The following is a 487587-nucleotide window of genomic DNA, read 5'->3' on the forward strand; positions in this document are numbered from 1 at the left end:
AAAAATGCGTTCCATCATTCTATGAGTGCAGATCGTACACGGCTCCTGGTTCCAAAACCAAGAAATTGTGAAGACCCCACACCCAGAATCGTCGCAACCTTTGATAAAGCCCATAAAAATGTCCGCGATATTTTACAGAATCATTGGTCCATTTTGCAATCAGACCCAGACATTGGGGAGCCTTTTCCGGATTATCCCTCAATTACGTGCAGACGTAATTCTAATCTACGTGACCACTTGGTACATAGCCTATATACACAACCTCAGTCTGAAACCTGGTTAAATAAAATACCTTAAAAGGCACCTTCCCTTGTGGCTCATGTATCATCTGCAAGTTTATTCTGAAAGGTGGATTTTTTACCAGCCATACAACGGGAAAAAGATATAAGATACATTCATTTATCAGATGTACGTCTATAGGTATTGTGTATTTAATCAGCTGCTGTTGTGGGTCACAATACGTTGGTAAAACAAGACGTGAATTGAGACGCAGGTTTGGTGAACATATGTCTGATATCCGGAATAAGCGTGACACATCAGTGACACATCATGTATGTGACATGCATGACGGTAACCCTGATGTGTTGAGAATACAGGGGATTGATCAAGTGAAAATATCAATCCGTGGAGGTGATATTGATATACCCCTTCTACGCAAAGAAGCAATGTGGACCTATAAGTTGCAGACAGTTCAACCACAAGGGCTTAATGAGGCCATATCATATGCCAGCTTTATCTGATGTATCATCCACACTATAACTAGTAGGATGTACTGTATCCTACATTTGAGTTACGTGTTTGCTTTTGATGTACTGCTCCATGGCATTATTCATCTATCACTCTTTCCATTTCCTGTGCACTTATGGGTGTACATACCTATATACCATTATGTACATTGTTTATATAATGGATATGCTTAGCTGTGGTTTGAAGTAACAAGGTTACAGCCTGTATTGAGTGGTGTTGCCCCTCCCCGCTGGTGGTACACAGCTCAGACAGGGATCAGCATTTGCTATTTCGGTTTATTACCATTAATTGTGGGTCTCGATTACCGGACATGTCTCTGTATCAATTGATAATACATGGGCCACGATTGTTTTTCCCCCAATAATTGCGCTAGTGCGCTATACTTGCCGAGAGGGGTAAGAATCAATACGGCTTCCTCCGGTCAGAGGACGGAACTATTTAGTCCGCCCCTAGTTCTGATTGGCTGTGGAACCGGCACACCCCTCCCGATAGGCGGGGCTTCGGCCATATGATGCCGGCGTTTCGCTGGCCGCCCGCGGCCATTACAACGCCGGAGCCATAACACGCTACAGTGTGGCACTTTTGTCCTTACATAGGCACATAAGCTCCTGAAGATACGTGACAACCACATGTCGCGTGGAAACGCGTAGAGCTGCCGCTATCTATTGGAGCACGGCTCTCTAGGCAGGGTGTACTCGATGCAATACTTTACCCTGAAGCCATAGAGTGTGTATGTGATGCATGAATGGAGCCAAAATATACTGGCTATAGGTGTGTGGATTGAGCCAAAATATACTGGCTATGAGTGATTGTGTATAGCCCTAATACACTGGCTACAGGTGCAGGGTTGTGACGTATACACTGGTCGCAGCTATACACAGAGGTTGGTCTGATCACTGCACTACATTATAGTGTGTAGATGTGTCCCTAGAGACTTTATCTATGTAGAGACAGTGCGACCAACTGTGTTTAGCATCACGCGACCTATGAACCAGGTGGCACAACCGCACCTGCATATACATCTAATAGAATCACCGGCTAGAAACACACTAGCGTCTATTTACACTGATCTCCGTGCTCCAATTTCGGACTTGCATATTAGCAAACTATCAGCTAGCAAGCCAGATTTTTAGTCCAGTCTCTCAACTGCACACAGGATTTATTTATGACCCTCCTCTGTGCATTTTTGAAACTGGTGCCTGATGGTCACAGACTGTGACATATAGGCTTTTTGCCCCCTTTTAAACGGACTATAATAAAGGTTTGTTTTGTTTATTTTTAAACGTTCATCAGGCTGTGAATTTATTAGTATCAAGGAACGTCTACCTACTCATTTGTCTTAGTGTGAAATAGACATAACCACTTCCCAAACAGGTGATCTATTTCACATAAAAATCCACATTATATCTGCAAATGGAGTTTCATGAAAAAACTTAAAGCTGAATAGAAATCACTCAATAGATATATATATATATAGAAGTTAGGAACTCCTGTCTTCTACCTTGACACCATTGTGACAGGTCTGTGGGAGGGTGTCAGAAGAGAATGAGATACATCACACAATTAATAGATGTTAGTCAGTGATGGGGAAATAAAGTGTGCCGCAGCTTAATAAAAAAAAAGCTTCTGTAATTATTGTTAACTGCCATTGTGTAGTGGAAACCTTAAAGGGGTTATCTGATTTCAGCATATTGCCTCCTTTGCTGGTTTGATTCATTTTTGCATCACATTATACACTGCCTGTTTCCAGGCCTTACAGCCTATGCACACTCCCATGGTCCCAACCAACTGTTCTTTTTCCTATAGTGTGCAAGCAAGACCACAACTGCTGGACTGCAGGGTGGTCATAACCAAGTGCAACGGACGAGGTTCTACCAGGAGTCCCTTAAAATAAAAGAGTTCCTGGCCTGTCGTGACGCCACTTAGTTTGCAGCGGGCGGTTGCCAGCGTCTGGGGTATCCCTTACCCTTTAAGAGGTTTTTATGATATAGGCCCCTCTGATAGAGCAAGTTGTCAGGATGCCAGTTGCATTGAAGCAACAAGGACATGGAGCAAATTGTCATGACACCAGTTGCATTGAAGCAACGAGGACATGGGGTCCCCTTTAAGTATAGTGGTGTTGGTATCCAGATGTAGGATTGCCAGAGTGGTGTAGAGTGAACTACAATCTTCCTCAAGGTGTTGTATGCACGTGTCACGGTGCTCCTACCTGGATATCCTTGGATCCCAGACGTGGTCATCCGAAGCAGTGCAGAAAGAAGGGGTGTTGAACTTAGGTGATGAATAAGTAGAATAAATGGAGTCCAGACTTTGTATATACGTTGAACACAGCTCTACTTGCAAAAACTTTCATCAAGGAACAATCTTCCAACTTTATCTTGAAGAGAGGTAGCAGCAGCATCTCCAGTAAACCCTTTATTGGACGGACTTTACAGAAAGTGTGCCATAAAATCAAGCAGCAACGTTTCGGCTGTATCCCAGCCTTTGTCAAGCCTAATACAAAGTGATGATCTCTACGCTTTTAAAGTGCATGCAGCTCCACCCACAAAAGGGGGGAACCAATAAAATATATAGCAGCCTTTTACAATTAACATCACAACCAATGAATAGTGTCCTATAATCAAACTAAAATGCATACACCCGCAGGTGCATGACATGTGCTCACCTTAAACAGTGCCCCACAGTATTGTCCGTTCATCACGGCCAGCGGGACTCATATCAAGCGTCTCCAGAGGTGCATTGCACATGTCAGTGTTATTATCCCCAAGTGTTCAGGACCTGGGGACTGGGAGCACATCGGTCATGTGACCCTGGTCACATGATGGTCATGTGAACATCATATGACCACATAATCTCCTCCTAGTCTCCTCCTGTTCATCCACATTTAAATATGCATGGGATATATGTGGATAAGTATCCATAATGGAAGTACCAACTGGACTGGGTAAGGTCAAAGAGATGGCGAATGTGAATATGTTCCTATATACTGATGAGGATATACAAAGACTGATTAATGTTGAAAAGAGTGATGTCTCTTTTCTTAATACACCATCAATTGACCTGCTTAAAAGAAAATTTGAGCAGGAGTCCAAAAGATTAACCACTATTGAATTGCACTTGAGTACCCTAAGGGAATACTATAGGTCACAGAGAATTCCTAGAGGACTGAGGTCCCATCTGCGCCCTAATCTTTTCCCTAATAACGAAGATTTTTGTAAAAAAATATTAAACTGGTCAATAATAAATACTCCTTTGAATTGATGCTATTAAACATAGAATATCTGCAAAAGGAGGTGGATAATATTAACAAATCTCTGTTAGCATTAGATACACAGATACAAATTCTGCTTGGTGTAGAAGAACTTGCCATACATAAAGATAAAATGGCCAAGTTTATACAACGGCATAGGGCTGAAGTGGAAAAAACAAAGCGTGACAAATGGCACAGAGATCAGGAAGACTACCAGACCTGTCGTGTTTATAATTGGCATAACCAGCGGACTGAGACCAGACCTAGGAGGAGAAAAGGGCGGAGGTTCGATCATGGCCAATTTGGGTTTACCACCTGTGACTCTGACTCAACTGGTGAATCTGGGAAGTCAGTTTTTTTAGGACAGGCACAAAGCACAGGAGAAGAAAGTGTCGACTGGGCGGCAGGAAACACCACAGGCCCCAGAAGGAATCCGCCACCAACTCTGTTCCCTGGTCATGGGAAGGAGGCCCAGGGCAGAGCAACCAGATGGAACCAGAGGAAATAAAACATCTTGTCATCTTGGAACTGGACAGTGAGTAGGTTAAAGTATTAAGCCGGGGACTGTCTTTTTGCCCCATGGCTGAGAGCTATTGGTTTGATATTGAACTGGATCTACACCGTTTTTTTTTTTATGTTTGAGATTAAAAGTAGTTTTTTTCCACGATTGTGGGTGCGGGTAACACTGATAATAAAGATGTGGCTGAATTAACATTGTCCAAATTGGAACTGAGGAAGAAAAAGTAATTTTATACCGCCTCAAAATAACCATGTTATTGAATCCTACATTGAGATAGTGACGAGACAGGTGCATAGTTTGAGAGAGCATGGGTTGAAGGCAGCAAGAAACAACCTGTCACATCAGGAGAGGAATGCATTGAGACAATTAGAAAATAATAGGGACATCACTATCAAATCTGCAGACAAGGGAGGGGCAGTGGTGGTCATGGACACGCGCAAATATATGGGGGAGGTGCAGAGGCAGCTGGGCGATGGGGATGTGTATTTCAAATTGAATGGGGACCCTAAATGGGATATCATGAACACATTAAATGAGATCATAGATGAAGCATGTCATCAAGGCCTCATTGATGGGGATTTAAGTGATTACTAGGGTTAGGCGAACCCGAACTGTAAAGTTCGGGTCGTACCGAACTTTAGGATTTTTAGACCCTGGACCCGAACATTTCAGTAAAAGTTCGGGTTCGGTGTTTGGCGATTTCTCTGCGTTTAACTGTCTGACCTTTGAAGCCATCACAGCCATACCTACTAATGGCATGGCTGTGATTGGCCAGTGCAGCATGTGACCCAGACTCTATATAAGCTTGAGTCACATAGCGCTGCACGTCACTCTGCTGTAAGTGTAGGGAGAGGATGCTGCTGGACTGGTGATTTCAGGGAGAGAATAGGAGAGAATCTAACTCAGCGATCTACATACAATTAGTTGTGTGGGTGCAGGGCACAATCTTTTTACCCTGCCCTGTGCCCATTGACCGAAAAAAAAAAACTTTTATCCGTCTGTTAGTTAGGTGGGCGGCGGCGGCGGCCATTTTATGCAAGCTCAGTGCACCAGCACTGCATTTGAGCTTTTGTGACATTCTAATCCAAGCTTGAAAAACTGCACTAATAATCTGGTTGTAAAAAAAAATCACCCTTTTTTGGCAATATACAACATCTGGTGCATTTGCAGGATTAGTCAGTGTGCAATTTTAGCTAGAAATACAGGCATAATTTTCAGGGTTTTTTAAAGCACCTTTTTTGTGCAAAATACACTATTTTACATCCCTAGCTGCATCTGGACGTGTGAAATTCAAACGTTATATACAGCACTCATATTCTGTTAGTAAAAAACCCACTTTTTTGGCAATATACAACCTCTAGATTAGTCAGTGTGCAATTTAAGCTAGAAATACAGCCATAATTTTCTGGGTTTTTTCAAAAACACACTTTTTGGCCAAAATACACAATTTCACAGCCCTTGCAGCATCAGCACGTGTCATATTCAGTTATTAAACTAACACCCGTTAGGGCAAAAAAAGTTTATTTGGCAGCCTTTGCTGCATATGTCATTGTGAGATACACCCTTTAAATACAGGGGTTCTATTCAGGTATTTGAAATACAGCCATTTTGGGCACAAATCTTTAATTGAGGCCTATTTTGGATCAGGGCGTGTGAGATACACCCTGTATATACAGGGCTTATATTCTTCTATTAATAAAACACCCTTTTTTGGGCAAAATACACAGTTGTTGCTCCCTTGCAGTATCAAGACATTTGAAATTCCAGGGTTATATACTGCTGTCATATTCAGTTATTAAACTAACACACGTTATGGGCAAAAAAAATTAATTTGGCAGCCTTTGCTGCAGATGTCATTGTGAGATACACCCTTTAAATACAGGGGTTCTATTCAGGTATTTGAAATACCGCCATTTTGTGCACAAATCTTTAATTGCGGCCTAGTGTGGGTCAGGGCGTGTGAGATACACCCTGTATATACAGGGCTTATATTCTTCTATTAATAAAACACCCTTTTTAGGGCAAAATACACAATTGTTGCGCCCTTACATCATCAAGACGTTTGAAATTCCCTTTAAATACAGGGGTTTTATTCAGGTATTTGAAATACAGCCATTTTGGGCAAACACATTTAATTGAGGCCTAGTCTGGTTCAGGGCGTGTGAGATACATTTTTTCTCTCTAAAGTCAGTTTACAGACCCTTTTAAAATATATTTTTTATTATTTATACTTAAAATAAATGCCCCTTAGTGGTGGCTTGATGTCATACATAAAGTACAGGCCTCTAGCCGGCTACTCTTATTGTATGATAGCATCCGCCACAGTGATGACATACAGACAATACAGACTTATACAGTGTATAATGTGAATTGGAAGGTAGATGGTTGGTGTAGGAAATCTTTCCCTAATATACACTGTATCTAACCTTTGCCCAGGGTTCGCCCCTTATGGTGGGGTTCCCTGTCCGCGTACCTTCCCTCCTTTCCCTATAACACCCTACCAATGATAGTGTAGTGTAAACATATAACATATATACGATACTGCCACAACATAGATAATTGTTGTACAAAACAATTTCCCAACGTGTTTTGCCCATTCAAGGGCTCCTCAGGGGGTCTCAGTTCCAGTGATACGGATAATATGATGACACCTGTTAAAGTGTTTATCCCAAGATATATACAATAACACTTTTTGCAGTGTCTAGGTAGATGGTACAATCACCATATAAACATTATCCCATTTGTCGTCTCAAATAGGTATTGCAGACGTCATAATCAAAAATAGTACAACAGACCTTATCAGATGAGGGCTGGGTATCGCGCTAGCTCCTATTTTGATGATAGGTGCTGCTACCTGTAATCCAACATATATAGTAAAAAACAAGTACTAGATGTAGATAGAGATGTATGCAGAGAGACCCTTAGTCGAGGTCTTACTCTTTACTTCAACATCCAGAGACATTCAAGTACACTTACAGTTTAGCTCCCAGCTCCTGACGTGACTGCCTCCTCCCAGGATCGATATGGCAGTGGCATACATTGGAAATTCTGTTCTTTTAAAATCGGCGCTCCTCAGGTACTTCCGGCCCGTGGAACGCACGCCGCGGCCTTACTTCCGGTCTGGTGGAACGCAAACGTCACTTCCGGTTCTGCGATTCACCAGAACACCGACCTCTAGCGATTATTAGAGGTAGGGAGACACGATAGAACTCCTTTCAAGCCAAGCAGTGAACAGTTTAACCCTTGATACTCCTCCTACATAGGGGGAGTGGTCCCCCAGTGACTTATGATGCTATAATTCTATTTATACATCCAATGATTTAGGACATAGGGGAATCTCGTATCCTTGGATACAGATCTAGATTCATAACAGATCACAATCATGACTCTGGTGACGTCATCTTGTATTAATTTGAGTACTTCCCGCACTCATGACCAATTTTTGAACTATCATTAATGCCTTAAACAGAAGCTTAGGGGGCTTAATCCTCTTTTCAGGGTGATCTTTTGGTTAAGAAATTTTTTCTCTATTTTTATATATTTTTAACTAGCCAAATCCATAGCGTCCATAGCGTCCAAACCCTCAATCCGACCAGTTTCTCTTTTCCAACTGTGGGATTGTTTTACAGACCAGACCTACACTATTCAATAAAGCAGGTAAACGATAATCTCTTGTTTAGGCCTAGGGGTGCTTGAGACTTACATCTAAAGATCCACTCAGCTTCTCTTTGTAGGATTTTTTAATTCCAGTCTCCCTTTCTAGGGGACATGGGTACACACTCCAAAGCAGAGAATTTTAGAGCCTTAGCACTTCCTCTATGGAATTCATTTACATGGTCGACGACTGGCGTTATATTCTTCTTCACTACATCATTTAGGTGTTCACAGATTATTTTCCTGAGTTCCCTATAAGTCTTCCCTATATAGTCGTTTGGGCATGGGCATTGACAAATATACGGTAAATCACCCCTTTAGTCCTGCAATTGATGAAGTCTCTTATAGTGAAAACCCTGCAGGTCTCCGTGCACGTCACTGTCTTACATGTGGAGATCGAGGCGCACGCCTTGCATGCTCCACATCTAAACATGTCCGTGGGTCTACGGTCCAACCGGTCTTCCCCCGGCCACGCCATATGGTGGCAGGATAAAATCGCCTTCTGGACAAGATACATCGTTGATGTTTTTGTGCTGTGGAATGCAACAAGAGATGAGTTTATGAGATTTGTGGATGCCCTTAACATTAATGAGATAGGCCTTAGATTTACTTTCGAGATCCAGACTGAATGCCTCAGCTTCCTGGATGTAAAAGTCTACAAGCAGGGGGAAAGGTTAACAAGTAATGTGTTTAGGAAATCCACAGCAACTAATTCCATCTTAAGATTTGGAGAGCCACCACCCGCCCCCATTAAAGAGGGGAATCCCGAGAGGACAGTACCTGCGCTTGCGGAGAAACTGTTCATCCCTGGAGGATTTCCATCTAGAATCTAAGAAATTATACTCCCGACTAAGGGATAGGGGTTATCCCAATGCAACTCTGAGGAAGGCTTTCCAATATGCTTTGGGTACAAATAGAGAGGCCTTTGTTTACCCCTAAAAAACAAGATAAAAATGAAAAAGCACAGACCAGACTTATTTCTATCTATGACACTGCAAATAAAGTAGTAAAAGAAATACTAGAAAAGTACTGGCCAATCCTTAAAATAGATCCTGAAGTGAGTAAGAACATCATGTCCTATCCAAGTATCACATACCGCAAAGGCAGAAGCCTGAGAGACAGGCTAGTGCGTAGCCACTATGTACCTGTGGCACCGTCAGGAACTTGGTTGGACCGTAGACCCACGGGCATGTTTAGATGTGGAGCAGGCAAGGCGTGCGCCTCGATCTCCACATGTAAGACAGTTACGTGCTCGGCGACTGGCAGGGTTTTCACTATAAGAGACTTCATCAATTGCAGGACTAAAGGGGTGATTTATATTTGTCAATGCCCATGCCCAAAAGACTATATAGGGAAGACTTATAGGGAACTCAGGAAAATAATCTGTGAACACCTAAATGATGTAGTGAAGAAGAATATAACGCCAGTCTCCGACCATGTAAATTTATTCCATGGAGGAAGTGCTAAGGCTCTAAAATGTTCTGCTTTGGAGTGTGTACCCATGTCCTCTAGAAAGGGAGACTGGAATAAAAAAAAATCCTCCAAAGAGAAGCGGAGTGGATCATTAGATGTAAGTCTCAAGCACCCCTAGGCTTAAACGAGAGATTATCTTTTACCTGCTTTATTGAATAGTGTAGGTCTGGTCTGTAAAACAATCCCACAGTTGGAAAAGAGAAACTGGTCGGATTGAGGGTTTGGACCGTATTCTAGATGGACGCTATGGATTTGGCTAGTTAAAAATATAAAAAATAGAGAAAAAATTAACCAAAAGATCACCCTGAAAAGAGAATTAAGCACCCTAAACTTCTGTTTAAGGCATTAATGATAGTTCAAAAATTGGCCATGAGTGCGGGAAGTACTCAAATTAATACAAAATGAAGTCACCAGAGTCATGATTGTGATCTGTTATGAATCTGGATCTGTATCCAAGGATCCGAGATTCCCCTATGTCCTAAATCATTGGATGTATAAATAGAATTATAGCATCATAAGTCACTGGGGGACCACTCCCCCTATGTAGGAGGAGTATCAAGGGTTAAACTGTTCACTGCTTGGCTTGACAGGAGTGCTATCGTGTCTCTCTACCTCTAATAATCGCTAGAGGTCGGTGTTCTGGTGAATCGCATAACCGGAAGTGACGTTTGCGTTCCACGTGACAGGAAGTAAGGCCGCGGCATACGTTCCATGGGCCGGAAGTGCCTGAGGAGCGCAGATTTTTAAAGAACTGAATTTACCATGTATGCCACTGCCATATCGACCCTGGGAGGAGGCAGTCACGTCAGGAGCTGGGAGCCAAACTGTAAGTGTACTTGAATGTCTCTGGATGTTGAAGTAAAGAGTAAGACCTCGACTAAGGGTCTCTCTGCATACATCTCTATCTACATCTAGTACTTGTTTTTTACTATATATGTTGGATTACAGGTAGCAGCACCTATCATCAAAATAGGAGCTAGCGCGATACCCAGCCCTCATCTGATAAGGTCTGTTGTACTATTTTTGATTATGACGTCTGCAATACCTATTTGAGACGACAAATGGGATAATGTTTATATGGTGATTGTACCATCTACCTAGACACTGCAAAAAGTGTTATTGTATATATCTTGGGATAAACACTTTAACAGGTTTCACCAAGCATCCCTACAATGTACCACGGAAGCGTTCAGCTTTCCATCTCCCAAACGCTGAAGAGGAAGAGGAAGTACCCCCCTACTCACCTGCGATCACTAGCCCTGAATGCCAGCATTTCTAAATTACTGGCCTTTAAAATGTTGTCATTCCGTCTGGTGGAGACTGATAGTTTTAAAGGCCTTATGGCGGTGGCTGTCCCACAGTACATCGTGCCGAGCCGCGACTACTTTTCCAGGCGAGCCATCCCTTCCCTGCACAACAAAGTAGGGGACAAAATCAGGTGTGCACTGCGCAACGCCATCTGTGGCAAGGTACACCTCACTATGTATACGCGGACCAGTAAGCACGGTCAGGGACGTTATATCTCCATAACAGCACACTGGGTAAATGCAGTGGCAGCTGGGCCTGAGGCGGATAGCAGTTTGGCGCATGTCCTTCCACCACCGAGGATTGCAGGGCGCTTCAGTTTGTCTCCTGTTGCTTCCTCCTCCTACTCTGCTTCCTCATCTTCTACCAGCACCTCTTCCGGTAAGCGTAACACCTTCACGACCAACTTCAGCACAGCCAGGGGTAAATGACAGCAGGAAGTTTTAAAACTTATCTGTTTGGGGGACAAACCCCACACTGCGCAGGAGCTGTGGACTGGCTTTGAACAACAGACCGATGAGTGGTTGGTGCCAGTGAGCCTCAAGCCCGGCCTGGTGGTGTGCGATAATGGGCGAAATCTCGTAGCAGCTCTGGGGATAGCCGGTTTGACGCACATCCCTTGTCTGGCGCATGTGCTTAATTTGGTGGTGCAGAGGTTCCTTAAAAATTAACCTGATATGTGAGAGCTGCTGCATAAAGTGCGGGCCGTCTGTGCGCGCTTTCGGCGTTCTCACCCTGCTGCTGCTCGCCTGTCAGCGCTGCAGCGTAACTTCGGCCTTCCTGCTCACCGCCTCATATGCAACGTGCCCACAAGGTGGAACTCCACCTTGCACATGCTGGCCAGACTGTGCGAGCAGCAGCAGGCGATAGTGGAGTCTCAGCTGCAGCAGGCACGGGTGAGTCGCTCGGCGGAACAGCACCACTTTACCACCAATGACTGGGCCTCCATGAAAGATCTGTGTTCCTTGTTGCGCTGTTTTGAGTACTCCACCAACATGGCCCCGAGCCGATCTATCCCACTTCTATGCCTCCTTGAAAAAACGCTGCTGGCGATGATGGAAGAGGATGTGGCACAGGAGGAGGAGAAGGAGGAAGAGGGATCATTTCGTAGGGTTTCCATCCAGTCATTCCCAAGTGGCTCCGAGGGTGGGTTCCTGCACCCACAAACCCAAGGTACACAATTGTCCAGCCAGGGCACAGTTCTGGAGGATGATGAGGTGGAGGATGAGGAGATGGAGGATGAGGAGATGGAGGAGGAGGAACCATGTTCACAGCAGGGTGGCACCCAGACCAGCTCATGGCCCTCACTGGTGCGTGGCTGGGGGGATACAGAGGACACAGACGATACACCTCACACAAAGGACAGCTTTTCTTTGCATTTGGGCAGCCTGGCACACATGAGCGATTACATGCTGCAGTGTCTCCGCAACGACCGCCGAGTTGCCCACATTCTAACTTGTGCTGATTACTGGGGGGCACGCTACTGGATCCCCGTTACAAGGACAACGTACCGTCCTTAATTCCGTCACTGGAGCGTGATCTTAAGATGCGCGAGTACAAGCGCACGCTGGTAGACGTGCTGCTGGTGGCATTCCCACCTGACAGCGGGTGCACAGTGGAAGTACAAGGCAAAGGCAGAGGAAGAGGTCGCCAATGCAGCTGGGGCACCGCCAACACCTCAGAAGGCAGGGTTAGCATGGCCGAAATGTGGAAAAGCTTTGTCAGCACGCCACAACAACCAGCACCACCAGCTGAAATGGAACGTCTTAGCAGAAGGCAGCATTTCACCAACATGGTGGAGCAGTATGTGTGCACACGCCTACACGTACTAAATGACGGGTCTGCCCCCTTCAACTTCTGGGTCTCCAAATTGGCCACAAGGCCTGAGCTTGCCCTTTCCGCCTTGGAGGTGAGGGCCTGTCCTGCGGCCAGTGTATTAATCTGAATGTGTGTTCAGCACGGCAGGGGGCGTCATCACAGACAAGCGCAGTCGCCTGTCCACAGCCAATGTGGACAAGCTCACGTTCATTAAAATGAACCAGGCATGGATTCCACAGGACTTGTCCGTACCTTGTGCAGAAAAAACATGTATACCGGCACTAACCAGCCATTTTTATACTGCAGTGCAATTGCTCATTCTTGTATTTTAGATATTTCACACTCTTTTGGAGTGTACCCTAATTTAAAAAAATTAAAACCAAAAACCTGTGTTGGCTACCTCGTCCTCCTCCACCGCCACTTCCACCTACACCGCTACGTCCACCGCCTCCTCAAACTCCTACTCCATATGGAACTCCACCTCATAAATCAAAAAACATTTTTTTATTTGTACGTATTTTATTTTATATCATTTCACTACTTTGTCAGTTACATTTTCTGGTGAAATTCACAAATTTTTGGGTGTGATGTACCACTGCTATACTGAGTAGACCGGTAAAAAAATATAAAAAAAATTGTCTGTTACATTTTTAGGTGAAATTCACAAATTTTTGGGTGTAATATACCCCTTCCCTATCTAGTTGACAGCTTAATAAATTTCAATAATTTTTCTTTAACATTTTCGGGTGACAATAAACAATTTTTTTCTGTCATAGACTCCTGCTCTACCAAGTAGATAGGTTAATAAATTTCACTAATTTTTCTGTTACCTTCTTGGGTTGACATTATACAATTTTAGAAGAAAATGATGATCAGCCGGCACTCCGAAACAAATGGCGTGGTGCTCGCGTCCAAGATCAAGATCTCATAAATGTAGTAAAGGAAGACCGGCACTCACTATGTCTTGAAGAAAGGAAATCTTTATTGTCACATATAATAAGTTTTCTTGATACTGTTCTTATAAAAGGGCAAGATGAATTGTTAGTAACTGATCTATATATCAAGAGTACGGACAGAAATTCTCTTTTACACTATTCTAGCAACCATCCCCCTACTCTTAAAAAAGCATTACCTCACTCCCAGTTTCAGAGGATTCGTAGAATCGTCTCTGAAGCTGCTATCAAGGAAACTCGCCTTGGTGAGATGAGTGATAGGTTTAGACATTGCGGCTATCCCATTTCTTTACTTAATCAAGAGAGGAATAAGGCCACTTTCCCAGTTGATAAAACTATTAAAAAATCCCGTATCCCTTTCATTTCAAAATTCCATCCTTGGATTCACAAATGCAGATTAATTATCAATCATCATTGGAACATATTATCCAGGGCTTATCCCTCCGTAGAGAAATTCCAAAATTGTCCTTTGATTTGCTATAAACGAAATAAAAATATACGTGACATGGTGGTGCGGGCTGATATAGGCAGTGTTCACATGATACAATGACAAACTACTTTATCCACACCTAAAAAGGGCACTTTTCCCTGTTTAGGCTGCATGCATTGTTCTAGTGTGATCAAAGGTGAGCATTTCTCACATCCACATACAGGGAAACAATTTCCCATTCGGGGTTGCTACACTTGTAACAGTAACTTTATTGTTTATCTATTGAAGTGTCCGTGCGGTCTATTATATATAGGTGAGACTTCGATGCGCATGAAGGATCGCTTTTCAAAACATAAATCTACCATACGAAAAAAGAACCTGCTTCTACCTATACCGCACCACTTTGAACGTTGTAATCACAATATTTCGCAACTGCGGTTTCAGATAATAGAACATGTATCACAACCCCGTCGAGGTGGTGACAGGGTTAAGATGTTGAAGAAGCGTGAATCTTACTGGATTCACACTTTGCAAACATTGGAGCCCAAAGGCTTGAACCGCGAGTATGACCTCCACAGCTTCTTGTGAATCTCCAGTTCTCTATTGGCCACTATGTATAATATGCTTTTCTTCATTTTTTTTCTTTGTATGAAACATCTACCATTGTTGTAAATCAACGTATCAGATAATTAGTTTTTTTTTACTTTTAGAAAACCTGAAGACATCCCAGCGGCATCACTACTTTGCAACTTTATTTAACCCTATCACTGCCATTAAGAAATTTTCAGCATTCGAATTGCTAATTGATTGCGGCTGGGATCTTTTCTTCATTTTCTTCATTTTCTTCATCTGCTTTATATTTTAATTGGATAATTGTTTTTGTCACCATGGTATTATGATGTAATTTCCGCCTTGGCTGGTTATTTAAATGCCGTGTGTTCATTTCTGTTTGTATCATATCCTATACGTTTGAGAAAGGCTCCAGATGTGAATCGAAACGCGTCACGTATTATACAATTTTAGACATGAATAAACCCCTGCTCTGCATAGGTGACAGGGAATAAAATTTCCGAAATTCTTCTTTAATTGATGTGCGCTCTTTAATTGATGTGCGCTCTTTTGATTCAATGCTTAAACTTTAACAAGTTGTACCACATTTGCACTTCAATAATTTGCCCCACAATTCCGCTTTACTCTTTTGGCCCACATTTGGGCTTCTGTAAGTTGTACCACATTTGCGCTTTAACAGCTTTTCCCACATTTCCGCTTTACTCTTTTGGCCCACATTTGGGCTTCTGTAATTTGTACCACATTTGCCCTTTAACAGCTTTTCCCACATTTCCGCTTTACTCTTTTGGCCCACATTTGGGCTACTGTAATTTGTCCCACATTTGCTCCTCAATAACTTTTCCCATAATTCCGCTTTTCTCTTCTGGCCCACATTTAGGCTTCTGTAATTTGTCCCACATTTGCGATTTAACAGCTTTTCCCACATTTCCGCTCGATCCCAAAAAATGTTTATAAATTTATCTCCCTTAAATTTGGTCTCTTTTTCTCACGCTCCCTCTCCGGCGTGGAACCCTGATTCACCGATAACCGTGATCAATATGGTAGGCTCAGAAAAGAACATCGAAAGTTGATAGAGAAGATATCGAAATGGATGGTGGATGTCACTGGGGCACCTCTACATAGGTGACAGGAACATAAATTTAAAAAAATCGTCAATTACATTGTCAGTTGACATTTTTAAAATTTTGCTGGATAGAAACCCCTGCTCTGCATAGTTGACAGGGAATAAAATTTAATAAATTCTTCATTAATTAATGTGCGGCACATCCTTTCATTTAATGCTTAAACTTTAAAAAGTTGTCCCACTTTTACGCTTTAATAAATTGTCCCATAATTCTGCAATGAGCAGGACACTGGGTCAGTGGGGATGCTATGCAGTGGGTCAGTTTATATGTGTATAAGTTCGTGACGCCAGTTGCAGCTTGCGCAGGTACTGTAGCAGGGCCCTTTAAGATGTAATAAGCTCACGTACCAGGTGAGGAATGCCAGAGGGGGATATTGTCTCTGTATAGTAGGTATAGTAGTGTCAACGGTGTCTCCTACCTGTGGTACGGCTGGACTCCTGTATCCCGGCTCACATGTAACAAATTGAGAGTTGTTAATAGGAGTAATTGAGGAATGATGGAAATCCACACAGATAATATGGTCCAACTTGTCTTTACTTGGTGTTATGATATGCAGCTTTGATCCATACAAGTTACAGCTTTAGTCTAGGGTCCCAGCAGGTTTTGGCAATATGTGGCAGGAATTTATATGTATTCTGCATCTGATCATATGCCTAGAGAAACTGGCAGGTATCTATCTTCTGCTCTGTCTTTAGTCTGCTTAGTTTGGGTCTGACTAGCTGGTGAGGTAATTATCTTTTCTTTGTCTTAGGATCTTTACTTACAGGACTGCTCGCAGGGTATGGTGGTGGCTTCCTGGAGATCAGATAGTTCTGTAAAGGGCTGCTTTCTTTGTCCACCAGCTGAGGTAAGGGACTCAGGCTGGGAAGGTTGATCTTGGGCCTCAGCCGAGGCTTGGATCCTAGGTTGGGGTCCCTGTTTTTGGGAGCTCCTACTAACACAGCCTACCCCAGCAGGGGGGTGGCTCACACTCTGACTAGAGCTTTCCTTCCTCCCCCTGAAGTAGGATGTGGGAACATTCCACTCCCCCTCAGGAAGGGGGGAGCTAGCCTGGAATGGTCTATTCCAGCCTAGAAGCTAACTCTGACCTGCTGCATACTGCTGCCACCTGCTGGTGTATATTGGGAATTACAGCATATATATATATATAAACAGGCCTAGAAAATGCACATTACCGAGAGAGTGATGCAAACTTACACCAAATGACAATATACATACACTTAACATTATGAAGCAGGGGAACAGAAGTTTAGTGACATACTTCAGGATGTTACAATTCCACTCTATAATTTTAAATTCAAAAAAATGAATCCTCCCTTGGATGTGGTCTCTCTTTCTCACGCTCCCTCTCCGGCCAATTCCCCGCCATGCGTGATCACCACGGTAGGCTCAGAAAAGAACATGGAAAGTTGATAGAGCAGATATTAAATTGGATCGTGAACATCACGGGGACGTGCAACATGGTGGGGCAGAAAGTGTGCACACGCCTACACGAACTGACTGACAGGGGTCAGCCCCTGCAACTTCTGGGTCTCCAAATTTGGCACATGGCCTGAGCTTGCCCTTTACCCCTTGGAGGTGCTGCCCTGCAGCCAGTGTATTGTCTGAACGTGTGTTTAGCATGACTGGAGGGGGTTATCACAGGTTATATTTCCCAATGTTTTGGGGTGTACCCTAATTTAAAAAAATAAATTTAAAACCAAAAAGCAGTGTAGGCTACCTCCTCCTCCTCCTCCACCGCTGCTTCCACCTACACCGTCACATCCACCGCCTCCTCAACCTCCTACTCCATATGGACCTCGTCCTCCTAGATCAAGATTATTATTTATTTTTTTACGTATTTTATGTTATTTAAAGTAATTTCCCTATCTACATTTGTTTGCAGAGAGCTTGCCATGCTCTTAACCACATTTTGATGCCATTTGCAGCCCTCTAGCCCTTTCCATGACATTTTTACAGCTATTTTAGTGCTCCAAAGTTCGGGTCCCCATTGACTTCAATGGGGTTTGGGTTCGGGGTCAAGTTCGGGTCCTGAACTCAAATTTTTTCCGAAGTTCGGCCGAACCCGTCGAACCCGAACATCCAGATGTCCGCTCAACTCTAGTGATTACCTCAAAGTGCAACATCCCATCACCCCGCTGCTATATATTCTACCTAAGATCCATAAGAATCTGGCAGACCAATTGTGTCTGGCAGTGCAACGTGCCAGTCCACAGGGGTAGTACACGTGAGGTTCACGATGGGCCGGAATGCACAAACAGTTCATAGGTTTCTCACGGTTTAGCAGTCAACTCCCTGGGACAGCACTGCAGTGAAGGGGAGAACAGCACTGGGTTCTCTGGGGTACACTCGGTTACAGGGGATACTGGCCATTTGGTGATTGAAGTGCCCTTGATGGTGAATGGGTGCTGAGTGCTTGTGCGGCTGGGCCCCTGGGTTAAGTAATGTCGTGACTCCAGCTCCTTGGTGGTGCAAAATGTTGAGAGTGGTAGTGATATGAAGTTAGAAGAATGAGGCAGGTTTAAATCCAACTGTAAACTTTACTATAACCAGGTTCTTGATAACAGTTTAACAGTAATAAAAAAGTCTCTGATACACATGCAAGTTGGATGTGATGAATTCCATTAACAGGCTGTGCTGGTGGTAATGTGTCAGGCTAGGGTAGTTAGTTAGATACTCACTGATATTCAGCTCCTTGCTCTGCTTCAGTCTCAGTTGAGGTAGTTCCAGTCTTGATCTTCTACACAAGTGATACAACAGAACCCTTATCTGTCCTTAGAATAACGGTGAGGCTGCTGGAAGCTAATAAGTCCTTCACCTATATACAAAGGCACCTAGAGCCTAGAATAATGGCTTTGTCCTTCCTTTGTCTTTATCCAATAATAAACTTGACCAGTAATTCACTTGTTATTCCTGAAGAGTGAATAGTAGAATGTCTTCCTGGCTTCGATACTGAGGTGTACAATGGCTTTTCTTGGCCTCTCCTTCCCCCTTAGCTCCTCTCTCCATCTCCTTCTCCTTCACACTTCCAACTCTCCACCCCCTAACTAGGCCTGAACTGCTCTATATATACTGTGGTGCTTCCCTCTATATATACTGTGATGTATGTGGTGCACCTGACAGCCTGGTAAAGAGGGATTTCACATGGAAATACAATTCAGCATGAAATCACAGAAGATGACAAAAATCTTTTGCAGTTCCCAAATAAGCTAGTGGGACGCGGCAGCAGGGGATCAGTTTTTAGTACAAAAAACATTTTCTTGGATAGATTGTTGCGTGTCCATGCCATCAGTGCCCCTTCCTATATAAGGGATATGATTTTCTGACTAAGTTGCAAGACATTCAGTTACCTACCCATTTTTATTTGGTTAGCTTTGATGTGGTTCCCTATACACGTCCATTGAACATGAATTCGGTCTAAGTGTCGTCAATGGGGCTCTGGTCGGCACAGGGCTCTCCCCGAATGGGCGCTGGTTTGTCCTCCGCCTTCTGGAGGTGGTCCTGAAGAGGAATTATTTCCTCTTTGGGGACACCTTCTTCCAACAACAACAGGGTGTGTCGATGGGGTCCAATTTTGCCCCAACTTATGCCAACATCTTCATGGCGGAGGTGGAGGACAGACTGGTTTATCGTTCTGCACATCTTGGGGGAGTCCTGTGCTGGTGGCGCTACATTAAGACATTTTTATGATTTGGAGCGGTACTTTGGAAGCGCTAGATGAGTTTCATCAGCATCTGAACTGTGGGATCACGGGCCTACAATTTACGGTGATATCTTCTCAAAAAGAGTTACAATTTCTAGACGTTAGGGTATATGTAGAGGAAGGTAGATTGAAGACAGACCTCTTTCAGAAACCAACGGATAGAAATAATTTGTTACAATATGACCGTAACCATCCCCGACGTATGCTTGACTCACTCCCTTGGAGCCAGATGCTACGAGTAAGGAGGGTGGTATCAGAAGATGACACATTTGAAGCGAGTACTAAAGAGATGGGTAAGAAATTTGCGGAGAGAGGCTATCCGATAAAATGATTGCAGAATACCAGAGTTAAGGTGGGTTTGGTTGACAGAGAGACCACACTTCATTCTACATCTACTGTTAAGATTGGTAAACGCATTCCCTTTGTTTCTACATTTGGTACGCGTAGTGGAGCTATATCCAACATTCTTAGGAAAGAGTGGCATATACTACATAGAGGTTTACCTTCAATACGCGAGTTCAACAATCCTCCATTAATGTAATATAAAAGAAGTGCCAGTTTAGGTGATAGACTGGTGAAATCTGATGTGGGTGAAATACGTGGGGATGGACGGTATCTGTAACACCTAGGAAAATGGGCAACTTTCCATGCCTAGGTTGCTGCAACTGTGGTAACCTTATTAAGGGCGATACCTTTGACCATCCCTACAGTGGGAAGACTTATAAAATCAAACAGTATTATACCTGTAGATTGAGAGATGTTATTTATATGCTACAGTGTCTGTGCAGCTTGATATACGTGGGAGAGACCACGATGGAGATTAGGGAACGTATTAACAAACCTAAGAGCACGATCAGAAAACAGACAATGGATAAGCCAGTAGCTAAACACTTTGTAGAATGTGGTCACTCTGTCAACCAGCTCAGGTTTAGGGTGATAGACTCGGTAGGTGCCCTTAGAATAGGTGGGGACAGAGGGCGTATCCTCAGGAAAAAAGAGTTACAGTGGAATTTCACGCTGAACTCTATGCAGCCCTATGGACTCAACGTTGAGTTCAATGTGAATAGCATTGAATAGGTTTAGTGCATTAAGTGGATATAATATGGATTTATGAGACTTCCGATTCCGGCGCGCGCATGTGCGACTGAGGGAGAGCAGAGCTCCGGATTTTTTTTTTTCATACTGACCCCCCCGCACAGAGTTTAGAAGGAGTGGATGGAGAAATTCCTGAGGAAGGAAGGCATAGCGAGCACGCCAGAGTGACTCTCGCAAGGCGACGACAAACAGCCGCGAAACAAGATGCCAGCTGCAGAGAAATCCCAGCGACTTACTCGATCAGCGGCGCAGCCACTAGCCAAATACTCGGAGACGGGGGCTGAGGATGCGGAGGTCAGTTTAACCCCCGATCAGGACATTACCATCTCCTGCCGTAATATGGCGATAGAAGTGGCGAAATTACTTGCGGCAGATATTAAGTCCACGCTGAAAGCCACAGTCTCGGCAGCGCTCATCCAGATCCAAACGGAGGTCTCCCAGCACTCCTCCCAGATAACAGAGCTGGAGCAGAGAGTAGTTATAATGGAGGAGGAATTGGAGAAAACGCAGGTGATGGTACATGAAGTGTTATCTAACAATCAGACACTTAAAGACAAGATGGAGGACCTGGAGAACCAATCAAGAAGAAGTATTCTCCGAGTAGTGGGGTTAATGGAAGATATCCCTCCATCACAATTGCCGCAGATATTTGCGACGGAACTCCCCCAAGCTCTTGGACTACAAGGTAAATACACCGTTGAGAGAGCACATAGATTAGGTCCGGCTCGTCCTCCTGAAGCGGAATGGGGACGTTCTAGGCCGAGGCCGGCCATAGTGAAGTATTTAAATTATGCCGCCAAAGAGGTGATCCTGAAGAAATACAAGGGAGCCCAACATCCGCTCATGTTGAGGGGTGCAAAAGTGTTCCTCTTCAGCAACTACTCCGTGGAAGTTACAAAACGAAGGAGAGCTTTTTCGCAAATCTGCTCCACCTTAGTCAAGAGGAAAATAAAATTTGCACTGTTGTTCCCTGCCACGCTGAGGGTATTCCACCAAAATGGCTGCATTGATACATACCTTACTCCTAAGGAAGCGTGGGAAGCGATGGACATTGATATGGATGGGGAACCGAGTCAAGTGAGAGGCAGGAAGCCGTCGGGGCCTGTTCACAATTGCAGATGGGAGAAAATATTGGACTCTCCATATCGCCAGGGATCGCCGAAGATCGGGGAGGCTACGGAGGATTCCCAAGACTGAGAAGAAAAGAGGCGTGGAAGATGTCAATTTGCTAGGACTGCTGAGATGGCGGATAGTGGATGAATCAGTTAATGTTTTCCGAATTGGAGGGTAACAGTGTGGGGATTCATCTGGTTAATGTGAAGGGGGTGGGGGGGAGAGGAAAATGATTATATGCATGAAGTAAGGGGGAAATATAGCTTAAAGAAGAAATTAAAGGGGTTATCCGAGTTATTTTTTTGTTCTTTCTATGTTCCTAACTGGGCAAATGTAACAGCTTTCCAATTCACTCACTTTATCTGCAGTGGCTGGTTTCTCAGATTTCACCGAGGGTCACATGACCTGTGATGTCAGCTTCTCTCCCTGCTCTGATAAAGGTAGTTTACAAGCCTGTAAACGAAACGTCACTGTGCTGGCCACTCCCCCTTCACTGCCGGCTGTGTGCTCTATCCTAGGAATCTTAACCCCTTCAGCTGCACAGACTCAGGGCTGAAGTTTTTACTGTGTAGCTGCAGGCAGTGAGGAGACAAATTCTGGGCACAGGAGCTGAAAGAGAAGTTCTGCAAAGCATTACAGGTAGGGGGAAGATCCTGTGTGTATTAGCAGTGTCATTATATAAGTGGAACTTGTAGTTCTAAACTTACAAGTTGCTGTTTTCTCCCAGCACTCAGGGCAGCTCTTGTATCCACTCCCTTAGCAGTGTCATTATACAGCTGGGACTTTTAGTCTACACATACAACAAGCTGCAGAGTCTCCCAGCTGGCAATGTCACTCAGGGCAGCTCTTGTATTCACTCCCTTAGCAGTGTCATTATACAGCTGGGACTTGTAGTCCTACACATACAACAAGCTGCAGAGTCTCCCAGCAGGCATGTCGCTCAGGGCAGCTCTTGTATCCACTCCCTTAGCAGTGTCATTATACAGCTGGGACTTGTAGTCCTACACATACAACATGCTGCAGAGTCTCCCAGCAGGCAATGTCACTCAGGGCAGCTCTTGTATTTACTCCCTTAGCAGAGCAGGGGGAGGGGCAGAGATTGTTTTTATTGCATGTAAACAAAGGGCCAGAAAAGAACCAGGGAAATGAGGAAATATATATTTTTTTTTGCATAAAACTTGCTTAGCTCAGTTATATATCAGATATTCAGTGCTATATTATTTTTTTTCATAACTCGGATAACCCCTTTAAGGGGGGGGGGATCATAGAATGATCAATTAGGATGTTTTTCTCGGAGGAGAGGGGAAGTATCGGGTTCACAAAGATGAGCCTATTCTGAAGAGTTGCTTAGGGCTTTGGGTGAGGGAGGTTCTCATAGAGTTTATCTGTTTATTGGTTACTTGCTAGAGCGGAACGGAGTAACGACAGCTCCGGTGGTGGCGCGAAAAAAAATAAGTCAATGCTATTAATGTGATGTCGTTGTTGAACGTAGTATATGTTCATTGTTGGGAAGGGGGGGAGGGGGGAGTTACAAAGGGGGAACTGTCGCTTTGATTGCAGCTCATCACTGTTTTGTACTTTAACTCACTGGTCATGGACAGACGATCTGTTCCTCCTCTGGATGCGTCTCTGATAATAGCTCTAATTCGAATATCTATATGAGAGTTGTCACGTGGAATGTCAAAGGTCTGCGTTCGCAGACTAAGCGTAATATGGTGCTCAGGCATCTCAAAAAACTAAAGGCAGATATTGCCCTGCTACAGGAGACGCATCTAGAAGAGCAAGACTTCTGGACAATAAACAGTGGGTTGGAAAGGTACTGGGATCTCCATCGATGGGTAGGAATGCAGGCACAATGATGCTATTACACAAAAATTTACAGTACACCTTGAACAAATGTGAAACAGACGGGGAGGGTAGAGTGATGAGAGTGGAATTAGGTCTGACGGGTGGCCAACTGCTCCAATATAATATATATTCCCCAAACACGGCACAATGAAGTTTTTACCAGACACTGGAGACCTCAATCCTGCAAAATAAGGGCCCCCAAATAATTGTGGGAGGTGATTTTAACAGAGTGCGCAATAATGTAGAGGACTGAAAGCAGGAGAGACACAGGCAGTTCATGCAAAATCCAGAAGGATCCCATACTTTGACCCTGTTGCTGGAAGCGGCTGGCCTAGTTGATATCTGGAGACATCACCACCCGATAGATAGAGAGTATTCTCACTACTCTCACTCCCAGCGGTCTTGGTCTAGAATAGACTACCTATTAGCGTCTCCGGATTTGATTCCGAGGATTCAAAAAACTGAAATGGCTGATCTGCTGATTTCGGATCATGCTCCGCTGTGGGTTGAGGTTACTGAGTCTCTTCCTAGGGGCTCGGATCATGTCTGGAGGATGCCTAGCCACCTGCTCTCTGATGAGGATTTTATTGACAGATTAAAGGCATGGTGGTGGGAATACTCCCAAGATAACGAATCTCACAGGCAAAACCCAGAGCTTTTTTGGGAAACTGCCAAAGCAGTGATAAGAGGGCGCATAATGTCGTATACAATAGGACAGAAAAGAGAGATTCAGAAAAAATATGAGCAGGCGATTCAGCTTGTCCGACTAGCATATACAAAATATCTGGATGACCCGTCAGATATCAATATAACACAGTGGGTCCCAGCGAAGCATAACTATGACTATTTACAAGAAGGCAAGGTCAAGTGGTTTGCAGATTGTAAACAAGCCACCTTATTTAAGCATGGTAATAAGGCAGGTAAATTATTAGCAAATCTTGCGCGCCCATACACTCGACGTGTACAAATATATCCCCTTAGAGATGAGAAGGGAGTTTTGCACTCCCACCCTGGAAAGGTGGTAGAAATTATGAAAAACTATTTCACAGCTATGTATTCTCAGGATCCTTATGACAAGCGGATGGCTCGGGAGCTTCTCGAGAAGGTACGACTCCCCACATTGACAGATGAGGCATTAGCTAGTCTTAATGCGGAAATAACGGAGGCTGAGAACGCAGACAGTTAAATCCCTACAGAACGGGAAGTCACCAGGCCCAGACGGGTTTCCAGCAGAATTTTACAAAACTCTGGGACCAGAAATTTTATCGGTGCTAGCTGCTTTATTTAATGGGGTGATTCAGGGGGGAAGAATACCGCCGTCCGGTAACACTGCGTACATTAAACTTATTCATATAAAAGGAAAAGATTTAACAAACCCAGAATCATTCAGACCCATATCCTTGATCAATCAGAATCTAAAGCTGGCCTCTAAAATCTTGGCCAATAGGCTGGCGTTACTTATGCCGGATATAATCGGGGAACATCAGGTGGGTTTCATTAAAGGCCGTTCAGCAGTAACAAATATTAGGAAGGTATTGGCAGTGCAAGACAGTTTAAAGGGGAAAACATCAAATATCTCACATGCCCTTCTGGCAGTGGATGCCACTAAGGCATTCGACAATGTCAGCTGGCAATGGCTAGATGATGTTCTTAACACAATGGCTCTGAAGGGTAACTTTCGGAATTATATCACAGCTCTGTATGCAGCCCCGCAAGTGAGGGTACATGTCCCGGGTTTTTTGTCAGAGGTGATAAAGCTTAATAAAGGAACAAGACAGGGATGCCCTCGATCTAATATATATGAGGGGATTAAAGTGGGAAAAGAAGTGCTGAAGCTCACGTGCTTTGCTGATGACCTATTAATATACATGAGATCACCGGATTTACATTTGCAGACAATACTTGAGACATTCCAATAGTATAATGGTGTAACGGGATACAAAATAAATGTGTCCAAGAGTCAACTTTTGTTTTTGGGAGATAAAGACCAAACAAAAATGACCCAAATTGGAGTAGAAGTTAGAAAGGAATATCTCACGTACCTGGGGATCAAAATAGGTAGAACCGCATCCTCAATATATACGTTAAATTACCCACCTTTAATTAACAAGATTATCAAGGAGCTTGATAGATGGAAGGATTTACCATTGTCACTGACAGGGAAAGCGTGCCTAATCAAAATGATGAGTTTCCCCAAGATGTTATACCCGCTACAGACAATCCCAATGCTACTGAAGCATATAGATATAAGAAAACTACAATCAGCTTTCGTGACCTTCCTCTGGAAAAATAAAAGGCCCCGCATAGCATACAAAAAATTATGTTTATTGAAGTGGGGGGTTTGAAAATGCCAGATATTAGATTGTACAATCTAGCAGCTCTGTTTCGGCATGTGAGAGATTGGGTGTGGAATACTGACTATTTTTCGGCAGGCAAGATAGAAAGAGAGTTGGCGCAGCCGTGGGACTTAGTGGCCCTGATGCACACCAGGTTTAAGGATCTCCCAACAAATATTAAGCATTCCATACTACTCAGAGATACCATTATGACATGGAAAGCAATTAGGAAATTGTATAAGTTACCAATATACGTGTCGCCTCAGATGTCCCTGTGGTCCCTTCCGGCCTTTCCACAGGGAAGGGACAATAGGATGTTCAAAAGTTGGAGGGAGAAAGGCATACGCACTCTGAGTGATATAGCGGGATGTCTGATCATATGTTGATGACTTGGGAACAATTGGTGGACAAATACCAACTAATTGCAACGCACTCATTGCCATATCTTCAGCTTTCAGCTTATTGTAAAGCCCAGTCGAAGTCATTGGGAGAACCCGACAGATTGACCTGGTTCGCAGCTCTCCTGGGGGGAAAAGATGGTTCGACCTCACTCTCAGATCTGTACAGGCGTATTCATAGTACGAGTTATGTGGGCTTGGTGAAGAGTGTATTTGCACATTGGGAAAGGGACATAAGAGTCACAGACCTCTCCCTCAAAATGAGAGAGGGTTTGGAGTACATCAGGAGGGCAATCCAGAGCGAACAATGGCGAGAGTCGCAACTGAGAATCCTGCATAAAGCCACATATGCCTTCAATCTCTCATACACTAAAGCTCCAGCACATTACATGAGAGAATGTCCGAAATGTTCGCAACCAAAAACAGATCTCTTACATGGGTTGTGGGATTGTAGGCATATCAAGCCACTGTGGGATGAGATAATCTCCTTTATCAAAGAAGTGTGGGACATAGAGATGAAATGTATTTTCCAATACATCCCAGTGGAACAAGATGAATCCCAAGGGAGAGGTATAGCAGAAAAGGGAGTACATATAGTGCTTATGGCAGTCAAAAAATGTCTGCTACGTCATTGGCTGTTAAATACATTTCCTACTAAGGATGAGGTCATAGGTTTGGTGAAAAAGATATTATATATGGAAAGGTTGGAAGCTGGTAAATGTAGGGAGAAGGCGGTGGCAAAGTTCATAAAAAAATGGAGGAGATTAGTTGAGCATGTATTAACAGGGGAGGAAATAGAGGAACTGATGTCTCCCTTTGTGCAAACCAAATGGTACCTAGAGGCGAAGGTTAAGGGTACGCTGGGAAAACTTGAGATATAAAATGAGACGGTACACAGTGAATGGGTTGTAGAGCTGATGTGTTTTGTTTTTTGCAATCTCATTATTATACCAGAAGCGACAGGTGTTGGGGGGTGAAGTTTGGGGGGAGGGGGGGGTTACTAGGATTTTCATCTGTTATTAAAAAATTAAAATAATAAGGATGATTGATTATATATGAAAATGTACTACATGTAATTATGAACATTATTATTTAAATGGATGTTCATGATGTGATATACATATGGCATGCTCACCAATAATGTTTATTTGCCTGTGATATGCATCCAAATAAAGAAAGTTATAAGAATATGGATTTATGTGGTATATCTGATTCAGTATACTGTAGGTGGATGCATTTGTTTTTAATGATTTTTAGTGTTTATATGAATATATTTATGTCACAATAGTAACTTGATATATTTTACACTTCTTTACAGTATTTTATTGAAGCATCTGAGTCTGTCTCCGGATATCGGGACTCCAGTTGCGGTCTCCAGATGTGGTAGGACTTGATACTAGTGCCTTTTTGGCCCTAGTTCAGTGTGGTTTAAATTCCATTAGTCCATACCGGGTGTGGGCGGACTGTGGCTCTCCGGCTGCTGTGGGGCTGCAGCTCCCAGCATGCCCAGTCTGCTTACAGCTATTTGCAGTGTACTCAAGTTGTGCGTAGTAGGTGTTTCTGGGTGTAGTAGTGCAATATACACTAACCTGGTACAGCTGACTCTCTGCAAGGGCAGGTATAGAATTGGAAATAGTTCGTGACGCCAGTGCCAAGTAAACGGTGGCACGCCGTTTGCGGATGCAGGAATAAATTGAGGAAACGTAGGATTAAAACAGAACTTCAACTTTAGTAGTTTGCAGGCAGAGACAATATTGGAAACGCAGTTCCTCAGCATACAGTCGATTTTGCAATTCGGTCGATGCAGGCAATTCAGTACAGCAGGGTAATTACAGAGTGTTGAACACAGGACTTGCAGCACAGGAGCTAGCACTCTAATTCTGTCTGATCCTGGAATACAGCAATTCTTCACCAAGGCCCATTAACCTAAGTCTGGCTTTATCTCCTTGATGATGGCTTAAATAAGTACCTCCTCTGTTTTTCTGAGTACCTCTGGCTCCTCTGATCTTTGCCTCAGTCTCTCCTAGCTCTGAATGGTTCCTCAGGCCCTTAGGCTAAGATGTTCCTGCTTCTGCATATGGGTATTCAGGAGGGAATCTTCTCCTGAACAGCAGGCTTCAGGCCTGGACTTGTCTCGGACATTGTCTAATCTCCAACTGTAGGTTACAGATACTAGACTCCGTCTGCCTTGCACTTCCCTGACTGGGCTTTATATAAACTAGGGCTCCCTAGCTCCCTCTATGGACTAGAAGTAGGAATGACACCCCTAGCAGGCCTGTAAGTGCAAGTTTCAGTGACAGGAAAATACACACATTACATTACATCTTATAAAACTGACATATAGCAACTTCCCATAATTAGGAGGGACGACAGCACACCAAGTGACCTTTGGTAGTAACGGGTATTACAACTCCCGTATACTACATACCCCACTGCTTTAAGCTGAGTACGACCTCGTACTCCATCATGGGTCTCCCAACTGGAATCTCTACCTGAAATAGAAAATAGAGACATGCAGGCATACATACATGTAATTCATCTGCATTTACATTTACATCAGGTCCAATTGGCAAAGGTGCAGGGTAGTGACAAGGGGCGTCGTTCTCTTCTCTCAGGATAGTGAATGGAACGGGGGGCGCTGACCTGGCACAGCGTAACATTATAACCAGGATAGTCCATGACAATGAATAAGTCCATGATAGAACAGTAGAAAACGGTATAAAAGTTCTTGGAGGCTCAAATAACAAACATGAGTCCGTACCCAGGTCATTTCTTATTAAATCACAGAGGCTCTCATGCGGTGGAGTCCATCTCTGGGCACAATACTTTTAAAAGAATAAGAATCTCAGAGGCTCAGGTACTTTTGAGTCTGTCTCCGGGCACGGTTCCTTGGTAACAGGTTGCACAATAAAATGGACAGCAAAGACAAGTGCTGTAACACCCCTGATCAACCTGAAAAGGGGGTGAAGGGTAAAAGGTGCAACAAGGAACAGGCACAACTTGGTGTGGGGTAACAAAGCAGGCAGGAGGTCCTGGAAACAAACGTGGCCTTGCTGACTTTGTGATTTCAGTGGTCAACACCTACCACTGAGCCGTGGACAAACTGGCAGCTGCAACAAAGGACCAGCAACATAGGACTCCTGTCCTGGAAGGGTTAACATCACTTTCTGAAGAAATAAATCAAAGGCCTAGCAGGCTGATCACAGTGGCATATTGTAGCTACTTGGCTCTGCTGGCAGGTACCATCTGTAGTAGTCCTCTACAGGAGGATGTGCCCACATAACAGTATCAGGGGCAGCTGCAGGGGTAAAGGGGCCCCTAATAGGTATTGGCCCCATAGGCCTAGGGGTGAACCCTCTGATGGACCGTGCCGGCCCTGGCATAATCACTGCAGGGTGTGACATGCTTGGCGCCGCCGCAGCAAGCGGTCCGGTGCTCTGGGTGCAGCAATTCACGGCAATCGCGGGTCCGGTCTGGGGCGCTGACGGAGCGGTGACAACAGAAGGCGGTCGGCGGGTGGTGACAGGCACCCTTACCTCATCCTTCCTCGGCGGTGTCTGGATCCTGGCGGTGTAGGTCTTACGCTACTCCCGCAACTTCTCCTCCAGCCGGACGATCTGCTCACCGATACTCTCTGTGTCGGAGTCGCTGTTCTCTGCTGGCGCCGCCGGCGCAGGTACAGTCACCGATGACGCAGACTCGGCCTCTTCAGGTTCTGGACTTGCATCTGGTCTCTGTCCCATCCGGATGTTCTCAAAGGTAGCACTAAGTCCTTTTAACTGTTCCAGCTCAGATATTGTCTTCTCCCGACGAGGCAGCTCGGGGGAAGGATAGGGGCTCACCCATTTCTCCAACACGGTTGGCTGCCAGAAGACGTTCGGCCCGATGAAGGAGCTCCGCTCCTGAAAGGCGTGATGGGCCGGCTCTGGAGAGCGTTCCGGTTCTCGCTCGCAGCCAGAGTAGTCTTCTCCTTCTTCTGCCTCCCAATCCGCAGGTCCTCGCTTCGGACGGGTCACAGCAGTCGCATAGGGGCCTCGCAGGCCCTCGGCAGGGGTGTACTCCACTTCCTCTCCCTCGCGGAGGCTGTGCTGGTACGAAGGGAGGTAGTCTCTTTTGACAGACCTTCGATTGACATAGAGGTCTCTGCCAGTAAGATAGTCCTGAATAAACCCGTAGCCACGGGGTTTGTCAAACGACAGCACCACTCCCTTTCTCCTTTCCAGGCGGGGTTGGGTGTGTGTATGCTTCTCGTGAATGGTCTTGGTCAATTCCTCATACACGATCTTAGTCTTGGTATTTCGCTTGATAGCGGCCTCTCGAATCTCCGCCATCAGGGAAGACCATTTGAATGATGGCTGAAAAAAGTCCCTCCATGAGCCATAGTAGGGCTCGGGTTCTTTCTCCCTGGTGCGGCAGGCGGGTTGCTCCGGTCCCGGAGCGTAGGCCGGTGGAGCCTCCTCTGGCTCTACACCGGTGTCAGTCATCTTTTCAATCCTTGGTACGGACGCTGCAGCAACACTCTGCTCACAATCCAACATGCTCGATCCTTCTGAGGAGAGCGATAGGGTCGCGTCAATTAGAGTAGCCAGCTCCTCCCACTGCACTGGGGAGCCGCCCCCCAGGTATTCCAGTATATGGAAGGCGGTGTCCATGCTGGCAGACATGCAAATGTCCAGATAAGCCGTGGTGCCTGCCCTTGACCTTCTTCCCGCTTTTTCCTCAGAAAGGCGCCAATTTTTCCCACCTTTTCGGGATGAAGGTGACGCAGCAGTAAATTCAGCAAGCCCAGCGGCCATCTTTAGGTACAAACGCTGTCTATTCACTGACGGCAAGCAGGAATGTTTAAAGTCCACAAAACCACACTCCAATGCGGCGATTTTCTTCCTCTGTGCAGCGCAATACTGTACAGCGCTTTTTTAGAAGTTTTTGACACACTTTGGGTATGATTTTTAATCCACAAAGTCCACTTGAATAAAACAGGAAAATTGTCACTTTGGTCACAGGGCAACGGTATAAGGCACAAAGTTCACGCTTCTTGCACTAGAAAGCGTGCGTATCCTGTTCGTGACGCCAAAAGAGAAGTGCAGTGTACTCAAGTTGTGCGTAGTAGGTGTTTCTGGGTGTAGTAGTGCAATATACACTAACCTGGTACAGCTGACTCTCTGCAAGGGCAGGTATAGAATTGGAAATAGTTCGTGACGCCAGTGCCAAGTAAACGGTGGCACGCCGTTTGCGGATGCAGGAATAAATTGAGGAAACGTAGGATTAAAACAGAACTTCAACTTTAGTAGTTTGCAGGCAGAGACAATATTGGAAACGCAGTTCCTCAGCATACAGTCGATTTTGCAATTCGGTCGATGCAGGCAATTCAGTACAGCAGGGTAATTACAGAGTGTTGAACACAGGACTTGCAGCACAGGAGCTAGCACTCTAATTCTGTCTGATCCTGGAATACAGCAATTCTTCACCAAGGCCCATTAACCTAAGTCTGGCTTTATCTCCTTGATGATGGCTTAAATAAGTACCTCCTCTGTTTTTCTGAGTACCTCTGGCTCCTCTGATCTTTGCCTCAGTCTCTCCTAGCTTCTGAATGGTTCCTCAGGCCCTTAGGCTAAGATGTTCCTGCTTCTGCATATGGGTATTCAGGAGGGAATCTTCTCCTGAACAGCAGGCTTCAGGCCTGGACTTGTCTCGGACATTGTCTAATCTCCAACTGTAGGTTACAGATACTAGACTCCGTCTGCCTTGCACTTCCCTGACTGGGCTTTATATAAACTAGGGCTCCCTAGCTCCCTCTATGGACTAGAAGTAGGAATGACACCCCTAGCAGGCCTGTAAGTGCAAGTTTCAGTGACAGGAAAATACACACATTACATTACATCTTATAAAACTGACATATAGCAACTTCCCATAATTAGGAGGGACGACAGCACACCAAGTGACCTTTGGTAGTAACGGGTATTACAACTCCCGTATACTACATATTAGCCTGTGGTGGGGCATGGTGGGATTTGTGGTGTTGCAGCGGCTGGGGATTCGCGGTTTGCCCTTCACTGGTTTATACAATCTCCAATAATTTATGTAATCTCCACTAGTATCGGAATATGGTAATAGCATGCATTGTATTGTGCTCAAATAGGGTAGAGGATCGATATGGTATTTATACGCATCCATTTTTACCCCTGGCTACATGGGGATACGGTTGTTTATATAAATCTTTATAAAGCTTTCGTTGCAGTGGTTGTGTTGCCTAACCCTTCATCATGTAGGGGAGGAACTTTTGCAGTAATGTAACAGGCAAAATGTACTTAATCAGGGGCTTCCTTAATTGTAGATTAAGGGGAGTCATCTACAAGGCTACATGTCACTGCGGCCTAGAATATATAGGCAAAACCACCCGGGAATTTCGAAGACGGGTGGGAGAACACTTAGGTGACATTAGAAACAGTAGGGACACCCCACTGGCTAAACATGTGGAAGTTAGCCATAATGGTAATATTGAGGGCATAACATTTATGGCTATTGAACTCGTTCCTCCCTTGAAAAGAGGAGGCAACTGGGACAGGAAAATACTGCAAAGAGAGACCTGGTGGATCTTTGAATTGAAGACCTCACAACCATCTGGCCTCAATGAGCAACTCTCCTTTGGGTGTTACATTGAGGAGACCAGGTCATCCCGTTGATCAGTGACAGCTGTCCATTGTCTCCTCTATGAGGATCGACAACTCTGAGTTCATTAGATGACCGATCATTCACTGGGGCATCCTTTTGTTACCCAGAATGACCCTCATCGGATGCTCCTGTATGGAGTTTGGCAATCGACCTCCACTATAGACCTGTTGGGGTTGATTGCCTGACATATTCATGGTACATAATATACATAGGGATCCATTTGCTTGTCCGATGTCCTGCAATGTGGTTATAGTGTAATTGTCTGCTAATAAGCCTATTCTGCTGTATCAGATACCATTTGATAATTTACTTATCTATCTTTTCTAATCTAAACCTGTCCAGTAAACCTGCTATTTAAATACCTAGGTAGCGCCTCTCTATGACTCTATAGGAGTGACGCACAGCGCTTGGCTATTTATGCCACTTTATTTTGTTGATTGGGAGTGACTGAGCTAGCCCATCTCCTTTACCCCTTTATCTTCAACTTCTCCACCCCTTAATGTCCTTTAAGTCACCGCCCCCCAACTTGTAGGGGATGGACATTGGGCCACACTGATATACCTCTAGTCTGTGTCCCGATCATGTGACTCCTCTCACTCATGACCGTTGACATCACTGCCCGCGTGATCGGAGCATGTGACTTGAGAAGCTAAGTATCAGTTCTTTTTTCACAATACTGTTGCTTCCCGGGCTGGCTCCAATAAACTTGGAAGCGCCGTGGATTGAATACTTCTCTAATTGTGTACAGGCGTATACTTTGTCTTTCCTTGTATATAGGTCCCCTGATGACCTGACTGACTGCCAATGAAACGCGTCAGAACTATGTCTAATACTTATGATCTGTATGTCCTGGGATGAGTGATACCTTTGCATTTCTGACGAAGCTGGGCAGTCACTGTTATTGCCTGCAAGGGACACGAAGGGACACACAGGGAGGGTATCACTTTGAGCTAGAATCTAGGGATACATTAGGGGAAGAGACCCAGCATCTGTCTCCCTCTTTATTGGTATCCCTGTGTTTTGTAAACTCACCCTCCTAGCAGGTGTTTACATTTCACACCTGCCATTCTTTCTCTACCTTTTTTATTGGTGGTGAATGACTACGTATGTTTGTAGTCTCTAAACAAACTATTGGGCCTACTATTTTAACCATTGACTATTAAAAGTTATTTTTTAAGGCAATCCCACTTTTTCAATTATACTTTCAATAACTATGGATGCCTTATACAATTCCATTTGTTTGACTGGTTATCACTCCAGTTAAGTGACCATTTTTTAATGTTTTGCCGTGCCAACCATTTTCTCCAGTCTCAGGAAATTCTAGCAGCTTGAAAAATGTAGCAAAAGTGACCAACGCCTGTATTGCGCGCGCGCAATACGCGCATATTACATTGCTGATTTTTGCAATCAAGAAAATAATGGCGAATTCGAGAATTCGAGAATTCATGACTAATCTATAGGGACTGAATATCTTGTAACTATCCTGTCTCTCAGACTGAAGGTAAAAAAAAAACCACTTCTGGTATCACCTAGCCAGCTCCCTTCGCACATTGGAATTATTGACCATACTTTTACCATATGTGCAACAGAAGCTCTCACTAGGAGAGTTGACCGGACACCTGGATGTTCGGGTTCGACGGGTTCGGCCAAACTTCACAAAAAAGTTTGAGTTTGGGACCCGAACTTGACCCCGAACCCAAACCCCATTGAAGTCAATAGGGACCCGAACTTTGGAGCACTAAAATTGCTCTAAAAAAGTAATGGAAAGGGCTAGAGGGCTGCAAATGGCAGCAAAATGTGGTTAAGAGCATGGCAAGTGCTCTGCAAACAAATGTGGATAGGGAAATGACTTAAAATAACATAAATAATCTTGATCTAGGAGGATGAGGCCATATGGAGTAGGAGGTTGAGGAGGCAGTGGATGTGGCAGTGTAGGTGGAAGTGGCAGGGGAGGAGGTAGCCAACACTGGTTTGTGGTTTTAATTTTTTATTTTCTTTTTTGTTTAACCCCTTAGTGACCACCCATATGCCTTTTTACGGCGGTCACTAAGGGGCCTTAGGCTAAGCGCGGCACGGCTTTACGTACAGCAGGGAGTGCAGACCCAGCTCTCACATGAGAGCCGGGGCCCTGCTCTAACAGCCCGGACCGTCAGGAGTGCCGATCCGGGCTGTTTAACCCTTTACATGCCGGGCGCAATAGCGCCCGCTGCATGTAAAGTGGTGACAGAGGGAGAGGTCTCCCTCTGTCTCCCATCAGCACCCCGAAAATGCGATCGCGGGGTGCTGATGTGTTGGGAAGCTTACCTTGCTTCCGATCAGGGCCCCGAGCCTGTCTTCACTTATCTCCAGCAGGTTGTGCCTCTCTGGCGCAGCCTGCTGGTCAATGTTTGAATAGCATTGCTATTGAAATGTAATGCATTATAGAGATAATGCATTACATTTTAAAAGCAATCAAAATACTGTATATTATAGTCCCCTTGTGGGACTATTAAGTAGTAAAAAAAATTGAAAAAAAATACACATTTATTAAATAAAAAAATTCCATAAAATAAAAAAATATGCATTTTTTTCCATTGAAAATACGCTTTTCAATGAAAAAAATTGCAAAAAGAAAATATCCCCCATATGTTTGGTATTGCGACCCCGACTACATAAATATTACATAAATTATCCCCTATGGTGAACGCTGTAAAAAAAAAAGACAGAATTTCTAAAAGACAGAATTTACTCCAAAATGATACCAATGAAAAATACAAGTCGTCCCTCAAAAATCAAGCCCTCACACAACTCCATAGAAGAAAAAAAAAAGTTATGGGTCTTGTGAAGTGGCAATGCAAAATAATTTTTGGGGTTAATAATAGGGGTTTTATTGCAAAAAAAGTAGTGAAACGTAAAAAAAATTATAAGTATTTAGTATCACTGTAATCGTACTGACCCAGAGAATAAAGATATTATGTTATTTGTACCGAAAAATGAACGCCGTAAAATTTATAATGTAAAAACGCAGTGGCAGAATTGCTATTTTTCCCCATCTCCCTCCCAGAAAGAGTTAATAAAAGTTAATCAGAAAGTTATGTGTACCCCAAAATGGCGCCATTAAAAACTACAACTTGTCCTGTAAAAAACAAGCCCTCATAAAGCTATATAGACGAAAAAATAAAAAAGTTATAGCTCTTGGAACGAGACCATGAAAAAAGGAAGAAAAACACTTGGTCATAAAGGCCCAAACAGGCTTGGTCACTAAGGGGTTAAATTAGGGTACACCCCAAAACATTGGGAAATATAACCTGTGATAACCCCTCCAGTCGTGCTAAACACACGTTCAGACAATACACTGGCTGCAGGGCAGGCCAGCACCTCCAAGGCGTAAAGGGCAAGCTCAGGCCATGTGCCCAATTTGAAACCCAGAAGTTGAAGGGGGCAGACCCATCAGTCAGTACATGTAGGCGTGTGCACACATACTGCTCCACCATGTCGCACGTCCCCGTGATGTCTACGATCCAATTGGATATCTGCTCTATCAACATTCGATGTTCTTTTCTGTGCCTACCATGTTGATCACGGTTAGCGGCGAATCAGGGTTCCACGCTGGAGAGGCAGCGTGAGAAAGGGATACAGCATCCAAGGGAGGTCAATGTATGAAATTAAATGTGATCGCGCGGAAATGTGGGACAAATTATTGAAGCTGAAGCTTCCAAGTAAAGGAGGGGGTGCGCAGCAATTACCCACTCCCGACTCGGGGAGGTAGTGACGATAAATAACAATACCGGACTCTTATGATGCCCTGTTATTGGAATGATTAATACAAAATTATAGGGAATCTCACTGGGGTATTTTGGATTTGGAAACGTTATACAGGAGAGGCCCTGCTGCCGCTTTGTTGACACTAGATAACTTCTACCTGATCGCACGTCCCTGTGACATCCACGATCCAATTGGATATCTTCTCTATCAACTTTCGATGTTCTTTTCTGCGCCTACCATGTTGATCACGGTTAGCGGTGAATCAGAGTTCCATGCCGGAGAGGGAGCGTGAAAAAGGGATACCACATCCAAGGGAGGTTAATGGCTGAAATGTGATCGAGCGGAAATGTGGGACAAGTTGTTAAAGTGGAAGGATCGAACAAAAGGAGGTGGCGTACGTGAATTAAAGACGAATTTTAGAAATTTAAGTCCCTGTCACCTATGCAGAGCAGGGGTTTTTAATCGGCAAAAATAGGTTGATGTCACCCACCAATGGAACAGCCGATTTTTTTTTAAAATTCGGGCCCTGTCAACTCTGCAGAGCAGGGGTTTATTCACGGCAAAACTGTGTTCATGTCACCCACCAATTGAACAGACGATTTTACAAAAATTAGGTCCCTGTCACCTATGCAGAGCAGGGGTTTATTCACGGCAAAAATGGTAAAATGTCACCCAAGAATGTAACAGATGCTTTTGCACCCTGCTCCCTCTTTTGCTGTGCTGGTGCCTCTGTGTGACCACCGCCTCTTCCTCTGAACTACACAGGTCACTCGCATGACCTTGATTCCATGTAGGGTCCTCCACATCATCTTCCACCCAGTCTTCACCTCTGCCCTCCTTGTCGGTCTGCACACCTCAGAAAGCCACAGCAAGTTGGCACCTTGTGTTTTGTCATCATCCGAGATGTGCTGCGGTGGTCCTCCCATGTACTCATCCTGAAACCTAAGTGGTTGGGCATCGGTGCACTCAATCTCTTCCACTTCTGGGGCAGGGGTATGTGGATGGCCATGGGAAACCCTGCTAGCAGAGTCATCAAAAAGCAGAAGAGACTGCTGCATGACTTGGGGCTCAGACTGCTAGGCTGATTTGCAAGGGGGTGAGGTGAAGGACTGATGGACATGGGCAGCAGGTGCCAACTCTGATCTTTCAGCATGAGACTGGGTGGGAGACAATGTGAAGGAACTGGAGGCACTGTCAGACACCCAACTACTATCGCCTGTACTTGTTCTGGCCTCACCTTTCGTAGAGCCGCATTCGGCCCTACCAAATAACGCTGCAGGTTCTGTCGCCTACTCGCACCTGAGGAAGGTGTTTCACTTGTGCGTGTAGCTGGCACAGATCGACCACGTCCTCTCCCTGCAACAGGAGCTTCACCAGCAGGACCACGACCGGGGCCACGTCCCTTATTTGACGCTCTCCTCATTCTTTGCGTTCACCCACCAAACTAACAGATGGTTTATGTCAGGCGACAATGTAACCGCCAATAGTCAAGAATTAAGTTCATAGAGAGTAAGGCAGTGCCGGTGTCATAAAGAGGAAAAATTTATTGAGGTCACACAACAGTGTGACAGGCGAACTTTATACAATTACTTCACGGTCCCAAAATATGTTAATTTGTCAACCAACAATGTAACTGCACTATTGACTGGTTGTATTTGACTGTGACAAATGCAGCAAAGGCCCCAAATGCAGGGTCTTGCCCAAAATCGTTGTTTTTTTTAAAACCCAGTATATAATTGCAGTATTTAAAGCTTGTATTTCACTGTGACAAATGCAGCAAAGGCACAAGATGTAGGGTCTTTCAAAAAATTTGTGTTTTTTTTTAAACCCAGAATATGACAGCAGTATTTAAAGTTTGTATTTGACTGTCACAAATGCAACAAAGGCCGCAAATGTATTATCTTGCCCAAAATGGGTGTTTTTTTAAAACCAGAATATAACAGCAGTATCTAACGCTAGTATTTGACTGTGACAAATGCAGCAAAAGCCCCAGATGTATTATCTCATCCAAAATGGGTGTTTTTTTAAACCCAGAATATAACAGCAGTATCTAACACTTGTTTTGGACTGCCAGAAATGCAGCAAAGGCCGCAAATGTATTATCTTGTCCAAAATGGGTGTTTTTTTAAACCCAGTATATAATTGCAGTATTTAAAGCTTGTATTTCACTGTCAGAAATGCACCAAAGGCCCCAAATGTAGGGTCTTGCCAAAAATGGGTGGTTTTTAAAAAAAAAGAATGTAACTGCAGTATTTAAAGTTTGTATTTCACTGTCACAAATTCAGCAAAGGACCCAAAATCTATTATCTTGGAAAACATGTTTTGTTTTTGTTTTTTGTTGTTGTTTTTTTTGAACAATAGGTTTTTATTCAATTATAGAATAGGTTACAAGTACAAAATGAGATAGTACATGAAAGTAGGGTATTGACAATCACAATCAATATGAGAATCGTAAATGTAAATAGGTTGTATTAATTACATAGATACAGTAGTTGTAATTTGTAGTAATTTAGCAGATACAATTAAGAAACAATATCTAACTGAGGTTGGTAGTAGTTAAAGGAATGTAACAAGACTTAGCTACATAGAAAGCAATCCCGATTTGATGGATGAGTTTAAAGGGATCTTACACAGCTTATGGTTGATCCATCTTTCCCATTTTATGGTAAAGGGAATTTTGGCGTTCCTGGAGGAGGCCCAAGACTCTTCATACATGCAGCTATTGTCTAGTTCTCTGAGTATTCTAGTGATGTATACAACAGGTATGGGGGGGCACACTACAAAAGGGAACACCAAACAATATATTCGTAGTACACTTTATTGTGTCAATCTATTCCACTGTATTGTGGTAAAATATTAAGAACATACCCCTAAAATACAAATAAAATATAGACCATATACAAATCTATAAAATGCACACAAGGGAATGACACAATATAAATACAATTCAAATAGCAGGGAATGACACGATAGTACAGTCCACAGCCGCAATAATGTCCGGTAAGTATCCAAATGCAGTGGATAGTTATAACTAGGTGACCCCCAGTGACAATCTTAGCCTGTGGGGCCCAATGACTTGCTAGGTATGGCCTACGATAATCGGCTCAGTATCGCTGCCTTCCACAATCACTGCACGTAATGTCTCTGCTCAAGCTGAGCTCGGTCTTACCGGTCTTCACTGCTAGTCCTGCAGCGGTGGTATGGTAGGCCGCACACCCGCAGCGTCCCACGTGGTGTGCTTCCGCCTACACGTAGCGTCCCACGTGACCGGGTATCCAAGGAGACCGGATGCTTTACTTGTGTGACGTCAGTATTGTGCGACAGCTTTCGCAGCGGCGCTGCTTAGTCCACTTTATCTTCCTTTCTTTGCCGGCTTTATTTTCTTTAGTTTGCGGTGGATCAACGCTCACTCTAACAACCGCCAGACGCGTTTCGGGGTCCCTCGCCCCTTCCTCAGTGGCCTCAGTATTCTAGTGATGTTAGGGATTTCTGAAGATTTCCAACAAGATGCAATTTTGGAATGGGTCACAAAAATGGTATGACCTACAACAGATCTAATATCTAAAGGGAGCTCTCCCAAACCCATGGACAGTAAAGCTAGTTTCGGTGATGGATTGATAGGTAACGGTGTCAGAACTCAAACCTGTGGCCAGTCATGTCCCAGGCGGTAGCTCTACCCACTAGGCTACCGTCTCTCCTTGGACTGTTCTCTAGCTAACTGCTAACTTCTAACTACCTCTCTTGTCCTTGCCTTGACCTGCTGATTATTCCAATCTCTTGCACCTGCTACTTCCCTATAAAAACCCAGCCCTTGAACCCAGCCCTTTGCTGGTTATTGTGCCTCCAAGCCTGTAGCAAGCTTCCTCTCTGCTCCTCCACTGCTATTGCTGATTTACCATCGTTGCCAACCCGGACCGTTTTGACCTCGCTGAATTGCCGCCTGCATTGACTCACTGCTTACCACCGACCACGCCTCCGTCTACTCCTGCTGTTATCTCGCTGCCATCTCTGCTGCCGACCCAGACTGATCGACCACGCTACCTGCCTCCTGCTTCTGTGGGCCTCTGCCACTGGACATACTTCCAGCTCGGGTGTCCTCACACTCAGGTGAGCCTCGATTGACACTACTCCATAACAAACGGACTGAATCTGGATAAGAATTCAAAAACTTTAATCCATAGACTATGAATCGGGGGACATTGCCACCACATATGTAGATAGGTACCTATGACCTGATTGCATCTCCAACAAAAGGGTTAATGGTCATGAAAAATTTTGCTTAATAAATGAGGCGTTCTATACCATCTATAAAGAATTTTTCTAGCTCCTTCAAGATGTTCAGCACATCTAGAAAGTTTAGAGGTAATTGTGAATGATTCATACCAATCAGAGTCGGATAAGTTAGAGCCTATTTCAGGCTTCCACATCGCTATAATACTATCTAAAGGGTCGGCTTGAGATTCTTTAAAAAAATTGTATCCTTTTGTTATACCCTTATCTGATGATTTGGACGACAGAGGCCAATCATAGAGAGAATAGTTAGAAGGTGTGAATGTAAAGGTTTTGGGGGATTGTAGTAAGTGTCTAATTCTTAAAAACTTGTAAAAGTCTCTGTTAGGAATACCAAAGGATTTATGGATATGGGAGAAGTCTACAAATGAGCCGTCCTTCCATAGCTGTGAGACATTTGTAATACCTGAGGAGACCCAGTTACCAATGTATAGATCTGGTAATGCTATTTCACAAATTTTCAGGGGGGCTGAAGCGATAGAAGTTGGAACTTTCTTTTCTAATCTGACAAGGGAATACCATAATTTAGATATCGCTGCTAGAGTAGCTAAGGGAAGGATATGCTTGGAACCAAAAGCGGCTACAGAGGATAGATGCAATAGGACATTGGAAATTGTTTTTCCAAGAGGACCCACTTTTTAGTTGGATCTTCTCTTATTAGGTATTTGCTTTCACCCTAGGTTTTAGTTTGCCCCAAATGTGATGGGTAATTAGTATTTGGAGTTTTGCTTTGGGGATTGCAATTGGAATATTACGGAACATATAAATTATCTTGGGGAGAATAACCATTTTAATTGCGGCCACTCTACCTAGCCAAGATAGAGATTCCATTTGCAAGTTATTAAGTGAATCTTTTACTTTATTGAGTAAAGGCCAGAAATTGGCTTTGAAAAGTTTAATGGTGGGGTAGGTTAATTTTATACCTAGATAGGTTAAAGAATCACTAGCCCAAGGAAATTGATATGAACTGGAGATTTGCCGTTTGACTGATGGAGGGAGGCCTTGGTCTAACATTTGGGATTTATTGACATAAACCTTATAGAGTGAAGCTTTGCCAAATTTAGATATGATTTCATTTATTGCAGGCAATGCCGAAATAGGATTACATGTGACAATTAAAACATCGTCTGCAAATAGTCCTATACGGTGATCTGTGCTTCCAATTTTTAAGCCCGCGATGTGTGGAGAAGTTCTAATATTTTCTGCAAATGGTTCCATTGCGAGAGCAAAACTTAGAGGGGACATGGGGCATCCCTGTCTGGTGCCGTTTTTTATGTTAAATGGGGCGGATAAGAAACTAGAGGAGTATACTGAGGCACAAGGATTAGAGTAAAGGGACATGACTGCAGATAGATAAAAGTCTCCAAAGCCAAATTTTTTCAGGATTTTATATATGTAATCCCAGTGGATCCTATCAAACGCCTTCTCTGCATCCAGAGATAGGAGCAGAGAAGGCGTTCGAGAGTTATGAGCCACATCAATAAGATCTATAAATCTTATTGTTCCGTCTGAGGATTGCCTGTTTAGAATGAATCCTATTTGATCATTTGAGATCAAGGAGAGAAGAATGTTTACCAATCTCTTGGCTAAAATTTTTGCGAATATTTTGACATCAGAATTTAATAAAGATATTGGTCTAAAATTGGCTGGTCTATCTGGGGATTTTCCGGGTTTCGGTAAAGTGATAATTAGATCATTCAGCATATCTTTAGGGATGTAACCCTGAGTGGCAATCAGGTTAAAAGTTCTAATCAAAAAGGGGGTCAAAATATGGGAGAATATTTTGTAAAACTCATTTGTAAGACCATCTGGGCCAGGGGATTTATTAAGCTTTAGGGAATGTATGGCATGAAATATCTCAGATGAGGAAATTTTTGAGTTAAGTAATTGGCGATGAGATGGAGATAAGACGGGTAAGGAAATGCCGTTAAGGAAACTATCAATAGATTCAGACGTGGGTTGGAAGGTTTCTTTAGAGGCTCCTAAATTATATAAGTCAGTGTAGTATTTGGCGAATTCCTCCAATATGTTTGGGATTGAATAGTTTTTCCCCTTGGGAGTTAAATAGGTAAGGGATTTTAGTTTTTGCCTCTCTTTTTTTAATCCTATTTGCTAGTATTTTTAAAGCTTTATTACCGTGAAAGTAATGGTCAGTCTTAATTTTGCGAAGGTGGAACTCATATTTGTCGTGAAGATGTAAGTATAATTGATGTCTAGCTAATTTTAGTTTGCTAGAAATGCTGGGGTCTAGAGATGATTTGGAAGCCTTTTCAAGGTTTTGAATATTGGACAGTAGTGCATCTAGAATTTTCGTTCTAGTTTTTTTCTGAAAGGCCGCGTGTTTTAACAAAATACCCCTAATATAGGCTTTGTGAGCACTCCAAAGGGTGGCATCTGATACCGCATCGTTATCATTACTCTCAAAATAAACTTTTAGAGACTTCTCAATATCTAAGCGTATTGCTGTGTTCTGTAACAAGGAGTTGTTAAGTCTCCAGGGAGAATAAACTCTGTTGTTATATTTATCATTCAGTATGAGGGTGGAGAAAGCGTGATCAGACCAAGTAATACTGCCAATAGACACAGATACCACCCTTTGAAGGAGCCACTTATCCATTACAAACAAGTCTATTCTAGCATAGATATTGTGAGGGTGTGAAAAAAAGGTAAAATCCTTCTCATTAGCGTGAAAAGTTCTCCACGTGTCATGTAAACCTTCTTTGAAGAGGTAGTCTTGAAGTAAGGTGCTTTTGTGAGAAGGAGGAGAAGGGGGGAGTTTATCTATAGAGGAGTCTGGGCACATGTTAAAATCGCCACATATTAGCAAAGCACCTTGCTTGATATCAAGGGCTAGATTAATAGTGCGTTTAATGAATCTAAGCTGGTCAGTGTTCGGGGCGTAAAGATTCAGTATTGTATATCTAGTGTTGTTAATATCACATACAATGATAATGAATCTACCATCTTTGTCAATTAGTTTGTTATGACATTGGAAGGCTAAAGTATTCTTGAAACCTAATATAACTCCTCTTTTTTTATTTACAGCTGACGAGTAAAAAAATATGTGGGAAAGAGGGGTTATAAAATCTACGAGAATCATCCAGGTTGAGGTGAGATTCTTGTAAGCAGATAATGTCAGCTTTCTGTCTCTTCACCTCTGCCCAGCAAGTAGAGCGTTTAAAAGGACTGTTAAGGCCTTTAACATTTGCAGAAAGTATTTTTATACCCATATCAGCCATATTGTAAATTTACAAAACTGGAGCTGAGACCAATTAAATGAAACAAATAAAGGTATGGTTGTATAGTAAAGAGTAGTTGAGCATAGTAAATATAGAGTACAATACCCAAGCGATACATAGTGAAGATGATGGGGGGCGAGTATATGAATGGAGAAGTTCGAACGGTCTGGATAAAGAAGGTAGTCCCCATGGATGTAACCTAGGTAGAGATTAATGAGAAACAAAAAAACAATAACAAAGAAAATTAACATAGTAATTGGCCCAACTGGGACCTTAATCATGTAAAACCTTTCACTTGGTTTGGAAGGCGGAAGTATATGAGTGTATTAGGGAATAAGAGCACAGAGCACTTAGGTGACAAATGGGCTCTGAGATTTAGGGTGTGGAACCCCTACATTGAAAGAACAAAGGAGTAAAGTCTTTGCCTTTTGAGAAAGATCAAGACGGAGATTTTCCTACTTTGGTCCATTCTTGAGCCAGGTTAGATTGTTTTCTCCTTGCTGGAGAATTGTTGAGAGAAGAATCAGAAGCTTTATCTTTGGCGCCCTCTGGTGGAATGGAAAGGTTCCATTTAGAAAGAGTCTCTGCTGCTTCTTGTGGGGAAACTAGCACATGTGATGAGCTGTGGTGTCTCACAATCAGTTTTACGGGATATCCCCATTTATAAGGGATATTGTTATCCCGCAAAGCTTTGGTATATCTTTGAAACTCCTTCCTTCTGTTAAGAGTCTCTGAGGAAAGATCTGTAAATAAGAGTACATTGTGGAATCTTTCAGGGATGTCGCTTCTTTTCTTCTGAGCTTCCTTCATAAGGGATTCTTTCAGATGGTAGAAATGAATCCTGGCAAGTACGTCCCTGGGGGTAGAAGCAGGTAGGGACTTAGGTTTTGGTACGCGCTGTACTCTATCTATAATCAGTTCTGACCCAGGGGTATCTGGCAAATATGACACTATGAGATCATATATGAATTCGTGTAGCTGAGAGTCATTAATATTTTCAAGGATACTTCTGAAACGGATGTTGTTCCATCTGGAACGATCTTCCAGATCTGCAATTTTAAGTCTGATGTTTGTCAGGTCGTCCTCTAACAAATTATGGTTGTCCACCAGGGAGTTATGTGCTGTTACGAATTCCTCCATTTTATCCTCCAAATGTGCAGTTTTGTCTCCTATAGACACAATATCAGCATGTATGGTTGCTATAGTGTCCCTAAAATCGCTATGAATGGATCTTTTTAAATCCATAAGCATCTCTTTCATTATGGACACTGAAATGCCTGTGTCATTGGGTGGAGAGATATTAAGGGCATTGGGGGGAGGTGTGTGGAGGTGCTGTTCACTCACCCTTTTTTGCCTTTTAACTTCTTAGATTCCAGGAGGACTGGAGCTTATAGAAGAGGCAGATTGAGGGGAGCGCTAGTGAGCAGCATCGTCAGAAGAGTGTTTCTCTTCCTGTGTGAGGTACGAGCTGGCGCCGGCGCCATCTTGGATCGCTTCAACAGCCGGATGAAAAAAGGCCGTCATCTTCTGGGGTTGTGCACCTTTCTTTTTCCCCCTAGTCATCATCAGCGGGGATAGTGGAGTGCAGAGATGATCTGTGGCTATTTGGTATGTGAGCATCGCACTGTAAGGAGGTATGCTGTGAGCCGCTAATCGGGGTTCCACACGGAGCTCAGGCACTATGCGTCCTTTTCTCCCGGCATCCGGCCACGCCCCCTTGTTTTTAAACCCAGTATAAAATTGCAGTATTTAAAGCTTCACTGTGACAAATGCAGCAAAGGCCCCAGATGTAGGGTATTGCAAAAATGGGTGTTTTTTTAAACCAAGAATATAATTGCAGCATTTAAAGCTTGTATTTCACTGTGACAAATGCAGCAAAGGCCCCAGATGTAGGGTATTGCAAAAATGGGTGTTTTTTTAAAACCAGAATTTAATTGCAGTATTTAAAACTTGTATTTTACTGTGACAAATGCAGAAAAGGCCCCACAAGTAGGTTCTTGCCAAAAATGGGTGTTTTTTTAACCCAGAAAATAATTGCAGTATTTAAAGCTTGTATTTGACTGTCACAATTGCAACAAAGGCCACAAATGTATAATCTTGCCCAAAATGGGTGTTTTTTTTTAAACCAGAATATAACAGCAGTATCTAACACTTGTATTGGACTGCCAGAAATGCAGCAAAGGCCGCAAATTTATTATCTTGCCCAAAATGGGTGTTTTTTTAAACTCAGTATATAATTGCAGTATTTAAAGCTTGTATTTCATTGTCAGAAATGCAGCAAAGGCCCCAGATGTAGGGTCTTGACAAAAAGCTGTGTTTTTTTAAACCCAGAATATAACTGCAGTATTTAAACCCTGTATTTGTCACAAATGCACATATGCTGTGCTGGTGCACTGAACTTGCACAAAATGGCCGCCGACGCCCACCTAACTAACAGACGGATCAAAATTATTTTTCTGTGTCACTGGGCTCAGGACAGGGTAAAAAAATGGTGCACTGCACCCACAAAACAAAATCGCTGTAGATCGCTGAGTTAACAAGCACTTCTGATAACAGATTCTCTCCTATTCTCTCCCTCACAGCAGCAGCATCCTATCCCTACACTAATCAGAGCAGAGTGATGTGCAGCGCTACATGACTCCAGCTTATATAGAGGCTGGGTCACATGCTGCACTGGCCAATCACAGCCATGCCATTAGTAGGCATGGCTGTGATGGCTTCTAAGGGCACACGGGTTAAAGGCTTGTTGATTGGCTGCCTTTCAAAAAGCGCCATTTGCTCAACCCTACTTACTAGTATTCCCTTTATAAGATGCACTGCATCTTATAAAGGGAAAAGCAATGAGCGTTTCCATCTGTATTGATGGAAGCGCTCATTGCTTCTGTTCTGGCACCCCCCTGAGAGAGCTGAGAGCTGGCACCCGGGGCGGACCAGCCCTCCCCTGGGCGCCACTGACTGTACTGAATGTTCTGTGTGATATGAGAGATGTGGACATGACAGTGCAAAAACATGCATACAGTATGAATGGAAAAACATGACAGGGCAGAAGATTATAGTGAATGGGGCCAGGTGGCAACGCTGTAGCTTCTTGCAATGCAGGATTCCTAGCGCTCATGTGAAACTAGCCTAAGGCCTTTTCACATTTTAGATAAAAGTACAAAATGGTATAACCAGTATATGTTATGTATTACTTATGCATTCCATATATGGAGTCAGTGCTTGGGGACACCCAGTGCATTTAAATCTAATTTAAAAAATAATAATAATAATACGAGACATCTGCTGTATAGGAATACTTACTACTAGTAAGTATTCCTACACAGCAGAAGTCTCATATTTTATTTTATTTTATTTTTTAGTAACTGGCCATGCAGCTCTATAGTGTAGTGGTTAACATTCTTGGCTGAATGTAGAAGGTTGTGAGTTTGTATCCCACCGGAAACTTTTCAGAAATAGAGGCTAAATTAGATTTAAACACACTGACTCGATCACACGTGATATTCAGCCGAACACCGCGATGTGCCGAGCATAGCGATGCTCGAGCCGAACTGGTGTTCGGCCGAGCATGCTCGCCCAACACTAATGATAAACTGTCTTCTTCCAAAAAGAAGTTGTCTTCATGAGATAACCTTTTAGAGGTGTGGTAGGAAATCGAAAACGCCAAGGATCCCCATAAAAACCCATTCTCAACATAAAAATGATAATGTGATAGAAAAAGCAAAAGTAGTAAGGCGCAACAGGAGACATAATATGGTTAACATCTGCAAAAAACTGTTGTCATAGAGGTTTCCAGTTATTCTATATTTTTTGACAACTTTCCCTTTTCTAGCTTGTGGGTCAGTGGTTGCAGGAAAATGGAAGAAATCAGTGGGCTTTAGATAATAGACTGAGCTCCTAGTCAAATACAACATGCCACGTAGCAAGTGTGCAATAATTTTTCTGTGTGATGCCTCCTTCTGCTCTGAGTCATGTTCTTCTGTCTTCATCTGTCTATCAAAGTGCATCAATTTCAGTCTACAGAGTCGTCAGCATCTGTCAGCAGATTTGTACCTATGAAACTGGCTGACCTGTTACATGTGCACTTAGCATCTGAAGGCATCTGTGTTAGTCACATGTTCATGTGTGCCTGCATTACTGAGAATACTGATGTTTTAATATATGCAAATTAGCCTCTAGGAGCAAAGGGGGTGTTGCTATTACTCCTAGAAGCTCAGCTCTCTCTGCAAGGTTACATATCATAGGTACAATTCTGCTGACAGATGCCCTTTAAAGACCTAACTATTCAGGTCACCACAAATAATTAATGAGGGAGTCTAGGAGAGAACAGGTTAGGGTAGAACCACACATGAAGCAAGAGTGTGGCAGAATTAGGATCTAAAGGGGTTGTCTAATGACAAGGTGGTCCCTGATAGACAGACTCGATGTGCCTTTGTATTACATAGATAGCTATTTAATTGGGTAGTCATACAATGTTATAAATGTCTGCTCAGACAAGGCTTCCACCAGCATAACAGACTCTTTGCCGGTTGTAATAGTGGTTGACGATACTGAACAGTGGCCCATTTACTAATGTGAGTTCAACTACACTTTGGTGTAAATTTTACCAAAATGTGTCACAATTTGACATATCTAGGTTTAGAGAAATTATGTTGGCCTAGCCTGAAAAGGGATGTTTCTTCACCCGATAGGGAATGGGCTAAGATGTGCCATTTTGCACCAAAATTATGCTACAATTTTGGCACAAAATCCTGTTGTAAAGTAAGCCAGCCGATAGTTGATATGAGCCTGAGACCCTGTGATAAATCTGGTGCACATCTAGACAGCCTGTCTAAGTTTATGCCATCCATAGAATTAGTAAATCTGCTTCAATGTCTTTAATCTACAGTGTTTGCATTTCATCACTTGGTAGCTACTTCTAAAGCAATACAACAGAGTTCCACTTTATTTCATTTATAAAGTAATGCTATTTTTAAAGTACTTCTTGTACAGTACTTTTACATTGCTCTGGATTTTTGCTCCCTTTTATTTCCTGTAACTACATATTTTCCACATTATAGCATCAAGTGGCTGCTATCTCCATGACTCCATTCCTCCTAGGCCAGAAACCGAGTCAGTTGTACCTCTCAGTATCAGGATGTCAATGGGCAGTCCACACAATGAAGGCCCTCCCTCAGTGCTGAAAATATAAACTGACAGACATGATGCATCATGGAGCCTGAGAGACATAAACTTGTGGTAATTTTACATCTTAACTTATCCAAGCCTCATCATCACTGGTGTCCTGTAGGGGAGTGTGGCTATATTTTGTATACTGACTCTGAAGTGGCTCAGCACCGATCTGTTGTTATGGCAGTAGGGGGCAGCAGGGTATGTCCGAAATGGCATATTCAGGTGAATGAAACTTTGGGAGTATGTATAGACCCATGACATTGGCCAGAGGCGAATTATATTTTTTTTTGCCTGGAATGACCCTTTAAGGAACTTCTTGATTCTTACACATTGTTCTTCTATATGAGGTCACAAAGCAGTCTACAATGCAATGTGTCAAGAAGAACTCAGCAGTGATGGTCAGTTCGCAGTGTTCACCAGCGAACACATGCGGGCTGCCATCTTTAGTAAGGTAGACTCACCCGTCCGGCGATGCACAGGTAAGCCCTTACCTGTGCCTGTGCCGGGAGCCGGTCTGAAATCAAATGCAGTCACCGGGAGCAGGCAGTTCCGAGAACAGCCCGATGAAGGCCCCCGGCGGCTGCCGGCTCAGACCGGCTCCCGGCAACCAGGACTTTAATAGCGTCCTGGCTGCCATAGTAACACTGAACGCATTTTGAAGACGGATCAGTCTTCAAATGCTTTCAGTTCACTTGCGGTGTTACGGATCCGGCGGGCACTTCCGGTATATGGAGTACACGACGGATCCAGACAACGCAAGTGTGAAAGAGCCTTAAAGATGGCAGCCCTCATGTGTTCGCTGGCGAACACAGCGAACTGACCATCACAGGAACTCAGCAAACGTATTCAAGGCTTCATCAATTCCTCTGTCTGCAATGTTAATCTTTCTAGATAATCGCAAGCTCTTATTACTCCAACCAGCTTCCTCCCAGGCAAATCAATAAAAAGAGCAATAATGGGTGATTGGTAAAATGTGCTAATGCTGAATTTTCATTGAGATTCAATTTTCTCTTTTTGTCAGACTAAAATTATTATTCTCCATGAGCCTGTATATTGATCCTGCCCTAGATTAGTCAATCAGGGGATATAATAGACAGTCAATATTATTCCTGCTATCAGCTTGACAAGAGGTGCACAGGTCATTTTTAAAGCAACTGTCCTGTCACGAGCTATACCAAATACAACCCAGGGACAGTTCCAGTTCCAGTAGATCAATGTAGATCCAAATAGAATGTAGTTCCACAACAGGAATATTAATCAAATTCAACTTTAGTGTATCATATTAAAGGAATGTCAATGGCACAATGTAAAATACTAACACTTACTCATTTCAATTGCATCCACGATTTTAGTCATAACGTGTTTAGTAGTGTTGATCGAGCACAGTAGTGCTCGGGTGCTCAGGGGCTCGGGCCGAACACATCGTGATATTTGGATGCTCGACCGAGCACCCGAGTATAATGGAAGTCAATGGGATTAAACTAGGTACCCCCTGCTTTGAAGAGGGGAGGGTGCCTGGTTCATAAGAAAATGTCAGAAATTGTTGCTAACACCACCGAAATGGTTCTGTAACAGCATTGGGAGCAAGAATTTCCATTTGTTGCTCTACTGTCACCGGGTACAACCTGAATATAGCAAGAATCTTTTCTTTAAAATCTCTTAAAGTGTGAGCTTCCCCAGAGTATCATGGGAACCAGGGTGCCCCAAAGTAGTAAGGCATCGTTAGAGGCATCATACTTGGTGCTGCAGCTCCTGGTGCTGCTGTAGGTCCGGCTGCGGCTACTGCGGGGGACCTGTTGAGATCAGGCTGCACATTATCTTCCTGCACAGACATAGTAACGGCAGATGCTTGATAAAACGTAGATTACACACGGCTTTACGCACTTGTTAGGTTGCGTTGCGATGGGCCACCTTTATTTTGTGGGTGAAAGGCCCTTTAAGAATCGCGGTGCCGGCCAAATAAGGTACTTAGTGGGGCAGCTTGTGTATAACAACAGTGCCGGCAAGAGTCTTTCTCTAACAAAGTTATATACAGATTCCGTGGAGGATGGCTGGCATTCGCCTTCCCTTTCCTCCCGTTTACTTACACGACAAGTCTCGCATATTTTTCGGGCGTGCGTACGCACGTCACGCTCCCCTCTTGCGTGTGGCTCCTCCCTCTAGTGTGTCTGACAAACAGAAGAGACGGCGCAATGTTTTTCATACAAGGCCCGCCCTCCCGGATCACTACAATGTAGGTATAAGGGGCCGACCAAGTTATTTTGCATATAGGGGTGGCACTCAATTTTCGCTCTAAGCAGGGCGTTTTGCAGATCGATGGCGCAGCAGTAATTTAGATATATACTTTAGGCGGCCATTTTAGGTTCAAGATCAAAGTCAATTCAGTCACAGCAAGCAGTTATAGTTACACAAAAGGTTTCAGTTTTAACAGTGCGTTTTCAAAGCAGAGAATTGGCACAGTATATCCATGCAGTTTTTAAACAGTTCGAACTGTTCTTTAGCCCAATAAAACAGTCAAACAAATGGGGCTCATTCACATAAGGCACAGAGTATATTGATCCTGTTTGTGATGCCAATTTTATATGCAGCGTGCCAGTCCACAGGGGTAGAACACGTGAGGTTCACGGTGGCCCAAAGTGTACAAACAGTTCATCGGGTACTCACGATTTAGCAGATGCCTCCCTCGGCCGGCAGTGCAGTAAAGAGGAGAACAGCACTGAATTCTCCTGGGCACACTCTATTACAGGGGACACCAGCGCCAGGTGGTGATTGAGGTGCCCTTGATGGTGATTGGGTTTCTGAGTGCTTGTGCGGCTGGGCCCCTGACTTAAGTAATGTCGTGACGCCAGCACCTTGATGGTGCAAGATGAAGAGAGTAGTGGTAGTATGGAGATAGAAGAATGAGGCAGGTTTGAATCCAACTGAGAACTTTACTGTAACCAGGTTCTTGATAACAGTTTACATCCAGTTATGAAACAGTCTCTGATACACATGCAAGTTGGATGTGAGGAATCCCAGTAACAGGCTGCACATGTAGTTATGTCTCAGGCTATAGTAGATAATTATGTACTCACTGATATTTCAGCTCTCGATCTGGTTCTCTTTCTCCAGCTTATTAATGGTGATGCTGCCGGAAGCTAATAGACCCTTCACCTTGAATCCAGAGGTCCTTAAAGCCTGGTAAAATGACTATTGTCCTTTGTGTCTTTATCCACTCTTTCTCACTTGAACTGTCTTTCACTAAACACAGCTAGCAGCACTTTCACTGCTTCAACTCTTCTCCTCTCCCACTCCTATATCCTAGTGCTATCCCCATCTAGTGATGGAATGTATGTAGGGCACCTGACAGCCTGGTAACAGGGATTTCACATAAGGATGAAATACATCATGATATAACATGTGGCACAATAAGCTTTTGCAGCACTCACATACACTGGGACGCTGCAGGTGGCGCACAAATCACACACTCCCGACTCGTTGAGGTAGTGACGATAAATAACAATACAGGACTCTTAAGATGCCCTGTTATTGGAAAGAGTAATAAAAAGTTACAGGGAATGTCACTGCGGTATTTTGGATGAGGAAACATTATACAGGAGAGGCCCTGCTGCCGCTTTGTTGACTCTAGATAACTTCTGCCTGATCGCACGTCCCCGTGACGTCCACGATCTATTTGGATATCTTCCCTATCAACTTTTGATGTTCTTTTATGCGCCTAACATGCTGACCACCGGTAACGTGGAATCATTGTTCGATTTCGGAGAAGGAGCCTGATAAACAGCTACGGCTACTACTTCAAAGCAAGGCAGCATGAGTTGCGGGCCTGCAGGTGAGCTGACCCTGTAAAAGAATTTAGGTGCGGGCCTGCTGGTGAGCTGACCCTGTAAAACATTATATGCGAGTGCCTGCGGGTGAGCTGACCCTCTAATTCTATGAAAGGGCCTGCATGTGAGCTGACCCTTTAAAAGATTTGAGTTGCGGCCATGCAGCTGAGCTGACCCTGTAAAAGATTTGAGTTGCGGGCCTGCTGGTGAGCTGAGGTGAAACCCAACTTGATTTTGATGGCTGCATTAATCTGCAGGTGACTGTCATACAGACAAAAAAATCACAGAAAAAACAAAGGTAAAAACATCCTGCACAATATGATATATAAATTTGCGGATGTCACTGCCATATTATTGAAGAAAATCACAGAAATAAGATAAGATAATAATGCTTAGTAAAGTAGATGCAAACATTATATATGGACAAAGTCCTCACTCTGATATGATAAAATCTGAGACACTTAGCCAATATATTTGAATCAAAACACATCTGAGCCCGCCTACCAAGCGCCAATGGTGTGCTTCTCCTAGTCACCTCCATGTGCAACAAGCAACCAATGGGAGGAGGAGCAAGCACACCTATATGTACCACCTAATCAAGGCGCTCTATTAGATAGGAAGGGCAAAAGTGCAAAGGAATGCTACTCCCAAGATAAATAGGTGCACATTGACATCTGCAAATTTATATATCATATTGTGCAGGATGTTTTTACCTTTGTTTTTTCAGTGATTTTTTTTGTCTATGTAGGGAGTTGCACCTTCAAGTGTGAATGCGCACCTATTTATCTTGGGAGTAGCATTCCTTTGCACTTTTGCCCTTCCTATCCAATAGAGCGCCTTGATTAGATGGTACATATAGGTTGGCTTGCTCCTCCTCCCATTGGTTGCTTGTTGCACATGGAGGTGACTAGGAGAAGCACACCATATGTGCGGCGTCTGCGCTCCTGAACATAGAAGCCCAATGGCTTAGGTAGGTTTAGCGTAGGACCCGCCTGACCTGAGACCACCTTGGCCCTTGGTAGGCGGGCTCAGATTTTTTTTGATCAAAATATGTTGGCTATGTGTCTCAGATATTATCATATCAGAGTGAGGACTTTGTCCATATATAATGCCTGCATCTACTTTACTAAGTGCATTATTATCTTATTTCTGTGATTTTATTCAATAATATGGCCAGTGACATCCGCAAATTTATATATCATATTGCGCAGGATGTTTTTACCTTTGTTTTTTCTGTGATTTTTTTGTCTATGTAGTATTTGCTAGAGGGAGTGGCACCTTCAAGTGTGAATGCACACCTATTTATCTTGGGAGTAGCATTCCTTTGCACTTTTGCCCTTCCTATCCAATAGAGCGCCTTGATTAGGTGGTACATATAGGTGTGCTTGCTCCTCCTCCCATTGGTTGCTTGTTGCACATGGAGGTGACTAGGAGAAGCACACCATATGTGCGGCGTCTGCTCTCCTGAACATAGAAGCCCAATGGCTTAGGTAGGTTTAGCGTAGGACCCGCCTGACCTGAGACCACCTTGGCGCTTGGTAGGCGGGCTCAGATGTGTTTTGATCAAAATATATTGGCTAAGTGTCTCAGATTTTATAATATCAGAGTGAGGACTTTGTCCATATATAATGTTTGCATCTACTTTACTAAGTGCATTATTATCTTATTTCTGTGATTGACTGTCCTACAGCTCTACAGATTTGTTTCCATCTGCATCTTTCTCAACAATCTGTGGCCTTAGTCTTTTATCCAGACTCTTAAGGCTTAAAAGGCCTTAAACTGATCACCAGGACCACAATTTAATTAAGGTTTTGGAATCGATAAACCCAACTTGCTTTTGTGGGCTGCATTAGTGGCGTAGCTAGAAATGACTGGGCCCCACAGCAAATTTTTGAATGGGGCTCCATCCCACAGTAATTTTTTAGCGAACCCTTCCTTTCATGCCACCCCCATTTCTGTGGCTAGTAAAGATCGCTCTCTCAGACCAGGAACGGCAGCTGTTCCATCCCTTTTATACACTGTCTATACTGTCACTGTATATAATTTCATTGTGTAATACTGTTGAGGGGTCCCTGACCAAATCCTTTAGTCCTCCTCCTCCTGGATAGGCCCCTTCTGGGTCAGGGCCCCAAAGCTACAGCTTCCCCTATAGCTACACCCCTGGTCTGCATTAATCTGCAGATGACCGTGATACAGTTCCACAGATTTCTTTCAATCTGCATCTTTCTAAACAATCTGTGGCCTTAGTCTTTTATCCAGACTCAGTCATTATGCCACTATGTGGCCCCAGCGATGGACTGGCCATCGGGAGTACCGGGAGAATCCCGGTGGGCCGATCGAATTATGGGCCGGCCAGGGCCGCCATCAGGGGGGTAAAGCCGATACCCCAGTAAGGGGCCCGGACCCCGGGGGGGCCCGGCCGGTCCCGAGCCATTTTAATTTTTTTGCTGTCAGTGTGTTAACTTTAAAATCAGCGCTCATCTCTTTACTATCTTACACTGACTCAGCTCCAGTAACAGCAGGCAGTGTGGGGGCGGCGCTCACTCACTGACGTCACACGCCTGCTCCTCCCACTAGGCGGCGCAGGCGCGTGACGTCAGTGAGTGAGCGCTGCCGCCCGCACTTGTTACTGGAGGCTGGAGGGAGCTGAATGTAAGGTAGTAAAGAGATGAGCGCTGTGTTAAAATTAAAGTTACTGTCTGCAGCCTGCAGGATACCGATTTATTAATGTATACTACTGTGAGTGGCGGGGAGGGGGATCTATGGATGACGGCACTGTTATAGGGAGGGGGATCCGTGGATGGCACTGTTATGGGGGGGGGGGTCTGTCATGTGGATGACACTTATGGGGGGGGGGTCTGTGGATGACACTTATGGGGGGGATCTGTGGATGGCACCATTATGGAGGGGGATCTGTGGATGACACTGTTATGGAGGGGGATCTGTGGATGACACTTATGGAGGGGGATCTGTGGATGACACTGTTATGGAGGGGGATCTGTGGATGGCACCGTTATGGAAGGGGATCTGTGGATGGCACCGTTATGGAGGGGGATCTGTGGATGGCACCGTTATGGGGAATCTGTGGATGATACATACCGTATATAACATCTTATGCTATATGTGTCATCCACAGATCCACCCCATGACAATGTCATCCACAGATCCCCCTCCATAACAGTGTTCTGTGGATGACACTATTATGGGGGGGATCTGTGGATGACACTATTATGGGGGGGGGATCTGTGGATGACACTGTTATGGGGGGGATCTGTGGATGACACTGTTATTGTGGGATCTGTGGATGACACTGTTATGGGGGATCTGTGGATGACACTGTTATGGAGGGGATCTGTGGATGACACTGTTATGGGGGGATCTGTGGATGACACTATTATGGGGGGATCTGTGGATGACTGTTATGGGGGGGATCTGTGGATGGCACTGTTATGGAGGGTATCTGTGAATGGCACTGTTATGGAGGGGTATCTGTGGATGACACATAGCATAAGATGCTATATACGGTATGTGTCATCCACAGATCCCCCTCTATAACAGTGCCATCCACAGATCCCCCCATAACAGTGCCATCCACAGATCCCCTCCATAACAGTGCCATCCACAGATCCCCTCCATAACAGTGCCATCCACAGATCCCCTCCATAACAGTGCCATCCACAGATCCCCTCCATAACAGTGCCATCCACAGATCCCCTCCATAACAGTGCCATCCACAGATCCCCTCCATAAAAGTGCCATTCACAGATCCCCTCCATAACAGTGCCATTCACAGATCCCCTCCATAACAGCGCCATTCACATGTTTTTTTTTTTGTGTGTTTGGGAAAAATAAAGTGGGCCGGTCTGGCTGAAGTCCAGGGCCACTTTATTGTCCCAGTCCATCCCTGTGTGGCCCCCTCATGCTGCCATCTCCACAGTATGTCACCTTGCCAATCATTTTTATCACCATGCTGCTGCTGATGCTGCTTAAAAGGCCTTAAACTGATCACCAGGCCCACAATCTAATTAAAGGGTTTCTGTCACCCCATTAAACCGTTTTTTGTTTTTTTTCTTTACTAATAATCCCTACACTGCGATCTCAGCATACATAAGATAATTAATGATTTTCGTTCAGTAGAATTTGCTAAAAATCGATTTTTATAATATGTAAATTACCTTGCTACCAGCAAGTAGGGCGGCTACTTGCTGGTAGCAGCCGCATCCTCCGATCGTAATGACGCCCCCTCCGCTTGTTGATTGACAGGGCCAGGGAACGGAATCGTTCTGTGCTGGCGCTGCCTGTTTTCATTCAATATCTGGCGCCTGCGCCGCGGCCGTACCTATCTTCAATCTGCGCAGGCGCACTGAGAGGCGGCCACTCACTCGGCCGCTCCATCCTCAATGCGCCTGCGCCGATGACGTCACATCTACACCCGGCGCAGGCGCATTGAGGATGGAGCGGCCGCGGCGCAGGCGCCAGATATTGAATGAAAACAGGCAGGGCCAGCAGAGAACTATTCCGTTCCCTGGCCCTGTCAATCAACAAGCGGAGGGGGCGTCATTAGGATCGGAGGATGCGGCTGCTACCAGCAAGTAGCCGCCCTACTTGCTGGTAGCAAGGTAATTTACATATTATAAAAATCGATTTTTAGCAAATTTTACTGAACGAAAATCATTAATTAGCTTATGTATGCTAAGATCGCAGTGTAGGGATTATTAGTAAAGAAAAAAAAAAAACGGTTTAATGGGGTGACAGAAGCCCTTTAAGGTTTTACGCACAAAACCAAATAAAAAAATAAATTTTATAGGAAAAAATTATTGAAAACATTCTTTACTGTATATTTACTTGTATATAAAGTGTGTGAGCGGACCCTGTAAAAAATTATATGTGAGGGCCTGCTGGTGAGCGGACCCTGTAAATAAATTAGATGTGAGGGCCTGCTGGTGAGTGGACCCTCTAAAGAATTAGATGTGAGGGCCTGCTGGTGAGCGGACCCTGGAAACAATTATATGTGAGGGCCTGCTGGTGAGCGGACCCTGGAAACAATTATATGTGAGGGCCTGCTGGTGAGCGGACCCTCTAAAAAATTATATGTGAGGTTCTGCTGGTGAGCGGACCCTCTAAAAAATTATATTCAAAGGCCATATTTGCGAGGGCATTATATGTGACGATTGACGAATAAGCAATGCATGTTGATATGACGGAAGAGGAGGAGGAGGATGAGAAAAGGAAGATTTAACCATATACCCTTGTTTGTGGTGGAAGGGGTGCATGGGAATATTTAACTACATAAAAAACAACAACAACAATGTGAAGTGCCTTTATGTTCATCAGAATTCCTCTGGTGGGGTCGAGAAGTCATGGTCAATCCGGGCCTTGTTCATTTTTGTATGAGTCAACCTGGCATTTTCAGTTGACAGGCGGATACGCTTATCTGTTATAATGCCACCAGCAGCACTTAATACACGCTCAGACAAAACGCTGGCGGCAGGGCAGGCCAGCACCTCCAAAGCATAGAGCGCAAGTTCGTGACACGTGTCCAGCTTGGACACCCAGTAGTTGTAAGGCACTGAGGGATCATTGAGGACGCTGACATGGTCTGCTATGTACTCCTTCACCATCTTTCAAAATGTTTCTCTCTTTGTGGCAGTAGGCCGCACATCAGGGTGAGGGTGCTGGCAGGGTGTCATGAAACTGTCCCAGGCTTTGGAGAGTGTTGCCCTGCCTCTGTTGGAACTGTTGTGTGTTTTCCCCTTGTCTCCCCTCCTCGGGTTGGCTAAGGAAGTACAGACTCTGTCGCCAGCGTTGTCAGATGGAAAATTTTGGAGCAATTTTCCAACAAAGATCTTCTGGTATTGCACCATTTTGCTCGTTCTCTCCACCAGAGGAATGAGAGATGAGAATTTATTTTTGTAGCGGGGGTCGATAAGGGTGAACAAGCAGTAATTCATGTTGTTTAAAATGCGTATAACGCGCGGGTCGCGGGAAAGGCAGCCTAACATGAAGTTAGCCATGTGTGCCAGGGTACCAACAGGCGAGATTTCGCTGTCGTCACCAGGAGGATCACTCCCAATCTCCTCATCTTCTTCCTCCTCTTCCGCCCACTCACGCAGAACAGATGGAATTAAACTTCCATGGGTACTACCCTCTGTAGCTGAGGCAACCGTCTCCTGCTCCTCCTCCTCTTCCTCTTCAGCCTCCAATTCACGCTGAGAAGACGAACTGAGGGTGGTCTGGCTATCATCAACCTGTGTAATGTCTTCCCCTATTTCCATCTCTTCCACATGCACAGCGTCGTCCTTAATTGTGGGCAGCGAGCATTTGAGAAGACACAGAAGTGGGATGGTTATGCTGATAATAGCGTTATCGCCGCTCATTATCTGTGTTGATTCCTCAAAGTTGCGTAAAACCTCACAGAGGTCAGACATCCATGCCCATTCCTCGCTTGTGAATAGCGGAAGCTGACTGGAAAGGCGACGACCATGTTGCAGCTGGTATTCCACAACTGCCCTCTGCTGCTCACAAAGTCTGGTCTAGATGTGGACCGTGGAGTTCCAGCACGTGCTCATGTCGCACAACAGCCGGTGAGCTGGCAATTTTAAGCGCTGCTGCAGCTTTGACGGACCGGCTGAAGCTATCGGTGACTTGCGGAAATGTGCACACATGCCGCGCACCTTCACCAGTAGCTCAGGCAAATTGAGGTATGTTTTTAGAAACCGTTGAACCACAAGGTTTAAATACATGGGCAAGGCATGGGATGTGTCTAAGGTTGCCCAGCTCCAAAGCCGTCACCAAGTTATGGCCATTATCAGACACAACCATGCCTGGTTCTAGGTTGACACTGCTTCCAGCTACCGACTGATGACTGACTGATGCTGCACGCGGATACTTCGGAGGAGGAGGCGGAGGAGGAGAAGTGGGGGTTGGAGCCACTAACTTGGGGCCCGCAATCCTTGGCGTCTGTAGCACCTGTGCCATCCCAGGGTACGAGTCGCTCCCGGACTCCACAACATTCACCCAGTGTGCCAAAAGCACTTGTCCATGTGTCCGTGGTTAAGTGGACCTTCCCAGTAACTGCATTGGTCAGGGCACTTGTGATGTTAAGGGACACATGTTGGTGTAAGGCTGGCACACCTTGATTATAGTGGCGGCTGGGGACTGCGTAACGAGGGACGGCCACCAACATCAGGCTGCGGAAGGCCTCAGTGTCCAGAAGCCTAAATCGCAACATTTCAAGGGCCAGTAATTTGGAAAGCCGCGTATTTAGTGCTATGGCCTGTGGGTGGGTGGCTGGCTATTTGCGCTTGCGTTCAAATGCCTAGGGTAATGACATTTGGACGCTGCGCTGGAACAGGAAAATGGATGTGGTCGCTGATGGTGCTTGCAAAGGTCCAGGTGCAGGGCGGGAGGCATACGGGCCTTCGTCTTGGACAGGGGGTTGGCCAGCACGTAACACAGGGGAAGAGGAGGCAGTGGTGTGACCAGAAGACACAGATTGTGAACCCAGGCATTCGGCCCACCTATTAGGGTGCTTTGATGCCATGTGGCGGATCATGCTGGTGAGGTTGCAAACTACTATTCTTTTGTCGTCTGCACTTTCCTCAAAAAAGCGCCATACTGCCGATGTCACAAGCAGACAGCTGAGAGGCTCTGACAGGAGCCGTTCAGATCCTCCCCCTTGAGTTTCTTTGTTTTGGTTTCTGTTCCTCACCTCGTTAGGCTATCTCAGCTGTCATGCAGTCAGACTCATTACCTCCCTTTATATTCTCCCCCATAAGGTAGTTGGGTGTGGCTGATACTACTTCCTGGAATGAGTGTGCATGCTGACTTCAGCTCCCAGTTCTCAGTTCACAGTCGTCTTCAGATAAGTGCTGTTTTGTATTTATGATTTTCTGTTGTCTGGATCCAGGGGACCCTGACTCCCTCCGTGTCTGTGTAGGGAGCCGGTGGTCGTGTCCCCTCACTATTGTAGGGCCTTCAGGTTAAGATAGCCGAGGTACGTGGATATGCGCCCATTCACCTTTAGAGTGGTCGCATAGGCTGAGCATTAAGGGAGAGCGGCAGGTCGATTGCAGGGGTCTCCCTTTATGTTCCTTAGTTGTGGATCCAGTGAGTCATCATTTGTTATTTGTATCATCTTGTTTCCTGTACACCATCCGAGACATTATCAGCCACCAAAACCGTCTCAAGCATGGATCCGGTTTCACTTTTGGCTGAACGCTTCCAGGGTCTTTCATTGGAGGTAGCTGATCTCCGTAAGACTTTTTCTCAGTTTCAAGTGACCGGTTCAGCTTGCGTTCATGGAGTTTGTGCTGAGCCTAAGATTTCGCTCCCGGATACGTTTTCCGGGGGTAGTGAGAATTTTGTACGTTTTAGAGAGGCTTGCAAACTCCATTTTCGCCTTCTTCCCCATTCTTCCGGTGATGAAGAACGGAGGGTGGGGATCATTATATCGCTGCTCAGGGGTAATGCTGTCCTGGGCCTTTTCCCTGCCGGAGGGGGCACAACCCCTCCGTTCAGTGGATGAATTCTTTTTAGCCCTGGGTCAGATATATGATGATCCGGATCGTATTGCTCTGGCTGAGTCTAGACTACGTCTGTTATGCCAGGGTAAACAATCCGCAGAGATATACTGCTCAGAATTTCGGAGATGGGCAGCAGATACGGGTTGGAATGATGCTGCACTCCGAAGTCAATTTTGCTATGGTCTTTCTGAGGGATTGAAAGATGCATTTGCCTTTCATGAAAGACCTACCTCCTTGAATTCTGCTATGTCTCAGGCTGTTCGTATTGACAGGCGTCTTAGAGAAAGAGGAGAGATTTCTCCTTCTTGTCATGCTCAGTCCCGGGACAGTGCACCGGTGTCATTCTGTGCACAGGGGTCTCAGTCGCTGTCAGCCCCTTCTGAGCAGGAGCCCATGCAGCTGGGGTTGATTGCCTCTGACAATAGAGGATTCAGCCCGCAGGGGAGTGTTTGCTTTTGTTGTGGAGGTATAAATCATCTGGCAAATGTTTGTCCCTCTAGGAGATTCAGGCAGTTTTCTGGGAGTAATAAAGAGACAAAAAGGAGGAAATCTTTTAAGAATATTCCGTCTGTTACTATTGGCAGGGTTGAGGCGGAAATTGAAGAATTGTCTTTTGCTTGTAGTTCCCGTTTTGTCCTGCCTGCTAGGGTGGCGCTAGAGAGCAAGAGCATTTTTTGTGAGATTTTTGTGGATAGTGGAGCAGCTGTCAACCTCATTGATAACCAATTTGCAATAACTCATGGTTTCCAGGTTTGCTCTTTGCGAAAAAATATTCCTGTTTTTTCTATTGATTCAGCTCCACTTTCTCAGAAATCATTAAAGGGCATAGTTCACAATATCCGTTTAATTGTGAATGATACTCATGTTGAGGATGTGTCATGTTTCGTCCTTAGCGGTTTGCCTACTCCTCTAGTGTTGGGGCTACCCTGGCTCTCTAAACATAACCCCACCATTGATTGGCCAGCGAGGCAAATAAATGGTTGGAGTGACTTTTGCAGAGAGAATTGCCTCATAACATCTATTTCTGAGGTTTCTACTAAAACTGTACCACCTTTCCTCTCTGAATTTTTGGATGTTTTCTCTGAGAGTGGAGTTCAGGATTTGCCTCCGCACAGGGAGTATGATTGCCCTATTGATCTCATCCCAGGTGCCAAGCTGCCTAAATCTCGTTTATACAATCTTTCCCAACCTGAGAGGGTCGCGATGCGTGCTTATATCTCTGAGAGTCTGAGAAAAGGACACATACGACCCTCAAAGTCACCTGTTGCCGCTGGTTTTTTCTTTGTTAAGAAAAAAGATGGTTCCTTAAGACCTTGTCTGGATTTCAGGGAGCTGAACAGTATCACTATTCGTGATCCGTATCCGCTTCCTTTAATCCCAGATTTGTTTAACCAGGTTGTTGGGGCGAAAGTCTTTTCCAAATTAGACCTAAGAGGGGCATACAACCTGGTTAGGGTCAGAGAAGGAGACGAATGGAAGACGGCTTTCAATACCCCTGAGGGCCATTTTGAGAATTTAGTTATGCCTTTTGGTTTGATGAATGCCCCAGCCGTTTTTCAGCATTTCGTCAACAGCATTTTTTATCATTTAATGGGAAAATTTGTATTAGTGTATTTGGATGACATTTTGATTTTTTCTCCTGATTTCAAAACTCATAAGGAACACTTATGTCAGGTCTTACTCATCCTGCGGGAGAATAAATTATACGCGAAACTGGAAAAATGTGTGTTTGCGGTTCCAGAGATCCAATTTCTGGGGTTTCTTGTCTCCGCTTCTGGTTTTCGCATGGACCCCGAGAAGGTCCGCGCTGTGCTTGAGTGGGAGCTTCCTGAGAATCAGAAGGCGCTGATGCGTTTTTTGGGCTTTGCTAATTATTACAGGAAATTTATTTTGAATTATTCCTCTGTTGTTAAACCACTCACGGATATGACCAGAAAGGGGGTAGATTTTTCTTCCTGGTCGGTAGAGGCGCGTAAGGCCTTTTCTGATATCAAGGAGAGTTTTGCTTCCGCTCCCATCCTAGTACAACCTGATGTTTCCTTACCCTTCATAGTTGAGGTTGATGCTTCTGAGGTGGGGGTGGGGGCGGTCTTGTCTCAGGGTTCCTCTCCTGCCAAATGGCAACCGTGTGCCTTTTTCTCAAAGAAGCTCTCCTCCGCAGAGAGAAATTATGATGTGGGAGATAGGGAATTGTTGGCCATCAAGTTGGCTTTTGAGGAATGGCGCCATTGGCTAGAGGGAGCCAGACACCCTATTACCGTGTTTACTGACCATAAAAATCTGGCCTACTTGGAGTCAGCCAAGCGTCTGAACCCGAGACAGGCCAGATGGTCTTTGTTCTTTTCAAGGTTTAATTTTGTTGTTACGTTCCGCCCTGGGGTTAAGAATGTGAAGGCAGATGCCCTGTCACGTTGTTTCCCGGGAGGTGGGAATTTTGAAGACCCGGGTCCCATTTTAGCTGAAGGTGTGGTGGTCTCTGCTCTTTTTCCTGATTTGGAGGCAGAGGTGCAGGCAGCCCAGTCAGAAGCTCCTGATCTTTGTCCTCCTGGGAGGTTGTTTGTGCCTCTCGCTTTGAGACACAAGATTTTTAAAGAACACCATGATACGGTCCTTGCTGGGCACCCGGGGACAAGAGCCACACTGGATCTCATTGCTCGGAGATTCTGGTGGCCTGCGCTTCGTAAGTCAGTTGAGGGTTTTGTGGCAGCTTGCGAGACTTGCGCTCGTGCCAAGGTCCCTCACTCACGGCCATCAGGTCCTCTCCTTCCTTTGCCCATTCCTTCCCGTCCTTGGACACATCTGTCCATGGACTTCATAACGGACTTGCCTCGTTCCTCGGGGAAGTCTGTGATTCTGGTGGTGGTGGACCGTTTTAGCAAAATGGTGCACTTTATCCCTTTTCCCGGTTTGCCCAATGCTAAGACGCTGGCGCAGGCATTTGTTGACCACATTGTCAAATTGCATGGGATTCCTTCTGACATAGTCTCTGATAGGGGCACGCAGTTTGTTTCCAGATTCTGGAAGGCTTTCTGTTCTCGCTTGGGGGTTCGCTTGTCATTCTCTTCTGCTTTCCATCCGCAGTCGAATGGCCAGACAGAGCGTGTCAATCAGAATCTGGAGACATATCTGCGCTGTTTTGTGGCGGAGAATCAGGAGGATTGGTGTTCGTTTTTGTCCCTTGCTGAGTTTGCTTTAAATAACCGTCGTCAGGAGTCCTCTGATAAGTCACCATTTTTTGGTGCATATGGGTTTCATCCGCAGTTTGGGACTTTCTCTGGAGAGGGCTCTTCTGGTTTGCCTGATGAGGACAGATTCTCCTCGTCTTTGTCATCTATTTGGCAAAATATTCAGGATAATCTAAAGAATATGAGTGAGAGATATAAGCGTGTGGCGGATAAGAGACGTATGCCTGGTCCGGACCTGAATGTTGGTGATTTGGTGTGGCTGTCTACCAAGAATATCAAATTGAAGGTTCCCTCCTGGAAGTTGGGTCCTAGGTTTATTGGGCCTTACAAGATCCTGTCTGTCATCAATCCTGTTGCCTACCGTCTTGATCTTCCTCAGACTTGGAAGATCCATAATGTTTTCCATAAGTCCTTATTGAAACCTTATGTTCAACCTATTGTACCTTCTCCTTTGCCTCCTCCTCCGATTATGGTTGATGGGAATCTTGAATTTCAGGTCTCTAGGATTGTGGATTCTCGTCTTGTCCGCGGTTCCCTCCAGTACCTCGTTCATTGGGAGGGTTATGGTCCTGAGGAGAGGATGTGGCTCCCAGTGACGGACATTAAGGCCTCTCGCCTCATCAGGGCTTTCCATAGGTCCCATCCTGAGAAGGTGGGCCCTGAGTGTCCGGAGTCCACTCCTAGAGGGAGGGGTACTGTCACAAGCAGACAGCTGAGAGGCTCTGACAGGAGCCGTTCAGATCCTCCCCCTTGAGTTTCTTTGTTTTGGTTTCTGTTCCTCACCTCGTTAGGCTATCTCAGCTGTCATGCAGTCAGACTCATTACCTCCCTTTATATTCTCCCCCATAAGGTAGTTGGGTGTGGCTGATACTACTTCCTGGAATGAGTGTGCATGCTGACTTCAGCTCCCAGTTCTCAGTTCACAGTCGTCTTCAGATAAGTGCTGTTTTGTATTTATGATTTTCTGTTGTCTGGATCCAGGGGACCCTGACTCCCTCCGTGTCTGTGTAGGGAGCCGGTGGTCGTGTCCCCTCACTATTGTAGGGCCTTCAGGTTAAGATAGCCGAGGTACGTGGATATGCGCCCATTCACCTTTAGAGTGGTCGCATAGGCTGAGCATTAAGGGAGAGCGGCAGGTCGATTGCAGGGGTCTCCCTTTATGTTCCTTAGTTGTGGATCCAGTGAGTCATCATTTGTTATTTGTATCATCTTGTTTCCTGTACACCATCCGTGACAGCCGAACACCTACCCCTTGGCAAGGGAGATTTACGCAAGGGGGTGCTCCGTGGAACAGTTGTGGGTCTGTTTGGTGGTGCTCGCCTTCTACCTTTTGCCCCCCCACTGCCTCTTTCAGTCTGTTGCAGTGCTGCAGATCCCTCCCCCTATGTATTGCTCTCCTCGCTCAGCTTGTTGCCACCTTCCCAGGCTGGGTCAGTGACCTCATCATCCAGCACCTCCTCTTCCACTTCCTCACTCTGATCATCCTCCTAATTTTTTGACCTAACCACAACCTCAGTGATTGACAACTGCGTGTCATCCTCTTCCTCAAACTCTTGAGACAGTAATTGCGGTTGAGTCATTGGCAACTGTGTCTCATCATCATCCACCTCATTAAACACTAATTGCCGTTCCCCAGTGTCATGTTCTTGTGACTCTGGATGCTCAAGAGGTTGGGATTCTGGGCACAAGTTCTCAGGTCCTTCTTCAAGCGTGCTTAGCGAGAGGGCCACATCAATTAATGGCGATGCAAAGAGGTCCTCGGAATATCCGAGTGTGGAATCACTTGTTTGGCCAGACTGTAAATGGTGGGAGGAAGGAGGATCAGGATGAGGATTGTGTGGACCAGACTCCTGGCTACTGAGACTGGACTTTGTGGAAGACAGGGTGGTGCTTAACCGACTGGAAGCACTATCTGTTGCAATCCAACCGACCACCTGCTCGCACTGGGCTGACTTCAAGAGTGGTGTCCTGCGCCGCCCTGAAAACTGGGACATGAAGCTAGGTATCTTGGATGATTGTTTTTCTTGTGCTCTGGCAGCAGACGCAGTTTCACCGCGCCCAGGGCCATGGCCTCCGCGCGCACCATCAGCATCACGGTCACTTTCCCGTCCTTTAATGCTCTCCTTGTTCATATTAAATGTTATAGGTTATAAGGGACCGTTTATAGGAAAAATTTGGATAAATTATGGAAAAAATATAATTGTTTTCACTAATATTTTTCCCAATATCTGGCCCTGACACACAGACACACGCTATTGCAGCGCAGATGTGACAATTCACAGCAGAAATCGTTTATAGGCAAAGTCTGGATAATTTCTGGAAAATTTTTTTTTTGTTGTCAGTAATATTTTTCCCAATATCTGGCCCTGACACACTCTATTGCAGCGCCGATGTGACAATTAACTGCAGACACCGTTTATAGGCAAAGTGTGAATAAATTATGGAAAAAATATTGTTTTCGCTAATATTTTTCCCAATATCTGGTCCTGACGTTTTTCTGTTGAATATATTGCGATCACACTCCTTGTACTATCTGTCCTTTCCTAAGTGCAGCTCTCCCTGACTCACAATGAGCCGAACCCGCGTCATCGGGTGCAATATAGGCAACATGGCTACTGGCATTACAGTGATGGCAGTACTTACCTGCACATTTATTGGCTGCTTAGCATCCGTGAAACGTGTGGGGAGGAGACTCGAGCATGACGCTTGAGCACATGCGGTACTCGGCCAACTACCGCCATGTGCCAAGCATAGTGATGCTCGAGCCGAACAGGTATTCAGCCGAGCATGCTCGCTCAACACTAGTGTTTAGATACTCTGGCTAAACACGGTGGTTATTTGTCATCCACCCTAACACCAAACACCTAGCGGCCCATTTACACCCCTAAAATGTTATTATATTTAGTGATGAGCGGGAGGTGCCATATTCGATTTCGCGAATATTCAATTGAATATTCGTCTTATATTCGGCGAAATCGAATATTCGTCATTATTCTATTTATCGCGAATAATATACGATTTCATTATTTGCGTATTGCGATTTTTCTTTTGACAGTATAAGGCAACGTTTCTATGACTATGGCTAGGCTAATATGTCTATTTTACGAATATTCTATATATAGCTATAACTTCGTCTTTTAGAATATTAAGAATATTCTAAAAGACGAAGTTAGAGCAATATTACGAATATTCGTAAAATACACATATAGATTGTAATTTAGCTAATATAGTGCTATAATCTTTTTTTTTTTTGTCAAATTTTTTTTGCCTCTTCTGAACTTCAGTTTTGGAAAATATGTACACTACTAAAAAAAATACTATAGCACTATATTAGCCTAAATTACAGTCTATATGTGTATTTTACAAAAATTCTTAATATTGCTCTAACTTCGTCTTTTAGAATATTAAGAATATTCTAAAAGACGAAGTTAGAGCAATATTACGAATATTCGTAAAATACACATATAGACTGTAATTTAGCTAATATAGTGCTATAATCTTTATTTTTTTGTCAAATTTTTTTTGCCTCTTCTGAACTTCAGTTTTGGAAAATATGTACACTATTAAAAAAATTACTATAGCACTATATTAGCTAAATTACAGTCTATATGTGTATTTTACAAAAATTCGTAATATTGCTCTAACTTCGTCTTTTAGAATATTAAGAATATTCTAAAAGACGAAGTTAGAGCAATATTACGAATATTCGTAAAATACACATATAGACTGTAATTTAGCTAATATAGTGCTATAATCTTTTTTTTTTTGTCTAATTTTTTTTGCCTCTTCTGAACTTCAGTTTTGGAAAATATGTACACTATTAAAAAAATTACTATAGCACTATATTAGCTAAATTGCAGTCTATATGTGTATTTTATGAATATTCGCTATATTGCTTTAACTTCGTCTTTTAGAATATTACGAATATTCTAAAAGACTAAGTTATAGCAATAGAGCGAATAAATTCGTTATTTAGAATATTCTGCTTTTTTTTCCCAATGTGTACTGTTATTCCACTTTGGCATACTGCTTCCCGACAAGCGTCCCCGTAACCATGGGAACGCCTGTGGGTTAGAATATACCATCGTATCTGAGTTTTCACGATCTCAGGGAAAACTCAGATCCGATGGTATTTTCTAACCCACAGGCGTTCCCATTGTGACGGGGACGCTTGTCGGGGAGGAGTATGCGAACAACTGTACAGATAGGAAAAAAATAATGGCAAAATTCTAAATAACGAATATATTTACTATATTGCTATGTATTCGTTTTTTAGAATATTGGTCATTTTATTTTCCATATAAAAACATGATTCCCCCTTGCTTAAGTTGCTTGTGGGCCAATGGCTTATTGACCCACAAGAAAGAAGCAGGGAGGAATCATGTTTTCAGATGTTAAAAAATGACGAATATTCGATATAACGAATATATAGCACTATATTCAAAATATTCGCAAATTTACGAAGTTACGATATTCGCGATTCGAATATTCGAGCTCAACACTAATCAGCAGCAGCAGCCTGAGTCCACAGTCACTGATGAGCAGCTGTTACCGGGTCAATTTGTGGTCTCCTGATGCAGCTGCTGCTGCCATCTCCAAACTATGTCACCTTGCCACTCTGTGGCCTCCTCATGCTGCTGCCATATCCACACTATGTCACATTGCCACTCTGTGGTCTCCTGATGCTGCTGCTGCTACTGCCATATCCACATTATGTCACCTTGCCACTTTGTGCCCCCCCCCCATGCTGCTGCCATCTCCACACTGTCACCTTGCCACTCTGTGGTCTCCTCAATATGCTGCCATCTCCACACTATGTCACCTTGCCACTCTGTGGTCTCCTGATGCTGATGCTGCCATCTCCACACTATGTCACTTTGCCACTCTGTGGTCTCCTCATGCTGCCATCTTCACACTATGTCACCTTGCCACTCTGTGGTCTCCTGATGCTGCTGCTGCCATCTCCACACTATGTCACTTTGCCACTCTGTGGTCTCCTCATGCTGCTGCCATCTCCACACTATGTCACCTTGCCACTCTGTGGTATGCTGCTGATGCTACTGCCATATCCACATTATGTCACCTTGCCACTCTGTGCCCCCCCCCAATGCTGCTGCCATCTCCACACTATGTCACCTTGCCACTCTGTGGTCTCCTCATGCTGCTGCCATCTTCACACTATGTCACCTTGCCACTCTGTGGTATCCTGCTGCTGCCATCTCCACACTATGTCACCTTGCCACTCTGTGGTCTCCTCAATATGCTGCCATCTCCACACTATGTCACCTTGCCACTCTGTGGTCTCCTGATGCTGATGCTGCCATCTCCACACTATGTCACTTTGCCACTCTGTTGTATCCTGCTGCTGCCATCTCCACACTATGTCACCTTGCCACTCTGTGGTCTCCTCAATCTGCTGCCATCTCCCCACTATGTCACCTTGCCACTCTGTGGTCTCCTAATGCTGCTGCCATCTCCACACAATTTCACCTTGCCACTCTGTGGTCTTGCTATGCTGCTGCCATCTCCACACTGTCACCTTGCCACTCTGTGGTATCCTGCTGCTGCGATCTCCACACTATGTCACCTTGCCACTCTGTGGCCTCCTGATGCTGTTGCTGCCATCTCCACACTATGTCACCTTGCCACTCTGTGGTATCCTGATGCTGCTACTGCCATATCCACATTATTGCAAGAAAATTTAGCGCACATACTGTACGTGTCAAGCCCATCTACCAGGCGTCAAGGTGGCTTCCGCAGATGGGTCCCTATCACTAAATATACTGCCTCACTTTGGACTTAATTAAGCCTACCATATTCAGGGCAGTGTAGGAACCAGCTACAAACATACTCTGCTCAGAAGTCCCAGGTAGATGGGCATGTTCAGTCTAAAAGAGGTGCTACCCTCAATATATTGCAAGAAAATTTAGACTATAACCTTCAGAATCACAGGTGCATATCCATGAAGCAAACATAATTACAAAAACAAAATGGCTGCACACCGTCATATATACAAACAATAGAGCTAAGAAATGGGGGTCATTCTAGATAAAAGTGGTACAATACCGACTATAAATGAATTATGGAAGCTCTTAGCGCACATACGTGTCGGGCCCATCTACCAGGCGTCAAGGTGGCTTCCGCAGATGGGTCCCTATTAGAGTTGAGCGGACACCTGGATGTTCGGGTTCGACGGGTTCGGCCGAACTTCGGAAAAAAGTTTGAGTTCGGAACCCGAACTTGACAACTTGACCCCGAACTCGAACCCCATTGAAGTCAATGGGGACCCGAACTTTTGAGCACTAAAATGGCTGTAAAAATGTCATTGAAAGTGCTAGAGGGCTGCAAATGGCGTCAAAATGTGGTTAAGAGCATCATGGCAAGTGCTCTGCAAACAAATTACTTTAAATAACGTAAAATACGTAAAAATAAAAAATAATAATCTTGATCTAGGAGGACGAGGTCCATATGGAGTAGGAGGTTGAGGAGGCGGTGGATGTGGCGGTGTAGGTGGAAGCGGCGGTGGAGGAGGAGGAGGTAGCCTACACTGGTTTTTGGTTTTAAATTTTATTTTTTAAATTAGGGTACACCCCAAAACATTGGGAAATATAACCTGTGATAACCCCCTCCAGTCATGCTAAACACACGTTCAGACAATACACTGGCTGCAGGGCAGGCCAGCACCTCCAAGGGGTAAAGGGCAAGCTCAGGCCATGTGCCCAATTTGGAGACCCAGAAGTTGCAGGGGCTGACCCGTGTCAGTCAGTTCGTGTAGGCGTGTGCACACTTACTGCCCCACCATGTCGCACGTCCCCGTGATGTTCACGATCCAATTTGATATCTGCTCTATCAAATTTCGATGTTCTTTTATGCGCCTACCATGGTGATCACGGGTGGTGGGGAATCAGGGTTCCAGGCCAGAGAGGTAGCGTGAGAAAGAGAGACCACATCCAAGGGAGGATTCATTTTTTCAAATTTAAAATTAGAGTTGAAATATGGGAGAAATTATTAAAGCATAAAAGTGTGACAACTTTTCAAAGTTTAAGCATTGAATGAAAGGATGTGGTGCGCATTAATTACTGAATAATTTATTAAATTTTATTCCCTGTCACCTATGCATAGCAGGTGTTTATTCACGTCTAAAATTGTATAATGTCAACCCAAAAATGTAACAGAAAAATTCTTAAAATTTATTAAGCTGTCAACTAGGTAGAGGATGGGTATATTACACCCCAAAAATTGGTGAATTTCACCCAAAAATTTAACTGACAATTATTATTTTTTTCAGTCTACTAGGTATAGGAGTGGTACATCACACCCAAAAATTGGTGAATTTCACCAGAATACATAACTGACAATTATTATTTTTTTTTTAACTGTCTACTAGGTATAGCAGTGGTACTATACACCCAAACATTTGTTTATTTCGCCAGAAAATGTAACTGACAATTTTTTATTTTTTTTACTGTTCCACTAGGTATAGCTGTGGTACTATACACACCAAAATTGGTGAATTTCACCCTAAAATGTAAATGACAATTTATTTATTTTTTAACCGGCCTACTAGGTATAGCAGTGGTACTATACACCCAAAAATTGGTTAATTTCACCTGAAAAAGTAAATGACAAAGTAGTGAAATGATATAAAATAAAACACGTAAAAAAAAAAAAAAAAAAAGGATTTATGAGGTGGAGTTCCATATGGAGTAGGAGTTTGAGGAGGCAGTGGACGTAGCGGAGTAGGTGAAAGCGGCGGTGGAGGAGGACGAGATAGCCAACACAGGTTTTTTGTTTTAATTTAATTTAGTAAAATTAAGGTACAATCCAAAAGAGTGTGAAATATCCAAAATACAAATATGAGCAATTGCGCTGCAGTATAACAATGGCTGCTTAGTGCCGGTATACATATCTATTCTGCACAAGGTACGGACAAGGCCTATGGGATCCATGCCTGGTTCATTTTAATGAACGTGAGCTTGTCCACATTGGCTGTGGACAGGCGGCTGCGCTTGTCTGTGATGACGCCTCCTGCCGTGCTAAACACACGTTCATATAATACACTGGCTGCAGAGCAGGCCAGCACCTCCAAGCCGTAAAGGGCAAGCTCAGGCCATGTGCCCAATTTATAGACCCAGAAGTTGAAGGGGGCAGACCCGTCATGTAGGCATGTGCACACGCATACTGTTCCACCATGTTGGTGAAATGCTGCCTCCTGCTAAGACGTTCCATATCAGTTGGCGACCTCTTCCTCTGCCTTCGCCTTGTGCTTTCACTGTGCCCCCGCTGTCAGGTGGGAATGCCACCAGCAGCGCGTCTACCAGCGTGCGCTTGTACTCGCGCATCTTACGATCACGCTCCAGTGACGGAATTAAGGACGGTACGTTGTCCTTGTAACGGGGATCCAGCAGCGTGGCCACCCAGTAATCAGCACAAGTTAGAATGTGAGCAACTCGGCGGTCATTGCGGAGACACTGCAGCATGTAATCGCTCATGTGTGCCAGGCTGCCCAGAGGCAACGAAAAGCTGTCCTCTGTGGGAGGTGTATCGTCTGTGTCCTCTGTATCCCCCCATCCACGCACCAGTGATGGCCATGAGCTGGTCTGGGAGCCACCCTGCTGTGAACATGGTTCCTCCTTCTCCATCTCCTCCTCCTCATCCTCCAGAACTGTGCCCTGGCTGGAAGCTGTGTACCTTGGGTTTGTGGGTGCCGGAACCCACCCTCGGAGCCACTTGGGAATGACTGTCCGGAAACCCTACAAAATGATCCCTCTTCCTCCTCCTGTGCCACATCCTCTTCCATCATTGCCAGGAGCGTTTTTTCAAGGAGGCATAGAAGTGGGATAGTAACGCTGAGAACGGTGTTATCGGCACTGGCCATGTTGGTTGAGTACTCAAAACAGCGCTACAAGGAACACAGGTCTCGCATGGAGGCCCAGTCATTGGTGGTGAAGTGGTGCTGTTCCACTGAGCAACACACCCGTGCGTTCTACAGCTGAAACTCCACTATCGCCTGCTGCTGCTCGCACAGTCTGGCCAGCATGTGCAAGGTGGAGTTCCACCTTGTGGGCACGTCGCATATGAGGCGGTGAGCGTGAAGGCCGAAGTTACGCTGCAGCGCTGTTAGGCGAGCAGCAGCAGGGTGAGAACGCCGAAAGCGCGCACTTTATGCAGCAGCTCTGACATGTTGGGGTAATTTCTAAGGAATCTCTGCACCACCAAATTCAGCACATGCGCCAGGCAAGGGATGTGCGTCAAACCGGCTAGTCCCAGAGCTGCTATGAGATTTTGCCCATTATCGCACACCACCAGGCCGGGCTTGAGGCTGACTGGCACAAACCACTCATCGGTCTGTTGTTCAAGGCCCGTCCACAGCTCCTGCGCGGTGTGGGGTTTGTCCCCCAAACAGATACGTTTTAAAACTGCCTGCTGTCATTTACCCCTGGCTGTGCTGAAGTTGGTGGTGAAGGTGTTATGCTTACCGGATAAGGAGCTGGTAGAGGATGAGGAAGCAGAGTAGGAGGAGGAAGCAACAGGAGGCAAACTGAAGCTCCCTGCAATCCTCGATGATGGAAGGACATGCGCCAAACTGCTATCCGCCTCAGGCCCAAGCCTCCACTGCATTTACCCAGTGTGCTGTTATGGAGATATAACGGCCCTGACCGTGCTTACTGGTCCACGTATCCGTAGACAGGTGCACCTTGCCACAGATGCCGTTGCGCAATGCACACCTGATTTTGACCCCTACTTCGTTGTGAAGGGAAGGGATGGCTCGCCTTGAAAAGTAGTGGCGGCTGGGCACGACGTACTGTGGGACAGCCATCACCATAAGGCCTTTAAAACTATCAGTCTCCACCAGACGAAATGACAGCATTTCAAAGGCCAGTAATTTAGAAATGCTGGCATTCAGGGCTAGGGATCGCGGGTGGGTAGGGGGGTACTTCCTCTTCCTCTCCAGCGTTTGGGATATGGAGAGCTGAACGCTTCCGTGGGACATTGTGGAGATGCTTGGTGACCCAGGTGTTGGTGTTGCTGGCAGATCCTCTGTTTGTGGGGTGCCAGGTGGCACTGTCACTCCAGAGGTGGATGAAGAGGCCGCGACTGCAGCAGAAGAGGAAGCAGGAGGAGCCAGAGACCTTTCTTGGTTTTTGAGGTGTCTACTCCACTGCAGCTCGTGCTTTGCACTTAAATGCCTGGTCATACAGGTTGTGCTCAGGTTGAGAACGTTTATGCCTCGCTTCAGGCTCTGATTGCACAGCGTGCAAACCACTCGTGTCTTGTCGTCAGCACATTGTCTGAAGAACTGCCACGCCAGGGAACTCCTCGGAGCTGGCTTTGGTGTGCTCGGTCCCTTGCTGCGGTGGGCAGTAGAAGGCGTACTGTCTAGAGGACGGCCGCTCCGTTTTTGCACCCTGCTCCCTCTTCTGCTGTGCTGGTGGCTCTGTGCGACCACCGCCTCTGAACTACATAGGTCACTCGCATGAACTTGATTCCATGTGGGGTCGAGGACCTCATCGTCCTCCACATCATCTTCCACCCAGTCTTCACCCCTGCCTTCCTTGTCGGTCTGCACACTTTCGAAAGCCCCAGCAGTTGGCACCTGTGTTTCGTCATCATCCGAAACGTGCTGCGATGGTCCTCCCATGTACTCATCTTGAAAAATAAGTGGTTGGGCATGGGTGCACTCAATCTCTTCCACTTCTGGGGCAGGACTAGGTGGATGGCCCTGGGAAACCCTGCTAACAGAGTCATCAAAAAGCAGAAGAGACTGCTACATGACGTGGGGTTCAGACTGCTTGGCTGATTTGCAAGGGGGTGGGGTGAAAGACTGATGGACATCGGCTGCAGGTGCCAACTGTGGTCTTTCAGCAGGAGACTGGGTGGGAGACAATGTGAAGGAACTGGATCCACTGTCAGCAACCCAATCTACTATCGCCTGTACTTGTTAAGGCCTCACCATTCGTAGAGCAGCATTAGGCCCGACCAAATACCGCTGCAGGTTTTGTCGCCTACTCACACCTGAGGAAGGGGTTTCACTTGTGCCTGTAGCTGGCACAGATCGACCACGTCCTCTCCCTGCAACAGGAGCTCCACCTGCAGCACCATGACCTGGGCCACGTCCCTTATTTGATGCTCTCCTCATAATTTTCAATTTTAGGATCTTGCCCTAAATGGGTGTACTGTTAAATTAATAGTAGAATAGAATGACAGTATGTAAAGGCTGTATCTCACACGGTCTGAACCAGTGTAGGCCTAAATTAAATATATCTTTGCACAAAATGGCTGTATTTCAAATGGCTGTATTTCAAATCCCTGAATCAAACCCCTGTATGTAGAGGGAGTATCTAACAGGGCCGGAACCAGTGTAGGCCTGAATTCAATATTTCTTTGCACAAAATGGCTGAATTTCAAATGGCTGTATTTCGAATCCCTGATTCAAACCCCTGTATGTAGAGGGGGTATCTCACAGGGCCTGAACCAGTGTAGGCCTGAAGTAAATATATCTTTGCACAAAATGGCTGTATTTCAAATGGCTGTATTTCAAATCCCTGAATCAAACCCCTGTATGTAGAGGGGGTATCTCACGGGGCCTAAACCAGTGTAGGCCTGAAGTAAATATTTATTTGCACAAATGGCTGTATTTAAAATGGCAGTATTTCCAATCCCTGAATCAAACCCCTGTATGTAGAGGGAGTATCTCACACAGTCTGAACCAGTGTAGGCCTGAATTCAATATTTCTTTGCCCTAAATGGCTTTATTTCAAATGGCTGTATTTCTAATGCCTGATTCAAACCCCTGTATGTAGAGGGGGTATCTCACACGATCTGAAGCAGTGTAGGCCTGAAGTAAATATATCTTTGCACAAAATGGCTGTATATTTCAAATGGCTATATTTCAAATCCCTGAATCAAACCCCTGTATGTAGAGGGAGTATCTCACAGGGCCTGAACCAGTGTAGGCCTGAATTCAATATTTCTTTGCCCAAAATGGTTGTATTTCAAATGGCTGTATTTCAAATGCCTGATTCAAAACCCTGTATGTAGAGGGGGTATCTCACACTGTCTGAACCACTGTAGGCCTGAAGTAAATATATCTTTGCACAAAATGGCTGTATTTTAAATGGCTGTATTTCAAATCCTTGAATCAAACCCCTGTATGTAGAGGGAGTATCTCACACAGTCTGAACCACTGTAGGCCTAAATTCAATATTTCTTTGCCCAAAATGGCTGTATTTCAAATGGCTGTATTTCTAATGCCTGATTCAAACCCCTGTATGTAGAGGGCGTATCTCACACGGTCTGAACCACTGTAGGCCTGAATTCAATATTTCTTTGCACAAAATGGCTGTATTTCAAATGGCTGTATTTCAAATCCCTGATTCAAACCCCTGTATGTAGAGGGGGTATCTCACAGGGCCTGAACCAGTGTAGGCCTGAAGTAAATATATCTTTGCACAAAATGGCTGTATTTCAAATAGCTGTATTTTAAATCCCTGAATCAAACCCCTGTATGTAGAGGGGGTATCTCACAGGGCCTGAACCAGTGTAGGCCTGAAGTAAATATTTATTTGCACAAAATGGCTGTATTTAAAATGGCTGTATTTCCAATCCCTGAATCAAACCCCTGTATGTAACATAGTAACATAGTAACATAGTACATAAGGCCGAAAAAAGACATTTGTCCATCCAGTTCGGCCTGTTATCCTGCAAGTTGATCCAGAGGAAGGCAAAAAACCCTGTGAGGTAGAAGCCAATTTTCTCCACTTTAGGGGAATAAAAAATTTCTTCCCGACTCCAGTCAGAATAACTCCCTGGATCAACGACCCCTCTCTAGTAGCTATAGCCTGTAATATTATTACGCTCTAGAAACACATCCAGGCCCCTCTTGAATTCCTTTATTGTACTCACCATCACCACCTCCTCAGGCAGAGAGTTCCATAGTCTCACTGCTCTTACCGTAAAGAATCCTCTTCTATGTTTGTGTACAAACCTTCTTTCCTCGAGACGCAGAGGATGTCCCCTCGTCACAGTCACAGTCCTGGGGATAAATAGCTGATGGGATAGATCTCTGTACTGACCCCTGATATATTTATACATATTAATTAGATCTCCCCTCAGTCGTCTTTTTTCTAAAGTGAATAACCCTAATTTTGATAATCTTTCAGGGTACTGTAGTTGCCCCATTCCAGTTATTACTTTAGTTGCCCTCCTCTGAACCCTCTCTAGCTCTGCTATGTCTGCCTTGTTTACAGGAGCCCAGAACTGTACACAGTACTCCATGTGTGGTCTGACTAGCGATTTGTAAAGTGGTAGGACTATGTTCATATCACGGGAATCTATGCCCCTTTTGATGCAACCCATTATCTTGTTGGCCTTGGCAGCAGCTGCCTGACACTGGTTTTTGCTGTTTAGTTTGCTGTTTATTAAAATTCCTAGATCCTTTTCCATGTCAGTGTTACCGAGTGTTTTACCATTTAGTATGTACGGGTGACTTGCATTTTTCCTTCCCATGTGCATAACCTTACATTTATCAGTGTTAAACCTCATCTGCCACTTATCTGCCCAAGCCTCCAATCTATCCAGATCCCTCTGTAGTAGTATACTGTCCTCTTCAGTGTAAATTACTTTACACAGTTTAGTGTCATCTGCGAAAATTGATACTTTACTATGCAAGCCTTCTACAAGATCATTAATAAATATATTGAAGAGAATAGGGCCCAATATTGACCCCTGCGGTACCCCACTAGTGACAGTGACCCAATCTGAGTGTGTACCGTTAATAACCACCCTCTGTTTTCTATCACTCAGCCAGTTACTTACCCACATACAGATGTTTTCTCCCAGTCCGAGCATTCTCATTTTATATACCAACCTTTTATGCGGTACAGTGTCAAATGCTTTGGAGAAGTCCAGATATACGACATCCATTGATTCGCCGCTGTCAAGTCTAGAACTTACCTCCTCATAGAAACTGATTAAATTAGTTTGACATGACCGATCCCTCACGAAGCCATGCTGATATGGCGTTATTTGCTTATTTCCGTTGAGATGCTCTAATATAGCATCTCTCAGAAAACCTTCAAACAGTTTACCCACAACAGATGTTAAACTTACCGGCCTATAGTTTCCAGGCTCTGTTTTTGGCCCCTTTTTGAATATTGGCACCACATTTGCCATGCGCCAATCCTGTGGGACATTCCCTGTCAGTATAGAGTCTGCAAATATCAGAAATAAGGGTCTGGCTATGACATTACTTAATTCCTTTAGGATACGGGGGTGTATGCCATCCGGTCCTGGCGATTTGTCTATTTTAATCTTTTTAAGCCGCTGATGTACTTCTTCCTGGGTCAGACAGGACACTTTTAATGGGGAATTTATTTTTGCATTCTGCATGTCATCTGACAATTTATTTTCCTCAGTGAATACATTGGAGAAAAAAATATTTAACAGGGGGAGTATCTCACACAGTCTGAACCAGTGTAGGCCTGAATTCAATATTTCTTTGCCCAAAATGGCTGTATTTCAAATGGCTGTATTTCTAATGCCTGATTCAAACCCCGGTATGTAGAGGGGGTATATCACACGATCTGAACCAGTGTAGGCCTGAAGTAAATATATCTTTGCACAAAATGGCTGTATTTCAAATGGCTATATTTCAAATCCCTGAATCAAACCCCTGTATGTAGAGGGAGTATCTCACAGGGCCTGAACCAGTGTAGGCCTGAATTCAATATTTCTTTGCCCAAAATGGTTGTATTTCAAATGGCTATATTTCAAATGCCTGATTCAAACCCCTGTATGAACGCAAGTATGAAAGAGCCCTTAGTGAAGTGTGTAGTAATTCTAAGAGCGAAGCCTGTCATCTACATGTCGTACGGACTCACAGTATTATTTCACTACCTGAGCAGACTCCCTATGCGTGTTACTACAAGGTACAGTGTTCTACACCACTATAAAGGAAATAGCCGTTTTTAACGCAATTCGCCGTGAATAAATTCGGATCGAAGCGATTCTCCGAAAAATTCGGCGAACCGGCCGAATCGAATTTTTGAAAAATTCGCTCATCTCTAATCATGACCTGCAGTCACTGAAAATAAAAACCCTCACTCCATTTTGTAACACACTTTGTCAAACTTCTAAAGTAGTCTACAGTGCTGTCACATTACACAAACCTTTGGCATTCCAACATAATGGTTGGCATCCATCATAAAGTAACTCATTGCATTGTACTGCAGATAAATGTTCAGCAGATTACAGTCAAAAGAAATATGTTAGGGAGAGGCTTGGACCGATGCTAGCAAAAACACTGAATCATATTTGTATGAATGACATTTTTTGTACTTCTGACCAACTCATGGCTCAAAGTAAAAGGTCACTTGACGGATAATAACTCCATGTTAAGGTAATTTAATAAATGATATATAGCTGCAGGAGAAGGTCCTTCCTTCTGCAATGCCCCAAATACTCGGTTCCCTTTTATGGAGTAAAGGCAGGGCCGACTGGCCTACCGGGAAAATTCCCGTTAGGCCGGTAGCCTTCACTGCCGCACTGTGCCGGCTCCTTGGCCGGTGTAGCGACTGAACAATGGGGGTTCTACAAAAGAGCTATTGTGGGGCAAAGTTCATATTCGTGTTTACACACGTGTTTTAAAATGAATGCTTTCCCCTTTTATAAACAAGTAAATAATGACGCAATACTGTGGGGCTGGTATGCAACTTTTTCCAGGGCTGCTTTTTATCCCCAATCCGGCCCTGAGTAAAGGTAGTAGTTTTGTAGTAGTTTTATATCCGGTTGCAAGTGTGAACAGTAATTCTATAGACAACTGACTTTTTATGAAATGTCAACTGTACAACCAGGAGGCCTACTTCTTGTCCAAAATTCTTATAACTGAGGGACACTCACTTCATGAGACATTCTGACCTCTTGCCATACGTCAGCTCCATGAGGGAGGACGAGAAACTATACATCTTCCTGGGAGAAGAAGAAAACACAGTGATAGCAGCACAATATATTAGTGTGTGCCATAGAGTAAGAGGAACATGATAAGTCCCTATAGCCCCTACCCTGGAGGTGTCCATAGCCCTCATGCCTTTATTTCCCTCTTGCATTAGCAATGCTAATGTGTATGCAGTCCTGCCAATAAAATAGACAGGCACAGATAAATGGATGGATGATGGATAGATAGATAGATAGATAGATAGATAGATAGATACGTTAGAAGTCTTTTGAGTCGTCTGGTTTTAAGATCAATTGTTATAAGGCTACTTTCACACTCTCATTTTGGCTTTCCGTTTGTGAGATCCGTCATGGGCTCTCACAAGCGGTCCAAAATGGACAGTTTTGCCCATCTTGTATCTGCACAGACTGATCCTAACCGATAATGCAAACGCTTGTATCCGTTCAGAACTGATCCGTTTGCATTAATCTTTCAAAACGGATCTGTCCTGACTTACATTGCAAGCAGCGTTTTAGTGTCCACCTCCAGAGCGGAATGGAGGTGCAACGGAGCCAAACTGATGCGTTCTGAGCGGATCCTTATCCATTCAGAATGCATTGGGGCTGAACTGATCCGTTTTGGGCCGCTTGTGAAAGCCCTGAACGGATCTCACAAGCAGACTCAGAAACGCCAGTATGAAAGTAGCGTAATGCATTCTGAATGGAAAAGGATCAGAATGCATCAGTTTGCCTCCGTTCAGTCTCCATTCTGCTCTGGAGGCGGACACCAAAATGCTGCTTGCAGCGTTTTTCTGTCCGCTTGACGAAACTGAGCCAAACGGATCCATAATGGCACACAATGTAAGTCAATGGAGACAGATCCGTTTTCTCTGACACAATCTGGCATAATAGAAAACAGATCCATCTCTCATTGACTTTCAATGGAGTTCATGACGGATCCGTCTTGGCGATGTTACAGATAATACAAGCGGATCCGTTCATGATGGATGCATGCGGTTGTATTATTGTAACGGATCCCTTTTTGCAGATCCATGATGGTTCCACCCAAAATGCGAGTGTGAAAGTATCCTAAAAATCTATAATATCATTACTATACAACTGACTCCAATACTATAGACGTTATCACTGCACCACCGTCGTGTGAGTATTCAGACTGTAAGAAAAGAAATTACATCTCATCTCTCTTCATTTCTTTATCATATGATACATTTATTCTTTATTATTGTGATAAATCTCATACCACACACAAGTCAGTATCAATCAGCATTGAGACAGACTGAGTATGGCAAGGAATGATTTCAAGTAACAATTATGTTTCACACCAAGAGAGGGCGCTGTGCACTCAAACATAATCCAAACAGAATAACCTGTGTCTCTGCTAACTGCCCAATGTTTCACATGGTAATGATACTCACTGCTTATGCTATGAAAGGTCCACTTTTACATGCATGAGTACCGTAGTTCTGCTAATACCTTATATTTATCCATTAGCATAAAAAATGTCCTAGAGTTTAAAATTATGGCCGGGCTGCCTAGGTTTAGACAAACAGGGCCACTTTCTTCTAGAAACAGGGCTATATCTTTTCATTGGTTGTGTCTGGTATTACAGCTTAGCTGCACTGACATGAATACCACACACACAACCTTAGAACAGATGTGGCACTCTTTTAGAAAGAAGCCAGTCATATTTTTCTAATCCCGGATAACCCCTTTAAGATTGAAGTGATCACCATATAGCTCTTCTTTTATGTCTCTCTCTGTGCCAACTGCATATCCAAGTCATGGGATGTAAGCAAATCAGTATAAGGGTCCATTCACACGTCCGCAAATCGGGTCTGCATCCGTTCCGCAATTTTTCAGAACAGGTGCGAACCCATTCATTTTCAATTGGGCCGGAATGTGCTGTCCGCATCCGCATTTGTGGATCCGCACTTCTGGATCCGCACTTCCATTCCACCAAAAAATAGAACATGTCCTATTCTTGAGCGCAATTGCCGGCGATGTGCGGTCCACAAAATGCAGAACGCACATTGCCGGTGTCCATGTTTTGCGGATCCGCAATTTGCACATACACATACGGACATGTGAATGGACCCTAAGAGTCCCACACATGAGTGCTGACTAGCTGTTCAGAAGTCACCTCCTCCTGGATGGCAGGAGAATAAAGAAGGGAGTATAGACCTGGAGTTTTGGGCTAGAGAACTGTGTATAAGACATTTTGTTGATGTGGTAATGTATATTATGGCCACCAAATGCCTGGGGGAACTGTTTGGGGCATCTTCTTGCTGAGGCACTATGGGCCTGATTTATCAACACAGTTTAACAGTGACACTATCTTTGCTGCACATAACAACCAATCAGAACTGGATTTCTTAAACTGCTCTGGTAAAATTAAACTTGAGCTCTGTTTGGTTCTTTTGGACATTTCTGAAAAATGAGACCTAATGTATGACTGGGTAGTACTATGTAAAAAATGACATTGTCTGGTAGTGTATGCAAGGGCACTTCCTGGTAGACACTGTCTATGGGAGCACTCTGACAGGTTCTGTGTATGGCAACTTTCTCTGACAGATACAAGTGGCGATCAAAATTAGAGAACAACACACAATTTCCGAAATGTCAAGGTCATAGTGTAGAGTCCTATGTGAATATATCCTAACATGAGTAAAATAGCAGTATTTTAAGATTATTTCATAAATTGTACTTATTCTAAAGCACAGAATAAAAATGTAAATGAGATAATAAAAAAAACAACACTGATCAAAATTAGAGAACACTTTCAGATACCTGCAAGTTATTGGTGTTAATCTGGCAACTGGTGCTAATTTCCTTATGATCTGACAAACCCTATTTAACTGGCAGCCTAACTTTCCAGTTTTCACTGACTTTGCCAAAATGGTGTGCCGTTCCAAAGTGACTGAAACCCTCCGGCAGCAGGTTGTCCAGATGAAGGCCAAAGGGGTGACCCTATCAGCCATAGCAAGAGAAGTTGGTCGTTCCAAGTCTGTGATTTCTAGAATATTGTATCTTTACAACATCACAAACTCATTCAAGTCCCCCAAGAAGGCTGGTTTCCCTCGAAAGACAAATGCAAGAGAGGACAGGATAATGCAAGGAATCTCCATGGGTAATCGTTTCAACACTGCAGCTGGAATTGCTCGCCAGTTCAGCACTGAACAGGGTAAGGATCTGTCTTGTCATACAGTGTCTCGACGTTTAAGAGCATTTGGACTGAAAGCCCACTCTGCAGTGACCAAACCTTTCATTAGCAGAATCAAAAGGCTAGACTCACCTTTGCTGAGGAGCATGTTGTGTGGACAGAAGAGAAAGTGGTCCAGAGTTCATTTTAGTGATGAAAGCAAGTTTAATTTATTTGGGTCTGATGGGAAACATTATGTTCGTCGACAAACTGGGGAAAGACTGAACCCAAAGTGTGTAAAGAAGTCAGTAAAAGGTGGAGGAGGAAGGTTTGGGGAATGTTTTCCCTCAGGAGTTAGACCTCTCATACAGCTACATGGCAGAATACAAGTGTGTATCAGAACCTTCTTCAACAACACGTGGTTCCTTCCTTGCGTTCATCATTCAATTGGCCAGCAATTTTCATGCAGGACAATTCTCCTTGTCACACAGCAAAACGGGTAAAGCAGTTCCTTGAAACTGAAAACATTGAAACAATTAAATGGCCAGCCCAGAGTCCTGATCTAAACCCAATAGAAAACCTCTGGAAAATCCTTGTTGACAAAGTTATGGTCAAGAGACCCACAACAGTCACAGAACTGTTGAAGAGACTGGAAGAAGAGTGGACCAAAATCCCACCAGAGCAGTGTGAGAGACTAGTGATGTCCTGTGGCCGCAGAAGTGCTGAAGTCATTCAAAGCAAGGGCCTGTACACTTCTACTGATTGGTGACTGTTGTAACCTTCAGAAAATTTAGTTAAAATCTTTCTCTGTGCTACAGTCATTGCTGTTCTCTAATTATGATGGTCAGGTTTTTTGAAAAATAAAGGTTTTATGTTGATATACTTTGGTTATTTTGGAAAACACAGTTCTAATGGCATGGTGTACCCCTTACAAAAAAAATCCTTCAAATGATAATCAATGTAGATTACATTATTTCTGAAAAAAATCAAGTGTTCATAAATTGTTCTCTAATTTTGATCGCCAGTGTACAAGTCGCATATTATGTCATATAAAGGTGGTTGGGGCTTAGGAGAGTGGATTAGCCGCCCATAGCCAGCTTATAACTGATGTAGGTTTCAGTTTCTGGTGTATGGACAACCAGAAGATGCACCAAATTTGTTAAGAGGTCTATGCCTTATAATAAATTTGGTGAATCTTAGGGTATGGCCACATGATTAGGTTTTCTGGTGCAATTTCGGAAGCCAAATGATAAAAATAGACAAAGTGTTAAGGACAGATACTACTTCAGGAAGACACTGCATCAGGAAGCCCGAACATATCTCCTCCTGCTCCCTCTTTGACCGCCTACAATCTGGCTTCCGACCCCACCACTTGACCGAGACTGCCCTTACCAAAGTCACCAATGACCTGCTGACAGCCAAAACCAAGAAACAATACTCTGTCCTCCTTCTCCTTGACTTGTCCTCTGCCTTTGACACTGTTGACCACTCCCTTCTGTTGCAAACTCTCTCATCTCTTGGCATCACCGACCTGGCCCTCTTCTGGATCACATCATACGTCACAGACCGGACGTTTAGCGTCTCCCACTCTCGCACCACCTCCTCGTCTCATTCCCTCTCTGTTGGTGTCCCGCAAGGCTCTGTCCTAGGACCCTTGCTCTTCTCTATCTACACTTTTGGCCTGGGACAGCTCATAGTCACATGGCTTTCAGTATCACTCCTACGCTGACGACACACAAATCTACCTCTCTGGTCCAGACATCACCACCTTACTATCACGAATCCCACAATGTCTATCTTCTATATCATCCTTCTTCGCCTCTCGCTTTCTAAAACTTAACATGGATAAGACAGAATTTATAATCTTTCCCCCATCTTGTTCAACCCCCTCAACAGACCTATCTATCAAGATCAATGGCTGCACACTCTCCCCGGTCAACAAAGTCCGCTGCCTTGGAGTGACCTTGGATTCTGCACTTTCCTTCCGACCGCAAATCCAAGCTCTTTCCACCACCTGCCGCCTCCAACTCAAAAACATCTCCCGCATCCGTGCTTTCCTTAACTTTGAATCTGCGAAAATTCTTGTACATGCCCTCATTATCTCCCGCCTAGACTACTGCAACATTCTCCTCTGTGGCCTTCCATCTAGCACTCTCGCACCCCTCCAATCTATCCTCAACTCTGCTGCCCGACTAATCCACCTCTCACCCTATTACTCCTCTGCCTCTCCCCTCTGCCAATCCCTTCACTGGCTCCCCATTGCCCAGCGAATTCACTTCAAAGTACTAACAAATACATACAAGGCCGTCCATAACCTGTCCCCTCCCTACATCTCTGAGCTACTTTCCCGATACATCCCCACACGCACTCTCCGATCCTCACAAGACCTCCTTCTCTCCTCTCCTCTTATCGCCTCTTCCCACAATCGACTCCAAGATTTCTCCCGTGCATCCCCCATACTCTGGAACTCGCTACCCCAACATATCAGACTCTCACCTACATTGGAATCCTTCAAAAGAAACCTGAAAACCCACCTCTTCAGACAAGCCTACAACCAGTGACCCTGCTGCCTCTATACCGCCATGACCAACTTAACTCGCACCTACTGTGTCCTTCTCCCATACCATGTAGATTGTAAGCCCTCACGGGCAGGGCCCTCTCTCCTTCTGTACCAGTTTGTAACTTGTCTTGTTTATGATTAGTGCAATTGTCTGTATTATGTATGTGCACCGCTTATCATATGTACAGCGCTATGGAATGAATGGCGCTTTAATAATAAATGATAATAATACCCTTACTGCAGTGGAATTCATATGAAACAACAGTCCTAGTAAATCTGCCCCTCTGTCTGTTGTGGCCATCGGATAACAATCACAGGGTGGCAAATAGGAGTGAGATGTGATTCATCTGACTAGATAAATCATACCTAATGTGTATTGTTGATGGGAGCACAATTTTCCTGCAACAGGGGGTGACAAAGTGCCATGTCTTTTTTTTTTTAAAGAATAGTCTAAAGTTTTGACCATATCCTTTTTTTGTTCTAAAATACCCCAGTTTTAGAACTAATCAGAAGATCTCCATTCATTTACTAAAGAAGAAAGTGTCAGACTGGTTCCTAACTACATATCAATCCCAAGTTCTTTAGTATTTACCTTCACATTGTGGTCCCCCTGCTACTGGGCTTGTAATAAATGTAGTCTTGGGGCATGTCAATATTAACATCCTTTATATATATAATTAAATAGTTTGCAAATCCATGGTTGGACTGGCCAACCAAAGAAGCAGAAGATCCTGCAGTGGGCCCAGTCTCTGAAGCCATAGTGTGCTCCAAAGGTCCATGAGAAAAAAACCATTAGGAGCTCTTTTTGGAACCAATTATTTAGCTTTAGGATCTATTTTTAGGATTCAAAACCTATTACACTTTATTGATGATATAGGGATTGTGTAACGGGGTGCCGAAGGCACACTCGGTCTCCCATCAGCCACAGACCTGCTGCTTAGCTTCGGGAGCGAGGATCTGTGTTTGACCTCATTCCCAGGGCGGCTTTGCTAGCTGGGAGGCTGCCTGCTCCTAGGTCTGCCTTGAGCGCCGAGCTGATCACTCGGTGCTCGACTGGTCGGTCTGTCGGTCATGTGACGCTGGCCACATCACATGACCCTCACTCCCCACTATAAATACAGGCAACCTGCTGGCCACAGGTTGCCTGTTAATTTAGGTTCCTGGCAGTTGTTGGATACCTGTGTACTTACCTGATCCTGTTCCCTGACGATTCTTTGCCTGCTCCTCCTGTACTGCACATCCTTCCTGGTATATTGACCTCGGCTTCCACCTGACTATTCTTTGCGGACTCCTTTGGTACTTCTCGACTCTCCTGGTATTTATGACCACGGCTTCTCCTGACCTTTCTTTGCTTATCCCTCTGTACTGCATTGTCCTCTTGGTTTTGACCCAGTCCATTCACTATCCGTTATTTGTCTTGTCTGTCCTTCCCGCACGTATACTAAGTTAGGGACTGCCGTCCAGTTGTCCCCTGTCATCAGGACTCATGAGGCAAGTAGGCAGGGCCAGGGGTGAGGGTGGAGCGCAGTGGTCACTATTCTCCCCCCTGTGTGTGTGTGTACGTGACCGTTACAGATTAACAGACCCAATAACCACTGTATAATGAATCCTCTGGTGACCCTGACTGACCATGCCTCTAATCTGACGCAGATGGTGCAGGAGCTAGGGGAAAAACTCAGTTCTTTTGAGTTAGGGCAAGGTTCTTCCACTCCTCAGGCCTCCAGTCCGCATTTTGAGCCCCAGATTAAGCTTTTTCTGGAGACCGGAAGCAGTTTCTCTCTTTTAAGGAGAGTTGCAGACTTTACTTCCGTTTGCGATCCGTGTCCTCTGGCCCCGATAGTCAACGCGTGGGCATTATCATTTCCCGACTACAGGGTGATCCCCAGGACTATGCGTTCTCTTTACCTGCTGGCGCCAGTTGTTTAACTTCTGTGGAGGGGTTCTTTCAGGCCCTGGGTACCCTCTATGATGAACCAGACAGGGCTCTAGTAGCTGAGACGGCTCTAAAGGCACTAGTTCAGGGCAATATACCTGCGGAGGATTATTGCACCCAATTCAGAAGGTGGTGTGTCCCCTCAGGATGGAACGAACCAGCCCTGAAGAGTCAGTTCAGGTCAGGTCTGTCTGATAATTTAAAGGATCTTCTGGTCAGTTATCAACTTCCAGAGACCTTAGAGGAGATGATGACCCTTGTTGTCCGACTTGACCGACGGGTTATAGAGAGACGACAGGAACAACAGTTCTCTTCCCAGATGGTGGTCCAGCCAGAGGTCTATCCCAGAGACAATGCTGAGGTCTCCACCGAGGAACCCATGCAGGTTGGCATGACCCGAGGGATCTTCGCCGCAGACGTGGAGAATGCTTTTACTGTGGAGATCCGGACCATTGGATCAACCAGTGTCCTAAGAAGGTCCTCTTTGTCAAGTCTCCTAAGACAAGGCAACCTAAAGACCAGGTACACCCTGATTTTTCTAAATGTAAGCTTTTGGTACCCATTATGATTTCTCTGGGGGGTAGATAAATGGCCGGGTAAGGCCTTTATTGATTCTGGCTCAGCGGCCAGCTTTATTGACTCTGAGTACGCTGTAAGATTGGGTATTCCAATGTTTGCTTTACCAACTCCTATCCATGTCATGGCTGTTCCTCTTATTGGTGGTACGGTGAGCTCATGTACCTCAGAGATTTCTCTAACCGTGGATGTGTGCCACTCAGAGAGATTTTCCCTTTTAGTCCTGGAGAACCTACCGGCCGAGGTGGTACTAGGGTTGCCTTGGCTCCGACTACATAACCCCACTATAGATTGGTCCAAGGGGGAGTTGGTGAGATGGGCCTAAGTGTGACTCGTGCTTGTCCGTGGTACAGGCTGGGGTCCCAGTAAAGTCTGATACTTTACCCACTGTTGTTAGGGAATATTCTGATGTATTCTCATCACTAACCCCGGAGGTTTTACCGCCCATAGACCTTATGATTGTACTATAGAGCTAGTAGAGGGGGCCAAGTTTCCTAAGGGGCAAATTTATAATCTTTCTAAGCCCGAACGCAAGGCCATGGAAGATTATATTAAGGAGAGCCTTGGTAAAGGGCATATTAGACCTTCTGTCTCTCCTATGGGGGCAGAGTTTTTCTTCGTTAAGAAAAAATATGGTGGTCTTAGGCCGAGGTGGTACTAGGGTTGCCTTGGCTCCGACTACATAACCCCACTATAGATTGGTCCAAGGGGGAGTTGGTGAGATGGGGGCCTAAGTGTGACTCGTGCTTGTCCGTGGTACAGGCTGGGGTCTCAGTAAAGTCTGATACTTTACCCACTGTTGTTAGGGAATATTCTGATGTATTCTCATCACTAACCCCGGAGGTTTTACCCCCCATAGACCTTATGATTGTACTATAGAGCTAGTAGAGGGGGCCAAGTTTCCTAAGGGGCAAATTTATAATCTTTCTAAGCCCGAACGCAAGGCCATGCAAGATTATATTAAGGAGAGCCTTGGTAAAGGGCATATTAGACCTTCTGTCTCTCCTATGGGGGCGGGGTTTTTCTTCGTTAAGAAAAAAGATGGTGGTCTTAGGCCATGTATCGATTACCGGAGATTAAATAAAATCACTGTCCAGAATAGATACTCCCTCCCATTGATTCCGGATTTATTTAACCAGGTTCTGGGGGCAACCTGGTTTTCCAAGATTGACCTAAAAGGGGCATACAATCTAATCCGAATCAAGGAGGGAGACGAATGGAAGACGGCGTTCAATACTCCGGCAGGACACTTTGAATATCAGGTGATGCCTTTTGGACTCAGCAATGCCCCAGCTGTGTTCGAAAACTTCATGAATGACATTCTTAGGGCGTTCTTAGGTAAATTTGTTATTGTCTATCTTGATGACATTTTGATATTCTCTCCTGACTTCAAATCCCATGTGTCTCATGTTAAACAAGTATTAGAGGTGTTGAGGGAGAATCAGCTATCCGCTAAGCAAGAGAATTGTGTCTTTGGTGTACAGGAGATTCTGTTACTAGGGCATGTTCTGACTCCTCACGCCTTCAAGATGGATCCTGGTAAGGTACTAGCAATTAAGGAATGGGTAAGACCTCCATCCTTAAAGGCCTTGCAACGGTTCTTAGGGTTCGCCAATTACTATCGTAAATTTATTATGAATTTTTCCGTAATTGCTAAACCGTTGACCGACTTTACTAAGAAAGGGGCGGATTTGGAGAATTGGTCTACTGAGGCCATTTCTTCATTTGAAAAATTAAAAAAGGCATTCAGTAGCGCTCCCATTCTGATCCAGCCTGATCAGGAGAGACCTTTTATTGTGGAGGTGATGCGTCTGAGGACGGCGCAGGAGCAGTCCTTTCACAAGGTCCTGCTAGCCTCACTAACCTGAGACCATGTGCCTTCTTCTCCAGGAAATTCTCTCCCACGGAGAGAAACTACGACATAGGGAATAGGGAGCTGCTGGCCATTAAATGGGCATTTGAGGAGTGGAGGCATTTTCTGGAGGGGGCAAGGCATTGTGTAACTGTTGTCACTGACCATAAAAACCTTATGTTTCTCGAGTCTGCTAAGAGGTTGAATTCCCGTCAAGCCAGATGGGCTCTATTTTTTACTCGTTTTGATTTTTCCATTACGTTCAGGCCGGGAAGTAAAAATGTGAAGGCGGTCCCATTATCTCGGAGCTTCCATGCTTTTCAACCTACTGAGGTACCACCTGAATCCATCCTACCAGCAAAAATCTTCATAGCAGCTCTAACCCAGGATATCTCGGCTTGCATTAGGTCTGAACAACATCTGGCACCGGTATCCACCCCAACAGATAAGTTGTTTGTTCCCGTACAATTTCGTCTCCAGCTGTTGGGTGAGTGTCACGATTCTGCCTTTTGTGGACATCCGGGTGTTGAGGGCACTAAGGATCTGGTTTCTAGATCTTATTGGTGGCCCACTCTAACTAGGGATGTCAAGTCCTACGTGTCAGCCTGTGAGGTTTGTGCCAGGTCCAAGACACCTAGGACTCGCCCTGCTGGTAACCTACGACCCCTACCCATTCCCAGTAGACCCTGGTCCCATATCTCGATGGACTTTATAACTGACCTACCGCCGGCGGAGGGTAAAACTGTAGTTTGGGTAGTGGTCGATAGGTTTAGCAAGATGGTCCATTTCATTCCCCTGTCTAAACTCCCGAATGCCAAAACCCTGGAGTCTATTTTTGTGAAAGAAATTGTTCGATTGCATGGTATCCCGGAAAATATTGTTTCTGACAGGGGTGTGCAGTTTGTGTCCAAATTCTGGAGGGCCTTCTGTCAAAAATGTCAAATTTCATTGTCTTTTTCCTCTGCCTACCACCCTGAGAGTAATGGGCAGACTGAACGCCTTAATCAGTCTGTGGAACAATTCTTGAGGTTATATGTTGCTGATGACCAGCAATTATGGGTGAAATTTCTTCCATTGGCTGAATTTCCTTTGAATAACCGTGTCAATTCATCTGCTGGGGTTTCACCTTTCTTTTGTAACCATGGTTTCCATCCCCGTTTTCATTCTGGGTCATCCGTCTCCTCCTCTAACCCTCAGGCGGATAGGCTCTCCTCTGAACTGTGCACAGTTTGGACCCGGGTTCAATCGAACTTGGAAAAGGTTCAAAGTTCTCAGAAACTCAAGGCCGATAGGAGACGTTCAAGGGGGGTTAATTTTCAGGTTGGGGATAAGGTATGGTTGTCCTCCAAGAATCTCTCTCTTAAGGTAGATTCTAAAAAGTTTGCTCCTCGTTTTATTGGACCATATAAGATCACGGAGGTGATTAACCCGGTATCATTTAGGTGGGAGCTGCCCGAGTCATTTCACATTCATAATGTGTTCCATAAATCTCTACTTAAAAAATATTTTGAACCGGTAGTACCATCGAAAGCCTCGCCTCTGCCGGTTCTTGTTAATGATGCTGTCGAGTATGTGGTGTCTAAAATAGTGGATGTCAGGAAGGTGCGTAATTCCTTGCAGTACCTGATTCACTGGAAGGGGTATGGACCTGAAGAGAGATCTTGGGTACCTGCCAGAGAGGTTCATGCTCCTAGACTTGTTTGAAAATTTCATTTAGAACACCCTGAAAGGCCATCGCCTGAAGTCTTGGGTCCGGTTGCCCCTCGTAAAAGGGGGGGGTACTGTAACGGGATGCCAAAGGCACACTCGGTCTCCCATCAGCCGCAGACCTGCTGCTTAGCTTCAGGAGCGAGGATCTGTGTTTGACCTCGTTCCCAGGGTGGCTTTGCTAGCTGGGAGGCTCCCTGCTCCTAGGTCTGCCTTGAGCGCTGAGCTGATCACTCAGTGCTCGACTGGTCGGTCTGTCGGTCATGTGACTCTGGCCACGTCACATGACCCTCACTCCCCACTATAAATACAGGCAGCCTGCTGGCCACAGGTTGCCTATTAATTTAGGTTCCTGGCAGTTGTTGGATACCTGTGTACTTACCTGATCCTGTTCCCTGACGATCCTTTGCCTGCTCCTCCTGTACTGCACATCCTTCCTGGTATATTGACCTCGGCTTCCACCTGACTATTCTTTGCGGACTCCTTTGGTACTTCTCGACTCTCCTGATATTTATGACCCCAGCTTCTCCTGACCTTTCTTTGCTTATCCCTCTGTACTGCATTGTCCTCTTGGTTTTGACCCGGTCCGTTCACTATCCGTTATTTGTCTTGTCTGTCCTTCCCGCATGTATACTAAGTTAGGGACTGCCGTCCAGTTGTCCCCTGTCATCAGGACTCGTGAGGCAAGTAGGCAGGGCCAGGGGTGAGGGTGGAGCACAGTGGTTACTATCCTCCCCCCTGTGTGTGTGTGTATGTGACAGTTACAGATTGGGCCCCAATAATAATTTCCTCTGATGGGCCCAAAGAACTCGAGTCTGACACTATGCAATCTATTATGTCCCAATGCAAAACTGGTAACTGGACCTCTTACTGATACATGCCATTTATAGAACCAGTTTCCTCACATAAGAAAGAGGGATGTTCTTGGTCCAGATACAACAGAAATTCCTGCACCCACTATAGTTACACTCTGATCTACAACCACTGTATTAGACTACATCTAAGCAGTCAGTTTAGCGCAGTGATAAAACTTCATGTCAAGCATAGCCAAGGTTGAACTGAATGATAATATCCTATATCCTTTCAAAAAGCCATTCAAAATAAATATGCAAGGTCATGAGAATTGAAGCCCACTGGGCTCCACAGTAAATATGGAGGAGCCTGAAGCCAAGTGTGCTAATATTTAAAATGGAACTGTTGACCTATTCATGCTCAAAGTTGCCATAAACATCGGAAAGGATACAGGTTTTCTCTGTATTACCGAAAGAAATCATTTGTCAGCTTCCTGCACACAGGAAAATGCGAGAGGAAATGACTGAATATCTTTCACGCTTAGAGTAAGCATTATCCAGGAGTGCTTGCACATGGCAGAACTAAAGTGCTGCACGCATTGTTGAAAGGACATCTGTCATCAAAACTTTGTATGGTCAGTTTTCTAAAGCTGGCCACCCTCCCAACAACCATAACCACGGAGATCACTCCTTTTTATTGTTTCTGCAGTGTGCCACATGGAGAGAGTGGAGAGGATAGCAGTGGTTGTAATAGTGGGGTTAATAGCTACTCATAGTTGTCTTACCTCTCTCTGAATCGCTCCCCTGAGCTGTGTAGTGATGGAAAGAGTGCACCTGTTCTTCCCTTCAGAGCACTTCAGGTCTTGGGGTTCTCCTGCCTGGTGTTGGTTGAGGTACCCTTGATTTGAGGGTTGTGGTGAGATGCAAGGCACAGTGCCTTGGTTCAGCTGTAGGTGTCGATGCAGTGTAGCGGTGCAGGGAATAAGGAGACCAGTTGAACAGCAAAAGAGTTCTTTAATGAAGAACTAAGTTCAAACACATCGGTTACAGTTCTCAGCAATGGACTTGCAGATGTTAACAAATGCACTTTTCCACAGTTCTTACAGGCGACATGGCTGCACAGGTAGTTAATAGGCCAGGGTGTTCCTTTAAATAAATTCTCATTCTGCACTACTCTAGCTGACTTGTACTTAAGCATTCAGGAATGAAGGTGCAACTTTCTTTTGTATAATGCAACCATGCTGACCCTCAAGTCAGACTATGTTCTACAACTTTTTTGAACAGGTTATCGTACTTACAGTTTAAGTTTTCCACAATGTCTTTGGACAGGATGTGAAATAGTGGACATATCCAGATTTTTGCCTTTTGTAAACTTATCCAGGGTCTCAAGTTACACAACTGGAACAATATGGCTTCAGAGTCTCATAATACAATTCACCTCCACAGAACTTCTACTATGCACCTCTCCTTCTTTCTTTCTTCTGGTATACTTTTCCAATAAAGTTTTTTTTCTGGCCTCTCCCTGGCCAATGCCAAATCCAGGGCGGACTTCTTTGTCAGCTTGCTTACTTGATATGTGCTCTTTCCTGTCTGCTCTGACACAAGTCTAAACTGGTGTGACTGATTAGACTGACACTAGAATGTTCTCACTCCTCCTCTTTATATAGAGCAGGTGCCACTCTTTTACATGAGCTGTATCTGATATTGCAGCTCCATTTACTTGATTTGGACTAAGTTGCAATACCAGACTCAGATGGTTAGTTGATTGTAGATAAAACCTTGGGTAGCAAATTTCAGAGATGCACACGTAAAATGTATAAATATTCTAAAATCAGAAGAAACCTTCAACCCTAGGAACATTTTGGGCAAGTCTGTCCTGAACGAAGTTGATACATTGGATAAAATAACCAGTACACAATAGAGGAGAGTTGTTAAATTTTGTGTTCTTTCCTTTCTGCAATAAAGAGTTCTTGCTTTCATAGTTAAAGGGAGTCTGTCACCTCCATATGGCCATATACAGTGCTTACATTGTCATATAGCACATCTATACATGAATGTAATGGTACCTTTGTCTTTTTCTTTAGACTTGCAGAAGCTGGAAAAACCAAGTTTAATTCATATGCAATGAGCACTCGCAAGTGCCCAGGGGCGGCGTTTACTGTGTTGGAGCCCATGCTGCTCTGCCTTCTTTCATTGTTTCCCCTCCCCAGCCTCTTTCTATGCCCGCCCTCCTATTCCCTTGTGTCATCCTTCAGTCCGGCTGAGATCACGCACCTGCACACTACCTCGTCGGGCCTCACTATGATGCCTATTGTGGGGGGGCACGGCATCGCTTTAACTACAGCATATGCTCCGGTGAACGCCCCATTGCTGCTTGTTTTACGCCGTTCGCCGGTGCATTTGCAGTAGTGATGCCATGCCCACAGTGGGCATCGCAGTGCGCATGCCCCGGCCCAGCGAGGCAGTGTGCAGGTGTGGGATCTCGGCCGAACCGAAGGATGACGCAAGGGAATAGGGGGGCAAGTAGAGGCTGGGGCGGGGAAACAATGAAAGAAGGCAAAGCAGCCTGGGCTCCAACACAGTGAACTGGGCACTTGCCAGTGCTTATTTGCATATGAATTAAACTTCGTTTTTCCAACTTCTGCAAGTGCAAACAAAAAGACAAAGATACTATTACATTCATGTATAGGTGTGCTATAGGACAATGTAAGTGCTGTATATGGCCATATGGAGGTGACAGACTCCCTTTAAGGAATACAATAATATTTAATGATATTATATGCCATGCTGGAAAAGAACGGGCTGTTGACAGAATTTTCCCATATCGAAGTTGAATTAAAACCAACCCATGAACAAAACACTTTTTTAATGCCACGTAAAAGAAATTTCTGTTCTTGAGTATTTTAGATGACTTTAATCCTATAGCTGTAAAGTTGAGTTGCCTTAGTAATTTCTATAATTTACTGTAAATACAATTTGTGTTCCATCCATCTTAAAGGCAACCTGTCACCAGCATAATATAGTGACGGACCTGCTGATTTTAGTGGACTGTCACTTCCGGGCTTAGCATGTAGTACTTTTGCAGTACTAACAGACTGAACACGCAGCTTGCCCCAGCACTGCGAGGGAGATGAGTCTGATAAGACTCACTGACCCCTACCTCCCCTGCCTCCTGACCATGTCGGGCAGGTTTTTCCCTTTGCATAGCAGGAAATAAACATTCCAATCATGGTCATGAGGTGAGGGGAGGGCAGGGCCATAAGCCTCACCAGACTTATCTCCCTGGCGCACAATGAGGGGTTTGGCTTGTCAGTACTGTAGAAGTACTGAATACTAGCCCAGAAGTGACAGCCCACTGAAATCACAAGTTTACCACTATACAATGCTGTCCTCTATGAGTACCGCATAGTAGATGTGACTGGCTCCCTTTAAGTCTACAGGTTTATTTTTCCGTACAAAAGTGTAAATGAATGAATGAGAACGCTGGACAATTAATAAGGTGGTGGAACAGTAGTATGCTAGTCCCATGGGTGTATAGACCATGCAGCTGCTTTGGATCCCTAAGAGAGAGAAAGACAATCCTTAGCCACTCCTTTCCCCTTTGATATTTGATGGGGAAAAGTATGGCCCCCTTACTCGTAATTCTTAACAGTTTTTCTTGGAATTTTGAAATTCCTGGTCTAAGGTGGTAAAAGGACAACTATAAATTCCCTGGTGATCTAAGGCAGTAAATGGGTGAATTTTTCAGATCCCAGATGGTCTAGAGCAGTGGTCCCCAACCTTTTTTGCACCAAGGACCGGTTTCATGCAAGACAATTTTCCCAGGGACCGGGTGGGGGGGGGAAGGGGGCGGGGGTTCTGGGGCGGGGCTTAGGGGGTGGGCAGGGCTGACTGATTCACGCACATAACAAAACACAAGGTGCATATTAAAATATATAACACTATATAATGACTATATAAACTGACTATGGTCTCTGCTGCACTGGTCTCTGCTGCACTAGTCTCTGCTGCACTGTACCGTATTTTTCGCCCTATAAGATGCACCTAGTTTTAGAGGAGAACAATAAGAAAAAAATATTTTTCATTACACCTCAGGTCAGACCAGCAATCAGACCCCCAATGTTAATCAGACCTCAGATCAGACCCCCAATGGCTCAGATCAACCCCCAAACCTTTAGCCATCTATCAGCCCCCAATGTCAGCCATAAGCCCCCCAATGTCAGCCATAAGCCCCCCAATGTCAGCCATAAGCCCCCCATTAGCCCCTCATGTCAGCCATAAGCCCCCCATTAGCCCCTCATGTCAGCCATAAGCCCCCATTAGCCCCTCATGTCAGCCATAAGCCCCCCATTAGCCCCTCATGTCAGCCATAAGCCCCCATTAGCCCCTCATGTCAGCCATAAGCCCCCCATTAGCCCCTCATGTCAGCCATAAGCCCCCCATTAGCCCCTCATGTCAGCCATAAGCCCCCCATTAGCCCCTCATGTCAGCCATAAGCCCCCCATTAGCCCCTCATGTCAGCCATAAGCCCCCCATTAGCCTCTCATGTCAGCCATAAGCCCCCCATTAGCCCTTCATGTCAGCCATAAGCCCCCCATTAGCCCTCATGTCAGCCATAAGCCCCCCATTAGCCCCTCATGTCAGCCATTAGCCCCTCATGTCAGCCATAAGCCCCCCATTAGCCCCTCATGTCAGCCATAAGCCCCCCATTAGCCCCTCATGTCAGCCATGATTAGCCCCTCATGTCAGCCGTTAGCCCCTCATTAGCCCCTCATGTCAGCCATAAGTCCCCCATTAGCCCCTTTAGGTCAGCCCCATGTCCCTCATGTCAGCCCCATGTCCCCCAGGTCAGCCATCAGCCCCCAGTGCAAATAAAAAAAAATAAAAAATAAAAAAAAACACTTACCTCTCCTGCTCATGGTCACCATCGCGATCCTCTTTATTCTGCTGTCGGCTGGCTGTGTATAGCGGCGCACAGCGTGAGGTCACAGAGAGACCTCACGCTGTGCGCAGCCATGCACAGCCGATAGCCGAGGACCAGGAAGCGGTGAGTACAGATCCTTCACCGCTCCCTGGTCCATCTGTACTAATGAAGCGCTTCCATAATGGAAGCGCTTCATTAGTACAGAGTTAAAGACTGCCCTGATCGCCGCGGCCCGGCTAACAATCCTCCACGGCCCGGTCCTGGGCCGCGGCCCGGCGGTTGGGGACCGCTGGTCTAGAGCAATAAAGGGATTAATGGCAAATGCAGGATTCTTTTATGGGTCCTTTCCTTGGACTAATCCTGGTGGTGAGATCTTGTGCAATAAAAAGTAAAGGGTTGAATTTGGCCTAAGGGTACAAGATATGGTGTTTGCATGAAAATCTGATTTAATTGCATTGATAAATGATTTCTCCATGACTCTTACTCCCTTTTGGGCTCTCACATGACCGTATATTTCTGTCTGCATCTGTTCTGCAATGCCCCCGTTGCTCCTAGATGCTAATTTGCATGCATTTAAAACATTTTTCTCAACAATGTGGGCACACATGAACATGGAACCAACACAAATGCCTTCAGCCGCCAAGCGCACATCCAACAGGTCAGCCAGTTTCATAGGTGCAAATCTGTTGACAGATGTCCTTTAAAGGGGTTGTACTAATTTTTTTACTTAGCCCCTGTCCACAGAATAAAGTAAGGAATCTGATCGATGGGGGGCCCACTGATGAGACCCCCACTGATCATGAGAAAGGGGGTCCAATGTCACCCCCTAAGAATAGTGCAGCAGTCGAGAATGTGTGCTATTGCTCCACTTATTTCTATAGGACTGTTGGAGTTTGCTGAGCCCCGTGACAGAGGTTAGAAGATCTGAGAGACTGGCTGAACGTTAGGTCATCTGACAGCCTATCTGTTTTCACTTATTGCAGTGTTGTTGTTGGTAATGGCCACACCCCTTGTCTCAGGTGTAGCTTGTGGTCATAACTGTTCCTCTAATTAGTCTGGACTCACACTCCTTACCATGCGGTTGATATTATTTGCCTGGAGTTGGAAGAGCTGGTGTGTGGTCCTCATCTGAGTTCCTGCTCATCCATTTTCTATTGAAGATAAGTGTACTTCTCTTGGTATTTTGTTGATTCCATTTGCTCGTTGTTTACTAGGCCTCAGGGAGACTCTGGTTCATTCATCTGGGAAGGAACCCATAGTCTCAGGCCCTGTCACTAATCCTAGGGCTTTCAGGGCTACTAGGGCCTAGGTTTTCGGTGTATGAATATTCCCACCTTCAAGGTCTATTCATACTGACAGAAGTCAGGGCTAGGTTTAGGGTTATCTTCGGTGGTCACCAATTCCCTTTCCCTAGCCTTGAGGCCTAGTTCCTGATCATTTTCCTTTTGTTGTCATTCTGGTGTTCCTCCCCTTCCCCTACACTGTGACATTATCAACCGCCCAAAAAACTCCATTTTGTTTGTGTAAGTGCAGCGATGGATACTATTTATGCACTGGTCGGACAACTGCAGGGGCTGTCTTTGGAGGTAGCTAACTTCCGCACAACCATCTCACAGATCCAGAGACCACAGGCGGCTGGTTCCAGCAGCGGGAACCAGGCCTGTCCTGAGCCTAAGGTCGCTCTACAGATTTTCCAGGGGAAGTGACAACTTTATTCGGTTCAGGAAGTCGTGCAAATTATAAGAGTGGGTATAATCATTTTGTTACTTAAAAGTGACGCTCAATCTTGGGCTTTTTTTTTGCCAACCGGATCACAGTCCCTCCGGTTGGCAGATGAATTTTTCAGAGCTCTAGGTCTTATCTACGATGACCCAGATCGGATCTCCCTGGCCGAGACTAAGTTGCGTGGCTCACGTCGGGGAGAGTGTTCTGCGGAGATCTATTGCTCTGATTTTAGGAGAAGGGCTACGGATACGGAGTGGAATGATCCAGCTCTCCGTAGTCAATTCTGTCAAGGGTTATCCAAGAGCCTGAAGGACGTGTTGGCGTTTCACGAATATCCTGAGTCATTGGAAGCGGCCATGTCCATTGCTGTATGTATTGATAGACGCCTGAGGGAGAGATCTAAGGTTCTGACACTTTGGGTAGAGAGACACTTGAGTTCATGTCTAGTGAGGAACCAATGCAGCTGGGAGGAGCTACTCCTGGAGACCCGGTGATAAGAACTTTAGGCTTCAGAAGAGACTCTGCTTTTTCTGTGGAAAAAGGGGACATTTTGTTAACGTATGTCCTTATGTTCAGCATCAAGGTGAAAAAGAAAAAAAAAAGTTTAATCCTCATCTCACTCTTGGTGATGTGGGTGGGGAATCTGAGAATTTACTTTTGTCATTTGCCAGTAGTACCCGATTTATCCTGTCTGCCGAGGTGGCTCTGAATTCCAAAACTGTGGCAATTGAAGTGTTCATTGACAGTGGGGCAGGGGTTAACCTAGTTTATGGTCAGTTTGTTTGTATGCATGGGTTGACAACATGTGCATTAGACAAAAATATTTTGGTGTTTGCAATTGATTCCACTCCACTCACACAGAAATGTTTGTCACAAACGGTGCCAGACATCCATTTAAAAGTGGGTGATTTTCTTCAAGAATCCATTTAGTGTTTTGTGCTGGAGGGTCTGTCTGCTCCCTTGGTGCTAGGTTTACCATGGTTAAGCAAACATAATCCTACCATCGATTGGCAAGCGAGACAGAATCTTGATTGGAGTTATTATTGCATAGACAAATGTCTTAGCACGTCACTTTCTGTTGTAACCAGAAGATCCTGGTCCGATATTGGCTGAAGGGGTGGTAATATCCGACATATATCCCGACCTTGAGGCAGAGGTGTGGGAGGCCCAGGGAGATGCACCGGAGTCCTGTCCTCCGGGGAAGTTGTTCGGTCCTTCTGAATTACGACACAAGGTGTTCGAGGAACATCACTGTACAGTTCTTACAGGACACCCTGGGAGCAGATCCACGGTCGATCTAATTTCTTGTAGATTCTGGTGGCCAGGGTTGCGTAAATGTGTTGAGGGCTATGTGTCAGCTTGTGGTACTTGTGCATGTGCCAAGATGACACATACTCGGCCTTCAGGATCTCTACTTACAATGTCCATCCCTTCCTGACCTTGGACTCATTTATCCATGGACTTTATCACAGATTTTCCGAATTCCTCAGGAAAAACTGTGATTCTGGTGGTTGTTGATCACTTCAGCAATATGTTGCAGTTTATAGCATTCTCAGGTCTACCTAATGCTAAAACTCTCGCACAAATGTTTGTCTATAACATCGTGAAGCTACATGGTATTCTCTCTGATGTGGTGTCTGATAGGGGGACTCAGTTTGTTTCCAGATTCTGGAAGGCGTTCTGTACTCGCATGGGGGTACAATTATCCATCTCCTCGGCCTTTCATCCTCAGTCAAACAAACAGACAGAATGCACTAACCAGAATCTGGAGACTTATTTGAGATGTTTTGGCTCAGAGAATCAGGAAAAGTGGTCTTCATTTTTGTCTTTGGCCGAGTTTGCCATAAATAACCGTAGGCAGGAGTCCACTGATAAGTCACAGTTTTTTGGGGCATATGGGTTCCATCCGCAGTTTGGCACATTTTCTGGTACTGAGACTTCTGGTATACCTGAAGAGGTAAGATTTTTCTCTTCTTTGTCATCTATTTGTCAGAAAATTCTAAATAATTTAAAAAAAAAGTATAAACGGATGGCTGAGAAGAGACATATGAGTGGTTTGGACCTGTGTGATTCTGTGTGGCTGTCCACAAGAATCATAAGGTTGAAGGTACCTTCTTGAAAGTTGGGTCCAAGGTTTATTGGTCCATATAAGATCTCTGCCATTATTAACCCGGTAACCTTTCGTCTTGACCTTCTGCAGGCTTTGAAAATTCATAATGTTTTCCACAAATCATTGCTGAAGAGATATGTCAAACCTGCTGAACTGTCCTCCCTGCCTCCCGCTCCTGTCATGGTGGACGGTAATCTTGAATTTCAGATCACCAGGCTAGTAGACTCACAAATTCTCCGTAGATCCCTTCAGTACCCTGTTCACTGGAAGGGTTACGGTCCAGAGGAGAGAATGTGGGTTCCAGCGGCCGACGTTAATGCTAGTCGCCTTGTGAAAGACTTTCACAGGGCTCATCCGGATAAGGTCGGTCCTGGGTGTCCGGAGGTCACCTGTAGAAGGGGGGGTATTGTTACAGTCCCTCCTGTGACAAAGATTAGAAGATCTGAGAGACTGGCTGCATGTTAGGTCATCTGACAGCCTATCTGTTTTCACTTCTTGCAGTGTTGTTGTTGGTAATGACCACACCCCTTGTCTCAGGTGTAGCTTGTGGTCATTACTGCTCCTCTATTTAGTCTGGACTCACACTCCTTACCATGCAGTTGATATTCTCTGCCTGGAGTTGGAAGAGCTGGTGTATGGTCCTCATCTGAGTTCCTGCTCATCCATTTTCTATTGAAGATAAGTGTACTTCTCTTGGTATTTTGTTGCTCCCATTTGCTCGTTGTTTACTAGGTCTCAGGGAGACTCTGGTTCGTTCATCTGGGAAGGAACCAGTAGTCTCAGACCCTGTCACTAATCCTAGGGATTTCAGGGTTACTAGGGCTTAAGTTTACGGTGTATGAATATTCCCACCTTCAGGGTCTATTCATACTGACAGGAGTCAGGGCTAGGTTTAGGGATTCTTTAGGTGGTCACCAATTCCCTTTCCCTAGCCTTGAGGCCTAGTTCCTGATCATTTTCCTTCTGTTGTCATTCTGGTGTTCCACCCCTTACCCTACACTGTGACAGCTCCATTGATAGAGTGCACAGGACCCTCGTTATGATGATCAATGTGATTCCAGCAGTTGGATCCCCACTGATCAAATTTTTGTCCCCAATTCTGCAGATAGGTCACAAACAAATAAGTTTTAGCAGGAAAGATGTTTGCAGGGGTTTTACATTTTTTATCAACGTCGTTTAAAATAATAATTTTTGCAAGTAGCTTTAATTTCATAAAAACGGAAGCCGCCCGTGTGCCTTCCGCAATTTGCGGAACAGAACGGGCGGCCCATTGTAGAAATGCCTATTCTTGTCCGCAAAATGGACAAGAATAGGAACATGCTATATTTTTTTGCAGGGCCACGGAACGGATCAAAGGATGCGAACAGCACACGGAGTGCTGTCCGCATCTTTTGCGGCCCTATTGAAGTGAATAGGTCCGCACCCGAGCCGCAAAAACTGCGGCTCGGATGCAGACCCGAAAAACGGTTGTGTGCATGAGGCCTTTGTCTGTTTATGTTTTATCTGAAGCTTGAATTCCTTATACTGTAATCTATAACATGCACACTTAAAGCAAGCCAATTAATCAAGGGGCTATTAGAGGGCAGGACTATGCTATAGAAGAATACAATGCATCACCTTCATGCTGTATGTATTTATGTGTTGTACAGTAGTTGCCGGTTTTCTTTATCGATAGTTTTACTTTTAGTTTCTGGAAGTTTCTCATTTTCTGCAGTCTTTACCCAGTAGCTGGAAATATATGCTTAGCAGTGCAAATGGGTTTTCACCAAGAATTATTAAGGAATTAATTTTAGTTTATGCGAAATATAAAGTTTTATAACCTGCTTCTCCTGTCAGCAATCTGCCCAAGGGGCGGCGTTTCATGTGAAAATGCGCCCAGCCAGCCTTCCCAACTGCCGTTCTTAAGCCCCGCCCAGCTCATCATTATTCACTTCGCTGGGCGGCGGCTAGAACTCTCCCCAGTCCCGATCCTGCGCCTGCGCAATTCAATACTCCGGGCATCGTTCATGCCCAATCTTCTGCGCCTGCGCCCCACCATGCCGTTAGATCGCGCCTGCGTACACACACCAGCCTGCGTCTTCGAGGCAGCTGCAGCCTCAGCCATGCACTGTTCAGAGCAGCGCTTCAGAGCGCTGCTCACTCACATCATATAAGGGGTTAATTATAGTGCATCCGACGGCACGGCGGGGCGCAGGCGCAGAAGATTGGGCATGAACGATGCCCGGAGGATTGAATTGCGCAGGCGCAGGATCGGGACTGGGGAGAGTTCTAGCCGCCGCCCAGCGAAGTGAATAATGATGAGCTGGGCGGGGCTTAAGAACGGCAGTTGGGAAGGCTGGCTGGGCGCATTTTCACATGAAACGCCGCCCCTTGGGCAGATTGCTGACAGGAGAAGCAGGTTATAAAACTTTATATTTCGCTCTTTATAAGGTGGACAGGGGGGATACTTATATGCTTTTAAAAGACTGTACTGTAATGTGATATATCTAACTATATATGCTGTTTTGGCCTGTCAGTGTCCCTTTAATTTCATCATTTATTCCAATAAATAGCTCAAACAATGGCACAGTATTAAATATGTCTCCATCAAAATAGACATATCCTCTGTTGCACAGTGACCTTTTAACATTGTCTATTTCCTCTTTCCACATACATCCTTCCCTTTGTCCATATTCTTCCTGGATCTTACACTTCTCGTACATTTTATTTGATACATAGTTGAATATCTGTAACTTCCATTCATGTAAACATATAACAAGCAATAACCTTGTCATATCAGCGGTACGGGGTCTGTACACCGGCCAAGGACTGGATTTAGAACAAATTAAAATAGAAGATATATCAATAGAAAATAGTGTATGTTTCTTTATTTGTGAGCCTGTGTAAGGAGTAAAAGGGAAGCTCCATGTTTGAGAACACATTATTGATTCAGCGTTTCTTATACAGGTTGCACAACCAAAAACTGTATGGAATTTCATTGTATGATGTGTTTTGGCTGGAAGTCATGTGTACATCTGACATCGATGGAGAGGTGGGAGACTCCCATACACATCAGATGGTTGGCTGCTCCCACCCAAATCAGCAGGTTCGACCAACATTTAACCAATGTGTATGTCCAGAATAAGACTATTTTGTCTAGCTAATGGAGAGTTTCAAGCAATCTTCTGTGGTTCACTATACAAAAAATTCTATGCTAACGCATACCACCCGACAGCATAAAAAAAGAACACACTGTTTAACAACCTATGGGCTTGAATGCAGTCTGCACAGAGCCTTATACCACTATATGATCACCTGATGGTGGCATTAAAGCAATCCTCCTGTAACAAACGTACCTGTTTGGGCTCCAGCCTGATGTCTCTGGCTTTGGCGCAGCCTTGCCGGGTGAGACATACTGCCGGGCCATGCCCTCCGTGATGTGCTGCATGGCTGTGCCCCCCAGTGACCCGACAGCGTCCTTATGCTCTTTCTCCCCACAGCGGGCGTGTGCTGGAGGAGATTAGCAGTGGACTGATTGTTCAGTTGATCTATTCCTGTATACTAGTGTTCTGACTAATGGTGCGCTGAGTCATGACCTATCAGGTTCTGTTCCTGGGACTTATTTAAACGCCTTCCTGGCCTTATACCTGTGATAGCCTTTGACTCCCTAGCTGTACTCCCAATTCCAGTTCTGTCTGTTTGTTTGGATTGTTCATATTAATGACCTCGGCTTGCTTTTGATCACTCTCTTCCTCGTGTTTTTGGTACTATATCTCCTGTCTGGTTCTGGATAGTCGTGAATTTCCAACGCGTTTCGAACAGTGCGCTATTCTTCATCAGTGCACTGCGCACTGTTCGAAACACGCTGGAAATTTGGAACTCAAGACTATCCGTAGCTCTAATAGTGACGTCACTAGTTGCTCCTCTTGAGCGCAAGTTTTTGAACTATACAGAGCTGCACCACCAGCCGGGACGCGTTCCATGTTATAGATACCTGACCGATATCCCCTGAATAAAAACCCACAGAGAAGGATAAAGAGAATATTAGCCACGGATACAGTATCAACAGCAAGATAATCTTGGATTTGGATTGACATGTGTTAGTGGCTGTCTGTAGTGGGGGAATCAGTGTGTTTATCGGAGAGGAGGTGCGCTGTCTGTGTTTGTTGGAGAGGAGGTGTCTGTCTGTGTTTGTCGGAGAGGAGGTGCGCGGTATCCCATATACTATTTATACTGTGAAGTTTTTTCTTTAAGCAGCAGAGAGTGCGGTACTGATGCGATACCGCAGCATAGACAGACAAAGAGAGCGCAAGCCACAGTGGAATAGTGTTAGTATAAGATACACTATGGAAGTCATTGGCCTTTTTAGGGTCTAGACAGCTTCCCCTTTTTTTTGAGAAGTTCGTCACTTGTACATGCACATTTTTGCAGAAGAATTGAAGACCTTTGATGTGTCTAGCCATAACATTCATACACATTCGATTTTTAAAATAGGACCTTCCAATAATCCAGTGTGTTCTCTAATCTGCCACCTGCATAAATGTACATTAAATGAACCTTTCTATAATAATCCAAATCTATGGGGCTCTTTTTCTACTGTCTACATTATAACATTGCAGATTGCCACAGTAACAGTATAGACAAATACACATATAGGCAAAAAATGACACTTTTCGGTCAAAACACAGAATGAAAATAAACTCGTAAAACTAGCTCCATAGCCAATAGTATTTAGTTCTTGTGCTTCATGGAAAAAAAAATATCACTTTAAACTCCAATATAAATCTTTCCAGATTCATCATTATGGCCATGAACATGAAAACAATTTACCAGTTATTCCAGAGTCACATGGGGACAGGTAATTAGCCCATTCCTTGTACAATCACTCTCTGTTACAGTGTTAAATGCTGCAGTCTGCTCCATTAACACAGCACATGGCTGTTGTCTGCAATGTTACCTGTTTAGAAGCAAAACGTATAACAAAAGTTGTACACAACTACAGTGTGTCATTAGCTGCATAGGAAATTGTGATCGTATTGGTCATATTTAGTGCTGGAAAAATAGACAATCCCCTTTTTATACATAGCCCTCTCATTGATGAGCTCTTAACTGCACTTTTTATCCTCTGTGAGAATATATGTGCTATTTAAATGTATGGGCAATCTGATTGCAAGTGTTGGAGCCATTTCTTGCAGCAGCCCTCTATTATTTTTTATATGCCTGTAGGTATATATTTCCTGGCAACTTGGGAGGCAAAATAACATGTAAACTATCATGGCTTGCTTTGTTGGCATCTGCATCATTGGTGCTGATATAGTTTTGGATTGTCCCAAAACTATGAATCATTACAGTCACTTGCAACATCCAATCCCTATCACATCTGGTGCATATTGCATTGCATCTGGTTTAAGTAATGTATGCAGTTCTTTTGCTATAGGCTACAATCCGATGCAGTGCCAGTATAGGCTGATATCTCATCCTGTTTTATTATAAGGTGGTAGAGTATCACACCCAACCTATAAAAGAATGCCCCCCCCCAGTTAGTGTGGCCGCAAACGCGTAAACATTCCAGGAGGGGGTGCCGAAACCATTCATTTTTATATTGACATTAATAGTAGTTAGAGATTACCACTAGATGGTGTTATCACACCACAATTAGGAATAGTACTCTGCTCTATAGAGAAAGCCAAGTAGGGGAAAGTGTCTTCCTCTTTGTGTGATGCAAGGAGTAGAAGGGGGCCTGATAAAAAAAAAGAAAAAAGCTGGCCTAGTCCAGCTGTAACTGCATTATGTGCTCACGCCCCCTCCTCCCTGCTGGAGGTGAGCACTGACTAAAAGCCTGCTGCAGCGACTGCTGCAGCAGGTAAAGGCCAACACAATTGTGCATGGGAAAAAGGTATCCTCATATAGACGAAGGGGCACATTTATTAAGACCGGCATATTAGAAACCGGCCTTAATAAGCCCCTGTGCTGGAGGTGGATCCACTGAAGTTATGTATAGGCATCTACATTTAGACCATTTTATACACCTAAAACAGGCGTAGAAAATGATAAATGTGTTGGCCCGTCCCCTTCCCCGCCCATGCCACTCCCACTTTTTTTAGGCCTGATGTGAGTAGGGAAAAATCGCAGATTGCGGCGCAGTCTGCAACAGAAATACACCTAATATAGGAGCATTTCTGTTTAATAAATGACCCCCAAAGTCGCTAAAAGTGGTGCAGGAGTGAGTGAGAAGGCAGGAGACTTGATCCAGAATGAGTTTCTAAAAGGGACATGGAGCAGCAGTTAGTGTCCCAAAGTGGGCCTCACAGATGATTGCAGGTGCAACAATCGGCAGTGACCAAAGTGACAGGTAAGACCTATGTCCCCTTTAAGAAAAGGCAGCAGAAGAAGGGTAAGTGCAGCGATGCTATGACAGGACCAACGTTGATCCATGCATCAGCCCCTTATAACACTGTAGCAGCTGGAGGAGTAATGCAAGTGGAGACTCTGAGCTGGACACCTTGATCCTTTTGGCCTAAAATCCTCCCTGAAGCTGGGAATCCCCCTTGGGACTACTATACGGACTGTAAATAGTGTGAGAATCATGCCTCTCCATGAGAACCTCCAAGAGAATATGCCTTTTAAGATATATAACTGCTATGTATATGTGCCCTCACTGAGAGGCTGTAAATATGCGTGATGCTACGCTTTTGTGATGCAGCAAATCAGTTTTTTACAGACATCATGATTACTCACTGTTCTAAGTGGAGATAACATTCCTATTAGTATGTCTTTGGAGTATGAGAGGAAATTGAAGTACTCAGAGGAAACCCACACAAACACGAGGAGAACATACAAACTCCATGCAGATGATGTCCATGGTCAGATTTGAACCTAGGAGAACATACAAACTCCATGCAGATGTTGTCCTTGATCAGAACTGAAGCTAGATCCCCAGCACTGCAAGAAACGGCGCTGTTATATAATATAACCCTAATCCCTACATGCCATATTCCCATGTCATACAGTGTGCTTGTGTCACCTTCTAACACACTTGACAATATGACCTACAGTATGACGCCTACTAGCCCCGTTTTTTGGTATTTTAAAAAGGTTGTCCAATGTCTAATATAAACAAGAAGAAATTATTGTATAATCAAAAGCCATGCAACTTCCTTAAATACCTTGCACCAATATTGATGGAAATGGAGACATTGTTCTCTAAATCCAGTGGCTGAAAACTCAAACAGACAAAGTACGGTACAAGATATCTTTTAGAAAACCCTGCGCACACACCTCCCTGCTTCTCTTACCTACACTTACTGTAGAGGCGTAACTTAAAGGTCCTGGGCCCTAATGCTCATCAGGACCATGTACGTTTTCTAATAATGGTGTGTTCTTATGTGTTGAAGGGCCATTTGTCACCCCTCAGGCACCAAGGCCAGCCATATACTCCTGTTAGCTCTATATCCGGTATAGCTGCCTACACTAAGAGTCTGGACTAAATCTTCCAGATAGTAGACAGATTTGTGTTGCTGATATTAACTAAAAGTATTAGATATGTTTTTAGCTTCTGTACATAGAGTGTATATCTAATATGTTGTTTGTGCGTATTGATAATAAGGAGACTCAAATTTGTGAGTGATGCTTGTTATTGATCCCTGACAGCCAAAACTACACCAACCTTCAAATTGGCACCTTCAATGGCATGCTGTTAGTCTTTGACTAACTGGACAACTACCATAAGACCAAGTGAAATAATTATGTATTTGCTGGAGAATACTGTACATTGTCGATCCTTCCAAGAAAAGCATAGGCACCTCTTATTGCTGCGCAGATCCTCTGGCTTTTATCTCTACTACAAATCTCTATATTCCTGGTTGTTACCACAAACCTTTCCAGACGTGGAGCACTGCTTATCTAGAAATGGGACTATGTCTTTATTGTGGTAGAGACAAATTCCTATTAAAAAACTACAATAGGTTTTTTCTGCTGCATCATCAACCACGAGCCAAGCTTTTCAGAGGAGCATGAAGTAAAACTTTACAATTTATTACCCTTTATTTTCTTCTCTCTGATCTTGATTGCTCTCTTTCATGTTCTCCCTCAAGTTATCTATTAAACAGAAATGTCAGTCATGAATTTGCAATTAAATATATTTGATAATAATATGATAGATTTATTTTTTTAGCATTAGTAGTACTTGTGAATATATGAGTAAAAAAAACTAAACGAAAGTTTGAATGATCAAGGTGCTACTGCTATGACACACCCGGTCTGATCAATAAAATGTAATGTAAAATATTAGCAGGCACTCTTTCAAATGGAGTAACGTATTTATTAATCTAAAATATTAAAACTGATAATAGAGAATCTGCACACATGTAAAAAAAAAAATCCAAATGACACTCAAGCAAAAATTAACAATAAAAAACTAATCAGGAGAGGTACAATAGCAGCATACATGTACTGATGCGCATACAAAAGACAACGGGCGGCACTCACCAATGCTTGCAGAAGGATTTCCTTTATTCCTGGTAGAGAGCGGACAACATACAAGCGTGCACCATTCTCTACCACGAATAAAGGAAATCCTTCGGCAAGCATTGGTGAGTGCCGCCCGTTGTCTTTTGTATGCGCAAGATTATTGAAGCAGTAACTGCCTGGTTACATGTTGGGCAGAGCACCATTGACAGCAGCGATGCCTCATATACACCCCCGCTAAGTACCCCGGTGACGATTTTGTCAATATAAAAGGGATTTGCTTTGACCAAGTGCAGTGCCACTCTTTCTACTCTATAACCGCTATACATGTATTGATAGTGCGCAATAACTAGTATTAAATATGCTATAGTTATAGCTTCCAGATCCAGATATTCACAGGCTTGATAAGTTTATATCACTATAATGTGTATCACAATGGCAAAATATGTCTTTATGTCAACAGCTGCATTTTCAGATTATTACTCACTCCTCAAACAGGAATAACAGAAATGTCAGTGGGACCTCTGATCAAATGATATGTATCCAATCCACTGTGTTCCAAAGTCATTCAGTCCAATACAGCTAGAGATACTTATCATGTCGTCACTTAGAGCTTGAGAGAAATTATAAGGAGGACTTGCGTGCAGGGTAAGTACCTTTCAGACCGGTTTACCTGGACGCGGCGTCACGCGTGTACTTCGGTACTCTACGGTGCTTACCTTACAGTGAATTGTCTCTCCCCCTCTGCAGTCCTCCAAGTATTGTCTGCTGTGTGCTCCTGCACACAAAACTCCCGGTGTCCCACGTGGAGTGTGGTAGCGCCCGTAGCCTCTGTTTGTGAGAGCAAATGTCAGCGCTTACCTTACTGAGATTCTTCCCACGTGAATGGCGTTGTAGCAGTCTAGGGTGATGGTATCCAGAAACAATGTAGTGGAATAAATCCAGTGCCTCTGGTAATGTCGGTTTTAAAACTGTTATTTACTCTTATTGTAGTTTGGTCCAATATATCTTTGTCGTGCTTGCTAGCCAATAGAGTAGTTCCCCAACCTTCTCAAATGCGTTTAAGGACCAATAGTCCCTTCATCAGTGAGATTCTCTATCATCAGTTTTAATATTTTAGATTAATAAATACGCTACTCCATTTAAGAGTGCCTGCTAATATTTTACATTACTTGTGAATATATGAAACTTTGTATGATATAAAGTATTACAGTGGGAGAGTTCCATCTTCCTTAGTCCATATTCCCAAAAAATGTATAGCCAATATGAGCTTGCATAGTTCTTCACTCACATTCTAACTGCCATACACACGGTCACATGACCCTTATTAGCCAATAGATGCTCTCAGGTCCTTTAGTCTTCACATATAGTTTTAAACCAGGTTTCAATAACTCAACTATTTTTCTTCACAGTTATAAGTCACTGTTCAGGCGGTGGAGGTCACTGTTAAGGGGATGGGGTGCTGTGGGTGATCTACAGGGTGGGCCATTTATATGGATACACCTTAATAAAATGGGAATGGTTGGTGATATTAACTTCCTGTTTGTGGCACATTAGTATATGTGAGGGGGGAAACTTTTCAAGATGGATGGTGACCATGGCGGCCATTTTGAAGTCGGCCATTTTGAATCCAACTTTTGTTTTTTCAATAGGAAGAGGGTCATGTGACACATCAAACTTATTGGTAATTTCACAAGAAAAACAATGGTGTGCTTGGTTTTAATGTTACTTTATTCTTTCATGAGTTATTTACAAGTTTCTGACCACTTATAAAATGTGTTCAATGTGCTGCCCATTGTGTTGGATTGTCAATGCAACCCTCTTCTCCCACTCTTCACACACTGATAGCAACACCGCAGGAGAAATGCTAGCACAGGCTTCCAGTATCCGTAGTTTCAGGTGCTGCACATCTCGTATCTTCACAGCATAGACGATTGCCTTCAGATGATACGAGATGTGCAGCACCTGAAACTACGGATACTGGAAGCCTGTGCTAGCATTTCTCCTGCGGTGTTGCTATCAGTGTGTGAAGAGTGGGAGAAGAGGGTTGCATTGACAATCCAACACAATAGGCAGCACATTGAACACATTTTATAAGTGGTCAGAAACTTGTAAATAACTCATGAAAGAATAAAGTTACGTTAAAACCAAGCACACCATTGTTTTTCTTGAGAAATTCCCAATAAGATTTATGTGTCACATGACCCTCTTCCTATTGAAAAAACAAAAGTTGGATTCAAAATAGCCGACTTCAAAATGGCCCACATGGTCACCACCCATCTTGAAAAGTTTCCCCCCTCACATATACTAATGTGCCACAAACAGGAAGTCAATATCACCAACCATTCCCATTTTATTAAGTTGTATCCATATAAATGGCCCACCCTGTACTGTTAAGGGGGTAGGCTGCTTTAAAGGTCACTGTTAAGGTAGCAGGGTGGTGTAGAGGTCACATTTTTAGGGGGTGGGGTGCTTTGGAGGTCACAGTTAAGAGGCAGGCTGCTATGGAGGTCAATGTCAAGGGGGCGGGTGCTGTGGAGGTCACAGTTCAGAGGGTGTGGTGCTGTGGGGGTCACATTTTAACAGGGAGGGGTGGTGTGGAGGTCACTGTGAAAGGGACGGGTTACTATGGAGGTCAATGTAAAGGGGCAGGTCACTGGTAATGGGACAAGGTGCTGAGGAGGTCACTGTTAAGGGGACAGGCTGCTGTAGAGGCCCTGTTAAGGGGCAGGCGCTGTGGATGTCACTGTTAAGGGGGTGGGCCGCTATGGAGGTCATTGTTAAGGAGGTGGGGTACTGTGGAGGTCACTGTTAAGGGGGGGTGCTGTGGAGGTCACTGTTAAGGGGCAGAGCGCTGTAGGGAGTTGCTGTAAAGGAGGTGGGCCACTTTGGAGGTCACTGTTAATGCAACAGGCCAGACAGGTGCTAGTAGTGGGAGACTCAATTATTAGGGGTACAGATAGGGTGATCTGTCACAAAGACCACGATCATCATACGGTGTGTTGTCTTGCTGGCGCTCGAGTTCGACTTATAGCGGATCGGGTTGACAGATTACTAGGAGGGGGTGGCGAAGATCCAGCAGTTCATGGTCCATATTGGAACCAATGACAAAGTTAGAGGTAGGTGGAGCGTCCTTAAAAATGATTTCAGGGATTTACAGTCAGGTCCATAAATATTGGGACATTGACATAATTCTAACATTTTTGGCTCTATACACCACCACAATGGATTTGAAATGAAACGAACAAGATGTGCTTTAACTGCAGACTGTCAGCTTTAATTTGAGGGTATTTACATCCAAATCAGGTGAACGGTGTAGGAATGACAACAGTTTGCATATGTGCCTCCCACTTGTTAAGGAACCAAAAGTAATGGGACAGAATAATAATCATAAATCAAACTTTCACTTTTTAATACTTGGTTGCAAATCCTTTGCAGTCAATTACAGCCTGAAGTCTGGAATGCATAGACATCACCAGACGCTGGGTTTCATCCCTGGTGATGCTCTGCCAGGCCTCTACTGCAACTGTCTTCAGTTCCTGCTTGTTCTTGGGGCATTTTCCCTTCCGTTTTGTCTTCAGCAAGTGAAACGCATGCTCAATCGGATTTAGGTCAGGTGATTGACTTGGCCATTGCATAACATTCCACTTCTTTCCCTTAAAAAACTCTTTGGTTGCTTTTGCAGTATGCTTTGGGTCATTGTCCATCTGCACTGTGAAGCGCCGTCCAATGAGTTCTGAAGCATTTGGCTGAATATAGACAGATAATATTGCCCGAAACACTTCAGAATTCATCCTGCTGCTTTTGTCAGCAGTCACATCATCAATAAATACAAGAGAACCAGTTACATTGGCAGTCATACATGCCCACGCCATGACACTACCACCACCATGCTTCACTAATGAGGTGGTATGCTTAGGATCATGAGCAGTTCCTTTCCTCCATACTCTTCTCTTCCCATCACTCTGGTACAAGTTGATCTTGGTCTCATCTGTCCATAAGATGTTGTTCCAGAACTGTGAAGGCTTTTTTAGATGTCGTTTGGCAAACTCTAATCTGGCCTTCCTGTTTTTGAGGCTCACCAATGGTTTATATCTTGTGGTGAACCCTTGGTATTCACTCTGGTGAAGTCTTCTCTTGATTGTTGACTTTGACACACATACACCTACCTCCTGGAGAGTGTTCTTGATCTGGCCAACTGTTGTGAAAGGTGTTTTCTTCACCAGGGAAAGAATTCTTCGGTCATCCACCATAGTTGTTTACTGTGGTCTTCCAGGTCTTTTGGTGTTGATGAGCTCACCGGTGCATTCCTTCTTTTTAAGAATGTTCCAAACAGTTGTTTTGGCCACGCCTAATATTTCTGCTATATCTCTGATGGGTTTGTTGTGTTTTTTCAACCTAATGATGGCTTGCTTCACTGATAGTGACAGCTCTTTAGATCTCATCTTGAGAGTTGACAGCAACAGATTCCACATGCAAATAGCACACTGGAAATGAACTCTGGACCTTTAATCTGCTCATTGTAATTGGGATAATGAGGGAATAACACACACCTGGCCATGGAACAGCTGAGAAGCCAATTGTCCCATTACTTTTGGTAAGTAAGAGGCACATATGCAAACTGTTGTAATTCCTACACCGTTCACCTGTTTTGGATGTAAATACCCTCAAATTAAAGCTGACAGTCTGCAGTTAAAGCACATCTTGTTCGTTTCATTTCAAATCCATTGTGGTGGTGTATAGAGCTAAAACATGTTAGAATTGTGTCCATGTCCCAATATTTATGGACCTGACTGTAGGTCACAAGCTTAGGGAAAGGACCTGAAAGATTTTGTTTTCCGAAATACTACCTATACCACGAGCCACACAAGAAAGGCAGAGGGAGATTATGGAGGTTAACAAGTGGCTCAAGAACTGGTGTAGGAAGGAGGGGTTTGGGTTCCTGGGTAATTAAATTATAAGAGGGGAAGATAGTGCAGATAGAGACCTGGGGCAAGGTAATAGAACTGGGGGAGGAATGGAAGGAGGGACTAGAACAGTTCATACGGAAAGGTGTAGGGTAAAAAAATATGCATAAACCTCTCAATTATATGTAAACTAATGCCAGAAGCCTGACTAATAAAACCAGTGAACAGGAATTAGTGATGTGTGAAGAGGACAATGGCATAGTGGGAATAGCTGAGACATGGCTGGATGATAGCTATGACTGGCAAGTTAACTGGGAAGATATACAGTCAGGTCCATAAATATTGGGACATTGACACAATTCTAAAATTGTTGGCTCTATACACCACCACAATGGATTTGAAATGAAACAAACAAGATGTGCTTTAACTGCAGACTGTCAGCTTTAATTTGAGGGTATTTACATCCAAATCAGGTGAATGGTGTAGGAATTACAATAGTTTGCATATGTGCCTCCCACTTGTTAAGGAACCAAAAGTAATGGGACAGAATAATAATCATAAATCAAACTTTCACTTTTTAATACTTGGTTGCAAATCCTTTGCAGTCAATTACAGCCTGAAGTCTGGAATGCATAGTCATCACCAGATGTTGGGTTTCATCCCTGGTGATGCTCTGCAAGGCCTCTACTGCAAATGTCTTCAGTTCCTGCTTGTTCTTGAGGCATTTTCCCTTCAGTTTTGTCTTCAGCAAGTGAAATGCATGCTCAATCGGATTCAGGTCAGGTTATTTACTTGGCCATTGCATAACATTCCACTTCTTTCTCTTAAAAAACTCTTTGGTTGCTTTTGCAGTATGCTTTAGGTCATTGTCCATCTGCACTGTGAAGCGCTGTCCAATGAGTTCTGAAGCATTTTTCTGAATATGAGCAGATAATATTGCCTGAAACACTTCAGAATTCATCCTGCTGCTTTTGTCAGCAGTCACATCATCAATAAATACAAGAGAACCAGTTCCATTGGCAGCCATGCATGCCCACACCATGACACTACCACCACCATGCTTCATCGATGAGGTGGTATGCTTAGGATCATGAGCAGTTCCTTTCCTTCTCCATACTCTTCTCTTCCCATCACTCTGGTACAAGTTGATCTTGGTCTCATCTGTACATATGATGTTGTTCCAGAACTGTGAAGGCTTTTTTAGATGTCGTTTGGCAAACTCTAATCTGGCCTTCCTGTTTTTGAGGCTCTCCAATTGTTTACATTTTGTGGTGAACCCTCTGTATTCACTCTGGTGAAGTCTTCTCTTAATTGTTGACTTTGACACACATACACCTACCTCCTGGAGAGTGTTCTTGATCTGGCCAACTGCTGTGAAGGGTGTTTCCTTCACCAGGGAAAGAATTCTTTGGTCATCCACCACAGTTGTTTTCCGTGGTCTTCCGGGTCTTTTGGTGTTGCTGAGCTGACCGGTGTGTTGCTTCTTTTTAAGAATGTTCCAAACAGTTGTTTTGGCCACGCCTAATGTTTTTGCTATCTCTCTGAAGGTTTTGTTTTTTCAGCCTAATGACGGCTTGCTTCACTGATAGTGACAGCTCTTTGGATCTCATCTTGAGAGTTGACAGCAACAGATTCCAAATGCAAATAGCACACTTGAAATGAACTCTGGACCTTTCATCTGCTCATTGTAATTGAAATAATGAGGGAATAACACACCTGGCCATGGAACAGCTGAGAAGCCAATTGTCCCATTACTTTTGGCCCCTTAACAAGTGGGAGGCACATATGCAAATTGTTGTAATTCCTACAGTGTTCACCTGATTTGGATGTAAATACCCTCAAATTAAAGCTGACAGCCTGCAGTTAAAACACATCTTGTTTGTTTCATTTCAAATCCATTGTGGTGGTTTATAGAGCCAAAAATGTTAGAATTGTGTTGGTGTCCCAATATTTATGGACCTGACTGTAAGTGAGGGACATGAACATGTGGAGTCACTGTGGGTAAAAATACAGAAATACAGAAAATCTACTAATCAACGAAATAGACGAGGCGGCAAATCATGAAGCCTTTATTGGAGGACTTCAACTACCCACATATAGACTGGAAAACTGAAACCTGTACATCTCATAAAGGAAATAGGTTCTTGGCAATAACCAAAGACAATTACCTTTCCCAACTGGTTCAGAACACAACTAGAGGGACGGCCATACTGGACTTAGTACTAACCGATAGACCTGACAGAACAACAGATGTGCAGATTGGGGGATACCTGGGAAATAGTGACCATAAAATAATAACCTACCAATTGTCATTCAAAAAAGCGTTTCTTCAGAAAGGAACAAAAATACCGAAAGTCAAATAAGCAAAATTTAGGCAACTAAGAGAAGCCATTGGCCTAACTAACTGGGACAAATTTCTCAAAAATAAAAATGCAGCCACAAAATGGAATATTTTTAAAAGCATCCTAAAATGTAATTGTGAGAGGTACATGCCTTATGGGAATAAAAAGGTAAGGAACAAGAAAAAAACAATGTGGATAAACAGAATTGTAAAGAAAGCAATGACAAAAAGTAGGCATTTATATCACAAAAACAGGAGGGTAGCAAGGTAGTAAAGAAAGCAATGACAAAAAGAAGGCATTTAAATCACAAAAACAGGAGGGTAGCAAGGAAGCATTGAAAAACTATAAGAAAAAAATAGAATATGTAAAACACAAATAAAAGCAGCCAAACTAGAGACAGAGAAATTCATTGCCAAAGAATGTAAAACTAACCCTAATATGTTCTTCAATTATATACTGTAAATGGTAAAAAGTATAAATCTGAAGGTGTCGGCCATTTACAGAGTGATGAGGGGGGAGTTGCAGACAGCGATGAGGAGAAAGCAAAGCTATAAAACAAAAAATTCTCCTCTGTATTCACTGAGGAAAATAAACTTGCAGTTGAAATGCAGAGTGTAAAAGTGAATACACCATTAAAAATGTCCTGTCTGACCCAGGAAGAAGTATACCAGCATCTTAAAAAGATTCAAATAGACAAATCGCAGGAACCAGATGGCATACACCCCGGTATACTAAGAGAATTGAGTAATGTCATAGCCAGACCTTTATTTCTAATATTTAAGGACTGACAGGGAGTGTCCCACAGGATTGGCGCATAGCAAATGTGGTGCCAATATTCAAAAAGGGTCCAAAAACAGAGCCCAGAAACTATAGGCCGGTAAGTTTAACATCTGTCGTGGGTAAAATGTTTGAAGGTTTTCTAAAAGATAGTATCTTGGAGTACCTCAATAAAAATAAGCGAATAACACCATATCAGCATGGCTTCATGAGGGATCAGTCATGTTAAACTAATTGAATCAGTTTCTATGAGGAAGTAAGTTCTAGACTTGACCGCAGCGAATCCAAAGCATTTGACACTGTACCACATAAAAGGTTAGTATATAAAATGAGAATGCTCGGACTGGGAGAAAACGTCTGTGTGTGGATAAGTAACTGGCTCAGTGATAGAAAACAGAGGGTGGTTATTAACGGTACACACTCAGATTGGGTCACTGTCACTAGTGGGGTACCACAGGGGTCAGTATTGGGCCCTATTCTCTTAAATATACATTCAGATGTACCATGGTTAGCACTCCCGCTGTTAACTCAAATTTCTTAACTCATTTCATTATCTTGAGACAAAAGCCATTGAAAAGCAATTGAAGGTGTTTGCTTAGATTGGATAACCAAACTCAGAAATCTCAGAAAAAAGGAGTGCTAACCATGTTACATCGGTATTTATTAATGATCTTGTAGAAGGCTTGCACAGTAAAATATACATTTTTGCAGATGATCCTAAACTGTGTAAATTAATTAACACAGAAGAGGACAGTATACTACTACAGAGGGATCTGGATAGATTGACGCTGGGTTCACACCAGAGCGTACTGAACGTACTCTCTGTATGCGCGATTGTACGGGCGTTTACAATCGCGCCGCGGAGACAAGCGAACGCCCATTGTCGCGCATTCCCGGAAGTCTATGTACGGGAACGCGCGACACTACGCCCCAAAGAAACTCCTGAACTTCTTGGGGCGTCGGGCGTTTTACAGCGCGATCAAACGCGTTGTAAAACGCCCAGGTGAGAACCATGCCGATAGGGAAGCATTGGTTTCTCCTTGTTGAGTGTTTTACAGCGCGTAGGAACGCGCTGTAAAACGCTCAGGTCTGAACCGGCTCTGAAGGCTTGGGCAGAGAAGTGGCAGATGAGGTTTAACACTGACAAATGTAAGGTTATGCACTTGGGAAGGAATAATGCAAATCACCCTTACATACTAAATGGTAAAACACTCGGTAACACTGACATGGAAAAGGACTTAGCAATTTTAGTGAACAGCAAACCAAGCTGCAGAAACCAGTGTCAAAAAGCTGCTGCCAAGGCTAATAAAATAATGGGTCGCATCAAAAGGGGCATAGATGCCCGTGATGAGAACGTAGTCCTACCACTTTACAAATCTCTAGTCACACCACACATGGAGTACTGTGTACAGTTCCGGGCTCCTGTGAACAAGGCAGACATAGCAGAGCTGGAGAGGGTTCAGAGGAGGGCAACTAAAGTAATAAATGGAATGGTTGGACTACAGTACCCAGAAAGATCCTCTGCGTCTGGAGGAAAGAAGGTTTGTACACAAACATAGAAGAGGATTCTTTATGATAAGAGCAGTGAGACTTTGGAACTCTCTGCCTGAGGAGGTGGTGATGGTGAGTTCACTAAAAGAATTCAAGAGGGGACTGGATGTATTTCTGGAGTGTAATAATATTACAGGCTATAGCTACTAGAGAGGGGTTGTTGATCCAGGGAGTTATTCTGATTGGAGTTGGGAAGGAATTTTTTCACCTAGTGAGAAAATTGGCTTCTACCTCGCAGTTTTGTTTTTTTTGCCTTCCTCTGGATCAACTTGCAGGATAACAGGCCGAACTGGATGGACAGATGTCTTTTTTCAGCCTTATAAACTATGTTACTATGTTACTGTGTGGCAAACTCTACAGAGACAAGACGTGGAAAGAGAATGTCGAGGTCTGGGGAAGATGCAGAAAGAGAATGTCTATATCAGAGATTTCACTGCATGTAATGTCAAATTCAAGTATACCTTTAGCAGAAGGGCTTGGGGGAGGAGTTGGATTGAGAATTTGGCACAGGGTTGGGGATGCAGATACAGTTATGGACAAAACAGGGAACTGCTGCCTGGAAGAGCGATTCCTGGCTGGCTTTCCTGATTAGGACCCCAAGACATAACTATGTTTGAAACCCCAGAAATGCCAAGTTCACCCCTGATCACAGTAATATATACTTCTGTAACTATCCACCCTGCACAGTTATTTCTTAGCCCTCACCTAACCCTTTCCCTGGCCTGGAATACAGTAAGCAACCAGCACTCTGACCTCAACTACAGCAATGGTTTTCACTTACAGTCACTTTTAAGCTAAAAGGTGCACATAAAAACCCTAAAAGAAACACAATTTCTTGTACATACTCCATATACAGTATATGTATTATGAAGATGTGTTCATGTAGGCTTAACAAGCTTATCATTCTGACAACATCCATTATCTTTGTGCATTCCCTCTAATAGGGCTATAGCGCTTCCTGCTATTCATCTGTTTTCAATATGGAATTATATATCACTCTGTTTCCTTTGATCTAGACTGAGTCATGCTATCCGAAGCAACCATCCACTAAAATATGGACATCAATGATATGTATTATCTGCAATATCCAAGGCTGATTCTCAGTTCCCTTTCAAAATTAATTAATTCAGTTTGATCTATGTATTTGGACTAGGACTAAATCCTTGGATATCTTAATTCTTTTGGGAGGGTACTGAAAATCTGTCACTTAGGAAGTGAGCAAAAGTAGTGTCCACCTAGTGATAGGAAATTGTGTAAGGTTAATTGGAGAACAGACCGACCTAATGCTACATTAGGAGAAAGTGGGATTGTTGAGTAATCACAATTTTTATTAATTCTATAATTCATTAAGTTTCATACCATTTACTTAAAATGTAATGGCAGATACATCATAGCATATGGATCTGATTTGCTGGATCCACCAAGCAGGGAGGACACTTAGCATCAGATCTAATATCCATCCGATGTAAAAAAATAAAAATCGATGTCTTGTACACTCTATGGACAACAAACAATTGCGAAAGCTTTCCGCTTTCACTCAGAGGCACCGCTTCCAGTATATCAGACCACTGGTCCTGCGAGAATGCACCTACAGTCGTGGCCAAAAGTTTTGAGAATTACATAAATATTGAAAATTGGAAAAGTTGCTGCCTAAGTTTTTATAATAGCAATTTGCATATACTCCAGAATGTTATGAAGAGTGATCAGATAAATTGCATAGTCCTTCTTTGCCATGAAAATTAACTTAATCCCAAAAAAACCTTTCCACTGCATTTCATTGCTGTCATTAAAGGACCTGCTGAGATCATTTCAGTAATCGTCTTGTTAACTCAGGTGAGAATGTTGATGAGCACAAGGCTGGAGATCATTATGTCAAGCTGATTGGGTTAAAATGGCAGACTTGACATGTTAAAAGCAGGGTGATGCTTGAAATCATTGTTCTTCCATTGTTAACCATGGTGACCTGCAAAGAAACGCGTGCAGCCATCATTGCGTTGCATAAAAATGGCTTCACAGGCAAGGATATTGTGGCTACTAAGATTGCACCTCAATCAACAATTTATAGGATCATCAAGAACTTCAAGGAAAGAGGTTCAATTCTTGTTAAGAAGGCTTCAGGGCGTCCAAGAAAGTCCAGCAAGTGCCAGAATCGTCTCCTAAAAAGGATTCAGCTGCGGGATCGGAGTGCCACCAGTGCAGAGCTTGCTCAGGAATGGCAGCAGGCAGGTGAGAGCGCATCTGCACGCACAGTGAGGCGAAGACTTTTGGAATATGGCCTGGAGTCAAGAAGGCCAGCAAAGAAGCCACTTCTCTCCCAAAAAAACATCAGGGACAGATTGATCTTCTGCAGAAAGTATGGTGAATGGACTGCTGAGGACTGGGGCAAAGTCATATTCTCTGATGAAGCCTCTTTCCGATTGTTTGGGGCATCTGGAAAAAGGCTTGTCCGGAGAAGAAAAGGTGAGCGCTACCATCAGTCCTGTGTCATGCCAACAGTAAAGCATCCTGAGACCATTCATGTGTGGGGTTGCTTCTCATCCAAGAGAGTGGGCTCACTCACAATTTTGCCCAAAAACACAGCCATGAATAAAGAATGGTACCAAAACACCCTCCAACAGCAACTTCTTCCAACAATCCGACAACAGTTTGGTGAAGAACAATGCATTTTCCAGCACGATGGAGCACCGTGCCATAAGGCAAAGTGATAACTAAGTGGCTCGGGGACCAAAACGTTGACATTTTGGGTCCATGGCCTGGAAATTCCCCAGATCTTAATCCCATTGAGAACTTGTGGTCAATCCTCAAGAGGCGGGTGGACAAACAAAAACCCACTAATTCTGACAAACTCCAAGAAGTGATTATGAAAGAATGGGTTGCTATCAGTAAGGAATTGGCCCAGAAGTTGATTGAGAGCATGTCCAGTCGAATTGCAGAGGTCCTGAAAAAGAAGGGCCAACACTGCTAATACTGACTCTTTGCATAAATGTCATGTAATTGTCGATAAAAGCCTTTGAAATGTATGAAGTGTAATTATATTTCACTACATCACAGAAACAACTGAAACAAAGATCTAAAAGCAGTTTAGCAGCAAACTTTGTGAAAACTAATATTTTTGTCATTCTCAAAACTTTTGGCCACGACTGTACATCCTGTTCCTATTTATGCATTCTGGTCAAGGGATCGAGCTTCAGAAATTTATTAAGCAACATCTGGAATACTATGGATATTATTCCTCTCCTCTCCTGACTATACGATGTAACGCTGCATCTTGTTGGGACATCGCAGTACTGTTCTTAACCATAGTGCTGGAAGCATGCCGTAGTAGCAAATATTAATAAAAACACTGACGAGGAATGCCATATACATCTTGAAAGTCACTGCATGCTCTAAACACCCCGTCCTGTAGGAGATGTCCCAGTCTTGTTACCCCTTTCACCTTCCATTCATCAAACCCTGCCATAGAAGCAAACTCATTTAGGGCGGGGTTGCGTCACAACGGGGCATATTCCATGAACCCAGTAATCCCTCTGAGATGTTTAATCTTTTGCTATACACAGTACAGTGTGCGCAGTATGGAAATACCCGATCAATCTGGTCTCACATCCACCCCCTCCAGTAGCATCATTAAGTCCTGCCCTTTCAAGTAATACCTCAGGATCTGACTAGTCATATCTGTGGTCCCCAATTCTAACCATCCTTTAAAGTGTTGACTCTGGGCCGCCAAATAGTACACCCAGGGGTTAGGAACCGCTTGACCCCCCTCCGCTTTAGAGTACTGAAGATCTCGAGCTTTATTCTTGGCTGACCCTTACGCAATATCAGTTCCCGAAATATTGAGTTGATCTTATTAAACCTGTCCACTGGCAGCCTAACCGGGGAATAATGGAGAATATATAATAGCTGCGGCATCAAACATCTTAAGAAGGTTCGTCCTACCCACCACTGATAAATAGAGTTTACACCAGGCCTTAATATTATTGCGAAATTTAGTTAGTAGTGGAGTAAGATTTAGTTCTTCAAAGTCTTTAATCCTAGGAGAAATATTAATACCCAGATATTTAAAGGTCTACTTCCGGCACACTTCCGTCCTCCTCCTCCCTGGCGCCATATTGGGCCTGCGCTTTCCACTCTGGTTTCAGCGGGGTTTTGCCTTTTTTTTCGGCATTTTGATGGTCACAGAGCGGGGCCTGCACAGCTATCAGTGTGGGACCGGTGGTGGGCAAGAATTAGTGGCGCTTGCGGCAGTTTATGCAGGATTACTCACAGGATCAAAGAAAAAGCTCATTTAAGTGTGGCTCACTCCATGCTCCGTCATGCCCCACCCCCACTTCACAGCTTTTTGCCTGAAGTACTATCTCTATAAAGTCTGGAAAGAAAAGTCTTTACACCAGACATTGTACAGCCATCGGATATTATCTTCCAGGCTGCACAATAGGAGCTCAGCTACGTTGTTTGCAATCACTGCTTGAGATAGTTGTTGACGTTATTGACTGATTTCAATGAGAACCTTCAGATCTGTACATGTAGCTCTGGGTTTCAATACATTCTATAAAGCCCTTATTACTCCACCCGATTTTCCAACAAATTAACAGAAACAAACGTTCATATGAACACTCATTGGGCTGCCTAGTCTTGCTGCCTATCACATGGGGTAGCATACACTCCTCACCCTACAGTTTGCGTGGGCCAGTGTACCAGTCCAATGCAAACGAGCAGCGACGGATGCTTATACGTAATACAGCCCTTACTACAAGGTCAATAAAACAAACGTGTTCACAATGTTACTAAACTTTTTATGTAGATTGAGAATAAAATAATAGCAAACGTCTCCTTGATAGTTGCTATCAACCAAATCTAAACTTTTTACGTTACTGGCATGTCTAGAAGAATCGTAAATTAATGCTAACAAGGTAGCTGTTGAAGGCCTCTATGTGAACCTACTGCATGTCCAATTAACTAATTGTGGGAATCGTGGACAATATTGTCATCAGCACATTTGGCCTACTATAGCGCAATTCGGATTATGTATGGCCAAGATCTCTAGATTTGAGGACTCTTATTGATCTAACTCACTTCTTGATGTTATGGAAACTATTTTTAATCTCCTTTGAGTACAATCATAGTTACACCTCTCATGATGTTGTCATCCCCATCTGTTCCCCTTATATTAACATCTAGGAGCAACCACCACTATGGAGAGATATCCTAAATTAAATTAATTTCAGCTTGTAAGAGTCTTTTAAATACTCTCGAAGGACTGTGATGATATACTACAGAAAAATACCTATTCCTGACATATAATAAGCCAACCTGAACAAGGAAGTTAGTAATAAAGGAGGCTTTTGTGAAGCAAGCAAATAGAAATGTGGTTGAAATCCAGGACCAGAGAGTTAGATGTACACCCTAGTAAGGAACAATTATACAATACACGCTTTGTACAATATCAATCCTAAATTGGTGACTGCTATGAAATCCTGCATTGGTTACCATCCTAACATTAGTTACCATCACATGACTATGACTAAACTTAATTTTATTGAATCAACACAATTTGGGTGAGTATTTTGTGATCTTATAACTATGGACCAATGTTTAAATTAGACCTCCTAAATTCATCTGTTTAACCACCTCAGCCCCCAGTGCTTAAACACCCTGAAAGACCAGGCCACTTTTTACACTTCTGACCTACACTACTTTCACAGTTTATTGCTCGGTCATGCAACTTACCACCCAAATGAATTTTACCTCCTTTTCTTCTCACTAATAGAGCTTTCATTTGGTGGTATTTCATTGCTGCTGACATTTTTACTTTTTTTGTTATTAATCGAAATTCAACGATTTTTTTGCAAAAAAATGACATTTTTCACTTTCAGTTGTAAAATTTTGCAAAAAAAACGAGATCCATATAGAAATTTTGCTCTAAATTTATAGTTCTACATGTCTTTGATAAAAAAAAAATGTTTGGGTAAAAAAAAAATGGTTTGGGTAAAAGTTATAGCGTTTACAAACTATGGTACAAAAATGTGAATTTCCGCTTTTTGAAGCCGCTCTGACTTTCTGAGCACCTGTCATGTTTCCTGAGGTTCTACAATGCCCAGACAGTACAAACACCCCACAAATGACCCCATTTCTGAAAGTACACACCCTAAGGTATTCGCTGATGGGCATAGTGAGTTCATAGAACTTTTTATTTTTTGTCACAAGTTAGCGGAAAATGATGATTTTTTTTTTATTTTTTTTTTCTTACAAAGTCTCATATTCCACTAACTTGTGACAAAAAATAAAAAGTTCTATGAACTCACTATGCCCATCAGCGAATACCTTGGGGTCTCTTCTTTCCAAAATGGGGTCACTTGTGGGGTAGTTATACTGCCCTGGCATTCTAGGGGCCCAAATGTGTGGTAAGGAGTTTGAAATCAAATTCAGTAAAAAATGACCTGTGAAATCCGAAAGGTGCTCTTTGGAATATGGGCCCCTTTGCCCACCTAGGCTGCAAAAAAGTGTCACACATCTGGTATCTCCGTACTCAGGAGAAGGTGGGGAATGTGTTTTGGGGTGTCATTTTATATATACCCATGCTGGGTGAGAGAAATATCTTGGCAAAAGACAACTTTTCCCATTTTTTTATACAAAGTTGTCATTTGACCAAGATATTTATCTCACCCAGCATGGGTATATGTAAAAAGACACCCCAAAACACATTCCTCAACTTCTCCTGAGTACGGGGGATACCAGATGTGTGACGCTTTTTTGCAGCCTAGGTGGGCAAAGGGGCCCATATTCCAAAGAGCACCTTTCGGATTTCACTCCTCATTTTTTCCTGAATTTGATTTCAAACTCCTTACCACACATTTGGGCCCCTAGAATACCAGGGCAGTATAACTACCCCACAAGTGACCCCATTTTGGAAAGAAGACACCCCAAGGTATTCCGTGAGGGGCATGGCGAGTTCCTAGAATTTTTTATTTTTTGTCACAAGTTAGTGGAAAATGATGATTTTTTTTTTTTTTCTTTTTTTCATACAAAGTCTCATATTCCACAAACTTGTGACAAAAAATAAAAACTTCCATGAACTCACTATGCCCATCAGCGAATACCTTGGGGTCTCTTCTTTCCAAAATGGGGTCACTTGTGGGGTAGTTATACTGCCCTGGCATTCTAGGGGCCCAAATGTGTGGTAAGTAGGTAAATGACCTGTGAAATCCGAAAGGTGCTCTTTGGAATGTGGGCCCCTTTGCCCACCTAGGCTGCAAAAAAGTGTCACACATCTGGTATCTCCGTACTCAGGAGAAGTTGAGGAATGTGTTTTGGGGTGTCTTTTTACATATACCCATGCTGGGTGAGATAAATATCTTGGTCAAATGCCAACTTTGTATAAAAAAATGGGAAAAGTTGTCTTTTGCCAAGATATTTCTCTCACCCAGCATGGGTATATGTAAAATGACACCCAAAACACATTCCCCAACTTCTCCCGATTACGGAGATACCAGATGTGTGACACTTTTTTGCAGCCTAGGTGGGCAAAGGGGCCCATATTCAAAAGAGCACCTTTCGGATTTCACAGGTCATTTTTTACAGAATTTGATTTCAAACTCCTTACCACACATTTGGGCCCCTAGAATGCCAGGGCAGTATAACTACCCCACAAGTGACCCCATTTTGGAAAGAAGAGACCCCAAGGTATTCGCTGATGGGCATAGTGAGTTCATGGAACTTTTTATTTTTTGTCACAAGTTAGTGGAATATGAGACTTTGTATGAAAAAAAAAAAAAAAAAAAAAATAAGCATTTTCCACTAACTTGTGACAAAAAATAAAAAATTCTAGGAACTCGCCATGCCCCTCACGGAATACCTTGGGGTGTCTTCTTTCCAAAATGGGGTCACTTGTGGGGTAGTTATACTGCCCTGGCATTTTCCAGGGGCCCTAATGTGTGGTAAGTAGGTAAATGACCTGTGAAATCCTAAAGGTGCTCTTTGGAATATGGGCCCCTTTGCCCACCTAGGCTGCAAAAAAGTGTCACACATGTGGTATCTCCGTATTCAGGAGACGTTGGGGAATGTGTTTTGGGGTGTCATTTTACATATACCCATGCTGGGTGAGAGAAATATCTTGGCAAAAGACAACTTTTCCCATTTTTTTATACAAAGTTGGCATTTGACCAAGATATTTCTCTCACCCAGCATGGGTATATGTAAAATGACACCACAAAACACATTCCCCAACTTCTCCTGAGTACGGCGATACCAGATGTGTGACACTTTTTTGCAGCCTAGATGCGCAAAGGTGCCCAAATTCCTTTTAGGAGGGCATTTTTAGACATTTGGATACCAGACTTCTTCTCACGCTTTGGGGCCCCTAGAATGCCAGGGCAGTATAAATACCCCACATGTGACCCCATTTTGGAAAGAAGACACCCCAAGGTATTCAATGAGGGGCATGGCGAGTTCATAGAAATTTTTTTTTTTTTGGCACAAGTTAGCGGAAATTGATATTTTTTATTTTTTTCTCACAAAGTCTCCCGTTCCGCTAACTTGGGACAAAAATTTCAATCTTTCATGGACTCAATATGCCCTCACGGAATACCTGGGGGTGTCTTCTTTCCGAAATGGGGTCACATGTGGGGGTATTTATACTGCCCTGGCATTCTAGGGGCCCTAAAGCGTGAGAAGAAGTCTGGAATATAAATGTCTAAAAAATTTTACGCATTTGGATTCCGTGAGGGGTATGGGGAGTTCATGTGAGATTTTATTTTTTGACACAAGTTAGTGGAATATGAGACTTTGTAAGAAAAAAAAAAAAAAATTCCGCTAACTTGGGCCAAAAAAATATCTGAATGGAGCCTTACAGAGGGGTGATCAATGACAGGGGGGGTGATCAATGACAGGGGGGTTGATCAATGACAGGGGGGTGATCAATGACAGGGGGGTGATCAATGACAGGGGGGGTGATCAGGGAGTCTATATGGGGTGATAACCACAGTCATTGATCACGCCCGTGTAAGGCTTCATTCAGACGTCCGGATGCGTTTTGCGGATCCGATCCATCTATCAGTGCATCCGTAAAAATCATGCGGACATCTGAATGGAGCTTTACAGGGGGGTAATCAATGACAGGGGGGGTAATCAATGACAGGGGGGTGATCAGGGAGTCTATATGGGGTGATCACCACAGTCATTGATCATGCCCCTGTAAGGCTTCATTCAGACGTCCGGATGCGTTTTGCGGATCCGATCCATCTATCAGTGCATCCGTAAAAATCATGCGGACGTCTGAATGGAGCTTTACAGGGGGGTAATCAATGACAGGGGGGTGATCAGGGAGTCTATATGGGGTGATCACCACAGTCATTGATCACGCCCCTGTAAGGCTTCATTCAGACGTCCGGATGCGTTTTGCGGATCCGATCCATCTATCAGTGCATCCGTAAAAATCATGCGGACGTCTGAATGGAGCTTTACAGGGGGGTAATCAATGACAGGGGGGTGATCAGGGAGTCTATATGGGGTGATCACCACAGTCATTGATCATGCCCCTGTAAGGCTTCATTCAGACGTCCGGATGCGTTTTGCGGATCCGATCCATCTATCAGTGCATCCGTAAAAATCATGCGGACATCTGAATGGAGCTTTACAGGGGGGGTAATCAATGACAGGGGGGGTGATCACCACAGTCATTGATCATGCCCCTGTAAGGCTTCATTCAGACGACCGGATGCGTTTTGCGGATCCGATCCATGTATCAGTGCATCCGTAAAAATCATGCGGACATCTGAATGGAGCTTTACAGGGGGGTGATCAGGGAGTCTATATGGGGTGATCACCACAGTCATTGATCACGCCCCTGTAAGGCTTCATTCAGACGTCCGATGCGTTTTGCGGATCCGATCCATCTATCAGTGGATCCGTAAAAATCATGCGGACGTCTGAATGGAGCTTTACAGGGGGTTGATCAATGACAGGGGGGGTAATCAATGACAGGGGGGTGATCAGGGAGTCTATATGGGGTGATCAGGGGTGATTAGGGGTGATCAGGGGCTAATAAGGGGTTAATAAGTGACGGGGGGGGGGGTGTAGTGTAGTGTAGTGGTGCTTGGTGCTACTTTACTGAGCTACCTGTGTCCTCTGGTGGTCGATCCAAACAAAGGGGACCACCAGAGGACCAGGTAGCAGGTATATTAGACGCTGTTTTGATAACAGCGTCTAATATACCTGTTAGGGGTTAAAAAAAACACATCTCCAGCCTGCCAGCGAACGATCGCCGCTGGCAGGCTGGAGATCAACTCTCTTACCTTCCGTTCCTGTGAGCGCGCGCGCCTGTGTGCGCGCGTTCACAGGAAGTCTCGCGTCTCGCGAGATGACGCGTATATGCGTGACTGTGCGCAGGGCTGCCACCTCCGGAACGCGATCCTGCGTTAGGCGGTCCGGAGGTGGTTAAAAAACCAGGATAGACCTTCCTCTATACAAATCAACATACCTTCAGAGGCATATCCTTTAGATATTTTGTGTACCCTCTAGTGAAATATCTTCCTGGGCCTCCATATCAACTACTTGATATTTATAGAAAACATCTAGTATTATGTAATAAAAGAGCCATTGGGGTCCTTATAGAAAACTGACACACCCTATAGTGCTTCATCAACGCCAGATTAGCAAAAATTTTTGTTGAAATAAAAGGAGAAAAAAGTACGGCCTTCTATGTGCAAAAACCCTTATATCAGAGTAGGATAAGGTATGCTCATAAGTAGGGTTGAGCGAACCCGAACTGTAAAGTTCAGGTTTGTACCGAACTTTAGGATTTTTGGACCCCGAACCCAAACATTTCCGTAAAAGTTCGTGTTCGGCGCTTTCTTGGCGCTTTTTGAAAGGCTGCAGAGCAGCCAATCAACAAGCGGTTAACTGTCTGACCTTAGAAGCCATCACAGCCATGCCTACTAATGGCATGGCTGTGATTGGCCAGAGCAGCATGTGACCCAGAATCTATATAAGCTTGAGTCACATAGCGCTGCACGTCACTCTGCTGTTACAAGTGTAGGGAGAGGATGCTGCTGGACTTGTGATTTCAGGGAGAGAATAGGAGAGAATCTAACTCAGCGATCTACAGAGAAATAGTTGTGTGGATGCAGGGCACAATCGTTTTACCCTGCCGTGAGCTCATTGACCAAAAATACGTAACTTTTATAATTCTGTTAGTTAGGTGGGCGGAGGCGGCGGCCATTTTATGCAAGCTCAGTGCACCAGCACTGCATCTGAGCTTTTGGGACATTGCAAATCACAATTTTTTTGGGCAAACTACAACATCTGGATTAGTCAGTGGGCAATTTAAGCTAGAAATACACCCATCATTTTCTGGGGTTTTAAAAAACACACTTTTTTTGCCCAAAAACTGTATTTTCCTGATCTGCAAGTGCTAAATTCAAGTTTAATATATACAGCTTTCATATTCTATTAACCAAAATAAAACACTTTTTTGGCAATCTACATCTTGATTAGTCAGTGTGCAATTTAAGCTAGAAATACACCCATCATTTTCTGGGGTTTGAAAACACAACTTTTTTGACAAAAAACACTATTTTCAGGCCTTGCAGAATCAGCACGTGTGAAATTACAGGCTTATATACTGCTGTCAAATTCAGTTGTAAACAAACACTCGTTTGGGCACAAAAAATTTAGTTGGCAGCCTTTGATGCAGATGTCATTGTGAGATAAACCCTTAATACATTTGGGTTACATTCAGAGATTTTAAATTCCGCCATTAGGTGCACCGATATTGAATTCAGGCCTACACTGGTTCACTGGCCTACACTGGTTCACTGGTTGTATATATAACGGTGTGCAGCCATTTTGTTTTTTGTAATTATGTTTGCTTCATTATTGAATTCAGGCCTACACTGGTTCATGCCCTGTGAGATACCCCCTCTACATACAGGGGTTTGATTCAGTCATTTGAAATACAGCCATTTGAAATACAGCCATTTTATGCAAATAAATATTTAATTTAGGCCTACACTGGTTCAGGCCCTGTGAGATACCCCCTCTACATAGAGGGTTTGATTCAGGAATTTGAAATACAGCATTTGAAATACATCCATTTTGTGCAAAGAAATATTTAATTTAGGCCTACACTGGTTCAGGCCTGTGAGATACCCCCTCTACATACAGGGGTTTGAGTCAGGCATTTGAAATACAGCCATTTGAAATACAGCCATTTTGGGCAAAGAAATATTTAATTGAGGCCTAGTCTGGTTCAGGCCGTGTGAGATTCACCCTTTACATACTGTCGTTCTATTCTACTATTAATTAAAACACCCTTTAGGGCAAGATCCTAAATTTGAAAAATATGAGAAGAGCATCAAATAAGGGACGTGGCCCAGGTCGTGGTGCTGCTGGTGGAGCTCCTGTTGCAGGGAGTGGACGTGGTCGATCTGTGCCAGCTACACGCACAAGTCGAACTCCTTCCTCAGGTGCGAGTAGGTGACAAAACCTGCAGCGGTATTTGGTCGGGCCTAATGCTGCTCTACGAATGGTGAGGCCTGAACAAGTACAGGCGATAGTAGATTGGGTTGCTGACAGTGGATCCAGTTCCTTCACATTGTCTCCCACCCAGTCTCCTGCTGAAAGACCACAGTTGGCACCTGCAGCCGATGTCCATCAGTCTTTCACCTCACCCCCTTGCAAATCAGCCAAGCAGTCTGAGCCCCAAGTCATGCAGCAGTCTCTTCTGATTTTTGATGACTCTGTTAGCAGGGTTTCCCATGGCCATCCACCTAGCCCTGCCCCAGAAGTGGAAGAGATTGAGTGCACCAATGCCAAACACTTATCTTTCAAGATGAGTACATGGGAGGACCCATCGCTGCCACGTCTCGGATAGATGACGAACACAGGTGCCAACTGCTGGGGCTTTCGAAAGTGTGCAGACCAACAAGGAAGGCAGGGGTGAAGACTGGGTGGAAGATGATGTGGAGGACGATGAGGTCCTCGACCCCACATGGAATCAAGGTCCTGCGAGTGACCTGTGTAGTTCGGAGGAAGAGGCGGTGGTCGCCACAGAGCCACCAGCACAGCAGAAGAGGGAGCGGCCGTCCTCTCCTCTACCTAGTTGACAGCTTAATAAATTTCAATAATTTTATTTTACATTTTCGGGTGACAATAAATACTTGTTTTCTGTCATAGACCCTGCTCTACCAAGTAGACAGGCTAATTAATTTCTGTAATTTTTTGTTACATTCTTGGGTTGACATTATACAATTTTAGACGTGATTAAACCCCTGCTCTGCATAGGTGACTAGGAATAAAATTTCTGAAATGCTTCTTAACCCCTTAGGGACACATGACGTACCGGTACGGCATGTTTCCCGAGTCTTAAGGACCCATGACATACGGTACTTCATGTGTTGTTCCGATCACCGCCGCCCAAATCACTGAGCAGGCACCACGGCTAAATGCGTGGGGGGGGTCCCAATTCAGACCTGCGGTTTGCAGCTTCTTAATGTGCGGGCGGCGGTAGTCGGTGGTGCCATCGGGTCCCCATGGGGCTGTAGGGGGGACCCGATGGCATGGAAGGCAGCACGATGCCTAAGGAAGGCATCGCGCTGCCTTCCGGTGAAGAGCTTGTGAGATCCAGCCCCCTGTATCTCACAGGCCGGAAGCTGTATGAGTAATACACACAGTATTACTCATACAGCCAATGCATTCCAATACAGAAGTATTGGCATGCATTGTAAAGGATTAGACCCCCAAAAGTTCAAGTCCCAAAGTGGGACAAAAAATAAAGTGAAAAAAAAAAGTTGAAAAAATAAAGTCCCCCCCCCAAAAAAAATTAAAAGTTTCAAGTAAAAATAAACAAAAACGTCATTTTCCCCAAATAAAGTAAAAAAAAATTGGTAAAAAATAGGGGGGAAAAAAGTATACATATTAGGTATCGCTGCGTCCGTATCGAACGGCTCTATAAACATGACCTAACCCCTCAGATGAACACCGTAAAAAAAAAAAATGAAAACTGTGCTAAATAAACCATTTTTTGTCACCTTACATCACAAAAAGTGTAATAGCAAGCGATCAAAAAGTCACACGCACCCCAAAATAGTGCAAATAAAACCGTCATCTCATCCCGCAAAAATCATACCCTACCCAAGATAATCGCCAAAAAACTGAAAAAACTATGGCTCTCAGACTATGGAAACACTAAAACATGATTTTTTTTGCTTCAAAAAAGAAATCATTGTGTAAAACTTACATAAATAAAAAAAAAGTATACATATTAGATATCGATCGGCTCTATAAAAATATCACATGTCCTAACCCCTCAGATGAACACCGTAAAAAATGTAAAATAAAAACTGTGCTAAATAAACCATTTTTTGTCACCTTACATCACAAAAAGTGTAATAGCAAGCAATCAAAAAGTCACACGCACCCCAAAATGGTGCCAATAAAACCGTCATCTCATCCCGCAAAAATCATACCCTACCCAAGGTAATCGCCCAAAAACTGAAAAAAATATGTCTCTCAGACTATGGAAACACTAAAACATGATTTCTTTTGCTTCAAAAAAGAAATCATTGTGTAAAACTTACATAAATAAAAAGAAAGTATACATATTAGGTATCGCCGCATCCGTGACAACCTGGTCTATAAAAATATTACATGATCTAACCTGTCAGATGAATGTTGTAAATAACAAAAAATAAAAACTGTGCCAAAACAGCTATTTCTTGTTATCTTGCCTCACAAAAAGTGTAATATAGAGCAACCAAAAATCATATGTACCCTAAACTAGTACCAACAATACTGCCACCCTATCCCGTAGTTTCTAAAATGGGGCCTTTTTTTTGGAGTTTTGGGACATGGTGTAAAAAAAAACAGTCCAGCAAAATCTGCCTTCCAAAAACCGTATGGCATTCCTTTCGTTCTGCGCCCTGCCATGTGCCCGTACAGCTGTTTACGACCACATATGGGGTGTTTCTGTAAACTACAGAATCAGGGCCATAAATATAGAGTTTTGTTTGGCTCTTAACCCTTGTTTTTTTACTGGGAGAAATTGATTAAAATGGAAAATTTGCCAAAAAATTGAAATTCTGAAATTTCATCTCCATTTGCCAATAGCTCTTGTGGAACACCTAAAGGGTTAACAACGTTTGTAAAATCTGTTTTGAATACCTTGAGGGGTGTAGTTTCTTAGATGGGGGTCACTTTTATGGAGTTTCTACTCTAGGGTTGCATCAGGGGGGCTTCAAATGGGACATGGTGTAAAAAAAAACAGTCCAGCAAAATCTGCCTTCCAAAAACCGTATGGCATTCCTTTCCTTCTGCGCCCTGCCGTGTGCCCGTACAGTAGTTTACGACCACATATGGGATGTTTCTGTAAATTACAGAATCAGGGCCATAAATATTGAGTTTGGTTTGGCTGTTAACCCTTGCTTTGCAACTGGAAAAAAATTATTAAAATGGAAAATCTGCCAAAAAAGTGAAATTTTTAAATTGTATCTCTATTTTCCATTAATTCTTGTGGAACACCTAAAGGTTTAACAAAGTTTGTAAAATCAGTTTTGAATACCTTGAGGGTGTATTTTATAGAATGGGGTCATTTTTGTGTGGTTACTATTATGTAAGCCTCGCAAAGTGACTTCAGACCTGAACTCGTCCCTAGAAATTGGGTTTTTGAAAATTTCTGAAAAATTTAAAGATTTGCTTCTAAACTTCTAAGCCTTGTAACAGCCCCAAAAAATTAAATATCATTCCCAAAATGATCCAAACATGAAGTAGACATATGGGGAATGTAAAGTAATAACTATTTTTGGAGGTATTACTATGTATTATAGAAGTAGAGAAATTGAAACTTGGAAATTTGCAAATTTTTCCACATTTTTGGTAAATTTTGTATTTTATTATGCAAAAAAATAAACTTTTTGACCCAATTTTAGCAGTGTCATGAAGTACAATATGCGACAAAAAAACGATCTCAGAACGGCCTGGGTAAGTAAAAGCGTTTTAAAGTTATCAGCACTTAAAGTGACACTGGTCAGATTTGCAAAAAATGGCCAAGTCCTTAAGGTGAAATAGGGCCTTAAGGGGTTAATTAATGCGCACCACCTCCTTTGATTCAATGCTTAAACTTAAACAAGTTTTACCACATTTAAGCTTCAATACTTTGTCCCACATTTCCGCTATACTCTTTTGGCCAACATTTGCGCCTCAATAGCTTTTCCCACAATTCCGCTTGACTCTTTTGGCCCACATTTGCGCCTCAATAGCTTATTCCACTTTTTTTCTCGATCCCAATTTTTGAAATAAATTTATCTCCCTTAAATTTGGTCTCTTTTTCTCACGCTCCCTCTCTGGCCTGGAACCCTGATTCCCCGCCACCCGTAATCACCATGGTAGGCGCATAACAGAACATCGAAAGTTGATAGAGCAGATATCAAATTGGATCGTGAACATCACGGGGACGTGCGACATGGTGGGTTGGACAGTAAGTATGCACACGTCTACACGAACTAACTGACAGGGGTCAGCCCCTGCAACTTCTGGATCTCCAAATTGGGCACATGGCCTGAGCTTGCCCTTTACGCCTTGGAGGTGCTGGCCTGCCCTGCAGCCAGGGTATTGTCTGAACATGTGTTTAGCACGACTGGAGGGTTATATTTCCCAATGTTTTGGGGTGTACGCTAACTTAAAAAAATAATATTAAATTTTAAAACAAAAAGCAGTGTAGGCTACCTTCTCCTCCTCCACCACCACTTCCACCTACACCGCCACATCCACCGCCTCCTCAACCTCCTACTCCATATGGACCTGGTCCTCCTAGATCAAGATTATTATTTTTTATTTTGACGTATTTTATGTTATTTAAAGTCATTTCCCTATCCACATTTGTTTGCAGTGCACTTGCCATGCTCTTAACCACATTTTGATGACATTTGCAGCCCTCTAGCCCTTTCCATGACATTTTTACATCCATTTTAGTGCTCAAAAGTTCTGGTCCCCATTGACTTCAATGGGGTTCGGGATCAAGTTCGGGTCCGAACCCGTCGAACCCGAACATCCAGGTGTCCGCTCAACTCTACTCATAAGCCTTTATGCTTACATTTATAGGGTTTATGAACAGACACAACAATATGCAACAAGCCCAGGAAGGAGGTGGTGTAGCGAATTGGAATGGTGGTTGCAATAATGATGTTAGTAGTTACTCACAGTGGTGGTCATCTCTGTAGCCCTCCCTGGGGTCATGTAGTGATAGGAAGGGCACAACTTTTCTTCCCTCATTATAGTGGGTTGGTGCCATAATGTGTAGTGTGTGGTAATAATACATAATGATCTAAAATTAATGCCCCCTTTAGTCTGGACCTTTACATCAGCAGTGCCATTGTCTTCCAAGTTTCAAATATTCACTCTATTAAAGGGTTTATACCCCCAGATTTTCACCTATTTAGCTGTCTGACACTAGCGATCTGCTAGTGTCTGCTGTACCTAACCATGTTCATGTATTACCTTTGTCTGGAGTGGTTATGCTTAAAAACGTAGTTTTCTTGATATGCAAATGAGCCTCTAGGTGCTATTGGGGAGTATTTTCAGCACCTAGAGGCTCCGTCTACTCACTATTTCTGCCGCCCAGCGCGCTCCAGCCCGCCCCTCTCCTCTAGATTGACAGCCTACTTCTCTCCATCTCGGCCGAATTCTCGCGCCTGCGCCGTGTGCTACTGTATTCGGCGCAGGCACTGTCAGACCGCTCCCTGCGCTGGCATCTTCACTGCGTCTGCGCAGGGAGTCACTGCACCTGCGCCGAATACAGAAGCACACGGCGCAGGCGCGAGAATTCGGCCGAGATGGAGAGAAGTAGGCTGTCAATATAGAGGAGAGGGGCGGGCTGGAGCACGCTGGGCGGCAGAAATAGTGAGTAGACGGAGCCTCTAGGTGCTGAAAATACTCCCCAATAGCACCTAGAGGCTCATTTGCATATCAAGAAAACTACGTTTTTAAGCTTAACCACTCCAGACAAAGGTAATACATGAACATGGTTAGGTACAGCAGACACTAGCAGATCGCTAGTGTCAGGCAGCTAAATAGGTGAAAATCTGGTTGTATAAACCCTTAAATGTCAGAAGACCTCATGATGGCTTCATCTCCTGATACACACCAAATCTGACTACTTACCTGACACACAGAACCTAGAAATGGTTCATATTGCTGTAACCTTATATAATGGTCTGTGTGACATGTGATTGAATCTCAGTACAGAAGTAAGAGCCAATAGGGGACCAGGAAAACTTGTGGCTGGCGTAAAGGTGAATACAGTGGTCCCTCATGTTTATGTCAATAATTGGTTCTGGGCTGAAGATTCTAGCTTGAAAATATTGTAGCTTGAGTTCATAACTCTATGGAAACTAGTAATTGGTTCCAGAGCCCCATAATGTCATCCTAAAATAAGACAAAAACTAACATTTACGAAAAATATAATGGTCAAAGATATAAGTTGAAAGCTGGAAATCACTTTCCATGATGAGGACCAGAGCATTTTCAGGGTACTGCATGACACACGGTGTACCAAAACAATGGAGCCACCCTCACTTGGTGTCTCACTTTGTGCTCATCCTGGCACAAACAGAGGGTAGAACAGTAAATGTGGTACCCCATTGTAAACTAAAGAGCAGCTATAAGCAACCAACACATGTGTTTTACCAGAGAAATGGTCATGTTGATTGGTTGGATGTGAGTCTGAGGCATTATATGTTGAGTCTAGTTTCCACTTACAATGTCCCAGGAAGGACTATTGTATGTTGAAAAGACTGTATCCTGAAGCTATTGTATTTTGAGGGACAACTAAGTCAAAAGCTTAGGGCAAGGACCTCAAAGGTAGTATTTTCCGAAATAATGCCTGTACCACAAGCCACACAAGAAAGGCAGTGGGAGATTAGGGAGATTAACAAGTGGCTCAAGAACTGGTGTAGGAAGGAGGGGTTTGGGTTCCTGGAGAACTGGGCTGACTTCTCTATCGGCTACAGGATCTATCATAGGGACGGGCTGCACCTCAATGGGAAAGGGGCAGCTGTGCTGGGGAGAAAGATGGCTAGAAGGTTGGAGGAGTGTTTAAACTAGGGACTGGGGGGGGAGGGTAATTACACTATAGGAGGGGAAGATAGTGTAGATAGAGACCGGGGCAAAGGTAGTGGGACTGGGGGAGGAATGGAAGGAGGGACTAGAACAGTTCAGAAGGAAAGGTGTAGGGTAAAAAATATACATAAACCTCTCAAATGTATGTATACTAATGCCAGAAGCCTGACTAATAAAACTGGGGAGCTGGAATTAGTGATGTGTGAGGAGAACTATGACATAGTGGGAATAACTGAGACATGGCTGGATGATAGCTATGACTGGGCAGTTAATGTACAAGGTTACAGTCTGTTTAGAAAGGATCGTCAAAACCGGAGAGGGGGAGGGGTCTGCCTTTATGTAAAGTCTTGTCTAAAGCCCACACTCCGTGAAGATATAAGTGAGGGACATGAACATGTGGAGTCACTGTGGGTAGAGATACATGGAGCTAAAAACAACAATAAATTACTAATAGGAGTTTACTATAAACCACCTAATATACCAGAGTCCACAGAAAATCTACTACTAAACGAGATAGACAAGGCGGGAAATCATAATGAGGTGGTTATTATGGGGGAGTTCAACTACCCAGATATAGACTGGGAAACTGAATCTTGTATATCTCATAAGGGAAACAGGTTCTTGGCAATAACCAAAGACAATTACCTCTCCCAACTGGTTCAGGACCCGACTAGAGGGACGGCCATACTGGACTTAGTATTAACCAATAGGCCTGACAGAACAACAGACGTGCAGGTTGGTGGACACCTGGGAAATAGTGACCATAAAGCAATAACCTTCCAATTATCATTCAAAAGAGCGTTTCTACAGGGAGGAACAAAAATACCAAACTTCAAAAAAGCTAAATTTAGCAAACTAAGAGAGGCCATAGGCCTAACTAACTGGGACAAAGTCCTCAAAAATAAAAATACAGCCACAAAATGGGATATCTTTAAAAACATCCTAAAATCTCATTGTGAGAGGTACATACCGTATGGGAATAAAAGGTTAAGGAACAAAAAGAAACCAATGTGGATAAATAGAACTGTAAAGAAAGCAATAAATGACAAAAAGAAAGCATATAAATCACTAAAACAGGAGGAAAAAAATTGAACATGTAAAAAACAAATAAAAGCGGCCAAACTAGAGACCGAGAGATTAATTGCCAAAGAGAGTAAAACTAACCCTAAAATGTTCTTCAATTATATAAATGTTAAAAAGTATAAATCTGAAGGTGTCGGCCCTTTAAAGAGTAATGAGGGGGGAGTCGCAGAGAGCGACGAGGAGAAAGCAAAATGTTAAATATTTTTTTTCTCCAGTGTATTCACTGAGGAAAATAAACTGTCAGATGACATGCAGAATGTAAAAATAAATTCCCCATTAAAAGTGTCCTGTCTGACCCAGGAAGAAGTACATCAGCGACTTAAAAAGATTAAAATAGACAAATCGCCAGGACCGGATGGCATACACCCCCGTATCCTAAGGGAATTAAGTAATGTCATAGCCAGACCCTTATTTCTGATATTTGCGGACTCTATACTGACAGGGAATGTTCCACAGGATTGCGCATAGCAAATGTGGTGCCAATATTCAAAAAGGGTCCAAAAACAGAGCCTGGAAACTTTAGGCCGGTAAGTTTAACATCTGTTGTGGGTAAACTGTTTGAAGGTTTTCTGAGAGATGCTATCTTAGAGCATCTCAACGGAAATAAGCAAATAACGCCATATCAGCATGGCTTTGTGAGGGAACGGTCATGCCAAACTAATTTAATCAGTTTCTATGAGGAGGTAAGTTCTAGACTTGACAACGGCGAATCAATGGATGTCGTATATCTGGACTTCTCCAAAGCATTTGACACTGTACCACATAAAAGGTTAGTATATAAAATGAGAATGCTCGGACTGGGAGAAAACGTCTGTATGTGGGTAAGTAACTGGCTCAATGATAGAAAACAGAGGGTGGTTATTAACAGTACACACTCAGATTGGGTCACTGTCACTAGTGGGGTACCTCAGGGGTCAGTATTGGGCCCTATTCTCTTCAATATATTTATTAATGATCTCGTAGAAGGCTTGCATAGTAAAATATCAATTTTCGCAGATGACACTAAACTGTGTAAAGTAATTTACACTGAGGAGGACAGTATACTACTACAGAGGGATCTGGATAGATTGGATGCTTGGGCAGATAAGTGGCAGATGAGGTTTAACACTGACAAATGTAAAGTTATGCACATGGGAAGGAATAATGCAAGTCACCCGTACATACTAAATGATAAAACACTCAGTAACACTGACATGGAAAAGGATCTAGGAATTTTAATAAACAGCAAACTAAGCTGCAAAAACCAGTGTCAGGCAGCTGCTGCCAAGGCCAACAAGATAATGGGTTGCATCAGAAGGGGCATAGATGCCCGTGATAAGAACATAGTCCTACCACTTTACAAATCGCTAGTCAGACCACACATGGAGTACTGTGTACAGTTCTGGGCTCCTATAAACAATGCAGACATAGCAGAGCTGGAGAGGGTCCAGAGGAGGGCAACTAAAGTAATAACTGGAATGGGGCAACTACAGTACCCTGAAAGATTATCAAAATTAGGGTTATTCACTTTAGAAAAATGACAACTTAGAGGAGATCTAATTAATATGTATAAATATATCAGGGGTCAGTGCAGAGATCTATCCCATCATCTATTTATCCCCAGAACTGTGACGAGAAGACATCCTCTGCGTCTGGAGGAAAGAAGGTTTGTACACAAACATAGAAGAGGATTCTTTACGGTAAGAGCAGTGAGACTATGGAACTCTCTGCCTAAGGAGGTGGTGATGGTGAGTACAATAAAGGAATTCAAGAGGGGACTGGATGTATTTCTGGAGCGTAATAATATTACAGGCTATAGCTACTAGAGAGGGGTCGTTGATCCAGGGAGTTATTCTGATTGCCTGATTGGAGTCGGGAAGGAATTTTTTATTCCCCTAAAGTGGGGAAAATTGGCTTCTACCTCACAGTTTTTTTTTTTGCCTTCCTCTGGATCAACTTGCAGGATAACAGGCCGAACTGGATGGACAAATGTCTTTTTTCGGCCTTATGTACTATGTTACTATGTTACTAACTGTATAGTGCTAGGACCAGGTAGAGGTCCCTTTATATGGGCAATATTACAGCAGATTGTCGGGAAAGAAGCGTTCATACTTGACGATCTGCTGCTCGCTGGTGGAGGAGACCACTGCATTTACATGCAGCAATCTCCTCCAGAGGTAGGGAGGAGTGATTGCTACTACCATCACTCTTCCCCATACTGACTCGTTGTTTTCTGGCAGAAGATCCTGTTTACTCAGCACAATCTGCTGTTGGGAAACGAGGATTTATGTGTTTGCACAATCAAATCCAATTACCCGAAAACAAGTGTTTACATCGCCAGATCATTGCTAACAAGCATTTCTATGAACGCTCCTTAGCGATGATCTATGAGATTCTCGACCCATGTAAAGGGCCCTTAGGTTTCACAAAGGGCAGCAATATTTTTTGCTGCCCTGTGGTATTTGGATCTGCTGGGGAGTATTCTGTGTTGCACTACAGTATTGCAGGCCCTGCCTACTTCTTTTGTCCCTGCCTACTTCTTTTGTCCCATCTTCTGTAAATATGGACCCACCTACAACATGGAGCCACTTTTAGTTTTTTTTCCAGGGCCACTTTAAGTTCCCAATCCGCCCCTGCTCAGAAAGAAGTGAACTACCTCTGGCCACTGCATGCCACGAGTATTCAGATCTCAACCATGAATGACTGAGATGGAAATACCCCTTTAAACTACTTGTAGTCTCCTGCCTTTAAAAAATTGCCCTTTCATCCTTCCAGGTACAAACCCCATCACAATACTTTATATTTCGTTGCTGTGCCGAGCATTTTATTGTAATTATATGACTATAATTTTTCAGATTTTGAAGTGTTTTTTTATTATCCTTTTCGACATTCCATCATTTTTTTACTGAGTGAAAAATAAACAGTGCAAGAACATAATTTTTGAAGTGTCCCTTATACAATAATTTGAAAATATGGTGTATTTGTAAAACTGTCATTCCAGGGTGTCTGATAAACATTCCTCAAATTGTTCTCTTCTCTGAGCTGGTATTTCATCTTATGCCACCCACAAACAGTTGGCTGTCTGTCTTCCACCTTAATAAGAGTTTTATGGGCCTAACAATTAAATAAAACACCATCAGCAGATCCTTTTATGTTGCCCTCGCTTCTCATCTTGTACTAAATGTTTACAACTCTCTTGTATGAGTAAAATCACAATTCATGATGTTTAAAAACTAGAACAGATGGTCTGTTCTACAACCAGAAATAAAATTAGCAGACGTTCAATCACCATGATACCTCTCTACCAATATATCACTACTGCTGTATTTATTCTATATTGTGACTGTTATCAGTAACATCTTGAGGGGTCAAGTTTCTTCATTTTAAAATCTATCATATAGAATTTTCACACACTTTTCTGTTTTACATATGTTCTTTTGATAGCTGCTCTACGTCTTTGGAAAGTCTATTGTACAGAGTTATAGTTATATGCAGTTACATTGTTGTCTTGCATTCTTTTCTTGTTTTGATTTCACGGCAGCATGGTAACTTTGCCTAGCTTCTGGAGCAGAAATTGTTAGAGGTTCAGGCTGAATTATACACTTAGTGCAAGACTAAACATTTTGGTATAACTTTATACTACTTATTAATTGGCTTACTTTGCAAAATAATTTTTTACCAGTATTTAGCAACCCATCCATGTGAAACAATTTTTCCTTCCTGCAAAATCTCACCGCTTGGTAGATAGATACAAATTATGCCAGAATTCATGTACAGTCACATTGCATTTTGCATTCACATTTTCTGGTGTGAAACAGTCACAAATCTCATTTCTATGCCACCCTCTCCTATTTTCCAAAAAGCGACAGGACCAGTGGGCCAAGCAAGTTTTACTTCTTTTCTGCTAGTTTCCTGGCGTAAAAGAAGATTGAAATCTACGGCAGCTCTAGGTGTGCAGTCTGTTGGAGGATGCTCCCAATTTATGACGAGGTAAAACCCCAGTCTATGATAAATTCCCCCCAATGTGCACTCTAATGCACCCTGGACGGTCTTAGCAAAGTCTTGACTGTTAATTACAATAATGCATTTTAGTCCTTGCTTGCTCTACAGGTACAGGCTATATATTTCATTGGTGATATACTTTATTGGTCTTTTTTGGCAAATGTCTAATTTAGCCATTTTCTATACTGTTCATTCTTAAGGCCTCTTTCATATGACAGTGTTGTGGCCATTTTTTTGCTTTGGAATTCGCAAAGCAAAATGGAAACTAGGAGTGGAACCTACAGGGATAAAAATTATAATGAAAAGATTTCACCTTTTCCATGTTCTGAATCCACTCCTAGTTTTGGCTTACAAATAGTGATGGAAAATTGTGACAAGAATACTGCTGCCCTGTATAAAGTTACATGAGACACCAAGGGTCTAATACCTTATATATAGCAGCACAAAAACTAGAAACTGTATAGTGTGATTGTTGCTGGATGTAGATGGCAGTCCCAATCATGGCAAGCAGACATCTATCAATATTAGATGTCTGTATGGAGGTTAATGTGCCAATTAAAGAGAACCATTTCCTTATTACCCTGTTAGTTTATCCTTAACTGACCTTGTACATGATTTCAGACTTTGATAATGAAGCGTTCCAACAAATCTATAAAACATGAGTTCCATATTGATTATTATGGCTATAAGGCTATATGTTTGGAAAGAACAGGAACCGATTCTTGGGCCAATATGTATCAAGTGATGTTATTTAATCTCTAATCTGATAACATCGCATTGTTAATGTTATTCTAAAGAGTCAATTCCACAGTGTTTCGAAACTGTGTCGGCAACTGATGGATCTGCCACATCTGACATAGATATTAAGTCTTATGATGCGTGCAATGTGCTCAGATTAGGTGGTTTCTAAAGAGTAAATAAAATCATTATGCATACATTTTGCAAATTAAAGGGACTGTCCACCTGAAGATAACTTTTCTTCCTGTGTATGTTATGCTTTATATCTTTGTCAATTAATTCAAATATTAAATCCAGAGTTTGTTATTATAGTTGCCCTGGGAGACAATGAATCTTCTGAGCTCACCACATGGGATGACGTAGTATTCAGAGATCAGTTTGATCAGATCACATTGCAAAGAACATAAACAATTCTGCACAGTAAAAACATGACTATCAACTACATATATTTGGAGAAAGCAATGTGTTTTCCATAGTAACAGGTAGGGGTTGCAAACTAACAAATTAGAGTCATCTGCTGGAAAACAGATGAACTTGAAAGAGTTTTTCCCCAAAATATTTTCTCTTCCTCCTGTCCAAAATAATAGTTTTTATTAGACAGCAATAATAGAGTAGATACCTCAAAATTATGACTATAGAAACAGTGATATGTGGTACCTCAATGGCAATGGCCAGCAGTGCCAGCTATCCCATAACAGTAGAGGTCGCAGCTCCTCCAAAGCAACTACAGCAACAGTTTCCCTATAACATTGATAGGATAATGGCTGCCATACACATTTAAAAGCCGTCAATCCTGCGATCGTTTGACCAACAACTATCTCTCCTGACTCCCTTATACATATACACCTTCGATTTGGCAGAGCATCTATGTGTATTCAATGGGGAGAGAAGAAAAAGTCACTGCCAGACACGTTATCTCCCAGGAGAACAAAAGGATCAGAGATCATCAGACGAAAATTTCACCTTTTCCATATTTTCTTCATCTGACCCTTTTCTCCCCAGCATCATCTGTCAGGGGAGAGTCAGGAGCTCCCCATATACATTTAACTGTTGGTGGGGACAGCTGACAATACATTAATGTGCATGGGGGCCTTTAGAGTCTGTATGACAATGACAACCACTTCACAGTCTGCCCAGCAGAATAAAACTGCTGTAGGTTTCTCCTTATTCTAGGACATCTGGTAGCTGTAAACACAATAGTTATCTTTTCATTTTAGAATATACATGCAATATTTTCACGTTTTGCAGATAGCTATCAATGTTTATAGTAACCCCATTTACATATTATTTTAAAAAAAACATCAACATGCATGGATCCAGTAAATGCCTTTTAGAACTTGTTTCCATAAACATTTCCATTGGAAATTGATTTAACCCCTTAAGGACACAGCCAATTTTCACCTTAAGGACCGAGCCAAATTTTGCAAATCTGACATTTGTCACTTTATGTGGTGATAACATTGGTTTGCTTTTATTTATCCAAAAATTCTTAGATTATTTTCTTGTCAACATATCATACTTCATGATGGTGGTAAATTTGAGTCTATATGTTTCACCTTTATTTATTTAAAAAAAATATATAAATATGGAAAATTTAGAAAGGGAAGAAGCGCCATATGGTTTTTGGAAGATATATTTGGCTGGAATTTTGTTTGAAGAGACCCTAAGGTACCCCTACAGTGGAAACCCCAAAAAGTTACTCCATTTTGGAAATTACACCCCTCATGGAATTTATTGAAGGGTGTACTGACTGTTTTGACCCCACAGACATTTTATAGAATTTATAAATGTAGCTGTAAAAATTAAATATTTAATTTCCTCCAATAAAGTGTTGCATAAGCCCCCCATTTTTTTCATTTTCAAAAGGGGTAACAGGAAAAAAAGCATCCCAAATATTCTTAAGAATTTTCACCTTAACTCGGCAATACCTCACATGTGGTCATGGTCGTAACCTGCTGTTTGGGCACACAGCAGGGCTCTGAAGGGAAGGAGTCCCATGTGGTTTTTTGGACAGCAGATTTTGCTGGAATGGTTTTCGGGCACCATGTCACATACATAGAGTGGAAACCCCCAAAAAGTAAGCCTTATTTTGGAAACTACACCCTTCAAGGAATTTATTGAAGGATGCACTGACCACTTTGACCCCATAGAAATGTAACTCCATTTTGGAAACTACACCCCTAAATGAATTTTTTAAGGGGTGTAGTGAGCACTTGGACCTAATAGGTGTTTAATTTTTCATCTTTAAGGGGTTACAGGAGAAAAAGCACCCCACAATTTGTTACCCATTTTATTCTGAATTCGGCAACACCCCATGGTCATAAAGTGTTGTATGGGCACACCACATTTGAGATCTAGTTTGGTGACTTATACAGCACTGACCAATAACTGCAGAGACTCTGAGGTAAAATAAAAAAAAGAAACTCCCAAGAGGTGACCCCATTTTAGAAACCACAGAATTTAACAAAGTGGTGTAGTGAACATTTTGACCCCACAGATGTTCTGCAAAAATTAATTCACAGCAGATAGTGCAAAGTGAAAATTGCAATTTTTACACAGATATGCCATCTCAGCGCCAGTGTGAAAATGCAGCTCTCTTATTATTATATGGTCCTAATCTTTTGCCTGGACATATACCAGGGCTCAGGTGTAAAAGAGCACCATGTGCATTTGATGTGCATTGTGGTGATTTATGCATCTTGTGCTGACAACTGTAGAGGCTCTGTGGTGAAATAATAAATAGACCCCCGAGAAGTGACCCTATACTGGAAACTACATACCTCAAGGTATTTATTGAGGAGTGAAGTGAGCATTTTGACACCACAGATGTTTTGCAGAAATTAATGCACAATGGACATTGCAAAGTAAAAATTACAGGTTTTCCACAGATATGGCAATTCACTGCCCAATATGTTGTTCCCAGTGTGTGCCATCTGAGACACATTAAAATGTTAGGTAGGTTCTATATGATAACGGAAATGCCATTAATGTGGACCTACACTGCTTTGGGTATACTGCAGGGCTCAAAAGGGAAAGACCACCTTTTTGCTTTTGTAGCACAGATTTCAATGGATTCATTTATGAACAAAATGTTGGTATTGAACAGCCTCTGGGGTACCAGTAGAGCCATTCTATGAGAACCATACATTTTTTTATTTTCTGTGTGAGGGACTATTTTTGGGTGAATGATTTGTCATTATCATTTGTTCACTTTTTTGTTAGCTTTTTGGGAAACAGGATAAACAAAAGGCAGCAATTCTGTCACTCTCTTTTGGGCTTTTTCATTGCGTTGAACACCATGTGGGAAAAATTACATGTTATCTTAATTCTGCTGGTCAGTACGATTACAGAGATACCAATTTTATGTATTTTTTTTTTTTTTAGATGGTATAATTTTTTTTTTATCCTGTTTTTGTGTCACCATTTTCTGAGAGCCATAATATTTTTTATTTTTTGTCCAATCATCTTGTGTGGGGGTTAATTTTTTGCGGGATGAGTTGATATTTACGTTGGTATTATTTGGGGGTACATAGTACTTTTTGATCGTTCGCTGTTATCTATACTTTTTGTTACAGACACGGCAATACTCAATATGTCTTTTTTTTTGCAATAAAAGCATTTGGAAAAAAAATCCTGTTTTTGTATTGCCATTTTCTGAGAGCCATTTTTTAAAAGTTACTGCTGATCATCTTATGTGGGGGCTTGTTTTTTGTGGGATGTGTTGAGGTTTTCATTGGTACCATCTTCAGGTATATAGTACTTTTCGATAATTATTATTATTTTTTTTTTTTACAGCCTGACAGGATAGATGGTGTGATATTTTTATAGAGCCAGTTTTTATGGATATGTACATAGCTTGATTTTTGGAAAGGGTGTTTTTTTTTTTTACTTTAAACTTTAGTTTTTTATTGTTAAAAAACACTTTTTTTTTCACTTTTTTACATTTTTGTCCCACTATGGGACTTCAACATTTCAGGGTTTGATCCCTGTTTCAATGCAGTACAATGCATGCTGTATTGTGCTGAATTGACTGTCAGTGTATTACACTGACAGTTTGCCTATGAGATCTATCCTCGGAGATGGGACTCATAGGTCTCTGTAGCTGCCATGCTCCAAAGCCTTTGCAGGGCTTGGGGCTGCAATGGCAACCATCGGGACCCCGCCATCATAGGGCCAGGACCCGATGAGGTGAGAGAGGGAGCCCCCTCCTTCTGTGAACCTCCTGTATGCCATGCTCAGCTTTGATTGCAGCATATAGGGGGTCAATCTGTCGGCATCAGTGTTTTCATCAATGCTGGCGGATACAGCAGAGGCCTGACTGTCAGTAAGAGCCAGGCCCCTGATCCATGGCGGGTATAGGGAAGGGCCAGTTAACCACTGGGCAATGGTGTTTTTCCTGCTTGTGAAAGTCTAAAGAAAATAACAAAGGAACCATTAGAATCATGCATAGGTGTGCTAGAGAGTAATGTAAGCGTTGTATAAGATCATATAGTGGTGACAGACTCCCTTTAACAGGTTTTCTAAGAGTTCAATATGGACGGCCTATGCTCAAGATAAGTCTCCTCAAAAAGTTTATTGCTACAGATGCCTGGATATTGATGACTCATCCTGAGGATAGGTCATCTATATTGGATTCCCGGAAAACTCTGAGTACCCAGGGCATGTACACTTGCCAGACAGCATAGCCTTTACACTTGCCAGATGAGATGTCCAGCTCCATCAATCATAGGTGAGGGGGAGCCTTTTGAGAAGGGGGGCCAGCCCCTCACTGCTCAGGGAGTCTGTTTGATGAAGAAGTTGATTCATACAAATCGATTCACTCACAGTCCTGTGGACAGTCCTAATACTCAGTGATTGACAGCCTTCCCTCTATGACTGTTCATCCAGAGTTAGCTGTCACTCACTTAGTAGGGCTGCCTACTGGACTCCTAAACATAGAAAGTGCAGAGATTCCAATCAATAAGTTATCATTTATACAGAATCTTTTCCCACACAACTATATATCAGTCTGCCCACCTTCTCCTGCTCTGTAGCTTGTTGCCTGCAGATTGCACTGCACTTTCAGCTACAGGTTCAGTAAGAGCCAGGCCCCTGATCCATGGCGGGTATAGGGAAGGGCCAGTTAACCACTGGGCAATGGTGTTTTTCCTGCTTGTGAAAGTCTAAAGAAAATAACAAAGGAACCATTAGAATCATGCATAGGTGTGCTAGAGAGTAATGTAAGCGTTGTATAAGATCATATAGTGGTGACAGACTCCCTTTAACAGGTTGTTGATTTCATTTTGACGCTTGACATATTTTTGGCATTCCATGTATTTGCATGAGGTTCACTTCTGCAGTTGTTTTTTTCAAGGGGCCTACAAGCTGCCCCAGGTCTGAGATGTTTTTAAAGCACTGCTTTGCAAATGAAAAGGAGCTTTTGACTCCACCTTTCACCACACATGCTGCGGGTCTCTTTTGGCTTGCCCAATATCAAAAGTAATCGCAAGCTTAACATGTGCTGAAGATTGACAGAGATTCTCCGTCCTGTGATGTTTTGGCACACCACCTCCATCATTGTGTGCTGTGTGTTATCTGGGGTCTACATGGTCCCATTTACCATTTACTCCTATTTACCCTATGCTATGTAGCCCAACTACAGCTTGTAGTTGTACAATGTCTCATGGTCCCATTTCAACTCCTATTCCTGCAAAACAAGATCCACTGTGCTACCAAGTGAAATGACTGCTACGTGACTAAGGTCTCCTGCACATGACTGTATACATTTTGAGGTCTACAAACCACAGATCCATAAAAACAGGATATCTTCCGTGTGCAATCCGCATTTTTTTCAGTCCCATTTAAAGAAATGGCTATACTAGTCCAAAATACAGCCAAGAATTGGACATGTTCTCTGATCTCCAGCCAAGAATTGGACATGTTCTATGACGGACATACAGATGCAGAAAGCACACAGGTGACATAGAAAAGAAATGGGTCTATGTGCGATCTGCAAAAAATGCGGATCGAACACGTACCAAAAATGCGGTCGTTTGAATGACACTTTAGAAAGGGATACTTGTGGCCATTTGTGAAAATTCATATCAAGGAAAGCAATGGTGTCACCATACCAATGATCTTGTACCGTACTGCCCTTTATAGTATATAGTTATAGTATACAGTATATCTTTCTATTAATTTTTATAGAATAAACCTTATCACAAGTAAGATAAATATATACAGCACATTTAACTTACACATTATAAAACAACCATGTGCAATTTTGGCCAAATTGACTGAAGCTGCATTGATCAGTAAGTATGGACTTTGGCCAGATGGCAAGAAATCTGCAGCATACGTACAAAATAATTTATTAGGCCATACATGAAAACAGGGAATTACGGTATCTTTTCGTAGTTATTTGATTGCTCTCCAGTGCTTTCATACTTGTCTTTCATTACATAAATGCACAGTGAGGACCCCATGTTACCTTTTCAGCAGATGGATGGTGTAAAATAAGAATGAAAAGCAATAGTCAGTTATTCCCTGTGAAGAAGTTACCTTAAATGGAAAGTATGATCAGAACACTGAAGTTTTTTTTAAATGATAAATATTTTTTAAATGTTTGGTGACATTCCATAAAAAAAAATTAGCTTGACGTATTCCAGTTTCCACACAGGACACTAGGGCAGTAAGAACAGGCTAACCAATTGTAATGACCGGCGTCACGCAAAGGGAGGGAAATGGGAAGGCCCTGTCCAAGGGAGAGGGAAAGGTGGTGACCCCTGACTCACCTTGCGGCTGGCACCTGACTGCCCTGACGTCCCTAGACGGGTTCCTCACCCATACGCCGATCACGTGCCTAAACCCTGGCTTTCCCTAAGATGAGCCCTGTGTAGTGAACAGGGCGGTGGAAAACTAGTCCGCACCACTGACACTAAGAGGAAAACACCAAGGAGAGGACAGACAATACAGACAAACATATAATCCCAGGTGGGCGACAACAGCAGACCACCAAGGCCCAACAGGGATCCGGAGGGTAACACTCTGGAACAACAACCAGGGATCTCAGTTACTCAGCTCCAGTGGGTCAGTATAGAAGTCCAGGCAGGAAGCTCTATATCTGGCAACCAGAGAAGTGGGAGATGGGAATATAAGGAGGTTGGGATGGCTGGACAAGAAACAGCTGAGGAGGAGACGCTACGGATCCCTGAGTGAGCCAAAAAGGATTGCAAGGCAAACCCAGAAAGCTACCATTACGAAACAGCACTGTCTTTGTACATCGAACGCGCAGCCACCCGCTGCGACTTCCTGACCCCGGGTATAATGGTGTCAGACGTGGCTCTTGACACCCTCGTGACACCAATTTTTTTGTTGCTCACATGTCAGCTTTGCTTTATAGACTGGGGCATGATTAGCAGTGTTATTTCATTATTGTTAGAAGTACAGTATGCCACTTAATGACAGTGCTAGCATACTACTGAAAACCTAGAGCTAAACTATATCACTTTCTGGAGACTGTAGTAACTTAATAAAAACACCAGGATTGCCATCCAAAATTTGGAGACTTTTGACTAGTGTCCGCAATAAAAATAGATGCATCCAAAATTTGAGTCTGGATGGGCTTGTACAGGTTACTATGACTATAAATATTATATTACATTCACAGTGCGCTGATGGGATCTATCAATATATGACCTATGGATAAACAGTATATTCCATAATTTTTTTAATTTGCTAGCAGAGAGATCCAGCTTTGCACGGGTATATTTCATCTATTTCATTTAATGTTTGTGTAGTTAAAAGATATCGACAGTATCCACTATAACAGTGACATCTACAGTACCCCGCCCCTTTAATAGTGACCTCCACAGCAGCCTGTCCCCTTAAAAGTAACATCCACAGCACCCTCCCCTTTAAAAGTGACCTCCACAGCGGTCGCCCCTCTATTAGTGACCACTATAGTACCCACAGTACACAGTGATTTCCACAATAACCCGCCAACTTAACAGTGACCTCCACAGAGCTACGTTCCCTTAAAATGTGACCTCCACAACACCCCGCCCCCTTAACAGTGACCTCTACAGCACCCCTCCCCTTAACACTGACCTCCATAGCGGACCGTCCCCTTAACTGTGACCTACACTGTTCCCTGCCCCTTAACAGTGACCTCCACAGCTCCCGCCCCTTTAACAGTGACCTCCAAAGCATCCCACCCCCTTAACAGTGACCCCCATAGCAGCCCGCCCCTTTAATAGTGACCTCCACAGCAGCCGCCCCTTTATTAGTGAGTTTCACAGCACCCCATCTCCTTAACAGTGATTTCCACAACACCCCGTCCCCTTAACAGTGGCCTCTACAGCAATCTTCCCCTTAACACTGACCTACATAGCGGACCGTCCCCTTAACTGTGACCTCCACACCAGTCTGCCCCTAGGGTGGACAGAGGTCAGGTTTTAAGCCGGACAGTCCTGCTTTCAGACTCCCTGTCCCCCGTCTAGCGCAGGGCCTGGACAGACACAGGGATGTCTTTTTGAACAGTTCACTCTCAGACAGCATCACTGTGCTGTCTGAGCGTGCACTGCAGGGAGAAAGTCACCCTTAATCCCACCCCTGCAGCTAACAGAAGTTGATTTTTACCTTCATTTTTTCAATCCCCGTCGGCTGAGGAGTGGGAGGGGGTGTGGCATAACAGGTCAGGGCGTGGCTTAGCAGGACCTGGGGGTGAGGTTTTTAAGTCAGTCTTTTGAGGGTGGCCTGAATGGCCACCCTACCTGCCCCCTGAACTGTGACCTCCACAGCACTCCGCTCCCTTAACAGTGTCATCCACAGCACCCTTCCCCTTTAAAGCTGACCTACAGCAGTGAAGAAAAATGGCTGGGTTGTTATGGAAACCTGGTGTAAAACTGTGCGTATGTGGAGACTAATGGCCTACGAGCTTCTATTGGCTGATAAGGGTTATGTGACCAGGCTTCTATTGGCTAATGCATTTTTTAGGAATATCTAAGGAACGGTACGTGCTAGAGAGCTGAAACCCGGTCTAAAACCTTCTCGAACACCTAATGTACCATTTTATTTTATTTTTTTAAATGTGACGGTGCAGATTCCTTTAGCGGACATACACACATACACTCAGCTTTATATATTAGATGATTGGTTTTCCAGTTTGGCCAAAGTTGTTGGCTACTTTGCAGATTTTGATCAGTGCTAGCAGTTATTACATTAGCACAGCACTGTTATCAGTGATATTAACATGGCAGCAATGGCAGTTTTTCACTGTTTGTCTTTACTTCCATATAATGTATGTGGCACACTCATTATAGTAAAATAGATGAGTCCCTGTGTCCCTCTGTGTATTTAACCGTCCCTGTGTATGTGTCTGTCCCTGTGTTTGTGTGTGTGTCTGTCCCTGTGTGTGTGTCCCTGTGTGCAGGGGCATAATGATCGCGGTCGCAGACGGTGCGATCGCGACTGGGCCCAGCGGGGAGAGGGGGCCCGTTGCATTCATGTGTAATGGGAGCACTCTGATGGGGCCCGGCATGAAGTACAGTGACAATGCCTGGCCATGTCGAAGCGCTCTTTAAACGTGTAATATGTGCCCCTGGTGCAGAGACAAGAGGGAGCGCAAAGGCAAGGAAGGGGAGGGGGGCGCACTCACCCGGCAGTTCTTGTCACTGCCAGGCTGTTTGTGTCCAGAGTGAAGCAGGGAGCCCTCTCTGCTCCCTACTTCACTGTTCTTCTGAGCTCTGGCGCTCTCCCTGTAGGCCGCACATTGGCTGCTGTCTGTGGGAGGAGCGTGGGCATAACTTCTTAAGGAGGACATAACTATTTTGAAGGGACCACAAGGTGGGCTTAATTACTGTGAGGGGCCACAAGGTGGGCATTAGTAAAGTGAGGGGCCACAATGTGGGCATTAGTACTGTGTGGTAGCACTTAGGTGAAATGTCCTAGATTACCCTGCTATACATTGGCATGGGTCAGTCTTACAGGCCAGCACAGCGCCCCCTGCTGGTGATTTCACAGGGGCAGTCACCATCCCTTCCTTATGTGATTATTCTTTTTTTCTCACCACAGGGAACTTGTTCTGGATCCAGTGGACATCACGCCGACGTCAGCGACACCCTGAATGAGGTAGGGACAGATTTTATTAGTTAGGACTGGGTGGGTGTAGCCATGCATTGGGCTTAGTGTAAAGAAAATCTGCCGCCTCTTTGTAAAAATGAAGGGGGGGGCCCCATTCCAAAGTTTGCACTGGGGCCCATAACACTCTAGTTACACCACTGCCTGTGTGTATGTCTGTTCCAGTGTGTGTGTGTGTTTGTCCCTGTGTGTGTGTCCCTGTGTGTGTGTGTGTTTGTCCCTGTGTGTGTGTCCCTGTGTGTGTTTGTGTCCTTGTGTGCGTGTCCCTCTGTGTGTGCCTGTGTATGTGTGTCTGTCCCTATGTGTGTTTGTCCCTGTGTGTGTCCCTCTGTGTGTGCCCATGTGTGAGTGTGTCTGTCCATGTGTGTATGTCTGTCTCTGTGTACGTGCCTGTCCCTGTGTTTATGTCTGTCCCTGTGTGTGTCTCTCCATGTGTGTATGTCTGTCTCTGTATATGTGTCTGTCCCTGTCTATGTGTGCGTCCCTCTGTCTGTCCCTGTGTGTATGTGTGTGTGTCCTTGTGTGTATGTCTTTCCCTGTGTGTGTGTGTGTGTCTGTAAGTGTGGGTGTCCATATGTGTGTGTCTCCCTGTGTGTGTCCCTGTGCATGTGTGTGTCTGTCTGTCCCTGTGTGTATTTCACTGTCCCAGTGTACATGTCTGTCCATGTGTGTGTGTGTGTGTGTCTGTCCCTGTGTGTGTGTCTGTCGCTGTGTGTGTGTCTGTCCCTGTGTGTGTCTGTGTATGTCTATCCCTGTGTGTGTGTGTCTGTCTGTGTGTGTCTGTGCCTGTGTGTGTCCCTGTATGTATTTAACCATCCCTGTGTGTCCCTGTCCGTGTATGTGTGTGTGTTTGTGTGAGTGAGCGTGTCACTGTCTGTATGTCTATCCCTGTGTGTGTCCCTGTCCCTGTGTGTGTTTGTCCTTGTGTGTGTGTGTGTCCCTGTGTGTGTATCTGTCCCTGTGTATATGTGTGTCCCTGTGTGTGTCACTGTGTGTATGTCTGTCCCTGTGTGTGTATGTGTCCCTGTGTGTTTGTGTGTCTGTCTCTGTGTGTATTAGACTGTCCCTGTGTATGTGTCTGTCCCTGTGTGTGTGTGTGTGTGTGTGTGTCCCTGTGTACATGTCTGTCCCTATGTGTATGTCTGTCCCTGTGTGTGTCTGTCCCTGTTTGTATGTCTATCCCTGTGTGTTTGTGTGTCTGTCCCTGTGTGTGTTTGTCCCTGTGTGTGTGTCCCTGTGTGTGTGTGTCCCTCTGTGTGTGTCTCTGTGTGTGTGTATCTGTCCCTGTGTATATTTGACTGTCCCTGTGTACATGTCTGTCCTTGTGTGTTTGTGTGTCTGTCCCTGTGTGTATGTCTGTCCCTGTGTACTTGTCTGACCCTGTGTGTATGTCTGTCCCTGTGCACATGTCTGACCCTGTGTGTATGTCTGTCCCTGTGCACATGTCTGACCCTGTGTGTATGTCTGTCCCTGTGCACATGTCTGACCCTGTGTGTATGTCTGTCCCTGTGTGTGTCTGTCTGTGTTCCTGTGTGTGTGTTTGTCCCTGTGTGTGCGAGTGTGTCCCTCTGTGTGTGTCCCTGTGTACGTGTCTGATCCTGTGTGTATGTCTATCCCTGTGTGTGTCTCTGTGTGTGTGTGTGTCCCTCTGTGTGTGTCCCTGTGTGTGTCTGTCCCTGTGTGTATGTGTGTGTGTCCCTGTGTGTGTGTCCTTGTGTGTATGTCTGTCCCTATGTGTGTGTCTGTCCCTGTGTGTGTGTCCCTGTGTGTGTGTCCCTCTGTGTGTGTGTCTGTATGTATGTCCCTGGGTGTGTCTGTCCCTGTATGTATGTCCCTGTGTGTGTGTATGGGTGTGTCTATCCCTGTGTGTTTCTGTCTGTGTGTGTGTCCCTGTGTGTGTGTCTATCCCTGTGTGTGTTTGTACGTGTCTGTGCCCCTGTGTGTGTCCCTGTGTGTGTGTCTGTCCTTGTGTGTATTTGACCATCCCTTTGTGTGTGTGTTTCTGTGTGTGTGTCCCTGTGTTTGTGTGTCTCTGTGTCTGTCACCATCACCATGCCCACAGTGTTCCTATGTCCTGACGCAGCTGCATCAGGACATTCTGTGCGGGCCAAGAAGAAGAAGTAGGAAGAAGAAGCAGCACCGCCAGCATGCAGTCCCATGGAAGAGGCACAGGGAGGCATACTAAGGACGTAGGTAACACTACCACATGATCTATACTAGATCATGCAATGAGGAATTCTCAGAACTGTATATCGGCGAAACAAAACAACAACTACATCAGCATATGGCTCAGCATAGAAGAGCCAAAACCTCTGGTCAAGATTCAGCCGTGTACTTACATCTAAAAGAAACAGGTCACACCTTTGAAGACAGTCAAGTACGTGTTTTGGATAAGGAGGCCGATTGGTACAAACGAGGTGTGAAGGAGGCCATCTATGTAAAAATGTAGAAGCCAAGCTTGAATAGAGGTGGGGATGGGGGGGGGTTAGACATCTATTGTCTGCCACATACAATGCTGTCTTGACACCCTTTTCTGGGAGGTCATTGTCACCTACTGACTCCAATTAGGATAATAGAATCAACACCTTTGACCCCATGCTGGGTATAATGACCTCTGACCCCAAGCTGGGTATAATTACCAGATGTTGATTCAGTTACATATTTATTCCCAGAGAATTCTTGTACAGTCACTCAGAATTAAGAAAGCTCGTTGGAAGAACGAGTGAAACGTTTTCAAGAAATCTACAGTAAGTCCAGTTGCCTTGATTTATTCTTTACAGATATACCATGTCCTGGATAAATGAGAACCTTCACAGAGATATACTAGTGTTATCTGTGGTTTTACATAGGACTGCAGGTAACACTACTAAATTATCAGAACTAGTGTTATCTGTGGTTTTATATAGGACTGCAAGTTACACTACCACATTATCAGCACTGGTGTTATCAGTGCTTTTACGTAGGACTGCAGGTAACACTAACCACATTATCAGCACTATTGTTATCTGTGCTGTTACATAGGATTGCAGGGGATTTATGCATGTTTGAGCGCTGAGACCTTCACCAATTCCTAGAATGAGGGGAGAGAAGTGCACGCATACCACATTCTCTCTCCTCGCTGCACGTGACGGGCTCTATAGAAATCTATGGGCCCATCTCGATTTCACACTTCTCTCCCCTTATTCTAGGGATTGGTTGGGGTCTCAGTCAGATCTAAACATTTGATATGTGTCTATATCGAGTGTATTATACCAGGAACCCAGCCTGCAAGCCTCCAATCTATCCAGATCCATCTGTAGCTGTATTCTGTCTTCTTTTGTGTTAATTACTTAAACACTTTAGTATTATTATTAAAAATTTATATTTTACTATGCAACAACTATACAAGATCATTAATAAATATATTGAAGAGAATAGGGCCCAATACTGACCCCTGTGGTACCCCACTAGTGACAGTGACCCAATTTGAGTATGTACTGTTAATAACCACTCTCTGTTTTCTATCACTGAGCCAGTTACTTAGCCACATACGTACAATTTCTCCCAATGATTAGGTTATTAGAATTTCTATATTTTTTTTAAACTATTTTTACACTTATTTTTTTGTCCCCCTAGTGGACTTGAACATATGATAATCTGATCGCTTCTCTCATAGATAGCAATTATTTCCATAGATTACAATTGTAGCCTATGGGAGAATCCCTGCGATAGGAACTTTGCTATGACAGGCCTATGAGCCTTCAGAAGTGACTGACATGGCAAACGAACGGCTCCTGCAATCTTATCAGTGGGGTGCCGTTCTGTCACTGAGCACAGTGCTCCCAATAATTGACTGCTCAGGCGTTGTGTTCACAATTGACCATAGAATCTATGGGGTTGCCGATCTCTGACTATGCCATCAAGTGCATGCAGTTTAAAACAGCAGTTACCTGGTGGCTATGGCACCAGCTTAGCTACTGAGCAGGCACCATCTGTAACTATTGGAAATCCCTTCTCAGAAAGCTGACTAGTCTCATCAAGCCAAGAAACTAGTAGTGTTGAGCGGCAGGGGCAATATATTTGATTTTGCCATATTTTGCAAATATATGAACGAATATTAATCATATATTCGCGAATTCGCTATCTTCGTACACTAAAATTTACTTAATGTGCATGTGCAAGGGGCGTGGCCTAATTCGCAACTGTTTTCAAACTACCTGAAATTTGAGAAGATTGGAAAAGATGGTGGGAAGCAATTTTCGCGACAGTGAGGAAGAACTAATGATCACTGTAAGTAATTTGACATTACAGCAGTGTATTGATTACATTTCACATGCATGTCAGAGCAATCGCTTTATATACAGATAGAGTGTTATAAAATATTCGGGTTTGCAAAAATTAGAGTTACCCAGGGTGCACCAAGGGGAGACGAACCAGCTTTACACCCCATACCGTACCGTCACTTCACTAGACAGGTACATTTCTGCTCAGCTGGCCAATATCCGATTAATCAGACCCCACACACATACAATTGCAATACAATCCGATCTTATAATGGTAACATTAAATCTAATATTTTCCATTCAAAGACTTAAATAATTTTTTATGTTTTGTTGAGGACATTATTTTCAATACTTGTATAAAAAAAATTGGGATTATATGCTTGCGTCTTTATCCTGCAGCGCATGTTGGAGCGGGGCTACGACCGCACCCGGGTCCACGCAGAGAAGCAGGCCATTGTGAGTGAGATCCTGTCCGAGCTGAAAAGAAAATTTAAGGTCAATCACCCTCGGATGGCCGTATTAAAAAAAAGGTCCGATTTGAAGCGTCAGAACTCGGATCGGATCAGAGAGATCCGTGCCAGAAAATGCCCAGGTACAATGCTTACATTACTTTTGTATCTCTCTCCAACACTCTGTAATGTATATATACAGTTATGAAAATAAGTATTTCATCCCTTTACAAATGATTACTTATTAACTGGTATGACATGTAGCAAATCAGCCGGTTACATCATACATACATCTCTACCTCGCCATGAGTATATATATATACACTCACCTAAAGAATTATTAGGAACACCATACTAATACAGTGTTGGACCCCCTTTTGCCTTCAGAACTGCCTTAATTCTACGTGGCATTGATTCAACAAGGTGCTGATAGCATCCTTTAGAAATGTTGGCCCATATTGATAGGATAGCATCTTGCAGTTGATGGAGATTTGAGGGATGCACATCCAGGGCACGAAGCTCCCGTTCCACCACATCCCAAAGATGCTCTATTGGGTTGAAATCTGGTGACTGTGGGGGCCATTTTAGTACAGTGAACTCATTGTCATGTTCAAGAAACCAATTTGAAATGATTCAAGCTTTTTGACATGGTGCATTATCCTGCTGGAAGTAGCCATCAGAGGATGGATACATGTTCTCCTTCTGTTTACGCCAAATTCGGACTCTACCATTTGAATGTCTCAACAGAAATCGAGACTCATCAGACCAGGCAACATTTTTCCAGTCTTCAACAGTCCAATTTTGGTGAGCTCGTGCAAATTGTAGCCTCTTTTTCCTATTTGTAGTGGAGATGAGTGGTACCCGGTGGGGTCTTCTGCTGTTGTAGCCCATCCGCCTCAAGGTTGTGCGTGTTGTGGCTTCACAAATGCTTTGCTGCATACCTCAGTTGTAACGAGTGGTTATTTCAGTCAACGTTGCTCTTCTATCAGCTTGAATCCGTCGGCCCATTCTCCTCTGACCTCTAGCATCCACAAGGCATTTTTGCCCACAGGACTGCCGCATACTGGATGTTTTTCTCTTTTCACACCATTCTTTGTAAACCCTAGAAATGGTTGTGCGTGAAAATCCCAGTAACTGAGCAGATTGTGCAATACTCAGACCGGCCCGTCTGGCACCAACAACCATGCCACACTCAAAATTGCTTAAATCACCTTTCTTTCCCATTCTGACATTCAGTTTGGAGTTCAGGAGATTGTCTTGACCAGGAGCACACCCCTAAATGCATTGAAGCAACTGCCATGTGATTGGTTGACTAGATAATTGCATTAATGAGAAATAGAACAGGTATTCCTAATAATTCTTTAGGTGATTGTATATTTATGTGTTTTAACTTAACCAAGGTCAAGGCTGGTCACACAGATTCTATATATATGGCACCCAACTGGTAAATTGAAATAAACTGAATAATGGGAAACCTTAAAACATACTTTTATTAGTAATCTTTAAAATAATAGGCCCACAATTAATTGTACAACATACACCTCAATAAGAGGTGACACTCAACTGCCAACCACGGTGAACTGGTAGAGAGTTTATTTAAGCAGCCAGGAGGTGTGTTTGCTGGCTCACTCGGGGGTGAGTTAGGAATAAAAGGGATAGGATATAAGAGGGACACAGATGCTGAGTCTCTTCCCCTAAGAATGTCCCTATATTCTAACTATAACAATAGTACCCCTCTCTGTCTGTCCCTAGATGGCCCAAAATACTGACAGGTGACTGCCCAGCTTCATCGGAAACACAGACCAGTCACATACTAGGGCAGACAAATCAGTGTAGCAAAAAAAGTCCCTTTCGTTTCACTGGCTTTACGCCAGATCATCAGGGGACCAGTCAATACCCGGACTTCAAACAGAAGAAACAAACAATATACGCTCGTTTAGGCCTCAATTGCCGGAATTAGCAACTAAAGGACAATCCAGTAATTACAACAGAGTGTACTTAGCTTGCCAAGTTGTTCGTATCCTGGGTCCGCTCCTCTCCTGCGTGTGGCAGTGGGGAGCGATTACTCGCGCTGGCGTCCTTTTTTAAGCCTCGCGCGTCTAGTTGGCTCCCTCCCCCACCATCACATGATCGTGCACTGTGCCGTCTCCAGTCATGTGCACTCGTGACGTTTTCTAGTTACGTCACATCCAGGATCACATGATCGGGGAGCGGCACTACTAGTGTATATGTATATATTTATACACACAGCGAGGTACAAATGTATGATGTAACTAGCTTCTTTTGTGCATTTTACACACACAGAAATATATACACTCACCTAAAGAATTATTAGGAAACACCATACTAATACGGTGTTGGACCCCCTTTTGCCTTCAGAAACTGCCTTAATTCTACGTGCATTGATTCAACAAGGTGCTGATAGCATTCTTTAGAAATGTTGGCCCATTATGATAGGATAGCATCTTGCAGTTGATGGAGATTTGAGGGATGCCATCCAGGGCACAAAGCTCCCGTTCCACCACATCCCAAAGATGCTCTATTGGGTTGAAATCTGGTGACTGTGGGGGCCATTTTCGTACAGTGAACTCGTTGTCATGTCAAGAAACATTTTGAAATGATTCGTGCTTTGTGACATGGTGCATTATCCTGCTGGAAGTAGCCATCAGAGGATGGGTACATGGTGGTCACTGAAGGGATGGACATGGTCAGAAAACAATGCTCAGGTAGCCCGTGGCATTTAAACGATGCCCAATTGGCACTAAGGGGCCTAAAGTGTGCCCCAGAAAACATCCCTCAACACCATTACACCCACCACCACCAGCCTGCAGCATTGGTAACAAGGCATGATGGATACATGTTCTCATTCTGTTTACGCCAAATTCGGACTTGTATGTCTCAACACGAAATCGAGACTCATCAGACCAGGCAAACATTTTTCCAGTCTTCAACAGTCCAATTTTGGTGAGCTTGTCGCAAATTGTAGCCTCTTTTTCCTATTTGTAGTGGAGATGAGTGGTACCCGGTGGGTCTTCTGCTGTTGTAGCCCATCCGCCTCAAGGTGTGCGGTGTTGTGGCTTCACAAATGCTTTGCTGCATACCTCGGTTGTAAGACGTGGTTATTTCTGTCAACGTGCTCTTCTATCAGCTTGAATCAGTCGGCCCATTCTCCCTCTGACCTCTAGCATCCACAAGCATTTTTGCCCACAGGACTGCCGCATACTGGATGTTTTTCCCTTTTCACACAATTCTTTGTAAACCACTAGAAATGGTTGTGCGTGAAAAATCCCTGTAACTGAGCAGATTGTGAAATACTCAGACCCGGCCTGTCTGGCACCAACAACCATGCCACGCTCTAAATTGCTTAAATCACCTTTCTTTCCCATTCTGACATTCAGTTTGGAGTTCAGGGGATTGTCTTGACCAGGACCACACCCCTAAATGCATTGAAAGCAACTGCCATGTGATTGGTTTGACTAGATAATTGCATTAATGAGAAATAGAACAGGTGTTCCTAATAATTCTTTTAGGTGAGTGTATATGTGTGTGTATACATAAACAGCAATCATTCATTCTGTATTCCAGTAAAAGGCCCCGTACATCATTACATTAGATACATCACACACTTAACTCCTTACGTCTGATGATATACATCGGATCTGTACGTACATTAAATCCCTGTGACGTGAAATGTACTGCATGGTGATCAGCAGGTGCAGGGGGTCCGGCAGTCACTGATAGCTGGACCACTGCTGTATGCACTGAAATGGTGAAATCACTGATGTCGGCGCATTAACCCCTGCACAGGCCGCTGTCAGTCTACACATAGCTCAGCCAAACACATAAGGACAGACAGCAGCAGGTAAATGGTGTAGTATAAGGCCTTACCCATAGCTGGGCCAAACTCAGTTAGAACAGACAGGAGCCTGGTTCTTTGTTTGTAGATGAATATGTTCCCACAAATCGGCCCCCGACAGCAGTATGTTCTTTGTTGGCAACAGGGAATGTGTTCCCATGCATACAAATTTTCAATATATTCCTTTGACAATTTTTATTTTAAAGGATTTTTCAGATTGTAAATCCCACAAGAAATAATACAAAAAATATTTATATATATATATATATATATAGAAGAAAAATCCAGCGGGAGCACCACCAGGAGTGCGGTGCAAAATCCACAGAGGCAGCGGCAGTACCCCAACAATATGGCTTGAAAAAGATAGGACTGCACTCCAAATAAAGTGAAAAATCAGTGGAGCTTTATTCACCCATAACTTTGGCAACTTAGCGACGTTTCGGCTCACAAGAGCCTTTCTTCCAGCATAGAAACAGTGAAAATAACAATCATATAAAGGCAAGTCACAAGTGACTGGCCAATCATACTGTGATTACAATCATGATTAAATTGGATACATATGATACATATAACAAAGTGCATGTGCGTAAAGTGACAAGTGCTTAAGAGATCCGCATCACAAGAACATAGTCCCTGGTCATCGATCATATAGACATGTAATATATAAATAATATAAGTGTATATTAAAGTGCATACACTATATTGGATGAAGATCAACGAAGTGACACCTCTCGATGTAATGGCGCCAGCATACAGCATCGTATTCCGTTGAGCGTCTCCATTCTCTCACTGCGCATGACCAGATCCGCGTCATCATCGTCATAGCGCTACATGTGACGCATGCGCTCCATCAAAAATTACATTAAAGGCACCCATCTTGATAGAGGGCACATTGCCAACGGTTACATAAGTGCCAATCGTGCATACATTCAATAGGCTAAACACTTTCTATGTAGTATATTAAGACCGCAGTAGGTAAATCCTACAGAAATCAGCATGTGGAGAAGGTACCAACCTCTGCGGAGATGGATCCTGTCCACTAGATGGCGATATGTCAGAGGGGGACACGTCAGTATACCCTGCCGGCATCGCCAAACTAATTGCCGAAAGTAACGCAGCCATAAGAGAAATTCTTTAAGGAAAGAGTAGCCGAATAAAGAAAAATTCATATCTGGAAATACGCAGCGAGAAGACTGTTGATGTTGCAGCTCGGTATCATCATCATCAAAGAGGGCCAGTTCAAAGATCTCCATCCAAAGGAATAATTTTAAAAAATGTTGTTCTAAAAGGCAAAGATAAATATAACAAATTAATTACAGATTGATTAATCTGTGTCACAATGATTATCAATGTATATTATCACCGTTTCAGGGCACTTTTATACAACCAAGAGAAAGATCAAAAGACGCAAGGGAGATCAAGCTAAACCTCAAAGCAGACATCTCATCTAAAATCTACATTAAGCCCATTAGGATGTAAACTGTCCAAAGTATATATCCATCTTAATTCTCGCTGTTTTCAAGATTGCCAAGCGGTCACCACCTCTCCTGGCATTGCCACATGGTCGATTATCCAGCATCTTAGATCCCGTTCACCGTGGTGAAGGGATCCAAAATGTCTGGAAACCGGCAGATCGGTGCGACTTTTTCTAATTGAATTCTATGTTGTTTAACCTAACCTTCAATTCCGTAGAAGTTTCTCCTACATATATTAAATTGCAGGGACTTGATAAAACATAAATGACATATGATGAAGAACATGTCAAATGATAATCTAATAGGGTATTCTCTTCCTGTAGATGGATGTACAAAAGATTTTGATTTATTTATATAGCGACAGTTGACGCAATAAGACACGGGAAAACATCCCAGTCCGCCTGCGTCAACGGTCGCTGAATGACATTTCTTTTTGGGACCAACACTCTGCCTTCACCAGATAATCTCTTATATTTTTATTTTTTCGATACGATAACAATGGAGGATTCTCAAATTCAGCGACATTTTTTATTCCTCTACTCAGAATGTTCCAATTCTTTTTAAGGATCTGTCCTATTTCTACACTGTAATTAGAATATGTGGACATAAAAGGTATTCTCTGAATTTTTGAGAGACTAGGTTGTACCGTTCTGGACACATATCAAGAATTTTGCTTTTTTGTTCATTCAACAATTTGCGAGGATAGCCACGTTCTCTGAATTTGTCAGCCATCATATCCAGTGTGGCTGGCAATTCAGTGTGGTCCGACACAATTCGTTTTGCCCTCAAAAATTGAGATTGAGGAAGATGTTTGATCAGGCTACGTGGGTGATTGCTTTCAAATCGAAGAATTGTGTTTCTATCTGTCGATTTGACAAACAAACCCGTACTAATATGGTCCTCATTCAATTTCACATTAGTGTCTAAAAATGATAAATTGGTTTTAGAATAAGATATAGTATACTGAAGATCAATATCTATACTATTAAGATAATCATGAAATTCAACCAACTGTGTTTCGGTGCCAGTCCATAGGAGGAAGACATCATCTATGTATCTCCACCACCTCAAAACATGTTGAAAGTGGTGGGATACATAGATAAGGTCCTCCTCCACATGGCGCATATAGATATTTGCGTACGTTGGGGCCACATTTGACCCCATCGCAACGCCACGTTTTTGATTAAAAAAGGTATCTTGGAACAAAAAATAATTGTTTTCAAGTATCAATTTTAGAAGGGAATTAATGAAACATTTTGTCTCAGTAGAGATATCTGTACCATCAAGGTATTTATTGACCGCTGTAATACCTTTCTTGTGTCCTATTGATGTGTACAACGATACTACATCAAAGGACACAAGAAGTAGAGAATTAACATTACTGCAATCCACTGATCTCAGCTGTTCTAGGAAATCACCTGTATCTTTAATGTAAGATTTACCAGCCGTTGAGAAATCCCTGAGCATTTTGTCCAAGAAGATAGCTATTCTACTGAATACAGAGTCTGAGCCTGATACGATGGGGCGGCCAGGAGGATCCACAAGGCTTTTGTGCACTTTGGGTAATATATATATTACAGGGGTAACAGAAAGGGTACCTCCAATATTCCCTGAGGTCTTCATCTATAGTGCCGCCACCACCGCATCAGACAGAATCTTCTTAATAGTATTCATAATGCTGAATTTAGGATCGCCCTGTAAGATACCATATACTTTAGTGTCTGCCAATTGACGCTGAATTTCTTTAATGTATTTAGATCTATCAAGTACAACTACCCCCCCGCCCTTATCAGCGGGTTTAATTATTATATGGGCGTTGTCTTTAAGTTGCGACAGAGCCTCAATTTCAGCTGTGGTCAAATTAGGTTTATTCAATTTGTTAGATTCTCCCAATGAGGCTTTTAAATTCCTGACATCCCTTTTGACCGCCAGCAATATAAGCCTCTATAGCTGGCTCATTAACAATCGGACAAAAAGAACTCTTATTTGTCAAGCCTAATTTTTTAAGTGTTAATTCACTAGAGCATATTTGTGAACTTGGAGTGGTACCCCTAAAAAAACTTTTTAGCTTCACAGAACGAAAAAAACAATTCAAATCAATTTCCAAGTCAAACCAGTTTACCTTGGAACTGGGGCAAAATGTGAGTCCTTTGGACAAAACGCTATGTTGAGCATCGGTCAGTTCCACAGAGGATAAGTTGAAAACTATGGCCTCTTTCTATATGTGGATGCCTTCGTCGACTGCAGCCTGGTCCTGTTGTAACGTTGTTTTGTTCCCCCTTCTATATCTGTAGCCACCTCTTCTGGTTCTTTTTCTTTTCTTTTTTTGATATCCAAGACGTTCCCTAAAAAAACAGCATTATCTTCATCTGCAGACGGTTGAGTGTTCTTTCTCTTTTTCTTATTATCACGATTAAAGCCATTAGTAGAGGAATCTGAGTGCCACGTATAAATATCTCCTTTTCTATAATCTTCGGCATCACGTACCCATTTGTTCCTTTTACCTTCTTCTAATTCAGCTTGCAATTTTACTAATTGACTTTTCATTTCATCTTTATATTGTAAAAATTCATCATCCGACAAAAATGTTTGTAATAAACGTTCCACCTCAAGCAAATCCTCAGAAAGTGTTACTACCTCTACTTGTAAAAATTCTATATTTAGCAGAATATAGTCCAATGAATATCGGTTAGACAGTATTTCAAATCTTTAATGATACACCCTATGGCGGCATATATACTGCTGAGGAGGTGGATCATATCATGCGGGGGATTGAAAGCGACGCTTCTTTTCTACAGGCTCCTAATTTAAAAGAACTCAAACGCAAGTATATTACTCTGTCCAGACGTCTTATTGCCATGAAACTGCATATGGCTACATTGGGACAATATTACAAAGATAAAAAGATACCTAGGGGCATGCGCTCCAATCTACGTCCTAATCTTTTTCCAACAAATGATTTATTTTGCAAAAGATTTGAAATACTGTCTAACCGATATTCATTGGACTATATCCTGCTAAATATAGAATTTTTACAAGTAGAGGTAGTAACACTTTCTGAGGATTTGCTTGAGGTGGAACGTTTATTACAAACATTTTTGTCGGATGATGAATTTTTACAATATAAAGATGAAATGAAAAGTCAATTAGTAAAATTGCAAGCTGAATTAGAAGAAGGTAAAAGGAAACAAATGGGTACGTGATGCGAAGATTATAGAAAAGGAGATATTTATACGTGGCACTCAGATTCCTCTACTAATGGCTTTAATCGTGATAATAAGAAAAGAGAAAGAACACTCAACCGTCTGCAGATGAAGATAATGCTGTTTTTTTAGGGAACGTCTTGGATATCAAAAAAAGAAAAGAAAAAGAACCAGAAGAGGTGGCTACAGATATAGAAGGGGGAACAAAACAACGTTACAACAGGACCAGGCTGCAGTCGACGAAGGCATCCACATACAGAAAGAGGCCATAGTTTTCAACTTATCCTCTGTGGAACTGACCGATGCTCAACATAGCGTTTTGTCCAAAGGACTCACATTTTGCCCCAGTTCCAAGGTAAACTGGTTTGACTTGGAAATTGATTTGAATTGTTTTTTTCGTTCTGTGAAGCTAAAAAGTTTTTTTAGGGGTACCACTCCAAGTTCACAAATATGCTCTAGTGAATTAACACTTAAAAAATTAGGCTTGACAAATAAGAGTTCTTTTTGTCCGATTGTTAATGAGCCAGCTATAGAGGCTTATATTGCTGCGGTCAAAAGGGATGTCAGGAATTTAAAAGCCTCATTGGGAGAATCTAACAAATTGAATAAACCTAATTTGACCACAGCTGAAATTGAGGCTCTGTCGCAACTTAAAGACAACGCCCATATAATAATTAAACCCGCTGATAAGGGCGGGGGGGTAGTTGTACTTGATAGATCTAAATACATTAAAGAAATTCAGCGTCAATTGGCAGACACTAAAGTATATGGTATCTTACAGGGCGATCCTAAATTCAGCATTATGAATACTATTAAGAAGATTCTGTCTGATGCGGTGGTGGCGGGCACTATAGATGAAGACCTCAGGGAATATCTGGAGGTACCCTTTCCTGTTACCCCTGTAATATATATATTACCCAAAGTGCACAAAAGCCTTGTGGATCCTCCTGGCCGCCCCATCGTATCAGGCTCAGACTCTGTATTCAGTAGAATAGCTATCTTCTTGGACAAAATGCTCAGGGATTTCTCAACGGCTGGTAAATCTTACATTAAAGATACAGGTGATTTCCTAGAACAGCTGAGATCAGTGGATTGCAGTAATGTTAATTCTCTACTTCTTGTGTCCTTTGATGTAGTATCGTTGTACACATCAATAGGACACAAGAAAGGTATTACAGCGGTCAATAAATACCTTGATGGTACAGATATCTCTACTGAGACAAAATGTTTCATTAATTCCCTTCTAAAATTGATACTTGAAAACAATTATTTTTTTGTTCCAAGATACCTTTTTTAATCAAAACGTGGCGTTGCGATGGGGTCAAATGTGGCCCCAACGTACGCAAATATCTATATGCGCCATGTGGAGGAGGACCTTATCTATGTATCCCACCACTTTCAACATGTTTTGAGGTGGTGGAGATACATAGATGATGTCTTCCTCCTATGGACTGGCACCGAAACACAGTTGGTTGAATTTCATGATTATCTTAATAGTATAGATATTGATCTTCAGTATACTATATCTTATTCTAAAACCAATTTATCATTTTTAGACACTAATGTGAAATTGAATGAGGACCATATTAGTACGGGTTTGTTTGTCAAATCGACAGATAGAAACACAATTCTTCGATTTGAAAGCAATCACCCACGTAGCCTGATCAAACATCTTCCTCAATCTCAATTTTTGAGGGCAAAACGAATTGTGTCGGACCACACTGAATTGCCAGCCACACTGGATATGATGGCTGACAAATTCAGAGAACGTGGCTATCCTCGCAAATTGTTGAATGAACAAAAAAGCAAAATTCTTGATATGTGTCCAGAACGTGTACAACCTAGTCTCTCAAAAATTCAGAGAATACCTTTTATGTCCACATATTCTAATTACAGTGTAGAAATAGGACAGATCCTTAAAAAGAATTGGAACATTCTGAGTAGAGGAATAAAAAATGTCGCTGAATTTGAGAATCCTCCATTGTTATCGTATCGAAAAAATAAAAATATAAGAGATTATCTGGTGAAGGCAGATGTTGGTCCAAAAAGAAATGTCATTCAGCGACCGTTGACGCAGGCGGGACTGGGATGTTTCCCGTGTCTTAATTGCGTCAACTGTCGCTATATAAATAAATCAAAATCTTTTGTACATCCATCTACAGGAAGAGAATACCCTATTAGATATCATTTGACATGTTCTTCATCATATGTCATTTATGTTTTATCATGTCCCTGCAATTTAATATATGTAGGAGAAACTTCTACGGAATTGAAGGTTAGGTTAAACAACCATAGAAATTCAATTAGAAAAAGTCGCACCGATCTGCCGGTTTCCAGACATTTTGGATCCCTTCACCACGGTGAACGGGATCTAAGATGCTGGATAATCGACCATGTGGCAATGCCCAGGAGAGGTGGTGACCGCTTGGCAATCTTGAAACAGCGAGAATTAAGATGGATATATACTTTGGACAGTTTACATCCTAATGGGCTTAATGTAGATTTTAGATGAGATGTCTGGCTTTGAGGTTTAGCTTGATCTCCCTTGCGTCTTTTGATCTTTCTCTTTGGTTGTATAAAAGTGCCCTGAAACGGTGATAATATACATTGATAATCATTGTGACACAGATTAATCAATCTGTAATTAATTTGTTATATTTATCTTTGCCTTTTAGAACAACATTTTTTAAAATTATTCCTTTGGATGGAGATCTTTGAACTGGCCCTCTTTGATGATGATGATACCGAGCTGCAACATCAACAGTCTTCTCGCTGCGTATTTCCAGATATGAATTTTTCTTTATTCGGCTACTCTTTCCTTAAAGAATTTCTCTTATGGCTGCGTTACTTTCGGCAATTAGTTTGGCGATGCCGGCAGGGTATACTGACGTGTCCCCCTCTGACATATGCCATCTAGTGGACAGGATCCATCTCCGCAGAGTTGGTACCTTCTCCACATGCTGATTTCTGTAGGATTTACCTACTGCGGCTTAATATACTACATAGGAAAGTGTTTAGCCTATTGAATGTATGCACGATTGGCACTTATGTAACCGTTGGGCAATGTTGCCCTCTATCAAGATGGTGCCTTTAATGTAATTTTGATGGAGCGCATGCGTCACATGTAAGCGCTATGACGGATGATGACGCGGATCTGGTCATGCGCAGTGAGAGAATGGAGACGCTCAACGGAATACGATGCTGTATGCTGGCGCCATTACATCGAGAGGTGTCACTTCGTTGATCTTCATCCAATATATGTATGCACTTTAATATACACTTATATTATTTATATATTACATGTCTATATGATCGATGACCAGGGACTATGTTCTTGTGATGCGGATCTCTTAAGCACTTGTCACTTTACGCACATGCACTTTTGTTTATATGTATCATATGTATCCAATTTAATCATGATTGTAATCACAGTATGATTGGCCAGTCACTTGTGACTTGCCTTTATATGATTGTTATTTTCACTGTTTCTATGCTGGAAGAAGGCTCTTGTGAGCCGAAACGTCGCTAAGTTGCCAAAGTTATGGGTGAATAAAGCTCCACTGATTTTTCACTTTATTTGGAGTGCAGTCCTATCTTTTTCAAGCTATATATATATATATATATATATATATATATATATACATATACATATATGTATTAAATCAATTTGCCTGGATTTGTGGGATGGGCTGAGGTCCGCCTCCAGCCTATTTAGGGTACTCCCCTTACCTGGCTCCTGCACCATCTGAGGTCTGAGCTTTTAGTATGTCTCTGGATGGGATAGAAAACTTCTCCCTGCCTGGCACCCCTGCTAGATCCGTCACTGCTACCCTGGGAGACGATCTAGCCAGTCCAGCATCCATCAGATCCTGGACAATTCCGCGCATTACGGCGGAGTTGAGGAAACGGCATGTTCCCTTCCCCGCCACGGCGAGGAAAGCGGAGCTGTTCCGGCTGCTGCGCGCATCAACCGATAATAGGGAGGCAGGGGAAGGACCTAGCCAGTCCGGCACCGGGACATCCATGCCATGCTGGCCTCTCTGATGACATCCATGTCTACAGTCAACGCCAGGTTGGAGAGGCTAGAATCGGTCACCACGACCCTTTCCTTGGCAGGTCCGCCACCGGCGGCGTCACCAACACCGGCTGGATTACCGGTGATCACGCCATCCGTTAGCCTGGAGGACCAGGAAGTCAGCCGGGCGCACATGATACCGGAGCACTTGAAAAGGGATATCCTGGAAGGTAAGGATGTAAACCTGGCCTCCCTTCTGATTGCCTCCCAGGATGTGGTCGAGAACACAACCTACGCCTATGACGAGGTTTCAGTTGTGGTCAAGTCCAGGGATGCCCGTCTCAATAGGAAGTTGACTATTCCCGAATTTGTTTTGGCTTTTGGAATCTATAGAGAGGTCATCTGTGCGGTCTACCCCAACAGAAGGGAGGAATTCGACCTCTACATGCACAAACTGGTGGACCTGGGCAACAAATACGGAGGCTCAGCCTTCTATGACTATCACAGGTCTTTTTCGGCGAAAGTGGCGGGGGCTTTCTCCCAGTATGGAGTCCGCTCCAACTGGGCAAGGATTGACACGGTCATTTTCTGTCGCCACTTCGCAGGCCTAGGGACCCCAGCCTGTGCATACTGCTCCTCCACGGCCCACACCACCAATTTCTGCCCGAACACGTCTGACAGACAGGCCCTCTCCCAGGCAGCAGGTCCCTCCGGGGTCCCGGAAAGGTCAGCCCAGGACAAACTGGGTCGGCCGATCAAGTTTCTGGGCAAGTCCCAGATTTGCAATAATTTCAATGAGGGGTCCTGCAATTACAGCGGGTGTAAGTTGTTGCATATTTGTACCAAATGTTTCCGGGCACATGCCAAATCCATGTGCCCAAATAAAATGTTTGCAAAACCGTATCTAACAACCATCAACATGCCAGTTTTTACCGCGTTCATGTCACAACACCCATCCAGGCATCTCTCAGATTTCCTCGTTTCAGGGTTGACAGAAGGCTTCCACACGGGCATCCTGTACATGCCAACTGGCACCCTGGAATGTCCCAATCTTCTATCCGCACTGCACAACCCCACCGCCGTTGACGCCCTCATAGCCCAAGAAGTGACGGAGGGCTTTGTGTTAGGACCTTTCAAAACCCCCCCATTCGCCACATGGCGCACCAACCCCATTGGCATCGTCACTGGAAAATCTTCCCAGAAACAGAGGCTCATCATCGACCTATCGGCGCCACACGGTTCAGCCAACCCCAGTCTCAACTCCCTCATTCCCTCGGAGGAATTCTCTCTGCAATACACCACCATAGATCACGCCATCGCCGCCATCATACAAGCAGGGGTGGGGGCATGGCTCAGCAAAACCGACATCGCCAACGCCTTCAAGTTGCTACCGATTCACCCTACACTGTGGCACCTTCACGGCATCAAGTGGTCCGGAGACTATTATTTCTTCTCCCGGTTGACTTTCGGGTCCAAGAGTAGCCCGGCCATCTTCGACATATTTGCTGAAGCATTATGCTGGTTGCTTTTGAATGTAGCAAGGTGCCCAATGGTGTTACATTACCTTGATGATTTTCTACTGGTGGAGGAAAACACTCCCCCCCCCCCCCTCCAGCCTCAGGGCCACCATCAGGCTGTTCAAGGAACTTGGGGTACCCCTCTCCACCAAGAAGACAGAGGGTCCAGACACGGTCATCACCTTCCTGGGTATCCAGTTGGATTCAGCCTCAATGCAAGCCAGTTTGCCATCCGGGAAGATCCAAGATATTCTCACCCACATAGACGACTACCTTCAACTCAGCACCTGCAACCGCAAAGAACTACAGTCCCTGCTGGGCTCCCTGAACTTTGCCATGCGCATCATACCCCAGGGTCGCTCATTCATATCACGGCTTCTGCACCTCTTCCCCTTGTTCCTTCACGACTCGCACAGGTTGTCCCTGGATGCCCACACTGTGGCAGATCTGGGCATGTGGAGGAGATTTCTGTCCACCTGGAATGGCAGGAGCTTGTTTCTCCCTCAGCTGTCGGACTCTTCCCCCTCTATCTGGTCAGATGCGGCATCTACCACAGGCTTTGCGGCCATATTTGGGAACGATTGGCTGTGGGGCAGCTGGCCTCCTGCGGTCCGGGGTCTGGAGGGATTCTCCACTACCTCAGCGCTTTTTGAGATCTATCCCATCGTAGCGGCTGCCGTGGCGTGGGGTCATTTATGGGCGAACATGTCGGTCCGGTGCTACTCAGACAACCAAGCAACCTGCCAGATCATCAACAAAGGTCGTTCCAAATCCCTCACAATCATGAGGTTTCTGCGAAGGCTTACTTGGCTGGCCACTTGCAATAATTTCTTCTTGCATTGTTTCCATGTCCCGGGGGTGTGCAATTCGGCAGCTGACAATCTGTCTCGCTTCAAATTTCAGGCATTTCATCAGGCTCTCCCATCAGCATCATCCACGGCCTCCAGCACTCCATCATTTCAACAGCTCATTCTGGATTAGAGATCATCATGCGGCATAGCCAGTCTTTGTCCCACTTAGCACTGTCAGACAATACACATAGAGCATACAACAGAGCATTCACACTATTCAACAGTCGGAACACAACATCACGCACCCTTTCGTCATGACGTCTCTTTTGGGGTTTGCTTCTTTCTGCCACCTCAAACTCAAAATGTCATACAACACCATCAAACTATATCTCACTGGCATTCAACATCACATGCTAATAATGCATCCCAACAACATCAGCTTCATGGCCTCGCACCAGATCAAAACCATACTCAGAGGCATTCAGAAGACGGAACCCGCACGTACAGCTCAGAGGCTACCCATAAACAGTCATATCTTCAAAGCTTTATCCGACTTGCTGGACGCCACGCCTTTTGAAACAGATACCAACTCCGTCATCAAAACAGCAATTTACTTAGCCTTCTACGGGTTCCTGAGACCCGGGGAATTCACTACAACCTCCACGACACAAATCTCACCTTGTCTTCTTGTCTCCCACTTGACGAAACACCTGGATCATTACATCTTGACCATACCTCACTCCAAGAATAGTCAGCATTCACCCGTCAATATTTCATATTACCCCACGCACAACAAATGGTGTCCAGTAAGGGTTCTGGACACCTACAGTCAGCATCACAAGTTTCTACCCTCTCAACCGCTACTTCAACTTCATGGGTCGGTACTCACCACCACCACCTTCATGACCCATGTCAGGTAATTTCTCACACAACTGGGCCTCAACGCAGCCAACTACTCAGGGCACTCCTTTCGCATCGGAGCCGCCTCCACGGCCTCCAGTGCCAACATCCCTACTCATGTCATCAAGAAATTGGGGCGCTGGAAGTCATCCGCTTACGCACGGTACATTCCTAATCCAGCGCAAGAGTTGAGAGTGGCTTTCCAAAACATGTTGGGTTGAGCTATTCATGTATTAACTGGCTACAATAAACTGGTTTTATTTCTATTTTTGCCCTCTTCTTTCTCAGGCCTACCTCATCCTCGGTTTCGGCACACCACAACCGACTGCATTTCCTCCCCTGCTTCCCAGGGCTCTTCACTGTACTACCGTAAGCGCCTCACACAAGTATTAAGGCAATTTGCCTGGATTTGTGGGAGGGGCTGAGGTCCGCCTCCAGCCTATTTAGGGCACTCCCCTTACCTGGCTCCTGCACCATCTGAGGTCTGAGCTTTGACCCTCCCACCACTCCACTCATTCACAACTCATTTCTTCCATATCTTTTCCTTGGGTGGGCCCTCTTCTTTCTCAGGCCTACCTCATCCTCGGTTTCGGCACACCACAACCGACTGCATTTTCTCCCCTGCTTCCCAGGGCTCTTCACTGTACTACCGTAAGCGCCTCACACAAGTATTAAGGCAATTTGCCTGGATTTGTGGGAGGGGCTGAGGTCCGCCTCCAGCCTATTTAGGGCACTCCCCTTACCTGGCTCCTGCACCATCTGAGGTCTGAGCTTTGACCCTCCCACCACTCCACTCATTCACAACTCATTTCTTCCATATCTTTTCCTTGGGTGGGCCCTCTTCTTTCTCAGGCCTACCTCATCCTCGGTTTCGGCACACCACAACCGACTGCATTTCCTCCCCTGCTTCCCAGGGCTCTTCACTGTACTACCGTAAGCGCCTCACACAAATATATATATATATAGTAAGGGATTAGGTAGCGGGGCTGTCGTCTCCTGGGTAGACATGCACAGTTTAGCAGGCACACCGAAGCAGTTACAGTCCACACGGCAGGAACTTCGTTTAACTGACCTCAGCCAGTTTTATTGTCAAAATGAGGTACAGAACATAAAATATAACAAACAAAAATCCTAAGCCTGTCCGGCTCTAACTATACAGCATGAAACCTCCCTGACCAAGTGCCGGCCTAATACCAAGCACCCAAACAAAATAGCAAAGTCCATACCTCTTGAAGTGCTCTCACAGGCTCCATGCAGGTAACCTGTTCCCAGGCTGAGAGAGCTGTGTCTGCATTCTCAGCCTTATATCAGGCTAGCACACCTGAGGAGTAATTACCTGACAGCCCAAAACCCGGACTGTCCGGATGGAGTGGGGCCCACCCTTGTCTCCCAACTCCAGCAACACAGACCCTAAAAACAGGTTTTATGCAGACCCGAATTGCAGAGACCTCTCCTGAACATTTCCCTGGTTGCTTTTAAATGACAGAAGTGAGGAATCTTGGGCACACATAGACCCTGTCCAATACTTCTCCAGACACTCTGTCACAATATATATATATATATATATATATATATATAGTGATGGAAAAACATCTGCGGGGACGGTTCACGAACGCGATCGCGATCAAATGTTCGCGGCGGGTCCCATTCATTTTAATGGCAGGCGAACCTGAAAAACCTTCAGCTCTTATTTGCAGCCAAGAAATAATTACTAGAAGTGCACAAATAGTCCCGCAACATGGACAGTGACATACCAGATGTATTATTCGAATTTGCGATCTCCATTCATTACAAACCGGATTCCAAAAAAGTTGGGACACTATACAAATCGTGAATAAAAACTGAATGCAATGATGTGGAGGTGCCAACTTCTAATATTTTATTCAGAATAGAACATAAATCACGGAACAAAAGTTTAAACTGAGAAAATGTACCATTTTAAGGGAAAAATATGTTGAATCAGAATTTCATGGTGTCAACAAATCCCCAAAAAGTTGGGACAAGGCCATTTTCACCACTGTGTGTCATCTCCCCTTCTTCTTACAACACTCAACAGACGTCTGGGGACCGAGGAGACCAGTTTCTCAAGTTTAGAAATAGGAATGCTCTCCCATTCTTGTCTAATACAGGCCTCTAACTGTTCAATCGTCTTGGGCCTTCTTTGTTGCACCTTCCTCTTTATGATGCGCCAAATGTTCTCTATAGGTGAAAGAGCTGGACTGCAGACTGGCCATTTCAGTACCCGGATCCTTCTCCTACGCAGCCATGATGTTGTGATTGATGCAGAATGTGGTCTGGCATTATCTTGTTGAAAAATGCAGGGTCTTCCCTGAAAGAGATGACGTCTGGATGGGAGCATATGTTGTTCTAGAACCTGAATATATTTTTCTGCATTGATGGTGCCTTTCCAGACATGCAAGCTGCCCATGCCACACGCACTCATGCAACCCCACACCATCAGAGATGCAGGCTTCTGAACTGAGCGTTGATAACAACTTGGGTTGTCCTTGTCCTCTTTGGTCCGGATGACATGGCGTCCCAGATTTCCAAAAAGAACTTCGAATCGTGACTCGTCTGACCACAGAACAGTCTTCCATTTTGCCACAACTCCATTTTAAATGATCCCTGGCCCAGTGAAAACGCCTGAGCTTGTGGATCTTGCTTAGAAATGGCTTCATCTTTGCACTGTAGAGTTTCAGCTGGCAACGGCGGATGGCACGGTGGATTGTGTTCACTGACAATGATTTCTGGAAGTATTCCTGAGCCCATTCTGTGATTTCCTTTACAGTAGCATTCCTGTTTGTGGTGCAGTGTCGTTTAAGTGCCCGGAGATCACGGGCATCCAGTATGGTTTTACGGCCTTGACCCTAACGCACAGAGATTGTTCCAGATTCTTTGAATCTTCGGATGATGTTATGCACAGTTGATGATGATAGATGCAAAGTCTTTGCAATTTTTCGCTGGGTAACACCTTTCTGATATTGCTCCACTATCTTTCTGCGCAACATTGTGGGAATTGGTGATCCGCTACCCATCTTGGCTTCTGAGAGACACTGCCACTCTGAGAAGCTCTTTTTATACCCAATCATGTTGCCAATTGACCTAATTAGTGTTAATTGGTCTTCCAGCTCTTCGTTATGCTCAAATTTACTTTTTCCAGCCTCTTATTGCTACTTGTCCCAACTTTTTGGGGATTTGTTGACACCGTGAAAATTGGAATCAACGTATTTTTCCTTTAAAATGATACATTTAGGCCTCATGCACACAACAGTATTTTTTTGCGGTCCGCAAAAACGGGTTCCGTTTTTCCGTGATCTGTGACCGTTTTTTCGTCCCTGTGTCTTCCTTGATTTTTGGAGGATCCACGGACATGAAAAAAAAGTCATTTTGGTGTCCGCCTGGCCGTGCGGAGCCAAACAGATCCGTCCTGAATTACAATGCAAGTCAAAGGGGACGGATCCGTTTGACGTTGACACAATATGGTGCAATTTCAAACGGATCCGTCCCCCATTGACTTTCAATGTCAAGTCAGGAGTTAATATACCATAGGATCAGAGTTTTCTCCAATCCGATGGTATATTTTAACTTGAAGCGTCCCCATCACCATGGGAACGCCTCTATGTTAGAATATACTGTCGGATATGAGTTTGATCGTGAAACTCAAATCCGACAGTATATTCTAACACAGAGGCATTCCCATGGTGATGGGGACGCTTCAGGTTAGAATATACTAAAAGAACTGTGTACATGACTGCCCCCTGCTGCCTGGCAGGTGCTGCCAGGCAGCAGGGGGCAGCCCCCCCCCGTAGTTAACACATTGGTGGCCAGTGCGGCCGCCCCCCCCTCCCTCCCCTGTAGTTATCTCATTGGTGGCCAGTGGGCCCCCCCTCCCTCCCCTGTAGTTAACTCGTTGGTGGCCAGTGCGGCCGGCCCCCCTCCCTCCCCTGTAGTTAACTCGTTGGTGGCCAGTGGGCCCCCCCCTCCCTCCCCTGTAGTTAACTCGTTGGTGGCCAGTGCGGCCGGCCCCCCTCCCTCCCCTGTAGTTAACTCGTTGGTGGCCAGTGGGCCCCCCCCTCCCTCCCCTGTAGTTAACTCGTTGGTGGCCAGTGGGCCCCCCCTCCCTCCCCTGTAGTTAACTCGTTGGTGGCCAGTGGGCCCTCTCCCCTCCCTCCCCCTCCTAATTAAAATCTCCCCCCCTATCATTGGTGGCAGCGGAGAGTACCGATCGGAGTCCCAGTTTAATCGCTGGGGCTCTGATCGGTAACCATGGCAACCAGGACGCTACTGCAGTCCCGGTTGCCATGGTTACTTAGCAATTTGTAGAAGCATTGTACTTACCTGCGAGCTGCGATGTCTGTGTCCGGCCAGGAGCTCCTCCTACTGGTAAGTGACAGGTCTGTGCGGCGCATTGCTTAATGACCTGTCACTTACCAGTAGGAGGAGGTCCTATTTTTTTGACGGACAGGATACACGGATCACGGTCTCGGCTGCAAAACGGTGCATTTTCCGATTTTTCCACGGACCCATTGAAAGTCAATGGGTCCGCGAAAAAAAATGGAAAACGGCACAACGGCCACGGATGCACACAACGGTGTGTCACAGTTTGATCTGTCATCTACGTTCTATTACAAATAAAATATTGACATTTGCCATCTCCACATCATTGCATTCAGTTTTTATTCACAATTTGTTTAGTGTCCCAACTTCCCAACTTTTTTAGAATCCGGTTTGTATTTTTTTCTCTATATACCTGCAGTATCGCAGCAGAACCGCACACAACTGCCGCACAATACAAATGCACTATAATATACTTTCTAACATAGAAAGTATATTATAAAATTGTACAAGGAAGGCAATCCATTAGAATATACTGTACATAAAGATAAAACGTAACCTTTAATAATGTTACTATGAGGGTCGATTCACACGTCCGTAAGTGTTTTGCGGATCCGCAAAACACGGACAACGGCAATGTGCATTCCGCAATTTGCGGACCGCACATCGCTTTCATTGTAATAGAAAATGCCTAATCTTGTCTCCTCCCATATCTATATCGCAACGATCTGTAAGGAGGAGACTCTCAATCTTCTTTTGGTAGTCAGGTATGTTAAAGAGACTTCTAATTGGTGGGTAGGGACCATGTGACTAGGTCCTGATCTTTGTGAATGAAAATGGAGAAACTTATAGTAGACACCTGACAGTTGAAGGATTTTTTTTATGAAAGCATGTCCGCTAATATGGGTTGGCTCACTACTTAGAAAGGTTCCGATGTGTATAATTGGCTTCAATAGTCAACCAGTGGTAGGTGGATGTGATTTGTAATGTTATATTATATAGATATTATAATTTTGATACAAGTTTGTAACTTAGGTATGTATTTGTTTTAGTGTTTTTAACTTCTTGAGAAAAAGGGCGGAGTTATAATGATATATTAACCAGCTCCGAACTCATTAGTTTGTTCACGCAGACAAAGAGTCAAGCAAAACTCAGGTCGGGTATGAAAATAAGGCTATATAGCGTTGTTTTAAGGCATTTTAAGCAACTTGGCTTGTGAGTATAATAAATTGTACATTTTACCTTTTGTGGCGGTACTTCACTATTGCGTACGTCCCTTTTGAAGGTATATACAACCTACCAGGAGGGTAAAAGCGAATGTGAATATCCATATGTCACTGCATTTGGAAAGTGCAAAAGAATCCTAATGGGAGAGGCTGTCCCTTGATGGAAAGTGAAGCAGCGCAGTCCTCCATATAAAACGAATTGCTGTGTGAACTTGCCCATATCACTACAGGACCTGCAGCGCATCAAAGGAAGGCAGCGTATTTTGAGACACCTTTTCTTTTTATTGCCACATAACTCATCAAGATCAGGACAGACAGCAGCAGCAGATAAAGGTAACAGTGGAGTATAGGGCCTACACATAAGTCAACATGCTCAGGACAGACAGCAGCAGCAGGTACATGGTAATGGTTGAGTCTAAGGCCTACACATAGCTCGGCCTAACTCAGCAAGAACAGATAGCAGCAGGTTCTTTGTTTGCAGCAGGAACAAAACAGATAGCTGCAGGGAAATGGTAATACTGTAGTACAAGGCTGACACATAACTCATAAAGATCAGGACAGACAGCAGGAGCAGATAAAGGTAACGGTGGAGTACAAGGCCTACACATAACTTAACATGATCAGGACAGAAAGCAGCAGCAGGTGCATGTTAATGGTTGAGTCTAAGGCCTACACATAGCTCGGCCTAACTCAGCAGGAACAGACAGCAGCAGGTTCTTTGCTTGCAGCAGGAATGTGTTCCCAGGAATGGGCCCCCACCAGACTTGGGCAACAACAAAAATAAACTTAGACACCTCTTATTGCAGCAGGTTTGTCTTCTAGAGCAGGAATGTGCTCCCATACATAAACAATTTTGTCAAATGAAAATATTTTGTATCGATTGTATTTTAATTTTGTTCAGCCCACAATAAATTAGTACAACATTAGCTCCACACGCTGCCCGCACAAGTCTGCTTTCAGTTTCCATATGAGGCACATCGAGTCTAGAGAAGAACACTGCAGTAAAGTAGTCTGCTACACCATGTGCTGGTTCCTCCAAGCCAGAGGGCAGCAGAACATAGAAAATCACATCCTATAGGTTCAAGAAAAACATACAGTAATCCGGTCCTCTACAATGCAGATGTCTGGAGGGGGAGAAAATTTCAGGGCTTCCAGGGACAGATGGGGTAGATTAATGGACAACATGTATATATCTATCTACCCCATCTCTCCCTGGAAGCCCTGCATTATTCTCCCCCTCCAGACATCTGAATTGTATAGGACCGGATTATTGTACGTTTTTCTTGAACCTACAGAATATGATTTTCTATGTCAAGTCCACAAAGATGAAGCAAAGCTGTTCGATGTAACTTAACACATGGTGCCTTCAAAACAGACTACAAACTCCGCTCTGCTGGATGACAGTGTAGGTGCTCCAAGGTGCCTGTCAACCCCTTCCCGTTGAAGTCTTCCCCGTGCTGTGTGACACTACCCCCCGTGCGTAGCCAAGCCTCACAGCTAAAGGCTTATTCAGCAGCATGACCTGCAATCGATTATCCAGGCTGTGCACTCGAGGCAGCCACCGAGGACCCCGCCAGCAGCCGGAGACCATGACAGAGTCATCACCGAGGGAAGGGGAACTGATCCCGGCGGCAGAGCCGGGGGCACTTCCACTCCTGGGCTGAGGGAAGCTGGTTCCTCACTGGCTTCTGTGCTCTAACGGGAGAAGGACGGCTGGGTGCTGCCGATGGCTGGAGCCCGGCGTGTGTGTGGCGCTGATCATGTATGGGTTGTGCGAGCGTTGGTAACCATGACTCTTTACAGACAAAAGGAGGATGAGAGAGCCGCTGCTAAACCATGCCAGTCCTGCTGCCCTCTGGCTTGGAAGAATCAGCACATGGCGTAGCATGCTGCGTTACCGCAGTGTTCTTCTCTAGACTCGATGTGCTGATATGGAAACTGAGAGCAGACCGGTGCAGGCAGCGTGTGGAGCGCTGTGTACCAATTGGTATCTGAGAGGTCTATTTTCCAATATGGTTTATGTATAGAGGGCAGTGTCTAGAGATCACACAGAGGAATAAGGGTTACACTATACTAGGGCTGAAACGATTAATCAATTGAATTGAGTTATTCGACACAAAAAGCCAATGTGGTAAAGTTCCCTTGACATTTTAAGGCTACTTTCACACTGGCGTTTTGGCTTTTTGGATAAAAGTAGGAATAGGCTAGTTAGGTTTAGCTGACATTAGCACATCGCTAACGTCAGCTAGCTTAATAGGGTTAAATCTGGTGACAGAAACCCTTTAAAATCAAGAAATATATACAGAAGTTAAAAAACAACGAAGTTTGGGGGGGAGAGCCAACTAGAGGGATTGACTAGGGACCCTTCAGCGCCCTGAACCGACGGCAGGTGCTAAGAAGTCGCTGCCGATCCTGGACTCATTCATTTTCAGTCTGTCCACGGAGTCAGTGGATGGATGGGTCCGTTTGTCAGTGACCACCCCACCTGCCACGCTGAATATCCGCTCAGACAGTACGCTGGAGGGGGGGCAAGACAGTACTTCCAGCGCATATTGAGCGAGCTCACGGCAGGTGTCCAGCCTGGCGACCCAGTACTCCATGGGTTTGTCAGTGCTCATGCTGTCGGCAGCACCGACGGACCCCATGTAGTCTGCCACCATGCGGTGGTGACTGCTGCTGCTGCTACTGGATTGCACAGAGTGGTAGAACAACCTTATATCACCCATAAGATCACCTGCTCGGCTGGAGCTGCTTGGGCCAGCCACCTGCTGGGTGAGATGGGTGGTGAGAACTGGAGCGTGAGGCTGAGGGTTTTCCTGCTCCATCCGGAGGAGCAGACAGGCCCGCAGGTTTTGCATACGGGCCTCCCTCCAGCTGGCTGGGATGAACTGCTCCAGTTTCCCCTTGCAGTGAGGGTCTAAAAGGGTGGCCAACCAAAACTGATCCCTCTCTTTAATTTTCCTGATCCGGGGGTCCCTCCTGAGGCATCTCAGCATGTGGGTGGCCATGGGGAAGAGGACAGCCCGCTGTGACTCTTCTTGGCTGCCTGGGACCATGACATCTTGGTCCTCTAGCTGCTGCTGCTCCCTGTGGGAGCCGTCCCACCCTCAGAATATCGGTGCCCCCAGCACCGGCTCTCCCTCCTGACCAGGCTCAGACTCCTGGATGTCGGCAAACTCCTCAACAAATTCTTCCTCCTCCTCCTCGTCCTGGGCCTTGTCTTGGTGGAGCATTGTTGCCTCTTCTTGCTCCACCAAGGCACTCTCCCCAGCCTCGAGCAGACGATCTAGTGTCCTGTCCAGCAGGAACACTATGGGGAGCACGTCATTGAGGCCGACAAGCTCCCCGCTGACCATCTTGGTTACCTGCTCGAATAGGGCTAACACATGGCAGACCTTTTGTATCTGCCCCCACTACGCATTGGTGATGTAGGAGAGTTGGTATGATGGCCCGAAAGTGCCTTGGTCCAGCAGGTATTCATTCACGGCCAGTCGCTATTCCCACAACCTCCCCAGCATGTGGAGGGTGAAGTTCCACCGCGTCACGCTGTCCACAATCAGCCTGTGAGGTGGCAGACTGTTGTCCTGCTGCTGTTTGGACAGGGACGCGGTGGCGGTTGAGGAGTGTCAGAAGTGGCTGGCAAATCCTACGTACCCTTGGCACGATGTCGCTCAACCTTGGGTATGTCCGTAGGAACTTCTGTACCACAAGGTTGAGTGCCATGCAGGGCATGTGTGTGAGACTGCCAGCATGGAGGGCGGCGATGAGGTTGCTGGCGTTGTCACAGAGCCTGCCTATCTGGAGCCTTCCGGGTGTCAGCCCTCCAGAGGCTGGAGGGCAGCCAGAACATTAGGTCCAGTGTGTCTCCATTCCCCTAAGCTCAAAAGGTAGAGCACGGCCTGGCAGCGGAAATGCCCCACACTTGCATAGCTACGGGGCCGCTTGCTGGGGGGCTCAGGCGCGGTGGAGACAGTGGCTTGAGGGAGAGCAGTAGTTCTCCCCTGGACACCCAGGGGTGGCACCACAAACTGAGATGCCGCCACATCTGATGATCCCTCCCCGGGATTTCGGAGGGACACCCAATGGGCAGTAAAGCTTATGTATCGTCCCTGCCCATGTTTGTTGGTCCAGGTATCCATTGTTAGATGTACCCTGTTGCTGACAGCATGATCCAGCGACAGGGCTACATTCTGCACAATGTGCTGGTGTAGGGCAGGGACGCCGATCCTGGCAAAGCAATCTGGGTTGGGCCTGCTCTAACATCTGCCGGAAATGGATTGCAGTCCATAATATTGAAGGGCAGCAGATGTTGGGCGATAACCCTTGCCAGAAGCCCATTGAGTGAACGCACACATTGGTACCGGGGGGGGGCGTAGGGCGTGGTGCGTTCAAATGCGTCGGCAACCGACGGCTAGCGCCAGGCGGCAGAGGAGGCGATAGAGGAGGGTGCAGAGGAGGCAGAGGTCTGGCTGCCAGTACCAGTACCTCTAGGAGAGGGAGTGGGAATACATTGTTAGAAGAGGGGTGGGGTGGCTGCAGGACAGTGGCAGGAGGTGCTTTCCCCTGCGCACTGCTGCAGGCGCTGTTACAACCACCCTGCATCTGTTCCCACTCCCGCCAATGGCTGACTCTCAGGTGCTGAGTAAGGGCTGTGGTACCCAGCTGAGCAACAGACTTCCCCCTCCTCACCCTGGCATGGCACAGCTGACAGATGGCAATTGTCACATCGTCTGCTGCCAGGGTGAAGTAAGCCCAAACAGTTGACTTACGCACCGACCTCCTGTCAGATGGGGTGGTGCTGACTTGCATCTGTTCGGGGTCGGTGCACATAGGTGGAGCCGGCACCTGCTGCTGCTGCCTCCTGCTGCCATTACTAGTGGAGCCCATGCCACTGGGATCCCTGGTGACCTGGCGCACCGTTTGCCTCGGGTGCCTACCTTCCTCATCAGTGCTGCTGTCACCTGACAAGGGAGGTGGCACCCATTCAAAATCACCCTCCTCTTCATCGCCTGTAATGTCAGACCCAAGGTCGACCAGTGGTTGACTGAGGAGAACAACAGACGTGGAGCCCCTGTCCTGGCTCTGCTGTCCCCTTGCTGACACCTGGGTCTGATTAGGTGCAGGGGTTCTGTGGCTGAAACCACCCGCACTAGTTGGAAGGGATGTCACTGGGGTACTGACGGGCGGTACCTCCTCTTCCACCCCTTCCAAAAGGGCCTGACCATCCGGACCAAGCTCTAGCTCACTCTCCTGCATTACCACCTCCAAGATGTCCCTCTCACTGTTGCTGTCAAACAGTTATCAGAGTCGATTCTTGGGGGCTGGGGGCTGGTCCTGCAGGAGGTGGAGAGCTGCTGCTGCTCATAGCCGGGGCAGAGAACTCTGTGCCACTGGCTTGGGTCACGAATGACACCATTGCCTCGGCGTCCTGAGATGAAATGGGGCGGCTGCCATGCCCAAAACATTCACGGATCAGGCAGACGCCCCTGACACCTGCGCCCACCCCTCTGTGGGTAGAGGAGCGGTCCCATGCTGGAAGCGGTCCAGCCCTGGAACCAACTCCCCTACCACGGCTGCCAGAACGACCATAGTCACTTATATTTTTCACTAATAATTTATAATAAACCAAAAAGTTTTTAAACAACACAAAAAAAAATTGAGAAAGAAAATAATGAGGGAGTTTGGGCAAACTTTATTGGGTTGGGGACAATGGGGCAAAACTTTAATAAAATAGACACTAAACCCTAAATCGCAGATTTGTTTTTTTCAATGACAAAACACACAGACAATTATCCTTCCCTAGTACAAGAAACCCTAAAACAGTAACACTAAAACAAAAAGACTTTTATTTTTGTTTTTTGTTTTTGTTTTTTTCACAGACAAAAGACGCAGACAATAATCCCTCCCTAACAATCGAAACCCTAAAACAGTAACACTAAAACATCGGCAAAGACTTTTTTTTTTTTTTTTTTCACAGACAAAAGACACAGACAATAATCCCTCCCTAACAAACAAAACACTAAAACAGTAATACTAAAACACAGGCAAAGACTTATTTTTATTTTTATTTTTTTCACAGACAAAAGATGCAGACAACAATCCTTCCCTAACTAACAAAACACTAAAACAGCAACACTAAAACACAGGCAAAGGCATTTTTTGTTAGTTTTTTTCGCAGACAAAAGACGCAGACAATCCTAGCACCCAAAAACCTAAAACACAGCAAAAAACTTTTTTTTTCCACAGACTAAACAGACAGCAAAAGGCTACGCTATACTATATCTCTATCTAGCATACAATACACCCTGCACTAAAGCCTATCAGCTACACTATTAACTAACTAACTAACTAACTAACTAACCTACACTATCTCAAACTAACTATCTGGATTATATATATTACTGAGCTACCTAACTAATGTACCTAACACCCTACACTGGAACCTATCAGCTAATCTATTCCCTAACTAACCTACACTATCTACCACTAAATATCTGGATTATATATGAGGTATCAGAAATATTATAAAACAGCAATTCAGCACAGCACAATTACACTCCTCTCTCTCTCTCTCTCACAACTACATGAAACAGCACAAAATGGCAGCTGGAAATTTTCTTATATAGTAAGGGGTAGGCAACTTTCCTATTGGTTGCTAGGGATGTTGCTAAGCTCAGACAAAGACATTGCAGCCTTCTCATTGGCCCACAAGCTAGTAGCACGGAGGGATCATGTGTACTGTGAAACAAAAATCTAGAATATTCGAAATTACGAATATATATATCACTATATTCGAAATATTCACAAATTCTCGAAGCGCCTATATTCACGATTAAAATTTGCGATTCAAATATTCGCGCTCAACACTAGAAACTAGTTCAGCCAGGACTGGATATTTGAAAAGGCCACATACATCATAAAGGGATTGTCGTAGAACAAGAACGAAGTGTCCATAAGTCACCACCTACAGTAGGTGTCTGTGAAACATAAAGGAATCTGCAATGAAGTTGCAGTCACATTAGTAGCCTACTACAAAGAGTACAAAAATAACATACTTCTTTGGAAATCTGTAAAATAAATCTTCTTTGAACCTACAGTACATACATTCAGCACAAGTTTAGTGAGCACATTTTCCTGGATAGGTTTCTGCACTGAAAACATGATTTCTCGTTCTGTTCTAATACTGACATGAAGATCTTCCTCTGGGATTCCATCAGACAGTGTCTGGGATTAATACAAGAATGTTGATCTCACTAGAGATGGATAAATAGAGCATCTTCACGATTCACTGATCTCAGCATTTACCCCAAGATGAACTGAATTAGTAACAGCAAAGCAAGAATTAATTCTACATTTCATTCAAGCTTATGAATACAGTATGTAATGCTGGACAATTATAATGGACTCTTTAGACTGTAAGAGCCTGATGGAGTCCCCTTAACTTAAAAATTGCTATGTGATATGAATCAGAATAATTTTAGTTAGAAAATATCAATAACAATAGTAATAATATGAGGCCAGACAGTAAAACTGATCTCTGACGTCTTGTCTATGTCTACCCTAGGAGAGGACAGTCTTGAAGGAGTCTGAGGGGGAAGGTATGAAATGTCTATGCCATTCTTTCTGACACAGAACAGTTGCAAATGTTGGCAAATCAACTTTTTTCTATTTTACCTACCTCTTGCCACTTCTAAAAAAAAATGAGCTGAATTTCAAGTGTCATAGCAAAGGGCCTGAATACTTATGTCTATGCAAAATGTTTGTTTTTCTTTTTTAATATATTTGCAAACATTTCTAAAATTCAGTTTTCACTTTCTCACTGAGGGCTGCTGAGTGCAGATTGATGGGGCAGATTAGCATGAGGCTGCAACATGTGAAAAATGTGAAAGGGTCTAAAGACTTTCCGAATGCAATGTATGTGCACAATTTGATAAAAGTGTTGCAAAGTACGGCAACACAGACGAACAAAAGTTTTGTCACAGTTGATTAATGTGGTTTAAATAAGCTCGACAGGCTAACCATGTCCACAAAACTGGAGTAAGTGGTGTTAAAAAGTGAAAATCTTGCAATTTATTTCAGCTCAAAAAGTCCAAATCCTTATTTTGCAACTTTTTGAAGACAGAAATCTGGAGTGCAGGGCTGACTTAGTCCTGTAAGTTTGCCAAATGCTTATCCTGCCCTGACAATTGTATTGTGCAAATCCAAGTGCACAATTTAAATCAAGTGACATAAAATTATCTAATAATATCTACCCTTGGTTTATGGACGCAAATAAGTTCCATTTCCCTCTGTTTTATATTGACTGTAGTATAGCCAGTTGTACACTACACCTTTTTCTTGTACTGTTTTAAAGAAAGAACAGAGCATGAGAAGGAGTGCTTTTTGTGGGTAGAAGCATTGGTGGAAAGCAGAAGGTTAAATCTAATTGCATCTTGTTGTATTTATCATCTCCGTCTTATACACCCTCCCACCTATTCTTGACTTGTGGGTGTGGAGAGGTGTGCAAGGGGTGAAAGGGAATTCCATTTTAAAAGGCACCCCAGGGAGTTCACACAATAGTTCAAATATAGCCTTAGGAAAGTTCTCATAGGGACATTTTGTGCCTGAATATATTCTAATAATTGTGATGTTTGTTGAATTACTTGACATTAAACAAGTGTATAATATGTGGGGGTTCTATTATATCTCCCCCTAGATCCCTAACAAAGGCCTCTTACCCGACTAAGTGAGTTTTCTGTGCTCTGCAATGATGAGGTTCAAGCACCCAGAAAGCCAGCTGTCCGCAGATGAGGTACTGGCTTGGTTATAATCCTTAAAGGGGTTGTGTCACTTCAGCAAAAGCCATTTATCATATAGTTAATACAAGCCACTTACTAATGTATTTTTATTATCCATATTGCTTCCTTCCCTGGCTGGATACATTTTTCCATCACAATATACATTGCTCGTTTCTATGGTTATGACCACCCTGTAATACATCAGTGGTGCCATTCTTGCACATTTGCACATTTCACAAAGAAATTCACTTTGTGACTACTTTCTTTGTCAAAAAGCAGATTTTGTTATAATTAGCGGGCACAATGATGGGGAACAGTGATTGCGCGGCCCCCCATCATTAAACCCCTCAGATGCCATGTTCATCACTGATTTGGTATCTGAGATGAACATTGAGGGCTTTTAGGGGTTAATCCAGTGAAAAATAAAAAAAAGCTCACCTTATACACTTGATCACTTAGAGGCCACTGCTGCAATCTTGATTGAAGACACCACGAAAAATGGAATTTTCCCTCAAATTCAGCTTGAAGTCCAGTTCAGATACTTCGATTCGCTCAACCCCAATAGTCTCAGGTACTACACAGGTAGTATGTATAAGAAAAGAGACAAACTGGTAGCTCAGACAGGCACACTGTTAACATTGACAGTCTCCTTCTTATTTGTGTTAATATATCTAATCCATTCTATATATATATATATATATATATATTTTTTTTTTTTTTTTGTGGGATTATATTTCAATGCCAGAATTGTAACACCCCAGAGTGGTGTTACCACTTTTGCATCTTGCTACTGTCTTTATTGGTCTAACCTGAATGTCATCTTATGTATTTATTCCAGGTCCTCCACAATGTGTATTCCTAATCTGTTTGCAACTATTATGTTCATGAAATATGCCTGGTTCACCAGCAGGTAGCAGAAAACACGGCAGAGCTGTACTTAGATAGAATGGAACCTTCCATTCTATTCTAACCCCCCTCTGGGGAGAAGTGGGCGAGTCCTACTTCCTGCAGGAAGGGTGGGGACCAGTTAGTTTCAGTCTAGCTTACCCCCTGCTAAGGGAAGGGTGTGCAGGGGCATGTCTCTGCTGGACATGCCTACTCGAGTCAGAGAACCCTAACCTCTGCTGGCCATGGATGCCAAAGCTTAAAGCCTCAGGAGCCAGTGGGATAGTTCCATGGCATAACTTAGAGTCAGACTACAGAGAGAAAGTGCAGAATACAAAGGAAGCTGAGTTATATAGCTAGCCTGTCAGTACAGCAGAGTCATAGAGAAAGATATAGCAGAGTTGAGTTTGCCTGCCAGTTCATACTAAAGCCTGCTAGAACCAAGACAAAGCCTGAAACTGTTTGGAGAAATGTTTATTCAAGTAAAGCTGCCATTGAACTTCATCTCAAGGTCTGACTTAAGTTATTCTTTCCAATCCTTCAATTATTCCCCCTATTTATTGCTTTGGAGCCAAAGCCTGGGGTCCAGCCATATCCAGGTAGGAGCACTGTGACATATAAAGAGACATTTGGGCCACACTATACCACTCAGCATTCCTACACCTGGGACGCGATATATATAGAGTGCCCTGGGGGGAGGCCGGACATTGCAGAATGACAGCATTATCTTCAGTACATGGGAAGATATCACTGTTAGAAATCGATATGCAGTGAATACAGCTGAAAGTAAAAGTCAAAGTAAAAGCAGGTTTTACCCACAATTATTCCCATCTTGATTTCTAACAGTAATATCTCCTGTTTAACTTGGACTAATGCTGTCATTTTGGTCTTGTGTGGAAATGAGCAACATATAATGTTATTAACCAAGCCAGCAAAGGAAGCAATATGGACAATCACAATACATTGGGCTTTTTTTCTGGCGGAACGCACCGGAACGGTGTTCCGCCACCTTTTGACATCGCAATCTGCAATGTATCAGCGGGGAGGGACTGGGAGGAGGAGCTGGGGGCCGGTACGTTCACTGTGCTCCGGCCCCGCAGCTCCAGTAGAGACTTATAAAATGTGTAATTAAATGAATAATGATTCATGCTGCCCCCTCAGTAATATAACTTTCAATATATTGTACTCACAGGGCTACTGTTATCGTAATGCAGGCCGGCCGGGCAGACGAGCGGCAGCGTCACTGACTGACGTCACGTGCCTGAGCCGCCTACTTCATTCATAAAGTAGGCGGCGCAGGCACGTGACGTCAGTCAGTGACGCTGCCGCTCGTCTGCCCGACCGGCCTGCATTACGATAACAGTAGCCCTGTGAGTACAATATATTGAAAGTTATACTACTGAGGGGGCAGCATGAATCATTATTCATTTAATTACACATTTTATAACTGTACTGGAGCGGCAATGGGGGGTCTGTGGATGACACTGTTATGGGGTGGGGGGGGGTCTGTGGATGGCACTGTTATGGGGTGGGGGGGGTCTGTGGATGGCACTGTTATGGGGTGGGGGGGTCTGTGGATGGCACTGTTATGGGGTGGGGGGTCTGTGGATGGCACTGTTATGGGGTGGGGGGTCTGTGGATGGCACTGTTATGGGGTGGGGGTCTGTGGATGGCACTGTTATAGGATGGGGGGGGTCTGTGGATGGCACTGTTATAGGATTGGGGATCTGTGGATGCCATCCCCAGATCCTCCACCCCATAACAGTGCCATCCCCAGATCCCCCATTAACAGTGCCATCCCCAGATCCCCCATTAACAGTGCCATCCCCATCTCGGGGGTTTCTTTGCTGGGCTGGACTTTTATAGCCCCCCCCAAATTTTACTTGCATCCCTGTTCTCTAAAGCGGCGGTTTTAGGGGGCGGTCCTAGGGGTGGGTAGGGGGCAGTCTTGGGGGGCGGTCCTAGGTTTGGGTAGGGGCGTGGCCAGGGGAGGGGGGGTGAGTTCCACCACCTTTTCTCTGAGAAAAAAAGCCCTGTGGTTTGTATTAGTTTTCTCTACATGATAAATGCCACTTGCTGAAGTGAGACAACCCCTTTAAGACCGCCCCCGGTCAACTATCAGTGACTGAGAGCTATGTACATATGTATACAGGCCTCATGCACACAAACGTATTTTCAGTTTGCATTTTTCACAGATCAAATGCGGCCCCATTCATTTCTATGAAAAATTCTGGACAGCACAAGAATGTTATATGTGTGCTGTCCGCATCCATTTATTATGTAGAGAAAGTTAATATTAGGCAGTTACTAATGTATTGTTATTATCCATATTGCTTCCTTTACTGTCTGGATAAATTTTTCCATCACATTATACACTGCTCGTTTCCATGGTTACAACCACCCTGTAATCCAGCAGTGGTGCTCGTGCTTGCACACTATAATAAAAGATAGAGAACAAGATGCAAAGATAAGCTGCACTCACCATTCGTGTTCACGCTTCTTTATTGTAGGGTATGTTGCGGGGGCAGACTTACATGGAGTATCAATGTGGATTGATACTCCATGTGAGTCTGCCCCCGCAACATACCCTACAATAAAGAAGCGTGAACACGAATGGTGAGTGCGGCTTATCTTTGCATCTTGTTCTCTACTTCATTCTGTTCAAGCCTTGCACCCCGATTTCTTTTACGGTCGGATTAGGCCAGGATTGTGTTCCTTAAATTCCCAGGTGGGAGGACGGTGCCCTCAGTACCTCTTGTTATGTGCTATAATAAAAGATGCCAGCATCTCTGGTGGCCGAGCTCACATAAGTTGGTACTTTTTTCTATAGTGTACAAGCACAGCCATGCTGCTGGGCTGCAGGGTGGTCGTAACCATGGAAACTTTCTCTGCATAATAAATGCTATTTGCTGAAGTGGCAAAACCCCTTTAAATGTCCCTCTTTTTGATCTGAGGGATAGATTTGCATTATTACATTTACAATATTGACCCAGAAAGTGTTTGTCTGGTTCCTCTCTGTATATTAGACCCTACCTTGTATATCATTTCATTATTTGATGCAATTTGGATTTTAGAAATTTCTCTATTCAGATAATTTTTGCACTATTGTGCGCTAAGAAAATTAAAGTGTATAAATATGCTGGAAAAATGGACTTTCATGCAATGAACCATAAGTGTCCCTCTTTGACAGTCCAAAAAGTTGTGAGGTATGGAATATTGTTTTGCAAGAGCCTAGCCATTATTCAACTTATACCCCTTACAGATCAATGTAAACTAGTGATGGTGGGAGACTGAGCTGCTGCTAGGCATTCCTCCTGTTTGCCGTTATCTCTCTGTATCTGTATACTCAGGCTAAGGCAGAGTGGCTTATTAGCGCCCCCTGGTGCTGGTATAAATAAACAATACTGACCTACTGTATGTGAAGACTTTACAGGTAGCACCAGTGGCACCTACTAAATTGGAATTATACAAATAATAATAGTAATAAAAGCAAGCAGACATAGACTAGACATTTCATAGTGCGAGAGGCAATGTCTATCAGCACCAAATGATAATGTAATACTGATGTGAAAGGACTGAGCTGTCAACTCCACTTCTATACATAAAGAAAGTCCATATGTATCATTAGCCAAGACACTAATACTGACAGACGACCAATGACTTCATCTCTTCTTGTCCTCTTAACCCCAGCAAAAAGAGTGTTCATCTTATGTAGAATGTGTTTAAGGTGTGACCATACAGGATGATATCCAACCTGTGGTCTTTAAGATAAAACTGATAACTTATGTCATTTATTTCTTGTTGCCGCATTAGAAAATTCAGTCACAGACAGCAAGCTCTGATGTAATTTATGAACTGTCTGGCAACATCACCTTCTTGGACTGTAAGTGTTCTGTAAGGTTGTATGTTTGAACTGTATGACTTTTTCTTACATAAATCATATTATTAGGTTTCCAGTTGTCTGAAGCAGATGTGTGGTTGCTAATGTATGAGTCAGTAACAATGTTTCTATGTTGTCAATGCTCTTCATTGTTTTGTTAGGGGTGTAACTACAAGGGGCGCAGAGGTTGCAGTCACAACCAGGCCTTGATGCCTAAGGAGATCTAAGGGGCTCTCTGGCACAAAATGGAATAGCAGTGCTATAAATGCTGTGTGATAATGTGTGATAGCTGTTATACATGTTATAGAACCCAGAAGCTTCGAAAAGCATCATCAGACTGGGGTTCCTTGAATCCAAGGCACTCCATCTATACAGAATTTGAACACATCAACTTTTAATGTCATCATAGTCTTTGTTGTTATCATAGCATACACAAAACATCATCGATAAAGTGCAATTGGTCATTTGCAAAACAATTCATAAAAGTAGACCCTGGACAAAGGATGGACTGCAACTGGTTGTCTTCTGCTAGTCTTTCAGCCTAGTACTTGACAGAATGCAGACCCACCAGAGGATCTGGTGGGCCAATGAAACCCTGGTCTCCAGTCTAAAATTGGCCACGCATTAGATAAATGTGGTCTGAACTTGTGAATTTTATTTGGACCAGCCAACCATGTAATATTTACGGTAGACTTTTTATTCTCCCCCAGTGGCAAATGTTAGGGATGATAAGGATACGTTGGATTTTAACTGCCCAGTCCTTTTGTTCTCAGGTTAATAAGTCACTGCCAAAAGTGCTTGGCAGCAACTTTTTTCCCTCTTCATGCTTGAAGGGGTGTTCTGATACTTCTATACTGATGACTTATACTCAGGATTGGTGATCAATATCTGATCGGTGGGGGTCCAATAGCCAGGACCCCCATTAGCTGTTTGAGAAGGCATTGGTGCTCTTGTCAGTGCCACGACCTTCTCACAACTTCACCTAGGTCAATGATGTTATATTCATTGGTCATGTGGTCTAGGCACATCTAGATGCTACTGTGAGCACCAATGCCTTCTCAAACAGCTGATCGTTAGGGCCCCAGGTGTTGGCCCCACACCGATCAGATACTGATCGGCACAGTGCATGCAGGGAATTTGATGCCCACTATAAGTACTGCTCGAGATTTCAAGTACAAAGAAGCTGACGTAGCAGGTGGTAAGGAGTGGATGTTGTGATGTTGCAGCAATCGTAAGGGGAGGTAGTGGCAAAAAAACACCAAGAGGCGGTTTCGGGCTCTTGGGAAGAGAAGGCTGAGGCGCTTAGAGGAGGCAGTTGATGATGCCCTGCTAAGCACTTTGAGACTCATTTTCAATGATAATAGCTAATTTTCTGGGGGTGAGAAACGTGGTATGGTTTGGGTGATGTTTGAGGGCACAACAGTGCATTTAGTATATGTTACAAATGGTAAAAAATAAGTGACAGATTCCCATTAAAAATTCAACTTTCATAAAGAACTCTATGTGCTCAAGTTTCTACAGGAGGCTGGCTGGTGTGTGTATTTAGATACAGGGCTAGGATATTGGACTGAATCTTTGGTGAGAAAGAAAGCCAGGAGCTACATTGGTGGTATGCAACCTTCAATGCATCACCTAGGTTGATGCCCATAATACCTGGTCAGTTCCTGACTAATATATTTAGTGCCAAAAATGAGTTCAATCTCATCAGGACAAAGCATGAAACCGGTTCTCGAAGTTTCCTTGTTTTGTCCTGATAAGATCTAATCCTTGCCAACAAACATGCAGCCATAACATGACTTAATTACCAGAGTGCAAATCAACATTTGAAAAGTAGTGATTTGTCCTCCAAAACATTGCGGTGCTCTTTATTGAGAATATTGAATTAAACTCGGCCACCAGTCTCGAGGAGAAAGATTTGGACTACTGTACCACTTTCTCCAGTGTGCTGTGGAAGGACACAGAAGCCTGCTAGTATTCCGATCAGCTGTTACCACTAATGTATCATTAGTACATCTCCAGAAAAGAGATAGTACATCCAGATGTTACCATTTAGACCCAACATTTTACGGTTTTATATGTTACCTAGATTTACAGGGGGTAATATGTGACCATACAGTCCTCTGGTGCAGAAGCTTATGCAGAGCAGTAACATTTTACATTGTTATATATCAGGTCCATTGTATTTGAATAAAAGTATATAGACCACATCTCATTCTCGATAAATTCTTCCCAATCTCATTCCTCCCTGCTTACTCAGTCACTTCCCCCCAGACTCCCACTCAGCTGTCTCTCCTGTTTACCCTATCAATCACTTTCCTATTCACCCTCTCCAAACCTGTCTGTGCGTATATCCACCCCTCACATTGCCCCCCTGTCCACAGAGGCGGCTGTCGCTAGCCAAAGATTTATTTTCATTTTTCAGTATGGACACTCTTACTGCCTCTCCCTCCCCCTGTTTATCTGCTGGGTGATTTATATGTCCCTCACACACACTTCCTCTGCTCCTTTCCTCTGCCTCTCACTGTCTCATCCTTCTTCCCTTTCTCTCTATATATCTGTCATTTATACCACAACCTCTCCCACTTTATTCCTCTTTTGTCTCTTTCAATTGTAAAGGCTTCCTCTTCCTCACCTTGTTACATTAATGAGCCTACATCTGTAACATGATGTCAGCATGCCATGGTCAAAGGAAACATATGAATGAAAACTTGGTATCTACTGCAGCAAAAAAACTATCTATCTAACCGTCTATCTATCCAACTATCTATCTAGCTAGCTATCGTCTATCTCATATCTATCTGTCTGTCTCAGATCTATATGTCTATAAATCTATCAATTTATCTAAATTCAAAAGATGAGGCAGCACTCCAAATAGGGTGAAACGGTGTTGACCCATTTATTCCCAAGTTGACCCAACAGGTTAACAACACATTTTCACCCTATTTGGAGTGCTGCCTCATCTTATGAATTTTGATGTAATAGTGGATGAACAACCTATCTTCCCAGAGGGATTGCACCCAAACTTTAATAAATTGACTGCTCTGCTGTATATTTTTTGCTTTTTGAATATCTATCTATCTATGTAATCTATCTGTCTGTGTAACATCTATCTAAGATCTATCTACTAGTGTTGGGCGTGCATGCTCGGCCGAACACCTTTTTAACGCGATGCTCGAGTCTCCTCCCAGCACGTTTGTGCCGGGAAGTAGTGCCACTCAATGTAATGCCGTAGCCATATTGGTTACTGGCATTACAGTAATTGGCTGGCCGGAATGCGCCATTGGGTGCTATAAAGCACCCGATGACACGTGGTTCGGCTCAGACTAAGACTACATGCACACGAACGTTGTTTGTTTCCGTGTCCATTCTGTTGTTTTTTTTTGCGGATAGGATGCGGACCTATTCATTTCAATGGGTCCGCAAAAAATACGGACAGCACACCGTGTGCTGTCCGCATCAGTATGTCCGTTCCGTAGCCCCGCCCAAAAATTAGAACATGTCCTATTCTTGTCCGTTTTAGGCATTGTTACAATGGATACGCAAAAAAAACGGATGGCATACGGACCGCAAAACACATACGGTCGTGTGTATGTAGCCTTAGTCAGAGCAAGCTGTAGCAGAAGGGACAGATAGTGTAGGGAGAGGAACTGTGTTTTTTTTTTTTTAGGGATATTTTAGTGTTGAAAGGTGTTAGAGACCCAACAGTCCTTTTAAGGACTATTGTTTTATCTGGCTGCAAAATATATTAGCGCAACGTGCGCTAAATTACGTGCAATTGTTTGGCTTCTGGTGACAGCAGCGACATTATCTGCGCTACATCTCCTGTATAACGTTAGCCGCTGGTGACAGCAGCGACATTACCTGTGCTACATCTCCTGTATAACGTTAGCCACTGGTCACAGCAGCGACATTACCTTCGCTACATCTTCTGTATAAAGTTAGCTGCTGGTGACAGCAGCGACATAACCTGCGCTACATCTCCTGTATAACGTTAGCCGCTGGTGACAGCAGCGACATTACCTTCGCTACATCTTCTGTACAAAGTTAGCTGCTGGTGACAGCAGCGACATAACCTGCGCTACATCTCCTGTATAACGTTAGCCGCTGGTGACAGCAGTGACATTACCTACGCTACATCTTCTGTATAAAGTTAGCCGCTGGTGACAGCAGCGACATAACCTGCGCTACATCTTCTGTCTAACGTTAGCCGCTGGTGACAGCAGCAACTTTACCTGCGCTACATCTCCTGTATAACGTTAGCCGCTGGTGACAGAAGCGACATTACCTGCGCTACATCTCCTGTATAACGTTTGCGCATCATAAATATCAGTGAAATTCAGTTCAATTTTTTTGCCGCTGGTGACAGCGACATTACCTGCGCTACATCTCCTGTATAACATTTGCGCATCATAAATATCAGTGACATTCAGCTACATTTTTTCGCCGCTAGTGACAGCGACATTACCTGCGCTACATCTCCTGTATAATGTTTGCGCATCATAAATATCAGTGACATTCAGTTTAATTTTTTCACCGCTGGTGACAGCAGCGACATTACCTGCGCTACATCTCCTGTATAACATTTGCTCATTATAAATATCAATGACATTCAGTTTCATTTTTTCACCGCTGGTGACAGCAGCGACATTGCCTGCGCTACATCTACTGTATAACTTTTGCGCATCATAAATATCAGTAACATTCAGTTAAATTTTTTCACCCCTGGTGACAGCGACATTACCTGCGCTACATCTCCTGTATAATGTTAGCGCATCCAAAATATCAGTGACATTCAGTTACATTTTTTTGCCGCTGGCGACAGCAGCGACATTGCCTGCGCTACATCTACTGTATAACTTTTGCGCATCATAAATATCAGTGACATTCAGTTAAATTTTTTCGCCGCTGGTAACAGCGACATTACCTGCGCTACATCTCCTGTATAATGCTTGAGCATCCTAAATATCAGTGACATTCAGTTTAATTTTTTTGCCGCTGGTGACAGCGACATTACCTGCGCTACATCTCCTGTAAAACGTTTGAGCATCCTAAATATCAGTGACACTCAGTTTAATTTTTTCGCCACTGGAGAAAGCAACATTACCTGCGCTACATCTCCTGTATAACGTTTGAGCATCCTAAATATCAGTGACATTCAGTTTAATTTTTTTGCTGCTGGTGACAGCGACATTACCTGTGCTACATCTCCTGTATAACGTTTGCACATCCTAAATATCTGTGACATTCAGTTTAATTTATTTGTGCATACACTTACAATACCTGCGCTACTGTACGTGTGACATACTTTCAAGCATATATACCATTCAATATGCTCAAGGCGAGCAGTAAGGGACGGGGAAGTGGCCGTGTTGCTGATGGTGCACGCAGAGGCCGTGTCCCTGGGTGCGGTGAAACTGTGCCTGCTGCCAGAGCACAAGAAACACACTCATCCACGATACCTAGCTTCATGTCCCAGTTTGCAAGGCGGCGCAGGACACCACTCTCGAAGTCACACCAGTGCCACCAGGTGGTCGGTTGTATTGCAGCAGATAATGCTTCCAGTCGGTTAAGCACCACCCTGTCTTCAACAAAGTCCAGTCTCAGTAGCCAAGAGTCTGGTCAAAAGAATCCTCACCCTGATACTCCTTCCCCCCACCATGGAGAGTCTTGGAAAACAAGTGATCCCACACTCAGATATTCAGAGAAGCTCTTTTCATCGCCATTCCTTGATTTGGCCCTCTCGCCAAGCCCGCTTTAAGAGGGACATGAGGAGATCTTGTGCCCTGATTCCCAAACTCTTGAGCATTCACAGTCAGAAAAAGATGACGGTGGGGAACCGCAATTAGTGTTTCACAATGTGGATGAAGATGATGAGACACAGTTGCCAATAAGTCAACCACAATTAGTGTCTCAAGAGGTTTATGATGAGGATGAGACGCAGTTGTCAATAAGCGAGGTTGTTCTTAGGTCAACAAGTAAGGAGGATGACCAGAGTGAGGAAGTGGAAGAGGAGGTGGTGGACGATGAAATCACTGACCCAACCTGGGAAGGTGGCAAGCCGAGTGAGGACAGCAGTACAGAGGGGGAGGGATCTGCAGCACCGCAACAGGCTTGAAGAGGCAGTGGGGTGGCAAAAGGGAGAAGGCGGGCAACACCAAACAGGCCCGCAACTGTTCCCCGGAGCACACCCTTGCAACAATCTCCTTTTCCAAGGGGTAGGTGTTCCGCAGTCTGGCGCTTTTTTGAGGAAAGTGCGGACGATAAAAGAATTATCATTTGCAACCTGTGCCATAACAAAATGAGCAGGGACATGAACACTAGCAACATCAGCACCACCAGCATCATCCGCCACATGGCATCAAAGCACCCTGATAGGTGGGTCGAACGTCTGGGTCCACAATAAGTGTCTGCGGGTCACACCACTGCCTCCCTCCCTGCACCTGGACCTTCGTAAGCACCATCAGCTAGCACATCCACTTCTGTGTCCCAGCACAGCATACAGATGTCCATACCCCAGGCCTTTGAATGAAAGCACAAATACCCACCCACCCACAGGCCATAGCACTAAATGCGCATCTTTCAAAATTGCAAGCCCTGGAAATCTTGCCATTTAGGCTTGTGGACACTGAGGCTTTCCGCAGCCTGATGCCTTCGGCCATCCCTCGTTACTCAGTCCCCAGCCGCCACTATTTTTCCCAGTGTGCCGTCCCCGCCTTATACCAGCATGTGTCCCGTAACATCACCCGTGCCCTGACCAACGCAGTTATTGGGAAGGTCCACTTAACGAATAACACATGGACAAGTGCTTTTACCCAGGGACACTACATTTCCCTGACGGTACACTGGGTGAACGTTGTGGAGGCCAGAAGCAAGTCTTACCCTGGGATAGCACAGGTGCTACCCATGCCAAAGATGCGGGCCCTACTTCCATCAGGATTTCCGCCACCACCTACATTAGTGGCTGCAACCCCCCCTTCTCCTCCTCCACCTCCTCCTCCTCCACCTCTGAATTCTCATCTTGCAGCACCAGTCAGCCATCAGTAAGTAGCTGGAAGCAGTGTAGCACTGCAGTGGGGAAGCGGCAACAGGCTGTGCTGAAACTAATTTGCTTAGGTGACAAACAGCACACCGCCACAGAGCTGTGGCAGGGTATAAGGGACCAGACTGAGCTGTGGTTTGCCACTCAACCTGAAACCAGGCATGGTTGTGTCTGATAATGGCTGTAACTTGATGGCGGCTTTGGAGCTTGGCAAGCTCACACACATACCATGCCTAGCCCACGTGTTCAACTTAGTGGTTCAGCGGTTTCTCAGAACCTACCCCAATTTGCCTGAGCTACTGGTGAAGGTACCGCCGTGTGTGCGCCCATTTCCGAAAGTCATCTACTGCTGCCACCGGTCTGGCAACGCTGCAGCAGCACTTGCAATTGCCAGCTAACCGACTGTTGGTGCGATGTGAGCAATCTTCCTTTTCTCGTCCTCCTCCATCATATCAACATGCTTATTAGGCTGCCCTCACTCCTAATGTTTTAGAGGGTCAGCTCAGCAGCAGACCCTCACCCCTTATTTTTTAGATGGTCAGATCAGCAGCAGGCCCTCGCCCCTAATGTTTTAGAGGGTCACCAGCAGGCCCTTTCTCCTAATGTTTTTGAGGATCACCAGCAGGCCATCAATCATAATTTTTCAAGGGTGTGTATGATGCCCCCCTTTATGTGTAATAAAGGGTGTATTGGAGTGCCAGTTCCTTGTAATTTTTGGCAGCCCTTTCACTTAGTGCACAGGCTTTATGAGTGTAGGAGTCCCACTACCTGAACAATTGTACCACAACGTGAGAGAGGCCCTCCTTTATGTGATATACAGGTTGTATCGGAGTGCCTCTTCCTTGTAATTTTTGGCAGCACTTGCACTTTATATACAAGTAAATATACAGGAAAGAATGTTTCCTAACAATTTTTCCTCCATCTAAAATCGATTTTATCTTCGGTTTTGTGCGTATTATTGTCAGTCTGTAAAAGTGGCGTACTACTTGGACAACCGTTCCCAGCAGCGACCTGGGAGTCCAAGATGCATCCAGACATCCTCCCCATGCTGTTCCTGAAACATTTCAGTGGTGTTTCCATCAATTTCTGACCTTTTTCTATGAACCAGACACCCTTCCCTCTTCAGAGGAGGGGGTGCCTGGTTTAATGCTCGGGTTCTCCCATTTACTTCCATTGTGCTCAGGTGCTCTGTAGAGCACCCAAGCGTCCCAAAGTTTTCTACTCGAGCACACGAGCACTTTGGTGCTCGATCAACTCTTTCTATCTATCTATCTATCTATCTATCTCTGTCTATCTCAGATATATCTATCTATCTAGCATTCTGTCTATCTATCTCAGATATATCTGTCTATCTATCTATCTATCTATCTATCAATCTATCTAATCTATCTGTCTAACATCTATCTCATATCTATTATCTATCTATCTATCTATCTATCTATCTATCTATCTATCTATTTATCTATCTATCTATCTCTGTCTATCTCAGATATATCTATCTAGCATTCTGTCTATCTATCTCAGATATATCTATCTATCAATCTATCAATCTATCTAATCTATCTGTCTAACATCTATCTCATATCTATCTGTCTATCTTCTATCTATCTATTCATCTATCTATCTATCTATCTATCTATCTATCTATCTATCTATCTATCTAGTGCTTGTTGTTTCTGTATATGCCATTACTATTAAATATATTCCATATGTGATAGAATGGCTGGCAACCCTTGTTCTTAGCAGACAGCCTCTCACCAATCTGATATTTATGGAATTTCTTATTGGTATGCCTTGAATGTGAATAATGTAAAAATTGTTTAAAATAGTGAACCACTCATCCCTTAAAATACCCCTATAGGGGTATTTCAGCTTTTAATTTAGTATTTTGTTTATATAATAAGAAATCATACAATGTTTTAATATACATATATTTAAAATTATGCATATATAGCTGCATCGCAATAAATTAAAATATCATTGAAAAGTTAATTAATTTAAGTAATTCAATTCAAACAGTGAAACTCATAGATTATATAGATTCATTATTCACAGGGTGATCTATTTCAAGCGTTTATTTATTTTAATGTTGACGAATATGGCGTATAGCTAATGAAAGCCCAAAAGTCAGGATCTCAGAAAATTTGAATATTGTAAAAAATTTCAATCTTGTAGATTCATGGACATGGTGTAACACTCTAATGACATAAAACACAAAGGCTTCCTACTCCTTTAAATGGTCCCTCAGTCTGGTTCAGTAGGCTACACAATCATGGGGAAGACTGCTTACTTGACAGTTGTCCAGAAGACAGTCATTGACAACCTCCACAAGTAGGGTAAGCCACAAAAGAAACTGGCTGTTCAGAGTGCTGTATCCAAGCATGGAAAGTTGTGTAGAAGGAGAGGTGTGGTAAAAAAAAGGTGCTTAAGCAACAGGGATAACCACGACCTTTAAAGTATTGTCAAGAAAAGGCCATTCAAGAATTTGGGGGAGTTTCAAAAGGAATAGACTGTGGCTGGAGTCAGTGCTTCAAGAGCCACCACACACCGATGTATCCAGGTCATGGGCTACAACTATCGCATTTGTTGTTTCAAGTCACTTATGACCCAGAGACATCAGAAGCGTCTTATCTGCGCTAAGGAGAAAAAGGACTGGACATTTGCTCAGTGGTCCAAAGTCCTGTTTTCAGATGAAAGTAAATGTTGCATTTCATTTGGAAATTAAAGTCCCAGAGTCTAGGGGAACAGTGGAGAAGTACACAATCAAAGTAGCATAAGGTCCAGTGTGAAGTTTCCAGTCAGTGATGGTTTGGGAAGACATGCCATCTGCTGCTGTTGATCCACTGTGTTATATCAAGTCCAAAGTCAGCCCAGCCATCTATTTAGAAATTTTACAGCACTTCACGCTTCCCTCTGCTGACAAGCTTTTTAGAGATGCTGATTTCATTTTCCAGCAGGACTTGGCACCTGCCAACACTGCCACACTGCCAAAAGTATCAATGCCTGGTTTAATAACCACGGTATCACTATGTTTGATTGGCTAGCAAACTCGTCTGACCTAAACCTTATAGAGAATCTACAGTATATATCGAATAGTAATGGGGAAAGAGGGCATCCTTGACGGGTACCTCTATTCAATACGATGCTATTTGTCAAACTCCCATTAATATTCAAACTAGCCTTAGGGGACTTATATAAAAGCTTAACCATGTTTATGAACCTGACTCCAAATTTTTCCCAAAACCTTCCAGATGAATCTCCACTCAACCCTATCAAGAGACAGGATGGAGCGAGACACCCCTGGAAGATTGTATATTTGAAAACAAGCAATGCAGATTATAATGCGTACCCTTATTAGGAATGAAACCATTCTGGTCAGAATGTATAATTGATATAATAAGCTTAGCAAGCCTTGTACCGAGAACCCTTGAAAGAAGCTTTACATCAGTATTCAATAAAGCAATCGGCCTATATGCCTCCATATCTAAGGGATCCTTGCCTTTTTTTTAATATTAATATTATTTGGGTTTTTGTCATTGATTCCGGAAGGGTACCATCCTCCAATGATTCCGTTAATACCTTCAATAAACAAGGGAGAATATACTCCCTATATGTACGGTAGAATTCATATGGGAATCCATCTGAACCAGGGGAGGAGTTTCCCGAGTAAGCCTTTATTGCAGCCTCTAACTCCTGCAGGGAGAATCCATGATCTAAAAATTCTCTTTGAGTGTCCGTTAGGATTGGTAAAGAGATGGGATCCAAATATGCATCCATCATTTCATCTGGAATATTCTTATCTGGTTTATAAAAAATCCACAAAATGCTTAACAAAGATTTCTTTTATAGATTCTTGATCTTCTATAATTAATCCTTCAGGTGAACGAATACTTGCTTTCTCTATTTTTGGTCCTGATTCGAGATCACCCTAGCCAACAATTTCCCTGGGCGGCCCGATTCAGCAAAATATTTTTTGTCCCTTAAAGTAAAGCCTCTGCTGTGCCTTATCCAGAAGAAAATCGGAGTACGCCTGGCTTGCGTTCTCCATACCGTATTTTTCGCCCTATAAGACGCACCGGCACATAAGACGCACCTAGGTTTTTGAGGAGGAAAATAAGAAAAAAAATATTTTGAACCAAAAGGTGTGCTTTTGGTGGGTTTTGAACTAATTGTGGTCTGTGGATGGCACTGTTATGGGGGATCTGTGGGTGACACTTATGGTGGATCTGTGGGTGACACTTATGGGGGATCTGTGGGTGATACTTATGGGGGATCTGTGGGTGATACTTATGGGGGATCTGTGGGTGACACTTATGGGGGATCTGTGGGTGACACTTATGGGGGATCTGTGGGTGACACTTATGGGGGATCTGTGGGTGACACTTATGGGGGATCTGTGGGTGACACTTATGGGGGATCTGTGGGTGGCTCTTATTGGGGTCTCTGGATGGCACTGTTATGAGGATCTGTGTATGACAGTTATGCTATGTGTCATCCACAGATCCCCTCCATAAGTGTCCCTGTAGTAAATGACCCTCAATACACGCTGGGGGCCGGCATCTGCTTTTATAATGACAGCGGGGCCCGTGCAGTGACTGTATTCTAATACACGGGCCCCGCTCACTGTATATTATTGTATCTCTAATAGTAAATTGTTATGCATATAATCCCATAATGAGCGCTGTGTATTACTTACAATTACAGTACAAGCGCTCGCCGCTCGGTAGGTAGCAGAGAGGAGGGAGGAGGCAAGCCGGGAGGACGGGGGCGCTGGCAGTGTGAGTCATACGTCACGCGCCTGCGCCGCCTACTTTATGAATGAAGCAGGCGCGTGACGTATGACTCACTCTGCCAGCGCCCGTCCTCCCGGCCTGCCTCCTCCCTCCTCTCTGCTACCTACCGAGCGGCGAGCGCTTGTACTGTAGTTGTAAGTAATACACAGCGCTCATTATGGGATTATATGCATAACAATTTACTATTAGAGATACAATAATATACAGTGAGCGGGGCCCGTGTAGTAGAATACAGTCACTGCACGGGCCCCGCTGTCATTATAAAAGTAGATGCCGGCCCCCAGCCCCTCCTCCCTCACAGCTGATACACCCGCCGCACGGCATCGCGGCGGGTGTATCATTGAAAACTCGGCAAAATCAGCAGCATTTGCCGTATAAGACACACTGCTATTTCCCCCCCACTTTTGGGGGAAAAAGTGCGTCTTATACGGCGAAAAATACGGTAATTTCCCTATTTACTTCTGTTTTATTCCTGGAAAATTCCTTCATAGTGCTTACCGCTAGTTCTTTTAGATCCCTCTCTTTCATACCATACCCCTTTCTTAAATTGGAAATATTACTAACAAATAAGCACCTTATAAAGGCCTTAAAAGTGTCCCATACCAATTGAGTTTTTGCTGAATTGTAATTGGTACCCCAAAAACGGACAATCTCCTGTTCCATCATTTTGTGATTATCCATTATGAAGATCCAATGAGGATTTAATCTAAATGGGTGTCTTACCCAATATTTATTATCCACCATGGATACTTCAAGAGCAAATGATACATGGTCCGATAAAGCCCTGGCCTCATATTTCATCCACTTTATACATCTAAAATGTTTTTTTATTTATCAGAACCAGATCTATCCTAGACATGGAGTTTCCGGATTTACTTACACAATACGCTGTATTCCTCTTCCCTAAATAACCCCATACATCAACAAAGCCTGATTCCAAACAAAATCGTGCCTGGGGGTGGACCCTTGTGCATGAGTATAGGTGTCTGCCCCCATTGAATTCCTATCAGTTCCTGGATTAATGACACAATTAAAGTCCCCATTGACTATCGAGGGACATTCAGGCCATTGATCCATGAAAGTTAATAAACAATTAAGTACATGGAAAGAAAAGGGTGGAGGAATATAAATAAAGACCAAAATACATAGTGTTCCAGGGAGCTTTCCATAGAGAAACACAAACCTACCTTGCTTATCAATAGAGGACGCCCCGCAGACAAAATCAATCCGCTTATGAACTAACCCTTTCACTCTTCTAGAATAACTAGAAAAAGTGGCGTAATAAGTCTTCTTGGCCCATCCCCTACCAATCCGCCTGACTGTCTCCTCAGTGAGGTGAGTCAACACTAATCACTGGTAGGTGTCTCTGTACCAAATCACTGGTAGGTGTCTCTGTACCAAATCAAGAACCGCCTGTCTTTTTAGCTTATCCCACAGACCCCGAATGTTCCAGCTTAGGATTTTAGTCGACATCATATCAATCAATAGATTCCCAGAAAAATAAACTATTCAACTTCCCCACCTCCCATCCCTTCCTCCAAAGAGATGCATCGTAATCCATCCCATACAGCTCCCCAAACCTCTTGATCCGCCACATTACTGCACCAGATCTCTTAACCAAGACCACTCTTCCCCTCTCCTCCACCCCCACCACTACCACAAAAAAACACATTTAGGAAACAAGTGCCTATATATTATTCCGGTCAAGCCAGTCTGTCACGAGAACAGGGGTATAAAAAAAAAGAGTTTCCCCATTGAAAATTATCAAAAATTTAGCTGGGTAAGCAAATAAAAACATAATGTCCCTTTCTTGCAGCCTTTTTTAATCGCAGTAACACTGAGTATCTTTTCTTGAATCTCTTTAGAAAAATTGGGGGAAAAGGAGACTTTACTTCCATTATATAGAATAGGAGGGCATTCCCTAGCCCTTCTCAAAATCATATCCCTTTCTCGTGAGACAAATATCTTTGCCAGAAGTAGCCGTGGCTGCCTTCCTGGGATACGTTTTCCCCCTGGGACCCGATGTGCTCTTTCCTCCAAGAATAATGGCAAAAAATTTTCCTTTCCAAACTTCTCAAGGATTAAGGTCTGATTAGTGTTGATTGAACACCAAAGTGCTCGGGTGTTCGGGTCGAACACCTCGGGATGCTCGGGTGCTCTACCGAGCACCTAAGCGCAATAGAATTCAATGGGAGAACCCGAGCATTAAACCAGGCACCCCCTGCTTTGAAGAGGGGAGGGTGTCTGGTTCATAAGAAAAGGTCAGAAATTGATGGAAACACCACTGAAATGATTTGGGAACAGCATGGGAAGGATGCTTGGATGCATCATGGACTCCCAGGTTGCTGCTGGGAATGATGTTGTCCGAGTAGTATGCCACTTTTACAGACTGACAATAATACGCACAAAACCGAAGATAAAATCGATTTTAGATGGAGGAAAAATTGCTAGGAAACATTCTTTCCTGTATATTTACTTGTATATAAAGTGCAAGTGCTGCCAAAAATTACAAGGAAGATGCACTCCGATACAACCTGTATATCACATAATGGAGAGCCTTATTCACATTGTGGTACAATTGTTCAGGTAGTGGGACTCCTACACTCATAAAGCCTATGCACTAAGTGAAAGGTCTTACAAAAATTACAAAGAACCGGCACTGCAATACACCCTTTATTACACATAAAGGATGGCATCATACATCCTTGAAAAATTATGATTGATGGCCTGCTAGTGACCCTCAAAAACATTAGGAGCAAGAGCCTGCTGGTAACCCTCTAAAACATTATGGGCGATTGCCTACTGCTGAGCTGACCATTGAAGCAATTATAGGCGAGTGCCTGCTGCTTATCTAACCATTGAAAAAATTATGGGGAGGGCCTGCTGGTGAGCTGAACCTCACAAACATTATATGTGAGGGCTTGCAGGTGAGCTGACCCTCTAAAAGATGGTAGGTGAGGGCCTGCTGGTGAGCTGACCCTGTAAAATATTACATGCGAGGGCCTGCAGGTGAGCTGACCCTCTAAAAGATTGTAGTTGAGGGCCTGCTGGTGAGCTTACCCTCTAAAACATTATATGCGAGGGCCTGCAGGTGAGCTGACCCTTTAAAAGATTGTAGGTGAGGGCCTGCTGGTGAGCTGACCCTCTAAAAGATTGTAGGTGAGGGCCTGATGGTGAGATGACCCTCTAAAACATTATATGCGAGGGCCTGCAGGTGAGCTGACCCTCTAAAAGATTGTAGGTGAGGGGCTGCTGGTGAGCTGACCCTCTAAAACATTAGATGCAAGGGCTTGGTGGTGAGCTGACCCTCTAAAAGATTGTAGGTGAGAGCCTGCTGGTGAGCTGACCCTCTAAAACATTATATGTGAGGGCCTGCAGGTGAGCTGACCCTCTAAAAGATTGTAGGTGAGGGCCTGCTGGTGAGCTGACCCTGTAAAATATTACATGCGAGGGCCTGCAGGTGAGCTGACCCTCTAAAAGATTGTAGTTGAGGGCCTGCTGGTGAGCTTACCCTCTAAAACATTATATGCGAGGGCCTGCAGGTGAGCTGACCCTTTAAAAGATTGTAGGTGTGGGCCTGCTGGTGAGCTGACCCTCTAAAAGATTGTAGGTGAGGGCCTGCTGGTGAGCTGACCCTGTAAAATATTACATGTGAGGGCCTGCAGGTGAGCTGACCCTCTAAAAGATTGTAGTTGAGGGCCTGCTGGTGAGCTTACCCTCTAAAACATTATATGCGAGGGCCTGCAGGTGAGCTGAACCTCACAAACATTATATGTGAGGGCCTGCAGGTGAGCTGACCCTCTAAAAGATGGTAGGTGAGGGCCTGCTGGTGAGCTGACCCTGTAAAATATTACATGCGAGGGCCTGCAGGTGAGCTGACCCTCTAAAAGATTGTAGTTGAGGGCCTGCTGGTGAGCTTACCCTCTAAAACATTATATGCGAGGGCCTGCAGGTGAGCTGAACCTCACAAACATTATATGTGAGGGCCTGCAGGTGAGCTGACCCTCTAAAAGATGGTAGGTGAGGGCCTGCTGGTGAGCTGACCCTGTAAAATATTACATGCGAGGGCCTGCAGGTGAGCTGACCCTCTAAAAGATTGTAGTTGAGGGCCTGCTGGTGAGCTTACCCTCTAAAACATTATATGCGAGGGCCTGCAGGTGAGCTGACCCTTTAAAAGATTGTAGGTGAGGGCCTGCTGGTGAGCTGACCCTCTAAAAGATTGTAGGTGAGGGCCTGATGGTGAGATGACCCTCTAAAACATTAGATGCAAGGGCTTGGTGGTGAGCTGACCCTCTAAAAGATTGTAGGTGAGAGCCTGCTGGTGAGCTGACCCTCTAAAACATATGTGAGGGCCTGCAGGTGAGCTGACCCTCTAAAAGATTGTAGGTGAGGGCCTGCTGGTGAGCTGACCCTGTAAAATATTACATGCGAGGGCCTGCAGGTGAGCTGACCCTCTAAAAGATTGTAGTTAAGGGCCTGCTGGTGAGCTTACCCTCTAAAACATTATATGCGAGGGCCTGCAGGTGAGCTGACCCTTTAAAAGATTGTAGGTGTGGGCCTGCTGGTGAGCTGACCCTCTAAAAGATTGTAGGTGAGGGCCTGCTGGTGAGCTGACCCTGTAAAATATTACATGTGAGGGCCTGCAGGTGAGCTGACCCTCTAAAAGATTGTAGTTGAGGGCCTGCTGGTGAGTTTACCCTCTAAAACATTATATGCGAGGGCCTGCAGGTGAGCTGAACCTCACAAACATTATATGTGAGGGCCTGCTGGTGAGCTGACCCTCTAAAAGATTGTAGGTGAGGGCCTGCTGGTGAGATGACCCTCTAAAACATTATATGCGAGGGCCTGCAGGTGAGCTGACCCTCTAAAAGATTGTAGGTGAGGGGCTGCTGGTGAGCTGACCCTCTAAAACATTAGATGCAAGGGCTTGGTGGTGAGCTGACCCTCTAAAAGATTGTAGGTGAGGGCCTGCTGGTGAGCTGACCCTCTAAAACATTATATGCGAGGGCTTGCAGGTGAGCTGACCCTCTAAAAGAATGTAGGTGAGGGCCTGTTGGTGAGCTGACCCTCTAAAACATTATGGTTGCGGGCCTGCTGGTGAGCTTACCCTCTAAAACATTACATGTGAGGGCCTGCAGGTGAGCTGACCCTCTAAAAGATTGTAGGTAAGGGCCTAATGGTGAGCTGACCCTCTAAAACATTATATGTGAGGGCCTGCAGGTGAGCTGACCCTCTAAAAGATTGTAGGTGAGGGGCTGCTGGTGAGCTGACCCTCTAAAACATTAGATGCAAGGGCTTGGTGGTGAGCTGACCCTCTAAAAGATTGTAGGTGAGAGCCTGCAGGTGAGCTTACCCTCTAAAAGATTGTAGGTGAGGGCCTGCTGGTGATCTGACCCTCTAAAAGATTGTAGGTGAGGGCCTGCAGGTGAGCTGACCCTCAAAAACATTATATGTGAGGGCCTGCAGGTGAGCTGACCCTCTAAAACATTATATGCGAGGGCCTGCAGGCGGGCTGACCCTCTAAAAGATTGTAGGTGAGGGCCTGCTGGTGATATGACCCTCTAAAAGATTGTAGGTGAGGGCCTGCTGGTGAGCTGACTCTCTAAAACATTATTTGCGAAGGCCTGCAGGTGAGCTGAGCCTCTAAAACATTATATGCGAGGGCCTGTAGGTGAGCTGACCCTCAAAAACATTATATGTGAGGGCCTGCAGGTGAGCTGACCCTCTAAAAGATTGTAGGTGAGGGCCTGCTGGTGAGCTGGCCCTCTAAAAGATTGTACGTGAGAGCCTGCTGGTGATCTGACCCTCAAAAACATTATATGTGAGGGCTTGCAGGTGAGCTGACCCTCCTCAACATTAGGAGCGAGGGCAAACTAATAAGCATGTTGATATGATGGAAGAGGAGGAGGAGGAGAAAAGGAAGATTGAACCATATACACTTTTCTGTGGTGGAAGGGGTGCATGGGAATACAGTGTATTCAGTACATTATAAAAAACACATTAAAATTGCCTTTATGCTCAGCCGCTTTCTTCTGGTGGAGTAGAGAAGTCAGGGGCAATCATTCATTTTGATAAGAGTCAACCTGTCAGCATTTTCAGTTGACAGGCGGATGCGCTTATCAGTTATTATGCCCCCAGCAGCACTAAATAGCTGCTCTGACAAAACGCTGGCGGCAGGGCAGGCCAACACCTCCAAGGCGTAGAGCGCCAGTTTGTGCCATGTGTCCAGCTTGGACACCCTGTAGTTGTAAGGCACAGAGGGATTATTGAGAACGCTGACACAGTCTGCTACGTACTCCTTCACCATCTTCCAAAATCTTTCCCTCCTTGTGACACTAGGCCGCACATGAGGGTGAGGGTGTAGGCGGGGTGTCATGAAACTGTCCCAGGCTTTGGAGAGTGTTGCCCTGCCTCTGTTGGAACTGCTGTGTGTTCCCCTCCCCTCCCCTCCTCAGTTGCCAAAGAAACTACGTACTCTGCTGCTAGCATTGTCAGCTGGAAATTTTTGGAGCAATTTTTCCACAAGGACCTTCTGGTATTGCACCATTTTGCTCGCCCTCTCCACCACAGGAATGAGAGATGAGAAGTTATCTTTGTAGCGGGGGTCGAGAAGGGTGAACAACCAGTAATCGGTGTTGTCAAAAATGCGTAAAACGCGAGGGTCACGGGAAAGGCAGCCTAACATAAAGTCAGCCATGTGTTCCAGAGTCCCAGCAGGCAAGAGTTCGCTGTCATCATCAGGACGATGACTCTCAATTTCCTCATGCTCTTCCTTCTCTTCTGCCCATCCACTCTGAACAGATGGAATTAAACTTCCATGGGTACTACCCTCTGTAGTGGAGGCAACAATCTCCTTCTCCTCCTCCTTCTCCTCCTCTTTATCATCATCCAATTTGCACTGAGAAGACGAACTGAGGGTAGTCTGGCTATCACCCAGTGTAATGTCTTCCCCCATTTCCACCTCTTTTACATGCAAAGTGTTGGCCTTAATTATGAGCAGCGAGCGTTTGAGTAGACACAGAAGTGGGATGGTGACACTGATAATAGCGTTATCACCGCTCACCATCTATGTTGATTCCTCAAAGTTTCTCAAAACCTCACAGAGGTCAGACATCCATGCCCACTCCTCGTTTGTGAAGATCGGAAGCTGACTGTAAAGGCGATGACCATGTTGCAGCTGGTATTCCACTACTGCCCTCTGCTGCTCACAAAGCCTGGCCAACATGTGGAATGTGGAGTTCCAGCGTGTGCTCACGTCGCACAACAGTCGGTGAGCTGGCAATTGTAAGCGCTGCTGCAGCGTTGACAGACCATCACAGGTATTTTGGATGTGGAAACGTTACACAGGAAATGTACCCCAGCTAATGTCACTGTCCGCAGCGGTCACTGTCTATGGAAAAAGTACACTGGATGTCACTGATATTTTTTGGATGTGCATTCGTTACACAGGAGATGTAACGCAGATAAAGTCGCTGTCTGCAGTGGCCTAACTATTACTGATGTAAGCAGCGGCTAATATAAAATTACAGGGAATGTCACAGGTATTTTGAATGTGGAAAAATTACACAGTAGAAATACCGCACATAATGTCGCTGATGTCAGCAGTGGCTAATATAAAATTACAGGGAATGTCACAGGTATTTTGGATGTGGAAAAGTTACACAGGACATGTACCCCAGTTAATTTCACTGTCCGCAGCTGTCACCGTCTACGGAAAAAGTGCACTGTATTTTTGAATGTGCACACGTTACACAGGAGATGTAGCGCAGCTAATGTCAGTGTCCGCAGTGGACACTGTCTACGGAAAAAGTACACTGGATGTCACAGATATTTTTGGGATGCGCACACGTTACACAGGAGAGGTAGCGCAGATAATGTTGTTGTCTGCAGCGGCCTAACTATTACTGATGTCAGCAACGGCTAATATAAAATTACAGGGAATGTCACAGGTATTTTGGATGTGGAAAAGTTACATAGGAGAAATACCGCAGATAATGTCGCTGATGTCAGCAGCAGCTAATATAAAATTACAGGGAATGTCACAGGTATTTTGGATGTGCACACGTTACACAGGAGATGTAGCGCAGCTAATGTCACTGTCCACAGCGGACACCGTCTACGGAAAAAGTACACTGGATGTCACTGATATTTTTGGATGTGCACACGTTACACAGGAGCTGTAGCGCAGCTAATGTAGCTGTCCACAGCAGACACCGTCTACGGAAAAAGTACACTGGATGTCACAGATATTTTTGGGGTACGCACATGTTACTCAGGAGATGTAGCAGAGATAATGTCGATGATGTCAGCAGTGGCTAATATAAAATTACAGGGAATGTCACAGGTATTTTGGATGTGGAAACGTTACACAGGAGAAGTTCCCCAGGTAATGTGACCGTCCGCAGCAGACACCGTCTATGGAAAAAGTACACTGGATGTCACAGATATTTTTTGGATGTGCACACGTTACACAGGAGATGTAGCGCAGATAATGTCGCTGTCTGCTGCGGCTTAACTATTGCACGCTATTTAGCGCAGGATGCGCTAAAAATAGATAATGCTGCCACACGCAACAGTCCTTAAAAGGACTTTTGGGTCTGTAAAGTTTTAGCAATTTAGCACAGGTTGCGCTAAAAATATATATTGCTGCTGCCACAAACAACAATAGTGACAAGTTTTTCTAATGAAAAAATGAAAATTTCAATCCCTACACTATCTTTCCCTTCTTCAGCACAGCTCTCCCTGACTAACACTGAGCTGAACACATGTCATCGGATGCTATATAGCACGCGATGACGCGTTCCGGCCAGTCAATCACTGTAATGCCAGTAACCAACATGGCTGCGGCTTTACAGTGAAGGGCAGTACCTACCTGCATGTTTATTGGCTGCGTAGCAGTCAACAAACGTGCAGGGAGGAGACTCAAGCATTGCGCTCAAGCACATGCGGTATTCGGCCGAATACTGCCATGTGCCGAGCATCGAGATGCTTGAGCCGAACTGGTGTTCGGCCGAGCATGCTCGATCAACACTAGTCTGTATGATTTCAGCGGAACATTTTACTTCTGTGCCTTCAGGTAGACCTATAATTCTCACATTGCATCGCCTAGACCTATCCGCCAAATCCACCACTTTTTTTTTAAGGGTATTAACATCCATAATCAGGGTGGAGATTTCAGTTTTAAATATTTTGGCTTCATTCTCCAACCGCCCACAGATTTTTCTATGGTTGTAACTCTGTCCGGTATCTTTGAGACGTCGTCCCTTATCAGAATCACATCAGTCTGGATTGCCCCAAGCTGCATTGAAATATCTTGCATTAGTTCTCCATTTTTCTTTAACCGCCACCAAAATGTATCTTAGTGGGGCGGATTCAACAATAGGCAAATCATTTATGACCTCTCTCCGCCCCCTCCTCCTGAGTAATCATCCGCCAATTCTTCCACTCTGAGTCCAGCATTTTTTTTAACATTGGAATCGAATATCCCTTTTTGACCTGCTCCTGTCATTACATTAGGAGATTTCAAAAACTGATTTTGGCTGATTCTGGAGGCTTCTGCCCCGTTTTAAAATAATCCGCTGATTGCCTATTTTGCTTAGGACCCATTTTTCTTCCCTTTCTCTTTTTTTTCTTTTTTTTATATTTCCTTTTTATATTTCCTTCTCCTCTCTCTTCACTGTCCTCTTTCTTATTTACTCCTCTCACGTTTCCCCCCTGATTGATCTTATCACCACCTTAACAACGCCATCAAACCAATTTTTCGTATTACTCGGGGGAGGCGGGGAGGTTATCAAGTTTAGCAATATTATATTCTTTTAGATACACAAGGCACCAAGAGAAAAAGGGAGAAAACACACAAAAAAAGACCAAAAAAAGAAAATAAATAGGCCCATTATGGACAGATCTCACCGATCTTCATATAATAGCAGAAATACAGCAGCAGTTCATTCAAGAAGCTCCAACACAAGTCCATTATCAGTCACCAAAGAAGCAGCGCAAGAAGAAATGGAAAGGAGACTTGCAGGGAGGAGAGGGAGCCACCAATACCTGAATATCAGCAGGAGGGATACGGAGGCATATCCAGAAAACAGAAGGGAGGTGGGTTAGGCATGGAGGCAGAGGAGGATACAAGGCGAAGGCACTTAAAGATCCACCAGAATGGAGGGATGGAGAGGCCAATAAAAACCAGAAGAAGCCGGGCGCCCCATCAAGCCACGAAGCACCGACCAGGGATCCGTTATTGCAGTACAGCACCCCAGCTGCCAGCCGAGATCCATCAGTCTGCTATGCAGAGCACCTCCAGTGCTCAGCTTGTTCCGCCAAGCAGGTAGGGCGCGCAGCATGGCGGAGTAGGAGAGGAGGACGCGACGCAGCACACCTACTTCATCATGTCACCCCGATCACGTGCATTGTAGTGATGGTGCAGTGTAGTTACAACTTACTCTCCCGTTCAAGTGAATGGGATCAACAGATATAATTACACTGCACCACAACTACAAAGTAGATAGGATGAGGAGAGCATGGAAGAGGACGCAGTGCTTTCAGCTAATCAGAGGGGGTGCCAGGAGTCGGCCCCCACCGATCTGATATGGATGACCTATTCTGAGGATAAGCCATCAATATAATGATGTCGTCTTTTTTTTTCTTCTAGCATCAGCATGCTAGAAGTTAAATAGTTAAACTTTCACAATGCTGATTAAGAAAAAAAATCAGACCTGTAAAGCTTTAGTCTTCAAATTTGTTTCCTGTTTAGCAGTTTTCCATTGCACAGGAAGTGATGTAATCTGTCAATGCATATGGCAGTTGCAGGAAAAGAAGGATTATTTTTCCTCTCTGCCTCAGTTCCTGCATCTTGATATTTACTGGTGTTGCTGTAAACTAGTAAATTCTGCCACTTACTAGAGCAGGGAACTGTTTTTCATTTCCTTAGGGACTGCACTTTAATAATAATTACGTGAATAGGTGCTTTACTCCATCAGCTAGACAAATAACATATGTGGTGACATCACTCTCAAGTCTGAATCATGTGATACTATGGCTTCAAGAACAGGAAGCCGCTTGAGGGCTGGTCCCTGTTTCAAAGGGACAGACGAAAACAAAACAAGCACATTAGAAATGTGGGTACAGAAAAGTACAGACGTATGTCACATTGTATCTTATTTCCAACAGTGACACAATGAAACAAAGGGCCAGTGACTCATAGTGTGTGCCATGTGAAAAGTGAAATGGCTCGTGGCTCAGTAGTTCTACTGCAAATACAGTGACGTACGACTATATCTGTAGATGGATGCTGATTTGCATCCATTCCAAATAAAAGAGGTTGTCTACTGATTGCCCCCCCCCCCCCCCCCAAAAAAAAGGGTTTCCCTTATTATGGGGAGGATGTAATACACCCAGGGCTCTTTACTAATATGGATAGTAGAGGACACTGTGAGCAAGATCTTATGTAGTAGCAACATTGATGCAAGATCAGGGTTGTAGACAACAAGTGGCAAAACTAAGTAAATGCGAAGGCTCTCTGCCTTAGAACAGGCACGGTACACCTGGGTACCTTTCAAGGCAACTGACAAGGTAAAGCACCATGCACTCAATAGTGTCCCCACCCAAAGCATGATGCCAGGTCTTAAAGATACACTTTAGCCCCACAGTGTAGAGTGAAATACACATTTTTTCTTATTTTAGAAACATAAAGATTATCGTTCCCTTATGGCTACATTCACAAAATTGTAACGGCCATCCCACAGCCATTTTTAGAACAAACTGAAGGATTTTTTAATGGTCAGTGAAAAGCGGTCGTCAGAAAATAGAAAATGTCCAATTTTTGGCCATTCTCATGGCCAAACAGGCCCCATGGACCTGTTTTTAAAGGGATCCTGTCATCAACTTTATGGTGACCTCACTGAGGGCAGCATAAACTAATGACTTAAATGCTAATTTCAGCGGTGTGTCACTTATGAGCTAAATGTAAGTGGTTGCCGAGAACCAGCATCATAATCATTGCAGCCCAGCCCTTGAAAAGAGTCAAATCTACTTTAGAAGAGTCATGGTTATTCATAATCACCCATCTGCTGATTATTGGCAGTTTTCTCCTAGAAAGTCATCAGCAGGTGGGCAGGAAGAGCAGGAATTCATGAATAACCATGACTCTTCTCAGGTGGCCGTGACTCTTTTCCAGGCCCAGTCTGCAGTGATTGTGATGTTGGTTCTCGGCAACCACTTACTTTTACCTTTTTAATGACAGACCGCTGAAATCAACTCACCTGTCTCTACTTTATGCTGCCGTTAGTATGGGCAGCATAAAGTTGATGATGGATTCCCTTTAAAGGCCATTTAGACAGTTCTACATTCATCTAATGGCCATTGAAAACGGATGCACTAGGTAAAAATAGGCCTTTCAGGGGTTAACTAAAAAAAAAATACTCACCTTGTCCACTTGCTTGCAGGAATATCCTAGCTCTTAGCGTAAGTACATCATATGCACAGGCCCTGCTGCACTCAATGAGGAACAAGAGTCCTGAACATGCAAATGAGTTTTTTTTTTTTTTTTTTTACACAAGCAAAATGGGGCCATTATTTATACTCAGAGCCACTACTTGAGGCATTAATAATACTGGGGGTACTAATGGTGGCAATAATATACTGGGAGCCACTAATGAGGGCATTAATAGGGGCAGAGGGGCACTAAGAGGTATTAAAAGTGTAACTGTCATTCTTTTTTTTATTTGTGTAATGTGTAGGGGCAGTGATACTGACCATTTTTGTAATATACTTTAATTACTGAAATCGCACATTTCTATTAGAAAAATAGCTCTAAATTTGCCCATTTTGAGCCTTAGCAACTCTCCTCTGTCTTCTGTTTACATAACTTTGTGTTGAGACTTGCTCAACATTGACTGTGTTATGTAAACAGAAGACAGAGGAGCATTGCTAAGGCTACTTTCACACTAGCGTTGTTTTAATCCGGCGTTTAATTCCGACACCGGAACTGCCCGCCGGATCCGGAAAAACGTGTGAAAACGGATTACATTTGATCCGTTTTGACTGAACACACAGTGCCAGATCCGGCGTTAATGCAAGTCAATGGGAAAAAAGCCTGATCCGGCGTTCAGTCAAAGTGTTCAGGCTTTTTGGCCGGAGGTAAAAATACTGCATGCTACGTTTTTCTGAAAAGCCTGATCAGTCAAAAAGACTGAACTGAAGACATCCTGATGCATCCTGAAGGACGGACTCTCCATTCAGAATGCATGGGGATAAAACTGATCAGTTCTTTTCCGGATTTGAGCCCCTAGGACGGAACTCAGCGCCGGAAAAGAAAAACGCTAGTGTGAAAGTACCCTAAGGCTCAAAATGGGCCATTTTAGAGCTATTTTTCTAATAGAAATATGCAAAATCAGTAATTAAAGTATATTACAAAAATACCCCTATACATTACAAAAATAAAAAAAAGAATGACAGTTACACGTTAATCATACTAGGGTCCACTAATAGGAGAATTATTAATATTGGGACCAGTAATGGGGGAATTTATAATACTGCTAATGGGGAATTCATAACACTACTAATGGGGGATTACTAATACAGAGGGGGCAATAATGGGGGCATTAATATACTGGGAGCCACTAATCGGGTCATTAATAATACTGGAGGTACTAATTGATGAGATAATATACTGAGAGTCACTTATGGGGGCATTAACAATACAGAGGGGCACTAAGGGGCATTAATAATGTTTCTAAGGGGGTATTAATCATACAGGGGGTACTATAGAGGGGAATTTGATGTCCAGGGGGTATTATGGGGGCATTACATATACTGATGACACTGCAGGAGTTGGGATAAAAATTTAAAAAAGCCAATTGAATTCATCTGTTTTTATGGCCATTAAAAATAGATGCTAAATGACCATTAAAAGTGGCCAGACGGCCAGAAAATGAATGCAATAAGGGCTAAAAATGGCCATGAAAATGGACAGTGTGACCGTTTTTCATGGCCATTTTTAGCCTTCGGTCTTGTATTTTATTTTTGCTGCAAATGTTTCATTTGTAACAGTTATTATTCTGGAAATCAGATGTCAGGTAGAATTGCACTTACACAGCCATTAATAACAGGTTCCTATGACAGTTTTGCAGTATTTGGCACCCATAAAGAGATAAACAGGGACTGCTAAGAGAAAGGAAATCCCCATGTCACACTATTGTTTTAGCATTCTCTCACGTATGATATGTCTCACTATGTTCACTAGTTCACAACACAAAATGTAAGAGAATTTAGACTCTAGACCTCCATTGTGTCAGCCACAAGGAATGGCAGTCATTGAGGAGGCAGCGATTAAACAGACTTCATTTTCATGCATCATGAAATTAATATGTATAATGTGTAAATACAGTATATTATATAAGTCATATATCTCGTGAAACTTGCACCCAGCACATTACACTTCATGATTCAACACCCCAATGATGAGATGATTTCTGATGGTCCGGCTACTGAAACATGGCACCACCTATTAAAGTCAATGGAGAACTGCTTTTTGCAGCTGATCTTTAATATGACTAATATAGAGGAACTTCTCAATAAGTCTTAAAGAGTTATTCTGGCTTTAATGGCTACAATTATTTGTTTAAAGTATAGAAAGTCATACATACACGTATTTAACATTTTGCACCCAGATCTTTATTACATCCACTCAGTAGATGCTCTCTCAGGGATAAAAAGGTCTGTTTTGGAACAGGCATCAGTCATGCGACCCTCATTCATGTCATGTACCCTCTAGCATTGCGTTACCTATACAGGTATCTAACAGGTGTGTAGTAGAGAAGCAGAATACATACAGCATATAGGGTATTAGTACCTGCAGCATCTCAGAATCATTATTCCATAGCATTATTCCTATTTAGTTATCATATGGATATGTCCTGTGTATTCAGCTAGCTAGCATATGTATTTCATGTAACACTATGTTTACTGAGGTCAATAGGCCAATTGCCTGATATAAGAAAGATATACAGGTGTATCTCAATAAATTACCATATTATCAAAAACTTAAAGAACTCCCACAAATTTTTTTATTATCTGACCTGTAAGAAAGGTACGTGATGTAAACTGTAGTGAAGGTAATCATGTTACTGCTCACTGTATTTGTGAGTTAAAACCTCCCTTCTGATCCTTAGCTGTGTCATGTGACCAACACTCTGATCTCCAACTGACACAGGACAGGAAGTCATTTACATACTTCTTCATTCCTTTCTATAAAACTGACATTGAGGCTCCCATAGGAATACATAGAGAAACAGGCTTCCTGCCCACATATAAGATGCTGTGTTATTTGTAAAATCAGGGTGTTGGTCACATGCCACAGTAGAGGATCAGAAAGGAGGTTATAACTAACAAATACAGTCTCTGGTGAGAAAATTACATTCACTACAGTTTACATCATGTACCTTTCTAACAGGTCAGAGAATAAAAAATTTTGTGGAAGTGCTTTTTTAATTTATTTCAGTTATTCAGTTCATCAACTGAAACTTATATATTATATAGATTCATTATACACAGAGTGATTTATTTCACGTGTTTATTTCTTTTAATGTTGATGAATATGGCTTATAGCTGATGAAACCCAAAAGTCAGTATCTCAGAAAATTAGATATTACCGTATTTTCCGGCGTATAAGACGACTTTCTAACACTAGAAATTCTACACCGGGTATACTCAGATCCGATGGTATATTCTAACCCCCAGGCGTTCCCATGGTGACAGGGGCGCTTGCCTGGGGGTTAGAATATACAGGGACCCGCGGCTCAGAGGAGTATACATTTATTAACTGTAATCCGTAACTTTAACTTTAAATCAGCGCTCATCTCTTTACTAGGGTACCTTACTCTCAGCTCCGGTAACAAGCAGTGCGGGCGGCGCTCACTCACTAGGCGGCGCAGGCGTGTGACAGTTAATAAATGTATACTCCTCTGAGCGGCGGGGAGGGGGATCTGTGGATGGCACATGGGAGGGGGATCTGTGGATGGCACATGGGGAGGGGGATCTGTGGATGGCACATGGGGAGGGGGATCTGTGGATGGCACATGGGGAGGGGGATCTGTGGATGGCACATGGGGAGGGGGATCTGTGGATGGCACATGGGAAGGGGGATCTGTGGATGGCACATGGGGAGGGGGTTCTGTAGAGGGCACATGGGGAGGGGGATCTGTGGATGACACATGGGGAGGGGGATCTGTGGATGGCACTGTTATGGGGAGGGGGATCTGTGGATGGCACTGTTAAGGGGGGATCTGTGGATGGCACTGTTATTGGGAGGGGGATCTGTGGATGGCACTGTTATGGGGAGGGGATCTGTGGATGGCACTGTTTAGGGGGGATCTGTGGATGACACTGTCATGGGGTGGATCTGTGAATGACACATTTAGCATAAGATGCTATATAGTGTCATCCACTGATCTCCCTCCCATAACAGTGCCATCCACAGATCCCCCTCCCCATAACAGTGCCATCTACAGATCCCCCTCCTCATAACAGTGTCATCCACAGATCCCCCTCATAACAGTGCCATCCACAGATCCCAGTCAGTTCCCTGGACTGGAGAAGATCGTCTTGAGGACAGGGAGGGCTGGGCATTCAGGGGTAGTCTTATACGGCGAGTATAGCCCAAGCCCTATATTTTTAATGGAAAAGTTGGGGGTCGTCTTATACGCCCAGTCGTCTTATACGCCGGAATATATAAGACCAATTAAAATGATTTTTATTACAGAAATGTTGGCCTACTAAAAAGTATGTACAGTATACGCACTCAATACTTGCTTGGGCTCCTTTTGCATGATTTACTGGTATTGAATCAATGTGTCATGGCATGAAGGCGATCAGCCTGTGGCACTGCTAAGGTGTTATGGAAGCCCAGGTTGCTTTGATTGTTGGGTCTAGTGTAGATTCTCTATGTGGTTTAGTGTACAGGGTGGGCCATTTATATGGATACACCTTAATAAAATGGGAATGGTTGGTGATATTAACTTCCTGTTTGTGGCACATTAGTATATGTGAGGGGGGAAACTTTTCAAGATGGGTGGTGACCATGGCGGCCATTTTGAATCCAACTTTTGTTTTTTCAATAGGAAGAGGCTCATGTGACACATCAAACTTATTTGGAATTTCACAAGAAAAACAATGGTGTGCTTGGTTTTAATGTAACTTTATTCTTTCATGAGTTTCTCCCACTATTCTTTCACCGTTTCCTCCCACTCTTCACACACTGATAGCAACACCGCAGGAGAAATGCTAGCACAGGCTTCCAGTATCCGTAGTTTCAGGCGCTGGACATCTCGTATCATCTGAAGGCAATCGTCTATGCTGTGAAGATACGAGATGTGCAGCACCTGAAACTACGGATACTGGAAGCCTGTGCTAGCATTTCTCCTGCGGTGTTGCTATCAGTGTGTGAAGAGTGGGAGAAGAGGGTTGCATTGACAATCCAACACAATGGGCAGCACATTGAACACATTTTATAAGTGGTCAGAAACTTGTAAATAACTCATGAAAGAATAAAGTTACGTTAAAACCATTGTTTTTCTTGTGAAATTCCCAATAGGTTTGATGTGTCACATGACCCTCTTCCTATTGAAAAAACAAAAGTTAGATTCAAAATGGCAGACTTCAAAATGGCCGCCATGGTCACCACCCATCTTGAAAAGTTTCCCCCCTCACATATACTAATGTGCCACAAACAGGAAGTTAATATCACCAACCATTCCCATTTTATTAAGGTGTATCCATATAAATGACCCACCCTGTATATCAAGCATGTCAAACTCAAAGGCTAACATGGGCCAAAAAAACAAAATTTAAGTTTATGTGGGCCGCATCAAAAAAATAATAAAAAAAATAGTACATTTTCATAGAACAACATTGTTGTTTCATGACTGCTGACCCCCAACATCCCGTTGCCCAATAACACAAGTGAGACCTATATATATATACAAATATTAAACTTCACTATAAGACGCACCTAGGTTTTTGAGGAGGAAAATAAGAAAAATATATTTTTAACCAAAAGTTGTGCTTTTGGTGGGCTTTGAATTAATGGTGGTCTGTGCATGACACTATTATGGGGGATCTGTGGATGACGCACTGTCATGTGGGGGATCTGTGGATGGCACTGTTATGGGGGACCTGTGGATGGCACTGTTATGGGGGATCTGTGGATGGCACTGTTATGGGGGATCTGTGGATGGCACTGTTATGGGGGATCTGTGGATGGCGCTGTTATGGGGGATCTGTGGATGGTGCTGTTATGGGGGATCTGTGGATGGTGCTGTTATGGGGGATCTGTGGATGGCACTGTTATGGGGGATCTGTGGATGGCACTGTTATGGGGGATCTGTGGATGGCACTGTTATGGGGATCTGTGGATGGTACTGCTATGGGGTGGGATATCTGTGGATGGCATTGTTATGGGGTGGGGGGATCTGTGGATGGCATTGTTATGGGGTGGGGGATCTGTGGATAGTGCTGTTATGGGGGATCTGTGGATGGCATTGTTATGAGGTGGGGGATCTGTGGATGGAACTGTTATGGGGTGGGATATCTGTGGATGGTACTGCTATGGGGTGGGATATCTGTGGATGGCATTGTTATGAGGTGGGGGGATCTGTGGATGGAACTGTTATGGGGGTGATCTGTGGATGACACTGCTATATGTCATCCACAGATCCCCCTCATAACAGTGTCCCCCAATACACCGGCCCTCTGCTCACCGAAGTATTTATAAACGTGAATCCTTATCCTGTTATTAAGTTGAACTAACGCTGCGCTCTTCCATGTTCCCCTGTATCCCCACAGCACTTACGAACACGCTTCCATAGCAGGCAGAGCGGACGGCACCAGTAACGTCACTCACTGACGTCGCGCGTCTGCTCCGCCTGCTTCATTCATAAAGTGGGAGGAGCAGGCGCTCGACGTCAGTGAGTGACGTTACTGCTGCCGTCCGCTCTGCCTGCTATTGAAGCTTAAGTAAGTGCTATGGGGATACAGGGGAACATGGGAACATGGGAGAGCGCAGCGTTAGTTCAACTTAATAACAGGATAAGGATTCACGTTTATAAATACTTTGGTGAGCGGCGGGGCCCGGTGTAAGAGTACAGTGACTGCACCGGGCCCCGCAACTAGTTACGGACTCCAGCCCCTCCTCTCTCCCGGCTCATACATAGCAGTTTGCGATGCTGCATCTTTGCCGGGCCGCAAAGATATTCATTGCGGGCCGCATGCGGCCCGCAGGCCGCATGTTTGACACCCATGCTGTATATCTTCCCCGGAAGAAGCCAGGTCTACTGGCGAAACGGCCTTGGGTCAGGAGTCGGCCGAGAGATCTTTGCACCACTCAGGGTATGTCTATTTTTGTCCTTTTATCTAAACCTCAATCTCTACAATCGCCTCCTTTGTACTTTGTTTGGGGCGTTGCTGTCATGAGGTTCTGAGGTATGCTCTTTTAGCTAGCATTCTTTTTCCCTGTTATTTCGTGCACTGAGCTCCCGACCTCTCCTTGGGTCCTGCTCCTCATCTGTGTGTCCCCCCTTGTGCTGCCTTTTTTATTATGCATGTATGTATTGTTCATATATTTTTATAATAAAGTTTTTGGGATTTTCATATATACGAAAGTCAGTTTCATTTTTTGGTGATTATTATGACTCCTTGGGGGTCCGTTTTTCGATATTTATTCTGTCCGGTTAATATTGGTTGACGATATATATATCGAGCCTCTTGCAGCTAGGGTAAGGCAAGACTCTGGGATTGAAGGGTTTGGGATACTGGGAAAGGAGGATTGCATTTCTATATATGTAGATGACGCATTATTTTTTATACATAATACCAATATTACACTCCCAAGAATTATTCAAATAGTTAAAGGGAATCTGTCACCAGAATCATCACCATTAAACTAAAACTATTATCTTGCAGCACTTATTACCTCCTTTCCTTATGCAAATTAGCTAGTAAGGTGCCCAGAGGGGCGTTATTTTTGTTCAAAGGTGCCCAGGAATACCCCCATTGAGTGCCCAGGCCTGCCCTCCAGCAGAGCCCAAGCACGCCTCTCCTCGGCTCATACTCTACGCCCCCAGCAGCGCCGTTGTCCTCCCCCGCAGAGAACCCCGCCCACCCTTGCCTTCAGTGTGACTGACAAATCTTGCGGTGATCTTCCAGCAGAGGATGAAACCGTCACTGGGCTCAGCGCATGCCCAGTGAAACATTTGAGGCTGATGCCCTCATTTGAACCGGAAGAGTGAAGGCGCAGGCAATGTTCGGAACTGAGGGCATCAGCCTCAAATGTTTCACTGGGCATGCGCTCAACCCAGTGACGGTTTCATCCTCTGCTGGAAGATCACTGCGAGATTTGTCAGTCACACTGAAGGTAAGGGTGGGCGGGGTTCTCTGTGGGGGAGGACAACGGCGCTGCGTAGAGTATGAGCTGAGAAAAAGCGTGCTTGGGCTCTGCTGGAGGGCAGGCCTGGGTACTTAAAGGGCTTCTGTCACCCTACTAAACTGCTTTTTTTTTTTGTGTACTTATAATCCCTATCCTGCGATATTGCTATACCTTATGTTATTAATAATTTTCGTCCAGTAGATTTTGCAAAAAAATTACTTTTATGATATGCTAATTACCTTTCTACCAGCAAGTAGAGTGTCTACTTGCTGGTAGCAGCCACAGAAAACCGCCCCCTCCTCTTGTTGATTGACAGGGCCAGCCGTGATCTCCTCCTCCGGCAATCCCTGTCAGCATTTCAAAAATCGCGCGCCTGTGTTGATTCGGCGCAGGCTCTCTGAGAGAAGGAGGCTCGCTTCCTCAGCACTCCCTCAGTGCGCCTGCGCCGATGACGTCACCGAAAGAGAAGACGTCATTGGCGCAGGCGCACTGAGGGAGTGCTGAGGAGCCGAGCCTCCTTATCTCAGAGCGCCTGCGCCGAATAAACACAGGCGCGCGATTTTTGAAATGCTGACAGGGCTGGCCGGAGGAGGAGATCCCGGCTGGCCCTGTCAATCAACAGAAGGAGGGGGCGGTTTTCTGCGGCTGCTACCAGCAAGTAGACGCCCTACTTGCTGGTAGAAAGGTAATTAGCATATCATAAAAGTACGTTTTTTGCAAAATCTACTGAACGAAAATTATTAATAACATAAGGTATAGCAATATCGCAGGATAGGGATTATAAGTACACAAAAAAAATCTGTTTAGTGGGGTGACAGAAGCCCTTTAATGGGGGTGTTCCTGGGTACCTTTGAACAAAAATAACGCCCCTCTGGGCGCCTTACTAGCTTATTTGCATAAGGAATAAAGTGGATTTTTTCGAGATAGAAACCAAGCAGCAAGGAAAGAAAAGCACATCTGGAAAGGAGGTAATAAGTGCTGCAAGACAATAGTTTAATGGTGATGATTCTGGTGACAGATTCCCTTTAACTCCTTTGGTAAAGTTTCAGGTCTTGATATTAATTGGTCAAAAACCACTCTTATGCCCATAGACAGACTTAAGGTTTCCAATGAGGGGCCCTTGAATATCTTGAAGATTTCTGATTCCTTTGAATATCTGGGTATGATAATATCTCCTAAGATTGAAGATTATTTGCACCTTAATCTGATTCCATGGATAAGTAAAATGATAGCTAAAATTGCGACGTGGCTTAGACTCTCTCTATATAGAACCGATAGAATATCCCTAATTAAGGCTACATGCACATGACCGTATGTGTTTTGCGGTCCGCAAATTGCGGATCCGCATAAAAAAACTGATGACATACGTATGCCATCCGTTTTTATTTTTTTGCGGATCCATTGTAACAATGCCTAAAATGGACAAGAATATGGATTGAGGATCTTTTTTTTAAACTAACTGAGAGAAGTGTTAATTATCTATTTTGGGGAAGAAAGCGTGTAAGACTTAAAGTGGAACATCTTTATAAGCTGATAGAAAAGGGAGGGTTGAACCTTCCATATTTTAAGGGTTACTTTATATCTGCACAGTTATGGCTATACTGTGAATGAAAGAAAAGTTCACTATGTAGGACCCTGGTGAGCAGATCTTCCTGTGACAACATGTTTACCCTATAGGAATCCAGGCAATTATCTAACATACAACAGGACTACAGAGAGGTTGGGAAATTGTTTAGTAAGTCCTGGTGTACTGTTAGAGGCTGGTTGGGAATAAAGGGATCTTTAGGTTGTACGCCCCTTTGGCACTATTATTATTACAGGTTCTAGATGAATTGGTAGGGGATCAGTATTGGCAAAAAAATAATATCTTTTATATTGCACAGGTAGTGAGGAATGGGGAAATACTTTCATTTTTGGAGTTAGCACAAAGAGAGAATATAATTAACTTATCGTGGTTTAGGTACTGCACTGCACAGTGTTAAGGAAAAGTCTTTGTTAGAGGTAGACACTTCTACACGTTTAAATCAATTAATGGGGAATGTAGGTCACAAGGTTAAGATTGCTCAACTTTATAAATTATTAGTTAAAGCACTATTTAGGCTACTTTCACACCTGCGTTTAGGTCGGATCCGTCTGGTATGTGCCCAGACGGATCCGCACCTATAAAGCAAACGCTTAGATCCGTTCAGAACGGATCCGTTTGCATTACCATGAACAAAAAAAAAAAAAAAAAAATTTTTTTTTTTTTTGTTCATGATAATGCAAACGGATCCGTTTTGACTTTACATTGAAAGTCAATTGGGGACGGATCCGTTTGAAAATTGAGCCATACTGTGTCAACTTCAAACGGATCCGTCCCCATTGACTTACATTGTAAGTCTGGACGGATCCGTTTGCCTCCGCACGGCCAGGCGGGCACCCGAACGCTGCAAGCTGCGTTCAGGTGTCCGCCTGCTGAGCGGAGCGGAGGACAAACGGAGCCAGACTGATGCATTCTGAGCGGATCCGCATCCATTCAGAATGCATTAGGGCTGGACGGATCCGTTCGGGGCCGCTTGTGAGAGCCTTCAAACGGAACTCACAAGCGGAGCCCCGAACGCTAGTGTGAAAGTAGCCTTAATAACACATGCTCTCCTGGACAAAGGGCTTGGGTAGCGGAATGTTCAATTATACAAGTAGATGATTGGGAGAACATATTCTCCAACTTAAGACTAGTGTCCCACTACTTTAATCACATTTTAGGCTACTTTCACACTCACGTTTGGTGCGGATCCGTCATGGATCTGCACAGTCGGATCCGTTCAGATAATACAACCGTCTGCATCCGTTCAGAACAGATCAGTTTGTATTATCTTTAACATAGCCAAGATGGATCCGTCTTGAACACTATTGAAAGTCAATGGAGAACGGATCAGTTTTCTATTGTGCCATATTGTGTCAGTGAAAACGGATCTGTCCCCATTAACTTACATTGTGTGACAGAACGGATCCGTTTGGCTCAGTTTCATCAGATGGACAAGCAGCGTTTTGGTGTCCGTCTCCAAAGCGGAACGGAGGCAAACTGATGCAAACTGAGCGGACCCTTTCTATTCAGAATGCATTAGAATGCAAACTGATCTGTTTTGGACCGCTTGTGAGAGCCCTGAACGGATCTCGCAAACGGAAAGCCAAAACGCCAGTGTGAAAGTAGCCTTAGTTCAATTCAATATTTTGCATAGAGTTTATGTTACGCCAGTATGGCTTAATAAATGTGGTTTAAGGAATATATCTAATTGTCCACACTGTGATTCACCAGGAGCGGACTTTATGCACATGTTCTGGCTTTGTACAGAACTAAAAGAATATTGGCCTGCGATTGATGACTTTATTACCCAAAAATTGAAAGTAGTGATTCCTTTTATGGTGGAATGCTGGATATTGGGTGATCTCTCCAAGGTAAACTGTCATAAATATAAAAAGATTCTTTTGATAAAAGTAATGTTTTTGACAAGACTTTTGATTACACAGGTAGGGTTATCACAGAATATTGCAAATGTGATTAAATGGCTTAACTTGGTTAACAAAGAAATATAGAGGAAAATGGATCTGGGGTGCTTGTAAATTGTAAGTTTTTTTGCCTTGACTCCTCCTTTTTTAGAGAGACTCACCGCAGTGGGAGGGAGGGTAGGGAGGGTACTAAGGGGTTGGGTTAAAAAGGAATAAAAGTAGTAATGATCTGGATATGAATCTGTATGGAAATTATTGTTTGATTCTTAATAAAAGAAAAGAAAAAAAAAGGACACAACATGAATGTAAATATTAAAGAGGATGCAGCACTCACACAAGCACCCTGGCCCCTTCAGACTTCAGCTGATCAGAGGGGGTTCCAGGGGTCAGACCCTCACCAAGCAATATCATGAAACCAGACGGCACCTTTAATGAAATATCACTTTGGCCCATGGATGGTGTTTTCTGCATTTGAACTGCCCCTCTTTCAAGCACAGATATATAGTTTGGCATCTAAGCAGCAGGCCCTACAAAGTTTCACTCATTTAAACTCTGTTCTAGGAACAGCAGGTCAGCTCTGTAACACTTCAAAGCCTCCATATGGCACTGGTGATCTCGGAAGAGGTGATCTGGGCAAAGACACAAACTAGCACTACACAGATTCACTCAATCATAGTTAACCAATCTTTCTATTGGCAACATTTAGAGGGCAAATGATCTTAGACATAGTTGCCCATATAACAATAATGTTAGCAGGGTCCCTCAAAATTAAGATGATCAAAGTTTATCCTACTCTTGCGGTTCTCAATTCTTCTGCAGTGCCACCACTGGGAATCAATGGGTCATCCATGCAATGTGTGGACACATTGAATCCTCCAGAGAGAGAGATCCTCCACTAATTGATAATAGTTCTAGATGTGGGATTGCTTTCTATTAACTCCAAGTTTTCTTATAGGGTATTTGAAAATCGACCTTTACAACCCCTTTACTCATTCTTCATTAAGCACATGCCTGTACTATTTATTTCGATAAGGCATCAGATGCTGAACATATTCTATATACAGCCTGGCTTAGTTATTAGTTTTGTTTTAGTTTTTCAAGGTAATTTTGTAAAATTGAAAGGTAGAACCATTTTGAGAAACTGGACGAGAAAGACTGTTGCTTGGCAGTGGGCCCACAAAGCAATTTTACTCAATCGACCACTAAAATGTAAGACTTATACGTGAAATCTATTAACAAAGAATGAGAATAGACTAGATCCAGAAATTGATTGCAGCGTTGTCAAAAAATTCTGATTTGATGTGAAAAAGACATTAACCCCTAGGTTGCCTAATACTTCTGCCAACATATTCAGACATAAAATGGGAAAACTTCGGCTTATCTAGTGCCCATTCTGTTTAGCCCTGTATGATGACTGGCTGGGATATTCCCTTTAAATTGATTTGTAAAGGAATAAATTCTTCACTTGATTTCTTCACGCATGTAGAATTCAGTAAATGGTGCAGTAACTCCATAAATAATGTAGTGCTGCCAACTAATCCTGGCTTTCCCAGACGAGGTATAGTAGCACTGAGGTGCTCAGCATATGGTTTGAAATGCTAACCATACATACTGTGCAATCCAAGATAAAGAAAGGATAAGGAGTGTGGTATTATGTCTCCGTTCTACAAATAAAAAAATTAATAATGGAATTTTTTTAAATTAAATATGCATATTTAACATACCAGCTATTTTTTTTTTACTTCTTCTTTGTACTGTAAAAGGCCCCAGAACCATGCATTGCATAGTTAAAAAATGAGGCTACAGCGAGTATGTCTTCCCCTGCCCTGCCCACCACTTTTGCCAGCTTTTCCTACAGCTTAGCCCATAGCTGCATAGCACATAAGCAGGCCTTATACTTAATGTGTATGGTGTAGGGAGGAAGGTATTGGACAGTTGGATTTCAATTGATTGATCTTTTTGCTCTCTGCATTTTCTTCACTCTCCCCATCCAAGACACATGCTTGCCAAGTTTGTGTATGGAGAGGTTTGGAGAGATAACTGTTGGCTGAATGAGTTTTTGGCTGACAGCTATTTAGTGTGTATGGCCAGCCTTACTGATGTCAAAAAATGAGGTATTTGGTTTTGACTACTGCTACTGTAATCCATAAAATGTGCAGTTAGAGATGAGCAAATTGCTTACCATTTGATTTGGCCAAATCGGTTGACTGATTCGTTTTGGGTCCAATCAATCCTACCTTAATCAAAAGTTTTTCAATTGACCTCTCTCTGGGGTATTGGATTATTACATAAATAAGTAAAACTTGGGCTTTAAAGGGGCACCCTTATAAAAGTCAAATGTTGGTCCATTTTCTCAATAATTTAGCCCAGCAGTTCACTTTTAGCAGTGGAGCTAATCTGCTGTCTGTTTCCAAATGCAACCAGTAGAATTTTGAATGGAGCTATGTACACAAATGGAACAGGTTAACAAAACTGCAAAAATACTACAGAAAAATATTTGTTAAATTACTAATCTTTTTATGTAGATTTAGCACATAACATATTGAAAAATTGTGCTTTAAGAAGTCCAAGGTTTAGTTTAGAAAGAGAGGTGTTGTTTATTTTCCTAAATGTATAAGACACATGTATAGACAATGTTATCTCCATATGCCGACATGTTTTACTGATCATTCACATGAAGTTAAATAAATCTTACAGCCATTGTGTATTTCTCCTTACGCTCCTACATACTGGGAGGGCCAAATGGTTCCTATTTGCTGTATATCTCCCTGTCAGGGCATGTTTGGTTTTATTAGTTTATCTTTAATATTGTGAAGAGTCACTTAGGGTTTGTTAATATAAAGAATTACAAATAGCAAACATATGGGCTAGTAAGTCAGGCGTGTTTAACTCCTTAACGCAAAAGTGATTTTCTACTAAAGTAATGGAAGTAAAAATCAAAAAATATATAAAATGAGGAAATTGTCCATAGCAACCAATCAGGATCAATCATGTTTTCAGGGCAGGTTAGAAATGAAAGATGTGATTGACTACTATGAGCAAATGCTCTTTTTTATGTGTATTTTCATATATCTTTGTGCATGTCACTAGGATATGCCCCCAATTAGGGTATAAAATATAAAGTATGATATAAAACTATAAGGAAGAAAACTAGCAGCCTTGACTCTCTGTGGACCACAAAAGCTTCTTCTACTTCTTAATTTCTTACAAAGTGGGAGACTAATTAAACTTTCTAAAAGTAAAACTGTCTTTGTTGCCCATACTAACCAATTAAACATACTTGTCAACCCTGCCCACAGGAAAAGAGAAGACCTCCCAGACTCCTGGAAGAGTTGGCAAATTTCCTGGGTTTTCCAGTAAGCAGCCCTCCATGTACTGTAAATATATGTGGTGCCAGGAAGCTACATCATTAGATACCGCCTTGATACAAAAATGAGCATACAAGGGGTAAAGTACCATACAAAAAAGGGTGGTAGGCAGTACACAAAAGAGTAAAAAGCCTGTTGAAAGGGGTGGGGCAGTGTACGGAATAAGGGCTCATGCACACAGCCGTAGCCGTTTTTGCAGTCCGCCAATTGTGGGTCCACAAAACACAGATACCGGACTAGTGTGTTCCACATTTTGCAGAACGGAATGTCCTGCCCTCTATAGAACTGTCCTATCCTTGTCTATAGGACATGTTCTATTTTTTGGTGGGTACTGAAGAACGGACAGTGTGCTCCATTGAAGTGAATGGGTCCGTATCTGACCAGCAAAAGATGAGGATCGGATGCAGACAAAAAAATAACTACAATCAAGAAGTTGACATGTATTCAATTAAAGCTCAGCTTTCGAATTATCATTCTGCTTTTGAAAAATGAAAGCTGTACTGTGATAGGTCGCAATGGACAACAAAGGCAGTTTTCCAGATGCTCCCTGGACTCCATTATAGCCAATGGGGCCGGAGGGCATTCTTGTAACAAACGGCAATGCCGGATCTGGAGAACGTCCGGTTCTCTGCCAGAACAGCCTGCTGGAGAACTGTGCAAATGTGGAATTAGCCTAAAACTTCATATAGTATGTGTAGGTGATCTGCAGTATGTCATGTATTGAATGTAGCCTTGTCCATACTGGAGGGCGTAGCTAAAAGTGCCTATCAAGTGACACACATAGTTTTTACCTGCACAGCAATGTCTTGCCCTAGAAACTGTATTCCTATGCTGCAACTGTGCATTTATCTCCTGTGCTGAGCAGACACAGGGATCAGAGAGGTGGGGGCTACATAAGCTGGTCTGTAGCAAGCAACGTAGATTAAAACAATAATAAATACGTTCACACAGGAACTTCTTTCCTCCCCACCCCCTTATCCCTCCTTTGCAAAAGTGCTGTACTTTAAAAGTTTTTTTTTTTCCTGGCAGCTTGGTGGAAATACAGAGAGAGAGAGAGAGAGAGAGAGAGAGAGAGAGAGAGAGCTCCGTCTAATAACACATAGGAAAAGGAAACTATTGTATAATGCATCCTCATCCCTGTGCACACACAGACACAAACACAAAAGTTTCCTCTGAAGTGCAGGGGATTCTTTAATTTCTCATTCTAATATTCCCTCAGTCTGGGAAAGACAGAACTTGGGAGAAAACTTAAGACATTTTTTCAATTTTTGGAAAATTCTTCTCCCACCTGTGTCTAAAGCTTGGAGGTCACTGTGGGTGACAGCCAGTAGTGACAGGCTCTTTTACATCAGTGGCCCAGCTGCTGCGTTTGGTACTGTTTTTGTATTTTTTTGTATTTTTTTTCTCTTATTTTTTCTTTGTCCTGGGAATATTATCAGGTAGAGCTATTTTTTCCTGTGGTGATACCTAAAACCTACAGAAGGGAAAGCTGGAAATGAAGAGAGTCCTCTGCGTGCTTCTTGGCATTTGGCTGGCTACTGTTGACAGAACAGGTAAGACATTTTGGAAATTCTGGAATTTTGATTGTTTGCTGATTTTGCTGATTTTTGTAGGACATGGGCACGTGTGTAGGGTATAGACACAGCTTATGGGGCATGGTCCATGTATGAAGAGCATGAAAATTTTTTGAAGAATACGGTCAACTATGTAGAGCAAACATGGACATGGACAATACTTGTAAGACATGTTTGTAGGGCATGGACAACACCTGCAGGACACAGACAAAGCTAGTGCACCATAGATTGGAAATCTGATGACTATGTTTTCCTAATTAAAACAAAAAAGGAATTCCACAAGTAACAATCTATCACATCACCATTGATTATATATCTACAGACAGTCTATAATCCTCCGGATCTCCACCACCATTGATACGCCTTATACAATCTGCTCACGTTGTACTAGAGATTTATGAAACCTGTCCATCATTAACACGAGCAAACCATATGACTACGTTACACCCAAAACATAAACAAGGCAAAATCCTGACCGCAGCAAACCCTAGTTTCCAAGCGCCAATAAACATCATGCAACATCTGTTATTATCAGGAAACAGCTTACACGGGATTTAGGACCATTACAGTATAATATACATGTGAGCTAATGGCAGAGGGCTGTTTTCACTTTTGTAAAAGTCATAGCACATGGTCAAGCCTTGCACTTTTAACTACTTAACCCTTAATATATTGAGCAGGACAGTGAAGGATAACGTTAAACCCTAGGATTAATTTTTAGCATTTCTTTGCAAAAACATATTCATCCCATATGATCTATATGTGGTCTGTATATAGCAGCATGTAGTATAGTGTAGACACAGTATTATATATAATCTTCACAGAACATAAAAGTACCTTCCAAATTCCTGATCCTAAAGAGATGGTGTATTCTATTTCCACATATTTAAATGATCTGCAAATCCACATTCCCACGTTTTACCTAATTAACCACTTCATTCCAGAACCAGTCACTTGATTTACATGGCCACAGCACTTTCTTATCATGGTAACTTTTATGTAGCTATTACATCTGAGTTGAAGCCCACAAGTCCTTTTGCTTTTTTTTTTTAACTTGCCTGTTCGTTTTTGTTGTTCATTGGCTTTCTGTGTACATATTTGGAGCTTCTCAGTTTATATACCTGATCCCCACCATTTTACTTAATATCAACCTGCAAAAATTTTGCTGTACAATTCCATCTGATAATTTACTTTCTGAATCAATGATAATATCCTCTAAAACTGGATAATCTGATCTAGATCTGACAATTCCATCTGTATAAATAGATAATCTAACAATTCCATGTATGTAAACAAATAATCTGACAATCTCATGTATGAGAATAGATTATCTGACAATTCCATCTAGGAGAATATGTTATCCAACAATTCTATATATTGGAATAGATAATCTGGCAATTACATTGTGAGAACAGATAATCTGACAAGTCTATCTATGTGAATAAATAATATGACAATTCTATCTATATGAATAAATAATCTGACATTTTAATGTTTGAGAACAGATAATCTGACAATTACACCACTGAGAATAGATATTCTGCCAATTCCATGTATGGAAATATATAATCTGGCAATTCAGTATATGGGAATAGATATTCTGACAATTCCATGTATGGAAGAAGATATTCTGGCAATTACATCTTTGATAATAGATATTCTAACAATTCCATGTGTGGGAATAGATAATCTGGCAATTCAGTATATGGGAATAGATAATCTGGCAATTCAGTATATGGGAATAGATAATCTGACAATTCCAAGTTTGAGAATAGATATTCTAACAATTCCATGATAGATAATCTGGCAAATACATACGTGAGGATAGATATTCTGCCAATTCCATGTATAGGAATAGAATAGCTAATCTGACAATTTAATCTATGAGAACAGATAATCTGGCAAATCCATCTATTAGACTAGAACATTTAAAATCTCTTACTGGATGCACAACTCTTTCTGCCATCTAAGGGTACTTTCACACTAGCGTTATTCTTTTCCAGCATTCAGTTCCATCCTAGGGGCTCAATACCGGAAAAGAACTGATCAGTTTTATCCTAATGCATTCTGAATGGAGAGCAATCCGTTCAGGATGCATCAGGATGTCTTCAGTTCAGTCTTTTTGCCATTTCAGGACGGAGATAATACTGCATCATGCTGCAGTTTTCTCTCCAGCCAAAAAGACTGAACACTTGCCAGAATGCCGGATCCGGAATTAATTTACATTGAAGTGTATTAGTGCCAAATCCGTCTTTAAGTGTTCCAGCAAAACGGATCCGCCATGCGCAGAGAGAAAAAAGTGCAAAACTTTTTATGCCGGATCCGTTTTTCCGGATGACACCGGAGAGACGGCTCCAGCATTTCAATGCATTTGTCAGACGGATCCGCTTACGGATTCGTCTGACAAATGCCATCAGTTTGCATACGTTTTGCCGTATCCGGCAGGCACTTCCAGCGACGGAACTGCCTGCTGGAATCCTCTGCCGCAAGTGTGAAAGTACCCTAAACCTGAATATGTGAATTTGCTGTCCTCTGAATTTAAATGTATAATTATGGCTGGTCACTTCGCTTCTTCCTAGACTGAGACTATCAATCAGCCTACTACATCACAATGGAAGCTACAAACCAACTAGTAACTAAAGTCCATCTTATCTGTTATGGTACCTTCCATTTTAATGAACTTCTGGCAAGTTGTGTTTCCATTGCATATGTTCAGACACAGTGAATCAGATAAAAACTGAAATTTGTGCTGCTGCCAGTCCACAGGATGAACACTTCAGAAGAAAAAGATCTACATATACATAGTGATAAAGTGGTGGGCTGGAGCCATCTGAGTCACCAGGCATTCAAGGGGTTTTCCGAGATTTTTTAACTGATGACCTATTCTCTGGACACCGTAGGACATCAGTATGTGATTTTGGGGGTCTGACACCCCGGACCCCTACTGAGCAGCTGATTGAGAAGGCACCGATGCTCCTGTGAGAGCCGCAGCCTTCTTGTAGGTTACCAAGCACAGCGCCGTACAATGTATAAAGTTGTGCTTGGTATCACTTGAATGGGCCTGAACTGCGTCTAAGGCCATGTGACTAATGAACGCAGTGTCACTGGCCTAGGGAAAGCTGTGAGAAGGCTGCGGCGCTACTTTGAGTGCCAGTGCCTTCTCAAACAGCATCATCGGCGGAGGTCACAGGCGTCACATCACCAATAATCCGATACTGATAACCTATCCAAAGGATAGGTCATCAGTTAAAAAGTCTTGGAAAACCCCCTCAATAGCCTTAGCCCCATACCAACCACTATAGCCACAATTTGTCCACCTTTTTCATAACACATTTTAATTTATAGTATATACTGTATACAATTCCAGGTCAACATTCTCATTATAGTCCACCATTGGTTGTATTAAAACCCCATTATCAGACAATTCATCCTACATTAGCACTTCATAACACATTCTCTCCACTTTATTACTACTCCAATAGCTTATTATCATCCTATGATGTCCATCACCCCATTAGCATTCTTTATGTCCTGGTTCTCTCTTCGTTACAACCTTCCCTGAACCCTGCAGAGTTATTATAAACCATCCGAGCGTAAACCTTACATGTTACCAGGCTTGGACTGGCCTCCAGAGGATCCTCCACTGGTTGATGCTCCTCAAAGGTCCAGAAGAAGACATCACTATTTGGAGCTGATTCTGGACGTGATCAATTGCCACTAGGGTGTCCATGTACATGTTCTGTACATATGGAGAGTGGCCCTTAAATGGGCTGGAGTGCTGGTGTTGCACCCTGGACCCTTCACCTTTTTCCTTGCATGCACCACTAACATCCTAGTGATATGTCATCACTTTATCAGATGGGAATACACCTTTAATTTCCTCAGGTGGGTCCAAAGAACCTCGGTCTGACACTAAGTTCTGAACCCACTACCTAAGCCTGTGGCCTCCACCCTTTACATTATTACAGATCACCCTAATATCCCTTTAAAGTTTGGGTAAGGACTGTTTATAAGGAGTGATTATGGGTCCAGTGGGAATTAGAATGAGTGTTGGTAAGGATAATGGACCAGTGTAAAGGGAGATGATAAATGGAGTGGTGATCATTACTGGGGAAATTGATCAAGGAAGCATTAAATGTTCAACTATTACCTGGGCACGTCTCACATTACATTCATAGCAATATCCTTAATTGCTCCATGTTAATGGTCCTCCATCTACTAAATCCAGGTCGTATCAATTCTTATTACTGAGTAATGGCAGAAGAAATAAAATGTTGTTTCTCTTTGTAACCAATCAGACTACAGTTAAATTTTTTTAAGATAAAATGGGAAAACCTGTCATCACTTTCGGCATGGATATGTACCCGATTGGGATTTATATCTTAGTCATACTGCATATCATTTATTATATTGACACAAGAGGTTTTGGAATTAAGAAAAAATGGTTCTCATGGGCACACCAGGTAGATTTGGGATGTGCTGCAATATTGCATATTGGGTATTAGATTATCTGTAATATTGTCCTAGTGGGTAATAAATACCCTACATATGGCTCTTTGAAGAGATAACGCATTTCAGGCCTGATTTCTCAGGGCTAAATAAACAGCTTTTTGGCACTAACCTATGAGATTATTGTAGTCAGGAGCAAGGACTGAAAGGAGGGGGTGGGGCATTCACAATATCTGCAATTTATTTTCGGCTTATTAGTCCTACAGAACTAAAATCTCCTTAATACTACACATCTGGATGACATTTCACACAGAAATGACTCTCAGGATATATGAAAAATACCAGCACTAATAAGTAAAGAGGGTAAAAAAAAATTAAATTAGAGCATCAAACAGAGCGGTGTGTACTTACCAGATGTTCGCGCAGCGGTCCCAGGAGAATGCAGCATACAGTTTATTGTTGGGTTCTTAGGTGTATACTGCCCAGTATTTTACCTGTACGGATGTCATACCAGTCTCAGCCAACAGTGGGCGCTAATTCTTTTATTGTATGGAACACTCTTCACATACAAATTGAAGATGTTTTATACTTTGCCAATTTTTTATACAGATGTAGCAGACCTGGATTTGTAACTTAACCCTGTGTTGAATTTTCTTGGATCCTTATAACTTTGTAAAGCAAAGCAGGTTGTTTTTTTTACAGTTCGATATAGATATGTCAAATGTAATAATGCATCTCTGCTATTTGCAAACTGGAAAAAAAAATGATGCATTGAATAAAAAAAATCACCTCCTCTGAATGACTTTATCTGACACTTGACAAGTCACATACTGAGTGGCCCAGTGACTTGGTCATGTTGAGAAAACAGCTTGGTGGTATGTCAACGTTTAATACCATGCCCAAATCTCTCACTTTATTCAGTGTGGAAAAATTAGACATTACCGTTCGCTACGTCATTTTTATATCTGGCACAATTCAGACTTACTAGGCACAGTTACAATACCTAATGACAAGTATTTTTAGCCACATCCCCTGCTTGTTTCATAAAGGATTTTAGGTCACATGGACATCATAGAGGGTCCTTGATATAGATCGCTTTCTATCAGAGAGAGAAACTTGGCACGTCACAGAAAAAGATCAAAAATGGTGCCACTGCCAATGTATCATAAACATGACACTTGGTGCTTGTGCCATTTTTCTAACACAGATAAAAGCTCCTTTGTGGTCCCTCTGTTTAATAGATATGCTGCCTCATTGTGATATTATCGTATCATTTTACCAAATGAAAAGCTCAGTTCTGCTACATGTACCAGTGTTTCTCACAGGGCCATAACTATAGGGGGTGCAGAGATTGCAGTTGCACCAAGACACTAGAGCCTGAGGGGGGCCAAAAGTCCCCTTTGCTCCATATGAGGAAACCAATGCTATAAATACTGAAGGATAGTTCGGGGCCCTTTTTAGATTTTACATCTTGGCCCAGGAGCATCAAGTTATGTCTCTGGTTTCTCAAATTAGGTGGAATAGAAGGCAGTAAAATTAGTATTAACGGGGTTCTGTCATCAGATACGTCTTAATAAAACTGTCTCACCTGAAACATGTGTGCTTGATAGTAGAACATCATGGTCATGAACCCATCTTTCTAGGTGCCTGTATTCTTTAGGAAATTGATGATTTTAATATGCAAATGAGCCCCTAGGAGCAACAAGGGTGGTGCCATTGCTCCCATAGTCTCCTCTCACTGCCCTTCATGCCACACCTCCACCAATGACTGACAGGTCCAGGCAGTGAAGATATACTTACGTCTGGCCCTGAAGCCCTGCAGGGGCTTGTTCAGCACATGCGCTGTACAGGGATGGAACACCCCCAACCCTGTACATTGCACACACTGAAAGAGCTCTTGTGAGACTTCAGGGAAAGACGCTAGTATGTCTTCACTGCCTGGCCCTGTCAGTCAGTGGTGGAGGTGTGGCATGAAGGGCAGTGAGAGGAGACTCTGGGAGCAACTGCACCACCCTTGTTGCTCCTAGGGACTAATTTGGATATTATAAAATCTCAAGAATACAGGCATCTAGAAAGATTGAACCAAGAACATGATGTTCCACTGAAAAGCGCACATTTCTCAGGTGAGACAGTAATATTGCGACATATCTGCTGACAGAACCCCTTTAAAGCTCCTTCACAGTCACAACTTGACAACTTGTCAAAGTCAGACAGTTCATACTAATCCTACAACCTTCTAATCCAGATAATCTAAAGAGTCCGGACCATTGATTGGTACATGTAGTAGAGCTGAGTCTCACTTAGTACAGTGCCAATGAAAGTTTACTGCAAGATCATTTAGATATATAGTAATGTCATTTTCACTAATCACAAAGGTTTGATATTTGAAAGACACAGTTTCAAGTCTTCTGCTCAGCAGATCCTAAATGAAAACAGCAAAGACACAAAAATCAGTTTTACAGTGAGGAACAGAAGTATTTGAACACCCTGCGATTTTGCAAGTTCTCCCACTTTGAAATCATGGAGGGGTCTGAAATTCCCCTTGTAGGTGCATTCCCACTCTGAGAGACAGAATTTAAAATTCAGGAAATCACATTGTATGATTTTTAAAGACTTTATTTGTCTTGCACTGCTGAACATAAGAATTTAAACACCTGATAAAATCAGTGTTAATATTTGGTACAGAAGCCTTTGTTTGCAATTACAGAGGTCAAACGTTTCCTGTAGTTCTTGACCAGGTTTGCACACACTGCAACAGGGATTTTGGCCCACTCCTCCACACAGATCTCCTCTAGATCTGTCAGGTTTCAGGGCTGTTGCTAAGCAACACAGAGTTTCAGCTCCCTCCAAAGATGTTCTATTGGATTAGTGTTCTCCTGACAGTGACCTTTGAAACTGTGGTCCCAGCTCTCTTCATGTCATTGACCAGCTCCTCCCTTGTAGTCCTGGGCTGATTCCTCATCTTTCTTATCATCAGTGATACCCCACGAGGTGAGATCTTGCATGGAGCCCCAGTCCGAGGCAGTCTGACAGTCGTCTTTAGCCTCTTCCATTTTCTAACAATTGCTTCAACAGTTGATCTATTTTCACCAAGCTGCTTGGCAATAGCCCCGTAGCCCTTTCCAACCTTGTAGAGGTCCACAATTTGGTCTCTGGTGTCTTTCTACAGCTCTTTGGTCTTGCCCATGGTAGTAGTTGGCGTCTGACTGACTGTGGGGTGGACAGGTGTCTTTAAAGAGCTCAGACAGGTGCTACTAAGTTAGATTAATGAGTGGAGTAGAGGTGGACTTTTTAAAGGCACAGTAACAGGTCTTTGCAAGCCAGAATTCTTGCTGTTTCTCAGGTGTTCAAATACTTATGTTCAGCAGTGCAAGACAAATACATTCTTTAAAAATCATACAATGTGATTTCCTGATATTTTTTTTTAATTCTATCCCTCAGAGTGCGAATGCACCTACAATGTGAATTTCAGACCCCTCCATGATCTCTAAGTGGGAGAACTTGCAAAATAGCAGGGTGTTTAAATACTTCTGTTCCTCACTGTATGTTGTAGCATTGAACCATATGACCTTACCATCCATTTTAGGTTACACAATACAATAAAAAATGTCATGATGATAGATTGTCTTTAAAACAGTGTCGGAACTTGCTGAATAGTATGCAGTCTTACAGGGGCAAACTTGTGTCATTATGTTAGCATGGTCCCCACTTCATAAGCCTCCCTTATGTCTGACTGCAGTATTAGAAACTGTACATTTAGGAATAGGGTGTACAATTGGGCTTTCGAAACCTAAAGATTGAAATCCTGACTTACCCCCCTCCCCATTCCCCCTGCAGAAAGTAGAAGACATGATTTTCCACATTTCAGCTTTTTGAGCTATTAAAATCCTAGTCCATTAAATTCTTGTTGATGGGCTGTAAATCAAAGGTCACTTCCATGTGAAAGGTTTAGGCAGAAAATACTCAGCTTTGATCATAATGTTCTAGTTAAGTCCTAAAAGGAAAGGGTGATGACAGCATGAGGTTGAAGCTCGGAAGCAGCAGTCACTGACGCACAAAGAATAGTGTTGGGCGAGCATGTTCGGCTCGAGCGTCGCAATGCTCGGCACATCGCGGTGTTCGGCCGAATACCGCATGTGCTCGAGAGCGATGCTCGAGTCTCCTCCCCGCACGTTTATTGGCTGCTACGCATCCAGTAGACGTGCAGGTAAGTACTGCCATTCACTGTAATGCCATAGCCATGATGGCTGCTGGCATTACAGAGATTGGCTGGCCGGAACGCGTCATCGGGTGCTATATAGCACCCGATGACATGTGTTCGGCTCAGAATTAGTCAGGGGGAGCTGGAGAGCAGAAGGCAGAGATAGTGTAGGGATTGAAATAGCAATATTTTAGTTTTTATACTTGTTATAGACCCAAAAGCCCTTTTAAGGACTATTGTGTGTGACAGCAATATATATTTGTAGCACAACCTGCGCAAAATTGCTAAAACTTGTTAGAGACCCAAAAGTCCTTTTAAGGACTGTAGTTGTATCTGGCAGCAATATATATTTTTAGCGCAACCTGCGCAAAATAGCTTGCAATTGTTTGGCCGCTGCAGACAGCGACATTATCTGCGCTACATCTCCTGTCTAACGTGTATGCAGCCTAAAAATATCTGTGACATCCAGTGTACTTTTTCTGTAGACGGTGTCTGCTGCGGACAGTTACATTACCTGCGCTACATCTCCTGTATAACGTTTGTGTATCCGAAATATCAGTGACATTCAGTCCAAAAAAAATTCTGCTGGTGGTAGCGACATTACCTGCGCTACATCTTCAGTATAACATTAGAGCATCCGAAATATCAGTGACATTCAGTGTAATTTTTTATTAGGAGGTGGCGACAGCGACATTACTTGCGCTATACCTCCTGTATAATGTTTGCACATCCTAAATATAAGTGACATTAAATCAGTGTAATTTTTTATTAGCTGCTGGTGACAGAGACATTACTTGTGCTATACCTCCTGTCTAACGTGTGTGCATCCTAAATATCAGTGACATTCATTCAGTGTAACTTTTTATTAGGCGGTGGTGACAGCGACATTACTTGCTCTATACCTCCTGTTTAATGTGACCGAGTGCATATCCTAAAAATATCTGTGACATTCTGTGTACTTTATTGGCGCATATGCTTACAAACCTGCGCTACTGTACATACTTGCAAGCATATATACCATTTAATATGCGCAAGGCGAGCAGTAAGGGACGGGGAAGAGGCCATGGCCCTGGGCCTGGTGAAACTGTACCTGCTGCCAGAGCGCAAGAAAAACACTCATCCACGATACCTAGCTTCATGTCCCAGTTTGCAGGGCAGCGCAGGACATCACTCTCGAAGTCAGACCAGTGCGACCAGGTGGTCGGTTGGATTGCAGCATATAATGCTTCCAGTCGGTTGAGCACCACCCTGTCTTCCACAAAGTCCAGTCTCAGTAGCCAAGAGTCTGGTCAACAGAATCCTTACCCTGATACTCCTTCCTCCCACCATGGAGAGTCTTGGCAAACAAGTGATCCCACACTCGGATATTCCGAGGAGCTGTTTTCATCGCCATTCCTTAATTTGGGCCTCTTGCCAAGCCCGTGTGAAGAGGGACATGAGGAGATCTTGTGCCCTGATTCCCAAACTCTGGAGCATCCACAGTCAGAAGAAGATGACGGTGGGGAACGGCAATTAGTGTTTCACGAGGTGGATGATGATGATGAGACACAGTTGCCAATAAGTCAACGGCAATTAGTGTCTCAGGAGGTTCATGATGAAAATGAGACACAGTTGTCAATAATTGAGGCTGTTGTTAGGTCAACAAGTCAAGAGGATGACCAGAGTGAGGAAGTGAAAGAAGAGGTGCTGGACGATGAAGTCACTGGCCCAACCTGGGATGGTAGCAAGCCAAGCTAGGACAGCAGTACAGAGGGGGAGGGATCCGCAGCACCGCAACAGGCTGGAAGAGGCATTAAGGTGGCAAAAATGAGAAAGCGGGCCACACCAAACAGGCCCGTAACTGTTCCCTGGAGCACCCCCTTGCGGCAATCTCTCTTGCCAAGGGGTAGGTATTCCGCAGTCTGGCGCTTTTTTGAGGAAAGTGCGGACAATAAAAGAATTGTCATTTGCAACCTGTGCCGTACCAAAATGAGCAGGGGCGTGAACACTAGCAACCTCACCACCACCAGTATAATCCACCACATGGCATCAAAGCACCCTAATAAGGTGGGCCGAACACCTGGGTCCACAATCTGTGTCTGCGGGTCACACCACTGCCTCCACTTCCCCTGTGTTACGTGCTGGCCAATCTCCTTCGCAAACACCATCAGCTAGTATATCCACTTCTGTGTCCCAGCGCAGAGTACAGATGTCTATACACATGCCTTTGAACGAAAGCGCAAATACCCAGCCACCCACCCACAGACCATAGCATTAAATGCACACCTTTCCATATTGCTGGCCCTGGAAATTTTGCCATTTAGGCTTGTGGATACTGAGGCTTTCCGCAGCCTAATGGTGGCTGTCCCACGGTACTCTGTCCCCAGCAGCCAATATTTTTCCCAGTGTGCAGTCCCAGCCTTCCACCAGCATGTGTTCCGTAACATCACCCGTGCTCTGATATCCAGACCACCCTCAGTTCGTCTTCTCAGCGCAAATTGGATGATGAGGAGGAGCAGGAGATGGTTACCTCCGCTACAGAGGGTAGTACCCATGGAAGTTTTATACCATCTGTTCAGCGTGGATGGGGAAGAGGATGAGGAGATTGAGAATCATCCTCCTGATGAGTACAGCGAAGTCTTTTCTGTTGAAACTCTGGCAAACATAGCTGACTATATGTTAGGCTGCCCTTCCCGTGACCCTCACGTTGTAAGCATTTTGGCCAACACCGATTACTGGTTGTTCACCCTTTTCGACCCCCGCTACAAAGAGAACTTCTCATCTCTTATTCCTGTGGTGGAGAGGACGAGCAAAATGGTGCAATACTAGAAGGTCCTTGTGGAAAAATTGATCCAAAAATTTCCAGCTGACAACGCTGGCTGCAGATTACGTAGTTCCTTGGCCAATCGAGAAGGGGAGACGAGGGGAACACACAGCAGTTCCAACAGAGGCAGGGCAACACTCTCTAAGGCTTGGGACAGTTTTATGACACCCCGCCAGCACCCTCACTCTGATGCACGGCCTAGTGTCACAAGGAGAGAAAAATGTTGGAAGATGGTGAAGGAGTACATAGCAGACCGTCTCAGCATCCTCAGTGATCCCTGTGTGCCTTACAACCAGTGTTCCCTCTAAGCTGCGCGGGTGCGCGGCCGCGCAGCAATTATTGTGCCCCCGCTCACAAGTTTGATAAGTCCGATCAGTGGCCGCTCACCCACTCACCCTGCTTGCAAAAAATGCCCACACTTGCCTATACTCATGATGAGTCTGACTTTTTCAAAACTTCCGGCTGTGCAGCTAAGCGGGGCTCCACCTACCACATATTCCAGCGCTACTGCTGCCTCCTCCTTCTTTTTCTGACCGAAGAGGAGGAGCAGCAGTGCACAGGGAGAGGTAATGTGGAGGCGGCGTTCTTACATAAGTATGCTGAGGACAGAATTGGAGGGCATGCTGCTGCAGAACACAAGGGGTGAAACCACTGGCAGGAACACACAATCCTTTCTCAGTGATAGTCTGTCACTGGGATGGTTTGTCCCTGCCAGGGGTTTCACCCCTTGTGTTCTGCAGTAGCATGCCCTCCACCTAGATGTTTCCTATACCTATGTACAGCCTATACCTATACAGTCTACACCTATGTACAGCCTATACCTATATACAGCCTACAACAATATATTGCCTATTCCTATATACAGCCTATATCTATATACAGTCTACACCTATATACAGTCTATAGCTATATACAGTCTACACCTATGTACAGCTTATATCTATATACAGCCTATACCTATAAACAGCGTATACCTTTATACAGCCTATATTTATATACAGTCTACACCTATATGCAGCCTATACCGATATACAGTCTACACCTATGTACAGTCTACACCATGTAGACTGTACATAGGTGTAGATTGTATATAGGTGTAGGCTGTATATAGGTATAGAATGTGTATAGGTATAGACTGTATACTGTATATGTATATAGGTATAGACCATATATAGGTATTGGCTGTATATATGTATATAGGTGTAGGTTGTGTGAGGGATACAACGCCTCATGCCCGCTTGACGTCACCTACGTCTAGCTCACGAGACGCAGTTTTTTCAATTGTTACCAAAGCATGATGTTACGCAGTGGGAGTCTGTAGTCAGGAGTCTGTGAAGACAGAAGTGAGAGGGCATCTTAGCCAGAGATATGCTGAGGGCCTCCTCCTGACATGCAGCTAGATAGTCCAGGCTTCTAGTTGCCACCAGGAGGCTAGTGAAGGATTATAGCCTGCCTGAAGTATCATTGAGCCTATGATAGCACAAGAAGAATCCACCCCAGTAGAAGAGATGTTCCTCCTGGGAGAAACCTGCAGTACCCACAAGCCAAGCAGAGCCAGTGTGTCCAGCTAAGACAAGTAAGCTGAGGGGCAGAAGAATCATTAAGTAAATGCAAGGATAAATACGGGAGGAAGATTGTTACCAAGGATAAAAGCCAGCATTGAGGTATCCGGGCCTTGGGATAAAAGCCAGACAGGAGTTCTAAGGAACAGTGTACACTATATCTGAGGAGAAGGTACAGCCTAGTCTGAGTGTGGATTATTATTGCCCTCTGAGTATCTTGCAAAGATTATACCTGCCAGTATTGAAATGTGCCTGCTTGTGAAGCACTTGATGTAAGGGACTGTATTACCATCTTATTGTACAAAGTTGGACTGTTCTCCAGTAAAGCAAAGTTTGGTTCACCATACCATCTGTGTACCTCGCTTATTACAACTAGAAATCGGTGTGCCACCGTTACAGGCACTGGCGTCACGAATCTTAAAGGGACCTTGCACTAGGCAAATAAAACACCTGCAACATCCAGGGCACCTCATCCACCATCAGGCCTGGTCCCTAAATACAGAGAGTGCCCCAGAGGACTACTGTGCCAGCCTCTCCTTCACTGTCGCATGCCTGCCCAGGGTTCGTCTTCAGAACTGTGAGTAACCCTCGCTTGCCCATAACTGTAACCTCACAATTGCAATACCCTGCAGGTCTGGCATGCTGCATCTATACTCTTCTCTTCGCATCACTCTGGTGCAAGTTGATCTTGGTCTCATCTGTCCATAGGATGTTGTTCCAGAACTGTTATGCTTTTTTAGATGTCGTTTGGCGAACTCTAATCTGGCCTTCCTGTTTTTGAGGCTCACCAATGGTTTACATCTTGTGGTGAACCTTCTGTATTCACTCTGGTGAAGTCTTCTCTTAATTTTTGACTTTGACACACATACACCTATCTCCTGGAGAGTGTTCTTGATCTGGCCAACTGTTGTGAAGGGTGTTTTCTTCACCAGGGAAAGAATTCTTCGGTCATCCACCACAGTTGTTTTCCGTGGGTTCCGAGTCTTTTGGTGTTGCTGAGCTCACCGGTGCGTTCCTTGTTTTTAAGAATGTTCCAAACAGTTGTTTTGGCCACGCCTAATGTTTTTACTATCTCTCTGATGGGTTTGTTTTGTTTTTTCAGCCTAATGATGGCTTGCTTCACTGATAGTGATAGCTCTTTGGATCTCATCTTGAGAGTTGACAGCAACAGATTCCAAATGCAAATAGCACACTTGAAATGAACTCTGGACCTTTTATCGGCTCATTGTAATTGGGATAATGAGGGAATAACACACACCTGGCCATGGAACAGCTGAGAAGCCAATTGTCCCATTACTTTTGGTTCCTTAACAAGTGGCAGGCACATATGCAAACTGTTGTAATTCCTACACCGTTCACCTGATTTGGATGTAAATACCCTCAAATTAAAGCTGACAGTCTGCAGTTAAAGCCCATCTTGTTTGTTTCATTAAAAATCTATTGTGGGGGTTTATAGAGGCAAAAATGTTAGAATTGCGTCGTTGTCCCAATATTTATGGACCTGACTGTATCTATTTATCTCGTATCTATCTATCTATCTATCCATCCCACAGGGATTATATTGTCCGGCATTGTGTAACCTCCATACATTTGCTGTAGAGTATACATTATAATCCCTCTACCATGCCGTACAATATACATTATAATTCCTGCACCATGCTATACTATATACATTATAATCCATACACCATGCTGTTCAATATACAATATAACACCTACACTGTGGGGTTACCATATTTTTCGCCCCCATAAGACGCCTCCCCCCCCCAAAACGGGGGAAAAATCTCCCTGCGTCTTATGGGATGAATACTAATAGTATAGTGGAAGCGCTCATTAGTACCGGAGGACCAGGAAGTGGTGAAGGCTCTGTACTCACTGCTTCCTGGTCCTCGGTTGTCGGCTGTGCAGTGGCTGCGCACAGCGTGAGGGCACTTCTGTGACCTCACACTGTGCGCCTCAGTTCACATCATAGCCGGCGGCAGGAAGAGCAGGAGGAGCGCTGAAGGTGAGGAGAGGCGGTGTCCGGAGCAGGAGAGGTAAGTGGATTTTTTTTTAAATCTGATGTGAGGCTGGGGGCTACAGGCTGCAGACATGAGGCTGGGGGCTACAGGATGCAGACATGAGGCTGGGGGCTACAGGCTGCAGACATGAGGCTGGGTGGTTGATCTGAGGCATGGGGGTCTGATCTGAGGTCTGATTAACATTGGGGGTCTGATTGGGGCTGTCAGCTGATGTCTGATTAACATCGGGGGTCTGATTGGTGGTCTGATCTGAGATCTAATGAAAAATATTTTTTTCCTATTGTCCTCCTCTAAAACCTAGGTGCGTCTTATGGGCTGGTGCGTCATATAGGGCGAAAATATGGTGTGTTGTATATTATATTGTATAAGGCATGGTGTATGGATTATAATTTATACTGTTCAGCAGTGCAGGGATTATAATGTATATTATACGGCATGGTGCAGGGATTATAATGTATACTGTACAGCATGGTGTAGGGATTATAATGTATATTACACAGCATGGTGCAGGGATTATAATGTATATTATACAGCATGGTGCAAGGATTATAATGTATATTATACAGGATGGTGTATGGGTTATTGTATAGCATGGTGTATGAACTATACTATATATTGTACGGCATGGTGCAGGGATTATAATGTATTCAGTGCAGCATGGTATAGGGATTATACTGTATATTACACAGCATGGTGCAGGGAGTATACTGTATCGATCGGGGTGGTACAGGGGTTACACTGTATGCTCTTTAATGTGACAATTATCTTAGATTTTCCTATCGCCCACCTTTTAATGGCGCTGTGTCCAGCTCTGAGCCAACCCCGCCCAGCAGCTGCCAAGGCTTAGAGGGAACACTGCTTACAACTATTGGGTGTCCAAGCTGGACACATGGCACAAACTGGCTCTCTACGCCTTGGAGGTGCTTGCCTGCCCCGCCGCCAGTGTTTTGTCAGAGCGGGTATTTAGTGCTGCTGGGGGCATAATAACTGATAAGCGCATACGCCTGTCAACTGAAAATGCTGACTTGTTGACTCTTATAAAAATAAACAAGGCCTGGATTGCCCCTGACTTCTCTACTCCACCAGAGGAAAGCAGCTGAACATAAAGGCACTCTAAATGTGGCTTTTATGGTGTATTGAATACACTGTATTCCCATGCACCCCTTCAACGACTAAAGAGGGTATATGGTTCAATCACCATTTTCACGTCCTCCTCCTCCATCATATCAACATGCTTATTAGGGTGCCCTCGCTCCTAATGTTTTAGAGGGTCAGCTCAGTAGCAGGCCCTCGCCCATAATGTTTTAGATGGTCAGCTCGGCAGCAGGCCCTTGCTCACAACATTTTTTAGATGGTCAGCTCGGCAGAAGGCCCTCGCCCACAACATTTTTTAGATAGTCAGCTCGGCAGCAGGCACTCGCCCACAATTTTTTTTAGATGGTCAGCTTGGCAGCAGGCCCTCGCCCACAAAATATTTTAGATGGTCAGTTCGGTAGCAGGCCCTCGCCCACAAAATATTTTAAATGGTCAGATCAGCAGCAGGCCCTCGCCCCTAATGTTTTAGATGGTCAGATCAGCAGCAGACCCTCACCCGTAATGTTTTAGAGGGTCACCAGCAGGCCCTTGCTCCTAATGTTTTTAAGGGTCACCAGCAGGCCATCAATCATTATTTTTCAAGGGTGTGTATGATGCCCTTCTTTATGTGTAATAAAGGGTGTATTGGAGTGCCGGTTCCTTGTAATTTTTGGCAGCCTTTTCACTTAGTGCATAGGCTTTATGAGTGTAGGAGTCCCACTACCTAAACAATTGTACCACAATGTAAATGAGGCACTACTTTATGTGATATACAGGTTGTATTGGAGTGCCTCTTCCTTGTAATTTTTGGCAGCACTTGCACTTTATATACAAGCAAATATACAGGAAAGAATGTTTCCTAACAATTTTTCCTCTAAAATCGATTTTATCTTCGGTTTTGTGCGTATTATTGTCAGTCTGTAAAAGTGGCGTACTACTCACACAACATCATTCCCAACAGCGACCTGGGAGTCCAAGATGCATCCAGAGATCCTCCCCATGCTGTTCCTGAACCATTTCAGTGGTGTTTCCATCCATTTCTGACCTTTTCCTATGAACCAGACACCCTCCCCTCTTCAGATCAGGGGGTGCCTGGTTTAATGCTCGGGTTCTCCCATTGAATTCCATTGTGCTCGGGTGCTCGGTAGAGCACCCGAGCATCCTGAGGTGTTCTACTTGAGCACCCGAGCACTTTGGTGCTCGACCAGCACTAACAAAGAACTTTTGTTGTATTCTTCTAAAATAAACAGTATGTTAGCTTCACTCCATCATACAAGAGTGTAGTGATCCAACATTGTGGTACTTAGAGTATTACTGTTCCTATCTTTCCCTATACATTGTATGATTCAAAATCACAGGATCTTAAAAGTAGATCCTGGGACCATTTATAATTTCCTTAACCAGAGGAGCAGTGGTCATATAGGCTTGTGTCCTCAAAGCGCATGTACCGTAGAGGAAGCCCATACTGTGGGGCCATAGGAGAAGGTTGGTCCCATTTTTGGTCTCATCCCCTTCACAATTGACGGTGAGTACCTGTGCAGGGCTATGTCAAAAGTGGAGTACCATTAAAGGGGTTTTTCGACCCCCACCGATCAGATATTGATGACCAATCACCCCATCTACTAATTATCAAGCAGATCCTACCACTCTTTCTTCATCTACTACATTGTCATTAAATTTTCTCCCTTATTCCCTTTTGGAAATGGCCACATCACCCGTGGAATGCATCTTGCAATCCCCTGGGTACGCGTTCACCGTGGAATGCATACATGCGCCACTCACATCGCAAGACGCTCCGATCACGTGACCGGTGCTCCATACAGCCCATACCATTTAAAAAGCGTCGGACACAGGCTAGCGTCCTGTGATCCAGCCCAGAACTCCTCTACCATATTTAGCATGTAATTTTCTTCTTTTTAACAGGTACAGTCGCTATCACTCCATTTCATATCCATCTATTTCATATCATCTCGCCTCCTAGCTCTAACAGTGATTTCTATCTACTATTTACTAGCCTTACAATCTCCTTCCCATCACCACTCTGTATATAAGCCATATATTCTGGACTTACTACTCTTATCTGGTATCTACTCATCAGGGTTAACATACTCCAGTTCTCACACCTTCTAGGAATAAGGCTCTCAACATTGTTTTATCAATATGCCATATTTAATTTAATATACAGTACAGACCAAAAGTTTGGACACACCTTCTCATTCAAAGAGTTTTCTTTATTTTCATGACTATGAAGGCATCAAAACTATGGATTAACACATGTGGAATTATATACATAACAAACAAGTGTGAAACAACTGAAAATATGTCATATTCTAGGTTCTTCAAAGTAGCCACCTTTTGCTTTGATTACTGCTTTGCACACTCTTGGCATTCTCTTGATGAGCTTCAAGAGGTAGTCCCCTGAAATGGTCTTCCAACAGTCTTGAAGGAGTTCCCAGAGATGCTTAGCACTTGTTGGCCCTTTTGCCTTCACTCTGCGGTCCAGCTCACCCAGAAACCATCTCGATTGGGTTCAGGTCCGGTGACTGTGGAGGCCAGGTCATCTGGCGCAGCACCCCATCACTCTCCTTCATGGTCAAATAGCCCTTACTTTCAAAGTTTTCCCAATTTTTCGGCTGACTGACTGACCTTCATTTCTTAAAGTAATGATGGCCACTCGTTTTTCTCTACTTAGCTGCTTTTTTCTTGCCATAATACAAATTCTAACAGTCTATTCAGTAGGACTATCAGCTGTGTATCCACCTGACTTCTCCTCAACGCCACTGATGGTCCCAACCCCATTTATAAGGCAAGAAATCCCACTTATTAAACCTGACAGGGAACACCTGTGAAGTGGAAACCATTTCAGGGGACTACCTCTTGAAGCTCATCAAGAGAATGCCAAGAGTGTGCAAAGCAGTAATCAAAGCAAAAGGTGGCTACTTTGAAGAACCTAGAATATGACATATTTTCAGTTGTTTCACACTTGTTTGTTATGTATATAATTCCACATATTTTAATTCACAGTTTTGATGCCTTCAGTGTGAATCTACAATTTTCATAGTCATGAAAATAAAGAAAATTCTTTGAATGAGAAGGTGTGTCCAAACTTTTGGTCTGTACTGTATATATGTCACGAGTTGGAGGTCCCAGGAGAGACCACCGCGTCGTCAAGCAATAAACGGAAATCAGGTACAGACACATAAGAGTTTATTGCACAAACAGAAACATGGAAAGCAGCACAGATAAAACATGAGCTCTATGTACCGTCAGCACAGTGGGAGAAAACCCCCACTGCGCCACTGTCTAGTAATACTCCAGAGGGGCGTAACTAAGCAACTCCTGGTTTTCACTAGAGCCCTAGATGGTAGGGTTAGACTTAGCCACAGGAATTTGCCAGGGTCCACTCTGGAGCGTGAACTAGACAGTGACAGCAGGAGCGAATGGACAACAGGTACCAGAAGGTACCGACGGCACATAGGCAAACATAACAGACAGGTAAATACAAAACAGGGCAAATAATAACACAAGCAGGAGTTCATGCAAGGGAGCAGGAGTGGCAATGAGCAGAGAAGGACTTGCTCCACCAGTAGTAAACTGCATGGCCTCGTCATGCCACTCTGCTGCAAAGGCTTGCTGAACACAGACATATGAATACAAAACAGGGGAACTAATAATACGAGCAGGAGTTCACGCAAGGGAGCAGGAGTGGCAATGAGCAGAGAAGGACTTGCTCCACCAGTAGTAAACTGCATGGCCTTGTCATGCCACTCTGCTACAAAGGCTTGCTGAACACAGACATCAGAATAAACACAAAGTAACTAAAACATAATAGGCAGAACAGATAACAGACAGACGACGTTAAAAAGGACAGGAAAGGACGTAAATGAACAAGTAGGGAAACCCACAGAGCACAGACAGACACGGATCCCATGGGTCAGCAGCATGGGAGAGAAAGTACAAACCAGGAGCAGGACAAGACAACACACACCAGGAGAGCTGACACAGAACTGAGGAAACCTCAGCCTTATATACAGGTTCCATGGGTGCAGCAGAGAGACCACACCCATGGAGCAGACAGAGGATTAACTCCTAATAGGAACAGAGGGGAGTTAACCCATGCAGAACCACAAATACAGAGGAACGGTGCTGCAGCGAGAGCATAGACAGAAGGTCACAGCCAGCGGTAATGACTGTGACAATATACTTCTTTTTTCGTCTTATTAATTGTATTATGTTCTTCTAGTTACACTACTAATGGGGCCTATGTTATTGTTATAGATAATAAGATCGCTGAAGAAGTCCGTCTGGACCGAAACGTTCGGTCGCCATCATTTTCAGGAATGATCCTCAATTTATAATGTAATTGGATCACGAATATTTGTATGATATCACACCAATAAAACACCAAAATTGCATCCAAATAATCTGTATGCCGCAATTCGCATATAACTATCCTGAGGATAGGTCATCGGTTATAAAGTGTTGGAAAGCCCCTTAATAACAAGTAGGTAGGAACTGGCCCAGGAGTAATGGAAAGGATATTGAACAGGAAACACATATCCAGTCCTGGGTGGCAACATAAAAGGGCCCAAGTTGAATCTTTGCTATGGGGTCTTCATTCTTCTTTGTACGTCACTATATGTACTTAATAAAACTTGAGGTTTACTGTTTTTAAATATCCTTTTTTAACCTATTACTTTATCCTGTTGGCTCTCAGCTGAACTTCAGCTGGATTTCAGTAGATCACTTTACTCCAAAAGCCCCGCTATTATAATCAATGATTATTAATGATTATTAATCATGTGTGAAGGCCAGAACAATAAGAGCAATACAAAAATGCTCAGCAGGGTTTCAGTGGATTGTGGTAGGGAACCTAGTAATTTTCAGCACTCATTTTGTCATACAGTATAATGATAGAGAGCAAAATCAAGGTCAAAATCATCCCAACATTCAATAAAATCAACTCAAAGAATTATTCACAACATTGTTATTTTTGTACTGATGGGAGTAATCTTTTTTGGAACTGTGCAATATGCAGTAGATCTGTTTTATCCAGAGTCTTGGACATCTATGAGAACCCTTATTGACATGATGGCCTAAAATCAAGTCTAAAACAGTATGTTAATTCCCCTTTCCATCCAATGGCCTTGTGACATTATAGTGACAGCTGTGTTTTAGGGTGGCTTCACACATACTTTATTAATTGTGTTGCACCATTTTTTGCTGGGGAAAAAACGCCAGTTTTAGATGTTAGTTGAAAGTCTAGCATTTTTGTTTTTAAGTTAAAGCAATGGTGATTTTTTTTTTTTCTGATATTTTTCATCCCCTTCTGCAAATGCAGCATGGTAAAAATGCATGTGATTTTTATAGTTTTTTAGTTTGTAAAAAAGAGCCAAAGCAAATTTTGGTGTGACGGAAGCCTTAAAGTGACACTGTACTTTGGGAAAACTTTTTACATGTCATAGAGACAGGGGGCTCCAAGCTCTGAAACCCCACTAATCGCTAGAACTAGGAGAGAGACGTGCTCAAATAGCAATAGAAAATCTATGGACAGTCTCGATTCTGTCTCCTGCAGTGAGAAGAGAGTGTGCACTATATGAGCGCTTCTCTCTTCTAGATCTAGAGATTGTCATGGGTCTAAGCACTCAGACCCCCACTAATCAAAACTTTTAATATGCCGCTATGACATATCAAAAATTTTCCCAAAGTACAATGCTACTATAAAGTACTGTACACCAAGAACTGGTAAGTCTAGGAAGTGTCACCACTTCTCAGTAATGGTGGACAGCGGAATTGGAAGTTAAATGGTCCAGTGTTTAGTTCAGTGCAGGTCCTTATGGTCCCCTCACTGCACATGGTGTGGATGAGGTGTAGAAATGAAAGCCTAGAAAAAAATAAATAAGCATTTTACCTAATAGTATCAGTGCCACTGTTCATCCATTCTCATTGTCTTACCAAAGAAAATACTGTATCCTGAGCTTTTACCAGTTTACCAGAACAGCTGTAAAACCTCATGTGGAGGTTTTCTGTTCGCTCTAACAACCACCAGTCCTATATCACTTAAATCCAAGCATGTCAGCATTTTAGTATGCTGGTTGTAGTAGTAAGCCAATGACATTCCCATCAGTGGGAGTAACATCAGTATATTTCATAGAGTATAAAGTACATATTTTAAAATTATGACCAAACTGGTTCTTCCCCTTTAATCCCAGCCAGTACTCTGGTCTGTACATTAAAGTAAGTTTGAGTTAGTGTAGTACACTCAGTAATTCCCTATGGAGAGTATTATATTGCAGAGCCCCAAGAGTCACTGAATCCCATTAGTCATTTGTGGCCATATGGATTACAAAGATTCCCTTTGTCAGCTGATACATTTCTCATTTGGAATTTTATAGCGCAGTGTAATGAGTAATATTCTATGGCATAGTTTCATGATTTCTGCAATAAAATGCTAACCACAAAATATTGTCTAATAGGGCTGTGTGTGTTTCATGTCAAAGTTGTTGAGAATTTAGTATGCACTCATTGAATTCATCCTTAAAAACCCTGATATTTTATATGTTCCCTACTGTTTTGCTCCATTTTTTTCTGCATACCAGATACTATTAAATAGTTATTTATTTAATTGTTATTTACCTATTACTTACAGTATCTCAAAAAAGTGAGTACACCCCTCACATTTTTGCAAATATTTTATTATATATTTTCATGGGACAACACAGAAGATATGATACTTTGATACAATGTAAAGTCGTCAGTGTGCAGCTTGTATAACAGTGTAAATTTGGTGTGCCCTCAAAATAACTCATCACGCAGCCATTAATGTCTAAACAAAAGTGAGTACACCCCTAAGTGAAAATGGTCAAATTGTGCCCAAAGTGTCAATATTTTTTGTGCCCATCATTATTTTCCAGCACTGCCTTAACTCTCTTGGACATTGAGTTCACTAGAGCTTCACAGGTTGCCACGGGAATCCTCTTCCACTCCTACATGACGACATCACGGAGCTGGTGGATATTAGAGACCTTGTGCTCCTCCACCATCCATTTGAGGATGGCCCACAGATGCTCAATAGGGTTTAGGTCTGGAGACATGCTTGGTCAGTCCAGCACCTTTACCCTCAGTTTCTTTAGCAAGGCAGTGGTCGTCCTGGAGGTGTGTTTGGGGTCGTTATCATGTTGGAATACTGCCCTGCTGCCCAGTTTCCAAAGGGAGGAGATCATGCTCTGCTTCAGTATACCACAGTACATGTTTGCATTCATGGTTCCCTCAATAAACTGTAGCTCCCCTATAGAGCAACAATTTTTTTTCTGGCTCCTCAGAGAATTCTTTGCCATGAGGTACCATGTTGAATTTCCAGTGACTAGTATGAGAGAGTGTGAGAGCGATAACACCAAATTTAACACCTGAGACTTTGTAACACTAATGAGTCACATGACACAGGGGAGGGAAAATAGCTAATTGGGCACAATTTGGCAATTTTCACTTAGGGGTGTACTCACTTTTGTTGCCATCAGTTTAGACATTAATGGCTGTGTGTTGAGTTATTTTGAGGGCACACCACATTTACACCACATTTACACTGTTATACAAGCTGTACACTGACTACTTTACATTGTATCAGTGTCATATCTTCAGTGTTGTCCCATATAAAGGTATAATAAAATATTAACAAAAATGTGAGGGGTGTGCTCACTTTTGTGAGATACTGTATATATTCCATGTCATTATACAAAGAGTACACTAATACACTATAGTCCCTGAACCACTGGTGCTCACAACATAAGGTCCATCCTCAGGGGCAGACTGCCTACAGGGAACTTTCCCAATGGGCCGATGCCCAGGGGGCCACCCAAGCCCTCCTCATGGCTGCCAGCCAGGTACATAAAAATCTGATGCTCTCAGCATTAATCAATGTAGGAGCATCAGGCATTCATGCACCTGGCAAGCAGCTCTGGGTTCCCTCCTGAATTAAACTGTATTGTTGCCCTCAGGATAATGATACAGTTTCATACTGTGGTGCTGGTGGCAGTAATTTGTGCTGCACTGTGTTATTTGGTTTTGCAGAGGCAGTGTTTTGTGTTGTACTGTAGTAATACCTTCTGCTGGGGCAGTATTTTGTGCTACACTGTGCTATTTGGTTCTGGTGGGGCAGTATTTTGTGTTGCACTGTGATATTTGGTTCTACTTGGGCAGTATTTTGTTCTGGACCCAGCTTCTTCACTTGTCCCTGCCTACATCTTTTGATCCTGCCTACTTGCCCCTACTTCTGTCAATTTGGACAGACCTACAACATGGGGCCGCTTTTAGGCTTTTATCCAAGGCCACTTTAAGTTCCCAGTCAGCCCCTGTCTATGCTCCTTTGATTCTTCAAATATGAATACTCACATTATGCCTTCGAAAACCTTTAGGATTCAGTATTCCAACAATAATTAGTATGGATATTATTTAAATGGACAGTATACAGTAAGTGCTGCCTATTGTCTATAGGGATAGCAGGTTTGCCACTCATGGAGAAACAGGCCATTATTTAAATATATTCATCCTGGAAGTTTTCCTTCATAACATTAAAGTGGTGTTCCCATCTTTATATTTATAGGATATGCCATTAATGTCGAGTAGGTGTGGGTTTCAGTTAAGGGACCTGTTCTTATCTCAAGAATGGGGCCACGTTGTGTGTGGCTTTCTCCATTCAATGTTACAAGACAGGAAGCAGGTAAGCACTGGTGAAGGGAAGGGTTGATGTGCATGATATAGAAGTAGGTTGAAAAGGTGGGACCAGGGTCAGACTGGCCCACCGGAGTACTAGAGGATCCCCCGGTGGGCCCAATCTCTGACGATAATGGACCCCTAATATAACAGAGCCCGTAATGTCCTTCATACACAGAGGATGGGCCCCCAGAATAATTTCCTCTGCTGGGCCCAAGGGACTTCAGTCTGATGCTGGGTGGGACCTGCATCTGTAGGACATTTATGGCATATTGTATTGATATGCAATACATGTCTGATGAGCCAACCTCATTAAAGAGTTTGACTGGAGTTAGAGCTTCTTTATGCTGATTGGCCTTCTGACTAATTTGGTTCTGAATATAAAAACTATTTTCAAATCAATGAACCTCTTTAAGGTTTTGCAACCACTAGTGTTTGTAATTTCTAATCTGTTTTTATTTCTACTTATTTTAAATTTTTGCCACGTAAAGGAAGGGCGCAGTTTATACAGGGCCAACTGTAGTACAGTAATACATCATTTATGCCTTGGAACAGCTCATGAAAATCCAGTGTGATAAGAAAAATTATCAGTCCTAGTCGGGGGTCCATGACGGTATCTCTCTAATTTAATTGAGGTAATTTCCACATAAAATGGTAACATGCTGAACTGACAATTAGGATCTATGCCTTTTATGTCTGGTTATGTAATGGAAACATGAAATAAAGCTTTGCTCGTTTGAAGTTTGCAGGTTGTGTGTTACTTTTGATATTATAAATTGAGATTTATGCTGATTTTAACAATGGAATAAATGGACTGCCAAAACCACGTTCAAATTAAAATAGTTCAAACCAAAGGGAAAGTTAATGTGTTTTGAGAAAGTTTTGACAGATGCATAAATAGTGCTACCAAACTTTATCATTGCCAGTACTGTAAAGAAGACTTTCATGTTCTTGCACACCATTGCAAGAGTAATGCATGGCATTGCCATCTGGCCACGTAATAGTCCTACTATCTAAAGCCTACCCTTTTACTAAAATTCAAATATTACTACAATTATTTCTAATACAATTAGTTCTTATACAGTCCTGATCAAAAGTTTATAACCACTTGAAAAATGGCAAAAAAAAAAAAGAAACCCCCCAAAACAGAAATCCAACTTCCAAACATGAACTCAGTAATGAGTAGCTCCGCCGTTATTGTTTATCACTTCCAAAATTCGTTTCGGCATGCTTGATGCAAGCGTTTCCATGAGGTGAGTGGGAACATTTCTCCAAGTGGTGAAGACGGCCGCACGAAGGCCATCTACTGTCTGGAACTGTTGTCCATTTTTGTAAACTTCCCTTGCCATCCATCCCCAAAGGTTCTCAATTGGATTTAGATCAGGGGGACATGCAGGATGGGCCAAAAGAGTGATGTTATTCTCCTCGGAGAAGTCCCTTGTCCTGCGGGCATTGTGTACTGTAGCGTTGTCCTGTTGAAAAACCCAGTCGTTACCACACAGACGAGGGCCCTCAGTCATGAGGAATGCTCTCTGCAACATCTGGACATAGCCAGCGGCCGTTTGACGCCCCTGCACTTCCTGAAGCTCCATTGTTCCACTGAAGGAAAAAGCACCCCAGACCATTATGGCGCCCCCTCCACTGTGGCGCGTAGAAAACATCTCAGGTGGGATCTGCTTGTCATGCCAGTAACGTTGGAAACCATCAGGACTTCCACTTGACTTTTTTGTTCCATAACCCTCAGGATCATTTAAGAAATTCCAATTGACTCTCTTACTGCGTCCCACCTCAGCAGCGATGGCGCGCTGTGAGAGACCCTGTTTATGCAGTTCAACAACTCGACCACGTTCAAAAAGGGAGAGTTTTTTTTGCCTTTGCCATCACAACGTGTGACTACCTGAGAGAAAATGACAATGAATCCACATCTTTGCACAGATTTGGCCTTTTAAAGGCATGTGGTCCTATAATTTTGGATCAGCTGAAAAACAGCCTGTTTAAGTTTAATCGTTATTTTCAATTAATTAAATGCTCAAAAAATGTTTTGTCTCACTCTCATTTCTTCTTGTTGCATGTTGAAGCTCTACTTGGAACCTTGTTAAGATCCAACAATGTAAAATATGATTTTTTGCCTTTTTTTAAGTGGTCTTAAACTTTTGATCAGGACTGTATCAGGTTTACAGGATCCTTAATTGTGGTAATTAGGGAACCTTTCAACGTGTTCCTCTTACTTGGGAACTACCTCCAATGACTTTCCTCTATTGATACAACAGTGGCTCTGCAAATAAAAAACATACAGGTCTAGATTTACTAATGTGTCTGCACTAGAGAAGAGCAATTCGATTCATATTAATTGATTCATTTGTCAAAAAGAGTTATTTATTGACAGGGACAGACATCTTGCCACCCCTGAAAATATCACACTTGTGCCACTGTTCTGAGTAGTAAAGCAAGTGCAGCGACTGTGTTTCTGACACTGGAGCAGCAACTCTGCATGCGCAGCTACACTTCCCGTTACTGGAAGCAGAGCCTGTGCACTCATAGTAGTGGCGCAGGCAAGAAACTGTCATCTCTACAGGGTGGGCCATTTATATGGATACACCTTAATAAAATGGGAATGGTTGGTGATATTAACTTGCTGTTTGTGGCACATTAGTATATGTGAGGGGGGAAACTTTTCAAGATGGGTGGTGACCATGGCGGCCATTTTGAAGTCGGTCATTTTGAATCCAACTTTAGTTTTTTCAATAGGAAGAGGGTCATTTGACACATCAAACTTATTGGGAATTTCACAAGAAAAACAATGGTGCGCTTGGTTTTAACGTAACTTTATTCTTTCATGAGTTATTTACAAGTTTCTGACCACTTATAAAATGTGTTCAATGTGCTGCCCATTGTGTTGGATTGTCAATGCAACCCTTTTCTCCCACTCTTCACACACTGATAGCAACACCGCAGGAGAAATGCTAGCACAGGCTTCCAGTATCCGTAGTTTCAGGTGCTGCACATCTCGTATCATCTGAAGGTAATCGTCTATGCTGTGAAGATACGAGATGTGCAGCACCTGAAACTACGGATAATGGAAGCCTGTGCTAGCATTTCTCCTGCGGTGTTGCTATCAGTGTGTGAAGAGTGGGAGAAGAGGGTTGCATTGACAATCCAACACAATGGGCAGCACATTGAACACATTTTATAAGTGGTCAGAAACTTGTAAATAACTCATGAAAGAATAAAGTTACGTTAAAACCAAGCACACCATTGTTTTTCTTGTGAAATTCCCAATAAGTTTGATGTGTCACATCGATCTTGAAAAGTTTCCCCCCTCACATATACTAATGTGCCACAAACAGGAAGTTAATATGACCAACCATTCCAATTTTATTAAGGTGTATCCATATAAATTGCCCACCCTGTAGTCTGCACCTAGAAACTGTGTAAAATGTGCCACAAATTGGTGCAATTTGGTGCAGCTATGATTTCTCCAATTTTTTTGACTCAAAAACAGGTGTGCATTAATGGACTGTGTGGGGCTTCACTGGAAAGGGGCATGGCTTAACACGCAACATTTTCTGTCTCAAATTAAACCAACCAATAGTTGCTAGTCAAAAGTGTCTATTCATGCATCACATCTGAGTCACTGTAAAATTTGGTTCAGGCCAAGACAGCCTGTCTAAGTTTAGGCTATCTACAGTTTTAGTAAATCTGCCCCACAGGTGACGTCCGTATGCCTCATTGCCCTTTCTCTGTTCTGTGCAGCTCTGCCTGGGGCCGCTTAGCTTCTATTGCTTGTGGCGCAAGTAACTGCTTCTGTCTCTGCTCTAGCCTGTTCTATGCCTTGTATCTCTGATCTGTGGTTATCCATGTTTTCCGTTGCTCCTGGTTACGTCTCTGTATGTGCCCTTCTGTTTATGCTTCCTGCCGGTACCTATTCAGGTACCTCCTAGTCTGTCTGGACCAGCTGCCAGTGACTTGTTAACCCTCTGGAGTAGCCCCTGGCAACTACCTTCGGCCCAATCCTATCCTCACCATTGAAGGCTCAAATGAATACCAGGTGTTGTTTAGTCACGCTCCTCCAGAGTATTGGAGTGGCACAGTGGGTCCTCACCTGCTGTTCCGTGTAGTGCGCCTGTGTGTACGTCTGTATCCTTGTTCTGTTTTACCTGTATACCGGTTCCATGACATCCCGGGAGGTCTGCCTTGGACCTCCGGAACGTGACAGTATGCAAAACCAGGCGACACCACGCAGAAGGGTAGATGGAAACACCCCAGGAACAGAAATGAGGTGCTACACCTAGCAGCCACAGATAGGACTAAGACTGACCAGACTTGCCTCCAGAACCACAGCTCACAGGTCCATATAGCTGGGTAACGAGGCACCTGGAAAGCCACACCCAGGCACAACAGAAAGGGGGAGTCAACCCCATTAGAACCGGAGCTCAGAAAAACAGGATACAAACGTACAGAACCGGGTGTTGCCCCTGGTAACCGGCATACATGGAAACACCCACAGCCAGTACGCCAGAGCACAACCAACCCGGCAATACATACAATCAGAATCATCACGGGGAAACAACCTCTCGTGACACCGCAGAGACAGGGAGAGCAAACATACACAGGCGGTTCACAACAGACCCTGCAGCCTGCACGCAGCCCCTAGCAACCGGCCTGCACAGGATTTCGGCCTGCAGCCAGTACGCCAGGGTGCATGTAGCCAGCCTACACGGAAAACGTCACCATGAACCGCACTGTGACATCCATTTATTGACCCTTCTGAAAAAAGTCACTGCTTAGACTATGTTCTTGACAGAAGAAGGTATGGGGAATACCAAAGCATTATAGGTAGTGTTGATCGAGAATGCTCGGCCGAACACCAGTTCGGCTCGAGCATCTTGATGCTCGGCACATGGCGGTATTCGGCTGAATACCGCATGTGCTCGAGCGCAATGCTCGAGTCTCTTTCCCACATTTTTTTGTTGGCACAATAAATGTGCAGGTGAGTACTGCCGTTCACTGTTTTTCCATAGCCATGTTGGTTACTGGCATTACAGTGATTGGCTTGCCGGAACCCGTCATCGGGTGCTATATAGCACCCGATGACACGTGTTTGGCTCAGTGTTAGTAAGGGAGAGCTGTGCTGAAGAAGGGAAAGATAGTGTAGGGAGTTGTTTTTTTTTTGTAAGTTTGAAAACTTGTCAGAGATCCAAAAGTCCTTTTAATGACTATTGTTGTGTGTGGCAGCAGCAATATATATTATTAGCACAACCTGCGCTAAATTGCTAAAACTTTACAGACCCAAAAATCATTTTAAAGAGAACCTGTCTTCAACCTTTCGCTGACCTCACTGAGGGCAGTATAAAGTAGCGACAAAAATGCTGATTTTAGCTGTGTGTCACTCATGAGCTAAAAGTAAGTGGTTGCTTAGAACCAGCATCATAATCATTGCAGCACAGGCCTTGAAAAGAGTCAAATCTACCTGAGAGGAGTCATGGTTATTCATAATCTTCTGCTGTCCTGCCCACCTGCTGATGATTGGAAGTTCTCTCCTAGAGAGAAAGGGAAAAAACTAGGTAGAAGCCTGTTAGTCATCAGCAGGTGGGTGGGAGAGCAGGGATTTATGAATAACCATGACTCTTCTCAGCTGGCTGTGACTCTTTTCCAGGCCCAGTCTGCAATGATTGTGATGTAGGTTCTCGGCAACTACTTACTTTTACCTTTTAAATGACAGACCGCTGAAATCCACTCACCTGTCTCTACTTTATTCTGCTGTTAGTATGGGCAACATAAAGGTGATGACAGGTTCCCTTTAAGGACTATTGTTGTGTGTGGCAGCAGCAATATATATTTTTAGCGCAACCTGCGCTAAATTTCTTAAAATGTACAGACCCAAAAGTCCTATTAAGGACTGTTGTGTGTGACAGCAATATCTATTTTTAGCGCATCCTGCGCTAAATATTGTGCACTAGTTAGGCCGCTGCAGACAGTGATATACTCTGATATTATCTGCGCTACATCTCCTATGTAATGTGTGCATCCCAAAAATATCTGTGACATCCAGTGTACTTTTTCCATAGACTGTGTCCGCTGCGGACAGTGACATTAGCTGTGCTACATCTCCTGTGTAACGTGTGCACATCCCAAAAATATCAGTGACATCCAGTGTACTTTTTCGTAGATGGTGTCCGCTGCGCTCAGTGACATTACCTGGGGTACATCTCCTGTGTAACTTTTCCACATCCAAAATACCTGTGACATTCCCTGTAATTTTATATTAGCCGCTGCTGACATCAGCAATAGTTAGGCCGCTGCAGACAGCGACATTATCTGCGCTACATGTCCTGTGTAACATGTGCGCATCTCAAAAATATCTGTGACATCCAGTGTACTTTTTCCGTAGACGGTGTCCGCTGTGAACAGTGACATTAGCTGCGCTACATCTCCTGTGTAACGTGTGCACATCCAAAAAATATCAATGACATCCAGTGTACTTTTTCCGTAGATGGTGTCCGCTGCGGACAATGACATTACCTGAGGTACATCTCCTGTGTAATGTTTTCACATCCCAAATACCTGTGACATTCCCTGTAAAAAAAATTGTAGACCCTGGTGACAGCATTGACATTATCTGCGGTATATCTCCTGTGTGACGTTTCCACATCCCAAATACTTGTGACATTCCCTATAATTTTTTAATAGCTGCTGGTGACATCAGCGACATTATCTGCAGTATTTCTCCTGTGTAACGTTTCCACATCCCAAATACCTGTGACATTCCCTGTCATTTTTTATTAGCCGCTGCTGACATCAGCGACATTATCTGCGGTGGGGAACGGCAATTAGTGTTTCACGAGGTGGATGATGATGATGATAAGACACATTTGCCAATAAGTCAATGGCAATTAGTGTCTTAAGAGGTTGATGATGAGGAAGAGACACAGTTGTCAATAACTGAGGTTGTTGTTAGGTCAACAAGTCAGGAGGATGAGCAGAGTGAGGAGGTGGAAGAGGAGGTGGTGGACGATGAAGTCACTGACCCAACCTGGGAATGTGGCAAGCCTAGCAAGGACAGCAGTACAGAGGGGGAGGGATCCGCAGCACCACAACAGGCTGGAAGAGGCAGTGGGGTGGCAAAAGGGAGAAGGTGGGCCACACCAAACAGGTCCGCAACTGTTCCCCAGAGCACCCCCTTGCGGAAATCTCCCTTGCCAAGGGGTAGATGTTCAGCAGTGTGGCGCTTTTTTGAGGAAAGTGTGGACGACAAAAAAATTGTAATTTGCAACCTGTGCCATACAAAAATGAGCAGGAACATGAACACTAGCAACCTCACCACCTCCAGCATGATCCGCCACATGGCATCAAAGCACCGTAATAGGTGGGCCGAACGCCTGGGTCCACAATCTGTGTCTGCGGGTCACACCACTGCCTCCTCTTCCCCTGTGTTACGTGCTGGCCAATCCCCTGTCGAAGACACAGGACTGGATGCCTCCCGCCCTGCACCTGGACCTTCGCAAGCACTATCAGCGACCACATACATTTCCGTGTCCCAGCGCAGCGTACAAATGTCCTTACCCCAGGCATTTGAACGCAAGCACAAATATCCAATCACCCACCCACAGGCCATAGCACTAAATGCGCAACTTTCCAAATTGCTGGCCCTGGAAATGTTGCCGTTTAGGCTTGTGGACACTGAGGCCTTCCGCAGCCTGATGTCTTCTGCCGTCCCTCGTTACGTAGTCCCCATCTGCCACAGGCTCTCACCTACAATCTTTTAGAGGGTCAGCTCACCTGCAGGCCCTCGCATATAATGTTTTTAAGGGTCAGCTCACCAGCAGGCCCTCACCTACAATCTTTTAAAGGGTCAGCTCACCAGCAGGTCCTCGCATATAATTTTTTCGATGCTCAGATCAGCAGCGGACACTCGCCCCTAATGTTTTAGAGAGTCAGCTCAGCAGCAGGCCCTCACCCGTAATGTTTTAGAGGGTCACCAGCAGGCACTTGCTCCTAATGTTTTTGAGGGTCACCAGCAGGCCATCAATCATTATTTTTCAAGGGTGTATGATGTGTAATAAAGGGTGTATTGGAGTGCCGGTTCCTTGTAATTTTTGGAAGCCCTTTCACTTAGTGCTTAGGCTTTATGAGTGTAGGAGTCCCACTACCTGAACAATTGTACCACAATGTGAATAAGCCCCTCCTTTATGTGAAATACAGGTTTTATCGGAGTGCCTCTTCCATGTAATTTTTGGCAGCACTTGCACTTTATATACAAGTAAATATACAGGAAAGTATCCTAACAATTTTTCCTCTAAAATCAATTTTATTTTTGGTTTTGTGTGTATTATTGTCAGTCTTTAAAAGTGGCGTACTACTTGGACACTATCGTTCCCAGCAGCGACCTGGGAGTCCAAGATGCATCCAGACATCCTCCCCATGCTGTTCCCGAACTATTTTGGTGTTGTTTCCATAAATTTCTGACCTTTTCCTATGAACCAGACACCCTCCCCTCTTCAGATCAGGGGGTGCCTGGTTTAATGCTTGGGTTCTCCCATTGACTTCCATTGTGCTCGGGCTCTTGGTAGAGCACCCGAGCATCCCGAAGTGTTTGACCCGAGCACCCGAACACCCGAAAACTTTGGTGTTCGATCAACACTAGTTATAGGTTTCAATATTCCTTGGAATAAATCTCACAATCGGGATCCTGGATTCCTGTAAGCCTGATATTGGCACATTGGGGCAGGACTGGCACATTGGGGTCAGCTACAGTCACACTTAAATTTTCAGGTTTCAAGTGGAGCTTTGCCTTCAGTGACTGTAAGCAGTTGATTAGACATCAGTATCAGAGAGTTTTCAGTACCCCTTGCTGTAGCAGTACTTCATTTCAAGGGGCCGCAAAAGATGAAGACAGCATACCATGTGATGTCCGCATCCGTATGTCCATTCCACAAAACATAGAACATGTCCTATTGTCTGTTTGCAGACAAGAATAGACCTTTCTAACATAGGGCAGAATGTGCCGAACCACAAAATGCTGGAAGCCCACGGGCAGTATACGTGTTTTGCATATCCGCAATTTGCACACTGCAAAAATTATACAGTTATGTGTATGGACCCTAAGCGGAAACCTTCACCCGAACAAAATTATGTGACAATGTGGCAGATGTTCTTCAATCTTTAAAGGATTATATTTAAAAATTAATGTTGCAGAAATAAACATTTTGTAAACTGTTAAGTGAGTTCCTAAATGTATTTGAGGATATTTATGAAGGCCTTTCCCCCTGGAATTCTGGCTTGATACCACTCATTCCAGTTTGGAAAATTTGGTGGGAAAGGGAGTGATATTATTTTCACTCCAGACTTATCACTGCAACTGTTTTAAAAAGTTACCAAACGTCTCACAGACACTCCAGTAGGTGTGCCATAAAAATTGGAGTAGCATTTTTAGACAATAGGGTAAGGCTGAGTTCACAATTCAGTTATTTGGTCACTAATTTCCATCAGTTATTGTGAGCCAAAAGCAGTAGTGAAGCCTACACAAAGATCAGGTGTAATGGACAGATCTGCACCTGTTCTGTGCTTTGACTCGCACATGATTTTGGCTCACAATAAAGCCTCATGCAGACGTCCGTGGAACACGGTCCGTGAGATACCGGACTGGCATTGCAGGAGCGCACGGCGTCATTGGTTGCTATGACGCCGTGCGCTCCTGCAATGCTAGTCCGGTATCTCACAGATGTCTGCATAAGGCTTAACTGACCAAATAAATAAAATGTGGCCTAAGGCTTACAGATGCACCATAATTAACAAACAGCATGCAACATTTGATAAATTTGGTGCAAATTATGCCAACACAGACTCAGGCGAAAATTATTTCAGATACTACCTTCATGATAAATTCCAGCCATTCTCTTTCTTGCAAAAAGTTCTCACTTAGATAATGATGCCCTATTTACAGAGTCTCCCCTGGAGAGTCAAGAACTACTAACTAGCTTATTATATCTCTTGTAAGGTCCAAAAACCTCTGATTTACTGCTCTATTGTTTCCTTGTAGAACTTGTTCCAGTCATAACTTGGGTGTGTGTTTCCTGTTATCTCTTATATTACCTTGTACATGAAATGTACAAATTTCATACCCGGCATTACGTGATTCCTGTTTATGGGCATTTATTTTTCTGTGTAGACCTTTGTCTTTTAAGTATGTTTCCAGCTAAAATGTATTTATGTGCAGTATATGGACAATATTGCTTTATGTATTTATATGGATTTAACCTTGTGGATGACTATAAAAACAAGAGATTACTCATAAACTATTTCAATGGCCATGATAGGACTGCACTTTAACATCTATAGTATAGTTGACAGATCCTAAGAACCCCCCCCATTCGATCTACTAAACCACCAAGAAATAGAAAATAGAATATGTCGGCAGATAAGAACCATTTGGCCCATCTAGTCTGCCTAATATACTGAATACTAGGAATAGCCCCTGGCCCTATCTTATATAACCATACAACCCTATGGTGATTTATGTTCAGTTGAACAGAACCATGCCCTTCTGGGTCTTATGTCTGTTATATCGCTGTTAAAATGGATCCATATTTGCAATATGGCTACATTTTAACAGACTTAACAAATATAATATTTCAATAATCAGAAACCTCTCTGCTCTGCTTGTCAGGGATTATGATCCTGAATACAGTGTAATATGATCTTTAGCTGAATCTCAGTAGGAATACTGAGAGAACCCCTTTAATGACGATGCATGCATGGTATATGTGCCATTGGGCCCCCCTGTATTCCTCTTGAGGTAGGTATAGTGAGCGAGTCAAACTCCTAGAGATTTGGAGCAGTGATGGCCAGTTCTCAGTGTTCGCCAGCGAACACATGCGATCTGCCATTTTAACTGACAAGTCCGGCGAGGCACAGGTAAGTCCTTACCTGTGCCTGTGCGCGAGCCGGTCTGAAATAAAATGCGGTCTCTGGGAGCAGGCAGTTCCGAGAATGGCCCCGGAGGCTGTTCTCGGAACTGCCTGCTCCCGGAGACCGCATTTCATTTCAAACCAGCTCGCGCACAGGTAATGACCTGTGCCTCGCCGGACTTGTCAGTTAAGATGGCAGATCGCATGTGTTCGCTGGCGAACACTGCGAACTGGCCATCACTGATTTGGAGTACAGGGCAGGCTCTAGTAAGATAGGGAAGGTGTAGTGGGTGAATACTACGAGACAGCAGAGCTGATAAAATGGATTGTATGTGATGTCATTTTCATGCTCTAACACTTCCACACACCGGAAGTCACAAGAGGAATGGAGTGGTGCGGGGTGGGGGGCCATGGTGGGGCCATGGTTGACAAAAAAATGAATAACCAACGATAACTGACTTAGTTACAGCTTTAAACATTGAAATAATGCTTCTAGGATGTATTTTATATTCCAGGATGAAGAAAAAGTGTAAATAATTGAAATAATACATAATCTGTACCAAAGTGTCTGGCTGCGGTTTCTTGGCCCCATAATTATTCTGAGGTTCCACCTTCCAATTATACAGGACACAGCCGCCTTTATTGTCAATGTGATCTTACCATATTATCAAGAAAGTTAGGAAGTTAGGACCTAATGCTTATGCTTCCAACGGGATCATTCTCTCTCATAAGGTTTTACTATAATAATTTCTGGATCCGACAATAATGGGACCTGACAGGTGCCAGATCAAATCATCTGGATTACTGGACAGTCACATAAGAGTCTATAAAAAACCTCACTTATGAGGATGGAAAATTATCTATCTATCTATCTATCTATCTATCTATCTATCTATCTATCTATCTATCCTATGTAATATGAGGTCACATTAGATAACTATGTTTCTTTATACTATTCTAATCAAATAATCAAATTCTTTTTTTTTGTCTTAGAAGAGTTTGACTACCGTATGTTGTGACCTATGGGCTTTTTCAGTAGTCTACATTGCTTAACTTTCTTGTCACAAAGGGAACTTTCACCACACTTGTAGCCTGGCTATGTGTTTATGTGTAAGAACAAAGGGTTAAACGTAATATTTTAGGTAATTCAATAGGTCAGTATGCCAGGCTGCCTGCCTCAGATTTTTATTGGTGGAGGTCATGCCTGGTGCATGGGAAAAGAAAAATTGGCAGCTGGAGCGGATGTCCTGACACCCCTCCCCCTTCTTCCTGCCACCCTTCTATCCCTGGTCTTTATTTAGCTCTTTTAATGGATAGGAGGAATCAGACAGCGGAATCTGTCACTGCCTGATAACAGATCAGGGACCCCTTCTATGGTGGAAGGCTGAGGGATACACAAGCTTTCTGTACGACATGCTCTGACTTCACAGGGTTTCATCAATTATCATGGTCAAGTATTTCAGATTTGTCTATTAGGGTTAATGAGTGTACTATACTGGCATTAAAAAGTGACTACAGAGCAGGTGCATGTGAAACTGTATGTAATCTAGAAAGACCGTCCTTCACTAATATCGGCGCTCTCTCAACTTCAAGGAATACAAACTGCTATTTATGCACTTCCCTAATATGAAGCACATTTTTTCTTTATCTAAAAAATAGTCCAAAACTGTATGTTTATTAATTTTATTAATGTCTCTTTTGTGGTGCAAACCTCCAAATCCCCTGTATGGTTTTACAGGAAAAAGCTAAAATTCTGGCTGCTGGTAGCCACCACTGGAGGAAGAGTAGGAGCTAGTTCCATGATATTGATGTCCTATTCCAAGGATAAGTCATCAATAGAGTTGAGTGAAGTTTTGCTTCGCTTAATTTTACAAAATATTTACTTTGTCACGAAATGCATTTCTTTGTAAGTAGAAGGTGCAATGACAGGGAGCGGCATCTGATATGCATAAAAAACACTTACCTGATCCATTTGCTTGTGTCAGGCCGGCTGCCCATCCTGCTTTAAGGTCTGGCGCGAAATCTGGTGCAGCCCAAGATGAAATCATCACGCCAGCCGGTGTGGTGATGTCATATGTCACTGCGCATGGAATATGAGCTGAGATCTTCAAGCAAGATGGTGGCAATCAGCCTGTCGTGACCAAATGAAGCATGTTTTTTTTTATTTTTTACCCTATTTCAGGTTAAATCGACTTGCTACCGGAAAGCACGAGGAAATTCGGCATTGCGGGGAATCTAATTTGTCCTGAAATGGACTTTAATTCGTTCATCACTAGCCATCAATATCGGATCGGTGAGGTTCAACTCCTGGCACTGCCCCAATCAGCTGTTTAAAAGGACTGCGGTGCTCATGTAAGAGCTGCATCCTTGTCAGTATTTACCTGCACATCTTCTACTTTGTAGTGGCGGTGAAGTGCACCACCGCTACAATCTAGACAACATGCAGGTAAACCTTGAAGAGGACACAGCTCCTCCATAAGTGCCACGGCCCCTTCAAACAGCTGATCAGAGAGATGCCAGGAGTGAGACCGCCGCTGATCTGATATTGATGACCTATCCTGAGGAATTTTACCTCTGTGTGTTTGACACAGATTTGGCAAGAGATACGTATGTGAACTAAGAATGTTGGTCCTCAAAGTGACATGGTATTAAAAGGTGGAGACTCACTTTAAAGTGGAGTTTCCTTTGGAATGCAATGCATCTGACCTACTGTAGCAATTCACGTTTTGAAGTAATATTTAGTGCAAAAATATTTATTTGTTTTTGTTTATTTGTTTTGTTTTCTAAAACACAATGGGCCAGATTTATCATTACTCTGACGGCTCACTCCACTTTCACATATGGCTAAAGTCAGTTTTAGCCAACTCAGATTTATGATCGGCCCTTTAAGACTGTAATAAATGTGCTTTGACGGTAGCAGTATCCGTCAGTAAGCAGCTTTACAAAAGTCGCACATCTTTACGAAAAAGTCGCATGTCTTTACAAAAAGGTCGCATGTTCTATTAAAAAGTCTCATAAAATAAGCATGGTCCTCACTGGAGTGAAATTGCGCATTTTTTCGCGACTTTTTAAATAGCCACAATAGTAAATCTGTCTAGAGATTCAGTTACATAAGAAAACACGCCCACTTTCAGAAAACTGGCGAGCATAGTGCAGAGCAGAAAAAAGTCGCAGATTTTTGCGCAGTTTAAGCGTTTGTGCAAAAAAATTCAACTTTTTCACTCCATTATTCTGACTTGAGCTAATGATAAATCTGGCCCTTTGTCTTGATCATTTCCCAATTCTCTCTAGCAGACAATTATGCAGTCTATTGCAGCGACATATCAGATTTCAGCAATCTACTATACATTCATGCTGGCATGTGGTGAAGTATTTGTTCGGTATTTTTGTAGGTGTGAGATGTGGAGACAGTCACAAGAATCCCTATTCTAACAACTTTGATACACTTCATAGTGAGACTGTGATCTTAAACAGCCAAGTTGCCGTGTAACACATGGAGGATACACCTACAGTCCTTTGATGAGACAGGATTTGAATTTCAGACTACCTCAAGCTTTCCTTAGCTGCAACTAGACTGCCAAAGTTTCCACTTTGTTTCCAGTGAGCGCAACTTTTCTGGTAACCACACGGATATTACCATTGAACATCTCTCATTATGCTATAATTTATTATTTCTTTTGCAACATTATCACCTCATGTGGATGTACCCTCAAATAAAACAGGTTTTGATGAAGACTTCCGATAATTTAGCACTAGTGATAGACAAACATCTGCCGGGACGATTCGTGAACGCGCGTTAGAGATCAAATGTTCACGAACCGCGCATTCGCGGTGGGCCCCATTCACTTTAATGGCAGGCGAACCTGAAAAACCTTACTAGAAGTACACAAATAGTCCCACAACATGGACAGTGATATACCAGAAGTTATGAACCTTCCCTCCCCGTGTTTGCTAGACCACGTGTCTGTGGTCAGATGTATCTTGGCACCGACACTGTGTGCTAGAGATATATTAACTTGCCGCTGAACTTGGTCATATAGCTCTGGAATGCCCTTCTGGGAGAAATATTTCCTTCCAGGGACGTTCCATTGCGGTGTGCTAATGGCCACAAATTTTCTAAAGGCCTCCGAGTCCACCAATTTATATGGCAGTAGTTGGCGGGCTAGCAGTTCCGACAAGCCAGCTAGCAGTTCCGACAAGCCATCAGTATTTGGCGGAAACAGGTATATAGCACCCCTCAATCAGTATTTGGCGGAAACAGGTATATCGCACCCCTCAATCAGTATTTTGTGTAAGCAGGTATATCATACCACTTAATCAGTATTTTGTGGAAGCAGGTATATCGCAGCCCTTAAGCTGTTTTTTGGGGCAACAGGTATATCACACCCATTGCAATTAGTTATTCCAATAGCATTTGTCCTTCTATCTAGCTGCGGTATCGCAGCAGAACCGCACACAACTGCTGCACAATTGAAATAAACTATAATATAATTTCTATGTCAGAAAGTATATTAGAAGTATATCACACCCCTCTATATTACACCTATCGATAGCACATCTAAATCAGTCCTTAAAAGGACTTTTGTGGCCCTATTAGCTAGCTTTTGGTTTCCCTAACTGTCCCTGCTCCAAAATGCAACCTCTCCCTACACTGGCAAAACACATAATGTAAACTGGCTGCCAGATCGGGTTCTTTTATAGAGTTGGGGGTGTGTCCATGTGCTGAAACGTCTCAATTGGCTGTCATTTCCCACCTGATGGATGTGCCATGGGTCAAAGTTTGGCGCTATGCAAAAAAATATGTTGCACGCAAATATCGGCATATGTTTGCATGTTCGGCGAATCACTAACAAGCAAAGTTCACTGCGAAAACGACCGCCGGGCGAACCACAAGGCCATCTCTATTTAGCACATACCACTGTGAACCTGCATAAGAAATGAGAATTTGAAGCATATAAGAATACTGGATGTTGTGCTTTCAATGTCCACAATATGCTTTCACTTAATTTCAAATAAATGCTGATTTATTTCAACAAGTGCTGAATTATCAAAAGATCTATTTTTAAATAGAAGCCACTCAAGAGGAGCAGCCTCTCCAAGGAAAATATAGAATTGCATGGCAGCCAGAATAAGAGCTGTTCTTTCTAAGAGGGTCCAGAATGGGAACCCCTTTTATGACATCCTTTCAACCTCATAGTTTATATGGAAATGATTTGTCGTCATGAGACAACCCCTTTAAAGGTTTCTTTGGTCATGCCCTCCCCAAATGTCATAGACCACAGTTACAATTATTATTCTGCCATTCGTAAACTGAACAAACATTAGTTACAGGGGTTATACCATGATTAATGTAAAAAATGAAAATAAGATATCACATAATCAAATCTGGAACTAACCCTCTACTTCACATTGATCCAAAGTTCCGCCATCAATGCTTCAATTGTTCTGCTGCATTTATTTCAGGCTGGCAGCTCAGTGGGTGTCCTTTATCAGGGGATATGTCCTTACTCAGGGTGGGGTTCCTCAGGGGGCAGGTCCTTTCTGCTGCAGCTCTCTCTCTCTCTCTGTCACAACTCCTAACATTAGATAGGCTTGGTGGCAGTTTAAAGGTGGAACTGAGCATGTGCATCCTCCTCAGCAATCTTACTGTGGTTGACAGAGAAGTAAGGAAATGGACAAACAACAGATGCCATACATATGCATTTTATTTAATAGATAATTGTCTATACTACATTTTTTATTACATGCAATTAAAAAAATATTCAGATCCAGGTGCTGGTTGTCACAATGTGGAAAAATTTTCATGGGACAACCCCTTTAACTTGAAATTTAACACATTAGATACACAGTTGCTGCAAGCTTTAAAAAACCCTCCCAACAAACATCATTGAAAGCTAAGTTACAGTTTACTGACACTGTATTTTATGTGAAAAGCGTCATAATGATTGCTCTATCTGGACCAGGGTAACCTAGCGAAAGAAAGGAAACTAAAGAAGCAAGGCAAGTAATGTACTTGTTGACCTGAAGAATATTATTTCCACATATACTAGGGAACATCTATAAAGGCTTCTGTAATTTCTGTAAAGTTCTAAATTGAATTATAGTTTATTGCCTAAACTTGCCAAGCACAATGCTTATGTACAAATATAGGACCTCACAGCATGTCTGTTATTCCATGATATGATATTTCAGGTTCCTAGACTTTCCAATGACAATTGTGGGATATAATCCAGACCCAGTGCAGCCAAATCCCATAACAAATCAGACTCACCAGACAAAGGTACTTTCATGACTCATTGTTTAGTTACTATTTGGTTCATTATTGACTATAATGTAGTGTTTAGACGTCAGCGCTAAATGTAGAACTCGTGCGAAATCAGACTTATATTATTTCTCATTCATTGGTTCTACCCAAACTTCTAACTAGAATTGTTGGTCTTGGTGTGGTTAGAAGGCTTGATTGCAAGAAAAGGCTGAATAGAGAAAGGACAGAATGAAAAGATCTAAAATGGTTCTACTTGTCAGGTAATTACTTTAGTGGGCACTAGGAAGTTGGAGCTTCACCAAGGAATTTATCAGTGAACCTACACTTCCACTGAAAGACATCAATGATAGGTGACAGATCAGTGTGCAACAGATTAAAACAAAGGGATCCTCTAACATTTTACTGCTGAGAGACCTTAAAACATTCTTATACATGGGTTTAGGAAAACATAATACTATTAATATTAGTGTAGAACTTTGAAATCCATATAAAATACCATACTGTAGCTTGATCAGTGGCCAGGAACCATCTTAGGACCTGAGAGGAAGGGTATTTGTAGAGGGGCCCCATACATTCTTAATTATATCCTTTTATCTTTTAGATACATCATGTGATAAATACCCTATACTTACTATGCATTTTATGTATTACTCTCCATATTCCTCTGTTTTATTGGTATTTGTTAAATGGGTATGTAAAGCTATCATCTGAGTTACTACTAAAGGGAAAATAGTTTTGTACAAATAGCTAAAACATGGTAAAATGCATGAGAAGAAGGTTGGCCATTATCATTCCAAATACATTCTCCAAAATGTTAAAAATGTACTTGTTTCATAGATAGTGCTTCATTTTGTAAGATCTATATTCAATAGATGACCAAAAGATGGACTTTATTATTGTATTAGGCCTAAATGTCAACTACAGTGTAGTTTTTCAGCTAAAAATTTGTTTTCTTGAAAAATCCTTTTAGGAAAGTTACCATCGAACCATACCATAGTGGTACCAAGCCAAATGACTTATTGCCAGAGCTAGGTCTAGGAGGTAGCATCAATAGACCAATTATTTGTAGAGGTTATCTTCAACTTTATTAACATTAGTTTGGTTTTAAACAGGGAACCCTACATATTTAGTAGGGTTGACTACAGTGGTTACAGACACATAGGACATGTCCCTTGTCACTCCATTGGTCTTGCTGTCTAGACACTAAAAGTTTGCACCTCTGATCTGACTCTTGGTCCTATAGAAAGGAAGTTACACAGGATGCAGATATGTGTCGTAGCTTATTGACTGAGCAGTGTGACTTAGGAAACTCTTTGGTAGTCTTATTTGGGCACCTACTGGCAATGTCATCAGGCACCTACCGGTAGTGTTATTGCACTGTATGTTACGGTTATACATACTGTATCATTGTGTTACTGTATTTGGGCATTGTATCATAACCATAGGAGGTATCAGTTGAAGGTTCTGCACAGTGCCAAGTCTAGCCTCTAAAACTGGACCTAAAATACAGTGCTTGCCAGCACTATCTAGTCAGTCAAATGTAATTGCTAGTGTACTGCAGCTCTCATCAAGTCTCTCTCACCAGAAGCACGTCTGGCACAGTAATATATTTACCCTTTCATTTTTACATAATTTGATTGAACTCATTTGTGGTTTATTTTGCACAGGCTATAAGACCTTAATGTATACACAATCTTACTGTCTCATATTAGTCGTACCTATTTCTCAAATGGAATAATCTTACTATATGTCTGGTTTACATACAAATTTGGCACTGTGCAAATAGTACTGTGAAATCAGTTCCAGGCCTCTTCAAGAAGTTGATTGCAAATCTCGCCCTCTTGTAGCTTCCCGTACTGGATGCAAGCAGTTTCCAACATGTAATAGATCTTTATTAAAGCAGAGAAATGTGCATCCAGCAACTCCATGGGCAGTTTGGCTGGCATAGTGGGATTTCATCACTAGACTAAGGTTCCTGAAAGTGAAATAAGATCTTGCTCTTAACGATGACTGAATGTGAATTCCAGGCCTCAGCAGCTGCATACAGCCAGGGAATTAAGAAACATGGAGGCTGTATTGTCAGAACATTTCAGTCTAGCCAAAAACACAGGTGGCATTCAACAGTAGCGGTAGCTACTAAAATATTTGACTTTAATAATATGGGTTCTTTATGAAAACCATAAGGATAGAAAATGCAATGTGATATACAGTAGCTAGTAATTTATAGCATACGGAAGAATATTTTTCTAAGGCCTCGTTCACATCACCGTTTCTCCTTTCCGTTCTCCGGCTCCTTTGAGGAGCCGGAGAATGGAAAGGACAGATTCTGCATGCAGGACTTATGTCTCCGCTCAAAAATCATGTTCTGAGCGGACACCGAACGGACCCCATTATGATCTATGGGGTCTTTAGGCTCCGTTACGCTCAGTTAGGTCTTAGTTATCTGCAGAATATGTCCTTTCCGTTCTCCTGCTCCTCAACGGAGCCGGAGAACGGAAAGGAGAAACGGTGATGTGAACGAGGCCTAAGCATCTATTCTACCCAAACACCTTACAATTTAAAACGCTCCATACTCGTTAGACAAATGTCAATGAACCTGTCAATTTAGGTGTCAATAGTCAGCTATCTAAAGTATATGTAAGTCTCCTGACTTTCCCCCGACAGCCAGGGTTTGTATCTATAGGAGTCTAGCAGCTTATTTCTTTCTTCCACTGAGTCTATAGTGAATGTTTAAGGTGGAGTTGGGACTAATAGCTTTTAGCCAAAAGATGGGTCAGACAATCAAAGTAGGTAAGGCAGGGGCTGACCACAGAAATGAGAGGAGCTAAGATGCATTTAAATTGACATGTGGTGCAGATTTTAAATTCCCATCATCTCACAGTGGATCTTACCCCTTGGAAAGCACAGGTTTAAATCCATGGCAAATCTGCAAGAAAATCCACAATAAGATCTGCTTGTAAAATATGTTGATCTTAAAATTGAGACAAAATGACAATTGATTTGTTCCATTCTTTGTGATGTATCCCATTAGGGTAAGACAGAGAGTTCTACAAGGTAAGGTCAGCTTGCAAGAAAGCCAAGAGCCCATTGGTAAGGTGTTTTGTCAGAAAGGATGACAAAAAGGATGTTTTGTCAGAAAGGATGACAACAATAGAATATTACTTTTTGGGGCAAAGTGCAGCACGTAAAAATTGTATATTTACAGATTAAGATTTATTTTGATTACAGAAAGTAAGTTAAAGTAAAATAATTACTCCAATGAAACCATCACAATAGTGCAGTGAGGCAGCGGCCCATTGCATGAAAGGTTGTAGTATGGTTTTATATGTGATGTCCTTCTACAGGCCGTAAATGGGTCAACTGTCCTTAGGAAACAGTTGCTAGGTAGAGATGCTCCACCCTCCCCATAGGGAATAGTTTTGATTTAGTAGAGAAAGCAGAGTAGAGACAAAGAAGACAGAGGAAGCAGAAAGCAGCCCTTGAGAGATAAACCAGCCAGCTAGGGGGACCGGAGTAAGAGTCCATTCACACGTCCGCAATTTCGTTCCACATTTTGCGGAACGGAATTGCGGACCTATTCATTTCTATGGGGCAGCACGATGTGCTGACCGGATACGGAATTGCGGACCCGCACTTCCGGGTCTGCAATTTCGTTCCCGAAAAAAATAGAACATGTCCTATTCTTGTCCGCAATTGCGGACAAGAATAGGCATATTCTATTAGTGCCAGCGATGTGCGGTCCACAAAATGCGGAACGCACATTGCCGTGTCCGTGTTTCGTGGATCCGCGGATCCGTGGATCCGCAAAACACGCTACGGATGTGTGAATGGAGCCTAAGACTGAACCTTAAACCAGCCTCTGAGGAAGCAATTAAGGATTATCTTAAAGCATATCAGTCATTGAGAGCAGGTGCGTGATAAAAAAAAGACTGTGGAAATAACCTGTGTAAGCTTTCTAGTGGCATAACTAGAAATGACGGCCCCAGAGAAATTTTTTTAATGGGCCCCCACCTCCCCAGCAACTTCTTCACAACCCCCTCCTCCTGTGGATACTCAAGACTGCTTTTTCAGAAGAGGTCCAGCAGCCACTCCGTCCATTTCCTACACATATATACTGTATGTCATGTCATTGTATAATACTGTTGAGGGGGCCCTGACAATAAAATCTTTTAGTCCTACTTCTGGGCGGGCCCCATCTGAATCCAGGCCCCAAAGCAGCCGTTTCCTCTTCCTCCCCTATAACTACAACCCTGTGTGTAAGATCTGCCAGTCCATGCATGATAAAACCTGTGACCACTGCTGTGAGGACGTGTATTTGAACTTTGCCACCATTATTAACAGTAAAGAGTTGTTTACTACAAAACTAGCCTAATTTTTGTCGAGCATCATCTGCAGTTAGTTCCAGTTGGCCAGCCTTGCACCCAACTCGCAATACCACCAACACCAAGGGCACCCCGCCTTACATTATGCAGTAGGCCCTCAAACCAGGGTGCGCCCTGAGGGGAAGAAAAGGTGCGCACCTCCCTTCACTGTGCACCGGCCCATGGAGAACTAGAGGAGGATTGTGATCCTGAGTACTACCACACAATCATCACCACAGCCACCACTTTCATCCTCTCCGCTACACGCCTATCCTGAGGGCCGCTGCATTAGTAGGGAACACATCTGCATTTACACAAGAAAGTGAAAATCCTGCAGCATAGCCCTGTTTAAATGGCCCGAAAATATCAAGTCAAGTAAGTCAAGACTCACTTTTTTCCTTCCTGGAGTCTGCTTAAACTAGCTATAAACATTACGGTATTTGTTTTGAACTATATATTTTTTTATGCGTACTCTGGATTGGTTGTGAGCCACTTTTTGGAAGACTATCACTTTATTTATCTTTTTTCATGAGCGCTTGAATGCTTTAAATAGGTTGTCTGCTTTGGACAACCCATTTTTTGTTAGAAGGGCCATGGCAACAACTATTTATTTTCCCTGTAGTGCCCTCACAGGGAAGAAAAAATTTGGGTTCATATGACTGTGTTTTGTGGACACAAAACACAGACACTGGCCATGTGCATGCCACATTGGGGTGCAGGTCCACTGACTTCAGTGCTGCCGCGATCTGCAAGATGCAGCAAAGAATAGGACAAGTCTTATCTTCTGCGGTTGTGCAGACCCGGAAGCACATATCCTATTATATACCACATATTGTGGATCATGGACTCATTGAAGTCAATAGGGGAGAGTTATCGAGACTGGCATACCCAAATGCCAATCATTATCTCACTGCACTGGTGTGAGATGCACCTAATTTATTAAGAGGCAAATGTTTGTTAATAAAAGTGGCACATCTTTGCCCTGCCATGCTCCAGAAAGTGAAGTCTACATCAGCCAGGGGCAGATGAAGACTTCAGCTATAACTCACACCAGTTTTGCGAAGCCCAACCCCCTCCAGATAAGCCCCACCTCCTTTCCCACCACTTTGGAAAAGTGCTGAGAGGCCTAAAAGTCTAAAATTATGGTGCAAATATGGCGTCTGCCATAATGCGTGCCTTTTTTGAGCCACAATAGTGGCATAAGGGGCTTAGTAAATGTCCCCTAATGGGTCTGCACCACGATGTGGCATGCACACGGCCAGTGTCTATGTTTTGCAGATCCATGGTTTGGGGTGGATGTAACCTTACACAGATCATTGAAATCAATGTTCTATCTTTGTAATGCATAGACATGTCAAGTACTCCAATTTGTACTGTAGCTGCTCTCTACTATTAAAGAAGAAGGTCCTGAACAGGTGACCTCTTGCATTATGTTAAGAAGTGTGAAACTGTAGTAACTTTATGCATGCTAGAGGGTTAGAGCAGACCTATGAAATAGTTCTGTAGCATAATCGAAAAGTGTTAAAGTCCAGCTTCCAATAAAAAACTGTAGCTTTATTGTTATGCGGTAAAATCCCCATACGTACCACATACACAGTCCACACAGTCTATGCGTTTCGGACCATTGCATTTCAGTCCTTACTGAGTCATGACATGTAAAATTGTGAATGTTCACATCCCTTTAGCCATGTGTTGCACCAAACAATCAAGATACTGGCATCACATGGTCCATGGGGGAGGAGAACTTGCAGAACACCAAAGAAAACCAAAAAAGTATTAAATAAATATTTTTGTGTTTTTGGATTTGCGCCTGTATGGGGGTGCTAGTACAAGTATTTTTACATCAACCTACAGAAAGGATACGGCAGGTAACACCACTTTACTGGCGACTACATGCCATCCACCCCATGTAACAAAAAACATACCTAGAGGAGAAATGATAAGAGCAAGACGTAACTGTTCTAATAGATCTATATTTATACGGGAAGCGGATAAGATAGGAAACAGATTGCATGCAAGAAAGTATACAGTTCAGTCTATAGAAAGGGCCAAACAATGGGCCCTTTCTCTCAATAGAAATAGATTAGTTTTTCCTGATTAGACAGTTTCTGATAAAAAAAAATATAAGAAAAAAGGGAAGCGATTTATAAAATTATACAGCGACATCTGCCAGTGTTAAATTTTGATAAGGAGTGGAAAGAGATAGTCAATGAAGGGGTTAGGTGTGTAGCTCGGAAAGCGTCAACTCTGGGGAAAAAGATCAGTCCCAGTCTTTTTTATGATCGGCCAGCAACTCAACCTGTATGGCTGTCCTGTAGAGGGAGTTACAAATGTGGCAGCAAGAGATGTATTTGTTGTACTCACATGTCAGTCTTATAGAATATAACATCTACTGCTAATGGCAGAAGCCATGTGATACAACAATATTTAAATTGCAAATTCTATAGCTAAAACAGGCAGTCAGCCAATTGGGACCACCTGGAGACAATGTTTACTCGGGTAAAAATATGTTTATTACACAATATTAAAACCACACTAAATGATAAAATAAAAATTTAGGATAAAAATACAAATGGAAATAGAAATATAAAAAATGGAAAATATAATACAATTATGCTGTCCAGGAAAAAGAATTGCATCTCAAAAGTAATAATCCCACTTGATTTATCGTTTGTGTGGTTCTCTGGTGTTTATCTATCTTACATTATTTACATCACGTTGTTGTTTTAGTGATCAATATTAATCACACAAATGATGATATAGTGTATAAATAGTGGATTGGGTCTAAAATGTTTGACCACTTTATATTCAATTGATGCAGATACAATTTCTCAATAGACAAGTACTGTGCATTTGTAAACCCTCTGTGTGTATGGTTAATATACTTGGGGGTAAAGTGCAACATCTTAGTTTTAGTTTGAATGATGTCCCTTTAAATAAAAACAAGAAATTACATTAAATGAAGTAAAAATGAAGAATATCCACTATTATGTCCAGATTTGAACTACCATTCCTTACGTGTCATGCGTTATTAAAATACAGTATATCTCAAAGGACATAACACCGATTACCCCGTGGGATGCCACAAGCGGGTAAGATCCTCAACTAACAGTGAGTAACAACTATGGACACGACAGAACGTCTGGCATCATAAACACTTGAATAGAGTTTAAGTATATAAATTGTATAGCACACTAAACAGCGCACATTCAGTATACCTGCAGCGGCAACCGAGATACATTATATCCAAATAGCGCTCCATTGCAACACTATACAGCGCTTGATCTCAACATTTCATCAGCAACAATTGAGATGTACTGTATCTTAATAACATTGGACACGTATGGAATGGTAGTTCAAATCTGGACATAATAGTGGATACTCTGCATTTTTACATCATTTAATGTCATTTCTTGTTTTTATTTAAAGGGACATTCAAACTAAAACTGAGATGTTGTATATTAACCATACACACTGAGGGTTTACAAATGCGTAGTACTTGTCTATTGAGAAATTGTATCTGCATCAGAAATTGTATCTGTGTGGACTGTGTATGTCATACGTGTTTGGATTTTACCACATAACAATAAAGCTACAGTTTTTTATTGGAGTCTGGGCTATGTCCGCGCCTCCATAAGAACTACACATGTGAGCACTGCCTTTTTGTACTTTTGAAATTACAGTTTTGTAGGATAACACCACAGACTTCCTAAGGAGTCCCTGCCAGACACACATTGTTATATGCAGGGAGGTAGTCTACAAAACAGAAATTTATGTAAGGTTGTCACATAGTTTAATAAATATACCTTTAAATTATAGCTCCATCACTTCTGTTAGAGAAAGGCTTCATCTATAGTCTCAATAAATACCTTGTTAATGGCCATTTTATATCAGCTTAAAGGTTTCAGTTTATAAAACAAAACCGTTCATAAGGTCAGTTTCCAAACACTTGCAACAGTTCTCAGAGTTTAGTGATGTCCATATTATTTTAATAATGTATATACACAGTCGAGTCACATTATTATGACCACCAGCTAATATCCAGAGTAAATACCCTGTGCAGCATGGACAGAAGGTAGATGGATTGGGAGTGATTCAATCAGGTCCTGGTAGGTCGTCACAGGTAACTAGAGCCATGCTGACTGCAGGGCATCCCACAGCTGCTGGAGTATACGTGGGGGAAGATCCATAGTGCAAATACGAGGTGGCCCCACAGATGCTCAATTGGTTTGAAGTCTGGGGAATTAGAAGTCTTGTTCATGCTCTTCTAAACAATTTCAGACATTTTGAGCCGTGTGATATGTCGCAATTTCTTGCTCGAAGGTCCCATCCGCCCCAGGGAAGACAATCAACATGTATGGATGCACGAGATCTGCAAGTATGGATTCATGCCCAATTCGGTTGAGAGTGCCTTCCACATGGATGAGTGGGCCCAGAGAGTACTACGAAAACATTCCCCAAACTACAACGCTGCCACCACCAGCTTGTGTTCTTCCAGTAATGGTTGCAGGGTGTTTGTTCTCTGATGTTTCTCACCTGACAAACCAACGTCCATCCATTCCTTGAAGCAGAAAACATGATTCATTGGAGAAGGCAACCCTTTGTCAATCAGTAGAGGTCCAATTCCGATACTGCTGCAAAACTAAAGCTTTTTCTGCTGAGGTGCAGTGGCCATCTATCGGATGTGGAGCACCATACACCGTAGGGGTCGCTGAAATGTTATTTAAGACACATGACTGGTAGCCTCTTGGTTCATTTTGGCAGGGATCTGCCCTACTGTAGTGTGTCGGTCCACCCTTACGCATCTTCATAGCCAACGTTCACCTTTCACATCAGTGGCAAGTGGTGTTCTGCTGTTTCCAGATCCCTTATTCACAAAGGTGCCATTTGTCCACTCATGATATGCTTTCACCACAGCATCACCCTAATAGTGTGTGTGACTTGCTTCATGAGCTCTGAATGACTTACTTAATGAGGCAATGTTGAAAGTAGGAAGTGGTCATAATAATTTGACTCAACTGTGTATAATGTGGAAAGACAGACAGCATCCAAAGCCCTATTTGACTACAGTAAGTCTCAATTAGGCCACAACTGGCCCTAAATGTAAAATTAAGTGGACTTTCCACTGGGTAGGTCATCAGTATCTCATCAGTGGGGATCCGACAGCCAGGAAGGCAGTAGCACTGTGGCCTTCTCTCAGCATACCAACCACAGCACCATACATTGTGCAGTGACTGTGCTTGGTATTAATTTCAGTGGGGCTGAGCTGCACTTAGGCCATGTGATCAATGAAGATGATGTAACTGGCCTAGGAAAGCTGCAAGAAAGCCAGGGCGTTAAAGGGGGCTCATATGGGTCAAATCACCTGGTCCGACCATGCCCCAGTAATGGTTAGACTGGATCCAGTCACACTCGCCAATGTCATCAGCGGAAAGGACCCTCTCAATTGCCAAAATAACAGGCCCATTGCACTACTTAATTCGGACCTGAAGATTTTTACTAAAATACTGACCTCCCACTTAAACGCTTTTCTCGCCTCATTGATTCATAAAGACCAGGTAGGTTTTGTCCCATGTCGACAGGGCAGTGACAATACGAGACGGAACATCGACTTGATGGAGGTGGTTGACCGCTCGGGGGAGGAGGCATTGGTTCTTGGTGTAGATGCTGAAAAAGCATTTGAACGCTTAAGTTGGCCATTTCTGTTTGCGACCTTGAAGGCATACGGTCTCTCTGGCCCCTTTGTTCAGGCCATTCAAGGCTTATACTCCTCCCCCATGATGACAATCAAGCTTCCACACGCTGAGTCTCAACAAATACACATAGCCAATGGGACAAGGCAGGGATGTCCCATATCCTCTTTACTAATTGCAATGTGTATTGAACCCATAGCGGCAAAAATTAGGGCTTGCCCAGATGTCAGGGGTATTATGGTCAGGGATAAATAGTTTAATCTGTCACTATATGCAGACGATGTCCTCCTCACCCTCACTAAACTCCACATTTCCCTCCCAAACCTCATCTCCATTTTACAAGAGTTTGGACGTCTGTCGGGGTATAAGATCAAAACTGAGGCTCTCCCCCTCAATATACCTCAGGCGTATATATAAAGAAATTAGAGATCTCCTTGCCAAATAGCAAACACTCCCATTATGCTTCCTAGGCCATATTGTGGCTGTAAAAATGACAATCTTACCTAAGATCCTGTACCTGTTAGAGACCTTACCCATTCTGGTCCCCCTCAAAGATTTGACATCTGTCCAGTCACAGCTCCTCCAATTTATATGGGCTGATAGACGCCATAGGATCACTAGGTCTGTACTTCTGTCTAGCAAGTCTCAGGGTGTTTTGGGAGTACTTGACTTGATCAAATATTATTGGGCAGCTCAGCTGTGCTGCATCACAGCTTGTGCATCTCTACAACCTTATTCTATCTGGAAGCTGGCTCCTATACACCCTAATTCTCTGCTATGGTCTAAACCATGTAGTATGGATGGAGTAAAGTTAACACTCCTGTTTTCTGAGATTTCATTGCTTTTCAATGGCTTTTGTCTCAAGATAACGCGATGAGTTAAGAAATTTGAGTTCAGAGCTGGAGTGCTAACCCTGCTCCATCTGTACATCATCATCTAGAGATCTTTTGGTGCCCAATGCCTCCACTAAATCCATTTGGCAGACCAGTAGTAGTAGGTTTCCTTTGGCCTCTCGCTATTCTTCCATGACCTCCTTTCTATATCATCCTCTACTCCCGGCGAGCCTCACCACTTCAGCGACGAGACCATGGTTTCAAAGAGGCATTTTTGCTATACAGACATTGTAGACCCATTCACTAGGGACCTTTTACCCTTCTCAGCTATTCAGAACAAATATGGCCTTCCCCCATCGGCCAACTATTTCTACATTCAGATTAGACACTTTGCCCAATCTATCTTCTCGGGGCTCAATGTCTCCCTCCCGACGGCATTTGAACGCCTTTGTAGAAGAGGTGTGCATATGAAAGGGCTAATCTCTGAGCTATACTCCATCTTGCTGACCCCCTTCCCAGAACGGATTCAAAGACACTCTTACATGGTCCTATGGGAGAAATACTTGGGGAGAGTTCTGCCAGACACACTGTGGCGCCTTATATGGAGAAGAGCAGAAAAATCCTCAATGTCAGTTCTCTGCCAAGAGAACCAGTATAAGATCCTAATGTACTGGTATCATACTCCTGATCTGTTCCAAAGATTGAACCCGGCAGTTGCGAGGGTCTGTTGGAGATGCGGGACACATAACAATTTTTATCAAAGAAATGAGTACAACAAGACGCTGGATTCTCATGTAAACTTTATTGGTTCTTGTCTGATTTACATCACACATAAAATGTGAAGTTATAGTATCTGTTCATTTGTTGCGTGCATATTGCTCTGTTCACTTTACCTTGTACAATTGTGCATACAGTTGAAACAGAATTGTTTTTTTGTATTTCAATAAAAATACAATTATAAAAAAAAAAAGAAGGCCAGGGCGCTAGTGGGAGCACCGATGTGTTCTCAAATAGCTGATCAGTGGGGGTCCTGGGTGTTGGTGCTCCACCGATCAGATACTGATGACCAAATCCAGAGGATAGGTCATCAGTGTAAAACTCCCAGAAACCCCCTTTAATAAAGTTGAACAAAACTCACATTTTAAAGTAGTCAATTGTGTAAATTTTGTATAAAATTTGTGGAGATCATCATGTGCCGGGGATCCCGCGAAGGACCCCCGAGACGTCAGGCAAGGCAGGATATAGGAAACAGGCTATGGACCACGGAAACTTTATTACAAAATAACAGAAGCAAATATCAGTAACAGAAGTGCCGAAGAGTACTGTACAAACAGTGGGAGAACCCACTTACGGTCGGTACCCTGAAGGGGCATGACTAAGCAGCTACCTGGACTTCACTAGGGCCCCTGGTGGTGGTGATAGACTTTGCCATTAGGGTAGCTGCCAGGTGCCACTTCAGAGCCGGACCCGTACAGTAGCAAATGGTCCAGAGGACCAGGAGATACCTACAAAGGTACCGACAGTACATACAATAACCAGGCAGTAATGGAATCAAGGCAAGGACAGGAATAAGCAAATTACAGGCATAACGGAATACAGGTATAGACAGGACAGAGCCAGAATCAGTTACTTGCGCTGCAAGCAATGGCGGCTAGACAGTCCCAGGCAGAGCTGCACACAGGTGGCAGTTCCCCGGAGCAAGGGACCCACTTCTGCAGGTGGACAATACAGACATGAACGGAAGAAGAGTAAACTGCCACAAACAAGAACAGAAACAGATAACGGACGCAGTTACGCACTGCTAAGTGCTCAGATGCAGGTACACTCTGCTAGGAGATAGACAGAACATGGCATACAAACAGGACATATACAACACAGAAACAACAACGCAAAACAAGGCAGAACCACACCAAGGTATGGCAGGCATGCCAGGCAGGGTCCCCAAGGGTCAGCAGCATGGGGCAAGGCAAAACAGACAACAGACCTACAGACAGAACAAAACTGAACCAAGGAAGACTGACCCAGACACTGAGGGAACACAGGAATAAATACCAGCCCCATGAGTGCAGCTGAGAAGCCACACCCACAGAACCAAGCAGGGAAGATTAACCCCATCAGAACTACTCAGGGGAGTTAACCCTTACAGGAAAGGGAACAGAAACTACAGTGTGGAAAGCTGTAGTATGGGCGTTGCCTATAGCAACCAGACACAAGGTCAGGATACAGAAACAGGACTACAAATACAGATGCAGTCAAAGGGGTACACACGTACAACAGCACGCAGCCCCTAGCAACCAGCCTGCACGGAGACACCCGCAGCCAGTACGCCAGGGACGTGCAGCCAGCCTACACGACAACACACGTCACGGTGAACCGCACCGTGACAGAGATATTCCTTTCATGGTCATGATATGTACATCTGTTCAGAAAGATTATTATTAAATTGATAGCACCAACTTTAAAAAAAGGATAGAATCCTCCCCATTGGAGCATATAAATAATATACATGGAATTGCTAGATCCACTAGAACTCGGGTGGCTAATTGAAGAGGTTCCTTAATAATGCATATGGAAAAGGTTTGTCCTATTTCGAGGTTCCATTAATGAATCTCCTTCACTTGGCAGGTACTTTACCAGCATAAGCAAGTTCCTGTACAAATTTTGACAAAACAGAATAGCGACAGGATGACAGGCTGTTTCTCTCAAAACGACAATAACAAAAGACATCCTCCATGTTGAAAGAAGGACAAATCTAAGCAAACATGTTGCAATAAAATGTATCAGAAGTCACATGTCCTAATGATTACATCTCTGGCTGATGGATACATTTTTGAGTGTGTTTATGAAATGAAACATCAGAAGAACATCTAATTTCCTTTGTCTTCTTTGTTGGATGGGACAGAGAGTGCTAGCACTAGAGGAAGCAGTTCTTTTACAGTACAGATCTGCCATTGTCAGAAATATCAAAGCAGGAGAATGTTAGCTTTGTGGATGATTGCGGTTTTATAGGTGAGCCAATTACTTTGTGAAGACTGTTTACAAAATCAGCTCTAAAAGTGAGGGGAAGCAGCTTGTTAGATGTTTCAATTAGCTGCATTAACAAGGCAGAGATAATAATCAGACTTCAAGGAGATAGTGGCAGTGATGTGGCCTATATCCATTTCCTGTGATTCCTCCTTCCCTCTCTTGACCCAACTCCTAAATCTAAAAGGATTTCTGGTTATTTGGTCACTTCATCTTGTCAGGGGTCATTATATCTGTAGAGTAAAATATAGTATTAACCCCTTCAGGACCCTGCCATTTTTCACCTTAAGGACCAGGCCATTTTTTGCAAATCTGACAAGTGTCAATTTATGTGGTGATAACTTTAAAACGCTTTTACTTATTCAGGCCATTCTGAGATTGTTTTCTCGTCAAATATTGTACTTCATGACAGTGGTAAAATTGAGTCAAAATATTTATTTATAAAAAATGCCAAATTTACCAAAATTTTTTAAAAATGTTCAAATTTCCAAATTTCTATTTCTCTACTTTTATAATAGATAGTAATACCTCCAAATGTAGTTATTACTTTACATTCGCCATATGTCTACCTTATGTTTGGATCATTTTGTGAATGCAATTTTATTTTTTGGGGACGTTAGAAGGCTTATGAAATTTTTCAGAAAATTTCCAAAACCCGCTTTTTAAGGACCAGTGCAGGTCTGAAGTCACTTTGTGAGGCTTACATAATAGAAACCACCCCAAAATGACCCCATTTTTGAAACTACACCCCTCAAGGTATCCAAAACAAATTTTACAAACGTTGTTAACCCTTTAGGTGTTCAACAACAATTAATGGCAAATGGAGATGAAATTTCAGAATTTCACTTTTTTGGCAGATTTTCCATTTTAATATTTTTTTTTCCATTAACAAAGCAAGGGTTAACAGCCAAACAAAACTCAATATTTACTGCCCTGATTCTGTAGTTTACAGAAACGCCCCAGATGTGGTCGTAAACTGCTGTACGGGCACACGGTATTGCGCAGAAGGAAAGGGACGCTATATGATTTTTGGAAAGCAGATTTCACTGTGATCATTTTAAGCTGCCATGTCACATTTGAAGACCCCCTGATGCACTCCTAGAGTAGAAACTCAAAAAAAGTGACTCCATTTTAGAAACTAAACCCCTCAGGGTATACAAAACAGATTTTAGAAACTTTGTTAACCCTTTAGGTGTTCCACAAGAATTTATGGAAAATAGAGATGAAATTTCAGAATTTCACTTTTTTGGCAGATTTTCCATTTTAATCCATTTTTTCCAGTTACAAAGCAAGGGTTAACAGCCAAACAAAACTCAATATTTATGGCCCTGATTGTGTAGTTTACAGGAACACCACATATGTGGTCATAAACTGCTGTACGGGCACACAGCATTACGCAGAAGGAAAGGAACACCATATGGTTTTTGGAAGGGAGATTTTGCTGGACTGGTTTTTTGACACCATGTCCCATTTGAAGCCCCCCTGATGCACCCCTAGAAGAGAAACTCCAAAAAAGTGACCCCATTTTGGAAACTACGGGATAAGGTGGCAGTTTTGTTGGTACTATTTTAGGGTACATATGATTTTTGGTTGCTCTATATTACACTTTTCGTGAGGCAAGGTAACAAAAAATTGCTGTTTTGGCACTGTTTTTATTTTTGGTTATTTACAATGTTCATCTGACAGGTTAGATCATGTAGTATTTTTATAGAGCAGGTTGTTATGGACGCGACAGTACCAAATATAAATACTTTTTTTGGTTGTCTGTTTCAGTTTTACATAAAAAAGCATTTTTTTTAAAAAAGATTTTTTTTAGTGTCTCCACATTCTGAAAACTGTAGTTTTTTATATATTTTTGGGCAACTGTCTTGTGTAGGGGTTCATTTTTTTCGGAATGAGATGATGGTTTGATTGGTACTATTTTAGGGTGTATATGACTTTTTGATCGCTTGCTATTACTCTTTTTGTGATGTAAGGTGACAAAAAATTGCTTTTTTGACACCGTTTTTATTTGTATTTTTGAACGGTGTCCACCTGAGGGGTTAGGTCATGTGATATTTTTATAGAGCAGGTTCCAACAGATGTGGCGATACCAAATATGTCTACCTTTTTTTATTCATGTAAGTTTTACACAATGATATCATTTTTGAAAAAATGTTTTAGTGTCTCCATAGTCTAAGAGCCATAGTTTTTTCAGTTTTTGGGCGATTGTCTTAGGTATGTTATCATTTTTGCGGGATGAGATGACGGTTTGATTGGCACTATTTTGGGGTGCATATGACTTTTTGATCGCTTGCTATTACACTTTTTGTGATGTAAGTGACAAAAACATAGTTTTTTTATCACAGTTTTTATTTTAAAAAAATTGACGGTGTTCTTTTGAGGGGTTAGGTCATGAGATATTTTTATATAGCCGGTCGATACGGATGCGGCGATACCTAATATGTCTACTTTTCTTTTTTTCACAATTTTTTACAATTTTTTTTTTTACTTTATTTTGGGAAAAGGACACTTTTTTTTTTTTTACTTGAAACTTTTTTTGTAAACATTTTTTTTTCACTTTATTTTTTGTCCCACTCTGGGACTTCAACCTTTGGGGGTATGATTCCCTTTACAATGCATCACAATACTTCTGTATTGTGATGCATTGCTTGTAAGTGTATTACAGACTGTAAATGAATGCTAAGTGTATTACATTCCTAGAAATGAATGCTAAAAGTAAACAAGATTTAGTTGTCTTCCATGCTTTTGAATCTGCAGCTGGGTTCACACGGGCGTGTCCGGATTAGGTCCGGATGCGTCCTGGTGTATTGCGGCAAACCCGCGCGAGTAGGAATGCAATTGCAGTCAGTTTTGACTGCGATTGCGTTCCGATGTTCAGTTTTTATCGCGCGGGTGCAATGTTTTTTGCACGCGCGTGATAAAAAACCGACTGTGGTACCCAGACCCGAACTTCTTTAAAGAAGTTCAGGTTTGGGTTAGTTGTAGTGTAGATTGTATTATTTTCCCTTATAACATGGTTATTGTGATCTGACGTCACCAAAGGTCCTTTAGCCGACAGCTCATCAGAAGAGACTGGGAACTACGCGATCAAGAGGAGAAGGTGAGTTAATTTGTTTATTTTTTTTAACCGCTCCAGCGCTATTTTACTATGCATTCTGTATTCAGAATGCTATTATTTTCCCTTATAACCATGTTATAAGGGAAAATAATACAGTGAATAGACTGTCACCTAGCAACCATGCGTGAAAATCGCATCGCATCCGCACTTGCTTGCGGATGCTTGCGATTTTCACGCAACCCCATTCACTTCTATGGGGCCTGCGTTGCGTGAAAAAAGCAGAATATAGAGCATGCTGCGATTTTCACGCAACGCACAAGTGATGCATGAAAATCATCGCTCATCTGAACAGCCCCATTGAAATGAATGGGTCCGGATTCAGTGCGGGTGCAATGCGTTCACCTACCGCATTGCACCCGCGCGGAAATCTCGCCCGTGTGAAAGGGGCCTTACACAGACAGTTCTTTAAAATCAAGCAGAGAAGACATGGGTTAATCACCTGCTAATCTGCTCCATCTTTGGCTGAGACTGGGTTAGAGGGCAGGGCTTAGTCCAGGCAATGTGGCTTACAATTTTTTTCATCCTACTGCAAGCAGGGCACAGAAAGGAGGCTGCTGCTCCAGCCAGTGATCTTACAGCTTGCCACTGGACAGGGAGGAGGAGAATGCATGGTTGGTCTCATGGGACACAGACAGATTTCATTCTATACTTCTAACTTTTTACTGAAATATTAGACAAAACAGAACCAAAGGAAACTGTGAGATGTAGGGAGGAAGTGCTGGGATATATATACAAGTGAAACTCGAAAAATTAGAATATCGTGCAAAAGCCATATTATTTCAGTAATGCAAATTAAAAGGAATTGCTTTAATGCAGCTTAAAATTTGAATTTTGTGAAAAGGTTCAGATGCATGGACATATTATCTCAGAATTTACACTAAGCACTACAACAAGCCAAGAAAGCAGTCAGCAGCAAGTGAGCAGACAAATTTCCACCAAAGATAGATAACAGATGATAGATAGATAGATAGATAGATAGATAGATAGATAGATAGATAGATAGATAGATAGATAGATAGATAGATAGACTTTCCTATATCTCTTTGTTTCTTCAGTGAGTCTCAGAAAATGTACCTTGTTACCATGTCTATTAGGGTGGGTTCACACTAGCGTTATGGAGTCCGTTATGGCTTTCCGTTATAACAGGGTCATAATGGAACATAACGGAATCCATAAGATGGAAGGACGGATCCGTTTTGCTGCCCATAGACTTGCATTATGATGGAATGCAAAACGGGCGCCTTTAAAAGGCATTCCATTTGCTCTCCGTCCTAATAAAAGTCTATGGGAATCAAAACGGATCCGTCTGGTTCCCGTTATGCAAGACGGAAAACAAAAGTCCTGTCGACAGGACTTTGTTTTCCGTCTTGCATAACGGGACCCAGACGGATCAGTTATGTTTTCCCATAGACTTCTATTAGGACGGAGCAAAACGGAATGCCTCTTAAAGGCTTCCGTTTTGCATTCCATCCTATGGATTCTGTTATGTTCCGTTATAACCCTGTTATAACGGAAAGCCATAACGGACTCCATAGCGCTAGTGTAAACCCACCCTTATTGAGGCGGACGGGATCCCGCTTCGACATGCGCAGTAGAGGTTTGAATGTGGCAACCTTTATTGCACTCTACACAGAGACACAGCGCTGTAACAGAGCACGGGTCTCGCGAGATTTGGTTTCACATAGGCGCACTGGCACTTTGAGTACGCCAGTTTGGAGACACATGGAATACTAATTAATGGGTGAGCGTCCCAAGGTTATTTTAATGAATTTCTTTATCAATCATGTTTTCACAGGTGAATTTGATATTAGGGTTAGGAATATTTATATAATTGTCTATATAACACAGACATTAATTATGCAATTTGCACTGTCGATTGTGGAATCATGAGATGTACACTATATGAAATACACTCACCTAAAGAATTATTAGGAACACCTGTTCTATTTCTCATTAATGCAATTATCTAGTCAACCAATCACATGGCAGTAGAGATGGCCCGAACTATCCGACGGCGAACAGTTCCCGGCGAACATAGCTTGTTCGCGTTCGCCTCTGCCGGGCGAACACATGCGATGTTCGGTCCGCCCCCTATACATCATCATTGAGCAAACTTTGACCCTGTACCTCACAGTCAGCAGACACATTCCAGCCAATCAGCAGCATACCCTCCCTCCCAGACCCTCCCACCTCCTGCACAGCATCCATTTTAGATTCATTCTGAAGCTGCAGTCTTAGTGAGAGGAGGGAGACTGTAACTGCTGCTGATTTAATTGGGAAATCGATAGCTAGGCTAGTGAATTCAGTGTCCACTCCAGTCCTGAAAGACTCATCTGATCTCTGCTGTAAGGACAGCGTCCTGACAGCACCCCAAAAAGCCCTTTTTAGGGCTGCAACATTAGTCTGCTTTTTTTTTTTCCTTTATATACATATTGCAGTTGCCTGGCCTGCCTGTGTGTGAGGAGCTGCAGGCCCACAGACTGTAGTGTGCCCACTGCCAGTGCTCACCCCTGTCATTCCGTGTGGCACAGGACTTTGCTTAAAAAAAGGCACTTAATTTTTACACTTTAATCTAAGGTTAGTTGCCTGCCAGTGTGTGTCAGGCTGACTTCCACTGACTGTAGTGTGCCCCCTGCCAGTGCCCACCACTCATACCGGCTGGCACAGGACTTTGCATAAAAAAGGCATTTAATTTTTACACTTTAGTGTAATTTCAGCTGCTTGCCTGCTGCTAGTGTGTGTCAGGCCGACTTCAACTGACTGTAGTGTGCCCACTGCCAGTGCCCACCCCTGTCATCCCGTGTGGCACAGGACTTTGCTTAAAAAAAAGGCACTTCATTTTTACACTTTAATCTAAGGTTAGTTGCCTGCCAGTGTGTGTCAGGCCGACTTCAACTGACTGTAGTGTGCCCACTGCCAGTGCCCACCCCTGTCATCCCGAGTGGCACAGGACTTTGCTTAAAAAATAGGCACTTAATTTTTACACTTTAATCTAAGGTTAGTTGCCTGCCAGTGTGTGTCAGGCTGACTTCCACTGACTGTAGTGTGCCCACTGCCAGTGCCCACCACTCATACCGGCTGGCACAGGACTTTGCTTAAAAAAGGCATTTAATTTTTACACTTTAATGTAATTTCAGCTGCTTGCCTGCTGCTAGTGTGTGTCAGGCCGACTTCAACTGACTGTAGTGTGCCCACTGCCAGTGCCCACCCCTGTCATACCGAGTGGCACAGGACTTTGCTTAAAAAATAGGCACTTAATTTTTACACTTTAATCTAAGGTTAGTTGCCTGCCAGTGTGTGTCAGGCTGACTTCCACTGACTGTAGTGTGCCCACTGCCAGTGCCCACCACTCATACCGGCTGGCACAGGACTTTGCTTAAAAAAGGCATTTAATTTTTACACTTTAATGTAATTTCAGCTGCTTGCCTGCTGCTAGTGTGTGTCAGGCCGACTTCAACTGACTGTAGTGTGCCCACTGCCAGTGCCCACCCCTGTCATACCGAGTGGCACAGGACTTTGCTTAAAAAATAGGCACTTAATTTTTACACTTTAATCTAAGGTTAGTTGCCTGCCAGTGTGTGTCAGGCTGACTTCCACTGACTGTAGTGTGCCCACTGCCAGTGCCCACCACTCATACCGGCTGGCACAGGACTTTGCATAAAAAAGGCATTTAATTTTTACACTTTAGTGTAATTTCAGCTGCTTGCCTGCTGCTAGTGTGTGTCAGGCCGACTTCAACTGACTGTAGTGTGCCCACTGCCAGTGCCCACCCCTGTCATACCGAGTGGCACAGGACTTTGCTTAAAAAATAGGCACTTAATTTTTACACTTTAATCTAAGGTTAGTTGCCTGCCAGTGTGTGTCAGGCTGACTTCCACTGACTGTAGTGTGCCCACTGCCAGTGCCCACCACTCATACCGGCTGGCACAGGACTTTGCTTAAAAAAGGCATTTAATTTTTACACTTTAATGTAATTTCAGCTGCTTGCCTGCTGCTAGTGTGTGTCAGGCCGACTTCAACTGACTGTAGTGTGCCCACTGCCAGTGCCCACCCCTGTCATACCGAGTGGCACAGGACTTTGCTTAAAAAATAGGCACTTAATTTTTACACTTTAATCTAAGGTTAGTTGCCTGCCAGTGTGTGTCAGGCTGACTTCCACTGACTGTAGTGTGCCCACTGCCAGTGCCCACCACTCATACCGGCTGGCACAGGACTTTGCATAAAAAAGGCATTTAATTTTTACACTTTAGTGTAATTTCAGCTGCTTGCCTGCTGCTAGTGTGTGTCAGGCCGACTTCAACTGACTGTAGTGTGCCCACTGCCAGTGCCCACCCCTGTCATACCGAGTGGCACAGGACTTTGCTTAAAAAATAGGCACTTAATTTTTACACTTTAATCTAAGGTTAGTTGCCTGCCAGTGTGTGTCAGGCTGACTTCCACTGACTGTAGTGTGCCCACTGCCAGTGCCCACCACTCATACCGGCTGGCACAGGACTTTGCTTAAAAAAGGCATTTAATTTTTACACTTTAATGTAATTTCAGCTGCTTGCCTGCTGCTAGTGTGTGTCAGGCCGACTTCAACTGACTGTAGTGTGCCCACTGCCAGTGCCAACCACTGATACCGGGTGGCACAGTAGCTTGCCGATAAATAAGGCATTTAATTTTTAGACAGTAGTCTAAATTCAGTTGCTTGCCTGCTGCCAGTGTGTGTCAGGCCCGCTTCCACTGACTGTAGTGTGCCCACTGCCAGTGCCAACCACTGATACCGGGTGGCACAGTAGCTTGCCGATAAATAAGGCATTTAATTTTTAGACAGTAGTCTAAATTCAGTTGCTTGCCTGCTGCCAGTGTGTGTCAGGCCCTCTTCCACTGACTGTAGTGTGCCCACTGCCAGTGCCAACCACTCATACCGGGTGGCACAGTAGCTTGCCGATAAATAAGGCATTTAATTTTTACACTTTAGTGTAATTTCAGTTGCTTGCCTGCTGCCAGTGTGTGTCAGGCCCGCTTCTACTGACTGTAGTGTGCCCACTGCCAGTGCCAACCACTGATACCGGGTGGCACAGTAGCTTGCCGATAAATAAGGCATTTAATTTTTACACTTTAGTGTAATTTCAGTTGCTTGCCTGCTGCCAGTGTGTGTCAGGCCCGCTTCCACTGACTGTAGTGTGCCCACTGCCAGTGCCAACCACTGATACCGGGTGGCACAGTAGCTTGCCGATAAATAAGGCATTTAATTTTTAGACAGTAGTCTAAATTCAGTTGCTTGCCTGCTGCCAGTCAGTGTGTCAGGCCCTCTTCCACTGACTGTAGTGTGCCCACTGCCAGTGCCAACCACTCATACCGGGTGGCACAGTAGCTTGCCGATAAATAAGGCATTTCATTTTTACAGTTTAGTGTAATTTCAGTTGCTTGCCTGCTGCCAGTGTGTGTCAGGCCCGCTTCCACTGACTGTAGTGTGCCCACTGCCAGTGCCAACCACTGATACCGGGTGGCACAGTAGCTTGCCGATAAATAAGGCATTTAATTTTTAGACAGTAGTCTAAATTCAGTTGCTTGCCTGCTGCCAGTCAGTGTGTCAGGCCCTCTTCCACTGACTGTAGTGTGCCCACTGCCAGTGCCAACCACTCATACCGGGTGGCACAGTAGCTTGCCGATAAATAAGGCATTTAATTTTTACACTTTAGTGTAATTTCAGTTGCTTGCCTGCTGCCAGTGTGTGTCAGGCCCGCTTCTACTGACTGTAGTGTGCCCACTGCCAGTGCCAACCACTGATACCGGGTGGCACAGTAGCTTGCCGATAAATAAGGCATTTAATTTTTAGACAGTAGTCTAAATTCAGTTGCTTGCCTGCTGCCAGTGTGTGTCAGGCCCGCTTCCACTGACTGTAGTGTGCCCACTGCCAGTGCCAACCACTGATACCGGGTGGCACAGTAGCTTGTCGATAAATAAGGCATTTAATTTTTACACTTTAGTGTAATTTCAGTTGCTTGCCTGCTGCCAGTGTGTGTCAGGCCCGCTTCCACTGACTGTAGTGTGCCCACTGCCAGTGCCAACCACTGATACCGGGTGGCACAGTAGCTTGCCGATAAATAAGGCATTTAATTTTTAGACAGTAGTCTAAATTCAGTTGCTTGCCTGCTGCCAGTGTGTGTCAGGCCCTCTTCCACTGACTGTAGTGTGCCCACTGCCAGTGCCAACCATTCATACCGGGTGGCACAGTAGCTTGCCGATAAATAAGGCATTTAATTTTTACACTTTAGTGTAATTTCAGTTGCTTGCCTGCTGCCAGTGTGTGTCAGGCCCTCTTCCACTGACTGTAGTGTGCCCACTGCCAGTGCCAACCACTGATACCGGGTGGCACAGTAGCTTGCCGATAAATAAGGCATTTAATTTTTAGACAGTAGTCTAAATTCAGTTGCTTGCCTGCTGCCAGTGTGTGTCAGGCCCACTTCCACAGACTGTAGTGTGCCCACTGCCAGTGCCAACCACTCATACCGGGTGGCACAGTACCTAGCACGCGTAGTACCACTTATCTAAAAAAAAAATGACAGGCAGAGGCAGGCCACCCCGCAGGGGCCGTCGTGGTCGTGGTGCTGTGATTTCCACTGTCCCTGGAATAATGCCCAGTTTTCAGAGGCCACGTACCCTGAACCCGAAAAATTCAGAGGACGTAGTTGACTGGCTTAGACAGGACACCCAATCTTCAACAGCTTCCGCTAAGAACCTTGACGCACCATCCTCCTCCAACTCAGCTTCGGTCACCTGCTCTCAAGTTACCACGCACCCGCCCGTCGCCACTACCACCACAGCCACCACAGCCGCTTCACTTGATCCGTCAGAGGAGTTATTTACACATCAGTTGGATGCAATTAGTGATGCGCAACCATTATTGCCAGATGATGTAGATTACGGGGATATGTCTCAGTCAGGCAGGATTACACACATGGACGTACAGTGTGATGATGATGATGTTGTACCCGCTGCTGCTTCCTTTGCTGAGGTGTCAGATACAAGTGAAGCGGTTGATGATGACGATGTGTCCACGGATGCCACGTGGGTGCCTGCTCGAAGAGAAGAAGAGGGGGAAAGTTCTGAAGGGGAGACAGAGAGAATGAGGAGACGAGTTGGAAGCAGGGGGAGGTCGTCGCAAGGAGTTAGTGGCACAGTCAGACAGCATGTATCGGCACCTGGGGTCAGCCAGACAGCACGCCAGTCAACGCATGCTGTTGCCACCACTAGAATGCCGTCATTGCAAAGCTCAGCAGTGTGGCATTTTTTTTGTGTGTCTGCCTCTGATAAAAGCAATGCCATTTGCAACCTGTGCCAAAAGAAACTGAGTCGTGGGAAGTCCAACACCCACCTTGGTACAACTGCTTTGCGAAGGCACATGATCTCACATCACAAACGCCTATGGGATCAACACATGAGTACAAGCAGCACACAAACTCAAAGCCACCATGCTCCTCCTGGTCCTGCATCTTCAGCCACGTCAACCACTGCTGTCCTCCCTGCCCCCTCTCAACCACCCGCCACTCCATCTCTCACCTTCAGCAGTTCCTGCTCATCTGCCCACAGTCAGGTGTCTGTCAAGGACATGTTTGAGCATAAGAAGCCAATGTCACAAAGTCACCCCCTTGCCCGGCGACTGACAGCTGGCTTGACGGAACTCTTAGCCCGCCAGCTTTTACCATACCAGCTGGTAGAGTCTGAGGCCTTCAAAAAATTTGTCGCTATTGGGACACCACAGTGGAAGGTACCCGGACGAAATTTTTTTTCATAAAAGGCAATTCCTGATATGGGACGTAACAGGGATTAAACTGATGAGAATAATACTACAGAAAATACCACTCATATCGGTGGAGGGAGCCAGCGTTTTTTTAACCATCTCCCCGTTCAAAAAATCTATTTAATAAATGGCCCCCAGATTGGGGATGTTAGAGGGATTAAACTGATGAGAATAGTACTACAGAAAATACCACTCATATCGGGTGTGACAGTAAATTGCACGGCGCAGATGCAGTCACCGTGGTTTAAAACAGAGTGGAGGGAGCCAGCGTTTTTTTAACCATCTCCCCGTTCGAAAAATCTATTCAATAAATGGCACCCAGATTGGGGACGTTAGAGGGATTAAACTGATGAGAATAGTACTACAGAAAATACCACTCATATCGGGTGTGACAGTAAATTGCACGGCGCAGACGCAGTCACCGTGGTTTAAAACAGAGTGGAGGGAGCCAGGTTTTTTTTAACCATCTCCCCGTTCGAAAAATCTATTCAATAAATGGCACCCAGATTGGGGACGTTAGAGGGATTAAACTGATGAGAATAGTACTACAGAAAATACCACTCATATCGGGTGTGACAGTAAATTGCACGGCGCAGACGCAGTCACCGTGGATTAAAACAGAGTGGAGGGAGCCAGCGTTTTTTTAACCATCTCCCCGTCCGAAAAATCTGTTTAATAAATGGCCCCCAGATTGGGGAGTCGGGGACGTTAGAGGGATTAAACTGATGAGAATAGTACTACAGAAAATACCACTCATATCGGGTGTGACAGTAAATTGCACGGCGCAGACGCAGTCACCGTGGATAAAAACAAAGGGGAGGGAGCCAGCGTTTTTTTAACCATCTCCCCGTCCGAAAAATCTGTTTAATAAATGGCCCCCAGATTGGGGAGTCGGGGACGTTAGAGGGATTAAACTGATGAGAATAGTACTACAGAAAATACCACTCATATCGGGTGTGACAGTAAATTGCACGGCGCAGACGCAGTCACCGTGGATAAAAACAAAGGGGAGGGAGCCAGCGTTTTTTTAACCATCTCCCCGTTCGAAAAATCAATTCAATTGACCTTTCGGGGACCCTTGGTGTTGTACGTGGCTGGGTGGAGGAAGAAACCTTCAATGACATCACCGGGACGTGGCTAGCTTGGTATCCAACCTTGTGCAAATGGGGAGTTTGCGGTTGTGCAAATGAACTGTTTGCGGTGCATTAAAAGGGGAGTTTGGTCTGTCAATGTCTGTGATGCGGGCGTAACCCTTACACTACCTGATCGATACAACATCATACCTGATCGTATACACACACTGGATGTTTTAAAGCACGTTATTCCAAACAATTTAGGAATGTTAGTTGATTTATGCCCTTTATGGATTAAAACCCGACTCTGCGTCCACTACGTAATTTTCCATGGGAGTTTTGCCATAGATCCCCCTCCGGCATGCCACAGTCCAGGTGTTAGACCCCTTGAAACAACTTTCTCATCACTATTGTGGCCAGAAAGAGTCCCTGTGGGTTTTAAAATTCGCCTGTCTATTGAAGTCTATGGCGGTTCGCCCGGTTCGCCAGTTCGTGAACATTTGCGGAAGTTCGCGTTCGCTGTTCGCGAACTGAAAATTTTATGTTCGCGACATCACTACATGGCAGTTGCTTCAATGCATTTAGGGGTGTGGTCCTGGTCAAGACAATCTCCTGAACTCCAAACTGAATGTCAGAATGGGAAAGAAAGGTGATTTAAGCAATTTTGAGCGTGGCATGGTTGTTGGTGCCAGACGGGCCGGTCTGAGTATTTCACAATCTGCTCAGTTACTGGGATTTTCACGCACAACCATTTCTAGGGTTTACAAAGAATGGTGTGAAAAGGGAAAAACATCCAGTATGCGGCAGTCTTCTGGGCAAAAATGCCTTGTGGATGCTAGAGGTCAGAGGAGAATGGGCCGACTGATTCAAGCTGATAGAAGACCAACGTTGACTGAAATAACCACTCATTACAACCGAGGTATGCAGCAAAGCATTTGTGAAGCCACAACACGCACAACCTTGAGGCGGATGGGCTACAACAGCAGAAGACCCTACCGGGTACCACTCATCTCCACTACAAATAGGAAAAAGAGGCTACAATTTGCACGAGCTCACCAAAATTGGACTGTTGAAGACTGGAAAAATGTTGCCTAGTCTCGATTTCTGTTGAGACATTCAAATGGTAGAGTCCGAATTTGGCGTAAACAGAATGAGAACATGTATCCATCCTCTGATGGCTACTTCCAGCAGGATAATGCACCATGTCACAAAGCTCGAATCATTTCAAATTGGTTTCTTGAACATGACAATGAGTTCACTGTACTAAAATGGCCCCCACAGTCACCAGATTTCAACCCAATAGAGCATCTTTGGGATGTGGTGGAACGGGAGCTTCGTGCCCTGGATGTGCATCCCTCAAATCTCCATCAACTGCAAGATGCTATCCTATCAATATGGGCCAACATTTTTAAAGAATGCTATCAGCACCTTGTTGAATCAATGCCACGTAGAATTAAGGCAGTTCTGAAGGCAAAAGGGGGTCCAACACCGTATTAGTATGGTGTTCCTAATAATTCTTTAGGTGAGTGTATATTCAATCTCTAATGAATTCACTATGCATCATACTTATATATTTTTTATTATTAATTTATTTTATTGATCAATTAATTTGTAATCATGTACACATTGTGGTTTGCCTATTTAAATTCACTTGAGCACTGTTATCACTGCTTGACAAAGGCTCCATTGAGAGAGCTGAAACGTTACTTTTGGTTTAATAAAAGGATTCACCTTCTTCAAGTCCACAGTGCTGCCTTGTCACTTATCTACATGATAGATAGATAGATAGATAGATAGATAGATAGATAGATAGATAGACTTCCCTATATCTCTTTGTTTCTTCTCTGAGTCTCAGAAAATTTATAGTCTGCCTTTCCCTGAACATTGGGTCAGTCATTATGGGCCACACTGCATAATAGGTTTTATTAAAACAATATTTTCATGAATGTTTCTGGTACTTGTAAAATTGATTCCTTCACATTATGCTGACATCCTAGGAAGAGCAGTTAGTGCTGGATTTTTTCCTATGGAGTTTTGGCATAAAATCCATATTCTCTTTAAATGTGAGAGTTTTCATATCCTTGATTCAGTACTAATATGACAAAACATTGTCTGCAAGTAATAAATATAACAGGACAAAGTTGGCTGTAAAAGAGTGTTGGACCCTGAGTAGTGATGTAGGCCATCTGAGGCCTTATATGCTGAAGGTACATGTACCTTTGGATAAGACTATAAATAGGCTATAAATAGCCAAGGGTGTATGTTGTTACTTACTACTGTTTCCTCTTTACTTTCCTCTTTCAGCAAGTCAACAAGGACAACATCAGGTACTTCCCAGCAGGGCACCCCATGCGTTTTAGATCACACATACAGTAAATAAATGATTCTTGAAACCCTGCAGGAGACTGACTACCTTCACAAAAATATCCACTGATCATGTTTTGCATCCTACTTGGGTTTTCTGCCTATAGAAACTACAATGTACCTCAAGCAGTGTTTTACTTGTTGAGTTGCCCTAATCCTGAATAGCTTCCTTATACAATCGTAACTCTGTTTTCCTTCAGCTAGGGCAAAGATCTGGTTCACTGCTGTAGTCCTGCATCAAAACACCTTGGCCAGGACAGAGTGGCTTGTGGTGTACCATGGCTACCCAGCAACCAGGGTGTGTTTAATTAGCCCCAGGCAGTGGAGAAGCCTAGGATATGGTTTGGAAACCTATTCATCAAAATAGGGGGTGCAAAGGTAGCAGTTTTACCTGGGTCATGGTGCCTGAGGCGGCCCAGAGGCCCTTCTGCCACATAAATGGATGCCAGTATTACGAAGGATACATGGCACAAGACTTCACTGCTGTAGTCCTGTATCTAAACACCTTGGCCAGGGCAAGAAGAAGAGGCTGGCTTGGCAGTACTCCAGCCTCAGTGTCAACTCTTTTTACATTACATCTACTCTAAACTATTAAAAGTAAACTGACATTTTACAGGAATCAGTTGTAGGTGTTGATGCTGTAGCTCAATTATTAAGATTCAATTATAATAAAATATTCAGAAGAATCCTATGAGACTGATAATACAATATATTCTATTAGGGATAACCTGTTTTTGGTTTATTCATGAAAGCATCTTCATGACTTATGAAAGTTGTAATGATCCATGCCAAGGAGTGACAATGTAAAATAGGGTCTAGAAAGGTATTGTTGATGTATTCCTTTTCGAGTTAGTATCACATTGGCTTTCAATGCAAATAACTTTACACTAATAAACCAATGAAGAAAATACATTTTATCTATTGTGATATATATATTTTTATGTTTTAGTCTTGGTGCTGGGAGCTGTAATAAGGCCATCATGGCCATATATAAGTAAAGATAAGGTCAAGAATGTGCCAGGACAGTGCTGGCCACACAACTACAGTACATCTAACATCTTGTTTTAGGGGTCAGCAGAAATGTTGAATTTGTTAAAACTGGAAGATATCTGGATGTTTACCTTTTTCTTTCTATAATCTAAGACTAAAAGTTGACCCTATGCAGAGTCGCACTGTGGACAACCATATTCCAATTGTATTCTCCATCCTTCTTGACATTGATATTCTCTACTGTTTTTATCAGGGATTTAATTTAAAAAAAGCAAACAAATTAAAGTGCGTTCACTGTTCTTCCTATGCTTAGCGGTGAAGGATTCTATGATAATATGCAATGCATGAGTATAGGTTCATAATACTCATGTATTGGGCTAACCTGAGTAAAGGCACCCTTTTCATGGAACAATCACCGACCTTGTTTTGAGTTTAATAGAATAGCTGAATCCAGTATTTGGCACATCTGTAAATTGTCCGAGAATCCATGTGATATGTTGAACCTAACTAACACTTAAGTTTGACCATTGTTTGATCCCTGAAGGTTGTACTAGTCCGTGTGGTACAAATTTAGACTGTTTACCCAGCAATAAGATTGTTTTTTGGGGTATTGAATGTATTTTTCATGCCCCATTTTCATTATCTCAGCATCATCATGGCTTCAAGGCTGACAACCTGACATTCTCGTGCCCGTTGTTTAAATAAATACTCGTAAGTAATGGAAAAAAAATTATAATGATAAAAATACTATTGAATCAGGTGTTTCCCTTGGAACAGACATGTAAAATCATGTAAGCAATTGGAGGGCAGTATTTATAGGATCCCCACTGGGAATTAGAATTTTTTTGCAAATGTGAAATTTCTCATATCAAAGTTCGTACAGAGATGGAGGGCCTGTAGATTGATCCTAGGTTCAAATTCAGAACAATAAGCCAGACAAAGGAATTTCACAATATTTACAGCCATTCAACTGTTTAGACAAAGACAGGATAACACTTCCAGGACAGATCATGGTCTTTTTACATTGGATTGCCATTTGTCTTGGCAGATTACCAAATCCAAGGGTTCCCCAGGCTCCTTTTCTGTCTGGTCTCATCACTTATCATTAACCCCATGCTGAGTCCGACCTACAAATACGTTACGCCCAGAGGAGAACTGGGTTGTTGCAAACCTGGACCCAGAAATTAGATCAGACAGACCTAGCACGGCTCCCTATAATATAAAGCTGTTGAAGTGCCAAGCCTGGGGAACTAATTACTTGTACAATTTGTCCAGCAAACCTCTTGGAGTGCTAACTGTCTCCCCAGTGGACAATCATATGACTTTGATTTTGTAAATTTCACACCATGTATTACATTTTTGAATATTTGTCAGGCATTTTATTTTCTTCTAATTCTTTGCAGCCAGAAAACTCTCGGATGAGCTGCATGGCAGTTTGCCGCCCTCCTCATGCTTTTGCAATCACACTCTATATAAATCTGTCGTTGAACATAAAACTTATATTTCTTGACGAGCTGAAAGCCAACCTTTCATTCGAGAGAACTGGTGTATGAAAGCCAAACCTCTGTGCCTGGGATTTTTGATGTTTTCATAATAAATGGGAAGTCTGAGATACATTTATGTTAACAGTCTTTTATTATAAGTGAATACATTGCTCTACATCAGGATAGTTTCATGTACAATAGGCAGCTTCCTCAAGGTGGAAGAATTCAATATTATGCAATACTTTTCTGACACTCAGAGTGGTCTAAGGGGTACACCACATGATGCATCTGCAGGGTGATAGTATTAGTTGTAATGGCCATGGCCAGTATAATTAGTTGTCATACAATACACTATGCCAAATTGTTGTTTTCAAATTTACACAGAATCCAACTGGAAAGAATGGCATGCTCCATCATACTGGAGTAATAAAAAAGGTTCTGTGACAAATCTGGAGTGAAACTCTAACATAGTTAACCTTCCCCACCCATATTTCAAAACTGGAGCAAGTGGTGTAAAAATACAAAAAGGCACCAAATTTTTTCACAACTAAGTCCAAAAGGTTGCAAAAGCCAGAATTCTGTATAATAATGGCAAAATAGGCATAATAAGTCAGGGCCTAATATATACATAATATACTATTTATTTTAGTAGAATGCCATGTGGTTATTTTTATACCCATTTCGTTAAGACAAGGATCTACCATTAGCAGTCCCAGGATGATAAATTCTAGTCCACTATGTTTGATAAAAAGGAATATGTGTCAAGACTAGGACCCATTGGAACGCAGATCATCTGGTCACCATCTGGACGCTAATCTTCAAAGGCACATCTACATTAGGAAACAATAGTAAAATAAAGCAGACAATGATCGTTCCGCATTATCCTACAAGTTACGGGGAGATGATGGGAGAGCAAGTCATAGGCCTTTCATATCCAGGGATGGAGATATAGTACATTTTCCAAAAAGAACATTTAAATATTCAGTAACACAAAAGGGCAGATGTACTATTCCTATAGATAGCACAAACATAGGCAGGTTGTCTAGACATGCACCAGATTCTAAAGCATTAGTTGGCTTGCTTTGAGACTTTGAGAATTTTACTAAAGAATTGTGGCAGAACTTTGGTGCCAAATGCTGCATATTATGCGAAAATCAAGGCGCACTCGCATTAGTAAATGTGGGCTAATATGTTTTTTAGATTACTTTTAAGATAACATCACTTATGACAGCATCTACATTTATATAGTCTGGCTCTCTGCTTTTTAAGGGGACACCTGTCAGAATAGGGTATTTTTCAAGCTCAATATTCATAGAAACATTTTTGTTTACAATGTTTGGCCTTTTCTTTTTCATTTCACCAGTACTATACTATTGAAAATGAAATACAACTTATTGTCCTTCTGTAACAGCCAGCAGAAAGAAAACTCTTTTACAGATAATTGTCAGTTTACTGCTGCTGTGAGAGAAAATGTTATCTGATAGTATAACAGTAGATTAATAGAATTAGGATAACAGTACAACAGCTCTGTTGTTCTCCTGATAGGCTTAGATAAAGATGCCCACAGAAGAGCATTACACTTATCAGTGTAATGTGTGATGATCTAATTGAATCACTAATAACCCTTCTCTCTCTCTCCGCAGTGAATGTTCAGAGTAAGAAAGTGCAGCAAGGCTGTTTGCCATGCTAAATGTCCAAAAAAGTAGGAAGTTAAGAGCAAGGACAGGAAGTAGAATACATCCACATACAATAAATCCAGAAAACCATCCACATGTAAAATGAAAGATATAGAATATTCACATATACGCTGTTAATATGTGATAAAAATGTTTGATGGTAGCCAAGAAATTGAATTTGTTCCGAATTAATTAATCACGAATCACTATAAATCAGGTATACCCAGGCCACTCTGCCCTAGGGTACGGCCACACGGAGCAGACATGCTGCTGCCAGGTTGCAGCCATGATGCAGTGAAGAACCACTCTGCCAATCAGCCCGCAGCTGCCTTTAATTTATAACGAAGACCACACTATATAGTCAATCTTCATTGTTAATGTCCAAAAGGCACTTTTAATGCATCTTTAAGCAGGGGCTGTTGCTGGTATGGGTTTTAGCTGGTTAGGTGTGGCACAATATGCTGGAATTCCCACTTCTCCAACCCCAGCGTTCTTCTGCCCTACAGGTGGGAGCCTTTCATCTGCTTTTCCTTCTTTTCCACATCATCTAATATCGATGAGAATATGCCATCAGGAACCTCCTGCTCCTCCTCTCTGCATCTTGCTGACTTTTCTAGGAAGTAAAGTCAGCAAAAGATGAGGATGGTCATCATTAAGACCTGGTCCCCCCTAAGGTGTGCAGACTGGAAGGTATTGGTTGGTACACTGAGCACTGGAATAATAAAGGCTTCCATCTTATTAGTATTGAATTCTTCTAATAATCATTTTCAGCAACACTTTCCCTAGCGCTTGAGCGCTTATTACGTCTCTCCCTATGCTCATCTCACAGGACAATGTCGGAGACTGCGCGGGATGAGTGTTTTATGGGGCTGTGACATCACAGAGGATGGCTATCTGCAGACTGGCTGGCTGCACGGCATTACGGGTGATCTTGTGCTCCTGGGCTTGTCTCCTCTACATTTAGTTTTGTTTTATAAGGTGCAGGTGCCATTTTAGGAAAACCTGATTGATTGCCACGAAGCGCGAAAAAAAATCGTATTCATTGCAAATCGAAGTTTTTCTATACTTCAGACTGAATTCCGCTTCACTCAACAATAGTAGTGTCCCTTTAAATGACCTTTCCTAATATAATATTTTACCTTATTTACATAAGACATGTAACAAAACACTGATCAGGCCATCTGGGCCTCCACAGAGAATGAGCCAATCATATGTTTAAGCTACGCATGGTCTCTCTCCACTGAAGTAAATCAGGGTTATAGAAGGTACGAGTACTTTTACTTGGCACCTTATGTAACTCCAATTCATTTATTATTGACAGGTCATAATAGACCTGTGCAAACTGTATTTCTCCACTTGTTTATAATGGCTATTTCAGACAAATTTTCACCCACAAAATCTCTGATACAATGCAGATCTTCTCATATTTCTTCCACTTGGAGAATTTGCTGCTCAGGTACATTTTTTATACACAAGTCAAATGTTTGGCCAGGGGGACCCTTTCACTTTCTTCACATTTTGTTGTGCTAACATAAAAAAAAGTTTTTCCCCCATCAATCAGCTATTTTATCAGAGAAGTGGCCTTGATTGGTTGGATCTGAGTCTGAGACATTGTATGTTGATTCTAGTTTCAACTTACGATAGGTCAGAAAAGACCATTGTATGTTAGAAAAATTATATCTTGAGGGATCACTGTATATATACGCAAAATCCTATAAATGAGTATACTTAGAATAATCTCACAGCTGTGGGTCAAGACAATCTGGTTGATTTCTTTGTCTTTTGATAAATGGGGGCTACTTCTTTAACTTACATTTGTTACACTTGAAAATAATAAATTCACACCTTGTTATTATTAATGTGTCTACTGACCTGTAGTATAACATGAACAGGAATTTCTACTACAGTAGTCTTTACAGGGCACAGAATCTGGCACGTATGTGACCTGACCACTTATTAGTACTCATTGACCAGCAAGCTCTGATATTGATATACTGTGCTTGATATTACTTTATTTTTTATTACTTTGTGCAAGTATCCTTCAGTTGTGTCAAGTATCTGTGTTTTGGAGAAATGTGCTTATCAAAAAGACAGCATGTAAGAAGCTACAGTCCAATTTTTGGAAATAGCCTTTTGGGTTATTTTTGTACTTGTATGTGTGTCTGTTACTTTGTAATAACAGAAATGCTTATGAATAGTAAGGCTCACACTTCAGTTATTTGATCAGTTATTTCCATCAGTTATTGTGAGCCAAATCCAGTGGTGAAGCCTACACATCGATAAGGTATAATGGAAAGATCTGCAACTGTTCTGTGTCTTTGACCTCTAAATGGTTTTGGTTTACAATAACTGATAGGTATAACTGATCAAATAACTGAAGTGTGAACTCAGCCTGGCTAATCTGTCACTTTCAAAGGCTCTCAACCCTCATAATGGATCTGGTATTTTACTGCAGTAGCCAGATATTTTATAGCCTTTGGCTAAGATTAAGTATAGTATACTGTATGTTCCTGTTATCGAAAAAGCAATTGCATGGAATTGATCTAAACATGGTGGTAAGTCACAAACTGATGGTTCACACCAGAGGCCTAAAGGTGCCAGTGGTCAGTGAGATCAAGCCAGGAATTAACTCAATTTATTACAAATCCATTGGCAAATAAATATGCATCCAAAAATAAGAACAAAAAAGTCCTACTATTTATTGCAATTTTGTAAAGAGTTAATCATTTATGAAAATACAGTGTGACCAATATGTTTTCTAGTGACTTATTGTGAATAATGTATCCTATTTAGATTATGAATCAAAAATTACATTAAGGCCTCATGCACACGACAGTGTTTTTTCACTGTCAGTGATCTGGCTTCCGTGGTCCGTGTCCGATTTTGCTTCAGTTGTGTTTCTTTGTGTCTTCCTTTTTTTTTGTCTGACAGGGGGAAAGAAAGGAAGGTTAATGAAAAGTGTAATTTTATTGCACCAAGGTCTTGTAGAAAAAAACGGACACGGACGCGGACACGGATGACATACTAGTTGTGCATCCGTTTTTTTTGACGGACCCACTGACTTGAATGGGTCCGTCCTCCGTTTTCCACTGACAAGAATAGGACAGGTTATATTTTTTTGACGGACTGGAATCACGGATCAGGGACGCGGAGAAAAAACGGAGGACTATCAGTTTTTTTTCACAGCTCCATAGAAATGAATGGGACCTCCGCTAAACTGTGAAAAATGACGGAACGGACGCGGATGCACACAACGGCCGTGTGCATGAGCCCTAAGTCAGTAATACCAGATCATGTTTAAAACTCTAAAAACATAGATTCTATTTGAGTGGGATGATAAAGGGATGGAAGGGGTTTTATTATTGTGATGGCTTCCAGGTAAACCTTAGAGATGGGATGGAAGGCATGCTCTTGCTAATGGTGCAAACAACTCAGCCGAAAGAGACCTAATATGGTAGCTGTAAAACAGCTTCTTCCTCTCCTATAATCTGTGTAAGACACACATGTAAGAGAGACCTTGTGTAATTACAAGGGGTGCAAAATCTATGACTGATAACCAAGATCTCCTAGTGGTAATAAAGCTTTATAAATGGTAGACTCAATACCCTGGGTTCAGGATTTGAGGCGAGTAAGCAGAGTCATCTACCAGAAAATCAATGGAGAAGAAAATACATCAAGAGTCACTCTTACTACAAAGCTAGAACAGAATTGCTTCATTGTCCCTCTTGTACCAGTGACAATTGTCTTTTCTGTATGGATGTTGTCTTTGGCTTAGCCAACACAAACAAAGCTTCAGTCTTCCCAAACATAGAAACCATATGTTTAATTTAAAGTTGCCCTTTTGAATAGTGCAATCTTCTAGGATTAAACCTTCCTTCCTCAATTCGAAAGTGTTGTAATTAAAAGTGCCATTTCCAATGACATCACTCCTCATGGATTTGGTAGAATAACATTGCTTTATGTCAGCGTAAAGTTGGGCTTTTCCTTGAGAACTGGGATGTAAAGATCTTGAGGTCTATTGAGACATTCCTGCTTACACTGCATTAGATAAATAACCGCACATTGACTTGAACCGTACAAGACATCCATTGCATTTCATAGTATTCTGTGACACCATCATGCATATGTAGTGAGTTGTAACAGTAACGTGACTCTTACTAATCTCGCTTAAATGTAAGACGCCTCTAAGGACCGAACTAAGTTAATTGTGGCAATGCATTGGAGAGTTCTCGCTTACGTGATTGATTTAGTTTTCTCTATGATGTGACATATATTCGAATTATAAAGTAATTGCATAAAAGCTGCAAGAGAAAGATTTTATTTCCTCCAACCGCCTTGTTTTGTCTGTTGGGCTCCAGGTGTTTTTCAAAAGAATAATCCCTGCAGTAATATAGCTATTTTATTACTTTTTCCATTGTCCCAGGGTAAGTTTAGGACAGGGAAGGATGGACGTGCTCAGTGACCATTAGTCTTAGAAACACAGTGGGTCACTATGAAGAGAGTAGCATTGATGTAGCAGTAGGAAGCATAAAGCAAGAATTCAAGAGATCTTCTGCTGACACCCACCTTTTGGTATTTACAGGCTGCAAGCGATGACGTGCCATACATGACCAATACGGTCCATAAGTGACTTTAGTATTTATATGCTATAACATTAGAATCACTGCATCATTATAGGACAACCACTTTAAAGGGATACTTCCATCAGAATATACTTAGGGGACAATTTTTTTTAGAATTTTTGACTGGTTTTCTTTTTGGCAGTACTATGCCATTTTAATTAAATAATCTATGTTCAGTGTACTGCTGGTGGTGAGGAATAAGTTATATGCATGTTTATCTTAATTATAATAACAGATATACAGAAGAGCATTGACCTTATCAGTGTAATGTGTGATGCTCTAATTTAGTCACTACAGGGTCAATGGGGGGGGAAAGCTCTCACTCTGGTCGTAGTGATGGTATGATTGAAAAGTTAAGCAAAGCTGTTTGCCATGCTAAAAGTCTATGCAAAGAAGAAGCTAAAGGGTCAAGGCAGGAAGTATCATAGAATGCAGAAATACAGCCACCTATTTTATTTAAACAATATACATATATTGGCTGTATGTGATTTAAAAATAAATTAGCCATTAGCCGCCGTGTGCTTGCTGTTTTACACAACAGACACCCAGAGGCAAAGTATGTGATTGGCAATAAGGCTGATCATGGACATTTAACCCACCACAGCATCTGAGACGTCTATCTGCAGAGCTCCTGGGGCTCGAATCGCTCCTCTGTGCTCAGATCGGGGGAGACGTTCAGTTGGTGTAGCAACCTCAGACCTTCTGCAAGCTCCGCCTCTTGCCACAGTGATGTTCCTATGGAGCCCTGCCTATGGCAGAGCTCCCTAGAAACATAGAGAAACTGTAGAAACTGTAGATTTCACCTACTGTACATTATTATTTTGGGAGAACACAGAATGCCAGTTTCTATGATAAAAATAACATATAAGCAATGTTGTTTCATTGGCTGCAGTCTATGGGGACTTCCAGTTGTTATGTTAATTAATAAAGTGTTGGCTAAGATTTCCCCTTCCAGTCTGCTCTGCAACAAGCATATACCGTACTAGACAGACATGAAGCCAGACACTCAGTTAACTACTTGAGGCAGTAGATTCTCTTGAAGACTGAACTCCTCATGACCTTCATAATAAAAAAGACTAAAAACACAATCGCAGAAGAAATAAATAAACTGAAAAACACATAAATGTATTCATCCATAATATGAGGGGAAGGAGGCGGAGAAGACCCGACCTGTAAACAGGGAGGAAAATTTGTTATGAAATTATTTTCCGCTCCTTTAGAAGGGCAATAGCGAGACAAGATGTATAAATTAAAGACAGACAGGAGAGTGATGGGAAGTGACCGGCAGAACATGTGAAGAAAGCTAACAGTTCAGTCATTCTTAGTGTGCTGTGTGTGAACGATGTTGTCAATTAACCTTTAGCTGTGTAGCTGACATTTGTCCCTGAGAAATGTCACTTTGACTATTATAGATTGGCTGTGGATAGAAAGTAAAAGTCTTTCTATCAGGCAATTATCGGGAACGTTCCCGATAACTGCCTGATCATAAGCGGAGATGAGGGTTGCATTTACATGCAGCAATCACCTTTGCTGTATGGGAACAAGTGATCACTACAGTGATCTCTTGTTCCATAGAAAATCCTTGCTCCTGGGAAGATCAATCTTTACACAGCACACTGCTGCACAGAAACAATTTTTGGTGCGAGCTGAAGGACACAATCACCAGATGAACATGCTTTTGCTCATTCATTGGGTGATCACTGGCACCTTTACATGGGCCAATTATTGGGAACTAGCTTTTAGATAAATCGGCCTGATTATCGGTCTCTGAAAAAAGACCTTTACCCGATTCAAATATGTAAAGTTAAGTTCTGGTTTGGAGTCACTTTAAAAGGGGCTTTGTTAGCAGAATCAACCCTGGAAAGGGCTGACCTTGCTGATTAAAAACAGGAAAAAATAGGATTCTGTGGAGCAGTGGTTACAGCCAGGTTGTTGGCCACCATAGTTGGAGGACATGACAGGTCTTCTTTAAAGTAGTTACAGTATATGATGATCACAGTGATGCCCCACTGATAGTACACCAAACAGACAGAATCTACATGCAAGCATTCATTTCTCATGCAGTGTCACCAAAGAGCAATGAAGTATTGCATGATGCTCATTCAAATCAATGGCTTTAGGTGCGGAGTACTCCAGTGATAGAGACATTATTATCCACTCTCAGCACCAGCTAGTTGATGGAGTGTTCCTAATTGGAAAAAGTTTTTAAACCAGACAACCACTTTAAGTAGACAACCACTTTAAGTATACAAATGCAGCGTAAGAGTAATGGTAAAACCCCAAAAATGTAATTCACACAGCAATAATTTAGAGGATGACAATTTCTCGAATATTTCTCAATATTTTTTATGTTGCATATTAGAGATAGTAGTCTACAGAGTGGACCTTATTTCATTGATACTTTAAGAGTAGACCATGGCATTTGTCAGGCTTCCCATATACAGTACACAATCCTGTAACCTTTTCCTCCCACACGCCTGGTTCATTCAGCAATACTTTGGAGGTCTACCACTTCCTGCTCTTGAGTTCGAGGATACCTCAGCCATCTGTGCTGTCTGTTTCCTCAAAGAAACTTACAAGCTAAGGATTGCTTCCCCTCTAGTGCTAGAAGGCCAAAAGCCCTGTACTAGAGACAGGAATGAATAGAAATGAGGCAAGCTGTGTCTGTAGTGTCTTTTCCTTTGGAATGTCCATCAACATTGCCCTGGTGGTCTTACCAGTGGATGGATGTGTCTGGAGTTCTTGTCAATCTTATATGAGTCAGCATGTTATATCATCAGCTTATTTAAAACCTATTGTTTAAGAGGAAAAGTAGGTCAGTTTACATGGAAATTGAGTGTATTCTGGATCTTTGTATTATCGATAATTACTTTTTATTGGTACATATGATTTCCCAGCAGAAGAAAACACACTGGTAGTTATTTGTAGAAAAAAATAAATTTAGTTGTCAATAATGGATTTTTTTGCACCGTGAAATCATAATTCTACACAGGGTAAGCAGGATAGACTGGGATGATTGCCAGCATAATTTACATGGATTCTATGTAGTTGAGCGGGTGTATCTAAGCCTATTACAATATGTTAAACTGTTATGAAGAACCTCACAGTATGGCATTTAAAATTATCAAAGAGTTACTAATTTAGATTTGGCAACCGTAACATCAGTGTCCATAAAACCCCCTGAACATATCACGAGCATACAAAAACCAGTCAAACGGGTCAGAGACGAAAATGAGACTTTATTAAACATGACCAAATACTAAAGACATAGGGGGTCATTTATTAAGACTGGCATTTTAGACGCTGGCACCTGCCTAGCGTTAGCAGGGAAAAGTTGCAGATTGCGGCGCAAATAACCTTTGCGCCACAATCTGCGACAGATATACGCCCAAAAACTGGCATATATCTTATAGTTAATGATCCCTATAATCCTGGACAAACAGGCAAGTCAAACAGTGGCACATGGATAACCACTGGACCAAGTGCACCAGTTTGACTTGGGGCCAAACTCTAACAGCGTTTTCTAAGTGAACCATCAATCTTCACAGTACCCCTGATGGTGGGGATAGAGTTTCTCGATGGTTCACCAGGTCTGTGATGTCCCCGATGCACTTGGCCTAAACCTGCAAGATAAGTGACGCTGGTGCATAACACCAGTGGTCCTGTCACAAAAACCAAACAGGAACTGGAACCTAAACAACCAGAAACATATGGTGAACACAGGCAAACAAAGACAGATGTCTGGACCCCATGTGACCATGGCGGTCACAGACAGAGCTGCTGAGACATGAGACAGGCAGATGCCAGGACCCCCATGCAGAATTGATGCATGGCGGTGACAGACAGATCTGCTCAGACATGAGACAGGCTGATGCCTGGACCCCATGCGGAATGTATGCATGGCTGTCACAGTGTCACGGCCAGTGGTTTGTTTGGTGACACTTTCCTTCACTTGGTTGCCCGTGGCAACGTGTGGTGTTGTGTGCATGTGGTGGCAGTGTCTCAGCCCTATGGCTGATCCCCAGGACATGATTGCCACGGATGCCGTTGCCCGCGGCAACAGGTGAAGTGTGTTTGTTTGTGTGTATTCCCCTTTAAGAGTCCGTCTTCCCTTGCCTGGTGTTGGAAGGGTTAAATCCCTTCTGTGTGTGTGAACACTGGGTGTGTCTGTGTGGGTGTGGCTACTTGGGCCTATAAAGCCTCAGTGAATATCACTTGTCTGAGGGGTACTTCAGCCATGGTTAGCTGGGGCGGTCTCCTGTGTATTCCATCTGCCAGTGGGGGCCACCCTTGTGGTCATAGGTTTATCTATGGTGTTTAGAAGATGTTTGTTTGGTCTTGATTTATTGCAGCGTATGGTTTCCTGGGTTCCCGTGTGATCTCTGTGTGTGCGGTGTCCTTTGTGTTGTTTGTGGACAGCAGCACTTGCACGTGGGTTCCAGGTTGTGTGTCTGTGGCAGGTAAGTGTGGTACTAGTCTCACTTACCTGTCACTGCCATATGTCTGTTTCTGTTCCCCTTTCTTTATAGCTTGGCCACTGTTAGACTCCTGTTACTCCGTGTCCAGGAGGAACGGGCTGTCTACCCAGCTCCTAGTACAGGGATCGACGGAGGGTCAGAAGGGATCCAAGGTTCCGGAGCATAAGCCCTCCTACCTTCAAGGGTGGCTCATGCAGCTAGGAGTCAGGGTCAGATTAGGGAAGCTCTAGGAGGTGACCTGCTCCCTAATACTGTGGTACTGGCCAAGTAGCGACCTAACATTTCCTGATACCGCACGGCTGAGGGTTTTCCCCATCCTCAGCCGTGACACACAGACAGAGCTGCTCAGACATGAGACAGGCTGATACCTGGACCCCATGAAGAATGGATGCATGGCTGTCACAAACAGAGCTTCTCAGACATGAGACAGGCAGATGCCTGGACCCCATGTGAAATGGATGCATGGTGGTCACAGACAGAGCTGCAAAAAATATAGAAAAAAGGGGAGCGTAAATTAGAGAATGGAGTGGGTTAATAGGTTAGGGAAGATAGTGGAGGTGGAAAGGAACACACATAGAGGGTACGGAGATGTAGGAAATGGGTAGATAGAGGGATGGGGGGAAGTGTTAAGGGGTGGGTAAAGAGAAGAAGTTAGAAGTAGAAAGAGAGCGCCAGGGGATACCAAAGCTAAGACCTAGAGGAAAGACAAAGTGATGAGGCTGCTCACACTAAAGGACTCTGGCTGGCAGGCCGTGGCAAATGATAAGGACAAGGAAAAAGATCAGTGGAGAGCCAAGTGGTGAACAGTGGTATGGAAAAGTTCTACGATGAATTCACAACTTATCCTTCTTTAATCCTCACAACACCAATTCCGATTATTAGTGTTTTTGTATAGGGCTATACTAAAGGTGCTACTATTGCAGATTTTCTTAAAAGCATATACAAATAAAACACAGTATATAAAAATATAACAGAAGCAATATTGTACTTTAATAAGGAGCATACATACGCATATGCCTGGACCCCATGCCAAACGGATGCATGATGGTCACAGACCGAGCTGCTCAGACATGAGACAGGTAGATGCCTGGACCACCATGCAGAACAGATGCATGGCGTTCACAGACAGAGCTGCTCAGACATGACACCGGAACCCATGCGGAACAGATGCATGGCGTTCAAAGACATGATGACATTAAAGAATTACCAGGTGACCACACAGATCAGGGTAGAATGGCTAACACCCAGGTCAGGAGAATACACCCTGCACACAGCCAAGCTGGAGACAGTCTGCTCAGGCACACATTACCAGTAATCAAGCACGCAGACCAGGGAAACATTAACCCTACAAACACAGAGCATACAGGTGAAAGGAGACAGTTCCCACATAGCACAGAACACTGCAGCCAGCACGCTCCACAGAAACAACCAGCATACACGGGAATAGTCAACAGCAGCCAGTACACAAGTACAGACAGCCAGCCTACACGGCAACACAGCGTGACAGTGAACCGTACTGTGATACAAGACAAGGAACACACAGATACACAGGAAACAGTTCACACACAGAAGGCTGCAGCCAGCATGCACAACCCAAGCAACCAGCATACACAGGAATAGTCAACCACAGCCATTAGTTTGATTATATGGATAAACAGTATTTAGAAACCTCTTGAGCTCCCCCTAGTGGTAACCATAACAGAATTTATCATTTAAAGAGATTTTCCCACTGAATGGGAATCTAATCTCTCAGGTGATTTCTGCTGCCACAGCAGGGAGACACTGAGCTCTGTGATATATAGCCTTTAATATGTGATTTGGGGGGAAGTTTTCTGAGTATAAAGCATATGAAATCCTTACAGAACTTTTAGGAGAGACAATGAGAGTCCTAAGTACCCTGACCACACAGGATGATTGACAGTATCCCCTGTATCAGTGTGTGTATAGACAATATATCACCTGCTCCTTTCAACCAGGATCCCAGTGCCAACCATTGAGACATTGTGTATCATAAATGTAGTCTGCTTCAGTGGGTGCTTATAGATGCTTGTATCTTCATTGGTTTATATGGCCAGTAACACACTGGGTGCAGATGCCTATCTTTTAAAGTCCTGGAGGTCAGACACCTATCATAATGTAATAGCATATCCTATCAATAAGCCATAACATTAAATGGTGGAAATACCCCTTAAGCATCATGTCTAAGTGAAAGTATCTCATCTCCTTATTCCCTCTCTTCTGAAATGTCCCCAATCCACATTCTGCAATTGTCTATAACTTCGCACACAAAGCTGTATTGCCAAATCTAAAGAAAATAATCTTAGCAATCAACCAAAACTGATGTAAAATACGGATCCGATGAAGCCATGATTGTGATCTTGAGTCTTACTTCAGCAGGTGCCTGCAGGCAAAGTTTTTCTACACTAATAGATTTTTATTGGCTTCGAATACTGTGAGATCTGTCACTGAACTGAGCGGATGAGACAGCTGCAGAGAAATGTGTCGTTCAGTCACAGATTCTGATGGGGTTCAGTTTACAACAACTTAATTCGAAACACATACTGTACCTTGTGCTCCAGTATTATTTAAACTAAAACCTTAAAACTGTGAATTGTCGGACATTGAGGCCTCCACTGTTACTGATAGGTAGGCTGCGCCTATACCAGTAATGGAGCATTTAAGATCATCATGAGAAACAAATCAATATGTTATGTTATCTTTAGGCCGAATGCACACGGCCGTGTTCCGCGGCCAAGAGCAGTCCGTGGTATGGTGGGCTGGATTCCTGTTCAGAGCAGGAGCGCACGGCGTCATTGGTTGCTATGACGCCGTGGGCTTCATGCCGCCGCTGCACTACAGTAATACACTATACGAATGTATTACCGTAGTGCAGCGGCGGCATGAGGCGCACGGCGTCAAAGCAACCAATGACACAGTGCACTCCTGCTCTGAACAGGAATCCAGCCCGGCATACCACGGACCCCTCTCGGCCGCGGAACACGGCCGTGTGCATTCGGCCTTAGTCTTCTAAATTCCTAAATGGTTAACAAGTCAGAATAATTAGCAAAAAAACTTACCAGAAATATAACTAGAAGGCTTTTAATGTTCATTGAGTCTACTGCATGCACCCATGGGTGGGCTGAGAGTGTCCTGGGTCTAGATGCATAATTGCCTCCATTTGACTGGTTGAATGTTAAAAGCTATTTAGGAGATAATATAAATCGTTGACACAGATCTGAGGAAATAAAGTCTACCATCTCTTTGGAGGCAGTAGGTCCATCAGCTGGTGGCCCCTGACTGATACAGTACATATATTTTGCCTTTACATATATGATATTGTGTCCATTCTACAACTCGGATGCCACATTCTTGGCCTTTTTTAGTTTTAGAATCCTTGACAAGGGACCGGTTGGCATTTGTGCTGGTGGGTGTCAATCAAATGTGGACAACTTCTACAGAGAATCAGTAGTTTCTTTCTCAGTTTCTACAGAGTATCTAACAGTATTTGTGTTAGAGAAATCTCTTTTGGTACCCAAAGTGGTGTTTCAGACTGTGAACCCACAATCTCGGCCCATGAAGTTCATCATGACCGCTATTACCTGGGAAATCATTCAAAGAACTGCCTCCTGCTGAAGGGAAATGCTCATCATTGACGGACACCTCCAAAGATGCCTATACTCTTTAAAGGCAGATCATATTTTGACCTTTTGTAGTCTATAAATTGTATGACCACAGTGAATGTTTCTTAGGAAGTTTGCATCCAAAATATGTTGATGGGGTTCATAGAATATGTAATGTATTTAGCGGTGCAGAATATGTCGTATATGAATGATTAATATTCAGGACCAGGCATAAGCCAAGATATGACGTGTGTAAAGTTTTGCGTATACTATAAAATATTTTTAAAAGCTGAAGTATGTTTTTGCTTTGAGCACTAGAGCAGGTCCTAGAAGACTACAGGAACCAATCAAAAATGCTGGTCAGGATTAGAGAATGACATTTCCCAAAAGCTAAAACCATACATTTATTTAACAGGTTATCTGTGATTTTGATATTGATGGCCTGTCCTCAGAATAGGTCATCAATATCAGATTGGTGGTGGTCTGACACCCAGCACCCCTGCCAATCAGTTGCTCAAAGAGGCATTGGCACTCCGTGAGTCCTTAGGCATCTTCTTAGGTCAGTCATGTCACCGTACATTGGTCATGTGGCCTAGACACAGCTCAGTCCCTTTGAAGAGAATGGGGCTGAGCTGCAATACCAAGCACAGCCACTATCCAATGGACAGTCGTGTGCTTGGTAAGCAGCAAGGAGGCCGCAGCGCTCACCAGAGCTCTGGTGAGTGCAGTGGCCTCTTCTAACAACTGATTGGTGGGGATGCCGGGTGTCAGACCCCTGCTAATCTGATATTGATGACCCGTCCTGGGGGATTGGCCATCCATATCAAAATACCAGAAAATCCCTAACTCTTACTGCTCCTCAGACTCTTGTATTGAGAACTGAGTGCTCACTAATTCTCTGGACTTCCCTTCACAATGCCTTTGTGGCCCGTCAACTCCCAGGGCCCACATGCAAATGCAACCTCTGACCCCCCATGTAGCTTAGCCACAGCCTTTATTTGCTTACATTTAACCCAGTATAATTTGAATTGGACATTTAACTCCTGCAAGTATCCTGAGAACTTATTGGAAATAGTTGATTAGATATGTATCCTCCTTCATCTAACATATCTATATCTCCAGGGACAGCAAATATTTTCATATCTGTCCCTGCATATAGGAAGTTTGAATCAGCAGGGACCTGAATGCAGTAACATTGGCTTTTCTGAGGGAGAGGTTTGGCTCATGCCTATGGAAGGGAAGTGAACAGGCTTCTGGGAGGTGGACGACAGAGGGGAGCATCTTTTGCTAGTGCTAAAAACTCTATCCAGGGAAGCTGGCAGATAGTGCTGACAGTGAGGTCCTGAGAGGAGATCTGCACTGCGGCCCTGGTGACCCTGAATATGTGAAAATGACTCTGCCTCTGGCATGCAATGCCTCACTCCTTCATGTGGTGAGGATGCCTGTGAAGGGGGAAGTTATGTGGATGTAGAGGAAGGAAGGAAGGACACGGAAAGCTAAACACAAAATGTCCGTCTAGTAATTGCAATAGACAGGAGACCTTGCTATAAAAGGAGAACAGAGTGCAGGGAGGGGACGGAAGAAGAGTGAATCTACAAAATAAAAAAAACAGGAAACGCATGAAGAGAGGACACTGAGGGTATCTTTCAGTTCCTTTCCAGGGAAAGTGGAACACCAAAGTGGCCTCTGCGACAGTATATGTGATAACTGTACTAAAGTACCGCTGTGATGTGCGCTGTTAACTATTTATGATATTTAGGTATCTAAGTAGTGCTCCCGTCTCGAGAATATAGGGAAAAATGTATTAAAGAATTCCTTAATATTACATAAGTAAAGTGGTCATAAGATATTATATGGACTACAAAATAATGTAGTCTTGTTATATGGATTAGTACTAATTTAATCCCTTAATGACCAGCAAATTTTTTTCAGTTTTTGTCAGTATTTTTATTTTTTTTGTTTTTTTCATTGACGTGGCTTTATACGGCCTAGTTTCACAAGTTAGAAATTGAATTTTTTGTGTGCTGTTTGAGGGTACAAATTTAATATTCCAAAAAGGAGGATTGCTTGAAATCAAAAAACTAAAAAGTTTTATTAACTATACTCTTTAAAAAGGGGAAAGTGGGGAAAATAGCACAATATGCGACACAGAGAAAGAAGGCACTAGGAGCATGGTAACGCTCTCTGAATTCCACCCCTGTATTGTCAACTGTGTGGCTTGTAACACTCTAACACAAATCCCCCATGCACATGACCCCAATGCACTGTGCCCCTGTGGGGGACTCACGCTGCTACAACACTCACGCTGGTGTCACCAGCTGTTCAGCAGCTATTACAAGCCACATAGTGCCGAAGCGCTGCTCCTGGTGAGAGAGGGGTAGCGCGTATGCAATGTTCCAACAGATACTGATTTAGGGCTGCTCAGCTGTTAGGTAGTTACAGGGTAAGCTCCTGATGATACCATATGTAGAAACGCGTTGAGCCAGACACACCAGGTGTCTGTAACTTTGTCCAAAGTAGTTTGGTATGGCCGGCATATTTCTACTATTGTTTTCACGTTGTGGCTTGTAATAGCTGCTGAACAGCTGGTGACACCAGCGTGAGTGTTGTAGCCACGTGAGTTCCCCCCCCCTTCCCGCCCGATGTGTTGGATGCACAGTGGCACAGTGCATTGGGGTCATGTGCATGGAGGATTTGTGTTAGAGTGTTACAAGCCACACTGTTGACAATACAGGGGTGGAATTCAGAGAGCGTTACCGTGCTCCTAGTGCCTTCTTTCCCTGTGTCGCATATTGTGCTATTTTCCCCCGTTTCCCCTTTTTAAAGAGTATATTTAATAAAACTTTTTAGTTTTTTTATTTCAAGCGATCCTCCTTTTTGGAATATTTAATTGATATAATATAGGGCTGCATACCTGTCTATAAAATATAGTAAATTCATGATCAATACTAATTGTGTCAGGGATGGCAGGATTTCTGGCGGGAGGATTGGATATTGCAGGATGGGATAATGAGGCCAAGCAGTTTTTTTCTGATGCACAACTACCAACTGATATCTGATCACCCAGTTTTTCTGGTTCGTTTAAATCCCTCACCAACACGTAAAAAGATCATATCAGAGGTTGGTGGGAGATTCAATCGCTTGGTACATATAAAATACTTCATAATTTTATATATTTGTTGCATTGAAAATAAAGAAAAAACGTTATTGTTTACACTTTACATATTTCACACTGAATAGCCCGTTAAATGAGTTGTCCAGGTTATTTTAGTTGTGTAGATAACTAATAGGTATAGTTTTTTGCTTTTACATAAAGTATGCACAATAAAAGGTATTTTATGAAAAATAATCAAAATTGTTTACTATGTTTTGTGAGCTTTTTAAAGATTTTTTATTACATTTTTTATAATCCCTTTAAGAAAATACTAAATTAGAATTAAAATTAAGGTCTTACAAGATTATTTGTATTTTTTTTATACTCTATATGGCACAGACAGTGCTTAGGACAACCCTAGTGTGCCCTAACAGCAGGATTAATGAACTCACAGTCCTGAGGTTCTTTCTAAGGTCCCTAGGGCTGACTGCGGAGTGTTTAATCGGCCTCTGATCAGATCACTGGGACCCAATAAGAGGGGATATCCCCTTTGATCATGCTCTGGTCACAGATTGCAGCAATTAAAGGGATTGGAGCTACCTCCGATCCTGGCTGCTCGAAGAACCGGAGCTGCTAGGGCTGTATTAGACCTGAAGATAGTCAGGCAGATCATTACTAACAAGTGTTCTTACGAATGCTCATTAGCGATGATCTGCCTGTATAAAAGTGCTTTTTAAAAGTGCCAGTAAGAGTGTCTCCATAACCATGTGCCCGTAAGTGTGCTAGAGTGCCCCAACAACAGTAACTACCAAAGTGTGTCTGTAGTAGTGTCCCCAGTGATCCCATGCATACTGTAGCCATGATGATGACCATTCCCATCCACATCTTGTGCTGATCTCTATTAGCAGGAATTAGTGCCAGAGTAATATGATGAATGACTAGTAAGGAAGGTCTCAGATTTTTTTGAAGACTCCCAGGCAAGCACATACAATGGAGACTTCACATCTAGCACCATAGTGACAAGAGTCTTATTCATTATTATTTTTCGTATTGACCCTGTTTTACTGCACACTCAATATATGTTCTTTGTTGGTCACAGTTGTCTGAAAGATCTATTGACTCCATCTATGTTCTATATCCATATTCCTCCATTACCATGTACATTCAGTTCCATCCTTCGGCAGAGCATCCCCTTAACCCAGGGGCGGATTTTGATCTAAAAGTGTCCCTGGAATTTTTTTTTTAAAAGTGGCCCCATGTTGTAGGTAGATCCAAACTGATAGAAGGCGGGGCAACATAATTAGGCAGGGCATTTTTCACAGTTTTAATTTTTTTTGTTTAGGTGCTAAACGCTGCACCCAAATGTTACTTTAAAGTGTATAGCTAAATATTTGTAAAGTCTATATAAGTATCATTTTGGTTTTAGTGCTTTTGTAGCAATTTAGGGGACAGTGGCATGCAGTGGATGCTGCATTTGTACTGGCATTTTCCCATAGGCTTCTCTATAGGATTTAAAAAATACCAGAAAAAATAAAAAAAATATGGTCAAAATGTTGCCAAATAAAAAAAACACCAACAAAAAGCTTGTAAAAAATGATATGGAAGTATGAATATATGTAAATTTGGTTAGCAATGAAAAAATAGTGCGTGTGTGAAGGAGCTCTAAGGGTTCCCCCACACAGCAGCAATAGAGTGCCTATAGGTCCATGCTGATTGTGTATGGACATTCATGCAAAAAGGGAAATGGTACAGCCTGCTTGTTAATTAACTGACACGTTTCAAGGAGGAATAACACAGGAACAGCTCAATGAAGCTCTCCAACAAAAGATGGTCCCGCATTGTTATTTTCTATGGATTGCATGCATTTCCTAAAAGAGACACGTCAGGAGTGGTGACAGGTCCTTTTTAAATGACATCATTTTTTAATACTTAGTTGTGTAAGATGGGTTAACAGAAATGTGAGCACGCAGCAAAATACGGTACTTTCTCCTACCACGCCCATAGCTGTTTTCCCTCATGCCTCCCTGCACTCTTAATTTCTCACTTGCGTCGTTCTAGCCAAAAAAGGCTTTACCATTTTCCTTCTCTTGCACATGAACTCAGAGATGTATATCAGTCACTTAGCCAACTTATGCAGCACATCCTGTTCTTTGCTCTCACACACACTTAGAATAACTCAGTCCACTGGAGACCCAATCACAGCAAGTTGTAACAGACACCCTACAATATTCCGGGTCAACTTATTAAGAAAGTGACTATCCTTTAAATTCACTTAAGCTCACTTAACTTGGACAGGATTGCTGTACTCTCTATTCTTTTAAAGGCAATTTAAAATCTTGTAATTATGTTTTATTGTGTATCTTAAAGAAAAACTCAGGCAACTGTGCAAATATCCTACCGTTTTGTGTATACAGCTCCAATGCAAACCAGATAGTACTGTGGATTAGGTAGCAGATGGTGCATATGAGAGTAGAGGGTCATTCACACTGCTGTTGTTCGGCAACATGGTGTTCTGTCCGCATCTTTTGCTGCCCCACTGAAATGAATGGGTGCACACTCGTTCCGCAAAATTGCGTACGGATGCGGAACCATTCATACAGTCATGTGAATGAGCACTGAAGCTGGGTTTACGTGGGGCGATGCAGTGATCGATTGCCAGGAAGGAAGCGTTCCTTGAAGAAGACCGCGTTCAGTGAAGAAGACCGCGCATTTACATGCAGAAATCTTCTTCACTGTATGGGGATGGGGGATCGCTATAGTGATCCCTTGTACTCATACAGAATCATGGCTTCCGAACAACAGATTGCTGCTCAAAAGCCATGATCAGTGGGGGCTGCACAAGCGACAGGATCACCCAATGAACGAGCGTTTCGCTCGTTCATCGGGTGATCGATGGCTAATTGAGACGGGTAGATTGTCGGAATTACTGTTTGCAGGAACAGTCGTTTCCGATAATCTGTGCGATCATTAGTGCGTCTAAATGCACCTTAACTCATGAATTAGATGATTAGACTACAAATAGAGTGTAGTTTGATTGTAGTCTATACTCATAGAGACTCACAGGCAGTATTGGAGCTGTATGCACAAAGCGGTAGAAAATATACTTGGATCTATGGCATTATTTCCACTGGAGGTGTAAGGCCACAAAACCTATCATACTGGCCACCAGTATAACAATGCCCTGATCAGTATGCTTCCTATGGTGCGTCCTCCACACTGTATTTATCATCTGACGTAGCCTCACTGAAGATTTTTTTGGTCTGATTACTTAGGAATATTTTGTCTTACATATACTGTATATTTGGAATGGGTAATGAAAATACAATATCCCACAGAAGTTTCTGTTTGTTGACTTACGCACTTACATAAATGCATCAAGTGTAACCGTACGCCTGTTCCTTTCTGCTTAAGTGAACACAAATCTTTTCATCTATCTAATTACACATCCTTATTTTCAACCTGTCAGCCATCCAGCTCTGTCTTCCATCCTACTGCGGAGGGGAAGAGGGCCAAGGAATGCCATTAATTGCTATATTTATTATACTTTTTATCTTACATGTAGGGAAAGACATGCACATGGGCCCATTATGAAGGTAACGCTTACCTCAATCCAGAATGATCTTCTGTGGAGGACAAGGTGACTAGTTGGGTGGTGGGTTAATGGGATCATGCTGTAAATGGAAGCTAAAAGGATATGAGTGGGAGAGAAGACTGCGGGGATTGTGATGCCCCTGTGTAATATCTCATACGCTTTTAAAGTGACATATATAAGGGAATACGTCAGCTGAGTTTATGGAGCCTGATCCATCAAGACCAGTTATAAGACAACTTTTAGATTCATAGAACCTCCTGCTTCCGTGTGATAAAATGGATGATGGGGACATGACCAATATAAAGTAGTTGTTGCTGCTTGCATGTTAAATGCTGTATTCTTATAAAATACTGTAAGAGATTTCTTAAAGGGGTTTTCCAGGCTCCTAATATTGATGATCTATCCTTAGGATAGACCATTAATATCAGATAGGTGAGTACCCCATACCCCTATCAATAAGCTCTGTCCAAAATGTAGTGGCCATGCTGGGTTACTGCACCGATTGGTTGGGGAGCAGGTTGTTGGACCCTCAACAATTGGATATTGTCGACCTGTACTGATGATAGGTCATCAATATAGGGAACCTGAAAAAACCCTTTAAAAGGGTTGTCTGCTTTGGACAATCCCTTTTTTGTTAGAAGCATTCTTCAGCAATACGCGATCACATGGAGTCCAGATTTTTAGATCCGCAAGATAAGGAGAGCAGCAAGTGTTGAATTCTCCTACAGTGCCACAACACTGAAATGCTGCATTACACAAGACTGGGCAATCCTTTCATCACTAGTCAAACATGTAATTTTGGGTGGAGTTACTCTTGAAACATGTACACATTTTTCCATTTGGCTTTTATTAAACATTCTGAAGCATTTGACACCTGCAAGTAGGGTCAATGCTTCAGATAAGATTCCTGACGGCTCGTCTCCAGCACCCATCTCTCCTAAGCAAATCTGGAGAATTCAGGTAGTTGGAGGACAGCAGAGAGGGGGCTGAAGGTGAGGCATCAGAAACTCATCTGACAGATTCGGCCCTGAAGTTCAAGTCAACTATACTGCGGCTGCCTGAAGGCAAACTCGTGACCATGGAAGGGTGGATTGTCCTAGAGAGATGACTACCTACTTTAGTCCTACTGACCTGAAAAGCAAAGTAATATATAACTAAATCCAATATTATGAAGTTTAACATCTATGACAGCTCCAGTGCAGCTCCAAAAACTCAAATCTACACCACCTAGCAGCTGGCGTAGGCTTGAGCTATAACTTATGGAAGTTTCTGGCATGATATAGTAAATCCAGTGGGCTATGCTAACCCCTGACCCTTTTCTCAACACTTCAGAAAAGTGGCAAGAAGCGTAAAAAGTAAAAATCATGGCATGTGCCATAACTTACAACTTTTTTTATGCCACAATAGCGGCAAAAAAGATTTCCTAAATGTCTTCTGTTATATGTTTAGGTACAGGGGGCCAAGAGCTTCAAACTGTACTGTTGCCAGTATATTTAGATTAGCTCTTATTCTGGCAAACGTGTGGTTAAGTCATGACTTTCATTTTCCTTTACCTGCCAGAGGCTTTGACAATAACTTACAGGAACACCTCCCCGCGTACAGTATTTCCTATTGTTGTTTATAAGGCATTACTAGCAGCAGGAGTCAGTGACAATGATTACTGGCTTGGAGTGAGGGTCTCCTCACAAACATGTTATTCTACCTGAACGGAAGTTCAGAAGAAATACACTGCTATTTTTGTTATTATCCTATGTTGCCTTGAGCTGTTTGTGCTTATATTTAAATATTTGCTATGTTAATGGCGACGGTGAGTAATGCAGTTTATTATTAGTGATATTATTATTGTTAGCATTATTGTTATATTGAGTTTGTCTGTTTGCTGGGTTTTTTCCACTGAAATAGGAAAGGATGCCAAAAAATCTATCCAATAATTTCAGAATTTTGGGGATCAGTTATTATCCAGAAATACACCTGTATTAGGCATATTTCTGGTGCAGATTGCCATTGCGCCACAATCTGCAACTTTTCCCCGCTCACGTCAGGTCTAAAAAAATGGTTGTGGCGTGGGTGGGGAAGAGGACGGGCCAGCAGGCACATCTCATTCATCATTTTCTACGTAGACTGCCACTGGATACGCCGAAGTGTAGAGGCCGGCGCCTCTTCATAACTTCAGCTGATCCACCGCCAGATATAGGGCTTACTATCACCCCCTTTGTCTTTTTCAAGGAAGGATGAATGACAATGAAAATGACCACTATACTGCTTGCACAGAGACTGCACCCAGTTTTCTAAAATTATGTAGTCACACGGTAGAGGTGAATATCCATTGTCTACAGAGGCCCCTAGTAAAGATCCAGTGTAGGAGAAAACTAAACAATAGTTCAGGAAGGCCTAATAACATTGCTATATGTTGACTAAATAGCATTTTTCTATAGCACTTACATAATATCACCATAAAGTGCCCAGTGAATATTATCATACAGTGCCCAAGCAATACCGTTCTTAAAGGGAGTCTGTCACCAGATTTTGACCTTATAGACCGCGTACATAGCGCTCTAGCATAGCAGTCTATGATTCTAATGGTACTTTTGATGTCGTCTTGTGAAGTTCCCCCAAGGCAAAAACGGACTATGAATAAAAGTCAGTTTTTGCCTTGATGTTTTCACAAGAAAACATCAAAGGTACCATTAGAATCATAGACTGCTATGCTAGAGCTCTATGCAAGCGGTCTATAAGGTCGAAATCTGGTGACAGACTCCCTTTAAAGAGGACTTGTCACCTCTCCAGACATAACTGTTGTAGTAACTACCTGCATTCCTCATGTGATACCAATTCTGGAGTATCTATTCTTATGGCTTTATGCTGTGCCATACCTCTATTAATTCTACTAGAAGCTTGCAGTAAAGGTAAAGGTGGTTGTTACCAGTTTGGGGAGGGAGGGTATCCCTGTACAATCCAACACCAGCAGCACTGGTACCTTTACTGCAGACTGCTGACAATTTATTTGCAAACTTTTATCAGGAATAATACAGGAATGGCACAGCATAGAGTCATAAGAATGGATGCTCCAAAATTGGTATTACATTGAGAATGCAAGTAGTTACTATAACAGATACGTCAGGAGCGGAGAGAGGTCCTCTTTAAAGTAGACACATACTACTGGCATGTAGTGCCTTAAAGGAGACCCTGAGAAAAATAGGTGATGGTGTGTGAATTAAAAAAAACATTCACCTTCTCTGCTTTCCACTAGAAAGAATGACTAATAAATCGTTTGATGCATGTATCTTTACAGAGGAAGATGTTCTAAGTTTGCTGTCTAAGGTGAAGACAAATAAGTCACAGGGGCCTGATGAGATACACCCAAAATTATTAAAAGAGCTTAGTGGTGAGCTGGCAAAACCGTTAACAGATTTATTTAACCAATCATTAGTAACAGGAGTCGTCCCGGAAGATTGGAAATTGGCAAATGTCGTGCCCATTCACAAGAAAGGTAGTAGGGAGGAATCGAGCAACTATAGACCAGTGAGTCTGACATCAATAGTAGGCAAATTAATGGAAACCCTATTAAAGGATAGGATTGTGGAACATCTAAAATCCCATGGATTGCAAGATGAAAAACAACATGGGTTTACTTCAGGGAGATCATGTCAAACAAATCTTATAGATTTTTTTGACTGGGTGAATAAAATAATAGACGGTGGAGGTGCAGTAGACATCGCATATCTAGATTTTAGTAAGGCTTTTGACACTGTCCCACATAGAAGACTTATCAATAAACTGCAGTCATTGAGCATGGACTCCCATATTGTTGAGTGGATTAGGCAGTGGCTGAGTGACAGACAACAGAGGGTTGTAGTCAATGGAGAACATTCAAAACAAGGTCATGTTACCAGTGGGGTTCCACAGGGATCTGTACTGGGACCGATTTTGTTTAATATCTTCATAAGTGATATTGCAAAAGGCCTCGATGGTAAGGTTTGTCTTTTTGCTGATGACACAAAGATATGTAACAGGGTTGATGTTCCTGGAGGGAAACGCCAAATGGAAAAGGATTTAGGAAAACTAGAAGAATGGTCAGAACTCTGGAAACTGAAATTCAATGTGGATAAGTGCAAGATAATGCACCTGGGGCGTAAAAACCCAAGAGCAGAATATAGAATATTTGACACAGTCCTGACCTCAGTATCTGAGGAAAGGGATTTAAGAGTAATTATTTCAGAAGACTTAAAGGTGGGAAGACAATGTAATAGAGCAGCACTAAATGCCAGCAGAATGCTTGGATGTATAGGGAGAGGTATAAGCAGTAGAAAGAGTGAAGTGCTTATGCCGCTCTACAGAACACTGGTGAGACCTCACTTGGAGTATTGTGCGCAGTACTGGAGGCCATATCTCCAGAAGGATATAGATACTCTAGAGAGAGTTCAGAGAAGAGCTACTAAACTAGTACATGGATTGCAGGATAAAACTTACCAGGAAAGGTTAAAGGACCTTAATATGTATAGCTTGGAAGAAAGAAGAGACAGAGGGGATATGATAGAAACTTTTAAATACATAAAGGGAATCAACTCGGTAAAGGAGGAGAGCATATTTAAAAGAAGAAAAACTACCACAAGAGGACACAGTTTTAAATTAGACGGGCAAAGGTTTAAAAGTAATATAAGGAAGTATTACTTTGCTGAGAGAGTAGTGGATGCATGGAATAGCCTTCCTGCAGAAGTGGTAGCTGCAAATACAGTGGAGGAGTTTAAGCATGCATGGGATAGGCATAAGGCCATCCTTCATATAAGATAGGGCCAGGGGCTATCCATAGTATTCAGTATATTGGGCAGACTAGATGGGCCAAATGGTTCTTATCTGCCGACACATTCTATGTTTCTATGTTATGCTCTTCTCAGTTCTGACCACACCGCTTCTGGTCTCCACCTGGCCAGAAGTGTGAGGTGCAAACTCCCTGCACATCACCACTGCCGGGTGATCAATGGTCTCAGCAGTGACATGGACAGGCAGAGCACATGACCACTGAGCCAGTACACATCATCACTGAGGCTAGTGATTGGCCAGCAGCAGTGATGTGCAGGGAGTTGGCACATCTGATTTCCCACCAGACAAGGACCATCAGCGGTGGGGATAGAGCCATGGAATCTAAACTACAAGAGCAGAAGAGTGTTTTGTTTTTTATTCAAACACCATGCCTAACCATTACCCAGTGTCCAAATCAGCAGTAATGGTGGAACACAACCCCTAGAGAGCAGGGACCCTAGGACTATTATTCATTACTTCCTCCTATAATAGGACTCTGGACATGTGTCGATGAATTGCAAGGGAGATTTAACATTCAAGAGTCTGGGAGGTCTTTGTGGAACTTATATTTGCTGATGATTTGTGACTACTTTAATGAACTTGTGACTCACATTGATATATATGAAACTGGCTAGCAGAGATACCTGGTTGGTTACACAGTATTTAGGTTACTACTTATGATGCAACTAAGTCAACTTTTGCCCCTGTTGGATGGTTTCAGTTTGCCGTGACTGCTCATAACCGGACTATTTAGCTATTTTTTCCTGTCCTGTTAACCCTGTGAGTGGGAACAGGACACACCTGCAGAATTCTTTCCGGCGGAACCAACTTTCACATTTCTAATCTGTTATCCTCTCTCTTTCATTTCCTTTAACATCATTAATTCCCTCCACCTGGTCCTGGGAGCGCCAGCAATACTGTCCACATAGAGTTTAACTACATGATTGCAAAGTATGGGAGGCTTTGGGTTATTAGAACAATTTTCTCAATTTGGATCACCATTATTGTTTCTTTTGTACAGCAGTATAGAAGTAGAGCAAGTCTAGAGATTCCTCAAGGATTATCCTAAAGGTTAGGATGAGATTTTGCCACAAAGTGAGGCTTACTTCACATCTATGTTGGAGGTTCCCGTTGGATCCCCTGTTACATGTTCCATCAAAACTGCAGTAATTTTTTTCCAGAATGATAGACACTGTGAAGGAAAAATGACACACCCTAGATTCCTAGAAGAAGATTTTGGGGCTAAGAAGGACATCTTATATTTCAACATAGAGATGACTAGCCATGCCATATTTCCCTCCGTCTCTACCTGTTAGGAAGTCGGGAAGAACAACTGTTTGAACAAGTGTTGATCATACAGCTATTGAAGATGTATGGGCACCTTTATTTACTTTCTCCTGTGGTCTCCTGCATATCACTCTTCACTATACCTATACCTTTGGACACTAGACAGTCCATGAAACTGTGGGGATATAATAAAAGTGGAATTTTTCAATGGTACTATAATGTGTACCATCATTATGTGGCTATAAATGTTGGAGCTTTATTGTAGGTAAAATAATAATGTGAGGCTGGCAATTTCTATTCACTACCTCAAAATTTGTTGGTGCTATATAAACAACGAGAATAAAGAATATTAAATGTTTTTTTAAAAAAACTCTTATTCTGTATGGAATGAATTCAAGAACTGGGCAAATTTCAAGAAATCAATCCAGAACTATGAGTCCTGGGCATATTTCAAGTCAAAAGTCTACACCTGGAGTGAAGCTGAATGGTCTAGGCATGTATCTGGTAACATGCCTAGCAGTACCTCATTACCTCATGCAGTGGAGGACGACATGTGCATCAACAAGAGTGTCTGGGTCACGATATAATGTGCATTTTTACAAAGCGAGAGAGGTGTTGCCCACACGCATGAAATTTTTGTGTAGCCCAGGGAATTAATAAATAAAAATTTGAGCACGAGCCACAATCAAGTAGACAAAGCTTTCATTGTTCTGAATGTATATGTCATTTTTGATTGTGCTAATGGTTTTCCAACTACGATGGCTTAATGGCCCCTCAGGGTTTTTCTGTCAGGCATTCTTCCAAATCTCTGTCACTTTCATAATCTACAGAGTACAGTACAGAGGGGTTATAACAGCTCGTTTGACATTTTCACATCTATGGGTCCGGTATCCAGGCATAGCAGGTTGCAGATTTTATCATGCATCCTCCAGTTTCTTCGTTAGCCAATGTAAAATTTCAGGATTTCTTTCCATACAGGCTTTATAAAGAAAACATTCTTCAGATGCCTACTTTTTTGTGGTTTGGAATATGCGTCAGTGAATGGCTCGTTATGGTAGGAAAGGAGTGACAGTTGTCATTACCTTCATTATTATTTGGCAGCAGTTTGAGGAAAATATATCAAGTCAACAGACACGCCTTAGGTTGGTTGGTGCCCTATATATTACCTTTCATTGATGCCTCTCTCTCTACTCATGGTCTTCTACATATATAGTGCTCAAAAACAATGCTATATGGTGCTCAGGCAATCAACAAACTATGTATACTTTGGTACAGCCCTCAGAAGTGACTACAGGGAGTGCAGAATTATTAGGCAAATGAGTATTTTGACCACATCATCCTCTTTATGCATGTTGTCTTACTCCAAGCTGTATAGGCTCGAAAGCCTACTACCAATTAAGCATATTAGGTGATGTGCATCTCTGTAATGAGAAGGAGTGTGGTCTAATGACATCAACACCCTATATTAGGTGTGCATAATTATTAGGCAACTTTCTTTCCTTTGGCAAAATGGGTCAAAAGAAGGACTTGACAGGCTCAGAAAAGTCAAAAATAGTGAGATATCTTGCAGAGGGATGCAGCACTCTTAAAATTGCAAAGCTTCTGAAGCGTGATCATCGAACAATCAAGCGTTTCATTCAAAATAGTCATCAGGGTCGCAAGAAGCGTGTGGAAAAACCAAGGCGCAAAATAACTGCCCATGAACTGAGAAAAGTCAAGCGTGCAGCTGCCAGGATGCCACTTGCCACCAGTTTGGCCATATTTCAGAGCTGCAACATCACTGGAGTGCCCAAAAGCACAAGGTGTGCAATACTCAGAGACATGGCCAAGGTAAGAAAGGCTGAAAGACGACCACCACTGAACAAGACACACAAGCTGAAACGTCAAGACTGGGCCAAGAAATATCTCAAGACTGATTTTTCTAAGGTTTTATGGACTGATGAAATGAGAGTGAGTCTTGATGGGCCAGATGGATGGGCCCGTGGCTGGATTGGTAAAGGGCAGAGAGCTCCAGTCCGACTCAGACGCCAGCAAGGTGGAGGTGGAGTACTGGTTTGGGCTGGTATCATCAAAGATGAGCTTGTGGGGCCTTTTCGGGTTGAGGATGGAGTCAAGCTCAACTCCCAGTCCTACTGCCAGTTTCTGGAAGACACCTTCTTCAAGCAGTGGTACAGGAAGAAGTCTGCATCCTTCAAGAAAAACAGGATTTTCATGCAGGACAATGCTCCATCACACGCGTCCAAGTACTCCACAGCGTGGCTGGCAAGAAAGGGTATAAAAGAAGAAAATCGAATGACATGGCCTCCTTGTTCACCTGATCTGAACCCCATTGAGAACCTGTGGTCCATCATCAAATGTGAGATTTACAAGGAGGGAAAACAGTACACCTCTCTGAACAGTGTCTGGGAGGCTGTGGTTGCTGCTGCACGCAATGTTGATGGTGAACAGATCAAAACGCTGACAGAATCCATGGATGGCAGGCTTTTGAGTGTCCTTGCAAAGAAAGGTGGCTATATTGGTCACTGATTTGTTTTTGTTTTGTTTTTGAATGTCAGAAATGTATATTTGTGAATGTTGAGATGTTATATTGGTTTCACTGGTAAAAATAAATAATTGAAATGGGTATATATTTGTTTTTTGTTAAGTTGCCTAATAATTATGCACAGTAATAGTCACCTGCACACACAGATATCCCCCTAAAATAGCTAAAACTAAAAACAAACTAAAAACTACTTCCAAAAATATTCAGCTTTGATATTAATGAGTTTTTTGGGTTCATTGAGAACATGGTTGTTGTTCAATAATAAAATTAATCCTCAAAAATACAACTTGCCTAATAATTCTGCACTCCCTGTAGTGATGAGCGGCAGGGCAATATTTGAATTTGCACTATTTCGCAAATATTTGGTAGAATATTCGTCATATATTCTAGAATTCGAGATTATTTTCTTGATCACGAAAAATCAGCAATGTAATATTCGTGTAATACGCTCGAAATACAGGCGTGGGTCACTATAGCTACATTTTTCAAGCTGCTAGAAGTTACCTGAGACTGGAGAAAATGGTTGGCATAGCAGAACATTACAATAGCTTTATATGCAGATAGAGTGCTCCAATATATTCGCGATTTGCAAAATCGGCACCAATGATGCGAATATTTTGGCGCAATACGTGCAACTTCACATTTTAACAGGTCTGACTACTTATTAGTGATTGGTGCACTAAGTATTGTTGTGAACTTGTGACATCACAGCACTATGCATGTATGTAGCATGTACAGTACAGACCAAAAGTTTGGACACACCTTCTTATTCAAAGAGTTTTCTTTATTTTCATGACTATGAAAATTGTAGATTCACACTGAAGGCATCAAAACTATGAATTAACACATGTGGAATTATATACATAACAAACAAGTGTGAAACAACTGAAAATATGTCATATTCTAGGTTCTTCAAAGTAGCCACCTTTTGCTTTGATTACTGCTTTGCACACTCTTGGCATTCTCTTGATGAGCTTCAAGAGGTAGTCCCCTGAAATGGTTTTCACTTCACAGGTGTGCCCTGTCAGGTTTAATAAGTGGGATTTCTTGCCTTATAAATGGGCTGGGACCATCAGTTGTGTTGAGGAGAAGTCAGGTGAATACACAGCTGATAGTCCTACTGAATAGACTGTTAGAATTTGTATTATGGCAAGAAAAAAGCAGCTAAGTAAAGAAAAACGAGTGGCCATCATTACTTTAAGAAATGAAGGTCAGTCAGTCAGCCGAAAAATTGGGAAAACTTTGAAAGTAAGGGCTATTTGACCATGAAGGAGAGTGATGGGGTGCTGCGCCAGATGACCTGGCCTCCACAGTCACCGGACCTGAACCCAATCGAGATGGTTTGGGGTGAGCTGGACCGCAGAGTGAAGGCAAAAGGGCCAACAAGTGCTAAGCATCTCTGGGAACTCCTTCAAGACTGTTGGAAGACCATTTCAGGGGACTACCTCTTGAAGCTCATCAAGAGAATGCCAAGAGTGTGCAAAGCAGTAATCAAAGCAAAAGGTGGCTACTTTGAAGAACCTAGAATATGACATATTTTCAGTTGTTTCACACTTGTTTGTTATGTATATAATTCCACATGTGTTAATTCATAGTTTTGATGCCTTCATAGTCATGAAAATAAAGAAAACTCTTTGAATGAGAAGGTGTGTCCAAACTTTTGGTCTGTACTGTATGTATGGACAGCAGAACCTATCAGCTACACTATATCACTATCTAACCTACACTGACTATCTCCTACTAACTATCTGTATTATATATGAGCTAGCTAACTAACTAACTAACTAACTATCTAATGTAATTAAACAGTAAAGCACAGAGCACAGCAATGACACTGCTGTCTCTCTCAGAACTCCATAAAACTACAGAAAATGGCTGCTGAGAAGGTTCTTATATAGTAAGGGGTAGGCAACTTTCCTATTGGTTGTTAGGGATGTTGCTAAGCTCAGACAAAGACATTGCAGCCTTCTCATTGGCCCACAAGCAAGAAGGGAGGTTATTGTTGAAAAAAAAATCTAGAATATTCGAAATTACAAATATAGATCACTATATTCTAAATATTCGCGAATTCTCTAAGTGCCGATATTCACAAATAATATTCGCTATTCGAATATTCGAGCCCAACACTAGAAGTGACTACAGATGCATCCTTTGCAGTTGCACAGGCCATGGAAGTCATCTCCTGTTACATGCACTTGCGAGGCCAGGTTGATGCAATGTATGTTAGTTGTGAATTTTTAGTGCAATCTCTCAACCAATATAGTACAATGCAAGTCAACAGTGTTTTACAGGGCTTCATTTACATGCAGATGGAAAAATCTGCAGTAGATTGAAGGCATGCTCTAGATATTCTAGTCCACAATATGCCTTATATGTTGCAGGATATAATGTTTGGCTATTGAAAAGAGGAGAAGACATTCAACACATTTTTCTCCATTCCTTGAGGGAGTAATATGGTTAAAGGAGTTTTGTCATTATTACTAGTGATGGCATATGCGACAAGTGGGCATCTGACAGCTGGGACCCCTACAGTTCTTTAGAATGCTGGGACCGCTCCTCCAGAGTTTTTTTCTGCACTGTTGTGCAGGGTACTGCAGACACCCACCATTCACTTATAATCAAAGCTGGTAGGACTTCCAGATGTCAGACCCACCCCAATCTTAACACTTTAGGCAATGGCGTACATAGAGAAGTAAGGGCCTCATAGCAAGGTTCAAACCAGGCCCCCCACACAGGACAAAAGGGTTTCTGCCTAAACCCCTTTCAATGACCCTTGGGCCATTTTTCCACTGCCTCATTTGCTAAAGGTTGTTCCTTTAGAGCAGGGGTACTCAACTGGCGGACCGCGGTCCAAATACGACAGCGGACGCCAGCTGTCTGCCATCCCTTTAGCTCGCTCCTACAGCTCGCTTCTCCAGTGCCTATATGGGGAGGAGCTTCTGCTCTTTCCGGCGCACTGGGCGCTTCCTAATCTCCCAGCGTTTTCATCTGGCACTTGCATGTGGAGGGAGCTGTGCTCGTTGTGTTTACAGGTCCCTTCTCTCCTGCAGCAGCGGCACATAAGGGAGCTTCATGCTCCAAAGAACACTTACAGTACATGCTGCTGGAGAGGGGGATGGACATCACCACTGCAATCAATAAAATAAAATTCACATTTGGGCGGAGGGGCGTTGAGGGGTACAGACAGGCGGGAACACGTCACTGACTGCAGGAAAGGACTTCAGGGTGTCAGTGTCATGTTCCCATCTTTCCTGGGCCTCTCTGTAAAGTTAAAGGCAATGATTTTTAATTAAGATAAAGCCCCATCAAACCATGATAGTTTTGTTCTACATCCAATTCCTATTAATGGGGGATTGGATGCGGACCCTTTAATTTCAATGGGGCCGCAAAAGATGCAGACAGCACACAAACGCATCTTTTGTGGCCCCATTGTAATTAAGGGGTCTGCATCCAATCCCCCAATAATGGGGATTGGATGTGGAACAAATATACATATGTCTATTCTGTGGCTTGGGTTGCCACCCGGCCAGTAGTTCACCGGCAAGGCTGGTATTTTAGTTCCCCTGCCGGTGCAGGAATTTTCCTGTAAGGACTGTTACTAATGAGCGCTTCCATCGTGGAGTGCTCATTGGTGCAGCCTTTACCTACACCGCCACTTGTGCTAATCAAAAAAAATAAAAATTACCTCCACCTCCATTTGCTCACGCTGTTGGGAACACGGAGTGCTAGAAATGTTGACTAGAAAGATCATCATGGAGTCCTCATATAATCATGAGCCCCCAATTATTCCTGCCTCCCCTGTGTGGATTGACACCTTTTTTTCCTATTGCAATCATTGGCAGGGTGTGGAAGAGCTGGGACAGGTTCCCTTAAAGGGGTTCGCCGGGAATTAAGAAAATTAAATTACTTAAATATTACTTTATAATTAATATATTCCCAAATAACTTTCATTATTTATAATGGCTCATGTTGTCTAGGGACCAATCATCATTAGTACACACAAATCCTGTCCTAATCATACAGGAGCACAAGGTACTTCACAAAACTGAGCTAAAGAGCTGCCCCATCTCTGCTCTACCTGTCAAGGGTTATGATCCTGAATACAGATGATAAAATGTGCAGCTGAATCTCTGTGGGAATTGAGTTCATGAGGAAACATGAAGTACAGAGAGGACAGGAGGACAGACTGTGGGCTGTGGTAATGGAGACTGTATATAAGTGCTGCTGCTCATTACCCCCACCTCATTCCTGTACTTCATGTCTCCTCATGGACTCCATTCTTACAGAGATTCAGTTGAAGATCTTATCAGCTATATTCAGGATCATAATCCCTGACAAGTAGAGCAGAGAGGAGGATGAGGCAGCTATTTAGCTCAGTGCTCTGTGTAATTACAGTCCTTCTGTGTAATTAGGACAGGTTTTGTGTGTACTAATACACTGCGTGCAGAATTATTAGGCAAATGAGTATTTTGACCACATCATCCTCTTTATGCATGTTGTCTTACTCCAAGCTGTATAGGCTCGAAAGCCTACTACCAATTAAGCATATTAGGTGATGTGCATCTCTGTAATGAGAAGGGGTGTGGTCTAATGACATCAACACCCTATATTAGGTGTGCATAATTATTAGGCAACTTCCTTTCCTTTGGCAAAATGGGTCAAAAGAAGTACTTGACAGGCTCAGAAAAGTCAAAAATAGTGAGATATCTTGCAGAGGGATGCAGCACTCTTAAAATTGCAAAGCTTCTGAAGCGTGATCATCGAACAATCAAGCGTTTCATTCAAAATAGTCAACAGGGTCGCAAGAAGCGTGTGGAAAAACCAAGGCGCAAAATGACTGCCCATGAACTGAGAAAAGTCAAGCGTGCAGCTGCCAAGATGCCACTTGCCACCAGTTTGGCCATATTTCATCACTGGAGTGCCCAAAAGCACAAGGTGTGCAATACTCAGAGACATGGCCAAGGTAAGAAAGGCTGAAAGACGACCACCACTGAACAAGACACACAAGCTGAAACGTCAAGACTGGGCCAAGAAATATCTCAAGACTGATTTTTCTAAGGTTTTATGGACTGATCAAATGAGAGTGAGTCTTGATAGGCCAGATGGATGGGCCCGTGGCTGGATTGGTAAAGGGCAGAGAGCTCCAGTCCGACTCAGACGCCAGCAAGGTGGAGGTGGAGTACTGGTTTGGGCTGGTATCATCAAAGATGAGCTTGTGGGGCCTTTTCGGGTTGAGGATGGAGTCAAGCTCAACTCCCAGTCCTACTGCCAGTTTCTGGAAGACACCTTCTTCAAGCAGTGGTACAGGAAGAAGTCTGCATCCTTCAAGAAAAACATGATTTTCATGCAGGACAATGCTCCATCACACGCGTCCAAGTACTCCACAGCGTGGCTGGCAAGAAAGGGTATAAAAGAAGAAAATCGAATGACATGGCCTCCTTGTTCACCTGATCTGAACCCCATTGAGAACCTGTGGTCCATCATCAAATGTGAGATTTACAAGGAGGGAAAACAGTACACCTCTCTGAACAGTGTCTGGGAGGCTGTGGTTGCTGCTGCACGCAATGTTGATGGTGAACAGATCAAAACACTGACAGAATCCATGGATGGCAGGCTTTTGAGTGTCCTTGCAAAGAAAGGTGGCTATATTGGTCACTGATTTGTTTTTGTTTTGTTTTTGAATGTCAGAAATGTATATTTGTGAATGTTGAGATGTTATATTGGTTTCACTGGAAAAATAAATAATTGAAATGGGTATATATTTGTTTTTTGTTAAGTTGCCTAATAATTATGCACAGTAATAGTCACCTGCACACACAGATATCCCCCTAAAATAGCTAAAACTAAAAACAAACTAAAAACTACTTCCAAAAATATTCAGCTTTGATATTAATGAGTTTTTTGGGTTCATTGAGAACATGGTTGTAGTTCAATAATAAAATTAATCCTCAAAAATACAACTTGCCTAATAATTCTGCACTCCCTGTAGGACAGCGGCCATTTTATGTCTCTTAATGATTGCTCCCCAGACAAAACGAGCCATTATAACTAATGAAAGGTATTTGGGAATATATTTATCATAAATTAATTTTTAAGTATTTTCATGTTCTTAATTCCATGAGAACCCTTTAAAGAGGACCTTTCACCGATCCTGACATTGTGAACTAAGTATCATGACATATACAGCGGCGCCCAGGGATCTCACTGCACTTACTATTATCCCTGGGCGCCGCTCCGTTCTCCCGTTATGTCCTCCGGTATGTTCGGGGACTTGGTTATAGTAGGCGGAGACTTAGGGGATTTGGTTATAGTAGGCGGGTTGTGCTGGGCGTCTCCTTCTCCTAGGCTGTAGCGCTGGCCAATCGCAGCGCAGAGTTCACAGCCTGAGAGGTTTTTTTCTCCCAGGCTGTGAGCTCTGCGATGAGATTGGCCAGCGCTACAGCCTAGGAGAAGGAGACGCCCAGCACAACCCGCCTACTATAACCAAGTCCCCGAACATACCGGAGGACAGAACGGGAGAACGGAGCTGCGCCCAGGGATAATAGTAAGTGCAGTGAGATCCCTGGGCGCCGCTGTATATGTCATGATACTTAGTTCACAATGTCAGGATCGGTGAAAGGTCCTCTTTAAATATATATATATATATATATATATATATACATTTGAAGATTGAAATTCTGTAATGGATTTAATGGTAGAGATTTCCTGGAACTCTGTAGATTATTGCATTATATTAGTAGTTTTATAACATATATGGTATCACAGCACTACAGTTACTATTCTGTGTATGCTTTTACCTTTTAATAACCCTACCTTGCAAACTGCATCCATCCTGGATGAGGAGGGGGTATGCTGGATACCTGTGTCTTGACCAACTTGCACCCGAGGATTTACAAATATTTTGCTTTAATAAATGTTCTTACATTGGAGAGGGATTTCACTAGAAATGCTTTCATTTAGTTTTCTATCCGCAGGGCACATATTTTTGCTTGTCCTCCGAGGTCATCTTTAGCAAATAGTAGTTAGTATTCTGTTTGACTTGGGATAGAAGGGTCTTGGATGATTACTTAATGCTTATGGAACTTGTACAAGAATGTGGACCCTTCTTCTCTCACTCTCAAGTCTGAGGCTTGGATCGTTACTATTGTTTTTCATGTGTATTTTTCCAGTATTAATTATCTGTTCTTGCTTTGGTTTGATTAACTACTTAGTGTGCTTTAGTCCTCTCTGCCGTTAGTGACATATCGGCCCACATTGATTAAACTGCCTCTGCCAGAATGATCAACCCTATTAAACTGGTAGGGTTGATCCTGCTGATTAAAACACTATCTTTCTTTTCTTTATGGTTTGCACAGCTGCTGAAATATCATTACTTTTATCTTTATGCAAATGAAGCAGTTTGAGCACCAAGGGGTTGGCTTAGCTCTTGGAGCACACCTACTGCTATGCTCCTGTGCTCTCTACACTCCCCCTCTCCTTTGATTGACAGGGCTAACAGCCCTGTCTTCTTGTGCCTGCACTGTGGCTCTCTTAGTCATTGGTGGTCCAGTGTTTATATGTTATATCCAGCCACTGGTGGCAGTGTGTTCTGTCATAATCATACAATCCCCTTAAGAATGCATGCTTTTGATAACGTGCTGTAGTTTATATGTATGCAATCAATGGTGGCAGTGGAGCCTCTAGAGGGGAGCGAGCGCTGCACATGAAGGATGAGAATACTTACCTTTCCATCCTGCCAACAGCTGTGCTCCTGCTCTGTCTGTGAAGCTACTGGCTCCACCAGAAGTAGAGGTGCTTCAGACACAGTGGTGGAGCACAGCTGCTGTGAGGATGGAAAGGTAAGTATTCTCTCCTCCCTGCACAGAGCTCGCTGCCCTCTGCAGAGGTTCCACTGGCACCCACACATTTGCCACACCACGTTATCAAAATCATGCATTCCTACGTAGAGCACAAGTTTCTCCATACAACTTGGAGGTTGCACAGAACTGTAATGTGGCCATGTTAGCATACCTGAAAGGTCTATTGTCTATATTGTGAATATACAGGGTGGGCCATTTATATGGATACACCTTAATAAAATGGGAATGGTTGGTGATATTAACTTCCTGTTTGTGGCACATTAGTATATGTGAGGGGGGAAACTTTTCAAGATGGGTGGTGACCATGGTGGCCATTTTGAAGTCGGCCATTTTGAATCCAACTTTTGTATAAATAGTAAGCAGATGTTATATTGGGTGTGGAATGATATATAAACTCCAATTATAGTTTTATGTGTTTCTATACAAGAGATGTTAAGTTATTGTGTATTACATGTCAACATAGTTTTCATCACTTCTACTGTGAAGACTGAAATGTAAGAGCTCACCTATTGTTTAGGTCTGTTAATTAGGAGATAATCATGGACGAGAATAATCAAATGAAGGATTAAAAATTCTGTCGATAAAACAAAAAGGACCCTTTGTTTGGTTCCCCTCTAGACATCACAGCCCTATGGGGAGTTTTATTCTCCCCCTCTTTGGAATCCATTACAGCTTTTTCTGGTAAAAATGCAAGTGAGAGCCACAGAAATGCAGATAAGCATCATTGGTGAACCTTCACTGATACATTAAAGAGGTTGTCCCACAAAAAAATATTCTGTGTTTTTCAAACCAGCCCCTGGATCTGAATACTTTTGTAATTGCATGTAATTAAAAATATAATATAGCCACTGAGCTACTAAATAAAAAGTATCTGTATAGCGCCACCTGCTGTTTGTTCTTTTCTTTATTTCTCTGTCTATCTCACTGAGGTGGTCAAACGTGCTCAGTTTAAATCTTCAACTGTCACCAGCCATATATTCTAGTAGAAGCTGTGGCAGTTACAGGGAGAGAGCTGCCGCAAAAAGGACAGCTCCTCTTCTGTGTTCTTTAACAGAATGGAAATACCATAAATAAGTATAACCAAACTAAAATCCAAAATTTTAGTATGGAGTCAATGGGACAGATTAACTAATCCTGTCTAAAATGTAGACAAATGTAGCATAGACAGTCTAAAAATATGCCGCGATGGACGATAAAATTGGTGCATAATTAGGTGCACTTATCTAACTTTATACCACCTATTTGTTGGTTTACTTTCTGAGTTGCTACTTTGACTCAATTGTTGCACATTTGGCCACACCTCTTGCCCAGTAAGCCACTCCCCTTTGGCAAGTCAGATCAGTGGATTTTTCTAAAACGAGATTTTGGCACTATTTATGACACGGTCATAATCACATTAGTAAACGTGACCCAATGAGTCTCCATCTCAATGCACAACTATACGGACTACACATCCAATTTGCGTAATCCGGGTACTTCAGAAATATCTATGTACGACCAAAACGTCAAGAATTCTCCTCACAGTCTCAGTTGCAGTTACTGCTTGTCTGGTTTATTTTACTCCATTGCACAAGTATATTCATATTAGTGTCATCATCACACTATGCCCCAGTCCTTCTACATATAGACATGCATACATCACTCTTTGAGCCGCAGATAATTATCATTCGATTATCTTAAAACCAGTTTCCATATTACGGATCTTATCAATTTTTTTTTTACAAATGTCCTTTAAAGTCATAACACCAAAACTGGATCCCAGGTTTTGTTTAGAAAAGGTGATTTCTACACTCTTAAGATGGAGAAACCTAATCTAGCCAGGTGGCCAAAAGAATTCCCTTGTATGGTTTGTGTTGCAAGTGGTTTTGCAAAAAATCTGAAATATTTTCATGATGACAGTGAACATTTTTGTGGGTAACTATGAGAAGAACTTCAATAATCCCCAATACTGCGTTCAAATGTAATGCTTAATGTGTATACTCTATTTCTACATTATTACCGTCAGTGGATAAGGCAACATTAACTATGAATCTGTAAATAATGGAAATTAAATATGTATATTCATAGTATACAGCATAATACAGTATCTCTCTCATTGCATCTCTTTGTCTCGAATCTCACTAGATTCTAGTGACCTATATTACTAAATATCAGTGTAGTTGGCTTCCCTTCTATGGCCCATTGGTGATAGAGGCAGTCAAAAATCATGGCAACATCACATCCATTATCATGAAGTCCATGTATGTCAGGGATTATTCTGCCTGCCATTTTATTAAGTGAGTCATTACTGGAAAAGGATTTTTGAAACTCCTTTTCAAATATGCTTTTAGGGTGTTTACCTAATTCGGTGTCACTACCGCAGCAGCCACCTATTAGCCAAAGCTACCTGAAAGCAAAACAAAATGGTGTGACCATGTAGAGATGAGGTAAAGGAGTTTTATCTTAGATAATGTTCTTTAGTCGGCAAATGGATAAAAAAAAAACAAATCTTAGATTCATCTTCATCTATCCCTGGATGCTACAATTCAGATAGCGCTTGGATCTCCATTGTGTTCCAGTTCATGTTCCTGTTTTTGACACAGTAGGAAATTGCAGGGAATGCCCCGCAGTCAATCACTGGCTGCTGGAAGGAGCGGCCTCAACTGGTGATTGGCTGAGCAGCATGCCCCATCATTTTCTACAGTGTAGAGAAAAGGAGGATATGGACACCCTTGGAACAGTAGTGGCAGTGGATCAGCAGGGTAAGTATAAGATGGCTTATTTTTTTAACCATATGCAGACCATGGGACATGCAGTGCCCCACAAGAACAGTGCAAAGGGTTGATTTAATGTCACAGAGTTAAATGTTGCGATTTACGGTTGAAGCATTTAATTCTCTATGCACTATGTACACCTAATGACAATGTATGGGGGATATATATTTAACACTGGCAGACTTGCTTAAGTTACCAGAGTGATGGACTTAGCCCATCCCCTGGTTAGTGAGTGTGAGTTGAGCAGAGCTACAGACAAGACCTCAGCCTGGGAATTGCAGAAAGAGTTAATGAGAACAGAATTGCACATGTGGTTATTAGGTCTGGTTACTGTCTCTTTCATCTGCTGGCTGCTGGATTCCTGCCTTGCACTCTGCCAAACACCTAACATCAAGGGCACCTCACCTAACATCAGGCATGAGACCAAAAAAGATTAGGGTGTACCATGAAAGAGTGCACCCTTCATTCACGGGCATAGCCCAGGGAGCACTAGAGGGGATATTGCCACTGTGAACTAAGTACTATTACCACCAACTGCAGCTGCTGACATTGTTATTATTGTGCTGGAATAACCCTTTAAAATAAATATCATTTAATTTCCTAATATATTTTTGGAATTCTCCCCTTTGTAAGCAGTGGCAATATGCCAAAGGGGATTTCTCACGTAGAGTGCCCTATAGAAAATCATAGAGGGTGCTCCACTAAATAGAGTGGTTCTTGCTCTGTCATCTTTGTATTACATGATCAGCCATTCATTTGAATGACCAGTATGTAATACTATAGATTCAGGGTATTAATGCCATATGAATCATACAGCTGAGGAATATCAGATTGAGGTAACTTGCTCTCCCTTTAAGTCTTCAAAAACAAAGGAGAGGGGAACATTCTCTAAGAAAATATTTGGGACTGGGCTTGCCTCTTATTCGTGCTGAGATCCATTTGATCCAAAAACAATGAATCTCCCGAGCGTGATATGCTTATGATTTGGTGGGTACTATCTCTCCTTGGGGAGAGAGCGCCTTAATCGGTGTAAGGAGACTGATAGGCCATACATGCTCCTCTGGAATTCTGGGAAGAAAGGCATGCAAATGAGCTCCTAACAAGCTCTGCCTCTAATGCCACCAGATGTAAGGCAGCTATCCTATAAGTTAGTGTTCGACCCTTTAAAGAGGCCTTAAGACATGACTCAGATATTAAATAAGCCAGCACCTCATCTGCAGACAGCTGTTTCGGAGTGATTGCTTCTCATCAGTGCAGAGCAGAGAGTACTGGCTTAAATGGGTGAGAGGCCAAGTCAAGATTTGGGGGGTATTATCTCTCCCTGGGGAGAGAACGCCTTAATCGGCGTGAGGAGATTTATAGGCCAAACATGCTCCTCCGGAATTTTGGTAAGAAAGGGATGCAAATGAGCTCCTAACAAGACACTTTATAGTACACAAATTATACCAAGTAGACAAAATGTAACATGGTATTTAATACACGAATACCGACCTTATAGTAAAGTTTCAAAATACACCTCTTTGGCATAACATAAAACAAAGCTGTTCCACGCTGTACCCTTTACAATTATACAGGCAGTCTCTATTTCTTTCACATAGCTTCGGATCTAGTCTAAAAAACAACACCACGTTCAGGAGGTGGACAGACTGAGATTGAAAACCTCATTAATCTCCATTAACTCACTGTTGTTACTGCCAGGCAATTTGCATGTAATCCAAACCATCAGTTAGGAGAGTTTTTTTTTATACTGTGCCATAAAATGAAGTCACCCTCTTGGCACAAAAATCCTGTGCCACCGCCATTAACTAGTCAATGACAAGTTCTTTAATATCACAAGTGTCAAACTGCTGGTAACAGGAATAAAGTGTTTGTAACTTTCCCTTTTTGTTGAATATGTCGTTCGTTTAAAGCCGCACTCCAGCAACATATTTTGGACATATAATGGTAACATACCATCAGTATTTCAGCAGTGTTCTGTTTCATCCCACCTCAGTTGCATCCATTTATCTTTGGAACCCTTTAATCCCAGTCTGACCACCAGTCCAGAGCTTACTGTCCTGTGTAGATAGGTCAGTCTCTCCTGTGTGGATGACTTCCTATGAACTATAGGATTTAATCATCATCTATAACATCACACCTAGTAGTTCTCCAAGACCTCCCCTCCCCATCAAGCTCCACTGTTTTTGTTCCTCTATATGTCATCCCCTGAAAGTGTAATGCCCCAGACCTGGGAGAACTACAATTGTATATAGTTATACTATGTATTGTTATGTATTGTATGGCCGTTACTTTCATTAAGGAATGGATAGCAATGGTTGGCAAGGAACAGGGCTAACCACCCTGTTCCTTCAATCTTGGTTGGAGTGGGCTGGTCCTGCTTCCTGCCAGGAGGGGGAGTTCCTGTGTAACCACAGAGGAGTGAGGAAGCACACTACAGAGCTCCTGCTCCTAAGAGAGGTTCTCCACATATCAACTTGATTGTGTCTCCTTGAAAAGAGAGACAGCAGAGTGAACAGCATTAAAGACACTGCTGTGAGGTAAGGGACTACGGCTAAGACACCCATTACCCAGACTACTACTAGGCCAGAACAATAATAGTGCCAAACTGCAGCCAACCAACCTGCCACAATATTCTTGCTTTTAAGAGCTGACATGGAGAATCCTAGCACAAGCAGGAGGCAGGAAAGCTGTGTCACTGATCTATCACTTGCTGCACTTAGATGGGACTCAGAGCAGGGCAAGTGTAATGTAATGAGACCCCGACCATCTGCCTCTGCAGAACCAGAGGCATAATGGGAAATGTAGCTCCCGTAGGGAAACATATCAGAGGGGAAGAACTGTTGCTATTTCATGCTAAGAGGACTCATGGAAAGGTGTGGTACAAGTGCCAAACGACTGCACTTTCCAGAGCCCTGCTTGCAATTTAGGGAAGTTGTTTAAAGGGTTTCTACCACCAGAAATACTGTTATGTAGCTGACTGACATTAGCGATGTGCTAATATCAGCACTACATAACAGTATGTTTTTTACCTTTCTCCCTGCAGCTGTTTTGGTAAAAAAAAAAATGCACTTTTATAATATGCTAATGAGCCTCTAGGTGCTATGTGGGCGTAAAATCAGCACCTAGAGGCTCCGTCCACTCACCCTTTATCCCGCCCAGGTCCCCTGTTCTGCCCGCCCCGCTCCTCTTGATTGATGGCACGGTCCGCTGCATCGCTGCCGAAATCCCGCGCCTGCGTCGTTCACTTCTGTATTCGGCGCAGGCACAGTGAGTAAAGGCTGCTCTCCTGATGCCTACTTCCTCACTGTGACGTAGTCGGCACAGTGAGTGAATGATGCGCTCCTGGTGCCGGATTCCTCACTGCGCCTGCGCCGAATACAGAAGTGAACGGCACAGGCACGGGATCTCCGGCAGTGATGCTGCGAACCGTGACATCAATCAAGAGGAGCGGGGCGGGGAGGACAGGGGACCTAGTGGTAGAAACCCTTTAATGGGTACAATAGTACTCATTGGTTAACCACCATTGATGGTAATCAATAAGCATTAGGCTACTTTCACACTTGCGTTTCTATTTTCCTGTATTGAGATCTGTCATAGGACATTTTGTTCCCATTCATTGTTAATAGGGACAAAACGTAACTGAACAGAATGCTCCAAAATCTCTTACCGGAGAGCAAACTGCAGCATGCTGCTGTTTTCTTTCCATCCTGGGATGCGGAGCAAGACGTTTTCTCTGACACAATCTGACACAATAGAAAAACGGATCCGTCCCCCATTGACTTTCAATGGAATTCATGACAGATCCGTCTTGGGTATGTTAAAGATAATACAACCAGATCCGTTCATAACGGATGCAGACGGTTGTATTATCAGTAACGAAAGTGTTTTTGCTGAACCCTACCGGACCCAGCAAAAACGCTAGTGTGAAAGTAGCCTTAGTCAGTATCTCCTGCCTGCAAAAAATGGAAGCAGTCATATTGTAGACGAGATTCATAATATTGCTGTCTTCCCATTGACTACAACTACAGACATATCTTAACAGTTTTCAGCTTCCTCACCATGTTAGTTTTGCAAAACTAACATGTGCCACTTTATGTGATGATAACTTTGAAATGCTTTTTTGTTGTTGACACATATGTGTACTTCATGGTAGTGGTAAATTTGGGTCGATATATTTTACCTTTATTTATAAATTTACAGAAAATTTGGAAAAGCTCGCATTTTTTTATTTTGAATTTCTCTTAAAGAGGCTCTGTCACCTGGATCAAGCATACCCTACCAGGCATATAGCCTGGTAGGGCTGATGACGCTGACAAAAACCATACCTTTCTTTCTCATATCCGCGGTCTCGTGTTGAATTAAAATAAACGTAGACAAATATACAAATGAGGCATTTGAGCACTCGGAGGCGGGTTTAAGACATCTGAGCACTGCTTCAGCGATGCCCCCTTTCCTTCCTAATGCTGGCCTTCTCCACATGCCTTTTGATTGACAGCGCTAGACCCACCTAGACTCGCTTCCTTAACGGCGTATGCACACAGGCTCGCTTCCTTTCTTCCCGCCTTGTGAATATGTCTACTAGCAGTGGCGGCATGTGTGCACCAGTCATAATCACAAGCCGGGAAGAAAGGAAAAGATCCTGTGCGCACACACCGTTATGGAGGGGAGTGCGCAGGCGCTGGATCTCAGCGCTAGACCGGCGGGTCTAGCGCTGTCAATCAAAAGACATGGGGGCATGATTAAGTGGAGAAGGCCAGCATTAGGAAGCAATGGGGCGTCGCTGAAGCAGTACTCAGGCGGCATTAGCCCGCCTCCAAGTGCTTGAATGCCTCATATTGCAAAGTTTATTTTTCTCCAACACTGCGGACATGAGAAAGAAAGGGTCAGTGTGATCAGCCCTACCAGGCTGGTAGGTTATGCTTGATCCAGGTGACAAATCCTCTTTAAGGTAGACAGTGATAACTCAGAAGATAAGTTAATCATTAAGTTTTACAATACGTATGTCTACTTTATGTTGAAACTTTTATTTTTTTAGGACCAATTCAGTTTTGAAGTGATTTTGAGGGGCTTACCTAATACAAACCACCATCAATTACCCCATTTTAGAAACGACACCCCTCAAACAATTCAAAACTGAGTTTAGAAACTTTGTTAACCCTTTAGGTGTTCCACATGAATTAAATTAAAGTTTAATAAATCTCCCCCTTATTTTTTTTAAGATTTCCCATTTTAATCGATTTTTGCTGTAACAGCAAAACAAACTTCAATATTTATTACCACGATTCAGCATTTGGACAAACCACGAGGTACCCCTACAATAGAAACCACCAAAATCAACCTCATTTTGGAAAATACATCATTCAAGGAATTTTTTAAGGGTGTACTGAACACTTTGACGTCACTGGCATTTCAGAGAATTTAGAATAACTTTTCATTTCTTCCAATAAAATGTTGATTTTGCCCCAAATCCTTCATTTTCACAAGGGGTAACAAGAGAAAAAGCACCCCACAATTTAAAGTGTAACTGCCATTCTATTTTTAATTGTGTAATGTGTAGGGCCAGTGATACTGACCATTTTTGTAATGTACTTTAATTACTTAAATCATATATTTCTATTAGAAAAATAGCTCTAAAGTAGCCCATTTTGAGCCTTAGCAACGCTCCTCTGTCATCTTTTTACATAACACAGTCAATGTGTTCTACTGGTTACGGAAATGCCATTAACCCCCTTCTATCCCGGGCCAGTCTCGCCCTCCTGCCTAGGCCATTTTTTGCAAATCTGACATGTGTCACTTTCTGCGGTAATAGCTTTGGAACACTTTTATTGATCCAAGCCATTCTGAGATTGTTTTCTCGTGACACATGACAGTTATAAGTTTGAGTCAATATATTTCACCTTTATTTTTATCATTTTGTAAATGTCATTTTAATTTTTTAGGACGTTAGAAGGCTTAGAATTTTAGAAGCAATTCTTAAAATTTCGAAGAAAATGTTCAAAACCCACTTATTAAGGACCAGTACATGTCTGAAGTCACTTTGTGGGGCTTACATAGTGGAAACCCCCCATAAATGACCCCATTGTAGAAACTACACCCCTAAATGTTAGGTGTTCCACAAGAATTAAAGGAAAATGGAGATTAAATTTCTAAATTTCGCTTTTTGGGCAGATTTTCCTTTTTAATCCATTATTTTTCCTTTAACACATCGAGGATTAACAGCCAAACAAAATCAATATTTATTACCCTGATTCTGTGGTTTACAGAAACACCCCACATGTGGTCCTAAACTGATATAAGGGCATACAGCAGGGCGCAGAAGAAAAGAAGCGCCATATGGTTTTTGGAAGGAAGATTTTGCTGGACTGGTTTCTAGATGCCATGTCCCATTTGAAGACCCCCTGATGCACATTTACAGTAGAAACTTCCAAAAAGTGACCCCATTTTGGAAGCTAGGGGATAAGGTGACAGTTTTATTTGTACTATTTTGGGGTACATATGATTTTTAATTGCAATTGCTCTATATTACGTTTTTTGTGAGGCAAGGTAACCAGAAAATGGCACAGTTTTTGCTTCATTTTTTACAACATTCATCTGACAGGGGAGATCATGTGCTATTTTTATAGAGCAGGTTGTTACAGGTGCAATGATCTCAAATATGTTTACTTTAAAAAAAATTACCGTATTTTTCCCTCAAAAGTGGGTCTTATTCGGCAAATACTAATGAGCGATTCCATTATGGAAGCGCTAATTAGTACCGGAGGACCGGGAAGCGGTGAAGACTTTGTACTCACAGCTTCCTGGTCCTCGGCTGTCGGCTGTGAAGGCTGCGCACAGCGTGACTGCGCTCTGTGATCTTATGCTGTGCACAGCCTTCACAGCACAGCCTGAAGACAGAGCGCGATGGAGGAGAGGAGCGGCAGCCTCCAGGAGCAGGAGAGGTAAGTGGTTTATTTATTTTATTAAACATGAGGTGCTGGGGGCAATATGAGAGGCAATGGGGGCAATATGAGAGGCAATGGGGACAATATGAGAGGCAATGGGGGCAATATAAGAGGCAATGGGGCAATATGAGAGGCAATGGGGCAACATGAGAGGCAATTAAGACAATATGGGCAATATGAGAGGCAATGGGGGCAATATGAGAGGCAATGGGAGCAATATGAGAGGCAATGGGGACAATATGAGATGCAATGGGGGCAATATTAGAAGCAATGGGGGCAACATGAGAGGCAATGGGGGCAATCTGAGAGGCAATGGGGGCAATATGAGATGCAATGGGGGCAATATGAGAGGCAATGGGGGCAACATGAGAGGCAATGGGGGCAATATGAGAGGCAATGGGGGGCTACAGAGGGCTGATATGAAGCAATGGGGGCTGCTGGGGGCCAATATGAGAGGCAGTGGGGGCTGCTTGGGGCTATGAGGTCTGATTGGGGTCTGAGGTCCTATTGGGGGGTCATTCACATGACTATTGTTGAGCACGAATATTCAAATAGCAAATTTTTATCGCGAATATCACCATTTCGAGAATTCGCGAATATTTAGAATATAGTGCTATATATTCATTATATCGAATATTCAGCATTTTTTTCCATCTAAACACATGATTCCTCGCTGCTTCTTGCTTGTGGGCCAATGAGAAGGAAGCAATGTCAAGTTCACAGCAATACTTAGTACACCAATCAGTAATTTGTAGTCAGACCTGCTAAAATGTGAAGTTGTACGTAGTGCGAAAAAAAAATTCTAATCACTGCCGATTAGCGAAATCACGAATATATTGGAGCACTTGACTCTATTCTAATGTTCTGCCGTGCCAACCATTTTCTCCAGTCTCAGGAAACTTATACCAGCTTGAAAAATGTAGCCAAAGTGACCCACGCCTGTATTTCGCATTACGAATTCGCATTACGCGATTTTTACATTGCCAATTTTTCGCATTCAATAAAATAATCTCAAATTCTCGCAATTCGCGAATATATGACGAATATTTTACAAAATATTTGTGAAATATCGCGAATTCGAATATAGCCCCTGCCGCTCATCACTACACATGACTTGTTGGGGTCTTAATAACATTGGGTGTCTGATTGGGGCTGTTAGCTGAGGTCTGATCTGAGGTGTAATGGAAAATATTTTTTTCTTATTGTCCTCCTCTAAAACCTAGGTGGGTCTTATGGGACGGTGCGTCTTATAGGGCGAAAAATACAGTATGTTTTTGTGTCTCCATTTTCTGAACGCCTTATTTTTTTTATTTTTCTGCCGATCGACTTGTGCTGGGGCTCGTTTTTTGCAGAAAGAGTTGACGTTTTTATTAGTACCATTTTTGGGTACATATGATTTTTTGATCATTCATTAGTACACTTTAGTAACCAAAAAATTTGTGTTTTCAGCACAGTTTTTATTTATTTATTTTTACAGCATTTATCTGAGGGGTTAGATCATGTGACATTTTATAGAGCAGATCGTTACGGATGTGGCAATACATAATACGTATACTTTTTCTTATTTAGTTAAGTTTTACACAATAATAGCATTTTTTAAACCAAAAAAATTATGTTTTAGTGTCTCCATAGTGATAGTCTGAGAGCCTTAGCTTTTTTATTTTTTGACCGTTTGTCTTAGGTAGGGTCTCATTTTTTTGTGGGATGAGGTGACGGTTTGATTGGTTCTATTTTGGGGGTATATGCCTTTTTGATCACTTGGTGTTGCACTTCATATGGTGTTAGGGCCAAAAAAAATGCTTTTTTGGCACTGTTTTTATTTTTTACGGTGTTCACCTGAGGGGTTAGGTCATGTGATATTTTTATAGAGCAGGTTGCTACAGACGCGGCAATACCTAATATGTCTACTTTTTATTTTTTTTATTTCACTTTAACACAATAATAGCAGTTTAGAAGGAAAAAAGTATATATTTTAGTGTCTCCATTGTCTGAGAGTCATAGTTTTTTACATTTTTTGACCGATTGTCTTAGGTAAGGTCTCATTTTTTGTGGGATGAGGTGACGGTTTGATTGGAACTATTTTGGGGGGCATACACCTTTTTGATCGCTTGGTGGTGCAATTTTTGCGATGCAAGGTGACAAAAAATTGCTTTTTTGGAACTGTTCTTATTTTATTTTTGTTACGGTGTTCAGCTAAGGTGTTAGGTCATGTGATATTTTTATAGAGCTGGTTGTTACGGATGTGGTGATACCTAATATGTATACTTTAACACAATAATAGCATATTTGAAACAAAATTCTGAGGCTTTAGTGTCTCCATGTTCTGAGAGCTATAGTTGGGCTCCTACACACCGAATGCCGCCCCTGGGCACTTACAAGCCCTCATTTGCATATGAATTAAACTGTGATTTTCCTGCTGGTGAAAGTCAGAAGAATATTACAAAGGTACCATTTAGGTCATGGATAGATATGCTAGAGAGCCATGTAAGTGGTGTATAACTTCATATTTTGGTGACAGACTCCCTTTAAGACAAGAAAATGTTAATTGACTTTTGCAATTGTTTTCCAAGGCTTTTGTCACAAGATAACACTGTGACATTGTTTTTAGTTCTGCTACAGATGCAGCAGAGCTAAACTTGATGGTTAACGCGTTAAGTAAACAATGGCAAGAAACTGATTTTTTAAATGGATTTCAATGGCTTTTGTCACGAGATAACCGAGATAACACTGTGCCATGTGTTATCAGAGTCCATTTTAGCTTGACTACATGTGAACATTATTCACCTGACGGGGAAAATCATGTGATATTTTTATAGACCTGGTCGTTACGGACACGGAAGGGTCTGTTTACTGTTTCAATGCCGTACAATACATGCTGTATTGTACTGCATTGAAACTCTCAGTATTACACTGACAGTTGCCTATGGACCCGGCCTAGGGGCTGGCCTGGCCTCATGGGCTTTTGTACATGGCAGACCCGGAGGCCTTTGTAAGGCTACCAGGTGCAATGAAGACCATTACAGGAAGGGGATGGAGATAGAGAGGAAGTTCCCTACCTCTGTACAACCCTTAGATGCAGCAGTCAATGCTAGGGGATTAATCCACTGGCATCAGAGCTTTTAGCAATGCCAGCGGATACAGCAGGGACATGGCTGTCATTAACCAGGCATGTGTACTGATCAAGCAAGAACAGTAACAAGCCATTGTACCTGATTTAAAGGGGTTCTGCCCTTTGTTTTAACTGATGATCTATCCTCTGGATAGATCATGAGCGTCTGATCGGCGGGGGTCCGACAGCCGGGACCCCCGCCGATCAGCTGTTTGAGAAGGCAGCGGCACTCCAATAGCGCCGCGGCCTTCTCAGTGTTTACCGCCGGCCCACTGACGTCACGACTAGTATCAACTAGCGTGGGCGGGGCTAAGCTCCATTCAAGTGAACAGAGCTTAGCCTCGCCCACGCTGGTTGATACTAGTCGTGACGTCAGTGGGCCGGCGGTAAACAGTGAAAAGGCCGCGGCGCTACTGAAGCGCCGCTGCCTTCTCAAACAGCTGATCGGCGGGGGTCCCTGGTGTCGGACCCCTGCCGATCAGAAGCTGATGATCTATCCAGAGGATAGATCATCAGTTAAAACAAAGTGCAGAACCCCTTTAACAATGAATTTCCTGTCGACAAACTCCCTGTATTGCATCTTGTAGCTACTGTTACCTCCTAGAGAAAACACATCCTTAGTGTTCTATTGGCCACCAGAAGACCTTCCAGTGGGCCAAAGCCCAACATTTTCCAGTGGGAGACAACTCCTCTGAAGTTGACAGTGGAGAAAATCTCTTGGTCATGGGGCCATTCTTTTTTTGGCGTCCTTATTGTTTAGGCTACTTTCACACTCGTGTTTGGTGCGGATCCGTCATGGATCTGCACAGACAGCTCCGTTCAGATAATACAACCGTCTGCATCTGTTCAGAACGGATCAGTTTGTATTATCTTTAACATAGCCAAGACAGATCCATCTTGAACACCATTGAAAGTCAATGGAGGACGGATCCGTTTTCTATTATGTCATAGAAAACGGATCCATCCCCATTGACTTACATTGGCTCAGTTTCGTCAGACGGACACCAAAACCTTGCAAGCATCGTTTTGGTGTCCGCCTCCAAAGCGGAATGGAGACGGAACGGAGGCAAACTGATGCATTCTGAGCGGATCCTTTTCCATTCAGAATGCATTAGGGCAAAACTGATCCGTTTTGGACCGTTTGTGAGATCCCTGAACGGATCTCACAAACGGAAAGCCAAAACGCCAATGTGAAAGTAGCCTTAAATAGGCAGTGTAAAATGATAGAGTATAGATTGTGGTGATGCGTACGTATGTTATGTACAGTCCTTGTCCAGGACGACCCAAGTTATTCCTACTGAATCACATCTTCCGCTGAGATGTATGTAGGTATTCTAGTCTATTGTTCTTTCTCTTAATCCAACAGTTATAGCAAAAGGGCTGCTCCAGGACTTTTATACTGATAACCTATCCTTAGAATAGGTCATGAATATGTCAGACTCCAAGCACCATCACCTTTCAGCTGCAGTAACTAAGCGTGCCCATTACAAAGTGTATGGAGCTGTGTCTGGTACTGGTGCACCATGGTTCCTGCAAACAGGTGATCCAGCAGGAATACCTGGAGTTAGATCTGATATATATGATTTTATATCATCCTAAGCATTGGTCATCTTCAGCAATATGAAAGTCCTGGAAAAACCCTTTAATAGCAGGGAACTCTGCTTTCAACAACTCCCTATATATTTACAGTAGATATACAGTACTAAAACTGTGGATTGACCACAGTTTAACCATAGGTGATCTTACATTTAAGGTTCAAAAAATGTATAACTTCACATTTGTGAAGGCAGCAGGTACATATATATATATATATATATATATATATATATATGCATTTGGCCCCCTCCATGGAAATACATCATACATTTACTTTAGGTCTCTGCATTTCATCAAAAGAAACAAGCGCTGGACTGGTGTTAAAAGCTTTTTTTTGCTTCATTTAGCGAAAATCACAATAAACGACACATTTTCAAAGAAGACTTGGGAAAGAAATAATAACAATGCTTGGGAAGCTTTAATTAGAAGACTAGTAAATGACTCTTGTTCTAAGTACTGCAATCAGATGTGATGGATGAAATGATTCCCTCCCCCGCCCTCTAAACAAATGTACATACACTGTGTTCTACGTTTTCAAACAAGAGTCATTAGCTGTGGGATCTACATTCATTCTGAAGTCCAGGGCCTGTGCCACAGTACGTTTTTGACATTAAACATTCTCCAGGATTTCTGCCTAAATATGAAAAGGACTTTGTTTGACTTTCTTAAATATGTTGACACAGATGGGAGTTGGGGGGTAGTTACTCTGGCTAAATGGCGAAGACTTCGCATTCATTTAGCAGAATTAATTTGAAATGTGAAACAAGAGCCTGGATTTTAGAGATCTGTTTATTTAAGTGTATTCTCTTCTGGTTTTTGACTTTTTAGATCTTGTGAGTGGATATTCTATGACCCCGCCTGTTCTGGACGTCACCACTGACGAACTTGTGATCAACACAAATGACTCACTAGATATCACCTGCAGGTAAGAGAGTGTCATCAAAAGTAATGAGAATTTCAAATCATACAGTTTATTGTCTAGTCTGTCTCATGGGCACTCCATGCCCTGCCATATGATGCCTCCATATTAGGGTTACCAACCATCCAGAAATTCGGTCAAAATAGGGCACTTTAATCCAGTGTACATGAGAACATAGTTATGTCTGTGACTGGTGGTACTTGTGATTGTAATTATCATTTTACAGTTCTCAGCAAATGCTAGTAATGCTTTCATATCAGTAGATTGAACTGTAGACATGCAGGGGCGGACTGGCCATAGACCCTACAGGCCTGAGCCCTCTTCACAGTCACCTTCTGGGTACATAATGGTCTGATGCTCTCAGTAATAATGTAGGAGCTTAAGGTACTTATGCACTTGGCCAACGGCCATGGAGGCCCTTCTGAATTCTACTGTAAATCCATCCTCAGGACAGTCATACAGTTGAATACTAATAATTAGCAATTTTCAAAATTTTTATTTCTCTGCTTTCAAAACAGAAAGTGATACCTCATAAAATATTTATTACCTAACATTCCCCATATGTCTACTTTATGTTGGCATCATTTTGTAAGTACAATCCCAAAACGCAAAGCGAATGAACGCCCGGTATTATTGCTGTCCTAGACCAACTAGACGTATAAACCCAAAACTAGACTCAGAACAGCATAAATTATAGAAATACTAAATCTTTTATTGGACATACATTTGTTAAAACATACATATCCATATACATAGCAGCATTAAGTCACACAGGATAATCTCTACAGGTCTGTTGTATTATAATTAATATAGTATTAAATAATCCCAAGCTGTGCAGAGTAGTACTCAGTCACAGCCCACAGTCAATATGTATAAAGTGCATAGTGCTTAAATTAAAACATGACCTGGGGAAAAAAAAACATACAATACAAGTAAATACAGACCGGGCAGTCCTGGATCCCAACACGTGTTTTGCGGTCGCTTTCTCAAGGGATACTGATGATGTGTGTCAACTGTTCATATATAGTCTGCAAATTAACCAAATTGGGGTCACATGAGCTGCAGATGGAGGCTAATAACGAGGAACTGGAAGTGGGATGCGTTCCACGCTGGAAAGCATCACGTCACTTCCGGATCGATCGGTGTCCGGACACTTAACTCATTTCTATTACACTGCTATAGCTGGGCAGTAAACATACTCCATTCTTTGCAGGAGACCTATATGTACACCTGCTCAATACATAGGGCGTGAGAGGAGACGGCGAGGACAGGCAGGGGAGGACCGCTCCACAGAGCACCGCATCCAAGAACCGGATATCCAGTATGCGGTCCACCGTGGAACGCATCACTCCCAGAGCCGGCCGAAGCGGCCACCTCCCACATCCAAGCCCAACATGACAGTAGATCACATGGACGCAATAGATACATAGTGCGTTCCACGCTGGAACGCAAGCAAAGATCCGCCTTCTAGTTTGACCATGAACAGATGAACAGAATAAATGCATATTACGTTCCACACTGGAACGTAGGCGGTGCTCTCCTTTCTAATTTGGGCATAGATTATTCATATATTCATAGATATACACCTTTAATAGTGGGGACACATCTATATAAGTGTTATCTTTATATAATCCAGATAACATGAAGTGCATGAATCAAACGTGATAAGAGTGAGAAGTGGATGTATCTTATACAGACATCCCACTCAGGCGGGATCCAGTGATAAATATATCCATTAGATGCAGAGGAGTCTTTACGCTTTCCATTATTTTTCTGTGGTTGCGGAGACACTATATACTCTCCATTTATGCGGTTTCCCTGCTGATGCTTCTTATTATGCACAATTCGTCAGTGGACCATGTTATTCACTCGTCAACGGACACTGTTATTCGCTATATATCCATATGCCACTAAATGTAGCCATCAGAAAGTTGCGACCCGAGATAGCCTAATAATGCAGAAAAAACGTTATTGATAAATTAAAAACACAACACTGTGTATTAAAAAGGTCAAAGAGATACACACCACTTAGACCTACAGAGGAATTCATTCACTAAGGAATAAAATACAGACATTGTTAAACTACCCCAAAAATGGCGAGAAGCTTAAAGCCTCATTCAGACCGAAAGGTATAACCGTGTTCAGCTCAAAAATCCATTTGACCTCCTTCTGAGCAAGGACTTTTTTCCTGGAAATAGACTAAATGTCTACTTTCTTTGTTTGTTTCAGTTTTACATAATAAAGCATTTTTGAAAAAAAAATTATGTTTTTGTGTCTCAATTTTCTGAACGCCTTATTTTTTATTTTTTTTGTTTTTCTTCTGATCGTCCTGTGCTGGGGCAAATTTTTTGAAGGAAGAGTTTTTTTATTTATTTATTTTTACAGCGTTCACCTGAGGGGTTAGGTCATGTGACATTTTTATAGAGCAGATCGTTACGGACGTGGCAATACTTATGTATACTTTTTCTTATTTAGTTGTTTTACACAATAATAGCATTTTTTAAACCAAAAGTCTGAGAGCCATAGCTTTTTTTTTTTTTTTTTTTGACCGATTGTCTTAGGTAGGTTCTTAATTTTTGCAGGATGAGGTGACAGTTTGATTGGTACTATTTTGGGGGGCATACGCCTTTTTGATCGCTTGGTGTTGCAATTTTTGTGATGTAAGGTGACAAAAAATTGCTTTTTTTCAGCACCGTTTATTTTTTATTTTTTTTACAGTGTTCAGCTAAGGTGCTAGGTCATGTGATATTTTTATAGAGCTGGTTGTTACGAATGCGGAAATACCTAATATGTATACTTTTTTTATTTATTTCACTTTAACACAATAGCATTTTTGAAACAAAAAATTATGTTTTAGTGTCTCCATGTTCTGAGAGCTCCATGTTCTGTATTGTAATGCATTGCCTGTTAGTGTTTTACACTGAGTAGTACACTAACAGGTTGCCTAGGAGACCGAGCCTGGGGCTGGATCTCCTCGGCCCCTGTAGAAGGCAGGTCCCGATGCGGTGCAAGGTATTGGGCAGCCTGTGCATAGCATCGGGCTGCCTTGTCAGCCATCGGTTCCCCGCCACAGCAGCGCGGTCTGTAAAAGCTGATGCCAGAGGATACAGCAGGGGCCCGGCTATCAGGGACTGCCGGGCCCCTGCATGACGTAATAGTCCGTGAAAATGCGGCAAGTTACTTGCCGCCATGACGTACTATTACGTCATATGTCGGGAAGGGGTAGAGGTGTTTTCCGCTTTTTAACTGATGACCTATCCTCTGGATAATCTGCACAGAGGCCATGGCACTCACCGGAGCTCTTGTGAACGCTGTTTCCTCAAACAGCATATCACCAGGGGTCCAGATACTGATGACCTATCCTGAAGATAAATCACCAGTTTACAAAAAGTCAGAAAACCCCTTTTAATAAGGGCATTTGCATAGGCTATACCTGATGCCACACAAAAAGATCTCACAGATCTAATTACACCCATCTGGTACTCAAATAATACCATACATTGGCCAAATAACCACTCCCTACATAAATTAATCTAGTAAAGGTTCTATGCAAAGTCTAAATAATACTGCTTTACAATTAATATTAATATTTATGGTGGTTGCAAGCCTTGGATAAAAGAATATCAATGCGAGCCCTGTCCAGACGTCTATGAAACCACCAATGATCACGTGCCACCACCCTACGTGACAAAAGAGCACATATCACCTTCAGTTGAGCATCATATGTACCGGTAACTCGTTCTAGCAGCATTTCATCACTATCCTCTAATATTTGAACTGGTTTAAACGATAAACCTCAGGGTCTGATCATGATTTCTACATTACAACCCATGTAGGCATTGGAGGCCACATCTATCACCATGTAGTTTTACTCTGAATCTGATCTAATGTCCAGCAAATGTTGGTTTAACCATCTTTCATACTTACTGAGGACGCATCACTGCTTGGCAACAGCTCGGTTTCATATGTGCAGAATGATATAAATGGTTTCCACCTGTGGCCATTATACCGTATGTTTACAGCACATTATATAGCTTCTCCTATAAACCGAATAATACCATAAAATGTCTATACAAAACAGTTTAATGAGCAAAAAAGAAGAGGTTAAAGGCTGTGAGGTTCACACAAGCCAAGTCCACCACGAGCTAAGGAGTAACACACCCCAGTAAGACTACAGCACAGGAATGTAGTAATTATCATTGGGATTTCACTCATTCCCATAAAGGATATTCAAGCAATGTTAGTTTAGCTCTTTTGGAGAATCTTAAAAGGATTTTCAGACAGATCATTGAATATGCCATAACAGTAAGACCAGGGGAGGTCTGACCACTGGTGAACTGTTCTTGGCAGATATGTGGCACACACGCATGGTCAGTCTCAATAAAAATCTATAGTAGATATGGAAAAGTAAGTGATTCATTGGAAAAGTGTTAAAATGAATAATAGCCTGATAAGAAAATAATTATATTTAAAGGGGTTATCCCATAACTAATGTAAAAAATAATAATAATCAGACATCATATAGTACATGACAACCTCTTTCTAACAAATCCAGAACCAGCCCTGTACCTGACATGGATCCAGGGATCTCCCCATTCATTGTCCTGTTAGATGTATATCAAGCTGACAGCTCAAGGGGAGTGTCTTTTCTGCTGCAGCTAAGAGGGAGTGTCTTTTCTGCTGCAGCCCAAGGGGAGTGTCTTTTCTGCTGCAGCTAAGAGGGAGTGTCCATGCTCTCCCTATCACAGTTCAGGAGGCAGTTTAAGGATGACACTGAGCATGTGCGGCCTTCTCAGTGAGCAGGACAAAGAAATAAGGAAAAAAACAACTGCAGATGGCGCTATACAGATACATTTTATTGAATAACATTATAGTAAATTTTTTATTACATGGAATTACAAAAGTATTCAGAACCAGGCGCTGGTTTGAAAACTGTAGAATATTTTTTCATGGGACAACCCCTTTAACAGAGACTCCAGGAGGCCACTATACATTGTAGCTACGGTTGCAGCATTGATAATTGGAAATAATCCCAATTCATTGCTCTTACTATTTCAATTTGATTTTATGTCATTGTAGCACAGATGAAGGATTCTATTCATCTGAAAGGGACCTTTTGCACTTTTCAACCTCATCGTGTTGGTTTATGAATAGAATCCTATAATTGCAGTGAAGACTAACACCAACGCTATGTTCACATTTACATTATAGGCTCAGATTTGGCAGGAAGTACTGTACATAGGACTCATCTTCCCCTCAAAGCAATATGCATGTAAACAACAATGGAATACAAGTCAATGAAGTCCATTGGGCACCGGTGGTATCTACAGCATGACAGATCCGGAACTGCATTTTGGAAATCTCAACCCAGATTTGAACATAGCATAGCACATGCAGGATCTTTTAAAAACTCAGATCTAACTGAAAAATACATTGCATATAATAGTGAATTGCAAATTGTCCAGTAGAGCAAGTACCGAACAATGGCAATAAAGTAAAATGTTATATGTATCATTTTAAATTAGACCATGGATAGTTGAAATGAAATGACAGTTCCTCAGTAATGAGTAATGAATCACAGCTCAACTGTTCCTTGTGCAGGATACTTTATTATCATTACAGCAGAAGGACCCAGCTTCGCTCGGGTATATTTCATCTATTTCATTTCATGTTTGTGTGTGTCGTTAAAAGATATCGACAGTATCCCCCATAACAGTGACCTCTACAGCATCCCACCCCTTTAACAGTGAGCTCCACAGCCCCCCACCCCTCACCACTGACCCCCCGCCACTTTAAAATGGGACCTCCACAGCAGCCCATCCCCTTAACTTTGACCTTCACAGCAGCCTTCCCCTCTAACAGTGAGTTTCACAGCACCCTACTCCCTTGACAGTGACCTCCTCAGGGGCCTGCCCCTTTAACAGTGACTTCCACAGTACTCTGTTCCCTTAACAGTGACCTCACAGTACCCTGCTGTCTTAACAGTGACCTACACAGCAGTTGCTCCTTTAATAGTGGCCCCTGTCCCCTTAACAGTGACCTCCACAGTGTCCGCCCCTTTAACAGTGACTTCCTCAGCGGCCTGCCCCCTTAACAGTAACATTCCCAGTGAACGCCTCTTTAACAGGGACCTCCACAGTGCCCGCCCCTTTAACAGTGACCTCCACAGCACCCTGCCCCTTCAATGCTAGGACTACATGACGACATGTGTCGCGCGACATTTTGTTTCAACAAATTCTATAATGGTGTCGCACTGCGACATGTGACATGCTGCGACTGCGACACGACAGTTGCAAAAAATCCATCTGGAATGGATTTTTCTGCGACTGTCGCAGTCGCAGCATGTCACCTGTCGCAGTGCAACACCATAGACTATCATTATAAAATGTCGGGCAACATTGGGGCAACATCAATGTAGAGCAACACATGTAGCAGTGTAGCCCTAACCTAAAGCTGACCTACAGCAGTGAAGAAAAATGGCTGGGTTGTTATCGAAACCTGGAGTAAAACTGTATGTATGTGGAGACTAAGGCCTGCGAGCTTCTATTGGCTGATAAGGGACATGTGACCATGCGTATGGCAGTTGAGATATGAAGAGAAAGACTTGCAGGCTTGTATTGGCTAATGCAGGTCATTTTTTTGGGAATATCTCAGGAACGTTACGTCCTAGAGAGCTGTGACCCCTACAAGATTTCTTTCCAGGTAGCAAGGGATATGTATACCAAGTTTTGTTGAAATCGATCGTTGCGTTTTTGAGTGATCGCGAAACATACATACAGTGAGGAACAGAAGTATTTGAACACCCTGCGATTTTGCAAGTTCTCCCACTTAGAAATCATGGAGGAGTCTGAAATTCACATTGAGACAGAATAAAATATAAAAAAAAAAAGGAAATCACATTGTATGATTTTTAAAGAATGTATTTGTCTTGCACTGCTGTGAACACCTGAGAAAATCAGTGTTAATATTTGGTACAGAAGCCTTTGTTTGCAATTACAGAGATCAAACGTCTTCCTGTAGTTCTTGACCAGGTTTGCACACACTGCAACAGGGTCTCTGGCCCAGTCCTCCACACAGATCTCCTCTAGATCTGTCAGGTTTTGGGGCTGTCGCTGAGCAAAACGACATTTCAGCTCCCTCCAAAGATGTTCTATTGGATTTAGGTCTGGAGACTGGCTAGGCCACTCCAGAACTTTGATATGCTTCTTACGGAGCCACTCCTTGGTTATCCTGGCTGTGTGCTTCGGGTTGTTGTCATGTTGGAAGACCCAGCCACGACCCATCTTCAATGCTCTGACTAAGGGAAGGAGGTTGTTGCTCAAAATCTCACAATAAATGGCCCCATTCATCCTCTCCTTAATACAGTGCAGTCGTCCTGTCCCCTTCACAGAAAAACACCCCTAAAGCATGATGTTACCACCCCCATGCTTCACAGTAGGGATGGTGTTCTTGGATGCAACTCATCCTTCTTTTTCCTCCAAACACGACGAGTGAAGTTTAAACCAAAAAGTTATACTTTGGTCTCATCTGACCACATGACTTTCTCCCATGCCTCCTCTGGATCATCCAGATGGTCATTGGCAAACTTCAGACAGGCCTGGAGATGTGATGACTTGAGCAGGGGAACCTTCGGTACAATGCATGATTTGAAACCATGACGGCGTAGTGTTCTACCGACAGTGACCTTTGAAACTGTGGTCCCAGCTCTCTTCATGTCATTGACCAGCTCCTCCCTTGTAGTTCTTGGGCTGATTCCTCATCTTTCTTATCATCAGTGATACCCCACGAGGTGAGATCTTGCATGAAGCCCCAGTCCGAGGGAGACTGACAGTTGTCTTTAGCCTCTTCCATTTTCTAACAATTGCTCCAACAGTTGATCTATTTTCACCAAGCTGCTTGGCAATTGCCCCGTAGCCCTTTCCAGCCTTGTGGAGGTCCACAATTTTGTCTCTGGTGTCTTTTGGCAGCACTTTGGTCTTGCCTATGGTAGTAGTTGGCGTCTGACTAACTGTGGGGTGGACAGGTGTCTTTAAAGAGCTCAGACAGGTGCTACTAAGTTAGATTAAAGAGTGGAGTAGAGGTGGACTTTTTAAAGGCACAGTAACAGGTCTTTGAGAGCCAGAATTCTTGCTGTTTCTCAGGTGTTTAAATACTTATGTTCAGCAGTGCAAGACAAATAAATTCTTTAAAAATCATACGATGTGATTTCCTGATTTTTATTTTTAATTCTGTCTCTCAGAGTGGGAATGCACCTACAATGGGAATTTCAGACCCCTCCATGATTTCTAAGTGGGAGAACTTGCAAAATCGCAGGGTGTTCAAATACTTCTGTTCCTCACTGTACGTCCTTCTTTATATATATATATAGATTGGTGGAGGTGGTTAGTATCAAATCTCTATTGTGATCATGCAGAACACTAGCTTGAATTTCATGTTCGGGTCACTAGAACCTCCGAACATATCACAAGAAGGAAGCCGAAATGAATGTTTATTAACCCCTTGAGGACACATCCATTTTTTGCAAATCTGACATGTGTCACTTTATGTAGTAATAATTTTGGAACGCTTTTACTTATCCAAGCCATTCTGAGATTGTTTTCTCGTGTCACATTGTACTTTATAACAGTGGTAAATTTGAGAAGAGATATTTCACCTTTATGTATAAAAAAAAATCCAATATTTACCAAAAATTTGAAAAAATGGCTGGACCATTATAGTCAGTGGACAACCCTGAAACCATTATAGTCATTGGACAACCATGTGGCCTCTAAAAAGCCTATCAGTGTCAACAAGAGATCAAGTAGCATAGCACTAAGATCTAGCAATTGGCAAGGGTCACTGAGTGTGGACCATTGCCCATTCCATCAATGTCTGTCTTAAGACAATTCATTTAAGACTTCTGAACAGTATACAGTAATAAGCTCCATAGCTAATCTTCAATTATTTACATATGAATGATACATTTCATGAACAATATGTATATAATTGATTCTTGAGAACTTGTGTGAACAAGCTTTAAATTCAATTTCCACCTGTTGTCATCATGATATTTTTAGTTCCAAAATTCTGTGCAAATTTCTTGGTAATAAAATCCAATGTATAGACAGTTATGAGGAACAGGAATTGCTCTGTTGCCTCATGTCCACCTGTCTACTAACATCTGAGTCTGGGTTAGGTTATCTTCTAGCTTGGCCTGGTTAGTTTGGAATGGAGCTAGTAATTTTTTAGCCCTTAAAAGCCCAGACCCTTTGCTTTTCTAGTTGCTCGGGGTAGTGTATGCTCTGTGCTTTTCCAGATCCAATACCTTGTTCTTATCTGTTGTGTTGTATCTGCACATCTTGAGACCTGTGGTCCTCCATTGTGTCAGCACTGAAGTTTGTCTGTTTGTTGAGTTGATTTTTGATTTGTCTTGGCTGTCTTGCTGGGTTGTATCCCAAACAGAAGAAAGGAAGATTCTGTTAGGGTTAGAACAGAAATAAGCAGCGCACCATAGGGTGAGTATGTCAGGACCATGTATAATCAGACCCCCATAAATTGGAGGGTTACCTGTATAGGTTGTGCTCAATTAGGCACAACTCGAATGGATGTGTATCAGGATCGCGAAAGTTGTATGGGATGCAGCCGCAGTAAGGTGCCCAGTCTTCCAAGGTGATAACTAGGGTTGAGGATCACATCAATTGTCATTGATCGAATGACAGTTGATGTGATCCTTTTGCGCCTGGCAGCACACCATTCTCAACTTTGCTGGGTTGTATTTCAGAGTAGAGTCAGTTCAGTGTATCCTTATTACTGTTCACTGTCTCAACCTGTATGCCATACTATCTCCCACCTCCTCCATTGCCAGACATCCATCTCCTCCATCCATGGCTATCATCATTCAGTTCCTGTCATCAATCAGTGAGTTTATTTCAGTACATTGTTGTTTGTCATTGTTGATACATGATTCATATACGCTTCTTGTGACCATCCGGTTGTGCAATTCAACCCTACTGTAAGTCCTGCGTACCAGTAGACACTGTTAGTACTTATATGATTTCACTGTATGTAATTTGGAGCTGTGCATCAGGATAACTGAGCCCCATTCACTATAAAGATATGAAGTTAATCAGCACAACATTTTTAGCCTACAGTATTTAGGTAACAAAAAATTACAATGGTTTTAAATGGTAGACATTAACTTTAAGAGTCACAATTAGAATCTATTCACTGCATGCGGCATGACGTAGGTGTGCGTGCCGCGCTCCTACTATTTGGGTGACCCTTCACTACGTGTTGAGACACAATTTAATTTTTATTTTCAAATGGTCAATAGGACCAATAGCTGTCTCTGGGTTGACACGTGTGATAGTATTCTAAATTAAAACGTAACATTTATTGTAATATGTAAATAAAACTTCACACTAGACTAACATTTAAAATTCTCAGCTCGGCCTGCTATACGAATAGTAATTGTTATTAAATCCTAAATTGTGATAATGGCGTCTTTGGATAGGTGTGGAGGTGCTGCTATCCGCCTTGCTCCCCTGCTCTGCTAGGCTGCTATATATTTAGCAGCCGATGCAGATTCTTACTGGTACCAGCGCTGTTAATCCACAGTGCTGTGGTCTATAACAGTAGTTGGTGCGCTCTCGCTCCAAACTATCTATCTCGGTAGCTGGTGCACTCTCACTCCACAAAGTCTCCCTATCTGACTGCCACTATATTAAATCTTGTCCAGTATACGGTGCAGGCACTCTTCCCCCCTCTCACCGTTCTTCCCCCCTTCCTCCCCGCCTCCGCCTCCTGCTCTGATGGTGAACGCTGTCGAGTGCAGTGGAGTTTCGACCTGCGGCGAAAAGGTGACCTGGTAGCCGGTCCTCTCGCTACTATACAACTTCCAAGATTGGAGTTGGAGTTCCGGACCGAGACTGGGGAGGAATCAGCTGGTCTCTGATGGACATGGCGGACTGTGCCTCTAGCTAAGAACGGGTCTCAGACTCTATGCTGCAGAGTTTGCGGCTCCGGGCGGCATACTTACCTCTGGGTTGTAGCAGGAGACAGTGGAATCCTCGTGGTGCGGACGAGCAGGTGCGGTTGTGCCTTAACTGGACTAAGTCATCGCTCCTCCCGCTGAACCGCAAGGCCGTAGATGAGGGCAGTGGAGTTCGGGTCCTCTCTCCCAATGGAACTTTGGACTATTTGGAGGTGAAGATTGGGGTTGCCATTAATAGATTTTATGAGCTTAATTTGGCCCCGGTTTTGAATAGAGTTAAGTCTAAAATATGTGCGTGGCAGAAATTGATATTGGCTCAGACTGATCGAATAGCACTGGTCAAAATGATCATTCTGCCTATTGTGATGTACCCGATGTGTGCTTCCCCGGTTTGGATCAATTATATGTTTTTCCATAGACTGGAGGCTCTTATTAACGATCTAACGATATCTATGGTTGTTGAAATAAGATGGTGGGCTATCATTCCCTTTCTTTCAAGGATATTATTTATGTGCACAAATTCAGCGATGTTGTATTTTAAAGAGAGTTTACTTTCACAATATATGATCCAGGTTATGGATAAACCAATAGAGAATATTTTCACTTGTTTGGAATCTGGCTATTTGGGTTTGAGGAAGTCCCTATTGATACCCTGGACCCTACAGAGAGTTTGGAATAAGCTTAAGATGATACTTAAAGTTTCGCACTCTTTTGCTTTCACCTCTCTGTGGGAGAACAGGAACCTGGAGAAATTCCTCAAAATCGCAGATTTTACTTATTAGCTCCGTAAGGGGGTTGTTAATGTAGGTCATCTTTTTTCTTTGAGACACTTTAAATCCTATCAAGAATTTAATCTTACTGACAGCACACCACTAGATCTGTTTATGTATTTATGTTTAAAATACGCATATGAGGCCTCTAGCAATAAAAGCTTTATTTTTCCACAGGAGAATTTATTCTTTGATTACTTGTATAAATATGGGTAGGGCACTCTCAGAAATCTAGGACCATGTAAAGATATAATGAATATGCTTTATTGATGGTAAAATAGACAATCAATATGCTAAACAATTAATAATAATAATAGGCAAAAATAGGAGAACAACACTATATGTAGTATATAGCACTCCTAAAACCTCTTATGTTATTAGTGATGATAAAACAGCAGGATAAAACAGTGAACACAAGCAGTGAAAATAGCAGCAAATTTCGAGCAAGTAGGTAAGTAGTCGATTAAGGGCAAACTTGATGTTATTGACTCGATAAAAATGACTTGATAATATGGCAAAAATCGACTTAGCAAAAATATCGGCCTGAAAAATAATTGAAGGTCAGAAATATACACCACTAATTTTCGATAGGGTGGTTAAAAGTTCTTTACTTCATTCCGTTAAAAGTCAATCTGTCCCTAAACATAAAGTTAGTATTGTATGGAACCGTACCTGAATAAAGCGGCGTCCCGCTAAGACAGGATAGGTAGTGGCGTCCCGCTATTGAACAGCTTGCAAGCGATTGTTTACCTTGAATTAGGTTTCTATCGAAATAGGCTCTACCAGACCTTGAGATATTTTCGCTCCCTACATTGTGCCGGCAGTGTTGTAGCACGTTGGTATCAGGAGTTTCTTTGTTAGTGAAGACCACGCTGGCAGGCTGTGATTCAACACATGGGCCAGTAAATGTATCGAACCCTCTGTGTCTTTAGCCGTCCTAATCGCGTAGGTTACTTTCGCAGATGTCTCAATCTCTCTAGTTGCTAGGTTTCAATAATCGATAGGTAAATCTGGTCACAAAACGGGGGATGTGGCACCAGACGCGTTTCGGGGTACTTGCGTTCACCCCTTCCTCAGTGGTAGACATCCCCCCATTTGGAACTCCTCTTTTATAATAGTAACACTGATTATCCAATTCGTGCTCACAGGTGGTTAATTATCTAACGTCAGTTCTGGTTTATAACAGGTATATGTTTGCTCAGATTAGTATAGAGCACAAATGTCAGTTCATCTGTGTTGCCCAAAAAAATAATAAAAATGCAAATTTTGTACTTTAGCAGTTGTCTTAATGTTTGTGCTTACATACGTTTGTTCATGATGAATACATGTGTCATCTGCAGAAAAAACGCACCTATGTAAGTTGCGTTATCGATGCGGCATATGTGCGTTTTTTCTTCATCATGCATAAAACTTCACATATATTGCTTAACTGAATGTACAAAACCTAAAATATTAATAATACAGTAATAGGAAAATGAGCGAGCACTCATACACTTGGCAACCAGATTGACATGTGCAGAAAATATTTATTAAATCCCCATAAAATACAAGTAATAAAATTTATAAGAACAATGTAGCAATAATATACAACATTACAGTCACATATATTGTGGTAGATATAATCGACACTATATTCATATGACTCAATAGTGTCGATAAATTCAATAATATATATCACACCAAAAAACTTCAAGTATATGCTGTTATTTTGGAAGAGGGGGTATTATCTTCTAGCGCTCTATCCCAATTTGGGAAACTAAATGTCACTGAAAATGTTGTAGGTGTATTCACTGGGAGCGTAACATGTTCATAAAGTGTCCACAGGAATCCTGATAATGTGAAAAGTCTCTTATAGCATATCCTTTTAAGGTCGATATGAGCTTTGAATTGAAGAAAACTTTAAATCGATATTTGGCTTAGCGTCTAGCGTCTGCTGTCTCCCTATTGCTTCAATGGAGCTTTAAATATTTGCCGGCTTATTCAGTCGCTCCATACAGCTAGCTGGTTTAAATTTTGCGGGAGTTCCAAAGATCGCGGGAGTTGCCACTCTGTTCCGCAATTTCCTTTGGTGCAGCTTTCGACGATAAGAATAGTTAATCCTTTACTGTAGAGATTTTCTTCTGTATGGCCATACAGTATTATCGGAGACTTTTCAATGCAGGTACATCACTTGTTTCACCATACGCGTTACGGGTAGATTCACTCTCCCTTCCTCAGTGGTCAAGTGTCACCTACACCTACAACATTTTCAGTGACATTTAGTTTCCCAAATTGGGATAGAGCGCTAGAAGATAATACCCCCTCTTCCCAAATAACAGCATATACTTGAAGTTTTTTGGTGTGATATATATTATTGAATTTATCGACACTATTGAGTCATATGAATATAGTGTCGATTATATCTACCACAATATATGTGACTGTAATGTTGTATATTATTGCTACATTGTTCTTATAAATTTTATTACTTGTATTTTATGGGGATTTAATAAATATTTTCTGCGCATGTCAATCTGGTTGCCAAGTGTATGAGTGCTCGCTCATTTTCCTATTACTACATTTGCCTTTAAGAGAGGGTGGGGTGATTCCCTCTATAGGAGCTTGCAGCACCATACCTTAACTACTTGCTAGTGAGCCACCACAACCTACCACTATATTAATAATACAGTGTTGAACAGCAATAAACTCAATAAGAGGTATAAATTATGGATATTATAAAAATTTATTAAATTCACTACGAATACAATTTAAAAGTTGGTATAGATCCATATAAAAGTCGATAGCTGTACTGTAAATGATTGTAGGTGAACAGTGGGAACCTGTCTGTCAAGGAGAAACCGGGCCAAGTAAAACAAAAGCCCGGTTTGTCATCAACAGACAAGTGCCCACTCTAAATTCATAAAAATCCAAATAGCTCAAATTCGGCATTCAGGCCATTGGGTAACAGGGTATCAAGTTCAAAAATCCTCTTAGTTTCAAGCCTAGACATCTTTTCGATATGGTTTCCACCCCTCCACTCTTTTTCCACTTTGTCTATTGCTATATATCTCATTCCCGAGGGGTCCTGATCATGACTGATTTTAAAATGGTTAGACAGGGAATGATTCTCAAAACCTTTTCTTATATTGTTAATATGTTCTGAGATCCGTTTTTTCAGGGATCTCTTAGTCCTCCCTACGTATTGGTGTTTACACGGGCATTCTATGACATAAATCAAATTTTCAGAGCTACATATCAAGCAATCTTTAATTATATGACGGTGGTTATTGGTAGTTGATACTAATTCTTTCGTTCTTTTTTTAAAAGATGTAGACCTACAATTTCCACAATTTTCACTTGAAACTAAGAGGATTTTCGAACTTGATACCCTGTTACCCAATGGCCTGAATGCCGATTTTGAACTATTTGGATTTTTATGAATTTAGAGTGGGCACTTGTCTGTTGATGACAAACCGGGCTTTTGTTTTACTTGGCGAGGTTTCTCCTTGACAGACAGGTTCCCACTGTTCACCTACAATCATTTACAGTACAGCTATCGACTTTTATATGGATCTATACCAACTTTTAAATTGTATTTTTATAATATCCCTAATTTATACCTCTTATTAGGTTTATTGCTGTTCAACACTGTATTATTAATATTTTGTACATTCAGTTAAGCAATATATGTGAAGTTTTATGCATGATGAAGAAAAAACGCACATATGCCGCATCGATAACGCAACTTACATAGGTGCGTTTTTTCTGCAGATGACACATGTATTCATCATGAACAAACGTATGTAAGCACAAACATTAAGACAACTGCTAAAGTACAAAATTTGCATTTTTATTATTTTTTTGGGCAACACAGATGAACTGATATTTGTGCTCTATACTAATCTGAGCAAACATATACCTGTTATAAACCAGAACTGACGTTAGATAATTAACCACCTGTGAGCACAAATTGGATAATCAGTGTTACTATTATAAAAGAGGAGTTCCAAATGGGGGGATGTCTACCACTGAGGAAGGGGTGAACGCAAGTACCCCGAAACGCATCTGGTGCCACATCCCCCGTTTTGTGACCAGATTTACCTATCGATTATTGAAACCTACCAACTAGAGAGATTGAGACATCTGCGAAAGTAACCTACGCGATTAGGACGGCTAAAGACACAGAGGGTTCGATACATTTACTGGCCCACGTGTTGAATCACAGCCTGCCAGCGTGGTCTTCACTAACAAAGAAACTCCTGATACCAACGTGCTACAACACTGCCGGCACAATGTAGGGAGCGAAAATATCTCAAGGTCTGGTAGAGTCTATTTCGATAGAAACCTAATTCAAGGTAAACAATCGCTTGCAAGCTGTTCAATAGCGGGACGCCACTACCTATCCTGTCTTAGCGGGACGCCGCTTTATTCAGGTACGGTTCCATATGATACTAACTTTATGTTTGGGGACAGATTTACTTTTAACGGAATGAAGTTAAAGAACTTTTAACCATCCTATCGAAAATTTGTGGTGTATATTTCTGACCTTCAATTATTTTTCAGGCCGATATTTTTGCTGGTCGATTTTTGCCATATTATCAAGTCATTTTTATTGAGTCAACAACATCGAGTTTGCCCTTAATCGACTACTTACCTACTTGCTCGAAATTTGCTGCTATTTTCACAGCTTGTGTTCACTGTTTTATCCTACTGTTTTATCATCACTAATAACATAAGAGGTTTTAGGAGTGCTTTATACTACATATGGTGTTGTTCTCCTATTTTTGCCTATTATTATTATTGATTGTCTAGCATATTGATTGTCTATTTTACCATCAATAAAGCATATTCATTATATCTTTACATGGTCCTAGATTTCTGAGAGTGCCCTACCCATATTTATACTATTTTTCTTCTTATCGAGTGAGTGTTCTCGTAGGTTAGGAGCACCTCACCTTTGGTGTTCTGGTTCCTAGTGCCACATCTTAGTTTATTTATATTCTTCGATTACTGTTTTGCTCAGACAGATGAGAGGGTCAAGATAGCCAGTTTATACTGCAAACTTCGAATGGCATTAGCAACCATAATTGTTTTTAACAGCCCAGATAAGTGGGAGGAAGAGTTGCGTTGTCTTCCGCTGCACTGGACTAGTATTTACAGAAATGTAAGAAAGGCCACAATCTCTAACGTGCATAGATTAATTCAATTTAAGATCTTGCACCGATTGTACTATACGCCAAAAGTCCAATCGAAATTTCCGCAAAATGTAGGACGAGAATGCTGCTGTCCGAAATGTGGATATGTGATCGCGGATTTCGCCCATTTACTTTAGGACTGTAGCAAATTAAAATGGTTTTGGGAACTGGTCATTCTATTCCTTCAAAGGGAGACTTCTTCTTCTTATAACCCTGGGGGGGCTAACGATGATGCTAGGATATTATGCCCCAGACACGGTTAGTCTGTTTCAGGTCAGACAGATTTGGATGAGGGGTCTTATGGTGGCAAAAGTTATCTTAATTAAATATTGGGGATCTGTCTCCCTACCCTCAATAAATGAATGGATACAGTATTTTAGAAAAACTCAAATTTATGAGGATATGGAAAGAAAACGGAGAGCGACATGTGTGACTCTTTAGATATAATTTATAGTGTACTTATAATTGTGTTTGATAGAGCTGTAGTGACGACAGCTAATTGGGGAGGAGGGGGGGTATAGTCTTATTTTGTGGATATTAACCTGGAATCTAATGTGACATGCATAAAATATATAGGATATTGTTCCTTCTTATAGGGTAGCTGATTGTTGTCTACAATGGCTGTCCTGCATGTAGCTGTTCTTTTTGTTTTGATGCATGTCTCTTATACTTTGTATTTAAATAAAAATAAATAAATAAATAAAAAGAAGGGGAGAGAGACTCTAAAAAAATAAAAAATACAAAAAAACTTTAAGAGTCACCATTCCATTGACAGGTTCATCTCCCAATCCATCTATACAATAACAATGTAGATGTTTTTTTGAAATTGTAAGGCCTTTACTAAACATGAACTTCAGGTGCACCAATTGTTTTTCAGTAGACTCATTCTCCCTTCATTGGTTCTTGATCCTAGCCTCAGGATTTAATATCCCAGAGAAAAGAAAATGAAAAGAAAAAAATACTTCACTAATCACTTATGCCTGTCCAAGATCCAAGGTGGAGGGTACTGTTTTTCCAACTCTGTAATGAATTGAATTTGAAACCATTCCCAGTTTTCTTTGGAAATATAACGCTGGATATACCGAGCATTGAAAAGTTGACTTTTCGGAACTCATCAACTCAGAGAATTAGGTCTGAACTCTGTGAATACCTTTTTATGACTCTATTCTCTTTAACTACTTCACTGCAGGTAGATATTCTCTGGTTCACAGGGCACAAATAATGAAATTAGAAATAAGTGCAAAAGTTAATTAATGAAACAGAGTATTATGCCAATTAAGGTCTATGGGAACCATATATTTCTGCTGTATAAAGAGGAGTCCAGCTTGTGACCATCATGTAATTATACTTCCCCCTGAAATGTAAATTTATGAATTTTTTAGTCTGCAACAAACCTTAACTAGTGTTTTTCAATGGCTTTTGTGATGCTGACACTTTAACATAGTAACATAGTATATAAGGCTGAAAAAAGACATCTGTCCATCCAGTTCGGCCTGTTATCCTGCAAGTTGTTCCAGAGGAAGGGAAAAAAAACTCTGTGAGGTAGAAGCCAATTTTCCCCACTTAAGAGGGAAAACATTCCTTCCCGACTCCAATCAGGTAACTCCCTGGATCAACGACCCCTCTCTAGTAGCTATAGCCTGTAATATTATTACACTCCAGAAATACATCCAGGCCCCTCTTGAACTCTTTTAGTGAACTAACCATTACCACCTTCTCAGGCAGAGAGTTCTATAGTCTCACTGCTCTTACCGTAAAGAATCCTCTTCAATGTTTGTGTAGAAACCTTCTTTCCTCCAGACGCAGAGGATGTCCCCTTGTCACAGTCCTGGGGATAGATAGATGATGGGAGAGATCTCTGTACTGACCCCTGATATATTTATACATAGTAATTAAATCTCCCCTCAGTCGTCTTTTTTTCTAAAGTGAATAACCCTAATTTTAATAATCTTTCAGGGTACTGTAATTCCCTCATTCCCGTAATTACTTTAGTTGCCCTCCTCTGACCCTCTCCAGCTCTGCTATGTCTGCCTTGTTCACAGGAGCCCAGAACTGTACACAGTACATCATGTTTGGTCTGACTAGTGATTTGTAAAGTGGTAGGACTATGTTCTCATCACGGGCATCTATGCCCCTTTTGATGCAACCCATTATCTTATTGGACTTGGCAGCAGCCTCCTGACACTGGTTTCTACAGCTTAGTTTGCTGTCCACTAAAATTGCTAAGTCCTTTTCCATGTCAGTGTTACCGAGTGTTTTACCATTTAGTATGTACGGGTGACTTGCATTATTCCTTCCCATGTGCATAACTTTACATTTGTCAGTGTTAAACCTCATCTGCCACTTATCTGCCCAAGCTTCCAATCTATCCAGATCCCTCTGTAGTAGTATACTGTCCTCTTCTGTGTCAATTACTTCACACAGTTTAGTGTCATCTGCAAAAATTTATATTTTACTGTGTTTTGGACTCCTAACGATCAGATACTGATGACCTATCATCCAGCAGACACCCACAGTTTATGTCCGCGACCGGCGATAATGCCGATCGTGGACATTTAACACTTCAGATGACGTGGTCTGACCATGTGACCATGACTATGACTATGTTTTGGCTCCCTCTAGCAGAGATTGAAGGAGTCAGAACTTGTATGCAGCAGCCCTTTTCATAGAGAGTGACAAGTCTGTTGCATAGTGTTTCCTATGGAGCCCCTGTCTGTAGCAAGGCTCCATAGGAGACTAGTAAATTTCTCATAGACTCATGCATTGGAGTCTATGAGAACAGCAATCTAATGATTGCTTGTTATAGTTCCGTATGGGAACTGTAAAAAACTGTAAAAACAATAAATAAATAACGTTTTTAAAAATAAAACAATTGTAAAAATATAAAAATTCTAATCACCACCTTTTCCCCCCAAAAAAAGAAAAATAAATAAGCACCATGGTTATTGCCATGGGCGAAAATGCCCATACTATAAAAATCTAAATATTTTTTCCCCATACGGCGGAACGGAAAATGGCCGATTGGTCGTTTTTGATTGTTTCATTTCCCACAAAAAAATGTAATATTAAGTTGTACACACCGCAGAATGGTATCAATGAAAAGTAGAGATCACCTCGCAAAAAATGAACACTCACACAGATCCGTACACATAACTACAAAAAAGTTATAGGGGTCAGAATCTGGCGGGAAAAAAAAGTTTTTTTTCAAAAGTTTTGATTATTTTATCAGTATCAAAACACAATTAAAACTAAGCATATAAGGTGTTGACGCATTCATACTGACCTGTACAATGAAAGTACCGTAACTGGTCAGTTTTATCGCACTTTGAATCTTGTAACAGAAAAAAATCTGTAAAACTGTGGTCGAATTTTTTGTCCAATTCCACCCCATTTGGATTTTTTTTCATGCTTCCCACTGCATCATATGCAATACTAAATGGTGGCATTGGAGAGTACAACTTGTCCTGCAAAAAACAAGCTCATACGGCTATGTGAACGGAAAAATAAAAAAGTTATGGCTCTGAGAAGGCAGAGAGCGCAAAAAAACAAAAAACGAAAAAGCCTCTGAGGTAGAAAGGGTTAAACAAAATAAGTAATAAGTCAATATTTCAATAAGTGATACACAGCCCAAAATGATGCCACTGAAAAATACAACTCATCCTGCAGAAAAACAAGTCCTTATACGGCTACGTCAACGAAAAAGTAAGAACATTATGGCTTTTGGAATGCAACAATGGAAAAATTGGCTGATCCTTAAGGGGTTCAGCTAATTCCATGCTTATGAGTCATGTTGGGGGTCCTACTTACATATTGACAGATCAATCGCTGTGCTCAGTCATGCAGAGTTAGCTGTCAGTCACTGGGCTTGTTTATACATGTGTTGCGATGTATAATTGTAGCTTTGTATGGACCACACAATATGACAGTTTTTATATATATATATATATATATATATATATATATATTTGTTACTTTATTATTCTATATCGTTTGCTCTTTCTTAAGGGTTACCAGCTGTTATGGAAATTGTTTGCCCTATTTAAAGTTAAGCCTAGCATATTTTCTTAAATCATATCATGATATTCCACATGGTGAAGGAACAAAGATCCGATGGAACATGCTAGTTACAATGCTTTTTTCTATGGATTTATATGGAATGGTCCACACTTGTACGTACCTTCTTGTATGTATTACAGCCATAACACAGCCATGCACATGAAACCTAACACTGCATATCTTAGTATCATGGTCCCATAATTCCATAATGAATAGAATGAAAATCACTACACAAAGACTACACAAAGTGGTGAATATAGGAAGATTTCTATGCCTTTATTCTGAATAACCATTAAGAACTGGCAGCTGAAATGTCCAAACCACAAGATTTGTTCGGAAGATATGTTGAGGCTTTCATACTGTATATTTGCCAAACGTAAAAAAAAATTGAGCACTTTGCCATTTACCATACATTCATGCCAAGAGCTGTGAAGTATTATTAAAAATGGCATTTATCATGTAGAGAAAGTTAATACAAGGCACTTACTATTGTATTGTGATTGTCCATATTTCCTCCTTTGCTGGCTTGATAAATTTTTCCATCACATTATACACTGCTTGTTTCTAGGGGTTTATGACCACCACTATAGCACAGATATAAAGTGGCTGGGACATGAGCTGCTGTGCATGCGTAGCTATGTGCACTCCCATAGTTCTGGCCACCAGACTGCTTTTTCCTATAGTGTGCAAGTACAGCCACCGCTGCTGGATTGCAAGGTGGTCATAACCCCTCAAAACGAGCAGTGTATAATGTGATGGAAAAATGAATCCAGCCAGCAAGGGAGGCAATATGGACAATCACAATACATTAGTAAGTGCCTTGTATTAACTTTCTCTACATGATAAATGCCACAACCCTTTTAAGATATCACAGTCACATAGTTTATTTTAATCAGTGGGCATGAATGGATTTTTGTATTTAAAACATGCCTCTCATTTCAGGTGACTTTTCAGGGTAAGCTGTTGTACATGCACACTATATTGGGCCTGACTGGCCAGTATATGACTTGTATCTTGCATTTATCTGCAGTGATTGTCAGTTTCACATTAGAAATGGCAGAGACTAGCTGCTATGATGTCTCCTAAACACAAGACACATACAGGAGAGGAGATTCTGCTTCCCTATCTCTCTGCATCACATCAAATGCAGCGGCAGCAATACTGAAAAGTGTAGCTGTGAATCCAGCCCCTGCTTGAAAAACTCAGTAGAAGCTTTTTTATGTGTCTCTGCCTCTGTCACCCTCCAGCAGCACCTCTCCATTCTTCTCTACATAGACTCTATGGGCAGCATGTAACCTGGTCCCTAAGTGAGATGATACCGTAGTCCATCTTGTCTCTCAAAATGGATTTTAGCAGTGAATTAAGGGTTAATAATTAGGGGGGGGGGAGGAGTGGCTCATAAGTGAAGAAAGTGGCATTTTTCTCTTATATAATATGTTAGTAAGTTTCTTATATTCACTTTTACTATTGATTTATGCAAAGTGTGTTGAAAGTAAAATGCAAAGATTGGATTTACTTTACTAATATAAGCATGACAATAAATAGCGATAAATTGAGAACATCATGATTTAATGTCTTTTATTTAATACAATTTATTAATGGCGTTGTCCCAACGAGGACCTGGATCTGAACACTTATGTAATTGCATGAAAATAAAATTTTTAACTAGTTACTGAGTTGTTTAATAAAATCTATCTGTATAGCACAACCTGCATTTTAGTTCTTTCCCTTATTTCGCTGTCCACCTCACTGAGCAAATGCTCAATTCCATTCTTCAGCTGCCATCCGCCCTATCTTCTGTTCGAAGCTGTGACAGTTACCAGGTATATAGCTGAAGCAAAAGGGACATGTCCCCTGAGAAAGGACATGCCCCCTGACCTATACCTTGAAATTTATCTATGGGATAAATCATGGGAGCTTTGGATCGATGTGAGGTAAAAGGACGGTTTTAGCTTTGTTAGAAAGAGATTGTCATGTACTATATCATGTCCCATTTTCATTTTTTTTCCATTAATGATAGAATAACCCCTTAAATTTATGTTATCTGTACACAGATTGTAGTTTATGGCTCAAAATATTGTTGATCATCACCAATTAAATGATTACAGTAATGATGATGACAGACAATCTGGATATATTGAGGTTATAATCCTTTACAAGTTGCCCTTTGCCCCTTCCCTTCTGAAAAAATAAAAATGAGCCATGGGAGGCTATATATTCTATAAAAAAAGGAAATTGTTTTTAGAATTGTTGTGTATTTTTCTGTTTAATTTCGGTAGTACTATACCTCTGAAAATTAAATGCTAAATATTGTCCTTCTGTAAGAATCAGCACAGAGTAATAAAACTCCTATATAGATAGTGATCCTTTTGTTATTTTACTGCTGCTGTGAGGGGAAGATGTTATTTGCTGGTATAATAGTAGATTAGTAGAATTAGGGTAAGATTAGGCCAGCTCTATTGTTTTCTTGATAGGCCTAGATAAACATGTCCACAGAAGAGCATTGCATTGATTAGTGTAATGTATGATGCTCTAATTGAGTCACTCATCTCCTTTCCTCTCTGGCCACAGTTCATGGTCTAACTGCTGAAACTCCAAACAAAGCAGGAAGTTAAAGAGACAGATCACAAAGCAGAATACATGGAGTGACGTCATAGAATTATATCTATAAAATCAATCATCCACCCCTTTTTGTGTAAAAAAAAAAAATACAACTTATTAACAATTATTAAATTAACAATTTTTTTTTATGGTAGTTTCCCTTTATCAAGTAGTAAACATTTTAGTTTAATATAATTGACTGGATCTCATAAGTCTTGCTTGAGTTTTCTAGAAAAGTTGCACAACAGCTCACCCAATAGCAGATCCCTAGTGTTTTTTTCTCTGAACCCTAAATACATGTAACCTAATAATGTATTAGAAAACAGATTTTCAGCTCTTATTAAACTGTTAGAAAACTTCTTAAAATGCACCATTCGAAAAACCTACATATTTATCGGTTGCCCCTGGTGATAACCTTTGTGTCTTCAAAAAGTTGCAAAATAAGGCTTTCGCAAGTTATTGGGCTAATCGGCACAAAAAATGTTGTGGCTTCTTTTATTTTCACACCACTCCAGTTTACAAAAGTTGGTGGAAAAGTGGGTGTGGTCATGTATATTGATTAGTTTAACCAAAGATTTATCACTGTAACTTTTTTTTAAACTTCAGCAGGGGATAAATTGGATAACCTGGAGTAGCATTCCTAGACTAAAGTGTTAGGCTGCTTTTACACAGTCACTGTTTGGTAGGTTATTGTGAACCAAAACCAGGTTCAGGTCAAAAAAACAGGTGTGAATCTTTCCATTTTACATTATCTCTTTGCAGCCTCCACTCCTGGTTTTACCTCACTGATAAAACACTGACCAAACACCAACTGTGTGGAAGCGGCCTAAGGCTTAAAGTGGTTATCCAACCCCTATAATGTGCCCCTCATACTGGTCATACTTACCCTGCTCCCCAACACCTGTGTAGCTTCTGATTCCCACACGGCCGCTGCTGCATCTCCCCATTGTGCGGATCAAAACATCCAGCGACAGGGGGAGCAGCCAATAGTAGGCCTAGGGAGGCGAGTGACGCTAGGGAGGCTTATTCCTGTTGTGGCCTGCTATTTGACGCCCCCCCTTACCCCCCACGTCGCTGGATGTTTTGATCTGCACAACGGGTAGATGCAGCAGCGGCTGTGCGGGCATCAGAAGCGACGCGTGTGTCGGGGAGTGAGGTAAGTATGACCAGTATGAGGGGCACGGGCATTTTGGGCAGCATTATACGGATTGGATAAAACCTTTAAAGATCCTCCAAATTTAACAAACAACATGCAATTTAGTAAAATTCTGCAAAATGTACACCACACAGAATCAAGAAAAACTGACTTCAAATATTACCCTCATGATAAATTCACCCCATGGTTTCTTCTTGTTGTTTTGCTCATTACTTAGGGTTCTCTAACCCTGGAAATACAAAGATATACAGTATAATTGAGGTACATTTCTGCACCATTTTTAACAACACCCTCTAACAGAAAACTGTTGACCGAGTCAATGGTTAATTTAGTGATGGACAAAAGATGCGGGAACCGCGCTCTAACTAAACAATAAATGTCAGTGATGAACTCCTGCAGATATGATGAAATTATGAAGCTCAACCAATGACCAGGGATGAATAAACTGAACCTGATTGTTCATGCGGGGATGGTAACCGATTCTTCTACCACTGGTCCTTGAATAATGTAGTGAGTCTCAGAAGAACTTTGACAAAACTCCGATCCCAAATGGAAGAAACAAACAAGTATTATATCTCAAACACCTTGTGCTCCTCCACAGATCTCGTGCTAGAAATCCGACCTCTGAATCCAAACACCGGACCTTCAAAAGGAATAAGACAAATGGTGCAATACCCTCGGTATCTTCAATGGTGAGGATTTTATTATACTTACAGTTAGTAAAATAAAAACTTGCACATAAAATTTTTTTTATGTGCAAGTTTTTATCTTACTAACTGTAAGTATAATAAAATCCTCACCATTGAAGATACCGAGGGTATTGCACCATTTGTCTTATTCCTTTTGAAGGTCCGGTGTTTGGATTCAGAGGTCGGATTTCTAGCACGAGATCTGTGGAGGAGCACAAGGTGTTTGAGATATAATACTAGTTTGTTTCTTCCATTTGGGATCGGAGTTTGGTCAAAGTTCTTTTGAGACTCACTACATTATTCAAGGACCAGTGGTAGAAGAATCGGTTACCATCCCCGCATGAACAATCAGGTTCAGTTTATTCATCCCTGGTCATTGGTTGAGCTTCATAATTTCATCATATCTGCAGGAGTTCATCACTGACATTTATTGTTTAGTTAGAGCGCGGTTCCCGCATCTTTTGTTTTTAGCTATTTAGGAGATTGAACCAACTCCCTTAAGGGCACCACTGCTGTGTAATGACCGACGACACGCACAGGGAGGAAAACAGGGAAAGCCCTGCCCAAGGGAGAGGGAAAGGTGGTGACCCCTAACTCACCTTGCGGCTGGCACCTGACTGCCCTGACGTCCCTAGACGGGTTCCTCACCCGTGCAGCGATCGCGTGCCTAAACCCTGGCTTTCCCTAATATGAGCCCTGGATAGTGAACAGGCCGGTGGGATCGCTAGTCCACACCACTATCACTCAGAGGGAAACACCAGGGAGAGGACAGACAAAACATACAAACACATACACCCAGGTGGGTGACCACAATAAACCAAAAAGGTCCAACAGGGATCTGGAGGGTAGCGTACTGGACCAACTACCAGCGAACGCAGCAACACAGCTCCAGAAGGTCAGAATAGATGTCCAGGCAGGAAGCTCTATCTCTGGCAACCAGAGAAGTGTGAGAGAGAAATATAAGGAGGTCTGGGAGTGCTGGACAAGGAACAGCTGAGGAGAAGGAGCTACGGATCCCTGAGTGAGCCAAAAGGGTTTGCTAAGCAAACCCAGAAAGCTACCATAAGGAAAACAGCCCTATCTTAAATAGAGCGTGCAGCCAACCGCTGCGACTTCCTGACCCCGGGTATAACGGAGTCAGGCGTGGTCCTCGACACCCTCGTGACAGTACCCCCCTCTCTACGAGGGGCCTCCGGACACTCAGGACCAGGTCTCCCAGGATGAGAGGCATGAAAAACCCGAACTAACCTGTCGGCGTTTACCTCAGACGCAGGAACCCACATTCTTTCCTCGGGACCGTAACCTCTCCAATGCACCAGATATTGAAGAGAGCGGCGGACCCAACAAGAATTAACAATTTTGGATATCTGAAATTCTAGGTTACCATCCACGACAACAGGAGGGGGTGGCAGCGGTGATGGTTCTAGAGGTGGAACATATTTTTTGAGTAACGACTTATGAAAAACATTATGAATTTTAAAAGTCTGAGGTAACTCCAGGCGAAAAGCCACGGGGTTGATGATGGCTACAATTTTGTAAGGGCCAATAAACCTAGGACCCAGTTTCCAAGAGGGAACCTTCAATTTATTATTCCTAGTAGACAACCACACATAGTCATTCACTCCTAGGTCCGGACCTGGCGACCGTCTCTTATCAGCCATGCATTTGTATTTACCTCCCATATTTTTCAAGTTAGCTTGCACCTTCTGCCATACCGATGAAAGAGATGACGAAAACCGTTCCTCTTCGAGAACCCCAGAAGACCCCCCTCTTTGAAAGTACAGAATTGGGGATGAAAACCATATGCACCAAGAAATGGTGACTTGCCAGTGGATTCCTGACGACGATTATTTATGGCAAACTCAGCTAACGGTAAATATGATGACCACAACTCTTGGTTTTCAGACACAAAACATCTTAGATATGTCTCAAGGTTTTGGTTGGTACGCTCAGTCTGTCCATTCGACTGAGGATGGAAAGCAGAGGAAAAGGACAAGTGTACCCCCAAACGAGAACAAAAAGCTTTCCAAAATTTAGAAATAAACTGGGTACCCCGATCCGAAACAACATCGGAGGGGACCCCGTGAAGCTTCACGATTTCACTGACGAATACCTGAGCAAGAGTCTTAGCATTAGGTAGTGCGGGTAACGCAATGAAGTGTACCATTTTGCTAAACCTGTCCACTACTACCAAAATAACTGTTTTACCCGCAGACAAAGGTAAGTCAGTGATAAAATCCATTGACAGATGTGTCCACGGTCTATTGGGAATGACGAGTGGTAATAGAGACCCTGCAGGACGTGTATGTGAAACTTTTGCGCGCGCACAGGTAGAACAAGAAGACACAAAATCCAATACATCCTGACGCAACCTTGGCCACCAAAAACGACGAGACAATAGTTCCAAGGTTGCTTTACTACCCAGGTGCCCAGCAAGTGCCGAATTATGATGTTCCTTTAATAATTCGAAACGTAAGTTCAACGGTACAAACAATTTCTCTGAGGGGCAAGAGACCGGGGCGTCCCCCTGGACCTCTAACACCTTCCCCTCCAAAACAGAGTGTACCGCAGAAACAACCACTCCTCTTTGAAGAATGGGTACCGGATCACTCACATTACCCCCTCCAGGGAAACAACGAGATAGTGCATCAGCCTTGGTGTTCTTTGCCCCAGGACGATAGGTAATCACAAAGTTAAACCTGGTAAAAAATAGCGACCACCTAGCCTGTCTAGGGGTGAGACGCTTAGCTGATTCGAGGTACAGAAGATTTTTGTGGTCCGTAATTACAGTGACGGGGTGGACTGCCCCCTCTAAGAAATGACGCCACTCCTCAAACGCAAGTTTAATAGCTAATAGTTCCCTATTGCCAATATCGTAGTTCTTTTCTGCTGCAGATAGTTTTTTAGAAAAGAAAGCACAAGGACGCCATTTGCCAGGAGACGGACCCTGAGACAGCACCGCCCCCACTCCCACCTCTGACGCATCGACTTCAACAATAAAAGGCTGAGAGACATCAGGTTGGACCAGTACAGGTGCTGAGGTAAACCTCTCTTTTAGAGAGGAAAAAGCAACTTTAGCGGCGTCAGACCATTTAGAAAAATCAGTCCCCTTCCTAGTCATGTCAGTAAGCGGTTTTACAATAAGTGAATAATTTTTAATGAATTTCCTATAGAAATTCGCGAAGCCCAAGAACCGTTGTAGTGCTTTGAGGTTCTCAGGAAGATCCCAATCTAATATTGCCTGGACCTTCCTAGGATCCATACGGAAACCTGACGCAGATAAAAAATAACCCAGGAATTGTATCTCCTGAACGGCGAAGACACATTTTTCAATTTTAGCATATAATTCATTCGTCCGTAGGACCTGCAGTACTTGTCTGACATGCACCTCATGTGTTTTCAGATCGGACGAATAAATTAAAATATCATCTAGGTATATTACCACAAACCTGCCGATTAGATGACTAAAAATGTCATTAACGAAATGTTGAAAGACGGCAGGAGCATTGGTCAGACCGAAAGGCATAACTAGATTTTCATAATGCCCCTCAGGGGTGTTAAACGCTGTCTTCCACTCATCCCCCTCCGAATCAGATTGTAGGCACCCCTAAGATCAAGTTTGGAGAACCACCTAGCACCCGCAATCTGATTAAACAGGTCAGGAATGAGAGGAAGAGGGTATGGGTCTCGGATGGTTATCTGATTTAATTCGCGAAAATCTAAGCAAGGACGCAGGCCCCCATCTTTCTTTTTAACGAAGAAAAACCCTGCAGCCACGGGTGAAGAAGAGGGTCTGATGTGTCCCTTAGCCAAGCTCTCGGAGATATAATCTTTCATGGCTTGTCTCTCTGGACCCGATTTCATCATATCTGCATATCTGCAAAGATTATATAACCTGGTCTTGGGTAATTTTGCGCCAGGAATAAGGTTAACCGGGCAATCATAAGGACGATGAGGTGGTAACTTCTGACAACCCTTTTCAGAAAAAACATCCTCAAAGTCCGAAATAAATGTAGGTAGGGTAGTTATGGAGGCGACTAAGCAATTGCTATTTAAGCAATTTTCTCTGCACTGCTCACTCCACTCCAATATCTCCCTGGCCTGCCAATCCACCACTGGATTGTGCGCTACCAACCAGGGAAGACCCAGCACTACCGGAGTGGGAAGTCCCTCCAGAACATAACCGGAAAGCATCTCGTTATGGTGGTCCCCTACCCGAAGGTGTAAATTATGAACCATGTGCGTGAGGTTTCTCTGAGACAGGGGAGCAGAATCAATAGCGAATATGGGAATGGGTCTCTGTAAAGTACAGAGAGACAAACCCAAAGTGCGGGCAAAATGGGCATCTATCAAATTTACCCCTGCTCCACAGTCTAGAAAGAAAGAAATAGTCTCCGTCTTATCACCAAAAATAATAACCGCTGGCAACACAAATTGCGATGTACGTATGGAGGAAACGTATACCCCCCGGCTGACATCCTCCACACAGCCTGGGGTTAGTAGTTTTTCCGACGGTCTTTTGTTTCTGAGGAAAGAAGGGCAGACATTAATGAAATGACCCCTCTCCCCACAAAAAAAACAAACCCCACGCCTACGGCGAGCCTCAGGAGGACGGACCTGACGAGTAGTTCCTCCTAGCTGCATAGGCTCGTCTAAGTCCGTACAGACTAACTGCTGCTTGGGAGGGGTTACCAATTGCTCCGGTTTTTTCAACCTGACCCTAAGGCGTCTATCTATTCGGATAGAAAGGGACATAACCGCATCAAGGGAAAAGGGGGTCTCATATAATGCAAGCGCATCCTTAACCCTTTCGGATAACCCAGAGCAGAACTGACTCCTGAGAGCCGGGTCGTTTCATTGGGTATCCGTAGCCCACCTACGGAATTCAGAGCAATACTCCTCTACCGGCCGCTCTCCTTGTAAGAGTCTCCGTAATCTTGATTCAGCCAGGGCGACTCGGTCGGGGTCATCATATATGAGACCCAAGGCCCCAAAAAACTCATCCACTGACCGAAGAGCCTGGGAATCAGTAGGTAAAGAGAACGCCCAGGACTGCGGATCCCCCTGCAGCAGGGAAATAACAACCCCCATCCGCTGATCTTCATTACCAGAGGAGTAAGGGCGCAGTTTAAAATATAACTTACAGGCCTCACGGAATGTCAAAAACTTGTCCCTTCCCCCAGAAAATCTGTCAGGGAGAGGGACCTTGGGTTCCGCAACAACCTGGTTACCAGTAGCAACCGCTGGGCTTGCAGTCAGTTGTAATTGCTGCTGTTGCTGGAGGACCGACGCCTTCAATCCTACCACCTCCAAAGACAGGCCATGAAATTGTTTGGACAGAGCAGCAATTTGATCCATACTGGATTCTAAGTAGGTAAAAAATTTTTTTTTTTTACCTACACAAAATAATGGCCAGAGATAATGTAATGACCGACGACACGCACAGGGAGGAAAACAGGGAAAGCCCTGCCGAAGGGAGAGGGAAAGGTGGTGACCCCTAACTCACCTTGCGGCTGGCACCTGACTGCCCTGACGTCCCTAGACGGGTTCCTCACCCGTGCAGCGATCGCGTGCCTAAACCCTGGCTTTCCCTAATATGAGCCCTGGATAGTGAACAGGCCGGTGGGATCGCTAGTCCACACCACTATCACTAAGAGGGAAACACCAGGGAGAGGACAGACAAAACATACAAACACATACACCCAGGTGGGCGACCACAATAAACCAAAAAGGTCCAACAGGGATCTGGAGGGTAGCGTACTGGACCAACTACCAGCGAACGCAGCAACACAGCTCCAGAAGGTCAGAATAGATGTCCAGGCAGGAAGCTCTATCTCTGGCAACCAGAGAAGTGTGAGAGAGAAATATAAGGAGGTCTGGGAGTGCTGGACAAGAAACAGCTGAGGAGAAGGAGCTACGGATCCCTGAGTGAGCCAAAAGGGTTTGCTAACCAAACCCAGAAAGCTACCATAAGGAAAACAGCCCTATCTTAAATAGAGCGTGCAGCCAACCGCTGCGACTTCCTGACCCCGGGTATAACGGAGTCAGGCGTGGTCCTCGACACCCTCGTGACATGCTGTTGGTCTATTACATCCATACCAGATAACTTTATTTTTCTGTAATTTAGTGATGGACGCCTATCTTGAAAGCAATAATATTACAAGCTACAGTAGATGTACTAGATCAGTGAAGATGGGTTTGCTGATCAGGTGATTTATTCTGATTGCTACACTCAAAGTATCACTTGGAGTCGGGAAGGGACTTCATTGGGGGGGTTTTGCCTTCTTCCTGATAAACATTGTAGTTAAACAGTATGAGCTTGTATAAATATGGGAAATTCCTCAAAAACAATAGTCTGGCCCATGTATAAGACCTCACATGTTGTTCATAGCATGCATGTTACCCTTGTACCCTCACATCCTCATAAAACCATTATTGTTTGTAGTCGTATAAATTATGATTTGATAGGTAAGTAAATAAACCTGAAGCCATTGAGGAATCTCCAGTAGGTTCTTGAAGGAGGTACTGACAACAGGCAGGCACTGGTAGGAGAACAGGGAATAATATGACATCATTCTATGTTCATTAATATGATTTTGACAATGTTCTCACTCCTTAATTTAACTCAATACATGTGGAGCATTCCTCTAATCTTCTGTACCTCTGTCAACTTTTTCTCCATGCTTGATGGACTTTTTGCTTTACAGGGGTGGGGTCCAATGCTCCAAAGTGAACTGGAAAATTATCTGCAGTTCAGATATGTTCACCTTTCATTCCTCAAAGTCTGTCAGCCACTAAGGGTGTTATTCGTACAATCTCTAAGATCCACACGTAACCTGTTCCAACACATTGTTTGTTATTGGAAGGGGAGCTCATAGCTGGAACCTAGGGACCTTATTATATTCATTTGTAATCGAGGGGGCTTGAGATATTGTCTTTCACCCCACTTAGGAGCTGAAGTGGAAGGAAGCCAGGCTTCTCATCTCTCCCCTCCAAGTCCTTATTCATACTCTGATTCAAATTTGATGCTTTTCATGCTGTCTCTTGCTTCTCTAATGAAGTCCAGCTGTGCCAAACAATATCATAACTGCAGACCACCCGGAGAAGTTAACCCCCGTTACTGTGAAAGCAGTGTGGTGCAGGTGCCTGGTAGAGATAATGATTACTCATCAAGCGGAGAGATCAGGATCCCATCCAGTGCATGGAGTGCTCTTTATTTTGAGTAAGATCTGTAGGATATGATTGATACATGATCCTGGAACCACAAAGTACTGACTCAGCATAGCTCTCTGTGTGAGCTTGGATAGGATTCCAAGAACATTGCCATATCCATTTTTATCATTGGCGCAGAATGACTTGGGGACTGAGGACAACTTCAGTGCTGCTACTTTTTCCATAAGTATTTTTTATAGTTTCTACTGCTTAAAGAGTGGTTCCACCCTAAAGACACTTAGAACATATGGATATCATAAATACTTTTTCCTGGTCCCTCTTGGAGACTATAATACAATTTGGCAAAAAAACTAATTCTAACTTCTTCTTGGCATTTCTTTGTGCCAGGAAAGAGTAGTGGCAACTATTTTAAGTGCTGAAAGGTTTGGAAAAACCCACTTTAGAAATTCTGCACTTGTGCTACGAAATGTGAAATGTATATAGTTGCATATGTTAAGCTTTCTTTCACAGGAAAGCCAGGTTATGTAGTTTATTATTTCTGTGATACATTCCTGTAAGGGAAAGATTGCTGTAAGGCTTCATTCACATCTGCTTTGGGCATTTTGGGGGTCATTTATGATCAGATATTCACCATGTTCGTGGTGTATATCTGACGCAGATTCGGTTGCACGCCATGTTGCAGCACAATCTGCGACTTCTTCCCTGTTCATGCCAGGTCTAAAAAAGAGGAATGTGGTGGGTGGGGATGGGGACAGGCAGGGGGCGTAGAAAGTGGTCTAAATGTAAGCCAGCAAGAAAGCTGTCTTACATTTAGAATCAGCGGTGGATATGCCTAAGTTATTTAGAAGCAGGCGCCTCTACGTATATAATGTCAGCGATCCACCGCCAGGGCAGGGGCTTATTAAGACTGGCACCTAAAACGCCAATAAATAATGTGTAGCTAAACAGGGTGATGAGTACCATGCTACCTTAGGTATACGTGTGGTCATGTCCAAAACAGCATTGAAGTATCACTTGTACGGTGCTAAATTGGGCAACCTATCATATGCTAAATGCATACTTGGTACATGCATTTACTATGTATACTGTAATGTATATTATATTTATTTGCAACTTTTCTGTTGATAGTGGTGGCTAAGGTTTACAGTGGAGTTGACCTCCATCTGATGGTGATGGGAAGTAAACACCATGAGTGCATTCTGAGGGAGATTTGTGAGACAGGTTCTTCCAGGCTGACATATGATGGTTTTTAAGTGGATTGTGTGCAGGAACTAACCATTCAGTGCAGGTCCTCAAAGCAGAGATAGTAGTGTTGGTCTCCTAAAATTGCTGGTTCTGTGCCAGTTGGGGTCTTTCGGTGACAAAGTGGCCCACAACAGAGGTGCAAAAGAGAGTAAGCTCGTGCCAGGACTATTGGAGCACTGTAAGTGACATAAAGGGAGTTGCTGTGGAATGGGTTACACATGATTACATGTGGAAAGACCAGTCCACGGAACCTAAAGCTTGGAGTCTGTAAATATCCTGAGCCTAAGACAGACATATTGTGAGTGATTTTCCAGCACAAAATTGAGATCAGGAGATTTCAGGGCAGTGATATGGCACATGTACATAGTCAAGGACTGGAGTAGTGACAAGAGGCAGGATGGAAGTCTCTATATATTATACACGAGCATCTTCAGGGCTCAGTAATATACTGAAGACAGACTTTCCTTAGCAACACTCAGCTAGAGCTTTGCTAAGAAGACTCTTTACACCCTATATTCTAGTACAAAGAAACATATTTCACTAATAAAGTATATTACAGAAATGTTTAACACCCCTGTCCCTACACTATATTAAAAGTTAAGTGAGAAGACAGTTAAACCTTGAAAGACTGTAGTATTGTGCTCTGTGTGTGTGAGACTGTAAACACAAGCCTACTGAACGTTGTATATAATTTAAACCACCAAGCTTGAATTCCCTGAACACTGAGTACGTTTTAATGAAGATATGTCAGCATGAGCAACCCTATTAAACCAGGCATATATGGCTGGTTTAAAAGGGTTGCTTATTTTGACAGATGCCCTTTAATCTTTTAATCAGTGTTAACACAATTCAAGAATGGTAGCATCCACCGACTTAGGTGGTCGCACATGCTTAGTTCCATCCTTCAACTGCCACCAGCCATAATGAGTATTAGAAACTGTGACAGTTACAGAGAGCTGCCACAGAACAACATGCCCCTGAGAAAGGACACAGCCCTGAGCTACCAGCCTTAAGAGAATCTAGCGGAACACTAGGAGCAATGAATAGAGAGATTTTTGGATCCATGTGATGTACAGGACATTTTCATTTTTTGCATTAATCATCACATAACCCCTTTAAATCATAAATTCCTTTATAGAAACCTAAGCCAGCTCTCCCATGGCCCTTCCTCGATGCTAATAATTAATTTTCCAAAAAGTATGAAGTGGCAAAGGGGCAAAAATACTATAGTTCATGCTGGATCTCATTTTGCCTCCAGACCTGAAAAGTCTTACAGGAAACAGACTACAAGGTTTCAAGTATTTTCTGAAAAATATTTATTGCAGTCCACAAAACTTCAAGAATACAAAGCAGACTCATTAGGGTTAAAAAGCACAGTATAAGGGTTTCTTTGTCTAAATACATAAAACTAGGATATTCTGTGATGCTAAGTAAAGTTTTCTCTTGTTTTGCCTTTTAGGGGGCAGTGGCCCCTGCAGTGGACATGGCCTAGAGGCATAGTAGAATCCAACAAGAATGACAAGGACTCCGAAGTGATTGTAATTGTAAATAGCACTCGCAGTGTTACAGTGGAGGATTGCCAAGGAACATCAACCAAACAATATTGCAAGATCTTCAGAATAATCGGTTCCCAGGCTACTGATTCTGGCACTTACTGCTGCCACTACAGATACATTAACACCAAGGTCAAGGGTACCACTGCTGTCAGCACCCACATTTTTGTAAGAGGTAATGTGGCATAGCAATATAAGTTGCAATTGAGGCAAAACTCCCAGCAATGGAAAAAAAAACTTCAGAATTCAGATATTTCAAGTATTATTCAGAATGTGTTCTATCTAGATAATAATCTTCCACCTAATATGGAGTGTTACATCTAATATACAGGGTGGGCCATTTATATGGATACACCTTAATAAAATGGGAATGGTTGGTGATATTAACTTCCTGTTTGTGGCACATTAGTATATGTGAGGGGGGAACTTTTCAAGATGGTTGGTGACCATGGTGGCCATTTTGAAGTCGGACATTTTGAATCCAACTTTAGTTTTTTCAATAGGAAGAGGGTCATGTGACACATCAAACTAATTGGGAATTTCACAAGAAAAACAATGGTGTGCTTGGTTTTAACGTAACTTTATTCTTCCATGAGTTATTTACAAGTTTCTGACCACTTATAAAATGTGTTCAATGTGCTACCCATTGTGTTGGATTGTCAATGCAACCCTTTTCTCCCACTCTTCACACACTGATAGCAACACCGCAGGAGAAATGCTAGCACAGGCTTCCAGTATCTGTAGTTTCAGGTGCTGCACATCTCGTATCTTCACAGCATAGACAATTGCCTTCAGATGACCCCAAAGATAAAAGTCTAAGGGGGTCAGATCGGGAGACCTTGGGGCCATTCAACTGGCCCACGACGACCAATCCACTTTCCAGGAAACTGTTCATCTAGGAATGCTCGGACCTGACACCCATAATGTGGTGGTGCACCATCTTGCTGGAAAAACTCAGAGAACGTGCCAGCTTCAGTGCATAAAGAGGGAAACACATCATCATGTAGCAATTTCGCATATCCAGTGGCCTTGAGGTTTCCATTGATGAAGAATGGCCCCACTATCTTTGTACCCCATATACCACACCATACCATCAATTTTTTTGTTCCAACAGTCTTGGAGGGATCTATCCAATGTGGGTTAGTGTCAGACCAATAGCGGTGGTTTTGTTTGTTAACTTCACCATTCACATAAAAGTTTGCCTCATCACTGAACAAAATCTTCTGCGTAAACTGAGGGTCCTGTTCCAATTTTTGTTTTGCCCATTCTGCAAATTCAGTGCACCGATCTGGGTCATCCTCGTTGAGATGCTGCAGTAGCTGGAGTTTGTAAGGGTGCCATTTGGGAGTAGCTAATATCCGCCGAAGGGATGTTTGACTAATGCCACTCTCCAGTGACATGCGGCGAGTGCTACGCTGTGGGCTCTTGCTGAATGAAGCTAGGACAGCCACTGATGTTTCTTCATTAGAGACAGAGTTCATGAGTCCACATTTTGGCAAATCCAACACTGAACCAGTTTCACGAAACTTAGCAAGCAGTTGGGTGGTCTCGTAGGGTGTCTTGCATTGAAATCTGCTGCAATGACCCGGTTACTGCGTTCACCAGACATCAACACAATTTCTATCCGCTCCTCACGTGTTAACCTCGGCGACATGTCAATGGCTGTAAACAAAGAGAAACTTGTAAATAACTCATGAAAGAATAAAGTTACGTTAAAATCAAGCACACCATTGTTTTTCTTGTGAAATTCCCAATAAGTTTGATGTGTCACATGACCCTCTTCCTATTGAAAAAACAAAAGTTGGATTCAAAATGGCCGACTTCAAAATGGCCGCCATGGTCACCACCCATCTTGAAAAGTTTCCCCCCTCACATATACTAATGTGCCACAAACAGGAAGTTAATATCACCAACCATTCCCATTTTATTAAGGTGTATCCATATAAATGGCCCACCCTGTATATCTAATTGCATTTATTTAGCCACCATGCCCTAGTTTAACAGTGCTCCTTGAAGTAGCTGATACCAGGAACGCTCTATGATCAGTATTGTTATAAAAAGGTAGCAGTCGGCTTGTGTATTTTAGACAAAAATCGACTGGTACCTAACTAGAAAAAACAGACATATGTCGCTCCATGTGGAGATCTGTATGGGTCAGTGTTCTTTTGTTTTCTTAACACCTATACACTTAAATGTATCTTGGACAGAAAATGGACCAACATAGTGCATGCTGCATTGGTGTAACTGGAACTGGTGTTGGTTGAGCATATGGATAACACACGGATGCTATACTTAAAGGCTATATTTTATTATTGCATTGTACTCATTTTGACCTAAAAATTATTTTTTTCAATTGGTCTTTATTAAAAATTTTGAACCACTGTCTTTGTGCAGCCTTGAGTTTCTCTAGTAGCAGGATCACTCTGTTTCAGCTAAGTTGATGGCTCCTTATCCCTGATCTCTGACCACCTAATCACTGATTATAGCTCAATGTTATCTTAAGAGCATGGCTTAAATTACTGTTGATGACCTTTTAGTAATTTAAGGTTTATTAGATGACCGACACAAAGTGTAAATAGGATTCACACTGCTATTAAACAGTTACCCTCTGTGACAGAAAGGCTCAATATATTTAATAAAGACCAAATGAAACATTTTCAGCCAAAAATTTGTAAAATAAAATCATAAAAAAATTGCCCCCGAATGTGTACATAGCCTTTAAAGGAAATGTCCCAACTTTTTACATTTCATTTTAGATCTTTACAGCAGTCAACATTCTACTTCATTCCAATCACCTTCATAGATATTAAAGTGGTGCTCTGGTTATCCACAGTATAGGGGATAACTATTTGCTGCATATTGTTTCATTATTGAATTTATTTAGCATTTATGCATTTATTGTACTACGCAGGTATGCAGACCAATTTAAAACATATATTAAGAAATTAATATAAAAGAAAATGTTTTTCAAAAGTGGGAATTCACTTTAAGCCTGTACAATCTACTCAAATGGCAAGTGGAGAAAATGCAACAATGCTAAAATGGATTGAGAAGGATCAGAAGGAAAAATAGATTTTGATTATTCATCCTTGACTCTGATATAGCATCTGTCTTTGATTCTAACTCTTGTATTATCAGACTGGGAGCAACCATTCATCAACCCTGTTGGGACCATAGTAATAAATAAGGAAACAACCAGAGTCCCGTGCCAAGTATCTATTCCAGACCTCAATGTTACTCTGCAAACGGTATGAACTAGTAGATTGTTCTGAATGAATAGAATACACCAAATATACATGAATAAACTAGGCTAGCTAGGCTTACTTAAAGGGGGCCTGTCAACTCTCCTGGTATGTCTGTATTACCCATGTAATAACAATTCTGGAGCATTTATTTTTAGGACTCTATGATGTGCCATTCCTCTATTTTTCTAGAAGTTTATGAATGAAGGTCCAGATTAATGTTACCAGTTGGGGATGTGTCCCTGCACATACTGACACTGGCAGCACTGATTGGATAGTGCCAGACTGTGCAGAGGCACACCCTCATCTGGTAACACCCGGTTGAACCTTTAGTTGTAAACTTCTAGTGGGAATAATGGAGGGATGGCACAACAGAGAGTCATAAGAATAAATGCTCCAGATTTTTCATTTCATGCAGAATACAATTACATAAGAAAACAGACATATCAGAAGAGGTGACAGGTCCTCTTTAAGGTATAAAGCTGGAACATTATACAATGGGAATACCTCTTTAATACCTAGTGGTAAATTCCCTGCAGCAGAACATCACCATGAAGAACACAGCATTACTGTTATAGATGCATAACAGCGTATTAATCTATTAATGTATTTCTATATTACGGCAAGGTTATTGGTTAATAGCAGTCATGGAATTCTAAATGCTTGTGGATTGATTCTATTTGAAGGTTATGATTCTGTTCCTCTCTAACATCTTTCTACATTTTGGTTTTTTAGCAAAGCTCAGTTATTATACCAGATGGGAAGAGTGTCAGATGGGACAATAAAGACGGGATGATCGTACCTGCAGACCAGATAAGAGATTCCCTCTTAGTCCAGTGTATGACCATCATAGACGGAAAGAAGTTTATGTCAAATTATTTCCTTATCCACTTTACAGGTAGGAATCGGTCATTTGTCCAGTCTGTGGTTCTGGTTGTTTTTGCTGTATCTATCTACTTTATCTGCTTCTCTTCACTCCAGGATACCATTTCTACGACATGTACCTTTCTCCTAAAGACACAGTAGAGCTGCTAGTAGGAGACCTACTAGTATTAAACTGCACTGTAATTGCAGAGTTTAATACAGCTGTCAGCTTTCAGTGGGATTACCCCGGCAAAAAGGTGAACTTTTTATTTATTTCATTTTCACCCGTTTTATTAAATTAGGACTTGTTACTATTGTACCTAACCAATGAATTAAAGGGGTTTTCTGAGTGTTTTATACTGATGGCCTATCCTCAGCCTAGCTCACCAGTATCTGATTGGTGGGCGCCGATCAGCTGTTTGGGGAAGCTGTGGGGCTCAGGTGAGTTCCGCGGCCTCCTTGCAGCTTACCAAGTACAGCGCCGTATATTGTATAGTGGCTGTGCTTGGTATTACAGTTCAGGCCCATTCACTCGAATAGGACTGAGCTGCGCCTAGCCCATTTGACAGATGAACGTGTTGTCACCGCTTTAAGAAGGGCCCGCAGCGCTTACAAGTGCACCACATCTCTTCATACAGCTGATCATCAGGTAGGACCCGGGAATCGGATCCCCACTGATCAGATACTGGTGACCTATCCTGAGGACAGGTCATCAGTATAAAACACTCTGAAAATCCCTTTAAGCCAGTTAATGAACTGTAGCAACAATGTCAATTCCTTTCGACTTGCAGCCCCAGAATATGTCCCTCTTCCTGGCCTTTAGTAAAACTACGGTTAAAAAAAACGAAAGCAATAGTATATAGATCATTGATATTTCAATGAATCTTAATAATCATCACAATATGCAACTAAGTATTACAATATTAGGATCCAAAATGTCTTGCTGATTAATTTCTTAATACATATTTAGATTAATTCTACCTCCATCTTTTAATAGAGAGCTCCAGATCTCCTCTAGGGACCTAGAGCTAAATTAGAACATTCTGAATGTCTAAAGTCACCACTAGGGGAACCACAAGAGCTTATTGCATATTATTAATACATTTAAAGGGGTTGTTTGAGGCCTGAAAAACATTTTTGGGATGGATGGGCATGGGGTCAGAAGAAGAAAAATAGTCCCCATCCCCACCACTTCCAGTCTCATTGGACCAGAGGTGTGATGTACTATCTATATATACATCACCACCAATCAATGGCTTCAGCGGTGACATTTTCAGGCACGTATGTCTGTAAATGAGCTGTATACACCAAATAGCGCAAGCTTTGTAATCAATGTTTGTTTTTTATTAGACTATTTGCCAATTTTTTTCATTTTTTTAGATACATAGATAATGGTAGCTAAAGTCAACTTCATACTTTACACTAAGTTTTGGCTGCTGTTTGGATTACATACTGTATATTAGAATTAACCAATTGTACGTGGGTCAATAGAGAGCTCCTCTAAAGAGTTTTTTTTCCAAGCTAAGAGTCAGAGAGACTTCCAACGCCATTTATTAATCTAGTCATTCACCTTTGAACCCTTCTCTAGCGCTCCTATACCTGCCCAAAGCTAAATCATGTACTCAAGATGCAGTCTTACAAGGGATTTATGGATGGCTTTTTCTACATTACCTTCATAGTAATAATACTACCTTGTCTCTTCATCTCTTTACAGAGTAACCGCTTTGTGACAGAGCACTCTGATCGTCTACCCCAGCAGGACCACACAGAGATGTTCAGTACTCTTACTCTGCCTAGTGTAAACCAATCGGATCTGGGGAAGTATGTGTGTCATGCCATGAGTGAGACATGGCAATACCAGGAGAGCATCGAGGTCATTGTGCACGGTACAGAATGAATGGGCAATGGTGCGGGTTACCTTGTGATATAGCTGAGCTATCAGAGCAGCTAAAGGGCCGAGGTAGCAAATAATCTATAGGAGGAGGGGGTGCACATGCTGCTTTTTGTCACTGAATACCATAAAGGAGACTGCCAGACCTGCTTTTAATACCTTACTGAGATATGATTGCTGAATGTTACAGGCCCATAGGCTGAGGCTGCACTACTGTGAGATTCCAAATATTTCTCCAGTATAGTCAGGGAGAACATATGTGGATGGATTCAAATCACCATCTGGATCAAGAGCCACATGCACTCACTGTACAATGGGGCAAATATTTCTGCATGGGGAGACATTGCTGCAAATGGTGATTTGGATCCAAACCAGCAAAGCTGTCATCAGAATTTTCTATGATATATAATGATAGATGCCATCATAACATAGTTTGTAAGGGTGATAAAAGACATCCGTCCATCCAGTTCAGCCTCTCATCGGGCAATGTTGATCCAGAGGAAGGCAAAAAGAAAAACATGAGGTAGATTCAAATTTTCTGAATTTTAGGGGAAAATTCCTTCCCGTCTCCAATCAGCCAATCAGAATAACTCCCTGGATCAACGACCCCTCTCTACTAGCTATAGCCTGTAATATTATTACACTCCAGAAATACATCCAGGCCCCTCTTGAATTCTTTTAGTGAATTCACCATTACTAGCTACTCAGGCAGAGACTTGCATAGTTTCACTGCTCTTACAGTAAAGAACCCTCTTCAATGTCTGACTAGTGATTTATAAAGGGGTAGGACTATGTTCTTATCACATGCATCTATACCCCTTTTGATGCAACCCATTATCTTATTGGCCTTGGCAACAGCTGCCTGACACTGGTTTCTATAGTTAGGCTACATTCACACGTCAGTATTTTTCTATAATCCGATTTTCGGTCCGTTTTTTGCGGATCCGTTGTTCCTGAAAATGTTTCCGTATGTCATCCGTATGTCATCCGTTTTTTGCGGATCCGCAAAAAACGGAAACATGTATAAATTTCAATAAGCAAATAAAGTTGTTTGGATTTCTTTTAAAAAAATAAAATAAAATGAAAATGTAATTTCCAGGAACGGATTCCGTATAAAACGGATGACATACGTAATGACATCCGAATGTCTTCAGTTTTTTGCGGATCCATTGACTTTGTATTGTACCAGGATCCGATTTTTCAGGAAAAGAATAGGACATGTTTTATATTTAAACGGACATGCGGAACGGAACAACGGAAACGGACAGCACACATTGTGCTGTCCGTTTTTTTCCAGGACCCATATGAAAATGAATGGGTCCAGATCTGGTCCAGATCTGTTCCGCAAAAAACGGAACAGATCAGGAAAGAAAAAACGGACGTGTGAATGGACCCTTAAAGGGGTTGCCTCACTTTAGCAAATGCCATTTATCATGTAGAGAAAGTAAAAAAAAAAAGCCACTTACTAATGTACTGTGATTGTCTATATTGCTTCCTTTGCTGGTGTTATTCATTTTTCCATTGCATTATACACTGCTTGTTTCCATGGTTATGACCACCCTGCAATCCAACAATGGTGGCCATTAGACATAAGCGAAGCAAGCTTCGAGTGTTACATCCAAAGTCGCTTCGTTCATAACGGATTAATGCTGTACAGCCACCGGTTCAGTTTCAAGTTTTAAAGTGGTTTTCCAATCATCGAAGTTATTCAACAAAGTCACGCCCATACATTCTAATACTGTACAGAGATGGATCTCTGTACAGTATTATTCCGAAGTTATGAACGAAGCGACTTCAGATTTAACATCCAAAGCTTTCTTCGCTTATCACTAGTGGCCTTGTTTGCACATTGAGCTCCTCTTAGTGTAGGTTTCCGCTTTCAAACTATCACAGCAAATTTGAGTGTAAAGTCCATGACTGCCACCAGTCACATGCCCGGCATCTATGGTAGATAATATAATTTGAACATTGTCTATTATTTCCTGCACTAATGCTGGCCATACACATAGGAATGCTGTTAACCAAACGTTCTTTTGCCCCATCAGCTGTCTCAGTGTACTCCTCCACAAAAGTGCGTGCTTGGATTTCAGTTTGTGGGAAGGATGAAAATAATAGTAGAACTGACGTATTATTTTCTAAATAATCATACCTAAATAATATAACCCTCAGTGCTAAATAAAAGTGTAGCATAGTGTCCAAATAATGAGAATATAGGGGGTCATTTGCAAAGGCTTTATGCCTGTTTTGGCATTTAAAAAAAAGTCACATAATGATATGCAAATGCCATATAGAACTTAAATTACATGGGAAATAAATTTACAGTAGTCTGTGGAGGGGCTCTGGAGCACCACCTAAATGATGGAGGCCATAACGTATATGCTCCTTTTGCCCATTCTATGATCTTGCCAGAACATTAGTTTATCCAAGGTATCCACTGACAATTATGTAATGTGCATGACAAGTTTATAATCTGAACATAGACATGATATCTACTGTCAGATCCATATAATTCTTATGAGAGTCTAAATTTTAATGATCTGTCTCTGTAATTGTAGGGCAAACTTAAAATGTTTCAGAAAGCCTTCAGACCCTTTCACTTTTGTCACATTTTGTTATGTTGTAGCCCTGTGCCAAAATGAAGAGAAAAATCTGGTTTTCCCCATCAGTCTGTACTCAGTTCCCGATACTGACAAGGTGAAAACAGAATGTTATATTTGTAAATTTACTAAAAAGTAAAAACCAAAATTTTGTATTGGGCGTAAGTATTCAGACCCTTTGCTATGACACTTAAAATTTAGCACTGCGGGGGCTTCCATTTCTCTTGATCATCTTTGAGATGTTTCTACACCTTGATTGGAGTCCACCTGTGGTAAATTCAGTTGATTGGACATGATTTGGAAAGACATATCCCTGCCGGTATAAGGTCTCACAGCTGACTGCATATCAGAGCAGACTGCGAGAAACATGATTCTCTGGTCTGATGAAACAAAGATTCAACTTTTTGGCTTTAATTCTATGCATCATGTCTGGAGGAAATCAAGCACTGCTAATCACCTGCCCAACACCATTCCTGCAGTGAAGCATGGTGGTGGTAGCATTATGCTGTGGGCATGTTTTTCAGTGAATAGGACAGGGAGACTGATCAGGGTTGAGGGAAACCTGAATGGAGCAAAGTACAGAAATATTAATGACAACCTGATCCAGAGTGCTCTGGACCTCTGATTGGGTCGAAGGGTCACCTTCCAACAAGACAATGACCCTAAGCACACAGCCAAGACAACACAGGAGTGGCTTACGGACAATTCTGTGAATGTCCTTGAGTGGCCCAGCCAGAGCCTTAACTTGAACCCAATCAAACATCTCTGGAGAGACCTGAAAATGGCTGTTCACCAACGGTCCCAATCCAACCTGACAGAGCTTGAAAAGATCTGCAGAGAAGAATGGCAGAAAATCCCCAAATCCTGGTGTGCAAACCTTGTGGAATCATACCAAAGAAGACTGGAGGCTTTAGTTGCTGCCAAAGGTGCTTCAACTAAGCACTGAGTAAAGTGTCTGAATATTTATGTCAATGCAATATTTTAGTTTTTCCTTTTCAATAAATTAGCAAAGATTTTGAACATTCTGTTTTCACATTGTCATTATGGGGTATTGAGTGCAGAATGAAGGGGAACACATTTTTTTGAAAAGAAAGGGTCTGAAGACTTTCCAAATGCATTGTACATGACCCCCCCCCCCCCCCCCCATACTGTAGCTTTTTAACATGGCATACTTATTTAAAACATACTGTACACTCAATAACAAAAATAATGCATTCAGATAGAAATGTTGTATTGCTGCAAACCTGGCATGCAGTCTCAGGCAGATAGATAAATGATTATAGGTGTGGTCTGATTAGACACTGGGTATTGCTACGAGAGGATGTAAAAGTGCTTACCTTGCTGACCTATAAAAGCCTGCTTTTGTTTAGTGTACCTCTTGGTGAGAGATTGCTATATTTGGCTCTATGGCGCACACAAAGACATTTTTCCCAGTTGTCAGACTTTCAGAGGGGCGCATCATTGGACTGAGGGAAGCAAGATGGTCATTTTGATGAATTGCCCACCAGCTAGGCTGTTCAGAAGTAGATAGTAGGAAGTGTTGGAAGCAGTGGTTACGTCAGAGTGAACAGGCTCCAAACGGTCCAGACATGGCTTCCAACTGGCATTTTTCAGCAGGATAATGTACACCACACTAAGCAAGTGTTTCCCAGGAATGCCCTTGCCAGATTACAAGACTTCCTTGCCCTGCCCAGATTTATCGTTAATCAAGCCTTTATGGAACCCGCTGGGATGCCAGCTTTGGCAGCGTACAAGTGTATAGGATCCACAGACCCAGGCTAGAGGTGACCTAGATCCTAGATCCTCCTTTCAATTGTACAGTTTTCACAAATAAACTTATACTTCCACTCTAATATTCTAATCACTTACATATATCATTACATTCAAACATATAAAGTTTCTTTGCATTCCAACAACTAATTCTTGGAGCAATATTTTTTTCGGTCAGTGAGTGCACATTGAATTAAAAATATCACTTTTATATTGCCAATTTGGAAAAGGTTTGATGTCCGACCATTGCTGCTAATTGCTGCACAGCTTGTGGGCAAATTTTGTTTTATTATTTGCAATGAATCCATTTCTAAAGATGTAGATGCTTTTATGATAAATGATCATCTCTTTCCAAAATATATTCTTCTCACTGGCTTTGCACCTTCTTTTTCTTCCATAGAGAAGCCCTTTATTTCTGTGGAAACCAAGGAGAACACAGTCATTGAAGCCATAGCTGGAGACAAGTTGACAAGACTGTCAGTAAAAGTTTCCGCTTTCCCAACACCTACGTTTCAGTGGTATGACGATATTACTTTACTTGTTCCATGACATGTGCCTACAGCTGTGTGTCCCTTGCTGCAATTTACAATCATAGTATCACCTATACCAGGAATTTCTGAAAAAGCCCTGATATAGGTGATACTGATTTAGTCTATGTCCCATTGGCTGAATATAGACTTGCTGTATTAAGTTTATAGTCTGTTAGGGCATGTCTTTTTTGTGTCCCAATTTTTGTGCTGAACATTTTCTTAATCTTCATATCAGTCCGAGATCAGCTTTTCTAATACAGAGTTCCAAATTTCATGCATAGACAAAGTTAAAAGATAGAGTTCTAACTACCTGCAGCTACCACTTGGCAGAGCTTGAGAATGTACTGCAGGCTGTTTTACTGAATCCAGTGTAGAATGCTCCTAAGCTACGTTTTAACTCTATGTCTAAAGAAAAAGGAAAAAGTGTGATACTGTGTATTACAAATTTCAAACAAGCCAGAAAAATTTGGGTATACACATTTATGACACTGCTTGCCACACTGAATAATGGACTGAATTTATCCCGGGGATTTATGGCACACTACAAGATCTAAAGATTCTGCAATAGACAAAGTGGGGGCAACATCAATTTAGAGACCATAAAACTTTAATACCGCTTATCTGTAAGATAATTAAGGACTCATCCTATATGTATGTGCACCCCTTATCATATGTACAGCGCTATGGAATGAATGGCGCTTTAATAATAAATAATAATAATAATATGTAGAGATATTTTATATATATATATATATATACACTGAACAAAAATATAAACGCAACACTTTCGGTTTTGCTCACATTTTGCATGAGCTGAATTCAAAGATCTGAAACATTTTCTACATACACAAAAGACCCATTACTCTTAAATATTGTTTACAAATCTGTTTAAATCTGTGTTATATAATCCATCCCACCTCACAGGTGTGGCATATGAAGGTTCTGATTAGACAGCATGAATATTGCACAGGTGTGTCTTAGACTGCCCACAATAAAAGCCCACTCTGAAATGTGCACAGTTTTGCCTTACTGGGTGGGGGGGGGGGTCAGAAAACCAGTCAGTATCTGGTGTGGCCACCATTTTCTTCACGCAGTGCAACACATCTCCGTCGCATAGAGTTGATCAGGTTGTTGATTGTGGCATGTAGAATGTTGGACCACTCCTCTTCAATTGCTGTGCGAAGTTGCATAATATTGGCAGGAACTGGAACACGCTGTCGTACACACCGATCCAGAGCATTCCAAACATGCTCAATGGGTGACATGTCCGGTGAGTATGCTAACCATGCAAGAACTGGGATGTTTCAGCTTCCAGGAATTGTGTACAGATCCTTGCAATATGGGGCTGTGCATTATCATGCTGCAATATGAGGTGATGGTCGTGGATGAATGGCATAACAATGGGCCTCAGGATTTCGTCACGGTATCTCTGTGCATTCAAAATGCCAACAATAAAATGCTCCTGTGTTCATTGTCCATAACATACGCCTGCCCATACCATAACCCCACCGCCACCACGGGCCACTCGATCCACAACGTTGACATCAGCAAACCGCTCACCCACACGACGCCAGACACGCTGGCTGCCATCTGCCCTGAACAGTGAAAACCGGGACTCATCCGTGAACAGACGCCTCTCCAACGTACCAGACGCCATCGAATGTGAGCATTTGCCCACACAAGTCGGTTACGATGACGAACTGCAGTCAGGTCCAGACCCGACGAGGATGACGAGCATACAGATGAGCTTCCCTGAGACGGTTTCTGACAGTTTGTGCAGAAATTCTTTGGTTATGCAAACTGATTGTTGCTGCAGCTGTCCGGGTGGCTGGTCTCAGACCATCATAGAGGTGAACATGCTGGATGTGGAGGTCCTGGGCTGGTGTGGTTACAAGTGGTCTGCGGTTGTGAGGCCGGTTGGATGTACTGCCAAATTCTCTGAAACGCCTTTGGAGACGGCTTATGGTAGAGAAATGAACATTCATTGCACGGGCAACAGCTCTGGTAGACATTCCTGCAGTCAGTATGCCAATTTCACGCTCCCTCAAACGTTGCGACATCTGTGGCATTGTGCTGTGTGATCAAACTGCACATTTCAGAGTGGTCTTTTATTGTGGGCACTCTGAGGCATACCTGTGCAATATTCATGCTGACTAATCAGCACTTTGATATGCCACACCTGTGAGGTGGGATGGATTATCTCGGCAAAGGAGAAGTGCTCACTTACACAGATTTAGACAGATTTGTGAACAATATTTGAGAGTAATGGGTCTTTTGTGTATGTAGAAAATGTTTCAGATCTTTGAGTTCAGCTCATGCAAAATGGGAGCCGAAAGTGTTGCGTTTATATTTTAGTTCAGTGTGTATATATATATATATATATATATATATAGCTGTTTCTTCAGACGCTCTTGTGGTATGCCTGAGGAAACGACCAAAGTTGTCTCCAAAGCTCGCTATGTAACATCATTGCTTCTATTTTTGTTGGCCATTAAAAGGTATCAGGCCTGCAAGACCTATTTTGTTTCTCACTAAACTAACACTATGTCTATGCATGGGGTTATGAAACTCGCTATTAGAAAAAAGAAGCTCCCATCACTTTAGATATATGAAGCAAAATGTCGGAAGCAGTGTAGCATTTCAACTATTTTTATATTGTCAGGTTTAAAGATGGAAGGCCAGTAAGCAGCAGCAATGGAAAGCATCGACAGTCATTATACTCCTTACAGATCAGAGATGTAGTGGAGCAGGATGCTGGGAGATATACACTGGTATTGAAGAACCAGCAGGCTGGATTGCAGCAGCGGATTAATGTACAACTGGTGGTGAATGGTAAGCATGAAGTATGGCAGAGACAAGACCAGGCATAACAATCTCTTACAAGAAACATTATATTAACTGGACAGAAAACCTATATGCATACAGAATAAACTATATATAGTATGTCTTAGATACGTCTTATGTAAGATCTGAACAAAAAAAACAAACTTTCTGCTGAATTGATATAGTCATAGCTGGAATTAAAGGGATTGTCCAGTTCTTTTATATTGGTCTTTTCTCAGGATAGGCCATCAATACCTGATTGGCAGGGATCCAATACTATGTTCAGGAGCAGCTCTGGTGCCAGAAGTAGGTACTGGGACAACACAGCTCCATCCATTGTGTGTGGTTCCAGCACCTAATTCTGGTGCTGGAGCTATTCCCAAATAGCTGATCAGTGGGGGTAAGGGGTATTGGACCCCTACTGATCAGATGATGGTAGCCTATCCTAAGAATAGGCCATCAGTATATGGCTACTTTCACACCAGCTTTTTGCTGGATCCGTCATGGATCAGCAAAAACGCTTCCTTCATAATAATACAACTGTCTGCAACCGTTCTGACCGGATCCGGTTGTATTATCTCTAAAATAGCCAAGACGGATCCGTCTGTAAAACCATTGTAAGTCAATGGGGGACGGATCCATTTTCTTTTTTGTCAGAGAAAATGGATCCGCCACCACTGACTTACATTGTGTGTCATGACGGATCCGTCTTGCTCAGCACCACCTCGCGGACAGAAAAACGCTGCTTGCAGCATTATTCTGTCTGTGATGGAGATCCAACCAGACGGAACGGAATGCATTCTGGTGCACTCCATTTCGTTCAGTTCAGTTTTGTCCCCACTGGGGATAAAACGGAAGCGTTTCCCCCGCTATTAAGATCCTATGACGGATCTCAGTAGCGTAAATGGAAAGCGCAGATGAGAAAGTAGCCGAAAAAGACTGTACAACTGCTTTTAAAATATGGCTTTGAGCAAAAACTTTGATAAGAACCTGTCACTTACTTTGAGCAGCTAAACAATGCCCCTGTGTAACCAGACCACTACTGGATTACCTAGAAGGAGATGCATTTGTCCTTAGCTTCATATGTGCAATGTGTATGTGTCTGATGCTGCAGCAGATCTGTCCTGGACTCATCTCACTTCTGTTCCTAAATAATTGGTTTCAGAGACGCATAGATAGTCACAAAGCAAGGGACAAGTTCTCCTGACAAATATGAATGTAGGATACTGTTAGGGAAAACAATAGATACACATCAGTCCCTGCTGCAGGCCTCTGGTATTTCCCCTGCAGGCTGCAGGGGAAATGACAGAAGCCTCTGATCCTAAAGACAAAGGGATCGTTGATGTTTGGCAGGAATGACATTACAAGATACTAACATCCCCATTCTGATCCATTTCTGTTACATCGAGGCTACTTAAAGTTAAAAGGCTTGTCTCATCTGAGACAATGGGGACATATCGCTAGAACAGTGATGGCAAATCTTTTACAGCCTGAGTGCCCAAACTGCAACCCAAAACCCACATATCTATCGCAATTTAACCTGAATCCTACAGTCCAGTATAGTATATCTTCCATGCACTGTATCATTTAGCTATAATAGCTGCCTACATTCAGTGCGCTGCCTGTGCTGTTCATAGTGCGCCCTGCACTGATGAATGGCAGGAAAAGTCTAAGGCATATTGTTACACCGAAGACTTTTTGCAGGGTGCGGGTGCCCACAAAGAGGGCTCTGAGTGCCACCTCTGACACCCATGCCATAGGTTCGCCATCACTACACTAGAATATGCCCCCATTGTTTGATAGATGTGGGTCCCACCGCTGGGAACTGCAGCTATCTTCTAAACAGAGCCCCGAAAGTGATGGAGGGCGCACTATTCATGCGCAGCCACCCTCCATTAATTTCTATGGCTCGGATATTTCCATTGAGCCCATACAAGTGAATGGGAGCAGTGGCTGGTCATGCATGGTGCGCTCCCATTCACTTCTATGGGGACAGCGCTTGGTGGTGGCCAGACCAGAGTCCTCCAGCCACCACTTTGGCCTGCTCCGTTCTCGATATAGGTGCGGGTCCTAGTGATATGCCCCCTTAGTATTAGATTAGACAACCCCTTTTACCTCTTCTGAAGTTGCATCCCACATTGGTTCCACTCTGTGCGCTGCTCTATAGTTGCCAACAGTCCCAAGAAAGGGGCATAGCCAATCGCAAAGGGGTAAAGGGAAGGAGAAGTGGGCAAGGTGTGTTCAAATTTACTCCAACTGTGGGTGGTTTATTGGTGTTTCAAGGTGGTCATGAGAGCGGAGTTGGCAAGACCAAGACTAGGGCTAATGGGTCCTAGGGACGGAACTTAAATGTACCAGGATATTTTGCCAATAATGCTGTTCCTCTCTGCTAGCCTCAGTAATACACAATTATTTTTGTGATTCGCAAGAAAAAAACCTCTGTGTGGAAGCACACAAAGGTGCCGTATGGATCCACAAAATTCTATTGGTGCCGTTTCAGATCCATACAACATGTATCTGGAATACAGCTATCTGAACGAACCTTCATAGGAAATGTCATCATATCTGCATTAACTTAGAATTCATCAAATTATCACTGATTGAAATTATGTCCCCATGGTAACCTGTGTTTATCATTGAAGTTTTTAACTATCTTTCCAGATTCCCATATATTCTAGCCTCTACATAATATATCACATAATTGCTGAGTTCACGTTTAATTAGTAAGACTCTAAAATTACTATCATCCCTCAAGGTCTGGTCTATACACCATTCCTCTAATACGTGATTGTGCACAGATGTTAAGTGCCTTGACCATAGCTGGATAATGTCAGAAGTTAGCCTTGGTTTCTAGAGCGCTTTTTGTAGTCCCAAGGTCCCTTAGTGCATCATGGGCTCAAACAGAATCTCTAAAATATGTTCTTTATATGCAGGCGCGGATTGGGAACTTAAAGTGGTCCTGGAAAAAAACCTTAAAGTGGCCCCATATTGTAGGTTGGTCTAAACTGACAGAAGTAGGCGGTGCCAGTCATACTGTAGTGCTGAACAAAATACCGCTCCAGCAGCACCAAACATCATAGGGCAGTACAAAATATTGCCGCTCGTGCCACAGTATGAAACTGTATCATCATCCCAAGGAAGGCAATAAGGTTGAATTCAGGAGGGCATCTATGACGGCTGGCCAGCATAAGTGACTGATGCTTGTACATTAATTAATGCTCAAAGCATAAGATCTTTATTACCTGACTGGAAAATATGAAAAGGGCTTGGGCAGCCCCCTGGGCATCGGCCCACAGGGAAATTTCCCTGTAGGGTCTATGGCCAATCAGCCCCTGTTTATATGGGTCGAGGAGCACTCAGCCTGGGTTGAAAATGTTACTACAGTATGAATGTGTAGAGCGTATGCCAAAGATTCATTACATAAAATGTACATGGTACTGTGGTCATGGGATATATACTGTATTACCACAGAGACAGATAGTCTGCCAGATCATTGCTAATGAGTGTTCGTAGTTAGCGATGATCTGTCAGTGTTATACTGTTATACTGCCGACGAATACCCATTGGGAAATCCAGATTTTAAAACTGGCTTAAAAATCATTGTTTGCCTGTGGCAGATCATGCTGTCTAATCACAATCTACTGTCGGCAAACAACTAGTCAGTATGTGGACAATGGCATAGCAATTGCTCCTTCCCAAACCGGGTCTCCTCCACAGCGATGTCCTCCTCTGATGAGCAGGCGGTTGCCGGGAAGGAATGCTTTCCTCCCGACAATCGCCTGCATGATCACACAGTCTAATACAGCCTTTAGGGTATTGGCCCAATGGTTATGGAAATGGTATAGGAGGGGAGACAAATACCAAGGCTTTTTGTGGAAAAACAATAACGGGGGCACCCATTCTGATCATTGCTATAGGCCGGCCCCCCTCTCTTTCTAAATATGTCATAGAAAAAAAAAATAGTAGTCATATACACATTTGGTAAAAAAATAAATGTAATAGGTACAACCTGCTGAGATGATGTATACATTACATGTATAAAGCACATACTTACTGCACATAAATTGCACTGACAGCATTAGAACATTATATCTAAATTAAGAACATGTGAAAACCCTTATGCTATAGGCCATGTCTACTCTAATCATTCACTTATACATGTGTTTTCTATCAGCACATGCCACTGTCATACACGTGTTTCTGATCATGTTTTCTGGGTCACCTGAGGATGTACATTGTAACATTTACGATAATTGGAAGTCATGTCATAATGGTCCTGTTTCTGTAATTGTCAGTCCTTGATAATGACAGTATGGCTGTAAATGTCTTGTAATGCTGCAAGCTTCCAATAAAAATCCTTAAAGACATTTTTTATACATCAGAATACATGTGTATGTGTCATATATAGACAAATATTGGAATAATATTTTTTTGCGTATGTGGCTGGAAAATGGGAAAGTTTTTCAGGGCATATCCAAGCTAATGTTCAGCATGTTGGACTTACACATCCTGTACACAGATCTTGCCACTGTTATGGTGCCCATGGAGAAGAGGGCATCTGCTCAACATGTTTCTTTGGCCCCTTCCCACTGTATGGTGTCAGCCTGCACATTTTTCCATCTTCAACCAGCATCAGAATCACACAACACTTGTCACCAACAAGGGATGTGGAAGAAGAACAACAGGCGCTGAGCCCTCCTTCCCAACTTGTAATGTGTCGCAATATGAACCAGTATTAGGAGGGGCCCTTTTTTATATCACTATAAGAATGCATCCCTGAACAAGATGGTCCTCTGCTGGGCTTAGGGTATGGCCAGATAGCACAGCTGGCTGCATGCGGCCAAGCCATGCTCACCAGCGGCAGCTAATGACCACACAATTTTGGCTGCCGTAGTGGACGTTATTTGGCTGCATGCAGCCAGCCATGGCACCATACCATACTCTAAGACTTTGACAGGATATTGTGTCCCAAATATCAAGCAGAACCTACTCTGGAGCTGAATTTGGAGTCAATAAGTTGCCGCTGTGGTCCATTATTAATGTGCTGATTCACATCTAATCATGTCTTATGTGTTCCATCATAAACCAAGTACCACGTCAGTTTTATAGGAAGCAAATTAAATGTTTTTGGAGTTTGGGAGGAACCTGTACCAGGAGGAAACCCAACAGTGGAAATACAAATTCTATTCAGATTCTGCCCTTGGTCGGATTGGGACCCAGGACCACTGAGCCTTCATCAGTATTACAAACAATGTGGCTGCATTTTTTTTTTTAGGCCTCCAGGGCTATCCTGTGATAATGACTGTTAGGGTGTCAGAAAGGTAAAAAATGTCTGGTTCCTTAACGGGTTAAACAGGGCTATATTACTATAAAAATGAATACTTAATTGTTAGGCTATACAGAGATCGTGTGCAGAGCACACATATCATTGCACACAATGCTATGTGGCTTTGATGACATCACCACACTACATCTGTATTCTCCATGATATGATAACATGTATATTGTTCCCTTTTTGAATTGCCTATGTCCACAGTTTGTATACAGATGTGTCCACCCTTACTTTTGCTTGAATTTAGCTAAGGACTCCAAGTTCTCATGAAACAAATACAATGCTATCAAAACCCTCACAAGCACTGGTGGCCACACATAGACACATTTAGCATAGACATCTCGTGACAGAGTGTTGTGAAATCATGTTTTTTGAAAGACCATGTCATCTCGTACTACACATCTTGGGATACAGTGAGCCAAGAGGAAAGGTAAGGAAGGATACATCTGTTCATGGTTGTGAAAGAGAAACACATAAATTAATAAATTGTACAATGCTACATAAAATCTTGCTTCTAGGAAAATATCTTGTGCGACCAATCCACTATGGGCTGACTCAATTGTTCCATTGCTTTTTAGTTCCACCTCAGATCCACGAGAAGGAGACTTCACCACCAAATATATATGCCCAAGGTAGCCGACATGTCCTGACCTGTACTGTGTTTGGGGTACCAGCTCCAACATCCATCCAGTGGCAGTGGCGGCCATGGACACCATGCAAGATGTATGCACGGCGCAGCGCGTATGTTCCCTATGATAATTTATCTTTGTCATTTTTCACCCTAAATAATCCTTCAAAAACTGCTTAGTGGTGGTAGAAATATACCAAATTTAATCAAGAGGATTGTCTAAGAAAGAAAAAAATCTATTTTCTTTTCTAGAAATACTACTCTGGTCTATGGCTGTGTCTGGCATTGCATATAAACCTTATTCAAGTGAATAGGATCAGACTTCAATACCAGACTAAGTCTATGTACAAGAGTGGCGCTGTTTCTAAAAAAAAAAAAAAATGCATATTTTTTTTGTTATCTGAAATAACTCTTTAAATGTTGTATTAGTAATAGAAATAAAGAATTTCTGCTTTGTACAAAATTATTAGCAAGATGACATTTTATAAAATACTGTACGATGAATATAAAATGTATATTTATTGTCCTCTTATTCTGGGTTCTTGCTACCTTGTAGACCCCATCAATCTCCTCCCCTCAAACAACAACGTGACAGAATGCCTGAGTGCAAAGACTGGAAGGACGTGACCCTGGATGGTGACGTGAACATCATTGAAAGCATAGATACTTGGAGCGAGTTTGTGGAGGGACGGAATAAGGTATCCATAAAGTCTCTGGGTGATATTCCCTGATTGCATTGCACTTCCTAAAGTCATCCTGGCAGGAACAATCATGAATTATTGGGGAAGTCAATTATGCAGAATACAACAACATAAGCGTCTGCGCTCAATCTATTCTTCAATCAAGGAAATGCCCAGAAAAAAAATTCATAGCAGTAACCAGAAACAACAGCAGGGTTATTCCTGGGTTAAAAGTACAGCTGAATTTATATAATTACCCTTAACTATTCATTGTATCTTTCTGTATGAAATTATCAGCCAAGCATAGTAATAATCAACCGCATAGGAAGCTGATTTACCTGGATTCATTCAACAGCATATGATTCATAAGAGCATAAAAAATAAAAAGATAACTTAGTAAATGCATAAAAATAAGGACATTCAATCTACATTTAGAAAATAATGCAGCAAATAAATATGAATAAAAATATAAATAAATTAATGTAAAATAATGTTTTGAACGCTAGAATGAAATTTCTCGTTCATATGTTTAACAGTCACATAGAGTGAGAAATGTATGCACAGTCCTGTAGAGGACTGTAGTATTAAATAAGACATGGCATATAATAGATCTGCTCTATTATGCACCCTAAATCAGCAGTTACAAATTAGATGATTTTTAAGGGCTTAAATACACGACCAAACTACATCTCCATTGTACATAGACAGAATTACACCCATACAGGTCTATGGGGCACTAGTGTACTGTAGGTCCATATGCCACCGATTTAAATAAGGTGTCAGAGATTTTATGAATCAACAGAAAAACAATACTTCCATCAGATGCTGTATTACCAGGATTCCTTCAGAGGAACAAAAGTGCACATGGTGGGAATAAGGTTTGACCTGATAACGGGACCCACCCTTAACAGAACCTATAGGGTACTTCAGAGATCTCTCCCCAGAATCATTGCTTCCAGAGGAGCTTATCTTCATAATAAACCACTGTATCTAGTCATTGCAGCACACAGTGAAGTGCAAGTAGTTGGTGTGCTCCATACACACATGACCTAAAAAAAAATTGCTCCATACAGTTTTTGTGGAAATACTGGCAACTTATTCCTCCACTAGGGAGAATGATCCACGCGCCACTGGAAATGGCTGCATATAGTATTACTGGGATTTTTCATGGTTATAAAACTGGGCTTTTGTGCAGCAGCCGTGTCAGGTATTGTAGAAGGTGTTGGACCCCTGGAGAATGACCAAGCCTCTTTGAGAATGACTTTTGCCAAGTACTGTTCAATTCAAGTGTGAAAAGCTTCTACAAGCATTTGGATTGGGTTTTATTACAGTGATGTTGAAGATGATGAAGATGTTGATAGCCATTTAGATGTTGTTGTTTTTCCATGAATACCTTTTATAAATTTCCCTTATGAAATTCCCTTATGAAATTTTTCTGTGCCGGTAAATCAGAGGTCTGTGCCACTATTGCCCAACAAAAATTCCAATTAGGTCTCATGCACATGACTGTATTTTTTATCCTTGTGCTATCCAGCGTTTTTGCGGATAGCTCCTTGACCCATTCATTTCTATGGGGCTGTGCACACATCTGTATTTTTTTGCTGATCCTTTTGGATGTTCCACAAAATATAACATGTCCTATTCTGATTTGGACTGATTGTGGACATGAATAGTACTTTTTATTGATGGGAGTGAGAAAAATGCGGAGAGCACATAGAAGGTACCACATTTTTTTATGATCCGAAATACAGACACGGCTGTGAGCATGAAGCCTAAAGTTAGTAATTTGACCAAACGGCAGATCCAGAGTATATTATATGTAAAAAATAATGCAGCAAAGAAGAAAAACCTCCACAAAGCTATAAACTCCATATATGCCAAAAACCTTGCCTGGGCTCTAGGATGATGCATTATGCCATAATTTACTCAATTTTCTAGTTGAACATCTCTACTAAACCTCACCTACTTTTTTCCAAAAGTGGCGAGCATGCAGTAAAATCGAAAAAGAAAAAGTTGCCTATTTGTTTACAAAACAGGTGTACACCAAAATTCTTTTAGTTTTTTTCCTCCACAATTCTGGTGCAAATTGCATAATAAATTCTTCCTAAAATATTTCAGAAAGCTGTAGAACTATTAGATACTTTTTTATAGACAGTTTTTTACCTCAATCACTAGGAGCCATGGCTTAGAGAGAAAAGGGATGTGGCTTTAGATGTGACAATGTGCTCCAGAATTTTGCTGTAAAATTCTGGTGCCAGTTAAGACAACTAATAGATAGTATAGACTTTAGGGGTAATGTATGAAATGAACTCCGCCAGAAAAGTGGACTGTTTTTGCTTGTTTTGTCAGGGAGTAGGTATTTGCAACAAATTTATGGAGCGTCTGCTCCAGTTTTAGTGTGGTTTGCACCATGCCTGGCAAGAGCTACATTTTTCCCCAGATTTCTTCTTGCAACTTTTTTGCAAAAAGTTTCAAAAAATTCACAAGTGTAGCCTTTGTAATAAATACGGTAACACTATTTAGTGTGACAAAATAAAAAAAATGGCGTGCAACATTTTTTTAATTTGTCAAAAAAATAAAACTGGCTTTAAACCAAGCATACCCTCAAGCTGAATGGGTCTGGACCCGTCACTCAAGTTGAATGGGTCTGGATGTTGCTTGTGCATTGGGCACCGCAAATTGCGGCCCCCAATGCACGGAACGGCCGACCAACGGCCATGTGCTAGAGCCCTTATTTTGTAAAAAAAAAGTTGCAAAAAGTCACAAGTTATTCTAGGTCCTGGGTGGCATACCAGGTGAAAAAACCTTTGTAATAAATATGACTTTAGGCAGAGAAATCCCTATATAATTCCTGCAAGAAATTTATTAAATGGCATATGACATTTTGTAAATTTGTCACAAAAGAGTGAAACCCATGACAGGCTCTTAAAGGGCATCTGTCAGCAGATTTGTACCTACGGTATGAAACTGGCTGACCAGTTACATGTGCGCTTGGCAGTTGAAGACATATGTGTTGGTCCCATGTTCATATGTGCCTGTATTGCTGAGAAAAAATATGTTTAATATATGAAAATGAGCCTCTGGGAGCAATAGGGACGTTGCCGTTACACCTAGAGGCTCTGCTCTCTCTGCAACTGCTGCATCCTCTGCAAAGATGTGAGAAGGCCACTGCACTACTGCGAGTGGCGGTGCCTTCTCAAACAACTGATTGACGGAGATCCCGGATGTCAGACCCCCACTGATCAGATACTAATGACCTATCCAGAGGATAGGTCATCAGTTAAAATATCTCAGAAAACCCCTTTAATACATTACCCCTTAAGTTTACACTTCTGCCCTAATGAGTACAATTTATTTGAACACATCTTCTATATCCTATGTACTTTCACTTACATATCAATCCATGTAAAACTGTCGCTTTCATATAGTCGGAGTCCTGTTTTTCATTGCTTGTTAATGGACGCCTCTATAATTAGATCCTACAATTTTCTTTTTGCGAGGAAAGTTCCGCAGCATGGAGCAGAGCTGCTTCCTGTTAGGATACGTAGCCATGTATGTGTCTGTCTTCTAGTGAGTGACCTATACTAACATTTGTGAGATCCGCTGACCTTTCTGTGCTCCCTGGTGGGTTCATGTGACGCTGTGACTAAGTACCTGCTTAAAGGGAGTAAAATTAGACCTAAAAAAACACTAACATTTTGCAGACACAACCAGTTTCCTATTTCCTCATCGCTTCCTGTTTTCAGGCCACTCCTGCAGGTTGCAATTTTCCTGTTTTTTGTCACACATCTGTTCCCTTCACAGAAGGGACATACTGCTGAAAAGACAGTATTAACATCTCCTTCAGCTTTTAATGGACTCGTTCCCCCATGGCATCCTCATGATACATAGTGTATGTTGCATTAGACTGTATTCGAAGCAAGACTTAGCAAATCAGTTAAAGAATAGCTTGAGATTTTAAAAAGAATCTATATAACCTACTAAAGGACCAGAAGGTTATCCAGGGGGCCAAGGTCCAAATGTGATAACAGGCCTCAGAAATAACAAAGCCTATAAGGCCTAGTAGAATAAAACCCTATGCACAGCCACATGGTTTGTGGGGGTACCTGAGGCTTGCACCCCTGACCCCAGACTTGATTCTTGAAACTATCTGAAGGCTGCTATGCTGATCCAGCTACATTCCTTTGTTTCGTTGATTGGTTAATAAAGTTTTTTTTTCCAGGGGCGTAGCTAAAGGCTCATGGGCCCTGATGCAAGAGTTCAGCTTGGGCCCCCTTCCCTCAGTGCTTTGTGGCCAGGGGCAGGGAAGCTCATGAGGCAAAATTGAAACAGCACCCAATGCCAATGCCAAATTCTTGATCTAACCCCCTACTCTCCAGCCAGAGGTGTAACTTGACCAGCATGCACATTCTATAATACTGCTGTTTTATAATGCGGCACAAGGGTCTTTGTGTCCCTTCAGGCTCCTGGGACCCTCTGCACCCCCTATAGCTACCCTGTTTTTTTCTAGGAATACAATATTAATGACCTATTCTAAGGATAGGTCCTCAATAACTGATCAGCGGGGTCCAACAGCTATCTACGCCACCTATCAGTTGTTTGAAAAAATGGTGTTACTTCGGCGAGCGCTGCAGCCTTCTCACACCCTACCAAGCACAGTGCCATACATTGTATAGTGGCTGTGCTTGGTATTGCAGCTCAGGTCCATTCACTTGAATAGGACTGAGCTTCATATAGGGCACATGACTGATGGACGTAAGATCACTGCCCTAGGAATAGGCAGTCAGACACCCACAATCAGATATTGATGACTTATCCCGAGGACAGGTCATCGATATTTTACACCTGGAAAACTCCTTTAAGGCACAGCTGTATTTGGGCACCTTACATCACTGCTATTTGGGAACTGTCTGGTCCACCATAGGATGTCATCAATGGTGCCTAGTTCCGCACTAGGCACCATCCAACCTAAGGACAGCCCTGACTGAGGTCTACAGTGGAGCACATCACTTACTACCACTTTTTTGTATTATTTCACACATACATATTAAAGGACTCGTATCAATGGGTTTTTGTGCACAGCAATTTTCATCAATGAAAATGCATAACTGGAAGTCTAAAAGTAGCCAAAGATCTCTACTATTTACCAAGCGTAGACCTCTTCATTCAGGACTTCATGCTGGTCCTGGTCAACTCATCCAGAAATGAATAATGTAATAAAATATTAACACTGGATCTCACTGCTACCTGTCAGCCATTCAGTAATAATTCATGTTGATCATGGAGGACATGGATGAGTCGGTCTTTGTTAGGACCAATCAGCTGTGGTATATAAATGTGGGTTATGAGTCCCCTCTCTATAATGCCCATAAGGCCTAATGGGGCATGTGGAAAGGAGTTGCCTTCATGATGCATTGTGTGGACAACCATTTGACAGTCCTCTACTCGGTACAGAATACAGGTACAATAATTCGTCTGACGAGATCAACCATAGGGTCTTTGCTTTCCAACTGGTTACTGTCTTCTTTTACAGGCATCAGTCCCGCTTGCAAAGAGTGTGGATACCAGAAGTAAATTAGCAACTTTGCCTAATATGTTAGCCATAAGTTTTAAGGAACTCTAATTTTACGGCTTTTTTGTTTTTCCACATTTCCAGACTGTGAGCAAGATGGTGATACAAAAAGCCAATTTATCTATAATGTATAAATGTTCAGCTTATAACAAAGCCGGAGGAGACGAGAGGCTTGTATACTTCTATGTCACAAGTAAGTGACTGCCACAACTATTAGGATGTAAGAACAGTATATGTATAATTGGATTGAGGATTGTATCACCTTTTCTCCTACAAAGAAGGGTAATCCAACAAATGCTGAGCATTTCTGAGTCAGTGTGATGGCATAAACAGCTATGCCATGGGTCTGCTTCTAGCAATACAGCAATATACTACCTTTCATTGCAATTCATGTTTACCACTGTCATGATAATGTATTATGCAGCTACAAATGAAGCGCCCTCTAGTGGTACATACCCTGTATAATTTGCAACACAACTGCAGACTCTTTTTTTTAATTCTTTTTACATCCAGTAAGGTTGGATAAAAATGCATTATCCCTTTGCATAGTATTTGCATACCCCTCTCTCCCAGTATATCTGACTATACTTTATGTCTAACAAACTTTTAGCGATTCCAGATGGCTTTGCGATTGATCCCGAGCCTTCAAAGGAACCCATAGAGGGACAGAACCTCAGTTTGAGCTGCCTTTCGGATAAATACACGTATGAGAACATGCAGTGGTACCGACTGAACCTTCATACATTAAACGGTGCTGAGGGAAACCCACTTGTATTGGAATGTAAAAATGTGCATCAGTACGCAGACCGCATGGAAGGAAAACTGCAGAATCAAGAAGGGTCAAGTAATGCAACTCTGATACTCAATATCCCCAAACTATCAATAAAGGATGAGGGGGCCTATGTCTGTGAAGTCCAAAACCGTAAAACTCGGGAGAAGCATTGTCAGAAGAGATATATATCAGTGCTTGGTGAGTAAGGTTTTCACTTTATTTAAAGGGGTGGTGCAGATTTAGGAGAACATTGATGCTTTCTTGTAGAAACAGCACTACTACTGTCCATAGGTTTTGTTTGGTATTGCAGCTCGATTACATTAAAGTGAATGTGGCAGAGCTGCAGTACCGTACACAACCTGTGGACAGGTCTCGCTCTGCTTTTAGGAAGCCATGTTTTTTCAATGCTGTAAAACCCCTTTAAAATACATGCAATGTTTCCTTTAAGCAGTATTTTCCAGCATTTCCAGAGTTAGCAAAAGTTAAATGGGCAATAGTGCAATGCCACACAAAAGCGTTATCTGCAATTACATGCAACAATAGAATTTTTTTTTATAAATAATGACTATGATTGACTGCAAATGAACTTAAAGGGTAAATCCAGTAAAGTATGAACTTCTGATGTGTCATGCATACATGTGAGAAGATCGCATTGGTGGAGGGTTTGAGAGTCTGTGCTCACTTATTTACAAAATGAAAGCAGATAGCTTTGATCCCTTTGGCACTTCTCAGAGATTGCTGTTACTGGAAATCTAATACAAAATTCTATGGAAACAGCTGCTGACTGTGGTGTTTCTAGCACTGGGCATGTGCCCCAGATCTTTCACCTAATGCTTTAGATCATCAGGCACTAGCGATCAAGTCATTCAATTGTATCTGCGTCCTTCACCTCCGCCAGTTCCCCGTGATTAGGAGCTGAACCTGGACATATCCCCATTTTTACCCAGGCAGCCCCCCTGACTTGAGCATCAGAGCAGTTCATGCTCCGATGCTCTCCTTTTTCCTGCGCTAAAGCCCGCCCACCAGAGCCGATGACGTCACCGAACACACTGCTGGGCAAGGGAGCGCATCGGAGCATGAACTGCTCCGATGCTAACATCAGGGGGGCTGCCTGGGTGAAATTATGGGTATGTCCGGGTTCAGCTCTGAACCCGGACAACCCCTTTAATACTGCATCACAGTAATTCTATGTATAAAATAAGGCCGCCCTTTTATATCAACTAAAAGATTAACGGGGATTGTGTCAGCAGTTGAACAAGATGTACCCCGCAATATATTAGACCACCCTTTAATACTGTGGCACAATAATTCTATATACAAAGTAAGAGATTAACTGTGAATGTGTCAGCAGATTAACAAGATGCATGCAGCGATATATTAGACTGCCCTTTTATGCTGCGGAACAGTCATTCTACATATAAAATAAGAGATTAACGGGGATGTGTCAACAGTTCAACAAGATGCAGACGGCGATATATTAGACCGCTCTTGAATACTGCGGCACAGTAATTCTATATATAATATAACAGATTAACTGCGAATGTGTCAGCAGTTCAACAAGATGCACGCAACGATATATTAGACTGCTCTTTAATACTGTGGCACAGTAATTCTATATATATATATATATATATATAATATAACTGCGGATGTGTCAGCAGTTCAACCAGATGCAGAAGGTGATATATTAGACCGACTTTAATACCGCAGCACAGTAATTCTATATATAAACTAACAGATTAACTGGGATTGTGGCAGCAGTTGAACAAGATGCACATGGTGATTACACTCAACCTGCACTGTCCCTATAGTCTCCCTATGCTCTCCCTACAGTGTCTAAAAACTCTCCCCACAACCTCCCTACATGGTCCCTGCACTGTCCCTGCACTCTCCCTATTGAATATTCTACAATTAAAGCTTTCTGCAACACTGTCCCTAGCACATAAGCACTTGTCATGTCTCTCCCTATGCTCAGATCACAGTGAAATGGCGGAGACCGCCCAGGATGAGGCTTTTAATGGGCTGTGACATCACAGGGGATGTCTATCTACTGATTGGCTAGCTGCATGGCATTATGGATCATATTGGCTTCTTGCTTTTTACTTTGTAACACGTGCAGCAGCCATTTTAGAAAAAAATCTAATTTGTTACCACAAAGTGCGAGGAAATTTGGCTTTGCAGAAAATCAAATTTTTCCTAAAATTCGCAGTGAATTCCGCATCTGATGCTGCAATTCGCTCAGCACTACCGATGATACCTAAAGTATCTCTATAGTTTACAAACAGGCCCCAAACATTTAATGTAATCTGCTCTTTGTTTAGATTATTGTGTCAGATTTCTAGTCCTTTAATTCCAGTGGCAGTTCAAGAAGGCAAGTTTAACCAATCTGATCTTCTCACATGATGAAACAGAGGATCGATTCTGGGTCGGACTGGCCCACCAGAGAACCAAAGGATCCTCTGGTCAGCCCAGGCTCTGGTACCATGATCAGCCCCAAATACTGTATTCAGGTGAAAAAAATCATTTGGCTGCCTTTAGAGACAATCACTTGCCACTAGGGTCTATTTCTTTGATTCAAAACCTATTAAAGAACTATACTTTCATCACTTGTAGTCTCATGAATTGCTCTTCTACCCATATGCCATATAATAATATAAAGAGAACTTTATGTAGCCTGCTTCTTCTCCTTTGTAGCACAGGAAGCCCCAAACTTCCGTTCTAACCTGACCGACAAGATGGTGAATGTCAGTGACTCCATGGTGATGTACTGTGAAGCTGATGGAGCTCCCAGCCCCACCATCCTCTGGTATAAAGACAACAAGTTAGTGGAAGAAGTATCAGGTATAACATATTGAAATTGAAATCCTATGTCATTAAGATGTTTGCATGTGAGCAATAAACAAATAAAGGGACACTCTGTGCAGAACGCTGTATTATGCCTAGTCCAGGGCCCAAGGGATATAGGAATTCAAAGAATACAAAAGAGATAATTCTTGTGTCATGCTCCACTCCTTCAGACTTAGTCTACAGTGTTACTTCTAGTGAAAATTGACATGAGTTTTGAAGGTGTTATCTAGTTTAGAAAACCCATTTCTATACTGTATATGCAATTAGGGATTTCAGAGTTAATAGAGGGGGTCCTCTGTTCACAATGCTCATTTCTTGGCCACAGTAGAGGACCTGCCTATCCTGCATTACACAGACAGCCCATAGATTTTTTTTTGCTTGTATTTCTTTGCCCTGTGGTGGCACTGAAGGGAAAATGAAGACCTACTGCCAGGTTTCCCCAAATATTACAGATGATCTTTGGAGGTGCAATTTGTGAGCAGCTTATTAGCAAGGGACCGTTCCCCTGGCTCCATATTACCTCATGATGCATTCCTATAAATTTGCATATTCAGCAAATTAGATTTGGCGTAATGCACAAAAATAAAAAGTACTAAGAATGTGAACATGTATCATAAAAGAGATATTTTCCACACGTAATCTTAAATGTCCCTCACAACCATCTGATATGTTGGTAATTACTGTCTTAGGTTGCATGTCAGCCTGGCTCAATGGGGAACCAAAGACCTTGAAATGAGAATAATGACCAACTGTAATAAGGCTCAGGATGTCCAGAAGTGAACAGCCCCATCTAAAGCAGACCACTTCCTAATCTATCAGTGCCCCTTGGGCTCCCAAACTTTTATCCTCCATCTTTGCCACTAAGTGACAAGTGGATCTATGGGTCCAATGCCACGTATTTGGTGGTTCCTTGAATGCAAATTAGGCTGCACTGACTTTTCCGTTACTATGTTCCATCAATAGAATGGAAAAACGTGGATTCATTAAATGGATTGAAGAACATTTCTATCCATTAATCCCCCCCAAAAAAAATAATCCATTCAGGTATCTATTATTTTTTGGCTGAAATAAAAATACAATAAGCAGGACCTTTTTCATGTCACTAAAACCTGGTGGAACTGATACACATTTAGCACAACAGAATAACGCGTTGAAACATTTGGGGATTAAAACGGATAGCTTTTTTTTACCATTTTCTGACAGAACAGAATAACTGAAAAATCAATGCAGAAGTGGACTCAGCCTTAGGCTACTTTCACACTTGCGGCAGAGTGATCCGACAAGCAGTTACGTCGCCGGATCCGGCAAAACATATTCCAACTGATGGCATTTGTAAGACTGATGAGCATCCTGATCAGTCTTAAAAATGCCTGATCAGTCAGAAAAATGCATTGAAATGCCGGATCCGTCTTTCCGGTGTCATCCGGCAAAACAGATCCGGCATTTACTTTTTTCACTTATTTTGAATGCCGGATCCGGCACTAATACATTCCTATGGGAAAAAAATGCTGGATCTGGTATTACGGCAAGTCTTTATTTTTTTTCCGCCGGAGATAAAACCGTAGCATGCTACGGTTTTATCTTTTGCCTGATCAGTCAAAATGACTGAACGGAAGATTTCCTGATGCATCCTGAACGGATTACTCTCCATTCAGAATGCACGGGGATATACCTGATCAGTTCTTTTCCGGCATTGAGCCCTTTTGACGGAACTCCGTGCCGGAAAAGAAAAACGCTAGTGTGAAAGTACCCTTAGCTCCCCTGCAGAAGGAAGAAACTATTTTATACCAGCAAGGCCAGGGACTCTTTAAAAAAGAAATGAGAAATTACATATTTCTTCATTCTAGTGGAAAACTAGTTAGCATTTTTCCCAATGAGCATTGCCTGTAGGTAAGTTTCCATACACTATCTGGATCTCTTCAATAAGATATAGTACCCCTCTCAGAAGTGGGTCCTTGTAGAAGGGGGAAAGAAGACTAATTATGACTATGACTTTTACTAGGCTGTATTTTTGCACATGAATAATAGTCATTGTGCAGGTCACTTTGGATGACTACTAGGTGGCAAGTAGGGTTGCACTTACAATGAGGCCAGATAAGGTGACTGCCTCAGGTGGCGAGGCCTAGAGACAAGAGGAGGCAGTGGCAGGGCCATGAGAAATTAGCGCTTCCATTGCGGATGTGCTCATCTCTCTATATTCACCTGTATCACAGTATGCCTTTAACAGTAGGGCTGGAGGGGGGGGGGGCGTTTGAATTTTTGCCTCAGGCAGCAGAAAGACTAGGTGCACCCCTGGCTGTATGTAATGTTTTCTAAGTATGTGTTTAACAGTAGGGCTGAAGGGAAAGGGTTACGTTGAGAATTTGGCATGGGTGAAGGCGCCACTTGCGTTTTTGCCTGGCAGCAGAAATATTAGGTGCACCGCTGGTGGCAAGTGAAAGCTAACATGTGAGGGTGAGAACACCATTGTACTTGTACTATGAGGTTCCCTGAACCCCCACCATCTATACGGTCTCATGCTATGTTACTTTAAAGGGTAATTCAGTCCTGGCAACTGTTTATGCTTGTAAGACTTTAGTCTAATTTGCGCCTAACATCATCTCTCACACAGGAATAGTATTGGGAAACCAGAACCATACACTAAGCATTCAGCGAGTCAGAGAAGAAGACGCCGGTATATACCTCTGCACTGCCTGTAACGAGAAGGGATGCGCAAACTCCTCCGCCATTGTCTCTGTTGAAGGTGTTACTAAAAGAACAATATTTAATTTACAATGCTCACTATATTTTTAAATAGTATATTTTTTATCTGTAGAATTTAAAAATGATGTACTAATACTTGCTTGTTTGAACCATAGTGAAATTCTGTCAAGAACAGAGATTGTAGCTGCAAGGTTGTTCATTTACATGCATCACATCTGCACAGAATACTCCAGAACTCCCTATAGTCCACCATAGTGCAATATCTTGTACATACAGTTGCAAGAAAAAGTATGTGAACCCTTTGGAATTATATGGATTTCTGCACAAATTGGTCATAAAATGTGATCTGATCTTCATCTAAGTCACAACAATAGACAATCACAGTCTGCTTAAACTAATAACACACAAAGAATGAAATGTTACCATGTTTTTATTGAACACACCTTGTAAACATTCACAGTGCAGGTGGAAAAAGTATGTGAACTCTTGGATTTAATAACTGGTTGAACCTCCTCTGGCAGCAATAACGTCAACCAAAAGTTTCCTGTAGTTGCAGATCAGACGTGCACAACGGTCAGGAGTAATTCTTGACCATTCCTCTTTACAGAACTGTTTCTTGGGATGTCTGGTGTGAATCGCTTTCTTGAGGTCATGCCACAGCATCTCAATCGGGTTGAGGTCAGGACTTTGACTGGGCCACTCCAGAAGGCGCATTTTCTTCTGTTTAAGCCATTCTGTTGTTGATTTACTTCTATGCTTTGGGTCATTGTCCTGTTGCAACACCCATCTTCTGTTGTCCTGACAGGGCCAAAAAGCATATTAAGGTATATATATGACCGTACAGGTCTTATAAAGTGTATAAGAATCATGTAAGTATCCCCCCTGTCCACCTTATAACTACAGTAATGTGAAGTTTTATAACCTGCTGGAATCGGGTTCAATCTGCCCAAGGGGCGGTGTTTCACCTCAGCTTGCGCCCAGCCAGCCTCGCCACAACTGCCGTTTGAAGCGCCGCCCAGCTCATCAATATTCACTTCGCTGGGCGGCTTCTAGTGTCCCCGGCTATCTTCAGCGCATGCGCCCGGCACCCTCACTGGCCGGGATCGCATCGCGCCTGCCCACAGTCTCATTCTCAGAGGCTGCCTCATTGAGCAGTCTGCGCTGTGCTCTTGCAGTTATCTTTACAGCACGGCCACTCCTAGGGAGAGTAGCAGCAGTGCTGAACTTTCTCCATTTATAGACAATTTGTCTTACCGTGGACTGATGAACAGCAAGGCTTTTGGAGATACTTTTATAACCCTTTCCAGCTTTATGCAAGTCAACAATTCTTAATCGTAGGTCTTCTGAGAGCTCTTTTGTGTGAGGCATCATTCACATCAGGCAATGCTTCTTGTGAAAAGCAAACCCAGAACTGGTGTGTGTTTTTTATAGGGTAGGGCAGCTGTAACCAACACCTCCAATCTCATCTCATTGATTGGACTCCAATTGGCTAAAACATCACTCCAATTAGCTCTTGGAGATGTCATTAGTCTAGGGGTTCACATACTTTTTCCATCTGCACTATGAATGTTTACATAGTGTGTTCAATAAAAACATTGTAACATTTAATTCTTTGTGTGTTATTAGTTTAAGCAGACTGTGATTGTCTATTGTTGTGACTTAGATGAATATCAGATCACATTTTATGACCAATTTGTGCAGAAATCCATATAATTCCAAAGGGTTCACATACTTTTTCTTACAACTGTAGTACTATTACAGTAACAGCATGAATTACTGCCATAGTCTCAAATTCAGCTCACAGTTCAGAAGAGTTTTAGAAGCAGTGGTTGCTTAAAGGGGTTCTGCAGTTTGTTTAAACTGATGATCTATCCTCTGGATAGATCATCAGCATCTGATCGGCGGAGGTCCGACACCAGGGACCCCTGCCGATCAGCTGTTTGAGAAGGCAGCGGCGCTGGCAGTAGCACCGCGGCCTTCTCACTGTTTACCTCTGGCGCAGCGACGTCACGACTAGTATCAATGGCTGGGGGGGGCTAAGCTCTGTTCACTTGAATGGAGCTTAGCCCTGCCCAGGCCATTGATACTAGTTGTGACGTCACTGGGCCTGCGGTAAACAGCGAGAAGGCCGCGGCACTACTGCCAGCGCTACTGCCTTCTCAAACAGCTGATCGGCAGAGGTCCCTGCCAATCAGATGCTGATGATCTATCCAGAGGATATACCAGATATATACCAGATTTACAGATATATATACAGATATACAGATATACCATGACCTATCCAGAGGATAGATCATCAGTTTAAACAAACTGCAGAACCACTTTAATGTAAAAATATCTCCCAAATTATTCTAATAGTATATTTTATTTTTAATCATATTTTATCTATTACTTGTATTTATACAAATGTAACAAACATTGACGTGGCACTTATACATTGTTGCAGCAAACTTTAACTTGACACTTCATGTAAGGTTGGCTGTAACTGTATTTAATGTGTTAAAGGGAATGTGCAGAGGGCAGGAGGGAGGAGATAAGTTGTGATATCACCTATTGTGAATAATGGATCATGTGTTATCTACACAGAGGTGTTACTTGACATTGTAATTCTGGCTGTGATGATAACAAGATAGCTACTTAAAACTTACTTGTACAGAACAGGAACTCATGACCTATTATTAGGCCTAGTAGCCAGGATGAAAATTGTAGGATTTTATACATTTTTCAACACAGATAGTAACATGAAAAATAAAAAATAAAAAAACTTTCCAAAAATGCTTAAAAAAATGTTTAACATAAAAATGTGATTTAAACAATAGGTCACTGACAAATTCCCTTTAAGTGTCAACATTTTGTATGCCTGTATAGCTCCAAGTTGAAGTAAAAAGCAGCATTCATATCATAGTCTCGTAGGATCATAGTCTAGTTCCCCTTGTTCACAGAAACCAACAGATACTCAGTCTAAATTGGCAATACCTACCGATACCTAAAGTCGATCAAAATTGGTGATTATTTTAATTAAAACAATCACTTAAGATTAAGGTATGGCTCCCTTTAGAGAAAAAAGCACATGTGAACGCAGGGAGATCGTGCAGAGATCATATAGATGATGTCTTGGTTGGCTTCCAATAATTGCCACAGCATTTTCCTATATTGTGAAGCAGTATACCTAAAAATGTATATACTCCATAAAATAAACAATGACTAGAGCATCTACTAACAAATAAAATAAGAACTGATCTTATATTCTACGTAGTTACTGCTGGTGGTCCTTAAAGAGGTTATCCAGCTCCTATCAAGATTTTAACTATACCCTGGACAGCGCTGTACATAACATTAAAAATCAGCTCACCTGCTCCCCACCACTCCATTCTAGTGCTGAGGGTCTTGTCCTGCTCTTCCCCCAATGTTTGAACTTCCGGACAGGGTTACTTGCAGTGCTGTGGCCTATCGCGTTCAATTGTGACACGTCACTGCTGGCTGATGTGCCATTTGGGGACATGTTACTGCTGAGGCCAGTTATTGGCCACAGCGGCAGGTGGCACCATCCAGAAGTTTACACACCGGGGACTGGAAGGAGCAGGGATGGACACTCGGTGCTGGAACAAAGCGACTGGGAACAGGTGAGGGGATTTTTATGTTATGTACAGTGCTGTTCTGGGAGATAGATAAAATTGTGATAAAAGCTTTAATCACAACTCCAAGTAAAACTGATACGCTGTGTTATGCCTAGTGCATGGGCCTAATGGGCCATGGATGACTTGCATAACCCTGTCTTGTCCTCTATTAAACAGTGGGGGAGATTTACAAATCAAAATGTGCCAGTATTCTGGCACAATTTGTGCCAAAAAACTGGTGCACATGCCTTAGATCACATTTATTTTTTATATATTTTTATATTTTTTTTTATACTAGACAATTAACTTTGTAATTACCGTAAATAGTAGACCCATTAGCATCATTTCATTTGTCCCTTGCTCCAGGAACTGATGACAAAACAAATGTTGAGATTGTGATTCTCATTGGCACTGGAGTAATAGCGGTTTTCTTCTGGATCCTCCTCATCCTCATCTTCTGTAACATTAAAAGGGTAAGTAGCTATATTTCAGAGTAACCCTATTTACATGTGTTGGAAAAGTATCAAGACCCTTGACACTACATAGCACAAAGCTTAAACATGACAGAGGATGCCACCAACAGGGTTACATTGGGAAAGGTTTTCCACCTCCCTCTACTGGAATGAAATCTTTTTGGCAAGCAAACATTGTAGCAAAAACCCAGAATCCACTAACAAGAGTCTTTGAAGAGGTTTTATTATAATTTTCATTTATCACATATGTACAGAATAGTTGATAAATGCCTGTTCACTGACCCCTATTGATCACTAGAACTAGTCCATAGGCCCCCTTTTCCTCTTCTTTGACCGCAGTGAAGAGGGGTTTAAATTGAGCCCTGGTCGAGAAGCTGCAGTGTGGCTCCATTAATTGTCTTTCAGTACTCTATTCAAACTCCTCCTCACTGCAGTGAAAAGGAAAGAGGTCTCTAGACTCCTATACTAGTGACTGATGAGGATCCCAATGGATATTTATCACCAATCCCCAAATGTTTATCATCTATCCTGTGGATAGGTGAAAAAATTGCCGTTGTGGCATTGTGGGAAAACCTCTTTAAGGTAGATTTACCCTTTAACCCAGTGACCTCCAACTTGTGGCGGTCTAGCTGTTGCCAAACAGGCAGATGCAGTCAGGGAGTGCATGTAGTTGTAGTTTTGAAACAGCTGGAGAGCCATAGGTTGGAAATCACTCCTTTGAGTGCATATTGAAGATCAAGTTTTCCACCTTACAGAAAAACCCTATTTGTGTTGCTGACATCCTATGTTATAATATGTACAATCTAAAATGTTGTTTTCAAACCTTCAGCCTAGCCATGGTGAGATAAAGACTGGATACCTTTCCATCATCATGGATCCAGGTGAAGTGCCCCTGGACGAACAGTGCGACTATCTTCCTTATGACTCAAGCAAGTGGGAGTTTCCCCGAGATAGACTAAGACTTGGTAAGACTGCAAAGTAAAGCCTACATAGCATGGCCTACCTGGACAAAACTGAGTAAATGCTAGCATAGTAGTTCTCATCTGGAAATGTAAAAATGAAAAATGGTTGCTTATATAAACAACATCACAATCTTTACATGGACTATGCATTCTGGATGGTTTACTGTTCAATAAATTTTTAAAAGAATTGGCTACTTTCTGGCTCCTGTTGAATGTGTATGCAAGATGACTATATGGCACTTATTAATATAGCCTTTGTTGATATTCTGTGCCATTTGCTATATTTCGTTAGCTATGTTCCTTGTTAAGCAAATCTTCTGTTCCATCCAAATAGAGCTCCTTTCCATAAGATTGCCTCTGATGGAAGGTCATGGGACCAGACACATCACTCAGTCTCCTCTATTCATACACACTGCACTTGCACTAAACTTTCAAAGGTTTTAGTGCAGATGGCAGGTGCCTTTTATTTGAATGGAGGAGACCTCATATGGAGGTGATTTGCCTGGTCACATGACACTTCATCAGAGGCCATTTGGAAAGGACCTCTGTGTGGACAGCAGGCAAAAAGACTAGGCAAACAAGGGGGCATATCTTATAAAATATAAAAAATGCCACAGAGTTTCCCCAAAGGATATATTACTAAGTGCCATATAGTCGTCTTGCTACTGGTCAAGAGTAAAGAGAAAGAGGCCAAATCCTTTAAGAAGTGAATAATTCATTCTTGTGAATAGTTTTATTACAACTGTTACTATGGCATCCCATGCCTGTCACTGTCATGCTCCTCTAGGCGGGCACAGGCTCAGCTTCACTCAACTCCCTGGTCTTGTGCAGCAGCCTGGACCCTCTGCATTACCCACCCCCGACCTGGCCACCTGTGTGTACTCCTTTTGTTTCAGGCCATAGCCTTTACTCCTCGGCAAGGGTGCATGGTTTGTCTGTAGGGTGCACATGCTGGAACCCAACTCTTAAAGGGCCAGCACACACACCCTGATCCTCCCCAGCCTATGGCTGATCACCTAAGTTTTTTTTTAGGCACCTTCCCCAAGGTGAGAATTCCTGAGCAATAGGTATTTTTATATCGCTAGTTTGTGTGAAAGGTTGTTGCTGTTCTGTTTGTTTGCCCATGTACCGATCTCTGCCAGTTTACTGATTCTGACCCTCTGCCTGAACTGACTACCATCTGTTTACTGTATTGACCCTTTGCTGCCTGCCCTGACCTCAGACTTGCTTCATGGATTTGCATGTACTCATCCTGCCCTGAAATGTGCCTGTTTCATAGCTATGAGTACTGCCTGGCAGTACTCCTTTCCACCTGTATCTCTGGCCTATATGGGTCCCACACCAGGACTATTCCACGAGGTAGCAGCCTGGTAGCTCTTCTGCAGCAAAGACCAGATCCCTGTATAGGTGTCAAAGGGTGAAAACCAGGATAATACCCTTATGTGTAGCACAAAGTCAAACAGGTTGGTTGGCATTGTGGTTCCACACCTGCTGCCTGTGACAACAACATTGTATTGTATGTGTTTTGATGTACATGAAATTTTTTGTCTCATGTTTTCCCTATTAATATTAATTGCATTACAGGTAAAGTCCTAGGACATGGCGCCTTTGGTAAAGTGGTAGAGGCTTCGGCTTTTGGAATCAGTAAGAGCAGCAGTTGTGAGACGGTAGCAGTGAAGATGTTAAAAGGTATGGAGCTTTAAATTTATATTTTTATGAATGCCACCACTTCTACTTGGACTTCAGTGTAGTGCTACAACTTTTTCCCCCTTATATTTACATATATCTCCTCTGATATATGTTCTCTAGATATAACCTTACTATTCTTATCCAGTTGACTTTGTGTGTTTCAGAGGGTGCTACTGCTAGTGAACATAAAGCTTTAATGTCAGAGTTGAAAATTCTCATTCACATTGGCAACCACCTTAACGTAGTCAACTTACTAGGAGCTTGTACCAAACCAAATGGTAAGTACTTTTCTGAGTTAAATGACCTCATGTGGTGACTATACTATCAGAGGCAGAAACATACATACATCCAATTCCAGGTTCACATGCACACCAACACCTTCTTGGCTTCTTGGTATACCATATTCTTTTTGGTTTAAAAATGTAAACTATTCATCAAAATACCAATATCCAAAAATATTTGATTGTCCTTCCAAGTCAGGTCCTCTTTGATACTCTAGTTTCAAGCTGCACACATTCAATTCCAATGAAGTGCCTGAATTTGAAAGCTCGCATTCCAACCACATTTGAGATTAGATTTTGGAACTTTGTGAAGTTTGGCTTGACTTTTGGTTTGAATTTTTCACAAATATTAGACTAAACTAATCTAATCACATTCAACATGTTGGATGGGTCAGTCTGGAGACTCTGATTACAGACTTTGAATTATTTACAGTATGTGAGCCATTTGTATCCAAGTAGCCAATAAGGCCATGTATGAATCATGAATCGTTTGAAGTTACATGTATAGGCAACTTTTTTCACCCAATAGGCACATTATAATATCAAAAGTAATGTTAAGTGTCATTCAGTTTAAAAAAAAAAAAAACAAGTGACAGTCTTATAGAGTCTACTTCAACATAGCTAGCCATTCTTTGCAGCACTACAGACACAAGAACTAACTGAATAGTGGATTATTTTGGTTGCCACAGATGGCGGTCAGTGTATATATCTGGTGTAATCAGCTACAAAGTATTACACATATATTAGGATTAGTGTACAAATACCATACATTCCAAATATAAAGGGGCTTAACAAAGTTTTCCAAATGATTACTTGCCATGCTGGGGACACGAGCAGTACTGTGGGAGCAGGAAGACATTTAAAAGGTTAATAAGAGTTTTTCTTTTCTTCATACAGCCCCCTGCTCTATAGCCATTTTTTTAAATCTTCAAAAAACCCTTTAAGCAAGCCTTCTTCCTCTTTGATGTCATGAACCGCAATAGGAGAACATAACATAGAGTTGGGAATGTTGCAGGAAATTAAGCCACAGGTTTCCCCGTCTAGAATATGGTGGAAAGTAATTGGGTATGATAGCAATAACAGCACCAGGATGGCGGCCCCATTTTGATTTTTGTTATCAATCTCTTTTTGCTTTGTGTGGAGTTCAAGGCAAATATTTTGCATGTACTTGTTCCAGATCTACTTTGTTAAGCAATTTCTTCCATGTTAGCCAATAAAAATATTAATGTCAGATAATGCTGTGTATCTCTAATATTAATGTAGTAGTAGTAGTAAGGACCCGTTTATGAATTATTTACTACGGTACATATCCTAGTTCACACTCTGCCTCTGCTTTAAAATTACAGCTTGACCTGAGCTTAGAATGTGGCACCCATAGCCTTAATATGACAGACTGACTTGTTTCTGCGCCAACTTCAATTTGCTGTCAGATTTATAATGTGTTCACAGAAGCTGAATTCTAGGAATTCCTTAGATAAGGCAGAAAAAGTACAGGGCTGAGCATCATCAAACACATTGCAATGTAAGAGAAGAATTGAAATAGTACTTGTTTTACTGCTCAACTATCAATGTTTTAGCAAATTCAATTGTTTAAAATTACGCAGGTGTCACTGTACTGCACAGTACTATACTTCACACAGGAATGAAGGTTATTATTTGTGGGCCCTAACTTTGAACTTACAAAAACAGAGCAGCACAATCAGTAGTTTGCCTGTTTCTATAATTGTTATACTAGTTGTCCATGCCCATTGTCACCTCCTCCCAATAGGCACGGGCATCCAATGCTCACCCAGTCCTCTGTTCTGTTGTCCTGGTGGTGTGGGCCCACCAGCGACCTCCTGCCCGTTCCCAGTTGGCATCTTAGTAGTACTACTCTATCACTCCACACCGGCTGCGACCTTCTCCTTCCTGCTGTGCCTTCCTCCTGATGTAGGGTGTGTCCACACTCTCTCTGGCAATTCCAGCTTATGGCAGACCTCTCTAGGGAGATTTTTTGTGCCTTACCCTTACCCTATGCAATAGATTCTATTATTCTAGGTTCTAGTGTCGAAAGTTGTCCAATTATCCTGTTTGTCTGCATGTGTACCAACCTCTGCCTGATCTCCGTACTGACTCCGAGCTGACCCTGAGCTGCCTGCCCTGACCCTTGGACTTATTTTGGATTGCATGAACTTTGCCTGCCCTGACCTTGGCTTAACCCTGACTACAGTTTTGCTTGATCCGTGTTTCTTGACACCAGTTGGTCAGCAGTCTACTGAACAGGGTGCTCGAAGAGGTAGCGGCTTGGTGGTTCAACTGCAGTAAAGTCCAGATCCCTGAATAGGGGATAATGGGTGGAATCAGGGAGGCCACTTAGATAATGTCCTTAGGAGTAGTCCCAAGTCAAATCTGTTCAGTAGACACAGCGGGTCCACATCCACTTTGTAAAAATATGCTTGGCCATATCTGCACTCAACTGCATTCAGGACCTGACAGCCAGCAACCGTCTCACCAGGAGGGCTGTATTAGGGGGAACTCCACTCTTGTGATGGTGGCTATGATATAAATGTCTAAGATAGGAATACCCCTTTAACAAATCTCAGCAAAAATATACCATTTAAAGAATATATTCAAATCCCGTACACCAAGCTTTTGAAAGGTAAATATTAATGGGAGTTGTCAGTCTCCCACACTAATAAGAGTGGAAATCACTGGTCCAAAGATTACCATACAGATGAACACTTGCCGATTTTAGTAGGACCGGCTGAGCAACTGTGCATATAGTTGTCCCAGAAAGATGGATTTCAACAGTGATGTCTGGCAGCAGCTAATTCCCTTCTCCCTACTGACAACATAGGCATATTGGGTCAAGCATGCATATGCATGGAGGGTCCGGAGCAATAGCTGTCAGTCAATTTGGTTGACATTTATCTAAGTGATTAGCTACCTTTAGGCATAATGCACACAGCATTGCTGTGAATGTTGCATGGAGCTGTACTACAGTAGTGTACATGAGCCATTAACTGAAGGTTTGCTATTGTATTCATGAAATAAAGAAATCAAGATTTACTTAGTGGAGTGCCTTAGAGGCCGTATATTTTCATTTATATAAAACATACTCATCTTTAGTAACCATAAGAAACCTGCAGCAATTACCTGTAATTGGCACGATTTTGTGCCATTTTGGGTACATGTTTATACATAGTGGCTATCAGTTTATGTTCTGGGTATCTATGGAACTTTAAGCTCATTGAACCAAATGCACAATGTGTAAAACTACAATTTTATTACACAAATTGGCCTTATAGTTTATTTTTACAAATGTTTCATTGTGTTAAAAAAAATGTATGCTAAAATTCCTAAGAACCAGATCTTTGGTGCAAGCTGTGAGCCACCATCAAAGTATTGCAAGATGGAAATGACCATTCTGCCTCCGGAAAACTTTTTTCGAGTGAATGGTTCAGATTGCTGAGTGTGATGAGTGTGGTGGCATTGTGCTCATATTTAGCTTGTTAGTCACCACCGACTATTGAGATGGAACATTCAAGATGAAAATATAAGCAGATAAAAGAGGCAGCTGCATATGATAACTCACCCATAACTTAATCATTGTTCTCGGCATCTGAAAAGGAATGAAAATGTTCCACAGGGGATGCCTATTGTATTTGTCTTGGATATAATCTTGTGGAACTGATTGAGTTATGACTGCAGACAGACGGCATAATAGAAAATTTTAAATTACTTGAGTCAAGAAAAGTTAAATGGAAGAGTTCTCAGACTTCAACTTTTTCCTATATTGTATCAATTTTCATTCTGTGTCTATTAAAAATATTATATTGGTGGAGGAAAGTGCCAGAGGCAGTGGGGTAACCACCATGAAGGCAGAGCACGCAACTACATTGTGGCATGGGGGAAGGGGGGCAGCGGTGAACTGATTCCCCTATTCTGGACATAGATTTATGGCATTTTCCTGCAGCCACTACTAGGGGAAGCTCAGTGCTTAGAGATTCTGCAGCTTCCACTGAGTGCAGTAGTAACAGTATAAATTCCTATGTACTTAGCTCCCCCTAATAGTGGCTGCAGGCAATCTTTTTTTTGTACTGTAGAAATTTTTCAGAAATCTCACTAGGGGTGTCCATACTAATGCAGTGGCCTAGTGACAAGGTGGAGAGGATGAGAGTAGTAGTAGTAGTAGTAGGGGCATAGATGGGGGTTGTAGTCACAACGGTTGTCTTCCTCAGCACTTTCTGAGGCTGTGCAGTTTAAATAATGATGCAAATCCCTATACATTACTGAAGCCAGTCAACAAGTGATTCACACAAACACTGTATACATAAAATGCACTATTTACAGCTGACATAAGCAGTTCATGTGGTTGTATATGGAGGTTAGTTTCTCTAGTTTTATCAGGCTGTACAATCTCTCCTTTTTTGCATAAATGGATGCACTTTCTCTCTCTCTCTCTATATATATATACAGTACAGACCAAAAGTTTGGACACACCTTCTCATTCAAAGAGTTTTCTTTATTTTCATGACTGAAGGCATCAAAACTATGAATTAACACATGTGGAATTATATACATAACAAACAAGTGTGAAACAACTGAAAATATGTAATATTCTAGGTTCTTCAAAGTAGCCACCTTTTGCTTTGATTGCACACTCTTGGCATTCTCTTGATGTGCTTCAAGAGGTAGTCCCCTGAAATGGTCTTCCAACAGTCTTGAAGGAGTTCCCAGAGATGCTTAGCACTTGTTGGCCCTTTTGCCTTCACTCTGCGGTCCAGCTCACCCCAAACCATCTCGATTGGGTTCAGGTCCGGTGACTGTGGAGGCCAAGTCATCTGGCGCAGCACCCCATCACTCTCCTTCATGGTTAAATAGCCCTTACTTTCAAAGTTTTCCAAATTTTTCGGCTGACTGACTGACCTTCATTTCTTAAAGTAATGATGGCCACTCGTTTTTCTTTACTTAGCTGCTTTTTTCTTGCCATAATACAAATTCTAACAGTCTATTCAGTAGGACTATCAGCTGTGTATCCACCTGACTTCTCCTCAACGCCACTGATGGTCCCAACCCCATCTATAAGGCAAGAAATCCCACTTATTAAACCTGACAGGGCACACCTGTGAAGTGAAAACCATTTCAGGGGACTACCTCTTGAAGCTCATCAAGAGAATGCCAAGAGTGTGCAAAGCATTAATCAAAGCAAAAGGTGGCTACTTTGAAGAACCTAGAATATGACATATTTTCAGTTGTTTCACACTTGTTTGTTATGTATATAGTTCCACATGTGTTAATTCATAGTTTTGATGCCTTCAGTGTGAATCTACAATTTTCATAGTCATGAAAATAAAGAAAACTCTTTGAATGAGAAGGTGTGTCCAAACTTTTGGTCTGTACTGTATATACACAGTGGATATAAAAAGTCTACACACCCCTGTTAAAATGTCAGGTTTATGTGCTGTAAAAAAATGAGACAGAGATAAATCATTTCAGAACTTTTTCCACCTTTAATGTGACCTATAAACTGTACCACTCAATTGAAAAACAAACTGAAATCTTTTAGGTGGAGGGAAGAAAACAATAAAAAAATAAAATAATGTGGTTGCATAAGTGTGCACACACTTATAACTGGGATGTAGCTGTGTTCAGAATTAAGTAATCACATTCAAAATTATGTTAAATAGGAGTCAGCATACACCTGCCATCATTTAAAGTGCCTCTGATTAACCCCAAATAAAGTTCAGCTGCTCTAGTTGGTCTTTCCTGAAATTTTCTTAGTCGCATCCCACAGCAAAAGCCATGGTCCACAGAGAGCTTCCAAAGCATCAAAGGGATCTCACTGTTAAAAGGTATCATTAAGGAGAAGGGTACAAAAGAATTTCCAAGGCATTAGATATACCATGGAACACAGTGAAGACAGTCATCATCAACAGTGACATTACCAAGAACTAGACGTCCCTCCAAAATTGATGAAAGGACGAGAAGAAAACTGGCCTGGGAGGCTACCAAGAGGCCTACATCAACATTAAAGGAGCTGCAGGAATATCTGGCAAGTACTGGCTGTGTGGTAAATGTGACAACAATCTCCCGTATTCTTTATATGTCTAGGCTATGGGGTAGAGTGGCAAGACGAAAGCCTTTTCTTACGAAGAAAAACATCCAAGCCCAACTACATTTTGCAAAAACACATCTGAAGTCTCCCAAAAACATGTGGGAAAAGGTGTTATGGTCTGATGAAACCAAGGTTGAACTTTTTGGCCATAATTGCAAAAGATATGTTTGGCGCAAAAACAACACTGCACATCACCAAAAGAACACCATACCCACAGTGAAGCATGGTGGTGGCAGCATCATTTTTTGGTGCTGTTTTTCTTCAGCTGGAACTGGGGCCTTAGTTAAGCTAGAGGGAATTATGAACAGTTCCAAATACCAGTCAATATTGGCACAAAATCTTCAGGCCTCTGCTAGAAAGCTGAACATGAAGAGGAACTTCATCTTTCAGCATGACAACGACCCAAAGCATACATCCAAATCAACAAAGGAATGGCTTCACCAGAAGATTCAAGTTTTGGAATGGCCCAACCAGAGCCCAGACCTAAATCCGATTGAAAATCTGTGGGGTGATCTGAAGAGGGCTGTGCAAAGGAGATGCCCTCGCAATCTGACAGATTTGGAGTGTTTTTGCAAAGAAGAGTGTGCAAATCTTGCCAAGTCAAAATGCGCCATGCTGATAGACTCATACCCATAAAGACTGAGTGCTGTAATAAAATCAAAAGGTGCTTCAATAAAGTATTAGTTTACGGGTGTGCACACTTATGCAACCATATTATTTTATTTTTATACTTTTTTTTCCCCTCTACCTAAAAGATTTCAGTTTGTCGTACAGTTTATAGGTCACAAAAAAGGTGGTAAAAGTTCTGAAATGATTTATCTTTGTCTCATTTTTTTTTACAGCACAGAAACCTGACATTTTAACAGGGGTGTGTAGACTTTTTATATTCACTGTATATATATATATATATATATATATATATATATATACACTGCTCAACAAAATAAAGGGAACACTTAAACAACACAATGTAACTCCAAGTCAATCACACTTCTGTGAAATCAAACTGTCCACTTAGGAAGCAACACTGAGTGACAATCAATTTCACATGCTGTTGTGCAAATGGGATAGACAACAGGTGGAAATTATAGGCAATTAGCAAGACACTCCCAATAAAGGAGTGGTTCTGCAGGTGGTGACCACAGACCACTTCTCAGTTCCTATGCTTCCTGGCTGATGTTTTGGTCACTTTTGAATGCTGGCGGTGATTTTACTCTAGTGGTAGCATGAGACGGAGTCTACAACCCACACAAGTGGCTCAGGTAGTGCAGCTTATCCAGGATGGCACATCAATGCGAGCTGTGGCAAGAAGGTTTGCTGTGTCTGTCAGCGTAGTGTCCAGAGCATGGAGGCACTACCAGGAGACAGGCCAGTACATCAGGAGACGTGGAGGAGGCCGTAGGAGGGCAACAACCCAGCAGCAGGACCGCTACCTCCGCCTTTGTGCAAGGAGGAACAGGAGGAGCACTGCCAGAGCCCTGCAAAATTACCTCCAGCAGGCCACAAATGTGCATGTGTCTGCTCAAACGGTCAGAAACAGACTCCATGAAGGTAATATGAGGGCCCGACATCCACAGGTGGGGATTGTGCTTACAGCCCAACACCGTGCAGGACGTTTGGCATTTGCCAGAGAACACCAAGATTGGCAAATTCGCCACTGGCGCCCTGTGCTCTTTACAGATGAAAGCAGGTTCACACTGAGCACATGTGACAGACGTGACAGTCTTGAGACGTCGTGGAGAACGTTCTGCTGCCTGCAACATCCTCCAGCATGACTGGTTTGGCATTGGGTCAGTAATGGTGTGGGGTGGCATTTCTTTGGAGGGCCGCACAGCCCTCCATGTGCTCGCCAGAGGTAGCCTGACTGCCATTAGGCACCGAGATGAGATCCTCAGACCCCTTGTGACACCATATGCTGGTGCGGTTGGCCCTGGGTTCCTCCTAATGCAAGACAATGCTAGACCTCATGTGGCTGGAGTGTGTCAGCAGTTCCTGCAAGACGAAGGCATTGATGCTATGGACTGGCCCGCACGTTCCACAGACCTGAATCCAATTGAGCACATCTGGGACATCATGTCTCGCTCTATCCACCAACGTCACGTTGCACCACAGACTGTCCAGGAGTTGGCAGATGCTTTAGTCCAGGTCTGGGAGGCGATCCCTCAGGAGACCGTCCGCCACCTCATCAGGAGCATGCACAGGCGTTGTAGGGAGGTCATACAGGCACGTGGAGGCCACACACACTACTGAGTCTTATTTTGACTTGTTTTAAGGACATTACATCAAAGTTGGATCAGCCTGTAGTGTGTTTTTCCACTTTAATTTTGAGTGTGACTCCAAATTCACACCTCCATGGGTTGAAAAATTTGATTTCCATTTTTTTATTTTTGTGTGATTTTGTCAGCACATTCAACTATGTAAAGAACAAAGTATTTCAGAAGAATATTTAATTAATTCAGATCTAGGATGTGTTATTTTTGTGTTCCCTTTATTTTTTTGAGCAGTGTATATACATACATATATATAGTGATGGACGAACATCGGCCGGGATGTTTTGCAAACGCAAATGCTCGTTCGCGATCAAATGTTCGTGAACTGCACGTTCGCGGCGGAGCTTATTTACTTTAATGGCAGGTGAACCTGAAAAACCTTCAGGTCATATTTTCAGCCACCAAATACTTACTAGAAGTGCACAAATAATCCCACAACATGGATAGTGACATACCAGAGGGGGATCAATAGCAAAAATTCCCACAAAAAATATTTATTTTAATCAGGGGCCATTTTTATGTGTCTTAAAGGGAAACTCTCAAAAATGTGCCATGCTGGAGCCTAGACAATTTTTATTTTAGGCCATGGGAGTACGGACGGACCTGACAGAAAAGAACAAGTGATTATGTGGCTGGAGGTATATTAGACGGTCAGTGGATAACAATTTTAATGTAGGCCAGTGGAGTACAGGCCCCAAACATTAGGCATTCACCGGACAGAAAAGAACAAGTGATTATGTGGCTGGAGGTATATTAGACGGTCAGTGAATAACTATTTTACTGTAGGCCAGTACAGGCCCCAAAAAATAGGCATTCACCTGACAGAAGAGAACTAGTAATTATGTGTCTGGAGGTACATTAGGTGGTCACTGGATAAAATTTTTACTGTAGGCCACAGGAGTAGAGGCCCCAAAAATTAGGCATTCACCTCACAGAAAAGGCCTTTTATGCCGCTGTATATACATAAGTCAAGGACCATTCTTTGTTCTGGGTGGTGGCGGATATGTGTGGGCTGGCATGAGGAATTTCAATTACACATGGTCGTCACAGGTGTTGAATAGAGTTGGCCTTGTGGTTTGCCCGGCGGTCATTTTGCGGCAAACTTTGCTAGATCGAACGTGTGAACATATGGAAATGTCCGCCGGCGCCATTCTTTAACATTGTGAAGGACTTTGACCCATGACACATCCATCAGGTGGTACAGGAGAGCCAATTAAGACGTTTCAGCACATGGACATACCCCCTACCTTATAAATAAACCCGATATGGCCACCATTTTATAATCAGTCTTTTGCCAGTGTAGGGAGAGATTGCTGTGTGGAGCAGGGGCAGACTGTTAGGGACACCAAATGCTAGCTAATAGGGCCACAAAAGTCCTTTTAAGGACTGGTATAGGTGTGCTATCGATATTTGTGACTTATTGAGGGGTGTGATATACTTCTAATATACTTTCTAACATAGAAAGTATATTATAGTGCATTTGTATTGTGCAGCAGTTGTGTGCGTTTCTGCTACAATACTGCAGCTACACAGAGTGACAAACGCTATTGGAACAAATAATTTCTACTGGTGTGATATACCAGTTGCCCCCCCAAAAAACTGATTGAAGCAGGGGTGTAATTTACCAATAATATACTTTCTATATAGTGCATTTGGGTAGTGCAGCATTTGTTTGCGGTTTTGCTGCCTTACCGCAGCTACACAGAGTGACAAACGCTATTGGAACAAATAATTACAACTGGTGTGATCTACCAGTTGCCCCACAAAAAAAGTGATTGAAGCAGGGGTGTTATATACCAATAATATACTTTCTATATAGTGCATTTGGGTAGTGCAGCATTTGTTTGCGGTTTTGCTGCATTACCGCAGCTACACAGAGTGACAAACGTTATTGGAACAAATAATTTCTTCTGGTGTTATATACAAGTTTCCCCCCCAAAAAAGTGAATGAGGCAGGGGTGTTATATACCAATAACATACTTTCTATATAGTGAATTTGGGTAGTGCAGCATTTGTTTGCGGTTTTGCTGCGTTACCGCAGCTACACAGTGACAAACGCTATTGGAACAAATCATTTCTACTGGTGTAATATAGCAGTTGCCCCCCAAGAGAAGTGATTGAGGCAGGGGTGTTATATACAGTACAGACCAAAAGTTTGGACACACCTTCTCATTCAAAGAGTTTTCTTTATTTTCATGACTATTAAGGCATCAAAACTATGAATTAACACATGTGGAATTATATACATAACAAACAAGTGTGAAACAACTGATAATATGTCATATTCTAGGTTCTTCAAAGTAGCCACCTTTTGCTTTGATTACTGCATTGCACACTCTTGGCATTCTCTTGATGAACTTCAAGAGGTAATCCCCTGAAATGGTCTTCCAACAGTCTGTGAAGGAGTTCCCAGATATGCTTAGCACTTGTCGGCCCTTTTGCCTTCACTCTGCGGTCCAGCTCACCCCAAACCATCTCGATTGGGTTCAGGTCCGGTGACTGTGGAGGCCAGGTCATCTGGCGCAGCACCCCATCACTCTCCTTAATGGTCAAATAGCCCTTACTTTCAAAGTTTTCCCAATTTTTCGGCTCACTGACTGACCTTCATTTCTTAAAGTAATGATGGCCACTCGTTTTTCTTTACTTCGCTGCTATTTTTTTGCCATAATACAAATTCTAACAGTCTATTCAGTAGGACTATCAGCTGTGTATCCACCTGAATTCTCCTCAACGCCACTGATGGTCCCAACCCCATCTATAAGGCAAGAAATCCCACTTATTAAACCTGACAGGGCACACCTGTGAAGTGAAAACCATTTCAGGGGACTACCTCTTGAAGCTCATCAAGAGAATGCCAAGAGTGTGCAAAGCAGTAATTAAAGCAAAAGGTGGCTACTTTGAAGAACCTAGAATATGACATATTTTCAGTTGTTTCACACTTGTTTGTTATGTATATAATTCCACATGTGTTAATTCATAGTTTTGATGCCTTCAGTGTCAATCTACAATTTTCATAGTCATGAAAATAAAGAAAACTCTTTGAATGAGAAGGTGTGTCCAAACTTTTGGTCTGTACTGTACATTCTTCCACAAATACTGCTCTTCTATAGGGACTTTTGTCACAGTGTAATTTTGAAAATGACAGGCAGAGGAAAAGGCAGGCCATTCCACAGGGGTGGTAGGGGTCAGGCAGGTGCACCAGGCTGGAGACTAAGTGGGAAGTTGCAGAAGGTGCGTGCGAGTACGTTAAAATGACGCACCAGACTTGGTTGAGTGGCTCACTCAGCCTTCCGCTTCTGCACCATCCTCATCCTCTTCACTCTCTGTTGTGTGCACCCTCAAAGACACCACCACCACCATATCCCCTCCGCTCGAGTCAGAGGAATTATTTTCCCATCCATTCCAAGACCTTACCGATGCGCAGCCATTCTTGGCATCGAAAGAGGAAGAGGAGGTATCAACGGTTGCCACCCAGCAGTCTGACGACAGTACCCAGATCAGCCCAAGGAGAGTGGTCCCCGCTGTTGCTGCCTACTCCGAGATCTCTAATGTCAGTGGTGGTGAAGGTGACGATGATGATGTGTCGATGGACGTCACGTGGGTGCCCACAAGAGAGGAAGAGGAGGGTAGTTCAGACGGAGCAGCAGATAGGGAGGAGAAGGAGGAGAAGCAGGCAGAACTTACAGTGCACAGGAGGCAAAAAGCAGACTGCTAATGTGTCTAGAATGATGTCCACCATGCATGGTCACATCTGGCGCTCCCAGGATGCCGGCACATGGCTCCGCAGTGTGGCCTTTTCTTAATGTGTCAGCTGCTGACAATGGTGTTGCCATCTGCAGCCTGTGCTGTCAACACATAAGTTGCCGTAAGCCCAACACTTACCTAGGGACGACCGCCTTAAGAAGGCACCTGGCCCCCCATCACCGAACCCAGTGAAAGAAACACCAGTACCCACAAAGCCACTCTCCCGACACTCCACATCCTGCTTCTTCTCCTCTCTCCTCCCATTTGTCCTCCACCTTCCACCGTGCCGTCATCGCGTTCATCTGGCAAATGGCAGGCTTCCATGGCCCAAATGTTCAAGCCTAAAAAGATGATGACGCCGAATAACCCTCTTGCCCAACGGCTGACCGCTGGCTTGTCGGAACTGCTAGCCCGCCAACTACTGCCATATAAACTGGTGGACTCGGAGGCCTTTAGAAAGTTTGTGGCCATTGGCACACCACAATGGAAGGTCCCCAGAAGGAAATATTTCTCCCAGAAGGGCATCCTGGAGCTATATGACCACGTTCAGCTGCAAGTGTCGGTGCCAAGATACATCTAACCACAGACACGTAGTCTAGAAAACACGGCCAGGGAAGGTACATAACTTTTACTGCCCACTGGGGGAACCTTCTGACGGCTGTCAAGCATGCAACCTGTGGCACCCGTGTGGATTTAGTGTTACCGCCACGGATTGCATGCAGGCCTGCCTCTTCTTCTCCTCCTCCTACTCCATCCTCTGTCTCCTCCTCAGTTGATTCCTCCTCTTCCACTGCTACCGCCTCTTCCGCTGAGCCCCCTAAGCTCCCCAGAACCTATTCAACATGCCAGGTGAGACGTTGCCATGCTGTGCTGCGGCTGTTTTGCCTGAAAGCCAAGAGCTACATCGGTCCTGAACTCCTTTCAGCTTTGCGGTCACAAGCCGATCAGTGGCTAACCCCGCTCAATTTGACAGTTAGTAAAGTGGTGCTCGACAACGGTACCAATCTGCTGAGCGCTCTGAAACAGGGCAAAATGACACATGTGCCGTGCATGGCACATGTCCTGAACTTAGTCGTGCAGCAATTCGTTACCAAATACCCCGGGGTCCAGAACGTCTTGCGGAAGGCCAGGAAAATCTCTGCCCATTTTAGAAGATCTTACATGGCCATGGCTCGCCTTGCTGACGTTCAGCGGCGACACTACCTGCCCGTCAGATATCTGATTTGTGATTTCCCGACACGCTGGAACTCCACCTTGTATATGCTTGTTAGGCTGCTCCAGCAGAAACGTGCAGTTAACGACTACCTGTACGAACTCTGCGGCTGGACAGGTTCTGGGGAGCTTGTTTTTTTTTCACTGCGCCAATGGCTGCTCATGCGCAACGCATGCATACTTCTGCGGCAATTTGATGAGATCACCAAACTGGTCAGTCGCAGCCAGGGCGCCATCAGTGACATCATACCTTACGCCTTCTTTCTGGAGCGTGCATTGCGTCGTGTCATTGATCAAGCCGTCGAGGAGCAAGAAGATGAGGAAGTCGCAATGCTGGATGAATTCCCAGCGGGGCTACTCCCTCTGAGACAAGTCAACAGGAGTCTGAAGAGGAGTCAGAGGAGGATGGTGCTGGGGCAGAGGAGGATCAAGAAGAGCATGCTTTAAACTTTTCTGGGATCCCTGGTGTTGTCCGTGGCTGGGGCGAGGAGACCGAGGACGACATTATCCTGGACGATGAGCAGGAGCCAGACCACTTCCAGTTTAGTGCAAATGGGGGCCTTCATGCTCCAGTGTTTGAAGAGGGACCCCCGTATAAAAAGCATAAAGGGCAAGGACCACTACTGGCAAGGACAACGTACTTAGACCCCCGGTACAAACACAAAATGGCGGACATGTTACTAGCATCACAGAGGGCTGTCAGAATGCAGCAATTCCAGGCCTTGCTTCGAGAAATGCTGCATTCTGCTTTAGCAGGCGCTGGCAGTAGAATTTCCACTCACAGAGAAACAGTTGCGGGTACCAATCCAACAGCGCATGCAAGAAGAGCACGGTTTGAACATGTGTTGGTCAGATGTGGACGCTCTGAGAAGCGAGGAACCTCTGGACTACTGGGTGTGCAGGCTTGACCTGTGGCCAGAGATGGCACAATTTGCCATGGAACTCTTGGCTTGCCCCTCGTCCAGTGTCCTGTCCGAAAGGACGTTCAGCGCAGCAGGGGGGATCGTGACCAATAAGCGCACTCGCCTAGCTCACGACAGTCTTAGGTAAATACAGCGGCATAAAAGTCCTTTTCTGTCCGGTGAATGCCTAATGTTTTGGGCCTCTGAGAGATTCAACACCTGTGACGACCACGTGTTTCAACTATTATCATTAGGGCTTTTTTCAAGAGGGGGGGTTTCGTTAGCCATGTTTTTAATCCAATTTTATATTTTTAGTTCTTTTAAACATATGTATTTAACCTGTGTTTGTACTGGCCTTCAGTAAAATTGATATCCATTGACCGTCTAATAGACCCTCCAGCCGCATAATCACTTGATCGTTTCTGTACGCTGAATGCATAATTTTTGGGGCCTGTAGTCCACTGGCCTGCTGTAAAATTTATATCCAATGACCATGTAATCTACCTCCAGCCAGCCACATACTTACTTGTTCTTTTCTGTACGCTGAATGCATAATTTTTGGGGCCTGTAGTCCACTGGCCTGCTGTAAAATTGATATCCAATGACTGTGTAATCTACCACCAGCCACATACTTACTTGTTCTTTTCTGTACGCTGAATGCATAATTTTTGGATCCTGTAATCCACTGGCCTGCTGTAAAATTTATATCCAATGACCATGTAATCTACCTCCAGCCAGCCACATACTTACTTGTTCTTTTCTGTACGCTGAATGCATAATTTTTGGGGCCTGTAGTCCACTGGCCTGCTGTAAAATTGATATCCAATGACTGTGTAATCTACCTCCAGCCAGCCACATACTTACTTGTTCTTTTCTGTACGCTGAATGCATAATTTTTGGGGCCTGCAGTCCACTGGTCTGCTGTAAAATTGATATCCAATGACCGTGTAATCTACCTCCAGTCAGCCACATACTTACTTGTTCTTTTCTGTACGCTGAATGCATAATTTTTGGGGCCTGTAGTCCACTGGTCTGCTGTAAAATTGATATCCAATGACCGTGTAATCTACCTCCAGCCAGCCACATACTTACTTGTTCTTTTCTGTACGCTGAATGTATAATTTTGGGATCCTGTAGTCCAATGGCCTGCTGTAAAATTTATATCTAATGACCATGTAATCTACCTCCAGCCAGCCACATACTTACTTGTTCTTTTCTGTACGCTGAATGCATAATTTTTGGGACCTGCAGTCCACAGGCCTGCTGTAAAATTTATATCCAATGGCTGTGTAATCTACCTCCAGCCAGCCACATACTTACTTGTTCTTTTCTACACGCTGAATGCATAATTTTTGGATCCTGTAGTCCACTGGCCTGGTGTAAAATTGATATCCAATGATCATGTAATCTACCTCCAGCCACATACTTACTTGTTCTTTTCTGTACGCTGAATGCATAATTTTTGTTGCCTGTAGTCCACTGGTCTGCTGTAAAATTGATATCCAATGACCATGCAATCTACCTCCAGCCACATACTTACTTGTCCTTTTCTGTACGGTGAATGAATAATTGTTGGGGCTTCGGAGGAATTCAACTCCAGAGATGACTATGTGTTATAGAATTTCAACTATTAGTTTTTTTTTTCAAGAGGGGGGATTTCGTTAGCAATGTGTCACGGCTTATGGTGTGTGCTGTGACACTGTTGCTACACTTGCGGTTGCCCGCGGCAACGTGTTACTGTGTGTGCATGCGGTGGCAGTGTCTCGGCCTTCTGGGTGATTGCCGTGACATGGTTGCCACACATGTTGTTGCCTGCGGCAACGTGTAGCTTTCTATGCTTGTGTGTGCACTTCCCCTTTAAGTGGCTTCCTTCCCTTGTCTGGTATTGGAAGGGTTAACTCCCTTCCAACTGTTTTGTTAACGCTGGGTTTATGTGTGTGTGTGTGTGTGTGTGTGGCTGCTTGGGCTATTTAGCCTCTGCTGGATGCCTGAAGCTGAGGGGTACTCCAGCCATGGTGTATGCTGGAGCTATCCTCCTGGTCTTCATATTCCATCTGTCCAGTGAGGGCCACCCTTGTGGTCATAGATGTTTTTATGGTGTCTCACGTTTATTGCAGCTATGGTTGTCCTGGGTTCCTGTGTGGTTGTGGTGTGTGCTGTGTCCTTTGAATGTTGGTGTGGACACCAGCACTTGTGCACGGGTTCCAGTCAGTGTGTCTGTGGCAGGTAAGTGTGTTTCTAGTCTCGCTTACCTGCCATCTCTATAGCTGTACGTGTTCCCCTCTCGTTGCAGCCTGGCCTCAGATAGAGACTCCTGTTCCTCCATTACTGGGATGAACAGGTCGTCTCTTCCCTGCTCCTTGGTGAGGGATTACCAGGGCGACTTAGGGTCTTTAGGTATTCTGAGTAAGAGTCGTCCTACCATCGGGGTCCGCTCATATGGTGAGGAGTCAGGGAGAAGATTAGGGATGTTGTAGGAGGTGACCTGCTCCCTTATTACTCCTTTTGGCAAGGCTGATCCCCTTTACCCTCTGACACCGCACGGTGGGGGGTTTCCCCCACTGCCCGTCGTGATACAATGTTTTTAATCCAATTTTATATTTATTATTATTTTAAACATATGTATTTGACCAATACTTGTACTGGCCTGCAGTAAAATTGATATCCTTCGACCGTGTAATATACCTCCGGACACATAATCACTTGATCTTTTCTGTATGGTGAATGCCTAATGTTTGGGGCCTGTAGTCCAGTGGGCAACAGTAAAATTTTTATCCATTGACCGCATAATGTACCTCGAGCCACATAATCAGAATTTCTTTTATATCAGGTGAATGCCTAATTTTTAAGGCCTGTACTCCTGTGGCCTAAAATAAAAATTTTCTAGGCTCCAACAGGGCACATTTCAAAGAATTTCCCTTTAAGACGCATAAAAATTGGCTGGGTTGGCTGCAAGAATAATCTCATATCCGAAGTAACCAACACATCTTCAAACCACCCTCTTCTTGCATGCACGGTAGGATTTGTATCTGCACCTGTTTTGCTGTAGGTGGAAATTCCTCTGCCAGCGCCCGCAACAGCAGAAAGCAGCATCTCCCACAGCAAGGCCTGGAAATTATGCATTATGGCAGCTCTCTGTGATGCTAGTAACATGTCTACCATTTTGTGTTTGTACCGGGGGTCTAAGTATGTTGCCACCCAGTACTGGTCCTTTCCCTTTATGCTTTTTATACGGGGGTCCCTCTTCAAACACTGAAGCATGAAGGCCCCCATTTGCACTAAATTAGAAGCGGTGGAGCACCCTGGCTCCTGCTCTTTGCCCAGGAGAATGTCGTCCTCGGTTTCCTTCCCCCAGCCACGGACAACACCAGGGATCCCCGAAAAGTTTAAAGTCCCCCTTAAAGCCTGCTTTTATTGCTCCCCATCCTGCTCCCCCCAGCCACCATCCTCCTCTGACTCCTCTTCAGACTCCTGCTGACTTGTCTCAAATGGAGTAGCCCCGCTGGGAATTCATTCAGCATTGCGACTTCCTCATCTTCCTGCTTCTGCTCCTCGACGGCTTAATTAATGACACGCTCCAGAAAGAAGGCGTAAGGTACGATGTCACTGATGGTGCCCTTGTTGCGACTGTCCAGTGTGATGATCTCATCAAATGGCCGCAGAAGTATGCATGCGTCGCACATGAGCAGCTACTAGCACGATGAAAAGAAACCAAGCTCCCCAGAACCTGTCTTGATGCAAAGTTTGTACAGGTAGTCATTAACGGCACGTTGCTGCTGGAGCAGCCTATCAAGCATATGCAAGGTGGAGTTCCAGCGCATCGGACTGTCACAAATCAGACGTCTGGCAGGCAGGAGGTGTCGTCGCTGAACGTCAACAAGGCAAGTCATGGCCGTGTAAGATCTTCTAAAATGGCCAGAGATTTTCCTGGCCTGCCGCAAGACGTTCTGGACCCCGGGGTATTTGGCAACGAATTGCTGCATGACTAAGTTCAGGATGTGTGCCATGCACGGCACATGTGTCATTTTGCCCTGTTTCAGAGTGCTCAGAAAATTGGTACCGTTGTCAAGCACCACTTTACCAACTGTCAAATTGAGCGGGGTTAGCCACTGATCGGCCTGTGACCGCAATGCTGAAAGGAGTGCAAGACCGATGTGGCTCTTGGCTTTCAGGCAAAACAGCCGCAGCACAGCATGGCAACGTCTCACCTGGCACGTTGAATAGGTTCTGGGGAGCTTGGGGGCGCAGCGGAAGAGGCGGTAGCAGTGGAAAAGGAGGAGTCAGCAGAGGAGAAGACGGAGGATGGAGTAGGAGGGGGAGAAGAAGAGGCAGGCCTGCATGCAATCCGTGGCGGTAACACCAAATCCACACGGGTGCCACGGGTTGCATGCTTGACAGCCGTCAGAAGGTTCACCCAGTGGGCAGTAAAAGCTATGTACCTTCCCTGGCCGTGTTTGCTAGACCACGTGTCTGTGGTCAGATGTATCTTGGCACCGATACTGTGTGCCAGAGATATATACAATTGCCGCTGAATGTGGCCATATAGCTCTGGGATGCCCTTCTGGGAGAAATATTTCCTTCCGAGGACCTTCCATTGCGGTGTGGCATGGGCCTCCAAGTCCACCAGTTTATATGGCAGTAGTTGGCGGGCTAGCAGTTCCAACAAGCCAGCGGTCAGCCGTTGGGAAAGAGGGTTATTCGGCGTCATCAACTTTTTACGCTCGAACATTTGGGCCACTGAAACCTGCCTTCTGCCAGATGAACGCAACAACGGCACGGTGGAAGGTGGAGTGGAGGACAAATGGGAGGATAGAGGAGAAGGAGAAGAGGCAGGACGTTGCACGCTAGGAGTGTGGCTTTGTGGGTTCTGACAGCGTTGCTCCCACTGGGCTCGGTGATGGGAGGCCAGGTGCCTTCTTAAGGCGGTCGTCCCTAGGTGAGTGTTGGGCTTACGGCAACTTATGCGTTGACAGCACAGTCTGCAGATGGCAACACTATTGTCAGCAGCTGACACGTTAAAAAAAAACATGTGCCGGCATCCTAGGAGCACAAGATGTGACCGTGCATGGTGGATGGCTCGCTCCAGATACATTTGCAGTCTGCTTTTTGCCTCCTGTGCACTGCGAGTTCTGCCTGCTTCTCCTCCTTCTCCTCCCTATCTGCTGCTCTGTCTCTCCCTCTAAACTCCCCTCCTCTTCCTCTCTTGTAGGCACCTACGTGACAGTGGCAACAACAGGCAGCAACAGCGGGGACCACCCTCCTTGGGCTGATCTGGGTACTGTCATCAGACAGCTGGGTGGCGGCCGTTGCTACCTCCTCTTCCTCATTCGATGCCAAGAATGGCTGCGCATCGGTATGGTCTGGGAATGGATGGGAAAATAATTCATCTGACTCGAGTGGAGGGACTATGGTGGTGGTGGTGGTGTCTTTGGAGGTGCACACAGCAGAGAGTGAGGAGGGTGCAGATACAGAGGATGAGGAGGGTGCAGAAAATGGAAGAATGAGTGAGCCACTCAACCATCTCTCTCTGACCCTGTGACAAAGTCCCTAGAGAAGAGCAGTATTTGGTGGAAGCCGGCATATCGCACCCCTCAATCAGTATTTTGTGGAAGCAGGTATATAGAACCCTTTAATCAGTATTTTGTAGAAACAAGTATATCGCACCCCTCAATTAGTATTTTGTGGAAACAGGTATATAGAACACCTGAATCAATGATTGGTGGAAGCAGGTATATCGCACCCCTCAATCAATATTTTGTGGATATCAAACCCTTGAATCAATATTTGGTGAAAGCAGGTATATCGCACCCCTCAATCTGAATTTTGTGGAAGCAGGCATATCAAACCCTTTAATCAGTATTTTGTGGAAGCAGGTATATCGCACCCCTCAATCAGTATTTTGTGGAAGCAGGTATATAGAACTCCTTTATCAGTATTTTGTAAAAACAAGTACATAGAACCCCTGAATCAATATTTGGTGGAAACAGGTATCTCGCACCCCTCAATCAGTATTTTTGTGGAAGCCGGTGTATCAGGGCCGCAGTCAATATTTGGTGGAAGCAGGTATATCACACCCCTCAATCAGTATTTTGTGGAAGCCGGTGTATCGCAGGCCTCAATCAATATTTGGTGGAAGTAGGTATATCGCACCCCTTAATCAGTATTTTGTGGAAGGAGGTATATTGCACCCCTCAATCAGTATTTTGTGGAAACAGGTATATTGAACCCTTTAATCAGTATTTTGTAGAAACAGGTATATCGCACCCCTCAATTAGTATTTTGTGGAAACAGGTATATAAAACACCTGAATCAATATTTGGTGGAAGCAGGTATATCGTACCCCTCAATCAGTATTTTGTGGAAGCAGGCATATAGAACCCCTTAATCAGTATTTTGCATAAGCAGGTATATCGCACACCTTAAACAATATTTTGTGGAAACAAGTATATAGAAACCCTGAATCAATATTTGGTGGAACCGGGTATATATCGCACCCCTCAATCAGTATTTTGTGGAAGCTGGTGTATCACATGCCTCAATCAATATTTGGTGGAAGCAGGTATATCACACCCCTCAATCAGTATTTTGTGAATGCCCATGTATCGCAGGCCTCAATCAATATTTGGTGGAAGTAGGTATATCGCACCCCTCAATCAGTATTTTGTGGAAGCAGGTGGCTGCCAGATCGGGTTCTGTTATAGGGTGGGGGTGTGTCCATGTGCTGAAACGTCTCAATTGGCTGTCCTGTCCCACCTGATGGATGTGTCATGGGTTAAAGTTCGGCGCAATATAAAAGAATATGGCGCATGCGAACATCGCCATATGTTCGCATGTTCGGCCAATCGCGAACAAGCTAAGTTCGCCATGAAACGACCGCCGGGCGAACCGCAAGGCCATCTCTCTCTCTCTCTACACTGCGTGCAGAATTATTAGGCAAATGAGTATTTTGACCACATCATCCTCTTTATGCATGTTGTCTTACTCCAAGCTGTATAGGCTCGAAAGCCTACTACCAATTAAGCATATTAGGTGATGTGCATCTCTGTAATGAGAAGGGGTGTGGTCTAATGACATCAACACCCTATATTAGGTGTGCATAATTATTAGGCAACTTCCTTTCCTTTGGCAAAATGGGTCAAAAGAAGGACTTGACAGGCTCAGAAAAGTCAAAAATAGTGAGATATCTTGCAGAGGGATGCAGCACTCTTAAAATTGCAAAGCTTCTGAAGCGTGATCATCGAACAATCAAGCGTTTCATTAAAAATAGTCAACAGGGTCGCAAGAAGCGTGTGGAAAAACCAAGGTGCAAAATAACTGCCCATGAACTGAGAAAAGTCAAGCGTGCAGCTGCCAAGATGCCACTTGCCACCAGTTTGGCCATATTTCAGAGCTGCAACATCACTGGAGTGCCCAAAAGCACAAGGTGTGCAATACTCAGAGACATGGCCAAGGTAAGAAAGGCTGAAAGACGACCACCACTGAACAAGACACACAAGCTGAAACGTCAAGACTGGGCCAAGAAATATCTCAAGACTGATTTTTCTAAGGTTTTATGGACTGATGAAATGAGAGTGAGTCTTGATGGGCCAGATGGATGGGCCCGTGGCTGGATTGGTAAAGGGCAGAGAGCTCCAGTCCGACTCAGACGCCAGCAAGGTGGAGGTGGAGTACTGGTTTGGGCTGGTATCATCAAAGATGAACTTGTGGGGCCTTTTCGGGTTGAGGATGGAGTCAAGCTCAACTCCCAGTCCTACTGCCAGTTTCTGGAAGACACCTTCTTCAAGCAGTGGTACAGGAAGAAGTCTGCATCCTTCAAGAAAAACATGATTTTCATGCAGGACAATGCTCCATCACACGCGTCCAAGTACTCCACAGCGTGGCTGGCAAGAAAGGGTATAAAAGAATAAAATCTAATGACATGGCCTCCTTGTTCACCTGATCTGAACCCCATTGAGAACCTGTGGTCCATCATCAAATGTGAGATTTACAAGGAGGGAAAACAGTACACCTCTCTGAACAGTGTCTGGGAGGCTGTGGTTGCTGCTGCACGCAATGTTGATGGTGAACAGATCAAAACACTGACAGAATCCATGGATGGCAGGCTTTTGAGTGTCCTTGCAAAGAATGGTGGCTATATTGGTCACTGATTTGTTTTTGTTTTGTTTTTGAATGTCAGAAATGTATATTTGTGAATGTTGAGATGTTATATTGGTTTCACTGGTAAAAATAAATAATTGAAATGGGTATATATTTGTTTTTTGTTAAGTTGCCTAATAATTATGCACAGTAATAGTCACCTGCACACACAGATATCCCCCTAAAATAGCTAAAACTAAAAACAAACTAAAAACTACTTCCAAAAATATTCAGCTTTGATATTAATGAGTTTTTTGGGTTCATTGAGAACATGGTTGTTGTTCAATAATAAAATTAATCCTCAAAAATACAACTTGCCTAATAATTCTGCACTCCCTGTATATATATATATATATATACACTCACCTAAAGAATTATTAGGAACACCTGTTCTATTTCTCATTAATGCAATTATCTAGTCAACCAATCACATGGCAGTTGCTTCAATGCATTTAGAGGGGTGGTCCTGGTCAAGACAATCTCCTGATCTCCAAACTGAATGTCAGAATGGGAAAGAAAGGTGATTTAAGCAATTTTGAGCGTGGCATGGTTGTTGGTGCCAGACGGGCCGGTCTGAGTATTTCACAATCTGCTCAGTTACTGGGATTTTCACGCATAACCATTTCTAGGGTTTACAAAGAATGGTGTGAAAAGGGAAAAACATCCAGTATGCGGCAGTCCTGTGGGCAAAAATGCCTTGTGGATGCTAGAGGTCAGAGGAGAATGGGCCGACTGATTCAAGCTGATAGAAGAGCAACGTTGACTGAAATAACCACTCGTTACAACCAAGGTATGCAGCAAAGCATTTGTGAAGCCACAACACGCACAACCTTGAGGCGGATGGGCTACAACAGCAGAAGACCCCACCGGGTACCACTCATCTCCACTACAAATAGGAAAAAGAGGCTACAATTTGCACGAGCTCACCAAAATTGGACTGTTAAAGACTGGAAAAATGTTGCCTGGTCTGATGAGTCTCGATTTCTGTTGAGACATTCAAATGGTAGAGTCCGAATTTGGCGTAAACAGAATGAGAACATGTATCCATCCTCTGATGGCTACTTCCAGCAGGATAATGCACCATGTCACAAAGCTCGAATCATTTCAAATTGGTTTCTTGAACATGACAATGAGTTCACTGTACTAAAATGGCCCCCACAGTCACCAGATCTCAACCCAATAGAGCATCTTTGGGATGTGGTGGAACGGGAGCTTCGTGCCCTGGATGTGCATCCCTCAAATCTCCATCAACTGCAAGATGCTATCCTATCAATATGGTCCAACATTTCTAAAGAATGCTATCAGCACCTTGTTGATTAAATGCCACGTAGAATTAAGGCAGTTCTGAAGGCAAAAGGGGGTCCAACACTGTATTAGTATGGTGTTCCTAATAATTCTTTAGGTGAGTGTATATATATATATATATATATTATATCCACAGAATTCTCAGGGGAATACAGTCTCTGCACAAAGGGTTCTTTCTGTCCTTCAGCTATGTTGGGAAGCCTGAGGCTTGTCTGCTGCCACCACATACAGAGAAGTCTATAAGCCAGGGTGTAGGCAGTTACCTTCTCTGACAAATTCTCCACAATCCTCTTTGGGACTGTCAAACGTTCTGTAATGTCACTTGAGGGCTGGCATATAAACTGTCACTTTTACAGCCTGTAATCTGCAGGGTAGGAGGGTTCCCTGGATCTCCGCTCCTCACTGCTCTTTGGTGTTCTCTACTAGAGCTAACTCTAGATTGACTAGCAAATTCCTCCTTAAGACGAAGAGACAGTGCCAGCTCTCCTTAACGACAGAACTAGGTAACTCACACTCCATTTACAGCCTATAGGTCATTAATACCTTCAGTGCTTTGCAGTGGATTTCCAGACCCTGCAATAAGTTTTGTGTGTACACCTCTGGCCAGAAGATGAGTCCTCTACAACTCAATATTCAGTGAATACTGTATCTAGGCATATGGTCTTTTTCCATGAATATTAATAGCTGCACACAAAAATAAGTTCAAGATTTTGAGGGGACAATTTTTTTTAAAGAACTTCCCAAAAAATACCCCCCCCCCTTCCCATCCTTACAACACGCCATCAATAGAGAACTAGATTTTCAATTTATGAGGGCTATGATGCCTTAGTACAGTACATGGCATCATTCCTCTGTTCCCCCACATATATACTTGTAAGGCTGTTGCCTATCTGTAGTCTCTGCTGTGGATCTATTTACAGGTATGTACATAATATGGCTTCTATTTACCTGAGCTGTATACGGGCTGTGACAACAATCAGGAAAGATTTTTATAGGAATTTTTGTGGGAAACAGAGGAACAGGCTCTATTCCACAGGATAAATGTCTGATAGTTGAGAGTCCCATCTCTGGCGCATCCAGGAGAAAAATTTATGGAACAATAGCCACATGGATTTCTTCATTCATGTCTCACTGCTTTTTTAATTCAGAAGCAGCCAAAATGCCCTGAATGTCTACAGTGGAAAATCCCATGAGTTAGCTGCCGACTTTTCGGCCAACAACTATTTAACCTAACTCCATTATAAACATGCACACCTGCCGAAATCAGTGCTCTTGGACCAACTTTTATTTGATGTGTGGCCAGTGTTAGACTTGCTCAACAATTATATTGGTGGTGGGAAGAGAGCAGATTCCTGGAATTTAGAACATCTAGCATGACATGATCCATCTGACCTCAATCAGCCTCTGAGTTCAAATAGTTATGCATGCAAACTTATTGCACCATGGTTATACTTGACAGTTCTAAGCTCAGATCTAAGAGTACAAAGTCATCTCCAGAGTGATAACCCAGTTTTGTGCAGAATATTTTACCTATATGTGATTAATCTAAAAAATCTCAGTTCATGTTGCAGCATTTCTTCATGCCACGGTGGCAAGCAGAACAGGGATCAGTCATGTTATCTAACATAATAAATCCTTACTGCTGTTTTAGGACCACTGATGGTTATTGTGGAATTCTGCAAGTACGGCAACCTTTCCAACTACCTGAGGACCAAACGTGATGGATTCATTCCTTATCGGGTATGGAGATTTCTCCTGTTTTCAAGCCATTAATGTTATCCATCCTATGGTTCAGGCTCACATGCCATTCTGCTTCCACGTGTACTTTGTAATCTGGTTTTCATTAAGGAAATGGGAAGCAAGCTACTGGTTGCCTGGGAAGGATAATTAAATAGGTTAATTGTTTCTACAGCCCTAATTAAGTAATATTGGTGCTCCACATCAGTTCTCTAGTCAGTGGTAACTTACTAATATCAATATACTGTAATTCAATAGTTTTAACTCTTACAGGAAAGATCACCAAGATCTCGTAGTCAAGTCCGATCAATGGTGGAAGCCGTTATAGCTGACAGGATAAGCAGAGAAGGAGTCAATGAAGGAACCCTTTTTGGCAGGCTTTTGATGACCAAGAACCAGAACCAACGGACCACTGAGTGTAAGTTACACTTCTTGTATAATCAGGATGATTATATATACTATATTATTATTGAATTCCATACTGCAGAAAGATGGGTGCCTGGTGCGTAATGTGAAACAGGGGCGTAGCTACTATGGGTGACAATTGAAATTGACTAAAACTCAACCAAGAAACATAATGTTGAACGTTGAGCCTACATTCTGTATTAAGTCAACTGCACCACCAGTGTATGATTAGAAAATAACCAAAGTTCTTTACTATTTTGGATGATTTTTGAGCCTTATATTATAAGTGAATATGTATGTTATAGTAATATATGAATAACCTATTTTTGATTCTGCCCTTTATACAGTGAAAGACTTGTGGCAGAGTCCTCTTACTATGGAAGATCTGATCTGTTACAGTTTCCAGGTGGCTCGTGGAATGGAGTTCTTGTCATCACGAAAGGTAAAAATAACCTATTTTAGCAAGAATATAATTATATCGAACAGAGAGAATTCCATTTCTGTAGTGGCACCACTGTATAATATTATCACGTACATAGTATTGACACAGCCTTCTTATTTCATGAGTTTATACATCAAACCCTATGTAGATCCAGTGTGAAAAAAGTCTGTGGAAGACACATCATTCTCCTGATCAATTAAAGGGAGTCTGTCATTTCAAAATTCAGTTTCAAAGTAAACATACTGCTATGTAAGGTAGGTATCCTGAAATATAGCCATACCTTTTTTTTGTGAAAAGCCAGCATTCTAACCCTGAGAAATGCTTATCTTTTCTTTATAAAAATAAGGTTTTCAGTGCAACATGGGCATGGCCACTCCATGTGGTGCACCACTCACCAGCCATAATGCCACCCAGTTCCTTCCACTCTTGTTTAAATGACAGTCCCTGAGATTTTAGAACCAGTAGCAATAATGCAGGGAAAGTCAGGTGAACCGAACAGAGCCCCCATGCCCATAGTGCACTCAAAGCCATATTTGTAGTGTTGATTGAGCACCATAGTGCTCGGGTGCTCGGGCCGAACACATCGGGATGCTCGGGTGGTCTACCGAGCAGCCGAGTATAATGGAAGTCAATGAGAAAACCTGAGCATTAAACCATGCACCCGCTGCTCTGAAGAGGGGAGGGTGGCTGGTTCAAAGGAAAAGGTCAGAAATTGATGGAAACACCACCGAAATGTTTCAGGAACAGCATGGGGAGGATGTCTGGATGCATCTTGGACTCCCAGGTCGCTGCTGGGAATGATGTTGTCCGAGTAGTACACCACTTTTACAGACTGATAATAATACGCACAAAACCGAAGATAAAATCAATTTTAGAGGAAACATCGTTGGGAAACATTCTTTCCTGTATATTTACTTGTATATAAAGTGCAAGTGCTGCCAAAATTACAAGGAACTGGCACTCCAATACACCCTTTGTTACATATAAAGGAGGGCATCATACACAGTCTTGAAAAATTATGATTGCTGGCCTGCTGGTGACCCTCAAAAACATTTGGAGCAAGCGCCTGCTGATCCGACCATCTGAAACATTATGGGCGAGGGCCTGCTGCCGCTTTGGTGACTCTAGTTAACCTGGGGCGGATGGCACGTCCCCGTGACGGTGACGATCCGTTCGGATGTCTGCCCTATCAACTTTCGATGTTATTTTCACCACCAACCTCGGTGACCATGGATAAGGGGGAATCAGTGTTCGATTCTGGAGAGGGAGGCTGAGAAACGGCTACGGCTACCACATCCAAGCAAGGCAGCATGCACGCAAATTACCTATTAGGTATAATTAGGTGAGGGCCTGCAGGTGAGTAGACCCTCTAAAAGATTGTAGGTAAGGGACTGCAGGTGACCTGACCCTCTAAAAAATTATATGCGAGGGCCTGCTGCTGAGCTGACCCTCTAAAACATTATGGTTGAGGGCCTGCTGCTGAGCTGACCATTTAAAAAATTATGGGAGAGTGCCTGCTGCTTAGCTGACCATTAAAAACATTTACAATGTTCAAAGCAGGAATAATGGAATAGGAGTCCGGTTCTATTTTGTTGGTTTTCAGAACTGGGGCCGGGGGCATCTGTATTGCGCTGCTAGAGGTGAAATTCTTGGACCGGCGCAAGATGAACCAAAACGAAAGCATTTGACAAGAATGTTTTCATTAATCAAAAATGAAAGTCAGACTCAGAGGTTCGAAGACGATCAGATACCATCATAGTTCCGACCATAAACGATGACGACCGGCGATCCGGCAGAGTTATTCCCATGACCTGCCGAGCTGCTTCCGGAACACCAAAGTCTTCGGGTTGTGGGGGAGTATGGTTTCAAAGCTGACAAAGTACACTGTATATCACAGATAAATGTTGGAAGTGCACACTGATGTCACTGATATTTTAGGAATGCGCACACTTTACACAGGAGATGTGGCGCAGCTAATCTCACTGTCCGCAGCGGACACCGTCTATTGAAAAAGTACATTGGATGTCACAGATATTTTTTGGGATGTGCACACTTTACACTGGAGATGTGGCGCAGCTAATGTCACTGTCAGAAGCGGACACCGTCTATTGAAAAAGTACACTGGATGTCACTGATATTTTAGGGATGCGCACACTTTACACAGGAGATGTGGCGCAGCTAATCCCACTGTCCACAGCAGACACCGTCTATTGCAAAAGTACACTGGATATCACAGATATTTTTGGGATGCGCACACTTTACACTGGAGATTTGGCGTAGCTAATCTCACTGTCTGCAGCGGACACCGTCTATTGAAAAAGTACACTGGATGTCACAGATATGTTTTGGATGCGCGCACTTTCGCTGGAGATGTGGCACGGATAATTTAACTGTCTGCAGCGGACACCGTCTCCGGAAAAAGTACACTGGATGTCACTGATATTTTAGGGATGCGCACACTTTAAACAGGAGATGTGGCGCGGATAATTTAACTGTCTGCAGCAGCCTATTACACAGTATTTAGCGCAGGATGCGCTAAAAATATATATTGCTGCTGTCACACACAATAGTCTATAAAAGGACTTTTGGGTCTCTGAAAAGTTTTTGCACAAAAATCTTCCTATTACACTCCCTACACTGTCTGTCCCTTCCTATGCACAGCTCTCACTAACACTGAGCAATTTAGCGCAGGTTGCGCTACAAACATATATTGCTGCTGTCACAAGGACTTTTGGGTCTCTGAAATGTTTTTGTACAAAAAATATTCAATTACACTCCCTACACTCTCTGTCCCTTCCTATGCTCAGCTCTCCCTGACTACGAATGAGCCGAACATGCATCATCGGGTGCTATATAGCACCCAATGACGTGTTCTGGCCAGCCAATCACTGCAATGCCAGTAGCCATGATGGCTACTGGCATTACAGTGAGGGCAGTATTTACCTGCATGTTTATTGGCTGCATAGCAGCCAAGAAACGTTCTGGGAGAAGACTCAAGCATGGCGCTCAAGCACATGCGGTACTCGCTGAACAGGTGTTCGGCCGAGCATGCTTAATCATCACTACTTATTTGCATAAAGATAAAAAGTAGCATTTCTCAGGATTATAGGACTAGATTTTCACAAGAAAAGTATGGTTATGCCTTAGGGCGCCTACCCTACATAGTGGTATGCTTAATTTGAAACTTATTTTGGAGGGGACAGACCTTCTTTAAATGGTTTACTTGGTTGAAGAGAAAGGTCAGACACTATTCACATTTACTGTAAGTACTAGAACTACACTTTCTGTTTAAGGACAGATAGAGAACAGGGACAATACAGTTTTTTATTTCCAGAAATAGAGGTACTCCTTCTATGGGCTGTGTAGGTATAGCCGCTCAGCTTGATTAAAGTCACCGAGGCTCAGCAATTACAGACATTGGTAGATGTCCTAGACAGTGAAACTGAACTTCTTCAACTTTATGAGATGATGCTTGTGATTGCTTAGACTCATTTTGGGTCAACACAGTGGCTCCTTAGTTAAAAAAAAAAAAAAAGCTTGATCTTGACCCATGGGTTTAAATCTATCCAATGTGATGTTTTCCAGTGTTTGTGAGGGCTTAGTCCTGGGTGTATGTGATAAACACCCTGGAGAAGATTTATCAAGACTAGTGCAAAGGGAAATTGGCTTAATAGTCCATAGAAACCAATCAGATTCCACCTTTCAGATTCCACCACTGGAGTGAGTAGTGTAAAAATGCAAAAAGTCACAAAATTAGTGAGCCCAAGAAGCCACAAAAGCCCTATTTTCCAACTTTTTGAAGCAGAATTCTGGATTGAAGGAATGATAAATCAGGACCTAAACTATCTCATATTGTGTATGGAAAAGTAAGTCAAATTTACTATACAATCATTTACAGTGAGCATGATGAGATAACCTTCAACCTAATCAGGTGTCAGTCATAAATCAGAGTGACATAACTGGGCCCAGCGTCTATTTAGCTGGTCATTATGATATGATCGCTGCTCCAGCTTTTCTTCTGTATGCTGTATAGTAGTGGCCTACAATTTGCCTTACTTTCCCCAGCAGCCTTCTTCAACGGTTAAAGAAAACCTTTTTAAATACCCTATTATTGAATTTTTGGTTAATAGAGAGGTCCCTGAGTCAGGACCTCCATTTATTAGCATTGTGACCTGCGGTGGCACTGCAGGAGTATTGAGCAGGTGCACATACAGATTACATATGATTGCTGAATGTCCCAGCAGCAGGATACCCTGTGATCAGCTCATCGTCAGAGGAACCTTCTATCCAAAATGGATTGTCCAGGTAGACAACTAATTTAAAGATACATATCCTGTAAATCTAAAGTGGGAGGAAGGTGTAGACTGTATTTTATTTTTATTTATTTTTTACTTCATGAATTTGTGTTCTAAAGATTGTTGAGAGGCGTTGTGTTCACAGTGAGGACCCCTGCCCCATTTTAGAGTTTTTTCTTAATCACAAAGTCATGTGATCTAATTGATGACGAGTAAATGACTATATGGACTGACAATCTGGAAATGAACATTTCAGTATGGTTAATGACCATTTGTCAGTTTTTGGGTGGACTTGTGTTTTCACACGGTTAGTGTAATTTCCTATACTTATAAAATAATTAATGTGTCTATATTTTATTTTTTGGCACAGAATAAAGTTCTCGTTGTAATGAAATATTACTGTAGCGGCTACATGCTCTGCAAGTCATTGGCCCTAGATAACCTTTACATGTTGTTTTGTGAGATTTGCCTTGTGAACTGCCGTAAAGGGAAGTCCTAACAGATTATTAAAGTAATATACTAATTCTCGAGGTCTGAGTCTATAGCACACTGGCTTTTCTTGTCCTTGGATGAACCAAGTGAGTGTTCATTTTACAGCATGGGATCTAGGGAAATATTTGTCTAAAATGGAGCATTTCTCCCAGGGAATGTATCTATGGAAATCTATCTTTCTTGAATGACATATCTGAAGATAACGACCATACTTTCCTAAACCCAGGCACCTTCTTGTATGTACTGCTTTACCTGGTGTCTAAACAAACAGCGACATCTTGAGGCCATTATATAAAATACACTTTACATGATCATATTCTTTGGTATGCACAGTCTTTTTGTACTTGTTTTTGCAGTAATTCTGGTAACTTCAGAAACCACGTACAGTACATTGGTATACTGTAAAACTGTTATATATAATAAGTAGGTCCACTACCTAAGAGTGCTGACATACCTTGAATTTTTGTTTGCACGATATATACGTCTTTTTTTAATTTACTATACAGTTTATCACATTATATACAGACAATCAGCAAGGCAGTATTGTACATTTCATACAGAGTACACCACTAATGTCTGCGTAACATGTACACTATCTTGCTGATGCTGTAAGAAACCATGGGGTTCAGTGGCAAAACTTGGTACGGTTCCCCACTCAATCATGACCATCACTACACGGTAAGTTTAGGAAATGGAAAAGATATGATTTGATTTGATTTGAGATTCTTCCATATCTGTATCCTATGAACCACTAAATTAGCAAAATCAGGGAATTAATTTGCTCACCACGGTTTGCAGAAAGGATAAGCAGTAACATAGCAGCTAACAGTAGCTACATCTAGTATGTGTTCTCAGGTCCATCCTTTGAAAAGTCAATTGGCTGACAATCAAACTCTGTCCATAGAGATCAATGTAACAGGGCGTCCAAACAACATTTTTTTAGACAAACTGACCAGTGATGTCTAATAAGTCTGGAATGGAGCACCCCCAAAAATGCAACATTGAGTCTTTACAGTAAAAATAAATCTAACCTTTGCCCTTGGTACTATATTATGTTTGTTCTGTATTATGCCAAAAAAAAAAATAGTTTTTTCTTTTTCTTGCAGTGCATTCACAGAGACTTGGCTGCCAGGAACATCCTATTGTCGGAGAACAATGTTGTAAAAATCTGTGACTTTGGTCTGGCCAGAGATATTTACAAAGATCCTGATTATGTCAGAAAAGGAAGTGTAAGTTAATGTATTCTTGAGCTTGTGTTTAGTACTTGGATCAAATCCCTGAATTCTCATGTTGTTTCCAATTAGAAACAACATGCTAGTAGCATTCCATTTTATATGGCAGCTCATTTCATTCTGGGGTATTTTTTACATCCTTGTCCTAATATCTGGAATACTTAAATGGCTTCTGTCACCAGACTTGTTCCTATGAAACTGGCTGACCCGTTACATGTGCACTTGGCAGCTGAGGACATATGTGTTGGTCCCATGTTCATATGTGCCTGCATTACTGAGCATTATTTTTATTTTTTTCATATGTGCAAATGAGCCTCTAGGAGCAATGGATGTGTTGCTGTTGCAACTGCTGTTGCTCTGCTCTTTCTGCAACAGCTACGCCCTATGCACTTTGATTGACCTTAGGAGAAGTCAGGGCCAGGTGTGATAACGTTTACACTGCCTGGCCTTGTCAATCAAAGTGCAGAGGGCACAGCAGTTGCAGAGAAAGCAGAGCCTCTAGGTGTAAAAGTCACAAAAAGTTAATTATATACACACATATATGCACATATTCATTTTTCTCAGTAATGCGGGCAAATATGAACATGGAACCAACCCAGATGCCTTCAGCTGACAAGTGCACATGTAATAGGTCAGCCAGCTTCATAGGTACAAATCTGCTGACAGATGTCCTTTAATGAGAAAGCCATTTGGGGTCCCTTGGATTGATCCCTTTTTAACCTTGCAGCACAAACGCAGAAAAGGCGATTTGTACAGTTCTTGTGACAGTTCTGGACCTGTCGTTGGTAGAGGAGAATAAACAGTGTTTGGCTGCTGACAACCCTTTGCAAAAGTTATTTTACAGCCATGAGGGATCTGACAAGCTTTGATCACTGCAGATCTGGATGCAAGAACAGAGGCAGATGAGTTAGACTGACTGCTGTGCCCATTCAGTACTGATCTGGTTCTTCTGACTCTGCTCAAAGAGTGGTGTATAGACCAATAGAAGTTAGAAGCCCAAACAGAGCTTATCAAAGCCAAAAGATAAGTTGGGGGGTTCTGGCTCTCCTTAAGGAGACCAGCTATGTATGGAGACCTATTTGCAATGATCCATGGGAAAATAATATGCAAAGAGGTATCTCCCAGGGAAAGAGAACTGTCTCACTAGTAACAACTTTTGGAAGTGGTTCCCTATGAGTCAAAGTCTGACTTTTTAACAAGCCTTGGAACATGATCAGGGAAAATAGCCAAGACAAATATCCCTCCACAGACAGCTGTTTCGGGGTACCCTTATACCTCATTCACACGTCAGCGTTTTGGTCAGTGTTTTCCATCAGTGATTTTGAGCCAAAACCAGGTCCAGCTCTAAACACAGAACAGGTGCAGATCTTTCCCTTGTACCTTATATCTATGGAGGCTCCAGTCCTGTTTTTGGCTCACAATCACTGAAGGAAATCACTGAGCAAAACACTGACGTGTGAATGAGGCATTACTAGAGAGATCTCCCTCCTTATGCACAAATCACTTCCACTTATAGGAAGCAATTTAGGTTTATTAGACAATAAACAATGATTTAGTTTACCAATCTCAGAGTGAACATTGCAGAAACCTTCACTGCTAAAATATTACTATTATTATTATTATTTTAACATTTTTTTAAATGTGCATTGGCAAAATTGAATTATTGAAAGCTATTTCCAGGAAAATTACAATTCATAGGCGGAATTTTATCAAAAACTAATTCAAGGCATAATGGAGTAGATAAAAATAACAGCCAGTGAGATTCCACTTTAAATTTCTTGAAAAAAGAAAGCAGCAGCACAATTGGTTTCCATGGGCAACTACTAAATTTTTCCTTTGCAAGTTTTGACACATATGGTCACTTGTACAAATTTAATTGTAAAATTAGCTGTCAGTATAAAGTCTATGGTCTACAACTTTCTAATATACTTTGTGCTTCAATTCCTCATCATTTTCAGGATCTATGTTTACTGTCAGCAAATCAGAACACTTATTTACATTCAGAGACTGCAAACCTGTATATACCTCGTCCTGGTGTGAGCTGAGAAGAGGATACAGTTGTGTTCAGGCTAGACAATTCCCTATAAGCTAAATGTAACCGTTGCACAAACCTTTCTGGTTATTTCTACCATGCATGGGTCTGGACTCCAGGCTGTTTAGGTCACAGAGCATTGTGTAGACTGGATACAATTGTATCTACTTCTCAGCTGACAGCAGGACCAGATAGACGATAGATAGATAGATAGATAGATAGATAGATAGATAGATAGATAGATAGATAGTGATGAGCAGCAGGGGTCATATTCCAATTCGCGACATTTCGCAAATATTTTGTAGAATATTCGTTGAATATTCGCAAATTTGAATATTCATTATATTCTACACTCTTTTTTTTTTACTCGAAAATCGGCAAGGTAATGATCGCGTAATATGCGAATATTACACAATCAATACAGGTGTGGGTCAAAAACGAATATATAGCACTATAGAATATATTCATTTTTTTGAATATTCGGCATTTTTTTCCATCTAAAGTCTTGATTCCTCCCTGCTTAAGTTGCTTGTGGGCCCATGACTGTTCCCTTTAGATGGAAAAAAATGCAGAATATTCTAAAAAATTAATATATAGCACTATTGCTATATATTCATTTTTTTAATATATTCTTCAATGACGAATATTCTAAAAAACTAATATATTGCAATAGTGCTATATATTTGTTTTTTAGAATATTTGTCATTTTTTTTCCATCTAAAGTCATGATTCCTCTCTGCTTAAAGGGACACTGACAGGCCCTATAAACATATTTAGTTATTCCTATGCAGTCATAGGTCTATTAAAGTGTATTCCAATGATATAAGAGTACCCCCTGTCCGCATTGTAAACCATGTAAAAACAACTTTATATTCATCTGTCAATCACATTCCTTTGTGCCCATGGGGCGTTTTTTCTCCTACCTTCGTGCCCAGCCGCGCCCCAACTGTTGATTCCTACCGCCGCCCAGCTCATTATTATTCACTGCGCTGGGCGGCTCTTACATTCCCCGATCCTGTCAGATCCCACGCATGCCTGATAGAGACAGAGAGCAGGCGCATTCAATTTCAGGCTTGGGAGGGTGCCAGATACAGGTATGCGCAGATGGTCCAATTGAGGCCGATGCCCTTAAGTCTCTATCGGGCATGCGCGGGATCTGACAGGATCGGGGAATGTAAGAGCCGCCCAGCGCAGTGAATAATAATGAGCTGGGCGGCGGTAGGAATCAACAGTTGGGGCGCGGCTGGGCACGAAGGTAGGAGAAAAAACGCCCCATGGGCACAAAGGAATGTGATTGACAGATGAATATAAATTTGTTTTTACATGGTTGATAATGCGGACAGGGGGTACTCTTATATCATTGGAATATACTTTAATAGACCTATGACTGCATAGGAATATCGAAAAATGAATATATAGCACTATATTCAAAATATTTGCGAATTCTCGAAGTTGTGATATTCGAGATAAAAATTTTCAAATATTGGCGCTCAACACTATAGATAGATAGACCTGTAGATATAGACAAATCTGCTACCTCTTATTTTAAAAATCTAATTTTCATTCAAAGGCAGAAAATATCTTGAAAATGTATGGAAACACAACACATAATTATAAAGTTGTAGAACTTTTCATTTATACAGCGATAAGAAAACATTACTTTTCTATGTTCTGTTGCTGGATAATTTTGTCCTTGGATGAGTTTTGGTTGATTCTGTGAGATCTGGTGAGGGTTTGTGTAATAGGTCTATGCTGAGATCAAAGCAATCATGATTACCTTTAATTATTTCACTGGAGAGACAGATCAGCACTGTATGTCATAGCCTACAGCTGTCCAATCTCAGCACTCATGCTCACAGCTTCTTGTAAAGTTCTTAGGATATGGGGTGAATGTGTTACAGATGTATATGTGATTCAGATTACAAACAAAAACTGTATTTAAAGCAAAAAAAAGTAAAGTAAGGGTCATTAATCAAAATGTGCAACCACATCCATGTTATTTAGTGTAATTGGCATCACACCATACTGAGGGGTTAGTGTACAGCCTTTTTTAAAAGAGGACCTGACACCAGTAATGCTCTTATAATGCTCTTATAATGCCGCCAGCCGTGCCCCAATAGGGCTGCCAGCAATGCTGCCTATAGTGCCCCAGCAATGCACCTTATAGTGCCCCAGCAATGACCCTTTTAATGCCTCCTAATGCTGCCTATAGTGCTCCCATTAATACCCAAACAAAAAGAAAAATAATAAAGACCTGAGTCCTGTTCCCTGACATCTTCCCAAATGCAGGCATACCTGTTCCAGCCTGCAGCCTGAATTGCCTGCATCTCGGCGCACGCGTTCACCATGATGTCATTGTGACGTGTGCGTCCAAGCACAGGCAGTCAGGATTATGTAATCAGGACGCCTGAGACCCAGCGCTGACGTACTGTTTCATAGACCTCAGGCCTAGTAATCTAGGCTTGAGGCCTATAAGGGTTAACTACAGGGCAGGGAACCATTGGCTCCCTTGCCCCATCCCAGTATTTAACTGCACCGCCGACCTGAGGCTGACAATGCAGTTGAATTCTGGGGGGCTCTGCAGTCACCAGCCAGGTTCATGTGTACCTGGTGCTCCCAGCTTTCATAAACCCTGGGGGCATTGTATAACAGGCCAGTAGCTGTGCGGGGGACTTGGGTGGCCCAATGCCCATCGGTCCACCAGGATTTTCCCAGTGGGATCTATGGCCAGTCCCACCCTGTCAGCAGTCAAACAAATCCATGTTCCCAAACTAACCTTTACTTTCAGGGCCTACATCTATAAGCTAGAGAAGACTGCATCTACAGAAGTCTCTTGCTATAAAGAAAAACAGTACTTCTGTGCACTGCACGGACAGACTATTGCCTTCATGGCAACTGTGTAACTCTCCATTTCTCCCGTGGTGGTGCTGCAGGGGAATAACACTTGCTACCAGGTCCCCCACAGATTACAGCCAATTGTTGGGGGTCAAAGCGGTGGAACACCCTGTGATCAGCTTACTGCCAGTGGAATCTTGTAGCAAAAAAAAAAAAAAAAAGGAATTGTCTATAGTGGACAACAAGTAATTCTTTCCATATGAAATATTCCAAATGTTTTGCAGGTACAAATGGTTTTGTAGGAAGATGACAGATATGCTTAAACGCAATACTTTTTCTTAATTATCAGAGGGAGGTCTAAACTTGAATTTGATATTCCTTCCAGGAGCTTTTGGTTGCATGCTAAAGTATTACAATTTCTTACAGGCACGTCTGCCTCTAAAGTGGATGGCGCCAGAGAGCATTTTTGATAAAGTTTACACTACTCAGAGTGATGTATGGTCCTTTGGGGTGCTCCTATGGGAAATCTTCTCACTTGGTAAGTTGTATAATGTGGACTGTTTCCTTTCAGATGTTGAATTTTGAGCTTTTCCCTGGATTATTATATCCATCATACCTTTTCACACAGTTGCTTAATTGGTGGTAGAGCGAAACTAGGCTGAAAATATATTTAATGGTATAAGTGAGGTTAAGGTGAAAAAGAAAGAAGAAATAGCGAATAGATTATTTAAAATACTGAGATATTATGACTGGAAAATTTGCAATTTAAAATAAATACCTACCTGGAGAGGTTTATTAAAACTGGTAAAAAGGACAAGCTAAGGAGTTGCTCATAGTAAACAATCAGATTGCAGCTTCAATTTTCAAAGGGACCTATGAAGAATGAGAGTTGGGATTTGATTGTTATGTTATCTGCTCTTTTCCTTTGCACACGTTAGGGGTGGCAAAAGCTTGTTAGTGGTTTTAGAATGAATCCTACCAAACTTAGACCCTTGATTACCCCCATTAAGTTCCAGTAATTCCTCCTCAATATTGCACTAGGTGACCACCTACCCTGCCTATCCCAGGTACCAGTTTTGATAAATCCCTCCTTCCCCCAAAAGCATTTATTTCCTGGAAAACTGCTAAGACTTGTGCTCAACTGCTCAATAATAGTTGTTGTTACCAAGAAAATACACCTACGTCTACCATTCTGTTCTAGGTCCATAATTCTGTGCTGATTGATTTCATAACATGTGTGTAGAGGAGCTCTGTTTTCTCATTTAATAATTTAGATAATTCTGCCTGCGTAAAGTCACCACTAGAGGGTGCTAACCAAATATACATTTATACAGTTAGTATAGAGTATACGAGCTCCACCTAAAGGTTTGTGCAGGTATCTGCTCTGACAGTGTCATGTCAAACAAGGAAGCAATTCTGTGCAACACCCCATCCCATCAAGGGTCCCATAGCAATCGCATGGCCTGTCATTATGGTAGATACTTTTATGAACTAGTTATTACTAAGTATTGAACCATCAGGCAGGGTTGATTTCTTTTATCATCAGAATATTAAATAAGGTGATGATTTATACTGATCACAGGTGCCTCCCCGTATCCTGGAGTCCAAATCAATGAGGAATTCTGCCAACGCCTGAAGGAAGGGACACGCATGAGGGCACCCGAATATGCAACAACAGACATGTAAGCAAAATCAAACATTTCAACGTCAAATCTAAGTCAAAAACACTTATGATTCAGTCACATAATATGCCATTAAAATATCGTCCAGTTCTCCAGAACAGAATTTGGAAGTCCACTCGCATTTCTACAGCTCGTCTAAATCTAGAGTTCAGCTTGGTCACAAATATTTTTCTTTTGATAACAATCAATTGGCAAATTTTAAGGCAACTAAAAGCTGCATAACATTCCACACAGTTACGGTATTTGTAGTGTTCCTGGCAACCATTCATTGAACCCCCTCAGTGGTCAGGAACCTGGTTATTACAAACCGCCAAGCATGCTGCTTTATAATGTTGAGACCTGGAAGGTTTCTTATCACAAGAGACGTTTTCCGATATTTATCCCAGACAGACACTTTTTAGACTACGAGCCAGGAATCATTTCTTTAGGGAACAAACTACTGAGCTTTGCGATAACCATTGAACAAAGATTTGCAGTTTTTTTCTGTAGTGAACAGGTAAGATATGTATTAAGAAACCTTGATCCTAGCCTCTCCTCATCGGTATACTCTTAGAGCAAATTAATACGAACTTATGTAAGGGTGTTGTCTGTTTTAGAAAACCCATTGTCAAATACCTCATTAGGGAGGGAGAATCCCCCATTTAGTACTTCCATGTATCAGCCCCAGCAGGCAACCACTACAAAGAGCATATTGATCTGGAAGACCCAGCATTTTTGTATATAAGGCTAAAAAAAGACATTTATCCATCCAGTTCAGCCAGTCATCCTGCAAGTTGGTAGACAATAGGGTATGGCGCAGGAAGAGTGTAGGAGACAACATTTCTAAGTGCTGAACTGAACTTTATCTCTAACAAGCTCATGGTTACACACTGTAAGCACAGTCATTAGCAATCACCAAAGAAATTGCACAAAAAATCTTTGCATAGTAAATATAAATAAACTTTATTGACAATGTAAAATACATACATGAAGATAAAAAAAAGGCAGCACAAAGGTGGAACACAGGGGAGAGGAATAGGACCTGGGAGGTCAGCACACCAGGAGTCAGGGAAAAATATATTAGAATAATCAGATGCTGGTCACCAAGACACCTCAAGACAATAAGCCCCAAGCAATGACAAATGGAGACAAATGTGAGGATAAACAGACTTGGTGATTAAAAGAAAAGGATAAGCATACCCTGAGTGGTGTGTCGATCTCTCAGCCACCTCCTGACCCAACGCCGTTTCGCCAGTGATCTGGCTTCTTCTGGGGACAGTCATTAGTAGTAACTCTCAACATCAGGCTCAAATATGTGACATATACGACGATGCTTGTGGCAATTAAACATGGTGTTGGTTATGTTTGTTCATCCGGTGGTATGCATACTTGAAACAGGCCAGTCCAGAATCAGTCTGACCAGTGGGCACTACCTCGTGACCCCTCTGCATCACACACCAATCCTCTGACCTCAGTTAGGCAGCTTGCACCCTGCTAGACTGATTGACTTGTACTGTGACCCAGCTCCTTAGTAAGGGTGCATTCACATCACCGTTTAGCTTTCCATTCTTCTGATCAGTCAGAAGAAGAAAGAGAGAAAAAAACAGGATCCTGTTGAATCAGTTAAGGCTACTTTCACACAAGTGTTAATATTTTCCTGTATTGAGATCCGCCATAGGGTCTCAATACCGGAAAAAACGCTTCTGTTTTGTCCCTATACATTGTCAATGGGGACAAAACATAACTGAACAGAACGGAATGCTCCAAAATGCGTTCCATCTGTTCTCATACCGGAGAGTAAACCGCAGCATGCAGCAGTTTGTTTTCCGTCCTGGGATGCGGAGCAAGACGGATCCGTCCTGGCACACAATGCAAGTCAATGGGGACGGATGCGTTTTCTCTGACACAATCTGACACAATAGAAAACGGATCTGTCCCCCATTGACTTTCAATGGAGTTCATGACGGATCCATCTTGGCTATGTTAAAAATAATACAACCGGATCCGTTCATAACGGATGCAGACGGTTGTATTATCAGTAACGGAAGCGTTTTTGCTGAACCCTGCGGATCCAGCAAAAACGCTAGTGTGAAAGTAGCCTAATGCATAGGATCCATTTTTTTTACATGATCCAATAAAAAAAGGATCCTGTTGCATCAGTTGTCATCTGTTTGAGCCATTTCCGTCTGAGATCCGTTTTTTTAGACGGAAACAAAAGTACTGCATGCAGGTTTTTTTCTCTCTCTCTCTTCTTCTGACGGATCAGAAGAACGGAAAGCTAAACGGTGATGTGAACTCAGCCTAAGGTTAAACATCTTGTTGCAGCAGCCTCCTTTCTCACACCATGTGGCTTCAGCTACAAACTACTGACTTTTTTCTGTTGCAACAGCAACACTTAGTATCATGAATGAATGTTGCAATACTCTTACAAGCACTATTAGTTATCACTAGTAACTTTTCTCTTAAAGGAACGGTGTCCTATGAATAAAGGAAAATGTCAACATGCCCAACACACACAGCGAAAATTGTCACCATACCAAACACAATATGCCCCAGGCATATCTCCACAGGAGTCTAAGTGGCAGGGGGATTAAGAAGTATTGATCAGATGTTTTATCTTGTGCTTTGTCTTCTATGACTTAAAGAGGACCTGTTACCACAAAATGCAATGCAATCTGAAAGCACCATGTTATAGAGCAGGAGGAGCTGAGCAGATTGATACATAGTTTTGTGGGAAAGTATTCAGTAAAACCTGTAATTGATACATTTATATCTCTGCTTTATCTACCTCCTGTGAACAACTATCAGTAAAGGAGGGAGGGGTTATCAGTGATTGATTGTACTGTGTGTATAAAGGTGGATTTACATGTACCAATAACCGGCTAGATTATCAGGAACAACCGTTCTTGCGAACGATCTTTCCCGATAATCTGGCCATCTAAGTATTAGGCTGATTACCTGATGAATTAGCGAAAAGCTTGTTCATCAGGTGATCCTGTAGTTTGTGCAAGCACTCCAATCATCATTTCTGGCTAGCATCATGCTGCCTAAACAGTGATCTGCTGTCCAGAAACAATGATTCTGTATGGGGACGAGGGATCTCTACATCGTTCTCATACTGTGGAGGAGATCGCTGCATGTAAATGCAGCCATCTCCTTCACTGAACAGGCAGGCAGATGTCAGGAAGGAGCGCTTCCTTCACGACAATGGGCTGTTCCATTGACCCTTAAGTCTGCATACAAAGATGGCTGTCAGTCACTGATAACACCTCCTCCTGTACCGATAGCAGTGGAAAAAGCAGAGATATAAATGTATAAATTACAGGCTTTACTGAATCTTTTCCCACAAAACTATATGTATATCAATCTGCTCAGCTCCTCCTGCTCTATAACATCCTGCTTTCAGATTGCATTGCATTTTGTGGTGACAGGTCCTCTTTAAAGGGCTGACTGTGCTCTTTGCTAGTCTTATGATGTAGGGCTATGCAATTGTGAACTAACAGAGTTTTTTCATTACAGTTATCGTATCATGTTAAGCTGCTGGCATGGAGATCCTAAGGAACGACCGACATTTAATGACTTGTTTGAGATTCTGGGTGACCTCCTTCAAGAGAATGTACTTCAGGTATGAGAGTCATGGTCTGGATGGTTCCTTGCAACATGCTGAGTGTGAACACAACCATCTGATCATTCACTTAGGAATATTTCGTTTACAAAGGCAGAAATACTGTCATACTGTATACTATGCAGTATTATTATGTCCTGATGTCATAACTTATGACTGTTATCTATAATTTACAGCTTCATATTACTGTATTGATAGCTAACATGTCATCCTCAAAACCTGCAGTCAGCTGCTTATTTAAAGGGGTTATGCCACGAAAAGTATCAGGGGTCCATTCACACGTCCGTAGCGTGTTTTGCGGATCCGCAAAACACGGACACCGGCAATGTGCATTCCACATTTTGCGGATCGCACATCGCCGGCACTAATAGGATAAGCCTATTCTTGTCCGCAATTGCGGACAAGAATAGGACATGTTCTATTTTTTTCGGGAACAGAATTGCGGACCCAGAAGTGCGGGTCCGTATCCGGGCAGCATAGAAATGTGGAACAAAATTGCGGACGTGTGAATGGGGCCTTATTATGCAATAAATAGGTTGTTTCAAATGAACTATTATTACAATATACTGTACAAGCAATAAAAATATAGTTTTTTTATGCACATTCCATTTTCCTCTTTCCTGTATTCAGAGGTGGACTAACATGCTTCCCAGCTTTCCTCCATTCCATTTAGTGCTGGCTTAGTGATCTCATAGAGAAGCATGTGAAGCGGCCCAGACACCTTTCATGCATTCATTCTTACTTCAAAATGACAGTGGAGAAGGAAATTGTGCGGGCACTGTATACCATATATATCTCTGGGGCAATATGTGAGGGTCTATTTCTTATGCAGGGGAGTAAGGGTTAAGAACTAATTGCAGTGCTTCCTGGGAGATGCAGGTGATTGGTTTCTCATCTGAGCTGCTGCCAGCTCTCGGAAAGGGAAGAAAGTTCTCGATAAGCAGATAAGTAAAATAAAGTTTTAAATTAATGGGATAACCCCTTTAAGAGTTCTGACCACCAAGTATAATGATTGATTTGATTGAATCCTTAAATGTTTTCAGCCCAAATCAAAACACTGTACAAATAAATATATCAGTAAAATTATAGAGTTCATCCTTATCACTGCAAACTCTTATCCCCTACAGGAAGGAAAGGACTACATCCCACTCAATGATTCCCAGAGCTCAGAGGAAATGGACTTGTCCCAGTCACCAATCTGTCCGCAAAACAACTCGGACGAGGAGGAATGTGACATGAGACTGCACTGTCATAACTTGGCTGTGAGGTAAGACAATGTATAACAGTAAAATGTGTAAAAGAAAAGGAAAAAAAAGCAGTAAACGTCTATTACAAGACAGCTTTCTTCAAGTCCAAGTTTCTTTTAAAATTTCACAGCTGTTCTATAATACCGAATATTTTGGGTATTGCGAGTTAATAGAGCGGTTCTTCCTTTTAGGACCTTTAATTATTTGAGAACAACTGCGATACAAAGAGCGCCTCTTGCTGTGGAGGACCCAGCACCTCCATGTTTTACATACCCAACCATTAGTTTAAAGAACTAATGTGTAATGCTTGGTTTCAGTGATGGTCAGTTCACAGTGTTCACCGGAAGCAGGCAGTTCCGAGAACAGCCGTCGGGGGCCTTCATCGGGCTGTTCTCGGAACTGCCTGCTCCCAGTTACCGCATTTGATTTCAGACCGGCTTCCGGCACAGGCAAGGGCTTACCTGTGCATCGCCGGACGGGTGAGTCTACCTTACTAAAGATGGCAGCCCGCATGTGTTCGCTGGCGAACACTGCAAACTGACCATCACTACTTGGTTTTCCCTGCAGTAATGAACACTTTCTGACAGGTTCCTGCACAGATGAGGGCTGATCACTGAGTGCTGGAATTCTGCCCAGCAAGACAATTGCAGTGACTAAGACTACTTTAACACTTGAGTTTAACTTTTCTGGCATTGAAATCGGCAGAGGATCTCAATACCGGAGAAAAATGCTTCCGTTTTGTCCCCATTTATTGTCAATGGGAACAAAACTGAAGAGAACATAATGCTCCAAATTCATTCCGTTCCGTTTGGTGGCGTTTCCATACCAGACAGAAAACCACAGCAAGCTGCGGTTTTCTGTCCGACACGGCATGCAGAGCACAACGGATCCGGCATCTCACACAATGCAAGGCAATGGGGACGGATCAGTTTTCTCGGACACAATAGAAAACGGATACGGCACCCATTGACTTAAAATGGTTTTAATGCTGGATCCATCACTGACATTTTAACGATAATACAACCGGATCCGTTCATAAGGGATGTAGCCGGTTGTATTATCACAAACGGAAGCGTTTTTGCTGATCCCTGCTAAAAGTGTGAAAGTAGCCTAACATTTTTGTGCCTCTTGTTGCCTTGGTCATCCCACTTGTGTAATTACATAAGAAGCCTCCTTAGAGACTCATACAGCTGTTTTTCCATGTTTTTATTTTGCACGCCAGGTATTACAACTGTGTTTCTTTTCCTGGATGCTTCACTGGAGGCAACCAGATTCGGTGTCCTTCACGACTGAAAACATTTGAAGAATTTCCAATGACAAATGTGATGCATAAAGGTCACCCGGTAAGTCTTATGTATCAGAAAGTATAAGAATAAGTATAAGAAAAGTTTAGTTGTAGGAGGATTCTGACCATCTCCGCTTGGACAATCCCTTTAAGGGCCCAGCTGAACATCTTATGTATATGGGGCCTCAAAACTCTCCCCCTAGGACTGATGTTAGATTGCAATTAAATGACTCCTTCATAGTTTCAACCTAGCCTTGCTTACCCTTTAGGTATACATAGCCAATTTAGGCTACTTTCACAGCAGCATTTTTGCTGAATCGTTCATGGATCAGCAAAAACGCTTCCATCATGATAATACGATCGTCTGCATCCGTTATGAATGAATCCGTTTGTATTATCTCTAAAATAGCCATGACGGATCTGTCACTAAAACCATTGTAAGTCAAAGGGGAACAGATTCGGCACCATCGACTTACATTGTGATTCATGATGGATCCGTCTTGCTCCGCACCCCATCGTGGACTGGTGCATTCCGTTTCATTCAGTTCAGTTTTGTCCCCATTGACAATGAATGGGGACATAACTGAAGCGTTTCCCCTGCTATTGAGACCCTATGATGGATCTCAATAGCGAAAAGTGAAATGCTGATGTGAAAGTAGCCTAACACAACACCCAAGTATTCTAAAAAAAACTGAGTTGACTGGTTGTACCATGGGAGTAGATGTTTTGTAAGGCTACTTTCAGATCTGCGCTTTCCCTTTTCGCTATTGAGATCCATCATAGGATCTCAATAGCGGGGGGAAAACACTTCCGTTTTCACGATGGAAGGGTTTCTGCTTATCCATGACAGATCCAGCAAAAACGCTGGTGTGAAAGTAGCTTTAAAGAGTGTGTGGCCTCATGAAAACAAGCCTTATAGATGTGATCCTGAGTCAATCTGAATTGTTCACATTTTCTTGTGTGCTGTCACATTGTGGGTTTTTGTCACCAAACTAATGGTCATTTTAATGTTTCTACCCAGGACAATCAGACAGACAGTGGGATGGTACTGGCATCTGAAGAACTGGAGAGGATAGAGAACAGGCACAGAACAGATGGAGTGTACAGGTGATTTACAGAAATGTGCAGGTGTAACTACTGCTGTAGCAGCCATAGCAGCTGCTACAGGGCCCACAGTGGCAGGGGGCACAGGCTGCTAGGTCTGGACCTCAACTGCCAGGGCACACAAAGTAATAATGATTACTGTGTCCGTGCACTGGTAAGCAAGGCCCAGGACGTAATGGATGTCTGTAATCCATTCCCCAGCCATGTCTACCACCAGGCGGGGTGCCTGGAGCCCCGTGCTATTTCGAAAGCATGGGGGCACAGCAGGCTGTTACTGTAAAATGTCTAATCTCTGCTCAGAGGAGGCAACTCTCACAGCAACTAGCTTCCAAAACTCGTAGGAGCAGAGTATGACCTCCCCCAAGCAACTCCAGAATACTCATATAAGCTGCACCAGGAGCCCCAAGCCTGAGACCCATCCAGACTCCCTCCATTTTTAAATAGGATTTGTTAAAACATAGCCACACCACCACCACCAGTGATCCATGACATATGCTGAGAGCACCATGCTGGAGGAATCCTGCGTTGTGGCTCCAGACCATTCTCAGTGCTTTTCTTGGACCCACCAATGTCCCCAGAATGATGCCACCAATCGGCCCTGCAGTTCAGTAAGTACATCCTTAGCCCTGAAGCAGCTGAGACATCCATTATGATGGTCTTCAGAAGTTGATGTATGTATTATGTTATATATGACAAGACGTTGTCTAAAGAGCCCCCTTTAACTGTCAACTTAGAGCACGTGCCATTTTTTTACAATGCCAACTATTTTATCCCATTTAAATGTCTGTGGCCAGTGGTGGATTAAGTTGGCTACAGGCCATGGGTTGTGTACACAGCTTAGGCCCCCATCCCTCCGCATGCCAGATCTATATTCAGCAGAACCACTGTTTTGTGCTGCATTATCACGTATGTGTTGTATGTCACAGGTAGGATACATGATGGTGATTGTGCAGAGCAATGAAGTTCTGCTCCACCAATCAGCACCCTGTAGATAGGGGATAACTTGTTATAACAAGAATGTCCCTTTAAGACTGGAGGCTGCAGCACTATGTTTCAGGTAACATGATGGAACTCCTACCAGACCCCACTGGTGGTTGGTGGGATGTGATGGGCGCTGTCGGTCACAGATCCATCACAGCTTGAATTCTGTTTTTCTGCTCCTGCGATGGAAGAGAAAAACAGAATCCATAATGCAAATGTGAACTCATAGTACAAAAATATATTAAAGTAAACTATTTTGTTTTATATTAATACATACAAATAAAGATAAATCTGTATATATATATATATATATATATATATATATATATATAGTATATATACAGGGAGTGCAGAATTATTAGGCAAGTTGTATTTTTGAGGATTAATTTTATTATTGAACAACAACCATGTTCTCAATGAACCCAAAAAACTCATTAATATCAAAGCTGAATATTTTTGGAAGTAGTTTTTAGTTTGTTTTTAGTTTTAGCTATTTTAGGGGGATATCTGTGTGTGCAGGTGACTATTACTGTGCATAATTATTAGGCAACTTAACAAAAAACTAATATATACCCATTTCAATTATTTATTTTTACCAGTGAAACCAATATAACATCTCAACATTCACAAATATACATTTCTGACATTCAAAAACAAAACAAAAACAAATCAGTGACCAATATAGCCACCTTTCTTTGCAAGGACACTCAAAAGCCTGCCATCCATGGATTCTGTCAGTGTTTTGATCTGTTCACCATCAACATTGCGTGCAGCAGCAACCACAGCCTCCCAGACACTGTTCAGAGAGGTGTACTGTTTTCCCTCCTTGTAAATCTCACATTTGATGATGGACCACAGGTTCTCAATGGGGTTCAGATCAGGTGAACAAGGAGGCCATGTCATTAGATTTTATTCTTTTATACCCTTTCTTGCCAGCCACGCTGTGGAGTACTTGGACGCGTGTGATGGAGCATTGTCCTGCATGAAAATCATGTTTTTCTTGAAGGATGCAGACTTCTTCCTGTACCACTGCTTGAAGAAGGTGTCTTCCAGAAACTGGCAGTAGGACTGGGAGTTGAGCTTGACTCCATCCTCCACCCGAAAAGGCCCCACAAGCTCATCTTTGATGATACCAGCCCAAACCAGTACTCCACCTCCACCTTGCTGGCGTCTGAGTCGGACTGGAGCTCTCTGCCCTTTACCAATCCAGCCACGGGCCCATCCATCTGGCCCATCAAGACTCACTCTCATTTCATCAGTCCATAAAACCTTAGAAAAATCAGTCTTGAGATATTTCTTGGCCCAGTCTTGACGTTTCAGCTTGTGTGTCTTGTTCAGTGGTGGTCGTCTTTCAGCCTTTCTTACCGTGGCCATGTCTCTGAGTATTGCACACCTTGTGCTTTTGGGCACTCCAGTGATGTTGCAGCTCTGAAATATGGCCAAACTGGTGGCAAGTGGCATCTTGGCAGCTGCACGCTTGACTTTTCTCAGTTCATGGGCAGTTATTTTGCGCCTTGGTTTTTCCGCACGCTTCTTGCGACCATGTTGACTATTTTGAATGAAACGCTTGATTGTTCGATGATCACGCTTCAGAAGCTTTGCAATTTTAAGAGTGCTGCATCCCTCTGCAAGATATCTCACTATTTTTGACTTTTCTGAGCCTGTCAAGTCCTTCTTTTGACCCATTTTGCCAAAGGAAAGAAAGTTGCCTAATAATTATGCACACCTAATATAGGGTGTTGATGTCATTAGACCACACCCCTTCTCATTACAGAGATGCACATCACCTAATATGCTTAATTGGTAGTAGGCTTTCGAGCCTATACAGCTTGGAGTAAGACAACATGCATAAAGAGGATGATGTGGTCAAAATACTCATTTGCCTAATAATTCTGCACGCAGTGTAGATGATAGATACACATGCAATCATACAAACATACAGTATGTACACAGACAATGATATATACAAACTATACAAACATTGCGGTTTGCCTGCAATCATTGTATGTTGTGCAGACTTTTAAGATGGTGGGTGGTTTAGAGCAGCCATGGGCCCTTTGGAACCTCAGGCCCTGGAAAGCAGACCAAACCGCCCATATTATAATCTGCCATGGTCCTGGGCATAAAATGAAGCTTCTGTGCTTGGGCCCTAATGCAAAATCTTTAACAGGAGGACTGTAGAAAGGCTTTTGGACCCCCTTAGTAACTAGGGTTAGGTGCAATTGCTAACTTTGCAGTCCCTATGGTGTCACTGCTGGACCCCAATGCAAAATATTAAAAAGGTCCCACCAAATGTCATACGTTATCTGTAGTATTGGTCTGGGGTAAAGCAGGAACATTTTTATCCCCACTCAGGCTCCAACATCTGGTAATCTGCAACTGATGCCCCACCTATAGCTTAATTGAAATACCAAAGATTGTAAACCTATTGTATGTGTTTTACTGTGTCTATCTGCTTCCTCCACAGCAGTAAAAGTTCCCGTAGAAATAAGGAAAGCACTACTCCAAGCTGCTCATCCCTCCAGAACAGGAGTCAGTCATCGTATCCATCTTATAGTGGAGGGCAGACGTTTTACAACAGTGAATATGGAGAGTTGTCAGAACAATCGGAGGGGGATAGCTTCACGCCCCCTGGAGGCTCTGCCAGTCCTGACCTTGTTCATGCTTCTTTCTTCTCTGATGAAAACTGAGGAGGACCTTGCAACTGGAACAAGGTCCTAAGCCACCATAGAGGCCTAGGCTTTGTCTCATCTCATCATATTCATAGATTACTGTATAATATCTTCCTTATACACCAAAAAGAAGGAATAAGGCCCCATGATGGCCTCTGAGTTTTCAATACTCAGGACTACTCTGCTTCTGCAGAACGGAGACTGGAGAGTTAAATAAAATACCAATATGGACAATGAGAGAGACATTACTATGTCCTGTTTTCCCAGTGCTCAGAACTCAGACATGGACACAGTATTACAGACGGCATTTGAATTACATGAAGAAAATGCATTGTTGTCTATACTCAGTATTTATGTATCCTATCTGCTACTGAAACATTGGTCATTGCTTTTGTCACAAAAATAATAATAGAACTCTGTTGTATATCTTACATAAGGCCATATTGTTATGTTGACTATAATGAATGATATAGTATGAACATTATCTACCAAGGTAGTTTATTAAGAGGATGACTGGTAGATCACAATCTAATATTTTATCAAATCCTTTAAACCGTATGGGAGGTATGACTAAATAAGATATAATAGGCCACAGCTGTGTCTATATCTATCTCCTGCCTAAAGGGAATTGGTCAGATCATTTAAACCTACCAAATAACTTGGACGGGCACTTAGCATGTCACGGACTCTTCTGTGGCCGTTCAGAGCATCTTCATTGATTAGAAAGTGAACTTTTATACTTTATGCCAGTAAGGTGGCAAGTGTCACAAGGGTGTCCCAATCATGGCTCTCTTGCAAGGCCTACCCAATGGCATTTTTGCGCATGTGCAGTATGGTCTGTGCAAGATTTCAATGAGAAGAGAAGTGGCATCTGAAAAGGCAGCAATCAGGGTAAAGGGGAAGGTGTTGAGCAGGCCTTGCGAGCAAGACCAGGAGCACCTTGATTCAAACCATACAATGAACCTGAATGACACATGTTGGTGCCCGTTGACTTTTAATGGAGTCTTTTGAGGTTTCATTGAGGCATCTGTCATTCTTCTGCTCAATTCTTGCTATTCTTGAAGTGAAGGAAACCTGGATGGAACTTCCAAACGAAAAGCCAAATGCAAATGTGAGCATCTCAGAACAGCACAACTATATAGGCCCAGATTTGTAACTTAAATCACATCAGATCATTATCTCAAAAAGCGTTATAGTGGGGATGGAAGAGACAAATTTACGTCTACTATTTAAAACTGCCAATAAAACATAAAACATAATTACCATAACAAATATACAGTTATTAGCATCAGATATAAGCTGTTGGCTCAAAATGTGATATGCATGAGTCATGCAATAAGAACAGATGATAGCACAGTACTGCTGTGGTTTTCTTTATGAGAGGTACTTTATATGTAAGGATAACATCTCTTTGGTGAGAACTATTTCATAAACTGGAATTTAAGCCTCAAAAGCCTTTTTCAAACGATTAATGTACTCCACCTTGTAGATGACACTGGTACCCAATAATGTAACTTGGTTTAAGTAAATTCATATTACGATGGCTTCTTACACTTTTAGTAAAAAAAAAAAAAAAGTTGCCATTCCATATCCGTACAGTAGGGGCGATCCAGCATGCTCGTCTGCCTCTATGCCTATGTGCAACATCTGAGCCCTTTCCAATTGATAGTCTTCCAATGACAAAAGACTTATTTTCTATGCAAAATGAATGCTGAAAATTGTTCTGTTTTGATATGATATAATATATATCTTTATATATAAATATATATTAGTATACAAACTATTCTTCTGTTTTCATACTGTATTTATTCAACCTTACTGGGTATCTGACAGAAAGTAATCACAGGGTAATCTACTGCAGGGACCACCAGTGATCAGATCTATCCTGTGGGAGAACCCAGCAGCCTGTGTGATTCATTTCCCTGCAGCACCACCACAGGATAAATAAAGTATTACACAGTTTGAGCTCTTGGTTCTAAGGAATGAGAGACTTCCTGGCTTAAAGATGAGGGTCCGGAATGGTGGAACCCACCTATATTAATTCTGA

The 487587-nt window shown here is 42.8% G+C and overlaps 1 protein-coding gene across 2 annotated transcripts; it reads left to right on the forward strand.

The window, feature by feature from the left end:
• Nucleotides 1–235044: 235044 nt before the first annotated feature.
• FLT4 (fms related receptor tyrosine kinase 4) lies at nucleotides 235045–487323 on the forward strand. 2 transcript variants are annotated; one of them, XM_040440794.1, is made up of 30 exons: nucleotides 235045–235535; nucleotides 361077–361173; nucleotides 396463–396731; nucleotides 399695–399804; nucleotides 400534–400696; nucleotides 400780–400919; nucleotides 402377–402548; nucleotides 407321–407438; nucleotides 410113–410282; nucleotides 416184–416346; nucleotides 416790–416931; nucleotides 422570–422678; nucleotides 423096–423455; nucleotides 425952–426098; nucleotides 428716–428847; nucleotides 432791–432897; nucleotides 433727–433862; nucleotides 435444–435548; nucleotides 435713–435826; nucleotides 461147–461235; nucleotides 461506–461650; nucleotides 461985–462079; nucleotides 467973–468095; nucleotides 473392–473503; nucleotides 474548–474647; nucleotides 478146–478251; nucleotides 479379–479518; nucleotides 480721–480841; nucleotides 481805–481890; nucleotides 485336–487323. In XM_040440794.1, the coding sequence occupies exons 1-30, from the start codon at nucleotides 235478–235480 to the stop codon at nucleotides 485556–485558; spliced, it is 4152 nt and encodes a 1383-aa protein (XP_040296728.1). In that variant the 5' UTR covers nucleotides 235045–235477; the 3' UTR covers nucleotides 485559–487323. The 2 variants fall into 2 exon arrangements, with proteins under 2 accessions (XP_040296728.1, XP_040296736.1); XM_040440802.1 differs by having other exon boundaries at nucleotides 485339–487323.
• The last annotated feature ends 264 nt before the right edge of the window (nucleotides 487324–487587 follow it).

The sequence above is a fragment of the Bufo bufo genome, chromosome 1 (assembly GCF_905171765.1).
Source record: "Bufo bufo chromosome 1, aBufBuf1.1, whole genome shotgun sequence".
NCBI lineage: Eukaryota > Metazoa > Chordata > Amphibia > Anura > Bufonidae > Bufo > Bufo bufo.

Excerpts from the sequence above, each read along its gene's own strand:
- FLT4 (XM_040440794.1), top strand. The coding sequence starts at position 235,478 with ATGAAGAGAGTCCTCTGCGTGCTTCTTGGCATTTGGCTGGCTACTGTT. Across the intron at positions 361,174-396,462 it reads TCACTAGATATCACCTGCAG|GGGGCAGTGGCCCCTGCAGT; the intron begins GTAAGAGAGTGT and ends TTTGCCTTTTAG. Across the intron at positions 478,252-479,378 it reads TTCAAGAGAATGTACTTCAG|GAAGGAAAGGACTACATCCC; the intron begins GTATGAGAGTCA and ends TATCCCCTACAG.